The sequence below is a fragment of the Hyaena hyaena genome, unplaced genomic scaffold, assembly GCF_003009895.1.
Source record: "Hyaena hyaena isolate Hyena2069 unplaced genomic scaffold, ASM300989v1 scaffold_75, whole genome shotgun sequence".
In the NCBI taxonomy this organism is placed as follows: Eukaryota; Metazoa; Chordata; class Mammalia; order Carnivora; family Hyaenidae; genus Hyaena; species Hyaena hyaena.
Genome location: NW_024080707.1, coordinates 2,981,973 through 3,463,051, shown reverse-complemented (window position 1 = coordinate 3,463,051; position 481,079 = coordinate 2,981,973). Strand labels below are relative to the sequence as shown.

General features: G+C 38.6%; 5 protein-coding genes and 1 non-coding gene across 9 annotated transcripts in view; 2 read left to right on the top strand and 4 right to left on the bottom strand.

Moving 5' to 3' along the window:
• DNAI4 (dynein axonemal intermediate chain 4) overlaps positions 1-49,065 on the top strand; it is an 87,357-nt gene extending 38,292 nt beyond the window's left edge. The window contains exons 7-17 of the mRNA XM_039233412.1: positions 2,288-2,440; positions 11,599-11,793; positions 22,612-22,820; positions 25,471-25,557; positions 26,807-26,958; positions 28,956-29,113; positions 29,394-29,515; positions 34,800-34,898; positions 35,530-35,756; positions 38,201-38,357; positions 48,850-49,065. Coding sequence (XP_039089343.1) covers positions 2,288-2,440; positions 11,599-11,793; positions 22,612-22,820; positions 25,471-25,557; positions 26,807-26,958; positions 28,956-29,113; positions 29,394-29,515; positions 34,800-34,898; positions 35,530-35,756; positions 38,201-38,357; positions 48,850-48,900 — 1,610 coding nt within the window. The 3' untranslated portion in view covers positions 48,901-49,065. The remainder of the gene's footprint in view (positions 1-2,287; positions 2,441-11,598; positions 11,794-22,611; positions 22,821-25,470; positions 25,558-26,806; positions 26,959-28,955; positions 29,114-29,393; positions 29,516-34,799; positions 34,899-35,529; positions 35,757-38,200; positions 38,358-48,849) is intronic.
• Positions 2,468-2,570, bottom strand: LOC120232641. Its single transcript, XR_005528616.1, has one exon. It is a non-coding gene; the product is annotated as a U6 spliceosomal RNA (small nuclear RNA).
• A 3,381-nt stretch (positions 49,066-52,446) lies between the features above and the next one.
• Positions 52,447-53,989, top strand: INSL5 (insulin like 5). The gene is given in 5 exon segments (XM_039233469.1): positions 52,447-52,455; positions 53,439-53,539; positions 53,752-53,806; positions 53,808-53,895; positions 53,898-53,989. Coding segments are annotated over 5 exon segments (345 nt in total).
• An 11,056-nt stretch (positions 53,990-65,045) lies between these two features.
• DYNLT5 (dynein light chain Tctex-type family member 5) lies at positions 65,046-89,406 on the bottom strand. The gene is made up of 4 exons (XM_039233411.1): positions 89,288-89,406; positions 73,106-73,197; positions 66,096-66,220; positions 65,046-65,249 (listed from the first exon to the last, which is right to left on the bottom strand). Exons 1-4 carry the CDS (start codon positions 89,404-89,406, stop codon positions 65,046-65,048), a joined length of 540 nt encoding a protein of 179 aa, XP_039089342.1.
• A 9,500-nt stretch (positions 89,407-98,906) lies between these two features.
• On the bottom strand, positions 98,907-311,723 carry SGIP1 (SH3GL interacting endocytic adaptor 1). 4 transcript variants are annotated; one of them, XM_039233460.1, is made up of 26 exons: positions 311,577-311,647; positions 303,851-303,978; positions 220,142-220,205; positions 215,016-215,040; positions 212,018-212,089; positions 208,356-208,412; positions 203,335-203,389; positions 202,488-202,663; positions 184,865-184,876; positions 179,769-179,780; positions 176,533-176,557; positions 175,540-175,591; positions 174,143-174,228; positions 170,089-170,181; positions 166,609-166,683; positions 164,040-164,540; positions 156,809-156,936; positions 155,714-155,840; positions 149,414-149,473; positions 121,500-121,611; positions 113,422-113,577; positions 108,988-109,120; positions 103,901-104,103; positions 102,675-102,739; positions 101,936-102,100; positions 98,907-100,964 (listed from the first exon to the last, which is right to left on the bottom strand). In XM_039233460.1, the coding sequence occupies exons 1-26, from the start codon at positions 311,588-311,590 to the stop codon at positions 100,942-100,944; spliced, it is 2,619 nt and encodes an 872-aa protein (XP_039089391.1). In that variant the 5' UTR covers positions 311,591-311,647; the 3' UTR covers positions 98,907-100,941. The 4 variants fall into 4 exon arrangements, with proteins under 4 accessions (XP_039089391.1, XP_039089390.1, XP_039089388.1 ...); XM_039233459.1 differs by lacking the exons at positions 179,769-179,780; positions 184,865-184,876; positions 311,577-311,647 and adding an exon at positions 311,672-311,723; XM_039233457.1 differs by lacking the exons at positions 179,769-179,780; positions 184,865-184,876.
• Positions 311,724-433,797: 122,074 nt separating this feature from the next.
• PDE4B (phosphodiesterase 4B) overlaps positions 433,798-481,079 on the bottom strand; it is a 354,431-nt gene continuing 307,149 nt past the window's right edge. The window contains exons 6-15 of the mRNA XM_039233423.1: positions 469,163-469,275; positions 450,923-451,016; positions 444,910-445,088; positions 443,538-443,636; positions 443,231-443,395; positions 442,476-442,575; positions 440,204-440,358; positions 439,971-440,093; positions 439,084-439,266; positions 433,798-436,121 (exon numbers count right to left, since the gene is read on the bottom strand). Coding sequence (XP_039089354.1) covers positions 435,756-436,121; positions 439,084-439,266; positions 439,971-440,093; positions 440,204-440,358; positions 442,476-442,575; positions 443,231-443,395; positions 443,538-443,636; positions 444,910-445,088; positions 450,923-451,016; positions 469,163-469,275 — 1,577 coding nt within the window. The 3' untranslated portion in view covers positions 433,798-435,755. The remainder of the gene's footprint in view (positions 436,122-439,083; positions 439,267-439,970; positions 440,094-440,203; positions 440,359-442,475; positions 442,576-443,230; positions 443,396-443,537; positions 443,637-444,909; positions 445,089-450,922; positions 451,017-469,162; positions 469,276-481,079) is intronic.

Sequence of the window (481,079 nt, the reverse complement as noted above, 5' to 3'; positions counted from 1 at the left end):
GAAACAGGCTCCAGGCTCCGAGCTGGCAGTCAGCACAGAGCCCGACGCGGGGCTCGAACCCACGAACCGTGAGATCATGACCTAAGCGAAAGTCGGACGCTTAACCGACTAAGCCACCCAGGCGCCCCTAAAAAAATTTTTTTTAAAGTGTGATAAGAGATCGTTTCTATTATAAAACATACACATATCTATTTGTTCATATGTGAATCTGAAAGTACATACACCAAAATGTTAGCAGTTATTATCTCTGGGTGATGGACATACCAAGTCATATTTATCTTGTTTTTCTTTTTTCACAGTGAGCATATCTTTTTACTCAGCTAAAATATAAAATTATTTTTCTGTAAATGTTATATGGCTAATTGCTGTTCTTTTATAGTCTGAGTTAAACTAGTATATAGAAACAATATTTTAAAATGGGTAAAAACTACTTAGACATATTATGGACTCAGAAGTGCTCAAAACACAGATATAGTTGAGAATGCTTTTTTTAAATACTAGTTCAGACTTTCTTTAGCAGAATATAACAGTATAAAATTGGGAAGTCACAATCATTTTTTTTCTTTAAGAAACAAACAGACTCTTAGCTATAGAGAACAAATTGATTATTATCAGAAGGGAGGTGGGTAGGGGGATGGGTTAAATAGGTGATTAAGGATGGGGATTAAAGAACATACCTTTTGTGATGAGCACCAGGTGTTGCATGGAAGTGTTGAATTATTAAATTGTATACCTGAAGCTAATATTACATTCTATGTTAACTATCTGGAATTTAAATAAAAACTTAAAAAAACAAAGACAAAAACAAAACCCCAATCATTCATTATTTATTGTTTTATTTTGTACATGATATTATGGCATGTGGTTTGAGATTTTTTTTTATTTCTTAGGTTAATTTATTCAAATGTACAAACGTCATGATGGTACCCAAACTAAAATTACCCATGTTATTCGTTATCCTCAAACAAGAAAAAACTTTTTATCACTCTAACATTTTACATTGCTCATCTATAGCATGTACCTTTATTTATGTAGTACTTATTAGTGATCACATAACAATATATTCCTATTTAATCAAATTACTAAACTTTCAGTTAAAGGAAGAAAAAGAAGTTTAAGTAGTTCAACATTCAAAGACATAATTTCCTTCTATGGTCTTTTACTTTATGAACATGGAAGTTGTACCCTTTTCAGTTCAGCAAAATAAACTAGGTATTTTGGGTATCACTTTGTTAAATATAACTAAGTTTAATAAAATAGAAATATCACTATGACATGTGAGTTAACATTCTTGCTAATTGAAAACATTATGAATACCAGAGCTCCTTCATTTTATATCATGAAAATAAAAGTTCTAACAATGAGGTAGTTGCACTTATTATATCCAGATCTTGTTTTGATTTTTAGGGAAAATAACTCTATAATTTTTTTTAAATCTTTATATATTTTTGAGAGTGAGACAGAGAGACAGAATGTGAGCAGGGGAGAGGCAGACACAGAATCTGAAACAGGCTTCAGGCTCCAAGCTGTCAGCACAGAGCCTGATGTGGGGCTCGAACCCACAAACCGTGAGATCATGACCTGAGCCAAAGTCGGACCCTTAACGGACTGAGCCACCCAGGTACCCCTAGTGAAAATAATTCTTTATTAAATCACTGTACTTTAAAAATTTAGCAAGTTTAGCCTGTAGGAATATGGTCACTGATAAAATAATTGCTACATGAGACTTTCTTTGTTATATTAATAATGAAAGGAGTTGGAATACTTTTTTTTAATTTGGAGATAATTAACATTGCCAATTTTTGTTTGGAGACTGTTGTTATATTTGCTCAAATGAAGAAATATAATGTAAACAAACATTTTTAAAAGAGAAACTAATAACCTTATAAATATCTTGAGAACAGAATCTACAGTTTTCCCAGCAAGTAAAATCTTTTCACTTAAGTATATAGGAGATGTTATGTGCTAAAAATGGAATTGTATTATTATAAATCAAAAGTTCTATAGAATACAAACATATTAACCATAAGTAAAGGAACATTAAATCCTTATTGTAACACGGTTGTCCAGGCCCATATCAAGCAAGACCTATAGTGACAGACTGATGGGATTATGCTGTATCAGTTTGGGATGGAGGGGAGAAAGGAGAGGGGATCACAAAGAATGGTGAGGACAACTTGGAGTTATCATTAAAACATGGAGAGATTTTTCTATAACTAGTTATATATAAGCTAAACTATTAGAACTTGGTTTAAAATAATTTTTACCTTTCTGTCTCTCTGTTTAGGTGTAATGTCCACTACTTGGGATTTGTATGATTCTTATAACGCTATGGAGCCTTCTCCTTTACCCGCAAAGTCTATACTTGATTCAAGTTGTAAAGGAAATGCAGCTTCTAAAGATCGAGAGCAAAGAGTGCCGGGGAGTGCTACAGAAAAAAGTAAGATTTCATTTATTTCAGTTTTTTTTTTAAATGGAATGTTTCACTAATGTGCATGCTGTCTTTGCACAAGAGCCATGCTAATCTTCTCTGTATCATTCTAATATTACTCTACTTGCTGCCTCAGCAAGCACTATTTCAGTTTTTAAAAAGTGATATTTTCACATGCCATTGTAAGTAAATTCTTTCTTAGCAGTCACAATACTTCATTTCTGGTGGGAGATGAAAACTATAACTTTTACTCAGAAATAGCATTGTCAGTCTTTATATCATCTTGGACTCTAAACTAAAAACATTAATTTTTCTTGGGTATCTGTCAAGAGTTTCAAAGATTCTCTCTTCCTCTGTTGCTTACTTACTCTTAAGCTCTCTTTCATACATGTGAGGACATGTAAGTTCATAATTTTCTCTCTTCTTTTCTTTACGTAGGCTGTACAATTTCTTTTCTTTTCTTTTCTTTTTACAAATAGTTTATTGTCAAATTAGTTTCCACATAACACCCAGTGCTCATCCCCTCACGTGCCCTCTTCCATGCCCATCCCCCCTCCCCCCCCACATCCATCAGTCCTCAGTTTTTGTCAGCATTCCAGAGTCTCTCATGGTTTGCCTCTCTCCCTTTCCCCCACCATTTCTCCCCTTCTTCTCCCCCTTGTTCCTCCGTTAAGTTCCTCCTAATCCTCCTATACGTGCAAACATATGATATTTGTCCTTCTCTGCCTGACTTATTTCGCTCAGCATAACACCCTCAAGGTCCATCCATGTTGCTACACATGGTCAGATTTCATTCTTTCTCATTGTCATGTAGTATTCCATGGTATAGATAAACCACATCTTTTTGATCCATTCGTCCGATGATGGACACTTAGGCTCCTTCCATGTTTTAGCTATTGTGGAGAGTGCTGCTGTGAACATTGGGGTACATGTGCTCCTATGCCTCAGCATTTCTGTATCCCTTGGGTAAATTCCTAGCAGTGCTATTGCTGGGTCCTAGGGGAGTTCTATTGTTAGTTTCCTGAGGAACCTCCACACTGTTTTCCAGAGGGGCTGCACCAGTTTACATTCCCACCAACAGTGTAGGAGGGTGCCCGTTTCTCCACATCCTCGCCTAGGCTGTACAATTTATAAGAAAGAGAGTGTATGATAGCTGTTTGACAACTTAAAATGGAGCTATAGTAACAACTGTGGCTTTTAATTGGGGATGATTCTACCTCTCTAGAGGATATTTAGCAATATCTGGAGATCTTTTTGGTGTCATGACTATGGGGACATCTTTTGGTTTGATGTTAAGGATACTACCAAAAATCCTTCAGTACACAGAACAGCCCCTACAACAACAAATTACCTCACCAAAATGTCAGTACTACCAAGGGTGAGAAACTCCGCATGACAACTTTAGCTTTTAGTATTTTAAGGTTTAAGATTAAATGCTTTCATTAAAGTCAACACAAAATTTTAACTCTCTAAATGTACTTAGCAATATGAGAGAATTTTTACAAAGTCCACCTATAAGAAATTTCTTAAGCTCCATTTCTGATTGTTTTGTGGTTATATAGTTTTATTCTCCCTATTCTGAACTTTCGAGTCATTTTTCTTATAAAATGATATCACTCATGTAAGGGGTAGTTGTTTTTTTATTTTTTCAGAATAACTATACCCTGGCAAGTTTTGGCAAAATTTTGGCAAATTTTCATAAGTTAAATTGAAATATTTCTATCCCCAACTATTTTTTACCCTGAAGACAAATGTAACATTAAAAAAAAAATCACTAAAGTGTTTTTGAAAAATCAAGTTTAAAGAGAATTGATAATTTTCAGAAAATAATCATCTTATTTATAACTGACTACATTTCCTTCAGACACTTTAGATCTATAGGACCTACCATCTAATAATTTGGTCTATCATTGTACTTAAATTAAATTTTTAAAAAAATAAAAACTTTAAAAATGTCATCTCTATTATTTTGTCACTTAAAATTATATTTACAGTCATGTGACCTATAGCTATGTTTTACTGAAAGTTGTTTACAATGAAGGCCAGATTATTTTCCCAGAGAACAATGAAGGGGAAGAATGAATTATTAGTTATCACTAAAGAAACATTTTTTGTTGCTTAAATGTTAATGTCCACACAGTGGTTTTGCTTTTAGAAGCCAAAATTTTTCCTGCCAAAAATTTCTAAGAATAATATCCATCTTAGACTCAAAGATTACATTGGGACTTCAAAATTGGATACACGTACCCCATCTCTATTAAGGCCATTGACACACCAAAATAAGTGTAAGTAGAAGGTCCTAAAAGAAAAATGTCTCTATTTGTGGGTCTTTTATTTCTTGTATATATGGGTGTGTTTTAAAAAGCAAAAAGCAATAATAAAACCATATTCAAGAACTATAATACAAAATAAAAATATACTTTATTTTAGTATTGTGGCCAATTAAGGGATTAGAGGAGACCAGAACTAGGAAAAGGGAGAAAATAAAAAATAGAAAAAGATAGGCAACAGAAGTAAATGATCAGATTTATTGAGATTGTAAAGGAGAGTCACATAAAAATTAGAAGGACTAAGATCACTTCTGGGTCCCTTTTGCCTCTGAGATTTTATAATGCAGACACATAGAGAAAAAAAGTTAAATATGGTCCATATTTGGTTTAAGAAATGTTTCTATTCCATTTAAACTTTGAATGTACAGGTTATACTTTAACCATTATGTTTGAGGGGAAAAAGGACCATGATTTTCATTTTTGAATATCTGTAAGACACTTATTCAGATCACAAAGAGAAATTATTTTCTCTCATGGGCTTAAAAAAAAGTTTTTTTTAAATGTTTATATATTTCTACCAGAGAGAGAGAGAGAAAGAACATGATCAGGGGAGGGGCAGAGAGAGAGGGAGACGCAGAATCCAAAGCAGGATCCATTCTCTGAGCTGTTAGGACAGAGCACAATGTGGGGCTCAAACTCATGGACTGTGAGATCATGACCGAGCCAGGTGCCCCATTGTTTTGTTTGTTTGTTTGTTTTAAAGAGCTGTAGATTTTGAAAAAGTAATAGACATTTCAAGCACAGGTTTAGAGTTACAGAAAAATTGAGCAGAGAGTACTGAGAGATCCTTCCAATTTCTTCCTTTATCCCACTTGGTGCAATTTCCCCTATTTCTAACATCTGGCACTAGTGGGGTACATGTGTTACAATTGTTGAATCAATATCGATATTATTAACATAATTTACATCAAGGTTCACTCCTTGTGTTGTACAGTGCCATGAGTTTCGGCAAATGCATAAGGACATGTTTCGGTCATTACAGTTTCATACAGAATAGTTTCATTGACTTAAATATCCCCCATTCTCCATGTATTCATCATTCCTCCTCACTCCATATCTCTGACCATTGCTGATCTTTTTATTATGTCTATAATTTAGACTTTTCCAAAATGTTAGGTGGTTGGAATCATACAATATGTAGCCTTTTCAGACTGGCTTCTTTTACCAAACAATACACATTTAAGATTCCTGTGTGTCTTCTCATGACTTGACAGCTCGTTTGTTTTTCACTAGAAAATATTAAATTATATGGAGATACGACAATGTGTTTATTTATTTGTTGAACGATTTCTTTGTTGCTTCTAGTTTCTTGTGACAGTGAACAAAGCTGCTATGAACATTCATGTGTAGGTTTTTGTGGGGACATAACTTTTCACCTCACTTGGGTAAATACCCAGGAGTACAGTTGTTGGGTCATATAGTAAGAGTATGCTTAGACTCTTAAGAAACTATGAAACTGTCTTCCAAAGTGGTTGTACCACTTTGTATTACCAACAGCGATGACTGAATGTTTTTGTTGCTCCTCATTCTATCAGTATTTGGTACTGATTACTTAAAAAAAAAAATTTAGTGTTTATTTTTGAGTGAGAGAGTATGAGCAGGGAGAGGGGGACTCAGAGAGAGAGGGAGACACAGAATCTGAAGGAGGTTCCAGGCTCTAAAGTCTCAGCACAGAGCCTGATGCAGGGCTTGAACGCATGAAATGTAAGATCATGACTTGAGCCAAAGTTGGACACTTCACTGACTGAGCCACCCAGGCACCCCTGATACTGTTTACTTTAAAATTTTTTTTAGCTGTTGTAATAGATGTGTGCTCTCTCATTATTTTTTTTAAGTGTTCATTTATTTATTTTGAGAGAGAGAAAGAGAGAAAGAGCATGCCAGTGGAGGAGAGGCAGAGAGAGGGGGAGAGAGAGAATCCCAAGCAGGCTCTGTGCTGTCAGTGCAGAGCCCAACGTGGGGCTCAATCTCATAGATGGTAAAATCATAACCTGAGCAGAAATCCAGAGTCAGAGGCTTAACTGACTGAACCACCCAGGCACCCCATCTCATTATTGTTTTAATTTGCAATTCCCTTATGACATGTGATGTTGAACATATATTTACTGGCATATACGTATCTTCTTTGGTGAAATGTCTATTTGAATTTTCTGTTATTTTTTAAATTGGGCTATTTATTTTCTTTTTGTTGAATTTTATGAATTATGATAAATTAACTCCTTCATCAGATAAGCATTTTGCAAAATTTTCTCCCATTTGGGGGCTTGTCTCTTCATTTTCTTAACAATTCTTCACAGACCAGAAAGTTTTAACTTAATAAAGTCTAATTTAACATTCGTTTTTCTTCTTCAAATTGTGCTTTTGGTATTTTATCCAAAGATTTATCACCAAACCAGGGCCACCTAGATTTTCTCCTATGCTGTTTTAGAAAAATGTATAGTTTTGTATTTTACATTGAGGTTCGATTCAGTTAATTTTTGGGAAAGGCATATATTCTGTGTTTACATTTTTTTAAATATATGGATGTCCAATTGCTCATTTATTGAAAAGACACTCTTGAGGTCCTTTGTCAAATATCTGTTGACTGTATTTGTGTGGGCTGTTTTTGAGCTCTCTATCCTGTTACATTGATCAATTTATCTGTTCTTTCACCAATATCTCATTGTCTTGGTTAACTGTAGCTCTATAGTAATGCTTAAAATTGGGTAGTGTCAGTCTTTTGTTCTTCTTCAATATTGTGTCAGCTACTCTTGTTCTTTTGCCTCTCCATATAAACTTGAGAATCAATTTGTCAATATCAATAAAATAGCTTGTTGGGATTTTTATTGGGATTGCACTGAAGCTATAGATCAACTTGTAAAACATGGGCATTTTAACAATATGGAGACTTCCTACCCATGAAAATTCATTTGGATCTTCTTTGATTTCTTTCATCAGGGTTTTGTAATTTCCTCAAGTAGATCTTGTACGTATTTTGTTAGATTAGTAACTTAAGTGTTTAACTTTTTAGCTCCAGTATAAATAGTATTATGGTTTTTATTTCAATTTTATTTTTTTAAGTTTGTTTGTTTGTTTGTTTATTGAGGGAGATAGTATGCAAGAGGGGCAGAGAGAGAGAAAATCCCAGGCAGGCTCCACACTGTCAGCATAGAGATGAGGTAGGGCTTCAATTCATGAACTGTGAGATCATGACCTCAGCTGAAACTAAGAGTCAGACACCTAACTGACTGAGCCACCCAGGTGCCCCTATTTCAGTTTTCGTTGTTCATTACTGGTTTATAGGAAAGACATTGATTTTTGTATATTAATCATGTATACTGCAACTTTACTATACTTTTTATTATATTTGGAGAATTTTATATTTTTTTGACAATTCATGGGGATTTTTCACAAAACAATCATGTCATCTACAAAGGTTTTTTTTTTCCCTTTCCAATTTGTATAATTTTTATTTCTTTTCCTTGACTTATTGTACTAGGTAGGACTTCTAGTATGATGTTGAATAAAGGTAGTGAGAAGGGACATTCTAGCCTTGTTTCTTATCTTAGTGGGTAAATTTTTGGGTTTTCACCATTAAATATTATGTTAGTTGTAGGTTATTCATAGATTTTTTAAAAATTCATATCTATTCTTAGTGTCCTAAGTGTTTTTTTTTATCATAAATTAAATTTAAATGACATAAATTAGATTTTGTCAAAAGATTTTTCTGAATCGAATGGGATTTTTCTGCCTTAGCCTATGGATCTGGTGGATTGTATTAATTGGTTTTCAAGTGTTGGCACTGGCTGTGCATACCTGGAACAAACCACACTGTGTTTTATAAGTCTTCTTATACACTGTTAGATTTCATTGCTAATATTTTGTTGGAGGATCTTTGTGTTGCTTTCATAAACAGTATTTTTCTGTAATTCTCCTTTTTTGTAATGTTTTCATCTGGTATTTGTATTAGAATAATGTCGGCCTAACAAAATGAATTGGGAAGTGTTCCTTCTACTTATTTTCTGAAATAGATTGTATAAACATTCCTTAAATGTTTGATATAATTCATCAGTAAAACCATCTGGGCCTGGGGCTTTCTATTTTGGAAAGTTATTAATTATGGATTCGACTTCTTTATAGATAGAGGCCTATTCAGATTACCTATTCCTCTTTGTGTAAGTTTGGACAGTTTATGTCTTTCAAGAAATTTCTCTACTTCATCTAAGTTATCAAACCTATGGACATAAATTATTCAGTGTTCAATATTCTTTGGTCTTTGGGATCAGTAGTGATGACACCTCTGTTCTTGCTCATACTGGCAATTTATATGTTTTATTTTTTTTCTTGGTTAGTTTGGCTGATGATTATGAATTTTATTGATCTTTTCAAGGAAACAACTTTTAATTTCATTGATTGTTTCTGATGATTTTCTGTTTTCAATTTTATTGATGTATGTTTTAATTTTCATATATATTTGTTTCCTGCTTACTTTAGGCTTAGGTTGCTCTTCTTACTCTAGTGCCCTGAGATGGGAGCTTAGATTACCAATTTTTAGATTTTCTTCTTTTTAGTATATGCCTTCCATGCTATAAATTTCCCTCTAGGCATTCGTTTTGCTGCATTTCATAAATTTTGAGAAGTTTTAGTTTTATTTTCAAATATTTTAAAATTTCATTTGAAACTTCTTCTTTGACCTATTTTTTATTTATGGATGCTTTTTAAATTTCCAAATATTTTGGGATTATCCAGCTGTCTTTCTGTTATTAAATTCAATTTTAATTCCATTGTGGTCTGAGAGCATTTTTTAAAAAATTATTTCTATTCTTTAAATGTGTTTAGCTTGCTTTGTGGCCTAGAATGTGTTCTAGCTTGGTGAGCATTCCATGTGAACTAGAGAAAAACATGTATTCTGTTAAAAATAAAAAGGGTTAATGTTTCCAATTATAATAGCTTGTGTGTCTAATTCTCCTTGCAATTTTATTAGCTTTTTCCTTACAGATTTGTAGTCTTGGTTTTTTGCTGCATAAATGATTAGCCTTGCTATGTCTTCTTGGAGAATTGATTTCTTTATTATTATGCAATGCTCCACTTTATTGCTGATAATTTTCCTTGTTCTATAGTCTATTTTGTCTGAAATTAAATATAGCTACTCTGTCTTCTTTTGATTAGTGTTAACATAGTATATATTGTTCTATCTCTTTAATCTATCTGTGTCTTTACATTTAAATTGGGCTTCTTACAGACAGACAATATTTTTATTTTTTTTTTATTTTTTGAGATTTAAAATAATTTTTAAATGTTTTTATTTACTTCTGAGAGAGACAGCATGATCAGGGGAGGGTCAGAGAGAGAGGGAGATATAGAATCTCAAGCAGGCTCCAGGCTCTGAGTTAGCTGTCAGCACAGAGCCCGATGTGGGGCTTGAACCCATGAACCATGAGATCATGACCTGAGCCGAAGTTGGATGCTTAACCGACTGAGCTACCCAGCTGCCCCTAGACAATGTTTTTTAAAAAATGTTTAATGTTTATTTTTTAGAGAGAGAGAGCACGAGTAGGGGAGGAGCAGAAAGAGAATGATGGACAGAGGGAATCTATAATGATAATGCAGGGCCCAACATGGGGCTTGAACCCATGAGCCATGAGATCATAACCTGAGCCAAAATCAAGAGCTGGATGCTTAACCAACTGGGCCACCCAGGCACCCCAATAGACAATATTTTTTTAAATATGAATATTATTATTTAGGCATGGCAAGACCAGCAGTAGAGGACACTATTGCCATTGAAACGATAGCTGTTATACTCGCAAGTCTCAAGAGGAAGGGACATTCTATGCTGTGGGCTACACAGAGAAGTACCAGAGTTGGTCAGGAGGCAGAAAGAATGAAGGGAAAATGTGGCCAAGAGTCTTTGTTGTGCTTTCTGTTAGTAGAATGAGAGAACCCAATATAATCACATGGGTACTTAAAAGTAGAAACCTTTCTAAGCTGTGGTCATAGCTCGAACAGATGTAATGACAGAAGAACGTCAGAGAGATGCAGTGATGTTGTGTTTCAAGATGGAGGAAGGGTTTTGGGTGGCTTCTAGAAGCTGAAAAAGATGAGGCTGTCCAGAGATATAACCCTCTTAACTTTTTCGTTTTATCCCAGTGAGACCTGGGTTAGACCTCTAAATTGCTAACTTTTAAAATAATAAATTGGCATAGTTTTAACCCACTAAGTTTTTGGTAGTTTGTTTTAGCATCAACAAAAAATTAACACAATAGTATGGTATTTCTATGAAACAGTAATCCAGTCAGAATTTCATCTGAAGACTAATAATCTTATTTTAATTTGAAGAACAATGTATAGAGATATAAATTACCTATGAGGTTATCATTGCTTACCTTCTGATAAACAGTGCATATTTGAATGGTTAAGAATTCCAAAATGAGGGGCACCTGGGTGGCTCAGTCGGTTAAGCGTCCAACTTTGGCTCAGGTCATGATCTCATGGTTCGTGGGTTCGAGCCCCACATCGGTCTCTGTGCTGACAGGCAGCTCAGAGCCTAGAGCCTGTTTTGGATTCTGTGTCTCCCTCTCTCTGACCCTTCCCTATTCATGCTGTCTCTCTCTCTCTCTCTCTCTCTCTCTCTGTCTCAGAAATAAATAAAAACGTTAAAAAAATTTAAAAAAAGAATTCCAAGGTGAGATAATATCTTTCATGTGCTTAGTAAATGAAAGATATGCAATAAATGTCTATTTAAGTTGTTGACTATTGGAGGAAAACAAAAATAATGACAAAATATCATTTTAAAAATCCTTAGAATGCATGAATCACTAATTCTGTTTATCATTCCATCATGTTTGTATTTTACAGATAGCGAAGCTAGTTCTTTAATGGATATAGAAAATGTAATTTTGACTAAAATCCATGATGATGAAGAAGACCACTCGGAGACAATATTGAAATCTGACAAATTTCATCAGGATTTATTTTTTATGGAACGAGTTCTAATGGAAAATATATTTCAACCAAAACTTGCAGCTTATCGTCAGCTTCCTATTTTAAAAGGTATTTTTTAAATCACATTTAGACAAACTCAAATAATCAAAAGAATTGAATGACGTTATCATTTCTAAATGTAACCTCCAGACTGGATTATCACTTGTCAAAAGACACATTTATATACCTTTTAGCATTAAACATCCAAATAATAGTAGAATTCAAACTACAGAGCCCTCCAAAGAGATCATCCCTTAGATTAGAATCTTCAAAAGCTTCCGTGGCTCTTTCTTCTCCCTTGCCCTTGCATTGAATTATTTTCTCATATTTAAACACCCTCTCCACTGCCATTGACACTTTCCAGGTCCTGGTGCTTATTTCCTCTCCCTAATTTTATTGCAGGGGCATTCTTACTGTTCTTGTTGCTGCAAATTCCATCTTAAACATTCACAGAATATTCTGAAAGATTTTAGAGATTAATTCAACCCTTCAATTTTTGAATGAAGAAAACGAATAGCATAGAAACTTTCTAAGTTTAGAGTCTATGACAAAGCTAGGCATTCATCCAAGGCCTTCTGATCTCATTCTAATTCTCTTTCCACTTTACTCTCCTGGGGTGCTGATGTATCCCATACACAGGTTTGAACTGGACATTTAACTCTCAAGCTACCTTCAGTATCTTCCCATTGCCTATAATAAATTACAAACTCTCAGATTTCCCTTGTGCTATTTTCCAGTTAAACCTAACCTCCCATAAACAGGCATTAACCTTACTTTTCCCACCATGGATTAACTGTTTTGGTACATCAGATAAATGGACTCAGATAGTAAGTACAGTTGACCCTTGAACAAGGCATGGCTTAGGGGTGATGACCCTGGCACAGTCAAAACTCCAAGTATAAATTTTGATTCCCCCCAAAATTAGCTACAAATAGACTACTGTTGACCAGAAGCCTTACTTATAGCATACATAGTCAACACACATTTTTATGTTATATGTGTTATATACTATATTCTTACAATAAAATAAACTAGAGGAAAGAAAATGTTATTAAGAAAATAATAAGGAAAAGAAAATACATTTATAGTCTTGTATCTGTGTTGGTCTGGGCCAGGGACAGAGGCAGGGGCTGAAGTCCTGGGCCCAGAATGACAAAGTTCTGCAGCCTGGTGGGCCTCAGCTCAGCAGTAGCGGCTGCTGGTGGGCCCATGGGTGGTGAAAGTAGCCTAGGGACACAGTAGAGCTGCCCTATCTGCCCAGAGGTAGACCACCTGCAGGTGGCCACTTCAGCTGCAGCCAAACATGAGTATACTGGTCTCTAGGAGGCCATGAGGCAAGGGGCCACCACAGGGAGGAACGTGCACCAGGCCTGTGAGGAGACCAAGGCCGTGGCCACCTGGTGCCACTCAAGAGGCCGGTGGGTGGAGGACTCAGGGGCATGGGGCTCCCTGCAGAATGCCATCCCTGCTCTCTGGGTGTGTTCTACCACTTTAACTCAGCCTTCTGCTGGCTAGCCCTAGATGCACCCCACCTGACCACCCTATCCTCACACAGGGCAACCTACACACCTTCCTGGTCCTGAGACCGCCAGGTTGCTGACAGCCTCAGCGTGCCTCTTCAGGCACTCAGGCAGCAAGTGCTACTTCTATGCTAGTTGCCTTTCATTCTATCTTGGGAAACTGGAGTGGGCAGTTGTAGACAAATGCCTTGTGGCTTTTGCCGTCAACTCTTCTAAAAAAAAAACCTGCATGTAAGTGGACCCACACAGTTCAAACCTGTGTTGTTCAAGGGTCACTTGTATTCTTTTGTGCCTGGCTTCTTTCATTCAACATGATGTTTTTGAGATTCATTAAGATTGATTTGTGATAAGTGGTCCACTTTTTTTTCTGAGTACTGTTCCATTTTGTGAATATATGATAATTATTTGTATATTCGTTCACCTGTTAATGGACACTTGGCCCATTACCTGTTTGGGAATTTTATGAATAAAGCTGCTATAATCATTTTTGTGCTTTTTTGTGGGCATATGTCTTATTATTTTTAATGTTTATTTATTTATTTTGAGAGAAAAAGAGCATGAGTGGGGGAGGGGCAGAGAGAGAAAGGGAGAGAGAGAATAACCAGACAAGCTCCACACCATCAATGCAGAGCCCCACATGGGGCACAGTCCCATGAACTGTGAGATCATGATCTGAGCCAAAAACAAGAGTTGGACGCTTAACCAACTGTACCACCCCGGCACCCCTGGACATATGTTTTAAATTTTCTTGGGTAAATACCTAGAAATGGAATTTTGGGATCATCAGATAGATGCATATTTAACTTTTTTAGAGAATGCAAAATACCTATCCAAAGTATTTGTCCCATCTTACACTGCCATAAACAATGTACAAGATTACCTATTGTGGAGCACGTGGGTGGCTCAGTTGGTTAAGCATCCGACTTCGGGTCAGTTCATGATCTCATGGTTCGTGGGTTCAGGCCCCACACTGAGCTCTGTGCTGACAGCTAGCTCAGAGCCTGGAGCCTGCTTGAGATTCTGTATCTCCCTCTCTCTCTGACCCTCCCCTGCTCATGTTCTCTCTCTCTCTCTCTCTCTCTCAGAAATAAATAAAACATTAAAAAATTAAAATAAAAAAGATTACCCATTGCTCCTCATTCTTGATAACAGCTGATGTTGGCAATTCTTTTAATGTCCTAAAGACTAAACGTGTTGACTACATATTCATGTACTTTTTTTGGTCACTTGTATTATCTTCTTTTGTGTAATATTCACTCAAGTCCTTTGTCATTTTAAATTGAGTTCTTTTTTTAATTGAGTTGTAGGAGCTTAAATTTTTATATATTCTGGAACAAGCTCTTTGAAAGGTATGTGTATTACAACTATTCTAAGTCGGTGACTTAACAATATATTTGTCTTTTGATGAGCAGAAGTTTTTAATTTTGATGAAATCTTATTTATCAGTTTTTTCTTTTGTAGTTAATGTTTGCCATGTCCTCTTTAAGACATCTTTGCCTGCCCCTAGATTGCAAATATCTTTGCCTTGTTCCTAAACTTAGGGAGAAGCATTCAATATTTTATCATTAAATATGTTGTTGAGTATACTTTTTTGTACATGTCTTTTGTTGACTTGAGGAAATATCCTTTTCATTTTAGTTTTCTAAACATTTTCCAAGGCCAATGGGTGTTGAATTTTGTCCATGATACCCAGGATAGCCAACAGAATATTGAAGGAAAAGAAGAAATTTGGAGGACTGACACTATCTGACTTCAAGACTTATTATAAAGCTACAGTAGTTAAGTCAATGTGGTAGTTTCAAAAGAAAAGATATATAGATCGATAGAACAGAATGGAGAGCCCCAAAATAGATCCACATAATTATATTCAACTATTCTTCGACAAAAGAGGAAAGGCAATACAATGGAGAAAAGATAGTCTTTTCAATCAGTGGTACTGAAACAACTGGTCATTTACATGCAAAATAAATAATTAGATACATAAATTGTACCATTCACAAAAATTAATCCAAAATACATCATAGACCTCAATGTAAAATGCAAAACTCTAAAACTCCTAGAAGTCAACATAGGAGACAATCTAGATGATCTGAGAGTATGGCAATAACTTTTTAGATTTAACAACAAATTAATGATAAACTTCTGCTCTCTAACAGACATTTTAAGAGAATGAAAAATCAAGTCACAGACTGGAGAAAATATTTGCAAAGGATATATCTGTTAAAGGACCCATCCAAAATACACAACTATTTCTTAAAACTCAACAATAAAAAACAACATGGTTAAAAAATGGGCAAAAGTTGGGGCGCCTGGGTGGCTTAGTCAGTTGAGCGTCCGACTTTCGCTTAGGTCATGATCTTGCGGTTCGTGGGTTCGAGCCCCGCATCAGGCTCTGTGCTGACTGCCAGCTCAGAGCCTGGAGCCTGTTTCAGAGTCTGTGACTCCCTCTCTCTCTGACCCTCCCCTGCTCACGCTGTCTCTCTCTCTCTCTCTCTCCTAGAAATAAATAAAACATTAAAAAAAATTTAAAAAGAAAAAATGGGCAAAAGACTTTAACAGACACTTCACCAAAGAAATACATGGATGGCAAATAAGCATGTAAATAGGTGCTCAAGGTCATATGCCATTACGGAATTGTAAACTAAAATAACAATGAGACACCACTATCCACCTATTAGAATGACAAAATTCCAAAACACTGACAGCAGCAAATATTGGCAAAGATGTGGAACAACAAGAACTCCCATTCAGTGTGTGAGGGATTGCATAATGGTTCAGCCACCTTGGAAGACAGTTTGGCATTTTATTACAAAACTAAATATACTGTTACCATATGATCCATAATCACAGTATTTACCCAATGTAGGTGAATACTTATATACCCAAAAACCTGTACACAAATGGTTATAGCAGTTTTATTGATAATTGCCAAAACTTGCAAAGCAACCAAGATGTCCTTCAGTAGGTGAATGGATAGATAAATTGTGGCATATCCAGACAATGAAATATTATTCACTGAAAAGAAGTGAGTTTTCAAGCTATGAACAGACATGGAGAAAACTTAAAAGAATATTACTAAATGAAAGAAGTCAGTCTGAAATGGCTACATGTGGTATGCTTCCAAATGCATGACATTCTGGAAAAGGCAAAAGTATGGAGACCATTGTTTGCTGGATTTCAAGGATTGGGAGGAATGAATAGTCAGAGCACATAAGATTTTAAAAGCAGTGAAACTGTTTTCTATGATACTATTATGGTGGGTACATGTCATTGTACATTTGTCCAAACCCATAGAATGTACATACCAGGAGTGAACACTAATTTAAACTATGGCGTTTGCTGGTAATGCTTTGTCATTGTGAATTCATTGATTATAACAAATATATTACTGGTACAGAATGTTAATTCCAAGGTAAGCTGTGCATATATCTGGGTTTAAGTATAGAAGAACTCTGTCTATTTTAAGTTCAATTTTTCTGTGAACCTAACATATGCTTAAGGACTTAAAGGAAAATAAGAATATAATGAGGAAAGCAATGAAAGCTATAAAGAACCAAATAGAGCTTCTAGAGCTGAAAAAGATATCTTGTACATTTTCAGGGTCACTAGATTAAGTATATATTTCTGAATGTGATTACTTTAAGATGAATATAAATGAGTACATGAGCTTGATATATCTGAAAATAAATCAGATGTTATTTTCTGGTTCATTCTTCAATATCTGATATGGATTCAGAGACTACCATGTCCCAAGTACATCTCCTAAAATTAAAATGATACATTTTCATGTTAAAGGAGAAAAAATTATTTTATAACTATTATCATTTTCTACTTTTTGAAACATGAACTTATTGTAGAGGTATGTTAAAACTCAGCCTCCATGTTATATCATATGTATAAATTAACTCAGAATAGACCATAGATTTAAATGTAAAAATTAAAACTATAAATTATAGTTCTAGAAGATAAAAGAGAAAATGTTTGTGATTTTACCATAAGAAAAGGTTATTTAATACACAAAAATCCTGACATGAAGGAAAAAATTGATAAGACTTTTGCAGTAGTTAAAATGTCTGCTCTTTGAATAACACTGTTACAGAAAAAAAAATGCAAGCAACAGTCTAGAAGAATATATTTACAATGTACATCTGACCAAAGACTTAAACTAGGAATATGTAAAGGACACATACAACTGATAAAAAAAAATATGTATATAAACAGGGGCACCTGGGTGGTTAAGTTGGTTAAGCGTCTGACTCTTGATCTCAGCTCAGGTCTTGATCTTAGGGTTGTGAGTTCAAGCCCCATCCAGGGACCCATGCAGGTGTGAAAACTACTTAAAAAAGAAAAAGAAGAAAAAGAAATATATATAAAGAATAATAAAAATAGGTGAAATATTTGAACAGAAACTTCACTAAAATATATATATGAATAGTCAATAGACACCTTAAAAGGTACTAAATATAATTTGTCATCAAAGAAATGCAAGTTAAAAACCATAACAAAATGCCACTAGACACTAATTGGAATGGCTAAAATTAAAAAGACTGACAACACCAACTGAGATTATGGAGTAATTGGGTTTTTCATATATTGCTATGGGAATATAAAATTACACAACCATGTTGGAAGTCTGTTGGGAAGTTTCTTATTATGTTATACATAGATCCACCCAATGATCCATTAATCCTGTTCTTGGGTACTCATCCAAGAGAAAGAAAACATATGTTGGGGCACCTGGGTGGCTCATTTGGTTAAGCATCCAACTCTTGATCTTGGCTCAGGTCATGATCCCACGGTTTGTGGGATAGAGTCCCTGCATTGGGCTCTGTGCTAGCAGTGCAGAGCCTGCTTGGGATTTTCTCTCTCCTCTCTCTCTGCCCTTACCTGCACATACTTGCTCGCTCTCCCTCAAAATAAAAAATAATAATAATAATAAACTTAAAAAACAAAAAGAAAACATATGTCTACAAAAAAAGTTTATGTAAGATTGCTTATAGCAGCTTTATTCATAATAGCTCCAAACTGGAAACAGCCCAGATGTCCACCAACAAGTCAATGAATAAACAAATGATGGAGCACAAATCAGCAATAAAAATGAACTACTTATACACATAATAACCTTGATGGATCTCAAAAACATTGGCAACTGAGAGAAACCACACACAAAAGAACACATATCAACAAACCCATTTATATGATATGCTATCACAAACAAAACCAATCTGAGGTGATAGAAATCAAACCAGTGCCTGGCTGTGGTGGGTTGAACTTAGCCAGAGAGTACAATGAGGTAACTTTTTTGGTTGATGGATATGTTCTCTATCCTGATTGTTGTGTTGGTTACATTGGTGTGTATATTTCTCAAAACTGATTAAACTGTACAGCTAAAATCTATGAATGTCACTGAATTTTCTCACAATTAAAAAAATGCTGCAATATTTATATTATCAGGTTCATTTAAAGAGTGATATACCACTGTAATTTCTTAACAGATATTAAGGTATAAGTGATATACAACAAACTACACATATTTGAAGTATACAATTTAATAAACTTTAAAATATCACCATAAGTAATGAATATATACAATGATATATGATGGTAATGAATGTATTCATCACCCTCAAATGTTTTTTCATGTCCATCATAATTCTTCCTTTCTGTTCCTCTTTGCCCCTCTCTCCTCCTTAAGAAACTACTGATTTGCTTTATATCCCTTATATAGATTAGTTTACATTTCCTAGAATTTGATATAAGTGTAATCATGCATTATGTACTCTTATTTGTCTGGATTCTTTTCATTTAGCAGAATCATTTTCAGGTTCATTAATGTTGTATATATCTATAGTTCATTTCTTTTTATCACTGGTGAGTATTCTATTGTATGAATGTCCTATGCTGTGCTTATTCTTTCATCTGTTGATTGATATTTATTTCCAGTTTGGGACCATTACAGATAAAGTTCGCATGAACATTTATATACCAGTTGTATATACCAGCTAAAGTGCTGCTTTAGCTGAATCTCATAAGATTTGATACGTTGTATTTTCATTTCATTAAAAATATTTAAAAATTTTTGAGACTTCTTCATGGACCCATGTGTTATTTATAAGTGTGTTGCTTAATATACACATATTTTGGGATTTTCTAGCTATATTTCAGTTATTAATTCTAATTTAATTGCATTATGGTCCAGGAATATACTTTGCATGATTTCTATTCTTTTAGATTTGTTAGGGTTTTTGTTTTTGTGATCCATAATATGGTCTATCTTAGAGAATTTACAATGATACATGCAACAAATATGTATTCTGGTGTTTTGGGATGGAATGTTCTATAAATGTCAGTTAGGTTAAATTGATAATGATGTTCAGGTTGTCTGTATCCTTATTGATTTTCAGTCTACCTGTTCTATTACTTATTAAGAGAGAAGTGTTGAAATATGAACTATAATTGTGGATTCATTTCTCTTTTCAGATATATTGTTTTTTGTTTCACCTATTTTGTTAGGTACATACACATTTTGTGTTGTTATTACTCCTAGAGGATCAAGTGCTGATTTTTTCAATATATACAGGCAGAAATCTGGGAAGTATATGTGAGAATAGATATTAAAAGTGTTGGATAATAATGGAAAAAATATGAAGATACATTAGGACAAATTTATTGACATGGGTCCACTAACCACAGATTCTGGATTTAGTGTCATAGCTCTGGGTATCAAAATGGCTCTAACACTTGATTTTTTGTTATTGTTGTTGCTGGCTGATAATGCATCAAAACGTAGTTTTCACTAAATAAAGTTGAAATGTCAGAACTGCTTTGGTACGCTGTAGAAAAAGGTATCCAAAGGCTTCAGGACATTGGAATGTTAGGGTGGATTTATCACAATGACCTACTTACCCACTGTGGAAGGGTCAAGATAATACACCTTTTAGCACAATCGTGAAAAGTTAATTGGCTGGGTACCCCAACATCCTTGAAGAATTCTGTGGTCACTGTTCAGAAATTACAGTGGGAACTGCTGCCAATCAACTGAGATCCTGAGTGGCAGGGCATAAGTGGCAGCAATTAATCACCAATGAAAAGGTAGGCATGGTTACTGTTGGGGGAAAAGCAGTTATCAGGATAGTCAGATTCACAGAGATCCACGGCATTGGCTAGTTGATCACCATACCCTTAGAAGAGAAATAGGTAGGTGCTGTATTGATTTGGTAGGACTGCCAAAAAACAAAAGAAAACAAAACAAAACAAAACAAAACAGAACAAAAACCTTCCCCGTAGTTCTGGAGGCTGAAAGCCCAAGCCCAAGGTATCAGTACAGTCAGCTTTCCTCTGAGGCCTCTGTTTTTGGCTTGCAGATAGCTACCTTCTTGTGGTCTCTTTACATGTTTTGTTTTGTTTTTTAATCCGTGCTTGTACATCCCCTGTGTCTCTTGGTGTTTCTAAATGTCTTCTTCTTATAAGGACAGCAGTCATATTTGATTAGGACCCAGAGTAATGGCCTTGTTTTACTTAATCTCCTCTTTAAAGCCTTTGTTTCCAAACCCATTATATTCTAAGGTATTGGGGATTAGGCCTTCCAATATATGAATTTTGAGGAGACAATTCAACCCATAAAATGTGGTCCTCCTAAATTTTTACTTGATCTGTATAAACAGAAGTGTCTTTTCTTTACAAAAGAAAAGTCATAACCCTTTAAGTAATTTCAAGACTTGTATTAATTTTCAGACCCAGAACTCCTTGGGTAAAGTGGAGGCTGGGTCCCTTTGAGAAAATATTTCACTACACTACCCAAAATATATACTGTTAATATTTCTCTCAGTCTTCCCCAGAGGGATCTACAGCCTTTTATATGAGTGACTGTGTGTGGCAAAACAGAAAAATAAGAAATTTCAGGGATTACTGGATACTAGCTCTGAACAGATACCCAAAGCATCACTATTATCTTTTAGCCAGACAGGACTTATAGGGGTCAGGTGACCAATGAAATTTTAACTCAGGTCCATCTCACAGTGGGTCCAGAGTGTCACTGAACTCATCTTGTAGTTATTTTCCCTGTTCCAGAATGTATACTTTGGAATAGAAATATTTAGCAACTGGCAAAATCCCCACATTTGATCCTTGAAGTGTGGAAGGAACGCTATTCTGGTAAGAAATGGATAAGTAGAAGTCACTAGAGCCTCCTCTACCTATGAAAATAGCAAACCAAAGCAATACCATGTTTCTGGAGGGACTGTAGAAATTAATGCTACCGTCAAGGGCTTGAAAGATGCAGGAGTATTGACTCCCATCACGTCCCCCATTCAACTCATCTGTTTAGCTTGCATAGAAAACACAGGATCTTGGGGGAATAATGGTCGATTACTGTAAACTTAACCAGGTGGTGACTCCAATTGCAGTTGCTATTCCAGATGTTGTTTCCTTGCCAGAGCAAATTAACACAGCACCTGGTACCTGGTATATGACTACTGACACAGAAAATGCTTTTTTTTTTTTCTTTTTTCTTCAATACGTGTTGGTAAAAGCCACTGGAAGCCATTTGCTTTCAGCTGGCCAGGCCAGCAATACACCATCACTGTCCTACCTCAAAGGTATATCAGCTCTTCAGCTTGTCCTAATTTAGTCTGCAGGGACTTTTCCCTTCAACAAGACATCACCCTGGTCCATTACATTGATGACATTATGCTGATTAGAGCTGGTGAATAACTGGACTTATTAGTAAGACATTTGCATGCCAGAGGGTGAGAAATAAATCTGATCATTTTTAAAAACATTTTTTTAAGTTTATTTGTTTTTGAGAGAGAGAGAGAGAGACGGAGAGGGAATGAGAACGAGCAGGGGAGGAAATCTGAAGCAGGCTCCGGACTCTGAGCTGTCAGCACCGAGTTTGAGATGTGGGGCTCAAACTCACAAACCATGAGATCATGACCTGAGCTGAAGTCAGACACTCAGTCAGCAGACTGAGCCACCCAGGCACCTCTGATAAAATTTCAGGGGCTTTCCAACCTCAGTGAAATTTCCAAAGGTGAAGGTTAAGTTTTTTCTTTTGGCCCCTCTTACAGCCAAAAAAGACCTAGTAGACCTCTTGGTTCTTCGGTGACAACATGTTCTTCATTTGGATGTGCTACTTTGGCTTATTCACTAAGTGACCTGAAAAAATGCTAGCTCTGAGTGGGGCCCAAAGCAACAGAAGATTCTACAACAGGTCCAGGCAGTCATTCAGAATGCCTGTTACTTGGGCCATATTATCCAGCAGATCCACTGGTGCTTGAAGTGTCTCATAGAGAGGTGGTGTTTGGGCCCTTTGGCAGGCTCCTGCAGGAATGGAGAGCAATAGTCTCTTCTTTTGATTTAATTTTAGAACCAGAACCTGAAGAACCTGATGACTTTCAAGAAGGTGAAAAACATGAAGAGACAGAGGAAGAAGGTAAGAAGGAAGAGGAAGAAGAAATAGAAATAAGTACGGAACAATCAACAATACCAGCCAATTTAGAACGACTTTGGTCCTTTTCCTGTGACTTAACCAAAGGCCTTAATGTGAGCAGCCTTGCCTGGAATAAAACAAATCCTGTAAGTTATTGAACATTTTAACAATTCTTTCTATAGTATTTAAGGGAAACTGTCAAGTACTAATGAAGTTTTTTTCCCTCAGATATTAAGCAAGGGATTTTATTTGATTTAAAATGAAGTTTTAACATACCTCTACAATAAGTTCATGTTTCAAAAAGTAGAAAATGGTTATAGCTATAAAATAATTTTTTCCTTTAATATGAAAATGTCATCATTTTAATTTTAGGAGATGTATTTGGGACACAGTAGTCTCTGAATCCGTATCAGATATTGAAAAGTGAACCAGATGATAACATCTAACTGATTTATTTTCAGATATATCAAATTCATGTACCCAAATGTAAATTCTTCTTAAAGTAATCACATTCAGAAATATATACTTAATCCAGTGACCCTGAAAATGTACAAGATAATTTTAGAAATTTCTTAAAATATTATTACTACCAGTAATAGCAAATATTGTAAGCATTTTACTTGTATTAAACGGGGACAAGGAAACTGAAGTACAAAAAATAAACAAATAAATAACTTGCCCAAAGTCACACGTCTCTTAAATGACCAGAGTAACACAACTAGTAAGTGAAACAGCTAGAATTCAGACTCAAACATCTGGATCCATAGTTCTTGCTCTTAATTACTGCACTGCCAAAAATCATCTTGAGCCAAATTATATGAATCATCAAGTTGGGGTATGGTATGTTTGCTTTTACAAAAGAGATAATTATAGAGTAATGAGACTTATTTTCTCCTGGCGTTTATAAACTGCTTCTGAAGACATGATTCTCAATTAGGGATTCCAAAACTCTTTTGTGTGATGACAATACCTTTGGAATCAATATTTTCTGTATTTTTAAAGTGGTTACAACTAATTGGTTTGTTAAAGCTGTATTGTATTATGTATGTTTAAGAATTAGCCTTATTATTTTACTGCCACATCTTATAAGGTACTATTGCAAATATACTAGTTGTTAATGGATTTAAAAAAATACAAACCCTAGTATCATCCTTATAGAAACCTAAGTAACGTATTATTTAAATTATGTATATTATTTTTAATAAAATAAAAATACTTTTAGTTAGTATGGATTGGTCCTTATAAACTATATTTGGAAACATCTTATAAGATAAGTGATACTCAATAAATCAATAATAAATGTGTAATAAAGACAGGTGAATCATTTTTAGAAACTGAATATTCCAGCATTTTTAAAGTTAATATATTGTTATTGAGATTAAAGTTAAATAATTGTTAATGAAGCTAAAAAAATGACGAATGGCATCTATTATATTTATTAATTCATTCTACAAATACTTATTGAACATTCACTCTGTACCAGGAACTCTAATAAGGCACTAGAGGAAACAGTAGTAATTTAGTCATACAAAGACCCTGCCTGTATAATAGTTCTCTCTGTGTTTTAATAAGGGAAATAAATAGTATTGTGAGAATGCATAAGAGGGGCGCCTGGGTGGCTCAGTCGGTTGGGTGTCTGACTTCGGCTCAGGTCATGATCTCATGGTTTGTGGGTTCGAGCCCCGCATCAGGCTCTGTACTGACAGCTAGCTCAGAGCCTGGAGGCTGCTTCAGATTCTGTGTCTCCTGCTCTCTCTGACCCTCCCCTGCTCACGCTGCCCCTCTCTCTTTCAGAAATAAATAAAACATTTAAAAAAATTTTTAAAAGAATACATAAGAGAGACTCATGAATGCTTTTTAGAGGAAGTGGTGCCTATGCTGAGTCTTGAAGTGATGAATAAAAGTTTGTTCATGTCAGCGTAAAAGGAATAGTGGTGAAGAGTGGTTTAAGGCAGAGGAAATTATAAAGAGATGGTATTGGCTTGAAACTAGGGTTACAGCAAAAAAATATATATTTTTGATAAAGGTATTCTGATTATAAAGAAGAGGTTGGGTTTGGTTAATCATCAAACTTTTGTCTTTATGCACTTATATAAGGACATCTTGAAATGACCTGCTTTATTAATCAGCTTGGGGTACTATAACAAGATACCATAGACTGGCTGGGTAAAGAAACAGAAATTTATTTTCAGGAAGCCAGGAAGTTTAGGATCATGGTGCTAGCTGATTTCATTACTGGTGAAGGTTCTCTTCGTATCTTGCAGATGGCCACCTTCTTGCTGCTTTCTTGCATGGTGGAGAGAGAGAGCTCTTTTTATAAGGCCACCAATCCTATTGGATTAACATTATGACCTTCATGACCTCATTTAATCTTGATTACCTCCTAAAAGCCCTTTCTTCAAATACAATCATGTTGGGGATTAGGACTTCCAACACATGAATTTTAGGAGAGGAGACACAATTCAGTTCATGGCACCCTGTCTTTATATTTGAAATAATTAGGTCATTCTCAGAAACCCATAATGTAGTAATATAAATTTGGAAAAATGTCTCAATATATGAAAGAACTTTTCAGCAATTGGTTCTTTTTAGTTATTCATCAGTCTGAAATATAGTTATTATTATTTTGCTTAGTAAGATGGAGATATAAAGTAAAAATAGATGGTATGCTGTTTTTTTTCTCAATAGGAATGCCATTTCTATTTTTAATATAGATCATTAATATGCATCTTTATATATTTCCCAATCTTTTTATGCTATCTTCTCTTATTTAAAACATATTTTTCTGATTTTCAGGACCTTTTGGCTGTTGGCTATGGGCACTTTGGATTTAGAGAGCAAAAAAGAGGATTGGCTTGCTGCTGGTCAATAAAGAATCCTATGGTAACGGATGGCCAATAGGAATAAACCCATTTTTAGTTAATTAAATGTTGACATAATTCTCATAAAGTAGATGTGTGTGGTAATTAAACAAAGTCAAAAAATTATCAAGGAAGACTTTATTTTCTTTGGTTTAAAGTCATAAGAATTAAAATTTATTCTTGTTGATATAAGGTAAACTAAATTCATTTAATAAATATTTATTGGGCACTTACTATGTGCTGTTAGATCTGATGACCCAGAATTGAACAATTATTTTTTATCATAAAGAAGAGGAAACTTTCTAGTGAAAATCCTTTAAAAATTATATGTTTCAGTTAACACTGAATTGTTTCTTAATTATGAATAACTCATCACCTCATAAGATAGATTTGTGCTGTCCTGAATACATATAAAATGGATGAATATGAATGACTATGTTATTAGTAAGAATTTTTCAAGGAGAATAATAAGAATCAGTTATTTTTTTTGTTAAACAGTTTTAGTCAATCTGTTACTTTGCAGCTTTACATTTAGTTTTAATTCATAACTGAAATGTGAAGTGGAAACCTTAGAAAAGGGTCAGGAGAGCAAAGTAAAAAAATGATTAGAGCTTTTATAAATAGCCTCAGTTTATTAGGAAGCTGGGTTTATATAGAATAAAAAAAAGGAAAGAAGAAACAATTTTAAAAATGTGGAAGTATTGATATAGGATCCATCATTGGTAAGTTGTCTTCTTTCCATATGGACTGCTAAAAGCAAGAAAGGATTTGGATTAGACTTTAAACAAAACAATAAAACTCTTCACAGAGTTGTCTAAAAGACTACCTTAGAGAGTTTTTTTGGAGCTTCCTCTATCCACTGTTTAGAAATATCTAGATAATTCAAGCCTCTGAAACAGATACGGGAAGATAGGAACATTGCTAGATAATTTGATTGGAGCCAATTATTTGTTTCTTAAAGAAGGCACATCTATGATGATCATACAAATCCCACTGAACGATTACCAAAATCTGGTAATTATTGGAGAAGGCCATGCTGTATTTCTTAAAAATATTGAGCTCTGAGAATGCATTAAAGGAAAGAGAATGACTAATTGACATTTTGGTTTCATCTATACTGGAAGTTAAGAAGACAGGAGTAACTTAATGTAGACTACCCCTTCTTACATTTCCACTGCCAGCAGACTAGTCTTAAGTCACCATTATATCCTATCTTACTATGGCCTGCAAAACCCAGTGTAAAATGTAATACAATTATTGTTTTTATTCAGTGGCCAGAGCGTATTTATCAGAGTCTACATGGAGTTACTGCTGTGGATTTCTCCATTGGAGCACCTAATCTTTTAGCCGTTGGCTATTACAATGGTACCATTGCAGTTTATAATGTACAGAGCAACAGTAATGTTCCAGTTCTGGACAGTAGGTGAGAATCCAAGAATTACATAAACATATAATATGTGCTTTTTTTTAAGGAGAACTAAAAATTTACTCTAATGTTATCTAATTTTGAGTGAATGTTTATGTTGTTATTGAAAGTGATACCATTACTTTTCAAACACTTAATAATTCCTCATACTTAATAATTCCTCATTTCAAACACTTAATAATTCCTGTCTCGCTGGAATGCTGTGTCCTAAAATCTGCATGTTCTCTGCCCACCTCACCACCCTTCCTTGACAGTTTATGTTCACTCTTTTAAAAAAATTTAAAAATTTCCCCAGCTTTATTGAGGTATAATTGAAAAATAAGAATTGTATATATTTAGGTTCTCTAATGTCATTTTTAAAACAAGTATGGGACACCTGGGTGGCTCAGTCGGTTAAGTGTCCGACTTTGGCTCAGATCATGATCTCACAGTTTGTGGGTTCGAGTCCCACGTCGGGCTCTGTGCTGGCAGCTAGCTCCGAGCCTAGAGCCTGTTTCAGATTCTGTATCTCCTTCTCTTTCTGACCCTCCCCTGTTCACGCTGTCTCTCTCTCTCACTCTCTCTCTCTCAGAAATAAATAAAACATAAAAAAATAGAAATAAAAGAGGTACAATGTAATTACTGAATATATGTATACACCGTGAAATGATTACCACAATCAAACTGATTAATACAATCATCACCTCACAGTTACCTTTTTGTTTGTGTGTGTGGTGAGAACACTTTGGATCTACTCTCTTAGCAAATTTTGAGGATATAGTACAGTATTATTAACGATGATCATCATGCTGTATGTTAGATCTCCTTTTCTTATTTGTCTTCTAACTGTTAAGTTTGTACCCTTTATTGCTTTGGCGTCACTCCTCCAAGAAACCTTCCCATTCCTTTCTTTTGTGCACTTGTGTAGTTATCACAGCACTCATCATGCTGTATATGTATTGTTTACATATATATTTTCCTGAAGAGGCTATAAGCAACTTGAAGTCAAGGATTAAGTCTTACCCTTTTATCTTCAGCATGTTGTATTGGGAATGTAACAGGATTACAGTTAAGTGAATAAGAATAAATAATGGATGAATGCATGAATGAATGAGTCATACTGAGAAAATAAAAATGTTAAAAGTGAAAGGTAGTGACTATGTTAGGATTTTATAATAGAACAAATACCAATGGGGCAAAAATGAAGTAGTATATTTATGTTAGTGTTTGAATAAACTTAGAGCTGAAAATAGGCATGAAAGCAGGGTCTGTAAGCTTCAATTTGAAATTGTCTGCATAGTTTTGTAAGCATGGGCATTTGTGCTTGTTTTACCAAATAATGCAAAGCTATATATGATTTTAAAAAGATTCAGAACTATTGCTTTGGAAGGTTTGCATAAAAAAATCAAGGACTAGGAGCAGAGAAACCCATTATTCTGACAGAAAAACAGTCACTAATCTGCGAAGTGATTTTAATTCTTCAGAGAAATGTTAAATCAGCCATAGAGAGAATCAAGCCAATGGGCAGACCTGAGACATAGAAAGGTAAGGTGATTGTTTACTTAAATAAGACTTAAATAATTTATCCATTTGAGCTATGAAAAAATTCTTATAAAGCTGAAGATACTTATTTTTAACGTGTCCAAAGTAAATTAACGCAACTTATCTAGGAAAAAGTAAATGAATAGAGTAAGGGAAAGTATATTCTGAAAAGAAAGAAAATTTTTGCTTTTCTGTTTTTCTTCTATTATAACAGTTAATATAATTAAAGGTAGTAAAAGTTTCCTTTTGTAAGAAATGAAAAAAAAAAAACAAAAAGCATTAGGTGACAAAATGATTATTTTCCCTGTTTTTCAAAAATACTTTTCCTAAAGTAAAAGTCCAGTTTTGAACAATAAAGGCATCATTCTTTAAGTAGGTCACAGTGCTCCAGGGAGCCGTCCTTATGACTTACACTCCTGTGCTTTTAAAAATTATGACAATGATTCTATATTTAGTGCTTTTCTCTGTTTTAGTGAATCACCTCAAAAACATTTGGGACCTGTATGGCAACTACAGTGGATAGAACAAGATCGAGGGACAACAGGAGATGACAAAAGAGAAATACTAGTTTCTATATCAGCAGATGGAAGAATCTCCAAATGGGTTATACGGAAAGGACTGGACTGTCATGGTAAAAAGAACAAATACATACACACATATATATCAAATTACTTTCTTTTTATTATGTGCTGACTTCAAATTCCTAGTGAGCCACATAAGAGGCGATGAATGTTGCTTTGGCTACATAAGAAAAATGAGCTTGCTCATTGTTTTTCTCATTGGTATTTGCTAATTTGAACCTAATCACATGCAAAAGATGGCAGAACTCATCTTGTAGGAGGGACATACATTATATACACAATCCTTTTTCATGTGGTAAGTAAGATATGTATTTTCTTCTTTAAATAAAGATTTGATGCGTTTGAAGCGAACTACTTCTAGCAGCAGCAAGAAAGGAGCGGAAAAGGAAAAGAAAGGTGAAGCTCTGATATCTCGACAGGCCCCTGGACTTTGTTTCGCTTTTCATCCTAAGGTAAATTATTCCAATCCATTCTTTACTATTGCATACGACCACTTCCAATAACTGAAGTGTAGTAAGACATAAAGCGAGACAAAGGTTTAGCATGTTAGTCAATATTGTGCCTTGTAGGTAAAAATAAAACAAACATAGACATAGCTGCCAAACGAAGGTGGAGAGGCACATCCCAGTTAGTTGTTCTGTGTCTTTATCTGCTTTCAAGAGGAAAGGTCTACATTTCTGAGGAACTGTGGAAGGATTCTTTTTACAACTTCATGTTTAGCTTGAGTGCTTTATCATATTGATAGAAACCGAATCTACCATACAGTCCCCTATTTCAGTGTGAGTGGTGAGTCTCATGACAATGAGGATTAGGAAGACTAGTTAAGTTCATGGTTATCAAGACCAGAATCAAATCAAAGCACAATTAATGAAACTCTGCTTTTTCTAATTCTTTTTATCTGCAAGTACTTGGAACCAGAAAATTCAGCAACTATGACAGACTTCTAAGGAACTATATTCTATATATTTTCTGTTATATGTGGTGTAGTCATCTTTTTTGTGACAGCATCATCCACCTAATTATGCAAACCAGAATTTGAGCTCCTACTTTGTTCTCCTCTATCATCCAAAGACTGTTTAAGTCTTATTGTCCTTTCAGTCCAAGCCTACTACTGCTAATGTAGTTCAGGCCTTTATTGTGTTTCATATTTACCACCGCAGTTGTATTCTAACTGCCTTCATTCTCAAATTCTTGTAATCCACATTTCACCTTGATTCTAGAACAGTGCTTCTCAACGTGGGCAGGGAGGGGAATATTTTATCACTAAGGCGTATTTCAAAATGTCTTGAAATATTTTTAGTTGTTGCAGCTATAGGAGGTGGGGCATGGGAAGGAACACTATTGGCGTCTAGTAGGCAGAGGCCAGGGATGCTGCTAACCATCCTACAGTGCACATGACAACTACTGCCCTCCTCCAAAAGAAGATGGGAAAGAGGAAGAAAAGGGGCAAGGAGAAAGAGAAGGAGAGGGGGAAGGGGAAGGAGAAAGAGAAGAGGAGAAAAAAAAGAAGGAAAAGGGGAGGGAGAGGGGGAGGGACTGGCCCAAAATATCAATGGTGCTGGGTTGAGAAATCCTAGTCTGGTATCTGAGAAATGTCCTTGGCATGAAGAATTTGAGATAATTATATAGTGTGTAAATAAAGAGTTTTACTTCTTCTTTTCTAATCTGGTTATCTTTTCTTTCCTGATTGTACTGCCTTGAACATCCAGCACAATGATGAATAGAAGTGGTGAAAACAAACATCCCTCTCTTGTTTCTTATCTTAGGAAGAAAGCATTCAGTCCTTTTACTGTATTCATCCTTATTCATACTTTTACAAGTATGTAAGCTGAGATTTTTATTTTGTAGATGTAATTAATCGCATCAAGGAGATCCCATTACTTTACTGTTTGTTGAGAGTTTTATTGAGGATAGATGTTAGGTTTTTGTCAAATGCTTTCTTTACATCGAGATGATTATACAGTTTTTCTTTTTAAGTTTGTTATTATGGTGAATTACATTAAATTTTTAAATGTTTGTTTCTAAAATAAATCCCATTTGATCATGATTTATACTTTTAATCTACCATTGGATTTGATGTGCTAAAATTTTGTTTAGGAGTTTTCATCTTTGTTTATAAGGGATAGCCATCTATAGTTTTCTTTACTTGTTATGTCTTTGTCTGGTTTTGATATTAGGGTAATCCTGTAGAATGAGTTGAAAAGTATTCCCTCTTTACTTTTTTGAAAGAATATGTATACAATTAGTATTATTTCTTCATTACATGTTTGATGGGATTAATAAACCACCTGGGCCTGGAATTTTCTTTTAGGAAGATTTTTAACTTTTATCTAGAAATTCAAATTTTTAGTAGATATAGGACTATTATTATTGTTATCTATTTCTTCTTGAGTGCATCTTGATAATTTGTGTCTTTCAAGGAATTTATTTCATCTAAATTATTAAACGTAGTGGCATCATAATAATTCCTTAGTATTCTTTAATAGACATTCAAGTATATAATGATGTCACCTCTTTAATTCCTACTGTTGGTAATTTGTGTCTTCTCCTTTTTGTCTTTAGTCTAGCTAAAGTTTATCAATGCTATTGATCTCAAATAACCAGCTTTTGATTTCTCTGAATTTCATGATTGTTTTTTCTATTTTCTATAAAATTGATTTCCACTTTGATCTTTATTTTCTTTCTTCTGCTTTGGTTTTATTTACTCCTCTTTTTATGGCTTCTTAAGGTGGAAGCTGGGATTATTGATTCATTACTTTTCTTCTTTTTGATGGAGGCATTTGTGCTCTAACTTTTTCTCTAAGTACTGTTCTGGCAACATCCCACAAACTCTAATATGTTGTATTTTGATTTCATTCCATTCAGAATACTTTCTAATTTCTCCTTTATTTTTTGATTGATGGACTATTTAGTAGCATGTTATTTAGTGTTTTAATATTTAGGGCTTTTCCAAGTATCTTTCTGTTTATTGATTTCTAGTTCAATTCTATCATGATCAGAGAACAAATTTAATAAACTGAATCCTTTTGAATTTATTGAGATTTGGTTTAAGCCCAGAATTGTGACATTTGCATGTAAATGTTCCCTGTGTACTTCAAAAAAATGTATATTCTGCTGTTCTTGGGTGGAGTATGCTATGGATGACAATCAGCTTAGGTTGGTTGAAGGTGTTTTCCAAGTTGACTGTATCCTTTCTGATTTTCTGCCTACCTCTCCATCAATTATTGACAGAGAGGTATTGACGTGTCTGGCCCTAATTATGGATTTTTCTGTTGTTGTTGTTGTTTTTTTTTTTTTTTTTTTTTTTTTACTGTGATTCCATCAGGTTTTGCTTTATGTAGCTTGAAGCTTTGTCTTAGGTATATAAATGTTTAGGATTATTATATTCTCTTGATTACTCAACTCTCTTATTATTGTAAAGTAGCCTTATTTATAACTGGTAATATTAACTCTGAAATAATCTGAATCTGATATTAATGTAACCACCTCAGCTTTCTTTTAACCAGTGTTAGCATGGTTTATTTTTTCCTTTTATTAAGTTTTTATTTAAATTGCAGTTAGTTAACATACAGTGTTTCAGGTGTAGAATTTAGTGATTCAACACTTACAGACAACATATGGTGCTTATTACAACAAGTGTCCTCCTTAATACCCATCACCTATTTAACCCACCCTGCTACCCAGCTCCCCTCTGGAAAGCATCAGTTTGTTCTCTGTAGCTAAGACTCTGTTTCTTGATTTTTTTTTCTCTCTCTCCCCTGGCCTATGTTTATTTGTTTTGTTTATTAAATCATTTTCTATCCTTTCACATTTTTTTAACTTAAAATTTTTTTTAATGTTTATTTATTTTTGAGACAGAGAGAGACAGAACTTGAGGCAGGGAGGGGCAGAGAGAAAGGGAGACACAGAATCTGAAGCAGGCTCCGGGCCCCAAGCTGTCAGCACAGAGCCCGATGGGGCTCAAACCCATGAACTGTGAGATCATGACCTGAGCCAAAGTTGGACACTTAACCGACTGAGCCACTCATGCACCCCAGTCCTTTCACATTTAACCTACTGTGTCTCTATATTTAAAGTATATTTCTTATTGGTAGCCTATCGTTGGGTCTTGCTTTTTTATCCATCTTATATTTTCTGTCTTTTAATTGTGATATTTAGACCATTTACATTTAGTTTTATTTTGTTATGGTTTGGTTTGAGTCAATCATTTTGTTTCAAAATGAGCCCTGTGTTGCAACTGCATTATAGTCAATGTAAATCTCTGCCCATATTGATTCTTTCAAAGAAATTATTCCTGAGAGAACTCCCCAATAAATTTGTCGCATGGAAATCTCAGAGTTTACATACTGACAAAAACAACTCTAGACAGTGACCTTGAAGATCTCTATAGAAAGATAAGTGACTTATAAATGGTGTTGGAATAATAATTATTCACATAAAAATGGAATTAGATACCTACCCCTTCATAAACAAAAAAATTTTAGATGAAAATGTAGGAAAACATTTCTATTACCTCAAAAAAGGAAAAATTTCTTAAAGCAGAAAAAAATGCTAGGTATATAAAAAAAATTATAATACTAGCTACATCAAAATGAAAACTTCTGTTTATCAAGACAATAAAAAAGTAAAAGGAAAGACATACACTTGAAGAAGATATTTGCAATACATGTAATAGGATACATAAAGAACCTTTATATAAATGAATATAAAAATATTATGAGTAAAATTAGTCAAGAGACATAAACAGAAGAGGAAATACAAATAGCCAGTAAACATAAAATGTGCTCAATCGTGTTAATATTCATATAATATTCATATAAATAAATTCATATTCATTTAAATTCATATACCATTAGGTTAAATTTTATATCTAATATAATGGCAAAATTTCAGATTTCTAAGCAACCAACCATTGAAGAGAATGTGGATTAAAGGGAACTTCTGTATACTGCTGAATATAAATTGGTAATACTAGTTTGGGGAAAAATTGTACCTTATTGTGTTATTTAAAACTGCTTATATTCCATGATTTTGTAGTTGCATTCATTAGCAGTGGTACATGCTAGAACAGAGTGTCTCAAATTTTAATGTGCATACACGTTATTTGAGGGTCTTGTTAAAATGCAGATTCTGATTCAGTAGGTCTGGGGTAGCATCTGAGATTTGACAGGTGATACTGACTCCACATAGCCAGGACATAGAGCCTGACTTTCAGACCTTTTGACTATGACTTCACAGTAGGAAATACACTTAAAATCTCTATTTAGTACATACTTATGGAGTTACAAATGCTTGAGACTCCATTTAGTTCAATCTTTCATACCTAGCAAAAACAATTTCTTCAACATCATATACATAAATATCATAAAAGAATGATAGAAAGTAAAAGACAACAGACAACTATTTATCAAGATAATTTTTCTAGTTTTGGTTCTTGAATTGATTTTAATAGATTTTGAGGGATCTGATTTTTTTTTTTGAAGTTAATTTATTTTTGAGAGAGAGCATAGGGGAGGGGCAGAAAGAGAGGAAGACAGAAGATCTGAATTGGGCTCTGCACTGACAGCAGAAAACCCCATTCAGTACTTGAACTTATGAACCATGAGATCATGACCCGAACCAAAGTTGGACACTTAACCAACTGAGCCATTCAGGTGCCCCAAAGGATATGATTTTCTACGTAGCACATTTACTAATCTATCACAAGCCAATATATTTTAATATTTTGTGTTGCAGGATACAAATATCTATTTGGCTGGCACTGAAGAAGGTCATATTCACAAATGTTCTTGTTCGTATAATGAACAATACTTAGAAACCTACAGGGGACATAAGGTTAGTTTAATAACAGTAGGTATGAAAAATGTGTCTTTTAATATTTCTAAAAAAATAGTATTTTTATACACACTATTTTTCACATGCAATAAATTTACAACTTCAGAGTTAATATTACCAACTTGAATTAAGTATTTTTTTTGGTATGGAAATCATCATAATGTGTGGGGCATTTTATTTGGCTTCCAGGTAGTCTTGATTTTTTCTTGCCAGTTATGGAAGTCACAATTTTTATTTGTTTCTGAAAGACTTTGCTTATGATAACATGCTGATTCCAAAGTAAAACTGTCTCTGGCATATACTTATTTTCTCTATCTTTTGTGATTGTTCCTTCCATGTTATCTTCATTTTCTCCCTTATTTCTGTTTCTTAATCATTATATTTTTAAAAAGTAAATAAAGTATTATATGTATTAATATTTAGTTAGTATTGTAACAACTATATTTTTACATTTCTGTATGGCATAACTTAGGGAAGATTCAAATTATGACCTTACTCTGAGCTAAAATAATACACAGTGATACATGGTACATAAATCTAGAAATCTTAGCATTTTTAATTTGTTGGTCAAGTTTAATTTGATTTTAACTATTATTTACCTATGTATTTTAATTTGTTTTTCTAATTCTAGGGTCCAGTGTATAAAATAGCATGGAATCCATTTTGTCACGATGTGTTCTTGAGCTGTTCTGCAGATTGGGGTGTTATTATATGGCAACAGGAGAATTCGAAGCCATTTTTGAGTTTTTATCCAACTACTTATGTTGTTCATGATATTGCCTGGTCTCCAAAATCAGCTTATATATTTGCAGCTGCAAATGAGAGCAGAGTAGAGATTTGGGACCTTCATATCAGCATGTAAGTGTTAATGTTTTTCCTGGTGATATTTCTCATAGAAGCAGTTCAAACTAAATGATACCTGATAGTTTTGGTATTTGTTAGAGAGCATTGTGGTTACTTTAGAACAAGCAATAGTTTACACGGTGAGAGTCCTTTGTGAATAAAAGATATATGCTAGGATGCTATATTCATTTTAATTACTTATGCCATATGTGGTTTTAAAAATATTTAAAAAGGTTACCTTAATCATATCAGACTTTTACAGGAGGATATAAGATATCATAGCTACCTTGAATTCTTTTTCATTGCCTAGTTTATAGAAGAATGCAGAGAGGCAACTAGCTGTTTTTAACTAAAGATTGTTTGCAATCAGGTAAAGAAAGGAAACAAAATAATTATTTTTTAAAATACTTATTCTCTTACCTTTTTTAAAACATATACAAAAGGCCATGATTTAATAAAAAGTTTTAATTTAAGGTGTAGACCAAAGTTATTAGAGTGTCATCTAGGCCCATGTTTTCTTTTTAAAATGAACATTTATACAATGCAGGAATAAAATGTTTAATGATTCTATTTCCTCAGTTGGAAAATACTGTAGAGTTTTATGCTAGTTATTAGCAGAAACATGAGGGCATTACAGTCTTGCTTCAAATAAGTGATATAAAATTCAATGGGTTTATTCTTTTTTTAAAAAAAGTTATTTATTTATTTTGAGAGAGTGTGTGTGTGTGTAAGCAGAGGAGGAGCAGAGAGAGAGGGAGTCAGAGATCCCAAGCACACTCCATGCCTTTAGCACAGAGCCTAATATGGGGCTCTGAGATCATGAGCCTGAGCCAAATCCTGAGATCATGACCTGAGCCAAAACCAAGAGTCTGACACCCAACCAACTGAGCCACCCAGGCTCCCCTCAATGGGTTTGTTCTTGATGACAATTTTTTATCCTATAAGTTAATAATATAATAACTCTAAAATTTTGTCATGGCTAATACTATAAAACAGTTTGAACCCCAAACCAAGGATTATATCACAAAGCAATTTATTTTTTTGTATGAGATGACTAATGTATAAAATGACTACTTAACTCATCTCGCTCCTGATTTTAATTTTTTTGGTAAAACTCAATCTCAGGACATTTCTTCAGAAGTAGGCAAGCTTCTGCCTCGGTTTTGTTTTTTTTTTTTAAGTTTAGTTATTTTTGAGAGAGAGAGACAGACAGACAGACAGACAGAGACAGAGCACAAGTGGGGGAAGGGCAGAGAGAGAGGGAGACCGAATACAAAGCAGGCTCCAGGCTCTGAGTTGTCATGCATATCCCAATGCAGGCCTCGAATCCACAAACAGCGAGACCATGACCTGAGCCAAAGTTGGACACTTAAGCCACTGAGCCACCCAGGCGCCCCCGCTTCTGTTGTTTTTTAAGGATATTGGTGGATTGCTTTGGATGACAAGGAATAAAGAGAGTTCTTGTTCAAAATATTCTTTTATATTCCAGAGGTTCATTTGGGTCAAAATATCCTTCTATTAAAAAACATTTATTACTTAAGAAGTTGTATTATTCAGGGTTCTCCAGAGAAACAGTAGCAATAAAAAGAGAGAAAGAGATTTACTTTAAGGAATTGGGTCACATGACTGTGGCGCCTGGCAAGTGTCAAGTCTGCACCATAGTCTGGTGGGCTATAATTTCCATCAGGAGTCCATCTTGCAATCTTGAGTCTGAGTCTGGAGGCAGAATTTTATTCTACTTTGGGGAAATCAGTCTTTTCTCTTAAGGTCTTCAACACATTGAATAAGGTCTGCCTACATTATGGAGCATAGTGTGGTTTATTTAAATTCTACTGATCTAAATGTTAATCATAACTAAACAAAATACCTTCATGGCAAAGTGTAGACTGATGTTTGACCTTGTAAACAACTGAGTACCATAGCCTAGCCAAGTAAATACATAAAGTTAACCAGCATAGGAGTTTAAATTTGTGAGTTCACATCTTTTTTTTTAAAGTTTATTTATTTATTTTTGAGAGAGAGAGGGAGAGTGAGAAAGAGAGAGTGAGCATGAGCAGGAGAGAGAGGAGGAAAGGAGAGAGAGAGAATCTTAAGCAGGCTCCACGCTCAGCTGGAGCCTGACACAGGGCTTGATCCCAAGACCATGAGACCATGATCTGAGCCAAAACCAAGAGTCGGATGCTCAACTGACTGAGCCATCCAGGCGCCCCATGAGTTCACATCTTAATTGTGACTTGCTTGGATTTATTTAATAGAAATTTGTTCACTAAAGAAGTGAAAGTTTTCACTGAATAAGGAGTAGAGAAGCAGTTATTTTGACTTTGAAAATTTACTTAAGAAACTTTTGTTTTGTTTTTGTCACATGAAATCACATAAAACATCTCAGACTTTTCTTAATCTGTATATAAAAAGAATATAATAACAACAAATACATTTACAAATAAAATATTTTATTGCAGTTTGGATCCTCTGATTGTGAATGTTGCTAACCCTGGAATTAAGTTCACAACTGTCCTCTTTGCCAAAGAAACAGATTGCCTTCTAGTGGGTGACAGTGATGGACAGGTTGGTGTGTATGAACTAAGAAATATGCCCACTGCTTTGGATTCTGGCCGGGTAAGACTCAAAAGTCAAAATTTTGTATAATTTAATAATTTTAGTTGTGGGGTGCCTGGGTGGCTCAGTTAGTTGAGCGTCCGACTTGCTCAGGTCATGATCTCATGGTTCGTGTGTTCGAGCACTGTGTCGGGCTCTGTGCTGACAGCTGGCTCAGAGTCTGGAGCCTGCTTCGGACTCTGTATCTCCCTCTCTCTCTGACCCTCCCCTGCTCATGCTGTCTCCCTCTCAGAAATAAATAAAACATTAAAAAAAATTTTTAAAAATAATAATAATTTTAGTTGTAATTTTGTGTCATACAAGGAATTTACATTTCTTAAATATCTTAAGTGTGGTGCAATGGAAAGAACATAAAACCCAAGCGTTTCTACCAAGCATGGTATCTACTAGGCTTATTTCCTTTGAGCCTCATTTTTTTTCCTCTGTAATATGAACACAAAAATGCTGTAGCATAATAATTGTAAATGCTAAATGGAATAACTTAAAATTGTGCCTAATATACTGTTGGGACTTAATAATTGTTGAATATAGAAGAAGTTTACTGCAAATATTCAAAGACTTTTACAAGAAATTATAATATTTTAGATATTATCCAATGTTCCTGAAATAAGCATTTGTTTTTGTTTCTGTCGTGTTATCCTACTTCCTTACTTTGATCTTCAAAACTAAAAGGCAACTGAAAGGGAGAATATATTTGCAAATGACATATCGGTTAAAGGGTTAGTATCCAAAATCTATAAAGAACTTATAAAATTCAACACCCAAAAAACAAATAATCCAGTGAAGAAATGAGCAGAAAAAATGAATAGACACTTTTCGAAAGAAAACATCCAGATGGCTAAGAGACACATGAAAAATGCTCCACATCACCCATCATCAGGAAAACACAAATCAAAACCACAATGAGATGCCACCTCACACCTGTCAGAATGGCTAAAATTAAGAACTCGGGAAACAACAGATGTTGATGAGGATGTAGAGAAAGGGAACACTTTTGCACTGCTGGTGGGAATGCAAACCGGTGCAGTTTGGAAAACAGTATGTAGATTCCTCAAAAAATTAAAAAATAGAATTAACCCTATGACCCAGCAATAGAACTACTAGGTATTTATCCAAAGGACACCAAAATATGGGTTTGAGGGGACACAGGCACCCCAGTGTTTATAGCAGCACTATCATATCGACTGACGAGTGATTAAAGAAGATGTGGGATATATATTTTAAAAAGGAAAAAAAATTAAAGAAAACAGAAAAAACAAATAGAAAACTTTGTTGCAAAACTTTGACAAGCAATCCATATTACCAGATCCTATTATTTCTAAGGTAGCTGTTCAATTTTTAATTTTTTAATGTTTAAATATTATTTTATGGAGTAATCTGGTATATATTACCAAGAATATGATAAACATGTTAAAAATATTTAAAATATGCACGAATCAACAAGGAAAAAATACTAAGACTACAATAGAAGACTGGGTAATGGTCAGGAACAGTTCATTTACACACAAAAAAGACTAATAAATATACTTTAAAATTAAACCTCATTGGGGCGCCTGGGTGGCTTAGTTGGTTAAGCGTCCGGCTTTCGCTTAGGTCGTGATCTCGCGGTTTGTGGGTTCGAGCCCCGCGTCGGGCTCTGTGCTGACTGCCAGCTCAGAGCCTGGAGCCTGTTTCAGTCTGTGACTCCCTCTCTCTCTGACCCTCCCCTGCTCACGTTGTCTCTCTCTCTCTCTCTCCTAGAAATAAATAAAACATTAAAAAAAATAAATTAAAAAAAAATTAAACCTCATTGATAAATGAAGAAATAAAATGTATTACATTAAATTAAAATGTGATTGCATTCTCATATATGACATTAACAAAGTTTTTTTTTTTAACTTAATAGGTGTACTCAGTACTAGCAACATTTGATAAACAGGTTTTCTCTTAAATAGAGAAATGTTGGAATAGAATTTGGTATAACTTCTTTGGAAGCAATTTGGCAATCTGAACCAAGACTGTCATATTTTTGAAATTCTGGTCTATAAAAATATTCATAAAGACAATCAAATAAATTAATTATAACAGTTTAGGATAAGAAAAGAAAAAGAAAGAAAAAGAACATAATCTAAATATCCAACCAGAGGGAAATGTGGCCAGGGAAGTCAGCTGTGTTAGATTTGGGTCACATGTAGCAGGTGGAGTTTTACCCCATGAGGGGCTATATGATAGATAGATAGATAGATAGATAGATAGATAGATAGATAGACAGACAGATAGATAGATGCATGCTTTGGATGTTGTATTTGTCATTTCTGCTACCTAACATCCAGAGATTGATCTCCTACCCACTTCAAGTTTTTGCTCAAATATCAGTCACTTTCTTGGTGAAATCTTCCTGGCTACCTTATTTAAAATTGAATCTCTACTCTCACCTACACTTCTTATCTCATACTTTTCTATGTTTCTTTTTTGTAATAACATTTATCTTTGAATATACCATATTCCTTATTGATTTATTTTGTTAATTGCCTGTCTCCCACAGCTGGGATGTAAGCCACATAGAAACAGTGAATTTTGTCTCTTTTGTTTGTAAAAACATAAAGATTTTTTCCTAAAATGCATGTTTCCATACATCATAATTTTAGTCTGTTCTGAGAAATGCAGCACTAATGGCTTGTTTTTCATGATGTAAGCATTTTAATATTTTTAATTTCTCTCACATTCATTGAGTATAATACCTTTTAGGGTACTGGTGCATTTATGCCCATACTTGTTTATGATACACAGTTCAACAGCCAGAAGGAACTAGAGAATTCTATTCTTTATTCAAGTCTCTCAAAAACATTAAAATGGATCCAAATATACAGTTAATGGTAATCTTTTTCTTCTTCTTTACTTATCCCTCAAATCCTAAATGTAACCTCAAGGCCTAAATCCATTGCTTTCTATCCCTGTGATTCCATCAGCTCCATCCCACAAAAGCCCTAAGAACTCACCCACAAATTCCAAACTTGGGGCAGTGAGGAGAGGGAGTTGCATTATTTAAAAATCTTTGCAAAAAAATAAATAAATAAAATAAAAGTCTTTGCTAATGTGTGCTGGGCTGGTGGTAGCAGAGAAACCTAGGAGTATTAGCATGTTGATTCTTTTTATTCACATATGTCTACAGTACTTGTCAAGTGTGACAATAATTTATCAATATAAACTATAATATTTTGTACACATGTCTTTCATACTAGTTTGAGCTAATTGGAAACTTGTATATTTAAATATCTAGCACAGAGCTAGCACATAATAGGTACTCAGCAAATATTGAAAAGTGAACAAACACACTTAGAAACAAAAGACACATGGTTTATATGAAAGGAACAATGTATGCACAAAAATATAATCAAGTCATAAAAACCAAAATAACAAAATCCTATAGAAGCATAGAGTAGGAAAATTGGCTTTTGAAAAGAGAATGGGGAAAAAGGAAAAGAAAAAATAGGCGAATACTTTGGGGAAGACTTTCACACAGGAGATTAAACTTTAACTGTATTTTGAAGGATTAGAAATTTTCTTTGCAGGGGCACCTGGCTGGCTCAGTTGGTTGACTGAACAACTCTTGGTTTCGGTTCAGGTGATGATCTCGTGAGATCCAGCCCTGCATCGGGATATGCGATGACAGCATGGAACCTGCTTGAGATTCTCTCTTTGCCCCTCTCTCTGGCCCTCCCCTGCTCATGCTCTCTCTCTCAAAATAAATAAGTAAACTTTTTTTAAAAAAAGGAAATTTTCCTTGCAGACAGGCGTGAGGGAAACGCTTGAGCAAAGGTATAGAATTAGAAAGGTCCATGACATTTTGAGGAAATGGTGAGTAGACTTTTTTGACTGGTAAAGAGATTGCTTGAGAGAAAAGGGCCAGTTGGGTCATTTGCCATGATGTGGAATTTGATCCTTATTTTCTAGAAAATAGAAAACCATTTAAGATTTATAACTCTAAAAATGATATGGTGACAAAATAAAATTAGACGCCTATCTCACATGTTGTACAATGGTGAACTCCGATAGAATTGAAGACTGAAAAATAAAACAAACTATTAGAAGAAAGTGTAGGATAATGTCTTAATGATCTAAAGGCAGATTTTAAAAAGACCAAAAAATCTCCTGATTTTTCCCATTTTTTCCCTGTTTCCTTATTTGTAAGATGAGTATAATTTTGGTACCAGAATCAAAGGTTATTAGAAACATTAGAAGAGTAAATAGGTACAAAGTGGTTAGAACTGGTACTGGTGCATAGTAAGTGCTCAATAAACCTCAAGTATTCTTTCTATGATTACTATGTCAAAATTAACACTTTCTGTTCAGGATTCCATATGTCAAGTTAAAAGAAACAGATTAGAAGAAGAAAAATCTAAGATTATAAAAGACATAGTGTCCAGTATATATAGATAACTCCTATTAAACAATAAGAGCAATTCAATGTTTTGAATGGGCAAATGTATAAAATACTAAATCATAGGAGAGAGACTGGAATATTAATTCTCACAAGTAATGGAGAAATATACAATTGAAATTATACAAGGTATCAATTCAAACTGATTGGATTTACAAAAATGAAAATATTAGCCAATATTAAATATTAGCAAAGTTGTAGGGAAATAGGAGCTCTTATGCAAGGGTCTTGGGAATATGAATTAGCATAGATTCTTTTTTTTTTTTAATGTTTTATTTTATTTTTTTGAGAGAGAGAGACAAAGTGCAAGCAAGGGGAGAGACAGAGAGAGAGGAAGACACAGAATCTGAAGCAGACTCCAGGCTATGAGCTATCAGCACAGAGCCCGACGCAGGGTTCGAACTCAGGAACTGTGAGATCATGACCTGAGCTGAAGTTGGACACTTAACTGATTAAGACACCCAGACGCCCCTAGCATAGGCTCTTCAGAGAGTGATTCAGTAAAACTTAGAATTCAAATACCATACAAAGCAGTGAAACCATAGAGAATGTCATGCACATGTATATTTGGACACATGTATAAGGTATTAATGTGAGTTGTTTCTTCTTTTTTTTCTTTTGTCTTTATATTTTAAATTTTTTTAATTGATATTAATGGGATTTATTTCAGACTTTTTTGTTTTTTTACAAATAGTTTATTGTCAAGTTGGTTTCCATATAACACCTAGTGCTCATCCCCACAAGTGCCCTCCTCCATGCACATCTCCTCCCATCCCCCCCCCACACCCATCAGTCCTCAGTTTGTTCTCAGTATTCAAGAATCTTTCATGGTTTGCCTCTCTCCCTCTCCCCCACTATTTCCCCCCTTCTTCTCCCCCTTGGTCCTCCGTTAAGTTCCTCCTAATCCTCCTATACGTGCAATCATATGGTATTTGTCTTTCTCTGCCTGACTTATTTCACTCAGCATAACACCCTCAAGGTCCATCCATGTTGCTACACATGGCCAGATTTCATTTTTTCTCATTGCCATGTAGTATTTCATCGTATAGATAAACCACACCTTCTTAATCCATTCGTCTGCTGATGGACACTTAGGCTCTTTCCATGTTTTGGCTATTGTTGAGAGTGCTGCTATGAACATTAGGGTACATGTGCTCCTATGCATCAGCACTCCTGTATCCCTTGGGTAAATTCCTAGCAGTGCTATTGCTGGGTCATAGGGGAGTTCTATTGTTAACTTCTTGAGGAACCTCCACACTGTTTTCCAGAGGGGCTGCACCAGTTTACATTCCCACCAACAGTGTAGGAGGGTGCCCGTTTCTCTACATCCTCACCAGCATCTAGAGTTCTCTGATGTGCTCATTTTAGCCATTCTGACTGGTGTGAGGTGGTATCTCAGTGTGGTTTTGATTTGTATTTCCCTGCTGAGGAGGGATGCTGAGCATCGTTTCATGTGTCTGTTGGCCATCTGGATGTCCTCTTTGGAGAAGTGTCTGTTCATATCTTCTGCCCATTTCTTCACTGGGTTGTTTGTTTTTTCTTTTGTCTTTAATGTTTCTTTTGTACATGGAGATGATTACTCAGTCTACTTTTGCTTAAAATGTTCACATTCAAATATGCTATAAAATTTTTAAAAAATCTTTGTTCACCTTAAGTTCTTAAATTTAGATAATATATTTTATTATTCTGTTTCTAAGTCTAGCAAATTTTAATACACACTTTCAGTAAGCTTTGTAACCAACTTCTTTAAATCCTCTAAATTTAATTTATCAATTTAATATAGACTTTTAAGTACTTCAACCATCTATGGACAAACCAATCTGATACTTAAGGAATTCTTATTAATTTAATACATTTTAAATGTTGAATATAATGAATCTTAAATTTTCTTAAAAGTTCCAATGCTTTTAATAAATGAATAATATTTCAGTCTATGATTACAAGTCTAAATCAATTACCCAATTACACATTTAAATTAGAATCACAAATTTATTTGCTAGGCAATCTAATAATGGCAAATTCTCTTACATATAATGAATATTTAAAATATGAAATATGTACAAGCTCCTTAATACAAAAATATTAAAATGATCTGTTTGATTTGCTGCATTATTTCTATACACAATTATTATTCTTTCAGTGTAAAAATAGGTTTCCCCAGTAAAGAAACAAATAAAGCATTCCAAGTAGTTTTGGAGATGATTTACTCAACTGGCTCACATGATATTAACTGTGGACATTTAAGGAGATGTTCCTAACTACTTTGGTTCCAGGCTGAGCCCTGCTTTAAAGTTGATTTTTCATGCCCTCCATCTGGAATGGTCTCAAAGCCCATGTCTCCTGAAGTCTACTTACCTGTTACCCATGTTCTCTATCTTCTCATGGAAGCCTGCAACCCTGAATATGTTGCTACATCACTTGATTGATTTCAAGTTATTTATTTACTGTGTCATGAATTCTAAATTACTATACTTTTCCTATCTTGTAGGATTACAATCTTTATAGATGTTTAAATTGTTATCTGTTTGGATTCTGTATATCTTCCAAGGTTTTCTTTAATTTGTTAGTAGTGGTCTGAAAGACATGCTAATGAAAATGTTCATAACAGCCTTGTTTCTATATTGATAAGTTGGAGACAACCTAAATGATCATCAGTGAAACACTGGGTAAATAAAATATGTCACATTCACATGAGTGACTGTAATACAGAAGTTTAAATAATATATATTTCAGTGTCTCAATATGACAAATTTTGAATAAATCTTAAATATGTGTTGAGTGATAAAAATAAATTGGAGGAAGATAAGTACAATATGTTATGATTTATGTAAGAGTATTTAAACACAAATATAAAAGCTGTGTTCTTAGTGGACATATTTATAGTTAGCAAAAGTATAGAATATAGATTGGAATGTGCAAGAAAAAGATTTCATTTTTGTGTTTGATTTGAATTGATGAGAGATATCCTTTTTTAACTTTTCTTTTCAAGTTTTTAAATTTAAATTCCAGTTAGTTACCATACAGTGTAATATTGGTTTCAAGTGCAGAATTTAGTGATTCAGCACTTCCATGCAATACCTGGTGCTCATCATAACAAGTTCACTCTTTAATTCCTATCATTTAACCCATCCCCACTCATCTCCCCTCTGGTAACCATCAGTATGTTCTTCATAGTTAAGGGTCTATTTCTTGGTTTGCCTCTCTCTTTTATTCCTCTGTGCTTGTTTGTTTTGTTTCTTAAATTCCATATATGAGTGAAATCCTATGGTATTTGTTTTTCTCTGACTGACTTCTTTTGCTTCACATAATACTCTCTAGCTCCATCCATATAGCACCATGTTCTACAATAGCCCAATTATATAAACAGCCCAAATGTCCATTGACTGATGAATGGATAAAGAAGATGTGGTATATAGATACATTAGAGATATCTTTTATTTTGAGCAGTATGCTCTGCAAGCAGAAGGCTAAGTTGAGAGTGTGAACATTTTTGAAAAACGTGTGTGTGTGTGTGTGTGTGTGTGTGTGTGTGTGTGTGTGTGAATGATTTCAGTGCTGGTGAGCAAAATTTTCTTGCAAGAAATATATTGCATACATTGATAAACACAATTTTCTAATACAAATATGTTTTTCATGCTTTTGGTCATTATATTTTAAAACTTCAGTGTTATTCTTCTGGGAGATTCAACAAAAACCTATTAATCAGATTTTATGTTACTTACAGACAAACACAGGCTCACCTGATACACTTTTTCCTGAACTTTTCAGAGAAGAATTATAATCAAATAGTAATTTGAAGTCTCAAAGTAATTAATGTCAAACCATTATTTCCTATTAAGATATCTGATCAAGTAATATTATGTCCTATAATTTTTCCAGTAATTTAACCAAGAGTGAATCAAAATTTTGGAAGGCTTCTGTTTTCATTCTATAGGAAAGATGTACGCCAAATTTATAATGAAGTCTGCCTCTGGGAAGTGAAGAATGAGGGAAGAAGAGGATTAGGGATAGGTACAAAAGGAACTTCAACAGGAATACGTGTTTCACAATGGCAAACTACCAGAATACACTTGCACCAAGTGTGCTGGAGCAGGGCCCATTGGAGAAAAGCCATGGAGATATACCAAGGACCATGGTATAGGTATAGAACCACGACTCCCACTCATCTCCATATTGTTCAGCACCCACCGCATCCTTGCACAGCAAGAGAACTTTGGTCCTTGGGCTATAGATGTTTTAAGTGAAATAATTTCTGAAACTCTGGCAGCTCCTTGATGTATTCAAGGACCAGAATATTACTGTGATATTACATAGTAGAACATTGGCTCCTGCCCTGTCCTACCAATCAGGGTTTGTGGTTAAGAGTAATATCTTTGTGATGCCTGGTATGAACAGGGTATGGGGTCCAAACTTTGCAATGATAATTTTGTGATGTATCTAGCTGCCAACGGGATTCACCACGACTTAGCATTATTGTTTGTTGAAGCACCATCTCCTCCTCTAGTGTTATGTGGTTGGTTGCTGGGGGCCCAAGTCTTATGTTGAACAGAATTATAGTTTGAGTACTTGGCAGAAGCTAATTCCAGTGGGGCATTGTACAAAGCGACCTTTTTTTTTTTTTTTCCTGGAGCTAGTCTGTGGAGAATCACTCTTGAATACTATTTCTAAACTTATGTTTCAGTATATAAATGTTTGCCATTTTTTCTCTGTACTTTGGGTATTTACATATAGACTCTTCATTCAACAAATATCTACTGAGTATGGACTATGTGACAGGGTCTGTTTTGGGTGCTAAGAATATAACAGTGAATAAATTAAAGTAGTGATCTACTGTGTTAGCCCAAGTGAGAGACTGAAGTAGAAAGAGATGGATGTGAGAAGCAGCTTGGCAACTGATTTTGTGTCAGGACCTGAAGAATGGGGAATGTCATCATCAGTACAGGCTAAAAGACAGGACTAACTTATGTAATATCATCTAAGGGGTTTGTAACTCTTTAAAGTTTTGTAAAACTCTTTTACATACATTAGTTCATTCAGCTCTTATAACAATTTTTCAAAGTGATTGTTAATATTTCTATTATCCATTCAAGGAAACTAAGATTCTCAGATATCAATGATTTATTTTAAGGTCACCTTTACTGTGTAGTAGAGAAAATTCTGGTCTTCTGCTTCAATTCCCATCTTTTCACAGTATCTTTATTTTTTATTTATTTTATTTTATTATTTATTGTTTCAAGTTTTAAATATTATTCTCATTTAATCTGAAGGAATGACACTTTATTTTTTTAGGTTTATTTATTTGTTTTGAGAGAGTGAGAGTACAAGCAGGTGAGGGGCAGAGAGAGAGGGAGAGACAGAATCCCAAGCAGGCTCCATGCCATCAGCACAAAGCCCATTTTGGGGCTGGAACTCTGGAACTATGAGATCATGACCTGAGCCAAGATCAAGAGTCAGATGCTTAACCAAATGAGCCACCCAGGCACCCCTATTGTTTCAAGTTTTTATTTAAATTTCAGGTTGTCAACATACAGTCTAATATTAGTTTTATGTGTAGAATTTAGTTCATGGTATCTTTCTTAAAAACTCACCTACCATCTTTGGTTTCATCCTCTTATAGATTATTATTTTACTCCTTTAGTATAAGATTGTTATTATTAAATTAAATACAAAATCCACATTGGAATTCAGATCTTAAGCTCTCTCTAAATTAAGCACTATAGGTCAGGAAAGAGCTTAAGATATAATTAAGATCACAAGCTACTTTACAGATAAGAAAACTGAGGTTTACATAATTAAAGCTAAACAGAAGCTGCCAAAAATGTTCCCTTAACAGAATCCTTATAAAATTGTTTATCAAACTTCTTTAAGAGTCCTCCAATGGAAAAAGCAGGCTTTTACTAGGAAGTAACTGTTACTATTTAAACTTACCTAGGTTTATTTCCTTTTTGCAATCTCATTGGATGCCCTTTATATGTATCACTAATTTATAAATTTTAAATGGTATTTTAAAGACTCCTTTGCTTCTTAATTTATATTTTATTGCATTTTAATTGTTTGACTTTTTCTTTTCAGGGAGACATAATAGCTACTTTGATTGGATCCAAGTCAAAACAACCAGGATAATTCATCATTACTAATAACTTCTCTTGTTACTGTTTAAAGAAAAAGAAACAGTGTTTAATATCCAGTAGTCCAATCTGTATGCGGTAAGCTGGGATTTTGATGTTAGAAAATGATATTTGATGTATAACTTCTTTCTCAACCTAACATAAACTTAATAAACTTTTATTTCAGAGATATGTGATCTAGGCTAATTGTAAGAGTTTTGCTGAGATTTTCTTAATATTTTTAGTCATATTCCAAGTACACATAACCACATATGTGTTCTTACAAAATCTCCAAATAGGTTAGAAAATTATTATTCCATTAGAAGCAAAGCTTGGAAATTACTAGAATTACTGAAACCAAAATCTTTACAAGATGCAGTTTCATAGAATTTCACGTCTGCTTTCTAAGATCTGTTTTCCAAGTTTATGAATTATGCATGTGTTAGTGTTAGGAGAATACTGGATTCTTATACCCAACTTCATTTATGTTTTATTTTATTTTATATTTTCACACTCAACTTTAAATCAGAATTTTATGCTCTTATCTTTGAAAGCTGAAGGTTTTAGACTGACAAGCAGACAACATGACAGCAAATGTCAAAATTGCATCACTTCACCAGCAGGCATCACACTCCCAATTCAGTGAGAAGAGTTAGTCTGGGACACATCAGGGCACCCTCCTCTGCGTGCCCCAAATTGGCTCTGGGTTTTAAGCCCAGACTTAAGTGGGCCCAGAGAGAAAATAGAAAGTCCTCGATCTATAGTTGGCATCAGAATGTTATCTTATGAAGGGTTCTAGAGCTAGCTTGTGCAAATAGGAGAGTGGGCGGCAACAACTCCTCCAAACAGATTGCGAACAGCCTATTCCATGCTGTTTGTGAGAACAAGTCCGCCGTTTTGTTAACTGAGGCCATAGGACAGGATGGCCTGTTTTCTAAAGCATTCTAAGTGGAGAGGAGAGGCATCTGAAACTCACTAAAATCTCTGGGGGAAAAAAGAGTCTAAAACTAAGAAGGGAGTCTGTGCAACAATAGAAACTGCCTTTTTAAACTTTCAACTTCTTTGCAACTTGTTTCTTTGGAGTCATCTTTTAAATAAAAGCAAGGTAATTTTGGGGTGGATTGAGAGCTTAGGTGGGGTAATAATAATAAGTTTCCTGCTGATATAAATCACTGTGGTTCCTCTCTTTGTCTTTCTGAAAGGTTGGACTTTCCATAACACTGTGTAACAAAATAAAAATTTGATTCAATTAAAAAATATGTTTCTTTGTATTATGTATTTTTGACTTATCAAAAATTTTCTACCATCGTTGCTTATCAAGACTAAAAGAAAAATAAAACTAATTATTCTTAGACCCTGGGCAGCCGATCCAAAGCACTGAAGCCATTGCATTCCACCCTTCCCTTTCCTCATCTTATAGACTCTCCCATACTTTTAGAGTAGCAATCTAATTAAGAGTGACTGATATTACTTTATGTGTGTGTTGTTTCTGCCAGCTGGGTGGAATGATGACTTAGAGCTAGAAACTGAATTTCAGAATGTACATTTCTTGGACACCTGAGTTTCTGATTTGAGATTCAGACCTGCTGTGCTAAATATTGGTGTGGTTATTTGCTTAGTGTTTGCCTCCTCCCTTAGACTTTAAGCTCTTTGATGGTAGGGACTATGTGTTTTGTTCACCCCTATATCTCCAACACCTATAACACTACCTTCACGGAGGAATTATTGCAACAAATAGAATGAATGAATGATCAAGTTAATGGGAGAAATGTTGGCTTCATGCATACACCGTATGCATGATCTATTATTAAAACCGTATTAAAACATGATCTAATATTTTAAGTGTGATTTCCTTAATATACTACAAAATATTGCAGAGGGTAAAATATTTTAACTGTGGGAAACATAAAACATACAATCAAATGGAAGATAAAATCAGCCTTGCAAATCAGCTAAACAAACGTCATAGTCTTCTTTGTTCTCTAACTATATGAAATCAATTTTCCCCCTCAAGACAAAAACTAAAAACAAATTTATGATCACTTTCTTTAGGTGAATATTGCTGCTGCTTTTGAGATTGTGGTCCACTGACTGATGGAGTTTACCTCCAATGTAAAGTACTTAACACAATGCCTGGCACAAAGTAGAGAGTTCTCATTCTGATTATCCCAAACCACATCCCTGCTTCTTAGTCTGAAAACTTCTTTGCCCTTTGTCGCTGGCTAAGCCCTTGCCAAGGCCCCACTCCTTCAAGAGATACAGACCACGCTAATGACCTCATTTGTTCCTTTATACATTTGGGCTTTGTGTCTGGTTTGTTCGTGATTTACTACAATGTTCAAGTCTACCCTCAAATCCACAGAACATTGTGCTCGCTTCGGCAGCACATATACTAAAATCCACAGAACATTTACTAGGCTATCAGCCTTCATTTGCTTAGGTTGGCATACTCAGTGGGTGATAAAACTAAAAGGCTAATAATTTACATGTAACTAATTCCTGCTTTAAATAGAAAGCAGAACATGTCCATTAAGCTGAAACATATAAAACATAGTTATGAATCATCAGAATAAGCACTGCTTTTTCTAAAGTGATGAAACATTTGTGTAGCATCTAGAACAACTCATGAAAAATGTACTCTCACCATGTCTGTATTTCTTTGAATAGTTAACTATCAAAAGATACAGTGCTATTATACCAGAAAGAAAAAATATCCCAGGATATTTTAGGGATCTTACATCATAACTCACTAACAATAATTGTATCGAATTTTTCAAGTTATTATATATATTTAAATTATTTATTGAGTTTTTAAAAGTTTATTTATTTTGAAAGAGAGAGAGACAAAGAGAGAGAATGCATAAGCAGGAGAGGTGCAGAGAGAGAGAGAGTGAGAGAGAGAACTCCTAGCAAGCTCCATGCTGCCCGTATAGAGCCCAATGGGGGGCTGAAACTCATGGGCAGTGAAATGACCTATTAAAATAAATTGAATCTGACTTGGGAAAAAAAGTGAGCTTGCTACCTTTCAGAAAATAAAACCCTTGCTTTCTTTAGTCTCCAGCTTGAAGTCATTTGATTGGACAACTCTTTTGATGAGCTCAACATCTATGGCAGGTGCTATGGGGAACAGAGAGAAATGTGATGTTAAGGAATATGTTGAAATCATATGGATAATTTCACACATGGATAATTACTGAATATAAGTTGGAAATTAGGCAGGTGCTAAATAAGGATGGAAGGAATGAATCTGTTATTGAGCAGTTATTAAGTGCCAGGTAGTTTCATGTGCAACATTTCATTCAGTCTGATGATAAGCATTCTGTGAAGTAATATTATCACAATTTACCATTTTACTGGGGACAAAGTTGTTCACCCAGCTGGTAGGTTTTTTTGCTAGGGAGCAAACCAAGTCTATCTGGCTTCAAGAGCTGAGGTCTTTGTTTTATGCTGTGTCTCAGGTGGGAAAATGAAGATGGTGAACTGCTGTAATAAATGATAGTGTCATAGAAGCAGTGGTGTTTGATGGAGGCCCTAAAGGACGTATGGGATTTGGGGAGTTACGATGAGTGGGGTAAAATGAAATTCTAGTAGGAATTCCAGAAGTAATTGTCTGATCAGAATGTTGACGTGGGAATGAACCTAACATGTTTCAGAAATACTGAGGGGACCTATTTCACTGTATTTCTTCATTAAAAAATTTATTTACTTTGAGAGAGAGAGTCCATGCATGCATGTTTAACTGTCAAGATGTTTAACTGGAGTTCTTTCTGCTCATCTCATATGAAAGTATGAGGTAGAATTTATTTAAGGTTCTATTTTAATAATTAATTGTGTTTGTTATGTTTTATAATAAAAAGTTAAAACAGGAAAATGTGATCACATAATAAGTTTTGTAACCACATATATGAATGTAAAATTTTCAGTGTGCTTTAGAATGTCTTTGGTAAATGAAAATATTTTAGAAAATGACCCATGGTTTTCATATTTTATTGGGCTAATTTCTTGAAAAATTATGAACTCCCAAACTGAGGGGTTCATAGTTACTAGATGTTAGTAGATATAATAAGGGCTTTTAATCTCAAGGGTAAGCATAATTTACCAGATTTAGCATAATGTATCCATCTCTGGATTAGCAAACCAAAATGCACTAGAAAGAATACCTTTGGAATACCTATGAAACACACAGGACAGTTGAATGGATGTTTGTTCAAGGCTCTGTTTTAACACCACTGACATCATAATGCAGTTTACTTAATCTTTCACAGAGTCTTTTTCAGAGTATTTTCTCATATATTATTTATTCAATCCATTACTGGCTTATTAATCAGCATTCATTCTTGTAAGTTTTCCAGGAGCTTGCCAGTGTACTAAGGCACTAATAAGTAAGTTGGAACGAAGTTAATTGAAGGAGGACTTTGGGAACAACCCTCCAATAACAGTGGGAACCACTTTTCGTTTTCAGACATAGAGGTTTAAATCTCTCTACTTCCTTCCTTACTGATCGACTTTGCAGGTCATACACGGGGTTATTTTTTGTGTTTTTTTTATTTAAAGCATGTAACGAATACCTTGGAGGCTGCTGGTCACGGAGCAGAGGTAGCCAGTACAGCAGAAGGCGAGCTTGGACTTGGCTACTCACTGGTTGCGGGATACTGGTTGTTGTCACCCCTTCTTTCTGCTCTCATGTTTCCTCTGCTGCAAATCCATCATCTCAGTGGAGATGACTGAATTCTCCCCAGAATGTCTAATCTTTCTGAAGCCAGACCAACATTTAAAGAAAATGATGGGTAGGATTCGATTTCCTTTAAAAACACCCAGTGCATGTTCCCAAGTGCAGAACTTGGCGGCAGCTTTCCTTCTTTGTCAGGACTCTCTTCCATACAGCTGAGAGGGGAAACTATTTCCAACTCCCAAATGAGCATGAATGAGGTTTCGGAGGAGAGCCTGGTGCAAAACTTTCCGAAGGTGGATTCCTCAAGGGTGGAGGGACTTCAGGATGGAAAGCTGACTATGGGTTTTGGGTTTCAAAGAGGTGGTCGGTGATGTGAAGACAAGACTTACAGATTGATGGCTGTTCCGTGACTCATTTGCATGCTCTTTGCTAAGAGTGGATGCCCAATGAAGGTAGAGCTTTGAGCATGCACTTAATCACGGTGTTTTACTGCTCAGTACAACACTTATATTGTGTCATTAAAATCATGGCTTTGGGCTAGGCAATCTTTCTTTTCTTAAAGTTGTGGGTCAACAGTTTAAACCACAGTGAAGTGTATTTTCTCCCTTTGTTAAAGTGAATGCACTGTTCCTTTCAAATTTTAACTAATCATTTGAAATTTTAAATGCTGTGCAAAATTGCAGTAAAACTGCCATAAACCAAGCTCACTGATTTTCTTCTTGTGAAAAAATTTTAAAATAACTTTAAAACAGTAAACAGATTATGCTGACAGTAGGAAAATGTTTAAAAAAAGCATAAAAAGAAAATAAAAATCAACTCTTACCTCATCAACCAGAAATAACTATCCACTCTTAACCTTGGGGTTGCAGTATATTATTAACTGAGAATTTAAACAGTGGTTCATGGTCAAGTATACGAATCAAAACAAAGTACTTTTTCTCAAAACATCTTTAAGTGCTCAATAAATGCTTCCTAATATTCAGCCCTTCTACTTGAGGATAGCGAAGACATATCTGTATCAGTTAGATCCCCCTAAAACCCAGAGAATATTTGAGTAATAAGTGCCTTCCTATAGTCTGGGCCACTTTGGTTTTGTCTTCCTACTGCTGAGATAAAAGGACATTTTGTTGTGGTACCTGAGTGGCTCAGTCTTTTGAGCCTGCGAATTTGGCTCAAGTCATCAGGCCATGATCTGACAGTTGGTGAGTTGGAGTCTTATATCAGGCTCGCTGATGTCAGCTCAGAGCCTGGAGCCTGCTTAGGAGTCTATGTCTCCCCCTCTCTCTCTTTCCCTGCCCCCACCTTGTGTTCTCTCTCTCTCTCTCAAAATAAATAAAAATAAACATTTATTTTTTTAAAAAAAGGACATTGTATTCTCCTTCTAGAAATTAAACTGAGGCCTGGATAGTCAAGTCTCATAACACAATTGGATGTTTTACAAATAGAAAGACTAAGTAAGGAAATCACAAAACTATGTTTTCATTTCTAACTCTGACATTCCACTCCCCAGTGGCTTATAACAATAGATTCTCTGTTCTTCTGTGCTGCGGGTCTTATTAATACTACAGTCTGTAGATGAAATCCATCTACTACATATTGGGCACTTAAACTGTGTTAAAGCCTTTTGCGTGGCACTTAAACATTTTATTTCACACATGTGTTGCAGGAAATCTGAATGTGGACAGTACTTTATTACCGTTTTGCAGATAAACTAAGGCTCAGTGGAATTAGGTAAACATGTCCTAAGTCACACACATCTAAGGAAGTGCTGTTACTGTATTCAAACTTAGGCTGCTTAGCACAAATCAAGGCAGTCACATCAAGCTGTACTGGTTTTCAATATATTCTTCACCACCAGGAACTCCCTGGTTTTTTGTTTGTTTGGCTTGGGTATTTATTTTACTTTTTTGGTGTCACTGGAAGAATGCCTATCAATGAAGCAGTAAAAATTAATTGTATTAAGTCTCAGTCTTTGAGTACATGCCTTTTCAATATGGGTGGGGTTGAAATGGGAAGACTGCATGAAGCACTTCTGCAGCATACTGGAGTGTGATGCTTATCTTGTGGTAAAACATTTAAGTGCTTGAGTTCTGGGCTTAAAACTAGCTGCTTTTTCCAGGAAGCATCTTTTTTTTTAAAAGAAAGATTGAAAAACTGTAGTTATTCAGATATGGTATTTGAAATTAAATGAAAAAGATGTGAAAATGAACAAAATGAGCCTCATTTCAAGGAAAACAATTACATTATTTGTTGCTGATGATAAATTCAAGCTTACAAGCAATTAAAAAAAAAACCTTATCCTCTACCACAAGACCCAGTGGTGATATTAATGAATTTTACTTTTTGAAATCGTGTAGTGAAATGTGTTAACATTTGGGAGATCTACATAACTCAGTGAACCAATATTTTCCAAATGATCAATGCATGATATTACAAAATCATGAATGGGTAAAAGAACCATTCAATGTGCAAAATAAGGATTTTAATCTAACAGTACAAAAATTCATTGATGTGGTTTCAGATTCAACATTGCAACCAATCTTTAATAAATAGCCACTTGTCAAGTTTTGGTATAATATTAAAAAAGAATAGAAAAATTATCTGAAAAGATAATTTTATTAAATAAAATTGAAATCATCTTAAATTAATGGAAGAAAAATAATCTATTAAAATAATCTTCCCTTTTCCAACTAAATATCTGGATTTTCTGTAAGGTTGGAGTTTTCATATATTCAATCAACACAACACACAGTAACAGACTGAATACAGAATCTGATAATGAGAATTGAGCTGTATTTTATAAAGGCAGTCCTTAGAGATTTGCAAAAATATAAAACAGGGCCACTTTTCACCATATGTGTTTTGTTTTGTGAAAATAGACATTTTTCATAAAATATGTTATTGTGTTAATATGTGGTAGGTTTATAATATGTGAGTTAGTAAATATTTTTAAATTTCTGTTTTAAATTCCATTATGATAAATTTGGATAAATTCAACCCACATAAACACAAGCCTTTTGAAGTTTTAAGTAATTTTTAAGAGTGTAAAGAGTCCTGAGACCAAAAAGTTTGGGAGTTCCTATTCGACAACATGTATGTTTTGAGACTTCATCAATAGATATTCAACTTGTTTGCAGTATTTGCCATTATAAATAAAGATGAAGTAAATAGCCTTGTTTATGTATCCTTACATATTGACACTATTACTTCAGTGGGATAGCTTATCAAGTTGCTAGGGAAAAAGGTATGTTTTCTTTTTCAGTATATTTGTAGTTGTTACTGTTTATTTGATATATACTTTTTAGTTATTTAAAATGTATCTATATAATTTAAGTATATAGAGAAACAAAAAGGAAAAATGAGACCTAAATTTCACTTAAATCCTATAGTTAGGCTGCGTGAAAAATATATGTATCAAGTTAGGAAATGCAAACAAAAAGTCTCAGGTCATGATCTCATGGTTCGTGAGTTCGAGCCCCTGGTTGGCTCCATGCTAATAGCACAGAGCCTGCATGGGATTCTCTCTCTTTCTCTCTGCCCCTCCCCTGGACACACACAAATGCTCTCTCTCTCTCTCTCAAAGTAAATAAATAAGCTTTAAGAAAATTAAATTGAACACATATTACATTTATTTTTGTATAGCGTGAAGAGTTTAATTTTCATTTTCTTCCAAATTCTTTCCAAATTTTCTTCCAAATTTCATTTTTCCTGCTTTATTTATTAAATGAACCATCTTTTGTCCATGGGAATTTTATATCACTTTAGTCAAATGTTGTTTTCATTACATTTGGCACTATTATAGGGCCTTTATTCTGTTCACTTATCTATTTATTCTGAATTAGCCACATACTACTTTGATTTCAGTAATTTTATGGGAAATTTTAATATCTTTTAAGAAAAACTGTCCACCATTATAGATTAGATTTTGGGTGGGGGGATTTTTATGGCTTTATGAAACATAGATTCTTCCATATGGATTTTATAATTATGTTATTTTTTTCCCCCAAAACTTTATTGGAATTACAATTTGAATTGCATTACATTTATACTAATGAAGGAAACATCATGTTCTATGATATTAAGAATTCCTATCCAAAATATGTTACTATAATAACATACCATTCTAGTTCTTTTAATAACTTTTTGTAACGTTAATCATGTACATCTTGCACCTTTTTATATTACCTTTTTATTTACCACTTTTATTTGCCACTGTGAATGAGAAATTTCCCCCATGTTCATATCTAAGTGCTTACTGTGGTACCAAAAAAAAAAAATCCTAATTTTTGTACATTCATCTTTTCTCCAGAACCTTTTCCAGTTATTTTAGTAAATTTAACGCCTGCTTTACTAGTTTATCTTGGGCTTTCTAGGTATACAATATTATCATCTACTAATAAAAAGGTAATTTTATCTCTTCCAATATTTATTGCCTCATATTCTTCATGCAGCAATACTTTATTGAGATTAATGCCAGGCATTGTTGTGGATTCTGAGGATACAACTATGAATAAAACAGATGAATAAAATGTACATTCTAATGGAAGGCAGACATAAACAATAGAAATATTAAATAATGACTGATGCTGAGGAGAAAAGAAAGCATGGGAGGGGTATAGGAAGTGGATTTGAGACAGGGTGGCTAGGGAGGGCCTTTCTGGGAGGACAACCACTAGAATTCTTAACAATGATGATGACAGAAGGCATCTCTTTCATGTTTCTAATTTTAATGGAAATGGCTTTAACATTTCAGCACTCAGTATGATGTTCGCTGTTTAAAATATTTTTTTAAATAAACAGTAAAGTAATAAAGTAGTCTTTACATTACGTGTGTATATATATTATTGACCATCTTAAGAGTGTTCTATTATATATTGCTCAAGAACTTATTTTGTTATAACTAACTCCTCAATTTTATCAAATACCTTTTAACTTCATCATATGATATTTTTCTCTTTTGTTAAGATGAAGAATTCCTTTGATAGCCTTTCTTATGTTGAAATCTCTTTTCATTCACAGAATAAATCTGTTTGGTCATGGTATAATATTATTTACTTTGATATGTTGTACATCAGAAGAACTGACTGTGTTTTTTAAATATATTTAAAAATATATTTTTATTTATGTTTATGAACAGGGATGCAAGTAAGTAACTTAGCTGTATTTTTAATTTTTTAGCTTTCCCACCAAACCAAAGTTCTTGTTATAGAATAATTTTTCTTAAAAAACACAATGTATTTTTATAATTAACTAACAACATAACAGTTTTTCTTTAATTTCAAAGTGAAAAAATGGCTGTCTTTAATATTTCTCATGTGAATTTTAAAAATGATTTCCCAGCACCCCCTGCACAAATCAGACTGGATAGTCTGTCCTTTTGGTACTTAGATGATCCACCCTCATTGTTTGTGGGAAGCAACAATTTTCCTTTTATGATTACAAATGGAAAGTGAAGCTTAGTGCTTCCCATACGGGTTATGCTGGTTCCTTGCCTTGCTAAGTAGGGAAATAGCCTAGTGGGTGGGTGGAGAACCACAAGTTTCAAGTTATGTCCTGCACTAGGAGGAAGAAAACGTTGTGTTCCATAGTTAAACTAGTGATGAAAGCAACTGAGGAGAAATTACAGGAAGCTTTAATCAGATACTTAACATATTTAAGCCTCAATAAACCTTATAGTCGTGTTGTAGTATGTGTTCATGCATGTGAAGAGAACATATAAGATCAAATGAACACTAAGACGGGAAAAAATTAGTAGCAATGAGCGAAAACATTTAAAGAAACCAAGTAAGTACTGAAGTGGAGGCAAGATATCTGATTGGAAACAGTATAAAAACAGGCAGAGATTAGCAAAAACAGGTTAAATTTGGGGATGAATAGGATTTCATAATAAGTGTGGACTTGAGGAAAAGTTATTTGTCATTCAAAGATGGCAACAGTCGATGATTAAAACTTTGAACAGAAGGAAAAAAAACAAGTAATCTGGGTATTACATTATGGTGGTGAGCAGAAATTGCTAAAGCATATGCTCAGTTCTTTAGGAAAACAGGATCTGAAGGAAGAAACTGGATGTCCAGAGCAAAGTTCTATGATGGGCCAGACATTTTACGTATACTTTCCTTCTAAGTCTCCAAGGCAAGAACATGAGCAGTGGTCATTGGCCACTGATCAATAATAAGTAGTGGTCATTATTATAATCATTTTTTACCTTTGAAAAAACTGAGGCTCAGGGCACTGGTCACTTTGCCCCAAATCATACAAGCTAAAAAAGGTTGGAAGCTAAAATGAGTATTTGTCAAGTCCGTGCTTAAAAAGAAAAAAATACCGCCCCCCCCCCCCCCCCCCCCCCCCCCCCNACAAAAAACAACTACACCACATTTGCTGCTCCAAAGAAATGAATTCAGAACAAAGCTGAGGTGGAATGTGGCCAGAGAAATGTGTGGCCCATTTGGCCTGGTGCTCCAGTGCCGCTGTTTGTGAAAGCGTCATGGGGGGCGGGGACCAGGCTGCAGGAGGGAAAGTGCAGTAGCAGAGAAAATCAGAAGTGGTGGGTGTACGCCACTTCCTTAAAAATTCTGAGAGCTGTAAAGCACAGTAAATTATTCATAACTATTTAATACTGAGTTTTCTTAATGTGTTTTTTTTTAATGTTTTATTTATTTCTGAGAAAGAGACAGCATGAGAAGGGGAGGGTCAGAGAGAGAGGGAGACACAGAATCTGAAACAGGCTCCAGGCTCTGAGCTGTCAGCACAGAGCCTGACGTGGGGCTCAAACCCACAAACCGTGAGATCATGACCTGAGCTGAAGTCGGACGCTTAACCGACTGAGTCACTCAGGCGCCCCCGTTTTTTGATAATATCTAGAAAGACAGGTCAAGTAATGGTCTCCACAAAGCAAGTGTTCATTCTCTAAAATGCTAGATTTAAAAGTTCTAACTTCTCAACTGTTGTTTTTTAAAACACCTTCTATACTGGATAATTCCCAACAGTTTTTTAAAAAAATCAATGAGCTGGAGTAGCGCTTAATTTCCCAGCTCGTAATCTTTCGGACTCTGTTGTAAGCGCTTTCTATTACATTTTCTTTAAAGTGGTTCTATTAACAATGACAACAGCCACCAGCATTGACACTTCCATTCAATATGCTGATGTATTTTTGAGAGAACCTTTTATTTATGATGTCTGACAACAGAGATGGATCATTTAGAAAATTTTAAAAATAGAAAAAGAAAGAAAGACGTCATTTTATTTTGGTGTTGAAATTTTCCCTGCTCATTCTGGGGGAGGGTTTCCTGCTGACATTCCCAGAGTTAACTGAATTTTCAGTAATTTGCTATTAGTACTCACTATACTTGCTCCTGCTAATGAATATTTTATAAAGCAGGAAGAAGATGTTAGGTTTCAATCTGGATGCCTGCCAAGTCTAAACCTCTCACGTAGATGTAGCTCAGCGCCAATCCTACTTTTTCAGCTGCCTTAGGCTCTTTCCATCTGGACGCCCCATTATTAACGTAAATTCAACAAGTACAAAATCAAGGATAGTAGTTTAGTTCTCAAATTCTTCCTTGCTGACTTCTATATTTCTGCTAACAGGACCATTGATTTAGTTGCCCAGATTCAAACTTTCAACTACAATCATCGGAGCTACTATTGATTGAGGACTTCCCATCTGTTAAGCACTTAGCAAACATGTATCTTTGCTCATTTTTAGCAAGCTAAAACAAGCTTGTTTTAGGCTGCACCCTCAAGCTCCTCCTCCCTTACAGTCAGTGTTCAGCCTCCTGGGGCTGTCTCTGAGGCTGCCAGCCCTCCACTGTCTGCCTCAATCCAAATCTCTGTGAGGCAGATACTGGCATTATCATTGCTTTGCTTTAAGGTAGGGAAGTTATGGCTTAAGTGAGGTTAGTCATTTATTCAAGGTCACTTAACTAGTGACTAGGACAGCAGGACTCAGACCTGAGACTGCAAACATCTAGAGCCGCTTTATTGTGTTGCCTTATAGCCACCTCTGACTCCTCCTTCCCCTTTGCCTGGTAAGGAAGACTTTGTCCCTAAAAGGTTCCATACAACTGTCCTCTCCTTTTCAACTTCACCTGGTTCAGCCTCTCACTACCTCTCCCTTCTCCTAAGTGGTCTTCCCACTGTTTACTGACACATTCATCTTCTTAAGAGTCACTTCACGTACACCATGAGCCAAATGAAAAGTCTTCGATGACCACCAATGGCCTGAGTGTGGCTTTCTTGCCCAGACATTCATGTTACCATCCATGGACCCTTACAGTGTTAGTTCTAACCACTAATCATCAACACTGTGGGTTTTTTTTTTTTTTAATCCAGTCTAGACTTCTTCCTGTATTCTGAACTCTTCTGTCTATTGAAATTCTACTTAGCACCTTCATAATCTAGGTAAGTGCTACTTCCTTTATGAAGCCTCTCCTGATTCCCTTAAGCAGATAAAGATATTCTGGACTTTTCTTATGAAAACATATTCTAGTCTGTTCTGTGGTCACTTTCTAGTTCCTCTAGAGTCGATTTGTGTGTTACTATTACCTCTGCTATTGGTAGTTAGGCAGCATAGTGCAATCAGTGCATGTGATTCCTTCTTGAAAAGTTAAGATGTGTTCAATTTTATTGTTAGGTGTGGTCAGGATATGTGGTCCATATACTCCAGATGTTTTCAGTCTAGTGAGGAAAACAAAACTATTCACAAAGTAGCTAGAGAACAATCAGGAGCCCAACTATGAGAGATGAAAGAAGAGAGAGAACAGGAGGAAAGGAATGGATGGAGAAGGATTTAGAGAAAAGGCAAGACCCGAGACTGATGCTGAAAAGTAAAGCAAGTTGCTTTAAGTGGGAGAGGGGGTGTTCTGAGTAGGGAAAAGCAGCAGTGAAGGCTTTGTGGTAGGAGTAGTCACTGCAGATCTGGGAAGAAGGATGTCACTTTCAGAACACCTACTGGACAGGCAAAATACTAGGAAAGTTCAAGGTGATTCAAAGTGAAACAATTTCCTCAAATTTACAGTGTCCTTTCTTTAAAAAAAAGTTTTAGGGGTACCTGGGGGTCTCAGTCAGCTGAATCCGCCTCTTGGCTTCAGCTTAGATCATGATCCCCGGGTTCTGGGATGGAGTCCCATGTCAGGCTCCATTTTGAGCATAAAGCCTGCTTAAGATTCTCTCTCTCTCTCTCTCTCTTTCTCTCTTCCCCCCTGGCAGGCTTGTGTTCTCTCTCTCTCTCTCTCTCTCTCTCAAAAAAGTGTAAGGTATACAACGTATACAATATTGACCTGATACATTTATCTTTTACAATATGATTTAACATGGTATTAGCTAATACCTCCCTCAAAACTTTCTATCATAAAGCTTTCTGTGATAACCAGAATTCCTCCAAGTTAGCTGCAATTAGCAAGTTTTTTACTGTATATTCTTATGCTGCCATATAATTGCTAGAATTCATCATTGACTGTCTGAATTATAGTACATGGCAATATGCTGGTAAACTGCTTCCTTTTTTGCTTTTTAACTACCAGCATGTTTTAAGGTTTTGATTCCTAACACAGCCTAGGACAGATGGTAAGAAATTATCTCATGGATGAGACTTCAGAACTCTAAAAAAATAGAAAGCCATTTTTATAATGGACTTTCTATGTCCTAAAGAATTTTCTTCATTCTGATTTACTCATGCAAAATTGTAATATGATTGCCCCAGCTATTGTTCCAAGAGAAGAGATGTTCACAAATGTGTAATGAAAATATGCAGTTCATTTACCTACTGTATTTATGATCTAATCCAGATTCAAAACTGGCTTATGGAGATTGACAAATATTGGTTGTGATGAATTATTACACAGACATATTCTCACTAAGGCACTAACAGAAAGAAATAATGAAAATTCACGAATTCATATTGAAAAGCTACCTTAAAAGCCAGAACAAGCAGAAGGAAAGGGATTTCAAAAGTTACATTTTTTTCTTTTCTTACTACAAGTTGTTTTTGAGAAAAATAAGACATCAATACATTTTAAAAGCATAAAGCATTAACTGTTTTCTCATCTGTTGAATTCTTTTTGATATGAATTACACATCATTTTTTCCTTAGGAGTATCGTGTTGCTAATTATCTACACATGTGTACAATTTGTCTTTGACCTTTAACAAATGTCCTCTGGGCAGTTCACTTACCATCCAGGAACAACGCCTCAGCATCATTTCATATGCACACAAAGGGTTGAAAGCTCCGTAAAAATAAATGATCCATGATATAAGCCACATTAACCAGCAGAATAATAAGCTATTTCAGCCCTGTATATTTTAATACCATCTATCCAAAATGGCACTGGGTCACTTTAGCATTAAAGTCATAGGAACAAAATAGTAAATACACATGTTGTTTTTGTTAAGCTACCAGCTACATATTTGGTGTAAAATTTGTTAGCCATGGAAAATCTATTCAAAGGTACATCAGGCAGTGTATATTTAAAAGCAGTGTCTTTTTACCATACCGGATTTTAAGTGTTACAGATACATTTACTATTAAACATCATGTATATTTAATATGATGAGGTCTACTTCAGTGCCCTAAAAAGCCTTTGTTCACTTTATGGTTTCCATTATTGAAGAGCCAACATTCAGCTCTCCCACAATTTTGTAAAGTGCAGGCAAGCCACAAGATCTTCCAGTTTTAGCAAGCAGCCCCATGGGACAGCAGTAATTGTTATGAAATCATTAATTCTACTTCAGCAGTTTCAACTGTCAGGTACATGTAACAATAATTGCAGTTAATGAATGCTGCTCAATTTATTAAGTACAAAATGAAAACCAGTATTCTTTTACATGCAGCACTGAGACACATTAACATTTATCATTTGTGTATACCATGTTGAATATTCTTCTGTCGTTTATCAGTCAGGGTATATAGCCACATTTAAAAACTTTTTTTAATAGTTTTTGTTTATTTTTGAAACAGAGAGAGACAGAGCATGAGTTGGGGGGGGTGCAGAGAGAGAGGGAGACACAGAATCTGAAACAGGCTCCAGGCTCTGAGCTGCCTGCACAGAACCCAATGCAGGGCTCGAACCTGCAAACCGTGAGATCATGACCTGAGCCGAAGTCAGGTGCTTAACTGGCTGAGCCACCCAGGCGCCCCTATAGCCACATTTTTAAAACTTGTCTTCCTTAAAAAACAATGCCTGAAATTTTAACTCTCTATTCAAAGAGTAATTAAAAGAATTAGTACCAAAGTAACATTAAAAAAGAATCCATGTGTATGAAAAACAATCCAGCAGAACCAAGACTTAGCTCTTCCTTTGGATAAACAAGAGCATTATTGCTGCACACTTCCCTCTCTTAGTTCTTAGCAGAGCATGAACAAGTCCAAAAAGTCCAGCTGTTTGAAATATTAGTGTTGTTTCTCAAACTTTTGAGCATAAAGCTTTTGTGTACATAGATACAGCTTATTTCATGATTAAAAAAAGTAAGACCTAGATTTCTTATTTTCAATCACTCAAAGTAAACTGCATAGACACTTGCAAGAGCAAAGAGAGAAGAATTTCTGAAAACATAAGATGAAAAAGTATCAGTTTTAGGATCCCAGAGGCATCTGCTTCCAATAAAAATGTTCTGACTATTCAGTTGTCCAATGTGAACAATCACAATTAGCTTATACCGTGGAATCATCAGGTCCTTGACCTGGGCTTTAATTACCTAGAAATTAAAAGACAAAAGAAAACATCTTCCCTTAGCCACATTGAAACTTAGGCATCTTAATCTTTGTCATAAATCTGGTCGATTTAAGACATGATGTTTTGAAGATATTTTCAGTAATTGTTGTGGAAACTTAACTATGATTTTCTTCAAGCACTGTTCTCATGAGAGGGGACATTTAGAGACAAAATTATAGCACCAGCAATAAATCTACATTTCCTAAGGCTCATGGAAAAATTGTAATTCAGAGAACAAGATTTAAAGGATTTATTACATTCTTTGAAAATCTATGTTAAGATGGCTTCATTTCAAAGAATGCTAGCATTGGAGTTCTAGTACCTTGTTTATGTCTCATTAAGGTATCATACATCTGGAGTCTTCGTAATATGACTAATCATGGATGTTTATTAAAGATTTTGTTATAAAGAAGAAAGTAAAGAAAACCTAATGGAGGGCAAGCACTTTAGTTGATAAAAATAGAAATGTATTTAAAGGCTGAAGTATCTGCATTTGATGGCACTCAAAACAACTACCTTGAAGAAGAGAAAATTATCATTAAAATATTGTATCTTTGACAATAAATTTTTAATAAATGGAGCAGTTGTTTCATTTTTTAAACAAAATACATGCAAAATGATACACATAATGGTTGTTTTAAGGCAAAGGCTTTTTACACACACACACACACACACACACACGGAATGTAACCTAATAAATATTTTCATAAAATATAAATAAGCATTTTTACTGCTACTACAAATTAATTGCCTTTATCAAAAAGTAGAGGGTTGTCCTTTTAGCAATATTCTAGTCATAGTTAACACTTCGGGCAAATCACATATATACCTCGGAAATCGTTTTAGTCATCTGTCTACAGAGCTCTGGTTCATATTGTTTTTCTTGTAGATGGTTAGTTAACACATCTTTCAGAATGTGATTGACAATGACCACAGGAAAATGTTTGGTAGGACCTGAAAATACAGATGAAATTTCTTAAGTAATTTCAAATGACATTGCTCCCTCCCCCACTCCCCCATAGGCTAATCAAAAGAGTAGTGAATCATGGAGAGACATTTAATCTTCTGAGTGGTTTCTATTTAAAGAAAAAAGTGGTCCTAATTAGGTTTCCCGTCAGGTTCTCTGGCAAAGGACCAGAAAACAACATACTTGTCCATTTACCATACTACCTGAAGAGTGTATTCAATACTACCGAGGTTTGATATTGAAAGTATCCTCCTCTCCAGTTCTCACAATTAATGACTTATTTTAAAGTCTCAATATCTTTCTAACTGACCCCCAGCTCTTACATCTCCCCCCCCAATCTATGCATACCAAACTACAACTGGAGGGGTCGCTCTAAAACCCAGATCTGGCCATGATATTTCCCTTAGCAAAGTCTAAGATCTAGCACGTACAGCCCCTTCACCCTCCATCACAGCTCTCTCTGTTGATGCCTCTCCAGCCTCATGGACTTCATCTGTTTTGTACGGGAGGCTTGTGTGCATTTGCTCTTGCTCTTCTTCTTCTTCTTGTTCATCTGAGAAATATCCACTCATGCTTCAAGGCTAGCTCAACTGCCTTCTTCTCCAGGAAGGCTTCCTCCTCTCCTCAGATAAAAAAAACCATCCCTTTCTTCTCTGTACTCCCAACGCTCTAGGTCCCCACTGATCCTAATCTACCTCATAATAACTGAAGCCTTTCTGCCTTTCTCCCCAGTGAAACAGTAAGCTAGATCATATGTTATCCTCTTCGGAGTCTAATAAAATGCTAAGGCATACAAAATGTTTATTTAATGTAGGAGTTCTGAATTTAAATACAAGTAAACATTTTATAGGTAATAATCGTAGTACAGATAATAACTACTTTTATCGAACATTTTCTATATGTGATGTACTGTGGTAAGTATACATTTACTACCTTATATAATCTTCCAATAAATCATTGGGGTGACTCTTACTGTTATCTCCATTTAACAGATGGTCCGCAGAGAATTAAATACATTGAGTAACTTGCCCAGAATCACACAGTAGCAGAGCTGAGATGTACTTATTTTATCTGACTTGAGAGATTATTTTCTTTTGTTTAAGTTTATTTTATTCACTGAGAGAGAGAGAGAGAGAGAGAGAGAGAGGGAGAGAGAGAGAGAGAGAGACAGAGGAGGAGGGGCACAGAGAGAGGGAGAGAGAGAGAATCCCAAGCAAGCTCTGCACTGTCAGCCTGATGCAGGGCTCAAATTCAGGAACTGCAAGATCATGACCTGAGCTGAAATGAAGAGTCAGACACTAACTGACTGAGCCACCCAGACGCCCCTAGAGAGCTTATATTCTTAACGATATTTAGTCCATGTTCAAAGCAAAGGCCTCAGACCTTCTTCATTCTGCACCCCAGGAACCTTCCCTGTACCTCCTGGGAATATTAACCTTAGCATCCTGTCTTGCTGTCATTGTACAACATATGTACACGTGCCTGGCGTACAGTGGCTCAATCATCTGCTGTACTGATATGGATAAAAGAATGAGATCAATAATTAAATTCAATTCTATTTTAATAGTCATCAGTATCTTTAAAGTGTATTTATTTATTTATTTGGCTCCAACTCGGGGCCTGCACTCATGGCACTGAGATCAAGACCTGAGCTGAAATCAAGAGCTGGACACTTAACTAACTGAGCCACCCAGGTGCCCTGTAAGTGTTTGTTTTTAATGACTGTATCAGGGTCTAAAGAAATATATAGCACACTAAAACAAGGACAATTCCAGGAGGATTTAATAAAGAGACTCCTTAGGAAATTCTGAGCAGGATGTCTGAACAAAGGACAGTGCAGTATCCCTTGGCTAGTGAAACTGAAGATATTACCCCCAACCCATCCCAGTCTTAGGGACCTGAGAAGGGAACTCTTACTTGATCCCAGAAGAGACACGTGGAGAGGGCTCCCTTGAAAGCAGCTACTTCCATTGGTGGATGCAAACAGCCTGAGATGAACTCACAGCAGGGCATGGGGAACTAAACAGCCTAGCTGACACTCCTCCCTCCTTCCTACTTCCTGCTGAAGTTTCCCACTGGCCAAACTTAAGGGGAAGTTTACAGTTAAGTAACTCAACAGTCCATGCCTATTGTTGAGTTAGGTCAGCCTCCTGGGGCTCAATAAATAGTATTTTTATTTAGATGATTATATAGGAATTGTTCAATTAAATCAGCATGGGGAATGAATCTGGATAGGTAAAAGAGAGACACATCTGATACAATGAATATAATTAACCCCAATATGTAGTCAGCAGGAATCTATGTTCTAGGGGACAGAGACAAGCAGTTGTAAACACAGAGGCATATGGGTTTGGTTTCTAACTTCAGGTTTGTCCTGAGTGTTCCTATTTCATGGGGTCAGAGGTAGGGCACCAACCCCTGAGGGCAAGTTCCTAAATACCTGCAAGCCTCTGGATTGCCTTCCTGTGAATCTTTTATCTTTTGTAATTAAAATTTTTAAATGTTTATTTACCTTTGAGAGAGAGAGACAGAGTGTGAGCAGGGGAGGGGCAGAGAGAGAGGGAGGCACAGAATCTGAAGCAGGCTCCAGGCTCTGAGCTGTCAGCACAGAGCCCCAGGCAGGGCTCGAACTCCTGATTGGAGAGATGATGGCCTAAGCTGAAGTTGGAGGCTTAACGACGGAGCCACCCAGGCACCCCCTTCCTGTGGATCTTTTGATTTCTACATACATTCTATAGAGAAATGAGTCTAAATTTGAGGGTAGTTTCCTCTTCTATTCAAGAAATTTGAAAAATGATACTACTGGCTTGGACTAAATTAAATAGATTATGTACATTCTAACTATACCTTTCTGTTTTTCACTTCCTCCTACCAAGCACACATATTGCATATATCTTGACCTACATCATTCACACAGAACTTAATTTGGCTGCATATTACAGTAACTTATACACATCATTCTCTTCAGCAAATAGTAAATTCCCTCAATGAAGATATTTGTCTGTCTCCCTATTATTTGGGAACAGCATCTCCCCTCCTGGGAAGATGAGAGTTTTCCAACTCTAACCAGATGTTCCTTTAGTATCTACCATGACCTCTTTGGAGTTGAAGTCCAGGTTATGGCTGATTGGATCAGGAGTGGCACTTGTCCCAAGTCAGGCCAATTAGAATCCTTTTCTCAGAATTTTGATTTTAAACTTGAACTAGGGGAGGAAAAGTCAGCCTCTTTCTGGTGATAAATGTTATCACATGTGATCTTTAGGTACCGTGGAAGGCCACTATTCTCATCATGGAGAGGAAACCAGACCACAGTGAGAGGAGGAGGCCCACGTCAAGTTGGTGCTGAGAAGAGAGAATCCTGGTGGCACTTGAGTCCCTGTTTCCGGCTCCCACTGTCCAACTGTACTAATGTCCCTTCTGCACTTGGCTTTGTTTTCCTTTTTCAAAAATCTCATTAACCAGATACTATTTTGAAAATATTTGGAGATATCATCATGTACATGTGTTCTGCGACTTTTTCCTGTGCAGCCCAAATCATCTCTTGCTTTGCTCAGGCTGGGATGCCGAGATGCAGAGAGAGAAAGTGAATGTTCAACTTTCGACTTCCCAAATAAGCTCCTGAATCTACTTTCAGAGTCAACTAATGGGAATGGAAAAGGTTGTTTTTTTTTTTTAATTTTTCTTTTCTTTATTTTACTTTTCTTTCTTTCTTTCTTTTTTGAGTGATTTATTTCTTTAGGAGGAAAAAGGAAGTGTTTTAATGTTTTTAAAAATAAAGCAAAGACCTGAAGAAGGGTTGGGATGAAAAAAAGAATGGAAAGGAAAAGGAAAGAGAAAAGGAAGAAAGGAAAGGAAGGAAAGAAAGAAAGAAAAAGGGAGAGAAAGAAAGACTTGTCACAAATATAGAATTAAGATAGAATAGATACAAATTTGGTTATTTAATATGTGTGTCAGCTTCCCCAAATTGGGATAATAATAAGAATGACCAGATATTGGTTTTTGTTGTGATTTAAATGAACTAAAATATTAAAAATGCTTAGAATAGTGCCTTCCATAGGTTTTGTCTGACCTGATGCTTACAGTCAGTGTTTTTTAATTTTTTTAAATGTTTATTTATTTTTGACGGGGGGGAGGGGCAAAACACAAAATCTGAACCCACAAACTGTGTGATCATGACCTAAGCCGAAGTCAGACGCTCAACCGCTTGAGCCACCCACGTGCCCCTAGAGTCAGTGTTTTTAAAAAATCAGATACTTCTTTAACCAGTGCTCCAGAAAAAGTCCTGTGAAGAACTCATTCCATAATTAATATGAAATTAGATTGGATGTCACAGAAGGCCTTTCTTCTTAATGATTTAAGGTAAAGTTCTAGGGTCAGTTGCTTTGAGAAACAAGAACATAATGAATAAAGAAGTAATTTAAATACATTTCTCCACTTAATTCTCACACCATCCCCATAATGTATGGACTATTATCCCTTTTTACAGATAAAGAAACTGAGATTTGAGGATAGTGAATACCTTGCTCAAACATCATGTATTTAGGAATTGGCAAGATGAGTATTCAAATTCAGACATAGTGGATCCACATCTTATATTTTTTTCCTATACTCATGTTTTAGTAATTAATTACTTAATGAGAAAATGTAAATGTGTTTTATTATAAGAAATATATTTTTATTTTTACATTCCCTTTTTGCTTTCATTAATTATACTTATGTTTCATCTCATTCTGGCTATAATTACTCCCCAAAGGGAGGCAAACACACTCAACATTTAAGATATGTTTAAATGAGGAGTGCCTGGGTGGCTCAGTCAGTTAAGTGTCCAACTTCAGTACAGGTCATGACCTCACAGTTTGTGAGTTCAAGTCCCACACTGGGCTCTGTGCTGACAGCTCAGAGTCCAGAGCCTGCTTTGGATGTTGTCTCTGTTACTCTGCCTCTCCTCCACTTGTGTGCACTCTCTCTCTCTCAAATATAACTATTTTTAAAAATTATAAAAAATATGTTTAGATGATATAAATATTGTTGGATAGAATGAGAAAATTTAAACACAATAATGCTGATGATTGACAGTTTTTCCCCCTTTCTTTTGGGAAGTATTGAATTGTGTAGATATGAGAAAATCTTTACCAAAGTTCCACAGAATACCTTTCAGATGCAAAATAAACCCAGAACAAGTAGAAATGGAAATACATTTTTGTTTGAGCATGAACAAAATGGTTAGTTGAATGCTTAAGAAATAGATTGTCAAACATAAAAGACTTCAATCATAAAGGAATAATTCACATGACTTTTTGTAAAAAATATAGGGAATACTTTATACTAAAATATCTCTTTTCTTTTTGTAAAAAAATATACTAAGGTATTTCTAACATAATTTTTCTAACTTGGTTCAACACTCAGTGCTTCTAAAATACATAAGATGATTTAGTTTGTTTATTTGAGGACATAAGTTATGAAAACATATCCTTATGAAGAAACATAGACCTTCACATTTTAACTCCTTTATCTTGTTGAAATCTGATTCAAAACCCTTTCAACATGCAGAGCCCAAAGTCCTAGGCATCACCAAAGTCCTAGGCATCAAACAGTTAAGATCTCTCAGTTATAAGTGGAAGAAAACCTGACCAAAACCCAGTTTGTCTAATGAAAAGTCTAAGAGCAGATAGTTGGATTTAGGACTCGAGTAATGACATTAGGATTTGATTCTTACACTTTCAGGTTTCCTATGTTGGGGGCAAGATGGCAAAAGCTGCCATAGCCCTACCTCTTTCAGGTTTCAGAATCTAATCTGTTCTTCAACAGCCCAGCCAACACTTTCTGAGTTGAATCTCAAAGGCTTAGATTGGCTTGACCAATCAAAGGGTTTTATGCTTTCCTAGAATCAGTCACTATTGTATCTCTGAAGCTAGTGTCCACTTCAGCAGAATGTTATGGACCCAAAGTGTAATGATGGCAGTGGTAAGGCTTCCCAAAAGGAAATTGGGTAAGGTTACCAGAAGGCATAGAAAATTATACTGAGTTGCAGGAATATTAGTTGTCTACTCCAGGCACTGAAAATACCAGTAGACTGACTAATTATGGAGCCAGTAATTCATGTAGTCTTGGGGATTACCATAGAAAACTGGCTACAAGGCCTAATGGGATGCACTGATGGTCTGTAATTTTCTTGAAGTTAACTGGCTGCAGATAGAACCACTCTGGCCCTAAGGGTCCTTCCTTTGGTCATTGGTAAGTCTCTATGGAATTTCTATATAGCAGTAATTATATAAATGGGCAGATAATAGTGGGCAGATATGCATTCAGAGAAAACAAGTCGGTCTATGAGAAAATATGAATGGGAAAAGGTATTCACTGTGGACGGCATCTGGGAGTATGGGGGCAGGTGCAAAGATCTTTGTTTTCAAAGACCCAAAACCACAGTGGAAAGGGATAAACACCTCTGTCAACGAGGGACCGGGAATCATTTGCTTTTGCTTTGAAGGCTTTTTTCTTCACCTATCAACAACATTGGTTTCCTGGATGAAACTTTAATGCGTATCTCTTTCACTTAACTCAAATATATATTAAAAAAACTCCACAGGATAACCCAGAAATGCCCAGAAATGAACTTCTTAATTCAGTAATACACAAGACACATCAACGTTGCCCAGTGAATTGCTTAGTATTTAGGAAACACTGATAAAGAAAAGTAAGCAATGGGTGTTGGTCCCATTTTCCAGAGGAAGAAATTACAACACATCATATCACTTAATTAAGACTCCTTATATTGTGCTAGTAATGAATATGATGCCATGTTATCAGATATTATTTTAAGTAAGTAATGAGATTATAAGTTTAAAATAAGAATGAGTGATAAAATAACATACCCAGTTGATAGGTGTTTTCCATCTGAACTGTAAGGCGAGAAGCATCATCCCGCTGGCTAGGTTCATCCATATAAGACACAGTACTCATGGAGCTAAAAGAAAAGGAGAAAACAAATTTCAATAGTTAATAATAATAACAACAACAACAACCAAACACATTGTTGCTTTCAGCAAAAATGTTACCAAGGTAAAGCTTCTCTAAGAACATTTCAAGCAAGTCTCAGGTAAATATTCCCATGACATATTTAAAGTCTAAAACATTTCAGAGATGAAAACATTAAGCATTAGGACATTATTTGGAGTAGGTCTCAATATAGTGGTTGAAACCCAGTGCAGTCCAGTGAAGTCCAAGGTATCTGACTCCTCAGAAAGTGCTCATGGATTTGGTCGGTCTGTGTGGTAATGGAGTACATGTTCCAAAAGCCAATGCCAATGGCATCTCTACCATAAGACAGAGACTCTCTCCTCAGAGTGGACAAAATTAACGAAAGGGACTGAAGAATATGGGAGGAAGCTTAAAATGTTGGGAAACAACTGTATACATATACACATAGCATATTATACTTTAGAAAAGTTTAGTCTTATATGTACCACACAAAATCCCTTTGGTAGAAAAAAGAAAAACAAGAAACTCACCCACATGGTGAGAGAAACCACAATTCACCCAAACTATGGTAAATCATAAGCATTAACCACCCTTTTCAACATTAAGAGTTTTGGCTTGGTTACCAAGGCAATATAAGCTTGTCCAGGTGCTGAACTGGAGACCCAAGAAAAGAGGAGTCCCTAGTGTCCCTCCAGCACCACTTAATATACCTTAGTTCAGGGGAAATTCAGTTGTCACTAATGGCAGTCTCATATCTACCCCCAAATCTCTCCACCTGTGAAAATGGAAGTTAAGACAGATGTCTTTTCAAAGGAGATACTACAATAGTGTGTGTGTGTGTGTGTGTGTGTGTGTGTGGTTATGTGTGTTTTCAGAGTGACCAGTTTTCTAAGCAGACTATGTTTTTGCCTTAATTAAATGAGAGATATTTGTTTTTAATCTTTTTTGTTTTTTTTTTCCTCTGCAAGAAGATTAAAATACTTAGTTCTCGGCTGATTGGAATTAGTAAATTTTTGCAAGTGATATTTTAAGAAAATCACAGATAATCTATTTTAAAATCCTTTAATACAATTTATGCAATAAATTAAGGCTTACCCACCCATCCCAAGAAAACAATGCAAGTAATTATGGCTGCGTTTTCATGATAGATTTCTGGATTAGTGATTTAGTCCTCATTCTTGTAACACCTGCTTTCCTCAGTTTTCTGCTGCCCTTTGAAGTAGCAACCAACCTGTTTGGCCACATCGGCTGCAGGTGTTGTGGGCAGTACCCACAGAAGCTGATCACTTCTGCTCAGAAAACCCCATGTTGCAAAAGCCCCCCAATTCTAAGATAAACCAGCCTGGCCCATTATTATATGTGCTGCTTTTCACTTTGCAAATCATTTGCCATCAATTATCTCATTTTACTTTCACAACAGCCTTTCAGTTAGTAAAAGAGTTATTATTCTACCCATTTCAGAGATAAAGGGAACAAGGCAAAGGGCTTAATGTCATACATATAGGAAAGGCAGACTTAGATTTCAAATATCCTATTTGCCTCCCAGGGACAAAGTTTCACATATGATCATATCAGACAGAATGAAAATACGGGGAATGACTACCTCAAATAATTAATGACTGCATTTGAAACTTACTCACATAAATATACAGCATGTGGTAATAAAAACCTGGCTTCTTTTCTGCTGAACACCGTATTAAAAACTCATAGAAAGAGAAGTAGTGTTGCTTCAAAATATAAATTCACATAAGTTAGAAGTCTCAGACAAAAAAGGCAATAAGGGTTTTTACAAACAGTCTTCACTATGGCTTTGTTCCTAGTCACTGAAAAATTGATAATTAGTGCAATACTGTTTATCAGTATGAAGTAGGAAAGTATCAAAAGGGAAATTTAAAAAAACCCACTAGCTGAAGATAGGTGTGCAGACAGAAGGTTTTGTAGACTGGCTTCTTAAACCTTACAAAGATGATTTCATTCAGTGCCTCTTCATTTCCACAGGAATCACATAAACGGTCAAAAGTTCAAAACATAGGAAAGTATAAAGGCTAAAGTAAAATTACACAAAAAATGACTAACCTCAGGAGTTCTCTAACTACTGTTAACATTACAAAAATCTTTTCCGACATGACTCTGCATATGGGAGCATATGATAGATGCTTGGCTTTTAATTTTTTTACTCAAAAATGTATCATGGATAACTCTCAATGTTGATAAATAGTGATATAAATCAATATTTTAAATATCATGACAGTATTTAATATATGAACGTGCTGCAATTTATTTATTCCTTTGTCCTCCTGGCCATCTAGGCAGTTTCTAGTTCGTCGTTGTGAAGAAAGCTGTAGTAGACATCCTGGCAGGGACTGCCTTCTGTTTGCTCTCCATTGCTCTCTTCTTCTTCCTTAGTGACAAAACTCTAAATCTGTGGGGGTTTTTCTTTCCAAACTAAAGACTAATTCTTGGATTTCTTTGGTGCTATTGTGGCCATGTGGCTTGTGAGCCAATGAGATGTAAGTGGAAGTTTTGGTTGAAATACTGAGAGAGCTTCCTTAAAAGAATGAATTCAACCAGCAGAAGCCTGTTTGTACCCTTGATGGCTGGAATGTGGCTATGACGGCAACAGTTCAGCAGGTATGTTGGGTCTAAAGATACATTACACATAATACGTTACACATCAGGAAGAGAGAAGACGACTAGGTCCCTGAATTGCTTCCCTCCAGACAAATATACTTGTTTTCTTTAAACCACTATTTTTTTGAAAAAAATATTATTATAAAAAGCATTAGATAAACTGACATGAATTCTAACTGATACAGAGTTTGCTCCTTGAAAGCAGGATGTTGCAAGTATTGGAGGACCAAACTTGGAGTTAGTTTTGTGGAGGAAATAGGACTTTGGGGAGTGAGGTTTCAAATATTTTATTGTAAACCGTCATTCTTTCTCACGGAGAAGAAAAATATTTCGTTTGTCTGTTGCTTTTTGTACCTTGGAAGGTTGACCATGCATCCACTAAAATTGTAACTTCATGGAAAATTACAGAAAAATTTTACTTGTTACTTAAAAAAAACCCTCTATATATGGTAGTTTTTGAAACTGAAATCTGCTTGTTTCTACATTAAAATGAGATGGGTTGGAAAAAGGAATAGAGAAAAGAAAAGAATGAGCTAAACAGAAAAAAAATTCCTTGAAAAAAGACAGAAGGAAGAAATAAAATACACAAAGTGCTTTCAATTGGGGTACACTAACATTAAACCAGAATGTGGGTTTGGTAAATTTTTAGAAATAAAAGAGATTCTATATTTGAGAATGGCAAATGACCAGTATCAGTTGAGAATACTGACTTGGAAAGTATGTAGTACACATTTTCTATTGATAAACAGCTTTACTCAGCCCTTTGATATTTTTAAAGACAAAAATGTGAGGTGTTCAAAAACAATTTTGTAATTGTAATTACCATGCTGTATACACAGTACAAGACATTTATTGGGCATATATCACAACATTACAATCAGATGTGTTTCAGTTATCTATGACCAGACTTTCCCTACTTCATAATAATAATCCTTCTAGATAGATACATGATCTCATTGCAAAGAGAATGCTATCGTTGATTTTATTTTCTTGAATGTGAAAAATGCTCTTGTTGTCTATGTGTTTCATTAGTTTGTTGGCATTTATGGAGCAAAAAGATTCAAGTGGCAAAATGTATCCAAGAGAGTTGTCAAGTTATAGGAAGGAAGGTAGATTAAGAGTAAATGCAGGAAAACTGAAAGTCTGGCAGAAACTACTGGTGAAAACAGAATAAATCAAGTAGTGTTATTTGAGGAGAAGAGTAACAATCTGTAAACCCATGCAAGTTTCAGTAATACTTGGAGTCATATATACTACTGATGAGGACAGACGTGGCATTAACCTGGATCCAGAAATAGCTGCATGAAATTGGTCCATAGTCACAAAAGGAACCCTCCTATATTGTACCTGATTGGCATTGGAAATATCCATGCCAACCCAACAGCCTGTGTTCTGATATTGCAGAAAAGAAGCAAAAGGAAAATTAGCTAAGGAGTTGGAATACATTTACTCTTTCATGAAATTTCTTTGTTTTCCTGAAAACATCTTACAAAGGTACTTGCTAGTCACCCCTGAATTACACAGAATAAATACAAAGTATGTCGTATTGTTATGACTGTTAGAGACTGAAGTAATTGCAATTAAGTCTCATCAACATCAATACTATGTAATTATTATTGAGAATTTATTTCCAGACATTTTCACTGACGTTATTACTTAGATGTTTTGAAGCTGCAGGAAGAGATAATATTTGAATGCATAACTGGCCCTGGAGCCATTAACTTAGTAGGAGAAGAATGTCAGAATATCATCTCTATCTTCTATTTGTAACCATGAAATACCTGGAACTACCGTATTTTGAATGTTTCGTTTAGGCATGATTTTGTTTTGTTTTGTCCCCCCCCCACCCCCAAATCTGTTATTAAAGTTATGTGCTGCCTCCTAGTGGAGATATTTCAGAGCGCACAGAGAAAAAGAAGGCTTGAGGAACACATTTCAGGGTATACAGATTTGGACAGTTGTTCTTTTGTTTTTTCCCCTCATTCTTTCAACAAATACTTATTGCTCACAGTAGGCAGGCTGGTAACACAAAGGAAAATTAGATTCTCTGTGCTCAAGAAACAAGATATTGAAATCAAGATGCAATATACATAAAGGCTCACTTGGTTGGGGACTTTCTGCCTCAAAATGTCTAAAGGATGTTTTTATGAATGTTATGTTTAAGAGCAAAAGCATACTGACTCTTCCCCTATCAGAATAAGGTGGAAGTTGTCTGGTAAGGTAATTTAATTTTGTAGTCACTTAGTTTATAGCAAGTTTGCTGGATTTTTATGTACCTTTGAGATATTTTATTCACATTATTGGCCCCATCTTACTAGCTAAAGGAAGGTTATAATAGAAAGAAAGGCCAAGATACATTCTGAGGAGAGAAACAGTGTGTGTTCTTGTAGGATACATTTTTTCAAGAGTACACATAATCCTGAAGGACAAAGAATAAACCACACAACCTGTGAAAAGTCTAACTCTGATGTGATTGAAGATAATCCAGAAAAGGTAACTGACAAAATAGAATCATTTTGAGTGTGTGGACAGAAAATCAGAGTGTCTGAGGCTCACTAATGTTTACTCAAGAGAAGGTGAGGTTAAAGTCAAAGAGAGCTGATGAAAATTCTTTTGCAGCTCCTGGATGAATGGATAGATTCAAAGTCACATTCCCCTTGGTAAATCATCACTCAGGTGAGGCTGAAAGTGTGGGTGCCATGGTTACTGATACAGTACTATAGAGATCATGAAGGAGGAGTGTGGTTTATCACAACAGATTTTCAACACAAATGAAAGTATTCTTTCTTTCTTTGAAGGTTTGATTGATTATGTATGTATGTATGTTATGTATGTATGTATGTATTCATTTAGATAGCATGAGTGGGAGTGGCAGAGAGTGAGGGGAACAGAGGATCTGAAGCAGGCTCTGCACTGACAGCAGTGGGTACCATGTGGGGCTTTAACTCATGAACCCGTGAGATCATGACCTGAGCCAAAGTCAGCCACTCAGTTGACTAAGCCAACTAGGCACTCACTCCCTTCCTTCCTTCCTTCCTTTCTTTCTTTCTTTCTTTCTTTCTTTCTTTCTTTCTTTCTTTCTTTCTTTCTTTCTCTTTCTCTTTTCAACAGATGCACAACAGAATGCTTCAGTAAGAAGGTAAAAGGATGTCTTGTTTTAGAAATTTGAATATTTAAGAATTTTTATTTGCTGTAAATACATCTTATGTCTATAGGATGACAAAGTCCTTAGTCACCAGACTTAACACATATATGGATTTGTGAGCCCAACCTATCTGTAAGCAAAAGAACCTGCTTACTCAGGAATTAGTATACTTCAATAATTATTCATTCAAACATCAAACAATATTTATTGAGTTGGTGTTATGTTCCAGGACCTATTCTAGGTTCTTAGGATACAAAAATGAAACACATGAACAAAGATCTCTGATCTCATTGAACTTAGTGAGAAGGGACAGAGAGTAGACAATAAAATACTAAACTAGTATATTATGTATTGTGGTAGAAAGTGATAAATGCTACAGGCGAAAGCAAAAATTGCTTGGTTAAGGGGCCTTGAAAGTAGATGGAGGGTGCTGTCTGCAATTTTAAATAGAATGGTCAAGATAGGCTTCCATGAGCAAAGAATTGAAGGAGGTGAGGAAAGGAGCCATGTGGATATCTAAGGGAAGAGTGTGTCAGGGAGAGAGAAAAGCATATGCACAGTGTTTGAGACAGGATGTTGCCTGGTATTTCTGAAGAAGTCCATAATGGCCAGAGTAGCTGAGGTGAAGGGAGCAGGCAGGAGGGTGGAAGATGAGGTTACAAAAGTTTAGGCGGCTAAGATCATGCAGAGCTTTGTAAAACCATGGCTTTTACTCTGATCAAGTGGGAGCCTGTAGAGACTTTTGAGCAGAGGAATAGCAAGATCCACTTTATATTTTACAATGATCACTCCAACTGCTATTTTGAGAATAGGCTGTAGGCTGGCATGTGTAAAAACAGGGAGACCAGTCAGGAAGCTTGTATAGTAATCCAAGTGAGAGATGACAGTAACTTCTATGGACTAAATTGGGTCTCCCCAAAATTCATATGAAGACAACCCTCCACCATGTGAGATACTGCTTTTAAGGTGGTTATTAAGGTTAAGTGAGGTCATAAGGGCCCTGGGCCAAAAATATGATTTCTTACATTAAAGGAAGAGACACCAGGGTTCTCTCTTCACCATGTGAAGAAGCAGTGAAAAGGTATCCCTCTACAAGCCAGGATTAAGTGCAGAGTTAGAGAAGTGCAGAGTAAGAGAAGAGGCCAAAGGACTGCTCTCTGAGGTATCCAATGTTAAGAAACTGGGGAGAAGAGAAGGGAGCAGGAAGAAGACTGAGAAGGGGCTCCTGTCAGGTAGAAATAAAACAGGAAAGTGCGTGTTCTGAAGCCAAGTGAAGAAATTTTTCTGGGGTAAAGGAATGGTCAGGGTACAGTCCCAAATATTGCGAGGTCAGGTAAGATGAGGACTGACCACTGGATCAACAATATGAAAGTCATTATGATCTTGATAAGAGCACTACCACAAGTTCAGGGACAGTCTGGTTTGTTCACCGTGGTATCTTTAGCACTTAGCACAATGCCATGACTCAGGCAACAAGAATGTGTTTAATGAATAAACGAAATGACTCTGTGGTCATTATTATTCTCATTTTATAGATGATATATTAAGATTCGAAGAATATTAAATAGTAGCTGGTTAAGCAGATCTGGGCCTCAAACACAGGTCTCATTTGACTCCAAAGTTCTATGTGATAATAATGATTAATACTTGCTCTGTTTTTAGATGTGCCAAGAGTCATTCTAGGTGTTTCCATATATTATTTTAAATTCTCACCACACCCCAAAGCAACAATTACTATTTTTAACCCATTTTATAGAAGAAGAAGCTGAGGAAAAGAGGGCTTAATAACTTATGCAAGATCAGCAGCTTAAGTGTTCAAGCTGGAACTTGACCCCAGCGAGTCTGTGTTGAACAGATCTCTGAGCCACTCCATTCTACTCCCTGGCTATGCTGCTACTATTCCATTTACTCCTTTAGAAATACTGCACTAGTTAGCCAGGGCTGCCATGACAAAGCACCACAGACTTGGTGCTTGAATCACAGGAATTTATTATCTCAGTTCTGGAGGCTCGAGATCTGAGAACAAGGCATTAGCTGGATTGGTTCCTTCTAAAGGCCCTGGAAGGAAATGTCTATTCCAGGCTTCTGTCCTTGGCTTGTAGATAGCTGTCTTCTGTCTGTGTGTCTTCACATCCTTTCCCTCTATGTGTATCCATGTCCAAACTTCCTTTTCTTAGAAGGATACCAGTCATATTGGATTACAACATACCCTAATGAACACGTTTAAATTTAACTACCTCTTTTGGGGTGCCTGGGTGGTTCAGTCACTTAAGCGTCCAACTTCGGCTCAGGTTATGGTCTTGCGATTCGTGAGTTTGAGCCTTGCGTCGGGCTCTGTGCTGACAGCTCAGAGCCTAGAGCCTGCTTCAGATTCTATGTCTCCCTCTCTTGCTTGCATTCTGTCTCTCTCTTTCTCTCTCTCAAAAATATACACTAAAATATAAATTTAACTACCTCTTTAAAGACGCTTTTACTACATAAGGTCACATTTGAAGTACTACAGATGAGGACTTCAACATATGTATTTGGCAGAGGTCAGGCAGTCAGTGTGGAGGTGTGGGGAGCACACAATGCAGCCTGTATAACAAATACGAACACTTTCATGTTGTCTCTAAATTCTAGGGTCACAGAACTACAGATTCTTGGTCTTGTCATCTGGGAGTTGTGATAATCTGGCAAGTCACTTTACCATACCAAGTGTTAGTCTCCTCCAAGTATGGCAAGAAGAAGGCATGCACATACTTATTGTTTTTAACTGCTGTTAGTTTATTTGCTGAATGCACATTTGTTTTATTCTTATTTGTCCAGCAAATACCAACATTTTGTATCGGTCTCCCTTCTCATATTTTGACATTCAGATGGATGCAGAATGGTATCTTGTTTGAATTTGCATTTTTCTCATGCCAAGGGAGTTTGAGGATCTCTTTATATTCTGTTTTTTAAGTGTCTCTTCATATTCTGCTTGGCCATTTGGGCTTAGCTTCTGCAAACTGTTATTTATCTCCTCTATTTTTTTATTGTCAATGTGCATGATTTTAAAAAATACATATCTTCTGCTGTCTTATTAACTGTGTCTTTGTATTTTTTATTGAACAGATATGCTAAGTTTTATTGTAGTTATGTTTATCAAGTTGGTTTTTATATGGTCTTGTTTTTTCATTTTGGCATCTTATTTGAGAAATCTTACCCTACCCATAGAACACAAAGATATTCCCCTATAATTTCTTCTATTAGCTTTCTAGCCTTCCACATTTCAGTCTTCCATGGGGAATCTACTATGTAAATGGTAAAAGGGAAGAATCAGCTTTATTTTCTTTCATCTGTTGAGCCAGTTTTCTCCCAACACAATTTATCAAAGAATCCATAATTTCATCATCCCTCATATATGATGCTTCCATATATTCATGGGTCTACTTCTGAAGTTTCTATGTGTTCCATTAGTGTGTTTCTCTATTCATGCACTTATGTCTCTATTCCTGCATTTATTATCATTTTTGCATATGACAAATTTATCATGTATCTTAATACTGGATCACATTCTCAGGGCAGTTTTGACAAAGATGCCAGTGAAGGATTATGTACAAAGACGTTCCACATGGCATGTGAAAGCCATTTCCTAGAGGAATGGGTACAAACATATGTGACAGATGCCTATTAAGAACTACTACGCTGCAGTAAGAAGCAAAGAGCTGGAATCCATAGTTACATGAGTAAATATAAAAAATAAAAATATTTAATGAGATCTATGAACTGAGAAAATGAGATTTATAGCACACCACCATTTATGTAAGTCAAAATCTTTGGTAAGTGCTTTTTTATTTTTATTAATATAAGTGTTTTATATTCTCTCATAAGATGGTTAGTCAGGTGTGGCACAAAAAGAGACAGAGGAAAACACAGTTTACTATAGGTCCTAGAGATAAGAGATATGCTGTACTGTACAGGGTTACATAGAAAAGGATAGAAGCAAGGAAGAGACAGGGCTAGAGCCTTTATTGGGGTTTCAGAGGGAAAGGCAAAACTGCGCATGGAAAGCAGTTCAAGACCGGCTAGTCTGAATAATTTCAATGGGCTCTAAGCTATAGAGGGTCCCTAGTTGCCTGGTACTTGGCTCTGGGCTGATTAAGGCAGAGGAATACTGCATGCTGTAGTATTTATTGGGAGTCAGATAGAGGGGAGCTGGCTCTGGGTTAAATAGTTTGCATATATGTCTAAGGCATGCTCCCTACTGAGACCTTGGCTATCTTCAAGAATTGGCTAGATGTAAAAAGGGCAGTCTCTCGCCAGTCAGTAAGGTTTTTTAAAATGTCAAAACATCATAGGGTGCTTGGGTGGCTTAGTCCATTAAGTGTCCAACTCTTGACTTCTGCTCAGGTCATGATCTCATGGTTCGTGGGTTTGAGCCCCTCGATGGGCTCTAAACTGACAGTGCAAGCTTTTCTGGAGTTCTCTCTCTCTCCTCTCTCCTTGCCCTTCCCCTGCTCTCTCTCTCTCTCAAAATGAGTAAACGTTTAAATGTCAAAACATCATATACAGAGAAATTAAATACGTATATATAATACAGTACTTAAATACGTATATTCTAGTAGGATATGTAGTGCTGTGTGTACTAGAATGGGTGTTCTTTGAGAGTCGAGAATGAAGTGTGGATGGGGAAGAAGGGGGACAATCAGATAAATGCCAGGGGTCTCGCCCTCATTGGTGATGACAATGTGCTATGAAATGAGGAATATTTTCAACTCAACTCTGCTCCTGAGAGAAATAAGATAATAAATTAGATAACTGGAGATCATAAAAGTATCTTCTCTACTTAACCCACAGGATTTTTATGAGAATCATATGGGTATTGCACGTGAAGCAGTTTAATAATCTATCAAGTACAACGTAATATTAGTTTTTATTGCAGTTTAATTTAGGAATATGAACATTTCCATTTTCTCAAGCTTCTCTCTCTTTGAAGGGAGACAGCTGTATCTCATCCAGGTCTTTTGAGGGGCTTTAATTTTATTTAGATGGTAATAGCACTTACCAAACTCAGGAAACAGGTCAGGCAACATCATTTTTAACTGTACATAAGCAACTCACAGTAGTATAGGTGGAGATTGTAGAATAAATTCATTATATTTAAAATCACTTGGTCACCACCTATCCCACCGGATTATAAACTCCACGAGAGCCAGGATATTGCTGGGTGGTTCACCACCCAGCATAGTGCCTAGAATGTACTCATTTGTCAATAAATGTTCATTTCAAATGAAGTAACGAATGCAATATTTTCCATTTTTGTAGAAATACAAAATACCTGGTGGTCTTTCAGTTTACTTGAAAAATGACGTTCCCCAGAGTAGAACCCTACAGTTAGTTACTGTTATAGGCCTAACACATGGAACGATAATTGGCAGAGTAGAAGCCCAGTAAACCTTGAATAAATGAATAAGTGCAAGGACATAGTGTGGCCTAACCAGGGGATGACGATGCCACCAGGGGTTTAAACAGAGAGCTCTGAGAGCCATACTCGAAGTCCTTGTAACATGACATCTCTGTAATTTTGGTTTGAGACAAAGGAGAGACTTTTTAGTTCCCAGCCTTAGGCCTGACCTGCTAGTCAAACTACTGGCCTCAGAGAAAATAATCCTGGCTATCATGTCACATTATCCTGGGAAAGTAACTTAACCTCAGGCTTCTGTTTCCATTTTGAGAACATGAGAGTCACCCATCTGTTCAAATACTGTTTGAAGGCTGCCAAAGCCTGAACTTCTAACAAGAAAGATGTCATTGTCAATACCTGCTCTTAACCATGGATGGGAAACAGAAGGTTCAGGTGAATGCACAGAAGAGTTTCACTAATGTAAGTTACACATAGATAGCTAATTTTCAGAGAATGAGAATACCTGCCTATGCACAAAAGCACATTTTGCCACTTGCTAATTCTCTAGCTTTGAGACCTCAAACTTTCTTTTTTTAAAATATTTTTTAAAATATTTTTTTATTTTTGAGAGAGAGAGAGATAGAGTACAAGAAGGGGAGAGGCAGAGAGAAAGGGAGACACTGAATACAAGGCAGGTTCCAGGCTCTGAGCTGTCAGCACAGAGCCTGATGCAGGGCTCAAACCCATGAACCATGAGATCATGACCTGAGCTGAAGTCGGACGCCCAACTGACTGAGCCACCCAGGTGTCCCTGGAACCTCAATCTTTCTAAGCTCCTGTTGTTTCACTTGTAAAATGGGGATGATAATTGCATTTATTTTATAGAGCAGGGTTGGCTACCAGTTCTGTAAAATGCCACATAGCAAATATTTTGGCTCTGTGGGTCTGACGGTATCTATTGCAACTATTCCACTGTAGTGTGAAAGCAGCTAGAGACAATACATTCGTGGAGATGCGTGGCTGTGTTCCAATACAAGTTTATTTGTGGATACTGAAATTTGCATTTTTAATAATTTTCACATGGTAAAAAATATTATTAAAAATTTTTGTCAACCATGTGAAAACCATACTTTGCTGGGGAACCATACAAAAACAGGTGGTAGGGTGGACCTGGCGCTTGGGCATAGTTTGTCACCCACTGCTTCTGTGAGACTTAAATGTTAGCAGTTTATCAGCCTTATTACTATTATTCAAGTGAACAAACAAAATTCAAAATTACAGGTGAAGTATGATGTCACCTATATAAGTATAGAAAGAAGTTGTGCCAACATGCTAACATATATGGTGTTGGGAGAATAAGATTCAGCTTAAGATGTTTCTTCCTTTAAAAATAAAACAGGGGTGCCTGCGTGGCTCAGTTGGTTAAGGTCCTGACTACTGATTTTGGCTCAGGTCACAATCTCATGGTTCATGGGATCGAGCCCTGCATTGGGCTCTAGGCTGAGAGTACAAGGCCTGTGTGGGATTCTCTCCCTCTCTCTCTTGCTCCTCCGCTGCTCTCTTTCTCTCAAAAATAAATAAACATTAAAAAATAAAAATAAAACATAAAAATTACATTATAATGAAAATATAATTTAAATAAAAATACCCAGCCCTAAAAACAGTTAACAATAACTTTGGTATATAGAAATTCAATCTTCCTTTCACAATTCGGAAGGCAATTCAGATATCTATTATGCCTAAAGATCAATGTTAAGAGTTAGTTACTACTGTAAAATAATGTAGACAGAGAAACCAAGACTGTAAGGCTGATCTATGCTATCCTAGCCCACACCCAAGAAGTAGGTTTCCAAGTAGGTCTACTTCCTACTCTTCCTTGCCCTCCTTATCAGTGTGTTTACTGCTATAAGGGCAAATAAGTCTATAATCTAACAAGAGAGACAGATAAGAAAACAACCAAATACAGTAGCATGTAGAAGAGAAAAGCAACAAGAGCAGAAAGGAAGATCATCCAACCCAACCGAATCACCAGAAGTGCAAGTGGTTGTAGTTGAGTAGTTAGAAAGAACTTCCTAGAAAGACAGAGAAGGAGCTAAATCCTGAAGGAGGAGGAGAAGGAAGCCAGAGTGTAAGAAGATCATTCAAGACCAGGGCACCCCATGAGAAAGCAACATGGAGCGACGGCTGGAGGCAAGACAGAGCACTGAAGGATTATAAATGTGGAAGTTGAGTATGACTGGAGAGTAGGATGCAAGCAGAAAATGAAGAACACATTGCTAGACAAATAGGCAAGGGTCTGTGGACCCTATATATATACCTTACTCATAATTTAGGACTGTACCCTAGTCATTAAATCATTTCTTGAACTGTAAGCCTCAGTTATTTGATGGTAAAATGATGAGAATGAGGTCTACCTGGTGGGATTAATGCTGGGGAGATTAAATGAGATTATGTATTGGTCCTCGGCATATTCAGGACAGGCTTTGTACTATTGAAATTGGTCTAGTCAAAAATTTGTTTTCAAATAACTTTCAAATGAAAGGTATATGTTTTCCCATAAAATTGCAATTTCAAAACAATGTCTTCATTTGACAGCCACTGAGCTTTCAGAATTTTTCTACTATGAGAAGACTCATTTTGTGAAGGACAATCACTCTCAGTCTGGGCTCAGACAGTGAGTAAGTAGGTGTTAGAGTACAGGATGCAGCCTCCCAAATGGCCTCTGCGTTTTCAAGGGTACTTACTTGGAAGTTGGTCATCTGATTTTTAAGAAAAAGTATTCAAGTAGAGGATCCTTTATGGATGTTTTGAGAGTCCAAATTTCTAACTTTGAAATACATCACTAAAATTATCAATTAAATGATAGTGAAAAATCTACCCTATGTTGCAAATATGATTTCTGTATTTTTGTTACTTTTAATTTATATTTATATTTCATCAGTTAAAAAAGAATGCTCTCTAGGGGCACCTGGGTGGCTCGTTCAGTTAAGCATATGACTCTTGATTTTGACTCAGGTCAGGATCTCAGTATTTCTGGGTTCTAATCCTTTGTCAGGCTCTGTGCTGAGAGCATGGAGTCTGCTTGGAATTCTCTCACCCTCTCTCTCTGCCCCTCCCCCACTCATGTGCAGGTGTTTTCTCTCTCAATCTCTCTCTCTCAAAATAAATAAATAAACTTAAAAAAAAGAGTGCTTTCTAATTATTTAAATTTGGCCATGTTCTGATTCTATATGACTTTCTAATTTTCTTTGAAAGGAAAGATGTAAATGAAAAAGATGCAAACAGGAATGGCAGTCTAGTCTTTGGATAAGAGCAAGTATTTTTTAAAACACAGAAACATGATTTATATCAGACTATTATAAATATTTTCTTGAAAAAAGTTGAATTTAAGCTAAAAATTATTTTAAAATAATTTTATAAAGAACTCTTACACTAACCATAAGAGATTCTTAAAGACAGAGAACAAACTGAGGGCTGAAGGAGGGAGTGGGGGGAATGGATGGGCTAGATGGGTGATGGGCATTAAGGAGGGCACCTGTTATGATGAGCACTGGGTGTCGTATGTAAGTGATAAATTCTGCTTCTCAAACCAATATTGCACTCTATATTAACGAACTAGAATGTAAATAAAAATTTGAAAAGAACAAAAAAGAATTCTTACACTTAAATTGGAAATAGCAGCCAAAAGGGCTATATAGGGTCAGAAGCAAAAGGTGCTGAAGTTAATTTTCCCCTCAGCTTTACTTCTGACATTAGGTGAGATTGCTACTCCATTACATCTCCTATCTGTAAGAGAGACTGTACTTGTAATCCACAAACATCAGGGTTGGAGAATGAAATTTTAAATAAGTACATTAATACACACTTAAGGTAGAAAGATTTGGTTTCAGAATTATAATGTACACCTATTCCAGTTTTTTTGGTCTCTGCTGCATAGAACATACCAGATCTTGCTGCCCAACCATGGGAATTTATATACCAAATCCTTCAATCCCACAGAAACTGTTAAGAAAGAAAGCCTGTTGGGGGGAGGGGGGATGGGCATGGAGAAGGGCACTTGTGGGGATGAGCACTGGGTGTTATGTGGAAACTAATTTGACAATAAACTATTTGTAAAAAAAAATAAATAAATAAAATAAAATAAAATCACCAATTAAAAAAAAAAAGAAAGAAAGAAAGCCTATTCAATAAATTTATTGACCTCTGCATCAGATAATTTGCTTTGTTTTCTTCCCAATGGTAGTCAAAAAGAAATGCCATGCAAGTATTAAAAATTAATTAATCTTTTTAAAAAGAGCAAATGTAATATGCTTCAAGAGCCAAAATAATGTACTTATTACCCTTTGACCCACAAATTATACTTATAAAAAGAAAACAAGCAAAAACTCATATAGTGAAAAAGAAAAAAAGTGGAAACAAACTTAAAAAGCCCAAGAATTGGGGCATGGTTAACTAGTCCAGAATTATAAACAGAAATAGTATTATGCATCCATTTAAAAGGATATGGGGGAAAGTATTGAAAATACATTACAAAATTTGTATAAAAATGCTAAATGCATTATATATGTGTATATCTGTATATATACCCTATATAGAAAGAAAGAGATTATAAAACACAAAATCTATGCATTGATATGATACTGAGGAGTATCTACATTGCATATGGGATTTCTTTTGAGTAGATGATTTTTTGGAGTGTTCTTTGAGATAGTAAAAAAATGCTGCTGGAATCAACATATCACTTAGATTTTCTCAATCTTGTTTTTTTTTTTCCCTTTTCTAAAATATATCCCCAAAAGATATACTTGCCGGATGATGTACTTGCCCATTTTATCCCTTTTTATGTCCCAAAGAGATTTTTTTCTTCTGATAAGCATTATGAATCAGTTTATTCAATAATCAAATTTAGGTATTAGACACTCAGTTACTCACTTTTTGGTGCACCCATGAAGTTCTTTCTGCCAGAATTCATGACCACTTAGAGAAGACACACTTCCCCTTTTCCTTACTGAATGAGCCATTCTGTCTTTAGCAATGTCTGACATCATCATAGCCTATGGAACAAAACTTTTGTAAAATAGCAGACGAAAGATCTGGAAACTTTTTACTTAGTATAACAAAGAGACTCACTCTAGATTAAAAAACACAGAATAATCTTCTACCATTTTTGAATGGGGACGTGTGCTTTCCTTAAGAGTGATTAGTACATGTTTTTATTCTGACCAGTATAATTGGAAATACGGTAACTCTGCTAACTTTTATCTATGCAAAAGTATAAGTTAAATAAGCAGATATTAAGCTTCAGCTAAATGCTTAATAGCAGAAGAGGTTAAGTCACTGAGAAATGATAGCCTTGTGTAGAAGAAAGATATTATTCCACATCAGAAAGCAATATTATTTATTACTTTCCCCCCAAATTAATCTTCATAAAAGTTCACTAATTAATATGTGTTGTTGCTGCTATTACTTTAAAAATTAAAAACTGTCTCCTCCGAAAGGGTATTTTTTTTCAAGCCACAGTAATTTACTTTGTAAAGAGCACACAGAAATTAACCTTTAGCAAAGTATTTTATTAGAAAAGCTACTTCCTTTTCTCAAATGCTTGTCAAAAAGCTGCTCATAGGAATGGACTTCCCAGAGTTTCCAGAGTAGGTCTACTGCTCTATTGCCTACATAGATACTTAGTCATTTAAATTATTTTAAAATTTGTAAATCTGAGGGCCCTAATAAAGAGACACTGTCCTAGACACTAAAAACAACTAAAACAGAGTCCCTGCCTTAAAGGAGCTGGCAGTTGAGTGGGTAGGACAGATAAGTGCACAATCTAAAACTTCAACGTGATCAGCGGCAGAGTAGAAAGACGCAAAGGGTAGTGGAGGTCACACAGATTTGGCAGAGGTATTGTGTGCTGGAAGGGAGGTAGTGAGGTGTGTGTGTGTGTGTGTGTGTGTGTGTGTGTGTGTGTGTGTGTTTGACTGTGTGCCTGTGGGTGTGTTCCTGTGTGGGCATGAGTGTGTGAGGCTCTGTGTATAAGTATCTGCATACATGGATTGTGTGCCTGTGTGTACATGTGTGTGCACCTGTGTGTATGAGCTACTGATTATCTGTGCACCCAAGTGAGTGTGTGCCTGTGTCTGTGTGTGAGCCTTTGTGTGCAGTGTGTCTGGTGTTCTGAATGTGGGTGTGCATCTTGTGCATGTATGCCTTGAGTTTGTTAGGGTCAATGAATGTGTGTGTGTGTGTGTGTGTGTGTGTGTGTGCGTGCGCGCGCGCAAATGTGAGCATCTGTGTATGCTTGTGCGTATAACTGTCGGTGTCTGTCTATGTATATGAGTGTGTCTTCATGTGACCACACTGAACCTGATTAAGTGGGTCATTCAGGTTCTGATCCAAAGGGACACAGATAGGTCTTGGTCTGCTCACTTTTTTCCAAAACTGCCCCGCAGGCCAGTGTTGGAATCTAGAGGTCCCGGGGTGTGGCCTCCCGGTGTGGCCCGGCCTCAGGAACACTGCTCAGGATTCATGCTCTTGAGGTGCAGACCAAGCTGGCCAGCTGTGTACTAGGCATCACACCCTAAAGCTCACACATGCAGTAAGTGGGGGGGGGGGGGGGGGGGGGGGGNTGGGGGGATCGTGGGGACCAAAGGCCAAGACTCACTTCCAGTTATTTGGGGCCACTGTTTCCCATTTGTTGTGGGGAGGAGGAGCAGGCGTCGGGGAGACCATGGCCAAGGCAGAAGGGCCATTTCTTACCACAGGGCCCTCCGTCCTCAGCCTCCGCAACCCTCCCACTTGCTGAATCCTCTCGGTTCCGACCCCCAGACGCTGCGGAGAGTGAGCGCTTACCCGCAGCGGCGCTGGAGCTGCGGCTCCGCCAGCGGCCTCCCGGACCTCGGCTTCTCCAGGCGGAGCCTGCGCGCGGGGCCTGGCTCCCGCCGTCCGGATCTCCCTCCGCCTGCGGCCGCCCGCGCTCTCCCCGTGAGCTCCGCGCCTGGTCTCCAGGGTGACCTCCTCAAACAGAGTCCTCTGGCCGCCCAGGGCGGGCATAGTAGCTGAGTGGTCCTCTGAGCTCCCCTAAGGATGTAAGGAACTCACTGTCACTGCCAGAGGAGGCCGCCCTGAGCCCGGTTGTGCCCCGGGGTGGCTGTGAGCTGGGCGGGACCGGTTCCTCCTACAGCGAGGCGCTCTGGGACCCAAGCTGCCGCCCACTGAACCCCCATCCAGGTCCTCTTCCCTGAATGCCAGGGGCGGGAGCGCGGTTTCCTGGGACGGGCAGGGAAATCTGAGGCACGAAGAAAAAGTAGAGCTCCCCTTCCCTTTCCCAGACCCCCGACGCTACTTCCCACCACCCCGCTCCAAGATACAAACACTCCATCATAAGGATAGTTTATTGAGAGTTAATATTTACCAGATACTTGCAAAACATTTTCCGTTTTATCTAGTTGTTCCAACAACTCTGTCAGGGAAAGGTTGTTATCCCTTTACAGATAGAGAAAATAGAGATTCTGAGATATTAAATAATGCTCAGGGCCGTGCAGCGTATGGGCTTGTCTCCCATGCTTTATAAATAGGGCGCCTTCACTTTCATTAACAGTTCTCTTCTCAACCTCTTAAAGTTTAAGAAGCTTTGAAATGAAGGCTGTTTGGGCTGAAGGACCTACCTGACACATCTAATAGGCCCTTCGTCCTTAATTTCCTTAATAATTAACTTCAGACTCCTTCCTCAACCCGAAGCAAACAAACCAAACCCTTGAAAGAACCCTTATACAGTGCACAATCGCTGGAGATACAAATGAAACAATGCCTCTAAGTCACTAGCTTGGCACAGGTCCCTTGATTGAGGGCTCAGTGCAGTCAGCATTAGCTTACAATAGCAATACCCTGGGATAATGTAGGGCCAGTAAGGTTTAGTACACAGCTGGAGAAAGAGCAGTATAGTGTTCTGGCCCCATCCCAATCCCTATTCACAGACAAATAAGAATGGTAAGGGATTGTAGTAGGCAGGAACTATTAGGTTACTGATAAAGATTTCTTCATTTAATCTGTTCGTTGACCCCATGATAAGGGGATATTAATTCCATTTTTTTTAAAAGATAAGAAAGAAGGGGCGCCTGGGTGGCTTAGTCGGTTAAGCGTCCGACTTTCGCTCAGGTCATGATCTCACGGTTCGTGGGTTCGAGCCCCGCGTCGGGCTCTGTGCTGACTGCCAGCTCAGAGCCTGGAGCCTGTTTCAGTCTGTGACTCCCTCTCTCTCTGATCCTCCCCTGCTCACGCTCTCTCTCTCTCTCTCTAGAAATAAATAAAAAAAAAAACTTAAAAAAAATTTAAAAAAAAAGATAAGAATGAAGAATAATTGAGTAACATGCTCAAGCCTATAGTTAAATCACAGAGCTGGGATTTGTCCATCTCTAAAACCCTTGCACTGTGCCCAACCTATTGCCCGCTTTGCCCACCCTAAACATGCAATGGAACTTTCCAGTTATATGGGTAAAAGTTTAAGCAGATGATGATAAAAGAGGTTCACAACTCAATTTATTTTTAGAGTTTTCATTTATTTTTCAGAAAAAAATCACATTTAAATAACAACTTACTCAGATATTTCATCTTGATCTCATGTATAATTAAACTTTGTTCTGAAACGGGAACCCTTGTCGCAGTAATGTGTCATGATAAATAATTGCATATTCAGGATTTGTGAAATGAGTGGGAAAATTATGAAGGAAAGAACATTTGTAAAAATCATTATTTACAAAAAAATGATATCCACACCTTTTCTAACTCATAAGGCAAGTAACGTCAAAATGTTCTCACAATTATCTTCAATAAATCAATACTACACATTCATGTCACCATTGTTCAACAACGAACTTTGCTGCAGCAAGCCCTTGCTTCTTTTGCTGGTTTTTTTCTTGAGCACAGCACAGAAGCAGTAAAGCTTTCATCAGAGACAAAGCAGTAACGGCTATGGGAATAAAAGTTATCTGTTGAATTACAACATGTAGGAAAAAGAGCCAGGCATCAACATTTTAACGAGATTTAAAAAATATACTTGAGTATTTTAACCCACAATTTCTTTTATAAATATTTTATGCTCAAGGAATTTTGTGAAACTATATACTCCGTACAAGGTCATAAAGAAATTCAGCTTACTGTTGCTATAAAGATCATGGGGAATTCTAAATAAAGGCTACCACCAACTGAAATTCAAGTATATGCTAAGAGCATTTTCCTTAAGAAAGACAATTGACTGAATTTTATTACATTTAGAAACAGCAGAATTCCTCTGAGATTCTTTTCCTAGTCTCTCATATTGTTAAAGTAAAAAAATGGATGACAGTAGGTATGAAAATTAAACTTTGATCATTTCATTCACAGATTTTTTTCCCTACAGAAAGTGAAAAATTAAAAAAAATTTGTATATTGAAACCCAATAATATTCAAACAGTTAAAAAAGCCAGCTCTATAAATGACTGCTTGGCCTGTAGTGAAGCTCTACTCGTAGATAAGATTAACATATCATCACACCAACACTTGGCTTTTTCCAGAAAACTTATTCAACAGCAATTTTCCAACTGTCTTAAATATAGAGAGAAACAGACAGATCAGACAGGAGCCAATCTCTTTCATGCACATCCATTTAACAAAGCAAGAATTCAATACTGACCTGCAAAGCCAACACAGCTATAAGAATGATCGTCCTATCAGCCCTCACAAGAAAAAGACAAAACCTGGCTTTGGACCTTGGGACAGTGATCCCAGTGATAGTTATTTGGTGTATTATTTAAAATAGTTTAAAGTAATGATGCATGTATGAATAACACTAAGCATTTGTTCTGCCAAAAAAAAAGACAAAAGGGAGAGAAAATGTCAATGAAGTAATATAAGGCTGAACAAATGAGATGGAATTAACATTCGCATGATACACTCATTCGATGGAATATTTTAAAATGATAAACGGCTCGTCATCTATCAAGCTGATTCACAAATTCTGAATGAATTAAAAATTGAGCTATATTTAGAGAAGTGTAAAGTGATTTCAGCTTTATTCTGAATCAATTTGTCCAGGAATTTTTTTAAAGGAATTTTGCTGATTTTGTCTAAGTACAATTGATTTGCACAATAAAGCATAGCAAAAAGGAACTGTAAAATGCTTATTAATAGAGTGTACAGTTCTGCAAAATCTTTGCTAAATAATGTATCCTCATTTAAAAAATGTTTTTTTATATAGTTTCTAACAAGATTATGTAAAAATGCTGTCAGTGTTTATCTATCATGATTCAATTTCTTAAAGCTGTTTAACAAAATACTATCAAAGTTTGTTCACTAGCATTAATTCCACTCTGTATAGAATTTGGATTGTTTTCAACAGATGGCAGCCTGATGTGCCGGTCATAAGTACAGACCTTAAAAAATGATACTTAAAAGATTAAAATACTAAAACAACTTTGTTGTTTTATTTTGACTATTTTAGGGGATATAGTTAAATTCACTGATATACTAATGAAACTTAAAATAGATACTAATTGATGTGAAATGGCAGAGATTTTTCTTAAAATTAAACAAAGACCCAGAAGCATCCTTTCAAAACATTCTTGGTTGTATTATTTGCAGTCCTTGAAGGATCTGTAAGCTGGTGTTAAAAAGAAAACTTTTCTCAAGTTTCTTCAAGGTGTGTTTGGGAAAAAAGTATTTTTGTGATTTGATAACTTTCTTAAGCTTCATTAAAACACTAACCTTTAGTATCAATGTGTGAGGGGCGGGGACTATGGCATGGGTCACGTATTCTCAGGCCACAGTGAACATTTGTCAGACCCAGTAGACCGGGACATGATTTGGAAAATACTGTAATATAGGTGAATGCAGTAGACGTTTCCGTTACTTATTTCTTTTAGGCATTAAGGAACACGTAAAAATATATTTGCTTCTCATTGAAACATTTGTTCTTAAAAGGTTAAAAATGTATTTACAACAAGCAATCTACTATTCTAGGGATAGAAGGAGACAATTAAAAATACTATAAGTCAAAGGAAAAATAACTTTAGAAGTTATACCTATAGAATACATTATTATACTTATGGTGAATGTCAACAAGGAGGTGTCTTTCTCTCACAAGAATACTCATCGAAGATAGAAATCAGACATTACACATGAGGGACAATCAAGAGGTCTGACCATGATCAACTCAATACACCCTAAAATTTGACATTTCTTCAAGAAGAATATTTCAATTTGAATTAGATATTAAAATTGCAACTCTAGCCTACAGGAGATGACAGAACATCAACACAATGACACAGAGAAAAGCTAGTGGGTTTTCTTTAGTTGCTGTTTGCTTTTTAATATTTGGAGATTCAAATATTGGGCTCCTACCTCATTTTTCCTCCATACACTCCATGCACAAAATGTAATGTAATGGTGTCCATGATTAATTCATGAGTGAGGGAATGGCATTTAGATGCTGTTTGCTAAATGAAAAACAACAACCACAACCACAAAAGAAGTAGGAAAATCCAATAAAGCCTCAAGATAAAAGTGCACACAGTAAAAGGTAGTGGGGGTGCATCATTGAAACACTCTGTAATCAATGTAACATAGGTTGAGTTGTCCACTGGTACCAACAATTTAATTTGACTTATTTCAAGGAAACATCATTTGGAAAAATTTTTTAAAGTTTGTTTTATTTTTAAGAGAGAGAGAGTAAGTGGGGCAGGGGCAGAGAGAGAGGGGGACAGAGGATCTGAAGCAGGCTCTATGCTGTCAGCACAGAGCCCAGTGTGGGGCTCAAACTCACAACCTGCAAGATCATGACCTGAGCCGAAGGCAGACGCTTAACTGAAACAGACTGAGCCACCCAGGTGCCCAAGGAAACATCATTTTTACTTATATTAACTTTTAAAGCAATACTTTAAAATCACCCTTCTTCTGATATCATAACAAAAGTATGCTTGCATTAAAAAAATTGCTGGTCAAAAAACCATGTAGCAAAATGAGTATATTTATTTAAACTGAATGGGATTTTGCTGAATGCATAAACTTTAAGGGAAAAGAAGCAAAAGCAAAACTCCACAAACTCATCTTCTTAGTAGATATCTGCACATTTTACCGTGTCATTCAAATTTCATTGAAAGCCATGGTTATTTTGAAAAAAAAATAAAGGAAAAATAAAAAAGATTGGTGCAACTCCTTTAGAATGACACCAGTCCATCCTTATAAAGCATCCAGTTCAAAGGCCTATAAAATAAATAGGGTCAACTCACAAGTTACATATCTGTCTGAGTGTCTCTTGCAAGGAAAGAGACATTTATTAGGACTTTGTATTTGTAGTGAGTGAGAGCTTGCAGTCTCCCTACTGTGTTAGTCATTTAAGACATTGATGAAAAGGACAGAAATATGAAAATGAGAGAATGCATTTCAGGCCACTTTGAGACAGAGATAGCATAACAGGAAAACTCTAAGGAAAAGATAGGGATTTTCCTAGAAAAAGCCCTGAATCTTTTTTTTTTTTTAAGATTGGAGAAAGTTAAATGGACTGAGTGAAAAAATAAGCTCACTAGAAAAGTGATATTTGACTTACAGTTTAATGTCTAAAATCTGATAAAATATCATAACTAAGAAGGACCTCAGAGACCTATTAGGGCAGTGATTCTCAGATTTTGGGTGTTTGTCAAAATACATATTCCTAAATCCCATCCCTAGAGACTTATTCATTTAGCATAAACTTGTTGATGCCTACTATCTTCTGGCTCTGGGGATATGGTAGTGACTGAGCCAAAATCATTGCCCTTTTAAATGAATGTTAATACAGGTGGCCCACAAGTCATAATTTGAAAAAATGTATTCTTTTCCAACAATTTTGCTACTAGAATTACCCTTATTTTGATACTAATTTTTCATAGCACCTTTTAACCTTGGGATTCACATGGAATATGTAGAATTTATTTCCCAGAATGAACAAGAAAAACTGGCCAGTGGCTCCCTCTGCAGTCAAGTTAACTGGGTTACTTCCAGCTTCTGTGTCACTTTGGGCAAATTAATTAATCTAAGCCTCAATGTCATCATTTGTAAAATAGGAATTAAAAAGAGTACCTACAGCTTTGGGGTTGATATAAGGATTCAATGAGCTCGTATCTATATTGACTGGTATATGGTAAGCATTCAAGTAAATATAAATTTTTTATTATACATCAGTCAATTCCTGTGGTTGTACAAGTTTTCTTATGAATCCCCCCCCCCCCCCCCCCCCCCCCCCCCCCCGCCGAGTGGATCTGAGTCTAGTAGAATCATGGAACTTCAGAGGTGGGAGGAATCTTATAGGTTGTTGATATGTTATGATGGTGTGTAAATGGTGTTGGTTGGGGGGGAGGGTACGGATTTAAACTGCTGAAGGAACTCATTCATGGCTTTGAACTGTTTTGTCTAACAGAATTCCATGTGCAATTTTAGTAGAAAAAGTCCTGCTGTTAAGAAAAGCTTGAAAACCACTGGCAATCCCAATACCTCATTCTAAAGATGAGAAACTGAGAAGGACAGTGATTCGTCCAATGTCACACAGCAGGAGTTAGTGGTAGAGTTAATGTAGTTACCAGGCTTCTTTGAGAAGAAGATTTAGAAATGAAAATATGTATAATTATTGCCTCAAACACTTTGCAGATTGAGATTGAGTAAAAATACATAAAAACAAAAATAAAGCATCTCTATTCACTCAAAACCATTTGAAAGAAGACATTCTTTCTCTATAGATTAAGTATGTTCCCAAATACCGTACAGTGAATTCTCATTTTGACTGTAAGTGTAGAGAAGAACAGAGCTCTAAAAATAATTAAAAATTTAATTCTTAGGAATTATAAATCCCAACTATGGTAAAATTCAGACTAATTCTTAACAAGCATTTATTTTAAAAATATCAAGAAAATATGGAATTTATTTTAAAAAGAAAAACACACTTTCCATGTTGTCAAAATAAAGCAATATCATTCATACTTTCTATCTTGTTAGACCAGAAACTTTTAAAATCATAAATCTCAGGACATGCTGTTCTGGTTAATGAGGACTCTTTTTTTTTTATTTTAACCTCTGGTATTGAAAATATTACTATATACTTGCACATTTTGTTTAATTTTAGGAATTGATAATGAACCTGACTTAATTTTTTTAAATAGCAGAGACTCTTGCATTGTTTAGGATTATTTTTCCTAATATGAATTCTTATTGTACAGTACTATGGATACAGGTATAACAGGTATAAACTATAAGATTAAAAAAAAAAACCCACCAGAATCTAAATCCCTGATACGAGTTTATTGTGTTATTCTTTGACCTGTTTTCTGAAAGAAGAAGTGATATATTCTCTAGTGAAGTTCTGGTTATTGAAAGTTTAATAATTATGAAGCCAATGACTTTCATTCCATTTCACAAAGACCAGTTAAGGGATCATAAGAGATCTTCAAATTTAGTTCCTGGAAACATTTGAATAATGTTAAGGATTATTGTAATCTATGTTTTAATTTATATTTTTTACAATATCAACAAAATTACTCTGAAAAAACCCTTTGTGCTTAATTATTAATTCACTCTAGAACTATATAAAATAAAATATAAAGAGCAAGACATAAGAACCAGTAATTACACATTTTTAATATGCTTTGTATTAATATTCAATATGTTTTTCTCATGGATTGATTACTTAAAAATGAATTTTTATATTTGTATGCTGGATAATTCTCAATTATCTTACAACTATCTGCTTACTCTCCATTGGTTACAGTGTTTGAAGTTTCCCCATGTTTTATGTGAGCAAAAAGTTTGCATTTTCTATTTTGGCTTCAAAATCAAATTGGATATCTTTACTTAAAATGAGTATATTAATAATTTGTTCAAAAAATCAATATCAGACTATTTGGGGAGCCAACTGAGAGTGTTTGAATGGCAGAAATTCTTTTGAGGTAAAACAGACTCTTGAACATTCGCTCGGTAGCAAGCACTGATTGAGAAGTATAAATATTAATTTAAAAAGTTCCACTATAAACAATTGCCAGTCACAATCTCTTTTTAAAAGTAAGACTTACAAAATTTAATTTGATTCTAAAATTTAAATGGCTAATGATTCTTTGTCAAATTTAAGTGAATGTAAAATAAAGTTTAACAACTAACAGCTTAATAATTACAGTTATTTAACAGTGTAACTTAGAAAAAGAGTTGGTTCATGTTTAAAGTAAGTTCTGTGACTCAGAAGGAATTTTATATTTTCAATTGGTAGAGGAAATTGTGACCCACCCCTGAAGATTTCTCCATTCTGAATCCCCACAGTGTGAGGCCAGACCAAGTAATTACAGTAATTAATCGCACCTTGCAACAATGAAATCATGACATAAATTTTTGATAACTCTGTTTCTGATTCCCTAAGAGTGGCAAGGATTTATAGTTACATATGATGAATCTTAGCCAAAAGGAAATATATTGCACAATAATGTGGATAGAGTTTCATTTATAAGGTTTTTTTTTTCCTTCCCAAATGATATAAATGATGACGATTAAAATTTTCCTCATGGACTTAAATAGGGGACTAAATTTTTTTTTCTGAGATTTTAGTCTTAGTGTTTCGATTCCTGTAGGTAAAGAGAAAGATATGTGACCATTCTCCATGCTAGATGAAAGAGTCTCTGTTCAGGGTAATTGTGCAAAAGCTGTTAACCAGTTCACCTATGGAAAGTCTTGAAATTTTAAAATCACAATTTTGGCTTTAGTCTCATATTATTCAGCACTCTCCACATTTGCTAAACTGTAGAGAGAGGGGGACACAGTTAAGACTTCAACATCTTCTTTACTCTTGGTTAGAATTTCATATACTTAAACTTTAAATATGAATTGCTTTCCCTTTTTACACAAGTTATAAAAATAAGAGGCCCTGTTTACATAGTTTGCATTTTTATGAAATTTGCAGTTTGAAAAAAAAGCTTTTAAAAAGTGGTAATTAATGCTTTTCTTGAATATGCTGTAACTTTAGAATTTTTTTTCTGAAATAGTTTCTGAATTTAAGCCACTAAATATTTGAAGATAGAATTTTTATTTAGCACTAGAATAAAACATACTAAGGATTGAAGAAAAAGAAGGATTTTTTTTCTGGTTCCACTTAATTTTCTTTGTATGTGGCACCCCCTTTATGACAGCTATCAATATTATATTTAAATTTTATATATTGACAAAATGCAATCTACCTCTGTAAGCATTGTGCCATTCAACAGTACTACTATTAAATTTACATACCACAATTGAAATTACACCCATTTCAGGAATGGTAAAATGCTAAAACTCAAGTGTCTAACTGCCTTACTGGAATGAGTACAATTTACAAATACAATAATTACATTTTAAAACCATTAACAATATTACACCTAGAAGTAAATACTGTAAGACTGGTCACCATGGTATTCTGTGAGGGAAATCATTGCTGAAAGTCATTGACATTTCCAGCAGATATATCCCAAGTGCAGATTTTGGTTTGTTTTCATCAAACCAAAATTAAAACCTGTTTCTCATACAACAGTCCTCCATTATATGGATCCTCCAAATCCTTGCATACAATTTTATTAGTTATCTGCCAAGTATTTTCCTGCAAAACAAAACAACATATCAACAGGTTACCTTCCATAATGTGATTATTATATGGGGTCAACATTTTTATTCTTCCTGCCCTACCTGTAGAAGTCAATTACTGCATCTTGAGGAGAGCACTACTAGTAACAAATTTTTTAAGTTTTTGGTTTCCCAGAACAGCAAGTTGTCTTTTCACATTTCCATGTATGAACCCTTTGCAGAGACTTAGGTTTTAGGATAGGCTGGGAGAGATTTGTTCCTGGATATGGGAACCCAACTTGTTACAGGAGTAGCAACCATATAACCTGGGTTATTTTTGAGAATGAAAGGGCTATAACTGATAATTACATAAGTATAGCAAGCATAAAAAAACAGGAGTTATCCCAAAAAGTCATTGATAAGTGTAATCACCCTAGTACTGGGGACTCCTTTGCCAACCAATTATTATAGATGCCAACCAGTTGTCTCATGGCCATTTTCAGCTCATGGAACCATTTCTGATACCTGGCCTAGATTCTCTCAGGTTATTTATATTAAAGTGAAAGATAGATCTTCTCAGATCTAAGCTATGTCTAACAAGTCTAAAACCTATGAAGTCCTGTTGGAGAAAAAGTTTTCAGATAAGAGGTAAATTCAAAAGCAAATAGCATTTATTTTGTTTGTCAATATAAAAAAAATAGGATTTACTCCATTAACCTCAGTATATACATGTATATAATGGAAACGACTGGTCATCCCCACCTAAGAAACAGAGCCAGAGCTATGATAAATAGCCAGGGCCTTTCCAGTTTCTGACTTCCAGTTTATTATCCCATTTTTACCTAATTCTAGAGTTGGTTTGCTTTTTAATTGGGACGATAAATGGGGATTGGGAGTGGGAAAGAGGAAGAGAAAGCAAATGAACAAATCAGACACTATTCCTTCTTAAGAAAGGGTAGCTATGGCAACACTCTTTTTGCAAATGAAACTCACAGGATACCCACTTACCTGCAGCAAACCTTTTCTTGATGAGTGAAAACCGATACCCTGCTCCAACAAGTTCAATGTCACAACCAGAAAGAGTGCTTCCTTCGCTTGTGAATTGCACAACCAATGGGGAAGGTTTGCTGGGGCCTTCAGATAACTGAAATCTTGCCAATAAAGAACCCACCCCTATAAAAAGAGTATCATTACAAGATAACAGTCAACACAACTTGATGGATATAGTTTTGGAAATTGTATTCAAAAGTTAACACACGCAACCTAACTTACTAGACAATAGTATAGGTTTTGGTGACAAAACGGTGGTGAATGAAATTTATTATGAAATATTATGAGGAACTCTTTCTGCACACTGATGAAAGTGTAATTCAGCCAAATGGTACTTCAAAATGTGGGAGCATGCTACTTGGAAGGCAGTGTATTTTCCAAGCTATGATTAATATCAGAGGAAAGTGAGAAATACCTAACTTATCAGGGAGTTAAAATCTGATACAAAATGAAAATGTCTCATGAAAAGCTCTTCTCTGTTTGAAGAATAGTCTGATGTGGGGTTGGACAGAAAAGGAAGTAGAGGATTCAGTGAGGAATTATTTGCTTTTATTGGTTGAAATAAGTATATATCAAAGTGGAGCGAAATATTTTGCTTGTTTTTTAATGCTAAGTGTATTTTGGTTAATAGTTTCTAATACCTGAAAGTTATTTCAGCTTTAAATATTAATTAAAATAAAGCCAATGATGACATTACCTCCGTTTTCTGACTTCTGAGAAATATCAGGAATCTTCCACAATATTCTTTGCTGTTCAGCATTCCTAAAAATAAAATAAGTAAAAGGCTTTTGCAAATGCACAGGTTTTTGTTTAATGGATGCTATATTTTTTCTAGATAGTGCTAACTTAAAAAATGGATCTTGAAAATGTTAACTACAATTTAAACTTATCTGTCTACCTACGTACCTATCTATGCATCCATCCATCCATCCATGCATCCATCTATCCATCCATCTATAATTCTCTCTTTTTTCTGTTCTTTATTATAACTAGCCACAACACTGTCAGAAAGGAAACCATGTAGAGGACAGGCAGTTACATTTTTTGACACATGTACTGAAAACATAGATGAGAACTGTTAACCAATTAATTCAGGTAACTTAAGCCGGAGCTACCATATGGCTGACTTTTTAAAAAATGTACTCCTTTTTGCTTCTAAGAAAAGCAAAAAGAAAAACTAGAGTATTTTTTCTAAGAGAATAAGTTCTTTTTAGCAGCTGCTATTGATACTCAGTATCTATTCAGTATCTGTTCCCATACCTTCTCTAATGATGCCTTTTTATAGTTCAGAGGCTATAAAACAAAACCCTACATTTCTTAGATGCCCCTGCAGTTAGGGTCCTAGATGCATAGTAGGGTCTACCAGTTACATCCACTGCTTGAGATTTGGAGGATGGAAGGGAGGCAGAGGCCATTCTCCTGCCACTCTCTGCTGGCCAGCAACCTAACTGAGATGTGGGGGATCTTCTAACAAAGTGCTCCATGCAGTCCAGGCTCCAGTTCTGTGAGTGTTGAGAAGTAGTTAAGGCAGTGCGGTAGGAACTTTCTTATCCTTGGATCAACATGGCAGTGGTGTGGTCTTGCATTCAGTGGCTCCATTGGGCAGCTACAATATCTCTGCTTCTTGGTTGTGGCTGAACTAGCAGGCAAGTTCTGCAGTGTTCTGGGAAATATTCTTGGAGATCCAGCCTAAAGCTAGTTCCTCTGGCACTTCCACCATTGTGTGAGCATCTGAATCCCTGTGTTAAATCATTTTCTGCCTAAAATAACAGAACGGAATGGTTGCTGTTCCCTGCTCAGAACCCTGACATATAGGCCTACTGTGATCTCCTCCTGTAGGAAACACAAATGCTAAGAACTCTGTGATCCCTTTGCCCAGAAAGAACCCGTTGGTAAAGAAGAAGGAGACTGGGGTCTACTTACCAGACTGCTGGTGGGAGAACGGCCTGGAGCTTGGTTACCCCTCCATCTATGGGGACCAGGAACTGCACATTGTTGAGGGCCACAGCCGTTGTCATTGCATCTGTATTGTATTTGTAATCTATGCGCAGGTCAGTGCTTGCCGGCTCACATCGCCAGTTCACTGCCAGGTTCAGGGGTGTGGACTGAATGCCCTGTGCAGACACCTTGCCAAAAGACAGCAAAGAGAATATTTAAGCTTTGACCATTAGTCTGAAACAAAGCCAGAAGCTCTGATTATCTCTCATGGGAATACTCCTAGCTATAAAATGTCATAATATTGTTGGTGCTGCTCACAAATGAGCTCTCTGTAAATATCACTGTGAAGGATGCCCTGTGAAGAGAGCTGGGTGCTACAGGTAAATTGTTACCAGTTAAAAACAAAAAATCTGCCACTAAAATCTCCATAGCACTTTAGAGCTTACAATGCACTTTAGGTCAGTTAGGAAGGTGGTTAGGAGCTGGTTAGTTGCTGAGGCCAAGGAGTTAGACAGGCTTGGATTGTGTTCTGACTGTTACTTACAAGCTAATCTTGGACCAGTCACCAAAGCTCCCTGAGCCTTAGTTATTTCTTCTTCTGCCAAAGGGGAATTATAATAATAATATCTCCCCCTAGAATTGTCAGGAAGATTGAAAATATTTTATGTGAACAGTCAGCATAGTGACTAGCACTTAGTAAAAGCATTAATGTTTTCATACAGATTATCTGCTGATACTCTTATCATACTTTCTCTTCACAGCACACCAGTGAGTTTGACAAAGCAGATTATTACTACCCCTTTGGGATCTGCCAGAGTGAGCGCTTGAACAAAGATCCTCTAACTAGAATGGGTACATTCTACTGTTTCCTGTCAATTCTGATTAGAATCAATGGTGACTTTGACCCAGGAAAAGCCACATTTGCAGAATCAGCAATATTGTCTTATCTAAAGACAATAATACCAACTTGATTTCTGGGTCCACAGTGAGAAGTTCACAATGTTATTATGCCTCAATTGTTTACTGTGATGATGCTCTAGGAGATGCTTCTTTTACCAGCACATGTATGTACACTGCAGGGGCTGTGTGGGTAATGTCTATGCCCTTGCAGTTCTTTAAACTTTATTTATTTATTTTGAGAGAGAGAGAGAACGAGCATGCATGTGTGAACTGGTGTGGGACAGAGAGAGAAGGAGGCCGAGAATCCCAGGCAGGCTCCATGCTGTCAGTGCAGAGCCTGACATGGGGTTCAGTCTCACTAATAGTGAGATCATGACCTGAGCCTAAATCAAAAGTTGGATGCTAAACTAACTGAGCCACCCAGGCACTCCATGCCCTCGCAGTTTTATTTGTGGAGTATGAGTTTTGGCAATTTAAAAGACTATAAACAGCTCTGTATTGGCCTAGCAATGCCCGCACAGATGGACACCTGGGGAAGGGGCCTGAGGGTAGGTGGAGCTCACAGGGAAACAGTGGTTGCTACAGAAACAAGTCCAGATATGGGTTCTTTTATAATATGACAGACATGGCCTTCCATGACAATTTTAGTTGGATAACCATTATAAGATTTTATACTTGAAATATTTTTAACAGCACAAGCTTCTGCAAATGAACTGTGCTTTGGAAATATGTTACATAAGGTAAAGCAAAAGCAGAGCAGACTGACCCCTCCCCGCCTATTCCTGCCCTGTCTCAGTGGTAGTTCTCGACTTCACAGTGGCTTCTCTACCCAGTGACAGTGCTTTTTGAATTCGTACAGGTGTCTTTTTGATTGGATGTTCCTGGTGGCCAGAAATGAAACATGTGGAGATTTGAGGGCAATCCCCCAAAATGCTTGCTGTGATTCCTACCCAATTCCTTGCATGGTTGGAAAACAGCACAGCCACAACTAAACAACAAACGGGATTCCTCAGAGCTCACTTTAAAACAAAACAGCAGACCTAGGGCTACTTATATGTTACAAATACTTTGAAATATATTAGGCTATTAGATCCTCACAAGAACTTATTAAACATCTAGGTAGGACTGTTATTCAACATAGTGTTGGACGTCCTATCCTCAGCAATCTGACAACACAAAGAAATAAAAGGCATCCAAATCAGCAAGGAGGAAGTCAAACTCTCACTCTTTGCAGATGACACTGTACTTTATGTGGAAAACCCAAAGACTACACCAAAAATCTGCTAGAACTGATGCATGAATTCAGCAAAGTTGCAGGATATAAAATCAATGTACAGAAATTGGTTGCATTTCTATATGCCAGTAATGAAGCAGCAGAAAGAGAAATCAAGGAATTGATCTCACTTACAATTGCACCAAAACCCATAAAATACCTAGGAATAAACCTAACCAAAGAGATGAAAAATCTATACACTGAAAACTATAGAAAGCTTATGAAAGAAAGTGAAGATGCACACACACACACACACACACACACACACACACACACCCAAAAAAAGAAAGAAAAATATTCCATACTCCTGGGTAGGAAAAACAAATATTGTTAAAATGTCTATACTACTCAAAGCAATCTACATATTCAATGCAATCTTTATAAAAATAACACCAGCATTCTTCACAGAGCTAGAACCAACAACCCTAAATTTTGTATGGCATCAGAAAAGACCACAAATAGCCAAGGCAATCTGGAAAAAAAAACAAACCCAAAGCTAGAGGCATCACAGTTCTGGACTACAAGCTATATTACAAAGCTGTCATCATCAAGACAGTATGGGACTGGCACAAAAACAGACATACAGATCAAAGGAACAGAATAGAGAACCCAGAAATGGACCCATACATGTATGGTCAACTATCTTTGACAAAGCAGGAAAGAATATCCAATGGGAAAGAAAGATAGTCTCTTCAGCAAATGGTCTTGGGAAAACTGGTCAGCGACATGCAGAAGAATGAACCTGGACCACTTTCTTACACCATACAGAAAAATAAATTCAAAATGGATGAAAGACCTAAATGTAAGACAGGAAGCCATCAAGATCCAAGAGGAGAAAACAGGCAACAACTTTTTTGACCTCAGCCACAGCAACTTCTTACTTGATATGTCTCCAGAGGCAAGAGAAACAAAAGCGAAAATGAACTACTGGGACCTCATCAAGATAAAAAGTTTCTGCACAGTGAAGGAAACAATCAGCAAAACTAAAAGCCAACCAATAGATTGGGAGAAGATATTTGCAAATGACATATTGGATAAAGGGTTAATATCCATAATCTATAAAGAACTTATCAAACTCAACACCTAAAAAACAATCTAATGAAGAAATGGGCAAAAGACATGAATAGACACTTTTCCAAAGAAGACATCCAGATGACTAATAGACACATGAAAAAATGCTCAACATTACTCATCATCAGGGAAATACAAATCAAAACCACTTGTCAAAATGGCTAAAATTAACAACTTAGGCAACAACAGATGTTGGCGAGGATGCAGAGAAAGAGGAACCCTTTTGCACTACTGGTGGGAATGCGAACTGGTGCAGCCACTCTTGAAAACTCTATAGAGGTTCCTCAAAAAACGAAAATAGAATTACCTTACAACCCAGTAATTACACTACTAGGTATATACCCAAAGGATATAGGAGTGCTGTTTCAAAGGGGCACATGCACCCCAATGAGTGTAGCAGTGCTGTTGACAATAGCCAAAGCATGGAAAGACCCCAAATGTCCATTGATGAATGAATGGATAAAGAGGATGTGGTATATATATGAAACCCTACCATTTGCAACAATGGATGGAACTAGAAGGTATTATGCTAAGTGAAATTAGTCGGTCAGAGAAAGACAAATATCATATGACTTCACTCATATGTGGAATTTAAGATACAAAACAGAGGAACATAAGGGAAGAGAAGCAAAAACAATATAAAAACAAAGACGGGGGAAAACCATAAGAGACTCTTAAATACAGAGAACAAACGGAGGTTTGCTGGAGGGATTTTGGAAGGGGGGATGGGCTAAGTGGGCAAGGGGCATTAAGGAGGACTCTGTTGGAATCAGTACTGGGTGTTACGTGTAAGTGATGAATCACTAAATTCTACTCCTGAGATCATTTTTACACTATATTTTAGCTAACTTGGATGTAAATTAAAATTAAAAAACCCGTCTAGGTAGGAATCATTATTATCCTTATTTGCAGGTGAGGAAACAGAGATTCAGGCAGATTAAGTGCCTAAAATCAATGGCCAGTAGAAAGCTGACTTAATTCCAGAATTCAGTTTCTTGCCTACACTTTAATACTTTACACCCACCTCATGTTGCAGTACGTGAATTTTGTCTGCTTTCTAGGTTCACTTAAAGACAAACAGGATGGAGACTAAAAAAAAAAATCCCACAAGATTTAAAAGTTAAAAAATGTTTTTAATCTGAAGTGAAAATGTAGATGTGGTGTTTGTAATGAACGTCTGGGAAAGACAACAAGTACAATTTTATTTTTACCCTTGTGGGAATAAGAACCATGCATGTGCCTTGAAAGTTAACTTCTCATTCAGAGAAAAATTTCCCTGGAGTTTCCTTTTCTCGCTCCTTTTCATTTCTCTCAGAAGCTTAAAGCAGTCACTAATGTGTTTAAGTGTTTTGGAAATAAAAGGTATATAAAAGGCATTTTAAATTATATTTTGTACAAGTGATGAATTTCTGTGGTATCACATGTTTGTCCTGTTTTATTGATAATGTCCAAAGCTGAGATGATATTATTCTTACAGGACAAACATTACATTCATTTGCATTTTTGTAAAATGTACCATCATATAAATATTTGCCCTTTAGAGTTTTCCTTACAACAATATGAATAAGTGTTTTCCAACACATAGGGTGTATTATCACCACAGTGAACTAGTTTACCAATATTTATCACCTCAATTATTGAAATTTTCTGCAACTTCATTTTTATAGTCTCCAAGTTGCCTTTTAAGTTTCTGTTTTCTTATAAATGATAGCTTTTAAAAGTTAGATTAAAAGGAATGTTATTTTATTTACTTTTATTTAATGTTAGACATGTTAGAAGACACAATTATAATGTGGAAGAGACACTCTGATCATATGAATAGGCTTACCTGATATTTGAGCATGTCCACATTATAATATGTAGCCTGGGGTTTTTGTTCCGACACTTTCTTTAGGTGAGTCATCAAATTTGGCATGTTTACCCAGAATTCCTTGGTATTGGCATCATTTTGAGTATTATCGCTATTTAGTTGAGAAGAAAAAATTGCTGAGTAGCATCTTGTGACAAATATTATCCACTCAAAGAAACATCTTAGCAAAGTGTCATCTGATTTCTAAATTCATCTATGACAATCTATAAAGATCATATTACTAACAGTAGTATGGCTTCAGTACAATTGCAGTTCTGAATGATATTATGTTAATAGATTAATACACATAAGGAAGCATGATTGTATTGCTATGAATTTCAGCGAGTGCCCAGTAATATCAACCAAACTTGATGATAACTGGTTGCTTTAAAGAGTGAATTATTTATTAACCCAAACTCAATAGCCCTTTCTACATGACCACAGTTTCCTCTGAATTAGTCAGTTAATACAATCAAGGAGTTGAGTATATTGATTTTTTTAATTCACTCGAACAGTAGTTTCTCAGAAATTACTGAGTTAAATATTTGGCCAAATGTAAATGCAGTCTTTATCTCCAACTGAGGAGAAAAGGGTGATCCTAAAACTACCATAGTATTTCATCTGAGAGCACATAAATCAAGAAATAGTTGCTGCACCTACAAGATGGTCCTGGAATTTAAATAGTAATAATCATGGTAGTTACTCTAGAGAAGTGTAGTCTTGATGCATTCAGGAATTTGGTATTCTTTTTTTTTTTAAATTTTTTAATGTTTTATTTATTTCTAGGAGAGAGAGAGGGAGAGACAGCGTGAGCAGGGGAGGGTCAGAGAGAGAGGGAGTCACAGACTGAAACAGGCTCCAGGCTCTGAGCTGGCAGTCAGCACAGAGCCCAACGCGGGGCTCGAACCCACGAACCGCGAGATCATGACCTAAGCGAAAGTCGGACGCTTAACCGACTAAGCCACCCAGGCGCCCCCAGGAATTTGGTATTCTTAAGGATTTGTTAGGTTTGCTCAGATGGCTCTCCATACGTCATTCACCCAGTGTATCTTGAAAATGCTTGTCTCAATGATAAGCAGAATCAGTCAAGAATGTGAGTAGCCTCTGTCCACTTTCCACATAGGAAACTGAGGGCCCAAATAATTCAGTAACCTGACATAAAACTCACTTACTGAATGGAAATTAGAGGTTAAGAAGATAGGATGACAGTAATAAAATGATGAAGGCACGTCAAAGGGAAGTTGCTATGATTCAGCCTCCAAAAGTCAAACAAATTAAGAGAATGAGTCGAAAAACATCAGGGCTTTAAAAACGCTGCTGATCTGTTTGAAGGGAGTGGCTGTGGGGACCAAGTCTCAGCATGACCCATGTGTCTTCTGCTGGGCGCTGATATAGGTTGTAGAGGACAAAACAAAGCTCTACAACTCCGAGCATGTAGGATGTGGAAGGAAAAGATTCCTGGCCCCTGAGACACTGTCCCTGGTTAAACTGAACTAAGGATGCTGATGAGGTCTGTCTAAACTTCTATTACCTAATAGCATCCAAGTTATCCAGAGGCTGGAGATAAGAGTGATTGAGAGTCAGTGAAATTAAATAATTTGCTTATGGGTAGCAGCTAATAAGTAACAGAGTCAGGATTCCAACCCAGGTCAGTATACTACAGGTTATACTTTCCCAGTGTATCAAAACAGACATACAGAATGAGTATCCAGCAACATGTCACTAATTTGGTACTAAGTAGATCTGAATAGTTGGGAAATTTTCAATGACAATATTCTAAGTTTAATAACAAAGTAAGCTAACTCATATATCTATGATAATTCCTCAGAAAACTTGCTTTAATAAGTATTCAAGAAAGCTTTGCCAATCAAGTAGAGATGCCAGCTACATGGAGAAGTGATTCTTGAATGCTCAAGAAGTCTTGAGAATTCTTTAGTCTCATGATTGGCTTCACAACTGTTCCTGAATATTCTTTACAAGCAAACCCCTTCCATAATGGAAAAATAGAAGTAAACTTCAATTTGGTCCCTGTTGAGGGGTTGCAAACCCAAAGGTCTTCAGGTGTCAAGCTGCCAACCTAAATGAAGTAATTCAGAACACAAAATGCGAGAACTGGCTGGTCTAAGGCAATAGATGTTAAAAAGCTTGTACTGCGATCGAGAATAATACTTGCTTATGCTGCCTTTTAAAAACTAGGGTGGGTAGTAGTGATGTTAGAGCGGTCCTACATAACAAACCCACATAGGCTACACGGCCTTGGGTTACCAATCACAGCCCTGACACAATAATCAAATATTTAGAGTTTATAAGGTCTAAATTAATGAGTATTTTTCATTTTTGCTTTAGCAAATAATAATAGTAATGTAAGGGTCTATGTAATATTTTGTCAGGCAAAAACATACTCAGAGTGTTAATTCAATTCATAGGACTGCAATATTAATATAAGTATAAAACTCATGCATATATGTTTAAAAACTTGGCCACATAAGAGTCTAAAGATGCAACAAAAACTGTAACACTCACACTCGTCTTATTAACAAACCAGTGAGATGATGGCTCATAACTCCTAAATTCAGATGGAGGAACCTTGGAAAATAAAATTAACTGGCTCAATGTGACCATCAAAAACAAGGAGGGAAAGTGAAATAAGAAGCTGCTGATTTCCAGTCTTGATTGTTTTACATTTATTTTTTATTTAATGCATGACCGTGTATTCCCACACTTTTAAACCTGGAATCAAGTTTGCCAGTTAAACCATCACGAGGACCAAAGAGGGGGAGGTGATCTTGGTAGTCACCTGACAGACCTGTGACTGTTTTGTCACCACTGGAGTGAACAAGTCTGACTCAGTGAAAAAAGCAACTATGTTGGTCCTTGAATTCTTAATACTGACAACCTTTAGCTATTTCTACATAAACACCCAGGTTGACTAAATTCTTTAAGTGGTATTTGAGTTGTTCATTCATTGAACAAATGTTAGTTAAGTCCTCACTAGATGCCAGGTGTAGTGGAAGGTACTGAGGATGTAGTGCTGAACTAAGAGATATGTTCCATTCTCTCGTGGATTTTACAGTCTAATGGGGGGGGGTGGATGAAAGAAGAAACACAGATAGATAATTATTAATTATAGCAAGAGTAGCAATGGGAAAGAATAAGGTACCTTGAGAGGGATTAACAAGAGAGCATATTTAGTTTAAGAACGGGGGTTGGGGTTGGAAGAGGAGTGGAATGGTCAGGGGTAGACCAAGCAGAGCTGAAATCTGGAGAGTGGGGCAGGGTTAGGTGAAGAGAGACAGAAATAGTATAGGAGGTGGAGGTAACAAGCACACAAATCCCAGCCTGCTCTTAAGACTGGCAAGCCTGGCTGGAGCTACAAGGATTCTGAGGCAGGACAGTGGGAAATGATAACAGAGAGGCAGGCAAGGGCAGATGACTCAAGGTCTCAAAGGCAGCGGTAATTATTTGCATTCACGTACAGATGCAATGCAAAGCCGCTTGAGAATTATATGTGAGGATGACTTGATTCACCACATGAGAAGTCATTCAGCTGTTGTGTAAAAAACGCAGGAAGGGGGCAAGCTTGGATGCAGGAAAAGAAGGGAAAAAGCATTTTCAGTGGTCCAGGAAAATGACAGTGGTCACTTGGATAGGGCAGGTCACAGTAAAGAAAAAAAAATGGCCACTTTAGAGAGAGATTTTTAAGGAAAATATCAGGACTTAATGATAAGAGGCTGTCAAGAATGACATTTTTTAAATCTCATTCATTGCCAATAATTATCTCATATAGTTGATCATTTTTAATAGCTCCATACAAATGTATGTTTGTGTGAATCCACATGCCTGTAGGTATGATATGTCCATGCTCAGATTTAACAGTTAGAACATGTAACTATATTTATATAAACAAATTCACATAAGCTTCTATGAATGCATATAAAGTTCCATTAAAACAATTACCATTACTGCAAAATTATATATTCTACAAAAAAGACTTTTTAGCTCATGTGAAGACTAGCTCACAGTTCAAATATCATTTGACTTTTAAAGATGCTAATACAACAAGTGGATTTTATTCCTTTAATTGGGCTTATTTCCCACTATCCTCATCCATTGTTTATTGATGGTAAGTAAAGAGACAATGCATAACCAACTGTCACTAATACAGATTTTATTACTCTAAATGTCTCTTCAGCCCCTTGAGATAGTTGCCCATTAGAATACACATAAGCATAGACACATGATCACACACAAAAGATTTTGACAGGTAGCAAACTTCTGTGTTGAATCTACAAACGTATCTGAATAGCGGTAATTTCTCTACCATGCTAAATTCTTGCTACGATATATCCTTCATCTAAGTATCCAGTGCTAAGCTACACACGTCTCTAAAAAAATTATGCAAAATATATTTACCAGCAGAGAAGTTGGGGATTTGGCAGGACGTGTTCTAACCTGCTGAAATTTATCACCCGAAAAGTCAGAGCAGCTGGCGATGGATTGTTGGCAAAGTGTCTGGTGATGCCGGCAGGAAAAGACAACACCATCTCTCCAGTAATCTTCACGATACATCTGGCATATCAAAACACATGAGAGGAAAGAGAGAGGAAGTCCAGGTCAATAAGCTGTGAATCAAAACAGTTGCAAAAAAGAAGTGATTTATGCAACAATGTTACAATAGCAGGAGAAACAAAAGGTAAGCTCTTAAACAATTCCACCGTCAACTACTAAATCATTTCTAAGACCTGAGAATGCAAGGTTTGTGTTAACACTTAACCAAAAAAGTCGCTATTTGTTGAACGTGTTTTTGAACTGTAAGAAGAAAAAATGCAGCTTTTTTCCTTCTGTAGAAACTTCTGTCTGTTCACCTCACAAACAGATCACCTATTCTGGTGGTTCTTTTTGTCTTTGATTTCTGAATCTTTGGTAACGCATTTGAAGATAATAAATCAAGTGCACGACATTATCACACTATTGACTGGGACTTATTTTAGTTCTCAGTAACATGATTGATGTCTTGAACACATTCTTTTCTGTACTGAAGAGGTAAACTTCTGGCATCCATTGAACTATATCTTTATTCCATGTCTATTTGGTTGAAACTGTAAAAATCAGTCATACAAGTAAGGACAATTAGATAATAATTTGAAAGGAAGAATAATTGTTTTTTTTTTTTAAAGAACTTTGTTGAGGCATAATTGACATACAATAAATGGCACTCATTTGTAGTGTAAAATTCCATAATTTTTAATACATTTTACACCTGTGAAGTCCTCACACAATCAAGTTAATGAACATACCCAGTACCCCTCGAAATTGCCTCACGCATTTCTGTGATCTCTCTGCTACCTTTCCTCTTATCCCTAAGCAATTGCGAACATAGCTGACAATACATATTAGATTGCACATTCTAGAATTTCGTGTAAACAGAATCATAAAGTATGTGATGTTTTTTCATTTGGCTTCTTCCACTCTGTAATTATTTTGAGATTCATCTATGTAGGGTGTGCATCAATAGTTCGTGACTTTTTATCACTGTGTAGCATATGGCTATCCACAGTTTTTTTTTAATCCATTAATTTGTTGAAAAATATTTGGACTCTTTCCAGTTTTTAAGTCTTACAAATAAAGCTGTGATGAATGTAATTGTACAAGTCTTTGTATGGACAATATGCTCTCATTTCTCTTGCAAAATGAAGGAGGGGAATCACTGGATCATACAGAAATCAAGTAGCATTAATTCACCAACTTTGTTCTTTTTCAAAATTGATTTGGCTTCTGTCAGCTCTTTGCATTTCAATATGAAATTTAAAATCGTGGTGTCAATTTCTATATAAAATCAATGTAGTCCCAATTCACCCTTTATTGCCTGCACTGAGAAAATTATTGGGCCCTTTGTATAGACTTTTTCTTTGCCAGCAGGCACTGTGTTTAATTTTGTCAGTAGAGGGCGCTAAAAGAACATTGCAGGAAACAGATTTTTCCTCCCTGGTTCCGGGGTACTTGGTAGGCAGGCTCGGGCAGTACTTAGGGTATATCTAGTGCCAGCCTCTGCACAAAGGCTTGTGTGTGACCTCTGCAGAGCATATGGCATCCCCACTGTGTGGGTATGGCAGCCCATGTGGCTTTGATAGTGCCTGGTGGTACAGGCAGCTTCCCTAGTATCTGGCCCCTGTAGTGCATGTGTCTGGGCTACCCCAGTACCCAGATCTTGCAATGCAATGCAGGCAGGTTCTCTGGCTCCAGGCTCCTGTCATGTGCACACCTTCTCTACAGCCGGCTTCTGCAGTGCACGGTGGAAGCTTCCCCTGTCACCCCCTAAGGCAGTTTGTAGTGGTGTATGCCTCAGTGAGACAACTCCTCATAAACAGCTGGGAGTCTGCTGGACTTCCACCATGTCATGTCTGAAAACCCTTAAGGAAGAAGGCTTGGGCATTCATATGGCACACCTCACCCCTCGGGGTTATTGTCCTTTACCTGAGATCCAATGTCTGGCAAATCATTGTTTATATGATTGTCCACTTTCAAGGTATTTTCAAGTAGAGATCAATCGATCCCTGTTACTACACTTCAGCCAGAAGCAGAAACCTCAAAAGGATTATTCTTCTTTGGGAAACAGTAAATATTTAAAATGAGTGAACTTCTTTACGACTTCCTCTACATCTGGATAACTTACCCTTGTACTAGTTCTGTAACTTTAAGTTCAGGACTGTACTTTCTAGGGAAATTGAGGTTAACACATGGAAACTCTGCTCAACGTCTGAGCATAGGGAACTCCATTTGCCCCATAGTCATTTTGTAGGCTGTGTAACTGTGAAAAATGAGATACATGTGGCTCAGAGGAGATGGTTCGTGGTATGTATTTAAAATAGCTCATGGGAAGAACAGCTAAAGCCTCCTATGTATAAGCCTAGTTTGAGGTCAAGGGTGGAGGGCAGGTAAGCTTCCTAAGGTAGCCATGTTCCCCTCCCTCTCCCCTCATTCAGATATTGTCATCCATAACTCTGCACTGCTCTGGATGAAAATTTAGCTTTCTAGAAGTTTGAACTTTCATCTCTTCCGGAGAGTACTGCCGATCACCCAGTGTGGATGCCAATTCTGCTGTCTTCTGTATTTCAGATACATAAACCTTGCATTATTTACTGGGACTGAGCCCTGACTTTCCCTTAAGCCTAGTCTATTTTTGATGCTTTTCAACATGTGGATGTGCAGGATATTACTTCACAACTTTAGAAGAAAACAATAATTAGTCAGAGCACTTGTTAAATCAGACTTCAGCACCTACCATCCCTCAGTACATTGCTGTCAGCATAGCGGCTGAATTTAATTGGTAAGGAATCTGCTCAGTGACTTTTCCAGGTTGCTCAAAATGAGGTCTAAGTGATGTCTCGGTGAGGGATAAAGTTTCTCTTTTGAAAGCCGGTCAGCGAGGGGAGGCAGTGGCGTTATTTAGTCAATAAAACATTTATTGACTCCTAATCATGTAATGTTTATTTGTTTGTTTGTTTTGAGGGGGGAGGCCATTTGAAACTCAGCAAAACAGCCTCTGTCTTCCAAGGGCTCATAGTGTTGGATGGCTGATGAAAGAAGTCGTCAGTGTAAAGCAGTATAAGAAGCACCAAGCTTCTTCATGTATATTGAATTTCTGTACTGCATGTCTACTGTCACATCCAGATTTATAATTTATTTGCTGATTAAGTTGTCCAGTCAGAACTTAACTGACTTATTAATTCATCCAGTATCTACGATCTGAAATTTTGTATACAAAATGAGTGTTTTCAACCCATACTCACTAAAGGAAAATATTTGTTTAACCTTAGTGATTTTTCCTATCAGTATGCAATGCGGCGACATTTCATGTGAGCTTGAATTATGGAAATCTAAAATACTGCGATATGGAAATAGTAACAAACTCACGTTATGAATAAAATTTGAAATTATGTGAGTCCCCACAAATGAAACATTTGTCAAAAATGACAAAATTTCAAGGTTACCTGGCTAAGTAACTTTAAACTGGGTTCTTCCTATTGCCACGGGCAGTACCACGTTAGCCATTGAACAGAAATGCTGGGCAATTTTGGTTAGGAAATGTGTGAACTTGATATGTGAGGTCATCAGAAGCACATGGCTCACATAAACATGACTTTCATGCACTGCTTTGATAACCAAGCCCGTAGTCTCCTCTGCACATGTGCAGCTTCTTGCCCTTTACTTATAAACTCCTTTCATTGGCTTGGGTACTAGGCAAATTCCTTTTCATGTTTCAAGACTCAGTTCAAAGGCAGACCTTTCTGAAGCCTTCCTTAATTTTTTTTTTTTTTTAAATCGGCCTTCCTTAGTTTTTCCTTTATAGGTTCCTTAGGTAAATGTACAGATGTTTTTTAAACTGTTTTGTAGTTTCTTTGCATGTATCTTACCTACAATTATAAAGACAAGTGCTGTCTTGGGTTCTAGGGAGGCAAATTACACAGAATCTAGTGCAGAGTAGGAACTCAATAAAATGTTAAAATAAATTCATACATTTAATGTTATACATTATATATAGAGTGCCTATACAATGTACTAGCTATTATATAGTGCCCTAGAATGGGCAGTGAGAAACAGGACAAATGTCCTCACCCAAACTTCCAGTTTAAGTGGGAAGACAGATGCTTGAATAAATAATTGAAATATGATGATAAGAGAAGGAGAGAACATAGCACAGACACATATTTATTTCCAGGGGATTAAAGAATTAACCCGTTTGTGTCTAGGTTGTTCAAATAGTAGTGAATAATGGGAGATGTATTTCCGTAGCCAACAGCAGAAATCAAGGAATTCTCTTCCTAAAAGCAACTGAGAAGGACTCAGGTGTCAAAATGCCTATTACAAGTGTTCTGAATACTCAGAGAAAGATTATAACTATCCTAGAATGGATCATATATCATACTATATAATAATTAAGCTGGTAAATTTCTGTTTCCAATGTATGGTTTGAAAGCAAATGGGAAGGCTTTGGGTCCAGGATGAGAAGGAACCACAGGCAAAAGCAAGTCCACACGCCTTTTCTGTATCATTTCTTTATGTGCTGCTGTGTTTGACTTTATCCTCTTTCCCCTGCTCACCACATGATAGAATTTTTGAACTTGGGTTGTTTCCTTTAAAGTGAATAACAAAGGAACAGCAATTAAAATGATTCACTGACTGGAGGTGAAATTAAATTTAGAAGAATGTCACTTCATGATCTGTTCATAAATTTCAGATCTCATAATTTCAATGAAATTATTGACTCTCTCATCTACCAATATACAATATATATGGCAACTACTTATGGCAATATAATTGAAAACAGACTCAGTATATGCAGTCATCTACACGTCCAACGCATAGTTAATTTGGAAGGGCATAAGAAAAACACTAATATTAATTTGGCTCAAGCACCACATCGCTAGAATGCCAAGGTCATGGTTACCAGCGTCACAGGTGCACACCTGCCCTTATACCTGCTCTAGTGTGTGGGCAAACTGAAACAGGATGGAGAACCCAGCTGGAATAGTCACAGACCTACAAAGTGGCTGGTAGGTTGCTATACCACTCCTTGGGACTTAACGAAGATTATTATTAAAAGCTTCTTAGCTCCCTTTGCACCATAACTACCCTTCTTCTACCGTGGACTTTGTATTATATTTATGCACAAGTCTTACTTTCCATATCAACTGTCTTCATCACCAATATAACCCCTGTCTAGAACAATTGCAGGCACATAGCAGCCATTCTGTAATTATTAGGGGAGTAATTCAACTCAACTTATTCAGCAATGGTGCCAGGTCCTGCTTTAGGTGCTGAGGATATAAGAATGAAGAAAATGCTCAAAGTCCGAGTTATCATGGAGTTTACATTCTGTTGGGGGAAGAGCCAGACAGTGGACACTGAAAACATGCAGCATGTTAATTAGAGAGAAGGGCAATGGGGGGTGGGGGAGAAAGTGCTGACAGTGGGTAGGAAGGAATGTTGCTATTTGCATAAGGTGGACAGGGAAAGTCTCTGATAAATCTGCTGAAGAATCCTGAAAGAGGTGAGGGGCAATCGCCCAGGTAGCTGGAGAAGATTTCACCCAGGCTGGAGGGGCAACAAATGTTAAGACTCTTAGACACAGAAGAGGTTGGCCAAATGGCAGAGGAACAGCCATGAAGCCAATGTGGGTAAAGTGGAGTGAATAAGGACACCAGAGATGCAGACAAGATCAGAGAGGTGGCAGCTGAAACAGGGGAAGGGTCACAAAGGACAGATAATGTAGAGTCCCATAGACTGTCGTAAAGCATTAGGGTTTTACTTTAAACAAGATAGGAGGATTTTGAGAAGAGGAGTGATACTTTGAGAATACATTTTAGAGGGCAAAGTTCTCCTACTACCAATTAGGTCTCTGAATAAATTAATGAATGAAATCCAATGAGTAAGCAGACAAAAAAAGAACTCATTCTTGGGTGATTCCCAGTGTTTTTCATGCTGGTATAGACATCTCCCCACCCTCGACTACTTTTTATTCTTTCTTATTCTTTTAAAGGTGTGTTTTTCTTGCTTTTCTCAATTCTGATGAGCCTGAGCTTTCTAAGGTATAGGTAGGTCAGTCAATAAGTATAATCCTTAGAACTGGTATTACAGAAAGTTATACAAATTGTTCAAAGAAGAGTCTACAGAAATACAAGTATGCGTATATGAGGTATGTATACAACTTAAGCACATGGTGCTTAAGTGCTCTAACAGTTCAAATGCATACTCTGTAAGAGGTAGTTTTTAATTCCTATTGATATGTGGATGTGGTAAATTACCATCCTGCTTTGAAGATGAGAGAAAGGAGACAGGCGAGAAACCAGGGTGCTACAGGCTGAATGTTTGTGTCCTTCCAAAATGTATATGCTGAAATCTAATCTCCAATATGATGGTGCTTGTTGGGAGGTGATTAGGTCATGAGGGTAGGGCCCTCCTAAATGAGATCAGTGCCTTTATTAAAGCGACCCTGAAGAGCTCCCTAGCTCCCCCCTCCCCATTTGAGGTTACTATGAACCAGGACGCTGGCTCTGGTCAGATATTGAATCTGTTAGAGCCTTGATCTTAGACTTCCCAGCTCCGAGAACCATGAGAAGTAAGCTGCTGTGGTTCAAAAGCCGCCCAGTCTACGGTATTCTGTTATAGCATCCCAAATGGACTAAAACACCAGAGTCCTTTGTGTTTGTTTCTCTACAATAGTCTGGGCCTAGAATAAATTCTAAATGTTGTTAAAAAGGACATAACGTTTAGGGAAGTTGATAGATACTGCTGCCTAGATAGAACACCTAAGGTGGAGTTACTAATCATGTCGCCCAGCATCATATTGTTAGATTCAGGCTAAAAAACAAAAACTAGTGTTTCTGAAGTGTAAAGAAGATTCACAATTAGTCATATAAATTCCCACTTAAAATATATGTGGAGATCCAAGTTTTAATTATATTTAATTATCACTGCTTCAAAGATTTTCATAAATAGTCCAGGGTTCTGTGTGAACATTTATTATTTTTCTAATTCCTATTTCCATGGATACTAAGGATTCCTAAGCCCTGGTCCTTATACATAAAAAATAAAAAGCAATTCTTTCCTCACTTAGGTTTGGCCTTTGTTTATCCATCACATTCAGATCTGGAATTGAATTAGTGATACACTTGAAAGCCAGTTTGACTTTGGTGTTTTGTTTTCAGTAGACTAATAATCACTCTTAATTTTTTTTTATCATAAATCTCTTTGTGAAATTGATGGACGTTGTAGACCTCTCTATAGACAAATGCACTTATGCACACACATAAGATAAATGGTGTAATTGCAGAGAATCGATAAACTTCCTGAACTCTATCTATGGAACTCCTTATAGAAAGGTAAAATATTTAATCATATTATATATGCATTCAGGACAAGTGCACCTTCAGTATGTACTGAAATAAGTGAAATCGGGCTATGTAAATACAGAGTGGTGCATATTTCTCTAGAGTTTACTTTGCCATAATTATCATGTTTTGGCTAGTTTTTCCTTAGTTAGTAAGGGTAACATATAACCTGTCCTCTTACTAATCTCTGTGTTATGAACACAGCTATGTGTTTTGTCCCAGGTTCTCATTCCAATGCACCATGTTTCAGCTTATATGTGAATGATTCAGATCCATTAAAAACTATGACAATAGAGACATGGTCTAGACACTTACTTTTGTGAGATAGCAAATGTTTTCTACAGAGTTGTGTTAGAATTGTCTACAACTTGTATTCAAAACTGAACCAGAGATTTCTGGATAGTAAGATAATAAATTATTGGTCCTTTAGCACGTTTTTTAAAAAAGCAGTGAATTAATATTTCTAATTAAATGTCCTCCTCCATTCTAGGATTTTTTTTTCTTGGTTTTAGGATAAGGAATGAAATAGTTATATTTAGGGTGTCTCCCGCTGAGTGGGATAGAGTTTGGAGAATCCAGTGGACCAAGTCCCAGGCTTACTTGCTTGGATCTGCTCCTTTGAAGTAGGCATTGACTGTTTCTGTAAATGCTGCTGCAACAGGGAGGGTGTCCTGGGCTCCCATGGTCAGGGGGCTGGGTCCCCTGGAAGAACCTGCACGAAATGAAAAACTTTCGTTTAATATGGACATAGGGGACATATTAGTATGCGTGGAACTAAAAGCCCACTAAAGGATAAAAGGATGCAATCTACTACTGAAAAAATGTAAAGTGCTAAGAACTACGTGTGTATATTCAACAGAGAGCTCAAGTATTTAAAAGGAAATATTTGGCTGGTTTACAAACACACACACTTGAAATTAATTCAGTTACATATTTTTCTACAGAAAAAATCCAAGCAGAAGAATAAGTCATAGGGGGGTTTCAGTGTTTTAAATAAAGCGTAAGGCAGTATTTGAATGACAGTTTGTACAGCAGGTAGTTAGTAAGGAAAACTTACTAGCTTATATGAACATTTACCTTATACAAATGCCTACACACTCAAAACTTGTGTTTCTTTACTTTAAAGAGACAAACGGCCATGGGGTACCATGTCACACATTGTCCTTTTCTGGATTATTTCTGTTTTGAAAAGCCCAACTGACTGAAGATCAAGTAGGCTCAAGTTTACATGTCCAAAAACATACACACCATAAGGTACACCTTGACTTAGCACAGACACACCAATGCATCATTCGCACTATAAGCAGTCCCAGTGGCGCTCATGTTTATTGAGGACCTGCTATCTACCGTGCGCTGCACTAGATACCTTACATGAATTACCTCATTCCAACCCCATAGCAGCCCTTTAGGGTAACCCTTATTATTTCCATTCTGCAGAAGAGAAAACGAAAGCTCAAAGAGAGAAGGATACCTTCTCGCCCAAGGTAACAGTTAGGTGACAAAACTAAAATTCAAATCCAGATTGGCTGCCCTATAAAGCTCACATTTTCCCTCATTATACCATATAGTTTATCTAAATGAAGCATTTTCTTTTATGATTTTTATAGAACTTGAGGTTTCTGAAAAGAGCAACATTTAAGATTGTTGTCTTTGATGTTAATCTCTAGGCATGGTACTGAACAGTAAAGGTTTCGTAATGACAAAGTATTTAATTGTGTTGGCGGTCATTGCTTCTTCCTATCAAACAAAACACATTTACTCTTCCCACCCTGAAGCAGACTACATACTATGTCTTTTTTCTTTTACCTTCAGTAATTTCTGTAATCTTCTCTGGCTATTTAAAAACCCACCCTTTGGGGCTTCTGGTTGAAGGTTGGACTTCGGCTCAGGTCATGATCTCACAGTTCCTGAGTTCAAGACCCACATTGCACTGACTGCTGTCAGTGCACAGCCCATTTTGGATCCTCTGTACCCATCTCTCTCTGCCCCATCTCCTCTCATGCTCTCTCTTAAAAATAAATAAACATTAATGAAAACTACCCTTTGTGTATCTTCCTCCTCAATAAAGTTTTCTCTGGTAAATCTCATTCATGCAAGTCTCTTCTTTTGCTATCTTCCCTTGGTTTTCAACATCTTGGACTCGCTAATTGATCAACAAACGTGAGCTTACTATCTACTGTGAATAAAACACTATGGTAGGTTCTGGAGATTCAAAGTCAAATTACACATTATCCCTGTCCTCAAGGAGTTACCATTCAGTTTGCTAATATTATAATCAACAACATCCACTACCAGCATTACCTCCATCACCATTATTTGTTGCATATTTACTATATGTTTTACATATACTCTCTAGGTAAATGAAGGAAGCAAGTGGAAAGGACAGGGAAGATTTCATTGAAAAAGTGATGTTGGAACTGAAGTTTGACAGTGAATAAGACCTCATGAGGGGGAGAAGGAAGAAGGGCTAGCATACACATATGTGTGGAACTGAGCAAACATGGCATTTTGAGAAACCACAGGAAGTATGGCACTGTTTGCATGTGAATGGGTGTGAATGTGGTGGGACAAGCAAGAAAATGAGGTTTGGGCAGAGGTTAGAAATTAGGTCATGAAAAGTTCCGTTTATTTCAGAAAAATTGTTTATTATATAGGTGATTTATAAGCATTAAAATCATAATTACCTTTTGATAATTGAATACAAATCCATGGATGCTTTTCAAAGCAGAGTGCACCCATATACAGCATTCATATAATTTGAAATTGTCCTTGGGAGTCCTGAAACAGATGTTAAGAACACTATCTCTAGAAGATGGGAGGCCTCTGAAGTATTTGAAATAATGGGGGGTGGTTATGATGGGGCTTGAGTTTCCATTGCTCTAGTGATAGAGTGGCAGATAATTCAGGGACAGAGACAATATGTAGGTGAAGATACCTCTTAGAAAGAAAAAGATAAAATTGACAAGAAATGCAGATGTTAGCAGATAAAGGGAATGTCATAGACATAATGTTCTTCAATCTTGCAGGGTATTTAATAGTTTCCCATGCTATTTGTGTGAATAAAATTGTGAAGGTTGGGTAGATAATAGGCTTGCCAAGTGAACTGGGTAGTAGATGAATCACAATACCCGGTGAGCATGAATCAGTGGTTTTACACCTGTTGCAAAGGAAGTCTCTAGTGGAATATCCTAGAGTTCTCTCCTTAGTCTGGGCTCTTTAGTGCCGCTGATAAAGCTGGGAGAGATGCTCAGAAATGACACACTGTAGTGCCTAAGAGCACGAGATTTGGCATTAGACATACTTGTGATTGAGTATTATTTCTAACATCTGTTATGTATACGACCTTTGGCAGGGATAGTATAATGACACCCACTCTGTAAGCCCATCAGAGGATAAAATGAGGTAAAACATTTAACACAGTGCTTGGTACACAGTAAGCACTCAATAATGATTAGCAATTATTATGATTACTATTACAATTTAAGATAATGCAGAGGTTATCTTAAATAATGACAGAGTCATTGAAGGTGCTAAAAATGATCTTTTGGAATACCGGGCTGAAACTGAGATGAAAACCCTCAGCAAAAGCAAATGTGGAATTCTTATATGCCAAGGTTAAAATTAATTAAACAATTACAGCTTGTGGAAAGAACATGTGAAAAAAATATTTTTTCATTTTTTTTTTGGAATTGATCATCAATTGTCTATTGCTGGCTGGGCTCTGAACGTGTCGCCGATTGGACTACATCAGTGGGTGAGTAACATATGGATCCCTCGAAATGATGGCTTCAATGCTTTTTGTTTTGCATGCCTTGTTTTAAAACTCACCAGATGATAATCAGGTCACTTACTCACAAGCTGAAGACCAAGCTCTTCAGCCTAATGGTGTACAACACCACCTGCAGTGCTATGGTCTGGATGTTTGTGTCCTCCTAAAATCGTATGTTGAAAATCTAGTGCACAACATGATGGTATTAGGAAGTGGGCCTCTGGCAGGTACTACAGCCATGAGGGTGGAACACTAATGACTGGGATTCATGCTCTTACAAAAGAGGCCCCAGAGAGCTAGCTTCTCCCTTCCACCACATGAGGACACAGTAAGTCTGGCAATCTGCACCCTGAAAGAGGGCTTTCTTGAGGACCCAGCCACTGACACCATGATCTTGAATTTATAAATTTCCAGAACTTTGAGAAATAAATGTATGCCTTTTATAAGCCACCTGGCTGTGATAATTTGTTACAGCAGTCAAAATGTACTTAGACATGTGGTCTGACTCACACCTACCTTCATGGCCCACCACTCCCATTCCCTCCAGAAATCCTATATTCAAACTATGTTTTACCGATGGACACTATAGCCCTTATTTAGATTTAATGTATAATGCCAGGAGAGAAGAAAACATCAAAACTTTACAAAGAACCCTTTAACTCAAAGGATCCATGGTTTACAATTCTAGGTTCTTCGCATCTTGATGCATTGCAGTCAATATGCCATTTTTTAGCGTTACTTTTCCATTTATTGCATAATTTTCCTTATTGCTATCTGGTCTCCATACCACTTTTGACAAATCTGTATTATTCTACAGTCTCCAAATGTTGGGCCACTTCTAGGTAGCAGTTATTCTAAATCCATCTTTGTGTAAATTGGTTTTCTTTTCCTTTTTAATTATTTCTATAAGGTATATAAGTTTTATTACCATAAGCTGGATGACCAAACCATAAGGCAGATAAATGTTTTATTCCTAAGAATGTCAGATTATTGCACATAAAGTTTATACTCAATGAAAATGCTATTAATAAAGAACAAAAGCTTCTGTTCCCCTTTAGAACCTGTGAGAGTATCTGCTAATACGATTATTAGAAAACTAGACTAAAACCAGGAGAATCTAAGATGGTGGGAAACTTAAGCCTCATGGCTTGAGAGGACTGACAGAAGCCTAGAAACTATTTTCAAAGATCTTCTACAGTATAACCGGACAGTGACTCGAGGGACCAGAGTTCATGGCTGTGGCTCTACAACTTAACAGCTTTGTGACCTTGGGCTAGTCACTTTACTTTTGGACCAAAGAGTCTCTGTTTTAGGGTTCTGTGATTTTAAGTTGTTTATAGGCACTTAAGGTTTTTTAAACTGTAGGAACAATTTTCTAACACAAAGATAAGCTTCTTTGAAAACAGTCTCCCTTCATTGAAGGTTTGAGGATCTGTCAAACATTTACTGAGCCTCCACTGTGTGCAAGAGAGTGGTGGGAACACAAATATGAAAACTTTCAGGAAATAAGATAAACATTTGGAAAATCGAATCACAGTAACATATGCAAGCGAGACCTTAACAGTTCAGGTGACAGCACTATGAGATTATTTCACTGTGAAATTAATTGCTAAGTGAGCAATACAAGGAGGCTGTTCTGTGATTTAAAAAAAGGAAACTTCAGCTCTGGAGTCATGTCGACTTGGGTGTGAATCCTTGTTGCTCCACTTGCAGTCTGTATGAGTAGGGGCAAGCTATTTAATCTGTGACTCTGTTTCTCCTCCTTAAAATAGAACAGATAATAATAATATCTATGTTTAAAGTCTTGTGGTGAACATCAAATGTAATAATACTTGTCAAGCACTTAGCATAGTGTGTACTTGAAAAACATGCATTGCTATTCTTTTTGTTGCTGTTATTTTGTCTGGGTGCTCTTTCCAAGGTTGTTGAATTGGAGTTGGTTCTTTTAAGTTGAGTAGTTATTTAGGCAGAAAGAGAAAGATGATATCACAAATGGTATTCTTCTCTGAGCATAGAGACAGACTAGCATTTTTAGGATTCTTCCATCACTAAGATTCTATTATCATAAGAACAATGAATTCTATGCATGTATGCTTACTTTTTTTTTTTTTTTTTTTTGCAGATCACACAAGTGGCTATATATCTGTTAAAATTGCTTGATACAATGCTTGGACCCTTAGGACATAAAAGCTGGTTGAATGCATGTTTTCTTTTGATTCATTCAAATGTAAATCCCTGCAATAATTAAGCACTCTGCTAAGTGCTGAGTGTTATGCCCCTCCCTTCATGGAACTTACAGTATGGACCCAAGTGAAAGATAAAATGCACTATATGAAGTTAGAGAATAGCTTAATATTATAATTATTATGTTACTGTTAATGATTATTTTTAAAGAATTCAAGGTAGAAACGGTATTTACTATGTATATACTTCAACATAATAAATATCAAAAACTAAGATGGCTTTTTGTTCTTCATACACTGAAGAAATGGACAGGCTCAATATAATTATCTCTATTTTACTAGCCCAAGATCGCTCTGCTAGAAAGCAGTACAGCTAAAATTCGATTCTAGGTCCTGACTCTAACAAAATCAAAATCAGTAGCACAGATTTTGTTCTACAGTACTTATTGAAGCCCAAGAACTATTCAAAGAGCTTTACTTATATTAACCCTTTATTCTGATAATATCCCTATAAAGCAACCATCATTATTGTCCTTGTTTTAAAAACGAGAATTTTGAGATTCCAAGCCATGCAGTAGCCTTGTCCACAGTTACCCAGTTAGTAAGCAGTATGAACAACATTGAGACACAAATCTAGGATTGACTGACTCTGAGTCCCACGCTCCTACCTACTTTGTTCTAACGCACAGAAATCGGAACAAAATTATGTTGGGCATCTGATGGTACATCTGTGGTGTCCCCACTAGCTGTCCCACTAGCTGTGGACTTCTGACAGAATGGCAATTCTAGGGCCTAGAAAGCAATTGTCATACACACTTGGGGAGTTTTGAGAACTGGAAAAAGGCACATAGAGTCACCAATGTGAGGCGATATTTTCTCAAAGGCAGTTTTCTATCACTCTCATTACCAAGCAACATCACACACACACACACACACACACACACACACACACAACCTAAAGCTAAAAAAGAATTAAATCTTGGCAACAATATGATATCTTTCAAAGGTCATTAATTTGGGGAAGCATTTCCTGAACAGTCAATTGCAATATTAGTGTTAAGCGTGGAGTATAGATTATATATGTAAACATGAGAAAGAAGAAAAAGGGAGGGGAAGGGGGAGAAAGAGACAGATTTGTAAGAAAAAAAGATGGAAAAAATGAGGACAAGAGGAAGCAAAATACTCAGGCACAAAAACTGAGTAAGAGTACAAGAAGGTAAACTTTACAAATAATTGAATGTTAGCGTGCCAGATTGAGGAGCTGCCTGGTTCCACACTGCTGGCGCGGAGGTGAGGCATGTAATCAAGGTGTGCATGAAGCAAACCTGGGCTGTGGGCAGGGCTCACCTCCTCTTTCTGTACCCTCTTCTTCATTTTGTGTATCATGCTTTCCACTTTGTAACATTGCAAGTTACAACTTTCTTTACATCAAAAGCAGTCCGTGAAGAGCACTTTATTTTCAATTGTTTTAAATTTAATATGAATTTGTGTCAAAGTAGTGCTTCCCTCAGTGGTGTTTGTAGCATTTGTCTCTATATGCTCAATAAATGGTAATAACTACTGTTTACTGTGTCCTAACTTTGTGCCAACCTCCTGTGATGCTTCACTTGGACTATCTCCTTTCATTCACACAACTGTCTCAGCAGGTGATAGGGGCTATCTTTAACAACCTTTTCCTACAGAGGAAGAGTTGGGAGCTTAAGTAACTAGCTCAAGTTCAGAGAGCAAGTAACCTATACTTTTAGCCCTGATGCTTTGCTGTTACAGTAAAGAGTTGAGGACTGTCAGAGGGTGTGACATTCAGCCTTGACTGTGCTTAGTTCATATCTGACCTTGGGCAGCTCTGTTACTCCAGCTGCATCTCCATTAAACCAGGACACTGACATCGGTGCTCGCAACCTTGTCTGAGTGTAGCGAGGGTTTGCACTTATAAAAGCCCAGGTGGCAGAAGAGCCAGAAGTTTTACCTTCTGTTCATCTGGGGTCAGAAACAGTCACTCTGAAGGTACAGCTTGAAGCATGAACAGCAGGAGAGGGTGGTCTTGTTTGTTTGCAGACCTTTCCACCCTTGCAGTCTAGCAACCCAAATAATCACTTATTCTGCCAGGCCAGCTGTAGGCAGTGGGGGGAAATGAGCCTTACATCCACAAGTAGGAATGCTGGAGATGGAACCAACAGATGGAAGGAATAGAAAGTCTCAGAATGCATAAATGAAGAAAGAAGAAATTCCAAGAGTTGTATAAAGTAGTGGGCAGTAGGAGCTGGGTTAGCTCTTCTTCTTTTTTCCTTTTTTGTGGTTCACATTGGTTAGTATTAATAAAAAGATAATTATATTCAATTCTATGATAATTTACAGATGATATCCTATATGATACAGTCATAGAGACAAAGAATGTTGGAATTAGATTGAAATACATTTGAATCCTGACTTTACTCTGTGATCTTGAGCAAATTACTTAACCTCTCTGACATCCAGCTTCATCATTTTGTGAAATGGAGATGGTACCTCCTACAGATGTTATGACAAGTATGATGATATAGAATGTCTTTGCTATCTGATGATAGTCAGTATCAGAAAAAAATCACCTAAAAATGAATGTATTTATGTGGTTCCTAAAATTTCATAGTGTATAGTAATAAAAGGCTTGATTGGGACTCAAAATTGTCATGGACTAAATTTGTGAAAAAATCTTTTAACACACTACAATCAAATAATTAGTGAGTTCTTGAACAAAAATCTTTCATGTTGCTATTTTGAGCAAACAGTTAACTTTTCTGAAATATTGTATGAGAGCTTTACACACCAATCTAGGTTCAGATTTGGCTTTGATTCATGACCATAAAGTAAGCTATTATTGCAGAGGTAATTGAGAGTTTTATAAAGTATCTAAGGGCTTCTTTCTCAATGTCTTGATTTTTTTTTTTTGAAGTGTATATGTGGAAGCTTCCTTTTCTTCTTCAGTTATTAATAGTTTCATTTTTGCTAACCCCTCTATTGACAATAACTTTGAGTATAAACTAAAGATCTTTATGCCATTGGCTTCACTAACTTTATAGAATCCTGTATCTATCCTACAATCAGCAATTCCACTTTTCAACAAATGTGTACTTTATTTGCACTGTATGTCTATTGTTTGTAAGATCAGACATTTATGGAGAAACTGATTGGCTGCATTTATGTAATGAATAGGGATACATGCTATAGATGCTCGTGTTCGTTTATGAAAAATGCTATTAGAATGAAGACCAATGTTATAAGTACTTACATGTCATATTGGTCTTCACTTTCCCACAAAATCCAATAACTGCAAAAATGCCAATAATCACACTTGGGTGAAGAGTTTCGCTGAGTACCTACTTGCACATCATGAACGTTCAGTAAATGATAGCCATTACCATGAACAATAAGGAAAAATCTGCCTGGCAGTCACAATATATAACGTATTGTTTCAGGCTCCCTTCAACACTGTATGCACATAATACACCAGAGGTGATAAAGAAATTACAAGTTCTTAGTCAGTAGGAAGAATTGTATCCAGAGAGCTTAATTTAGGAAAGTAACTTGTGCTCTTGTGACCTTGGGAATCTTAGCTGAAGTGATGATTAACAAAGCAATGTTACTTTTTGAAAATCACAGCTGCCTCATTTTCAAAAAAATTAAGATAGGTTTATAAGAAAAGGAGTCAAAAGAAAGTTATTACATAGAAAGTGTTCTAATTTTTCTTCTCTACATCTTTCAGTGTTATAAAGTTACATAAAGTAGTTGGTTTAAATTATATGAAATAAATATGTGTATGTTGTATATATCCATATATATACACAACATAAAATATGCAAATATAACACATAAATATTTGTACATTGGTTTAAATTATATGAACTCTATATGTGTATGTTGTATATATGTGTTCGTGTGTATACAGCACTCTATACATTAATTCTTTTGTATATTTTTGGTATAGTTGTATGTTTTTGCCTATTTTATAATTTTTGGTAGCCTAATAAATGCCCTAGCCTAGTCTAATAAATAATAATGTTGGGATGAGAGCTAAATTGAGCATATACTTTTGTTCTAGTGACTTTGCTAAATGTTTTACATGTATTACCTTACATGAATCCTCACACTTTTAAGGGGAAAAAAACATTATTATCACTATTTTATAGATGATAAAACCAGAGGCTTCTAAAAGTTGTTCCCCCAATTGCTACTTGGGGTTCTCATATCCCAAGATAAAGAGCATCTAATATTTTTTACTCAGAAAATAAAAATATTATACTTTGTTTTCATCATCAAAGTTACAACAACCATATTCAACATAAGGACTGTTGTTAAAAATGGACACAAGGTGGGAGACAAAGCCATAATGAAAATGTTTTTGGTATGAGGACTTGTATGACCAAGTACTAGACAATTTCATATAGACAGTTCTAGGATTTTGTTTGATCCCGCATCTAAGGCTGCTATATACTCATACAGCAAAGAATATGAATAATGATCTCAAAAGCTAATTTATGTAGATCACTTATGCATGATGGCTACTGTGCTGAATACTTTATATGCATTTTGTCTTCTACTTTCAAAACAGCTTTTTGAGGTACATTCCAACATTATGTACATTTTACCATTGAAGGAATTGAATCTTGGTAAAATTACATAATTTTCTCAAGGAACTTGCTCTACAGTAAGTAGAGGTGCTAGGACCAAAAACCAGATGTAGCTTCAATGGCATTCTTTTTTCTTTTTTCTAATTTTATTTTAGAGAGAGAGAAAGAGAGAGAGCAGGGGAGGGGGCAGAAGGAAAGAGACAGAGAGAGAAGGAGAGGGCGGGAGAGAGAGAGAGAGAGAGAATCCTCAACAGGCTCCATATTAGGCATGGGCTCGATCCCACGACCATGAGATCATGACCTGATCTAAAATCAAGAGTCTGACACTGAACCGACTGAGGCTCCCAGAGGGCCCCCAATTGCATTCTTAAGCACTACCTTATATTACCAATGTTTGCCCATTCATGTTAGTGAGTTTTGCTCCAAGATCCAGCTGGGCTCAGTGGCATCCTCAGTGGGGTAGTATCACCCTAAAGGGTGTGAAAATAGGCTTTTTTGGGGGAGACAAAGAAATCTTAACTTTTTATGTATAAAGCACACAGATACACATACAGTACACAACCAGATGTATAGTGCATCTGTGATGATAAAATTCTACTGGGGAGTGATTAGGGGAAAACAAAGGTCTAAAAAGACTACCTGGGTAAGAGAAGGGGAAAATGTAAAGAAACTTGATTTCCACTGGTTTCCAGTTTTAAAAGAGCCATGGATGTGAATGTCCTTGTATACCTTGTCATCTTTCTTGGGAAAAACTTTAGCAAAGCACCAGTTTTGCTTAAGGATAATAGTTTCTTTCTTCAAACTTACACTGAGTAAATAATATCTACAGTGCCAGAATTATCATAAATTAGTCAAGATACTTGGAACAATATCTAGTAAGGACCATACATACAAAGGAACAGCATACAGGAGAGAAAGGCTGGAGGGCTTGGTCAAGCCGGGAGAGGTATTCTTCTGAGCAACAAAAGCAGTCCCTGAGCCGAGGCAGGGTGGAGGTGAATATAGTCAGGAGATTTGATACAGTCAGAGAAGCTGGAGAGAGCCTGGGTCAGTCTCCAGACCAAACAGGAGCAAGGCCAGAATGCAATGGTAGGGGAGAGTGACACAGGTCCAAGAGCACCAAGAGAATGAGCAAGGAGTCTATTAAGAAATGGGGAGAGTTAAAGGTTCCAAAAAAGACATTCAAACAATTTGGGTAGAGGGAGTATGTTTTTCTGTGCAAAGCATGGTGCCTGTTTAGAGAAGTGGTGGCTACTTGAATATGGCCTGGGAGTTGACAACACAAACATTTAGCCTGTTAGAGTCTTTCTCAAGTACAAGTGGGAGACAAGAAGATTTATAAAAAGGAACAAGATATCCACCAAAAACCCATAAATGGCTTAAAAAGTATGAAAAGTTCAGCCTCACTAGTTACCAAAGAAATGCATCAGGAGGAGAGAAACTTTTACCCTTTCAGTTTAGAAAAGATCTAAAAAACCAATACTTCATGAAATAAGCAGTGTAAAATAATGTTAGTTGAAGTAAAAATTTCTAGAAAGCTGCTTGACAATGTGTACCATGAGCTTTTAAAAGCTGCACAATTTTGGCCCATAATTCCAATTTTAAGAATCTATTCTAAGAAAATATCTTCAGGCCAAAGAATTATATGCAAAGATGTTCACTGCATATGAAAAAACTTGAAGCAATTTAAATGCCTAATAATTGAAGTGAAATAAATCGTGATTCACGACAATGAAATGTTACACAGTTGTTAACAAGTTTTCAGTAATTAAAAATGGAGTTGAAAACTGTCACATATCACAGTTTCCCAACTAGACTGGAAAAAGTGAAAAATATTGATACAACTGTGTTGATAAGGGCACGGAAAGATTGCTAATCATAATGCTGGTATGAATTTTTGGAGAGACTTTTGGCAATAATGTAGTAAATGTGTTTAAAATGTTTAAAATGTGCATACCCTTTAATATAGCAATTCCATTTTTAGCAATTTATCTTTAGAACAAATTAAAATGAGTACATGAGGATATAGGTTTAAGGCTGCTCACTGCACCATTTTACATAATAGCAATAAAAAGGTAAAAACCTAAATATCCCTTAACAGAAGATAGGTACATGAGGTACATGCATATAATACTATGGAACCATTAACATGGTTATACAGATGTATATGTACATATACATGTATATATACATACACATACATGTGTATACACACACATATTGCATATTAAAATGCAACTAAAATGGCTACTATTGGGGCACTTGGGTGGCTCAGTCGGTTAAGTATTCAGCTTTGGCTTGGGTCACAATCTTGTGGTTCATGAGTTTGAGCCCTGCATTGGGTTCCACACTTACAGTATGAAGCCTGCTTGAGATTCTCTCCCTCTCCCTCTGCTCCTCCCCTACTTGGGTGCACTCTCTCAAAATAAATAAATAAACTTAAAAAATAAAAAGAAATGGCTACTATTGACTAAAGCTTATAGAGCAAATTATATATATTCTACTTACATAAACTTCTATGTAATATATTTCTTTGATTTTAAGAAACATACTTTTGAAAACATTTTAACATTTCTGAAGTTGAGATGCATCTTGTAAACAATGTCAAAAGAAACCTGGCAGCTGCTAACAGAGAATGTTTTACCACTGTCTTTGCTTGGACTTGTGGGAATGTAACCCATGAGTAGAAGTTTTTGGTGCACGTAATGGTCTCCTCAGTTGAGCTGAATGACTTGAATTGATAGCCTCACATGATTAAAATTTAACTTACATTTGGGCCCTTATTTCCCCTTAAAATTGATATTTTTAAAAGATTTCATCTGATGCAGTAATAAAGGGAAACGTTATTTGTATACAAGGGATAGAATGTCATCTACCAGGCTATGTGAGGCATGCAGGTGCCACATCCTTTGCAAATGAAAGCATGGAATTCTGAAAGATGGGACACATGGGTTACAACTGAATTATGCATCACGAAAGAATATATAATTCAGGTGCTAAAACTGTATCTGTCAAAAACTTCTAGGTGACTTTTAAAAAAGCTGTTTACCTTTGGCAATTTATAAATAAACTCAGGAATACTGAAGCAGACAAAAGCCTAGAATTTTTGATGTGCCCCCAAATGAAAGTATCAATGTCAAAGAGAAGAAAGAGGTCAAGGTTATGAACATGTGATCTAAAAAGGATCAGGTCACTGAGATATTAAACATAACTGCTGATGGCCAGAATTTAGATCTATCTTTTACTCTGAATATGAAATAAGTTTAAACTCAATTTCCAATTAAAGATAGTGGCTTGAATTTGGTTTATAACTGTTGGTTAGAAAATGTTTGGTTTATTAATGTTGGTTGGAAAAAAATGCCTTTCTACATTTAATGAAATTTATTTTGCACCTGAAAAATTCTTATTAAACCAGTGGAGCGTATCCCAATGGATGGCCCCTTGGAATCAAGCAAATGCACCACACGGGTGTATACAGATATGTACAGAGAGATTTTCTTCCAACATTTTTCACCAAATGTTAAAAATGTCCTCTCTACTAATCTCTCAACAGTGTGGTTTCAGGGTTGTATTTACTCTTTTTTATATTGTATTAGGTTCATTTTCCCCTTCAGCTTTATTGAAGTATAATTGAGAAATAAAATTATAATAAATTTAAAGTGTACATCATGATGATTTGATACACACATACATTGTGAAAGGATTCCTTCTATCTGGTTAATTAACACATCCATTACCTTACATTGTTTGTGTAAGAACATTTAAGTTCTACTCTCTTGGCAAATTTTAATTGTACATACATTGCCATCATCTATAGTCACCATCTTATATGGTAGATCGTCAGACATTATTCATTGTATAGTTGAAAGTTTGTACCCTTTATCAAATTCTTCCTATTTCCTCTACCTGCCAGCCCCTGGCAACCACTTTATATTCTGTTTCTATGAGTTTGACTTGCTTTTGTTTTTGTTTCAAATTCTACAAATAAGTGATATCTTGCAGTATTTGTCTTTCTCTATCTGGCTAATTTCACTTAGCAAGTGCCTTCAAGACCCATCCATATTGCTGCAAACAGCAGGATTTCCTTCCTTCTCTGTGTTTACTCCTTTATATATCTTTCCATATTGTTTGAATTTTTTTAATTTATTTCTTGGAGAGAGGGACAGCATGAGCAGGGGAGGGTCAGAGAGAGAGGGAGACACAGAATCTGAAAGAGGCTCCAGGCTCTGAGCTAGTTGTCAGCACAGAGCACAATGTGGGGCTCGAACCCACGAACTGTGAGATCATGACCTGAGCTGAAGTCGGATGCTTAACCGACTGAGCCACCCAGGTGTCCCCATACTGTTTGAATTTTTAAAAATAATGTGCTTCAATCAACTTTGTGACCAGAATAAAACAAACTATGAGATATTTTTTAATATTTATTTTTGAGAGAGAGAGAGAGAGTACAATCAAGGGAGAGGCAGAGAGAGAGGGAGATACAGAATCCAAAACAGACTCCCAGCTGAGCTGTCAGCACAGAGCCAGATGCAGGGCTCAAACTCACAAACTGTGGGATCATGACCTGAGCAGCAGTCAGACACTTAATTGACTGAGCCACCCAGTTGCCCCACTATGAGCTATTTTAAAATACATATTAAAAGGAGCACCTGGGTGGCTCAGCCAGTTAAATGTCTGACTTTGGCTCAGGTCATGATTTCATGGTTTGCAAGCCAAACTCTGCATCAGACTCTTTGCTGTCAGCATAGAGTCTGCTTTGGATCCTCTGTCTCCACTCTCTTTGCCCCTCCCCGCTTGCTCTCTCTCAGAAATAAACATTAAAAAACACATTTTAATAGCATGGTGGACATTATCATATACAAAAATAAAAGGATGCATAGTTATAAAAATATACACTGTACATGCAGACACACACACACACATACACAGTCACATCACATGAAAAATTTTGGAAATGAAATACACCAATGGTAACAGTGGTTATTTATGGTTATTAGACTTATTTCATTCTCTTTATATTTTTCTGATTTTCTAAATTTTCTATAAAGAGCATGCATTACTTTGATATTGTGGCAAAAAATATAAATAGAAATTGAAAGTTAGATATTAAATATCACTGGGGTTTTTATATTTCTCCATTATTTATTTCTTGAGTGGTTCTTGTTCTTATAGTAAGAAAATGGATGCTGGTAATTTTGAACACTACTAAAAGTTATTCCCCCAGAGGGCTGATATTTATGAATGGAGAGGCATGAAAAATATTATTGTAATCTCACTGTCTGAAAGCCTGTAATTTGAACCGCCAGTATCATGGGGAATGGGCTGTGAGCAGAGTCCAAAAAAGGCAAAATCTAAGGAGAGGAGTAACCCACATTAAAAAACTCATGATTCATCTTTCCAGACTCATGCTTAACAATGACAATGGCAACTCTTGAAAGTCACCAACATATCCCTGAGAAATTAACGTCACACTGGCTCTTTTGTGACACTTCTCCAAAATAACCTTCTGTGTTCTCAGAGGCCTATTTCAAGCCTTTAAATCAGATTTTAGGAGAAGGCATGCTGTAATTATTTTGAATATGAAACCAAGAAACACAATTGTAAACAGCACATGCTGTCTGTGTGAATGTGTGCCAGCAGGAAAAGAAATCCCAGGCCCAAATTACTCATGTCCTGGTGACTTAATACAGCATGGCTACAAGAAGTGGAACTAGTCCATGAAAACTGCTGTCTGCTAAGAGTCCATGCTTGACCAGAAATTACTACCACATGCATGTTGCAAAATAGCTGAAGACACAAAGGGGTGGAAATCTTAAAGGCAAAGCTTCTCTTAAGGCTTTGTCTTAAATGCCATATCTTGATGCGTCTAAATCAATCTCTGAGTTAAAATATGAAGCAATGAGTGCAAAACTCTTAGCACATATTAAACATTCATTAATGTTGATTATTTCAGGAAATGATTACATGTGCATAGTACTTCGTAGTTTACAAAGGGCTTTCACAAATAACTGAAATCTCTTAGGGATATTTACAGCATTGATTAAATATATTCATTCCACATACATGAAATGGCTAAGAAATAGGAGATTCCCTTGGAGCACCTGGGTGGCTCGTTTAGTTGGGTGTCCGACTCTTGATTTTGGCTCAGGTCATGATCACAGGAATGTGACATTGAGCCCCGCATTAGGCTCCATGCTAAGCATGGGGCCTGCTTAAGATTCTCTCTCTCTCTCTCTCTCTCTCTCTCTCTTTCTCTCCCCTTTTGCCCCTCTCCCCACTTACACTTGCTCTCTCGCTATCTCTCGAAAGAAAGAAAGAAAGAAAGAAAGAAAGAAAGAAAGAAAGAAAGAGAGAAAGAGAAAGAGAGAAAGAAAGAAAGAGAGAAAGAGAAAGAAAGAAGGAAAGAAAGAGAAAGAAAGAAAAAGGAAGGAAGGAAGGAAGGAAGGAAGGAAGGAAGGAAGGAAAAGAAGAAAGGAAGGAAGGAAAAGAAGAAATAGGAGATTCTCTGGAATCTTGACATCACCTCTTTGAACTACTTCATTCAGTATGTCAGTTTTCCTCTCTGTAGGGGGTGGTCAGGGTTCTCCTCTGTCTGGGGTAGCTAGAGTCCAGAGTACAACAGGATGGGCAGTCTTAATTTATGGATAACTGTTCTTACAGGATACAAAATAATAATGAAAAGAAAGCTGTGCAACTATTGCAAAGGTAAAGCAGTTCCCCCTGGTGATTCTCAGCTTCTCCATTCTCTTCTCAGGGAGTCTGAAATTACTTGTCAAATATGCTGAAATGCCATGATTTACACATCCTTTAATAAAAGAGATGGTAACAGATTTTCTTCCAGCATCTCCCATCAGCATACACAGCACCCTGAGGAGTGTATCACCAGGCAGATCATTAGTCTCAACAAGTCAGCTTTAATGATAGGCTGTGGTGGGAGCAGGGGGTGTATGGCAGGGAGGATGACGCATTCTGCTTCCAAATCGTTCTCTTCCTCCATAAGCAGTGGGGGAAAGATTGCACTTTGTCCCTGCTGACAAGGAGGGAGGCCTTGTAGCAACTCACCAAAGATCAAGTTGCCACATGTTTTATGTGGAAGAAGACTAGAGTGCTACAACCCAGCCTTCTCCAAAGCAGACAAAAACTAAACAAAACACAGACATAAGCAAGGGAAGTATGAAGTTGGAGAATAGTGCTAACAGCTAATGGTTATTGAGCGCTTTGCATGCACTGACCTCGGTACTTCACGACTTAATCATCTTCACAACAACCTTATGCACTAGGTACTGTTGTTACTTCAATTTCCATAGGAGGAACAAGACTTAGAGAGGTTAGTTAAGTTACCTATAGCTGAGGCTAATGTCAGAGCCAATGCAGGGATGTGCACGTGCACACACACACATTTTCCTCTCTCTCCATCTATACATGTATATATATTCTCTCTCTGTCTGTGTATGTATATATATATTCTCTGTGTGTGTGTATATATATAGTACAATATATGTATATATATTCTGTGTATATATGTCATATATTTTTCTTTATCTGTGTGTGTATGTGTGTGCACGCATGTGTATATTGCATGTGTTGAGAGTAAATTGATATAAATTAATTGGGGACTCCTTTTTTATTCTTAATATCTAGGATAATACCCAATATACCTTTAGGTTAACATTTTTACATTACATAAGATTTTATATCAGAACCCTAACTCAGCAACATTTTATATTTCTTCAAAGTAGACTCTAGACTTTCATCTTTTCCTTCGGAAGCTCTCTCTAACTGCTAGGCCAGGTTAAGTTTCCTTGCTGGATGCCTCCATAATATCTATCTCCTGAATATAACATCTCTGCACATTATTGTAGCTACTTGTTTAATGTCTGACTTCTATGTTCCATGAAGGTTGAAACCTGCCTTTCTTGTTCACTACTGTAAACCTAATGCCTTTCATGGTACCATGCACATAATAGGGACTCAGTAAACACTTGCTGATTGAACAAACAGAGCCGTAACAGTATCTGTCCCTCTAGCAATATTATCAAGGCCTTATTCCACAAATTTGTTCACTGTTTTCCCTATCAGATACCTACCTACTGCAGAATTAGTAAATAGAGAAAACCATAGCATTTGCTATGCATCCATCATAATCAATTTCATATATACATGTATATGTATATATAAACATATATGTATATATAAACATATATGTATATATAAACATATATGTATGTATATGTATATATAAACATATGAAGACAGTCCTGTCTCGTGCTAAGGAGTATTAACTATAAGCACATCCATCATATAAGCAAATGCCATCATAGTATTTAAAAAGTGCTGGAAACATCTGAATAACAGACGGACTTCTAACCTGGAAGAATCTGAGATAACTTCTGGAGGTAGACAGACCTGAGCCAAAGTCGAACGCTCAACCGACTGAGCCACCCATGTGCCCCTAAAATTTACGTATTTTAAAGTTATTGAATTATCCATTTTCTTTTGAGTTAGGGACATATTCAGAAACAACTATATATTTAGGACTGTTATGGCCATAAAAGAAGAAAATACACCATCAGTGAGTCTGATGGAGATACAAGAGAAACCTCCTGGACTCGGTCACACCAGAGACCCACGGGTTACTTTGAAGATCAGGAAAATAGTAGACACAAGAAACAAATGCATCTTGCATACAGAACATTTTGGCTTCTGTCCTTAATTTTCCTCATTCAGTTTGAATGCAAATCAAAGTATAAATAATAAAAACTTTTCAAGGCTATCAAGCTGTAAAAAGATATGGAAGAACCTTAAATACATACTACTAAGTGAAAGAAGCCAATCTGAAAAGGCTACATATCGTAGAATTCCAACTATATAACATTTTGGAAAAGCAAAAACTATAGAGACAGCAAAAAGATCAGTGGTTGCCAAGGGTTGAGGGCCAGGGGAGAGATAAACAGGATTTTTAGGGCAGTGAAAATATTCTGTATGATAATGGTGGATATACATCATTGTACAGTTGTCCAAACCCATAGGATATAAAATACCAAGAATGAAGCCTAATGTAAACTATGGGCTTTGAGTGATTATGATGCATGAATGCAGGTTTATCAGATGTGGAAAATGTACCACTCTGGTCAGGGATGTTGATAATGGGAGAGGCTACGCATGTATGGGGGTGGGGTATATATAGAAAATTTCTATACTTTCCTCTCAATTTTACTGTGAATCTAAAACTGCTATAAAACAAAGTCTTAATAAAAACAAAATAAAGCAAAAAAAAACCTTTCACATTATATAGTACATTCAAACAAAAAAAATCTATCTTACTTGATTTTCCTAACTGTCATGCAAAGTGGTTATTATATTATAAAACAGAGGCTCAGAGACATTAAATTCTCAAAGTTACATGGTTATTGGTCAGTCAAGATTTGAATATATAGTAGCTGGGAACATTGGTTTTCTAACGCAACACTTAACTCCCCCTGAACCAATTCACTCACTTACTAGTGGTGTTATCAGATGAGTAAACCGAGAGATCAGATGAGTAAACAGAGAGCCTCTGTTTACTCATCTGTAAAGTGTGAGTAACAATAGTTCCCACATCATACAGTTGCTGTGTGGGTTTACATGAGAGTATGGATATGGAGTAATTAGCACAAGATGTGGTCCATGGTAAGGGTTTATCAGTGATAGAGCATCAGAAGTATTGGCATCAGCAGCAGCACCCCGGAAATGCAGAATCCAAATACAATGATCTTTTCACTAGCTAGGTACCCCTTGCTTGGTGACTCAAAATAGAAGCTACCACCTACTCTTATGCTCTTTCACAACTATTTACATGGATCGAATTCTGATATGAATTCTGTACATTCATGTCTTCCGTAACAGCCTGTTCACAAATATGGCTTAGACATAAGGGCAAAAACAGGGAACACTTTGCTGACCATGATATTAAGAAATACATATTTGGTCTTTTGTTCCAGTTCCTGGCAATAGAACTCATAAAACCCTTGTAATTTCTTGAGTAATAAGGATGAGAAGGGACTCTTCTGTTATTCAAAATAAGCCTCTTTCAGCCATACTTGAGTTTGTACTAATGAGGAGACTCTTGGAGGATGGGGGCTCTTTGCCAGAGGAGCCAATCATGTAATTAGATGGTTGGAACTTTCTGTCCCATTCCCCAACCTCTGGAAGAGAGGAGAGAGCCTGGAGATAGACTTAATCACCAATGGCCAATCATGCCTATGCAAAGAGCCTCTATCAAGCTCCTAAACAATGAGATTGGAGGTCTTCCAGTTGGATAAACACATCAAAGTACTAGAAGGGTGGCATACTCAGGGCATGGAAGCTCTATGCCCCCTCCCCCAAAACTGCCCTATATATGCCTTTCATCTGGCTGTTCCTGAGTGTATCCCTTATAATGTAAGATAATAGACTGTAAAGCTCAATTCCATGAGCCGTTGTAGCAAATTACTAAATCCAAGTTGGGCCTTTGTAAGAACCTTCAATTTATAGCTGGTCAATCAGAAGGACAGGTGACAACCTGGGACTTGCGATTGACATCTGAAGTGGGAAGGGGGCATTCTCGGGGGACTGAGCCCTTAACCTCTGGGGTCTGCACTAACTCCAAGTTACTAGTGTCAGAATTGTTTAGCATAAGGGAGAAAAAAACTACATACATCTAGTGTCAGAAGTGCTATGAGTAGTGCAAAGAAAGAGGTTTCTCTTTCACTTACTTTCTGGTCATTTTTCAGCAATCCAGTCATACAGTAAATATGAGTGAGACAGGACAACTGCTTCAAAGGGCAAGAACCCAAGTGAAATATCAGCATGTTGGTCAGAAGCAGGCAACTTGTTTTTCATGAAGAAGCAACGTGAATTCTGAAACCCTCAGCAGATCTATTGGGAAGAACATTTTGCGGGTTCAGCTTCAGTTGGATGCTAACAAGTTGGGCTATTTAAAAAAGCTCTCTGTGACCTTCAGTTATTAATAGAAAGGATTTCACATTTTTTATTTACCATATAGTTTACATTTAGACATTAAGAATAGCTAAGGAGTGTGATCATAGTATTTTTCATGAAGATGGTCTTGCATCACTGCTTCTTATGTTTGTATACATTTTTTCTTAACCTGGTTGTACTTAACAGTGGTTTGCAGAGTTGGGTGCCCAGTGACTTTATCGCATTGTTGATTGAAAAGGGCCTACAGAGCAGTGGGGACAATTGGTGGCCACTTCCCACTTGAAGAAGACTGTGAGTTTGGCAAAAGAGTTGCTTCCCAGAAAACTGGTCACACCTTCCAATTTTCGTTTCCCTAGTGACTCTCAGATGAATAAATTAATATCCTTCTGGCATGTGGCCTTGCAGGATGTTATTACTCTGCCAAGGTAAGGAAAGTCGAGTGGTCCATCTCTAGGATTGCGTCTTAGCAATGATCAAGTAGAGATATTTTAAAAACATGCTGAAGGAGGGGCGCCTGGGTGGCTTAGTCAGTTAAGCGTCCGACTTTCGCTTAGGTCATGATCTCGCGGTTCGTGGGTTTGAGCCCCACGTCGGGCTCTGTGCTGACTGCCAGCTCAGAGCCTGGAGCCTGTTTCAGTCTGTGACTCCCTCTCTCTCTGACCCTCCCCTGCTCACGTTGTCTCTCTCTCTCTCTCTCTCTCTCTCTCTCTCTCCTAGAAATAAATAAAACATTAAAAAAAAATTAAAAAAAAAACATGCTGAAGGAGGTCAGAAATTTAATATGTCTAAGAGTTTATTCTTTTCACATAGACAATGTAATTCCAAAGAGGGAGGTGTAGCTGCTGTTGTATAGATAATTGGAGTCATTCCAGAAACATATTTTTCCTCCACAGGGTCTAGAAAAGAACTTGCATGTAGGCTAGTGCTCGTGTACTGCGAATGGACTGGACACGAGACTAGGAGTCTCAGTGAAGTCGAAGACAAGGTATAGTCAGGAGACTGGAGAGTTGGAAGGTTAGGAGATTCGGGGAAACCCCACCAGAACCACCCACCTCAAGGGTGGTGGTTGTTTGTAAAGACTGAATGAAGTCATGTGTGCATAGCATCATCCTAGATCTCCAGCTAGGCCACCTGGGTTTAAATTCCTCCTGTGTCTCTTTCTGGCTGAGTGATCCTGCGAAAGCTAATTATATTCTTTGAATCCTAATTTCTTGATCAATGAGGGATACAGATGAAATCACATAATAGGACGTACTTTGCATGTGAGCACTGAGATATTATTTATTTATTATTTACTTTCCTTACTTCAGTTACTCCTATTTAAAATTACCATCTCTAATTTGCTCCATTGGGAATGTATTTCCCTATTTTCTTTTTCTCTGTCTGTAGAGCTTACTACCATCTCCATGTTATCTATTTTCCTTATTTATCATTTTATTTTGGATTCTCCACCTCAGAATGTAAGCTCCATGGTGACAGGGATATTTTTCTGTTTTGCTTCCTACTGGGGCGTGCTTACACAGTACTAGCACACAGCACTACTCAATACATATTTCTTCAGTGAAAAAAAAAGTCACTGCCTCATGTAGTCCTTAGTGTATGGAAAGGGCGACTAATTGTTGGTAATTATGAGATATACAGCATGACACTTGCCAGTGGGGACCATTTATAAGATGTAGCCAGAGGTGTGGATTACTGAGTAGTGTGGAGAGAAAGTCTGTTGGAGCTGCCGAAGTCAAAGAGGCCCTAAAACCAGGGTGTTAGATGCATCATCCACATCAATCTATGTCACAGGCTAAAGGTAGGGAGCAAGGTGAAGAAGAGGGAACAAAAGAGCTTCCAGCATCTCTAAGCCTGCAGTGAAGGAACACTGCCGGTCAGGAGTGGACAGCAGGAAGGAGGGGTAGGAGGTGGAGTTATCAGGTGGCTGCACAAGGCACAACAGCAGGTGGTCTGGAAGTGGCGAGAGGGTATTGGGAGAACTGAAACACCACCTAGTCCCATGACATATGGCCTACAGAAGACTGGAGTACTTTCTGTGAAGAGTGCTACAGAAGTGATGGTCCCTGGGGAGAGCTAGGATTCAGTTAAGGAAACAGGTGGGCGTAGTTGGCTGACAGCCTGCGAATGGAGAGGAGGGTGTTGCTAAGGATGTGACATTCCCGAAGGCGTGATAGGGGTAAGAGCAATAACGGGAGCACAAAGCACTCTAGAGATGAGTGTGCAAGAGCCTCTATGCACAGAGAGAGGGTGGAGATGATATTCAGACATGAGGACACTTAAGAATGGTTGCAGGGTTTTTTGCTGTTGTTGTTTCTTTGTTTTTCATTACCAGATACAAGATGATTTTGTAGTTAAATAAGCTAATCAAGGAAAGGGACAGCACATTTCTGGAAACATCTTGAAGTTAAAATGCCTTAGAGAATTATTCAAATACAGAGTAGTCACATTTTCTACTTGTCATGGAAACAGCTTTCCCTTCCTTCCATTTCAGAAGAATACTTGAAAGCTTCGATACGATATACTCTTGGATGAATTAATTTAAAAAGTTATCACCTTTTTAAATCCTTACTTTTTTTTTTAAGCCCAGCTTAAATAGGTTAAGATTTTAGTGAAATTGTTTGTAAAAGTGAAACACTAAGAAAAGCTTTGGAACTCTTGTAAGTTAGAACCGTTGTTTAACACTTTTCTATCTTTCCTTTTAAATCAAATTTGGAAGTATGAATCATACCATGTTTATCTCCAAATAAATTCATAAGCCAATGTTCATTAGTTGGTTGGTTGATTGGTTGTTCAGTGGCTCAAACACTTACTAAGTACAATGTCTAGAGCACTGTAAGAACAAAGTAACACATGAGACCAGCTAAGGCTTTGAACACTATAAAAACACTATTTAGATGCCAATAAATAATAATTTAAAAGCTATTTAGAACAGATGAATATTCTTCCCCTCTTCATGCTCTGTCTTTCAAAAATAAACATTAAAAAAAATTAAAAGAGGGGCGCCTGGGTGGCACAGTCGGTTAAGCGTCCGACTTCAGCATAGGTCATGATTTCATGGTTCGTGGGTTCGAGCCCTGCATCAAGATCTGTGCTGAGAGCTAGCTCAGAGCCTGGAGTTTATTTCAGATTTTGTATCTCCTTCTCTATCTGCCCGTACCCTGCTCACGCTGTCTCTCTCTCTCTCTCTCTCTCATAAATAAATAAAACATTTAAAAAAAATTAAAAGAAAAAGGGGGCACCTGGGTGGCTCAATCAGTTAAGTGTCCAAATTCAAACCAGGTCATGCTCTCATAGTCCATTAGTTTGAGCCCCATATCAGGCTCTGTGCTGACAGCTCAGAGCCTGGAGCCTGCTTTGGATTCTGTGTCTTCCTCTCTCTCTGCCCCTTCCCTGCTCATGCTCTGTCTCTTTCTGTCTCTCAAAAATAAATAAACATTGAAAAAAAAAGGAACAGATGAATATTTTGATCTGGGAATCTTTCTCTTTCTTCTGTACTCCCTGAATGAAGAATTGAAGAAAACAGTAATATGAATAAACAAATGTGGGTAAAACCAGGGTGCCCTGGAAGAATATGCTAGAAGTGCTACTCAATAAAACATATTGAATGACAGTCCTTTTGTGTAGGGGCACTATTCTCAAGGAAATTTAACATGTCATTATTTTCATGTTACTTATCATCACAGTGGAAAATTTAAAAAATCCTTCCACATTACACTAGCTAAAAATAACTGAGGCTATTGTACATAAATGGTGAAAACAAGCCTTCTCCATTCTTCAAACATAGTCATTCTTGATCAGGTGGCAAAGTGTCATGTTTAGTTTCTCCTAAGTCCTGAAGTTCATTTTAATGTATTTTTATCTGCATACACATTCCTTAATGAGATAAGTAGGGGTATATATTTGTGTCATGGCTGCTCCTATAGTCCCTTGGGAAGCCTCTTCTGTACTCCCTTGACTTGAGCAAAGTCCAGCATGAAGGTAACACGGCACTAGAGATTCTGATTTCTATTTAAACTCCTTCTTGTGGGGCACCTGGGTGGCTCAGTTGGTTATGTGTCCGACTTTGACTCAGGTCATGATCTCATGGTTCATGGGTTCAAACCCCACATCAGGCTCTGTGCTGACAGCTCAGAGGAGCCTGCTTTGGATTGTCTCCACTCTCTCTGCTCCCATTCTCCCCCACCCCCCACTCACGCTCTGTCCCTCTCTGTCTCTGAAAAATGAATAAACGTTAAAGAAAAAAAAACCCAACTCCTTCTTGCATGACTCTCTTGGCCCAAATTAAGATGCTTAAGAAATTCAGATCTTACTAATTAGAATGGCAACTTTAGATTGCCAACTTTAGATACCTAATATTATGTTTTATATTAATATGTAAAAAATTACGCATTATTATTATATTTTCCTAAAATGGAAAAAAGATGTAGTTCACATTATGTTATTTTACACAGTTACTAATACTTATATTTATTTGATAATGTGTATTTTAAAAACAAACCAACAACCTAACAATCTAACGCTTTCTTTCGATGGGTATCTTCAAAAAAGTCTTTCTCTTTCTATTTAAAGAAACCCAAACTCAAACACAAACAAATGAGCCAATAGACACTCTAAAGCCAAAATAAGGGGCGCCTGGGTGGCTTAGTCGGTTAAGCGTCCGACTTTCGCTTAGGTCATGATCTCGCAGTTCGTGGGTTCGAGCCCCGCGTTGGGCTCTGTGCTGACTGCCAGCTCAGAGCCTGGAGCCTGTTTCAGAGTCTGTGACTCCTTCTCTCTCTGACCCTCCCCTGCTCACGCTGTCTCTCTCTCTCTCTCCTAGAAATAAATAAAACATTTAAAAAAAATAAAAAAATAAAGCCAAAATAAATGGAAACAATAAAAACTATCCACGTCGTTTTTTATGGAGCCCCAATTACCTGAGTGCAGGCAGTAGCATACTGTTTCATTTCTTGGTTAAAACAGGGTAAGCTACAGCTTCTGCTGTCGCCAGACTGAACTAGAGATAGGCCCTTTACATAAGCAGGTATTTGCTGTACTTTGGGATTACCAACCTATTCTATGGTAGCTTCTTCTTTTGATATGTGCTGATCAGTAAAAAGACACCTGGGTACTTTTTAGTTCCATCGGATCCAAAGAGAAAGTTTAGAAGGTCCTAAATTTGTGGATTTTGCATCATGATTATTACAAAAGCACTAACCTGAGGAGATGAAGGCTTCTGACATCATGTGGGAAACATGCACCATCCCCCCAAGACTGCCTGTCCTCCACCTGAGCCAGGATGAGACATCACGTATTTGGAAAGCTTTAAATCAGATCATATTTTTTCCCCTGCTGCTATCCAAGCTACTCCAAGCTAAGGATTTCAATCTCTAAGACCATCTTGTAAGGAAAATTCAGCACTGGGAGAAAAAAGCCACATCTCACAAGCCACTTAAAAATCTGTATCAGTCATTCAGATTTTTAAAATTGTGATAAAACCCACACTCAAGTTAGGAAAATTCTTTTTGTTATCATGAAACACAAAGAGAAGCTCAATGTTTAGATTCGATTCTAGAGTAGAATACGTTTTGGCCAACTTTTGATCCTAGGAGAAATTTAGCTATTTAAAATAGTAAAAAAGAGATCACAGTCACGCAGGACATGAGTCTCCATCAGCTTACAAATGTCTTAGTAAATTACAAGAAAAAGGCAATCTTACCAATAGCCTAACTTCCAGAAACCCATAGACTCAATTTCCTGGAGCCCTAACACCACCCTCCCTTTCATGGTGATGTGGGGAACAAAGGCAAGATGAAAATATAAATAAAATTAAATTTCCTTACAACCTCGTCTATTGACACATTGAGAGAGGCAGACTAAAACATTCCTCCCATAAACTCTGTACCATCTTGTCTTAATGTTAATGCCTTACTAGAGGGAAAACCACTTTTGCTTGACAATAGCAAGGCCTCAGGTATCTTCTGAGTCCTCTTTAGCATATGAAAGTCCTTTTGGAAGTCTCCCTTTTGTCTTTACCTCCCTCAGCTCACTCATCACAGCCCCAGTACAGCTACTTCTGCCCACAGGTCCTGTCCCCGTGCTTTAATAAAATCAATCAATCAATCAATCAATCAATCAATCAAATGGTAGAAAGTGGGAGCTTATGTGACAAATATTTATGGGTAAGAGGGCCCACAAATTAAATTACTTAAACTTTCCCCACAATTAGCTTAAATAGGACTTTTTATCAAATGCCTGGCCTGTTAAAATGATTGCTAATTTAAATATAAAACAGAAGAATGCTCATCCTTGATTCAGAATATAAAAATATCCAACATGGAGGTTAAATATCTGACATTATATTTATATATATTCTCCTTAATCTTCTAAAATGGCGAGCCCAGTGACAGCTGTCCATTTTACTGCAGCCATGCCCGGTGCAATTTCAGGAGATGCAAACAGAACTTACTAAAATACTCCTTTTTGTTCTTTCCCTCATTTTTCTGATCTCCCATGCAGCATTCCTTGTCATAAGAACATGAATACATATTTATGTTTCATATGAATGGATATTGCATCAGAAGTATTAATTAACCAAAACAAGATTAAAAGCCAATTCCAACCAAAAATATCCTTACATTTGTTTATTGCATTTGAAAAAGAGTAAGGAAAGGGCCCTGGTTGACAGAGTTAAGTTCCTTGTCTGAAAAAGGTGTTGTTGTTTTCTTTTTCTTTTTTTTTTTTTCAATTTAACACAGTTAATTAAGTAACCAATGTTAACTGCAAATCAGCTTGGTTTTTTAAATGAGTTTTTTCTTAATATGAAAAATTGAAGATCCCATACAAACCAAATTCAAGTCGTATTTTCTTTAGTGTTTAATATTTTCTAAGTAGCCATAGCATTTGTATATAGAAAGTGAGACCAGGTCTTTTGAAGAGAACTGGGATTTGGAAATGCAGATGGGAAAAAAGGATGAGGGGTATAAATTAGAATCTGGTATGCTATGTACTACTTACCTTCAAAAGTCAAATAAAACTTTCCTCTGTCAAACCAAACGAGGGAAGGCTGTTCATTCTCTGTATGGCCAGGAGTTGAAGCGGGATGGGAAAGGTTAAGGAGAGGGAGAGAGAAGGACACAGTATGAGTTACAGGTCATTAATCTCACTATGGGGGAGGGCAGAGGCACTGCATGCCATTAACGTGCAGGAAAATGGGAAGGCTGGCAATCTATGTTTTGTTTGGTTTTTAGTTCAGGAAACAGAAAGCAAAAGCAAAGCTGTGGAGGCCTAAAGGGATGGGCATGTGTTGTTGGTAGCTGGATACTCGGTGCTTGAGCGCATGGAGCAGAAGTCTTCCTGGCCATGCAGGGGCGTCAGCATATTTTAACTGCACTAGTTTGGGCAAACTGTCATTCAGCAATTGCTGTATCCATTTCATCTTCAATGTCATCCCCTTCTATATTTGCAAAAAGATAAACTTGGAGTTACGGGTTATGTCAAACTTAGCTTAGGTTTTAAATGACAACAGCATTGCATATCAATTTAAAGTTCATGGAAGAAGTCACATATCTTCCGTCCCCTCCCCTGGAATCACCTTAGGCATCCAGACACAAAACACCCTTTACCTATGTACCAAAGAGAAAACAAGATTACTAACAGTGCTCTATTATATTTTAAATTAAAAAGCAGTCACTGGACATGTAATTCTGAGCAGTTAAATTATTCCTTCCTTCGTAAAGTCACAAAGCAATGGCATCTCACCTTTTTCAAACCTTTAGAGAAACTGTCATGCAACCTGCTCAATTTTTTAATATGTTCACTCAAAAAAAATTGGGGGGCAGGAATTCCACGATGAACAATAAATAGGGTGCATCTGAGAGGCACCAGGCACTCATGAGGTGAGTAGCATGTCCATGAAGTTTATAGCATTCAGATGGCATAATGGCTTGGATTTTTAAGGTCTAGATATCTAGAGTTCACTCGGCTAGCACCATACCTGCCAGCGTTTCACAGCGCCTTTCAAACGAGGGCAGTTTGTCATAAAAAACATCATCTTCTGACACTACGAACCAAAGAAATATAAAGGAATGGAAAACAAAAACACAAATACAAATCCCAAATAAAATCAGGCAGTACGCTTCACGGATTGAAACACAAGAATGATGTTAATGGAAAAAGGAAACAAAACCTGATATACTGGGATAATGATAGGGTATAAAAAGGTGATGTGCTTATTTCATGATGGTTCTATGAGAAAAAATTAAAATTTTGAAAATGGCAGGTTTTAGCATCTGTGAATTTGGCTGAAGTCAGCTCCATGGAAGGAACCATGCCCCCACCTTTTCAGGGAGTTGTTTAAAGGCACTATCATCAATAATTAACTTGCGTAAGTGTATTTCACTCAGGCACAATTCTCAAGTGGCCAGACACAGGTCCATCAACAGAACCACTTGGCAGAGTGCTGAGAGCTCAATGGGATCACTCAGGATCGCCTTCCCCCTGCCCCAGTGGGAAAGAGTAAGTTTTCAATGAGACCATAAAAAAGGCAACAGTATAAATCTGAGGGTGCTGAATGAAGGTGCAAACTGAATTTGGACACTGATCAGTTTGCCTTGCACCTGTCTTTAGTAGTTATGGCCTGTTAATTTTGGACAACATTACTGTAACTCCATCTTTGGCCATGGTACCCAGTCATGGCCAAATGCCTTTGTAAATTGACCACAACAGTTGCTCTGGACCCCAGTCATTCCAGATCTTTGCACGTGGTCTCCTTTCTCCCCAACTAACAAATGCAGGTAATTAGAGTTCTATTGTACATGATCAAAAAAAGCACTGAGTTCCACAGTTCTTGAGTGTTATTACAAATTCAATAAAAAATTGAGTAAGTCTGTATAGAGACCAATAAAGGAGAATTCCCCCCTATAATGTAGAGGAGATAAGGAAATGGATGAGGATCGTACAATTATTCTATAAACAGGGTTTCTTGGAAAAATATTCTACTGGCTTGTCTCCCAGACTTAGGAAGTAAAGCGGGGAAACTACTTCCTTGTCAACTTTTCAGGTTTCAGGATATCACCTGTCAATCAGTTTTTAATTACACAGGTGGCTTCTTTGGTGGGTGGAACAAGTGGATGCAATGTCGGTAATACCTGAAGGAGAGGAAGAGAGGAACAGGACAAATGGAACTGGCACTAAGAAGGACCCTCCATAATCTGTCCAGAAACTGGGAAGCAAAACAGTTACACTGGCAGTAACTGAATGTTATAATACTCTTTCATACCTGTTATTGCTTTCTTTTGAGGGACTAACTTCGTATTTACAATCTCTTTAAAATGAGGAACCTCCATCATGATGGGCACTGAGCAATGTATAGAATTGTTGAATCACTATATTGTACACGTGTAACTAATAAAACTGTATATTAACTGGATTGGAATTAAATTTAAAAACTTAAAAAAAGAATAGAAAGCAAACTTCACACAGCAAAAAAACAAAACAAAACAAAAAACAAAACAAAAAATACCACTGCAAAAAGCAAAATGAGAAGCCTCCAATACCGCCATTTGTTTTTTGAGATGAAGCTTCAAAATAGGGTTGAATAACATGCTCATACTTGTTTTATGGTGGTTGTGGATACTGAGGGCTTAGAAGAAAACATCATAACTAAATCAGGGAACTTAAAAGATGAGTTAGTGGATATCTCTGTGCTTCCCTTAAATAAAGGCAACAGTCAAATGAAGTATAGAAGGAAAAATTTCCTTAAGAACTAACCATGGAAATTGCCTCAAATTGATCTGAGATGGGGAAGCCAGACATAGAGACAGGTTTTCCAAAACAAATAGTATAGAGAAAAAAAAAGACTAAAATTAAATGTGGGAATTTTTAATTGAGATTAGGAATATCTATCTCCAAAGGGTTTTCTGTACAGAGTAAGTGGCATTAATACAAGCAGTTTTAGAAGAATGCTTCTCCAATTCAGAATTGCCACCCAACCTGGAGAGACAAAGGCTTAGAGGAAATATAAGATTTAGATGCAATGACTAATGTTTCAGTACTGAATAGAAATCACTTTTTCTCAAAGTTCTTCACCAAAGGAAACATAGAAATCCACCTGATACTTCCTTTGGTGCCTGTAAATGAAATGGTTCCTCTTCATTCAGATTTCTGGGGTGGGGGTGGAGGATGTTAAAGATGCAATTGAAAATGCATAATTAACAGCAAAGTAATATAATTCACAGTGAATTTAACCATGAAAAATGGTCTTTATGATAGTCTTATTGCATTGGGGTACCAACAAAAGATTTTTTAAACATCTAAAAAACAAACAAACCCCTATCACCCATAGACGTAAGAAAAATTTAATAAAAATGGATATTTAAATTAGAGATAGCTCTGTTTATCCTTATATGTCTAAGGGTTTGTTTCTGAGAATAATTTTAAACATTTTCTCTATTCCCATCGTATAAATAGGATTTTCCCCCCAAAATCAAATAGTGAAAGGGCTATGAGTTTTCCATATACAAAAGGAGTTTCTTATATATTCCATTGATTCTGATATATGCACTTTTCACATTTTAACATCTCTGAATTAGGGATGGGTCTTAAAATTAAGAAGAAATTAATTAAGAAGGCATTGCATCTTAGCTCACTTGGCAGTTTTCTTCTTCCTTTCTTAGCCATATATAAAATAACAGTGTATCTTCTGATAGAAGGTGTCTTAAATTCAGTGATGTACAGTTCCAGAGGGGATCTTCGTTATCTGAGTGTGACAGTGCACACAAAGTCCTAGTTTCAGGTGTGGCATCAGATTTACGACTTTATAATCAGCTTTCATGAAAGGTTTTATGTCTAAAATCTTTAGAGGGGATGTATTTTTACAGAAATTGTGTGGGAAGATGAGACTTCATTTTAAAAATTTAGTCCTTCAATTACGTTAAACTTTGCCGTAAGCAAGTACAAAGAAATATGTACAAAGTTTCCACCACACTTGCCCCAGTTTGGGCTCAAATGTCACAGGAAATGTCAAAAAAGTATTGTGTGGTAGGAGGGAAATGTTGAGCCACCAATCTCAAAAATTTCTGCTGAAATTCTCTATTCGCCCCAATGCTGTTTGTCTACATAAAGTTGACATTGCACGTCAGCCATGAATAGTCAGCCCCTTTGTGCTAAATGATCAAAGCACGTTCTCTCCAAAAAGAGATAAACAGCAATACACAGAAGCTGTTGGGCAGTCATTTGACAACGTATTTGCTTCAGAGAGAAGTTGCTGTCAGGTGACCCACAGCAACAGGAAGTAAAGAATAGGATAATAAGGAAGACGAAAACCATATAAAAATAACAGAACCAAACAAATTAAATCAGAATGCTCCTCAGCAATGAAGCAATGTGAGTATCCTCTCAGGTGGCTTAATTTTTTTTTAACCTCTGTGTCATTCGTCTTGAAAGAATGCACACTACACGTGCTAAGAATCAAAGTCCCACTGGCCAGGATTTGAGATTTCTGCAGCAGGGAGTATAAAAACACATTGTATAAAACATGGCACACTTCAAATTCTGTGTGTAATTTTCTCTATGAATCTCGATGAGTTTAAAGAGTATGTTAATCAGCCATCTGATGTCACTTGAGCTCTGCTTTCTGAGTGATAGCTTATTCTTAATTTCTTCTCTGACCAACCAGGAAAATCACGTAGAATAGGTAGAACAAATGATCTTGAGGAAAAAAATAAAACAAAAACAAAAATCAGAGAAGGAGTGGTGAAATGGCTGTAGCAATCAAGAATATTAGAGAGCATTCAAAAATAAGGTTGGAGTGTGCCTGGATGGTTCAGTTGGTTAAACATCAGACTTTTGATTTCATCTCAGGCCATGATCTCAGAGTTCGTGAGATTGAGCCCCATGTTGGGCTCCTCATTGACAGCACAGAGCCTGCTTGGGATTCTCTCTCTCTGCCCCTCCCTCTCTCATGCTCTTGTAATCTCTTTCTCCCTCAAAATAAGTAAATAAACATAAAAAAAAATAAGGTTGAGATGTTACAGAAAAAAAGAACAAAAACCCCAGAGAGAACTGACCTACTGGGCATCTTAACATAGGAAGCCCCAGATTATCTCAATTGATGATGCAGAGAAAGAATGGACTTGGCTACATAAATAATGTTAAATATCTGTCTGTTAGTGAGTCTTACAAAACCAGATAGCTGGCTGTATTTTCACCAAATTTGAAGGCTTCTTTTGGGTGGGTATGATTCTAAATATACAACAGACAATGTAGTTGAAATTCTCTTTGGGGACCCTACAAAGCACAGCCTGGGAAAACAGGTTCTCCAGAAGAGCTGCAGGCTTTGATCAAACTACTTCCCACATGGACAGCTCTGTAGTGTGTTCCTCTTTGGTAAATAATAGCAGGAATTCATTTAGCTTTGGGTTAATGATTCTCCCAAGCAATGCAGGATGGGCCAGCTGGTTATGATACGGAAGACTTGGAGGGGAGCTCAGACAATAAAGGAAGACAACAGGGAAAAGTGGAACGGGAGAGCCCCAGGTCAGAGACACCATGCAAACGTGAGAGAGGCAGCAGCTTATGGAATATGGGTAAAGAAGTGTCGAAACAGATCAGCCTTGGGAAGAGGGAAGAGGCTCCAGGCAAAACGAGGCATTTAAACCTGGGAAAACCATCCAGCTGAGCAGCCATTCTCAACTCTTGACTTTCATCACACCATAAGGAAAGAGGCACAAAGGCATTTAATGAAAATGCCAGCAATGACTTATTTCTCGGGGAAAATTGACCACACATCACTGAAAAGCACTAGAAAAAAAATGTCAAAAAGGCTGTTCAAGTCCCACAATGCCAACACTTATACCATCTGTCAACAAAAGGACAGCCAAAAATGATGAAGAAATGAAAGTTTCAAGAAAATAAAAGATCTAAATTTTTGTGGTTTCTGATGTGGTACACAATTGGCACTTAAATATTCCTCCTCAAAGGAGACTGTTTTTATTATAAGAAATAATATATACATTACAGGACCTTATTTGACGGTTTCCTCTTTACTTTTATGAGTAGCTCTGTATGGAATAGCATGAGAGAATTCCTGCAAAATATAGGTGTTAATGTTCTTTTTTGTTTGTTTGTTTATCTGCTTAGTTAAAGTGTTTTGCCTCCTTTACTGAGAAGGTGCTTTTAAAAGAAGAGTCAGCTGATAGTAGCGGAACACAGAGCAAAATAATTTCAACCAGAAATATAGGGCCTTGAGGTTTTCAGATCATAAAAAACAGCCAGTCAAAACAATAAATGGATTAAAAGAGAGGAGATAATTTTTACCAACTGTGGGAGTGGTGGCTGCACTCAGGGAATTGGTGGACGATATTGAAGAAGTACTTTCAGCTCGGGCAAGGGGTGCTATCGGAGGAGGACTGGAAGAATGTATGGGTGGGCTAAAAGGTCTGGGCTGCAGGAAAAAGAAAAGACATGGAAAATTAGATACACAGGTGGTAGTACTTTTGTTCCATGTTTTTGACATCCCCCAGCCCCAGATATGAGAACTCAGGTTCTTAAAAAAGTATGGGTGATGCCATTTTTATCTTGAAATTGATTATATCCATATAGAAGCTTATGGATGGACCTAGAGGAACCATGAACCATGGTGTGCTATACTCAGCAGGTGTATCAGGCTTAGGGAAGCTGAGAACTGTGACGCGGTCAGTGATGTTTCAGGACTGTGAACATACATGTCCTCAGGGACTAAGCAGGCAACCTCATGTGAGAGCTCATACCCACTGAAAGATATTTACATACAATATACTAAACTGTGCTAGCTAAACTAAATATTATGGACATCACCAATTTGTGATTCCTGTGTGCAGATATCAGAGAAATTGAGCTCTTCCAGAAGTCTCTTAATTGTTCACACAGACTGTTTTCCACCTCTTCAGCCTTAAAACATGATGCAAGAAACGTCTGGAACAAATTTATCAGGCTCCCGCCCTCCTACATATTCACACGATGTGCCTAACACTAATAAGTTCTCTTAGTCTAGGGATGGAAACCAGGACTTACCCTCTCCTGGAGTCTTCCAAAAACAGATAAGTAGGGTGAAAAGGAAACACCTCCCTTTTTAAAGGATTTAGCACAATTGAGTATTCCTATCTTAATCTGCATCAAACCCATTGTAGAAGAACTGACAGCTCCAGCATCCTATTCCTACCATTTTAGACCTTGACTTGAAAGATGGTAGTGATCTGGGGAGGGCTGAAATGTACTCCCATCCTACATTGACTGCCTTTAAGATGCCATCTGTCAGAGCCATTTGTACCAGTGATCTGCAGCCCTTGAGATAGCCTGTGGTAAGGCATTTTGGCTTCTATTTGTCATTCTCACAGTGAGTCTCTGACTAAGCCAGGGCAGAAGGGAACATACCACATCTCCAACTCCAGGTTTTCCTGGAGGTAGCTTTGGCCGAGATGGAGGCCGGGGAGGAGGCGGTGGAGGGGTGGTGCTACTGCAGGGAACCAAAGGAGTGGCTGGCCGAGCAGGGGATGATGCGCCTGAAAAACAAGCAGGTATTACAAACGGCTGGAAACACATGTGGCCAAGAGCTGTCATCATGTGACCCTCCTTCCCCATCCGTACCCACAGTGCCAGTCCCGGATACTTTTCTTCACCTTAGCAGTTAGGACCCCCCAACACTCTAGCATCTAGTGTTTTTTTTTTTTGTTTTGTTTTGTTTTTTTCTAATAAAGAAAAAAAGTCACTCAGTCGAACTATAGTCGATGGCAGAAGCTGAAGCTTATCGCCTTTTGTTGTCATGTGACACCCAGTGAAAGGTAAATCCTTTCATTACTCTCTGTGATGGAAAAAACGCTTTAAGACCCTTTTAGCCGGGTGGTGAGTACCTTTCATTTTGACCACATGCACACTGAACTTAGAGTAAATTCTCTTGTTTTTGCATATTCAGAATTTATGTCCAAGGTGAAAGTGGAGGTTAGACCTTGAAGGAAGGTGGTTGATTTTTCTACATTATATATATACATATATTTTTTAAAACATGTATAGGAAAATTATCCTTTTTACTGTGCTTCAAAATATGAGTGCTAGCTTTAATAAATGTAAGTAAACCCTTGATGGCCAGCAAAGGACAGCATAGAAGAAAGTAAATGAGATGTGGCACGAGTATGTTGCATCTTAGTAACAGAAACAGACTGAATTTAGAGGATTTTGTGTTTGGAAAGAGGCTGCTTTGGAATCTCTTGTAGGTAGAGTTTGCCCATGATGATTTTTGTGGTGATTTTTAAAAGAGCCTCTTGGATTTACTTTTCTGGCTGTCAATGACAAGCAGGGGAAACACAGAAGACACACAGAGGCATGCACACTAATCAGCACACCAGTAGGGTCTCTAGACTCAGGGCTCTGCCTATCTTTAGCCAGATGTCTGTGACACGTGCATAAACTATTTGGCTAAACACCTCGAGAAATTCAGATCAATGTTCCCAATAGTTCTTGTTCAGAAAAGTTCCAACCACTCTAGAGGTTTTGTCATTTTGGTTAGAAGCCCAGGTATCAGCTCGTTCCAAGAAAAATCTAAGAAACTCTGTCTCAGAAAATTAACCACACAGGGCCGCCTGGGTGGCTTAGTCAGGTAAGCATCGGACTTTGGCTCAGATCATTCTTTTGTGAGTTCGAGCCCCGCGTTGGGCTCCACACTCAGCGGCCGGAGCCTGCTTCAAGTTCTGTGTCTCTGCCTCTGTCAGCTCCTCCCTGCTCACACTCTGTCCCTCTCTCTCAAAAATAAATAAACATTTTTTAAAAAAGAAAATAATTGCTTACTCCTATCTTCCCATCCAATATGCCACAAATCCACACTCTCTGGGCAATCCTAGACCAGCATCTTGTTGATCTACAGATTTTCAGATTCTCAAAGAGCTTTGACATTGAACAGCAAACAGAGTGCTATGTTTCTATTTTATAAAATTCTTATTCTTAGTGTGAAATCCTACTAAAATTACTGCAACCTCCATACCTACCTCTACTGCCTCTCCACCCCTGCCACCTTTTTTTTTTTTTTTTTTTTTTTTACTGTATTCTTACTCCTTATTTTATGAGACCAAGATCTGGTAGGCACTTTACATGTATTGTCTTATCCCCATACTAAGTTTTGCAGGAAAGTATTGTAGTTATCCTAATCAGAGCTAAAGCTCAGAGATATTCAGTAACTTGCTCAAAATCACACAACTCAAATGGTCTACTTAACTCCAAAGCCCAAGATCTTAAATGCAATGTCTTGCAGCTTTATGTGGACTGTGAAGTTCCACATTTTGCATAAAGCCTGCTCTTACATTTGCATCAGCAGATTGCACACATCTCTCTCAACGTAAATATTTTGAGTCTTTGGCTAATCTTTTCTTGAATAAAAAAAGTAAGATGTGTTTTGACAGGTCCCAATACAAAGTTTTCTTTTAACTTAATAGATTTACACCCAGGATGTTTTCAGGAAATAGAAGTGACAGCAAAGAGATGGAAAATAAACCTTGAAACAATAAAGTGTTTGTCAGGAAGTTTCTTGGGGCTTTTTCTAGGTTCTGTTTCACTGGAAAACCATGATATAGGAATGGTTCAAAATATCTATCCATGGTCTATCTATTCTGTTTCTAAGAAATAGTCTTCTGAATCCAGTTCAGGAAAAGGTCAGCTGCTTATCCTTCTACATGTTCCAGGAAGAAAAGTTTTAAAAACCACTATCAGTATTGCTTGGGAAAGTAATGTGGGGTTGTCATCAAGGAAGTGTGAACAATGAAAAAGAAAAAACCCAAAAAACTGGATGAACTCAGTTCCTCTGAGTTCTGGCTCTGTCTGCTTCTTATCAGCTGTGGGATATTAACTTCTCTGAGCATCAGCTTCCTATTTTAAAAAATTATATCTTTCTACCTTAGAAGATAATTATAACAAACAAAACGGAAAATGCATATGAAGTGTTTAGGAAAGTATAAAATGCTATACAAATTAAAGGGACTAGATTATACAGACATAACAAAAAGCCAAGGAAAAAAGTGGTTAGTTAACTGTTTTCCTTTTCCTTTCACTTTTTCCTAACCGAATTGATTTAATTGATTTGTTATGCAATTGGAAACACACTGAGACAGTGGTTAAGAAGCAAAATCCTCTTAACAGAACCCTGAGGTTTAGCGGAGGGTATTTAGGGTTTGAGGGGTATTTCTTGAATGAACTAAGGCTTCCTATGCTTTTGTAAGATTGCACAACTGTTTCATATTCTGAGTGTAGAAGATTGTTTGTATATCTCTATCCTCATTCTTTGATCTGGAATTATACTTTCATTTCTTCTTTAAGCAGTATTTATTCCCAAGAGCAGCACTGGAAAAAACAGCACTGGGTATCACGATTTAAAGTTTAAAAATCACATGTATGTTATTTGAGTTTTGTGAGTTCAAAAAAGTTGGCAACCAATAATATGCTCTCAATCCATTGCTGCTTCAACTTAAAGTTCTAGCATAGTGTCTTTGGTGGCCCCCTGAAAACCATGTAACTATTGATTCAACATTCATCTCTCTTTGTTGGCTAGTGGCTTTCCTGTTTAGATTCTGCCACTCTAAAAAGACTTGTAGTTAGGAAATATGTTTGTTCAATTCAGCCTCAGGTAGCTCACATTCATTTGTTTATAAGTGTGTGTGTGTGCGTGTGTGTAAAACATCTTTTAATATTGTCTTAGTTTCTCAAGTTGGAAAATGTTGCACTGAACATTCTATCTTTACTAACATCTTTCTTTCCCTAGTCTTTTTTTTTTTTAAATTTTATTTATTTTTGAGAGAGAGATAGAGACAGCATGAGCAGGGGAGGATCAGAGAGAGAAGGAGGCACAGAATCTGAAACAGTCTCCAGGCTCTGAGCTAGCTGTCAGCACAGAGCCCGATGCGGGGCTCGAACCCATGAACCGCGAAATCATGCCCTGAGCCAAAGTCGGACGCTCAACCAACTGAGCTACCCAGGCGCCCTTCTCTTTCCCTAGTCTTTAACCTTGCTACAGACCAATAAAACTTTTTCTCCCTCCCATCCCCTGGCACACAACCCACAGGAAATGGCCTTTGCCCAGAGAAGCATCATCTGCATTCCAATAAAGCAAAGTTCTGGCCAAACTAGGTATTTATAACTTTGCCATAAGGAAATTGAACTTCTTAAAGCAAATTCTTAACTTCCAACTATTTTTCAACATCAGGTAATGCAACTGATGGACAAAACCATGAGTACTATCTAAATATGGTCAGTGACCAAGTGACTAAAATTTAAAAAGTAAGCATAACGGTACCCAGTTAAATATAGTTTGAGATGTACAGGAAAAGCTAGTCTCATCAGGCTAAGTATTATAAAAAGAGGTCTTGAGAAGCATTGCTAATATTTAAAACATGAGGCCATCTCTCATTGTTTTAATCATAAGTTTACATTTCTGCTAGTCTGTATATATTCCATCAATAAAACATTAAATGGCAAATAAACTGGGACTTAATTATGGAGATAATGGTGCAAAGTTTTTATTTATTCATGAGGTTCATTGACCCAGTTCAATCTTCCACTTAAAAATTCAATCTTTTAGGGTGCCTCGGCAGCTTGTTTGGTTAAGCTTCTGACTTCAGCTCAGGTCATGATCTTGTGGCTCGTGGGTTCAAGCCCCACCTCGAGCTCTGTGCTGACGGTTGGAGCCTGGAGGCTGCTTTGGATTCTGTGTCTTCCTCTCTCTCTGTCCCTACCCCTTTCATGCTCTGTCTCTCTCTGTCTCTCAATAATAAATAAACATTAAAAAAAATTTTTTTTTAAATTCAATCTTTTCATACCAGCAAAGTATAGTTTTTATCTAGCTCCATCATTAAGAATCAATAGTCTTTTGGGCACCTGGGTGGCTCAGTCAGTTAAGGGTCCAACTCTTGATTTTGGTTCAGGTCATGATCTCATGGTTTGTGAGTCCAAGCCCCATGTCAGGCAGTGCATTAACAGCAGAACCTGCTTGGGATTCTCTCCCTGTCTTCCCACCTATCCCTCCCCCCCCCCCCCCCCGCGCTGTCTATCTCTGTCTCCCTCTCTCTCTCAGAATGAATAAATAAATGCTTTAAAAAAAGAATCAATAGTCTTTACTGGTAACACTTGAAAATAATCTCAAATAAGGGTACGGAAGCTAAATGTAAAGATGACAATAAAATTCTCAAAAATTTCAGAAAGAAAACCAAGGCTCCCTTCTTCACTCATTAGATCAGTGGTCAATTCAATTAAACATCTTCTAGAGTCTTGTGGAAGGGGATGGAAGAAATAGATGAGCAACAAAACTGCTTTGGCCTCCCTTTCCCCACCTGATCATGTCCATTTTGAGGAAAACACAGTGGCCTACCACTGGAATGAGGGGGTTATTCCTCTAGAGGTCTTTTCAGAAGACTGAGAGCCTCTCCCAGAAAAGAGAGCATCATAGACAATGATCAGCCAGCTTCTGTGGGTTTGAGGTCTGAACTGAGAGTTTTACTTAGGGTCCCTTTATTACCTTTACAGATAAGTAAAGAGGCTTATATCCCAAAAGTGATCTAAAAAAGCATCAGAGGATGGAAGTGGTTACTCTAACCCTGTAGAAGCATAGATGGGAGCACAGAGAAGTGGGTTTTGGAAGAAAACACTTGGTGACCTTGTTGATGACACAGTGCAGTATAGGTGGGTATCAGTGGTCAAGTAATTTTGGGATATTTTGTAACTAAACCCTAAAAGAGTGCCTGGAGAGCACAGTGGTTAAGAACACAGGTTCAGAATCAGATAGACCTGAGTATAACTGAATATCCCAAGTCTATCACCTGTAGCTGTGTAAACCTGGGAAAACTACTTGACATTTCTGAGCCTCAGTTTTCCCATCTGTAAAATAGGAGAAATAAGAGCATTTATCACATGGGGTTGTTGTATGGACGAAATACTGTGCCTAAAGCATTAAGATGATACCCAGGAGAAGAAACTATAGCTGCTATTATTGGCAAAATAAAGGCTATCAGAAATCTTATAGTAAAAAAAAAGCCTGCTGATTTTGTTTTAACACAATGTTCCTGAAACTAATTTGAGTACCAAATAGTTTTCCTTTTTTAGTGGAGGAAGGTACATGGGGCACATGTAATGATGTAAAACATCGATATAAACCTGTACCACCTGTGTGTGGTACAGGCGAATCTCCAGCCCTCTCCTTGATCAGTTTGGATGCTTAAAGCATAGGAATTTTCACACACAGAGCAAGCACTGAACTACTTCATTAAAAGAGGCAGCAATAATAACTGACATTTAGAATAGAGACAAATGCCTTTCCTTCCTGTCTCTTACTAGATCTAAATAGCATAAACTTGGTCATCTCTTCCAAAGCAACTGAAAAGCAAAAAGCACATGGCACCTCCAAGAAGGTGCCCCAACCGAACCCACAAGCACAGAGGGAGCGCCGAAGCTCTCACTGTATAAATGTGAACACCGGTGGAATAAAAACTATGGAAAAAGATACATTAGAAAATCTTGATCTGTCTTTGGTTTGCATGGCAGGTGTTCTCATCCTATAAAACTTCAAATAAAGAAATCCAAAATATGAGATTAATATCAGCATTCGCATATAGAGACCCAAATGTACATTTCTGATAGACTTTTCCATCACCTGTCACCATACTTAAAGTTGACTTCATAGGCTGATGAGCTTATCAAAATAAAATCAGCAAATAATTTGTTTTCAGTGGCAGCTTGACTAACTTGTGGATGCCCTAAGGCATATTCTTCTTGCCATCCCCTAAAATCTCCTTTTCAAACCCTATTTCTTTTTTCTGAAGTAATTAAAAGGATTACTCTAATTGCTAATGGCTCTCCCCTTCCAAAAAAAAAGAAAGAAAGAAAGAAACAAAAAAGAAAAAAGTAGAAGAAAGGACACATTCACCTACCAAAATTAGGACCCTTGGGAAGAAAAGTATAAACTTTCAGTTATAAGATGAATAAAGTCTGAGGATCTAATGTATAATGTGGAGACTATAATGCTGTATTATAAAATTGATAACCCCATATAGTATAATTGTAATTTGCTAAGAGAGTAGAACTTAAATGTTACCTAAAAAGGTAAATATGTGATGTGTTAGTTAACTTGATGGGAAGAAGGCTTTCGCTATATATATATATAGTCACATTGTATACTTTAAATATCTTACAATTTTGTCAATTATACCCAATAAAGCTGAAAACAAAGCAAAACAAACTAAAAAATGAAGGCCCTTATACAGGGATCTGACAGGGAAATTATACACTTAACATGAAACTCACTGGCTATGAAATCTGCCTTTCTAGAACTTTCCTAAATCCCAAACCATGACACAGCAGCTTCCTTTAAAAAAACATACACTTCCTATCTGCAGGGTGGAAAGCAGGGCACTCCTAAGGGCTAGGAGCGCAGGGCAGAACACATCCACAGACTCGCACTATGACAGTTAGCATTTGATGCACTAGGACATGCCATGGGGCCACGGAACACCCAAACTAAAGGAGGGATGGCTGAAGCTCTAAAGCCAGCTGCCAGGCAGGAGGAGGGTGTTGCTCACACTGCAGCAGCCATGGCCATTCCCAGTCACATGAAGCACACTCAAACAGTAAGACGTACCACTGGTGGTCCCCGTACCACTGCCCGAGCCAGGTCCAGGGGATGAAACCACAGTCCTGTAGGTGGGTGGTGGTGGGGGAGGTGGGGTTGCTCTCTGTCCCAACCCAAAATCTTTGGGAGATGAGATTGTTTCTAAGTAATCATCTTTAATGAAGGTCTGCTCAGCGATTTTCTTCTGGACTTCTTCTAAATTGAGCGGCGACGGTACATTGCGAGGAGGACCAGGGGGTCCTGGGGGGCCCGGGGGGCCTGGAGGGCCTGGGGGGCCCGGAGCTGGGGAGTCAGATGGGTTGTCTGATGCAGCTGGTGGGGACACCACCTTTTCCCTTGGAGTCAACTCTGGAGTAACATGTTCCGGGGACGTATCAGAAAAATGGACCCACTTCTCTTCAGCATTAACAGCAACAGACTTGGGGGACAACACTGGGCCAAAAATGCTGTCCAAGTCATTGATTGATGGTAGTTTTTCAATTTTGACCTCTGTGGCTGACTGGTCACTTCCTGTGGTTAAAGTAGTTGATTTTTAACTTTAATTAAGTTTGTGAATATTATTTGTATGGGGTAGGGGTGGGAGGGGTGAGGTAAGGAAGAGTAAATAGATTGCCTTGTGAGCAGTCAAAATAACTAGATCAGAGTTGAAGGGGAGGAGAGAGTTCCCCACCTCCATAATGTGAGCATCGTCATTTTATGTTGTTATTTTACCCTTTTTGCTGGGTGACCCCAGTTAGCTATTTTTACCACCTCTGAAAGCGCTGAGCGTGCTGCCGCTCTCGAAGGCTGCTCACAAGAGTGCCAAGTGTGATCACTTTGAAAAGCCTGCACTTTGAGAAGGCTCACAGAGTATAGTCTCTGGAACCACATTCCAGAAGGGAGGTCCCTTCTGAAAGTCTGGCCTACTGAAATATAGACAATAGGGTAGAAAAATTTTGGATAGCTGAAAATCACCCTCATATTTGAGAAAGACTGTCTACTCGAGCATATTCAAATGTTTGGTGAAACTATTAATACCTGTTAGTTTAAAAAAGTATCATAATTAGCTATACATCCTCTACCCTAAATACATCAGAAACACAGTACAAAGATTATTTAAAGGACTATCCCCACATATATATTTACAAACACACACATATACACCCCACATACAACACATACAGGTCATTGAGAAGACATTTACTACTTATTAGAACTATTACGTATATATTTGCTTAACAGGGAGGAAAATTACAAAAACATCTTTATAATTTCTTTTCTCATCAAGTCCAACCTGTTAACTTTGTAGTCATTACTGTGAGATCCATCCATCCAGAGTCATGAAACAGAAAGTCTCTGGCCTAAACATTTCATTCTTACCAGTAATAAAGGGGAAAAAAATGAAAACTATCTTGTGCAGCTTGATAAGGAATGCTTGGTAAAAACGGCACTGTGAGGAAGTGCACTTTTGAAAATCCATTGAAATTAGAAACTGTTCCCAAATAATTGTGAGGCAAGAACAGAAGGAACTTTATCTTTAAAGAAGACATTGGCTCTAAGAACTGGCTTAGTACTTCCATGTTTCATGTTTGAAAATGTTAACCTGCAAGGTTCCATGACCACAGATAAATGGGGTAGCAGTTTGCATGTCCCACAATATTTATAATTTTGTCACTGGTAGAGTTATTTGTCTCTAACAGATTTACTGGTAATACAAGGAGCCAAAATGATTTGAACTTGGAAACACCTTTACCTATGACACTCTGGATGACTCTTCATTGGGTTTTAATCAATATAAATTTCAAAAAGGACTATACCTTGCACTTGGTCTTGTTGATAAATACCTACTCTGTAACTATCAAGCTCACCAGGCTGCATAAATAGCAAAGGATGAAGCTGTAACAGAATTCCAAAGGTGATAAAGAATCATATTCTAAGGGTCCAGACATGTAAAATAGCAATTACTGCGTTTGACTTGCTAGCTCAGTAATAGATTATAAATCCCATGAATATGTAGTAGTGATTTTAATAGAAGGTAAAATGTGCCTTACAAATAATCTGTCTAAAGTCATGTGGCAGGCAATTCCTTGGCCATATTTCATTATCCTTACACCTCTCTTTGCCATGGTGTTATCCAGGATTACTGGGGGAAAAAAATCTCCCACCTCCCAAGCTTACCCATATGCTGCACATCCTGGGAGCCATTCTATGTCTTAGTAGACTAGACATAGTTTTAATTTGTAGTTTTAATTCTAGAAAAAAAATATTGTTTCTTGGGACAATACGATTATGCCTTGAGATTTTGAATCTGTAAATCATTAAAATGAGATCCAATGAAGTGACATGCCAATTAAACAAGGACTTTTGATATTGAGATTTTTTTTCTTTCATTTCACAGGGAAACGTGGCTTTCATTCAACAAAATGAGACAGAGGGAAAATTAGTTGAGAAAGAGAACTGTTTTGTGAAACCTGAAGGTGATACTTTAAATGCAAACATTTTCATGCTTAGTGCCTACAGCTTCTGACACATCCATGTTGAGGTCCAGGGTCACTGCTGACGGCCGTATCATCCCAGAACAGGAAAAACAGAAGCTTACCTGGTGCAACTGTTAGCGGGGAGCCTGTTCGGGGTGGGGTGGCTGGTACATTTTTGGGAGGCAGTGGTGGAGGTGCTGCAAAGACACAGATGCCAAACATTATTGATCCTTTTCTCCCTTAAATTGCACAGTATTCTTCAGGCCAGCAGCATGTGCGCTTCCACTCATATTCCTGCTGTTGGATATACTATAACCATTAATGGTCTGCATATGTCTAAGTTCAAAGCTACAAAACTGAAGTAGGACCTATTCAGATTCTTCTGTTTTATGATAATAAGAATTTGTCAAAAAAATGTCAAATAGTAATAATGTCATCATTTTATTTTTTCATTCCTTTAAAAAATTTTTTAAATGTTTATTAATTTTTAAGAGACAGAGAACAAGTGGGGAAGGGGCAGAGAGAGAGGGAGATAGAATCTGAAGCAGGCTCCAGGCTCCGAGCTGTCAGCACAGAGACCAATGCGGGGCTCGAACCCACAAACCGTGAGATCGTGACCAGAGCTGAAGTCGGACACTTAACCAACTGAGCCACCCAGGCACCCCTATTCATTCCTTTATTTGACAAACTTCAGGCACCAATAAAGTTCTGTATCCTGTACTAGGAACTAGGGGCAGAAGGGTAAATAAAAGGGCCTCTGTCCTCAAGGAATTTATGATTGAATGAATGAATATCATGTTAACAGATGATTACAATCCAGGGTATGGTTGAGGAATAAGAATTATCTTGGTAGAGGCTCAAGTGAGGGGTGAAGATAGTCAAGATAGTCAAGATAGTATTGCCCAGGTTGAGTCTGGAAAGATTTCTCAAAATTATACATCTTACTGGTGCCTGGGTTGCTCAGTCAGTTGTGTCCAACTCTTAAGTTTGGCTCAGGTCATGATCTCACAGTTGTGAGATCGGGCTCCATGCTGGGCACAGAGCCTGTTTAACATTTTCTCTCTTCTCCCTTTTCCTCTCTCCCCCCTCAAAAGAAAGTTATACATCTTAAATTTTTAGATATTTTTAAAAGTCTGAAGCAATATGATTTGCAAGGAAGAATACAAAGATTCTCTTGGTAAAAATTATGGGTAAACAATACCCCTGAGATAGAAAAAGCGTTGTATTACCTCCCAAACCCAGCGATTATTTAGCCTTCTGAACTGTACTTGTCATTTTGTGGGCAAAGTTAGGGATTACTATTTCAACAGGTATATTTTTTTTCTTATTCTTTTATTTCTTTTTAAAAAATGTTTATTTATGTTTGGGAAAGAGACAAAGAGAGGGTGTGAGCAGCAGAGGGGCAAAGAGAGGGGGAACAGATCACTGACAGCTTCGGTGCTGAAAGAGTGAGCCTGATGTGGGGCTTGAACTCACAGTGAAGTCTGACGCTCAACTGACTGAGCCACCCAGGAGCTCTTTATTCTTTCTTTAAATGTATGTTTTCCTGTCACCCACTGCATTTAGTAGATTCAGAGCTCACACTAATCTCATAAACCAGCCCCAACTGGTTTGTGAATCTGAAGGTTGCCCAATCTTTCATAACCTAAAAGCAGAGTGGGTCAGCTGGGTCCTAGCTGGAGAGCTCTTACAGTACCCTCTCCCTGCCTGCATTAGAAAGAGCCCCTCTTCTGTCATTCCACCCTCACTTGATTTCATTTAATTTTAGAGAGCATCCATCTTTCTGTACAACAGCCATGGCTAACAGTTACCATCCTAAAAGCCCAGAAATACACGGTTTAGTTATGAGCTTCTGAAAACGACACCTCAAATGGATCATGTTTTTCTACAGAAGCTGAAAGTCCATCAAGGGCTCTGGTTTTGATTAAGATCCTCTGCAAAATTTGAGATCATAATCAATAAAAATACACAAAATACCATAAATGTCTAATAATTTAAAATAACAAATTTATGCTGCAACCGTGAAACAAGCAAAATTATACAATACATATCGATTATACAACAGCCTTTGCTGTGCTAAGTGTAACCGCAGAACACAAAACTCATAAAACTCTAAAAATGTCAATAATTGGTTTTAAAGTCAATACATCATCTACATAAACATTTCATTTATGGACGTTCTTGGCATCTAGGAAAGGTTTTCTAGAAATAAGCTGGATGGCTCAGTTTCTAAAGGAAGCTTTTCAAGGAAGTTAGAGCGTTTTCACTGGCTTTGTTTCCCAGTAGCATAGAGAAACGTTCAAAATCACACCACTGGGGTTCAAATTCTTTCAAAAACACATCTTTGAAAGTTTAGGTGTTTAAAATAGTTATTGGTGATGCTGTTTTTCCTATCCTGTTTTATGAGGGAAGTATTCTTGGAAAGATCGAATCACCTGGTTTTATAGCACTGTCCCCAGCAAACTCTGGGACTTTGATTAAGAATTTCCTTGGATGATTCCTGTGATTAGTTTTAGGACCTATAATGCAGAGCCCTGGAAAGGCTGAACTGGTAAAGTATTAATTGGTATATATATAGTATTAATTTCCCACAAAGGGAAAATACTCTCTGCCTCCCATCTCACCACCAAACATCTTTCTCTGAGACTCAATTTTCTTCCCACAGGCATTTTAAGGAGTGCTTTCCACAAGCACATATGCTATGAGAAGTTTACTGAAATGAGAACTCAAGAAATCCATCAAGTGGGTGGCTTGACCAAATGAGCGAGCCATCTAGGCCCAATAGCTCAGCCCACCACAGGTGAAGGGCTATCAGCATCTTCAGGAGGACGGGAAAGGTAGGGGGCATGCTGGGGCAGCATCATTGATGGCCCTGCTTTAAGACAAGTTTGCCCTGACCTCCTTCCTCAGCTTGCCACCAAATAGCACCATTTGTCTTGCTCTCCAATTATCCCTCTTTCTTCTCAATGTGTCCTTTCTGTTCTGTGCATCCTCCTTGTCCTATAAGACTAGCAGAGACTATCTGACTTGTTCACTTCTGTGTTGTGTGATAGCCCAGTATCTGGAGTAGGATAGATTCTCTAGCTTACTTCCTTCTCTCTCTTCTATATGCACATTGAATGAATGAATGAACAAGCCTGTACGATGTCAGAAGAGGCTGTGATTCAAAGTTAATAATTTTGCTATATTATTCCTGCCTTGACAAAGTGTCCTAGACTCCTTTAACTCTGAAGCCTACTGGAATAATCTCTTTTCTGGGGCTCCTAAGTGGCTCAGTTAAGCATCTGACTCTTGATATAGGCTCAGGTCATGATCTCGCAGTCGTGGGATCGAGTCCCATGTCAGTCTGCACTGAACATGGGGCCTACTTGGGATTCTTTCCCCACCCTGTCCCCCTCCTCCACTTATTCTCTCTCTTTCTCTCTCCTTCTCTCTCCCTTAAAATAAAATAAATAAACTTAAAAAAAGAATAACATCTTTTCTTAATATTATATAATCCAAATGTTGCTTATGTACTTTCTAAGAGTTGCCTAATTTTACTATGCCGACAGACAGTAAAATGAGTCACTTATTTTTCCAGACAGAGCAGACACATAACTTACTTCCAGTGGGAAAAGGCCTTGTTAACTTTGGCGACTCGATGCTTGGATTAATTGGTTGGCCTGAACCCCATATCTCAGGCTGATCTAAAAGAACTGGAAACATAAAAAAAAAATTTCCCAGGGTGAGTACAAAAAAGAAACATTCCTGGATTTTAGAGCTTAAAATTTCAATTTAAAGATGAGTTTCACAAAATTATCTCCCTCTTACCTTAGTCCTAGCAAAGTAATTTAGAAATGTGTTGTTTCTCACTGCTTTTAAAGCAAAGAATGGAAATGGCAGTGGGATGTGTGTGTGTGTGTGTGTGTGTGTGTGTGTGTGTGTATGTGTGTGGTGATGGTGAGGTGTCTGTGTGTGCACACATAGCTAAATAAAATCTTTCAAAATATAGCATCAGCATTTTCTTCCTGGTTGGTCACTTAAGGACATTCTGAATGTCAGTACACATACTGGCTCTGTTTTGGGCACCCATTTGAAGATCCAGGCATTAATCCCATCTATGCATGTTCATTTCAAGTTGGTTTATTTAAAGTTTGGTATGAGTATGCTTCAAAACTGTAAATGTCTGGGTTCTGGAGAGTGGTTCATATCTTTAAAGGATCACATAGGGTCTTTAAATAAACCTTTTACGGCATCCTAAAAAGAAGTGAAATTATTCTAAACGTGTTTGGTAAATATCTTAAGAGAACCAAAAAATAAACAAGGGCCTCAACACCTGAAGTTAGATATTGGGCCTAATGACACTGAACCTAACGTTGCTTCCATATCTTCTGTCTCCTTGTTTAGATTTTTTTTTATTGCTATGGTAACAATGTAAACAACTAGGCCTTCTCTGTACATATCATGTGCCAGGATCTATGGAAGACTGCCTGTAATTCATCATGTTGTAAAACACAGGCTGGGAAGTTAGAGGGATATGAATTTGAATCCAGCCTCTAAGATTGTAGGAACTTGGGCCATTCGTTTCACCTCAGAGCTTCCTTTCCTTCCGTGTAGAGATAATAAAAGCAATCTGAGAGTTACTAAAAGGATTACAGGAGATAATACATATAAATTAAACGTATACAAAATGCATATAGCACACTTATCACAAGGCCAGAATATTATTAAATATTCTTTTTTTTTTTAAACATTTTTTTTATGTTTTTTTTATTTATTTCTAGGAGAGAGAGAGAGAGAGACAGCATGAGCAGGGGAGGGTCAGAGAGAGAGGGAGTCACAGACCGAAACAGGCTCCAGGCTCTGAGCTGGCAGTCAGCACAGAGCCCGACGCGGGGCTCGAACCCACGAACCGCGAGATCATGACCCAAGCGAAAGTCGGACGCCCAACCGACTAAGCCACCCAGGCGCCCCAGAATATTATTAAATATTCTAATCCTCACAACACCGCTCTGTGGTTGATTAGCGCCTTTTTCAGTAGAGGAAGTAAAGATTAAAGGATTAAATAACGTGCCCAAGAGCTACCTGGTGAAACAGAGGATCTGAAATCCGATCCTGGGTGTGCACATCCGACTCCACAATACAAATTTTACCCCCAGGCCTTATAAGTTAGTGATGGAAGAATTAATGAAATGCAATGAGAGTGAGTAGATATAGAAGGTAAGTGTAGATATTGGAAGAGCAGAGTGTGCTTGGGCAAATGCTGGAATTTTGTAGAACTTTGGAGGGATGAAACCACTTCAAGAAAAAGCAAGTCAGAGGCACCTGGGTAGCTCAGTTGGTTAAGTGTTCAACTTCAGCTCAGGTCGTTATATTGCCATTCCTGAGTTCAAGTCCCACATCAGGCTCTGTGCTGATAGCTCAGAGCCTGGAGCCTGCTTTGGATTCTGTGTCTTCCTTTCTCTCTGCCCCACCCGCAATCGCATTCTATCTCTCTCTCTCTCTCAAACATAAATAAACATTTTAAAAGTTTTTAAAAAAGAAAATGCAAGCTAGGCTCATGGACAAGTTCAAGTATGTCTCTCCTCTCCACAATAAACACAAAGATGGTCTTAGTTATATTTTGTTTTAATATGAAAGCATACATTCTCCAAAGACATGAAGCCACATTTTTTTTTTCATGGATTTGATGTGGGACACCACCTCGATTTTTTAAGAACTGTTTTCTAGGGGCACCTGGGTAGCTCAGTAGGTTAAGCGACCGACTCTTGCTTTCAGCTCAGGTCATGATCTAATGGTTCATGAAATGGAGCTCTGTAATGGGCTCTGCACTGACAGCACACAGTCTGCTTGGGATTTTCTCTTTCCTTTTCTCTCTACCTCTTCCCTACACTCTCTCTCAAAATAAATAAACTTTTTTTTTAAAAGAACTGTGTTCTATTTTGTAAATCAGGTTTCCATACAGTTATGGGATTCCTTTAATAGGTAGATTCAGATGTAACAAACCAAATCCCACCTTTAGTCACTACACACTTATGTCATTAAAAGCAAAATTGATCATAGTTGAGTTAATAAGACAACTGATAACCATCACAAGGCCACCTTGATTAGGGATTCTAAGTTGTAGACATTTAAATACCTAAAAGGGAATTTAGGTATATTCCTTATGCATTTTCCTAAGTACATCATTGAAACATATTTCGATGCAGTTGACTGCTAGCGGTCTTCCAGTATCGATTCTCCATTTCTTCTATACATAAGAAATTCTAGGGATGCCTGGGTGGCTCAGTCAGTTGAGCATCCGACTTCAGCTCAGGTCATGATCACACGGTTCGTGGGTTCGAGCCCCGCATCGGGCTCTGTGCTGACCACTAGCTCAGAGTCTGGAGCCTGCTTCTGATTCTGTATCTCCCTCTCTCTCTGACCCTCCCCTGCTCACGCTGTCTCTCTCTCTCAGAAATAAATAAAACATTAAAGAAATTTAAAAAAAAAGAAATTCTAGCGGGCCATATGGCACTAAATTCTCTCTGATTGGCTCTGGTTAAAGCGATGCGCGTCTCTTCCAGATTTTGCTTTCAGGAGAATTGGCAGTGAGTCCCATTGGTCCTCCCTGTCCCCCGCCCCCTCTCTATTCTCACTGGGGGATGATGAGAGCTGGAGCAGCTCCCATGGACCTAGGGATGAAGGCCACATACTGAGAATAGCAGAACCACCCTACCAGTCCTGTATTGTTTACATTGTTTACATAAGACAGAAATAAAATTCTATATTGTTTAACTCCCTATATTTTGGAGTCTCTGTTACAATACCTTAGTTTACTCCTTATGCTTTCAAGTCCTATTGTCCTTAACAGTTAAGTTTGATTTCTTTGCCCAACGGTATAAAAAATAACATTTTATTATATGTATACCATAGTGCTTTTAAACCAAATGATTTTTTAAAATAAAACATCCCATATTACCAAACACAGCTACTGGAAATACATGCATTGGATATAAATACATTTCAGGAATAGATTAGACCCCTTTTATAAAACATTTCACTTATGTCTGCAAGTATACATTATTTATAGCCATCCAAAAAAGATGGTTAATTTCAAAACGTTAAATATTCAATTCTAGGAATAAATGTTTAATGGGTAAGCCCGATAATAATGGCTGAGTTGATATTTTTTTCCACAGCATTTTGTTTCTAAGTTGCTCCATGATTCAAGGTCATTCCTGGGTCTTGAGCCTACAAGCAAGTCTGCAGTGAGCAATCCAACTGACACCTCTGTTGACGAGGTGAAGAGAGCAAATGTGGTCAGAGAGGCTAGATCACAGTGACAGTGACTGTGACAGGAAGTTTAAGGTCTGGGTCCACAACGATGACTGTTTGGCCCCCAGAGCACTTATTCCCTAACTTATTCCCAGTGATTTGTTTAGATTTGCAGTAATCCTTACTGACCACTTTTGAGGAGTGAACTTGTCGGTTATTTGATATTTCCAGAAGCAAAGTTTCAAATCCTAAAATACTAGAGGTTTGCAAATGAAACTCTTGTCCTCACAGCACACCTGGATCAGAACTTTTCTTTCACGTGAGGCTCTGATGGTACATAGCTCAAAACACATGCCTTTCCTCTAGGTAAGTTATACTTTAATGAAAAGAAAAATCTATAAAGATCCACGTTTTTCCTACCTTCTGTCTTCTGTTCATCAAAAGCTGATTCTAATGGAGGACCGAAGAGGGGAGCAAGGGCCGTAGTGTCATCTGGAGGCTTTTTGCTAAATTACACCCATTAAAACAAAAGATAGAGAAAGGGGATATTAATGCTAAAATGTATGCAAGTTCTCAAATATTTTTCATGGTAAGCAGATTATGTGTGTTTGTATTTGTGTACATATGTGTGCATGTATACAAGCTCCTAGGGGGCCAGAAAGTATATGTAAGAATGTCAGATTTAGTATGGACACGAGAATTGGCGGGACATAAGACCCCTAGTTCTCACTGGAGTACCAATATAATGGTCCATTAGAAAGAAGTTGAGAAACTCTTTCAAGTCATCATGATTTTCTATACCTAGAAGAGATAATATGAGAGATAAGAATTTATTGCAAAGCATTTAGTCTCTTCAGATCTTGAATACCATTTTTATTTGTCTGCATCACATCTCTGTATTGAAGTTAATGCGGTTTGTGATTATGAAAGTCCTGCAAAGGGAGGTTAAATGACAAGTCACCCAGGAAGTTTGTGTTTGAATATGAAATTAGGTCCTACTAGTTTCTAATTTCCATCCTCTTTCCCCAACCAACACATTCACAAAGACTAGTTATAACCTCCTAATACCTTAAATATACAGCACATATCAGAAAAAGAAGAACATTGAGAATCAAGAAGAAGGGAGGAAATGAGTAAAATTCTTATCCTTTCTCCTAATTATTACTTAAAATGATTATTGACAGAAGGCTGCATAATCTTCATTTCTTCCTAGACCCGATTCCCCTCCCGGATCTGATAAGTTCTGTGTGTGCAGTGGGAGTAAGAGGGGAACTGGAAGGGGGCCAGGAGAAGGAGGGAAAAATTAAACGAATCCAGCTTTTAAATAAAAATAGTAGTCTTTTTGGAAAACAATGCCTGTTTGTACCATACTTAACACAAAGAATAGACAATGCAAAATACAGCATTTTGCCAAAAACCAAGAAGCAAAATAGATTCTTTTGGTGTATGACAGGTGGAATGTATCACGAAATTGAAGCCAACTAAATAGGCTATTCTTCATAGGGACATATAATCATATATCATATCAGCATTCCAATCATCAAAAGATCTGTTCATATAGACTTTAACTTTCCCATTAGTGAGGGGTCTTCACATTCTTATAGTCACTTTAGATGACTATACAGTTCTTCTGTAAGTGTCTCCCTCAGGCTGTACTTGTGAGAAATGATAATATCCTTGAATCATGCTATGGACTGACACATACAAACAGGCCCTTTATTAATAGAAGTTGAAAGCTTAGCCTAAAAGAGATCTGCTTAATTGTTGACAATGGGTGACACCTTATATAAAACACAGCTAATGTCTTCAATGCTCACCTCATAAGTTCTGGAGTTGGTGTGGAACGCCTAGGTCTTGCCACTTCTTCACCTGATGTACAGGACAAAGAAACTTTGTAGGCATATTTTTACTATTCCTTTCTTATACATCTTCTGAGCTATGTTTGGAAACACTTAGAGATTTACATCCCACCAATAAGCAACTCAATATGAAAATTTTACAAAACAAACCATCTACCCCGGCAATGCAACAGCCACATATCAGACATATGTAGTAGCATTTTATCTGGCATTTGCAAAACCTAATTAACCAAGGAATTACCATGATAAGCTGTCAAACAGAAGAGTTGTACACTGCAGAGTTTAGCAGAATAGCCTACCATTCTTCAAATGTCTGCCGCCTTGAGCAGTCCTGCCTCCCAATTACCATAAGAGAATACTAAGCCAGGCCATATGTACATAGTACAGGAATCCAGCATTATTTGCCTGTTCTTTTCTTGAAATGCCAAGAAAATGTTATATCTTTAACTAACAGCCCTGAATTTAGAATTCCCTAGAATATGTTATATGTAGCAGAGGAAAATCAAGCCCTGCATATATTATAACTTGTATCATATCACTTTGGGTGACTGAAATTTTTATATCAGATAACATTATGAATGGGTAAGTTGCATCTACCTTCAGTTCTTTCTGTTCCTCTCCTCTCCCCACCCCCATCAACAAACACGCTTAATTAAATTCATTTCTAAAGTCAAATGATACAGCAAAAGTTGACAAATATAAGAAGAAAGTAGCAATGCTTTTCCAAAACCATATTCATCTTCAGAACTTTAATATTAATTATTCAGGACCCACCAGGCCCCTTTGTCATTATAAGATTTCTTTGCTGTAAAAGTAAAACATTTGTAAGCCTTAAAAATCAAGCCCAAGAGTGTATAATTGAAATGTAAACATATATATATACTGCGAGATCCAAGGAACTATTTCTTCTTTTAAACGTTACTCTATTTCTGGTAGCTAGGATATACTTACTGGATAAGTTCCTTTTAATTGCACCCTAGAATTAGAAATAGACACTATAAGGTTTAAGACCACATATATGTTATGTACAATATGTATATTTCTGTCATTGCAATCAAACTGTACTCAGAAATGCAGATGGGAAAAATGAAATTTTTCTCAGAATTGCATTCAAGTTGGAAATTGTACACACACACACACACACACACACATCAGTTTTTAATTTTACTCAAGGTTTAGAGAGAGAAAGGAAGGGTAAATTATAAGTCTTCTGAACCAGAAAAATCCCTTACCTGCATAGATTTGGTAAATTAAGCAAATATTGAATAGCTCAATTAAAAAAACAACCTTGACGTCTATCAGAAAAACAAATCCAAGTTTAGCATATGCTTGATGTTTGAAAATTATAGAATGTATTAGGAGTATTGTCTGTTTTTATTAAGGTGAGGGAGGTCCATATGTTGTTAGTAAAAACAGTCAATAGCTTACTAATGTAATTTTTAAAGGTATAAGCAGCAAGTAATTTTTAAAGGTATAAGTAGCAAATGTTAAAGGGAAGGAAAACTTGGAGACATTGTCGCTGAATGGGCTGTTTTAATCAGGGCGCCAGGTAATTTTATTCTCCCCAACTGCCCTTCCCACCTCCATTTCTTTCACTTGTCTGCCATAGGGACCACCAATCCACCAGTTGAAAGTCATTCCTTTAGCTCAAGGCATTGTGATTCTATAAGAATGCAAACAGCCCTGGCACACCTTGGAGAAGGTATGGTCTAGTTTTTATAATACCCTAGCAGAAACTTATTCTGATAACAGAAAGACTGATTACATAAAAAGTTCTGATTCAAAACTGAGATGAAAGGTTCTTAGCCTGGGGTGCTACCAGAAAAATAGAGCTCTGAAAGTGTGGCATCATGGACTTGGAAGGGCCTACCTTAGGAGAATGAGGGGCGCAGAGCGGGGGAAGGGGAGAGTGCAAGTATAGGAAAGTATTCCAAAGGATGTGACCATGTGTTTGGTGGCTGGTCACAGATACGTTCTCTTCTCTCGAATAATAACATGAACAGTGCAGGACCAGATGTAGTGCCTTCTATTAACAGATCCAGAAGACACTTCTTACCTTCCTTCCTATGGATTTCACAGAATTTTCTGTCTTGATTTGAACTCATTTATGGTAGAGGAGCAGTTTCAATCTGAGCATGATTTCACTAGATGTGTTCTAACAAATGGTTCAATCTTTCACTCTGTATTTCCTGACTTCTCTTGCCTAATAATACAATCTGTGTGTATGTGCCATTATTATAGGGAATTATTCCATTGTTAGTAAAGGTTTTTAAAATAGAGACTTGTTCTATTTATTTTAATAAATGGGCATTTAAAATTAATATGTCTGATTAAGTTAACATGTTTTTTAAAATTAATAAACATTTAAATTAAATATGGCCATTTAAATCAGCTACAGTCATCATGGGAATTTGGATACAAATTGGCTTTTGGAAACTAAGACTCCATAGACATAAGTAACAAGAGAACAAATTGCCTAAATGGAATTAAAATGTTGTTCTAGGCTTTGGAACCTCAGAGAGTCAGACTTTTATGGGTCTGAAGTAAAGATATCAGGCTCTACTTCCAAGTAGGCAATCACAAGGTTGGCATTGAGGGAACAGGATTCTCCTGGAATTGTGAGACCTGAAACCCAAGAGACAGGGGAGCCCAGAGGTTGTATCGAAGACCTTTTGGTCTCTCTATCCTACCTCTTTTATTAAAAATGTAATACTCATGAAACAAAACAAGGTACTAAGCTTCTTTTGTATTCGTCGGTTCTGGGTGTATCAATTCATTACTTAGGTGTTCATTTTGAGAGGCAGTAAACAAGAAGCCTCTGTAACATGTTTATTAAATACTCCTCATAAATGAACAAACACCAGTTAAGTGCAAGCAAGATGTGGTAGAGATAGGCAAGAAAACTCTGCTGTTTAGAAATTAGGAAGAATAAAATAATATCAATTTAGAAAGGAACAGATATTCGAATGCTCAGCAGCAAATCAGCAGCAACAGAAAAGAAAGTCCCATTGTCAGCTGGATCCAGCATACAGCTCTGTGATGGCCTTGGAGTTGCAGCAAGGCAATCTAGAACAAGGTTAAGGTTATGTCGACCACACAGACCACATTCAGGAGAAAGCCCATTGAGTTAAAAACTCTTCTCCTTTCCAAGTGACCACATTTTCCTCTTTTCAATGATTGTCCTTACATGTAGATTGTGAATAAATTGCCTTTATTTTGAATTAGTTAGTCCCCTTGTTTTCCTTAAAAAAAAAAAAAAGAGTAACTTGTCATAATCTCAGATGTCACCTAACTGCTGGGTAGGAATCATCCACACCTGAATAGCAGCCCCTGGAGGTGTTATCTTTGATCATCAGCATGTGATTTAAACAAAGAACCACCAGCTCGTCACCCGGGGCCAGAGTATTGGCCCCAAATAATAACCAATTAATCAAATTGGCTTGTAGTCACAGTGGGCACTTCAGAGGCTGCTGGTTTCAGATCCATTTCCTCTCTCAAGGCAGATGGGGGTCATTTCAAACAAGGCAAAGACCCTTCTTTGTTACTTTAAATACATCACACTTTTCAACCTGAGAAAAGTAGCTGATTTTTCACTTTGAGCAATGCAAACTAATACTGATTTGTCTTCAGTGATGAAATACATAATTATGTAATAGCTTAGTATTGACTTGAAAACATGTCTCTTCCTCCCAAGATAGAAATTATGTTTATATATTATTATGTATCAGTGTATACTGACCAACATAGATTATGGTCCAGGAATTTACTTCAAATTCAGGCTTTAAAACTATGTAGCTTAAAAAACTTTCTTCATAGCTTTCTTATTCTTTATTATCACTTTTCTGTAAACTTCTATGGTGCTTTCTGGCCAATCTCCAGGCCTTGCATGCACACACATACACATGCACACCTGCATACACACACGCACACACATGCACACAAATATTTTTTAAATTTAGCACTAGGGTTGGGATACTTACATATAAATTTAGTTTGTTATTAAAAAGTGCTCTGATAGTCCTAAAATATCTTGACTATGGCTAATGGCTTCCAACCAGTAAATCTAATTCATCTGCTTCATTCATATTGGGTTATCATAAATTTAATGGAAAGCCAAACCTGGCCACCCTGCCTTGACAACAATTTTCTCGATACATGTTTAAGGTAAAAATGTTGAGAGTTCTTACCGGGCTGCGCCTCTGTGATCAGCAAAAAGGAAGAGAGAACAGATACCTAGTCAGAGAATGATGGATCAGTCAACAGGCTTGGGTAATAGAAGATTTCATAAACAGCCAACCAAACATGCACTCCAAGTAATCAGGCCAAAGAAAGACAGGCAGTCATCATGCCTATGGCTTATTTACACCATAAAGAATTTTGGAGAACCCTAAAGAGAAGTTATCTATGACATAAATAGCTTTGTTGACCGGCTGTACTCTTTCAGTGAAGTGTGCACAAGAAAAAGACGGAAACATACAAGAAAATTTCACTGACAGCTTTTAATGTTTTGTCATAAGGAGTTTCTCTCCAGATTATTTGGAGAGGAGGTTTTAGAGACTAGGTACTACAGAGAAAAGTATTTCTCCACACAACAGGGTGTTAGCAAACACCATAGACATAATGTGTTTCCCACATGATTTGGAGTAAATTGGAGCCTCTGCAAATCAGACAGCAAGATTAGAAAGACCTCTTGTTTGCCTGGCTCTTCTCTTTGGTGTCCTATGGAGTAAGGACTTTTGTTTAGAAGTGTCTGTTCTTGGCCTGGTGATTTGGGCAGTCTCTCCCAACGGGTAGGAATGTGACGGAGAAGACGAGTAGCCCCTGACAAGCACGGATGGCAGTAATGCAAACTGTCCAGCATCAGTAGAACAACGGTGGACCAGATGCTGTCTGTAATAACACAACAAGCAGACATACGACTTCTCTCTTTCACTTCTGAAACCCGGTCTATGGCTGCTATCAATTTACCCCAACAATCTCTGATTACCCTCCCTCTGTAAAGTTTTTCTGCAGTAAGAAGAGTGACTATGATGTGAATAGGGAAAGAGGTTTTGCTCAGAGTTTTGCTTTCAAAATATGGGCTACCCCATGAAGGTACTAGAGGTTATCGGGAACCTCTAGTATTGCCCAAATCCCCAAATCCAGGCCAGAAGCACAAATATGTAAGTATCCAGAAGGTTGCTCAGATAAAGAGGATGGTTCTACTCTCTAGAATGTAGACAGGAAACAAGTCTCTAGTGTTTTATAGCTGGGAGGCCTCCATGGATATCTGGCCCAACTGCCCTTTTGAAAAAGCAGGGAAAGTGAGGCTCTGAGACGCACAGCTAAGAATTGGGTAGAGCTAGAGACAGAACTTATACCTCTGGTCTCATTCTTGCTTACATTGTCAGAGGGCTCCTGAAACAGAGAACTATGAATGCTTACTTCCTGTCTTGAATGTTCTGTGACAAAACTCATCACTTTAGCCTTGGTTACTTTAGTCAATTTTACTTATAATATTTTAGACTTTCTCATCTGCCTTATTTTCCAGGTTCTGCTCCATATTTTTCTCACCTTTCTTGTAAATTTGTCTATATGCGTGAATATAATTTACATTAAATCAGAAAAAACCTTATGAATATGTATTTCTGGGCTCAAATTCTTTTATTGACTAATTCATACTGTGTTTTGAGAGGAATTCACTAATGAAAATTTAGACTTTATAATTCTTTTAATGATCAGACTGAAATTTTTCTCTAAGAAAAAAATGTGGGGATATAGGATTTTAGCTTCAATTTTATGGCAAACAATCCACTTTTAAAAGTAGCATAAGCTACAGCAAAGAGGAGATTAAAAGTGACACAAATTTCCCCAAGATAAAATTATGCAAAGTAATGCAAAAACAAAATGAAGATTGCTCCCAGACAGAGGCAGAGCCTTACATACAAAGAAACTTTATTCATTTAAGATTATAGAGAACACTTTTCAAAATAATTTGAATTACATTAATCTCCCCACATTAAGTCATATCTTAATTTCCAATGAGTATTTTAATCAATAGTTCCTTTTCGTATTTTTTTTCTAGTGAAAGACAACATTATGAGATTGCATGTCAAAAGGTCCACTTGCAAAATGCCTTCCTCTGGGAAAAACTGTTCAAGTTCATGCAGTCACAGCTTATTATCCAGAATTGAGAAGACCCAGCTAGAAGCTGAGGAGAGAAAAGCCTCACAGTCCATAATTAAGAGCTATTTGAAACTTTCAAAAGAAAAATATTCTACACGTCAGATTGAAGGACTTCATATATGTTAGTTATCACCATTAAGGTGCATAAAGCAGTCATAGGCTCTGCTGGACAACAATTTTGACAACAAAATATGAATGAGCCAGGAGAGAAGGGCCTTTGTCTGTTAAAAGTTTTATTTTACTCTTTCTCATTTCCCAAGAACTTTGAAGCCTTGAAGCGTTCTGCCTTTGCTCTACCAATGTAAAGAATTAGCTTCAAAGGTGTAAGGAAACTCATTCGTATCTGGTCTTGATATATTCTATAAATTGAACACAACGTGCTGAGTGGCAAACTCACATGGGTGCTGGGCAAGGAGCGGGGTGCTGTCTGTAAGGGCACGTGTCTTTCACAGAGCTTTGGTGAACTTGCCACTAACTGGGTGCACCATGCCTGCCTTGCAAAACTGTGGGCTTAATGTTGCCAGATTTTCAGTTATCGAGAGAAGCAGCACATCCTGATTTAAAATTTCAAACATTCTGGCTTTTAAATGTGAGCTACAGTTGTTTTTCACTGCACAAGCAAACAAAACACTTATTCAGTTGTTCAGAATCTGCAGGTGGCCAATTTGTCTCTGATTGCAGGCTTCTGTATCACAAATAATAAGCTCTCAGTAAATTTTATCTACTGTTCTTATTATTTCACCTGATAACTCAAACAGGGACTTTGTAACTGGTCTGTTCATTTTCTGAACCAATTCCTGTGTTCCTATTTAAATATTAATTTCTCAATTCCTAGATTTCTCTTGACCTTCTGATACGTTCTGGAGAACATTTTGGAAGCATTTTAGTATTCCCTCTACTTTTATTTCGGTGTTCTGAAAAGAGATAACTCTTACTTTGTACCTTGAGGCTATTTTCAAAGTGGGCATACACTAATAATTTCTGATTTGGTCACTAGAATGAAGATCTTTGGTTAGAACATGTTGCATTTCTAAAATGTATATATTTTGCAACATGAATATGCCTTCCTAAAATAATATTTCAGCCTATGTCCTCATAGTTTCCACAGTGTCCTCATTCCACACTAGCGTTGCTTTGTTATTTTTTGCACAAAAGGATTAATTTAAATTCAGCCTACTAGGACACCTTAGTCTTAGCCAATGCGGGTGTTTTAAGATATTTATAAAAAGAAGTAACCAAACACAATATGTCTTGCTCATCAAAATCACTAAATCAGCCTCAGGTTTTGAAGCTTTACAACGTCCTCATTTGCTAAATTCAGTGCTATGGGGGACCAGAGGAAAATGCGTGAAAAGCTACAAAGCACCAAACAAATATTTTTATACAGGCTAGTAACAGCAAATTCAGTGATTCATGTTAGAGCATTTTCTAGGAAAGAATTAGAATATGTGATCATTATGCTCATTATTTTCATTCCAGCCAATATTCTGACTTGCTTTTAAATGCTTATGGTGAAGGCTAGCTATCCGGCAAACACTTCTCCCCCTCGCCCACCCCCTATAGGTGTTTGTGTCTTTTTAGATTTGTTCCAGTGACTACCTATCATACCCAATAGGACTTGGTTGAGATGATCTTCTGAATCTCCATTTGGGAAGATAAACAAAGAGCCTGCTAGATGTCATTAAGACTCAATCAGATTGAGGACTCAACAAGATGGGCATTTCCACAGGAAAATGAGGCAAGGAAATGGGAGGGAGACTCACCCGTGGAAACAAACAGCTCTCAAGGAAAAGGGTTACTTGTAGTTAAAACTGCTATGAGGACAACAGGGTGGAAACCAATGAGGAACAGGGAATTGTTAAGACACCGTAGGTCAACTTCAGGCCACATGATTCAGTCAATATTTGAAGTGGCCAAATTTGGATAATTCCGAGAAAGATTCAGAGTCAAGAATAAGTGCAGTTGACAAAACGTAAAGAAAGGCTACTAAAGCATAAAATTGTATGCCACAAAGCATGTAATGTGTAGTTGACTCTCAATTACTCAGAGGTGGGCCATTCGTCTTAGTATGAGCCGTAGTGATAATAACAAGCACTTACTTTATTTTTAGAAACAAAAAAGCATTGGGTTCATATTTCTATAAATTATAATATTTTGATCTCCTTTTGTGTTCTTCTGTGTCTTCCACCTCTCCTCCCTTCCTATCACTGGGACTTCCTACAAGTGTCGTAGCCTGCAGGTGGTACCGGGACTGCCAGGCTGGGGACAATGGACAGGATGACACGTTGCAGCACTTATTGCAGCATCCACTTAGGTGAGGTAAGTACAACCAACCACCAAACCCTTCTCGGGGCTCATTAACTTGCAAACAGCATTTGCATATTTTCTAGTCAGCCGACTATTGGCATCCTGGGAACATGCTCCCAATACACCTGGCAACTGAGAAGAGAACATCGGATTTTTTTTTTTCAGTAGATCTGTTTCATTGTTGTCCTAATATAAACAATGATGTAGGTACATCATGGCACATTTGTGCTGCCACTAAAAATCACTCACTGATACTAAAGAGGACTGTGGAAGAGTTGCTTTGCACTTTTACAAAGATCTTCCTTTTCTGTCTCTGCAACTCCAGAAGGGGATATTTTTCTGATTAGATGAGAAACTAAATAAAAAAGACAACTTCCCTCTTGTAGGCCAGCTTCAGAGGCCTTCATTCATGGATGCTATCATTTTGTGCATTAAACAAGAAATTAACTTAACAAAGTGTTTGCTGAGCTTATGGTATGTATGTGTAGCTTGACTAATCCCAGGAGAAATTGCAATAAATAACACTTAATACCTAAAATATTTGATCACATGCCTGTTTTTGAGGCAGACATAAATCTTTACAAAATTACCCTCTGGCCCTTAATAATAGGCTTGTAAAATCACTTAGCAACCAACTTCCTTTTTTCTGCACGGGGTATAATTAGGCCTTGTCCTGGTTCACAAAGGTTTGTTTTTAAAATTCAAAATCCTGTTTAGGTGTTAAACACAGTCAATCATTGGATATGCAGATGATGGAACTGAAGAGAATAAATAATGTTTGGCCAAAATGTGGAAAGGACTTATTCCTTACCGGACTTTTCCTCTAAAAAGCGTAGCATGAGGAAGAAAAAGAAGAGAAAATGAGAGAAGTGAAAAGTATTTTCAAGAAGCAGCAGCTCAAGCCTCAGAATAACTTCACTTACAGCAGCTCTCAAGGAATTACTCTTTAATGGTTTCCTCTGGGTTTCTGACACAGTCTCCCGTACGTCACTGGCTCTGGCTTGAAGAACGGCAGAATGTAGCACCCCAAAATACGTTACTTTGGTATACTGATCATTTTGAACTGCAAGCATTTGAAATCAGTAAATGCAGGGAGATGCTTTCTCTGAACAATCCTCATCTGTCTAAAGATAAATCCTCCAAAAGAAATGTCATCAATCCCCTTCCCAGGGGTGTTATCAGTCAGGAAGGACTGACTCATAACATGGAGAGGAAACTAGAAGTGGATCCCACGCTGTGACAAACTTTGTCATAAACCATTCTTCCTGTCTATTCTCCTAAGGGCTCTTTCACCTTGCCTAAAGATCAGATTCTCTCCCTTCAGAGGCCTACATCCCCTCCCCTAATTCAGAATTCGAAAGCCACCTCTTCGAGTTACTTATTTTTCCTGGGTGTTTCTCATGTATACGGGAGGTGTGCTTGTTAATATACTTCTGTTTGTTTTTCTCTTATTGACTTGTCTTTTTGTTACAGTCTCAGCTGAAAGCCTATGTGGGTAGAGATAAAGTTTTGCCTCCCCTGTAAGTTCAAGCTGTAGAAGGCTTTGGTGTGGCCTTCATTAAGGCACATGGTAACCTCTCTTTTGAATGCTTTTATCAAATAGCTTTTATCACATAGATTTGTGCCTTGAAAATGGAAAATTATGTTTTGTGATTTGGAAGATGCTATTATTGCAATGGAGCTGAGCATGGTCATAAAATCAAAACATGAGATTATCCAGAAACTTCAGTTTTGTCAGGGAACCTGGTACCCATCATCTTCTCTCAAGATACCCTGCCTAGAATCACCAATTCTTTCATACCATATTTTATGTCTCCCCACTTCCCATGGACATTAGCAGATTATTTTCCTAATGAGTGGTCGCTGGCCCCTCAGAATGCTCTTTTATTTCCTGGGCAACTGTCTTGGTGAAGGCCTCATGTCTGGCTGACGGTAGAGTTCCACTGACCTTGTACATGCACTTCCTGGCTGATGGTCCTGTTTCCAGTTTCATCTCCTAAATTCATCCTCTGCTTACCTCCAAAATTATTTTTCAAAAACAGTGAAGTGAATATATTACTCTGCTGTTTCAAAACCTCCCAGTCATACAGAAATTAGAATACACGTTCCATTCTGTGTCAGTTAGGCCTTCACGATGGGCTCCAATTTACCCTCACACCTTCACCTTCCACTGCTGTCTGCATGAAGCCCATGCTTAACTGTGGAGGCTCCTGGCCATCTGAATGTTCGCTTCACTCACACACTTCCCTGCCTTCTGCTCGGGTTACCTCTGTGGCCTTTGATTCCTTCTCCTTCTCCCTCAACTACTATTTTACTTATTTTTTAAGGCCAGGACCTTTTCTTCCATGAGGCCTTCTCCAAGATTTCCCATCAGAACCAGTTGTTCCCTTCTCTTATTTGATCACAGCACATTCCTTTTGTTTAAAGGACCAAACTCATATTGAAGGTCTTTCTGTTGCCTGGCATTTATTTATTAGCCTCAGAAAAACAAAGGCACACATTGCTAGCATATTTTTTGCAGTTCTTATTTTGTCCTGTTTTATTTAGGTGTCTCCACTCGATTATTAGCTCACAGTAACGGTCATGAACGGACTCTCTCTGGTCCCAAACAGTGCTAGGCACACTGGAGGCATTCACAGATGTTTAGGAATTCCCTTTCTGGAGGCCATTAAAACACTATAAAATGTTTGAAGCATAATGTCTTTTAAAATACAGAAAGATGAACTGCTCTTTGAAATAAAGCTGAATTGTATATGCCTCAAGGGATGTGACCCCATTGTAATGGTTCCTTCACCAGCTCCTATAAATGTTTCACTTAGCTGCTACTTAACTGTTGGTCTCTCTGCTATTAGTGACTCCAGGGTCAGATATATGTTACAAAAGCTCCCAGGAAATAGCACAGCTTTGTACAAACATTAGTAAAGAGCTGTGTGATCAGATCTCGAGGGAAGCATGTTCTCTCATAGCCAAAAACTAATGTTGCAGAATAACTGAGGGTCAAAATAGGCACTGACATTCTTGGTGCTTTTGGTCCCAGACCCTAGGTAAATAGCACAGAGAAATTAGTTATTAAGGTCCATGTTCTCAACCTACAGACAAAAGAAATTCTTGGGTTAAAATCAAACAGCTTCAAAGGAATTGTCACGGAAGGTGAGCAGGAGCTTTTATATATTTAAATTAGCTTAACCCCTTATTTTCTGGATGTCTTTGAGCAAGCTGTACTGCCTCTCAATTCTATATGGTAGGGATGTAGATTTGTTGCGGAATTGTTGTAGGAAGTTGTTGTGGAATTGTAGGAATGTTGAGAAGATTAAAAGATGTGGATGACACTGAGGTAATGTTAACTGAGAACTTACTATTATCTTTACCTTGGTGTCCTTGTTATTTCTAATTTACCAGTGAGGAAAAGGAGGCTCAGATAAATTCCAAGCCTACACCGTTACACAGGAGCAGACCTGGGTCCGGTTCGCAGCTTACCTACCTCCCCACAGCGTGGTCAGCATGGGCCGATGGCACAGACCAAGTGCCCTAAACTGATTAACCCATTCTCAGGGCCTTATCAGCTAAAAGCTCACAGATGGAAGAGCCTGGAAAATAATCTTGGATCTTTCCAAAGAAAAGAGTTAAATACATCAGGCCTATCTATCAGAGCAGGTCTCAGGGAATGAGCTTTTCAGGACGTGAATTTGTGTTTCTAGGCATGGTTTCAGACCTTGGAATTAAACTCTGATTAGAAAGTAAATTTCTCAGGCTTTTCTTAGAATTAAATGTACTGTATTAAATTAGAATCAGAATTAACACAAAGACACAAATGATAAGCACTGTTCCCCCTCCCCACACCTTCCCATTCCAGACTTCATGATGATTAAACCATTTTTTATTCAATATGTTGTTTTGCTTTAATTGTTAGCAGTTCCAACACCTAGGCTATGACCTCTGACTTAAGGATTTCTTCAGAATGTCACCTGAATAGACAAAGAAAAAAAAACCCTATCAGATAATTCTCCTTTGAAGAAAACAAAGACATTTCTTGATTTAAAATGAGCTCATGGCATCAGAGTTGATTTTTTAATTGTAGAAAAGCTACTAAGAGAATTGGAAAAGAGATGTATACCTCTGGATACACTTGTACAGAGAAACAGAATGAGTGCATTTTTGGACTGGACAAAACATATACCTAAAATATAATCAATGAATTGTCTCTCATGCAGGGATTTTCCTGTGCTATGGCTTGAGAAAGAATAATTCTCTAATTTGCAAGCCTTGTTGAAAGGCAGCTCATCCTTCCTCTAAACCACTTTCTAGTGCAAGGAGTCATTCAAGTTAGGTCTTGTTAAAGCCTACATTTCTGCTCAAGGGGCTCAAAAGTAGCAACATTTACAGCTGAACTTAGTTTAAGACCCAGAGCTGAAGCTAACAGAGGTGAATGAAGAACACATACAGCAGAGTTTAGTGATCCTCACACAGAGGTTTTATGTTCTAAATACATCCTTGAACTCTTAACAAGGAACCAGCTGCCATGGGAATTTTTGGCATCAAGTTTCATAAGAGTGGAACCAAGACACAAAAAACCAAGTCTAACCTATAAGCTTCTTTGGAGTCTGCAGCTGTTTAACCTTAAAAATACGATGGCTCTATTTTGGATCTTTATATTTAACGAATGAGATTAGATTATAAGTATAACCACTTCTTATCAGTTATGTATGACAAAAGGAGCAAAACGGTAATTTATTCAGATATTTATTGGGTGTCTATTAAGACTAGACATTACCCTAGGCATATTGGTGAACAAAGCAATAAGAATAATAGCCAAAAAAATCCAATAAGCTTATTTTGGGGACCAGAGGAAGGAGATTGATAACAAATAATGAACATAATAAATAAGCAGTGTTTGGGACTTCAGGAGATGATAAATGCAATTTTTAAAAGTAGAGCAAATAAAGAGGTTTGGGAGTGCCAGGGTAGAGAGTTTTGTGATTTTTCAATATGGTAGTTAGGGAAGGCCATTCAGAACGTGGCTTGAACAAACTCTTGAGCTTTAGAGGGAGGTCACACTGTGGCCATCTGGGGGAAGGAGGCTCGGCCAAGGAGCCAGGTTAGAGTGGGATGACAAGGAAGAGTGGCAGGAGGTACCCTGCATGTTGCGGGCGTCCCCACCGTGATGGTCTTGAAGGCCACTGCAGAGACTTTGGCTTTGCTCTGTTCCAATGCAGCGTATGGCTGTTTCTTAGCAGGAATTCTCCATTGTAGGGGTTTAGTAACTGTTGGTTGCGGAGAAGTGGCATAGCTGAAACAGATGAATCAATCTCAGAAAATGAGAAGTGGCATAGCTGAAACAGATGAATCAATCTCAGAAAATGCCTGGATGTGACATATGCTGTCATTTTTCGTTACCCTTGGGAAGCTGATTTTGATTCCCTAAGTATCAAGTTAAAAAAATAAAAGAGAGGGGTTTCAAATAGGTTAGGAAGTGGAAAGGGAGTTTGTACAGGGCAAAACAGAGTAAGGACAGTCCACCCTGCCCTCCCTGTCTGTTGGCCGTTTCAGGACAAGAGGTCATAGCGGCTTACTGGCCCTGTACCACTGCTGTGCTGGTAGCGGATTCCAATGATGGCTCCTACCGTCTGTGGGCGGTGAAGGGCTGTCTGTTAGAGAGAAAGAAATCTCACCTATATTCTGTTCATTCTGAAATTTCCCCCAGTTGCCAAGGAAACATTTTCTGACATAATGAATTTGAGTGATTCACATTCTAAGAGTTTGGTTTTTTTTCTAAAACAATTAAAAAGTACATCCACTGCTGTAGATTGTTTTGGACAGCAAAAACAATTCTCCTTCCAGGGGCTCTTTTTTTATATTGCTATACTTATCTTTATACTATTATTTGGACACTTATAGAAACTCCTTAGTACAAAAATAAACATAATATTGTAAAAATGATAAGACAGTATGTACTAAGTGCCCAAAACCTGAGGCTTTAGATTGGAGAACAGGGACGCCTGGTGGCTCAGTTGGTTAAGGGTCCAACTTTGGCTTAGGTCCTGATTTCATAGTTCATCAGTTCGATCCCTGCATCAGGCTCTGTGCTGACAGCTCCAAGTCTAGAGCCTGCTTCAGAATCTGTGTCTCTCTCTTTCTCTGCTCCTCCCTCACTTACATTCTCTCTCTCAAAAATAAATAAACATTTAAAAAAATAGGTAGGAGAACAGACATCTCACTGGATATGTGAGATCAGGGGAAGACAATTATGACAAAACACTGGCCCTCAGAAAAGAAGAACACGTTAAGTTAAACTTTAAAAAAAGAACTTGCAAACCATAAGAGAAGAAAGTTATTGTTCATATTATTCATCCATCCAATAATGCAGAAACATGGGTGAATTGCAAGGGTTAAGATCAAAGAAATGGAGAGCTATAAATCTGCTCTCCTTATAAAATAATGTGAGGGATGTACATTGCATTTTGTCATAGCAAAATACCAAGTTCCATTTTATTTCCCACAGTGAAGACCATCCATTCATCCAACCAAGTATTTTCTAAGTACCTGCTACATGTCCCCCAATGTTGTAGGTCTTGAGGGAAGGCCCCATTCATGGGATAAGAATCTGCAGGTCTGGGTGCTGGATGACATAACCCAACACTTACTGAATCGATCACAAATTATACTGTTACAAACTTATTTTTCAGATCGATTGCTTCATTACAGAGCCCAATCTACTCTGATTATGGCCATTAGCTAATAAAAAGTTTTAGATTCAAACTGTATACCAGTAAGACTAGCACAACCAAGGCAGAGGAACATAATGATACAAAAATTAGCCTTTTTGGGGCACCTGGGTGGCTCAGTCGGTTAAGCGTCCTACTTCGCCTCAGGTCATGATCTCACAGTTCGTGGGTTAGAGCCCTGCTTAGGGCTCTGTGCTGACAGCTAGCTCAGAGCCTGGAACCTGCTTCAGATTCTGTATCTCCCTCTCTCTCTGGCCCTCCCTGCTCATGCTGTCTCTCTTTCAGAAATAAATTTTAAAAACATTAAAAAATATTTTTAAAAATTAGCCTTTTTGATTATAATTAGTGTTGTAATTAAAAGCATGTAATTCAAGAATTCTCTGCCTCTGGTTGAGGACATATTAATATTTTTATGTGTCAAAATTGTGGCTATATTGTCTCAATTAGATTTTAAGCTGGTAACAGATATTGAGGGTGTTAGGTCTCTAATCTTGGTAATCATGTTTCTGAAACCATCCTCCCCAATCAGATGTAGTTGTCTGAGCTAGAACAAGATGGAAGAATCTGGATTTATGCAAGGAAATTCTAATTCTTACCCCTCACAAAGTGGAGCAAAAGACCATATGATCAGAGGGTGGAACCAACATTAATTGGTGAAATAATGACAAAGGCAATCCAGATTGAATTCATATTCTGCCCATTTTCAAGAAGATCAAAGCATCCAACACACAGATTTCTTCTTACTAGCACAGGATGGGCACAAAAAGCATGGGAAAAATGCTATTTTTATTTTACAGGTCAGAAACTGGAAGCAATGAAAAATTCCCTAAGAAAAAATAATTAGTAATGAAGAACAAATACATCTCAGGTACGAAACGAATTCTTCTGCAGTCCATGGCTTATTAGCATGTAGGAAAGAGAACAATATATTTTGAAAAAGGAAGGTCCTACTCATTTCTTCGTCTGTCCTTCTCTGTAAGGCCAGGGGGTGGGGTGGGGGGGATCTGGTCACAGTGTCTGCTCAGAATTTGGAACGGGGTGTGGCAGCTTATATATCTGGTCTAGACCCAATCCTGACCTTGTTTGCCCTGGGAAGTTCTCCTTAAAGACTAGAACCCAAGCTCACCCTCTTCCCCCCTACCAGCTACACTGGAGGTCTGTGCTGAGCACTTAGCATCTGAATGCACCCCTTAGCCTCCCCTTGCACCCTGCAGCAATCTTGAGCGAATGGCAGTGAGTAGGAGACTTGAGCTCTCCTCCCCCACTGATGACTCTTTGTTTTTGCTGAACTCAATGGGGTGCTGAACCTTCTGCCAAAGTGAGGACAGGAAAGGGGGCGGTGTTACCAAGCAGCAGCAAACTCATGGATTTTACTCACTGGCAGGCTAATTTGGGGGTGGCAGGGTGGGTGGGCCACCTGGCATAGGCAAACAGCACCAGACTTTCTCCAGTTCAAAGCTTATCCCCCTCTCCCCGTATTTTTTTATTAAATAACTCTGTTATGGATTGCAAAGCACCAGGAATAAGCTTAAACTAATAAGTCCTCAGAAGGCCACGCCAAATTCTTTAATTCCTTGTAGCAATGAATTTTATAGGGGAAGGGGAGAAGGCACCAGGGTGAGGTCAACACCTGCTCCTACATCATTTCTATCAGCCCTCTTCTCCTTAACTTTGTTCAAGTCCTCCCTCTCTATTTTTATTTTCTTTCTCACTCTTACAAGTCTCTTAACTCAAAGAACAGTGGAGATGAAAGGAAACTGATACTTAAAGAGCCCCTCCTGGGAGACAGGCACCTCACTGGGCATTTTACAGCATGATCTCATGTTCCCTTCACATCAGTCCTGCAAGAGGATGGATCTTCTTGTTCCCATCTTATAGATTTGGTAACCGAAGCTCCATGTTAAGGAACTTGCCCATGGACACTGATAAGAAGATATAGATTCAAAAGCCTGTGTTCTTCCTACTCAACCAGTGTGCTTCCAGGAAATGTTCTCTTTCTTGGTCTCCTTGCTATCTCTCCAAACTCTCCCTAAAACAGAGAGCTTCCCACAGAGATTCTTGAGTCAGAATATGCAGCAGAGTATTCATGCTGAGAGGATTTAAAGATAATGGAATTATAGACCCTTACTCTGTAGATGAAAAAAGCCTACTGTGTTTTTAACTTGGCAGAAAGGAGGCAGATACTGAAAGTCAAGTCCCGGTCCTCAGACCTTCAGCAGCATCTCAGTCTTTCTGAGTTGATTTCTTCTGTATAATGGGGAGATCACCACCTCTCTGCCTGCTTAGTAGTGTGGCTGGTCATTCCATCTTTTTGATTATGACAGCATATATAAACTGTAAACCATTATTATAATAAATCTTCAATGTAAAAAAATTTTGCTGATTGACTAGGGGAACTGAAATATGTGAATCATATAAATTGAAGTATCATTCTTTAACATTTAAAACAAAAGTGCATGAAGTCTTCATATAAAATGAGAGACTTTTAATAAACTAGAAATCACACGTGACACAGCAGCAATTAAGGCTGCCTGAACTGTCAGCTCAGTCTTGCTGTATTGTCACAAAATGGCACAGGACGTACCATAGAAGGTATGTCTGTGGATTGAGGGGGAAGAAAGCCTGTGAAGTGGGCTTCTGAGCTGGGATCAAGAGTCCTATGGGGCCCATCAAAGCGACAGCCTTCAGAGTGATAGCTTGTTGGGTGCTCAGAAGTTGTTTGCAAAATGTTTTTGATGAGCTAATAAACTTTTTATTTTTCCCCTGGAAAGAGAGCCAATAGCTTTCATCAAAAGTAGCATAATGTAGTGGGTAAGAGTTCTCAATTAGAAATCAGAACTTCTGGGTTTAAATCACAGGAACTTTGCTTATTAGCTGTGACATCTTGGGTGACCTTAATACTTCCCTGCCTTAATTTTCTCAGCTGTAAGACGTGGGTAATAATAGTGCCTATCTCATAGAGTTGCTATGAGGATAAATGAATTAATATGTGTGAGGCCTCTGACACATAGCACTCAAATTTTTACAGCTGCCACCACCACCACCATCACCATCGTGAGTTTTCAAAGTGGTTTATGACCTTAAAGGATGTTGACAAGTAGTCACCATGAATACTCTATTGTTGTTCTGATTAATAATAGCTATATTTACTAAGCATCTCCTTTGGGCCTTATGTATATAAATTTACTTACAAAGCACTAAGTACTTTACATGTACCACCTCCTTAATTCTTACATGGACTCTATGAGGTGAGTAGTAGTGTTAGCTTCATTTTACACTTGGCTAAGCCTTGACTGAGGCTTAAAGGTTTAAGCAACTAGTCCAGGGTCACATGAATAATGAGAGCAGAGCCAGAACACGAACTTCCTTCTGACTTACTCCAGAGCAAAAATTTTTAGTACAGAACTAAACACTTGTCGTTCAAGACAACTTCTTGAGGTAAGCCAGCAGGGTTCGTGGCTTACCAAAAAAACAAATGTAAAGGCATCAAGGGTAGCACACGAGGAAAGGAAAAGATGCTACTATGGCAAGAATGAAACCATAGCATCTGTCTTTTCACTTCCAGGAGAACTGTGGGAACCACAAGTTTCAAAGTAGCTAGTGAACAAGACACACGGCTGCAGACGGATCAGAGACAGCACTCCTTGGGGGATCTGAGGGCAATGGAGGTGTCCGCATCCAAGACCTGAGGAGCAGTGAGGGAGCCAGGAGACTGCAGTGGAGGCCAGAGGGGAAATAGAAGACCATAACTCCAATCTGGAAACTGCAGTGAACATAGGCAGGGGTTTGGACCACGAGAGGAAGTTCAGTGTCTGCGTGCAGCTAGTGACATTGTTATCTGATAAATTTGTAGGCAGAGTGCTAGCAAGAAGGTTGGATAAAGTTTGCCCATTATTTGTGATATTAGCCCTCAGTGCCTGATAACATGGAAAGTGCTTACCAAATATTTGAGGAATTGATTTGAAGAGGAGTGGGAAAAGATGTCAGTTCCACATTAAATAATGTAACATGGAATGCACAATATAGGATCCCATTGTGAATATTAGCCTTCAACACAGTCTTTTGAAGAAGATCCATACTTGTTTAGGGGGGTTTTATGTTACTCAAAACAATTTAGGAATGTTTCAGAAATGTCCTCCTAAACCAGTTCATAGGCATCACACAAAAAAGGTTATTTTATTAATTTGCCCAGTTTTATGGACAAGGTTATTACTGATCTTGTCTCTAAATGACTTTGGGCTATTTGGGTTTCCCAATTTATTGCATATATTAATGATATTCTTTAAATTGTGCCCTAGGCTTTGCAGAACATCCTGACAACAAGGGAATAATCTCTAAATGTAGTACGCATAGTGATACTTTATATGTATTAACTCATTCAACTTTCACGATAGCTCTATGAAGTATGTATGGTAATTATCTTCATTTATAGATGAAGAAACCAAAGTATAGGTTTTTTTTTTTAACAAATAGTTTATTGTCAAATTAGTTTCCACATAACACTCAGTGCTCATCCCCATAAGTGTCCTCCTCCATGCCCATCCCCCCCTCCCCCCCACATCCATCAGTCCTCAGTTTTTGTCAGCATTCAAGAGTCTCTCACAGTTTGCCTCTCTCCCTTTCCCCCACCATTTCCGCCCTTCTTCTTCCCGTTGTTCCTCCATCAAGTTCCTCCTAATCCTCCTATACGTGCAAACATATGATATTTGTCCTTCTCTGCCTGACTTATTTCGCTCAGCATAACACCCTCAAGGTCCAAAGTATAGGTTTTATAACTTGCCCAAGGCAAGTTGTTTGAGTAATTGTGACGTTACTAAAGTGTCTATTTCCATTTATCTCAAATGATCTAAAATAGAATTGTGGGGTGCCTGAGTGGCTTAGTCAGTTAAGCATCTGACTTCAGCTCGGGTCATAATCTTATGGTTCATGAGTTCAAAGCCCCACATCAGGCTGTCTGCTGTCAGCGTGGGAGCCTGCTTTGGATCTTCTTTCTCCTTCACTCTCTGCACCACCCCTGTTCATGCTCTCAGTCTCTCTCAAAAATAAATAAACATTTAAAAAATAAAATAAATAAAATAAAATAAAATGGAATTGTATTCAATTGTATGTTGAATTTTCATTTTGTTGCTTTTTGTAAAGGCATATTTTCTTACAGTTCGATCTTGTACCCATTATTTTCTTTGGCAATTTTCAGAAATAATTTTACTTTATAAGAACAAAGCCTTTTTTGAAAGATGTAATGGAGCGGTGCTCTTACCCTGAATGTAGGGAATGTGGTATAAAGGCACACATACAGAAAAACCACTCATGTCATGTCCCTGTTTCCATGTCCTCCTTTAGAAGGAGTAATCTATATGCTGTACTCACAGAAAGGGATGGACATCCCCAAAACCATCTTGTAAGGTAGGTAGGAGTATGTATTCCTATTTTATTGTATTTATTTATTTGTTTATTTATTTATTTATTTAAAACTATTTTATTTATTTTGAGAGAGAGAGAGAGCAGGGGAGAGGCAGAGAGACAGGGAGAGACAGAATCCCAAGCAGGCTCCAGGTTCTGAGCTGTCAGCACAAAGCATGAGGTGGGGCTTGAACTCATGAACACAGATTCCGACACAGGGCTCAAACACACAAACTGTGAGATCATGACCTGAGCCAAAATCAAGAGTCAGACGCTTACCCAACTGAGCCACCCAGGCACCCCTGTTATTTCCATTTTAGATATGAAGAAATGGAGACTCGAATAGGTTTAAGAAACTTGCCTAAGCAGTACTGTTAGCAAGGAGTTCAGTTCAGGTCTTTCAGATTTCAATGTCTTTCCCACATACACCAGTTCCTTCAGGGCATAAGTACAAAGTTTCTATTTGTGTTTAATGAAATATCAGTCACATATGTCCAGTATGAAAAAAAAAATTATCTTAAAAGCAGTTCCTTTAAAAGGTAGATCCAGTTTGGTCCAGAATTAAATTCTAAGATATTCAAAAGATCCCAAACCCCTTTAACTGAATTCAAGTCTCAGGATGCAGGTATATTATAATCTGAAACATGAAAACACAGAATGCTTTTAGGGCAGGAGACGGGAACTGGGAAAGCAAAGCCATGACTCTCAATTAAGGAAGAAAAAGAAAAAAAATATATGTATATATAGACTAATGTGGTGGTTAATTTTATATGTAAACTTGCCTAGCCATGGAGTACCCAGAATAAATATTATATTTCTGGGTATGTCTGTAAGGTTGTTTCTGGATGAGATTAGCATTTGAATTGGTGGATTCAGTAAAGTAAACCCTTCCTCTATGTGGGTGGGCATTATGCAATCTATGAGGGCCTAAATAGAATAAATGGCAGAGTAAGGAAGAATTCACTCCCTTTTCTGCCTCACTGTTTGAGCTGAAACATCTCATCTCATCTTCTCTTGCCCTGGGATTGGGATTTATGTTATCCGCTCCCCTGTTCTCAAGCCTCTGGACTTGAGTAGAGTGAATTACACCACTAGCCTTCCTGGGTCTCCACTTGTCAGACGACATACATCTTAGCATCCATGATCATGCAAACTAGCAATGAAGAAGCAACAATTGCAAAGTACTAATTGTGCATCAGATACTGTGTCTAGGATCTTCTGCATGCTTCGTTCATGTGGTCATTTATTAAATAACTACATAAGTACCTAATGTATGCCATGCACTGTGCTAAGCACAGGTACAAAAAGTCAAAGAGGATGTGGTGTGCTGGACATCAACAGTAATCTGCACAAAAAGGCTATAAAGACCTCACCTTACAGAAAAGGAAACAGAATCTCCAAACAATGATGGGGCTTTTCTAAGGTTACACAGGTAGAACATAGCAGACCACAAAACTGTTTCCTATTAATCCAAAATTCTAGAGAAAATGATGTAAACAAATGACTAGAAAGCACTTGGAAAAGGTTATAATCTTAGGCGCCAGCACAAAGAAATAGTTATGGCATATTAAACCCATCATTATCTCTGTATAGTTTTTCTGGTCTGGCAGATTTAGGCAAGCAGGCATCTCATGTCTCTCAAATTCATCTTTGTGCTTAATGACATCTCCATGATTGGTTTGGCCAAAATGGGAATACGTGACCAGGATGAGAGGACAGTTAGGCAAGTCATTGTAAGGCGAACAAGGAGGCTGAAGTGTTATCAATGGATGAAAAATCAGAGGGTGGTGACATGCCACAGTGTTCTGTCTTTGGCCTGGTCCAGCTCACGTATTTGTTCACTCACTCATTTACTCACGCACACAAGCACATATTGAATGGCAATGATATATAAATAGCACTATTTCAGGTATAGAAAATTTGGGGTGGACACCAAAAGCTACCACACAGATTCCTCTTCGAAGGGGCTTCTTGTAGCAGCTGCTAGGAGTGTGCTATTGGTACAACACTTCAGGATCTGCTTCAGCTCCAGAAAGCCACCTCACCCAAGGTCATTCCCCTTCTTAGCTTGCCCATATCAGAGAACAGACTGATGTAGTAGTATAAAGGTTATGCATGTCAATCAAACTCAGGACAACTCTGAAGGGACAGTTTAGCTCTAGAGTTCCTTGTATGGTCAGCTCAGGCTGTTGCTGGGCGTGTAACACAGCTTACGTGCCCCACCCTACCCCACAAGAGTTGAGCCCAAGGTCACTCCTTAATAAATAAGTTGCACAGTAAACTTGGAGTTGGAAAAGGTTTTTTGTCCTTTGTTAATCTTCTAAACAGCACAGCTACAATCAAGGACAAAAGTTACACAGAGATAGCATTTGGGCTTACTAACTTCTTTCAATAATGAAACAGCCTGCCTCAAAAAAGCAGTGTACTTTGTAAGACAGAGGAAGCACTATTACTATTGAAAGGGTCAGTATCAACAAAACAAGCTGGTATTTTAATGAAATTTGTTTCTGTTTATCTGCTCCTTGCTAGCATGTAGCATAGCATCACTCATATTTAGAATTTAGTGATTAGAAATTTTTAAAAGGAAACTTCCTGGGTTCAATAGATTCTAGGAATAATAGAAGGTAAATGGGGAAAAATCCATTTCTTGATGAATTCCCAGAGGTAATCTGAGATTATTTAAGATACAGTGGCAGAAATTGTCAATACTCACCACTGTTCATTTACTCCTTTGTAGTCTTTGGCAGAACTCTGCCAAAAACTACATTTCCCAGACTCCCTTATAGCTAATGTGGACATGTGACTAAAATATGGCTAGTGGTAGTGATGTTTGCCGACTCTGAGTGAAACCTTTAAAGGAAATCACTTGCCTTTTATTTTCTCTTTCCTTCATCCCAAGGTTGGAACATGGAGATGACTGAAGGTGGGTAGTAAGACAGCATTAGCCTCAGAAAGGTGAACGATAGTTTCTGGGTTCTTGAATAACCCCTACGGCTCAATTACCCATCTGAGGTGCCTAGCAGTTTTGACTTTTACATGAGAGAAAAATACACCACTTATTTTGTTTAAGCCATTACTATTTTGCTCTGTGTTAAAGCAGCTGTACCAGTATTCTAACTTGTACAGATAACAAATCAACAACTAAAATCTCAGTGCTGTTCATTCTTTGCCCAATCAGCATAGTAACAGGAGACTACAACATGAAAAGAATGGAAATTAACATGCTTTCCTGTGAGTTAACCCTTACATCATTCCCTCTTCTTTTTTGGTGCTCAGCCTTATCCTGGCCCACATTATATTTTACTTCTGTATAAAACTCAAGGGCTAAGGAAAGATCTGGACTAAAATTATGTTTGTCTATACAGTAGGATTTTTACCAGCAATTAATACCCTGATTTTCTATGCTTCTGATGCTTTGTTTTGGGGACAAGTAATTTTCAGATAGGTTTATATTATATATACACATAGATATATATTATGCATTCATTCATTCAACCATCCATCCATCCATCCATTCATCCATCCATCCATCCATTTATTGAGTAATTTGACCATGTAGTGTGTACAGGGAGCTATTCAAATAAAATGATTAGAAATTCATGATAAGAGATATCAAATGGGTTAAAATTCATTGATACATATTCACAGATGGATGAACAAAAAAAGTGAAACACAACTTAATCTTAAAATTCTTTAAAAGAAACAGAAATGAGAAATCCAGCATAAGCCATTGTTAGGAATAGCTTACCATTTGGAATTTCCTCTATTTCTATTAGTGTAATGATTGAAGATATTGTAGCATAAGAACCATAACCGATGTGAAATATACTGATATATTATTAACTACTGTAGACTCTATTTCCCTTTTTGCACCTGAATTAAGTGTACACGTACAAATGTCTGATTATTTGGTTGGAAACATCTAAAGTTGCACAAAGGATCTGCCATTTTTATCATGGCACTAGCTGGATTTTGGAGGTTTTTTCTACTTATCTGGTTCCAGAGATAACACACCGCATATGTAATTTCTGAAATATAGGTACACATGGATTATCTAGAAGATGTTAAGGATTCTAAAACCCAGAATATGTTCCCAGTTACAATCTCTCTTTTTACTTATGTATATCCAGAAACACGCTTACCTTTCCCTAAAGTAGCAATAATAGCTCATTCCCCTATACTAAATATCAAAAATCACAAATATTGGGGAATCATAGTAATGGGGAGAGCCAAGTTCCCACATTAGAAGGAACAAGCCAGGGGTACAGGGGATGGTGGTGGTAGGGGGTCTGAGAGTCCCTTAATTTGTGGTGTTGCTGGCATGCAGAAACAGCCTAATGTCGGTAATCACTCTCTCTGGGTGTCCCTAACTAGAGTCTTAACCACATTCTGTCAAGATATTACCTTGAAAATAGGTGTTGAGAAGAGCTCAGAGTAAACAACCGCTCTTCTTGCTGCACCATCAGCAACATAGCTGGTTGGAGGAATATCTGCTAGAACCCGAGGAAACACTCTTTTCGATAGAGAGGATTTCTTCTTTCCTAGATGCAACTAGCTTTTGGCAAATACATACTGTATGCCTGCTACTGTTTTAGGAAGTTCTCTTTTCTTTCTTTTCCCCTTTTTTGGTAAGTTTTCTTTCACATAAATCTGCTCATTTAATCCCATGATCTTTTAACACTTACCCCTAGGTAACTTTCAAATGCCCACTATGTGTATTAGACCCTACAGAAAAGTAGATATAAACTGGTTTCAGGAGCTTAGATAAATTTTTACAATTAATTTTAAAAAACAGTTCAGTAAGTGAAAAATTATTTGAAAGATGTCAACTGAAAGTCAAAATGTATGGACTTAAAATGCCCCTCTTACTAGAAATCACTGGTATGGCAGCCCTAACTGTGGGTTTTAAATCTGTACTTGCCATTGTCAAAGGGAAAGAAAACTCATATATTTCATGGCTCCTTTTTTTCAGGGAAACATCTTAAAATAGCAAGTGGCATATATTAAAAATCACCTGAAATATCATTTCTTATGGTTGATTATCATTAGCAATCATTTTATTCATCACTAACAGTAGTGATAAAGGCCATTATAAGCACTAAGCACTGAAGAAGCCATCATTATAGATTTTATTCATCCCAGGAAGGCAAATATTTATTCTCAAAGGATAGATGATTACAACTTCTTTAGAAAGTTTAGTTGAGATTTTTTAAAAAGTGCCTCAAAAATGGTTCAGCAATTATTAACTACCTCTGTCAGAAGGGTGCTGTAGGAAGATCACATCTTTCTGAAGAAGATGCCAAGAACATGTTAGCTGCTAGTCTGAGAACCTTCATCTGCTCATCACAGCTAATTTTAGAAAACAGTTGTAGCATTTAGCAAACACCACTGAAAAAATACTGTACATGTTGGAACTCAGAATTCAGCAACTATAGAAATCTAGTATAGGAGAACTGGAGGAAAGAAGAACAAGTTGTAGAAAAATATCAATTGAATAATGTCAGTAAGGGCTGCCTATATTTTAGGTGCCTGAAAGGTGAGAGTATTTAAAACAATTTCATAATAAAATATAATGAAGATTATGGATCTTAGTATCTTTAGATTATGATCTGTGATATTAGATTAATATTTCTTTTGGGAGCAGAGCAATGAAAAGGTTGGTGTTTTGTTTTGTTTTATTAAGAAAAATAATTTCCTTAGTTTTCTTCCCATGAGTTTCTAGGTGTTATGTTATAAAAAAATAAAAAGACACTACGATATGTTTTTAAAAATCACTGTTAGTAGGGCCACCTGGGTGGCTCAGTCGGTTAAGCGTCTGACTCTAGATTTACGTTCAGGTCATGATCTCATGGTTCCCGAGTATGAGCCCTGCATCTGGCTCCATACTGCCAGTGTGGAGACTGCTTGGATTCTCTCTCTCCCTCTCTGCCCCTCCCCAGCTCTCTCTCTAAGTAAATAAATAAACTTAAATAAAATCACTGTTAGTAAATATGTAAACTTCATATTATTTTTAATTACTTCAGAAGTAACTCTGGATACTTTTTGTTGTTTTTCTTTCTTTTTCAAATGCTTACAGGAAACTAAGCCAAAAAGAAATGTGGTCCCATGCATTTTTTGTCATTTTGAAAAGCACAAAAACTGAAATATAAATTGAACATACCTTTCTAAAACAGAATGAGCTGTTTAAGATTCACATAAAATTCATAAAAGAGTGACTACATGCCAGCCTCCGGTTTAAGGGGTTTCTGATCTATTTGGCAGAACATAGCTCTATGTCCAAACTTGTCAAAACTTGGCATAAACACCACTCACCACTGGTGATGGGGAAAGTGCAATGTTGCCTATCGATGCCTTCAGCTCATCCACGGTCACAGCACTCTTAACAATGTCTTTAGATTGCAATGGCTTAATCTTGATATTGAATTTCTTGTGTGATTCTTCTTCCTCTTCTGATTCACTCGAAGAATAAAAGTGCTTTCCTTTGGTAGGTAGAACACAGTTAAGGATACAGGACTCTTTTTTCTATTAGGAAGCAATGATGAGTATAAGACAAGAGTGACTGCATATAGAGGCAGCAAAGGTATCCTTAGATGGCAGGAAATCAAAGGAAAATACACAGACAAATAAAAGAGCAGATCAAGAAAGGGTTCAAATTTATTAACCTTTCCTAAGAACATGCTGCAGGTGGCCATTTGTTACATCCCACTCAGCACAAATGAGGACAGGCCCAGGGGAGCTTCCCTGTCCATGAAGAGAGGAAGGCCACTCTTGGGATGATTTGTGATGAGTTTCCACTACTTCAGGGATGCTCTCTGCCCAGAGATGGTTTGTGGGGAGAGCACAGGTAAGAGTTATTTTCTAGTCACAATAAATGACATGGTCATATCAGGTTTTAGCAGACAACCTGGTACCCAGAATGTACACAGTCGATTCTCAGCACATTTTTCTTTCTCCTCTCTCTCTTTTCTATGAATAGATCAAGGCAAAATGCCTGCTTGTTAGTGATCAGGCTGTTCTCTGCTGTTTATTCATTTCTAATATTAGGGACAACAGGACTCAGGAAGCTCGGGTGATTTCAGCACCTTTTCAAAAATCTGACTTTATCATACAGTTTTCCTATAGAAAATAAAGATTAAAATAAAAATACAATAAAGGATATAGCCGGGTTCCTCGGGTCTGATGCTGTAGCCTTCTTCATCCAGCTCAGGGGAGTTCTATAAAATACAAGTGCACATTCAGCATTTATTATCCTGACAATGATCAAGGAATTATTAATTTTCCTTCTAGAGTTTTCTATTTAAAGATGTAGACAGGTCTCTTATTTTAACCTTTGGAAGTGGATGCTGAGCAATATATACATAGATATTTATTCAAAAATACCTGGAGAGTCTTCCTATCAGAGAAAAAAAAAAAAAAACTAGGAATCAACTGTCAAGGAAAGGAAACATTCAAAGAGAATTTATCATGTGTTTCGTGTAAGCCAAGGTCTGTGCTAAGCAACATAGGGGAATACAAAATGCAAATTATTTTTCCTCTGGAAAATTGAAATGTATTTTGGCAGGCAAAACATTTTAAAAAGTAAAATATAATACACAAAACATCATGGCGCCTGGGTGTCTCACTCGGTTGAGCATCTGACTTCAGCTTAGGTCATGATCTCACAGTTTATGGGTACAAACCCCATGTCAGGCTCTGTGCTGACAGCTAGGAGCCTGGAGCCTTCTTCAGATTCTGTGTCTCCCTCTCTGCCCCATCTGTCACTCATTCACTGTCTCTCTCTCTCTCTCTCAAAAAAAATTTTTTTAAAAATTAAAAAAATCACAAAACATCAGTGCCAGGAGTTTGAAGGACGAGGAAACTAGGGAAGCTTGAATGAATCCAAGGGGTCTGTATGTGCCTTTCAGGACAGATGGAGAGGGTGGATGGGAGTCGGTGGTAAGGAAGAGGCTGTAAGGAAGAGACACCAAGACAGGAATGGACAGTATGGTTCAGATGGGGAAAGACAGAGGCAACAACAAAGATGACTGACTGGAAAGGAAGCTGCACAGTGGGAAACATAGGAAATAAGACCATGGATGGCCAATGCACTGGAGGAAGAGTTCAAACTTGATACAGCTGCTGCAGCTTCTCAGGGTAGAAAGTAGCCTCTAAAGATGTTTTGGAAACATGCTTCAGGAATAGACTGTGGGCAGAAGAGACTGGAGAGAGAAAAGCTCATTCAAAAACTTGTATCAACTCAGGGGAGATGTGCTAAGAGTATGGACCAAGTTCTTGGTGGTGGGAAGTGATGAATCAAGGACTTTTTTAAGAATAAGCTTAGTTCGGGGTGCCTGGGTGGCTTAGTCGGTTAAGCGTCCGACTTTCGCTTAGGTCATGATCTCGCGGTTTGTGGGTTCGAGCCCCGCGTCGGGCTCTGTGCTGANTGCCTCTTTGGGAATCGCCATTGGATGGTATGAGTTGCCTTATCCTAGGCCTCAACTCCTGCCTAAAGGTAATTCACATCAAGTGACTTGTAGATACATTGTTATAAATGGCTGACCAACTTGTCCGAATTCAAGACCACTCTAAAGAGTAGTCACAGGCTGGGGCGCCTGGGTGGCTTAGTCAGTTAAGCGTCCGACTTTTGCTTAGGTCATGATCTTGTGGTTTGTGGGTTCGAGCCCCGCGTCGGGCTCTGTGCTGATTGCCAGCTCAGAGCCTGGAGCCTGCTTCAGAGTCTGTGTCTCCCTCTCTCTCTGACCCTCCTCATGCTGTCTCTCTCTCTCTCTCTCCTAGAAATAAAAAAAAAAAAAGAAAAAAGAATAAGCTTAGTTCTTTGTAACATCTGTCATAGGCTAAAAAGGAGATGGAAGGTTCAAGGAGACTCCAAGATTTCTAATGTCAAATCTTCGGAGACTGCTGCTATTCCTGACTGAACTAATTGTAACAGCAGGCAACTAACATTTTTAAAGAAAGGAAAGATAAAAGAGAATCTGCCCGTTTGGGATTAGTATTACTATCTTTGAGTTCCTATTATATGTAAGTACTGTGACCCCCACTTTGTTTCATTGAACCTTCATAACAATCCTATGTGGAAAGAATTATCCCAGTCACTGAGGAGGAAACTAAGAGAAATGAGATGCCATTTTGCAAGGAAACACACCCAGCCAATGGCAGACCTGTGCCCGAACTCCAGGTATGTGAGACTATACCCTTATGCCTTAGAGATGAGGGTGAAGCCATTCAAAGGTGGCTCTTTTAAAGTGGAGGTTAGAGGCTGGAAGAGAGAAAGGACGGAGCTAGAGAGAGAGATTTTGGAGGCACTGAAGCAATTAAAGCACCATGACCATAGAGAGAAAAAAGGCCTGGGGCGCCCGGGTGGCTTAGTCGGTTGAGCGTCCGACTTTCGCTCAGGTCATGATCTCACGGTTCGTGGGTTTGAGCCCCGCGTCGGGCTCTGTGCTGACTGCCAGCTCAGAGCCTGGACCCTGTTTCAGAGTCTGTGTCTCCCTCTCTCTCTGACCCTCCCCTGCTCATGCTGTCTCTCTCTCTCCTAGAAATAAATAAAACATAAAAAAAAAAAAAAACTTTAATAAAAAAAAAAAAAGAGAGAGAAAAAAGGCCTGAATGCTATGGAAAAAAGCCACGATTTATTGAGTGTTTATTGTTTCTCTCTTGCCCTTCTTCAGTACTTGAGGTTATCTTTTTAAAAATCCAAGTGTATTGAGGTCACTTCCCTGCTAAAAAACTTGACCTTGGCTTCTCACTGCACTTGGAATGAAAGCCCAAGGCCACTGTGCAGCCCACAGCCCTGTCTGACTGGGCTCTACATCTGAGACTCCCTTCCCAGATCCTCCTCAGCAGCAAGGCCTTCATTTCATTGTTCATTTTTATGGTTTCAGTGCGTAAGCCCTTTTCCATTTCAGGGTCCTCATAAATGCCATTCTCTCTGCTTGGAATTCTCTTCTCTCAAATGTTCTGCCAGTTAACCCCTACTATACTTAAGGGTTTTGCTTAAAGGCTAATCTTACCTGGGGCCTTCCCTACTCTCACCTCTCTCTGGCAAAGGCAAGATGACATAATCTCTTAAGAATAAAACTTTTCTTATTACTCAGAGAAAATGACGTCTAATGTATAATCACAACAATAATTCCTATGTGACCTGATTAGTTTCACGGACTAAACACATTTGAGGAAAATTATGCTCCATTTAAGTATTCACATGTTGACCAGGGACAGTGCTGGAGTGTAGGGTTTATATGGGGTAATATATACTTTGATGGGTAATTTGATATTTTTATTGTCATACTTCTTGTTTGCTTATAATATCCCATTTTTTGTATTAAAGAATCCTACAAAAACTAATAGAAGTCTTTCTTGGCAAAGAAGAATTAATCTGGGAAAAGAAATCACATTTTCTTAATATTTAGTAGTTTCCTTTATCACATTATTTGTGAACAATTCGGGTTTAGGGTAACAGAGGGGTCTGCAGAGATTTTAGAGGCTTCAACTGCTAAAAATATCTAAAAGATCCCGGTCCCGGGAAACAGATACGAGAGGATCAGGTGATGAGGTTGGCAGAGTGACACAGTTTAGAGTGGAGGAGAGGGTAGCATCAAGGATTTAACCTGCTGGGGAAACTGGGTGGCTCAGCTGGTTGGGCATCCAAATCTTGATTTCATCTCAGGTTATGATCTCAAAGTTCCTGAGTTTGAGCCCCATTTCGATTTGGATTCTGTGCTGACAGTACAGAGCCTGCTTGGGATTCTCTCTCTCTCTGTCTCTCTATGCCCCTCCCCTACTCAATTTCTCTCTCTTTCTCTCTCAAGGTAAAGTGATAAACTTTAAAAAAAAAAAGAATTTAACCTGCTGAGCTTTGGTTTTCTTTTCTATAAAATGCAAATAATGTAGCATTTGCTTTTTAAGGTGGTAAGGATTTCACAGCATTTAATATTATAACTGACAAATAGGGAACATTCAATAAGGGGTGGCATTATTTATTGTACAAATAAAGTTATTATCAACAAATGCAAAAGCTTTAACATTAAACTTAATTTTTATGCAAGGGGAGGTTTGGTCAAGACAGTCTCTAAAGGATATACATGCAAAAGCATTTTGTAGGGATTGTGAATTTAGGCACCTACTGTAAAATAGAGATGATCTTTGACGTGAATATGATTTACATGTTTTATATGATTAGATATCCAAGAATCACTGTGGCTGTCCTGTTGTGGTTGATGAAGTGGGTGATGATGATGTAAATCAGTTTCCAGGGGAATCAAATGGAGGGTTTAGGTCCTAGCTGAGAGTCACCCTCACTCATTGAAAAGCAACAAGTGATTGTCACTTGACCTGGGAAAAGTCTGTACCATGAGGTTCTATTAATTGTTTTGTGCTATGGTCTGAATGTTTGCACTCCCCTGAAATTCCTATGTTGAAATCTTAACCCCAAAATGATGGTGTTAGGAAGTGGGGCTTTTGGGAGGCAATTAAGTCCTAAGGGAGGAGCCATCATCATTGGGATTAGTGCCCTTACAAAGGAGATCCCATTGAGGTTACAGCCAGAAGGTACCAGGTACAAACCAGAAAATGGGCCCTCAACCAGACACAAAAGACACTACATTTGCCAGCACCATGACCATGGACTTCTCAGCCTATACAACTGTTAGAAATAAATTTATGTTGTTTAGAATCCACTAAGTTTACAGTATTTTTGTTATAGCAGCCTGAATGGACTAAGACACTATGAGACCAAACCCCAGAGGTTAACTGACTTGACTTAATTCTCAAAGCTGCTTAGAAATAGAACAGTACTGCAACATTTGGAGTTAATATTTTAAAAGGCATTTTTTTTAAACACATATCACAGGCTAGGCAGGAACTGAAATGATCTGCAAATAATTAGCTCATCGAATCCTTTCAACAATGTTATAAAGTAACTACTGACTTCATTTCTGTTGGTCAGGAAATAACTATCCCAAAGCCACACACAGCTGATTGATCTGCAGAGGGGTTATTTCTTGAACTCAGTCTAACAAACCCTAAGGCTCTGAACCTATATAACCACCCTAAGCCAGGCACTGCCTAATGAGATGGAGAATGTTTCACTTATTTCTATGTCCTATTATAAGCATAAGGTGTCTCAACTAATTTTCAAATTGTGAAATACTTAATAAAGAAAAACAATCTTCTGATACTCACGTATCTTTCCCAATCAATTTCTGCATAAAATCCATTTGGTGCCCCATTACTTTTCTTCTGCAATAAATTTGAAAATAAATTTAGAAGTGAAACATTAGAATAAAAGACAAGGAACAAAGAACACTTAACTCATATCTGTATTTAGCAAGAGCTATCAAAATCCAGCACTGGAAAGACAAATTAGAGCAGCCTATTAAGCAGCCACATTGGTGTAACTGAATGGTAAATTGAGCTGCCGTGACACTGCATAAAAGAGCTTACATACTTATTTCACAAAAGACTGTAGGATACCTAAGCATAGGGGTGGTAACAGTTAGCTGTTCAAATTTTATTGGTTACTGAAAAATTAGAAGCTCCTACAGTATAGTTTAATCCTCTATACCTTCAGGGGATATAATCACGTATATATATAAAATGGAAACATTTAAACTGCCATGTTGTTCTCATATACAATTATTAGTTCCAATATATCTAAAGAGTATTCCTCCAAGTCACTAACTAATCTTCCTTTAGCTTTTCTAACACTGACTCAACTTTTCCCTAACCACCCCCTTGATACAATGTAAGGGAAATCAACTCCAAGTTAAGTCAGTTCCTAGGTAGTAAAAATAGGGTTGATATTCTTTTCAAGTGGCTTTTCTTATCAAATTATTAAAATAGAATCCAAAGGTTGATTGTGGGTTTCTGTCATCTGTGTGTTCTATGGCTTCGTGGGCATACATTATTGCAAGATGTATCAACATTACTCTCTGGATTCTTTTCAAGTTCTATTTTAGCACTTAAACAATCATGATATATGGCCACAAGCATTTGAAAAAGGATGTGGCATCATACAAACAGAAATTTCTAGGATTCCCTACTTTTTGTGAGCAAAAGACAAAAACACAAATCAGGTTGGTTAAGGGAGGGTCCATTCAACAACATTCCTGTATTTAACACATAGAACAATGGTATGTCATGGAGCACTAGCAAATCTCAGAACAGCACATATCAAATGGTGAAGCATGAGTCTTGAGGACAAGACTTCTAATTTTACAGTCACAGATAAAATCCACTTGAACTACAACATGAACAGCTGACATCTAATTTGACAAATAGGTAGGAGAAGTAAGTTTTCATGTATGCGTATCACTAGAAAAGCAAATTAGAAGTAACCTAGTAACCATCGTCATTGATTAGTACTTACTGAGCATTGGGACTGGGCATTCTAAGAACTAGCCTAGTTTAGTTGGAGTGAACAGTGGGTAAGGCATCATAGATATTGTGTCCATGCCCTCTTTCTTCCTCTTCCTATAGGCACCACTGCACTAGAATGCACAAATACAAGAACTCTGCCAGGCCTCCAGCACCCGGGACTCTGTGACCCTCTTTTTTATTTTGCTCCTGACAAAGATTATATACTTTGTCAGATTACATCATTTTAACCTTATCACAGAATTGCCTTATTGAATTAGTGTTTCAGTGATACTCTACCTACTTTGAACAAAGGACATTTTTAAAACCTGCCACATTTGTACCTCTATAAGCTATGGAGTTAAGGACATGGTCCATTACATAATGTGCCATCTAATAATAAAAAACCTCTCCCATGGAGAATGGATATGGTTCCTAATTTCTTTTTGTCATATTTACTCTTTTTAAATTCATACTTTACCAATCTCTTTCCATAGGACTTCTTTGCAAAATTCTCCAAATTATTTTTAACAAGCATTTTAATACATTTAATATACAATTTAATTTATAATAATGGGAAATCAAATGACTAAGTTGATTCGAAAGAACTAAATGCATGAATTTTGTGATCACTGTAGTATTACTATTAATATAGAGTTTGATTTCAAACAATTCTCCAATACAAAAGATTGTTATCTAAAAATCAAGCAGGTTAGGTAAATTACTGAGTTCAAAATTCTAGTTTGCTTCCATAATAGTCTCATTCCCATAATCAAAGCCCTTTACAACCAAGATAGTTTATATGTTCAGCTAAATAAATAAGTGGTGTGTGTGTGTGTGTGTGTGTGTGTGTGTCTTTCCTGAGAACATATACTCAACATTATGAATAAAAAGTTCCTGATTTTTCTGGATCAGGGCTGAGTGAAAAAATTCCCGGTTTCCATGGAAACCAATACAGAAGACTGAAATGAAAGGAGAGAAAGCAAAACCTATAAAAAGAATTTTTCTTTTAAACTAGGAACATTTTTAACACAAATACCAAACACAAACAACAAATCATAAACAATACACTTAGGGGCAGCTCTTCAGCACATAAGCACACACAAACATGGCTTTATCAGAGGAATGGACAATTTGGCCTCATTCATGCTAGCAGATCATTACAAACATATTGGTTTCACAAGTGGAACTTATCAAGTTTAAGTTTGGCTCGAGCCTGGCTGAAATTCTTTTGATCAAACCCCAAGAAAAAAGCAATTCTCCTGGTTAAACCACCAAAGCAAGGTACAGCTCATAGTAGTAATACGGAAGGTAATGGCTGTTTTGATTTTTGATCAGAAAACATTGAAGAAACAAGAAAGAATATAATTAGGAAAATATTTAAAAACTAGGCCTCATAGTAAAAGCAGTATTGGATATTCACTAACACATGAACAGTGATTTTTCTCTTCGAGCTGGAGTTGCATATTCTTTTACTTGTTTCTTTTCTAAAATTCTACAATAAGCATAAGCAACTTTTCTCACTTGAATATATGACTGCTTTTTAAAGATAATTGAGGCTCATATTAATATTAGTCATGCTTTAATAGGTATTTTACTTTGGTCAGGTTTATTATCTGCTCTCCAGTAGTATGATGGGCTAAATCAATAACTGTGTTCAATTACACATTCACCAAATTTCTCGATTTCTACTGTGAATGCTCCTCTTTTCTGAGGTCAGCACATGGCCCTGTAGTGTTCCCTAGATACAAAGTATTAAAGATACATGGTATTCTACTTAAAAATTATCTTTTTGGCACCGAGTCAAGAGAGGATTCTCTTTGTAAATAATCCCATAGAACAGTACTGTTCAATAGAACTATCTGTGAAGATGAAAATATTCTATATGTGGGCTCTCCAATACAGTAGCCACCAGCCACAATTAGCTATGGAGTACTTGAAATGTGGCAGGTGCTACTGAGGAACTGAAATTTGAATAAGCTCATGTGGCTGCTGTATCAGACAACACGGTAATAGTTGCTGTATAGTCTGGGCCTGGATCAGCATCCCTGACTCACTGTCTTTTGGTTGAGTATATTAGTTCCCACAAGCCAAGGTCCTGCCAAATTCCTGATGTTACTAAGATTGTGTTTATCCTAATAAATGACTACTCAAGTTGTGTGGTGTTGTTTATATTATAGCCAAAGTTTTCTTATAGATAGCATATTACTTTAAAAATTTGAATCCCTATCCTTTGTCTAAGACAAAGAAAACACATGTCTTTTATATCCCATCAGTCTTTCAAAGTGTATTCAGACATCAATATAAAAGGTCCATATGGCTGATTTAAAATTGGTCTTGGATATTCAAGAATAATTTGGAAATAGCTAAGAAAGTTTTTCTTAGATTGGTTAGATAAATGCCACTGTTTTTTCCAAATTTCAAGTTGGGATTTTACTCACTGTTTCTACAACCCCTTGGAAATTTTAAACTAAAATCTGTTTCCTTACCGAAACTTTTTTTCCTCCTTCACGCGCACACTCTGCTTTGTTATTGTAGGGTGGTTCATGTGGGCTGGGCTGCTGGAATTGATTGTTTTCATGTAGAAAAAAGTTGTTAAAGGATCTGTTTGTTCTTTAAGACACATATAAAGAATCACATGGAGTCAGCAAACATACCATAGAAGAAACAGTTTCTAGGCCAAATCGTAGGGCCTACCAATCTTGGCAGGGTTCCTTAAGCAAGGAGTGGACTTTGGGGCCCATAATGAGGCTCTATTCAGCAGGCCAGTGTGGCTAGGCCAGGAGAAGGAGGGAGTAGGAAGATGCATCCCAGGCACTAGGGATTACATGGATCTGGTCCTCATTCAGCCAGGACTTAATTTACAGGTAGAAAACAGACACCAGGACACACCAAAGAGACTAAATAAAAATGGTTATATTTCCAACAGAAGTCCAAAAAGTCAAGCTCTACCATATACCCCTCTTTAGCCAAGCTTTCCTGAGGGCTGTCAATACGTACAGCATGAACTGCTGTCGGCTTCAAATCTGGGCCCTTTCCTGCACATGTGTTCAGGATGAGCAGAAACCCCCTCACAGCAATGGCTGTGATTCCCTTTTCCCTGCCCCAGCCTGTGTTGATGGAAATCTGATCTGCTTAAGAAAATGTCTGAGTGCACCCTGCACAAATTTGAGATGGTCTCTGGGTTAGAATGCATTGTCACTCGCAGCTGTCTGAAGTCTCAGACATCATGCCAGACAGCTCTGCTGGGGGTACATTCAGCAGTGGAGACCGAGGCAAGCCCACCTTCACACATGCAGCCCTGCCATGAAGCCTCTGTAGACTAGCCCTGAAAACATGGTCACCAGAGATGGGCTTCATTAAGTTTTGAGAAACTGAAATTAAATAAGCATCAGTACATTGAACTTTTTGCGTAGCTGTTTATCAGTATTGAGTGCACCACCACCTGTAGTTTGCAGAACCACATTAGTGAAACCATGCATTTCAACTGCAGATACTCAAAAGAGTATTTGGGAGTTGAATCAGCCAGGTAAAGGATAAAAGGAAGTGTGCCTGGGTTCACAGACACAAGGTATTAAGGAAATCAGTTTGGGTTTAAAGTAAATTGAGATCTCTAAGGACTGAATGTGAACAGAAACTTGACCTCCTTACAGTATTGATAATGATAAGGAATTCTCAAAACTTGGTGACCATAGTGAGTGAGGGAAATTTGGGGAGTATTTCCAAATGGTAAAACTAGCAGCTGGCTAATAATTTCCAATTACCTAGGAAGCTGTACACCCTGCTTCTGAGAACATTTATGTAGAATGCGGCCTTTTTCAAACAGGTCTGCTTTATTTCCTAAGAAGTCAAAATTAAATGATTCCTCTTTCCTAAAATCATGACCAGTGATATTTATGGCATTTCCAATTAGGAAACAAGGAGGGCGCAAGTGCAGATAAATATATTACTTGGATTGGTGGCGGAGTCAGAGATCTCAGGGAGCTCGGATATGAAGCTCTGAGTTAGGGTACATGAGTCCACAGAATCACAGCTGGGCTCTTGAATGCAGCACATACTCATAATTGCCAGCTGCATGCCAGGGCTGTACCTACATGCCAGGGCTGAGGTTCTCCCAGAGATTTAAACTGGCAGTCCCTAGAAGAGCAGAGAACACAGAGGTGGCAATGGGGTAGGGGGTGAGGAGGTGGGGGAGGGCAGGAGGAGCGGGGCATTAGAGAAAAAGGGACAAGATTGAGGTGGCAGAGGGAGAGAAGCAGGAAATAGCAGTCTAGCTTGGGAGCAGCAGGGACAGAAAGCAAGAGACTAGCTAACAGAGCCTTGCCAAGGTCAGAATGAAGAGGACTAGAGAACCCAGGGAGCGGACCAAGACAGAATCAGAGAGTACCTGAGACAGAGTTAACGAGAGGGCTCTGAGCCAGAAGCAAGAGGTGAGGAGAAGCTGAGTCTTCTGGGTCTTTTTTTTCCCCTGCTGAATAGAGCCTTGATTATAGTGTTACCCAATGTCTGATCAATTTCAGTCTATTTTCTTAACATTTCATGGCGAGAACTACATGAATGCAAAAGGGACCCCAAAGCTAAGAACCTTGAGTCAAGCATGGAAGAAAAAACTTCTCTGCTATAGCTGCAATTAACACCTCAATTTGAGTATAATATTATAAAGGACGATTTTTTTTAAAAAATATTTTTAACCACCAGATTTATTTTAGTTCCCACTCCAGCCCAATGAGCCTAATGTGAGTCCATTTTTTTTTTTTCAGTAACAGCTGTTCTTTTGAACCTTCTGAATAGGACTCTGATTTAGATTCAAAGGAAGTCATTTTAGAAGTTGGTACAGACTCCCATAAGCTCAACTCTGATAAATCCAAGCCCATGCGCCATAGACTTCTTTAAAAAGCAAGAAATCTGGTGGCCAGCAAGGAGTCGGAGTTACTGTTAAACCTAAACCCAGTGGACACATTTTCCTCCTCCAGGCTGTAAATTCAGGCATAAGTGGTTTGGAGACCATTCCCTACTTAGGAATTTAATATAGAAAATGTATCTGCAACTCAACTAAAGGGGAAAACCTTCTTTCAATTTTATTGGATCTAAGCTCCATTATGACTTTGTGGCCTCTGTTGGAGAAAAACATTTTCACATAATGAGCTATTATATCATTAAATTGGAAATGAAATAACAGTTAATGGTAGCAGCCCCTGCAGGAACTGTCTGGCTTTTGACCCACCATATTGATGAGGTTTGCTTGCCTACTCTGGGGCAGGGTTTTAGGTGAATGCAATAAATAAGTTTAACTTGACCAAGACTGCATTTATATGTCCCATGCAATTACTACAGAAAATTACAACAGCAAGAGGTCTGAAAAGCCATTTAAGCTATTTTTTTCCCTACAAAAAAGAAAAAAAAAATAGAAATGGGGCTTTAAGAAATTTAAACATAGTATATATATTGAAATGCAAACCTACTGAAAATGGTCATTTAAATACTTACAATTCCATCTCTATCTGGTGAACCTCTGTAACAAAAAGAAATTGGCAGCTATTAGGAAAATGAATCATTCTTGCTACATAGACTAATGTACAACAATAAGAATCACAAACGACCTCCTCTCCCCCTTTCCTGTGTTCCCACCCCAGTGAACCTGGTAATAATGAAAACTAATTCAAAACAAATTAGTTGAATGATATTTGAGCATGGGATGTGTGTCTGTGTGGGGCAGGGGGAGGCAGATTCTCATTAAAAACTGTAAAAGGCACAAGTTGCTGCCGCGGTATCTTAGTTCACTTTTTATTAAGAGCCTGTCCCACTCAGCCGGCTCCATTTAAACTACCACATGGAATGTAAACGGACCTGCCTTCTCTCATCTTCTCCCTTGTGACTGGTCTTGAATTTTTCCCTATAGAAAGGAACTCCTATGGTATTTTTCTATCTACTTTGAGGATCTGTATTTTCTTCTGTGTTTATACACTTACTGCTCCTCTCATTTCAGGAGAGCACAAAATGGAGGACAATGCTTGCTAAATGGCTCACTTGATGACCTAAGTCCAGGACAGTTCATCCATGGTGACACTGTGCTGCAGTGCCTAGCAGTAAAGGTTCTAGAGTAGGATGAACCTGGGTGTCCAGACTCCACCACTCATTAGTTCTGTGACCTTGAATACATTACTTAATCTCTCGGAGTCTGTTGAAATAAGATAAAGTATATAAAGAACTTCTAATTAGTTCCTGGCACATACTAACTATTCAAAAATATTCATTGGTTATGATTTTTCTCATTCTCTTTCATAATGTCTCATCATTGAGAACACAAAACTGACTACTTGCAGCCATGTTAGACTTCAAAGCAAGTGATATTATTGTTCTTTGGGAAACAACTGGAGGAGCCAGAGGAAAGGAGAAGTTAGAGGGTAGTCACTGTAGCTTTATAACTTCCCATTTTAGTTCACTCTGTAAGGAGCTAGGAAAATGTTATTCTATTAACATGGGGGCTGGAATTATGCATAGATGAGGACCTGCATTGTTTGGAAGAAAAACTTAATAAGCGCTTGAGGTGGACTCTGAAGTCTTATGGAGTTTGGTATGGTTGGGGATGTTCTTTAGGAGGTGGGACCAAGTAACAACATTCCTTATTGATTCATAGTGGGGGGAGGAGGAGACAGGAGAAGGAGAGAGGAAGAGAGAAAGAGAGAGAGAGAGAGGGAGAGAAATGCAGAGAGTAAGGAGCATATCTTCTGGGCTCCAAGATATGATTTCCCTTTCCTGCTAACACCCCTTTCAAATTAGCAAGATATTTAATTTGGATTATAAAACTCTTGATGGGAGTTTATCATTTTTCATAAGCAGTTCTGTGTCTGTGTGGCTGCAGAGGTAAATCAGAGATACATGGACTAGAAGCAGCGAGGCCCCAGATTTTGAAAGACCCATAGGAGCTGACAGAAATCTTGGGGTCTTTGAACCTGGCTATGGGAATTAGTTGGTTCAAAGAAATTTCATCTAAAACAAAGGTCAGGAAGATAAAAGTTGTAATCCATTGAACAAATATTGAGTGCTTACAATGGGCCAGGCACTAGACTAGAATCAGGGAATAGAAACAATGAAGAAGACATGCTCGTCGTAAAAAGAATGAGACAGGTGAGTAAATCTAGTGGGTTACCAAAGTTACCAATAAGCCAAGGGTGGACAGAAAGCATAGAGGAAAGGTACTGCCCCACACTTATCAAAGCCAACTTTCCCTTTTCAGATTTATACACCGCAAAAAAATAAGCATTTCTTACTAAGAGAGCAAACCTGTACTGAGGGAACTGAGAGAGAGATGATTTGCCAACGGTGGGGTAGGACATATCCAAAAGCACTGATCCTTGCGGGGATGTCTTTGGGAGCAGCATGTTACAGATAGGAAGACAAGGGTCCTGAGATAGGCCGGGCTGTGTGTTGCCCACTATTGGTTCAGGTACAAGGGCATATCAATAGGTGATCTAAATGAGAGGCCTCTTGATCTCCTGCATGTCGCAGCTATAGGGATGGCATTTCAAAACTTGTAATCAGAAACACTTGTAATTGGGCATAGCAGCGTAGTGTCCTATTCTGCCTTTGTCTTAACCATTGATGGAATGGGGCCTGTGTTTCCTAGTCTGGTGGCCATAAGCACGGCAGTGAAGACAACTGGCGGTAATTCCAGACTGCCTGGATTCAGTGAACTTAGATTCCTAACTGCATAACCTTGGGTAAGTTCTTTAACCCTTTTGTGTCTCACTTTCATCTACTAAATAGCTATGAAAATGACATATACCCCATAGGCCCATTAAAGGATTCACTGAGTTAACAGAAGTGAAGAGCCTGAAATAGTGCCTCGAGTAGAGTAAATACTCATGAAATGTTGTGACCTAGGATGGGGAGTAGAGAGATGTTAGCAGTCTCAGACGCTTGAGCATGTGTTTTCAATGCATTTCCTAGCACCCCCCCCTTTCCAAGTGTGATACATATATTTTTAATAATTTTGTTTTCTTTTTAGTAGTGAACCCATTATATTTACTGACTTCTATTTGAAAACTAATCATCTACCATGAGCCTTTGTCTCTATTTTAAGAAGTGTCAGTTCCCTCTTGCAGCTACGGCCTTTTCTCTTTTACTCTGCTACTGGTCTTGATTATAATTTTGCCCATCCAGTCTTTTTCTTCTGCGTGTTAGAGAATGGACATGATTCTGGACTAGAATTTTGACTCCAACCCTTATTTTCCAGATAGCCTTCAGAGAGTTACTTAATCCCTTTTGGCACTGATTTCTTATTCCTAAAATTGATATATTATTTCTAACCTGATTGAATCACTGTGAGGATTAAAAAGGGTATCAGTGAATACAAAAATACCCTGCGCAGGGCCTGCCACTTAGCACAGGCTCTCTCCTTTCCTCTATCAGCCACTGTAGTGATGATCAAATCAGGAAGCTCTGGTCCCAACCTCACTCACTAACTAAGGAGGTTCAATCAGCTATAGTTGGAGCTGGCCGGCAACTGGAGCGGGTTGCTTGGCAACACTCACAGAGTTGTGACAGTCCTGAAAACAGTTTGCATCAACAAGGTTTCAATGATTGCAGATGAACATAAGCATTACCTAATAGTAAATTGCCAGAACATCTTCCCAGCCTTTTGCAGGAATGATGCATGACCCAATTAGAGAGCAGGCATTCATGAAAAGCAAAGGTTTACACTAAACAGCATGTCCTTTGACCATCATTGCTGGTAGAACAAGTTTATGGCTGGGGTGCCTGGGCGGCTCAGTCAGTTAAGCCTCCGACTTTGGCTCAGGTCATGATCTCACGGTTTGTGGGTTCAAGTCCCATGTCGGGCTCTGTGCTGACAGCCCAGAGCTTGAAACATGCTTCAGATTCTGTGTCTCCGTTTCTCTCTCTAAACAAATATTAGAACAAGTGTCTGGCTAGTTTTCTATCAAGTAAGTAATCTGGGGTGCTCAGATGGTAAGTTAAGAGATGGTTAGGATTCTACAAGCAAATTTTTCATTAGGGTGCTTCAGAGAGATATGGGGGTGTCTCCCCAAAGCCATGAGGAATAATTGCTTTATTTTCACACCTTTAGAAATGGTGATGGAAGAGCAGTGTTTTGGCCACTTGCAAATTAGCTGTGGCCTGTCCTGGAGAGGTTGTCTGACCCTTTTTCCCTTTTGAGGGAGCTTTCTTTTTCCTTTTTAACTTTCTTCACACACCAGAGATTACATGCAGTCCATTACAGACACTGCCTTCAGAAAAACATGGTTTGGTTTTTGCTAGTGATGTTCTCCTGAGATGTGTCCAGTAGTGACCACAGAACACATGGCACTTTGTAGGTGACAACAGATGTTGCTGACAGTTGAAGTGGCATGATGTCTGGTCCTTTTGGGGAATTAGATTCTGTCTAATCAGTGGAAACTGAGGCCCAGGAAAGGAAAATGTATTCCGAAGGCCGGGGAGTTCTTGGCAATGCTGGAACTAGAACCCCAGTCTTCTTACTTTGGTGAAAGAACCATCACACCTGGCTGGTTAGTGTTTAGAAAATGGCAATTTCTTAAGAACTAGTGGAAATGATATAATCCTCAGAAATGCATTCCTAATTCAATCATTTAAAACAACTTGTAAGACTAGAGTGTCATTTCCATGAAATAATTATTTACCAAAAGAAAAAGCATAAGGAAAAGGTAAGAACAGGAGATTTTCACAAGTGATATCTAGACCAAAAAAAAAAAAAAAAATTCTTCCCATTACAAAACTTTTTTAACACTATCTGGTTTAAAAGGCTTCAAAGCTTCAAGGTTGCCCATTCCTAAGGAAGGAAGCCCAGACACATCACGTTGGTCCTTGAAGCTCTTCTTTTCTGGGCCTGGTCTCCCTTCCAGCCTCACCTCCCATTCCCACCTTTACCTGCAGCTGTCAGGTAGACAAACTGTCTTAGCCACCTGGTCCTGCATACCTACTTTACTCTGCTTTGACTGTCATCTCTCTGCTTTGACTGTCATTGTTCCCTTTGCACTGAGATGCATGTCCTCATCTTCTTGAAGTCCAAACTCAAGGTTCTTCCTTCTCTAAGGCTTCACTGATCACCTGTCCAAACATGAGTTTCCCCACCCTCAAATTTTCATGAAATTCCATTTTTAACTGCTCATAAGGAACTTACCACACACTAATTTGTATTAGTAATAGTAAGAGTAGCATTCACTCCTATTGAATGAGCAGTTACTAAACACTAGCTACCATAGGAGGCATTTCAAATATGTTATGTCATTTTGTTATATGGAAGATATTTCTTTGGTACAGCAGATATTTTATCCCATGATATTTTATCCCTTGGAGGACAAGGACACAGTGCAGTGCTCAAATATTGTGCTCAAGTTTATGCATGATAAAAATATATGGGATGAAAAGCTAAAGGATGAGCAGTAAATGTAGCCCTCTTTGGTTTCACCTGTGTCCAAACAACTGTTGATTTTCCCCTTTTGTCACTTTCAGAGATTCTAGCCAAATAGGGGGCTTAATGGGCTCTTTATTCTGCCGTGCAGCTGACCACACCACACGGCCACATGTGGTCCCTCAGCTGCAGCTGAGCTGCTGTGCTGCCCCAAAGTACATACGTCGAATCAGTGTCCTTTTCTTTCTTCCGTATTCCAAAGGCCTTCCTTGTACGTTTTTTCAATCCTGTGGGAAAAAAAACCCCAAAAGGTCAAGGAGATCACTTTTCTCTTTGAATGCTCCTAGCAACATTCAAGTGAACAATATCAGGGCTCGAACTCATGAACTGTGTGATCATGACCTGAGCCAAAGTCTGAAGCTTAGCCAACTGAGCCACCTGGGCGTCCCCAAGTGAATGAAATTTTTTAAGTTGCAACATACCAGTTAAATTTGAATATTTAAAAAGCAATGAAAGCTTCCACATTTGTATGTATGAATCTATGTGTGCATGTGCATATGATTCATTATTATTTTTGACAGATGTTTATCAAAGACTCAGCACTGTAAGTTCTTAGCTGTCTGATCAACCTAAGAATATAAAGAATGGAAAGGAGATCAGGGATAGATATAGAAAAGATTGCAAGCTTTTCTTAGATTACTATTATTCACCACCAAATTGGTCCTTTGCCAAGAAACCATATCACAGATTTAGATAAACTGCAATTTTTGGGTGAGACATATTCCTGAGGCTAGAACCAATCCAAGATACAGATTATATGAACAAGAGAGCTACACTGACTGGACACATCTTAGCCACCCATATTCCCATCTCATCTTTTCCTAATTCTTCAATGCTGCAGTGACACTGGTTATTATTAACCATTCTCTGAACATACCCCAACATCTGTATTCTAGTGTCTCCTTCTTCTATATATGGTTCCTACCTCTGAGTGAGGTGCTTTTCCTATTTAGATATTTAGAACTTCAATCATCCATCAAGGCCCAGCCAAATGCCACCTCCTCTGTGAGGGCTTCTCAGTCCTAGAGGTGTAAGAAGCTGACCGTTCTATGCTCCCCGTCCCCAATGTTGCTCCTAGATATATTTTTATATATCAAATTGTTCCACTTAGTACCTATGTCATTTTCCTTTACAGGCTGTGAGCCTTTCTAGGACATAGGCCAAGGATTCCTTCTGTATATTCCTTACACCTGGTACCAAATAACACTTGTTGATTTAAAATATCTTCCAGAAAGCATCATTCAGGAAGTATTGGATGAAGAAGCCTCCTTTCTTCCATCTCGGACAAACCAAACCCAGTCTTGGCTCTCCCATTACCTTGTCAAGGCTCTGTCTGGATTCTGATCTCCTACACGTTCCATAGTTACATATGTGGCTCATGTTTCTTAGCGAGTATTATTCAGATATACCAAATACTTATCTATATATTTCAAAGCCTTACTGGTGGTTTGGAAAGATTTATTGACAAGTTGGAGCTGGAAAAGTCACTGAATTTCAGGATTTGTTTGGCACTAACAGGTGGAACAAAGGGGAAAAACATTGACAGAATCAGAGATTTGATGACACCTTCTTCCAAAACATGTGAGTCAGCCCAAACCGCTCAGATTATGTGAGTCATTCATTATCTGGCTCTTAGGATTCTACTCATATGTGATCCCCAAAATGCCTCTGTTCAGTCTAATTTTGCATTTTAATAGTCATTCCATTTAAGATGGTTAGGTCTTTAAAATGTCAATGTTTGTTTAAAAAAAAAATCTCTTCCCACATTAAGCTCTTCATTACTCTTCACGAGTTTATAGGAAAACTCATTGGCATTTAAAACTACCCACCCATAATATTTAGGAACACCTTCCCCCATTCATTTTTTTTTTTAATTTGAGAGAGAGAGAGAGAGAGAGAGACAGAGACAGAGAGAGTGAGAGAGCGAGCATCAGTGGGGGTGAGAGGAAGAGGGAGAGAGAAAGAGAAACCATAAGAAGTGTTCGAAGTATGGAGCCTGACACAGGGCTCAATCCCATGGCCCTGAAATCATGACCTGAGCTGAAATCAAAAGTGGGATGCTCAACCAACTGAGCCACCCAAGCACCCTCAGTTTTAATTTTAATCATTAAACATTTCCTTCCTTCTTACATCTAATTGCCTTCTCCCCTTAAAGGGAAAAAATATCATAGTGACAATCATCAATTTCTTTTCATAATTTTCCTTGGGTTCAGGCCTCTTAATTGGCTTTTCCATGTTCTAATTCAGGTTTAGGGTCACAGTGAATGCCAATATTTCACTAATCACTCCTGGTTTTTACAGGACTTTAAAACAAATGCTATTATTATCTTATGTTTTTGAATCATTTTATTTTCTGTAACTTGACCATAAGAGAAAGCATGTTCCACCAGATAGATCAGAAAATACACATAAATTCCAGTAATTCTTGTATTAAATTACTAAGAGAACAGGCAATGGTAGTTTTCCATAGACTCTGTCCTGTTTTGACCACCAAATTTGGACAATAGCCAATATGAACAAAATCACAACACCATGAACTGACCGTTTCCCAGTGAAAAGTACACAGGATCAGGATTCAGGTGACAGCATTCATTTCCAGCATCACTTTAAATTGTGTAGCTTAGTATAAGTTATATCTCTTTGTGTTTCAATCTCTGTCTATAACAAATCGGCCAATAATAAGGGAATAAAGAATTTGCACACATTCACAAAATGCTATGCCAATCTGTAATTTTAATTTCACTGAATGTTGTATTCCCATACCTAGAATACATTTTTATACACGGAATATATGTGGGAATACACCAAATATGTGACATTCCAGAAAAACAGAACTAATCAAATTGTCAAATAAGAGAAAGCATTGGAAACATTTTTCCCCCTTGAGAAGTGGAAAGATTTGAGAAATTTAGGAAAGCATGAAGATAACTCTGGAAGACTAAAGCAAACAAAGTTATGAAATGTAGAAGTTATTTGTATCTTAACAGCTCTTTGAGAAGATCCAGGAAGAAATAATCGTACCAATTGTGTTAAAAGTGAATGTACACATGTGGTCATGACTTTTCAGAGTTCGTTAAAAAACATTCAAAGAAATTTTTTGAAAGGGAGTAATATTTTCCACTTCTGACTCCAGAACTTCATGAAAATTTTCAAGTCATTTTCTACAATTATTTTTAGGTTGGGTTATGAATATTTGTCAACTATTCTTTACCAGAAATGGGAGGGGGGGGGGAAATCACTTGTTTTTAAGAATTGAAATAACTGTTTCCTTGTCAATATCAAAGCAAAGAGATAATAAGGGAAAGAATCTTATTGTCTTGATGATCTCGGGCTAATTCCTTTCCAAGCTGAGGAAGCGAGAACATCCTCCAGTGTGCAGCCAGAACTGCAGCCACACAGGAAGTCTGGCTTGTGCCTCTAGCTACTCTCCACCTAGTTTAGATTCTTTTAGTTTCCTTTGGTATCATGAGAGGAGCTAGTCAAGTCTGGGAACAACAATGAAGTTAAAAATAGACTGATATTTTAGGAGGGTGGGAAAGCTCATTTCAAAGTAGGTGATACTGGATGTGATGTTACAAGATCATAACATAAAGCAAAGGGTACAGAAATTTACAACTGTGATAGCATAAGAAAAAGAAAGACTAAGAAGACATTTCATCAGTATAATGTTATTAGTTATCATTACCTACAAGCCAGGCACCAGTTGCTTTTCATCTGTTGTCTCATTTATGTGAAAAAGTAGGAGGTGTTTTCTTCTCAAATAACTGCCTAAGTTAGATTTTTATTTTCATCATCTCCAGGGAGGAAATTGGAGGCTCCTTTACCTCTATTTTTCCCCAAATGTTGAAGTTCTTCAGGACTTTGTCCTAGGGTCCTCTACACCCTCTCCCTGGGGCAAACCCACATGGTTTCACTTGCAATCTGTGTATAGATGAACCCTGATCTATAGGTCAGGCATAGTACTATTTCATGAGCTTCTAAATATACAGTACTTCTCATACTCAGGCTTTTATAAATTGATATCGGATTACTTCAAAAGCCTTTAGTTTCCACTAATTATATATATACAATTAAACCTATAAAGGTGTGCCTGATCATTTAGTTTACAATCATTTTCTGAATAAAATCCTCCTCAAAATGAAATAGTTCTCATGGTGACAGATGGTAACTATCTATACTTATTGAGGTAGGCATTGCATAGTATATAGAATTGTCGAATCATTATGTTTGTACCTGAAAGTAGCATAACACTGTATGTCAACTATACTTCAATAATAAAAAATTTTTGTAATGAAATAGTTCTCTATCAATAGATAAATGGATAAACGAACTGTAGTATACCCATATGTAAAATACATTTCTTATGACAGGTCCAAAAAGTTGGAAAGTCTTTTTGTTAACTTAAGAAAATATCTTTTAAATTTAAAACACAAATTGTGTTTACTAGTGTTGTTCTCTGAAACTTCCCTGAGATAATTTTTTAAAAAGTCAAATTACCTTAGAACTTCCTGGCTTTAAGAGTATACAGCTCTGCAGGTGAAGAAGAAATAGTACAGCAGAAAAACAATTACCTTGATCCATTTTCTTCTCTCCTGAGTACAACTGTTCTATAAGAACTCATTAAACAAATGCTAAATTCTGAATATGAGCCTTTAAATGTTACACTGAAAACAGAATTGTTCAGAGGGAACTTCCAAAAAGAAAAATTTGGACTCTATATTAATTTTAGATCAAACGTCAAAATCTGATACTCAAAAGAACCTACAGGGTTTTTGCTTGGTTGGTTTTATGTCTTCTGTTTTATTTTTAAAAATCCCATTTGAAAATTTTTTAAAAATATTTTTATTTCTAGGAGAGAGAGAGAGAGAGACAACGTGAGCAGGGGAGGGTGAGAGAGAGAGAGAGATACAGACTCTGAAATAGGCTCCAGGCTCTGAGCTGGCAGTCAGCACAGAGCCCGACGCAGGGCTCGAACCCACGAACTGTGAGATCATGACCTAAGCGAAAGTCGGATGCTTAACTGACTAAGCCACCCAGGTGCCCCAAAAATCCCATTTGAAATTTTGTTCTCCCTAGAAATGAAGACTGGTTCTGTAGATGGACAAGTTGAGGTAATAGTCCTGGAACTGAGTCCAGAAAAAGAGAAACTGAGGTGCGAACATCCTCTAGGCAGGAGCTGAGACCTGGCCACACAGAAGACACTGCTGGCCTTAACCAGAGATGCCATCTTGCCATGTGAGAGTCTAAGAGGAGAGTCCCGCCAATGACACTCTCCTTTTTGTCCTTGTCCAGAAAAGACATTCCGCTGCTAGCTGTAGGACAGTAAGGAGAATCTGAATGTAAAATGGTCACTGTCCTATTAGCTTGTTGGCAGCAATTGGTTTATCACATGAGCTATTACTGTATTGATTATATACCATGGAGCATGAGGAGTAAGTGGTACCCGGGCACACAGCTAGTAGCTGACAGACCCCATCAGAGTCCCTTCTGCCTCTCTCCAGAGTTCACTGTCTTCATGTGTCTGAATATAATTTTGGCAGTCATCAAAATTCGTTTTGCTCTCTTCATTAAAAAAACAAACAAAAAATAACTAGATGTTTTAAAAATTGAAATACATTTTTAGGAAAATTAGGATGCACATTTCTTACATATGAAGACTGTATTTTGTATGTTTAAGTCTTTGATCACTGTCCAGTGAACATAAGGACACCCAATAAATGTTTACTAAATCAATTATTTATATAATAATGTAAATTTTTAGCTCAAGCCTTCAGCTTGGAGGGTTACTCAGAGGTGAATCATATGTAATGGAATTATTTCTTTTCTGCAGGAATCCAGGCCAAGCACTTGGTCTCAGTAATATAAAACAGGCAAATTTAATTGCCCTGGACCTAATGCCGCATATTGACAATAACTCTACACTGTCAATATCTATTCGTTATGATGGTCACTGTCTTTCTGTCAGGAAAGATTAAGATTCTTTGCATGTCGGCTCTTCCTCTAAGTTTTAAATATAGGTACTATAGTCCAATTCAGACTCTTTGTCAGAGGATCTTACAGAACAATGTAAGATAGGTTGAGATGAAGTTCAGCCTTTCTCATGGTTTTTTATGTTTAGGGTTTTCAGTACTTAGACTACTGCCTAAGATACGGGAACTGCTTAATAAAGGTGAGTTCAGTGTCTGGCCGTACTTAGTACATGGTAGTCACTCAGCAAATGTTTGCTGGTTACTCTATATATTTGCAATTCTAATCAAAATTGTCCAAACTTGATGGGCATGTGCCCTTTGGTCGGAATGCTTTTCCTTCATTTTTATGTGACTCAAAGGAAATCCAGGTGTTCTTTGTGCTTAATTATCACAAATATGGTGCCCAATCATTCTGAGGTGAGCTTACTGAGAGAAATGTACATCCTGATAATGTACACAATTAGTATTGGATTTCAAAAGGGTGTGAGATGGACGACACCTGGAAATTCAGATTTGCTATATGAGAGTTCATGTTCATGCACTAAAATAGAGATTGCTAGAAGGCAACTCAGAACTTCAAGGAGCTAAAAACAGTGATGACTTTTTTTTTTTTTTAAAGAAATATTTGACATTTGGTGACATGGAAGAAAATGTTAAAGAGAAGTTGGTCATGGAACAGATTTTCCACAAAAGGAAATTAGTGTCTGGTATGCTATTATTAATGTAATGAAGCAGCTGAGTGGAATTAGGAGGAATTTTAAGCAGGTGAACAACTTTTATTAAGATCTGAGTAGAAATATCCATGGGAAGAAGTAGTTGTAATGAAAGTTAGAAGGGATGAGCTCTGAAAGACTTGGGTTCAAATGTCATCTTCTCTATATCCTGGGGCAAGTAACTTAACCTCTGAGTCTCAGTTTTCTCAGCTGTCCATCATAAAAGCTTTTGGTAAAGTTTAAGTGGGTATAAAAGTCCTGTGTAACACCAACATTATATTGTGCACCACTTTATGCAGATTTCTCTTGCTTTTCTTACAGTTTTGATAGTTACAAAGCATTTGGGAACCAACTACTTCAACTGATTACATAAAAGCAACTAAATGCCCGATTTCTAGATCTATTCCTTTAGAAATAAAAAATACAGTAAAAAATCGGCAATAATCAAAATTTCAAAATCTTGAGCTTTCCTGGGTTACAGTTTTAATAGCAAAACCAAACTTTGTCTCAATAAATGTAATTTAGTAACATCTATCACAACAGATAACTGGGGATTACAAGATTCAAAGTCTTTTAAGGAAATATAACTATCTCCTGTAGCAGAAAAATACAGCATTGATGAAGCCTTTACTATCTATGTGCAAGTCTATTACGAACTTAATCAGCTGGTCTTCCCAGTGTGATCTGAAAATAAACCAATGTTACTTCTACTTGGATTAGCAGTATATTGAATTTGGAGTTTCCTGCTTTCACCGTGACGAGGAGACACACATGCTTTGCTTGGGAAATAACACTTCAAACACAAAAGTAATTTGACTTGTTCCATGAGAACCTTGTTCTGTAAAATGGTTTCCCTCTTATTTCCTCTTCCTCTCTCTCATTCTCTTTCCCCACATTCACTGATTCTCTTCTTTCCCCTCCATCTCCAGTCCCTCCCCTGCCTGACATTGACATGTAGACTAAATTGAAGTTAATGATCCTGTTCAGATGGACTCTGGTTTTCAGGCATAAACAGAAAAATTCAATTGAATTGTAATTCACCAAATTTCATTTCCAAAACACTCCATTTTCAACAAGGAAACAAATCCCAAAGAAAGCAAACTGAACAATAACAAAAATCTTTTTATGAGCCTTTTTATATTTCACCCAAAGAGGAGAGAGCAAGTACTTTGGTAAAACCTCTAAACTGTTATTACATGTGCCATTTAGTGCTCTTAGTTAAATTCTTCAAAGGTGAATGGGAAAAGAAAGCTGGAACACATTCTACATAGGATTCTTGTGGTTTAATTCTAGCCTACTAGGCGGAGGCACAGAGATGGACAAGGGGAAAGGAGATTTACATGGCACAGCCAAGCCAACACATCACAGGCTGTTAGCCAATTTCATTTACTAAGAAACCATGAAGCCTACTTCCAAAATAGAATACAAATGGTTTAAAAACTTAAAAATATATAAAGGAAGTATTTTTAAGAAAGAAGATCAGTCATCAGATAAACACACACAAAAGATACAGATCTCAAAAGGGAACTAAATAGAGAATTCAGCTCTAAGTTCTTTTGAGAGGACTTAAAGGCCTCTGGAATGCATGTGGATTGATCCCATTTACAAGGTTCATAATGACAATGATTATCCATGTGCTTATTCCCCTACCCTCCATCCATCCATCCTTTGGCTATAAATCCTAACAGATAACAAAATTCATTGTCATGAAATTATTCCTGTGGGATAACATAAATCTATCTAATTGTGATGAAAACCTGATCCCCTTTGGTCTATTCTCATTGGGGGCAGAAAATATCAACTTAATGCTCTTGGGAAGTTAACCCTTGGTAGGCTTGCAGATTATCAAGCAATGCCCTCAGCATGGCTAAATGGACATGCTTATAAATCTTATATTCCAAACATTTAAGTTGATGTTTGTTATTCTACTAATGATTCTTTGGTTCTAGGTCTTCATACTTATCTAGCAAGGTTGGAATGGAATTTTTCCATATTGGTCAGTATTCTCTTCACCAATATCCCAGTAATGGCCAGGGATATAACCCTAGCGTTTTAATTGGTGCTCAGAGTTGTGCAATTTCCAGAGTATTTGTGATCACTATAGAAGACCTCCTCATCTTTTCATTCAGTGGTTGATAGAATAGAAACCTGTTGAATATCTGTCATGTGCCAGAGACTCTTCTGGGCTAGGAATACCATATCTAATATTGTCTTTGAATTGTGTGAGATCATAGATCAGTTGCTAAATAACCTTAAAACAGCCACCTTCAACTAAATAGTTGCCACCCACTTTAACTCTTTATCTCTTCATCACTGTGACATGTATGCATAATTTTGTGGTGTTTGAGGTGAAGAATGATATAAGCTGCAGAAGTGCAGGGCCATATTACTCAACTTCTTGAAGGTCAAGTTAGAGACTTTAGATTTTAAGAGCAATGAGCAGTCATTGAAAGTATTCAAGGGACACGTGGGTGTGTCAGTTGGTTAAGTGTCTTAAGTGTCCAACTTCAGCTCAGGTCATGACCTCACAGCTCGTGTGTTCGAGCCCTCATCTGCCTCTGTGCTGACACATCAGAGCCTGGAGCCTGCTTCAAATTCTGTGTCTCTCTCTCTCTGCCTCTCTCCTGCTCTCACCCTGTCTCACTCTCAAAAATAAACATTAAAATTTTTTTTAAAAAGTATTTGAAAAGGAAAGTAACATCATCTATTACCTAGTTCCAGAAAGCTCCAAAAGTAATTAATTTAATGTCACTATGATATGCTAAATAAATGAAATGAGTCTGTTCTAAATCATCAAGAGATAAAATTACATTGCGTATTCTTTTGCCAAAAGTACTGTGCTAGACTAGTTATTTGAAAACTAACATTTGAGTTAGATTCTGTATAGAAACTTTAACCAAAGTATTTAAATTTCCTGAATTCCTCAATATTTCTTACCACATAAGAGTTTACCATTTGTGACAGTATGTAAATATATTACTTTTGATAATCCTACTTGAGAATCAAACTAATTAAGAGACTTCTGTTGAAACCTCCATACTTCCTGAACTCAACTCCCCTCAAAGAGTTGTGTTACATTTGCAGCCAGGCCCGAAACCAGACAGTAGCTTTACCACTAACCATTCAATATGATGTTGAAAAAAAAATCAATTAATCTCTCCAGAATTCAGCTTCCTAAACTGTAAAATACCTGCTTCCTATGATTATTGTATTAAATGAGAAAATGGATTTGGATACATAAATTAAATGCTACCCAAGCAGAAAGCAATAGCTTTATTTATTTGTGTGATTATTATTATCATCTTAATTGAGGGTTGAAAAACATTAAAGTGTGGTAGTATATATCATCTAAAAATAATCCAATCCAGTGAAACTAGTAAGGTTCTTTTCTTTCCTTGTTAATATGAAAAGGGAAGGAAAATGCATTTCCCCTCACAAGCCTAGTTATATTTTCTGGTTTATTCTTCTGGATATGTTAACTTTAAGATTCTATAAAATCTTGCCCACTTTTCACCACTCTAACAAGCTAATGACAGATGTTCACATGAAGCATGGGTCATCGAAAGCTGAACTTCCTCACAAGCCAGTTTCTTTGTCAGGGGGTTTCTCTCCAAGTAAAATGGTACCGTTACCATCATCTTCTAAGATGCTTCATCTAGAAACCTAGGAAACACCTTGAACTCCTCCTTTCCCTTCTTCTCCACAGCCAATCCATCAGGGAGTGCTGTTAGTTCACATACATACATACATATATATAAAAAGCCTTTTTGATATATATCAAATATAAATTTCATATATATGATTTATGTATATAAATTTCATTATATATAAATATCAATTTCATATATATAAAGCCTTTTTGATATATATCAAATATTAATATAAATATATATTTTATATATATACATCCAGTCTGTTCACCTAGGCTCCTTCCATCTCATAAAGCTGTCACCTTTAAGACACACCTCTAAGATTGCTGTGGAAGAGAAAGAGAGTATGAGAAGGCATCTCAGATACGTTACCACCTCAGCTAGGAAAGAGACAGTCTTACTTATATACCACTGACCAGAAGAACATGGCTTGTATACCAAATGGTCTCACCTAGATGTAAGAGATGCTTAAAAACAGAGTCCCGGTCTTTGAAGCCACTCCCCAGCAAAAGCTTTGTGATCTAGCAAGGGAACTGGGCTCTTTGGAAGTCAGCTAGCTGTCTTTCATTCCCTGCATGGATGAAAGATGCTATCACTTCTCTGCAGCCATGAGCTCTAGTCCCATATAACTAACTGGTCCTGCCACTTGTTCCTTGCGTTAATTTGAACAAATTTACACCTTTCTCAGCCTCAGTATGCTTATCTACTAAATGGATCTTCTGTCATAGGATTGCTATGAAAACTAAATAAATCATGCTTAATAAATAATGTTCTTATCAAAATCAATGGCTTGTCACATCATTATTTTCTACAAATTGAGTCTGAATATAAAACTGATCCCAGGATAAATTCTTAAAAATTTTTGGATTAATAAATATCTATGGTATGGTTTGCTGAATTACTTATTCCCCCTAAAGGTAATGGTTGAAGAAGGCTTTGAGGTTTTTAACCAACCTCCAAATCATACTTTAAGCCAATTTTTTTTCTTGGAAGGGGTTTTAATCAGCTTCCATTAAAGTACAAAAAAGAGGAAATAACATGGCACAACTGACAGGTAATTAAGTCACAGAATAGCAGAGTGGAGATCAACATCTGGTTTGGTACTAGATCAGCAAAACTAAAGCCCTCAAAGTTTAAAGTAATAGGCCCCCAGCCACAGAATTATAGAGGGAACTGGACTCGAACTCTCATGCTTGACTTCAGCTCAAATATGAGTCGACATATGTGTGTGTGTGTGTGTGTGTGTGTGTATGATAAATATAGACGAATATAAAAATTTAAATATGTGTACGTGTATATGTAGAGAGAAAGAACACAAAACTACATATCCATCTTCTCTAGTACTCTAAATTACCATGTATGAATATGGTTTTTGTTTCTACTTCAATGCGAAACATATCTCATTACTTTAAATGTCTAGAACAGTTTCAGGAACCCCTATTTGGCAGAACAACATTGCCCTAGCCATCTGAATCACATTTCCAATGACACTAATACATTTTTAGCTAAAATGTGGCTTAGCATTTTGATTAAATTTTCTGTTAAGTACTCTAAAAAGACTTTTCAATTTATGAGACTATAACCTCAAAGACAGGAGGAAAGTAAAAAGCGACTTTAATAATAGAAAACAAAACAAAACAGAAAAAAAGTCATTAGAAATGGAATCTGTAGAAATGCCAAGATCCTAATGCTGAATCTGAATTAAGCAAATTATGTGGTACTGTCCACAAATGTATTTTGTTCTTCCTGGAACAGTCACATTTATAAGAGAACTTGTATGCTTAATTCAAAGTTTTGCAGCATGCTAGTCAGGCTGCCCCAGATATTTCTCCTTTGAAACTCCCTTGAAAACCAAGGCTAGCTCTAGTTTTTTTTTCTTTCTTTCTTTCTTTTTTTTTTTTTATGGCCACGTAAACACATGCACACACCTTCCTACCTCAGTCACTTGGTGTAAGTACAGCTCACCTCAGTGATTTCAGTGGAATTCAATCTGTTCTGAAGTCATCAGAAGACAGAACTCCTTACTTAGTGTGGCACTTAGGACCAGGTCTATCATAGTTCTCCAGTGTTATCTGTCATCATTACTCTTTGAACACTTTGCTCTGCAACCAAACAAACCTTCTCCTCATTCCTTAAACAAGTATATTCATGACCTTGGTGTTAGCCTCTGTTTGGAGAACTATCTCTGTGGACGACCTTCTCTTCAAACCATACCCATGGAAACCCACCCATCCTCAAGCTGGCTCAGAAATGCCCACCTATGTCTGTAGGAGGTTTTCCTACAGAATCGAATTTTTTCCCCCTTGGATTCTTCCAAACTTCACTTATGACTTCATTATAGAACATACCAAACTTTTGCCTCCTATTACAGTTTACATTACCTTTGTTCTTTTAGACTTTAAGCTACTTGAGAATGGAACCCACTACTTATTTATCTTGTGCCCCATCTATGAACCAAATTTAGTGCCATATATACAGCAGACAGTCAGTGAACATTCACCGAATTGAAAACACAGTTGCACACCAGGCAAAGACTCAAGTGCTAAAAATGACCTTCTCCATCATTATTTGGTATAAGCGATTGAACAAGGAGTTTTCAAGTTAAGACTTTTTCCATCACTGAGAAAATAACCTCCACTAAATATTCACTTGCAAGTCTTTACTTATCTAAGAGAATGAATCATAGATACAGCCCAAGTCCTAAAAATACAGCGAAGTAAATGAAGAAGCAGAAGGAAAGGTGAAAGAAGGTGTCACACTTGGGTATGTATGCACAAGTAAGGTATACTCACCCTTGTGTACATAACACAAAAGACACCCTCAGACTCTCCCTCAGTGCCTGTTCCCTCTTGCTTTAAGGACAGATGGAACAGCATTATTGATCTCCTTTTCCAGACCAGAAGGGCAATAGCCAAATAGAATGAGTCAAAGAGGCAAAGTTAAACATAGGTAGTTAGGGCAGCTGCCAAAGAGGAAAAGATGCATCACACTGTCCAGAGAAGGAAAGGACTTTTATCTGGGGGCTACCAGCTCAATGAACAGTGCCCGATGGCTTTTTGAATTACAGCACGGGGTGTTAATTGGAATTCTAAATAAAACAATGATACATATAAAAAGCACTTTTTAAGTTGTCTCAAATAGGTGCAAAAATGCTACCTTCACCATCAAAAAATAGATTCAGTATGTTTGGTCTTTGCATAAAAAACAGAAGGAATATTGACATTTAAGAATATATTTTACATATATTTTAAAGACATATATTAATATATATCTAGAATATATATTAACATAATACATTAAAACCTAACTTTTTATATTTCCAAATGTAACATATATTACATTTTATTTATGTTATATGTAAAAATGTATTTATTTTTAGAAAATTATATTCTGTGGAAGAAGGCTACCTAGAATTTGTCAAATGCCATCATGTAATATTCATGGATTATCTCATTAGAACTCACAGCCCCACACTGTGATGTGGGTATAACCATCCCCGCTTTGCAGATGAGGAACACCTCTCAGCAAAGCACCACAAATTTCCAACATGGTAGGGATAGTAAATGACATGTTATGGGTCACATTCAGGCTTGTTGGAACCCAAGGCCCATGCTTTTGACTCATGTACACATGTCTGCTGGGGGGCTGAGTAGAGAGCAGTTGGTGCACACAGTGCCCCGACCATGCACTTGTTAAACTAGCTCATGAGACCCAGTGATCTCATGATTCCCTAGTCTCCTCTCAGCACTCTTGGGAATATCTGTTCTAAATGGTCTGCTCCAGTCTCTTGCTATCAGTATTATAGAAAAATAAGTTTGTGGTCAGGAAAGCAAAAAACAATACAGAACTAAGTCAGTGGTTTGCATGTGGGATGAAATACTTCCTTTGCCAAACAAGTCCTAACCTTTTGAGTTGGCCTCACCTCTGAAGAAATTAAAGAGGTTCATCAAGCATATTTGTGACATACTGTCCCCTGGTTAGGAGGGGGTGGGATGCTGGGGCTTCACTCTAAGCCTTTCAGGACTCCCCTGTGATAGAACAGAGTCAGCCACACAGTCAGAAGGCAAGGGGGGAAAGGACATCGTTTCTATCTCTGAATTACTAGTTTTTATTTCAGCACTAGAGGCAGTGACTTTGGCTTCTTTGTTTCAAATACTCTCAACCATCAATCACTAGCAAACTCCCTCCCTCCCTCTACTACCACTATGGTGCATTGTCTGTCACTCACCTATGCACAACAGTAGACCATGCTTGAAACAGCTTTCTTCTTCACAGCTGCCTAACGGTGCTCTCCAGTAGACAGCAGGTTTGATTTATAAGTAATGCATTGAGGTTGCTGGGCTACCTGGCCTTTGGGTGCGATAAAACGCCAAGCCTTGGTTCCTTATCCTCAAGACACTCATTGTTTGAGATGCTCAGTTGATATTTTGGTTTTTTGAAATGAGAGAATGATAGAGAAAGTTCATGGTTAGGAGAAGAGTGCTATAAATTCAACCATCTTTTATCAGCAGTTCAAACCTTGGAATATGTTTGAATTCTGTTGAGAAACTAATGTAGTAAAAATCCCATTACAAGATAGTATAGTTCATAGAAACAATGCATGAATCCAATCTTTTTTTCATCAGGGAGAATGTTTTAGGATTCCAGGAAAAACATACTCATGAAAATGGCCTAACTATAACAAGAAAGGTCTGTTAGTATGTAGTGGTAGCTCTTAACTTCTTTTTGGTCACAGACTTCATTGAGAATCTAATAAAAGCTATGGATCCTCTCCCCATAAAATATTGGCATGCACATATATCTACCAACGTGTGTAGGGAATTTATAGACTGCCTAAATGTATCACAGACCCAAGTTAAGTCCCTTATTGTTTAGGAACTCAATTATTTTTTTGCATTAATGTGTAATGATAGTGTATAATAAATGATCTTGGCTGAGACAACCCAGCTATGCCAAGCATTGTGGTGAATCTTTGTCAGATATTAAATGAGTTATTTAACACTTTAGAAGGAATCAGTGCCTGAGTCAGGCTTAGAATTCATAGTGTTTGTCCTTGGACCCATGATGATGGATGTCCTAAATTACAGTCAATCAGCCGAGCCCTCTGTTATGTCTCCCTGGTGGAGCCTCCCTATTTTTCTTCTGGCTGGTTTAGTCATCCATCTGTTTCTGTTACAAACAGCTACAGTGCTTTTTAGACCACAGCTTTTAAAACTGGATAGAGGAGGAAAATAAAAACCTATTTAGTTCAGGAACAGAAATAGAAACTAAAGAGCTTGGTCATTAGCAGTAATAAGCAAAGAAAAAATAGAGTTCCTACTGTGTGCTAATTACAATGGTAAGCCCTCTCACATGTCTCACGTCACTGAGTCCACACATCCTGCTGGGCAGGTATCATTCATCCATTATTTCATGGGTAGCCAGAGGCTCAAAGATATTATATGACTAGTGTAAGACCCCCTGGTTACTAAATTGCACTAATATTTAAATATATTTGTGTCTGACTCCAAGTCTAGTATTTTGTTTTCCTACTAAATAATGTTTTTTTTTTAAATTTTTTTAAATGTTTTTTTTTTTAAATTTATTTCTAGGGGAAAGAGAGAGAGAGACAGCGTGAGCAGGGGAGGGTCAGAGAGAGAGGGAGTCACAGACTGAAACAAGCTCCAGGCTCTGAGCTGGCAGTCAGCACAGAGCCTGACGCGGGGCTCGAACCCACGAACCACAAGATCACGACCTAAGTGAAAGTCGGACGCTTAACCGACTAAGCCACCCAGGCGCCCCATACTATATAATGTTTTTAAAAGTACTTATTCAAAAGTGAGATCTAACTCTGTGCTTCCAGTATCTTAAAATTCCACATGTCTGAGAGACTTCAAATCTTCCTCAGCTGAAAAGATATGCATGGAGGAGAAAAGGTGACCTGCACCTCCTAGAATACTCAGGTGGATTCCAACACTAAGGTCACATGGTCTTGGCTGAGCCACAAAGCATTTGAAACCTTACCTGGAGAACTGGGCTTCCTTCCAGGAGCATTCAGACTCATGCTGCCTTTTCTTTCAAGATGTGGCTAATTGAGCCACAGAGACAATCAGTGGTATCAGGCAGTAATGAGGAAACTTCATATCCTGTTTCCATTCACCCTCAGACACCAAATTAGCTTTCACCTATATTTCCTTGTAGATGGAAAGTAAAAGCCTTTATGACTGTCATGGCAAGAATATCAGCTTGTGTTGGCTCATACAGGGGTCATGAGTCATTGTTTGGCTGTATTTGTTAAGAGCTCTGGGACACACCAGATAACAGTAGTTTTGTGGTATCTAGACTCATTGCCTCCCCACACATCCTAGTAAGACACAGTCTGTTATAATGACCATGGTGCCAGTCTCCTTAAATTAATTTCAAGTGTCCAGTTTGAAAACAAGACACATTACAATCTGTTAGGGAAATGTTTTAGAAGTGTCACATCTCTTCAGCCTTCTTTGAGTTCCCATTTCCCTTCTTTGACTCTTCAGTTCCCCATTTCTATGTCTTCTTTCATTTCTCTACCTCTTGGGCAAGGTAAATGGGAAGAGGTAAGCAGTCAGTTTGAGGACTTGTGTATCCAGAGAACCCTGCCCATGGGGCTCTCAACCTGCAGAGCCACTGCCATAGAGCAACTACCTAGTCAGGTAAGAAAGCCTTTAATATCTGCTCACATGATGTCTTCCAAAGTCATGCTCAGAACTGAGCCTGGCTTCTCCCTTAGTAACTGCCTCCAGCAACCTGAAAACTTTTGGCAAATGCTTATTGATCACCCGCTTCACACTGGAAATTATTCTATGTATTGGGCTACAGAATTAATAAGATAGAGCTTCTGCCTTTGAGAAGCACTGCTGAGTAGTATGAGAGATTCATAAATATATAATTTCAGTATAGCATGACATTAGGTTACACCTACATGCAGCAGTTAAGAGTCCATGAGAGGACAGAGGAAAGGCACCCACCATAGCCTGAAGAATTAGAGAGGAGTCCCATCTGATATGCATAATCTGAGTCCCAAAAGATAAGTAAGAGTCTGGTGGGAGCAAAAAAGTGAGATTAACATTCCAGACCAAGGAAGCCACACACAAACATGGTCACAAAAGGATGAAATGGATGATATGTATGGAGAAATAAAAGCTATTTGCTATTTGTTAGTCACACTAAGTAAGAAAGAGACAGTGATAGGGGCGCCTGGGTGGCTTAGTCGGTTAAGCGTCCGACTTTCGCTTAGGTCATGATCTCGCGGTTCATGGGTTCGAGCCCCGCGTCGGGCTCTGTGCTGACTGCCAGCTCAGAGCCTGGAGCCTGTTTCAGTCTGTGACTCCCTCTCTCTCTGAACCTCCCCTGCTCATGCTGTCTCTCTCTCTCTCTCTCTCCTAGAAATAAATAAAACATTAAAAAATAATTTAAAAAAAAAAAAAAGAAAGAGACAGTGATAGGAGATGGGGCTAAAAAAAGTAGATAAAGATCAGGTCATAGGGTGTCCACATGTCACACTAAGTGAGTTGGACTTTGTTCTGTAGGTTATTAGGAAGCACATTTAGGCTTTTAGCAAAATATTTACATGGTTAGATTTCTATGCAGTGGGGAAGATGGATTAAGTGGTGAAGATGAGAAGCAGGAGACCAGTTTAGAGACCATCACAACAATCTAGCCAAGACATAGAATGGGGGCCTAAAAGTGGTAATGGAAACAGAAAGAGCAGACTAAAAGTTATTTAGGAGACAGAGTAGGGAAAGCTTGGTGAATGACAGGTGTTGGATTGAGGAACGGGAAAACCTCCAGACAACTCATAGTCAGAAGTAAGGGGCTACAGTTTGGCCAGGGAAGACTGCACTGTCTCAGATTACACAAACCAGCCACCATTTTGCTAATCCAATGCAATAACTCACATTTGTAGTTACAGAGCAGTGACAGTGTTTTATGAACTAGATATTAATCAGAAAGCATATTTTGCCAAGTGTCCTATGAAGAAAATATTTTGTCACAGTTGAGGAGATGGGTTTAGGGAAAGTTAAATGGACTTGGTCAAAATCACATAACAAAGCCGACTCGGGTTTACACACACAACAAATCTAGAAAATGATCTTTCTCTTTAAGGTATACTGTACAAAATTATCCACATTTCACAATCTTGACTATTTTGGAAATTTCATATGGTTCTTCAGTGGAGAAATCTCATTTTCTGAGACCTCCATGATGGAAATGCAGGCTTCTACCTCGTACATCATGTCAGAGTCTTTCTGTTTTTGTATTCTAGTAGTTTTCCTACACAGACCATTCTGCCATACTATGAGCTAAAATTCAGATCCCAGTAATTAATTTAAGGAGTAAATTTTATAGTCTTGGTAACTTCGGTGTGTGGAAAAGTGGCTTCCTTTTTTTCAATAACTTTTTCTTCTCAGACATTTCATCATACTTAGCTAACCTTAGAGATATTTTTCCAGGGACAGATTCTAGCTATCTCACTAGGTTCCTATGAAAGTCAAATAACATAATACATGCAAAGGGGACTCGTAAACTATAGAGTGCTGTCTGACACATATTACTGCATTGTTATTTTCGGTCAGTAATATAATAAAAAGGAGGAGGATGAAAACCTTTAATTAATTTCTTTCAGACTCCTTTCTGATTCTTAGTATAATTTCCCACATCAGCACATTCCAACATTCATCTGTGGTTCAAGCAGCTCAGTTATATCTGGCTACAGAAAATTTTTAAAAAATATGCCAGAACCACTTTTCTTATCAGGTTTTGGGGGACAGCTGGGAAGCAATGGCTCAGATACAGGTCTATCAGAAATCATGTCAGCCATCCTGAGTACTGTTCTCTCTATTTCATTTTTCCTTCTTTCCTAAATCTTACCTTAAATATTGTGCCTCAAAAGATTAGGCTTTCCTATCCTGAGGATTTATATCAAGCTTTTAATAAAGGGTCTCTCAATGTGTTTTGCAGCCCAGTTGGTGTGGACTGTGTGATTGGTTCTTCTCATTCTTTTTCCAGCATAGCTTTACACTTCAGATGCTTTATCAGAAGTCAGACAAGCAAATATTCTAATTCCAGTCCTTCAGTTTCAGTTCTAAAGTTGTCCTAATTGTATCTCAAGCCATTGAGAAAGCATTGATTACCCATTTTAAAAATGGAAATCTAACTCTTCTGGGCCTCTAACCAAGACAGTCTCTGAATTCACTCACCCATAAATGTGTGGGGTTTGATATATAAATGCTACACAGAAAGTAATTTTATATATAAATCCCACTATATGTCCTACATTAAGAAATAAAGATCTATTCTTGAGAAACACCATGGAAGAAAGTGTTTTCTTTGTAATAAATAGGCTGCATAACCTTTAATACCCTCTTCTCAAAGACTGAACACTTCCTATCCCTTCTCGTTTCCCAAGACTAACCACTGTCAAATAGCATTAGCTTGACATTTTTCATGTATTTTAAGACTGATTCATTTAAGCTTTACTTACTTATAAAATATAAGATGAGGGGCACCTAGGTGGCTCAGTCTTTGAGCATCCGACTTCAGTTCAGGTCATGATCTCACTGCTGGTGAGTTCCAGCCCCGCATCGGGCTCTATGCTGACAGCTCAGAGCCTGGCACCTGCTTTGGATTCTATCTTTCCCGCTCTCTCTGCCCCTCCCCCACTCACACTGTCTCTCTCTCTCTTAAAAGTAAACATTAATAATTTTTTTTAAAATAATAAAGTATAAGATGAACTTTCTCATATCTTTCTTCTGATATACATTTGTAAAACGGGAGAAAACAAGTACACACACAAATTCCACTGTCTTCTACTTGTAACAACTAGCTGATCATGTCACTTTGTTTCAGAAAGACCAGTTTTAAGTGAGACCTTCATTCTGCAACATTTCTAAAAATTTAGGTGAAACATTTTTTTTTAAGTTCTAGAACATTTCTGGTGTTATAACAAATATTTAAACTTACTTTTTAATGTTTACTTATTTTTGAGAGGGAGAAAAACTGTGAGAGAGAGAGAGAGAGACAGAGTGTGAATGGGGGAGGGGCAGAGAGAGAGGGAGACACAGAATCTGAAGCAGGCTCCAGGCTCTGAGCTGTCAGCACAGACCCCAGTGTGGGACTTAAACGCATGAACCATGAGATCATGACCTAAGCAAAAGTTGGATGCTTAACCGATAGAGCCACCCACGTGCCCCTAAACTTATTTTAAAAATAAAAATCTCTATTTTTAATACTCAGTTATAATTAAGAATTTTCTAGGTGAGCATAGAAAGAGCATGCACATTAGGAAAAGAATCTTAAACTTCTTTCTGTTCTACATTTGGCAATTTGGGTATATTTATTATTCTCACCTAAACATTACAACTGAATCTGGAATTTCAAAATTCAGAAAAGCAATTGTTAACTTTCCCAGAGTGGTGGGAAAAGTTAGAAGACCTTCCTTCATATGGGTACCTTGTGCCTGTTTTGGGGGCTTTTAGACACACTATTTCATTTGTTCCCCATAATAACCATTGCAGAAAGACAGACTATGTGATTGTTCTCTGGAAGAAGAGAACAGGGTTCATAAAGCCCAGATCAGAGGTTTCCTGTCATGGTCACACCTGTGGATCATGCAGGGAGCACTTAAAACATTCACATTCCCAGGCCTCACTCATGAAAGTGCTCATAATTCTGGGGTTGAGGCCCAGGAATTTATACATAAAAACATTTCCTAGGTGGTTCTGATGCAGCCAGTATATTACTCAGGCACTGAGAGGCCTGGGTCACGTGAACAAAATCTAAGGGTGCTGAAATCCTATGGCAAGTTTCTTTCTACTACACTAATCTTAAACCCTTCCTATCTATTTGGACTTATACAGATACCCTCTAGTAGAAAATCCATACAGTATAGGATGCTGAGTCTGGCTTCTCCAGACATGGGTTCTCAGCTCAAGCATTTCCTCTTTGTTCCCCTGACACCAGGAGTGTCTGTGTGTGGAGGAATTACAGAGAGGTGTTTGGGACCCTGCATTGGGAAAGTGGGGTCTGCAGAGAAAGGGTCCATGCACTGATTAAATACAATGCTTTATTATCTGACTATAATAAAGAAAGGATTTCTACCTCAGAATGGAAGCTGAACCAGATCAGGATTTTTCAAACTGCACACAATCACTTATTAGTGGGTCACGAAATCAATTTATTGGGTTTTGAAAAGCATTTTAAAAATGAAATGGAATAGAAAATATCCTTCTTATAGGAAGGATAGTTTTGTTTTTGTATTTTGTAAAATACTTTACTTTTAATCTGTGTATGTATGAATGTATGCCTGGGTTCAATGTAACGTTTTTTTTGTTACTCTGGGGGTCAGTATAAAAACTTTTTCTTGAAAACACTGGGTTAGCTCATTTAGTTTCCTTTCAATTATAGATCTTAGAATTCTATTTTCATATGTACATACATGATCAAAAAATAACCTCCACCAAAAACTCTGGCAAAAACAGTGGAAAGAAAAATACATATGAGTTTTATTAAAGAAGCACAAAGTTGCTCTTAGTAGATTCTTTATACTTCTTTTGAGCAGGACCAACATTTGTATTCTTCAAAGTCAAGCATTCCCTTTATGTTCATACTGAGGAGACCTGCACTGTTAGGCAAAGGTTGGAGTCCTAAATCATCACAAGTTGTCAATGACTAAAGTCTAAGTGAATAAGCTTTTACCATACAGATAGTGTTTGCCTTATACTCTCCCTGGAGGCCAGGTACTATAGAGGAGGTTTAGAAAGTCATCCCACTGAAATAATTCCTGCTTAGAAGAAGAAGGAAGAGGAGGAGGAGGAGAGGAAGGAAAAGATGAAGGGGGAGGTGAGGAGGAGAAGAAGGAGAAGAAAAAGAAAGAGGAGAGGGAGAAGGAAGGGGGAGGAGGAGGAGAAGAAGAAGAAAAAGTAAGAAAAGTAAAGAAATGGAAAAGAAATGAAAAGAAAAAAATACCAAAAATATCAGTCGCATTAACAATTAATATGACAGTTCAGTTCAGTTGAGTTCAGTTCAGGAAGCATTTAATGAGGACCAGTCCTTATTTCCTGGGCTTGGGAAGGCAAATAGAGAGGTGCAAGGACATACTGACACTTCTCACACTAAACTGTATTTAGAGGTGTCCCTCCAGCATCTCCCCGCCCCCCCCCATACCCAGGTTTTCCAGGATAGTAGCAGTGGTAGTGGTAGATTCAGTACAAAGTACTGAAGAGAAAAACATCCAGAGAGAGGGTTACATACAGTCAGAGATGGACAGCATGAAGACATGGAGGTGAGAAATAGCACGGTGCACGTGGGAGCCTAAAAGCAATTCAGAGCAACTGGAATATACAATAAATCAGGAAAATGAGGCTGAAAGAAATGGCCAAGGTTATGGCAAATTTTAAGTCATTTATTAAATAGTTCAGACTTCATACAAAAGGCAATGGGAAAACACTGAAGGATTTTAAGCAGGTACTGACATTATCAGATGTGTTGTTTGGTAGAAAACTCTAGTGACCATGTAGGCAAGACTAAAGGCCTGAGAACTAAATGGAAAGGACTTTACAGTGATCCAAGTGAGAGATGATGATGCCCATGATAGTTGAAATGGAGAAAAAGGGATAAAATAAAAAGGAAAAATTAGGAGTTAAAATTAACAGGACCTTCTCATTGAACAAAGGCAGAGACTTATATTTCTATTTTAACTAACTAGGATATATAACAACATCATGTATTGTGCTGTGAATACAGACAAACAGGAGAATAAGTTTAAGGGGGAGTTGAGTTCATAAACATGTTAACTTTAAGATGCCTGACAGAGATGCAAATGGGAACATCCTGTTGGCATTTGGGTATACCACTCTGAAATTCAGGAATATGAATGTCAGGATATAAGTAGTGCTTCAGCCCTCAGGGTGGATGAGAGTTCATCCTAAAATGAGTACTTGTTAGTCTTCAAAACAACCCTATGAGATAAACAATATAGCCCTTATATAAGAAGTGAAAAAGCTGAGGCCCAGAGAAGGTAAATAACTTGTCCAAGTTCTCACAGTAAGTGGCAGAGCAGAGATCCAAGTCTGACTTCCACACCTCTACTTTTTCCTCTATGCTATGATGCTTCCTGAGAATACAGTCAATGTGAAGTCTGAACCCCGGGGAGAAATGGATATTTGAAAGGTGGACATACGAGGAAGAGCTATTCGTTCTGTCACGTGGAAAGACTGACCCTATTCTGGAGCCCTATGTGAAGAAAATGTTGGAAATATGGCAGTGGCCACCTGGATTTCTTAATATAACATGTGAAACATTTTCTGCAATAAGGTGCAAGAAGGGAGCTAACTCTTATTGACCAAATACTCTATGTCAGGTATTGTACTCTATATAAGATTAAATGATCTCAGATAATCCTGACCACTACCGAATAGTTAATTATTATTGGCCTTTTACAGATAAGAAAATTTAGAGGAATTAAAAAACTCAATGAAAAAAAAAAAGACATGGATAGGTGATGGTTGCACTTTCCACTTTCTGCCATACCATGTGGCCATCCAGCAGAGGCATCAGTGAAGGTACTAGAACCAGTCACATACAGTGGTCACTATGTCTAACAAGACAAAGCCTTGAGCAACTTCACATTGGTAAATTTGGTTCATACGCCTTTAAAAATACTTTTAATAACATTTAAATTTTCTCACAGATTTACTCTAAAATACAGTTTCCAGTAAAACCCTGGTGTAAATCCAGTCCAGTTATTTCTGTTCTGTTCAGTGACAGGAGGACTCCACAGTTATCTCCGTAAGGGGCAGCAGGATCTTGGAGTAAGTCTTCCTGTTTTGGGTTTCTTACCTATTCCCAGCTATTCTCCACACTACTGGCAGAGTGGTTCTTCATATCTGCAAGTCTGATCATGTCATACTCTTGCTTACACCCCGTCAGTTCTTTTCCTCATAAATCCATATTGCTGAATGGTGTATGAGACTTCATCACAACACTCTACTCACTAGCTCTACCTCCTGCTGGCCTCTCTGTGCCATTCCACAGCCCACTTACACTCAACTACTCACATCTCCTAGTGACGTGCATCTCAGCCTCAGGTTGCTGAGTGCACGCCTCTTTCTGCTTTGACTTCCCTTTCTCAACGTGCTCATCCAGCAAAAGGCCTCCTCCAGCTTCTGGATAAAACTCAGCCATCATGTCCTCTGTAAAGGTTGCCTTGCAAGCATCACCTAGAGAGAACGGGTTACTCTTTTCCTTGCCACAGCCATCAGAACTTGGAAATGCCTTGTCATTACAACTGTCTTATCACTAAAGCCTTATCATTGCAACTACTTCATGGCTATGACTTTTCATTTTCATGACTTCCATTTATAAGAGGGGGGAGCTCTGTGCTTGTATCCCCTTTGCATCTCCAGTTTCTAGCAGAATGACTGGTAAATAATATATATGCAAGAAATATCTGAACAAATGAAGGCTATTCAAACCAAAGAAAGATGAAGTCGTAGATGCAAATTTTTGTCTGAGCAAGTCATAATCACACATCTTTGTAATAAATCTTTTTAGACAATTACATTTCTAAAAGTTTATTGAAATAAAGCCAAAGGTAGAAAGAAGTGAATGTTTATCAGGCTGTTCATAAGCCTGCATGTTAAATGCCACTGAACAAAAACAATGCAAAAGCTCACCAAAGCTCTGGGAAGCTGCGTTTTAAAATACCCATTACATGGATGCCTGGGTGGTTCAGCTGGTTAAGCGTCTGAGTCTTGTTTTTGGCTCAGGTCACTATCTCATGGTTTGGGGGATCAGCCCCATATGGGTTGGGATTCTCTCTCTCCCCTTCTCTCTGCCTCTCCCCTGCTCATGCACATGTGCTCACTCTCTCTCTCTCTCTCAAAATAAATAAATAAACAAACAAAAAATGAAATACCCATAATAATAGAGGCCAACGTGTAAAGTCTTATAAACGTTGTATCAGCATTCATTGAAACTTGGGTTTTAATATTGGCTGCCCCTCTGGCCTAACAAGATGGTATCAGGGATTGTTTCTGAGGGCTGATGGGAAAATCCAGACTCTCTTCAGTGTTAAATTGGAGCTCATTAGGCTGAAAATAGATCCCAAGTGTCCAATTCCCTGAAACACAGGATCAGACATTTAGCTACAGGAAACCCGAGGAGAGAACAATGCCCTCTGAAAGGCCTCAAGGTCTTCTTAGTTACAGGAGCCAGAAGCTATATTAATATTATTTTAGCATTTATTCAAAGTGAACAAAAATCCTCACCCCATAATGTCTTGTACATTTTCCTCACACACTAAAAATCAAGAGGGCAGCAATTAAAATAGCACAAATACTCATGATTAAATAAGATATGTAGAAAGGAAGCCCACCTCTTCATATAGTAAAGTCAAATTTGGAAGAAAGAAGACAAACGAGGATTTGGAAAGTATGGCTGTCCCAGGAGGGGAATCAAGACACCAGGATTTTGTTTCAGTTCTGCCTGATTTGCTATGAATTTTTAGGCAGGTCCCTAAGACCCTGCAGCCTTAGTCACTTACCAGCCAGCGGTTTAGACTCGGACAGGTCACCAAGACTCTACATGTCTCAACTTCTTCTGGCTGATCATACCTACCTTATGGGATTTCATGAGGAATAAATGAGGTAGCATGGATGAAACATGTTCCTCAGTGCCCTGAAGCAGATGTTCCCAAACTCCCTTGGTATCTAAGTAAGACTTTCAAACAATGGAAGTATCTGACAGCTCCATTCATTAAGTTGTTAGGTACAAATAACTTAATGAGTATTTTCTTGTCCTTAAGACAAGTAATTTTATGAAGTAATTTTATGAAGCAAACACACATAAATTGAAACTAAAAAAATAAAAAATTTATTGTATTGGTGAATAACTACAATTACTTCCTAATGAGATGCACATGTCTGTTGGGATCTGCGCAGAACACTGCCTCTTTCATTTCAGATTCTACATTGATTTTCATGCTATACTTGCTTTTTATCAGTTATCATTTAAAACCCAGGTCTGAAAACGTAGTCATCTGAAGGAACATAGCATGGTCTAAGGTTGAAAGTGTGCGATACGTTAAGTTCGTTCAGTGGCTGACATGTATTACTGTCTTTCCCATGAAAATTTAAAGTATATTTAGTATTCTGGGACATCTTGGCACACAGTTTGGAAACTATGATGCTAGCACATAATAGGTGATCAGGAAGCATCTGGACTAGATAAATTATATCTTTCAGGTAAGTAGCTCGATAATTTGTTAGGTTTTTATTGTTTTTCTTATAGTAGTCTGGACATAGTTTATGTAAAGAAAATAAGTTTAAATTGTTTATTTCCCCCTTTCTTCTGGATTAAAATGCACCTTTATTATCAAAAGTCACTGGTGTCAGTATCTAGGTACTGATAATCATTGTCACTGAAGGTTGCCAGCATGTGTTAATTATTGCAAAAAGGAGCACATATATTTAAAAATATGTACATGCCCAAGAGAACTTACTTTGTCCTACCTGGCCAGTTGTGATCTTTTCCTGCTTGAACAGTAAAGGAATTAATATCTACTCACAATTTGCCAGCTGCATATGGCACTACTTTTTAAGGAATGTTGTATTTAAGTACAAAAACACTCAATTGGGGGAACTTTTATTTATGAAAGATAAAAGGCATATCAGCAAGTATGTGAATCACATTGAGAGGAGGTGAAGCTGGGGGAGGAAAATAATGTTAATGCATTGTTTTTTGCATAGACAGGGAATAGAATATGCTAGAAAAATCTTACATACCAGAAAAATCCCATATTCTGAGAAGGAGAATTAGGACATAAATGCTGTCTCTGGGGCTCCATCTTGTGTTAATGGCTCTCTGAAGTGTTCTGTTAAGAAGGATTCTGAGGAAAACTTCAGGCTCTTCAAAAAGTGAAGTGCTGAGGTGCTTGGGTGGCTCAGTCGGTTAAGTGTCCGACTTCAGCTCAGGTCATGATCTCACGGTTCGTGGGTTCAAGCCCCATGTCGGGCTCTGTGCTGACAGCTAGCTCAGAGCCTGGAGCCTGCTTCAGATTCTGTATCTCCTTCCCTCTCTGACCCTTCCCTGCTCACGCTGTCTCTCTCAGAAATAAATAAAACATTAAAAATACTTTTTTTTAAAAGTGAGGTGCCACGATCCGCTAGTGACGTGTGCCATTGACTTAGGAGCAGAGGCTGGCAGCGTACATACTACATGTTTGCCACTTGTGGCCAAAATATACAGAACTCCAGAACACTCTCCCTCTTCCATTTTTAAGGAAAAAGATCCAGATTACATTTTTGCTTATTTATTTACTATTTTGTTATAAAAATAGAAAATATATAACTATAAACAAATACCCTCCCAAGTTTTAAATAAAGTTCTCAGGCTGATAGAATGTTAGATCAACAACTGTCTGCCATAGTATCAGTGATTCAGGTCAAGTAAGGGAGCAAATACGTCTTTGAGAACAGTTACCAAGGTAGCAATATTAGGAAATAGTAAGAACACAGCCACGTTAGGTGCCTGAAACATCTGAGCATCATTCTCTCATACTATCCTAAAGAAACAATTCTTGGGGTGCCTGAGTGGCTCAAATGGTCGAGCGTCTGACTCTTAACTTCTGCTCAAGTCGTGATCCTGGGGTTGTGAGATCGAGTCCTGTATCTGGTTCTGAGCGGAGCATGGAGCCTGCTTAAAATTCTGCCCCTCTCCCCTGTTTGCTCTCTCTCTCTAAAATAAAAAAAGAAACAGTTCTCTTTATCTGATACCTAATTCCTATAACATGCAATTGCAATTCCCAAAATCTCACTTCAGCCCTTTAAAAAATCTATTGAGATAATTATAGATTCACATGCAGTTGTAAGAAATAATAAAGAAACATTTTCCATTCCAATGACAAATCTTGTATGAGTATAGTCCAATATCACAACCAGGAAATTGGCATGGATATAATTCACCCAACTATTCAGATTTTACCAGATTTACATGTATTTGTGTGTGTGTGTGTGTGTGTGTGTGTGTGTGTGTGTGGTGTGTATATATGTACTTTTAAGTACAGTTTTATAACGTATGTAGCTTCTTGTGACTGCCAAAACAGTTGAACTATAGAACAGTTCTATTACAAGGACTCTTTGTACTACTTTTATTTTTTGGCTTAAATAACAGCAATTTATTTTCTCACAGTTCTAGAAACTAGAAGTCCAAGATTAAGGCTTAAGCAGCGTTGATTTCTTCTGAAACCTCTCTCCTTGTACTGCTCTTTAGCAGACACAACTACCTCCTTCTCTTTCCTCTTCCTAACTTCTGTTAACCATTGATCTCTTTTCCATTCTGTAATTTTGTCATTTTAAAAATGTGATGTAAATGCAATCATATGGTATGTAACCTCTTGAGACTGGCTTTTTCAATATCATCTAATATAATATAATTCCCCAAGACCCATCCAGTTTGCTGTATGTATCACTAGTTCATTCTTTTTTTATGTTGATTTATTTATTTTGAGGGGGCGGGTGTGAGAGAGAGACAGAGAGAGAGAGAATCCCAAGCAGGCTCCACACTGCCAGCACAGAGCTCGACATGGAGCTTGAACTCACAAAACCATGAGATCATGACCTGAACTGCAATCAAAAGTTGGACACTTAATTGACTGAGCCAGCCATGTGCCCCTCTAATACATTCTTTTTGTTACTGAGTTGTAATGTGGATTCCATGGAGTGGTTTAACCATTCACCCTTATAATAAATGTCATGACTAGTTCAAGAAATCGAATGACTGGAAATGCCAAAGTACAAACTCTTACATACATGATACCTCACAGTAGAACTCAGGAGCTCATCAATATAACTTTTACCTTTATCCTCTCATATTTTGTGAGGTTATGGAAGGTATCTGGGAGGCACCATAAGATGCCTTAGCAAGGTGAACATCTGATTAATGGAAACAGCACACAGTGATGAGAAATAATGTGTTTTAAGCTAGAAGTGAGGTCAGGTGACTTCATTGTGGCCTATTTCCAGGATGGCAAATACATTTCACTTCCAGTAAAAATTATGAGCTATCAGAAGTGGCTGCCTGGAGGGCCGTGACAATGATTCAGAAGATGAGTCCAGGCTGAGCAGAAGCAGAACCCAACTGGTTCCTGATCTGCCCCAGGTATTGGTGGAGATATTGCCACATCTGTGCCAGTTGTTTGTCAGCAGTGGTGTTAGAGTTTAAAGAGAGATCAACAAGCCGCATGAAATATGTAAAAAAAAATGTTTAGAAAATTAAATCTGATGAGTATGTCTCTGGCATTGTTCAAGGAAGGAGCTGCCGGCAAGCCGGGCATCACTGGAAAATTTATCTCTGTAGTCGGAAAGGATGGCTTAAGCCAGGAATTCCTTCAATACAGTCTCCTGCCTCCTTTTTATTCCAAATCTACCCATATCAATAAGGTGGTTCATTCTGAGAGAGAAAACAGTGACCAAAGGAGCTAAAAGTTCTCTGTTCTTCTGTTATTTGAATGTTTAGTAAGTGACAAGCAGGGTACTAATATATTTTATATACACTATCTCATTAATTCTCACACAATCTTATGAAGTTGGTTCCTATTATTATCTCCATTCACAGATGAGACCTGAGGCTTAAAGGTTAGGAAAAGGAAGTCTTTGGTGTCTGCCTCCACTGCTTTTCCTTCCCCTCAGCCTTTTCTTTATCATTATAAGCTAATAAACAGAATTATATTTAATATACAAATCTCTGGTAAGTCTGGGCTGCATGATCATTCCCACATTCCTGGGGCTTGCTCATCTGTGAGCACTGGCAAAACCAAGTGCCTGGATCCCCAGAGGTTAAAGATTAGACCTGGGAAATGGAGACAGACTCGAGTGAGTTTTTTCAAGCCACTTTGCTTAGTCCTGAGCTAGCCTTCCTAAGCCACACCCTTCTTCAACATGCTAGCAAACCACAGCACAAATCTCATCATAAATTATAGAACTACTGAAAACAAAATGGCTGTGATTATATTTTAGCACTTGCAAGGTGAGAAATTATGTTAATAATAACAGGTCTGGGGCGTCTGGCTGACTCAGTTAATTAGGCGTCTGACTCACGGTTTTGGCTCAGGCCATGATATCATGGTTTGTGAGTTCAAGTCCCATATCGGGGCTCCACGCTGATAGTCGGGAGCCTGCTTGGGCTTCTTTCCCCCCGCCTCCCCCCGCCCAGCCTCTTCCTCACTCGCACTCTCTCTCAAAATAAGTAAATAAACTTAAAAAAATAATAATAACAGGTCTAATAGATTGCAACACATTTCCCCCATGAGACCTACAAGGAAGTAGAAGGAAATAAATTTGAGAACTAAACAAGTATTAGGAATTTAATGTTAACATTTAAACAAACATAAAGTGTTTCTATTTTTTCTTTCACATATATTATTTATTCCCATTAAAGCATCCCACGAATACTCTTCATTCTCACTTCTACAGTTGGTAGATATAGCAGTAATTTAAATTTCTAAATTTATACTCGCATTGCACTTTATAATATTAACTTGTGAAAAAGAAAAACACATTCTTGTTATTAGGTAATCATTAATGCAATTCTTTTATTTCACCTTCCATATTATTCATGAGGAAACTTGTAGAGCCTATCAGAATATTTGTTTTATTCTCTAATTTAAGAATATTATTAGTAGGGCACCTGGGTGGCTCAGTTGGTTGAGCATCCACCTTTGGCTCAGGTCATGATCTTGCAACTCGTGAGTTCAAGCCCACATCAGCCTTTGTTTTGATAGTTCAGAGCCTGGAGCCTGCTATGGATTGTGTGTCTCCCCCTCTCTGCCCTTCCCCTGCTCATGGTCTGTCTCTTGGTAATAAATAAACATTTTAAAAATGTTTTAAAGAATATTATTAAATAAATGTTCTTTAAATTATGTGGGTATCTCTTAGCTTTATTTAGGAGAAGAGGAAACAAGAGTGTATGAGATTTAAAAAATAATTGGCACATTATATGGCAAATTAGGAGCAGAACTGGGTCTCAGCTGGGTCTGTTTGTGACCTCAAGTGAAATTCAATGTGTCTTACAGCTCACAACAGTATTATGTTTTTCCTAAATGACTAGAAGACAGTTTTACAAGGGAACCATGGGCCTAATCAGTCACACATAGTAGTAAGTGCACCTGACTCCTCCAACCCATGTGAAAAATGAACAGAACTTTGGAACAAGAGAATATCATTTGGTGCTGGTGGGAATGCAAAATGATACAGCCATTAGAGCAGTTTCCTATAAACACACTCTTACCTAGCAATTGAGCTCCTTGGTATTTACCAAAGGAGGTGAAAACTTAATGTACACACAAAAAAAACTACACATGGATGTTTACAGTAGCTTTACTCATAATTGCCAAAACATGGAGGCAACCAAGATGTCTTCAGTAGGTGAATGGATAAATAAACCAGGGCACCTCCAGATAATGAAATATTATTCAGTGCTAAAAATAAATGAGCTATCCAGCTATGAAGATATGGAGGAAACTCAAATGTATATTACTAAGTGAAAGAAGCCAATCTGAAAAAAGGCTGCACATCGTATGCTTCCAAACACATGACATTTTGGAAAAGGCAAAACTATGAAGACAGTAAAAAAGATTAGTGGTTGCCAGGGTTAAATGGAAAGGATTGGGTGAATAGGTGGAACACAAAAGATTTTAAAGGCAATGGAACTATTCAGTAGGATACCACAATGGTGGATACATGTCATTAAATATTTGTCCAAACCCATAGAATGTACAATACAAAGCGTGAACCGCAGTGTAAACTATGGAATTTGGCTGATAATGGGGTGTCACTGTAGGTTCATCAATTGTAACAAATGTACCATTAGATAATGGGGGATGTTGATAGTGGGAGAGGCTATCTGTGTGTAGGGGCAGAGAGGATACAAGACTCTCTGTGTTTTCCACTCAATTTTGGGATGAATCTAAAATATTCTCTATTAAAAGAAAAAAAATGAACAGACTGGCAAAAGAAGAGGCTTTATCAAAATGGGGGTCAAGAAGAATGTGCCCATGACCTAGAGATGATCATTCTCACAGACGTATGCTGAGCCTAATAATCAAATTCTCAGCCTAAATGAGGTACAATTATCTGAGACAATTGTATTGTTTAGTAATTGGGTGAAGATTTCTGGTAAGGAGGAATCTGGTATTGTTTAGAAATGGTTTGATAAGATGCTTTAGGACTTTGATACAAAATCCAGAATGTAGAGAGAGGTTGTAGGATAGACAGAAATGTCAAAGACTCCTTTCCCCTGTCCCTGAAGTGGTATGGTCAATGCTCAACTTTGGAGAAAAACCAATGAACAAAGAAGATTTCAAGTTTATTGTGAGTGCATCATATTAAAATATCTCCATCTCCTCTAAAAAATATTTAGCAAATTTCACATCACTCACTAATGCAGAAACATTGATGAGAATGGACTTTCTGTTGGAGCAGATCAAAAAGGAGCACAAGGGGATGACTGACAGAAATAGAATGTCTTCCTTATTTTAAAAAAGTCCGATATACAGAAAACATACTTAAAACCCAATAATTCAGAAGAAAATTATTTTCTAATGTGTCTTCCCATTTTACAGAAATTTACTCCAGGACACTGTTAATCCAACAGATGTTGACAGGATCAAATTATTCCTGAGAACACACAGGGAGGGTAATATTTGTTTTTATCTTAAGACAGATCAGGATGACCCAAAAGGCCACCTATATATTTACTTAGGGCACCAAAATGAGAAAAAAACAATTTTAAAGAATGACATTTCCCAGAATGAGTATAGAAATTTTTGAAATTTGTTAGACTTTCCTATGCTTATTTGACTGAATAAGGTCATTTTTATTTTGAATTAGATGTGGTTGTAGATAGATGCCAAAATCTTTTGGTACCTAGGGTCTCTTGAAATCTTAATCTACTTTCTGTTCTCAAGGAATTAAAAAATTTGATGGAGAAGTAAAAACACAGAGATAATAAAAAGAGAATACACAGCATTCTATCATCATGTGGCAAACTGTGTGTTTCCATCTATAAATACAATACAAATTTTATGTAACATTAGATGATAATTTTATAGAAGAGACAAGACTTATGCAAGGCAAGTAGAACTGGGTAGGACCTTGATATTCAGAAGGAGGTGTATAATTTTATAGCCATGGAAAGCTTAAGCATACAGCTATTCCCATGAGTTCTGAAGATGATTCCTTTTAAAAGTCTTTACTAAAAGATAATGTTTTAGGAATGTGTTGTCAAACACCTCACCTGTTGAGTCTTCAGGGCTTAGGATCATTAGACATAAAGGAATGGAGCATCCGGAGAGTGTTTGTTGGGTTTTCACCACAGGTACCCTTTGGAAGCTCAATGTTGGGGAGGCATAAGGTCCCATCATAAGCTCAGAGGTCCTGGGAAAACCCATCTTCATGGAATTCATGGACTGGAAAGGCTGACAGTTTGAATTTGCTTTTAGGACTCTTGACCTTCTAGTCCAGTGTTCAGGGAATTTGTTTTGTTTTGTTTTGTTTTTAAGAAAGAAGAGAAATGCGGGTTGATGACAGAGGAAATTTTCGTGCCCAGATGATTTAAGGAAACAAAGTCTAAAATAGGCAGGTCTTAGCTTCTTCAGCAAACATTCAATTAATTCATTTCATTTCCTTCCAGTCATGAGAAATCCCTGAGCCTTTCACCTTTTCTTTACTCTCATTCTCATTAAAAAAAAAAAAAAAAAGTTACTGTGTACACATTAGGAAACTAAGTGAAGAAAATTAATGATGATATACTTACATGCTAAACAGAACATAAGCTGTGATTTCATATTGATTAAAGCAGGCCTGTGTTTTATTGTTGGGGGAAAAAGTTCATAAGGTAAGGGTTCTGCTGTTGTTTCTTGTGTTAGGTAGATTTTTGTTATCACATTTCTACCAAATCTTACTTTTTGAGGGCCAGAGTCAGGGAGGTAGTATATTCCTCTTATTTAAAAACTTAAAGGACACTTAATAATAATGGTGTTTTGGTTAGTTCTAAGAAAATGTTCAACTCAGAATCTATTGCTAATGGTCTACAAAGAATAAAACACAAATTAAATGTGAAATCAAAAGAGAGGTAAGAATGAAGAATGAGAATGGGACATTGTGAATGTTAACTGCACCGTTAGCTTCAGGCAGACCTTTCTAGATCACAGACTTAAAATGAAATGTGAAATACAGGAAGGAAGATCCACTAGAAATAGTGAAAAATTAATTCTCTTCAATTAATTCTTATTTCTTTTCTTTTATGGTAAAAATCAAATTACCATGTATTATTAGACTGAATATTTCTCTGCCTTGGATCGCTTGGCCTCAGATATTGAGAAATCCTGCATGTTAATAAATCTGTCCTTCACAGTACATCGAAACACCATTGCTTCACTTCCTCTCTAACAGTTCAGTGGAGGAAGAGACGTTCTAAAATGTTCACCTTTAACAGTTGAAGATACTCAGGGTGAGAGAGAGCAAGTACCTTCTAAGAGACTGAAAGTGAGTCAGGGGCAACTTGGAGTATAAACAACAGTCTTTGCCTATTATTTATTTATTTATTTTGAGAGACCGAAAAAGAGAGAGAGCACAGGGAAGGGGTAGAGAAAGGGGAAGAGAGAGAATCCCAAGCATACTCAACACTGACAGTGCACAGCCCAATGTGGGACTCGAACCACAAACCATATGATCATGGCCCGAGTCGAAACCAAGAGTCAGATGCTTAACCAACTGAGCCATCCAAGGGCTCCTCCTTGCCTATTATTTTAATATTGCTCTCTAATGTTTCAAGGGGGCAAATTTATACACAATGACTCCATTTTCTTGAGTGATAATAAAAAATGATCTCCTAGCAATAATTTTCCTTCTTTCATGGAGATCATAGTGGGACAGACAGGAGCTAGCCATTTGTTTAAATGCAGTATCATGTGACAAAGGAAGATGAAGAAGAAAGACACCACAAATTTCTGCTTGGTAGGAAATAAAAGACCCTAACCAAGATGTAAACAAAATGCAGCTGAGACAGTATAAGCGTCCACCTAATGAATGGGTATTTGGGCTCAGAGAATTATGCTTATGTGTATTTTTTTAATTTGTATTTACATTGAGAAAGATATAAAGAGCAAGCAGGGGAGGGATAGAGAGAGAGACTGAATACCAAGCAGGCTCCCTGCTGTCAGAGTAGAGCCTGATGTGGGGCTCGAACTCACGAACCGTGAGATCATGACCTGAGCCAAAATCAAGAGTCGGAGGTTTAATTGACTGAGCCAGCTCGGCACTCTGCTTATATGTATTTAATCACAAACTCAGGAACTTGGAGTTTTATTTATTAAAATAAAAGCACCATCAACTTTTGCAAAGGTGAAACTCAGCCTCTAGGCAAATAGTCGTAATGGCTGACAAACTTTAGGATGCATATGGACAAATGAAGTAACTTAATACAGTTACTGGGACCCATTCCATGACATGCAGCAGAACGGGTTTAATCAGAATTTATAATCCCCACTTCAGGGGATTCTAGTGCAAGTAATTTGGTGAGCACACTTTGAGAATATTCCCAATGTTCCTACTGCTGTCTGGAGCTGGTAGCTCATTTCCTGTTCAAATCCAGCTTCGTCAGAACTGCTCGCACTTTTCTGACATACCGTTATAGCAGGGTGTCTAATTTAGGAAGTCATATATAATTTGAGGTGCTTATAGCCATATCTGTGTCACCTTATTCTGGATATATAATTTTTAGGCAAAATGTAAAAAGCCATGTGTAATGCAGATATTTATGACTCAAGTGATGTGAAACACATAAGAGACTTAATGTATTAAAGAATTTTATAAATTTGCATAAGATAAAATCATTCCTTAATCTATATTTTTTTTCACAAACTGGAATTTAAATTTCCTTTGGCTGAAGGTAACATGTACCAATAGGTTAGTAGTCTTTCTACCATAGTACAACTGACTGTCACTTTGTTAAAGTAAAGAAAGTCCTGAGGATTTAAGAATTAAATGTGTGGGTTAATTTATCTTACCATAATCTTAGATTATTCAAGGAGGGTCATCTTTTTGGCTCATTTTATGCACAGAGAGCTCTATTGCTTCCTATGTCTTTGGCTAGAAAGAGTTAACTGCTTTTCCACTGACATAAATTAGCAAAGCCCTTTACACAAAAGAAAAAAATCATGTTCAGTCTGTGAAGTGTGTTTTCTCCTCATTTAATCAAAAGCAGAGGTAAATGCTTTTCCCCAGATCTTCCAGAGAACAATGACTCTCCATTCATATTTGTAGTCATGGGACCTGACCCGTTTTCATACAGAGTATCCCTGGAAGGGATGCTGAACAGTAAAGTCCTTCTATCTTCACTTGCCAGTTCTTTTGACCACTTCCCCTGAGAAAAAAATACCTCAGAGCAAAGCCATTCGTTTTCAAAGACAACACTACACAATAAGTGATGTTTTATATTATGCATCCTGTTACTATTCTAGTCCACTTATTCTCATTCAGAATTTATGAGCCTTTTTCAAGTCAAGATGACTTTCCTGGGATTTCTAAATGAGCCACAACCTCCTTTACCAGTCCATGAACAGGCAGAGTGGAAGGAGAGTTGAGCAGACTTGGGAAGACACAGATTCCAACCCTGTCATCACCACTAACATGACAGGCCCTCTCTCCCTTCTGGGAGGTGAGAGATTCAGAAGTCATCATTGTCCTTTCTGAGCTATGGTTCAATGCTTCTCCTTTTCTTTTTGTGTAATTCTGATGCTGTAGTAGCTGGTGACCTAGTCTTGTTTCTAATAAGACATGCATTAGTGGAAATTAGTGGAAACGCTGTAGCTCTTCAAGGTACACATTGGTCATCAGGTCCCACATCGACTGTTAAAAGTACGCCACACACAGAATGAGAGGTTATCCCTTGTGAGCTCATGTGGACCCTCAGGTGGGACATGAACAGCTGACACTTTGTAAGGTAAATCAGATTACAGTGCCCAAGCATTAGCCAGATTATAATCTACCGTTTTATTATAGATTTTGAACATAAAAGTATGTATACACTCTAATACATGAATTATTTTTATAGAAATCAATGTTAATCATAGTTTCTATATATTCTTTGAGTCAAGAACAGCAGGACCTACTGGAAAATACATTGTTGAAAATTATTATGTGCAACTAAAAAGTAATAAAAACTATGTATATACACACACACACACACACACACACACACGAGTGTGAGAGGGGGAGGGGCAGACAGAATCGGAAGCAGGCTCCAGGCCCCAAGCTGTCAGCACAGAACCTGACGTGGGGCTCAAACCCACAAACCCCAAGATCAGAACCTGAGCCCAAGTCCTACGCTCAACTGACCAAGCCACCCAGGCATCCTTTAAAACTATATTTTATAATAATAACCATAACAATAGCTAAGATTAAGCTTTTACTATTTACAAGACAGTATTTTAAGTGTTTTATGGATATATATAGTTAAATCCTCTCATTGAATGAGGAAGTAATATATTATCATCCTCATTTATGTACAAAAAACATAGATGTTAAAAACTTTTCCAAGGACACACAACTAGTAACAGTTGAAGCTAGAATTGAAAAATACAGAGCCTGATTATAGAGTCTTGACCACTATATTACCCTGCCTTAAATGAATGAATTGGTAATTTAAACAGAGTGGGCTTTATTAGTCTAAAATAGTGAGGTTTTATCATTTACTCTCATATCTCAGAGTATTTTGGTACAGGGGAAGGTCTCAAGTTTTGCTATCACTAAAACAAGTAACTATAGCAAGAAAAAACTTACAGAATAAAATTAATCCATTGTTCCCATATATGTATATAATTCATATATAATATATATAAGATAAACTATAATACATATACTTTATATTTTTCATATATATATTTTTCTTTTAAGACTTTGGTATCTATGCTAGGTTTTCTATAGGTCACAGCTGGAAGATCAGAAAATAATGTACCAAGTACTATACTGAATACTGAAGACATAGTAACAAATAAACTTCTTGCTGTATATGGAGAATTGGATGATGGACAAGTAAGTAATATATCTTGTATCTAGTGGAGAAAAGTAATCTTGATAGGAAAAAGCAGATTCAGGTGGTAGGTATTTGAAGTAGTGTTTGCTACTTCAAATGTGGTATGCTCAAATTATGTGGTATACTCAAGAGAGGCCTCTCTGGTTAGGAGATATCTGAGCAGAGACCTGAATGAAGTAAGGGAATGTACCATGTGGTTATCAGAGAAAGAGGGTTCCAGACAGAAGGGAAGCAAGTGCAAAGATCCAGGGGGCAGCTAAAGGCTTGAATGTATAGGAAACAGTAAGGATCTTAATGTTGAAGAGAAGCACAGAAGAGGAAGTCAGAGAGATAGTGGGACTCTAGGTTACATAGGGGCTCATGAATAGTTGTTCAAGTTCGGTCTTTTTGTTGAGTGAGATGGAGAGCCTTTCAGTTGTCCTAAAGAACTGTGGCGTGATCTGCTCTACATTGTAAAGAGATTGCCCTCACTGTCATGTAGATAATAGATAGAAATGGGGCTAAGATGAAAATGGAGAAAGTAATTAGGAGGCTACACCATCTGAGAGTAGACTGGGTCTTACATCAAGGTAAAAGCTTTGGAGATAGTGAGAAGTGATTATATCGGGGATATATTCTGACAGGAGAAATAGAAAAGTTGGCTGATTGGACGAGGTGGGTGAGAAACAAAGAAAAATCAGGATGACTCAAAATTTTTGGTCAAAGCAACTTCAAGAACAAGACTGGCATTTATTTACTAAGATGGGGAAGAGGGGAGAATGGTGGGTTGTATTTTGGTGGGGCTGTCACCAAAAAAGAAAAAGAAAGGCTTTGAAGGAAAACATAACACTTGAACAAGTTGTGAGTAGATATTATAAAATCAGGGAAGGTCCTCCAGGGATCATGAACAAGGATGATTCTTATTATTATTTTTTTTTAAATATTTTTATTTATTTCTAGGAGAGAGAGAGAGAGAGACAGCATGAACAGGGGAGGGTCAGAGAGAGAGGGAGTCACAGACTGAAACAGGCTCCAGGCTCTGAGCTGGCAGTCAGCACAGAGCCCGACGCGGGGCTCGAACCCACGAACCGCGAGATCATGACCTAAGCAAAAGTCGGACGCTTAACCGACTAAGCCACCCAGGCGCCCTAATCTTAGGATTTTTCTAATTCTTTGAAAAATACTGTTGGTATTTTTTATAAAGATTGCATTAAATGGGTAGATTTCCTTGGGTAGCATAGACATTTTAATAATATTTGTTGTGCCAATTCATGAATATGGAATTTCTTCCCATTTCTTTGTGTCATTTTCAATTTCTTCCATCAGTGTTTTGTAGTTTTCAGAGCACAGATCTTTCACCTCTTCAGTTAGGTTTATTTCTAGGTATCTTATTATTTTCAGTGCACTGTAAATGGAGTTGTTTGCTTAATTTCTCTTTCTGCTGCTTCATTATAGTATATAGAAATGCAGCAGATTTCTGCAGATTGATTTTGTATCCTACAACTTTACTGAATTCATTTATCAGTTCTAGTAGTTTTTTGATGGAGTGTTTAGAATTTTCTATATATGGTATCATGTCATCTGCAGATAGTGAAAGTTTTACCTCTTACTGATTTGGATGCCTTTTATTTCTTTTTTTTTTTTTTTAAACATTTTTTATTTATTTCTAGGAGAGAGACAGACAGACAGACAGACAGCGTGAGCAGGGGAGGGTCAGAGAGAGAGGGAGTCACAGACTGAAACAGGCTCCAGGCTCTGAGCTGGCAGTCAGCACAGAGCCCGACGCGGGGCTCGAACCCACGAACCGCGAGATCATGACCTAAGCGAAAGTCGGACGCTTAACCGACTAAGCCACCCAGGCGCCCCGGATGATTCTTATTTTTATCAAAATGAATAACATGAGCCAAGGCAAAAGTAGATAAGAAAGTAAGAATGTTGTAAGAACCACAAGTGATCTGTTTGGACCAGAACAGGGGGCATTAGACTGGGGAAGCCAGCAGTGCCCAAATAATAAACAGCCTTCCACAGGGGCTCTTTGTTTTATAGGTACTTTGCTGCATAGACAGAATCGAGAACCATGATCTAAGTGGTATCTTTACAATCCTTGTCCTATGAAGTCAGCCTTCTTCCATAATCCCATATAGATTTCATTTTCTAATCTTATAGAGCTGCCCTAATCCCATATATATCTACTTCTCTATTCTGTGAAATGGTTACATCTGTCCCTATCATTTTACAGAACCTTACAAAGACTTCTGATATTGGGCAACCCCATGTCTACCATCTTATGCCAATTATCTTCCTGGGTGTCTTCAGAGACATTAACATAAAGGGCTGAGCTAAGTGAAAAATGGGTAGAGCTGAGGACATCTAGCCTTGACAAAGAGCATGTTGGATACTGACATGGTGGGAAGACAGGACAGAAATGGTTTCTCCTCACTTTCGTTTCTTGAAAAAGAATAAAAACAAATGACAAAAATGAAACTTGGTTCATCCTGACAGTAAGGATGGAACACCAAGATGGACAAAAGTGAGACCACACTCTGACATACTTTAAGAGGAAGAGAAAAAAGTTCAGCTTTTTATTTCAGCGGATTTTCATCCAGGTAACCTGGAAAACAAATGGTTACAGATATGTCTTCGGATAATCAGTGTTATTTCACTTGTAGACAACCTTAAAGTTTTCTCCTCTTGCTCTTCTAGATATTTGTTTCACCATGATCAGATTCCTCAGACAACTAGGTAAGTTTGTTGAGTAAAGGGAAGGGGGTATTTGAATCTGGGCTTGGTCAGCACTTAGGGTTTCTAGGCAATTGAGTTAATGTCTTTGCCTCAATACCCATTAAAAAATAGAATAAAAATAATGGCTTTATCTAATTTATAGAAAGAATGGGGTATATGAGAGCACTTTATAAAATGTTTCACCAATAGCAAAGTACTTTAAACACATAAATTATATATTTCATAACATAATTAAAGTTTCTGAGTTATTTTTTCTTATGTCTAATCTTCCTGAGCAGCTTACAAACTCACAATGGCCAGACCCAATCTTTTCACCCCAGTGGTTCCCATGTCCATTGTTCATTAGTCCCATTTGGGGAACTTTTTATTCTCTTTTAGAGAGAGAGAAAGAGAGCATGTGCAAGTGGGGAGAGGGCGAGAGGGAGGGAGGGAGGGAGAGAATCCCAAGTAGGCTCCAAGCTCAGCACAGAGAACAACACAGGACTCGATCTCACAACTCTGTGATCATGACCTGAGCCAAAATCTAGAGTTGAACGTTCAACTGACTGAGTCACACAGGTGCCTTTTGGGGAGTTTTTAAAGATACCTATTTCCAGCACCTGACCCACCCCAGATATCCTGACTCAGAATCTCCAGGGTTGAGCTCAGGCATAAGAGCTCCCATAAGAGCTCCCAGATTGGGGAATTCTTACATGGCACTGGATATTCTCCATCCCCAGTAATGCCCTGTTTCAGGACATAGTAGGAGCTCATATTTGATAATGAAGAAAGATTACAATAAAATGTCTCTGCAGGAGGTAAGGTTTTGAAAATGTCACACTAATTTATAAATGACAATGTGGTATTTTGATTAGAACATGTGTTAATAGGAGAATGATTCCAAGAAACCAATCTTGAAGCTAAAATTGATCATCTGGATTTATCCTGACTTCACATAAGAAGGAAAAATACAAAAGTTATAAAGAAAATCAAAATGTAACCTAGGACCAAGCCTCCTGCCATGGTGTCCTTCCTATTTCTCTTCTCTCTGGGTACACAACACACCTGCACACATGCACGTGCACACACACACACACACACACACACACACACACAGATGGATTAGTATCACTTTTCTAGACTGCTAAGTAAATTAGCTCATCAGATTCAAATTATTCATCATTTGAGTACTTGCTATGTTCAAAGCCTCATTTTATATAGAAAAACAAGTCTTTGGACTCTTGCTTAGAGGACAGAAATAAGACAGGCACACCTGTCACTGTAATACAAATAAGTGAAGGTAACACCTCCAGTTAAGATAGCCCTATGACTCTCCCTGTGTACTTCACTTGTGACCATTGTCCCATGTAGTCAGAATCAGAAGCCAGGAAGGATAAAGTTAATTAATTGATTTAAGCACCCGAGTTACAATGGATTAAAAATAGAGAATGGTTATCAAACCAAAAAACAAGTATATTAAAAGAAATTGTTCAAGATTAGTCTATGAATGGCAAATGTTCTTCAAAGGGTCCCTTTACATGAACAAGCCCTTCAATACTTCACCAGATGATTCAAGGAGACTTAGAGATAGGAGCCTCTGCTATAAGCACATGCCATGAGCTGAGAGGAGGAGAAGTCCAGAAGAGAGACCAAGAAGGGCCTTGATGGAGGAATTCATATTTGGAATGGAATTTGAAACAATGGCAAACACATTTCATAAGCACAGATGGGAGAAAGGCAGTTCCAGTGACAGCGTGGGCTTTCCGTGGGAGAAAACCCCCCGCTAGAGTAGAGCACTTCGGTAGTTATTCAAGACACTCGAGTGTGACCCAACTAACTGGCAGTTGGCCTTCTCAAAAAAGAAAATGGAGCTCTCAGCTCTGCGGCTGCAGCTGCACTCCATGCACCAGGCACAACCCAGCTGATGCTGCAGCCTGAGCAGTCAGTAGCTCTGCCTGGGAAGGAGGTGGGAGGGAAAATAAGACAATCACTCTTTCTGTCTAGTTTGTAATCACTGAAGAATAATTCCCAGATCCTGAACTTCAGATGACACGAGGCTAATGTGAAGGCATATTCTTTCAAGAACAGTTTGGCATACAGCCAGTACCCATTCCTACCTACCCTGAGAACAGGGATGAGAAAAAAAGGAAAGGACAAGAATAGGAGAAGAAAAGAAAACCACAAAGACTTTCAAAAAACTTAAATAGATGGATTTTTGGAGCAAAACTGGTGAAGACAGAAGAGGCTAGTCCAGGAGATCTCAGGATGTATATTAAAGATTGGTGTAGAAAAAGAAATAGTTCTCAATTCCTTGAGTGCTTACCATTCCATTGGGTTCACTATCTCTTCAGATCCTTTCCACTACCTATACTCCCATCTCCATCTTGTAGATGAAGACACAGACTGCTGAAAGTAAATAACTCGCACAGATTCATAAAGCTGTTAAGTGGCCGAACTTAAAAAAAGCAGAAACCCAGGCTTCTGACCCCACACTGTAATGGGATTAAATACCTGGGTTCAGCAATGGGAAGCCACTTGGTTACAATTATTTCAGTTCGCCTAACTTACACAGGTTTTCTTCCTCATCTTTAGTGATTTGAAAATTGGTACATACTTCCATCAGCACCTTCTTTTCAAGAAAATGCCAATGCTGATACATTAACTCTTTCCTTGTTAACAATAACTTAATATATTTATCTTTATGACTCTAGAAGGACCCAATCCCATGTCCTATTCTCCATATTGTTACTATCAATTCTCTTATTATTTATTTCATTCCAGTATAATTAATGCACAGTGCTACATTAGTTTTAAGTGTACTGTCAATTCTCATTTTTTGACCACTTGCTGTAACATAAAAATAAATATTGGCCCACTTTGGATCTCTGCACCTTCATTTCTGGCTCCAGTGCCCACATGTTCCTAGGAAGAAAAGTCCTAGAAACAAAATAAATTGCACATTGCTCCTGGTGTGATGCTAAAACTGTCACTGGCAGGGGAAGTGTGGATCTGTCTGGAGCATGAGTAACTGATAACAAAGGCAAACTCCGTCTCTAGTTGTCTTTCCAAGATACCCAGCTGACGAGTGGTTTCTATTTAAGCTTTAAATATACAAAACATATTTATTTACTTTGAAGTTCATCCGAATCTAACCATGGATAGAAAATAAAGCCCCTGATGTGATTGTACCATGGAGTACATATGCACTGGGCATGAATAATTCCATTTATACAGTGTTAGAAATGAAGAGACGCTGGCCCACTCTTCCCTTTTTAATGGTTGAAAACTGAGGCCCAAAGGGTTGGCATGACTTACATAACAACCCACATTGACTCAATGTCAACACACATGGGTTTGAAAAAATAGGCATTTACTAAATCTGTGCTATTGCTACTCTAGTTTTGAGGATTTTGACTGTTATTTTTAAGTGGTTCTACTCTAAAACCACAGCAGGTAGAGAAAATTTTGATGTGTATCTACAAGTAAATGTACGGCCAACTTGAATATAGGAATGAGAAAGTTGGCCAAATGAAATAGAATTTTTTTTAATTTTTAAAAAATAACTTTATGTTTTTAAATTTTACTTATTCATTTTAAATAAGCTCCATATTCAATGTGGGGCTTGAACTCATGAACCTGAGATCAAGAGTCACATGCTCTACTGACTGAGCCTGCCAGGTGCCCAAAAAAAATATGCCACCCCAAAATATTTCACTTTGGTATATTGATTATTCTGAGCTGAAGGTACTTGAGGAATAGCATGTGCAAGAAGGGCTCTCTGAACCCTCCCTTTCTACCTAAAAGTAAGTCATAAAATTTCCCATGAGAAAGGTATCTTCTCTGCACTAGGAAGGAAAGAATGTTCTTATCACCAGAGAATGAGAGTCAATGCCAAAATGGACCTGTGCAAACTAACCTACTCAGATAACCCTGATCCTCCATTAGTTTCCTCCATATATTTCCTAGTCAGTCCTACAATTTACTGCCCCAGCACAAGCTGCTTTGTCTTGTCACATGCCCACAATCTATTCACCTTTTTGTGTAAAAAGACACATAAGCTTTTGGGCCTAACAGCTTCTTTGTGTCTTCGTTTTCCTTCTAGACTCCTGTGTACATGTAAAAATCTTAAATAAATTTGCTTACTGTTTTCTGATTAATCTCTCTGATGTCAGTTTAATTCTTAGGCCAACCACAGAACTTAGGGGACAGAAGGAAGTTTTTCATCCTCTACAGACTATAGTTAGGACTGTAGGCTATTGTATCACTATCAGTCTTATAGGAAATTCACACATGGCCTAGAATAAGCCCTCCCATCCTCTTCCCGGATTCCTTAAATTTCTGGAAGATCCTTCACTTTTATCACCATGAACCCCATATAGACACAAGCTTTCTAAGCAGAAGGTCAAAAATCACACATCATGTGGTCAATGTGTCTGGTCCACATTTTGACAAAGTATAAGGTTAAATGTATTCTAGAATGGAAAGGGCATTTAAAAATAATCAACTAGCACCATGAGTTCCTGAACGAAAACAGTGTTTCTTTGTTTTTTTTTTTTACAAATAGTTTATTGTCAAATTAGTTTCCATATAACACTCAGTGCTCATCCCCACAAGTGTCCTCCTCCATGCCCATCCCCCCCTCCCCCCCCACATCCATCAGTCCTCAGTTTTTGTCAGCATTCAAGAGTCTCTCATGGTTTGCCTCTTTCCCTTTCGAAAATAGTGTTTTAATACCCCCAAAGATCAGAAGGATATAATCTACAGCTAAACTTCTTGAACAAGGGCAGTTGGCAACTGTAAATAAAACATACACACAACACCGCTTAATTTTGATCACTTCATTATGGATCAGGAGCAGTCTACAGACTGGCATGTGAAAACCATAGCTATGTGCAGTGGGAAGCCACTGAATGTTCTAAAAAAGGGAGTAACAAGAATAGATTTGATAAAGACTATGGATTAAGGAGCACCGGGACAGATTGAAAACTCTCCATGTGCTGCATATAAAGCAAACCATACTCTTCTTCCCTTTAAGGGATTAAAAACAATCTTGTTATTCTCAGAGACATATACTATACGTGCCTAATTAAGGATTGATACTGTATATGATAGCAAATTATATTAGGTGATGAGTAAAGCATGACAAACAAGCAGAGGCAAGCACAAGTAAGCTGAAGGCGAAGGAGAAGGAAGAGGATGGATAGGACTGTGAAGGGTGGGGAGACCACAGCAGAGACGGGATAGCCATTTGCCAAACTAGTTTCCTCTCTTTCTGGATACATGACTATGATACATTTTCAAGAATACATTTGCAATTAGGTGTGTCATTCAATACAATGGAATTTAAGTGCAAGTGATACTAGCACTCACAAGCAAAGAAATGGATGTGCCTCTTTCCTTTACCTTTCCCTAGTGAATGCAGAGGACTCTGCAGCATAGCAATGGGCAGAGATAGGTCTCTGAGTGAATGCATGGGAGGCTCCTCACCTATGAGGAATACTTGCATTGGACTGTTATGTAAATGAGAAGGCAAACAAATTTGCTGGTGTGAAACCACAATAATGTTTCAGTTTGTTTGTTACATCAGTCAGCATTACCCTAAATACATGGCATCCAATTCTCATGCCTAAGCTTTAAAGAAAAATAATGGTTTTATTGAGATTCATGTTATATACCCTACCTTTACAATTCAATGGTTTTTAGTATGTTCACTGAGTTGCAGCCATCACCGGCATTAAATTCTGGAACATTTTGATCACTCCACAAAGAAACCCATTTGCAGTCTCTCCCCATTTCTCCCAACCTCCTATCCACCCACCCACCAGCCATAGACAACCACTAATCCTTTTTTATGTCTTTATAGATTCACCTATTCTGGATATTTCCTATAAATTGAATAATACAATATATGATCTTTTATGACTAGCTCCTTTCATTTGACACAACATTTTTAAGGTTCATTTATGTAGCATGTACCAGTACTTCATTCCTTTTTGTTGCTGAATAGCATCCTATTGTATGGATATACCATATTATCTTGTCAATGACTCATGCCCAAACTTTTAATGTCTCTGCTGTAGGGTCTTTAAACCCTATCACCATAATAGAGTGGAGATTCAAGGGCACCTGGGTGGCTCAGTTGGTTGAGCATCCTCCAAGTCTTGATTTTGGCTCAAGTCATGATCCCTGGGTGGTAGGATGGAGTCCCATGTAAGGCTTCACAGTGAGCATGGAGCCTGCTTGGAATTCTCTCTCTCTCTCTCTCTCTCTCTCTCTCTCTCCCCCCCCCCCCACCCCGTGCGTCACTCTCTTGCTCATGCTCTCTCTCTAAAATAAAAAAAATTAATTAAAAAAGAAGAGATTCATTTATCTAGAGAATGCACACACACATTCAATGTCTTGTATGTAGATTACAACTGTCAACATTTTAACAAAAAATGATTATTTGATTTAAAATCACTCAGAAAATTTGAAACTCCTTTCAAAGTAATAATATACAAAGTCCCCAAGTGTAAACAAAAAAAGAAAGAAAAGAAAAAGAAAAGGAAAGCACATGGTTTCATACCTCTTAACTCAAGAGTTTTAAGGAAAAAATAATACTTTGTAACCAAACAGTCTGGCAGCAGCCTCCATCAGGCTATATCTTGAGGAGGAACCCAAGGAACTAAACCTAATGTCAACACAAAGCAATTAAGTAGAAATGAGGTATTGCTGGGTCAGGGGAAAAGGTTCATTAAAGGAATCAAGTCTCAGTGTTTTTCTAAAGATAAATCCCAGCTAGTCTAAAAATCATTAAATCTTAATGACAGAGTCAATTTGTTGGTGGTGCTTACGAATGAAATATTAACATATTTCTGTAGCCTGTGATTGCCTTTCCATATTAGAGAAGTTAAATTTCTGAAGATTTCAAGGCTGCAAGAAGGAAAAGTGTTCTTTCTATATTTCTCTCATTAGGTCATTGGGAGGACATTCACAAAGAAGGGAGTGACTCTGCATGCATTGCATTTGTTTGATAGACATGTGTCAAGCACCCCTTGTTTCTTGGACACAGTGGTGGAACCAAGAATATAGAGACATTGGTTTGGTAATTACAACAGAATACAGTAAGACCTGTAAGAGGGCCATGGGTAAAGGGGAAGCTTGGAGACGATGGCCAATTCTAACTGAGTTCCTTGTCTCAGTGGAAAATATATTGTGTTGAGTCTTCAAGGATGAGCACATTTGTTCTGTGAGAAGGAAAGCAAGGAAATTCTAGACAGTGGTAACAGGAGGCACAAAGATTTCAGAGTCATGAAAGGGCATGGCAGATTTAGGGAAAAGGGAGTTATGCAAGGTAGAATTATGGAGAATGGAAAAGTAGCTTAGAAACTACTTTGGTGTCAGTCTATAAAGGGCCATGTATGGCAAGCTCATGTATTTAGATTTTGCTCTTTAGCCAGCAAGGAATTGGCTTTTTTTTTTTTTTTTTTAAAGAAAACAGTACATGGTTGGGCTAGTTTTACCGTAAAAACAAATATACACAAAAGAATAAAATAAAAATTACCATAGATAGATAGATAGATCAGCCACTCAACAATTGTCAAGATTTTCCACTTTTTCCTCATTTTATTTAAATGAGGGGTTTTAAAGCAAACCTTTTACCTGATTTCATTCTATCCCTGAAACTCTAAATATGGATATATTCTTATCTAACCACATTAGATTTTCCCATCTAACTAAATTAATAATATTGTATTGGCATCATTTAACCAGTTGTGGACTGAAATGTCCTCAATTATCTCGTAAATATCTTTTTAACTGTAGGTTTGCTCAAATGAGGATCCCAATTAATTTCCCATGTTGCACTAAGTTGTAAGGATTCTTAAAAATCTTAACTCAGAGCTCTTCCTATTCATACCACCCTCTTATTACTCCCATACTATTGACTTACTAAATGAACTTGGTATAATGTCCTTGAGTCTGTCCCACATATTGCATGTATTATTGGCTTCTTTCTTGGTACAAGTTAACTTTTCTTTTCAAAAATTTTTAATGATTGTTTTATTTTGGAGAGAGACAGAGTATGAGCAAGGGAAGGGCAGAGAGAGAGAGGGAGACACAGAAGCAGGCTCCCACTTACAAACCGTGAGATCATGACCTGAGCTGAATTTGGATGCTCAACCGACTAAGCCATCCAGGTGCCCCTAACTTAACTTTTCTTATATTTTTCCTACTTCCTACAACTGGTAATTTAAAAGGCCTAAATATTCAGCTTCAATTTTTTAAGGCAATACTATTTCACAGGTTATATTGTATACTTTACATTGCATCCCATTGAAAGGCACTTAATATCTGGTTGCTGCACTCATAGGGATGCTAGGAAAATCAGGCATTACTGCACTACAGAAGCAGTGAAGGGGGTGTGGCCTAATTCATGAACAATAGATAAACAGACACAATATCATATTCAAGAAATAATTCTGGAGTAGAATTATTGGAAGGTTGGAAATTTGCTCCAAGTTTAAATGGGGGATAAGAGTTGGAGCAGGTGGGGACAAAAGAATATAAGCTCCATGACAGCAAACAATTACACATATGTTGCCCGATACTGAACCCTTAATTCTTAGCACTGTGCTTGAATAGTATTTCCATAAATATTTGTTGAATACAAGTATGAATGGATGGATGGATAGATGGGTAGAGAGATAGTGTGGAAGCTTCTAAAATAGAAGACTAATTAGATGTTCACACAATTACTGATAGCTGGGTAGAAAATTAGAAACATCCTTCAAATTTGACTTGCCTTCAAGATATTTCTATACGGATTATTAGTACCTCAGGAAACTGATTAACATTTTAAAGTATATTTCAAATTCTATAGCCCAGGGATGTAAAGAAATACCTAAATGAATCTAAATGTATTCCTCAGAATATATATCGGGATTATAGAAATGTAGGGATGAATTTTTATTTTTTTTTAGCCTCAAATTATACAGAAGTTTCAGAAAGTTTCTAGGATGGTGATAATGTGAGAATTCAGACATATCCACTGGGTAGCATTTCACATGGTAAAGTCAAGAGCATTAGAAGTAATAACAAATTATCAAAGCCAAAATCTGTGTTTTTAAAGATGAATAAAATCAATAAGCCTCTAGCCAGGCTAACTGAAAAAAATAAAAGACAAAGAGAGAGATGATACAAAATTACATATATCAAAAATGAAAGAGGAGACATTATTACAGATCCCAAGGACATTAAAAGGATAATAAAGGAATATTAGGCCAACAAATTTGATAATATATATGAAATGTACCAATTTTTGAAAGGTATAATCTACCAAACTTCATACAAAAATAAATCAAAAATCTGAAAAGATCTATATCTATTAAAGAACTTGAATAAATAATTAGTAGGCTCTCAAAACAGCATCAGGCTCAGATCTGTATACTGGCAAATCCCACTAAACCTTCAAGGAAGAAATCATACCAATTCTGTAAAATTCTTCCAGAAGGAAGATGTAGAGGGAATACTTCCTAACTCAGTCTAGGAGGCCAGCATTACTCTACTGCCAAAACCAGACAAAGATATTACATGAAAAGAAAACTAAAGATCAGTATCTCTCATGAACACAGATGCAACAATCCTTAACAAAATACTAACAAATTGAATCCCACAATATATACAAAGAATTAAACACCACAACCAAGTAGGATTTATCCCAGGCATCTGAGGTTGGTTCTACATTCAAAAACAAATTAATATAATCACACCAATGGGTAAAGAAGAAAAATCCCATGATCATATAAGTGGATGAAGAAAAAAATTTGACAAAAGCCAAGAGCCATTGATGATAAAACTCAGCAAAGACTAGAAGGGATATTCCTCAACTTCATAAGGCACATCACAAAACCCTAGAGCTAACATTACATTTACTAATGAGAAACTCAAAGCTTTCTCACTAAGATCAGGGACAAGACAAGTGCCTTCTGCCACTACTGCTTTTGCATCCTGATTGAACCAGTATGTATAATTTGTCCATCTCTGATGCAATCAATGTAGTTATTTTACTTTCTGATTGGCTAGGTCTGTGCCATATGCAGTTGTCCATATAGAGGAGTGGCCAGATCCAAAGGAAATTTTGGATACCACTACCATAAAAAGAGTAAATGCATTCTAGGAAGGTGAAAACAATAATAAAATATTCTCTGGTTTGTACAGATTTCATAGTCATCCTGATTACATTACCATCCCCCCTTCATAGATAAAAAGCTAAAACCCACTGAGTTGTGCTTGGATGGCTCAGTCGGTTGAGCATCCAACTTTGGCTCAGGTCGTGATCTTACAGTTTGTGGGTTCAAGTCTCTCATTGGTCTCTGTACTGACAGCTCAGAGCCTGGATCTGTTTCAGATTCTGCATCTTCCTGTCTCTGCCCCTCCCTAGCTGGCTCGCGCTCTCCTCTCTCTCTCTCTCTCAAAAATTAAAAAAAAAACAAAACACTTAAATACATGTTTTAAAAACCCAGTGAGTAGAGGTCAGGACTAAAACTCAGTTCTCCCCTTTCTCAGCCTGATATTCCACTGAACTAGATTGTTCTGCATACTAGGAAATCCATTATTCCAAAAATGAATAAAAGAACACTTTCCCCAGAAAAAGTATTTTTTTTCTTTGCTGGTTAAAATAAAAAATTTTGGAGTAAAATATAAAAGTTACTCTTTCCAAATTGTCAGTTGTTCTTCCAAATGTCTCTGAAGTCAAAGTGATGAAGAGATTAAGAATCAGCTCTGAGGAAGGTTGACGGCCCTACAGGACAACACTTGCTCATTATTCACATTGATCTTAAGATTCCATGATTCCAATAGCAAAGTCACTGGCAGAGTGTGCTGAGTGCATTGCTTACCATAAGGGAAACCACCCTAGTGCCCTTCTAATAATAAGATTTACATAGTTACTGGTTTAAATTTCAGTATATTCTAGCTGAATGGTTAATTTCCCCCAGTAAAAGGAAGACACTGAAATGAATATGTCTTTCACTCGGCGTAATGAGTGGTCTGGGTTGAACCTAATGGAAACCATAACAACCCAGAAAACTTTACTTGAATAAAACTTGCTTTTTAAGAAAATGGGCTGGCAAATGGGAATGAGATGAATATTTAAAACTCAGACTGGAATCTTCTAATTTGGTACCTCTTGCTCTTTGCTTTCTCCTAGAAGCACAACACAGTAGAACAAATAACGTTTTTCTTTAAGGACTGGATTTTATAATCCACAGGGGCAAAGCCCATCCCTGTTGTGCTCACTGCCTGGAATGCACACAAAGACTAGCAGACGGGAGGTAAAGTGTGTTGAATAAATGAGTAAGCAAATGATTTATGTAACTTTCTTAGAGGAATGAGTCTTCCAGTTTTCGGATTCCACCGTGACATACTTTGTTTTGTGGAACACTCTAAGCCCAAATGTCAGAGTCCTTTCTACTGGGCTCCCGTTTTAGAAACTCTCCCTTTCTTCAGAGCTGTCTTGTATTTTCTGCTCCTACCCCCTCACTTGGAATTTATTTACTGCCTTGTCATTTTCATGTATATATTTTATTTTCCTCAAACGGTAAGTTTCTTGATGTCAGAGGCCTAGATTTATCCTCTTTATACCTCCCACAACCTTATACAGCCCTTAAATTCCTAAGTTTGAATTTCCACTTGTTTCTGATAACCTAAACAGTTTTTGGAAAGATATACCCAAGGGAAATATAGTCCAATGTTTAAACAGAAAATAAATAAAAACCAGGCCACTGAAAATAAGTCCATGTAAATAGAAGGAAAGGATAAATTCTTTTGGAGTTAATGAGATAATTACACTTGGGCAAGAAATTTGGTTCCAAGTGTTCTAGCACAAAAGAAAAAGGGAAACACTCTAATTACATGGCAATGGCTATGCAATGGCAGAAAGCTTTCTCCCCTGAAATTAAGTGAGTATAGAAATTTATCAGGGGCCATTGCAGAAGAAAGCAAATGGGCACTGGAGTCGGGTTGTCCTCATTTTCTGCCCTTTCCTAATTGTGTGACTTGGGGCAAGGTGTTTAACCTCTCCAGAGCTCCATTTCTCCATTTTGGAAAATGAGACCTTTGGTAACTACAAACCCCACAGAATTATTGTAAGGAGTATTGCTATTAAGCCAGTTTCTTCTTCTTTTTCCTCTTTCTCTTCTCCCTCACCCTCTCCCCTCCACCTCTCTCCTTCTTCCTCTTCCCTTTCCTCTTCTCCTTGCTCTTCTCTCTCTCTCTTTTTTTTTTTTTACAAATAGTTTATTGTCAAATTAGTTTCCACATAACACCCAGTGCTCATCCCCACAAGTGCCCTCCTCCATGCCCATCCCCCCCTCCCCCCCACATCCATCAGTCCTCAGTTTTTGTCAGCATTCAAGAGTCTCTCATGGTTTGCCTCTCTCCCTTTCCCCCACCATTTCCCCCCTTCTTCTCCCCCTTGTTCCTCCGTCAAGTTCCTCCTAATCCTCCTATACGTGTAAACATATGATATTTGTCCTTCTCTGCCTGACTTATTTCTCTCAGCATAACACCCTCAAGGTCCATCCATGTTGCTACACATGGTCAGATTTCATTGTTTCTCATTGCCATGTAGTATTCCATGGTATAGATAAACCACATCTTCTTGATCCATTCATCTGTTGATGGACACTTAGGCTCTTTCCATGTTTTAGCTATTGTGGAGAGTGCTGCTATGAACTCCTTGCTCTTCTCTTTGTTAGTGTTCCCTTCTTCTTCTTCTTTTTCTTTTTCTTCTTCTTCTTCTTCTTCTTCTTCTTCTTCTTCTTCTTCTTCTTCTTCTTCTTCTTCGTCTTCTTCGTCTTCTTCTTCTCCTCCTCCCCTCTTCCTCTTCCTCCTCCTCTTCATCATAGCAGTAGTAGTAATAGTTAATACCATTGTATGCTTACTATATCATCATCATCATCATCATCATCATCATCATCATCATAGGAGTAGCAGTAATAGTCAATACCATTGCATCCTTACTATAGCAGACCCTATGCCAAGGGCTCCATGTGTCACATCTCATTTCCCTCTCATTCTCTCCTTGGGAGGGAAGTGACCAAAGTATCAGGATGAAGTAACTGGCCAAAGTTCCCACAGCTAACAGACTGTGTGACTCTCCTGTGGGCATTCAATCAAAGCTAATCCCCTTTTCCTTGTATGGTGTAGTGAATATCTCCCACCACCCATACTTTTACAAAAAGAATAGTTTTTGTAGTGTAAACTGCAGGGCATCTTTGCACCATGTTTGGACCAATGTAAAGAGGAAATGGCAGATGATACAGAAATCTCAAGTCTCTCAAGAATTCCACAAAATAATCTTTTGTGTGTTTGTATGCATTAGTTCAAATCAGTCAAGTCAAACCACAGCTTCCTCTGACTCTGACTCACTGAATTTTTCCTGGTTACTGCACACAGTGACATATTGCCAATCTAGCCTCATCCCTTCACTCTCCAACAGAAGTCGAGAGCATTTACCATGCAAGTGAGATACAGGGAGTCAGTGAACTGGGATTGAAGAGGCCTGAGTTCAGTTTCAGACATGCATTCATTAGCCACAGGACCTTGGTAGGGTTACACTGACACTCAACTTGTCACTGGACAAGTTTAGTAGTTATCTAATTTCTTCTCTTGGGACCTGCCTCAGGGACTGTGACTCCAGGGTAAGGAGGGGATTAAGATGTTCTCAGCCTCCCATCAAAATCCTTGAGGTGAAAGCAGACAAAAACCTGTTTGACCTTGGCTGCAGCAACTTCTTACTTAACACATCTCTGGAGGCAAGGGAAATAAAAGCAAAAATGAATTATTGGGACCTTATCAAAATAAAGGCTTCTGCACAGTGAAGGAAACAATCATCAAAACTAAAAGGCAACTGACAGAATGGAAGAAAATATTTGCAAACATCATATCAGATAAAGGGTTAGTATCCAAAATCTATAAAGAACTTATCAAACTCAACACCCAAAAACAAATAATCTAGTGAAGAAACAACCAAAAGACATAGACACTTCTCCAAAGATGACACCCAGATGGCCAACCTACACATGAAAAACTGCTCCACATCACTCATAATCAGGGAAATACAAATTGAAACCACAATGAGATACCACCTCACACCTGTCAGAATGGCTAACATTAACAACTCAGGCAACAACAGAGGTTGGCGAGGATGCAGAGAAAGAGGATCTCATTTGCACTGTTGGTGGGAATGCAAACTGGTGCAGCCCACTCTGGAAAACAGTATGGAGGTTCCTCAAAAAATTAAAAATAGAACTACCCTATGATCCAGCAATGGCACTACTAGGTATTTGTCTAAGGAATACAGGTATGCTGTTTTGAAGGGACACATGCACCCCAATGTTTATAGCAGCTCTATCTACAATAGCCAGAGTATGGAAAGAGTCCAAATATCCATCGATGGATGAATGGATAAAGAAGATGTAGTATGTATGTATGTATACACACACACACACACACACACACACACACACAATGGACTATTACTCGGTGTATTTCAAAAAGAATGAAATCTTGCCATTTGCAGCTATGTGGATGGAACTAGAGGGTATCATGCTAAGCGAAATTAGTCAGAGAAAGACAAATATCATATGACTTCACTCATAGGACTTTAAGATACAAAACAGATGAAAATAAGGGAAGAGAAGCAGAAATAATATAAAAACAGGGAGGGGGACAAAACATAAGAGACTTAAATACGGAGAACAAACAGAGGGTTGCTGGAGGGAAGATGGCTAAATGGGTAAGAAGCATTAAGGAATCTATTCCTGAAATCACTGTTGCACTGTATACTAACTTGGATGTAAATTTAAACAAACAAACAAACAAACAAAAAGATGTTGTCAACCCCTAACTTAATTTTGGGTGGTAATCTAGTTTTGTTGATTTTTATTTAATGGGTGTTGAGTTTAATTTGGTTTAAAAAAGCGCTTCTGACCAAATGAAGCAGATGATTGTTAACGGTCCTGGCTTCACAATCTGTGAAGCATGGCCATCCCAGGATGTACTGACTGCCTTAGGAGCTTTGTGTTACAATTTATTACTAGTCAGAGGTATAGCAGGTTTACTAAGAGCACTTAATGGAGAGACTTTCCTCCTTCTCTTGACTAACTTCTGAGAAGTAAAATATTTCAAATGATATTCATTCTCTGAAACTAGCAAATAGATGGCCACGGGAAGGCATTGGTTGCAAGTGAGACCAGATGAACTGGGAAATTATTTACTGTTTTTAGCAAATTAGCTGGAGGGAAAAAAAGAACCCTTCTTCCCCTTTAGCACTGTGGGGAGGAAGTAAACAAAACATTCCATCCGATGTGATTCAGAATTTCCCAGATGCTAAGCCAGTCAGCCCATTGGAGAGCTCTAAATCACTAGGACTTTCCCAAAGCATCCTCAAAGCACAGAATCATCTTGTGTGAAAGAGACAGGGACAGAGAGAACTGCCCTCCAGGCTCACAGTCAGAGGATCTGGTTGTGGTCTTTTCTATGCCCCTCTTTGTTTGGAACTGAGCAAGTCACTTTCCTCACTGGTCTTGGGGTTCTACATCTGTTAAAGGAAGATTCTGGACTACATATGTGTTACTAAAGTCCATTCTTGCTACATCATACTGTGTTCCTTCAAATAACCTAGGAGTCAGCCAAATGAACAACCGTGGCTCCTCTGGCCTATGTAACACCTCTCAGGACTGAACAGAAATGCCTCAAGCCCTAACTCTGTAGACCATGATATACTCACTTACCCCCCTCAGTACCTCCAAGGTTTACTGGGTGGGTCATGTTCCTCTTAGGTGTATCTTGTTCAGATGATCTTTTTACACTGAATTCTTGATACTGTGTTTTTCTTCATGGCTGATTTTTTATTTCTCTGTACTGATGTAAAATAAAGTTCAGGACAATGTCTCCCCCCACTTTTTTTCCCCCAATTTCCTCTAAATATTACGTATTAGAGAGGAGTGGGTAATAGACTTTAACAACAACAACGACGAATAGGGAATGACAAAGAAAGGGTTACAGGAAAGCAGGTCACATAAAACTGAATTTTAAATAGCTCTATTCTTAAAAGTCACATGTTGTGACTGTCACAGAGGACCTTACACCTGCCAAATCTCTTTATCTATCTCAGCCCCTCACTCCTTGCTCCTTTCCATGTCCCCTCCAGGGAAATTCCTAGATACTTCAGATTTGTCCAACTTCATTTTGTAGAGCAATTCAGCTCTCTATTTTGCAGAGCAATGCAGCCCTCTCTCTTTTCTCATGATGCTCCTCTGCCACGCCCTGGAACTAGTTCTCCACATCTACAAAGAAGAAACATAGTTTTTTCTAACTGATCTCTGTACTTCAAGTTTCCTCAACTGGATGACAAGAAAAACCATATTTCTATGGGTTACTATGAGGATTCAATGAGATGATGTCTAGTTGGTACCCAAAATAGTACCTGATACATGGTAGGTCCTCAATTAATGTTAACTATTGCTAGTTATTGACATTTGCAATACTACCTTGTAAGTCTGTTTTGAAGATTAGAGACAAAGTGTGTAATGTGGGGACTATCTCATGGAAAGCATGTAAAAACATGCAAATGTGTTAATACTTACAGAGCACTTAGCATATGCCAAGCATTCTTCTATTTATGCACATTTAATATTCATGACAACCAAAAGAGAGAGAGTGGTTTTTCTTATCCTCACTTCACAGATGAGGAGCCTAAAGCATAAAGAGGTTAAGTAACTTGTGTCAGGTCACACAGCGACTTAGTGACATAACAAAGGCTTAAACTCAAGCAATTGTGTTTCAGAGTCTGTCTTTTTACCCACAACATTGCCTGCCTTTTTTTTATTTTTTTATTAGCAGCATTCATTAATAAGTGAGGACCAAAGGTTCACTCAACGCATTTTCAAACCATAGCAATTCATATCAAGAAACAAATTCTCCTAACATATTTTTAAAAGTAGTTTTTGACGGTGCTTGGACTCAGTTGGTTAAATATCTGACTCTTGGTTTTGGCTCGGGTCATGATCTCATTGATTTGTGAGATTGAGCCCCACATCAGGCTCTGTGCTGACAGTTTAGAGTCTGCTTGGGATTCTTTCTCTCCTCTCACTCTGCCCCTCCCCAGCTCCTGCTCTCTCTCACACAATAAATAAATAAACTTTTTTAAAAAGTAGTTTTTGGTAGTTCACTATGTCTTCCAGAAATGTTTTCAAGAAGTGTGGTTGTTTTTTAATTGCTTACTGTAAAATTCATAGCATCTAGGCAGAGTAACTATGCTGCACAATGCTGGTGAAACCATAAGCGTATTTGAAATGTAGAATCTCAAGCCCCAACCCTGACCTACTGCAGCAGAACATGCATTTTTGATAAGATTGATAGGTGTTTCTATCCACATTAAAGTTGGAGAAGCATTCTCCCAGGATACTTGAGTTCTGAAAGAGAAGCAGGAGAAAAGGGCCCATAAATATGATTCCCCAGGTATTTCTTGAGGAGCTTTCCAGGGTCAGCTTCCCTCCCCTTTCCCTTGTTTCTAGCTGGAGGGAAGAGTCTGAGTCACTTCTCTGTGCCAGCCCCTCTCCTGGTTGCCTCCTCTAAAGATTTTTCTCTTTGACTCTTTGAAACCAAATCACAATGCCAACATCGAGGATTCTAGAACTATTCCTCTGAAGCCCAGGTGACAAGGAACGCTTCTCCCTGATACGCCTGCAATAGAGGGCTTTTTATTAAACAACTGGAGCCACACTTCACAAACAACCATTACTGGTGAATTCCACTTGAGGCAGGGAAAGCTGAATTGGAAGGAAAGACCAACCCACAGCTGCCAGGGTAGCACAGCAGGCACTCAGGCAGAACCTGGGACACAATGTGTGGGGCCTGGTGCAGAATGAGAATGCAGGGTCCCTAATTCAAGAATTGTTAAGAATTTTTTGTAAATGTTTATTCATTTTTGAGAGGACAGAGGGGCAGAGAGCGAGGGAGACAGAGGATCCAAAGCTGGCTCTGTGCTGATAGCAGTGAGCCAGATGCAGGGCTCAAACTCGCGAACTTTGAGATTATGACCCGAGCTGAAGTCAGACGCTTAACCAATTAAGCCACTCAGGCACCCCAAGAATTAGAAAAAAAAATTTAGTGTTTATTTACTTTTGAAAGAGAGACATATCATGAACGGGGTGGGGGTGGGGGGGCAGAGAGAGAAGAGGAGACACAGAATCCAAAGCAGGCTCCAGGCTTTGAGCTGACAGCACAGAGCTCAATGCGGGGCTCAAACTCACGTGCCATGAGATCATGACCTGAACTGAAGCCAGACACTTAAACGACTGAGCCACCCAGGCACCCCAATCGTGTCCCAAGAATTATCAAGAATGTTAAGAAAGTAATAGTAGAGCACTACGCCAAGGGCAGGGCCCTTCTAAGCCTTATGCCACTGTACACGTGAAGCCAGCCCTGCTCTCAGGATAAAAATGAACAGAAGAGAAATGGATGCAGTTGTCTCTACTTTCAGAAAACTTTTTCCAATGAAGAGAAATTGTCATTGGAACAGGTCCAAGATTGGTTCATGGTGAATAAGACTTGAGAAAACCATTCAGACTAAATACCATTTATTCATTTCTTAATTCAAATCAAGATATGTTGCTAATTTTCTTGGATACAAAGTTAAAAAAGAAAAGACATCCTCCTTCCTCATGGGCCTCATACGTTAGTGGGCAAACTAATATGAACATAGCCCTATAATCTGATTGTTATAATAATCCAAAAATATTAAGTATTTGAAACTGAATCACAAATCCATAAGATCTGTGATTTTTTAGATTTTGGGTTTTTTTTTTAGATTAGTAAAATTCTGCTCCTAGCAAAAGTTATTTTTTGTGTGTGGCAAACTTTTAAATAAAGCCAAAAAGCAGGTTGTTCTAAGGTACCACAGGTAGAGGCACCTTCTGGTTGAGGGATGAGGCACATCATCGTGCCTACATGGAAGTGTCATCAATATTTTTCTCATGCATGAGATGTGGCCCCAATTCTTATTTTTCTTCTTTATATCTTCCCAAAACATCTTTCTCAGTCTCATTGCCAGCGGTGGGCAGACCAAATGAAGAGACCCATCTTCCTGATGTGTTTGGAGAATGGCTGGCAATGTCTAAGAGACTCAGACTTGTGCATAGTCAAGCTCAAATTAAAAAGAGAAAAAACAGAGGCAACTTATTTTAGACCTTTCAAATCCCAGTAAGTGAGCAATGTTTGCATCTTTGAATACCAAATACAATGAACTTTTTGTAGATGATTCTCAAGCAGGCCGTACTTGGCCGGGTAGTTGATTGATTAGCAATATTGGCCATAGGTTTTGAATGGGAAAATTCCAAAATCCTTATGTTACAACCATTTTTACAAAAATCTAAAGCTATTTCACTGATTCCGATGTAGAGTTTACCCTTGACATTTGGATGAGAATTCCCAAATTATAATTTTTACCTGAGAGAATAACAAAGCACATTTGAGATGCAGATGTTGGACCCAAATTAAGTCTACTCTTGAATTGATCCCCACCTAAACCCCTGCATCTCTAAGTGGGTGATTCATAGTCACACCTTAGGAAACCTACAAATTACTCCTTATTGTGAATCTAAAATGCTTTATATGAATAATGGAAACCTGAGAGTTAAACTAGTAAACATCAGGATACTACTCTAATTTTTGTCAAGCATGGACTCAGAAAACATAATTTAACCAGGTTGACATTCTCTTAAATAACTGGAATTCACATGATGAAGATTAGGCTTTTCTTAGAAAAAGCTTTCAAGTATAGCACAAATATGAAGCTTGAAAAACCAATGGGGAACAGTTTGAGACATCTTGTGTTACAGATCATTTTATCCATGATGGATGCATTCACCCTTTAAAAACACTTTCTGATCTGAACGCTCATTTGAACAGGGTCTAGTTGGCATCAGAAGTAGGGCATCTTGCACAAGTCATCCCATGACTTCTGGGTGGGTGAGGGGGAGTTCTGGAGCCTTGGTTTTAAAGGGTACCAGTGACACATATCCAATGCCATGCTTTGCAAGGAAGCCGGGCACACAGCCTGCCTTCCTCCATCTCCATTGCAAGCCTGGAAGCGAGCCTGTCTATGCTTTTGTGAATTTGAACCTACATCAGGTTGAGCCAACTCAATCAGTGGGGAAATACAAATGCCCACTTCATTCTTATTCAGCTGATTAGAGGCTTGCAGCGCAGAGCCTCCAGGACAGCATGCCAGAGAAGCTCCAGGAAGCAGAGCTTCCTTAAAGAAGGCACATTCAGTCATTAGCCATGTGGCATTTCAGAGGGCTGGAGAAGACCCTTCAGAGGAAAAAGAGGAGCTCCAGCCAGGGCAAGGTTGTTATCACTTACTGCCAAAATACTAGAGTGTATCTATGTATAAACAGCTAGGAGACCATCTTATTGGGGATTATGAATAAATGAGAGCTAAATCTAAAGGGCTACCCATTCCAAGTAAGGTGATACTGTGTTCCATTGACTATAAAGTCTGACTTAAGAGGGTTTTTTTTTTTCATTCTTGGGGTTAGTCTACTAATATGTTCCATATTTTCTTATGATTTGCAGTGGTGTGAGAGGTAATTATACACCTTGTAGCCATAATGCTTGAATCTGAAACCTGATTTAACCATGTTCTAGCTTTATCTTGGGTAAATTACTTAACCTCTCTGGGCCTCAGTTTTCACATCAGTAAAATGGGGATAATGTAGAACCTGCCTCACAATGTTGCTGTAGTGGTTCAGTAAGTAAAGCATTGATAGAGCACTCAGGGCAGGGCCCAACACTGATGACGCTGACACAGGAGGAACTTCCTGCTCCTTGGGTCTCTAAGAGACCCTGGCTAAGGCCAGGATTTGGTCACTTCAAAAATCTTTTTTGATTTCATGCATTTTGTTCTTCCTTTAGTATGAAACAAAGCACCTCTCCGAAACTATAACACTACAGAGATGCTAAATTAGTATCATTGGGTTTTTAAAAATCCTGACATAAATGATGGAAAAAGCGATCAAGGGTACCTTTATGAGAGGGAGTTGTACATTAATTCAACAAATATTTACTAATTGCTCATTATGTGCCTGGCATCAGGCTTATGCTCAGAATATGTTCTTGATGAACAAGAGGGACAGGGCTGTTTTTGTACTTGGGCTGGACCTTGAAGGATTTGGAAGAATTCAATGAAGAGATGCAGAAAACAGCCTTGGCAAAGGTTCACAGATAAGATAAAGATGGTGGACATGGAAGAACAGAAAGTTTATTTTGTGCAGTTTCTGCTTATGGAAGCCTAGAGAACTTGATGCTACAAACAACAGAAAAAGAACAATTGAGGTGTTGGACAAGAGTAAAAAGGGAACAAGCATATATACATAAGGAGGAAATATATGAAGAACTGGGAGGAATATTGGGTAGAGCTTGGGAATATGGACAACTTGAAATCTATTTCAGGATTTCAGGAGTGAAATAAGTTCTAGATTCACCATAGTGGATGGTGGAAATAGGAAAGAAGAACACAGAGAGAGTCATTTTAAGATCAGAACTGACATTGGGGTGCCTGGGTGGCTCAGTTGGTTAAGCGTCCTACTTCAGCTTAGGTCACAATCTCATAGTTAATGGGTTCGAGCCGCACATCAGGCTCTGGGCTGACAGTGCAGAGCTTGTTTGGGATCCTCTGTCTCTCAATTTCTCTGCCCCTCCCCTGCTCACTAACTCTCTCTCTCTCCAAAAATAAATAAACATTAAAAAAAGTAAAATCAGAACTGATAGTACTTGGTGACTGAAACTAGGAGATAAAGCACAAAAAAGAATAAAAAATGATCCCATGTCCTCCCAAACAGTTGAGATAATTAAACCGTTAACACAGCTCAAGACACAGAGTCCCTAAGATTACTCAGTTTAAAGATAGTCAATTTTATAGACTGATTTGATCAATGGAGAGTATCTTAATCAAGATAGCACATTAAAAATTAGTAGCAAAACTGGAATGAAATATTTAATCTAGTGCCTCTTTCTACCATTCACTAAGGTAAAGGTTACAGCCTCATCTACAAACACAGGCAGACTCAAATTTGAATTCCCTGCACAGGCTATCGGGCCTTCTGTATGAGCACTGAAGCAAGTATCTAATCTCACAAGATTGTAAAAAGCAAAGCAAAAGATATTTAAACCAGTGGAGCTCAATGGCTGTTGAGTTCCCTCTTTTCTCCACTCAACTCCAACCTGTTTAGATTCTGCAGAGCATCTTTTCTTCTGAAATTGCATAAACTTATGGATCAAGGGAACACATATTCAACAACCACCAGAAGAGAATTCTTGAAGCTCTTGGATTCTGTATAGGATTTGCCCAGGAGTCATAGAACAAAGTGTGTTTGGTCAGTACAGGAGACACGGAAATGGGAGCTGGAATGTGATTAAGACACAGAGTTGCAGACAGTTGCAGCCTAAACCAAGCAGCAGGGAGCGAATGAGGCCAGTTCATACCCTCTGGATGGACACTCAGAGGGTGTCTAAGCTCAGAGGTTGATCCAGAATGTCAGAATGTCAGAGCGGGAAGTGAATTCCAAATCATCGTGCAGAATCCTCTCGTTTTACAGATAAGGACACTGAGGTCAGAAGAAGGTAGTATAGGTAAGAAAGTCTACAACAAAGCAAAGAGAGCAGGATGGCGGGTGGTGAAGAGCATAGACATTGGAACCAGGTAGATATCAGTCAAATTACTTCACTTCTCTCAGCCTCATTGTTGATGACCTTATTTTTAAAATGGAAAAAATAATACCATCTGTAAGAGGAGCCAGTGATTATCAAATGTAATGCTTTATGAAAAGCACTGGGCACAGCTGGCTCTGAGGGTCATTTGGAAGAATTCACCTTTACACGCACTCCTCGCCACCTGCACAAAAAGTTGTAATACATGCTCTGGTGCACGTCTGTTGTGGGGCAAGTGATCATAAAGCCATTATTCCTGCAGCTTTCTGCCCAGCCCCTAAAACCACAAGGCCCAGGTCATCTGCGACTCAAGCCCCAAACGTGAAGCTACTGTCAACACCTCCCTGCGTTGTAAATGCAGACGGCAGGGAGCTGGAGAGACAGGAATTGCAAGAGTTAAGAGTAAAACAAAACTTGGCTGATGTTTTGGTCTCTGAGGCCCCAGTGGCAGTCGGCCAACTTGTGTTGTGGCCAAAGGGAACTTGAAAATGAAGGAATGGGAAGCATCTTAAAGGGAGAACTCGTTTTGTTTTCTTCCTGGGGGAAGGGTTTTCCTTGTGTGGTTGAAGGCACTTCTCCCTCAAACAAATGATGGATTTCTTGACATAAAATACCTGCCAGTATGTAAATGTAAAAATGTAACAAACAAAAAAGGTTAGATGAGCAATTACTATGTGCCAGGCACTAAACTAAGCACTTCATATGTATCAGCTCATTCAATCCTCATAATAAATCTCTGAGATATGTATTATTATTGTAATATTGATTTTAAAACTGAAAACAGAGGCACAGAGAAGTAAATGAGTCAAGACTGCACAACTAGTTAGTGACGGGGGTCAGGATTTGACCCAAGTGGTCTAGCTCAAGAGGCTGCTTGCTGCCTCATTAAGGCTACTCTGCCACTACCGAATCTGATTGAATGAGGGGAGCATAAAGAGCAGAGACCACAGAGCAGGAACACAGAAAGCAAACCACCTATGAGAACACAAGGAGAAACAAGGAAAGAAGAGAGAAGAGGAGGCAGTGTCACAGTGCAAAATCGCACACTGTGCAGATAAGGACACAGCAGAGGCTCACAGAGTAGGACAGCCCTGGAGGCTGTGTTGCTAAATGAGTTCACTGAAGTTAGTACAGGTTCTGAACAATGCATAGCCCATCAAAAAGGCAGGCTCGAGAGCTCAGACGGGGTGATAAGTGGTGATAAAGAGGTCCCATGTGAAGTCTTTGGCAGCTCTTGACAATGGACAAGAGCCTCACCAGCCCAGCTGCCCCAGACAGGCTCACAATGGTGGCTGGCAGTCACTAAACACAGTGGTTCAGAGATTATAGGATTGGAACTTGGTGGTTCCACGCTGCTCTGCCACCTCCTCCTTGGGCACGTAACCTTGGGCCTCATTTTCTTTATTTATCAAATGGGACTAAGAATAACCTTCATAGGGTTATGGTGAGAGATAAGTGGTATGCCATTTTATACAGCCCCTCACTCGAAGCCTGGTACACTCTTCTATTATACTTAGTAATAATAATGACTGTGACTACTAACCCCCTCAGGTGACCATGGGCTACTTTTCTATGAGCCATTTTTGCCCTTAGAGAATCTACAGAGTTGTGGACTTTGCACACTTTGGATACATGTGCCCTATATAGAGAGTTCATCTATACTGATGTTTTCCCTGCTTTGATGAAAGAACTTGGAATGAAAACAAGAAACCCAAAGTGCAGGTCAAAAGGCAATACCTGAGGGCTATACTTGTATTTACTGCAAAATAAATAGTATAAATGCTCTATTTTGAGTTTATAAATAAACTTGGAGAGGATCTGCATATTTTTACACGTTTCTAAAATACACATTTTGTTATAGTTATTGAGGATTGAGCAGCTGTTAGTAATATTGCGATCAAAAGCAGTGTTAAGCCTTAACTACAATGAAGCCATTAAAATGGAACCACACAGTCAAAATCACTTTATTTCTCATATTAAACAAAGGTCAGCTGATGACTGAATTGCCTCTCAAATGCTAGAAAATAGAAATTCTATGATAACTGAAACGAAATGTGCTCAGTAGATTGTTAAGCAAGAAGAGGAAATAGATTTCTCAGTCTAGCATGGGAAAAGTGCATTAAGTGCTGAAGAGAGAATTGCAAGTTTCTGCGAAATATCCACCACAGTTTATTAAAGTTTGCTTTAACATACAACACCATAGAAACCTACAAAGAGTGAGAAGCTGTAAGCCAATTGGATTAAAAACAATCCAAACAAAGGGATTGGATTATTCTGGATAATCATTTTGTTACTTCCATAATTATCTACTCATGTTCTTTATTAGCCAGAAATTTATATATGAGGTATTACAGATGCTTCATAGTATCACAGGAACTGGACAGGCATCTCCTCAAATTTAGTATTTGTATGGTGAGAAGAAATAGGCAAGCATGCTGGCACAGAATTACTTATGGCAGTTTCAATTGCTGTGGTGCAGATGATGCCACTGTTTTGCCCTTACTTGAGAATATCTTCATCTAATTTTTCAAAGGTAAAATTTGAAGGGCAATATTATTTAGTGGTTCACAACATAAGTTTGGAAGTCAGAGAGATCAGTGTCCAAGTCCTAAATATTTGGGCAAGTCATAAACTCTGATTTTCCATTCTCTCATTGACATAATGGAGATAATGACCATACTAGTAACCTCACATAATTATTGCAAATGAGACAAATGCCCATGGAAAATTGAAGAACAATTTCCAGCACATAGTAGGAGCTCAAGGAATAGTAGCTGTTTTTACATTAATAAATCTGAGCCCTTCTTGAATGTTTCTTCCTCCTGGGGAGCAAAGTAGTTACACCTACTTGTTAAGAGAACTTATGGCGTGGGGCACCTGACTGGCTCAGTCGATTAAGTGTCTGACTTCACCTCAGGTGATGATCTCATGGTTCGTGAGTTCAAACCCCACATTGGGCTCACTGCTGTCAGCGCCGAGCCCACTTTAGATTCTCTATCCCCCCTGTCTCTCTGTCCCTCCCCCACTCATGCTCTCTCTCTCTCAAAAGTAAGTAAACCTTTAAAAAGAGAGAAATTATGGTGCATTTCAGGGCGAATGTTATTCTTAGTATTTCTTATTACACAACATCCAGAGATCTAGGATTGGTCTGGGGCAGCCGTCTTTTGGTAAGTTGCTGGGCAGCTGCCTAGTAGTCAAGTCTACCTGGAGAATGGGAAGAACCAAACTCAGTTATGAGCAATTCCAGTTGAAGAGGCGATTTAGAGGTAAGGACCCTGAAGAGCTATTGCTCTCACCAATCAGCTGGGAAAATCAAGAGTTTACCATGAACAGATGTTTGTATCACATATGCACCTGCAACATCAAAATTTAAAAAGCTTTCACAGGCTTTGGTATGGAAAAATGGAAAAGTCTGAATATTATTATGGGCTTGCCTCTGGGTCAATGATGAATAAAAAAGACTGGGAAACTGGGGCATCCGGGTGGCTAAGTTGGTTATGCATCCAGCTTAACCCAGGTCCTGAACTCATGGTTCATGGGTTTGAGCCCTGCATCAGGCTCTGTGCTGACAGTGCAGAGCCTGGAGCCTGCTTCTGTTCTGTGTGTGCGTGTCTCTCTCTCTGCCCCTCCCCCCCTCACATGCACTCACTCTCTCTCTCTCAAAAATAAATAAACATTAAAAATATTTTTAAAAAAGACTGTAAAAGTAACAGGAAGAAATATCCTTCAGGGCCATAATTGAGCCAGAACAGGTGCTTATAGTACAGAGTGGGTGTAGCAATGGACTCTTTAAAGGGCTTCTGGGGCGGGGGAAGCCTGGGTGGCTCAGTCGGTTAAGCGTCTGACTTCAACTCAGGCCATGATCTCACGGTTTGTGGGTTCGAGCCCCACATCGGGCTCTGTGCTGACAGCTAGCCTGGAGCCTGCTTCAGATTCTGTGTCTCCCTTTCTCTCTGACCCTCCCCTGCTCATGTGTCTCTATCTCTCTCTCAAAAGTAAATAAAATATTAAAAAAAAATAAAGGGCTTCAAGAAAGAGGGAAGCACTCTCTGCTTTCAAAAGTTTTCTAAAAGATTTCTCCTTCAGAAGCATAGCATAATGACACAGCAGTTGTCACATTGGGATTTGGTTGACATTCGTGTAGGAGATAGAGCAGTAAGATCAGGAGCTTTCTAAGGAATCTGGGAGAGTGAAGGATGGATGGTATCCAAAATGTGAGTGGCTAGCCCTAGCAACTACTTAGATACCAGGTCACAAATGAAGTAAGCTGGCAGGAGTCAGGGAGCACAGATGTAGAACAGTTCTAGGCAAGTAACCAAGAACACAGTCAATAGACATTTTTGAAGCACCAGGTAACAAGCTCTGGGAAAACTCAGTGCGTCCAGTATGTACAAGCATGGAGTGTGTGTAATATTAACAGTGACAACCGTAATGATAACAATAACAATAACAATAGCTGTGATCAACTGAATCCAAAGGTCATATAGTAGTCCCCTCTCATCTATGGGAGATACCTCCCAAAACCCCAAAGTGGATGCCTGAAACTACAGATAGTACCAAAGAAACCTATAATTATTGGTTTTCATATGCACACATACCTATGATAAACTTTATAAACTAGGCACAGTAAGAGATTGGCAACAATAAAAAGAACAACCGTAAGAATCTACTATAGTAAAAGCTATGTGAATGTGGTCTCCCTCTCAAAATATCTTATTGTACAATACTCATTCTTCTTGTGATGATGTGAGATGACAGAATGTCTATGTGATGAGATGAAGGGAGGTGAATGATGTAGGCATTGCGACGTAGTGTTAGGCTGCTACTGATCTTCTGAAGGTCAGAAGGCAGATTTGACCATGTGTAACTAAAACTACCGAAAGCAGACCCACAGAAAAGGGGGAACTACCATATATTAAAAGCAAAGTGTCATGTGATGCTTGCACAACAATTCTGACTTACCCTCATCTTATCAGGTTAGGTCCATATTTAAAAAGCTCTTTGAGAGTCTCATCCAGTGCTCCCTTTATAGCACTTTGCTCATTTATAATCATTTATTTATCTGTATTAATTTCATGTCTATGTCACTATTCTGTAAGGGTCCACAAGACCTGTGTTCATGTTTACTTACCATATGTACCTAGCACCTTAATAAATACTTGCTGACAGTCTTGTAAATTTGTGATAGATTAAAAAGCTAAGAAAGAAACAAACAAACAAACACAAGCTGAAGGTGAGGCTTGCCCAAATGCAAACGGCCAGTAAGTTGCACAGGCAGGACTTGAACCCAGGTCTGTTTTGACTTCTAAGCCAGAGCATGTGTCTGTTATATCATATTAGTAATTAGAAAAGAAAAACAGAGTCCTTAGTATAACGAAGATTGGAACAGGAACAAGTCCCACCTACAGGAAGCTCCACATATTTTTCTTTGGGTTATAAATACATTTTAGAGAATAGAGAGTTTGGGGGTAAGAGGAGGGGAGCTACAGAGCTGAAGGAGTACAGCCTGGTTATGAGAGACCGTAGGAATCTCTTTCAATGGAATTTAGCGAGGACACAGGTTTTCATAGGAAAATTTGTGGAGAGAAATGGAACATGGAGAGGTCAACCTCTGTCAACAGAAAGATCTCTTAAGCACTTTGATCTTTTAGATCTTGCTTGGAGGGAAAGAGCTTCAGTGATGAAAGCCAGCCTAATAAACTAGCTGCTACAGTATGAAAATGACTATCAAATAATTGAAGCATGTCAAAGACATTTAAAAACAAGTACATGAGAAAAAAAGCACATGGTATATTCTAAGATCTTCATCTTTTTTACCTGTCAACGTGCCTCTGAAAAAAATCTAACATCAGAACTATTTGGGTTAGAAAGAGTTTATTCAATAGCTGAATTAAACCATCACCTGAGCCTTCAGACCTCAGCAGTGACAGTGCTGAGTGGCTGGGGGAAGGACACCACAATCCCTTTCAATCTCTCTTAGCTTTCCAGAAAATTAACATAACTATTAAATAAAGTCAGAGTAGTTATTACTCAAACACAGATTCAAGACAATCTCCTCTCAAAACAATAACATTAAAAAAAAACCAGAGGGCCATCTGTAGCTATTCAAGTCCATCCAACATCCAAAGTAATTGTTTAAAGATGCAAATGGAAATATGACCTTCTCCTTAAACCCCTCCAGTGGCTTTCCATTGCCTCCCAATCAATTCCAGATCCATCTCCATTGCTCACACAGCCTTATTTCATCTGATCTTGCCTTCTTTCTCTCCTGTTTCCTTTCCCTCCCTTCACTGGTCTCCAGCCACATTAGCTTTTCTTTTGTTCCTTGAGTTTTACCAAGTTCCAGGCAGGTTTTTACCCCAGCAGTTCTCACTCCTGAAATACACTGCTCGCAGATCTTTACGTGTCACATCATGAGGAAGGGTCAGTTTACATGCCTTCCCTGACCACCTAAAGGAGATTTCACCAGGACTCCCCACTCTTTAACACACGATTCTTTTTTTCTTTCATTGATTTTACCACCATCTAAAATTATCTTGTTTATTAATTTCGTTTGTGAGTCTTGTTTCCTCGTAGTTGGATGCAATCTCCAGGAGAGCAAGGACTCTCTGTGTTTTGCTCACTTGAATCTCACAACTAGAACCACGGCTAGCTCACAGCACTTCATTGCCACTAAGAAACTTCCTCGGTATCTTAGCCAAAGTTCATCAAGGCAGCAACAAACTCTATTCTTCAATCTGTCTATGTGAAGTGTGGGTTGCCACAAAGACAGAAGATAGAGGAAAACTCAAGAGAATAAATCCAGATTACATAATTTGATCTGGCATGGATTAGACCTTGCTGAGATTATACACAGAACTATATTTGGTTTTGTAACTAGGCCAAGACAGATCTCATTTGAACACACTTTAAAATGCATTTTAAATGGTCCCACTGCATATTCATTATTAGAAACAATATTTTTACCCAGTTTCACAAAATCCTATGTAGCTTTTCCCGTTCACATAAATGATTCATCAAATGAGGAAAGGTGTACATTCCTAGTATCCAGGAATGAAGAAAATCATTTGTATGCAGGAAGGGTGGAAGTTACTGGGAGTACAGGTAACTATAGTAGGGATGCATCCAGAAAGCCTTGTAGTAGGAGGTGGGCATGTTAAAACTGGTTAGCACCTTCAAACTTATTTAACCTAATGTTAAATTTGAAAAGTGTCCAAGATACTCAACAGAACAACAGCCCTAATAGTACTTTATATTTATATGTAAATTTATTGCTTTTCAAAGTACTTTCACATTTATTTTGTGCTTTGATATTTACAACCAAATGAGAAAGGGCTGGGAAGCTCATTTGCCATTCCACAGATGGGAAAATAGAGAAGATGGTGACTTGCCCAAAATACTTTCAAAGAGGACATAAAAAATCAATTCCTACCCACCTGGCAAATTTTTGGCCTTGTCCTCATAGCTAATAAAGAATGGTGCCAGGAGATGTTAGAATTTTTTGAATTAAAATCAATTTCTCTTTCTACTACTTTGCTTTTTCTCCCCAATGTTAAATTGCTTGTCCAACGTCACTCAGTTGGCTGGAGCAGTGTCAGGACTAGAACCCAATGCAGAACTCCTACCACCTCACAGGGCTATCTTATTAAATGAAAATGAAGACTTCATGACCCACCATGTGACTCATTAATATGAGCCATTCTAGTTCAATATACAAATCAAGCTCCAACTAACAGTCTAAATGTCTGACAATATAAATTGTGATGCAACGGAATAGTCTACAACCCATAAAAATGATGCTTCTGGAGACTATTTCATGAGGATGATAATGAGTTAACATTTCCTGACTGAGCATTTACTCTCTACCAAATACTGTCTTTATGTATATTATATATCACATATATATTACATATTATAAAAATAATAATAACTATGTATAATATATTAAATTCATCTAATCTTTATTAGCCTTTTCAGATAGGAATTATCTCATACAGAAGAAGAAACTGAAGCACAAAGGGGCTAAATGATTTGCCTAAACTTACACAGCTGGCAAGTGTACAGAGGTCAAGATTTGCAGCTGGGAAGTTTGCTTCCAGATCCTATACTCTTAACAAATGTACACACTGCCTAGGAGAGTGGTTATAATCTAATGTCAAGTGTAAAAGCGGTGTATGTCTGTGTGTGTGTATATATACACATGTATGCATACACATGTACAGATCAAATTGGGTTCTGTGACATAAATATTTGTTTTGCCTGTAAAGCTATTAAGAGCTAACATTCACTGAGTGCTTACTTAATAAGCCAGGTAAATGCCAATTGAAGTCCATACATTATGTTACTTCATTCCCCCACAGTCTTATGTGGAAGGTGTTATTTCACCCTCTTGACTGCTAATATCACTGAGGCTTGTAGAGCCTCAGATTGTCCCCAAAGTCCATGTTCTACACTCACCAAATTGTTAGCAGTGGTTACTAATTCCATAATAATGAGATAATTGGTGATTTCAATGTCTTCTTTGTTATCTTCCTATTTTCTGAGTTTTTTACACTGAAACCTGGTCTCTTTTAAAATGAGAGAAAACAATTAAAGCAGTCAGGCAGACTGTGTGAGATACATAACTAGAGCAACTGCATGCTCCTGAACTAGAGTGTGGCTTTCAGCCAGAGTGACCCAAGGCAGAAGATGTGTGCTCTGGGGAGAGGAGAGGGTGCACAGTCCTGGGGGCTGCCTGGCATCCAGGAACCATACTGGAGCCTTCAATGCTCCCAACACAGTAACATTTCATACACCTTTACTACAGACCAAATTCTTTTCCTAATGTTTTGCATATATTAACTCCTATAATTCTCATGATAACCGTATATTGGGTGGCTTGCATATTTCCCCCCAAAATGCGATCCCTCAATAGCATTCATTCATTTACTCAATTTTTACTGAGCACTTACACATGCCACATTGAGAATACAAAATTGAATGAGACGCAGTCCTTGCTCTGGCAGAGTCCTTGGTTCTTGGGGGAGGAGCAAACAAGGTAGGTATAAGAACAGAAAATAGCAGCTACGATTTATTGAGAGTTACCTCAAGAATACAGCATCAAACCCTACCTGCCAGCCGGATCTATGGATGTGAGACTTGCAGTACCAGTCCCCACAATCAAGTGAACCAGTTCCTTAAAAATATCTCTTTCTCCCTCTGTCTCTGTCTTTCTCTGTCCCTCTCCCTCATCCTTTCCCTTTCTCCTTCTGTCTCTCTTTCGCTCTTTCCTTCCCTCTTAACCTATTGGTTCCGTATCTTTGGGGAACGTGCGGCTATAAGTGCCCTTTCTGGTTTAACCTTTAGGACCTCATGAGATTAAATTACCCGTGAGAAAGTTAACTGTTATTATCACTTCCATTTTCCAGATGAACAAGCAGGGTCATCAGCTTCCCAAGGTCACCTACATGAGGTTTAACTTAGGTCATTCTGACTCCAGAGCCAGTGCTCTTAAACTTTCTGATATGAGGCTTTGGAGGGCAAGAACTGAGAGCTAAGTGAGCTCAGGGAGAACCTCACTTTTAATGTGGGGTAATGTGGGGTGGCTTCATGGAAGAGGGGCACTTCCGTTTAACCTTGAGTGATCAGAACAGACTGTGACCATGCAGAAGGGAAAGAAGAGCATATGCAAGGGAAAGAGATGGTCACAGAGCCCCCGTGTCTGGCTGGCACAGTGGGGTATGAGCAGATAAGGCAGCCTGCATATGAAAGTGTTAGGCCGCACACTAGGGCATTTGCACTTTATCTTAGAAGCATGGGAATAATCAAAGGCAAGTGGGGAAAGTGATGTCTTTGATGGCTGTTAGGAGCACGGATTGGAAGCACCAAAGTCTGATCGGGGTGGTAGCAGAGGATAAAAGGGAGAGAACCAAGATCTTTTAGGAGGAAGGAGAAATCAGGAGTGACTCCAAACACTGACTGTGGTTTGGCTACTTGGTAGACACAGTTATTTGAATTGGAGGAACAAGGAGGCTAAGAAAAACTTGGTGATTAGAGTCTATAGTACAGGAGTGAGGTCCTACCTGTTATAGGGCTTACAGACCATTTTCTATCACTGCTACTATATGTGGTGTTGTGAGCAATTTTTTCACACGTCATTTTTCAGTGACCCACTAAGGGCATTTGTAAAGGTTGGCTGCACAGCGAGACCACCTGCATTCCAGGTTTAGTCATTATTTTTCAACTTTGGGAAACTGCTCATGGTAGGGAAAGCAATGTGATATCATCCCCTGTGTCAATTCCAAACAACTGGCCAGAGGCAGCCTGGAATATGACGTTGAGATAAATGTTGATGCCAGAGAAAAAGATGGATGAGATTGATTGTGATGCCTTCCATGGTCAAGAAAGGGGTAGTGTAGCCCATGGACACCGAGAATGGAGGATGAAAGAATACACTAGTGATTAACAGTATGGTGAAGAGAGGAGAGAAATCTGTAAACCTATCTGCAAAAGAGGGTGCAGCAATAATCTACTTGAAAGGTAAAACAGCAAGCGGGAATACCTAGTCACTGAATGCTAAGAACCACATGTAATAATCAAGCTGAGAGAGAATGACCTGAGAAAATAACTGGTGTATGAACCACACTTCTTCAAATGTTTTCCCATTTATTATCTCATTTGATCTTCACAATGAGTCTATGAGGTAGGAAACCGGCATTATTCCTACCTTATAAATGGGGATGCAGAGGCCAAAGCACTTCCAGAACTCACTCAAGGTCATAGAACTAGTCAGGAGATCCAGCCCCTTCAAGTCCTGGTTCTTCCCTCTACACAGCGCTGACTCATTGACATCAGATGCACGAGACACGGAAGCGCAGGAGAGAGCTATAAATGGCCACATTGTGTGTGTACTCAGTAGAGCGGTGGACCCTGGGGACACATTCATTTGTGTGTCTTTGGGCAGTCACCCAACCAGTCTCAGCAACTTTGAACGTGAAAGACACCATGGGTTCCCAGTCTTTGTCTATTCATATTTTTGGAATCATTACTTAAAAAAAAAAAAACAACTTTGAATTCTTACAGAGAAAATAAAAATCTTTGGGTAAGTTATTTGGTTTTGGTCTCCTCAATTGCAAAATCAGGTTGGACCAGATTCTAGATTGGTTAATCTTCAATGGCAGCACACACCATCATGTTTTCCTGATATGGCCAAGGCTTTCACAGAATATCAGTGAACACCAAACTGTCCTTCTCTGGGAGAAAGGGCTTTTGTTCATAGTGGGAGCCAGGCTTTTTGATAAAGCATTGTGTAGAAGGTAAGCTGTGAAAGTTTAGCGTCCACTGGCTGGTTGATATCACATTTCCCTCCTCATCATAAAATTCTGGGAAACCAGGGAATGTCACTGAAAGGGGATAAAACACTTCTGTGTTAGGTGACCTTCTTCAAGCTGATGGCTGATCTGAACGATGGTAACCTGCTCATAAAATTACTTTGCTTAATACTAAGCAAAAGATGGCTTTTGAAATACTGTTTCCAATCTAGTCAATCTTTTGTTTGCTTGTCAGCCAGAGACCCAGGCCAAACAATTTCAGGTATGAGCAGTTAAGAGTCAAGCAGAGTAAATAAATGCTGGTTCTGCCACTCGAGCAAGTCACTTAAAGTCACTGGGCCCTACTTTCCTCCTATTTGAAATAAAGGTAGTAATACCTATATCTTCCCACCATACAGGGATGATGTGAGAATAAAAAGCATATGTACATCAGTGTGTAAGAACATTGCACTGGACTCTAAGCTTCTGAGGACAGAGCCCACAGCTGCCTTTATCCCCATCTGTCATATTCATAGTGCCTAGAATACCTGAAACTAAGAAAAATGCTCCGGATTTATTGGCTGAATAACTGAAGCATTTTGGGAAGTTTGAAGTGTATGCAAATGTCACATAATCTTATGACAATGTCCTAAGTGAGTACAATATTTTACTCATTATACTGTTTGTTAAAGATATGTACCATGAGTCACTCTGCATGGTTCTTTTTAAAAATCCTAAAATACTAGTCTTGATTAAGAGAAGCAGTTGATATGAACAAAAAATAAAAATGAAGGTCTTTTGTATATAGTCACACATCTCTGAATTGATATGTGATTCTGATTCCAGAGTCACCCTTATCATGGGGCCATTTCTCTTGTGTGAAAATGTTCAAGCCTAAAGTTGGAGCTGAACACTCAGCTCTAACTTTGGGCTTGGAACCATGAGCTACGTACAGTAAGAGCAAGATATTCATCTGTTTACTTTAAATATGTGGAAAGAATGAGTCCAAGAAGCAGCCCAAAACCAGTATCAGAATGCCAGGCTTCTGAACTCCCACCTGTCACTAGACACGTGGATAACACAGGCTCATGGTGACTAATGCAAAAGGAAGCAGGCTTTCCTACCATTGAAGATTCACAAGTGTCTACTTGTGTATTACCTTTAAGTCCCTCTCTTGAACATCCCCTTCTCTATTCTAGCTGTTCTGCCCATATTCTGAGGCCTTTGCACGTGTTTTTCTTCCTGCAGCTTTGGATTGTTCCTCCAAATAATTACATGGCCGCTCATTCCCTCTGCTCCTTCAAGTCTGTGCTTATATGGCTTCTCAGTGAGGCCATCCATCACCTTATTTACCATGGCAACCCTATCAAACCCATCCTTCCATTACTTCCTCCATGCCCTCCCTCCACTCCATTCTTCTCCAAAGTTCTTATCCTCATCAAATGTACTCTGTGTTTCATTTTAGTTACCATCCCTCCTGCACTAAACAGGAAGCTCCACATAGCCAGGGCTTTGTTTCTGTTGTTCACCATTGAACCTCTAGCATGTAGAACAGGACTGGACACCTAGCATGCATTCATATAGTTTCATGCAATTTCTGATGAATGCACAGACAGTAGTTCTATGTTAAGGGCTATCAATAAGGGTTGCAGAACTGCACTTTTGTCTTCCAATACTGTAAAGGTGCAAAACCAACTTATGGGATACATGCAAGGAGCAGCCGAGGAGAAGTATCCAACAAAAGGCAGATAGTAATACACTGGAATTATTTTTGTGTTGGGGGCATGTATATTTTGAGATGGGAGGAAAAGGGGTCAATCATTCAATTTAAACCTTGGAGAGAGTAAGAACGGAGAATCCAAACTATTCAATGAATGCCAGAAATTCTTAGAGCTAGAAGTTCCAGAGGTAGGCAGATCAATTCTCTTATTTTGTTTGCAAGTAAACAGAACCGCGGGAAGTTGCAGCAACCTTTTCAAGGCACACAGCCAAACAGTCACAACACTTAAGATTCAAACCCTTGTCTGACTTCTGGGTCCATGCTCTTTCTACCAAAAAAAAAATCCAAACTGCACAAATTCAACAAACACATTGAGTTTCCAAGACTAATGAATTCTCCAATCAGGAATAATTTGGCATTTGAAAATCTCATGTACCATCACACACTTACACTGCTTGCACAAATATATCATACAACATTACACTCATTTATATTCATTTATTTATGCTTTGCCAAATTCCAAGTCAAACTCTAGCTCTAGGAGCCAGTATTTTCAGATTTGGTCATAAACCAGAGAAAAGCAGACTCCCCAGGAAGAGAAAGATGGGTGGAAGAATGAGAGAAGAGGAGAAAGGAAAAGCAGAAATAAATGAGAGCAGAAGGGAGAGAGAGGAGGAAAAATATGTACAGCATATTGACAACACTGTTCCTGGGAATTTCTGGGAATTTCTTCGGATGGCGGTGCTATAACTTGTCTCTTTGCATTGTAAAATCATTTCTTTGGAGCTAATCACCAAAATAATTCGAGCTCCTGCATATATTTTCAAATGGACTATTTCTTTTCTTTTGCTTCTCAAAATGTATTATCTGTGCCTCACAATATCCCACTCCAAATACATTGTTTTTCTTATTTCATGTTTATTCTCCATCCAGAAAACAAATTTGCGCATTTATTTTTCCTACATGCACTATAATGTCCCAAATAATACCTTACAGTGTACCATATGAAGTCACTGGAGTCATTTACATCTAGTTTTACTCACTTATTCAATAAATATACACACTAAGTGTCCACTGTGTGTCAAGAACTAAGGATAAGGAGATGAATATGATAGACCAGATTCCTGCCTTTGTGGAGCTTACCTCTCACTGAGAAATTCAGCCCATACACCATTAAATAACCACGAATCATAAATACGTCTCTGAGGAGAGAGGGCAGACTGGGATGTCCTCAGTGGCCCAAGTTGCGTGTTTGAGAGCTTGGGATGGCAGGATGGTTGGGAAGACTTCCTGAGAAGGTGGCAATTTTTCTAGGACCCCAAGAAAATCGGTCACTCCATGAATTGGCAAAATAGTGTTCTGGGCAGAGCAAAAGTCCTGAGGCAGGAAAGCATTTGTTCTAAACACTCTGAGAATGGCAGTAAGGCATTCAATGAGCTTGGAGAGGCACAGCAGGCCAGAGCGTGCAGCTACCTGTAAGCAATGAATTTTAACAGAAATGAGAAGAGAGAGAAGTTTTTTTAAACAAAGAAGTCCAAGATAAAAGATATTTAAATAAAGATTCTAAATATCTTCATGACATTCTGTGTATACAGTTAAATGGTATATATCCTTCAAGAAAGGGGAATGACCCATCTCCAAGTCTAAAGCTCCATCCCCAGCAGCCCTCTCCCTCTAAGCAAACCATCTCTGTGCCCACAGAAATATTTGTTAGTCAGTATAGATACCGGTTAGACCCAACACCTCTGCCACACACCCTACCTTCTCCTTAAGGGGATCCTGCCCTTTCCATACCCCCCAGTTCCTGTCTATCTCTGATCTCCTCCTTATAACTCCTCAGGGACTTTTTCAGACACATGAGCCCAAATCCCTTAGAATCCCTTAAATGTTTTCTCCCTTTCAACTCCTATACCATCATCTCAGTAAATTCTCTCTCCCTTTATTAACTCCATTTGTGAGTTTACATAATGAAAGTAATCACAGTTTAACAGCAGTATATATAATAAAATTGAATTGAGAAAAGGTAAGCCACAAGTATGGAGGTAAAGTTGAACATAATTGAAAATCCAGTGTCATGTCTCTAAAACTTCTGAAAATATACCTAAAAACTACCTTCAGATTTTCTCTCCATCTCACTGTCCTCTAATTGGACTTTTTTTTTTTTTTTTTTTACAAATAGCAACATTTAAAATTGAAAACACATTTAATTCAATTGTTCTCTTCTGACTACTTGCTATAGTAATGGTACTGTTCTTCACACATTAAACTGCAAATATTTAGTATTTCAACTAGATAATGGGTTAATAGCCTTTGAAGGACTAGTGTAGGAATTTAATCATCATATATATACCATTATTCCTATGGGAAAATTGTTTCAAGCGAGCAATTCATAAACAAACTTTCAGGAACAAAAATATTGTGATCTGGTGACTTCCTGCAATTTGTTTATCTGAAACATGGATAATGCATGTGTCAAATCCAACAGAAAGATTTATCCAGAGTCTTCTAGAATGGTTTACCTAAGATAACTTTTTTAAAACTGCATATTCTTTGTAGCGACTTAAAGTCGATCTCTGGAATTGAATGGGAACTTACTCATATAAGAAGGCCCTTTCTAACACAGAGCCTTGAGGAAGGAGAGAAATTACGTAAACGATGGCCCATGTATTAGAAGCTCATATGCATGCTTAAGATTTTCCAAAATAACTTCACTATTTCTGGGAAGTTAGGAGAATTCCCTTTAAAACTTCTCAGTTAACTAGAAAATGAATAGTTCCAGCTTAAAAATGCTTTGTTCCTTTTTTAATCACATCAAAGAATTTTCCAAATAAATAAAACTCTATTTCTAGACGGAGGAGAAAAAAAAAAAAAAAAAACCTCAAAGGTTCATTGCAACAAACAGAAGTTCAATTAATCTAGCATTTTTCAAAATTGTCTAGACAATAATTTGGGGGATAAAAGGCAATAATGAGGAATTAAAAGGCATGGTCCTGTGAGTATTCATATTTAAAAGAGAGAGAGAGACAGAATATGTCACAAAAGAAATCGAGTCCTAGTTTTCAATTAGGTTAAGATGCCCATCTTGATACAAATTTAAAAACAGTCCCTATTAAGATGTTATGAAGGGTCAAAAATATGAGCTTTGTTGTTAAATAAATTTGGGTCAGGTCCAGAAAATTCTCAACTCCATCTATGATAATTCACGAAAAACGTGTAATTATGTCTTCTTAGGTAAATATGCTGGTGGCAAAACAGTCAGGTGACAATGTAGGCTCACTCTTTTTCCTCTAAAATTCAAGAAGGTAATATATATATGACATAATAAAGAACTCTAATTCATTTTATACCATTTATTAGAACTTGAATTGACTTAAAAAAACATGAACTTGCATTCAAATTCCATTCTGCCATTTTCCTGCCTCAAAATATTATTTTTTTATTTTTGCAATTTAGAAAAAGGACACCAAAACTACTGCATGCAGAATGCACTTATTCACAGGTTATTGTGAATAGTAAATATAATGAAACTTATTAAATCAATTATATCCAGTCAGGCCTTAGCAATAGGCTTGTTAATCTTAAAAATTGTTATACTGGATGAAAGCATTGGTGCCTCAAAACGTATCCTTCCAGTACAGTACTTAAGAGCCCGACCAGGGAACTAAAAACAAGTATTTTTGGTGCAGTTCTTCAAGACAAGGGACAACTTCCCAGGCTGCCCTACAAGTAAACAGACATCCTAAGAAACCTTGACTTAGCTTCACTTATCTTGGAAGGGGTAGCTAAAATGGCATTTTCAAGCTTTAATAATAATATGTGAAAACAACAGAATCTTTGAAGAGCTGCACAAATCACATAGATGGCATTGTCAGCTTAACCCATGCATGTGCCTTTAAGCATATAACTCCCTGTCCTCACCCTCCTTCCCTTCACATTCATACCACATAAGGCTCCATATCATGTGGCATACTTTAGGAAAGACACAACTCAATACCAACTAATGCCAAAAAATAAAGACTGCAGGAATAAACGAATCAAATATAAAATTAGAATGCATGTTTCTAAATAAGAATATTTGAAAGGAATCGTGGGGCCAGAAACTAGTGGTAACATGTTGGAGGTCCCTGCAGAATTATTTCACTACCTTGTATGATGTTAGTATCACTGGGGAGGTAGTAACGTTCCTCATCTATGACCAGAATTTTGCATAGGCATTGAATGAATGGAGCTCATATCTTGTTCCATCAAAACAAGAACACAAAACTAAACTATGAGCCATTCTGAAGACTATTTGTTTACGCCTGTTTTACACAAAGTAGAGAAGTGGCTTTGAAAAGTTGCCATGGCCATGGTTTTCCTGAGCAGCAGACTAACAGACTTTGGTGAATATAGAAATATATATATATACACACAATGTAAATGTAGGCTCTTTCCCTTTCTTAATAATGTACATGTGTTGATGACTACATGTGTGTGTAAAACAGTGTGTGTGTGTGTGTGTGTGTGTGTGTATGTGTGTGTATGTGTTTGTGTGAGACATGTACTAATTGAGGAGAGACATCATTTTAACTATCTTACTGTTGGGTGACACATTCTCAGAGCCCACTGAGGTTTCAGCAGAAGGCTTCCATGATGGAATTTTAGGGTGACTTTTAGGGGGTTCCTTATCTTTCCAAGGTTATTGTGATAGATAGAACAGGCTAACTTCCTCTAGGGGTGAATTAAGTGTATATAATAACTGCGATGCCACATCTTCAGAATAAGAGCTATTTGGAGGGATGAAATTCTGGGATGAAATATCAGAAACATGCACATATTGCCAAAAAGACTGGCAACTAAGTGGAAATGCTATTGCTAGGCAAACTGATTGCTGGTTAAAACTCCTACCTGCCTTTCTAAGGTCAGGAACCATTAAGATAATAAGACTTGAAAAGCATTTAAGTAGGAACTGTGGGTAGATATAAATTACTAGTTTCATGTAAATTTTGAAGCCAATGGTAACACTTGTCCATTTTCGTTTGCAGGGATCTGATGGAAGGCAACTGCATCCATAATGTCACCTCTAATTCAAAACAGTGCTAAAAAAACATCCTTCATTAGATAAATCTGGCAAAACCAGAGCAATAGTGCTAATTCAGCTTCTACACACGTCTTTGTTACAGTTCTCATTTCAGTTTAGGCTGCTCAGATAAGCTTATCATAGGGCTCTGAACTGACAATCTGGGATGGCACAATAGACAATATTTCCAGGAGAGTCATTAATGAGCATCAATAAATGCGACTTCCTTCAAAAAGGATGCTTGAACTCCATAGTTTGTAAAGTAAGAAGTAAAAATGAATGATCTTCCACTTCCGTGTGTAAGATGCAAACCTAATCAGAATGTATGCAGATTTCTTTTTAAGAGATGCTACCACTGAAATTTAGCTGGAGAAATACAGTGCCTCTGTAGACAAGATTTTTTTTTTCTGAAGAGGGTAATCCACCTGAGTTTACATTGAAAAGTGTATCACTAATATACTTTGTCCTACCTTGTTATTCAAAGATTAAATTCATTTGGAATTAATGAAAATGATTTAATCTTAGAGAATTCATAATTTCAGTTTATTTAGACCTGTATTTTAAAGAACTAGCTTGAGAGCCCTTTGCAAAAAGACGAGGCTTCATAATAAAACGATACCCAATCTCTCTTCTAAGGCTATTTTCTAAAATCTGTGGGCCATGACTGTAGAATTCTTCACTCCCCTGAATTACATTAACAATTTTTGACATGATGACAGAAAGAGTGAAAAGAATTCATTTCTGCCAAATAAGTGCAGGCTACACCACTGCTTTTTGAAACCATCCTCCTCTGATTCCATTTTGGTAAATTTCTAAGGAATGTTTAAAATCTGTAGGACAGACCTTGGCTTTAAGAGGTGGCCTCTCTGCCATTTTCATGGCTGATTTGAGACCTATTATGCACTCGATTCTGCATTGTGAAATCCAGGCTGGGGACAAATTTCTGCCTGTCATCTTAGGAAAGGCCAGGAGTTTTGCACCATCCTGTAGTGTGAAAACAAAATCAAAGCCCGGGTAGAGCTGCCTGCTTCTTTCTTAATCAGCTTGCTGCTTTTTTGAGGCAACCTTTGCTGTCACTATCTCAGGCTTGGAAGGGTAATTTAGCAGAATAAAATCTAGTTTAAACAACATGTCCCCGGGGAAAGTTCCTTCTTATACTCAATACTGAACACAAAAAGGTAATCAGTAAGTAATCATTTGGAGCCTGGCTAAGAATCATTGCACGAGAATGCATTTAGGAAGCACAACATTCTTTTTTTAAACTGATAAGACCCCGAACCCAGGGCTAAGAGGCCCAGATATTTTCCTCATTTTGCTCATTCTGTTGCAATGACATCCCCATATAACTATAGTTTATGGACCAAATTTGCTGCACCTCTCACCCCAACAATAAGATGTAAATTCCAGAGATAAAAATATCTTACAAAAATTAAGAAACATTTTTTAACAGTTCACTGTAAATGACAGCATGGATAGCCCAGTCAATGACCTCTCCTATCTAATGTCAATTTCAGAAAACAAGTTTCCATTGTAAATGTTTAATCAATGTAGTCCAAGGAACCCTGAGCAGAAAACCTTATCTTCCCTCCCAACTTATTTGCTCTGCAAGCTTTCTTAGCTCTATCTCAGCTCCCTGGAAGCACTTTAGGATTTTTTGTTTTTTGTTTTTTTCCCCCTCTCTCTCAAATGAGCTGCGAGCTCTGTAGGTTCTGAGCTAAACAGAAGCCTTGTGGTCTGATTCCATTAGTCTGAGCTCTGGTCCGCTGCAAGCAAACTGCAGCATTTCTGCTTGCAAATCCTGGCAACCAGGTTCTAGAGCAGCCACAGACACAGGCTGCACACATTCTTCAACGCTGTTCTGCCCAAACCGTGCGTGAAGCCAGTCAACCACAGCAGAAAGCATCCTACCTTCCATCATGGTGGCAGAATTGCATTCCTTAATTTCCAAGGAGTCTGAAAAAATACAGGAGGATACGATTCCAGGTCCCAGCTGAGTCCTCACGACGCTGCTGCCGAGAGGTGTGCTCCGTCCACTGCTGAAGCCAAATGAGACAAGTGTTAACCCCAAAGATAGGCCATGGATGCTGCTGGTGCTGCTTCACCTACAGGCTCCCAGGAAGATGCTGCGAGAGAAAGGGAGAGGAACGGCAAGCCTGCCGAGCTGCACCGCCTGCGCTGCCTCGGCCAATCCCTTCAGCTCTGGACCGCGTCACATGGTAGCCAGCCTGCATCTCCTGACACAATACCCCGGGAGAGCACACAGAACCTATTTTCCGTCCCTATTCCCCTCCACCCCCACCCCTCCCGCTTGTCACCCAACGCACAGCCCCTTCCCCACCTGGTGACGCACTTCCCCGCCCCTCCTCTTCGTCTTCTTAAGCCTATTGCAGCGGCTGGGTACCCGAGATTAATTATCAGACGTTGCCACCTTAACGGGGGACTCGGGCATGAAAGGAGCACCTAAGTGGCTCTCTGAGGAGAGGATTTTTTTTAAAGAAAAACTTCTTAATGATTCCCTGCAATCTGAGGTCTTAGCCGCACACTTTTAAGCTTCTATTCCCGTCTCCTTTTGCCCTGAAGGAATCCCACCTTCCCAAATATTAATGTCTGTGGCCTCCACACACGTCCGTGAGTCTGTCTGTCTGTCTGTCTCTCTCTCCAACTCCTCCCGCCTCTCCCTCTCTCTCTCTTTGAAGAGAGAAAAATCAGTCCGGCTGACGTCACATTATAAGCAATTATCCCCAAAAGGATGATGCAGAAGAAATTTCATCCCAGCTGCCTTCAACAGAGCCAGGGAATTAATCGCGCATGACATGCCCAAGGGCTGGGAACTGTCATTAAAACAAAGAAACAAAAGAACCCACCCGAGCGGGGCTCTGGAATCAAACTGGCAACGCTTGAGATCATTTCTGGGGCGGGAGGCGGGAGAGAGGGCAGCAGGCAGGGCGGCCGAGCCCGCGCCCGACGGAAGACAGCTGTGCACGCCGCTTGCTCCGGAGGCAACCTGGGCGCGCCGCCGGCCGCGAGCCGACCCCGCGGCGCCGCTGCGCTCGGCTTCCCAGTCCCCGCTCCCGGCCCGCCGCGCGCCTCCGCGAGGCCCCGCGCGCGGGAGCCGCCTCCTTCCCCAGGTGGAGCGCGGCCGTGCCGCCCACCGCAGGCCCTGTAAGAAACCAACTTTCTTCTAAAGGACACCGCTTTTCGCCCCGCGCCTCCGGCATCTGTAACCGCCTTGAGCCCTTTCGTTCGCCCGGGTGGAAATCCGGAGGCAAGCTGTGGTGCCGGCTTCTGGCCGCAGGGGTGGGTGGAGCCCAGGGTTTTGCTGCTTCCAGGGATGGGATCTGGGTGCCCGCCGGGCTGCTGCCTAAGTGGGAAGGGTTACGGCACCCGGCCTGCTTGGGCTGAGAATCTGTCACCTGACAGGTCCCCAAGGGCCCCGGGAGCCTTTCCGAAGGCCTCGGGCCCTGGGGTCCAGCGAGCTTCGGTTCCCTTCAAGCAGGCTCTGACAGCTAAGGAAGAAGCAGGCGGCGACACGTGGGACGGAGGAGGAGGAGAGGAGTTCAGAAGAAAGGGAAACTCGACTGTAGAACTCTAGGGGACAACAGCAGAAGTGGTCATTTCTCCAATCTAGCACCAGGATTGGGAGAAAAGCCGTAACATCACAGAGCAATGATGAGCATCAGATGAAAGACCTTTAAGAAGTAAGATGCACGACATGATCAGTGTTGAATCTCTATTATTATTATTAATCATGTATGTTATAAACATACCCACAAACCCTTAATATTGCTTAGCCCTTGAAATAGTCTAGCTCTTTCTACCAGAGCAAATACGAGGGATTGCTGGCTAAAAACTATGGAAGAAAATATAACTCAAAAAGCCGACCGGAGGGCATATGGACAGTTAAAACAAACAAATGAAAAACCAAAAACTGCAATTCCACAGCAACTTAGAAGTTTTAAAGACTCCTCGTTCTCCCTAAGGACACATATTTCAATGGTCTTGAAATTTCAAAACAACACTCTCCAGGGAGGCACAAATACTTGTGACTTTTTCATTATATCTATAAGGACATCAAATTTTAAAAGAGAAGAGTTACGAAGTAAAACCTGTATTGAGTACAACTTACACTGTTTTGAAAACTGCATGAAAAAGATTCATTGGTGTATGTGCATTTAGCCAATTTTTTTTGTAGTGGTTAAGAACATGGATAAATGTTGGCATCAAACAGACTGGGATCAAGTTCTGTCTCTGGCACTTAATGAGTTCTGTGATCCTGTACAAGTTATGTAACTCCCTGTGCCTCACAGTTTCCTTATCTGTGAAGTGGAGATAAAAATAACATCAAGTTCATAGGGCTATAAATAGCAGTAATAACAAATCTTTATTAATTACTTACTATGTGCCAAACAGTATTCTAAATACCTTGCCGGTAAATTACTTAGTATTGTGTCTGGAGTATAACAAACCCCCCATGTTAGCTTTTTTATATTAGTGCTATTACTACCAAAGGGCTGCCAGAGGCATCAGAGAAGTTTGCAGCTGAGAGTTATACCACATGCACAGAGAACAACGTAGTGGTAGACAAGGTGATGCATCCAGGGGTATAACATGTGGAGCGTTCTGAGGCTCCAAGGGACAGGTGAGTGGAAGAAGGATTTAAAACAAAGGAGGTTAGGGAAGGTCCACTTTCAAAGGTGGAAGTTTAGAGTTCAGAAAAAAATGGACTGGACTTGGAGTGACAGTTCTAAATAAAAGACGGAGTTCTAAGTAAGAAAAATGGCTCAGATAAAATCTGGAAGTAAATGCAAGCACTGAGGTGTGGGGATTATTGTCAGAGAAATAAGGGACCAAGAGAACCAGAGAAACTCAGGCTGCCTGCTTCCTCTCACCCAGTGTACATGTTGCGGTGCACTAGAGCAAACTCCTCAGATACAGTTAGTATGGACGCATATCGGTTTTGTTTTAGGCATACAGCAAGGCAGCTAGGTAGAGACAGAAAGACAGTTCAAAGACTTTTTTGTCAGTGGGGTGTTTACAGGAAAAAGAAGTGTCCAGATAGAATTGTCAGAGAAGGACCAAGAAAGGGATGTGTAGTTAAAGGTGGTAAGACTAGTCCCAACCTTGGTTAAACTTTGTGCAACTTTATTACCAACTGTAAGTGCCAATTGCTAATTACCAACAATAAGAACACCTGAAGAACAAAATTCTGCTTCAAATAAAAAATTGCTCAAGTATGTTATCAGAACAGATTAAGCATCTTAATTCTGCCTTCTCAGGTTTTTGGGAAAAAAAGCTTTTTTCTCAAGAACAAAAATACCACATTATACAGTGGCTCAAATTTTATGATTTCCGTACAGTTTTTGCTTACCAACAAGCACAAAGAGCCATTTTTAGCTGCTGTAATAATGGAATATTTTTTGCAAATTTTAAATGGATGCCAGAGGGCCTGTGGAAAAGGTTGGTTAAATTACTAACTTGCATCAGAGTGCAGGGACTGCCTAGGAATTTATTCCAGCATGATGAGCATGTGCCCAGATCATACCAGGTGCTCAATGCCTGCACCAGTCCGAGCCCCAAAACCTCACTGCTGAAGTCACTAGACACTTAATTTTTTTTCCTGAAATAACATTTGTGTGGTGGTGATGTCCCATTACATATGGTTTTTTGGAATCAAATCCTATTGTATTATTACTATAAAAATCTAATTTCTTCCCAGTTTCCCAATTTTAGTGTTTGGGGGGAAATCTGTTTGTAGTTCACAAAGAGAAAGAAAATCAGGAGAACTGAGTAACAAAGGGAGGAAGAAAAAAATTAACATAGATGCAATGTTTAATAAATAGATATATATGTATGTATAGACATATCAATATGGATATACAAATATAGATATATCTCCAAGATAGTTATCTTAGGGTGGCATTTGATTCTGTCCCTCTTCTGTTCCCACTGAGGCAATTCAATGAATATAGAAGAGAAAATATTGTCCAAGTCCCAGAAATCAACACTGCAAGAGTTAGATTTCCATGGAGTGAAAGGGCTAAGTATATATATGTATATACTTAGAGAGAGAGAGAGAATGACAGAGAGAGAAAGCCCATACTCATCATACTCTTGGTTAGAATGAAAAATGCCAGGTGGAACTGACATGGTCAAAGGGGGCTTTATTTGGGCAGCTCATAGAATTACATAAAGGATTACACAGCTGAGAGAAAGCAAGAACTAGAATGTTCCAGGAAACTCTTACCAGAACCAAGTAGTCACAACTCTGTTTCTCTCAGCATGTCAGCTTGTGTTCTCTTATTAGATTTTCCCCCTGTAATCTGAGAGCTGGCCATTTAAATCCATTAAACTCGCATCTTCACAGCCTGATGATTCAAGACCTACTTCCAAAAAACTTCCAGAGCAGGGCTCTAATTGGCCTGGCTTGGCTCATTGTTCACCCTTTGGACCAATCAATGGGACCAGGTTGGTGAGTTATCATGCTGGACACATTTACACCAAAATGGGTTTACATTGAACTTCATCACATGCCCACCACACTGTGACTAAACATGGGGAGGAGGTACGCAAATTTCTATGACAAACAACCCTTAATAGTAGGAACTCCCTATATAATTGGAGGGGTAGAAAAGACATTGTCAGAGAAAGAAGGAGCTTTCAAAATAACTATGGGGAGAGCAACTGAAAGAAAAGCTGTCCACAAGAGACATTACTCAGTTCAGCTAAGATAAAACTTACAAAAGGATTCATGATCCAGAGGGACTCAGAATGCCACATTAATCTCATTCAGCATACTTGAGAGGTTCATCATATATTCTCACTTGCTGCATCCTGAGAAAAGCTGCAGACCCCATAGTCACCCTCCTCTCTGCGGGAGAGGTGGGGAAGGGGGAAGTGGACCCTGCTTCTTGGACTGCTTGTCCCAAATACGAGACATGCCCTGGTATGCTTGCCATTCACTGGTCTATCCCTGCCCAGACCTCCTGGAATACTGAAGGAATGCATATCAGGAGTACTGCTTAACTTGACCTACATGGATAAAGATAAGCAATAAAGGCTGAGTACATGAGAAGAGTCAGTAGCTTCAAAAGAGGAAGAAAGTAAACAATTACAGCTCAGTAAAGTAGTGGAAGCACCCAGAGGAAATGTAGAAAACTGGAAAGGCATTTAAAAACCCTATTTTTTTTTTTTTGCTTTTGCTATAATTTTCGGGGTATAGCAACAATAAATAAGATCAGAGTGCTATGTTAAAAGAGCTTACTGAGGGCTATAAAGAGTGCATGAAAGTAGTAAAAACATTCTCATTAAAAATGTTTGAATGCTATAGCTGTAATCAATGATATAATGGGTATTGATTGCCCAGTGACAATATGCTTGAAGCACAGACCCACAGCAAAAATAACTGGCCCAAGCCCAGAGGAATTCTTTTCCTCTTTGAAGAATCAGTTAATCCAGATGCAACTTGAGCAGCTCAAGAAACTAGAGAAAGATAAAGTTCCAAAAATCATTTTAAGAATTATAAAATCTGATGAAATTAATAAAAAGAGAAACTATAGTTCAATCTTATTCCTGAATATCATGCAAAATTTTTAGATAAAATAGCAGCAAACAAAATCCAGCTTGTCAAAAATACTATATATATACATATATATATATACATGTATGTGTGTGTATATATATATATATACATACATACATACATATATACATGTATATCACAATAAGTTAGACTGTTCTAGAGGTAAGAAAAAAATAGCTCAATATTTTAAAAATCTATAAATATAATTCACAATATTAAGTTACAGTTGCTGAAAAAATAGTCGATAAATTTTAACTTATATTACTCATTAAATAAATAAAAACCCTGGAGCGCCTGGGTGACTCAGTTGGTTAAGCTTCTGACTCTTGATTTCAGCTCAGGTCATGAACTCACAGTTTGTGGGTTGGAGCCCCTGTCAGGCTCTGCACTGTCAGTGCAGAAACTGCTTAGATTCTCTGTCACCCTCTCTCTCTGCCCCTACCCTGCTCATTCTCTCTCTCCTTTCTCAAAACAAATAAACCTTTGAAAAATAAATAAAATAAAATAAAAACCTTATTGACAATAAAAGAAATACAAACTTCCTTAGAATGATAGAATACACAAGTCTCTTCCCCAAATCTATCATCTTATTCAATGGAGACACATTGAAAGAACTTTATTAAAACCAGGAATAAGACTTAAGTGTTTTTTATCATCATTGTTATGTAATATTTAGTCCTGTTCTCTGGATGCTGGCTAGAAAAGTTAGGAATAAAAATTTATAAAATTGTGTCAGAAGCAGTGATACATGTCTATCACCCCATTTTCTCTATCTGGATACACAGGAAACTATATCTGTTGGCCTTTCTCGCATCTGGGTGAAATTATATGGCTAAATTAAGGCAATGGAATTTTCCAGCCCTAGCCTTTGCAAACATCCTACACATACTTCTTACCTCTTTATCCCTCCCAAATGGTAAATACCTACTTGATCTATATTGGTTTTTGAATGTGCAAGAAATAAACCTTCATTGTGTCAATCTCTATAAAATTTACATATAGTGCGTATATAAATATTTACATATGTTTACATGTTGTGTCTATAGCCTTTTATGAATGATATAATAAAAATACATATGTTTTAGAAGAGCTAGAGGAAGAGTAACCTAAACAGAGGAAAGTGTAGAGGCCATCAAAAGGGAAAGAACGATGTATGTTCTAGAATCTAGAATTATACTATCTAGTCACTAGCTACATGTGGCTATTTAGCCCTTAAAACATGCCTAACCTGAACTGAGATGTGATCTAAGTGTCAAAATGCACACCAGACTCCAAAGAGAGTACAAAAAGAGAATCTAAAATACCTCATTAATAATTTTTATACTGAGTTTATGTTGAAATAATATTTTATATATTTGATTAAATAAAATGTGCACTTGGAAAGTTTAACTTATAGCTGTGGTTCACATTTATAGCTCACATTATACTTCCATTGGACAATGACAGTAAACCAACCCAATAAACATTGTGGGCAAGGGGTGTGGAGTGTTATGTGCCAGTGGTATATATCACTTCCACATTCACATTCATTCATTTCTTCATCCAACAAAGATATGTTAAGAATTGTCTCTGCCCAGGAACTTTAAGGCTTTGGGATACAAAGATGAAAAAGTCTCAATCCTTTCAAGAAGCTTATTGCACAGGAGAGGAAGCAGATGAGAAAACCAAGAATTAAACATAGATTTATAAATGTTCTGAGGTAAGATGACACAAAAGAGGAACAGCTGGGGTAGAGAGGAAGCAAAGTTTGTGAGAAGAGATGTTGCTTGAGTTGCTTTTTCAAAGACAAGTAAGATGCTCTTACAGACCTGTCCTAATCCAGCCCTACTGCCATCCTTATCTTTCCTCAGCCTCAATTTCCCCTTCGGTAGCCCTTTCAATGTCCTGAACTTCCTCTTCTATGGTCAATAAAAATGCCTATAGTCAAACTTTACCATCTACTTGCCTAACCTCAGTCCTGGTTTTCCTTTAATGGCATATTTTGTCTTTCTTCTATATCTACTTTTTGGGAGGCCATCTCCCTCTCCCATATCCTACCCTTCATCCCCAACTCACTAAGTGAAGAGCATTTTCTTAGTTCCCCATTTCAACCTCTGTGTCAATCACTTGCTGCCATGACCACAATATCTTTTAGAATCCATCTCACTTACTTTTTTCCATTTTGGTTGTTTCTCTTTTGACCAACCCTAAACCAACTCCAGGTTAAACTTTTATCTATGACTTCAGCAACTGTATCATAATCCTCTTTACCTCACCACCTGGCCTCATTATTCATGACTTCAGCATCCCTTCCATGATCCAACATACCTGCTTCACACTTGCTTGACTTTCTCAATGTCGATGATCTTCATTTCCATTAAGTCTTAGGCATTAAAAATATAACCACATTTTGGACTTCATCTTTATTAATCTTTAATATTTCACACTGTATATTTCCTTGGCTTCTGAACTATTTATCTGCCCTTCACCACCCTTCCCATATCACACATATGCCTTAACACATCCTAAATCTACATTTGCTTTTTATTGTGATTCCTAGGGCTGAGATCTTCCTTATTCATTTCTCATAGCTGTGGGAGTAAAATCTGTGCTTATGTGTGATAAAGTGTGGGGGGGAGGTCTTTGAAAGCAATCCCTCTTTCAAACCACAATACTTGCCCCATTTTGCTCTAGCCATTCTCTCCTTGAACTCACCTAACCTGAAATGCCTACTTTTATTTCTGTAATGCCATGCTTTTTTCAATGCCAAACTCAAATCCTCTCCAGGAAATCAAGCACATGGATCTTCCATTCTCTTAACTCCCACTACATGTTGCACATCAGCTTCCAATTATATGCTTGTCATCACCTAATTATTTTGTGTCTATTAGTTATTACCTAAAAAAGTCTATGAGAAAGAAAGCATACCTTCTATTTCTTTGACATTCCCTCCAACAGATAACACAAAGCTGGATGAATATTTGGTGTTAAAAATTATTTGATAAACAAATACATCATTTTTTATGAGAGAGCTCTGGGAATATCCCAGTAGGAACATAAGCCCAGAAAATTACCTCTCAGATGGGTTCCAAAAGCCAAATCTGGTTAGTGGGGTTATTAGAGCAACCAGAAACAAAAACCACAGGGCACTGAGATAATAGCCAAGTTTATTAGGCATTTCATAGTATTCTATATTTTATTGAGCATTTTATAGGAAGTCCATTAGGTAATATGTGGCCATTATTTCAAGTAAATCCCCCAAACCTGCTTTCGGTATTCTAGTCCTAATTTACAGATGAGAAAATAGAGGCTCAGAAGTAGTAAATAACATGTCGAAGAAAACAGGAGGTAGTCAGAACTGGGATTTGAGCTCATAATTGTGTGACTCTAAAGCCCAGGACTTAACCTTGCAATTACGAGATTGTAAATTTGCTTGAGAATATTAATTATTATTTTTGGGATTCAAAATTCCTCCTTTGCTCTGGTAACACCACTCCCCTTCTGAGGAGAGAAATTCCCTTCCTCTCCCTTCTACACTCTGTCATGAAGAAGTGGTTTCTGCCATCTCCCGACATGGCTATAGCTCCTCAGACACAATGTTTGGTCAAGGGAGACATACCTGGCCAAAGCTGAGCCAATAATGCCTTAGAATTAGGTATTATTACCCAATTAGAATTCTTCCCTGAGGGTCATACTTGTGAGTAAGGAGCCTTTTCCTGTTAGGTACACAAGCAGTAAGAATGTAAACCTGGAGCCATGGCAGTCATGTCCTTCACCTAGACAAAGCCAGTGTGTAGGAGGGAATGCAACTGACAAGGATAAAGAGGGAGAGAGAGCCAGCCCTCTGGGCCTGTGAGCACCTCCGCCTTTTTCCCCTCCTCTTGCTTCTGACCTTCCTACAGTTAGAATAATGGATAACTTCCCCATTTTGCTCAAGGAAAGTCAGGTTGGCTATTTGTCACTTGCAAAGAAGTCCTAAATGAAGCTCCTTTCTTTTTAAAGATCATTAGCCAAAATAAGAATCAACTTTGTCAACTTTGTTCAAAGACATGGATAGAATAAAACCAATAAAACTTTTAAGAATCAAGCCCAAATGAAGTCATCTCCATCTTAAAATGGTGTTTTTCACTGGTATTCAGCACCTCCTACAACCTAAATAAGTCATGTGCTAGACCAAAGGAAGGAATCAAAAGGAAATAAAGACATCTGAATACGTCATATGTCATATTAGCCAAGGACCTAAAGCCATATAGAATCTATTCACATAAGAAGAGCCTTGACTCTTGGTAGACTTAGAATCTATTCACGTAAAAAGAGCCTTGACTCTTGGTAGACTTAATTTCATGAGGATGATGTGTTGAGGTTTAGATTAGGCTAGAATTGGTCTTTAACAGTAAATCAGAGAAGCACACCCACCACTAATTATTTGATTATAAAAAAAGAAGCTTTCTCACTCTGCATTTTCCTTTTGAAAATACAATTGCATGAGCTTAGTTTCCTAACTGGGTTTAACTTGGGATCAGTGTCAAGCAGCAAGCTCTAAAATGTAAATAATTCATTGGTTCACCTTGTGATTTCCATAGCTACCGAGGACTTTAGCACCCTGACCTCTGGGAGACAGAGGTGAAGCCTTCGACTGAAGCTTTATTTAGCAAATCCTTTTCCCTTAAAACCCATAAGCTACTTGTCCCTGTCAGCAAATGTCCAGAAGGTGTCTTGTCAACAGAACCCATTTGAAGGGAGCACGACTAGGAGCCAGCAGAAGTGGGAGGAGCCTGGGGAGCTCCTGTTGCAATTAGGCCTGTCACATCAAGTGACCTGAAAACTACTCTGATTTTCCAGCTGGAAGTAAATAACATATGTATGACTCACTTTTCATTTTATGATGTGTATGTATGAGTATGTGGTATGCGTCATATATACAGATGTGCATGCATACATGCAAGTGTGTTTATCAGTTGAAATTGGGCAGTGTTTTCACACAGTCCTTAATCCAATAAAAAGTGTTGCATCTCCAACTGCTTCCTGTGGGTTCTGTGATTATTGTCCAATCCAGCTCATGGCAGAATCTACCGTCAGTACAGTCAGGTAGTATGCCCAAATATTTTTGAAGGCTGCTAATTTAAATGGATCAATGTGTGCCCACGCTGTAATATTAACCGTTTATTTTTCTCTGAAGCCTTTAAAGTTTGAGAGTGGCTTAGGATTTACACATACACACAAATCAGAGTTGCTTATGCAACTTTTTTTAAATAGCTGTTCCCCTATTCAGTCACTCCACTGGAAATAGACCATGGTATAATGTTTCTACCATTAAAAAGGACAAATTACTAAGTTCTATAAATCTTAATCACTTTTACAGTTGACAGTTTAATCAAATTATTATACCCATAAAATGGAATAAGAAAAGGGTCTTGTGAAATAAATCATTTCAGTTTCAGGGTTGCTTGATAAATAGTAATAGGAATATAAATTGTATTAAATGAGAAACTCTGCACTATAAATTAGATACACAGGGTAGACCTGAAAAATGGATTTGAGTTGGGAAATATATTTTCTCTGTGAAAAATAAGTAATATAGTGGTTATTAATTTCATTAAGGTTGGTTATAATCTAGCATATTAATTGAATATTGTGGATTATAAGTTTTGCCCTAGTTTTAGTCCTGATCTATAACAACCCTAGGTGCATTTGTATCCCTATTTTGGCCATGTCTTTTTCAATTCCTTTGAAACAGCATCATTGATACCTTTCGTCTGTAACTGCAACTGCATTTCTTGTGAATCTTCTCTGACAAAAGCTCTAGAGACTGTTAGTAATTGCACTCATTCCTACCAGGAGGTGAAGCCTACAATTATTTATGCTTTCAGCGAGGTATCAGTGTGCTTTGGGTGAGCTCTGGATGCCTGAATGCTCTCTAATGTTTTATCGTGATTCATATACCTGATTTCCTTTAATTTTCCTACTTATTCTTCCCAAGACCTGCTTATGATTCTGGTCCTTTTTCTAGTTTTACTGCATAGAATTGGTATCCAATTTCCACTTGCCATATTACATCACTGAACATCACTGTTGCAGAGGCCACAGCTAAATATAAAACAGCAATAGATGATCACTCCCTGCATGTCTGAGTTTGTTCAAGACAGTTGTGATATCAGAAGTATAAATGAGTATAATTGGGTTTAATAATAAAGGTTTACACAAATATAGAAAGAGTTGGGGAAGTATCAGTCTTGACCAAGGCTGGGGAATTAAGAAACAGTCGCAAATGTCAGACTGAAGCAAAGAAGCAGCGAAGGGAAGTTTTCAAACCTCAGTGATTGCTGACTGAGGAAGACATCTGGAAGCCCACCACATGGGATTTCAAGGACTTTCCCAAAGTTCCTTTGCTTTGCATCTACCTTCTAAATCTCAAGAAAGTTGTTCTCATTGGAAAATTATAATCCAGAACCATATAGGGAAGGAGATTTTAGGGAACATATTTTCTAGGCTCAAAAGGGGGGGAAGTCAAGATACTACTAAATTGACAAGACTCTATCAGCATCACTCCTTTGGAAATTTGACATCTACGCTGATTTCTTTTTATCACATTTAGCCTCAAATTGTAGAATAAAATAACATCATGCTTTTAATTAGAACAATGCAACCTTCTTTTAACAACTAAAGACCAACAAGCAATCTTCTCAAAGAGGAGACTTAAGTCTCATAAGTCATTTTGACTATCCCTAGATTATGTCTAATCATCTTAAACTGAGTTACATTTATCTCTTTGAAATCCTATAATTTAATATTGAAATAGACAGGTAACTATGATTAAAATAACTAGTATTAGATAACATGACAATGAAGAAAGGAAAAAGAAACAAATAATTCATTAGCTTATGTAAATATAAATAAATCAAGCCAATAAAGAAAGAGAGTATAATCACTACAATTATTATTGCTACAAGGAATAATTTGGCCATAATTGCTATTTCTATGTTTCTTATCCTACTAAACTTCCCTTAGTCTGTTTGTCTTCAGTAAGCGGCTCAGTTCGTTGTGGTTCTTTGCCCAGTGGAGCAAATCCTCTTGAAGGATCCCCTTGGAGGATCTCTGTCATTAGTGCTCCTATCTGTATTGGGTTTCTATAGACCTTCATTATCTTTTGCTGCAGAATATAGGAGTAATAAGAGACACCCTGCAGGATATTCTGAGTTCTAGTCATATTAACTTTACTCCCCTTTTGTAGTGGCAACCCAATTTCCCCTCTATAATTGGAATGAATTACCCCAACAACTATAGTAACACCCTACTTTGTGTCTGGTTCAGTGGCATAAGGTACTCATAATGGCCAGATGGCAGTTACAGCTTCTAATTAATAATAATTGTTGTGTGTCCCCTGATTCTAGGAATTAAGATCTTAAAATCAGCAAGCCCAAGTGATACTAATGGAAATGGAAAAACTGCTAGTGGATCATTAGAGGTAGTAATGAGAGGAGCCAGTTTGTCCTTGTGGTTCCTAAATCCATGCATCCTGGCATTGAGCAAAATAACATTATTGTTGATTCAGAATATATACAGTATCCTGAGGACATTTTCCCAGTCTTGCAAAGTTTGTCAAGCAGCTACAGGCCTATATCTTAAATGGCAATGCTACTGTTATTAGGTCAGCTGCTTCAGGGTAATGGGAGACATGACGAGACAAGTGGATTCTGAATTCTGAGGACATGAGCCTATAGCCATATTACATTCACTGCAAAATTGCTTCCTTGGGTAAGAGCAATGCCTGTGTGGAATAACCTGATGATGAATAAGGCATTATATAAGTCCACAGGTTGTGGGGTTAGTACAAGCATTACAGACAAGGAAGGCAAATTTACATCCAAAATAAATGTTTGTTTCTGTAAGAGCAAATCACTGCCACTAAGCAGCTGGCCAGCCCTCCCAGAAAATATTTCCATAGAGAGGAACTCAGTACGGATCCTTGCTTTGGTCCAGATTGGTCACTCAGTAGAAACTATCGCCAACAGCCTTGATGAGTGTATACAGTCTTAAACCCTGCTGCTATGGTCATTTTGATCATAAGCACATTGGGCAAGAAAAGATGTGGCTGGAGAGAGACTGACTGACATCCGCACGTGGGGTTATATTGTTATCTGATTATTGAAAGTCCCCTCTACTGTGGTAGCTTCCAGTCAGCATTTATATGAGGGCACAAATATCCTTATATTCAACGTCAGTTTGGGAAATTCAAACCATGTGTCTCTTCTCCAGACCTCTTTGTAAACAATTTTGCAAATCTATGTTTTTCAATTGTATGACCATCTAACGAAACTGTTAGCTACTGCCCACAAAACAGTAAAGATCTATATCTCTGCCTATAGTTCTGTCTAAGAAAAAATGGATAATAAAGTATGGTGCTCAGCATTCTTTGTACTGGGAAGATTTCCCTTCACCATCATTCATTAGGGTCACTCCTGAGCGATGAGCAATGTTGCAGCTACCCACTTATATCACCAGGCTATAATGTAGATCATCTGTGAACGAGCTTTGTTTTTGTCAATGAACTGGCCATAGGGGACTCACCATGAAGCTAAAAGTGCTGACTGAGGTAAAGAAGTCTGGCAATAGGAGAAAGAACTGTAGTAGCCTGAGTAATTACTGTGCAAATTGCTTCTGCTTTCGAGACCTGCTTGAGCCCTATCTTGTATATGCCACTTCTGCTTGATGATGAAACACTGTCAGACTTACCCAGATCTATAATTTGGTGAGCCAGACAACACACATTTTATGAGAAAATCTTCTCACTTTATGAGAAGGTGTATTTTGTTTGGTGGCTGATGTCAAACATTCACTCTGAAACATTTCTGTCAATATATCTGTGTCTTTCACCTACGTCTCTTCCCCTTCTCCCCTAACTGGATGAAATATACAAATATCTGAATACAGCTATGGGATGTATCTTATTAGGAAAGAACTTGCAATTATCCAATACATAGATGCTGTTGATCATTTCTTTTTGTGAGTTTCCCACCTGGCCTGCCCCTGCTTGCTGGGCACAAATCCTTCTGAGGAGGCAGCTTTGGGTGCTAGACATACCTCCCTCACTCAGGAATAGCCCAAGGGCCTGGTCTTATCATCAGACTTCTCAGACAGCTGCTTCTGAAAGGTGGGGATCAATGGGGCTGGGACTCTGTGGATTCAGTGAATCCAGAGCCATTGGGTCCAGTCTAGTTTCTTAGGGGGTAAAAAAAGTCTCTTCCAGGATCGAGGAGAAAACCAAAAGCTATTTCTCAAAAGAAAAATGATGATCTTCAGAAGACAACATAACTTTACTCCAAAATTCAAAAGGTGTAAACTGTTACTTATCTCTAGGGACCTGCCAATGACTCCATATAGAATTCATATCTGTTGCAGATACTTTGCCACTATTGAATATGCAGGGTTATTTTCAAGCAGAAAGGCAGCTTGAACAGGAAGCAGCCTGGACTTGTCACATAGTTTTCACTTGCTCTTGTTTCCTACTCAAAACTGTCATTATTAAGAGATTACTCAGTAAATGGATCAAAGCAGAATTTCTAAATGAAGTATAGATTGCCTCAAAATCCAAAGAGGTATACTAAGTGTTGTATCTTTTCTATGTAATTGGAGCCACATATTTTTCACTTTGCAGGTACTAACTCAATATATCCCAGACAACAGAATTCCTAGAAATTTCACTGAGTTTGCAAGCTCTGAATTTTGTGGACCCACCTTCTGACATGTATAGATGTATAGATTTTATTAAGGTATTCAAGGATATTAGGCACTTCCTGCTTAGCAGTTCCAGTGAGCCTGATATCATCAGAGCAGTAGACCAGAATACTGTTCTGTGGAATACCTAGATAATCAAGGTCCTTGAGGACTGAAGTATTACAGAGGTGTGAGATAAGGTGACCTAGTGAGGGTATATTGCTATGCCCTCTATAGGAAAGAAAACCACTGGTTGTGTTTACCAACAAATGTAGGGGGAAGAAAGGCATCCATTAGATCAATAGCTGTATACCAGATATCAGGAGCTGTGCTGATTTGTCCCAGTAAAACTCCATATGTGGTCAATAGCTTCAACTAAAGTCACCATCCGATTAGGTATTTTTTCTCTGCACCAGCCAAGTAGTTGGTCAAATGGGTAAAGTGGTAGAAACTAATATGCTTTATTTTTCAAGTCTTTGATCCAGCATTACTTTAGGTGTATTATTATAGTAGAGAGAGGGCTTTCCTACCATAATGGCTATCACTCCACAGATCAAGAAACTAATATGAGAAGTCTGAATGTGCCTAGTTGAGCTATGCATTCAGAACTAGGTAAACAGTGAGAGGCTTGGCGACATGATGACCTTATAAAAACACATGAGCTGAAACTCTATTAGCCAACCACCCAACCTCTGTAAGTCCCTACTTAGACTATTGGAGCACGATGGCATATAGGTCTAAGGGAATGAACCTCAGTTCAGTTAATTTTGTTCATCCCGGGAAAGTGTGGCTACTTCCATTTATTCAGTATGTAGTCACCCTGGTAAATGGACACAAGTCCCTTTGGGAAAGGTTGGGAGGCAGATTTATTGACAATATTTATAAGTACAACAGATCCTTTACTTAAAGTAACCTAATGTATTACTAGTTTCCTGTGTCTGCTGTAGTAGACAAATGTAGTGGTTTAAAACAATAGAAATACAAATTTATACCTTAACAATTTTGGATGTTAGAGGTCCAAATGTGGGTCTCACTGGCCTAAAATTAAAGTTTTTTTTTTTAAATGTTTTATTTATTTCTAGGAGAGAGAGACAGCGTGAGCAGGGGAGGGTCAGAGAGAGAGGGAGTGACAGACTGAAACAGGCTCCAGGCTCTGAGCTGGCAGTCAGCACAGAGCCCGACACGGGGCTCGAACCCACGAACCGCGAGATCATGACCTAAGCGAAAGTCGGACGCTTAACCGACTAAGCCACCCAGGCGCCCCAAGGTTTTATTCCTCTCAAGAGACTCTAGGGGACAATCTATTTTCTTGTCCATTCCAGATTCAACTTGCCTTTTCCAGAGGCTACCTGCACTGCTCATTATCCCCTCAAATCTTCAAAACCAGCAGTGATCAGTAGACACTTTCTCACAAGGCCATCTCTTCAGTTCTGACTCTTCTGCTTCTATCTGCCATCTTGTAAGGACCTTGTAATTATACTTGGATAATCTAAGATAATGTCTTTATTTTGAGGTCAGCTGATTAGAAACTGTAATTCTGTCTATAGCCACGGTTTCTCTTTCGCTCTATAACATGACATAGCCTCAAGTTCTAGAGATTAGGATGTGGACATCTTTGGGAAGATATTACTCTCCTTATCATACCTAATGTCTCCCTTTTAAAGGGGCTCTATATCTGTCACTTGGCTCAAGTCTGGGAATTTTCTGGAGACGCATGACCATCTATTGTATTGATTCATGTCAGATCTCTTTTGATGATCAAGTTTGGTGGTTTTTTTTTGTTTGTTTGTTTTGTTTTGTTTTGCTTTGCTTATATGAATGAAGAAGGTGGTTCATTGTGGTCCAAGGAATCCCATGATAAATTAGCCACCACCAAAGATTTCTACAGGCCAAATCATTTCGATTACTTCTTGGATCCCATAACTCAGGGATTTCAACACCCACCAAATTCAGAGCCTATTTCCATGGCAGTGTTTCTTACTTTATTGCCAGATAATTGCCAATACAGAACCTTTTAAGGATGCTGCCAGTGACTTAATCAATTTATTTCTCAAAGCCTTGTTGAAGAGTGTGTACTCTAAACCCTCCAGATGATATAACTAGCAGGTTGGTAAGCAGACCATTCGTAATAAATCTACTCCAGCATTCATATCTCCATAAGCCTTTGGATACCTTCCTCTAAAGCAATGGCTCTCAGCTGAAGCCAATTTTTCTCCCACAGGGTACATTTGACAATATTTAGAGACGTTTTTAATTGGCATAAATTGGGAGACGTACTAAGAAGCATCTAGTAGGTAATAGTTAGAGATACTACTGAGCATTAGATAAACTGCAGTCTCCCTCCACCCTCGACAAAGAATTATCTGACTCCAAATGTCAATAGTGCCAAAATTGAAAAACGCGGCTGTATTGTATACCAAGGGAGTTCTGATATCTTAGCTTCATTATAATTAGAGACCACTAACGGGCCTACATTTCAGTCAACCCATCTAGAAACTGTTAGTCATTTTCAGCTGATTGAGCTAGTACATTGAGTTCACAATCTCTAGTTGATGCAACCATCTTAATAAATTCAGTCTGATTCAATATTATATTCTTTCCCACCTTTGTTGAATGACCTTAAAATCTCTTCTTTAAAAATAATTATTTATATCCTTTTACCAACCTCTCCCTATCCTCCCACACCCTAGTCCATGAAACCACTTTTCATCTCTGTGTTTCTATGAGTTTGACTTAGAAAATATATAGATTCTACATATAAATGATACAATTTGGTATTTGTCTTTGTCTGGCTTATTTTACTTAGCATAATGCTCTCAAGACCCATCCATATTGTAGCAAATGGCAAGATATTTTATTTTCTCATGGCTTAATAATATTCCATTGTACATATACATGACATCTTCTTTATCCTTTCATCTGTTGATGGGCACTTAGGTTGTACTCATGTCTTGGCTATTGTGAATAATGTTGTAATGATATGAGCATCCAGATACCTTTTTGATATCCTATTTTCATTTCCTTTGGATATATACCCAGAAGTGGGAATCTTGGATCATATGGTAGTTCTATTTTTAATTTTTGAGGAAACTCCATATTGTTTTCCATAGTTGCTGCACAATTTACATTCTCACCAACAGTGCGTAAGCATTCTCTTCTTCCACATCCTCAATAACACTTGTTATTTCTAGTCTTTTTAAAATAGCTATTCTAATAGGTGTGAGGTGATGGCTTATTGTGACTTCTCATTTTCCTGATGATTAGTGACATTGAACATTTTTTCACGTGCCGGTTGGCCATCATTTATATGGTTTTTTAGGAAAAGCGCATTTTAAAATTGGATTTGTTTTTGCACGGATTGAAGAGGCAGAAAGGAGAATAAGTGATCTAGAAGACACCATTATAGAAAAGCAAGAAGCTGACAAAAAAAGAGACAAACTGATCCAGGAACAGGAAAGAAGAATTCGAGAGCTCAGCNAGGGGGGGATGGGCATGGAGGAGGGCACTTGTGGGGATGAGCACTGGGTGTTATGTGGAAACTAATTTGACAATAAACTATTTGTAAAAATAAAAAAATTAAAAAAATTAAAAAAAAATAAAATTGGATTTGTTTTTGTTTGCTTTTGTCCTTGAACTATATGAGTTCTTTATATTTTTTGAATATTAACCCTTTATCAGAAATATGATTTGAGAATATTTTCTCCCATCCCATAGGTTATATTTTCTTCTTGTTGGGGCTTTCTTTTGATGCGTAGAAACTTTTAGTTTGATGTGGTTCCCACTCATTTATTTTTACTTTGGTTGCCTGTCTTAAGATCTCTTCTCATCTGTATTTTCCAAGTTTCTGCTGATATAATTGGTAAGATTTTATACTCAATGCCTGTCCATCTGAACTATACTGAGTATAGAGTCATACAACAGGTCTAGTATCAATAGAGGTGATGGGGTTGTTTTTAAGGATCAGCATTTACCTATAAGGAAGCTGTCTTTGGAGTGGTCATTACAGGTTTTGTGGGCAAGAAGAGCCTAACCCTCTCACACAGGGAAGGAAAGCCTGCTTCTACTGGCAAGAGAGGCTCAGGGGAATTTGGAAGTTCCAGGTCCTTAGCTTAATTAAAATCTACCAGATATTCTCAGCCCAGTTTTTAGGGTCCTGCTCTTTCCCAATCAATCCCCTAAATTTAACATGAGAGAAAAAAAAATACCTTGGATTTGGTTGTCAGAAACTGCAACTCTGAGACTATTGGGGATAGAGTTTCCTTCAAGGTAGTCATATGAGTTTTCTTATTATTTATCTAATCCTAGGCGGTAACTTTAGAGGCCTAAATATCTCTCTCCCATCTGAAATTCTCCATTACATGTAGAAGCAACCAGCCTATATAATACACTTATTATAATACACTTATTTCCATTATAATGTTCTACTGCAGAAGCTCACAGCCTTGACTTCTAAAGGTATTTGACTCCAGGTAACGACAGTGATAATTTAAGTAATGTGTTTTGCTACTGCCTGCCATGAACTACCAGTGACTCACTACCACTAAAAATGAAGGTTATTAATCTAATCAAATCAGAGAATCAATGCAACATTCCTATTCACAAGTTTCTATGCCCTTGAGAGTATTTTTAATAACAAAAGTTGCATTCATTTTGGCTTGGTCAGGAAAACAAAGCTTTAACATGTAAAAAGAAAATAATTACTTGAGTATAGAAATTCAAGCTTACAAATAAGGATCTGGGGGATCTCGGATATCTGCTAGCCTAACGCTGGATGATGGGAGAAAGTTTCACTGTGACATCAACCAAAGCCCTAGACTAGAGAAGAGAAACTGCCACTTCTGGAGAAGTCTGCAACCACTGCAACTTAAAAGTAAGAGTTTTGGAAGATGGTTTGGAAAGCTGCCACTCGTGACTGCCATGATATTGCAATTATAATAGCTTATCCTTCACTTCTGTTTTTCAAATCTCATGCAAGTTCTTCCACTAGCAAATCTTAACCCAGAAACTTACAGATAAGGGTATTCTGGGTAATGTAATTCTTAGCCTTAAAAGGGACTAGAGGTGATACTAACAAGTGGACAACAAACACAACATACTCCCCAGTTTTACAACTACTCACGAATCTCCTTTGTCCAACTTTGACACGAATAATAACCCCAGTGTTTCAATTCTTATTTGTTTGACCTCAAGCTGCTTTTGAATACCCTTCCTAGAATTGATGAATCAGCTTCCAGAAGTAACTGCTCAGCATTCAATTCAAAGATCCATTTTAACTTCACTTTTCAGAACATTATACTGGGCTGGGGGAACCATGCTTCTGGACTGAACCAGGTAGTTTATGTGTGAACTTGATTTTGGCTTTGTTAATCTTTTGAGCTTTTGAAAACCAAGTCTCTATGGCAGCTGTAGGCAGAAGCCATACTGAGCTGTGATTCCATCACCTTCATTTTGGTTCAAACGTCACATCCTTAGAAAAATTTAGCCTGACTTCCCATCCATCTAAACTACCCTGTCAGATCAGATTGACTCTATTCGCATAGCAGCACTTTGTACTTCTTTATCATATTTATCATAGAATGTATTTACATATTTGTGCAATTATTTAATAATTCTAACTCCCCCTAAACTGTAAGTCTCAAGAGGACAGAGACTATGACTGTTTTGTTTATCACTACATCCTTTTGCTTACCATTATATCACAGTGCCTGTTACATAATAGGTATTCAGTAAATACTTGATGAATGTATCATTTGATAGCACCATGCCATCCCTTGCAAAGACGACAACAAGAAGTAAAGAAAAGAGTGCTAATAGACCATCAAGAGAGTTCTATTCAAGCTCTTCCCACTTGCTGCCTTGTCAGATGACCTTGGGCAGGTGACTTAAACTTCCTGAATTTCAATTTATTCATCTGAGGAGTAAAGCAGTTGATCTGGAGGGAAGGTCCACTTCAGTTCTGAGTCTGTAACTTAACTGTATGAACAAACCTTGTACACAGAATTTTCTTAAAATAGGATGTAGTATCATATACCTACATTGAACATGGGGGATGTGGAAGATGGGGGATACTGAGATGACCACCAAATTTTTAACTTGGGTGATTGGTATTATTTATATAAATGATAACAATCAAACTCTATAGCATGAAGCAGGGATCTTTCTTTGGATTCAGGATTAACAATATCTTCCTTATTTTTTATGCATTTTCATTAACTCTGGTCATTCTTATTGAACTGCACTAAAACTACCATTTTTATCGCAAGGTAGCTGCATGGTTTAGTGGCAAATGCATGGCCTTGGGCATCATATAGATCTAGTTTTTAATTCTCATTTGCTTGCTTGTCATTTGATCTTGATGAAATAACTTCACCTCTGTGAGCCACAGATTTCTCTTCTAGAAAATGAACATAAGAAGAACCACCCTGTAAAATTCTTATGAGGATGAAATCAGATAATCTTTGTGAACATCCAAGCCCAGTTACCAGAATATAGGAGGCACTCAAAAAATTGAATTGAGATAAGAAATGAAGAAACTAAGGCACCAGGGAAATTTTGTGTGCGTGTATGTTGCCTAAGCTCCTCCAACTGAATCACCTATTTCCCAAATCTGTCTGGACTTTGGATGTGTCATCAGGCTGCGAAATAGTAAGAAAATAAATGATGAAGAAGGTTAATTCAGAAATGAATTCATGTGAATAAAAAGAGGAGGCAGAGGCTTGAAATAAACAGTTCTCAGTGTCTGAAAGGACGCTGAGCTCTCTGATTTTTATTCCTTTAATCTTTAATTTTAATTTTGGAACTGCACTGAGCACAGTAATCAGCTGGTTTCCACTATCAGACTTCCAAATGTTAATTCAAAATACAATACAATTTTTAATTAACCAAAATGCCCAGAGAAGAGAAGAATTTTAGTTAACTGAGAAAGAACTTCAAAACACAATGTTTCCACCCTTGTACTTTAACTTACTTTTCAAGGAAAAAGATTTAAAATTTTCTAGCCATAGTCTATAACATATGTACATTCTTGGGAATTTTTTGTTGCCTTAGAATTTAATGCTGCTTGTGTTATCATTGATTATCAATGATTCATTTAACCTACCTACAATTTTCTAAGTGCTCACTTGAACAGAAATTGCTAGGTACTAGGAATACAAAGATAAAAGATATAATTTCTTTCCTCAAGATTCTTAGTCTAGTGTTATAAAAAGACATAACTAAACAGAACTCAAAAGTCAATGTTTTTGTCATTATTATAGTTATATAATTATAAAATCTTTCCTTTTAAAAATATAAAGCAGGTTGGGTTTCATAAGTGATTTCTGAATCCATTTGTTCATAACTTTAAAGTGTTGGAAGGGGTTTTCACCTGTGTTTCCTTGATGCGGTTCTAACCAAATCGAAGTGTGATTTGTTCCTTCAGAGATTTAAGCCAAGTTCAGATTTTTCCAGGTTTGAATCGGTAGATGTTGTCTCAGAGAACTTTTTCCAAAAAAGATCAGTTTCATTAACATTGAAAATTAGCACAGGCTGTTGAGCACCACCTCACTCTAAAGCCCCACACCCCTACCCCACCCTTGCCCGCGCGAATGGGTCCACATGCACACATGCACACACTGATGCTCTCCAGAGCAGCCATAGAACATCCCAACGCTTGCTTGTTTCCTCATCACTGCTTTGATGGTTATAGAGTCCAATAAGCATTGAACCATTGCCATGCTCAAGAGCTACACTAAGACTTGCAACAGCATTTTCACCTTGCTTAGTCTTTAGTCCTTTAACAAATTTTGAACCTCTTCCTGAATAAATATTAGATTAGTGGGCTTCCGGCATGGATGCTAATTCCCTAGCCATGCACTTAGGTCATACATTTTTCTCATAACCTTTCATTGTATCTTACCACATACTGCCTATGATGACTAGGGAACTATGGGACAATGATCTGTCAGCATTAAGGACATATTTGAGGTTCTTGGTCAGCATTTTAAGATGACCTCTGTCAGCATGGTTGAGTGTGTTCTCCTAGGCACCTCCAGCTGAGATGCAGATGTGAAATAGTGGAGAAATACTGGATTGCCAGGACTATGGTTTTGCCTGCATGTAAGATGAAGTGAGCGATGCACAAGAGATTTCATATGTGCAAGCAAGTGATTATAAATATTGACCTTGGAATTTTAAGTAATAAAGAAGTATAAGAAAGAGTGGAAAGGTAGAATGATCAATTGAAGAGGAGTGAAGCAGTTGATCAGGGTTGGGGTGGGGGGGGAAGTCCACTTTAGTCCTGAGTCTATAACTTATTTGTATGAACAAACCTTGTACCTTAGAAGTGCCTTGAAGAGTCAAAAGATCATTGGAACCAGTAGTCAGGTAGAGAGAATAAGCTGGAAAGAAGAGAGATGATGATCAGAGTGGTTGCAGATCAGAATCTTGACAGTTTGACTTCGGGAGTATGGAGGCAGAGGTAGAGTGGATGTACGATCATTGAGAGAGAGACATTAAACATATGATCAGCCATGCTGTGAAAACATAATACATGCATAAAATGGAAATTACTAAGTTAAATTTAAGGGTATGGAGAGAATGAGAGTGAGTCAGGAACTGCAGTCACCAAAAAATGTAAAGGTGGGTGATAACCTGGGAGCCAATATATAACAGCCACAATTCCATGTGCTTAAGAGTAGTATTACTAAAAACCTCAAAACTGAGCATAAAGACCAATGAACACACTTCAGTTCAGAATTCTTAGGCCAGTAAAGCACTAGAACCATGAATTAAGTCAAGCCCTTTGATATTTTTTAATTGATAAACAATTTACTTTTAAAAAAAATAGAGCTGGATTAACTGCCAAGAAATAAAAACCAGAATTCATCTTATGAAAGTCCAGGTTTCTCCTGATGAATGGAAAGTATTATCAATATTGGGCTCCCTGACACACAGTGATAATAAACTGGAGTTGTCTGGTGATTGCCTAGTTAGCCAGGGCACATCTTCTCCAAGTTGCCATGGTCCTCACCACTCCGTTGTGCCACACCTGACATCTTTTATCCATTTATTTATTTGTTTGTTTGTTTATAGTGTGTATGAATGGAGGAGGGGCAGTGTGAAGGGGAGACAGAGAATCCCAAGCAGGCTGAGTGCTGTCAGTGCAGAGCATGCTCAGTCCTACAAACCGCAAGATCATGGTCTGGGCTGAAATCAAGAGCCCGGCACTTAACCTACTGAGCCACTTGGGCGCCCCTCCTGTTATTTATATGTCTCACCTATAGGCATTTGAGTTTTTAGTTCTGTGTTAAATTATTAGATGATATTTTGACCAAATGACTGCACAAGATTGCTAAAACTATTTTGAAAAGTGAAGATCAGAGAAGGAAAAATATCTATGTATTTGAAAGATCTTTTTAGTTTGACATTTTGATTTTTTATTATGTTACCCTATCAGTTTACAATCAATTATATGCATTGCCTAAAATATAATTCATTTCCTAAAGTATAACTCATTTCAAATTATATTCTAAATCTATTCTTTGTTTTACAGAGGTAAAAATTAATAGTTCAAAAATTACACTGAGGATTATACATTTAACCTTCTTAATTCATAAGAAGAGAAGGGAAGCACAAGGTGTTAAAGTAACACATTTAAGGTTAAGCAACCATACTGAGTGACATAACTGGAATTTTAATTATTGTCTTTACTCCCCAAAATTAAATTTAAAGATTTTAATTTCTTTGGCTTGGGTTCTTTAGAAATACTTTTATTGTAAAATATGGCAAACACAGAAGCTTGAAGAGTTTAATATGTTAGTGTATATGTACTTATTACCCAGCTTTATCGAAATGTAAGTGTCTTTATATTTAGCAATGAAATACAGATTGAAGCTCTTTTTTCATGTTCTCCAAAATTCTCATCATTTCCCTCCTTCCTCAGAGATAACCATTATAACAAATTTCATTTTTCACTTAAGATCATCTTCAAAATTAATTACATTTATGGAGAGTTTTATTCTTATTAAGATGTGTGAGCCTACAATGTTAAAAGGAGAATGCAAATAGAGTTGATTTACACACCAAAATCACTCTATGAAAGGAAACAGAGCTGTCTCACATATGCCTTCCAGGGAATTCCCAAATTGAAACTCAAGGTTATACATAAGAAACTCAATGGTTTCAATATTTAAGAATTAAATCCTGTTTTTCCAAAAGTAAAAATAGAGAGAGCTGCTTCTAGGCAGAGCCAGCTTCATGAACAGGCAATGTTTGCAATCACACAGAGCCTCCATAGCTCAAAGGGTCCCATGCTTGGTTTAAACATTCTACTATTGCTGTCTTGAAATTCTGGTTAATTTTAAACAAGGGACCCCACATTTTCATTCTGCACCAGGCTCTGCCAATTATGTAGCTGGTGTTGGTCCCAAGACCACGTGGCAGCTGAACGAACCTTCCATCTCAGCTCTCTCCCTGACAATGCAGTGATCTTGGAGGGACTGGAGCAGACGACTGCCAAACTCTCCTTGACCTCAGGGAGGCGCTGTTCTACCTTGAATATTTAGTCCTAGTCTTGGATGTAGACTTCTTACCTTCATCCTCCAATGTGCAGCAAAATATAAAACCAGGAATGTTTAAGTAGGATTTTAAAGGATGAATTACTTCAAAAGGGAAATGGACGTAGAAATACAAAGATAAAAATTACAGCCATTTGTTGAGCTTACCTTGAGCCAAATGCTATGCTAAGCACAGGAAATGCAGTATTTCTTTTATCTGTATGCTGTGATATAGAGGCTATTATCTCCACTTTACAAGTAACAAAATTGAAGACCAGGGAGTTATATTTTTTCAGTATGAGCCAGGCCTTATTATATAATGAAGGAATTATAGGTGCCACTTTGAAATGATATTTTCTCATCAAGTTTAGAGAGATAAAGTATATCAGATGAAGGAAATCTCCTTTGTTTCCTAATTTACAAGGAATTATTATTATGAATAGGTGCTGAATTTTATTGAATGTACTTCCTATGGCTATTGAGATTTTTCATACCATTTTTACTTCTTTTATAAAGAACATAATGTGTCCAGTTATAGTAACTGGTTTTCTTTTTTTCAAAGGAGTTTTTTTATGTTTATTTGTTTTTGAGAGAGAGAGAGCAAGTGGGGGGAGGGGGAGAAAAAGGGGAGGGACACAATCCGAAGCAGGCTCCAGGCTCTGAGCTATCAGTACACAGCCCAACCTGGGACTCAAACTCACAAACTGTGAGATCATGACCTGAGTAGAGATTGGACACTTAACTGACTGAGCAACCCAGATGTCCCTATTAATTGGTTTTCTAACATTTAAAAAATTTTTTTTAAATTTATTTCTGAGAGAGAGAGAGAGAGAGAAACAGTGTGAGCAGGGGAGGGTCATTGAGAGAGGGAAATACAGAATCTGAAGCAGGCTCCAGGCTCTGAGCTAGCTGTTCCAGCACAGGGGGCTGGAACCCACGAACCGTGAGATCATGACCTGAGCCAAAGTCGGATGCTTAACCCACTGAGCCACTCAGGAGTCCCCTTAACATTTTAAACTCTGAGTAGCTGGGATAAATATAATACAGATGTTACATATTCATTTTGTTGTATATTACTGGATGTGGTTTGTTGAATCTATTGTATCCCAGTGTTTATTCAATCTGTTGCTCTCTTGTTTTAGAATCTCTTTCATTCTACTTTCACAGAGCTTATTCTCTTCTATTAATTCTAATTTCTTAGATACAATGCTTGGCTGGCATATGTTGAGACTTCCCTCTTTTTCTTTTCTTTTTTATTTTAATTTTCTTTTAATGTTTACTTTTTTTTGAGAGAGAGAGTTTACTTATTTTTGAGAGAGAAAGAGACAGATCACGAGTGGAGTAGGAGCAGAGAGAGAGAGGGAGACACAGAATCCAAAGCAGGCTCCAGGCTCTGAGCTGTCAGCACAGATCCCAATGCAGGGCTCAAACACACAAACCACAGGATCATGACCTAAATTGTAGTTTGATGCTTAACCGACTGTGCCCCCTGTCTTTTTATTTTCTAATATGACCATTTATGGTATAAAATTCCTTCAAATATTGCTTTAGCTGGACGTCTCAAGTTTCATTATGTTTATTTTTTACATTCAGTTTTAAATATTTTCTCTTTTCCAAGATAAATTCTCCTTTGATCTACAAGTTATTTACAAACAAATGTTCAAAATCAAGAACAAAAGATGACTAAAAAGGAAATAATCTTCTATGATGCAATCTGTGAAATTTCTTTTTTCTAAACCTTCTAAATTTTTTCTAAATCTCTATCTTTAGCTCTGTCTAATGTATTGAGTTCTCATTTCAATTATTACATTTTTCACTTCTTAAAGTTTTGTTTTCTTTTCCACATCTTTCTGGCCATACTTTGATACTCCTATTGGTTCTTTAAGCATATCAAACCTGCTTTTAAAATATATATTTGTTAATTTTTGTATATAAATCTCACTGTGTCTGGGGCACCTGAGTGGCTCAGTCTGTTGTGTCCTGGTCTTGGTCTCAGCTCAAGTCTTGGTCTCAAGGTCATGAGTTCAAGCCCTGCATTGGGTTCCGCACTGGCCATTTCTTTTAAAGAATTTTTTACTTTTCTATCTTTTTTTTAAATCTTGGGGCTCCTGAGTGGCTCAGTCGGTTAAGATTCCTACTTTGGCTCAGGTCATGATCTCATGGTCTGTGAGTTCGAGCCCCGTGTCAGGTTGTGTACTGACAGCTTGGAGCCTGGAGCCTGCTTCTGATTCTGTGTCTCCCTCTCTCTGCCCCTCCCCTGCTCACACCCTGTCTCAAAAATAAATAAACATTAAAAAAAATCTTTTCAAATCTTACTGGTTCTAGTTCTACTGGTTGCTTCTGTTGCATTTTGCTTCACACGTTTTGACTATAAGCTCATGTGACTGAAAATTTAATCTGTATGTGTATATACAGGTTATAATATATGTATATAGATATATACTTTTTGTCTTTATATATATATATATATATATATTTTAAGACTGAATTTAATGTGAACTCCCCTAAAAAAAGATATACTTATGCTCTGTCAGGTACCCGTCAGACACTACCAACTTAGGATTGCTTTCAACTAAGTTTTAAATCGAGTTTAAATTTTATTTCAAGTTGTCAGGCCACAAAGAAGTGTAAATTCTTGCCCAAAGTTATGTGACTCTGGGCTTGCGTTGAGAATTCTCTGGGGAGATTTGTTTTCTTTTTACCTTCTCACTCACAGTCAATGCTGAGAAGGCAAGTATTTTCACTCTCTCCCTCTACAGGGTATTTCACCTTCTCTACCTAATCATCCCTGAAGGATGTCAGTTTCTCTGCTCCTGCTTGAAAACATGGTTCTGGACTGCCTTCCCATTTACTCAGCTCCCAGGAATGGTCTTTGTGGCCCCACTGAAGCATTAATGCCCAAACTCTTGGCCACCAGAATCAGATACTTTCAAGACACTACTACTCTTGGGGTGCCTGGGTGGCTCAGTCAGTTAAGTGACTGACTTTACCTCAGGTCATGATCTCACAGTTCGTGGGTTCGAGCCCTATGTCAGGGTCTGTGCTGACAGCTCAGAGCCTAGAGCCTGCTTTGGATTCTGTGTTTCTCTCTGCCCCTCCTCTGCTCACACACACTCTGTCAACAATAAATAAAGAGTAAAAAAATAAAAAGACACTACTACTCCTGAGTTACCTGACCTTGCTGATTTCCCCCTTGTTTATCGTTTCTGGGCTGCAGTGTTTAGACCTTATTTTGCTCTAGCTCAACGACACCTTTAAAATACTTCTATCAAGCGCTTTTTTAATGTTATATACCAGAAACTTCTCTCCAGACTGCTTAACAATTTGTCAGAAATGGAAATCTAGGAATCAGCTTTAATAAGGAGGAAACTATGACAGGGACACAAACTACTTCGTTTATGCAGGTACCTCTGTGATGTTAATAAAGAAACCTCAGTATAATAATTGGTGAATGAAACAAAAATCATTGGTCAGTGAAGTGAACAACTGAGGATAGATTGTCCAGGACAGTCCCTCTTTATACTTCATGTTCTGGGTTTATTATTTCTCCATTTACTTTAATTTAATACTTCTCCATTTCACTGTCAAAAGAGATCCTGTTTGGATGCTGAACTGTGGTCATCCTTACTAAGGAAAAGTCTTTGGTCTCTCAGGTGAGAGATTTATCTGTTGCATTATCTTGTCATTCAGTGTAAAGAGATACGAACAGTCTTTTAGCCACACTTTTCTACAACATTGTCAACCTTTACCCTTTTGAAACATAAGCATCTTGAGGTGCCTGGGTGGCTCAGTCAGTTAAGTGTCTGACTTTGGCTCAGGTCATGATCCCCTGGTTTGTGGGTTCAAGCCCCGTGTCGGGTCCTGTGCAGACAGGTCAGAGCTTGGAGCCTGCATTGGATTTTGTGTCTCCCTCTCTCTCTCTGCCCCTCCCCCACTTGTAATCTGTCTCTCAGAAATAAACATTTTTAAAAATTTATAAAAAGAAAAAAGAAACAAAAGCATCTTTATTTTTATGGAAGTCATCCCTCTGAGAAAAAAATAAAAGTAATTATGGGAAATGATAAATTATAGCTAGAGAAGGAGATAATTATTGCTAGTAAAGTAACTTGTTTTTAATAATTTGGATGTAACAGAAACTATAGTGAAATTGCTGTTTTATTTAAGGTATTATAAAGTATTTAAGATATATAGAAAGTATAAATTTAAGATACATAAAAGATATAAATCTAGTACAAAAAGCTTAATTTTATTTATTTATTATTATCCAAAGTGATGGGATATCTGTTATCTATCCCTCAAGCCATCTCACTACCCACTCAGAAATACTGTTCCAAATTTCATCTTGATAATTCTGATTTCTTTTTAAAAAATGTTTTTTTACCTCACATGCGTTTTTACATTAGCAATAGTTTTCATTTTAATTTGATATCAGTGGCATCTCATTACACATTTTTTTTTTTGCAACTTAACTTCTTAATCTAATTATTATGGTTGTAAGAAGAATCATGTTTACTTCTGGTGCTTTAATTCATTTATTTTCACTGGTAAATAGAATCCACTGTGGTTAAATCATGCAATCATTTTCCTGGAGGTGGATAGTTAGGCTTTTTTCAATTATCTATTATTACAAAAAAGTGCTTCTCTGAACATTCTTCTACATGTTGCTGTGTGCCTATTAAAATGCATTCAAGGTATATACAACAGAGTTGAAATATTGGATTATGGGGTATGCTTTTTTTCTTTTCTTTTTTTTTTTTAATTTTTATGTTTATTTATTTATTTAGAGAGAGGGAGAATCCCTAGCACAGAGCCTGACTCAGGGCTCAATCTCATGAATTGTGAGATCGTGACCGGAGCCAAATCAGAAGTCGAATGCCTAAAGCCACCCAGGTGCCTCGAGGTATGCTTATGTTCAACTTTACACTAATAATCTCAATTTTAACTTAATTACCTCTTTAAAAGCCCTATCTTTACATACAGTCACAATTTGAGGTACTGGGGTTAAGACTTCAGCACATGAATTCTGAGTAGACATGAGCCCGTAACATCAAATTACATGGAAACATTTTAGGATTTTATGTTTCATTTCTTCATCAAATAATTTGGGGAAGAATCTTAAAAGAATCTTAAGACATCTTAAAAGTTTTCCAATTCATTATTTCTGTCTTTAGAGTCTTTCAATAAGATTCTATAATTTTTTCTATAAAAGTCTTACTCATATTTATTTGTTAGGTTCATGTAGCATTCTCATTTTTAGTGGTTATTATGAAAAACACCTTTTAAAAATGTATATTTCCTGTTTCTTTCTGGTCTTCAAATTGTGTGTGTGTGTGTGTGTGTGTGTGTGTGTGTGTGTGCATTTAAATTCTTTCCCAGCCTAGATCTAAGCTCCTTCTTCTGTGAAATTATAAAAATCTCACAGTGATTTCTGGTATTTGGGATAGCAGCCTCAGCCTTGAGTTTGTTCACAAATGATCTAAGTCATGAATAATCTGCAAATGCTATGGCACTATTTTGATAGTAAATGTAGACCCTTAAAGAGTGTTTAATGTATTCCAGATATTGTTTTAAGTATTTGCACACATTATTTCTAATACCTGCAAACAATCCTATGAAAGAGATACAATTACTATTATCCCCATTTTGCAGATGAAGAAACTGAGGCCTACAAAGATTTTTTTTTTTTTTTTTTGTATATAAGATACATAGATATATATACATCTTGGGAAAAAGAGTGAAAGTTGCATGATTAAGTTAATTTGTCCTGAAGTGCCTAATATTTCCTCTACTCTCACTTTACCGCGTTATATAATGGGTGTGATTTTATAAGAAGGAACTGAAATTTGATGGTTGTGTTATTCTGTGCTCTGAAAAAGATGTTCGGTAACATCTGATTCAAAGAATATTTTTCTTGAATAGGCTTGGGCTGCGGTGTCTCTTGTTTCTTTGGTGATCAACCAGATTAGTCTTTTGCATATTTTAAATCATTCTAGGATCTTAAAAGGTTATAAACTCTACAGAGCAAAGTACTTATGAATGCTGTTAATGAAGTACCACACAAAGAGCAATGTGTGCTTGCTATAAAAGTAGCTATCCCTGTAGCTCTTAGGCACAGACCTGAATTCAGGTTCTCTTTTCAGGTTTCCTCCTGGGTCAGCTCCAGGCCTGCTTCCTTTTGGTAGGAGGCACTTTCCTCTGCAAACTTCACTGCTACTGGGAACACCCTAATTACCCTCAACATTTACGTGTCTCAGAGTACACACAGTTACCCGCCAGAGACAGGATCTCCATCAATAAGAGAAAGATGTTTTTCAAACAATTCAAAAGGCCACCATTTGAACCCTTCTTGAATTGACATCTTTCTAAGATGGCTAACCATCTTAGAAACAAACTCCATTTGTATGAACCTCTACTCTTCTACAGAAATGTGGTTCTGTTCAGAATTTTATCTTAATAACTTTTATTCATGAAAACATTTCATTGATTATTTCATATTTCCCTAAGAGAAAAATATTTTAACACTTCAAAATTTTCTGTAACCATAAATCTTTATCACATTTTCTTGATTGAGTTATCATTATGACTATTTGCATAAGAACAATGTCTTAATTCCTTACCCAGAATCCTGAAATTCAAAAAATAGTTTTAAACTTTGAAAAGTGAAAACATTTTTCTAAATTAGCAACAAACATACTTGGCTAGTAAAACTGTCTAAAATTGATATAGTACATGTATAGCCTGACAAACATCCAAAAATATACATTTTGATAATTAGTAAACAGACGTTAAAATTCCTTAGTAAATTTCTTAGTAAAAAGGATAGTGACTATTTTAAAAGTTGGTTTTAAAAATCCATGAGTAAACATTAATTTTTGCTAGAATGAGTCAAGGGTAAACATCAACTCTATTTAATTTGCTTTTGTTTTTAAAAACTTAGATTCTGATAAGTGTTTCATATAAATAAGAAGATAGAAGTGGAAGATATTTTGTTACAGAAATATTGCCAAGTTTATGGAATTTTTTATGTGCCTATGTTTAGTAGCAAGCTTACAGTTTAAGTTCTCTCAATTTCTTCTAGCAGTGCAGACAAGGAATGCAGAACCCACCAAACTTGCAGTAGAGTTTTTCTACTCACTCATTAGAGATATTCACATTCTCCATATCGATACTAATACTTCAAACTGTTCTCTCTGTGGTACCTTGAGGTTGTTTACAACCTAAGGAATTTCCCAAAGCAATTTAGAATGAGTGTGATGTTTGGCTATTTTTTGGAAAGTAGAGAAAAGGATATTCTAGCTAATGGTGCCTTTTCAGGGACATCAACTTTAGGAAAGCATGAATGGAAGTTAGGTATCTGGAAATCAATTCTCTAAAAACTGTACTTGGCATGTTTTGATTATCCACAGGAGTACACAAACCCTGTAGACATTGCTACAAGTAATGAGGAACCGCTGATTACACTGATCAAAGTAGTGTTAGGTTCAGATTTGAGGTTTAGAAAGATCATTCTGGCTTTGGAGAAGAGAGATCAATAGGCCAGTGGTGAAATGCAGATGACTGGCACCAGTGGCTAAGGAGTAAAGATGAGGCCCCTCGGACCATGTAGGCCACAGAAGGAAATGGGAGTTAGGGAAGGTGCTCTAAAACTCTACAAGTAGTGGCTCAGAACTACAGACTGGTGTTATTGACTCACGATTTCCTTGATGTGTTATATTTACCCACACCCTGGGAACTATGTAAGAACTCCAGGGAACAACGGAACAAATTTCATATATATTTGAAATTACCTTGAGAGTTTGGTTTTTTTAGAGTAGAGATTTCAGTAATCTCAATTTAAAAACAAAATACCAAGAAATGATGAATCATTTCCTAGAGTTGTGTATGTTTTGGAAACTAGTAAACCAAATCAACTACTACTTGTGAAAAGAAATTATTTTGGGCAAATTGGCCTGGGCAATATGTTGTGAACTTATTCTACCTAAATACTTTGCATTCTTTAAAGATGATCTCATATCTGATCTGATTTCTGAAAACTTCTCAAATGGAACCAACAATTTCCATGTTGTACTAAATTGTTTACAATTAATTTCTATCACCCTAGATTTGTCCATTTTTTCCCATATTGTCTTGAGACTTCTTTTCAGAGGTTATAATACATTATTGTTAATTATAGACACTTAGTATTCAGTTCTACCAAGTTTATACCTTGTACAACCCATGAGATTTTAAATTAGAGGTAGTGTGAGCTTCGGGAGATGGGACCTGAGTCTAAAGCGTCTCTGAGAGAGACGGCAAAAACAGGAGCACAGAAAACATCCAGCTCCATCTTTGGTTAGTTGAGATCTCAGTCCTGCTTCACAGAAAAAAACTAAAGTAGCATCCCAGTCTCTGGGGCCAGGGGCAAAGGCTTCCCATGTAGGTAGACTCCAATAATGAACTGCAAAATAAGTGTCGATCTGTATCTAGAGAAAAGTTGTGTAAAGCTGATGCAACCTAGCTTTAGGAACTGATGATCTCTGTGTGTCACCTTGAGTCATGGCTTCTTGAAATCTAGCTGAACATAGTTCTAGACCAAGATCTATACTGATGAAGAAGCATGGGGAAGGAGGAAGAATACTACCACATATTTTTAGAAAGGTTTACTTTGAATCTTGATTTAGTGACATTCACTTTGAGTTAGACACTTAAGCTCTCTGAACCTAAACATCTTTTCCTGAAAAAAAAAAAAAAAAAGGAGTAATGCTATCCACCCTGACTACACCACAGAACCATTATGTGGATCAAATTTATTCCATGAGTTTTAAGCAAATATTTACCACATACTTTCTATGTGTCAGGCACTCTGCTACATGCTGGGATAAACTGGTGTGCACATATGTGTTTCTGGCCTTACGTAGCTTCAGTCTAACAACACAAGGTTCTTCAACCTCAATACCGTTGATCTTTTGTATTGAATAATGCTCTGTTGTGGGAGACTATCTTGCACATATCCCAAAGAAGCATCTATACCCTCTAGATGCTAGTAATGTCTCTACTCCCTGTCATGACAACCAAAAATGTCTCCAGACATTGCCAAATTTCCCTGGGGAGGAATAATTATCCTCAGTTGAGAACCACTGATCTGGTGGAAAACAGGTGGCTTCTGAGAAAGGGAAAACGGTTTTATTTTCCTTCTCCAACTAGATGTTAGTTGGGAAGCATATCCTGGTGGCAGCTGTCTTATGATCAAAAGGAGAATAGATTGGAAGAATGGAAACAGCTTGGCACCCTGGTGATAGGCTTAAGCCTTGGAGTTGCCCTTGCTCTGGCCCTCTAGACTTGCTGTTAAATGAGAAAGTGCATTTCCAAATTATGTAAACAATGGTTTCTGTTGCTTATAGCTAAAAGAGTCCTAGCTCATATGACCTTAGTTCATCTCTTCTTGTTTATCATATACAAATGAGTATCACAATACATTCTTTATTTTGTAATAAGGATAAATAGTCCATATAATATGTTGCTCATTTTGGGACATATTGAGTGCATTTAATCAAGTCACCAGTATTATCACAATGCCTATCCCTGGCCTTCTGAGACACTCAGCATCATTTAGATATGTTTCTGTTTCATGCTGATCCTTAATAAGTGCTTCAAATACTAATTTTTATCAGACATTTCCTTGGAGAACGTTCCTTTAAATATATTTTGCAACTTTCCAGTCACTATTGTTTGTTAACCCAATAACCATATATCTATATATTTAAACTAATAGCATTTTGGGTAACCTCACTGTTCTCACCTCTCTCCATGCCTCACTTCTCTCCAGATTGCATGCCTCCCCAGTAGCGGAGGGGTGTATTATTGTGCTCCTCTCCCTCTGGTGCAGTTACCTCCTAAGAGAGACACGAGATTAAAACTGAATTTCCAGTTAGGAAGGAACAGGAACATTATGACCCTCCCCTCCCAGTGATGCAATGTTAAATGTCCTTATCTACACTGCAGTAGCCAGTCAGGAGGTTTGGATCCCTGCACAAACTAACTGATGCCCACCTCATCCAGCTTTCCTTTCCCTCCTGACCACAAAGGAACACGCTCTGGGCCCTTCCAGTCAGGTAGAACCGAACCATGTGACTAATTCTGGAGAGTCGTCTGAGCAAACATGACATGTATTATTCCCACACAGCAACATTTGAGAGTGGGCATGAGCTCTGCAAGTGTTCTCTTGTGTAACTTTGGAAGCTATTTTTTTCAGATGGTATAGCCACGAAATAGAAGGAGTCTGGACCCCTTTTTGGAAGGCAACAGCCACAGAGAGCTGTCTGACCTAAAGGAGACTTTGTGAGTGACAATAAACTAGTATGTGTAAGACCGCTAGGGTCTGGGCTTATTTGTTACCAAAACATAGCCAATCCTATTCAGACAGGAGGTATTCCTAATTGTTTGTTCCCTGTCACATGTCCTATGGTTATACTAAATCACTTTTTATTTCAGATAAAAATTCCTTTTATCTGGAATCATCTGAGAAGGAGATGTTCCACCTTAGTAAAGTTTCCAAATACCCAGGTGGAAACAGTATGTTGAACAAACTACTTGTGATCATCTTCCCCTCATGCCTGAATGAAAATTGGGAAGGTCTCATAATTTTTTTTTTTTTTTTGGTTCAATCTTAGAAAACACACAGTGTTACAGTTATTTTAAGTTGTAAGCACATTTTCAATTCAGTATTTGGAATGCTTTGTGTAAGTTTTTAATAAAAACTCTGAACCCACATTTTGTTCCCTCCCCCAGTTGGGTCTGCTTTGAACTGGAGCTCACAGCAGGAATGGGACATTTGGATTTTCTTTCTCCTGTCCCTTCCCATCTGGTCTTCACATGCTACCTTTGCATATGGCAAAGAGTGGGGAGGTGAGATAAAGTGATGGGAAAGTTTTTACTTGACTGTATAGCTTTATGTGCTAATGACCCTGGAATATTATTAAATTGGTAGCTCTGGATGGACCTATAATATGATTAAGGCTGACTTTCTCTTGAAGTGTTTTGTGGACTCTGTGTAAGTGCTGTGCTAAATCTAATCTCTTCCATTTCTTTTGACCTGGGCAGATGCATTGCTATTCTCAATGGTGAGACTTGCAATTACTTTCTCAGTTCCTGGGTATCTTCTTGCTCATCTGGCTTACTCTTAAATAAGGCTCGTGAAGACTCTACACTGTATGGCCTGTGTGACTCACACACATTCCATAGGAAACATGCCTATATTGTTTGCCCTGTCAGACTCTGGAATAAAGGCTGATCTCACTGTGACAGCGACCCTGGCTCTGGGTCCCTACACTAATCAATCAACTTCTTCCTCACTTTCTACCTAGCCCACAGTCTACTTCCGCTTTCTTAACACTAGTCTTCTCCTTGGTACCTCCCAACTGCAGAGGACACACAGAATCACTCCAAGTGGTCGTCTTGAAGCTCACTTCACTAGGACAGGAGTTGAGAAGATTTTAACTTCACTTCTTCAAAGTGAGCCAAGTAGAGACTTGCAGCAAGGCAAATGTACTCCTCAGAGACATCTCCTATCCCACTTTTTTAAAAATCCAGCCCCACTTTTATTTTTTATCTGACTGAGAAGTTTAAGAGACACTGGCAATTTTCTCAGGATTATTTTCTTTGTAAATTTGATTTGTGAGAATATGAACAAGGGAGGAATTATGTCTCTGACTCATTTTGAAATCCCGACATGTACAGTATGAGTGCCTCAACTGATACTAAGATAGGGCAAACAAGTACCATCATAACACCTTGTCACATGAACTTAACTTTTTTTAAAAAAATGGATTCCTTTTTATTCTAATGATTTTTCAGTGAGATATATTTTAAATGTGTTACATACTTTGCCTGTAAGCTTAATTATTTATAGATAACTGAAGGTTATATTATGTATAATAGTTATTATATTCATGCCTAAAAATTCATGTTTTGGGGGTATACTGCTGTATATAAATGTGCTTATTTCTATATCAAATGGCCCCAATTGACTATGCTTTAATAGTAATGTCACATGAATAAGTTAAAGAAACTGGGGGTATTTAGATTAAAGAAAATAAGACACATGAGAGATATGAATTCTTTAAACATGTGAAGGGCTATCTTGTGAATGAGGGATTTGAATTATTTTATATTATCTTGGGGGCAGAATTAGAACCAATCTATGTGGAATTTTGGCTCAACATGAGAATGAATTCTCTGATGAATAAAACCGTGGTATCCAAGGACTAGTCATTTACAAAAACCAGTGTCTCCCTGTCATGGGCACAAAATTAGACACATTTCCCAGGCTTCTTTGGAGTTAGGTATGTCCATGTGATTAAATCCTGACCAATAGAATGTGACATTTGCTGCTTTCAGGCCTGCTCCATGGACGACTTCCTTGTACAATCCTCCATGCTCTTTCTCTTTCCACTGGCTTCATGTGGATGATACTAGAAGTCTTGGAAGCTACATGCCAGAGATGAAAGGAGATCATGCCCTGAATCAGTGCCTGGAGGGGAGCCTGCTACCAGTTAGGTAACCTATTTTGGACTTGACTTGACTAGATTTATTGGCCTAGATTACCTGTTACAGATACTAGCCCTGCCCTAACTAGTATAAGAACCACTCTGGAAATGGAAAGGACTCCATTGGGAAGTACTACATTCTTTGTAGCTAAGGTATTCCTTCTGCAAAGATGCCTTAGAAAGAATTAACATTTGCACAATGGTTAAATGATATATTCTTCGAGTTCCTCTCTAATCCTGAGCTTTTTATTATTTTCTTCACTCAAAGATTTTTCTATCTTACTACACTCTCAAGCATTCATTTGAGAGTTGAGAGCATATTTTCCTTTAACAGTCCCTGAACCTCTCTTACAATTTGCTGTTTCAAAAATGCTCTGAATATTTTAGACAACCAAACTTGTCAGCTCTGGGCTTAACATAATGATCACTATGAAAAAGGCAGGGTATGAATTATATAGAGAGAATGATTTTCATTTTTCAATATATTCATATTCATATACAATGAAAAAAAGATTAGAATGAAATACACAAAATACCAAAAGTGGTTATTTTGTGTGCTGGCATTGCTGTTGGTGTTTAATTATTTTCTTCAAACTTTTCTGTATTCTACTTTATTTAACCCAAAGAGAGAGAGAAAATAAAAAAAAGAAAGAAAAAAAAGAGAACAGTTTTATCTTGAGTAACCCAAATAATTATTAAGGTTACTTTAAAATTTAAAAGTAAGTGCATCTTAGGGGCACTTGGGTCTGTGAAGCATCCAATTTCAGGTTGGGTCATGATCTCACAGTTTGTGAGTTTGAGCCCCGCGTTGGGCTCTGTGCTGACAGCTCAGAGCCTGGAGCCTGCTTTGGATTCTGTCTCCTTCTCACTTTGCCCCCTCCCCACTTGTGCTCTGTCTCTCTCTGTCTCTCAAAAATAAATAAATATAAAAAATAAAAATTAAAAAAAAAGTGCATCTTAAACCAGAACCTGTGTGAGGTCAATGTATGCCATAGGAATGTGACTTTGATTTGCACATTTTGTCATTCCCATGACCTCCAGACAATCAGACTCTACCATCAGCAGTTCAGGTGACTGACCACATGCCCTCCAGTTAAGTAATGCTGTTTTACTGTGCACACATTCAATTTTATTGATACCCATCACCCATTTCTCATTGCTCCATAAAAAGGAAAAGCAAGAGAGAAGCTGCATATATAGTTAATATTAGAGTTGCTTGTCTCATTCTCTATGGCTCATTTCATTAACTGATTGTTTATATGGTTTATATACCACTATTGTGACTCCATGGAAATCTTTGATTGGAAAAAGTATTCACAATTGCAGGCCTTAAATTAATGCTTTTTGTGATAGAGAATTTGATAGGGTATTATTTCATATTCCCCAGAGAATTATAATTGGGTAACTTTCATTATAGCTGTCCTTTGTTTTATTACTCTCCGAGTTCCAGTTTACCTTTCAATTACTTTTCAATTTATTTTCCCCCTAAAATCTTCAACTGTCATTTCACATAGTTATAAGAGAAGGATGTGTCTCTGATGTATTTTATTTCTCTCCTCAAAATGACTCACAAACTACATTGTTTTCTTGTAATTGGAGCCGACCACTGTGAGATAATAGAAAAAATGTATATATTGGTTTCTGCCCCCTGGTTCCTGCACAAGGCTCCTAAAACCCTTATAAATTCCTGAGGCATCTGAGTGGCTCAGTCGGTTAAGCGGGTAAGTGTTTGACTTCGGCTCAGGTCATGATCTCACAGTTAGTGGGTTTGAGCCCCTTTGGGCTCTGTGCTGACAGCTCAGAGACTGGAGCCTGCTTCAGATTCTGTGTCTCCCTCTCTCTCTAACCCTCCCCTGCTCTCTCTCTCTCTCAGAAAGAAATAAAACATTAAAAAATTTTTTTAAAAACCCTTATAAATTCCTAAGTGATAAGAGCACTAGGAGCAACTTTTGTTCTAATGAGGCACTTCTGAGTGGGCTCCTGGATGGCCCTTGGGGTGGGGACTAGTCAACAGAAAGACCAAGGCAGGATTAGAAGTTTAGAACTTTCAGCCCTGCATCTCATCCTCCAGAGAGGGGAGAGGGGCTGGGAATGGAGTTAATAATTGATCCTGCCTTCGTAATTGAGCCTCTATAAAATCTCCATAGTATGGGGTTTGGAGGGCTTCCACCCGGGAGGGTGACAGCCCCCAGTGCCACAGGACAGAAGCCCCTGTGCTCATGACCCTCCCAGACCTCATGCTATGTGTCTCTTCATCTGGCTGTTCGTCTGTGTCCTTTATCATGCCCTTGAATCAACCGTTTCAAAGTAAGTAGGTGTTGTCCTGAGTTCTGTGAGCCACTCTGGCGAATTAATCAAAACTGAGGACGGGGTTGAAGGAACCTGATTCATAGCCAGTGGGTGATAATGTGGGCTTGGGACTGGCTTCTGAAGTGTATGTGGGGAGAGGAGCAATCTTGGTCTTGTGAGACAGAACCCTTAACCTGTGTGGCTTGACATTTTCTCCAGAAGATAGTGTCAGAATTAAGTTGTAAGACACCCAACTGGTGTCACAAAGAATTGCTTGGTGTGGGGAAAAGCCTCTATGCATTTTGTGTCAGAAGGGAAGTGTCCTGGGTAAGAAGTTAAGGAGACACTGGGATACAGACCCACAGTAGGAAGGAACTGGGTTTTTCCCTCTATAGAAGATAGAAAAGTGAGGTTTTTCCTTTTCAACCTCTGATCTAGGTGGAGATTATAAGTGACTTGATTGTATGACTCAGATTTTCCAAGCTGCTTTGAAAAACACTTTTTAAAAATGGTTTTTATGTGAGAGGAGAGGCAGAACTATACAGCCTGAATTGAGAGGCTAGAAGGGGAATGGAGTAAAACCTAGAAACTGGTTTTGAAGGGTGGATGTAATAAAGCAATAGAGAAACACAGCAGAAGGAAAAGAGCTAAACAATGTATTCTGCTCTTGAAATAAAAATTTGCATTTTTTGTACTTTAATAGAAATTATTGTATTAACATTTGGGTTTTAATGTCAATATTAAAACAGTACTGTGACTTTTACATTCTACCACAAGAAGCCATTGATTAATCTCCGGAAAAATTCTCAACTTTTCATTTCAGATATTAATATTAGCCACTTCTATTTACCTCTTATCAGAAGCCATTTATGAAATGCTCTAATTATCTTCGCCTCCTTTCTTTTGTTTATTGTTTCCTGCCAGGCTGAATTTTACTTTCTACTCTAACCCTCTGAGTACATACCTTAAAAAACCCACATAGTTGTTTCCACTTTAAAATATTTAATTTGTATGTGGCATTTCTCTTACTTATATTTTTAAAAATTGTAAATATTTTCTTATTTGGTCCTCATATTTCCTACAGAATGTAATTATTATTACCATTCTCATTACAAAAACAAAAGAACTGAGGCTCAAAGAAGTTAAGTAACTTGACCATGGCCACATAGTTAGTAGGTGGCATACTAGGACTATGACAAGGTCTGTGGGACCCTAGCTCTCATTGAAAGGGTGAACCCAGAAAAGATTGTGTTCAGGGGTAGATATTCATGCAAAACAGATATTTTCCCCCATTCTTTGTAAAGATTTTATAATGCCAAACTGGAGTAGAGAGAGACAGGGAGGTGGAATGTAATCATGAATCAGCCCTACCTTCTGCCTTGAAGGGACTCCCCATAGTCTAGTTGAAAGACAATGTACTTTAATAGTTGGGTTTTAGGTTGGATGCATTATAAGGAGGGAGGAAGTACAAATGCCCATCTTCTCAGAGGAAGTGATATCTTATCTCTGTTATGAAAAGAGAGTAGAAGTGGCAATGGGACAGTTGGGGAGAGGGAGCCACCAGCCCCAAAGGCACAGAGTCATGAGAAGGCTGGATCCAATAGAGGAAAAGTTGTCCAGGGAGAGAAACTGGGATTGTGAAGGCAATACATTGGAGCCAGTTTAGGAAGGGACCCAGAGATAAGGGACAGGGAGTTTGGGTTTTACTCTGGGGATAATTAGAAGTTCTCAGAAGTTTTAAAGCTGCTGCCTTTGAGTGACTAACTATCTAGGAAAAACACAACTTGATTATAATTGCACACTTTGTTAAGAAACAGTTATGATTGTGTCTTCGCTCACACATTTTTTTTTTTTTTATTATCATCTTCTGTTTAGTCAACATTCTCATATAGTTAGCAATCCTGGAAGTTGCTTTCAAGTTGGTTCATCCATCTGATAGCTGAAGTTATTCCCAGAGTAGCTCTAACTTTTCTGAGTTCTGGGTCCTTCTCAGATTTTGGCCCACCTAGAAATTTGGGCATCCTTATCTCTGATCTTGAACGTCTCTAAGCCTGCTGGCCACTAAACATGGCAGGGGAATTGGAGAGAAAAGCCAAGCAGCAAGGTCCACAAATGTCACCTGAACCAAAATAGGCTAGTGAGTGAATTCTGGCCTCAGTTCCATTCATGTGGCCATTAGATTGTCCATGTTTAGAAATCAGAAAGGACTTGAGAAGTGATTTTTTTTTTAATTGCAAATATTACCTCATTTTGTCTTTATATTATCTGTAAAATACAATTGTTCTTATTCTCACAATAAAAATGAAGAAACCGAGAAGACCCTGGTCACCAGCTCAGCTCATATATGGCAAAGTTGGCTCTGTTAGCTTATTTCCTTATTGTGCCTGCTCCAGATTCCTGAGAATCCTGAAGAACAAACAAATGTCTGACATTTCACTGCTCTGATCTTTCTCTTCCTCTTCTCACTGTGGTGCAGTAGTTAATGGGATTCGGGCCAAAAGGAAGTGAAGGAAAAGAAGGAGTCACAATGGGATCCATGCCTCAGTGTTAACTATGGTATTCCGAGAGCAAAACAGAGGCTACATTGAAAACTTTAGAGTACAAGCCTGATTCTTGTGGGAATTTTGGTGTCTCCAAAAATATTAGTGATTCATCACTGAAATATTACAAAAGAGAACAGAAATACCCCTTGTGAGTACAAGTTTGAGATGCCCTCATCTCTGCTTCCCCCAAGTCAACTATTTCATATGCATGATCTAAGTCAACCAGCACAATTTTATTCATTCCACCTTGAAGAGGAAAAAATAGCAAAAACACAAAAAGATCTGCAAATTGAGGTCAAGTTCATATTAGAGCAAGACTAAGGTGGAGGCAGACATAATTTAGTTAAGTTTCAATTCACCTGGGCAAACCTCTAAGGGCACAGATTCTTATACTGCGATAGTATCCCCTGTGTTCTATTTCCCTCTGTCATCCATCCTTCCTAACTCCTGCAGCATGAAACTCTGTAAATCTCTATGTCTAAAGAATTTTTAAAAATGCATTTTAGCCAGGTATTCCATGTTTTGCCCCTAATTTAGCTTTTTAGTTCTTACTAAATACTCACTTTTATTCCCTCTGCACCAAATTGATTACTTTTTGGGCCCTGGACATCATGGGTGTTTTTAGGTCTCCACATCTTTCCAAACAATGTTTCTTCTCCCCTTGAAGCCCTTTCTAGGCTCCTCCACTTTCCACAGGCTGTTCGATTCAACAACTCACCTCAGTGACCAGCCATTTGAGAAATTTTCCTCCATCCCTGCTTCTCCTACTCCAAAGCATTTTTTTTTTCTGTCTTCGGTCCCTTGCTACCATTGTGGAGGCTAGCTTTTGTTTTGTCTTTCCAAGATCCCTATCCTGAGACCTGGCTGCATCCACTTCTTGGTTTCTTCTCTAATACCTACTCTGGTATTTTGTTTTGTTTTTTTTTCCTGTGGCAATTCCTATGTTCTCGGTCATATTTGGCTTGTTATAGATGAAGCTTATATTTCTGGCTGGAAGTTTAGTTAGCATCATTCTTAAGATTTTTAAAACTAGAATAAAAAAAAAAACAACTAAGCTCTCTCCGTAAGTGGCCAAAATTGTAAGGGGTCAGTGTTGGTTGGCTATGGCTTACATCCATGGAGAACAGACCACCTAAGTTGATGAGCAGTGAGGAACAAAAATTCGAGAAGAGATAATGGGTCCAGACATCCATGTCCTGGTTTCTGCGGTTTCTGAGTTGAACCTTCCTTGTAATCCATGACCAATTTGCCAATTATTTACCTGTTGTCTCTCTGCTCCATCCTGCCTTTCTATATTCTGCAAACTGCATTTCCCACAACTCTCTTCCAGCTGTTTTTTTTTTTTTTTTTTTTGCTTTTTCTCACTTACAGGAAACAGTAGAAGGAGAGAAGGAGACCCAAAGAGAAAGGCAGGGGCTTCCTTTCTGTTATCTGGCTATTATTACCAGTGTCTTCCCAGCGGTGGCAGTTGTCACTCAGTTGCTGATTCTTCACCACCGTTCAGAGGAACCAATAGTAGCGGGGGTGGAAATAGCCATTTCCTCAAAAGTCTAAGCATTAGGGCCACAGAGCCACTTCTCTGAGATCCGTGGTTCTGGAAGCTTACTTCTTTTGTTTTGTGCCCCAGCCAAGGGAGGTGTCCTTCCTGCAAGTTACCATCTGTGTGTTAGCTCAGGGTTCCTTTTTTGTCCTTTCAGTCTTCCTACATCCATGAAACTATTTCTTATATATGATTCTCTCTGATAACTAATTGTGCTTTCTGGTTTTTTTCTGACTGATACATTAAAAAACTCCTTTTTTCGGTCTAAGGTAGTTTAACTGTTTAGTTATTTTTGAGATAGAGAGAGAGAAGGCAGGGGATGGGCAAATGAGAGGAGCACAGAGGATCTGAAGCGAGAGATCATGACCTGAGCCAAAGTCACACACTTAACTGACTGAGCAACCCAGGTGCCCCTGTTGAAGGTAGTTTAAACTTGGGTTCTGTTTCTTGCTATCATATTACTCCTGACCAATGCAAGCATGCTTCATGGTTATTAATTAGAAGAGCAGCCATCGTGTACTGAATGCTTACTAGATGCACAGTGCTGTTACTACTTTATATGCATACTTCTATTTAATACATTCATCATTATCAAATAAGCATATTGACAAGAGGCATGTTTCAGTGTTCATCTCTTCCCCTAACTACTCCCTGTACAGACACACATATGACTCTATGCTGTCTCCCCAACGCCCCCAGAGGCTTATAAGCCTTTTTTTTTTCCTCTTCCTCTATCAGCACCAGGTAGGCAGACTTCATGCCGGTTGTCAAGGAGCTAGTTTATTCCTGATACCAAAGGGAAAAGGGCCTCTACATGCCTGCCAGAATGAAGTGCATCTGATACATGAGTCATGTTGCCAATGAGTACAGCCATGCGAGTGCTCTCTGTGGTCCCTCCACTAGCCTGGGAACTGTGGAAGGTAAATTTGGTACAAGGGGCATTGGGCTTTGAATATATTGAGTTCATTGTTTTCTAGAAACTTCTTTTTAAAACCAAGCCTTGTGAAGGAACTTAAGTCAGGGACAGCAGCTTTGATCTTATCTATCATGTTAATGGTACAACTCTTTCATCTGGAGAACTTCTTAGAGACAGGAGGTAACTAGAGTCCAGGAATGACAACAGAATAGGTTCAGTATGGGATCATCCTCTGGGCACGAGAACATTCTGCCTTCATTCCTGATTCTAATAAAGTGAACTCACTGTGTTATTTCCTTATTGTTCAATTAAGTGAAACTTAGCTGGAGGAAGGGTGTGATTAATCCATAAGTTTGGAGATAATCTCCCGGCAGAGACCAATAATGATATGATGAAGGACCAAGTCAATAGGTTTCATTGCACACCTGAGGAAATTGAAGCCCAGTAAGATTCATTAACTTAAGACCACACAATTAAGAACTGAGCTTTGAAATTATTTGACTCAAATCTCATACTTTCAACCATTATATCTCAGTGTCTTGTCTCCTTCAGAATATGACCAATGCATGATATCTTTTTATCTCTTTTCCACCTTCACTCTTGACCTCAATTAATTGGGAAGTGTCTCGCACTGACAAGAAACTCACAGAATGAATATTTAATATCTTTAAAAAAACACAAACATCCCCCCTCCCATCTGAAGAACTTCATCTTCTTTCTATTTGTTCCAAGGAGACTTCGCTCCAAAGGCTTTGAGGATATAGAAGATGTTTTAAGCTACCTAAGTTAGTTCTTGCATGTTTTTCTTTCTTTTTACCTAGACTCATAAGATACAGACACTTGAGTATCTAAGTACTTGAAAAGTTGAGCTGCTACATCCATAATGACAGACCATTAATATTAAACTAGCGATGGCAGTAGAAAGTGGTGAAAATTGGTGGTGATAGAGGTGGTAGAGTACATGGCAGATAGGAGTTGTGTCCTTGCTGCACATCTTTGGAGAAAAAAGGAGTCATTTCTCCAAGTCTCAGAGTGGCATTGCTGTCAAGGCAGAAGCCTCTGTGGTTGGCAGGACAAAGGTTGATGGAATGTCTCAGAGGACTCTGCCATGCCTGGCTTCTGCTAAATTCACCTCCTCATATTATTCTGGTCTCTGTTCACCTGTACCCTCCATAGAGAGCCCACCCCTGACATGCTGTCTGTAAAAGCATCTTCTCCCATTCATCTACCAGTACTAATTCTGCTATATTTTTCCCTAATTACTTTTATCTCCACCTGAATTACATTATATATGTGTGTTCATTTATGTATTTATTATCTGTCTCCCTGCACTAGAATGTAAGGTCCATGGGGACAGGCGCTTTATTTTTTGTACTTACTTCTGTCTCCCCAGTGCCATAGACACTCAATTCAATTTTCCTGTTGTTGAATAGATGGATAAATTCCATATCTTGGATTTCTCTTGGGCAGAGTTAAAGCTCCACAACTCTATGTATTTCATGTGGAGCAGATCTCTGGTCTATGTTTTTTCTTCTTTCTTTACTAAATTAAGCTTAAAATGACTTTTCTGATTAGGATTATTATATTACACTGTGTCTCCATGCTCACAACTGATGGGGAGATAGGAGTCTTCAGTAACTGTGAAGTTGATTTGACTTACATTTGTAAATCTCTTTAGGAAATCCCCTAATATTCTCAGGCACAGTAAAATCTCATTTATCCAGATCCCATAGATTTGTGATGGTATGGGCAGAAATTGGACTAAAATATATTTTCTCCATTATCTAAAGTGAAATTTTGCCATGTCAATTAATAGTCTGAACAAGATTGCAGGGGAACTACTTAATTACTTAACAAAATGAATTCTTATCCAAGTGTTTTTTAGAGTATTCTGCAGTACAAGTATACTCTTATGTTCCAATGGTTTAAATGCCTCATCTCTGTGGAGTAAAGCATATCCAGCAGAGTCTTAATTTGAAATGCTAGCTTTGGACCTTATTTGATTCTTAAAACAATAAAACTTTGCAGACACTGGGACATGAAATTTCTGTACTCCATCTTTTTAAAGTTTATTTATTAATTTTAAGAGAGAGAGAGCACAAATAGGTGGAGAGCAGAGAGAGAGGGAGAGAAAGAGAATCCCAAGCAGGCTCCACATTGTCAGCAGAGAGGCTGATGCGAGGTTCATACCCACAAACCATGAGGTCATGACATGAGTCAGCCGAAACCAAGAGTTGGGCACTTAACCGATTGAGGCATCCGGGTGTCCCTCTGTACTCCACTTTTGGGAAGAAACTTTAGAAGAAATTAACTAAATAGATGCATTCAAAGATGGTCCCCTTGGGGCACCTGGGTAGCACAGTAAGCTGAGCCTCTCACTCTTGATTTTGGCTCAGGCCATGATCCCAAAGTTATGGAATCAAGCTCTGTGTTGGGTTCCATGCTAAATATGGAGTCTGCTTAAGATTCTCTCTCTCTATCTGCCCCCTACACTTGCTCTCATGCTTTCTCTCTCCAGAAAAATAAAATAAAATAAAATTAATTAATTAATTAAGGAAACAAAGATGGACCCTTTGACAGTTGAGACCCAGCTTGTACCTCTAAATTCTTCAGTTTCCTTGGCTTGCTCAACTAGATCTCATGCCACTGCTGTTAGGCAAGCTCATCTAGTTCCTGCCAGTTCTGGTTAGAGCCACAGGCACATTAACAATTTTTGCTCTTATCTGTAAAAAAATAATTAAAATACTGTATTGACCATTTACTGACTATGTGCCACATACTGAACTATGAACTAAAATAGTATTTCCTTTAATCTTCTTGCTAAGGTCCATGAGTTAGGCATTATCTCGTTACACAAGTAGGGAAACCGAGGTCCAAATAGATTAATTAATTTATGTCCCCAAAGCCCCATAGCTGGGAAGCTGCAAAGCCAGGATTTAGAAACAATGCTTTTAATCTCTGAATCACTTTTCTTATCCAGTGCACCAAAGGTAGATGGACTTTGGTGCCACAGACTCAGCCTTGGTGCACTGAATAAATACTGAGTGCCTGATATATATCCCAAGTATTTCCCTTCAACACTCCTGTAGCTGCCCCAATCCATAGAATTCCAAGGTGCTTTGTCTTGGTTCTCTCCCATCCTCTAGTTATGTCCAGTGACAACTTATTAGCTAGGTCCAATACATAACTCAGATTTGGCGTGTTCTCTTATGGCAACTCCCAGGGACATATTTATTCCTTCTGATGAGAATTCTGATTCTTGTGCTTGTCAAAATCACATCCAAACTTGCTCAGTCCATTAACATTGCACCCTATAGTCTTTTTCCAGGCTCTGTAGATAACCTAGTTTTCCCTCATTCTGTCCTAATGACCATGCCTGCCCTCTTTTCTACAAAGGTTTATCATTTAGTGTGGTCTAATTCCCTTGGAAAATGAAAACATCTTTCCAGAGTTTAGCCCAAAGGCTGCTTTGGCAGAAGTTGTTGCCTACATCATGACTTTCATTTCTTTCTTCTAGTGTTATGATTGAGCTTCCTTAATAGCAATTGTTCATCTAAGAACTTAGCAAAGTAGCCATTTCTGAGTGCAGTGCACTTGGAGATATAGCTTTGTGAGATGGTGCAATATCCAATTCCAGGTAGACAATCTAATAGAGGTCAGTTGGCTACCTGAAAGAATTGGAAAGCTTCTAGGCAGATGTTCTAGGTAAATAAACTACCTCACTTCCCTTGTCTCCATTTCTTCTTCCCATTCTCATGCTCCTTCCAGGCAATTTGCTCAACATTCCCTTTGTATCATCATCTTAATCCAGCCTTGAAGACCTCTTCCATCACACCCTTGGCCCAGAACAATTCAATTCATTCCTTTCTTATGTGATCATCTCCTGAATGTGAGTGTCTACTGAATTATCCACAAAACTCCACCTGACAAATTGAAAGAGAAGTTGTAATTATCTCTGAAGTCTATCATTTTCTAAACAAGCAACTACCTTTTCTCTTTCCTGTCTTACTACCTTACAAACACATTCATCAGCGAACAGTAGCTATCAAGGTTTCTTTAATCCATTGGGTTACATCTTCAGTTACAAAATAATAAGAAGTTAAAAAGATAAAGTGTTTTTTAATAAAAATATCACAAGCAGAATTAATCTGATTTATAATCTATTTTAGATTTCAGTGATTAGGGCCCACAGGAACTTTAAATATTGGGCAGTTGGTAATTAACATTAAGTTGGGGGACCAAAGAGCTGGATTGGATGTCGAAAGGACTGAATTTCAGTTCTATCTCTTATAGCCGTCTATAATGGTTGGTAATTCTTTTCATATTTTGGATTCCCTGAAAATACAGAAATTTAGACCACATGGTCTGAAATACTTCATGGTTATAGCATTTACAAACCTATTTTAGTATTTTATTAAGAAACAAATATTAACTTATTTAGGTTTCTTTTATATTATTGTAATCTATCAGATAATTTATTGTTACACCACTCAAGATTTTTAAAAAGCCCTCTTTAAACTGGACTGTTGAAGCTCCTGGCACTCTGTGTTTGCTTTCCTTTTATTACCCATAAGTCTGCAATAAAATTTTATTTGGATGTTCTAGTTCTCCATCTTTAAAAAAATTTTTTTTAAATATTTTATTTATTTCTAGGAGAGAGAGAGAGAGAGACAGCGTGAGCAGGGGAGGGTCAGAGAGAGAGGGAGTCACAGACTGAAACAGGCTCCAGGCTCTGAGCTGGCTTTCAGCACAGAGCCCGACGCGGGGCTCGAACCCACGAACTGCTAGATCATGACCTAAGCGAAAGTCGGACGCTTAACCGACTAAGCCACCCAGGCGCCCCCATCTTTTATCATCTAGAATAAAAGATATTAAGAGAGAAGTCCAGTGTCCCTACCTGGACAAGAATATGAAGAGGATGTAGGCCACCATGGAGATGTCAGGGACAATGAGTGATAAATCCCAAAAGGAAAGATGAATCACTGGGACAGACTTGGGCTGATTTACCAGCCACCCCTCACTACTGAAAGATTCTCCTTCTGGTTCCAACCTGGAAGACTATGGGTTTTATTTTTACTAAGAAAGGGAATTTTTTGTTTATGTATTTACCCTTCATTCATTTAAATAGAGTACTACATGCTAGGCATCAGAGTAGGAACCAGAGGTACAAGAGGGACGAGTACACAGGAGTGTATAGAAACAAGCATTAGCCAAATAGTCAAATAATAAATACAATGACACAATGCAGTAAGTGCTATTGTAGCTCTGCTGTAACAGGTTCCCTCACCCACCTACTTTATCCACTGTGATGCTCCTTACTCTACTATGTGGTAGAGGGCAAACGTGTGTGTGTGTGTGTGTGTGTGTGTGTGTGTGTGTGTGTGCGCGTGGTCTATACTTGAGAACAAGGCCCCAGTCTTTATCTTAACTAATACCTTTGCTGGACATGAAAGGATTTTCTTAGCCCAAGTTTTGATATCTTACATAAAATGGCAAGGTACAAGTTCTCATTCTATGAGTGAGAAAGATTGTATTTTCTGCTTTCAAATTACTCTCTATATCAATACATCACAAATTACCTAAGAGCAAACACTCTTCATCAAAGTAAATATTTTCTTCTAAGATAACTTATATCCTTATGAGTTATGAAAACAACACATTTGCCCTATTAACATAAATTTTTACCTTACTCCTTACAGAATAATAATTCTGTCAGAATACTGTCAAAAACATCTGACCTTTTCCTTAACCCATGTATGTGATAAGGCCTATTTTATTAGCCTGGAAGGTCTGTGTCTGGACCAGATGGACCTGATCAAAAATATTCTTTTTGATCAGATCATCTCTCCCAAAATAGAAGAATAAAACCATATGTGTGGCGAAGTTCAGGACACTCATTCATCCAACCAAATTATGAAAGAATATGAAACTGAGGAATCTGACTTTGTCCAGAGGCACTGATTATGGGCATTACTAATAAGAAACGACATCAAAAAATCTAAAGGCCATCTCACTGAAAGAGGATCTAAAGGCTCCACCAAGAAACACTCAAACCTAATGATCGAAGCCAATGTCAACCATTAGTAGGTTTGATTCTACTGGTTCATTCATTTATTCATGCAAATGTATACAGCTTTATCTACCATGTGTGCAATATGGTGCCAAAGGCAGAAATGCTCTTTATCTAATTTATAATCTAGTTAAGTCTTTTATCTATCACAAGCATACAAACAGTATTTATTAGCTGTGACATTCAAAAGGTATTATTTTCTTCTAACATATTGCTTCTGCACAGACAGTGTAAAAGATCTGTGTTATTTAGTGTTGGTTGAACATTTCTTTGACCACTCTTTTTCTTGGTTATTGAGGACATAGAGAAAAATGATTTTCTAGGCTGTTGCTGACTGTCTCTTGTGTGGGAGAGAAGGGTTCAACAGGTGGTCTGTGAACCCATTAAAGTAAAAAGCATTCTTTAAAAGTGCAATCAGAGGAATGAATTAAATATATTAGCATATGATGACCCAATTTGGAATTTGTGGTTCTGTTATTCTTATGACCTGGTTTCAATAACTGGGGTATTCATGGAAATGGCATCAGATGAAGGCCAATGCACATCTCAGCACAGATGCTTGCAAAAGTTCTACCAAGGATAACTCAGCTCTATAGCTAATTGAACAAAAGTAACACAGGGACTGAGTAGCTTGTAATTTCCTGTAAAAGTCTTTAATGTTGGGACTTGAGATCTAATTCGGCGGCATTTGACTGTGTGTTAACAGTGTTTCCTTTTAATGAGATAACTCTTAAGTGTTGTTGGCTTAGATTTTGAGAGTTTCTTGAGTGTTCTCAAGCCTTGCAGAGTGGTGCTCAGAAAATCTGTCCTTAGTGCACTGGGATCCTGATGAAAAGCTAATAAACTTCAACTGCATTCATTGAAACTTAATGCCCTCTTTATCAAGTGGAAAACAGACTACAAGTGGAGTATTGTGTCCTGTTCTGAGTGCTGCACTTCAGCAGTGACACTGGCAATTATAAAATATAAGGTGCAAGAAGTGCCACCTGGGAAGTTGCCCAGGAGGAAAGTTTTACAAGGAATAGTTAAAATTAATACTGTTTTCTCTGAAGAAATGAAGACTCAGGGTGAGGGAAGGTGGGGAAAAATGGACTTAAAGAATTAGTTTGTTTAGGTTTGTTCCAAAAGACTCACTGGAAGTTTCTGGCAGGCAACTCTGCAGGTCAAAACTTAGGAAGAAAACTCAGAGCCATTCAAATATAGAAAGAGCTATGTCTCAAAAGAGAATCTACCCCAGACTATGGTTTTCAGATGAAGATAGGGACCCAGCTCCCTGTAATATGTAAAGGAGAATCCTGTGGTTGAAGGAGGTACAAAAGGCTACACGGCCTTGGAGCTGGGCACACCTGTGTTTGTAGATCAGCTCCATAATTTCTTGGCTATAGATTTGAGTAAATTATCTTATCTGAACCCAAGTCCTGCCATCCTAAAAACAGAAGTTAATAATTTCCTCAACATTATTTGTTTTGTATTGAATAAATATAATAGCCTATTGAAATGCTTGACACATAGAAGGCGGTTGTAGGGGTCCCTTTCAGTTTTAAGAATCCCAAATTCTAAGACTAGTTCTGGGGGTATAAAACATTTTTTGCTAGTTATCTTGCTCTGTGCTAACTCTATCTTTTCTGACACATGTTGTGATCCTACCTAAATATGTTATTTATTGGCTTGTAGTACCCTGTGGTCACACCTGTGACCAGAGGTTCTGAAATTAATGTGAGATTACTCAGCTGATGTTTAGTATTTTAATCATAAAATCATGAGTACGTTGAATTTAAGATGGTATATTTGGCATTGCCTTTAGCACTCGGGGGAAAAATTCACCACACTTGACCGTCTATTGGAATATCAGGGTTTCTGTTTTGGCTTTAGTATATAGTAGCTCTATAAACTTGGAGAAGTAATTTCACCTCTTTGACCTCAGATTCCTAATCATTGAAACAGATATATTGATTAGATAATCTTTAAAGGACGTTCCTATCTATAAAGACCACAGGCTTTTACTATCTAGGCAGCTCTGTCAGTATTTTTCTAGAATGGAAAGTGAGGATAACTCCTTGGAGAATGCAATTTGAATTCCAAATAATTTTATTATGGCAAAGAAGTTGAAAGAAAGCAGTGGGAAAATATCCACTGCAAACTAATATGGAGGAAAGTAAGTGGTACTAATTCAAGGTAAGAAAAATACAAATTTAGATTATACAAGAGGTCTCAAGCATGCATGAGTCAGGAAGTAAATAAAGATTAATGAAAAGAGATACACAAGTTATCATGGAAGACCCAAATCTTGTAAGAGACAGTCAAGAAAGTTTTTCAAGATCCCTTCTTAATAGAGGAGAAGGAGTTTGTCAGACAGACTAGGAGAGAAGGACCTAGGGCTCGGGCACAAGTGAGTGTGAGGGGACACTTGATACTTGAGGAGCAGCAAGTGGGTCCAGTATACTAAGAGTTCCAAGTGTGTATAAAGGAGTAGCAAGATATGAAGACATGAAGTCAAAGAAAGTGAGCATTTCTGAGCTACAGTGTTTTGAAGAAGAGTAATGAGAGCTTGGACATATCACTTTTATCATCCTCAGTTTTCTTCAAAAAATGTTTATGGGTATGTAATTCTGCAGGGGGCAGACTACTGTACAAGAACTAACCAACTCATCTATTTCTTTCCTACCATACTTCCATGAACATTTACTGTGCATCCGCATTAGGGCAGCCCTTGCATGACATGCGGCAGATGTTCAGGTCCTCACTCTAGATAGCAGATAATCTCTAGTCTATGCACCTACGTGATTTGAGAAACCCAAGCTTTATTCCATTTCTTCTCTCTGTGCTGCCCTTCCCCCAATTCTCAGCTTTGGGTTGGGCTTGCATCCCATGTGCTCCCAACATGTAACTGCAGGAAAAAAAAAAACCCTTGTTCTTGTCTAGCCAGTGAAATAGATTCTTTCCTCCAAACATAAAATAGAAATTCTTTGTAATCTGACTGAACCAAATTGATCATATGCTCAATCCTGTACCAATACAGTCACAAAGAAATGCCTGAGCACCGATTTGCTTAAACCTGGGTCCCTGAATAAATCACTAGCTATAGGATAGAATTACTATACCTGGTTTAATTATTAGGATCCATTTCTGGAGTGCAGGTAAGTCAAGCTATTTCTCTCTCTTTTTCTCTGTATTTTTTTTAGAGAGAGAAAGAGAGCAAGCATGGGAAAGAAGCAGAAGGAGGGAGGGAAAGAGTGTGGGGGGGGAGAGAGAGAGAAAGAAAGAGAGAGACAGAGAGAGAGAGAGAGAGAGAGAGAACCTTGGGATCCCACAACCTTGGGATCATGACCTGAACCAAAATCAAGAACTGAATGCTCAAGCCACTGAGCCACCCAGGTACCCCAAGTTAAGCTATTCTAAAGTCACAAATATGGCTGTCAGGGAGTGGTGAGTGGTGGTTACCTAAACAACATTAGGAAGAGGAAGGAAGGAATGGATATTGCATAAGCAGCAAACAGTATAAACTGCAGGAACCTATGGACCCCCTATCTTCCAGTCCTGCTTTGATTGACTGATATTGAGGAAGAAAATGAAGGACTCTAGAACAACCTAACAGTTATAAGTGTACCACATTCAAAATGGACATTGTGTGATCCTTCCTATGAATAATGAAGCTGAGATAGTCCATACAGAAAAAATAGCTAAGGAGAGAGGAACCATTTTATTCTGTTGCCAAGACAAGGCCATCTGCTGTGACATCACAGGTAGACACAGCAGCACATTTCATCTTGTGAAGTTGCCAAGGCAACATAGTCTGACCGTGACAGTAGGTTAAGGTGGCAGCACAGAACCTGACATTTTTTAAGATTTATTTTTTATTGTGAAAAACAACTTAGACTAAAATACAACTTATTGTTGAAGAAAATTTTAGATTCTCAGAGGTGGGTTAGCCAGAGAAAGGGTAATTAACTGCTATAGATCAATAGATTTTAGATATTCTTTGATGACTTAAAATGATCAATACATCCTACTGGTTGGTCTCATCATTGCTTTGTTTTAGTTCTTCTTTGTCTAATTCTTTTTGAGTTTTTAAATATTTTTGTCAATAAGGTACATGTTTGTGTAGATATGGCTTCTTTTCCCCTCTTAATTTGTTTTTCTATCAACTTTTGTTCTATTGCAGCTATTTGATGAGACTCTTTTCAATACTGTTTTGCACCTGCATTCCACAGTGCCTGTCATAAAGCTAGACAAATAGATGGCATTTAATTATACGTATTGGTGAATTGCTCTTCCCTCATGCTTACTTTACTTTAAATTTTTTATTCCACCACCAATTTTCTAAGTCCATTTCCTTTATTTGCTTCTTTTTGGTTGAGATTTGTCCAAAATTAATAATGGATTGAAAATGAAGTTTACAGGGTCATCTGGGTGGCTCAGTCAGTTAAGCATCCGACTTTGGCTCAGGACACGTCTCACGGTTTATGGCTTCCAGCCCCACATTGGGCTCTGTGCTGACAGCTCAGAGGCTGGAACCTGCTCTGGATTCTGTGTTCCCATCTCTCTCTGCCCGTCCCCAGGTTATACTCTGTCTCTCTCTCTCTCTCAAAAATAAAGAAAACATTAAAAAAATAAAATAAAGTGGAAGTTTACAAAATAACATGAATGTCATTAAAGAAACACAACTACATTATCTGTTTACCAGCCCGAGATATAATTTGTATACCTCTTTTATTGTTCCAATTAATGACTGAGACTCTCATATACTCTTATACATAGCAGAAAGCCCAGTGTCTCCTTGAGGCTTCAAAATTCATGGTGCAAAAAACATGGGACTTTCTCATTCATTCATTAATTCATAGAAAAAATGTTATGGGGAGGTAAGTGACCATTATATGCCAGGAACAGCTGCTAGAGATACAATAGTGAAGGAGTTCTATTTTCAGATACTCTTAGATAGACCGAACTAGGAAATTTATGTCTAAAAGCACTGAGGCTTTGATCATTTCTGTGTGTTTACTGCTGAACATTCATTCCATTCCATTGGACTGAGACTTGTTCACCATGAAGTGATACTTTTTCATGTCCAGATTCTTACTCAGTGTTGAATTAGCACCTCACCCGGAGGTCCAGAGTTATTATACCTTAGTTCAAATTAATAACCATTTTCTCCAAAGCTTATAACTGAGCCAGTAAAAAATAAATCTTGAATGAATTGTTTTTGTGTGAAATGATTTCTAGTTAACTGTATTTTTTTTAAAGTGGTCAAACTTTTTATATGTTGCTCTTACTGTACAACAGAAGATTTCAGGAAATCCAACAGAATCCTAACTTTTCTTTTCTTTTTTAAGTTTATTCATTTATTTTGAAAGAGAGCACAGGTGGGGTAGGGGTGGAGACAGAGAATACCAAGTAGGCTCCGTGCTGTCACCACAGAGCCTGATGTGGGGCTAGAACCCATGAACCATGAGTTCATAATCTAAGCTGAGATCAAGAGTTGGACGCTTAACCAACTGAGCTACCCAATGCTCCAATCCTAACTTTTCTTGATGGCCTAAACAGGGGAGAAGGCACTACTATGGAAAAAAAGTGCAAAACCCTTCCCTGACCCTTCTCCTCTAAGGAACAAGTATTTAAGTTGTCAGTGGAAAGGCAGCAAACCCTCCTGCCCCCCAGGGCATACGTTAATATTCATTTCAGCTGGGAAAAAGGGAAAAAGAAAAACTCATATGACTAGAGGAGGGTTAGAAACTGTACAAGGCCCAAACAATTTGAGATTTCCTACTTTGGTGGAAGGGCAAGATCACCAAGGAAGCTCTGAGACCCTTGATGTAGGGTCTGCCCAAGAATGAAGCAAAAGAAGGGTAAAAAAGAGTATCCCTACTACCCCACTACCACTACCATGGCAGCAACCACTAAGTAAAGCAATATCAGTCTACCACTGAGTGAAAGGCACGAGTATCAAAAGAGACAATTTCTCTGATATGTAGGTACACAGAGAAGGGCTACAGCTGAGGGTAGAGCAGCAACATTGATAAAACTATCTAGTAAGCCAGCTCTTACCTTAAGCACAAGGTAATATCAGTAGAATTAAACTGGTGAGACCCTGAAGCAAGAAAAAATTGAACCAGCTGGATTTCTGACCCTATTTACTCAAACACCAGCAGAAGATTCAGTATTCCTATTTGCAGGCATAAAAAGTATCAACCTCACTCTACTATTCTACATACCACAACAAGTATCCAAAAACAAAACAAAACAAAACAAAACAAAACAAAACAAAACAAAACAAAACGAAACAAAAAAAAAATACAACTACTTTCAGGAAAGAAAGCAATTAATAGAACGAGACGCAGATATAGCCCAATTATTGAAATTATTAGACATTAGTTTAAGTGGACAACAATTAATCTATGGAAACCTCTAGGAGAAAAGATGGACAACACATGTGAACAGAGGAAGAATATCATCAACCCAGAGAACTGAAACTGAAAAAGGATACCAAATAGAAATGCTTGGGAAAAAATGGGTACCAGAGATGAAAAACATCTCTAGTGGGCCCAACTTTAGGGGACCCGTCAAGAGAATCGGTACAGCTGAGGAAAGGATCAGTAAACAAAAGCCAAGAGAATTCTTTTTAGCAGACTTATACTCTAAGACATGCTAAAGACAACTCTCCAGGCAAAAGGAAGATGCTCTGAGAGAAACTTGGATGTACACAAGAGTGAAGATCTTTGGGAATGGTGAAAATAAAAATATGAAAGTTTCCTTTTTATTTCTAATCACTCTAAAAAATAATTGGCCATCCAAAATAAAATGAGTAGTGATACATCATGTTGCATGTAAAATTAAAATGCATGACAGCAACAGTATCAGATATGGGAGGGAAGGATTGGGAGCATGTTTCAGGAGGTTCTTAAATAATACTTGAAGTTGTATAATATTCTTTTAGGGAAACATGCTTTATTTTTTAAAATATTAGTTTATTCTTGAAAGAGAGAGAAAGAGACAGAGCATAAGCAGGGGAGGGGCGTGGGGGGTGGGTACACAGCACCAAAGCAGGCTCCAGACTGAGCTGTTAGCACAGAGCCAGACATGGGGCTCGAACTCACAAACGTGAGATCATGACCCGAGCTGAAGTTGGATGCTTAACCAACTGAGCCACCCAGGTGCTCGAAACATGCTTTCTTAATCACAAATATTGTGAATCTTGGAACAACCACTAAAAATAAAATTGTTCAAAAAGAATTGTTTAAAAAGATTTGGGCCAGAAGTGGAGATAATATTGAAAATGAAAATATACTCAATCCAAAAACAAGTGGGAAAAACAGGAGGAAAGAATGCGTGGGACAAGTAGAAATCAATAAACAAAATGGTAGGTTTTAATCAAACACATATCAATAGTCTAAATGTATCAACTAAAAGATGGAGATTATCAGATTGGATAAGAGAGTAACTCGACTATATGCTATCTATAAAAAACTAATTTTAAATACAGGTTAATAGTAAAAAAATGAAAAATTGATTTACTATAAAAACACTAATCCAAAGAAAGCTGGAGAAGATAAATATCAGATAAAGTAAACTTTAGAACAAGAAATATTACCAGGGATGATGACAGACATTATTAAATAATGATAAAGAGGTCAATTTATCAAGAAGACATAGTAATCCTAAATGTATATGAACCTAACGATGGGACTTTCAAAATGCCTGCAGCAAAAAATCATAACAAAAGAAGAAATTGATTAATCCACAATTACTGTTGGTGACTTCAATATTTCCGTCTAAGTAATTGATAAAACAAATAGATTTTAAATACCGGTGAGGATAGAGAAGATACAAACAACACTATCAAATAAGTCTGACCTAAATGACATTAATAGAACATTCCTTCCAATAAGAGTAGGATACACATTATCTTCAAGTGCAGATGGAGATATACCATAATAGAGCACCTTCTATAAAATTGTGTATCCATAAAACAAACTTGAATTTTAACGAATTTAAAATAATTGAAATCATACAAAACATGTTATCATTCAGAATTTGAACTAGTAATGAACAGAACAATACCTAGAAGATCCTGAAAATTTTGGAAATTAAACGACACAGTTCTAAGTAACCCATGGCTCAAAGAGCAAGACTTGGTGGAAATTAGAAAATATTTTTAGGGGTGCTTGGGTGGCTCAGTTGGTTAAGCGTCTGACTCTTGATTTTGACTCAGGTCATGATCTCAAGGTTCATGAGTTCAAGCCCTGCATCAGGCGCTGCGCTGAATGAGGAGCCTGCTTGGGATTCTCCCTCTCTTTGATCCTCCCCTGCTCTTTCTCTCTCTCTTAAAATAAATAAATATACTTTTAAATACTTTTTTAAAAAAAGAAAATATTTTTAAACAAATGAAAATAAAACAAAATGTATTGAATGTGTTCAAAGCAGATAAAGCAGTACTTGAAAGGAAATTGCTAGGGCTGCCTGGGTGGCTCAGCTGGTTAAGTATCCAACTTCAGCTGGGGTCATGATCTTGCAGTTTGTGAGTTCAAGCCCCATGTCGGGCTCTGTGCTGACAGCTCAGAGTCTGGAGCCTGCTTTGGATTCTGTGTCTCCTTCTCTCTCTGCCCCTCCCATTCTCACATTCTGTCTCTCTCTCTCAAAAATAAATAAATGTAAAAAAATTACAAAAAAGAAAGGAAATTGCTAGAAATAAATGTTTAGTACACAAGAAGACTCTCTAATCACTAAGCTCAGCTTCTATCTTAAGGAACTAGGAAAAGGAGCATATTAAACCAGAAAGGAAAGAAGGAAATAATCAAGAGCTGTATAAAAATCAATGAAATATAAAATAGAGTCACAGGAGAGAAAAATCAATAAAATCAAAAGCTGTTTAAAGTCAGTAAAATTGATGTGTCTCCAGTAAATGTGATCAGAAAGAAAAGTCATAAGTTATCAGTATTGGAAATGAGAACAGTAGTGTCACTACACATTCTACTGATATTGAAAGTTGTTAAATGAATATGTGAATAACTTTGTCAATAAAGTAGTTGCCATAGGCTGAGTGTTTTAGGGGGAGTTTGGGTGTTTTAAGGTCCTGACTATGAAGTGGCAGAATAAAGAAAGTTTTATGATTGATGAAGCCCTTCTATACCTCGTTTGCTGTGGCTGAGCAACTGGATGGGTTTGTCGAAACTCACAGGGCTATACATTACAAGAGCTCACTTTTATTCAATGTAAAGTCATTAGTTTCTTCAGTTTAAGATACTTCATTATGGGGGCGCCTGGGTGGCTTAGTCTGTTAAGCATTCGACTTTCGCTTAGGTCATGATCTCGCGGTTTGTGGGTTCGAGCCCCGCGTGGGGCTCTGTGCTGACTGCCAGCTCAGAGCCTAGAGCCAATTTCAGAGTCTGTATCTCCCTCTCTCTCTGACCCTCCCCTGCTCACGCTGTCTCTCTCTCCTAGAAATAAATAAATTTAAAAAAAATACTAAAAAAAAAAAAGATACTTCATTATGATGCACCTGGGTGGCTCAATTGGGTAAGTATCCAACTCTTGATCTCAGTTCAGGTCTTGATCTCAGGGTTGTGAGTTCAAGCCCCACACTGGGCTCTGTATTGGGCTCTGTGCTGGGCGTGAAGTCTACTTAAAAAAAAAAAAAAAAAGAAGATATTTCATCATTTTTTCTCAATCGTTCTCGACACATGTAATAGACATATCTAACTTTTAGGCTTTTTTAATCTTTTTGTTTTAAATTTATATAGATTAGAAAACTTATTAGATATCAAAACTTTTAGTTATTAAAAAATTTTTGTCATGAAGATTGGAGAAGACCATATAGAAATGACAAGTATGCACAGTGCATAACTTTGAATTGGATCTGGAACAGAAAAGGGCATTATTGGGAAAACTGGTAAAAACTACAAAATGGAAAAATAGTCTCAAACATAAGATTTTTAATTTAAATATGTTTCTTAAACTAGTAAATATATGTAATCCAAATGAGATCAAGATTAAAAATTTAAAAAGATAAGATTTCTTTGTGTTGGTGCAGCTGAAGAAAATCCCAACAACACCCACCACTGGCCATCTCCCAAATGGACTTGTTTACTGAAGCAAAGGACATTAAGACAAGAGCAATGTGCTGCTCATGAATGTTTGCAGATGCCCTTGTCTCTCCCAGCTCTTGATTCCAGCGTACGTGAAATTTACTATTCAATAAGAGGGGAAGCTCAGATCTACTCCATGCAATCCAACAGGGGGCTCAATCCCTGAGATATGACCTGAGCTGAAATCAAGAGTTGGACACCTAACTACAGAGCCACCTAGGTGCTCCCAACTTTGTCACAGACATTATTTATTTATTTATATAAAAAATTTAATATTTATTTTTTGAGGTAGAGACAGAGCATAAGTAAGAGAAGGGCAGAGAGGGAAACACAGAATCCCAAGCAGGCTCCAGGCTCTGAGCTCATGAACCATGAGATCACGACCTGAGATGAAGCCAGAGAGGCTTAACTAACTGAGCCACCTAGGTGCTCCCAACTTTGTCACAGACATTATTTATTTATTTATATAAAAAATTTAATATTTATTTTTTGAGGTAGAGACAGAGTATAAGTAATAGAATGAGAGAGAGGGAAACACAGAATCCCAAGCAGGCTCCAGGCTCTGAGCTGTCAGCACAGAGCCTGATGCTGGGCTCGAACTCATGAACCATGAGATCATGTCCTGAGATGAAGCCAGATGCTTAACTGGCTGAGTCACTCAGATGCCCCTGACACAGACATCTTAATGAAGCCATGTGTGTGCCAATGGCAAAGAATCCAAAATTAAGAAATTCATAATTTATAACATTTTACTTTTAAGTTTTGCTTATGAGAACTCTTTGTTGTGAATGAAATGTTTTCTCCTGACATAACTGTTGGTGACCTCCTGGGCAGGTCCAGACTTGCTCATGAATTCCCAGGATTAACTCCCACATTCCATTTGCAATCCTCTTGTGTTGATCACACAATCTGGCATTCACCTTTTTTTGTTTGTTTGTTTGTTTGTTTACATACAACATTTGAGACTTTTCTTATTGGAGATTATCCCACAAAATTTTCTCGAATCTGTTTATGTCTGTTCTTAGGGTCCCTCAATCTTCTGATGGAATTTCTATATAGGTAGGAGGAGTTCATATTTGTTGTTGTTGTTGTTGTTGTTGTTGTTGTTTTTAAGGAAAACAAGCTTTCCTGAGTATTTCTTTAGAATGTCAATTAATCCATGGTGGAAAAAAGTGGCTGGCATCTTCCCTCTCCTAGTGAATACAATAAAAAGTATGTGTATCACTGAATTGCAAAAGTTTAATCTAGTTCTTCCTTTGGAAACAAAGTGAACATTCAAAAGAACCTACTATTGTTCTTTTATGATTTTGATAAACTCTTTGTCTATATTCCTCTAAGAAAGTGACTACAAAATAAGGGAAACTCCTTGGTAGTTGAAGAAATTTTTCTTCATATTATGGGTTTAGAGTACATTATGCCTCACTCATAATTTGTGCAAATTAATGGCTTTTCTAAGGATATATGCATATAGGAGGTAAGAATTTTCAAGTCATAGCCTTAGAACTATCCCTTTTCCCCACAGAACTAAACATGATTTCTTCCTTAAGAACCCTACTCCTGTCAGTAATGAAATACAATGTGGCAAATTCAGAGTAAAACGTGACATCTTCTATTTTCTTAGGGGAAACTCTACCTCTTTAAACTTTTTCCTCAATCTTTTTTCCTCTAACATGGTATCTAGTTTTCTAGGAGCCCTCAGAGCCTACTGACCATATGAAATGAGGGAATTGTCCTGGTCCCCCCTTATTCCCATTTTCTCTATCTTCCAATGTCACACCCACAATCCTCTTGGCTATATCAGAAACATTTTGCTGATCTCAGTGCTCCATTGGTAAGTGAAGGAGCTGAGTTCACCTCTGGCCCATCAGCCTGGATGCCTCAAACACCATGACCATGATGGTGTGAGAACTCCACAGGTGCTCCCCACCTCCCAGGGCAGATGGCAAATAAAGCATACACCTCCACTAGTCAAAAACTTTCCAATTCCTCTGAGTGCATTATTGCATTATCTTCCCCTACATCCATCATCCTGAAGTTAAAGCTTTGGAAGATAGGTATCAGTGCCACTTTTCAAATTTCCTCACATGTTTCTCTCTTGAGTTCCTTAGAACACTCTCTTCTCAAGTTGGAGATGTTTTCATCTCCTCTGGGTCTGTGCTTACTTATTTTGTGGGTGTGACTGAAGATGGATAACACAATAAGGCAGAGAAAAATGACTAGAAAAATATTCATAGAAATCTGTAGTTTATTCTAGGACCTCAACTTTTCTTTTCTTTTTTTTTAATGTTTTATTTATGTATTTATTCTGTGTTGTTTTATTTATTTTTGAGAGAGAGAGTATGAGACAGGGAGGGGTAGAGAGAGAGAGGAAGACAGTATCCATGAAGCAGGTTCCAAGGTCTAAGCTGTCAGCACAGAGCCCAATGCAGGGCTTGAGCCTGTGAATGACAAGATCATGACCTGAGCTGAAGCTGGACGCTTAACAGACTGAGCCACCCAGAAGCCCCTCAGCTTTTCTTTAAAAAATAATAAATCTGAATTTTTAGAACAGTTTTAGGTTCACAGCAAAATTAAGCAAAAGGTACACAGGTTACCCAAATACAGCATGGGTATGCCTCCCCATTATCCACATCACCCAACAGAGGGCACATTTTTTATGATTGATGAACCTCCATTGACTATAAGTATTCAAATAAATTGAACCAAAGTCCATGCTTCACATTAGGGCTCATTCTTGGTGTACTTTCTCTGGGTTGACCTAATATACATGTATCCAACATTATAGTACCATAGAGTGGTTTCACTGTCCTAAAGGTCATTTGTGCCCCACCTTTTTATCTCTTATTTCCCAACCCCTGGCAGCACTTGACCTTTTTACCATCTCTACAGTCTCACCTTGGCATTGGAATCATACAATATATAACCTTTTATGACTTTTTCTTACTTAGTATTGGGCACTATTCTAAAAGATTCACCTATGTTACACTGATGCTAAGATGCATTGTCTATAAAATATGTTATTATTTTATGAGCCATTATGAAAATATGCTAATTAAATAGGAACATGGCTTTCTTGTACTTTGAATTTGAATTTTCATTTTATACTTAGCAAAGATGGCGCTTATGTTAATGCATTTTTTAAAAATCAGAGATCACAAATGTTCACACATAGAAAGAAAACTATAAGAGAAAGAAGTTATTTAATGTATTTCTAAAACTTATTTACATCTGGAGACTGTCTATTCTCAATAAGTTTTGAGAGTGCTTCACTTTAGGATTCCAGTTCCAAGCTTTTCTTTCAAGGCACTGACACCCATTCTCTGAATCTTACTATAAGGTGTCACCTTGAACCTTTCCCAATAGTCAGGATTCAGGTTCCATCCTAAGATGGTCCTTAATGACTTGTGGCCTGAAACATGGAACAATTCCAAGTATCCTGTTTTGTCACCAGGAACAGTGACAGCCTTGGCCGATGAGCAATCAACGACTTTATCAGGACTGCTGCATGGACACCGGCAGGGGTGAGCCCCATTCCTTGTAAGAACATTGTGATTCTGAGGTGTGAAAAAGTAAAAACAAGGTTTTAGAATCAATGAGATACTGGAAAACCACTTAATCCTCACAACACCCTGAGGCAACTACCTCTGTCTCATAGATCAAGGAACCTGTCTCAGTCAGCTCAGGATGCTGCAAAAGATTGCCAAAGACTGGGTAGCCAGTAAAGAAGCTGATTTCTCATAGTTCTGGAGGCTGGAAATCTGAGTTTGGGGGTCAGCATGGTCGGGTTCTTGTGAGAACCCTCCTTCAAATTGCAGGCTGCCAACCTCTCCTTGTGTCATCACATGGCAGTAAGAGGGCTAGAAAGCTGCCTGTGCCCCCCCCCCCCTTTTTAATGTTTATTTATTTTTGAGAGAGAAAGAGAACGAGACAAAGCGGGAGTGGGAGAGGGGCAGAGAGAGGGAGACAGAATCCAGAGCAGACTCCAGGCTCTGAGTTGTCAGCACAGAGCCCAACGCAGCCTGAACTCACAAACCCTGAGATCATGACCTGATCTGAAGTTGAAACTCAATTGACTGAGCCACCCAGGCGCCTCCCTGTGGTCTCCTTTAGAAGAACACTAATCCCATGTATGAGGTCTTCACCCTTATGACCTAATTACCTCTCAAAGGTTTTATCTCCTAATACCACCACATTGATTCCAACATGGGAATTTTGGATGGACACAAATATTCTGTCCATAAGAAAATCCGAGAGACAGAAAATTCCAGAAACTTTTCCAAGGTCACACAGTACCAAGCAGTCTGGCTCTGTTGCTCCTCACTACATGGTTCTCTTCCTTACTTCTTCACGTCTGTGTTCCAGGGCCTCCTCCCCAAAGAGATCTTACCTGAACACCCGAACTAAAGTAGCCTTCCTCATCATCTTGTGTGCTCTCACTCTACTTTCTCCACAGCACATACCATGACCAGACATTATAGTGGATGGTCGTCGGCTTGTTTATTGTCACTCTTCCTGTCTAGACTGTAAGTTCCATCCGAGCAGGAAACTTGACTGTCATAGCCCAAGTATCCATAACAGTGCCTGGTACATAGTAGACATTTAGTAACTATGTGATGAATAAATTGAAAAAGTAGATTCAGAGATGTCAACCATGCATCTTTCTTTTCTACAAGATACAGTGGGACCTTTTAACGTTGGAATATGTGTCATTGTAAACAGGAGTTTGTTTCATGTTCAGTGGTGTCCCCTCTGATCACTGGTCATTTAGAGGTAGCGCAGTGAAGTGGAAAAGACCAGCACTGTAACAGCCTACCTGGACTTGAATCCTGGCTCTACGACTTACTCGCTACGTGATCCAGAGCAAGTTACTGAATGCTTTTATACTTCAATTTCATAGCCTTTAAATTGTCAATAATAATAGTAAGGATTAAGTTAGTTAACAGATTTAAAGTGCTTTTAACAAAAAACTAAAAATAAAAAATAAAAAACAAATAAACTGCTTTTAAGTGTCTAGCACGTATTAAATGTGATGAAGATATTACCATTACCACTATCACCACTTGACCACACAGTGTTCTTGTAAGAGAAAACTAGACTAGGTTTTTAAAATTCTTTTAAAATATTTCAATGTTGGTAATTATTTATTCGTATGTTTATTTTATGAGTGATTTGTCCCCTAAGAGCCAGAGTATTTCTACTATCTTGGAGGAAAGACAGGACAGGTGACAGTGCCCAGGGCATATATAGACTCAGATGACATCACACAGGAATTTACGTTATTTGTTGTAATCATTATGCTAATGCTTCAGTTTGTAAAACAAAAAGAAAAGCAATAGCAGAGCTCTTCTAGGGAATCAGGCTCTTCAAAATGCATTTAATTTTACAAAGGATTAGAGAAAGAATTTTTGGATATGACCCCAAAAGCATAAACTATAAAAGAAAAAAAAATAGATAAATTGTCCTTTGTTAAAATTAAAAACTGTTGTATGTCAAAAGATACTATTAACAGTGAAGGCAACATGCAGAATTGTGAGAAAACACTTATAAGTCATTTATTTAATAGAGGGTTAACATTCAGAATAAATAAGGATTTCCTATAGCTCAATGACAACAAAAACAAACAGTCCAGTTAAGAAATAGGCAAAAGATGGGATGCCTGGGTGTTTCAGTCAGTCGTCTGACTTCAGCTCAGGTCATGACCTCGTGGTTTTGTGGTTTCAGGCCCTGCATCAGGCTCTGTGCTGACCTCTTGCTTGGAGCCTGGAGCCTGTTTCAGATTCTGTGTCTCCTTCTCTCTCTGCCCTTCCCCTGCTCATGCTCTGTCTTACTCTTGTCTCTCAAAAATAAATAAGTGTAAAAAAAATAAAAATAAAAAAAAAGAAATACGCAAAAGACTTGAATAGACATCTCTCCAAAGAAGATATGCAAATAGTCAATAGACACATAAAGAGATGCTTAACATCATTAATCCCTAGGGAAATGCACATTATAACTGCAATGAAACTCCAGTTCATACCCTTTATGATGACTATTCTGAGAACAAAACAATAAACAAATAATAGACAAAAACAGAAAATAATCAAGGTTGAAAAGAATGTGGAGAAATGGAATTGAAACCCTCCTGCACTGCTGGTGGGAATGTAAAATGGTACAGCTGCTGCAGAATGGTAAGGTAGTTCCTCAAAAAATCAAACCTAGAATCATGATATGATGCAGCAAGTCCACTTCTAGTATATGCTCAAAAGGACTGAAAGCAGGGGCTCAAGCAGGTATTTGTACAGTAATGTTCAGAGCAGCATGGTTCACAGTAGCAAAATGTAGAAATAACCTTTAGAGGAAAACTATTCTTCTCTACTTTCAAAGCCTGACACCTGGGAGGATGGACAGATTTTCCCACATCAAAGATTTCTCCAGCACTTAGAAGACACTGACCGGGGGACGCCTGGGTGGCTCAGTCGGTTAAGCATCCGACTTTGGCTCAGGTCATGATCTCATGGTTTTTGGGTTCTAGCCCTGCTTTGGGCTCTGTGCTGACAGCTAGCTCAGAGCCTGGAGCCTGCTTCAGATTCTGTGTCTCCCTCTCTCTCTGACCCTCCCCTGCTCACGCTGTCTCTCTCTGTCAGAAATTTGAAAAAAAAAAAAAAAAGAAGAAGAAGACACTGACTGGGTGTCCTACATAAGCGCTGAGGAAGCATAAGGCAAAGCTTAGGGCAAAGCACCAGCTAACAACACCCCCACCTGCAGGTGGGATGTGTGTGACATTCCTCAGGCACTCCTCGCTGCCCAAGAACAAAGGAAAGGGGAAAACAAATGGTTAACTGATAGGGATCACAGTCATGCATGAGTCTCCATCAATTGAGAAAAGTCTAAGTAAATGACAAGAAAATTGCAATCTTATCAACAGCCTAATCTCTGGAAACCTATAGACTCCATTTCCTGGGCCCCAACATCACTCTCCCCTTCATAGTAAGGTGGGAAACAAAGACAAGAGGGAAATGGTAGGTATAGTTAAAGTTTTTTATAATCTGCGCCCATTTATGATAGGAAAAGATAGGATTCAGTAGTCAGAGAGGGAAAAATTAGGCCCTGAGGTCCCTGGGTGGGGAGAAGCACGTATTTTGGAACAAAGCTGGGAGTGTCTGACTTTAGCAAAACCCCTCAGGCGGAAGATTCCTCTTTAGTCTGTAACAGACACCACCTACTCTCCCTCAGGTTTCCCTCAGGAATTTAACAAAGACCTGACTAAAAATAAGTAGTAAACCATAAAACGTACGCCCCACAGGGATGATCTGGCCGTAGACACGCCTCATACAATGGAATCAAGCCAATCAGGAATGGACAACCCAGCTCCTGGAGTTAACCAGCCAGTAAGGGTAAAACCTGAGAAGGAAGGAGGGGAAAGGGAGGGAGGGCTGACCAGAACCTTATAAAGTGAGGACACTTGCCCTATAGACACAGACGTTCACTTTCAAATGCTCCCTCTTGGTATAGAGAGCTTTCACAGTCTTCTTCCTTTCAAATCTTATACTCTAATAAACTTGTCTGCTGCTCATTTTGTGTCCATTCCTTCATTCTTCCAAGGGGTGAGACAATGAATCCCGGATATTGTAAAAAAAAAAAAAAAAAAATCCTGGAACACATTGACAAATACTTGAGACAAATACAGAGGCAAATACAGAGTATAACATTTCTCCAGGAACTCCGTCTCTAGAGGGAAAATAACCTTTGCTGGACAACAGCAAGGCCTCTGGTGTCTGATGAGTCCTCTTTAGCATATTAAAGTCCTTTAGGAGGCCTCCCTTTTGCTTTTACCTCTCCCAACTCCGTAACATATAATCAGTCACTCTTCACAACCCCAGTGCCTTTCTTTCTGTCCACAGGTCCTATCCCCATGCTTTAATAAAATCACCTTTTTTGGGGCGCCTGGGTGGCTTAGTCGGTTGAGCGTCTGTCTTTCGCTTAGGTCATGATCTCGCGGTTCGTGGGTTCGAGCCCCGCGACGGGCTCTGTGCTGTCTGCCAGCTCGGAGCCTGGAGCCTGTTTCAGTCTGTGACTCCCTCTCTCTCTGACCCTCCCCTGCTCACGCTGTCTCTCTCTCTCTCTCTCCTAGAAATAAATAAAAATATTAAAAAAATAAAAATAAAAAAAATCGCGTTTTTGCACCAAAGACATCTCAAGAATTCTTTCTTGCCTGTCTGTTCCAGCCCCCCACCACTCCAAAACCTCAACGAATGCAACTTAAGATCTTGACACTATCTACCCGAAGACAGCATCAGATCCCACAGTTTAAGGGCTCAGTCCCATAAAATAACTCTTACTTCAGACATCAATCACAAGCGTAGGCTCTCCCTGCATTTCTGACTTACCAGCTCTAAATTGGGGTTCCCACCATCCCCTCCTTGGGTTCCATAATTTGGAAAAATGGCTCACGGATCTTAGGGGGACGTTTACTTACGTTAACTGACTTATTAAAAAGGCGTACAATGCGGAACAGCCAGATGGAGGAGTTGCATAGAGAAGGGGTGCAGGGCTAGTATACTCTCTCTGGGCTCACCCCCCAACCCAGCACCTTGATGTATTCACTAACCTAGCAGCTCTTCAAATCTCAATGTTCAAGAGTTCTTACACAGTTTTAATCTTTACCTGGGATGGGTGGGTGGGTGGGGTTGAAAGTTTCAATCTTCTAATCACCTGTTTTTCTGGTCACCAGGCCTATCCTGGTGCTATTTAGGCCCCCCCCCCCCAATCATATTTGCGTAAACTCTATGGGGCTTTGGAGTGGTGGAGGCTGGAGCTGACATCCAGGAAAGAATTCTTGGAGACATCTGTGGTGGGAAAAGGTGATTTTATTAAAGCACAGGTGGGGGGGTGGGGCGGACAGGACCTGTGTGCAGAAAGAGCTGCATTGAGGTTGTGGAGAGTGACTGATTATATACTATGAAGTGGGGGGAGGTAAAGGGAAAAAGGGAGGCCTCCAAAGGGACTTTCACATGGTGAAGAAGGCTCATAAGATGCCTGTGGCATTGCTATTGTCAAGGTAAAGTTGTTTTTCTCTAGTAAGACATCAACAGTAGGGAGTTCCTGAAGAAATGTTCTGCTCTGTATTTGCTTCAAGTGTTTGTCAATAGTCTGCAGGTTATAAAGAAATTTAACTTTACTTGTCATTTCCTTCTTGCCTTTGTTCCCCACATCAGTATGGAGCGGAGGTGATGTTGGGGCTCCAGGAAACTGAATCTGTAGGTTTCGGGAGATTAGGCTGTTGATAAGATGGCCTTTTTTCGTGTAATTTACTAAGACATTTGTAAACTGATGGAGACTCCTGTCCTGCCTGCCTGTGATCTCTATCAGTTAACCATTTGTTTTCTTTCCTTTGTTCTTGTGCAGCCTCCAGTGCCTGAGGAATATCACACACATCCCACCTGGAGGGTTGGGGGTTGTTAGCTGGTGCTTTGCCCTAAGTTTGCCTTGTGCTCCCTCATCAGCAATTTCAGATCTGTTCCCCTTAGCCACTGGGATGTGTGTGTGTACTTCGAATTTGCAAGTTTTATTTAGTTCTTTCTAAAACTTGCCTTATCATTTTTTATATCCTTGTTTTCTTTTCCTATTTTTACTTCTGTTATATCCTTTAACCTTTTACATGTGATTATCACACATTTCAATCAGCTCGTGTCAATATATGAAGTCTTTGGGGAAGTCTATCGTTTCTGCTGTCTTTCACTTATTCCTTGTGCATTTTGTGGACTTTTTAAAATCGTGGACTATATTTCATTGAATGAAATCTGGGAGAATCCCAGGTGCCTATGATGGGCGTGTTGAATGTAACAATGTGAACATTGACTTCCAGGCAACCTCATCATATAGCTCCTTCCTCTACTCACTTACTTCCTACTCCCTGCTCTGGAATTAGCTGTTACTATTACTGTTTAATTCTTAGACCCTCGGAAAACTCCTTTCACTCTAGTAAGTGCAATAATGCATTAAAATTATGTACTGTGTTTGTCTGATTCACCATCTAACTATATTTTATATGGAGGGCCCTTTAGAGTAACTAGTAGGCCCTATTGGAAGAAATTAAAATCCAAGTTTCTCTTCAGTAAGTTAAATTTTCAGGTTTTTAAGAGTTTGGGGTGTCTAAAGGTCTAAAATGTTTTTCATACATTCTCCAGGAGGATAACACACCTGATTATCCACATCCAATCATTCCAGACTTTATTTTTCTACTGAAACAAATGAAGGTCAGAGGAAGCAAATGCCTTGTCCAAGTTACTTCTGCATCTGAAAAACAGGTAAACAAAAAGGTTTAATACTGATCTCTGGGAAGCAAAAAACTTTTCAGCTTTATCCAACGGTCTGTGCATTAGACTCAGAAAAAAATGAAAATGTCAAAGTCAGAGCTCAGCTAGCAACAGAGTGTTTGGCTTATACACAGGTAACCCAGGCTGTCCAGCAAAAACACCTCCACTCATTGGAAGTACAAACCATAGTTCTTTCTGACTTGGGTCTGATCAGCTCTCACAAGGTCGAGTCATGAGAAACTGTAAGGAAGAAAAATTTGCCAATTGATCACATACTTTCTGAGTCCTGGCTACATTATAGTCTTTGGGGAGAAAGCCATGGAGATTTTTCAAGATTCAATGGGAAAAACTTAAATCTATATGCCTTACTCAAGACTCTAGAAAGTATATACAGTTGCATTCTGAGACTAACAACAACTGGGTAGTAGTATTCTAAGGGAGCCTTTGCAAAAATCTTGTTTTCCCAGAAATGCTCACATCAGGAGCTTGGGGGTCAAAATGTCTGTATATTATAGGCTCTGAACAGACTGGCATCGCTTTGGACCATAGGCTATGAAGTAAGGAAGATCTATCTTAGATACCTATCTTAAAGGCCTGGGTCACCTTTTTGGTGGTGAAGACAGCAAATTAGAGATACCTATAAGAGCAACATGTACAGATCTTTCTGAAATGAGTGTATAGACTTTTGTAAACAACATTTGCTATTTTCCTAGTGTCTAGTATAAAGCTTGACATATCACAGGCTCTCAAATTAAAACTTGTTGATTTTTTTTAAATGACTGGACCCTGTTTTTGAGCTTTAGTGGCAATATTGCTTTGTGCCACTGGATGGTACTATTAAACCACTCTCACATGCACACTCTCAAACCGATTTTGATGTTCTCCAGCCTTCAGGCAGAAGGTACCTCTCTCCTTTCTCAGCTTTCAAACCATCTCAATTTGGACACCATGAGGTCTTTTTTTCCCCCTTGAAAGATCTGGAAGCATTTCCGACTCATTCCTTGTTAAAATATTTTATTTTTTAGAGCAGCTTTAGCTTCACAGCAGAATTAAGAGGAAAACACAGATTTCCTACAGACTGCCTGCTCTCATACCTGCACACCCTCCCACCCCATTATCAACACCACCCACTAGAATGGTGCGTTTGTTATAATAGATGAATCTGCACATCCTTATCATCTGAAGAGGATTCATTCTTGGTGTTGTGCATTCTATGGGTTTGGTCAAATGTACAGTGATATGTATCCATACTTAGAGTATCATACAGAGTATTTTCACTGCCCTAAAAATCCTCTGCATTCTGCCTATTCATCTTTCCCTCTGATTCATTCTTGAAAACAGTGATTGTTCCAGTAACACTTCTACTAAAATTGGATCCCACAGCTCAGACATCCAGGAGACAGACACATCTGTGGAACATTTTGTTGTTTTGTCGGGAGTGGCATTGTTGATTAGTTAATAGAAAGAAAGGAAACCAGGAATTTGAGCACCCATTGTACTCATTTCTCAATGACCTAAAGATTCTTCAAAGATGCCTCCAGCTGCAAAGGGTGTGTGTGTTTGTGTGTGTGTGTGTGTGTGTGTGTGTGTGTTGTGTGTGCGTGCGTGCATACTGTTTGGAGGATGTGCAAAAGACGAAGAGAGCAGGACTGTCTCTTCCCACATTATGAACCAGAATAGCTCCATGTTGAGGATGGAGGTAGGAAATACATGCTTTTGTTTTATTTTGTTTGTTTGTGTTTAAGAATATTATCCTCCTTTAAAAGAAAATTTGAACAGATTACAAGGCTCAATTATCTCAATGGCCCTTCTAGTTCTGGCATGCGATGTTCTAAGTTCTTCAGTCTTGGTTAAATAATTCCCCTTGGTCTACCTACAAGAAGACCAAGAGTATGTGGGGCTCTGGATTAACCTGAAACAGTGCCGTGCAGGCCTGAACTTATCCTCAGAGACCTCCTCTCACCGCTATCTCCTTTCTGTCACCTGGGCTCTGGCTGCCTGGCTCAAACAAGCCGCCATTCCAGAGGAAGTGTTTGGAAAATGTCTGGAGAGACATAGAGCTTTTCCGAACTTCTTATAGTGAGCTCAAGGAAGTATACATGTAGAAACTGAAGGCCATGCCTCTCGAACAAGAAGGCATCAACCCAAGGCAGACTGAGCAAGAGGTGGGAACAAAGTGTGCTGAAAGAAGAGGGTCACAGAGATGAGCAGGTGAAACAACATCGTGAACCAGTTCCACAAGTGAGTGTTGAGTGTCTATTGTGTGCTGGACTCTCAGGATACAGATATGAATAAAAGGAGACGTCAGGAGATTGGAGGCAGATACATAAATGTGGAGCTATCAGGCCACATTTAAGTGGTATGAGAGTGGATGGAACAGGGTACTAGGGCAATTCAGAGAAAGGCGGCAAATCGAAAGGAGTTCATGCCCAAATGGACTCTCCAATGCCCCAGACATATCGCTACAATTATTCTTGATTAAAAGATTTTTATTGGAAGTTTCTTTTTAAAATCAGACTTCTTTATATCTTTGATGGTTGCCTTCATACAAGTATATTGTATTAATAGCTACTCTTCATTAAGTTCTAAGCATAGTGCTAAGCACTTTACATATAATTCCACATTTAATCCTCACAGCAATTCTGTGAGACAGGCAGGTATTAAAGCCCTTATGGTGAAAAGTTTTTGTTGAAAACTTCAAGCCCATTGAAAAGTTTTCTGACATCAGGAGTACACTGAAGCAAATTTTAGATATCATGTCATTTCTGAACATAGCTCAGTATGTTTATCTAAAAGATAAGGATACCTCAAAAAACATAATCACAAGTCTGCTTCTAGCTAAGATGGAGCAACATAAACTAGATTTACCCTCCTGCCTGACATAATGTAAAGAAATGAAGGAAGGACAGAAGGAAGGAAGGAAGGCAGGCAAGGAAGGAAGGGATGGAAGGAGGGAGGGAGGAAGAGAGAAAAAGGCAAAATGTATGAAATGATATTTTTCTAGACATGGACATCAGGTGGTAAAGGATAATCAGATGAAATGCCCCCTCCCCTCCCCTCCCCTCAGCATATTGCCTTGAGAGAGTTCAGGTGCAGAATGGAGAAGGAGGAACACAAAGAAACACCGAGCAGGCGTTTTGCAGAAGTCATTTGATTGTAAAGTTCAAGTGGCAATGCAAATGATTTAGAACAGTCAAAACAACTTTGAAAAAGAAGAGATAGTTTGAAGGGGTAGCACCATGTGATTTCAACACTTGTGACAAAGTTACAATAGTTAAAACAGTATCATATTTGCATCAAGATATGCAAATAGATCATTGGTCCAGAAATAGACCACATATACATGACAACTATTTTTTAGTGAAGGTACAAATGAAATCAATAGAGAGAGTACAATCTTTTCAACAAGTAGAACTGGAACAATTAAATATCTATATGCAAGAAGATGGAGTTGTACAACATACAAAACATAACTAAAAATGGATCATAGATCTAAATTTAAAATCTAAAACTACACTACCCCTAAACCTCTAAAATATAGAAAACTTTTAAGACCTTGAATAAGCCAAAATTTTTGTAAACATGACATCAAAAATACAATCCACAAAATTAAAAATTGACAATTTGGACTTCATTAAATTAAAAAAAAATTTTAATGTTTTTATTTATTTCTGAGAGAGAGAGAAACAGCGTGAGAAAGGGAGGGTCAGAGAGAGAGGCAGATACAGAATCTGAAACAGGCTCCAGGCTCTGAGCAAGCTGTCAGCACAGAGCCTGATGCAGGGTTTAAACCCACGAACCGTGAGATCATGACCTAAGCTGAGTCAGGCGCTTAGTGGAATGAGCCACCCAGGCGTCCCTGGACTTCATAAAATTTTAAAACATATACTCTTTTAAAAATTCTGTTAAGGAAGTGAAAAGACAAATTGTAGCCTAACAGAAAGTGCTTGCAGATTCTATATCTGATAGATGTGAGTTTATTTATATGTAATGATTGTATACATACATACACTTATACATATTTGAGACACTTGATTGTATGTATGTGTATGTATATGTGGAAGATAAGAACCATTAGGGAAATGCAAATTAAAGCCACAGTGTGTTTGGGTGGCTGGATGGCTTACTTGGCTGAGCTCTTGATCTTGGCTCAGGTTATGATCTCCTGGTTTGTGAGTTTGAATCTTGCATTGGGCTTTCCATCGATGGTGCGGAGCCTGCTTAGGATTCTCTCTCCACCCCCTCTCTGCCCCTCCTGCATGCACTATCTCTCTCTCTCTCTCTCTCAAAATAAATACATAAGTAAACTTAAAAAACAAATAAAACCACAGTGTGATACCGCTTCCAACATTTATTTTTATTTATTTATTTATTTATTTATTTATTTATTTATTTATTTAGAGAGCGAGAGAGAGAATCTTAAGTAGGCTCCACACCCAGTGCAGAGCCCAACATGGGGCTCCATCACATGACCTGACTATGAGTTCATGACCTGAGCCAAAATCAAGAGTTGGAGGCTTATGCTTAGCCAGCTGAGCCACTCAGGTGCCTCTACCACTTCCAATCTATTACATTGGCTAAAAATAGAAAAACTAGTCAACACTAAATGTTGGTGAGGATGTAGAGCTTCAATTGGTGTGAAACCGAGAGACTGTTCTCTAAACATGTTTCCAATTGCCTTGCTTTGCCAATACTATGCAAGCATTTTGGCTAAAGACCCACATACCTAATTAAGAAAACAAAGTCTGAGATAAAGGCAATAAAATGAGGCCTAAGAATGTTGTCATTTGCCTTTGAGTTGGGGGACATTGAACACTTAGGGACCTTAAAAGATTAGAAAGCCTCGAGAGTCAAAATGCACACTAAGGTCCAGTGGTCCCCAAAATATGGACCAGGAATTAGGGGTTTACTAATTAAATCACCCTAAGGTGCCTCATGAAAGAAAGTAGAAAGAGAGGTCTCTACACTGGAATATGCATGAGTTGGACACAATTTCTTTGCTGGACTGACAGTCTTCCATCCTGAGTTGAAATCTGATGTTGCAACTCAACTATCTACCAAGAATAGGGGGGAGGTTAAAGTAGGGGTGATTGTTGTTGCATTATGGTGAAATGTTGTCCATCTGGTGAGCTTGACCTAGCAGGGTGAGGAAAAAATGCAAGCAGTTTTTCTAAACAATCAAGACAATAAGTGAAGTATTACGGAAAATAACAACAACAAAAAATAATAGTAACTTATGCTCCTGTTTCTGATCAATAGCATAACACTACAGATTAGGGTGCTAAATAGTGAGTATTTTAAATTGCAATTTTAAGTCAGATAAACATTCAGGATTCAAATTATGGAACTGAGAATAGGGAGTTTTAAATCATTTTGGACGTGGTCCCTGTGCCCTTCTGCCCTTCCGCTTCCTCCTCAGTTAAAACTGTGGGGTTGTCTTCACCAGTGTCTTTAGCCATCTGGTGCCTTAATTTGCTCATATACAAAATAAAAACAAATATTACTGTATTCAAAGAGCATAACAGGGGCCTAATATATGTCCCTTATGTAAATGAAAGGATTGGTTTCTCCATCTCGTAAGTACTATCATGGGTAACATCAGTGACCTTAATCTTCCAGGGACTCTAAACCCGAGAGAAGGATGTAAACTATTTCCTTTCTCCAACTGTAAAAACCAACTTCCTCATTTCAGTAGAAACGACACCCTTAGCAAGAGCCAATACCATAAAGCGTGCATGTCTTAATACCAATATTGTTTTGAAAATTTCAGTGCTTTTTCTTTTGTTTTAAGTTGGAAAGAATCTAAGCAGCGTTCAGGCTGCTACAGGTCTTTTACACACAAGCTCAGTGAAGCCCCAGAGAACTTAATGACTTGCTTATATTTACCTAGCAGAGATAGTGGGCCTATTGAGATTTCTTCCAGCCAAGAGCAAGAATTAATACAATTGCCCACCTTCAATTAAATCCCAGAACAAATGAAATAATCCAATGCTCCACTAAATCTGCTCTTGGTGCCAGGTGGCAGATGTGAATGTGCTGTAAAAATTGAACGGGTGGTAGGGGTCGTATTGATCAAGAAGTATGGCTGTCCCGACTGATTTAATCCTTTATCTCTTGAATCACTCTAAAGTGCTAAAAACTCAACAGGGAGGGTCCGTCAAAGAGGGAAGATGTGGAAGGTCATGGAGGGAGGGCATTAATGACAAAACGCAGGATGGCTTCAACTTCCAAAGAAATTGCTGGTGGGAACAATGGGGATTGGAGTGGCTTAGAAAACTGCTCAGTGCAAATCTCTGCCTAACAGGAGATATCCCAACAAAGCCAATCCCAGGGAAGCCTAAAGTAAGGAGGGGAGAGTTGCTGACAAATAAGACAGGTCATAGTCCAGTGGAACAAAAAAGTTGATTCCAGAATATGGAACTTGAAAACAAGTAAATAGGGAAGAAAGGAAGATGCTCACCTAGGGGTGCTGATGTTGTGTCATAGAAGTTGCACACCTACTGCTTGGAAATGTATACCATCCCAAACAAATATCCAGAGCTTGATTTCCAATAAGCACTCAGGAAGCTCGACCCCATGTTTTACCTGCCTAGTGGGTCTACTATTATAAATGTGCTTAGGAGGTTAGAACTGGCCATTCCTAGTCATACCCATTATTGCCAATCATACCATCCTCCAGAACAATCATAATTAAGAATCGTAGAACTTTAGAGTGAGAAGGACCCTAGAACAGGATTTCTATCGTTGCCAATATTGACATGTTGGGCCCAATAACTCTATGGGGGACTATCCTGTGCACTAAAGGATGTTTAGTGGCATCACTGGCCACTATTCACTAGATGCTGGTAAGCAGCTCCCAAGTGGTGAGAATCAAATACGTTCTCCAGACACTGTCAGATATCCTCTGGGTGGCAGAATCAGCCTCAGCTGAGAACTACTACCCATCTCACACCTGTAGAAAGGAATATATTTGAGTAAGACAAGGAGTAAATGAGACAGGATCTGGAAATAGCTAAATAAACCTTGGGGAAAAATGTATTATGCTTTATAAATCTATAGGAAAAATAAAACATAAAATATTTAGGGAATGTTAAGTATTATGTTTATACACAATTCTAAATAAAATTCAAACATTTAAATGAGAAATTCGAACATACTTTTACTGACATAGCTTTTTATTCAACAAATTATGCAAATATGGTAACTCTGATCAAGACATTTTAATGATGACCACTTCAAATCCTTGGCCATCTCTATCAATAAGAAACTTCATTTGTACAAGTAGATGATAAAAATGTTAAAACCATTGTTGAACTTGAAGATTTGTAACTTTTGGAATTAAAAAGGCCTACTAGCTTTTTTTCTTTTCTTATACTGGAGAATCAGGGTTTAAATCTCTTTATGGTAAAGCAAAGATATTTCAAATTCACACTTCTACATATTTTGTGTTGCAAAATAGTAATGAAAGGCTAATTAAATGCATTTCCTATGTATTGTAGGAGTGGTTGTCCTGCAGCTAGCATGGAAACCCCTACATGGGCTTCTTGTCCATTAGCAACAGAAGGACAAGAGAAACTGATGGATGCAACGACAGAGATTCTGGGCTATCATTTATTGCTGGGTAGACCAGAAAGCTCTACCATATACTCCCCACTGATCCATCCCCAAATGGCTGCCTCTTGGGCTGGGCTCCAGTCCCTGGGTGGTTGGCAATAGGGGTCCTCAGACTTTATCTAGGGTGGTTAGTGGTGTGCTCTGAAGCTGGCTGCTGAGATGCCTGGGCCATCAAACACTTTTTTGGCTTCACACAGGCATCATAGAACAATCCATGGTAAATTTGACTCATTATGTCTTCCCTGGAAAACATGAGGGTAGCCTTTGGAATCCTGCTCAGATGACTCTCCCAAGCAACCTGTCATAGACTTCTCCTGGTTAGAAGCACCTGGTCCCAAAACTCCAGGAACCCCAAATTCCAGAGTGCTTTCTGAGTATTGAGAGACCCCATAATTCAGAGCATATTCAGAATCCATTGGTGCCACACTGTTGTAATATGGCACACGGGTTGGAAAGCTATGCCTTAGAGAATTCTGCCTTGTCCTAGTTTGAGGGTACAGTGACCCAGAGAGCAGTGTGACTTGTTTCATGTCCCATACTAAGTTAACAACAGAGCTGGGACCGGAACTTAACTCTGCTGGCTCCGGGCTCCACAACCATGCAGATCTTTCATTTCTTTTCCTTATTTTTTCTCCCCCTCTCTTCCTTCCTCCCACTGACTCACTCACCACAAATTCCTCATGTGCTGAGCCTACCAGTCATAAACTTTGGCTTGTACCATAGGAAAGGCAGCCTTTCTTTAGCTTTGGTGTGTGTAAGAATAAAACTGTAACAATAAATGTATTTTACTGCCATACCTTTGTGAAGAAAGTTGAAGCCAGGAGAGGAAAGGGTAAAGATTTGCAATAGGAAGCATGAGGCAGTATTTCCATTATACTTCATCTAATTTCTCTGGTGGAGTCTAATGCTGAACACTAGAGCTCGGTGACTTCTAAGGAGACATAGTGAGCCGAAGGCTAAAAATATTTATGAGTTAAAAATAACGGAATAGTTTATATGATGAAAGTCCAAATACCTGCTGAAGTTTCGCTTGTTTTGGGCAACCTGATTAGACATACTTGTGTTAGACCCCCTACCCTCTGCCTCCAGAAGAGATGGGGTGGATAGTGGAAGAACAGGATAGCAAGAATGCGGTAATCACTGCCTTTCTGAATGTAGGGTATGGAGGGCTTGAAGCATCTCTTACTAGTTATGGCCATAGAAACCCAATGAAAGAGTCCATAATGTCACCCCAAAAATGGGCTCATTAACATATTTTCACCCTGAATTAATCTTTTTCTTCTCAAATTCCTGTTACATAATTATTACGCATGTATGTGTGTGTCATATTATACTGTTATACACCCGTTGTATGTGTGGTGGGTGGGAATGGTAGTTACCATTTTACTATGTGAAAAGAGAAGATTAAGAGTCCCTGGCCCCCACATAAAACACTGTGATATAAATATAAATATATATATATATATTTGAGCTCCATAAAAGCTTTATGAGAAAGGTAAAGTCAGTATTGTTTTTAATATTTATTTGTTTATTTTATTTGAGTATAGCTGATACACAGTGTTACATCACTTTAGTTTTAGGTGTGAAACTCAGTGATGTAACAAGTTTATACAGTATGCTATCTTTGTCACAAATGTAGTTACCATCTATCTTGATACATCATTATTGCAATATCATTGACTATATTTCCAATGCTCTGCCTTTTATTGCTGTGACTTACTCAGTCCATAACTGGAAGCCTGTATCTCCCACTCCTCTTGATCCATTTTGCCCATCCCTCCACTCATCCCCCTCCTCTTTGGAAACCATTAATTTTTTCTCTGTCTTTATAGGTCTAATCCTGCTTTTCACTTGTTCTTTTTTTTTTTTTTAATATTCCACTTATGAGTGGAATAAGATGATGTTTGTCTTCCTCAGTCTTACTTATTTCACTTAGTATAATATTCTCTAAACCAGTCCTTGTTTCAAATGGCAGGAGCTCATCCGTTTTTATGGCTGCATAATATTCCTGTGTGTGTGTGTGTGTGTGTGTGTGTGCGCGCGCACACACATACCACATCTTCCTTAGCCATTCATCTGTTGATGGACATTTTGAGGAAATGGAGATTTAGAGAGTGAATACGTTGTATAACTTTGAACAGATGATTTTTCTTTTCTGAGTTTCTGGGTTTAACAATTTTGTTTAATGCTTATTTATTTACTTTTGAGATAGAAAGAGTGAGGACAAGTGGGGTAGAGACAAAGAGAGAGAGGGAGATACAGTATCCAAAGCAGGATCCAGGCTCCGAGCTGTCAGCACAAGAGTCCGATGTGGAGCGTGAACTCAAAAACCGTAAGATTGTGACCTGAGCTGAAGACAGACACTTAGTCAACTGAGCCACCCAGGTACACCTCTGAGGTTTTTTTTTTTTTTTTAACCTATAAAATAGGGGGATTGGCATAGTCTATCTCATGGTAACAATATACCCTCATTGGCCCAAATTCTACAGCTAGAAAAGGACGTTAGCCCAGATCTTCTTTCTCCAAATTCAGTGTAAGTCTTCCTAATCTCATGTGTTATCAAAGAAGCTGACACTCAGAACAGTTAAGTCCTACCAACCTTGCTTTATCTAGGATAATACGTCAAGAAACACTCACTACACTACTGTTCCTCTGAGAGCCAGGATCAGCTGTGTGGACCACCCCCTCCCCCATCTGTGTGTTAGGGCTGCGATGATGAGGTCATCTGGCCGTGGCTCTTCCCATGAACCTGCGCACTCAGAGTCTGAGAGTCAAGCCCCGGTGAGAGCACAGACAGCAGATAGCAGCCTCCCTGCAAGACGGCCCTCCGGGCCACAGCAGGCAGACATCAGCTTGCTGGAAGTGTCAGCCAATCACATCTGCATCCATTAGGTTTTGGTTCCAGTTTTTCTGCCTCACTGCTTTGAAAGTGAGGAAGCAGTGCCTTCCTTGCAACACCCAGCTGTCAGATACTAATCTTGCATGGGATGGAGGAACAAGTCAAAGCTGTGAGTTAGGAGCCTTCATCTTAGTTCCACGTAGCTATGTGGCCTTAGGAAAGTTATTTGACCTTTTTGAACCCCATTTCCCCATCTTGAAAACAAATACAGTTGGTCAAATAATCTTTAAGGCAGGTATTCTCAAACTTGTAATAGGCATTATGAATCACTTGAGAAGCTTATTGAAATGCATAATGGTAGGGCTTCTGATCCCAGGGATTCTGATTTAGTAGGTTGAAAAAGCACCCAGGAACTCCATTATTTTTTAGAGACAGAGAGAGAGATTGAGTTGGGGAGAGATAGTTGGGGGGGGGGGGAGAGAGAAAGAGAGAGAGAGAGGGAAACAGAGAGAGAGAGAGAGAGAGAATCTCAAGCAGGCTCCACGCTCAGTGCAGAGCCCAATGTAGGGCTCCATCCCACAACCTTGGCATCATGACCGAAACTGAAATCAAGGGTAGGACACTCAACCAACTGAGTCACCCAAGTGCCCCAGGAATCTGAATTTTTAACAAGCAGTTTAAGTGATCTGCAATAGGTAGTCTGTCAACAATACTTTCAGATATTCTGCAGGGCTAAGGGAACCATGCTGTGTGGATTATCTGTCTCCCACCACAGTTGGCTAATCACTAAGTGCTGGTAATTACTCAGGCAAAACGTCTGCTTCATTCACCTCTTCCTTTCAATCCCACAACAATGCCAATTTTATGTCAAGATGATGGCAATGACTTCTAATTTGAATTCTTGACTCCATTATTCTACCATTTATGCTCTTCCATTACAGTCTGCTTGTATGCCTAAATCTTCTTCTTTTTTTTTTTTAATTTTTTTTTTTTTTTTAATTTCTAGGAGAGAGAGAGAGACAGCGTGAGCAGGGGAGGGTCAGAGAGAGAGGGAGTCACAGACTGAAATAGGCTCCAGGCTCTGAGCTGGCAGTCAAAACAGAGCCCGGCGCGGGGCTCAAACCCACGAACCGTGAGATCATGACCCAAGCGAAGGTCGGACACTTAACCGACCAAGCCATCCAGGCGCCCCAGCCTAAATCTTCTTCTTAAAACCATGCAGTAGCTGCTAGTTGTCTATTGAATGCAGTAGAAACTCTTTGATCTAGCAATTGTCTCCAAATTCATATCTTCTATGCATCCTTCATAAGAACTTTCTGCATGCAGAGTTTGGCTGTTTGAGGTCTCCTGAAGGAGCATGTGTCTTTACCACCATGCCTTTTGTTCGTATCTCATTTGCTTTATGACACTCTCTCTGTGACGGGTATGTGCCCAGTGCTTGAATTCTAGTCATTTTTTGAAGCTGAGCTTTAAAGATTACCTTCTTTATGATGTCCTTTCTGACCAGCCCTCTTTGACTGTGAGCCCTTCTTAATTCTTGTAACTCCAGCCCAATACCACAAAATGACCACTCTAACTTTTCTGCCTACACTGTGTGTTTATCTCAGTATCTTCACCTCCAGCACAACAGTGTCTGTTAGGGGTTATGCATTTCTGTATTCTCCGAAAGCCTTTGCACAGAGATGTATCAGATTTACTGCAACGTTTTTCTCACAGAAAGCCTTAACTAGTTAAGCAACAAAACTAGTATGTACGTGAATGAGGTAATCAGCCTCTTACATTTTTCTGTTTGCAAAATAGAAGAACCAAAACAGGATACTCCTCATCCCAGGATGTTACAAGAAACCATTTTTAAAAATGAAAAATTGTTGACTAAGAAACAGAATGAATTGGTGCACCTGCCTGCTTAGATTAAAAACACTTCCTCTAAGTAATAAGCCTTTTTCCCTCCGTGAAGGATTTCCTGACATCCTCAGACAGCCTTGTTGTGGTTGATAATAATGGCATGTATTGAAGGTTACAAAGGATCAGACACTCTTAAGTATTTCATATGTGATGTTATGTAAATTTCACAACCACTCTATTAGTAATTATTTATTTTCTAGGTGAGGAAATTCTTAAGAGATGAAATAATTTAGCAAAGTTCACCAGCTAATGTCAGCACCAGAACTTGCACCTAGGTCAGTGCATCCCCAAGCTTAGGTATGTAGTCTTTACATTATCCTGCTAACTAACCTAATATCCTGCTGACCTAACATCACAGAGCCTGTCAGTCATTGCTTACAGGCTAGTCATCGGGGGAGACTGTAAATTTCTTGGAAGTGAGCTGTGTCTTTAGTGCCTGATACATAATAGGTGCTCAATAAAAGCTGAATGAATTCAGACTTGAAGAGAATTTAAAAATGAGACTTAGCCTATGTTGTCTCCCAGGCCAGGTGATCATGGCAAGTGTTAATAAGCAGCATAGACAATGTGAGAGGCAGAGGAGGGAAGGAGACCCTCCAGCCACTGTCAGGAAAGGCCGTGTGGAGAGGATTGCCTTTGAGATAATAATGATCCCTTATCTGAGGGTTCTTTCCTTGATACCTTTGACTTGTACAAGCCCTTGGTCAGTAATCAATATGGTATACATAACATAGGGTCCTAAACCACTTAATAATTCAGATGATCTGTGTGTCACTTGGATTCTTAGTTGCAAACACAGAGCTTACCCTAACTAGTTTAAGCAGAAAAGGAGTTTACCCAGGATCTTAGGGAACTCACAGAATCTCCAGCAGAGCCAGAGAATCAGGGTGAGGGGTTATTCAACTAGAAACAACACCCCAAATCTTTTGTGGACAGGTGTTCACGCCACTGCCACTACTGGAAGCAGATACCTTGGCTTTCAGTGATGACACCCGACCGAGAATGTCTGAATCTCGGCCAATGCTGTAGCCCAAAGCTGGAGACTCCAGCCACTCTTTTTTGTTAAGAAGATAGTGTTGATTGGACACCTGCATCATCACAATGCTCTCTTCCCAAAGAGAATGAAGTCTCTGGGGGAAGCGCAGTTCTAAGTATTGACATCTGGGCTTCACGAGAGGCCCGGAAAGAGACTTCGGGCTTCTAACTTGGCACAGCAGAATTCAAAATGTAAACCATTCTCCCAAATGTAGTAAGGCAGTTCAAAAGATGCTGAGGTGTTCCATGAAGTAGAACAGATGTTAATATATTATAACAGCAATGGTAGCTGAAACTTACTGAGCAATTACTATGTGCCTGGCCATTTTACATACATCCTGTTTCTTCCCCGCAAAAGTAGCACAACTGATAACACTAAAACTGAGGATACCTTTGCACACAGGTGGGTAGGCCCAGGAGAGGTTATCTTTTAAGGCCATACATCAAAGGTGTTGAATTCTATACCACATTAGATTAGAGGTACCTGCTACTCCCCTGAACTTCCTCTATCATAAAACTCTCCTTATTTTATTGTTTTTAAATATTTAATGGCTGCCTTTCTGGCTAAGTGCCATGAGCATGCAGACCTGCCCATCTTGTTCACTGTTGTACCTCCAGCACCTGTTATATTTATTCATTCAGTTAGCAGACACTCAAGGTCCACTGTGTGTCTGGCACATTCAGATGTTCACTCAACAACAATGTCTTAAAAAAAATTTTAATGTTGATTTATTTTTGAGAGAGAGAGAGAGCAGGGGGAGGGGCAGAGAGAGAGGGAGACACAGAATCTGAAGCAGGCTCCAGGCTCTGGGTTGTCAGCACAAAGCCTGAGACGGGGCTTGAACCCATGAACCATGATCATGACCTGAGCCAAAGTCGGACGCTTAACCAACTGAGCTGCCCAGGTGCCCCTCAACAACAATGTTTTGAATTTGTCTAACGTGTCAAGCACCGTCACTAGGTGCTGAGGGTATTGGGAGAACAAGGCAGGCAAGACCCTGTCTCAGGGAATTTATATTCTGCCCGAAGGAGATAGACAATCAAACAATAAACAAGTACATAAAACAACTCAACATAATAAGTGCTATGAGGAAAAATAAAGCAAAGGAGGGGATAAAGAGTAATAGGATGAGGTGATGAAGAAGGCCTCTTTGAAAAAATGATATTTGATACACCTGAATGAAGGGGAGAATGACCCCCGTGAAGATCTGGGGAACCATGCTCAGGGAATAGCAAATGCAAAGGCCCTAGTTGGTAATGAACTTGGCCTGCTCTGGGAACAAGGCTACATACAATAAGGCTCTATATAGCACAATGAATTAAGGGGAAAGTCAATGATGAGTTCAGACAGATAGTCAGGACCAGGTTGCATACAGCCTTGAAGGCACTCCCTGATAGGAAATCAAGGTTTTATTCAATACAAGAAAATTGTTTTGAGCAAGAAAGTATCATGATCTGATTTAATCTTTACTACATTACTGCAGAGAATTTGTGGGGATCAGCCTGAGAGTGGGACTAGAGTCAAAACAGGGAGATTGTGTAGTTTATTTTAGCAGTCGAACAGGAGAGAGAGAACTTGGACTGCAAATGGAAAGATGTGGCTGGGTATGGGGGCCTAGTTCAAAGCTAGAGTGTAAAGGTTTCCTGATGTCTTCAACTGAGGCAAAGAAAGAAAATGGACTTGAGTAGCTGGGTAAATGGAGATGCCACTTCCTTAGATGGAGCAGATTTGGGCAAAAGAAGCTTTGGGAGAAAAACCCAGACCTCATGGATATGGACACTGAGAGGCTTATCAGACATATGAGTGGGAAGGGATATTCAAAGACATTGGATATACAAGTTGGGATTCCAGAGGACAGGTCAGAACCAGATGTACAAACTTGGAAGAGGTGAGTCTACAGGTGATGTTTCTTTCTTTCTTCTTCTTTTTTTTTTAAATGTTTATTTATTTTTGAGAGAGACAGAGTGTGAGTGGGAGAGGAACAGAGAGAAAGAGAGACACAGAATCAGAAGCAGGCTCCAGACTCTGAGCTAGCTGTAAGCACAGAGCCTGATGCAGGACTCGAACCCATGCACAGTGAGATCATGATCTGAGCCTAATTTGGAAGCTTAACTGACTGAGTCACCCAGGCATCCCACAGAGGATGTTTCAAGCCTTGAGACTAGATAGGATTACCTAAATTAGAGCTCAAGCAACACTTGCTAAGTATTGAATGGATATTTAGGGATAGAGATCAGGCTGCAACAGGTCTGACTCAAAACCCTTGGGCTGTGTATTTTCTGAGCTTCAGAATAGAGGAGGGGAAACAACTTTACTGAAGGAGAGAGAGAGAGAGAAAGAGACTGATAGAGGGATAGAGATACTGAGGAAAAAGGAGTAGAAAGAGGAGTGCCCGATGGAGCCAGACACATAGAAGGGAGAGGTCAGCAGGGGAGCAGAAAAGAGGGCAAGAGCCTATAGTTCTGCCTGGGACTCCTTTAATCTTCCATTTCTGCACTTACAATCATCCTCTGCCCATTGAATGCTTTCTTTAGTCTTGTTGACTACATTTTCTAAGATTATTCATGGAACTCACTTTATAAATACTCCTGGGAGCAATTTATTTTTATTTGGTATCAAAAATAGCTATCTTTTCTTGAGAAGTTTGAAACAAATGCTGAGAAATCTAGGAACCCCATAACTAGCTGGGCTTCTTTTCACATGTTGATACTGGGAAGCGCAGAGCCTTGTGAGTGGTATTTTTGTACGACCCTCATTCCAGCTCTATTTTGTGCTCCAATCATGTCTGTCTTTTTCATTTATATGTTCCTTTTGTCTACATTTCTTTGCTGTCTTTAAATATCCCTGACAGCTATATGAACTGCTATAGGGAGCAAGGCAAGAAATAATGAACACATTTGGCACCTTAAAGAACCTTCATTTCCAGTCATCTGTTCCACTGCCCTTATAAACTCACTTGTCAGACATGTGTCTCAACTGCTGGTAGAGAAATTATGTCACTCAGCTCCATCAAGAGACTATGCCCCAAGTTTCTGCTTTTTCTTCCTTTTTCCAGAGGAGGGAGAAAATGAACTCAGTTCTCCCTCCAAGCACCCTATGAGTGAGGAATAGTAACTACTTATACCTGAAATAAAAGAAACCCAGATGTTGCCAGCACTCTCATCACCTCCTCAGTCAGATCTAGGCTAATTCAACTTTATCTGGAAAAAAAAGCCAATGCAGGTGCTTGCTTTAGCTTTGTAGCAGGGTCCTAGCTTGATAGTTTCAGCTATAGTTGTCCTAGGATACAGTTCCAAACACACATGGCAGGCAGGTGGTTTGGGCCTCTGATGGTCTGTTCACATGAAGGAATACTGCCTGAGCCAAAGTCAGCTCCAAGCTGGAATGGAGAGCTCCCCATGCCCCAGCAGCAAAGGGATATCATGGAGTCTTTGGCACTGGTCATGACAGAAGACATCACTGCTACGAGGCTTAGTAGGAAAAGAGGGCAACAGGGGTGCCTGGGTGGCACAGTCGGTTAAGCATCTGACTCTTCATTTCAGCTCAGGCCGTGATCTCACGGTTTGTGAGACTGAGCCCTGCGTTGGGCTCCGTGCTGAGTGTGGAATTTGCTAGGGATTCATTCTCTGTCTCCCTTCTCTCTGCTGCTCCCCGGCTCATGCTCTTTCTTTCTCTCTCAGAATAAATATAAAAAAAAAATTTTTTTTAAAGAGGACAAGGGTAGCCAAGAGTGCTACATAAGGTGGCCGCTTCCTGGGGTCTCCCAGAATGAGCATGGCGGAGTATGAGGTAACCAGAATTACTGTCGGGTAGGAGAAGATCCTAAGACATAGTTTTGCTACGGAATTACTGAGACCCCAGCTGATTCGGCCTGGAGAAATTCTAGTTAAAGGCTATTTTTAGAAAGCTATTTTTGAACCCATTAATGGCTTAGAGAATGTTTATCTGAATCTACTTGTGTTAGCTTCCGTAAACGCTAAAATAAATTTCCTTATAATGCATAAGAAGACTTTATGAAGTCATTATTGGGAATGATTAAATGGGAGAAGGGAGATGTACTTCCAGTCATTGATCAATCATCTGTGAACGTTTATTATGAACTGATTGCCAGCTTCCTCTGTGCTTGGGGCAGATTTACTTACAGAGAAAAAGGCTGTTGTCACAGAAACTGCAGGTGGCTACACTCCCCTTTGAACATGGATGAAGAGTTAAAGCCCTCTGACCAAATTATCATCCCTACCCAAGAAGCCTAGAGGCTCCAGGACCGTTCTAATACTAGGCTTTTGGTTTTGTGCATGACTCTCCCACTCTAGTTCTGAAATGTGCTGTGAATTCAGGGCCCTTCTGATAAACAGGAAGATAATGGCTCAAGCAGGTGACACACCCTTTAAGGTCTGTGCTGGTTTTTGTTGAACATGCAAACAAACCCGCTCTTGTCTTTACATTTGCCTTGGCCTGGTGTCCATAATAAAGAGAACAAGGGTATAAGGGGAGAGGGTATCAGATACATCAGAGAGACTAGGGCGAGTTGATCGCAGAATACTTCTCTGTTTGGTTTGTGCTAATAATATAAACAGGTCCAGAATCTCAAAGTTGGATGGCACAGACAGGACAATAGGCTCCCCTTTCCCTTCAAGTACCTGCCTTCTCAAATTCCAGAGCCACTATTTAATGATTCTTTGACATTAGACAAATCCCTCAAGCCCCTTTGGAGTCTCAGATGCCTCCTGTGTTAAATGGGGACATCAGTTATTAGATCACAGAGTTATTTGAAGAACAAATGAGAAACTTCATGTGAAAAGTTTTCGTTTTCTTTTTTTTATCTTTCAAATATTAAGAATTCATTGTACCTTTATGTAGTTTCAGGGAAAGAGGTAGTGTCCAATTCGGGGCTGTGCTGCGTTTATTGAGCTCTGTGGGCTCAGATTCTGGCATAGCGCCTGGTTTACTGCAGGATTTAGTAAATGTTTGTTGTGGAAGAAATGAGATAAGGTTGCAATTGCTTTGCCTGGAATCTCTTTGATATTTGATTCCAAGAATTGGAAAGGAAGGCTTGAGGTTACCTGGTCCATGCCTCTGCCTCTGGTTATGTAAGAGAGGCAGTCTGGTATAGAATGAAAGCTGTTCCAAGGACATGAGTGTCCGTGTACCTTACAGATGTGTAACAGGTTTGTAAAGCTCCAATAGGACACAAAACAGAGACACCCTGGCCCACCTGTAGATAAAGCATAGTTTTAAAAATTATTTTAAATGTTTGTTTGTTTGTTTACTTTTGAGAGAGAGAGACTCCAAAGCAGGCTCCAGGCTCTGAGCTGTCAGCACAGAGCCCGACCTGGGGCTCAAACCCACAAACTGTGTGATCATGACCTGAGTGAAGCTGGACACTTAACCAACTGAGCCACCCAGGCGCCCCTGAGGCAGGCTTTTTAAAATTGCACAGACACCATAATGTCCATCTGGATGGAATTTGAAGTGAGGTTTGTGACCAAACAGCTAATAAAGAATTCTTATCTTTGGTGAAAAGAGGTGATTTTATTAAAGCATGGGGACAGGACCCAGGGGCAGAGAGCTGCCCTGGGATTGTGAGGAACAACCGATTATATATTTCTAAGTTTGTGGAGGGAGAGGAGGTATAGATAATGTAGGTCTGAAAAGAATTTCTGGATGCTAAAAGCAGGGTCTCACTGGACCCTGAAGATTTAGCTATTGTTAAGATAAGGTTGCTGTTAGGTTTTAAGGAAGTGTAAACATGAAGGCGTTACATCAGTCATAAATGTCTTGGGGAGTGTTACGTGATGCAGGTCCCTGACATCTGTCATTGGGCTACAGGCTGTAAGGGAATCTAATTTCAACTACGCTTTTCTTGCTTTTGTTTCCCTCACCACATCTCCTCTAAGATAATTCCACAATCTTTATCTTACTGTCGGTTTAGAGGACAATGTCTCTAGAAGTTTTCTACCGAAAATGCAAATGTGCTTTCAAAGAATGGTAGCTTACAAGATCATAAATAAATTCTTAAACCAGAAGACAGCAGAGACTACTGAACAGTAGTCTGTTTCAGAAAACAGAGGCTTTCGGGGTGGGAGGGAGAAGGGAGTGAGGGTGGAGTAGATTTGGGGTTATTTCTCTAGAAGCATGAATAAGCTGGCGTGCTTTGGTACACTTGGGACAGCACAAAAGCACTGGGAAGAGGAGGGCTCAGAAAGTAAAGGGTGGGGGAAGGGCAAAACAGATAAAGGGGATTAAGAGATGCAAGTTTTCAGTTATAAATGAATAAAGTCATGGAGATGAAAAGTACAGAATAAGGAATAGTCAGTATTATTGCAATAACATCATATGGTGACAGATGGTGACTACACTGAATAATGAGCACTGAATAATGTATAGAATTGTCAGATCAATACACTGTAAACCCAAAACTAATATAATGTATCTTAACTGTACTTCAATTAAAAAAAGAAAAGATCAAAAGAAGGTGTGGGATGGGCATCTAAGGCACATGTGGCAAATACCGCCATTTTGACTGATTTTTAAAGTAATTAAACATTTCAAAGCATGGTTACCTTAAATTTCTCACGTAGCTCTCATGACAACTGAGGTGGTCAAAAACGATCAGCATCATCGCCTCACAGTTTCAAGTGAGGACAATGAGGTGCAGGGAAGTCAGCTGGTCTCTTTAACATCACTCAGAACCTATGTACCAAGAGCGGTGTTGACGTTTATTTCCTCTGACTCCTAACTGAGTATTCTTTTTATTAAATTCTGCTGCCTCTCAAATAAAGATATTAGCAGTCCTCTTGCATGATGTTGTTACCTTGTAGTAACAGCATTGTCACTAAATAACATTGTGGCATCGTGCTAAATAACAGAAATATTTTCTCCTCTATTATTGCAGGTACCTTACAGATGTGGGAAAGGGGAGGTGGTGGTGGAGGGGGTAAGTAATGTACTCATGCTCCTGCAGCCTAGTGAGAGATGGAACATGGACTCTATCAGTCTGGGTGTGCTCAGAACTCTTGCACTAAGGACTCTCTGGGTTGGAAGGATCTTAAAGGTAACTTGACATAACCACCCATTTCACCTTTCTCCAGTGTCCCCCCAAATGGTTCTCCATGTGTTTGGCTTACAGAAAAATCAATTGCCGTATTTCTACGGACAGTCTTCTCCATATTAGGGCAGTTCTCATGATTAGATTACCAAAGAGAGAGATTTTTATTCTTTCAGCAGCAGATACAAGAACATTTCACAGGAAAACACTTTGATGGCCTCACTTGAGGCCAATCTAAGCCTCTCAAGTTCTGGGAATTGGCTGGTGCCGCTTTAGTGAAAAGGACCAGGAGATTGCATAAGAGAGGATGAGTTGTTATTCTCCGCTTGGAGAATGAGAGTATTAAAAAGGGGGAAAGGAGGGAGGGAAAGTGAGTAAAATGGTGGCCAGTTGTGTGCTCTTTGCATATCTCCTCTTTATCTCCACTCACCCCCCACAAATGCTGCAAAGTTGATATATGTTTGGATTTTTATGGAAATCTTTAAAAAGGTTGCCCTGGGGATACTGCTGGCCACATGAATACAATGCCCAGCGAACTGGCAAATGGCTCTGGGAGTAAGGCTCTCCTAGATGATCAAATGGGAGCTTGTGCAAGCTCTAGTTAGATCTCAAAATCCAGAAAGGCCTCAGCTGATGCTGTGTCACAGTAAGAAGAAGACCTTGTCCAAATCGTCGCACCCATTTTTCTTTCAGGATTTCTTTCTTTCTCAGATTGTTGCAAGTAAGGAAGAGGCAAATTAGTTCAGTAGACTCCTGACATGACATGCAAAAGAGATACTTTCTGAGATTTTCTCAAGTCCTAACCTTCATGAATATTATCATAGCTCATGATCTCCTATACAGTGATCTGTAAAATGAGCATAATAACATCTCCTCAGTAGGGCTCTTTATGAGGATTATGTGAAATCATGTCTTAAATGGAGATAAAATTCCATAGAGAATATGATGTCTTGCTTTTCATAGTGTTATCCAAATCTGTGCTGTAGTGAAATTTATTTTTTTTTATTTACTTTTTCTTAAATAGTTTATTGTCAAGTTGGTTTCCATATAACACCCAATGCTCATCCCCACAAGTGCCCTCCTCCATGCCCATCACCCTCCTTGCTCTCTCCCCCACCCCCATCAGCCCTCAGTTTGTTCTCAGCATTCAAGAGTCTCTTATGGTTTCCCTCCCTTCTCCCCAACTATTTTTCCCTTTCTTCCCCTCCATGGTCCTCAGTTAAGTTCCTCCTAATCCACCTATATGTGCAAACATATGGTATCTGCCCTCTGTCTGACTTATTTCGCTCAACACCCTCAAGGTCCATCCATGTTGCTACACATGGCCAGATTTCATTCTTTCTCATTGCCATGTAGTATATAAACCACATCTTCTTGATCCATTCATCCGTTGATGGACACTTAGGCTCTTTCCATGTTTTGGCTATTGTTGAGAGTGCTGCTATGGAACATTGGGGTACATGTGCCCCTATGCATCAGCACTCCTGTATCCCTTAGGTAAATTCCTAGCAGTGCTACTGCTGGGTCATAGGGGAGTTCTATTGTTAATTTTTTGAGGAACCTCCACACTGTTTTCCAAAGGGGCTGCACCAGTTTACATTCCCACCAACAGTGTAGGAGGCTTCCCGTTTCTCCACATCCTCGCCAGCGTCTAGAGTCTCCTGATTTGTTCATTTTAGCCACTCTGACTGGCGTGAGGTGGTTTTGATTTGTATTTCCCTGATGACGGGAGATGCTGAGCATTGTTTCACGTGTCTGTTGGCCATCTGGATGTCCTCTTTGGAGAATTGTCTGTTCATGTCTTCTGTCCATTTTTTTCACTAGACCATTTGTTTTTGGGTGTGGAGTTTGGTGAATTCCATATAGATTTTGGATACTAGCCCTTTATCTGATATGTCATTTGCAACTATCTTTTCCCCATTCTGTCAGTTGAGTGCTGCAGTGAAATTTAAATATGGTGGCATAACATGGCCTTTGGAGGGTAGCTTGAAAATAACCCTCAGCCATTTGTTTCACACTTAAAAAGTTGACTGATCCAGGGGTGTCTGGGTGGCTCAGTCGGTTAAGCATCCAACTTCAGCTCAGGTTATGATCTCCCAGTTCGTGAGTTTGAGCCCCATGAAGGGGCTCTGTGCTGACAGCTGGAGCCTGGAGCCTGCTTCAGATTCTGTATCTCCCTCTTTCTCTGCCCATTCCCTGCTCACATTCTGTCTGTCTGTCTGTCTCTCTCTAATAAATATTTAAAAAAATTAAAAACAAAAAGATGAATGATCCAGAATAATGGTGCCACTTTATTTTTTTCCTGCCAGCTTTTTCTTCCAGCTAATAATGACCTCATCTCTGAAGCCTAATTTCCCCTTCCTACTAATTACTATTCAGGAGCAGGTGGTAACCACGATTACATCCCCACACCTTGCATCTGATATCATCTGCAGAGCTAAAATGGAATTGCAAACTGTCGCTGCAGTCATGTTGAGGACCGAGGGAAGGACAGGGATAAGAGATCAAAGCTTGGCTGGATGCCAGGTGTGTGAGCAAAGATCATCTTGTTTTTGTCTCCTGGGGGATTTGTGGGACGAATCAATGTCTTGTTTGATTAGAGAACATGAATTTTAACAGTAGAGAGAATGAGTGAGATTGGGATCACAAATAATTTGGGGAATGACAGGATGGTCACAATCACATTGTAAGCGTCCATGGGTGAGCTGGAACTTTGAGTCTGCACGTTTATACCATCTACGTGAGCCCCTGACCTCCCAGCATGGGATGATTGATTGACTCTCCTCGGAAAGTGACCAGCTCAGGACCCCCAGCCCTGTGAAGATAAGACAGGGGAAGTGATGACAAGAGGGGAGAGGCTGAGAAATTGCATTCCCAGGATGATCAGAGAGGATTAACAGAATGGCTTGGGAATGTTATTTCTTGCAGGAAAGATGTGGCATTATCTCAGAACCATCTGGTGGCAGCGAGAACAAGAAGAGGGAAGGAGGCTATGAGCGGTCGTCACGTAGCCATGTCTTACTGTTTGCAGACGCCCACGATCAAGCTATTTCCTGACAGAAGTGGGTCAACTAATAGCATTGGCTCAGGAAAGAATGGAGCTTCAAGGAATAAGAGAGCGGCTCTGCAGAGGCTGTGGGATTCTTCTAGCAAGAAAACTTCTAGACACTACCCAAAGCTTCCTATAGTGTGGGCAGTCTCCAGGCTCAGGGAGGGTGTAGGGTGCCCTTGATTTTTCAGGGTGAGACTGATCTGAACTCAGATGGGATGATTCTCTAGGAACCTACTGAGGTTCCTAGATGGCATTCGTGGTAACCCAGGTTTCAATCTGGTCTGCATATGCCTATTGTTTGCCCCACATTCATGATTACAAAATGGTTGGATCAGTTCCCAACTCTAAAATAACAAAGCATTTTATATAAAATGCAGATTTCTGGCTGCTCTTGGAGACTGAGAAATCTGGCAGCCCTGGACCCACGTTTTCACATAGCAACATTTGGCTGGAGTTGAGTAGCCGCTGGCCACAGAAGCCAGGGAGCAACTCTCCACTCCCGCACATTCCCCACCCATTCACTTCATTCCAGACCCCTGTAGGCATTTGTATTTGTGACTCCTGCTCTAAAATGCAACATCAGTGAAAGCAGCGAATGGGAACATTAGTCCCTTGTGGAGCTTTGTCCCAGCCCACGTCTGTACAGGGCTGGGCAATGCACAGGCATTTGATGTATATTTATTTAATAACAGATAGTGAATGAAGACATCCCTGTTTAAACAAAGCAGATCTGCATTTAAATCCAGGCTATGTGGTCTTGGGTGAGAAACTGAACTGTCTAAGCTTTTGTTTTCCTCATTTATAAATTAGGGACATAAACACTGACTTCCTTGGGCAATCCGAGAGAAAATGTGAAATGCTTAGTGTGATGCTATCACATGGTAAGCACCCAATAAATATTTGCTAAATGGCTGAAACAATGTTTGGTCACATGATTTGACCCACAGGCCTCCTTCGTCGGATAAATAAAGTAGAAATTTGTTTCATTAAGAATGCATGGGAATTGCAATGGGCAAGAATCTGAAATGATGACCAAAATAGCAGTTCCCGTGGGGGTGAGGGGTTGCTGGGCAGGAAAGATAACTTGTTCCTCAAGTTCATTGTTGATGATTAGAGCAACAGCATGAAGGTTATAGGGAATAGGGAAGAAGCTGCTGGGTGAATTATAGGGATGGGGTGGGGCTTGCCAGTACAGGCTTTGAAGACCCACGGGTGTGTCATACGTACCAGGCACTTTGCTAGGCTACTGTATATGTGCAAGACCTCGGTTTCCTCAATTAGAAAATGAAGGTAATAATACCCATTTTATATACATGATTAGTTCCTGTAAGAATCCGTGTAACATGCTAACCACATCGGCTGGCATATGGGAGACACTCAGCAAATTATTTATTTATTGGTATGAAAGAGAGAACACTGACATTTACAGTCCAGATTGCTCTATTCCATCACCATACTGTGTGACCGAGGGCCATCTACCTTCCTTCCCTCAGACTGTTTCCTGTAGTGTGAGGGAGTTAGCTTGTGTGGTGGATGCTGTGGAGGGCCACCCAAACCCTCCCTCCAGAACAAAGGTGCTCAGTAACCCCCAGTGGCTGGGAGTATTGGCCACGGAGAGCTTGTGACTGACTTCCTTTTGGAGAATTACTCGCAGCCAAAGGTAACCGCCTTATCCAAGGTTACATACTCCCTCCGGGGGGCAGGGCTGCACAGAGGTACAAAGTACAGAGAGGCTAATTTAGGACATCTCTGAAAGGCCTACCAGCTTCACAGCTCCCACATGGGATCAGCTGAGTCCTCTGTTTCACTGTGATTGCACCTCTCCCTCTGTCCAGTCCTGTTTCTCTCATTCCCTAAAAGAGGTTTTTCCAAGAGCACTCTCCAAGAAACATCTGGGTACAAATCTGCCTCACAGAGTCTGTTTCCAGGTAACCTGACCAATGGCCATTTGAGTGATTGCATTTCGTTTCTCTGAGCTCAACATTTTTTTGGCTTGCTGTATTTGAATTGGATTACAAGAGACTGGGATATATTGCAGAAGAAGATCAAGGTTACATCTGCCTATGAAACCCTCAATATAGACTAGAGAATTCTCTATGAGGTTCTTAAAAATAATGTGGGAGTAAGGCAAGTATTTCCTAGACAAACACAAGGTTTCAAGTTAAGTGACTGACCTCATCTTGTGCAGCCAAGGTGGGATTTTGGAGCTTGAGGCACACATAGTACATCTCTATCAGATAGGTCAGAGAGACCTCTCAAAGGTCTACAGAGAAACATGGAAGGAAATTCCTGCCTGGAGCCTAGAGGATTGATCATGGTTTCTTCCACAAAATGCCATGTGTACGTTCTGCTAGGACTGTCCCGTCTTGCTGGCAGGAGGTACAGATTTTGGTAGATGCTGCCTCCCTTCCAGGGAGAGGAGATTATGAAAATCAGCCAGAAGGGAAGGGCCAGGACAGTCTGTGAGCACTACCATTTGCTATCAGTGTTTTCCCTAACATCAGGCATTTCTATGCCAGGAATGGTGAGGGGAGCCTGTCGTTTTCTCTGCAGAAGAGCAGGCATCTTGACCAACGCAAGATGACCCCAGATGTCGTTTCAGTACCCAAACCAGGAGAGTGTGCTCAGCCCCTCCGAGAACAGTGCATGCAAAAGGAGCCCCAGCTGCATCTGGTGTTTGCACATAGTCTCCTTAGAGACCCAAGGCTCAGAGTCACATGAGTCCTTTGTGCGCTTCAGAAGCAAAGGTGCAGAGCCAGGATGCTAAATTCGTCCTTCGCAAAGACTCCCACGAGAGAGAGAACTCCCTGATTCAAGTCCTGGGAGGTCAGAGGATGGGGATGGTTTTAGGGTCAGAGCAAATGAGTGGAGGAGAAAGAGGCCATTCCTGCAGGGCTGCATACAGAGTATCTGCCTGAGATTCCTGAGGTGTCGAAAGGAGTTGAGTTCACATCATGGAATCAGAAAACGGATTTTTCCTTGGGCACGCTCTGTAACTCCTTGGAATGTTTATTTCCCCTTCTGTAAAATAGGGATGACAGTAAGAGTTTTGGCTTCACAGGCTGCTGTGCAGTCTAGCCAAGGTCATGTATCTAGAGGACTTAGCTCAGGCCCTGATCCTCAGGGTGCACCCCTACCATCTGTGATCTTTATCCCCTATTCTCCATGGTGGCTGGGGCTCAGAGGGGCAGGTAGAGGAGTCTGGGCTCTGGATGCCTATAGGTCAAGTGTCCACCAGGAGTCAGCTAAGGAGACCCTGTAACATGCAGCCACTCAGATCTGGGATTGCTACGGTGTCCTGACTGGGTCATCCTCCTGCACTTAAAATCTGAATGACTATCATCGATAGAAATGGATTATCTTTCCCTTTCAATATTGCAAACTAGCTTCTACTGGTTCTTCTCGATTCCTGTGGGTATCTAGTTTAAGTTGGCAGAAGGAACCAGAAGAGTTGGTTTTCTCCATTGTTGATGCTGCTATTACAACTAACTTGATTTGTTGAGTGCCTCCTATGTATCATCTCATTTTTTGTGTTTTTCTAAAAAAACTTTTTCAACATTTATTTTTGAGAAACAGAGGCAGCATGAGTGGGGGAGGGGCAGAGAGAGGGAGGGAAACACAGAATCTGAAGCAGGCCTCAGGCTCTGAGCTGTCAGCACAGAGCCCAATATGGGGCTCAAACCCATGAACTGTGAGATCATGACCTAAGCTGAAGTCAGATGCTTAGCTGACTAAGCCAACCAGGTGACTCCATGTGTGTGTGTGTGTGTGTGTGTGTGTGTGTGTGTATGTTTAAGTAAGTTCTATGCCCAGTGTGGGGCTTGACTCAGGACCCAAGATCAAGAGTCATGCCCTACTGACCAAGCCATCCAGATGCCTCTCATTTCATTTTTTAAATACAATCTTGAAATATTCCTAAAATGCTGTAACAGATACTTGTTTATCATATTACACTCATTTTATGGGTAAGAAGTAAAGGGGAAAAAAAGAAACAACGCTACAAGCTCTGAAGCCATTGCTGTGTGAGGAGTTATATCATCTCATTTAATCCCCAGGCTCGCATTTTTTAAAATATTATTTTATTTTATTTAATGTTTTATTTATTTCTGAGAGAGAGAAAGAGAGGGGGAGAGAGAGAGAGAGAGAGAGAGAGAGAGAGAGAGAGAGAAACAGTGTAGGCAGGGGAGGGTCAGAGAGAGAAGGAGACACAGAATGTGAAGCAGGCTCCAGGCTCTGAGCTAGCTGTCAGCACAGAGCCCGACGTGGGGCTCAAACCCACGAACCATGAGATCATGACCTGAGCCGAAGTCAGATGCTTAACCAACTGGACCACCTAGGCTCCCCTCCCCAAACTCACTTGTGAGTGAGGCAATTTCCTCACATGGAATGAAAGTCCCATGGAAAGGGGATGGTGAAACAGAAGAAGGAAAATGGGGTGGAAACAATGTGGTAGCAAATAAAACTTGTTCATCAGTACATGTGGGACCCTACCTGGGGATTCCCAATCACTGGAGCATACTCTCCAGGGCCTAGAGGTTCTTTATTGACAAGTGGAGGCAGAAGCTAGCTATGACATACATTAGAGAGTACTTCTGAACTGTCTCCTTGGCAGAGGTTTTGTGTTTTGTTACAAAACACCTTCGATGCCCTTCTCCGTATCTCTGGGCCAGGATTTCTCTATGCCAATCCAAACAAACTTCCACTCCTACCACTTAACTTTCTCCTTGACATGGGAGCTCACGTCTTTAATGAAATCTCTCAGTCTGGGTACAGGGCTGTGAAAGGAAATCTTCTCCTTAGGGTGGTCTCAGGATGACAGCAAGAAATCCAGCATTGCCTGTGATAATCCAGAAGGACCTCTTGGTGATCATTTCTCATATGCATCCTTGGGGCTTTCCAGAGCCAGAGCTCCCTACTAATGTGTTCCATTTCTGTGGGATAAGCCAGAAACTTCTCAGATTTTTCTTGCTCTGGAGAGGGCCCTAAATACAGAAGTTACCTGCCTGCCTGTCATTTCCTTTTTCCTCTCTCCCTCTTCATCCTCCCCCTCCTCTCTCTCCCCTCCTCCTCCTCTTCTCCTTCTCCTCCTTCTTCCCTTCTGCTCGCCCGCTTTCTTTCTTTCTTTCTTTCTTTCTTTCTTTCTTTCTTTCTTTCTTTCTTTCTTTCTTTCTTTCTTTCTTTCTTTCTTTCTTTCTTTCTTTCTTTCTCCCTTCCTTCCTTCCTTCCTTCCTTCGTTGTTTCTTCTTCTTCTTCTTCTTCTTCTTCTTCTTCTTCTTCTTCTTCTTCTTCTTCTTCTTCTTCTTCTCCTCCTCCTCCTCCTCCTCCTCCTCCTCCTCTCCCTCCTTTCCCCCTTCCTCTTTTCTTCCCCCTCCCTCCTTCTCCTTCTTCTTCTAGGAAGCTTATCTACAAGTCCTGCCTTTACCACTTTCTAAGTGCCCTTGGGCAAATTAACCTCTCTGAACCTCAGTTTCTAAAATGTGTGGAGTGATTTCTAGCACTGCTTTAAGTTGTAAAATTAAGTTGGAAAATTATTAACACTAATACCTAGGGTAGTAATAAGAACTTGAGCACTGGAGCTAGTAGGATTGGGTTTGAATCTCATTTGCCACTTACTTCATGACCTTGAGCTAGAAAGGTGCACTTTTTTGGGCCTCAGTTCGTCCAACATGGAGATAGTATTGAACACATAGGGTAAGAGGATTGCATGTGATAACTGCACTGAACACACATACCGTGTGCCTGATTCTGCTCTAAGCTCTTCATGTGTGTGAAGTCATTGAACTCATATAGTAACTCTGTAATAAGACTCTTTTTAGTATCTGTGCTCATTTTTCTAACCTATGGAAAGTTTTGATTTGCTTATTTTAAACTTAATTCTGTCACCTCCTATTTTTGATTTATCAACTGTAACGCAGGCAGCTTCTCTGTCTTCATTCAATATATTCCTTTAAAAATACATTGTAAAGGCTATGGCCAAAAACAGAACAGTAAGAAAATAGTGCTACACCTTTGTACACTAGAACATAAGGGAGCCTCTGAAATATACATATGGCTGATGTCCACACAAGACAAATGAAATCTGAACCTCTGAGGGTAGGGCCAGATACTCATGTGTTTTAAAAGTTCCCATGTTTATTCTAACAGTTGGCTAGGACTTAGAACCATAGCCCTACATCACGAGTCTAGGGAAACTTGTATACACTGATAAGCCCTGAATGACTCTGGGTTAAGTGGTTATCAGCCATGGTTCTGAGTTATCATTGTACCCACCCTTCTGCAATTAACGTAGATGTCAAATTTCCCTCTGAATTTGGAAAACATTTTTAGCATCTTCCTGATCAGGCTACTCCAATAACCCTATCAGACAAGTGCTGGTTACCAGTGAGAACTATTTTCATCCCTAAATGTTTAGAAAAAATGCTCTGGGGCTTTCCCCAAATTAATAGCATAGGTTTATCATTTCTGAAATTCAGCTTTTAGAAAATGAGGAAGTTTTGCCTGTTTTCAGTTTCCTAGAACTTTACTCCCCACTTGTCAGACATTATAAAAAAAAAAAAAGCAGCTCCCTCATCATACCTGTGAGCTTTCTCAACCCTATGGGTTATAATTAATATGTATTTGGAGGCTCAAGCTTCATTAAAAATCTTTATGCTCCTTTTCTAGTCCTCATCTGCCTCAGGTTATATTCATGTGTTAGAAATTATCCATCCCATAGATGCTTGTTGAATATCAATTCTGTGGCTGGCACTGTGCCAGAAGCACTATAACATATATGAACCCCGAGCGGAACTGGCGCGGGAAGCTCGCTCAGCTCTCTCTGAAGAAATCCTGTTCACAGACCGTTTCTTCTTGTTCACTATCCCAATCCTCTGACCCTCTCAGTGTGTTTCAGTCACACCTTTTTGCAGGTATCGTGGGTGGGCAGTCTCAAAATTCACCCTAGTGTCTAATGTCTGGTCTACCTTGGTGCCTCAGTTTATATCCTCTGACACTACTGAGCTGAACTGGCTCCTAGTCCATTTATCAAGCTGGTAAATGAATGCCGAACACAAAGCAGCCCCACTTGGCCATTTCCATAAACGTCTACTGCACAGTTTTCATTCTGGAAGCCGACTTGTCTTCTCCAGAATCTCGCTCTGTGCCCTGGAAGCATGAGTCAACATAGACTGTGTGTGGGCCGTCACGTAGGGCCCATTTAGTGGCCTCCCTGTGCTGAGTTTTAACACCACACAGAAAACAGGTCACAAATCTGTTGTGAACAGGTGAAGGAAATTGGCCTATTTTTTTCTTTTCTATTTACTCGAAGGTAATTTCAATTTTTATTATTCCATGATTATACTTTCACATTCCCCTTCACACACGAAGGCAGTTTATTACTATGGAGTCCATACTGTGCTGGATTGTTTAACATTTTAATTCCTAGAATTAATGCTCACAAACCTGTGGAAGGCAGATAATGTTATGCCTGTTGTACAACCTAGGAAGCTGAGGTTCTGAGTTACTAAGTAAACTGCCTAAGTTCTGATGGAAAGCAAGTTGTGATCCAAACCCGGGTGAGTTTGGTGCTTGAGCCAGTGTGTTTTATGCGGCCTCAGTGGGAACAGCCAGCTCCAGCCCATCCCAGGCCTACATCACTAATGGATAATGATACTTACTCCCACTGGGTCCGGATACACTCACAGAGTCCACAGCACATTATTCCCATGGCCACTAATTACCCTTCAGAATTGGCAGGCGAGTTACAGACTATTTGTCATCCCTTCATGATATGATGAATACCGTTGTATTAACCATATCCTAAGCAATTTTTACAGCATCCATCACAATCTTAATGTTTTCAACTAAATCCCTTTCCATTCTCTTAGAACAAAGACAGAATTTATATTCTCACCAGTTTTCTATATACTCTGCTTCCTTCCTATCTTAAAACTTCAATTTGAAGCTCATTCTCCCTATTTTTCTGTTCTGTAGACACAGTGGGAACCTTCTGGTTCCTCAGATAGTTGAGGCTCTCTTCTCCCTTGGGGCCTTTGCACATGATATTTCTTCTCGCTGTAATACTTATCGTCTACTTCCGCAGCTGATTAACTTCTCTTCTTCCTTTATACATTTGCATGCTGTCTATTGAGCCCCAGTTAGATCAGATCAGACATCATCTATCCCGTTTTGACATTATAGAACTTTCTTTCATGGAACTTATCATGCTTTGTGAATGTGCATTCTTGTGTCAATATTGAATCAATTCTACCAGTTCTCCCTTTACTTTCATAGCCCTAGCAACTGGCATAAAGTGGGCAGACAAAAGCCAACCAAATACAGACCAATGTCTTGAAATTTCAAATCAGTACAGAAGTTCTCTGAATTGCCAGTTTCCTTTGTGCTTTGTGTATTTAAAATACCAACCGTAATAAATGTGCAGAGGACCTATCAGAAAATAATGCATTTGTAAAATGAGGCAGCACCAGTCTGGTGGCAGCTCCCCCTTCCCTGATTGGCCCCAGGTTTCCTGCATTCACACGCATGCTCCTTGCTGGGCTGCTCTGTCCCCACCCTGAGGCAGTGGGCAGAGTGATCCAGGAGAAAGTAGCAATGTTGGAGTCAGGCCGGGATTTGAGTCCCAGCTCCAATACTCTGCAGCTGTGCAACTTTGTCATGCTGCTTAACTTCTTTGTTCCTCAATGTTCTCATCTGTAAAATCCCTCCCTCACAGGATTGTTGTGGAGTTATAAAAGGATAAATGAATCTGAAGCACCTACCCAGCAAGGAGACTGGCTGTTGCAGAGGAATTCTTCTTTCCCCCAGGGTACAGTACGTACCTGGTAAAAATACCAGTGCATTTCTTCGATCAAATTTTGTGATTACAGTAGCTGACATTACATCATGGCACATGATTCTAAATATCCTCTCCCCTAAATTAACCCACTTAAACTCACAAGAACCCTTAAAAGCAAGTACTGGTGTTATTAGCTCCATTTTACATATGAGGAAACAGAGGTTCAGAGAGATCAAGTAACTTTCCCAAGGTCACACAGCTTACCATTATTGGACCAGGATTTAAACCCAAACAGTTGGTACAGGATACCAACTCTTGGCTGGGGAATTAGTGAGAAATCATAGGCAGTGGAGAGATCTTTGGCTTTGGAAAGAAAAAAATCTCCCAGTTTTACTCTCCACTGGCCAACTCAGTTCTTTCTTTTCTGAAACAGGGGTAACACCTACCTCCTGCCTCCAGGGTGAGAGCCAAAACAGAAAACGAATGTAAAACCCCTGTACGCTCTGAGCGTAAGACAAACGTTGGCTCTTTCATCTCATGACAGTCAGGCTGGGCAATTTCTCTTTCTTTTATAAAAGTGAAACTTTTGAGTTACCGTGCCAATAACCTGGGCACAGAAAAGAGAACTTTGGCACTGGACTTCTAGAGTTTCTCAGATAAAACTTGTTGACAATGAACCCACACAAAGCTGGAAACTCCCAGAGGGATAACCACACAGGTTCTAACCAGGCACAGATTTCCCCTGAATTCTACAGACTTTCAACACAGCTGAGGCTCTTAGAGTGCAAAGCTCAAGGTTCCGGAAAAGCAGAACTCAGCATGGGGAGGGGAACTCTTCCTTTGAATGGGGAGGAGTCTTGGTGATGGAGGTTAGCTAATTGGGCTCCAGCCACGCTACCCCTGCCCTTCCAAAGAACCACCATGAATGTCTTTCTAGGAACCTCCTCCATACAGCATCAGCCAGAGTGGTGATTTTCAAAAGAAAAAATAAAATTTTGACATTGGCCCTTTGATTGTCAGAGTCACCTTGCTCTGTAAAGGTGAAGGATTTGCCCAAGGCGTCCTCAGGACAGATTCTGGACAATCCGAGCCGTCCTGAAGGGGTTCAAGCCTGCAGAGGGCCTCAGTCTCAGCCAAGAAAATAATGGCTTCCATCTCCCTTGGTTGTTCTGAAGATGCAGTGGAACGATAAATGTTCAGAGCTTAGGACGGGGCCTCGTCCTATGAAAAACACTTAGTAAATGTGCATTGTAGTTGTGTTATTACAGCAGTTAAACCATTTGCTCTAGATCACTCTGCAAAATAAGTAAATACACTGAAATTGGAACTAAAATCTCAGAGAATCAGTAGCAAGCCCAGCCCTTTCTATCACGTCTGGCTTGTCTGAGCCTCAGTTTCCTACTTTGTATAGTAAAAAGGGTGAGCCATGTTAGAGTGTTGTAGGATGATAGCCTTAAAGAGCCTCACCCAATGCCACCCCACCACCCACTCACCTCATGTGATCTGACCTCATTAAAATCGTCCCCAGTCCCTCATCCCCTTGGGCTCTTTGTACCCTGAGAAGCTTCTTCCAGCCCCAGAAAATCCCTACAGTACACACACACACACACACACACACACACACAGACAGACTTTTTTTTAAAAATCAGTGTTTTCCCCTGAGTTCCCATGTTTGCTGGGCAGCGGGCAGCGGACCCTGGGTTTGGTTTCTGTCAAAAGGCTGCCAATGACCCACAGCAGCCCTGATTCTAGGGACTGCACACCTGGCTGTGTGTGTCCTGGCCTGGGTTAGCACGGCCAATCAAACGAGGGCCAGGTTCCAGGTCTGCATGACTGGGGGGAGAGGAGCCCCGTTTCCATCCCGCCGATGCGTAGGGGCAGGCGGCAGCACTAAGCTTGCGCAGATTTGGGTTGGGGAAGGCAGCACAGGTTGGCGGGACAGACAGGAGTTTTGGAGATAAACAGAATTCTTTTTTCTGCCTCAAGTTAGCTTATCATCTTACAGGCAAGGTGACTTCTCTGAGTTACAGCTTATCTGCAAGTGGGAGATCTTAATGCCCTCCTTGGGGCCCTGGGGAAGATGAAGAGGGTAATTAGAGTAAAGCATGAAGCAGAGACTCAATAAGTAGCTGTTTACTAACCCTTTTCCTCATTCTTTCAATATAATCCAAATAATAGATCTGGGTTCCAGGTAGATGAAAAGAGGAGGGAAAGTTAACAACAATACTATATACTCTGTGCAAAATATCACTTTTTCTTCTCATAACCCTGTGAGGTAGGGACTGCTATTATCCCCATTTTACAGGTGAGAAAACAGAGTCTCGGGCAAGCTAAGGACCTTGGCCATTACCACTAGGAAGCGGTGGAGTGGGCCGTGGATGAGTGGGCTCGTCTCCTAAGCTCAGCTACCACCACCCATGAACTGAACTGGTGGTTCTCAGCCCAGAGGCTGGGAACCAGACCTCCTTCCAGCATTTCTGGGAGCTTTTTGCCACAGGTGAAGCCTTGTCTGAGCAAAGTTCTGCCACTTCTTCTCTAGGGTTAGCTTCAGCTCAGCCTCAGCCTTACCTTTTCTTTTGAAACCATAGATCTCCTGTAAGCTGTCCACTGTCAGTCACATGAGAGGAAATGTACAGCCAGGACAGGAAGTATGGTCCCAGCAATCCAGACGCTCCTACTGAGGTCTGGGCCTGGGGCCGGGGGCATCTGAGGAATCTGGCTGTGATCCCCTTGAGGGATTGCTTTCAATTCTCAGTGGGGCCACTTGGTCCCGTCTTGGTCAGTCATTGCTCCTTCTCTGTCAGGGTCTGGGCCTTGCTTTGCTCATTTCCTACTTCTTCCTTTCCATGGCCCACCTTGCTCTTGACTTCCCACAGCCCTCCTCTGCACAGCCTTCAAGGCCTTTTGCAGCCCAGCCCCATTGGAGGCCATCGCATCTGGCGCCCAGGCATCCCATGCTGCTGAACGTCTCATCATGCAAGTGGAAGCTTTGGGCCTTCCTACATGCACTTCTCTCTTTGTTAAGCCTCCCCATTTCTATCATCTCTAAATGGCAAACTCCACATCCATCAAGACCACAGACACCACACATTGCCAGGCACATTGTAGTTTATGGAAGTGACACCACCACCTCCACTCACAATACATACTTTTATTTTTAATTTTTTTTAATGTTTTATTTATTTCTAGGAGAGCGAGAGAGAGAGAGAGAGACAGCGTGAGCAGGGAAGGGTCAGAGAGAGAGGGAGTCACAGACTGAAACAGGCTCCAGGCTCTGAGCTGGCAGTCAGCACAGAGCCCGACGCCGGGCTCGAACCCACGAACCGCGAGATCATGACCTAAGCGAAAGTCGGACGCTTAACCGACTAAGCCACCCACGCGCCCCTCACAATACATACTTTTGTATGAAAGCATCTGGGTATTAGGGCAGGAGTGGAGGGCCGTGATGGATGTGAGGTGGGTAGAATTCCCAGGTTCCCTCAGTCCCTTCAATTCTTTTTTTAAAAAATTTTTTAACGTCTATTTTTTATTTTTGAGAGACAGAGAGAGACAGAGCATGAGCAGGGAAGGGGCATAGAGAGAGGCAGACACAGGACTGGAAGCAGACTCTCGGCTCTGAGCTGTCAGCACAGACAGCACAGTTTGGTGTAGGGCTCGAAGCCACAGACCGTGAGATCATGACCTGAGCCGAAGTTGGACGCTCAACCGACTGAGCCACTCAGGCGCCCCTCAGTTCTCAAGTACGTATGGAGCCTTCCAGGTCTGGGCAGAGGAATTCAGAATCTGCTCAAGGACCTGGGCAGCTGAGGGTTGCTGACTTGGGCAGCATATTCTCCACTCTCTGGTCTTAAGCAGAAACAGCCAGAGCTTAAGACGAGTGGGTGAGTCGCCACTGGCTCTCCTTGTCCCCAGGAGCCCCGCAGGCTGGTAGCTCCTCGTTTTGCGTGACTGCAGAGGGATCCTGTGACTTAGTCTTGGGTTTGGAGACACATCTATTGTGTGTCTGATTGACTGCTTACAAATTAACACTTGGCCTTTCCAATCAGCTAGCTTTCTGGGTCCTTGGTTTCTTTTTCTGTAAAACAAAGGAACCGGGTCAGGTTCTTGCTGATGCTCTTTCAAGTGTTGACATCCTTGAGCCGTGGATCAAGCCTCTTAAGCATATTTTTTATTCTTTTTTTTTCTTTTTACTGATTACAAGATCATCTATTCTAATGGTGGAATATGTGGGAAAGTGTAATACAGAAGCCAGTCAAAAGCTCTTCTGCCTCAGAAAAACCTCATATTAATGTATCGATGTTAATTATTCTTTTTCTTGTCATGTGCATTTGTGTGTTTATGTGTTTGCTTGTTTTTAGATATTTATTACATAGTTTTCAGTAAATAAAATACATAAAATGTACTAGCATACATAATTAAATATTATTCAAAAATGTTATTTTAATGACATCATAAAATCCCACCATTTGTCTTTATGTTATTGGACATTGAGACTGTTTTAAACATTTTGCCAATTTAAATAATACTGTAATGAATATCCTATCTATAAACCTATGTGAATACTTAAATCATTTCCTTCCTCATTTTTCTTAAAAATGGGACTACTAAATTAAAGAATTATGGGTGCCTGGGTGGCTCAGTTGGTTGAGCGTCTGAGTCTTGATTTCCACTCAGGTCATGATCTCACAGTAGTGGGATGGAGCCTCGTGTCAGGCTCTGCACTGAGCGTGGAGCCTGCCTGGGATTCTCTCTCTCCTTCTGTCTCTCTCCCTCTCTCTGCCCCTCCCCTGATCATGCTCTCTCTTTCTCTCAAAATAAAAAAAGGAAAAGGAAGAGAATTAAAATTATGTCTAGGCTTTTGCCACATAGTACCAAATCCCGTTCAGAAGAGCTGTACTGGCTGGTGCTTCTCCCAGAAGGGAGTATATGGGACAATGTGAACGTGAATTTCACTGAAGACTCAGTATTAGCTTTGATCTGCTATTTAGTTATTTATTTAAAGTTTGGTTATTTATTTTGAGAGAGAGAGAGACTGTGAGCAGGGGAGGGCAGCGAGAGAGGGAGAGAGAGAAACCCAAGGAGACTCCATGCTACTAGTGCAGAGCCTACGTGGGGCTCAATCCCATGAACTGTGAGACCCTGACCTGAGCCAAAATCAAGAATCAGACACTGAACCAACTGAGCCACCCAAGTGCCCCTAGGTTTGATCTTCTAAAATAATTTTGTAAACTTAAGAAATTGTATCTCTCTGTTAATTTTACCAGCATTTCTTTCATTACTTGTAAGGCTAATATTTTTCATATAATAATTGGCCATTTTGATTTCTTTTCAGAATGAACTCTCTATTTATGAGCTTCACTCTTTTTTTTTTTTTTTTTTGGAGTAGCCATCTCTTCTTTTTCAGTGATTTTTGAGAACGCTTTATTTATTTTGAGACTCGAAATCAACCTTTATTGATCTCTGGGAAGCCTATCATAGAAGCTTTAATATTCTTTGCTTTACGTATACGTGGCATATACTTTCTACATTTATTGTTTCCTTTACCTTGATTTATGTGAGTTTTAACACATTTTAATATTTACAGAGAAAAACTGATCAAATTTTCTTTGAAGTTTCTTTCTTTGTTTTTATGCTTAGAAAACTTACCTCCACCTAGAGATAAGATAGTCTCCCATAATTTCTCATAGTTCATTTCTACCTTTAACTCTATAACCAATTTAAATTTCATTTATATATAATAAAAGTGGGAGTCTATTTTTCTCTAATAACAAATACCTCTAGGTTTGAACAATATTAATTAAGACTTCTTTTAAAAATGATTTGATTGATATATATGATATCATATATTAAAGACTTTTATTTAGGGAGTTCAGTTTCTAGGCTTTCTCTTATATCTGTTCGTCCTCCTAACTGTAACACTATCCTGTGTCTTATAGGACTTATTATAGTTTTACAATAATTTTAATTACCTGGAAGTTCACATTATCCATTATTTGTTCTTTCAAAAGTGCTTTAGCTGTTTTCACTGTTTTAGATGAATTTTAAAATCCGTTTATTGAATCACCCCACAAAACTGCTATCAATTCATTTTTGAAATCACATGAAGTTGATTTGTGAATTCGAGGTTAATTTATATTATTATGATACTGAGTCTTTCCACCCAGGAGAATAGTGTGTATTGCCGCTTCCGAACGTCTACCTAGATGCCGAGACTCTCCATTTTTTCTTATAGTTCCTGCCTATTTTCTATTGTTCGTTTCTATGTAATTAAAATATTTCTGCTACGTATTTTAAATTATGTTGCAATGTGATCGTCTTTCTCATTACGCTTTCTCACCCGTTATTATTTCATACTGACTATTTAGCATTAAATAATCAGTGAATACTATTGATTTAGTGTTTGGTGATAGCACCCAAATCAAACGTATGTGGCGTTTCGTTCTTTAGTGGTGCCAGGAAGAAGGAAGTACACTTTCATTCTTGCGATGTTCCGTCCACCTCCCACGCTGCACGGATTCATTCCTACACTTAGCGAGTACCCCCCGTTTGCTCCGCGCTGTGCTTGGCAGGGGCTCAGCAACTTCCACCTCACACTCACCTTTCAGAGTTTGTCCTTCAGAGTCCTCTGCCCCGCTCCAGCCACAGTGAGAGGTCGGTGCGGGTATTAATAACACTTTCTGGCAGCCTCATGATGCTGACTTGGAGGCTTCCCAGAATCGGCAACATAGGCTTCCATTTTAATTAGCTTCTCAGGAGGTGTTTGCACAACTCATAAGACAAATAAACCTGCTTTGGAAGCGGGAAGCCCAGTGCACAGAGGGCCTGGTCTCCTGAGTAAAGCTCCCTGGAGCAATGTTTCTGGGAAGGGTGACGGAAACTATGGCGGGGGAAATGGTAGATTTGGCTCAGCTCATCCTTACTACGGATCAGAGGCTTGGGCCATTGCTGGAAACGAGTGGCACGCTAAGCCATATTGGACACCTAAGAGGAAAAAGAAAAATCAAGAATACTGATCTCGTTTTTATTTAAAATTTCAATATTTTCAAAGTGTTCACTTTCTACATTAATTTTGATTTTTTGAAATATTTCACTAAAATATCACTTATTTTTATTATTTATTTAGTATCATTAATTCATTATTTATTTACATGACTGAGTTTTTTGCTTGTTTTGTTTTGTTTTTGTTTTTGTTTTTGTTTTTTTGGCATCCCCTTAAACTTTGCACCTGAGGTGAGCACCTGTGTCTTCTCACCCCGGTCCTGACCCATCTGGAAAACGCCTCTGTCGTGAGTTGAACTGTGACCCCCAAAAGATAGGCCTAGCTTCTAGCACTCAGAACCTGTGAGTGTGACCTTACATAGATAAAGGGCTCTTGCAGATATAATTAAGGATCTTGAGATGAGAGTTTATCAGGGTGGGCCCTAAGTCAACTGCCAGACGTCCTTAGGCAGAAGAGGGGACAGCACAGACCCACAGAAGAGATGGCAGTGTGAAAATGGCGGCAGAGACCGAAGTTACACGACCACCAGCCAAGTAATGACCAGAAGCTGGAGGACGCAAGGAGGACTCTTCCTTAGAGCCTTTGGGAGGAGCACAGCCCTGCTGAACACTTGACTTTAGAATTCTGACATCTGGATTGTGAAAAAAATCAGTTTCTGCTGTTAAGAGCCGCAGAGTTTGTGACCCTTGATCTGGCAGCCCTTGGAAACTGTTAGAGCCTCAAAGGCACGTGTGTTGGTAAAAGGTTTGTAAGCCGGACTGAAGACAGACCTCAACCCTCCGAGACCAGCTGCAGAAGCTGCAGGTGTTCCAAAGGGTGCAGAGAGAAACGCAGACACAAAAGAAAAAGTTAGTTTCTGATGGGTTAAATGTGTACGTGTGTATGTGTAAATTTTTGTTGATTTATCAAATATTTGAGTACTTTTCTATTTGCCAACCCGTCGTTAATGTTAGGCAGCGTGTGGGTCGCAAACACACGGGCCCATGCTTGCCAAGCACAGAGGTGATGATTTAAATAAAATCTTAAAAGACAGAACTGCGTTGTGAAGCAACTGTAGAATTCGAATCAGCTTTTCCCAGAATACTTGCCATGTGTGTCTCATGTCTCAAGGAAACCTAGTAAAAGCCCTCTGTGATTTCATAATACCCTCTGTTTTCGGCTAGCATGGTACTTTCCCCACTGTGTAACAATGGCACGTTCTTACCTGCCTCCTCCCCCCATTAACTGTGGGCTCCATAAAGTCAAAGATTGTTTTCTTAAATCTCTATTTCTCTAGCCCGCCCTCCCTCCCTCTCTCTGTCTCTCTTTCTCTCTCTTTCCATATACCTGCTTTTTAGAATAAATCATGAATGATATTTTGAGGAAAACAATCAAAACACCCATTATTGGGTATGTCTAGTGAGACCACAAAAATTTTAACTTAGAAGAATTTTTTAAAGTTGATACGGTATCAAGTTATTAAATTTTTTAAAAAAAGTTTAGCGAGCAGGGGCAGAGAGAGAGAGAGAGAGAGAGAGAGAGAATCACAAGCAGGTTCCATACTCAGCACGGAGTCTGACATGGGGCTAGATGCCATGACCCTGGGATCATGACCTGAGCCGAAATCAAGAGTCAGATGTTCAACCTACTGAGCCATCCAGGCGCCCCACTTAGAAGATTGTAATAAGCAGAAGTATCTAGAAAACAACAACAGCAAAGCCAAATAAACAAAAAAATGGAGGATGGTGTGTGTAGTGCCTAAGCTTGCAGACACTAGGTCTGAACTCCTGAGTTTGTTTCCCGTCTCTATTCTGTATTAGCTTGTCCACTAGTTCTTACTTCTAGAATATCAGGCTCATAAAAGTATCTGCCTCAATGGGCTATGGTATGGCTTAGGTGAGTTATTATATGTAAAGCTTCAATACATTTTAGTTATTATTATTATTATTAACTGAATATAAAACTTTAAGCAGTGTAGTATCCTTATGCATTCTCCAAAATACATTGGTAACAGAATGTACTTCGGGAAAAAGAAAGGAATTGTTGATATAAAAGGAAGGAGTTGTTACTTCTAAGCTAAGTAAGTGTTAAAGGTTTGCTGCCCAAAATGATGACATTGGTTTTATATTGATTGATATCAAGATGTTCTTTTTTAGACACACATATGACAAAAGTCCTTCTAATAACATGCTTCCATTTCTTCACTTTCAATATTTGGACTAGAGTTGTCATTCATTTTTCTTTTGCATATCCTATAAGCTCCATACTACATCATTATTTTCATTTTTTCTTAAAGAGTCAGCCATCTTTTAAAGGGATTTTTTTTAATAAGAAAAGAATATATTTAATGGTATAGTTACCATTTCTTGTGTTCTTCATTTCTTGGAATAGATCTAAGTTTCCTTTTGGTTTCCTTTCTCTTTTGCTGTAGGGTTTCTTTTTACATTTCTTGTTGTGGGAGTCCATTGGCTATGCATTCTGTCACCATTTTTTTTTTTAAACATTTATTTATTATTGATTTCCATGCCTGGTAAATTAGATGCCATACTTTTTTTTTTCTTGAATAGTTTATTGTCAAGTTGGTTTCCATATAACACCCAGTGCTCATCCCAACAAGTCTCCTCCTCCATGCCCATCACCCGCCTTCCACTCCCCCCACCCCCATCAGCCCTCAGTTTGTTCTCAGCATTCAAAAGTCTCTTATGGTTTGCCTCCCTCGCTCTCCCCAATTATTTCCCCCATTCTCCTCCCCCACGGTCCTCTGTTAAGTTCCTCCTAATCCACCTATACATGCAAACATGGTATCTGTCCTTCTCTGCCTGACTTATTTAGCTCAGCATAACACCCTTGAGTTCCATCCATGTTGCTACACATGGCCAGATTCCATTCTTTCTCATTGCCATTTAGCATTCCATTGTATAGATAAACCATATCTTCTTGATCCATTTGTCAGTTGATGGACACTTAGGCTCTTTCCATGTTTTGGCTATTGTTGAGAGTGCTGCTATGAACATTGGGGTACATGTGCCCCTATGAGATGCCATACATTTTGAATCTTGCCATGTTTGGTGCTAAATAAAACCTATTCCTAGAAATATTCCCAAGTTTTATTCTGTGACATAGTTAAGTTACTTGGAAACAGTTTGATCCTTTTGGTTTTGCTTTTAAGATTTATTAGGTGAGGCTATAGCAGTGCTTAGTCTGGGCTAATGATTCCTTACCTAAGGCAGTGTTTCCTAGTTCTCTAATACCCCATGAATCATAAGGATGGTAGATACAGGCATTCATTCTAGGTCTATAAGCACAAGGCACTGTTATCTCATCTGTTCTAGTAATGATTATCCTTGCCTTAGGTTGTTTGCTCAGAGGTATGGGCTGATCGGTACTCTGCCACATCCTTGAGGGAGGCTTTCTGTGGCCCTCTGGAGTTCTCTCTCTGTGCTGCTCCCTCCTTTCTGGAGCTCCCTCCTGAGAACCCTAGCCACCTTGTTCTTCCCTGACACTCAGCAACTTCTCTTCAACTCAGGGAGTTAGTCGCTGTGCCTGGGTTACTCTTCTCTATGCCGTAGCTTGGAAATTCTCTCAGGGAAGATTGTTGGGCTCACCTCATTTGTTTCCTGGTTTCCCAGAGATCACTTTCCTTCGTTGACTAATGTCGAGTGTCTTGAAAACCATCATATCCTATTTTGTCCGGTTTTAGTTTTTCTTTTCGTTATTTCAGGCAGATGGTAAACTCAGTTCCTATTATTTCTTATCAATTAGAAGTCTGAGACTGCCTTTTAAATTTTCATGTGTCCCAGCCCCTGCTAAAATCTGATTCAGAATCTGTATTTTAGAAAAGCAAGGTATTCTGATGGATATTCATTGTTATAAATTAGAGGACTACATCTTTGCTATTCAAAGTGTAGTCTGTATACTAACAGCATCAACACCATCTGCTTGCTAAAACTGCAGAATCTCAGGCTTCACTTAAAACCTACTAATTCATAAGCCACATTTTAATAAAATTGCCAGTTGATTTGCAGGTACATTAAAGTTTGAGAAGTGCCAGATTGGCTAATTTTATTTATGTAGGTATGTATTTATGTATTTATTTATATGTTTATTTATTTTTTGAGAGAGAGAGAAATAAAGAGAGAGGGGGAGATAAAGGATCCAAAGTGGGCCCTGTGCTGACAGCAGTAAGCCCAACGTGGGGCTTGAACTCACGAACCATGAGATCCTGACCTGAGCCGAAGTTGAATGCTTAACCCTCCAGCTGAGCCACCCAGGCACCCTCAGACTGGCTAATTTTAAATTTCCCTTCTAACTATAAAGCTCTATGTGCTTGTGAAATGGGTTAGACGGTATCTTTTTTTTTTTTTTTTTTTTTAATGTTTGTTTGTTTCTGAAAGAGAGACAGAGAGACAGAGAGTGAGCAGGGGAGAGGCAGAGAGAGAAAGGAAGACAGAGAATCCAAAGCAAGCTCCAGGCTCTGAGCTGCCAGCACAGAGCCTGACAAAGGGCTCAAACTTGTGAACTGTGAGATCGTGATCTGAGCCAAAGTCAGATGCTTAACCAATGGAGTCACCTAGGCTCCCCCAGACTAGCTAATTTGAAACTTCCCTTCTAACTATAAAGTTCTATGTGCCTGTGAAATGGGTTAGATGGTTTCTAAGAGAGCAAGGTAGACTGTGGAACACTCATAGTATATAGTTAGGTAGTTAAAGGCATAAATTTCTAGGGTAGTTTTGTCACATTAACTGCAAGAAATCTAACAAGGGAAAAAATAAAAAGCTAATGAAGGGCAAAAAGAACAAATATTTACTGAGCTTGCATTTATTTTGGCAATTGTTTGATTATGATCTCTCTATATGGTCTATATGTATATATATTTTTTACCACTCTATACTAAGAGCCTAGACAGTGCTTGACACTCAGTTGATAGTTTCTGATTGACTGACCAACAGACTGAAAAGTTCGATGCACAAAGTGGGTATTTGTATGTTTCCGAGAAGGATAATTTAGACACAGAGAGTTCAAAAGGGGAAGAATAATTTGACTCAGATGAGATGGCCCAGACTACTTAAGAAATACTAGTTTTCACAAGAATTTGATAAAGGAGGGTGGTCTCAGAATGTTAAGTGAGCATTATTTATAATTGGGGAAGACACCAAGGGAACTGCAATTCCATCTAAGTACAACCAAAGAGGAAACACATGTTGAGGAAACAACAGGTGATTTTGGAGAAAGTGATTATCCCAACTCCAAATTTATAGTTGCTGAGGAAACAAGTCTTGGGGCAGCAGCTTTACATATAAAAAGAATCTAATAGGGTTGTGCAGATCTCAGTTTGAGTCTCTGCTTCTTAGCTGTGCGGTAGCAGGACTCAAGGCAATTTTCTAGTCTTCTCTGGACCTCTATCTTTAAATTTTTTAATGTTTATGTCTTTATTTTGAGAGAGAGAAAGAATGGGAGAGAGAGAGAGAGAGATTTAGAGAAAATCCCAAGCAGGCTGTACACTCAGCAGCTCTCATGACCTGAGCTGAAATCAAGAGCTGGATGTTTAACCAACTGAGCCCCCCAGACACCCCTGGAACTCTATCTATAACACAGAATTGGTGGAGGTGATTATGATGGTGATTATTGGCAGTGGTCTTGCTGTTGGAGCTGGTGACACATAGTTTGCATCTCGAGGAGTCTTTGTGATAATCAAATGCAGTGATGCCTTGGAATGGATACATAACATCTATAAAGTCCTACACAAATGGCCATTACTCCTGGATCTTAAGAAGGAAATGAGAAAAACTTGTGTGACTGCATAAGGATATGCTCTGAGAAGCTCAGGTTGTAAAATAATAGGTGTAAAAGTGGTAGGAAGAGGAATGACTTTTCCAGAAAGAATAAAAAAGTTTGGGACCATAATTATGAAAAGAGGCAGGAAGGCAAGTATATGCTTAGTAAGAAAACAATAAAAACAAGCTAGGTGAAAAATTGCTGAGGACAATAGAGGGAGTATTCAAAGCTCTGATGAAAATCAAGCCAAATAACCCACACACACAGAGAAAAAATCAAGGAAGCACAGGAAAGTCTTCTAGCTGATAGTGTAGAGCCAATTGTGTAGAAGCAACAATTCACAGGGAAAGTCTGGCCTTATAATTGTCACTTCCTACAATCTCTTTCTTTCCTATCTTCCCATTTTTCTATCTTCTCAGGGGAAATAAATTTCAGGCCAAAGAGAAGAGAGGGAGGACAAATGACTTCCACGTTATAAAAGGGAGAAAAACACTCAGATAGAAACTCCCAGCTTCCAGCCTCCCATCTCAGGCTTGAATTTCCCCCTTTGCATCAAGCCCCAACAGGGTAAAAATTTGAAGCAACCAACTCTAGTATCTGAGGATTCACTGGACCTTTAATCAGATTATTTAATCTTTGCACAAGAGCAGTTAGAAAATCTAGTTTGTCTAAATGCTGAATCCACACAAATCTTCCCATACGTTTCATTGCCTGGAGCTCCACTCTTAGTGTAGTTAAGAACGAACGAATTTTCTTTTTACGTAAAAATTATTTGCATGTTCAAAGCTTGCAACCATTTCTCTTCTCCACATAGAGTTATCACCTCTTCAGGCTTAGCACTCTTAACTTCCTATAACAGTTGAATGGTTGAATTTCTTTAGTATCATCTGAAAGTGTTTTAACGTGGTTTTAACCAAATGTTCTTTTTGGTTAAAGAAATGGCAAGTGAGAAAGGGTCAATGTTGTTTTGTTACAAGAAAATCAGAGATATCAGGAGAAGTTCTTTGAACTTCCCTCTGCTGCACTCACGGATCCACTTACGCCTGTTCCTCCCCTTTACTGGTATATTGGAGAAAGTGACCTTCCTTCCAAGATTAATTCCTCTGCTGGTGCTGTGGACCACACCACTTCTGCCTTCCCAGGCAGACGTTGTCAGTGATCCCTCAATCTTGCTTCCCTCAGTTTCTCTCAACTTTCCTTTTCATAACTGAACTTCTTTTCTGCTCTTACTGCCTCCATTTTTCACTTCCCCTTTACTCTATTCCCTGAAAATGGGCTAGTGGCCATCACTTCACTGGAAATGATCTAAGTTCACTAGCAACATCCATATTTCTAATTAAAATAAATATTTTTCCTTTTTAATTTTACTTCACTCAGCAGGATTCAATGTCATGGAACACTTCTTTCTTAAAACATTTTCTTCCATTACCTCTCTTAGACACCAGATTCTCCTGGTACACTTCTAGTTCCTTCAGTTTATCTTTATCAGTCTCCTTTATAGGTCTATCCTTTCTATATTCTCTCATTAAATAACAAAGACCCTCACGGGTTAATCTCACTCCCAACCCTCTTTTCTCACTACATTGTGTCTCCTTAGGACACCCCATGGCTTTAAGTACCATGCATGTGATCTATGGATACCTCCCGGTCCGAGTTTCTTTGCATTCAAGGCTGTCATACGCAGCTGTCTCCTTCACATCTGCTTGGATGTCACAAAGACATCTAAAAATCAACATACCCCAAATTGGAATAGTGTTCCCTCCCCGTGACCAGATAATACTTCCCTGGTGTCTCTGTGCTCCTTTTTGTTGTTTGTTTTTTCCAAAAATCGACTTTGCTACCTTCCACTTGTATAAGCCAAAAACTTGGGATTTATTCTTTAGCCTTTTTTCCTTCTCTAAATCATCTCTCACCAGGGTCTATAAATGTAACACCTACATAACTCCACATTCCATGCATTTCTCTTCATCTTCACAATCCCATCTTAGTTCTTATCTTTTTTGGATGGACTATTGCAATCACCTGCTAACCTGCCTTCCACATTTTTATCATCCTCTCAGGATTTGCCCGCCACACCATAATTAGAATCATCTTTCCAAAACCCAAGTCTGGACACACCACTTTCCTGCTTAAAATGTTTTGTGGGTTCTCATTGTGTAAGAGCAAAATCGTTCAAATTCCCTGTGAGATATGGTCTGTGTCTTCCTGAACAGCCTTGGTTCTTACACCATATCCAGCTGAACTGGCCTCCTTTCAGACCCCCCTCACCCCTCTGCCCCGCACCCCACCCCAGGCTCTCTACCTTGTCCTGCTGCAGGACTTGGGCATAATTTGCTTGTGTAGTCTTAAAATGCTTCCTTCTGTCTTTCCTAATAAATTGTCTGAGGCAATCTCTTCTAATTATTCTCATGTCACTATATTTACATCATTTGGAAAACTTCTATCAGTTCCTAAGAACACATTCCCTTTTTTTTTAGTCTTTTTTTTTTTTTTAAATATAACAAGTTGTATTAAAAAGACTACGGTGAGGTGGAATAGGAGGAGGAAAAGAGAAATCCTAGTGTTTTTTTTTGTTTTTGTTTTTTTTACAAGTAGTTTATTGTCAAATTAGTTTCCACATAACACTCAGTGCTCATCCCCATAAGTGTCCTCCTCTATGCCCATCCCCCCTCCCCCCCACATCCATCAGTCCTCAGTTTTTGTCAGCATTCAAGAGACTCTCATGGTTTGCCTCTCTCCCTTTCCCCCACCATTTCCGCCCTTCTTCTCCCCCTTGTTCCTCCGTCAAGTTCCTCCTAATCCTCCTATACGTGCAAAGAAGGACAAATATCATATTTTTTAGTCTTTTATTTATTTCTGAGATAGAGAGACAGAGAGACAGTGTGAGCAGGAGAGGGTCAGAGAGAGAGGGAGACACAGAATCTGAAGCAGGCTCCAGGCTCTGAGCTAGCTGTCAGCACAGAGCCCGACACGGGACTCGAATCCACGAACCGTGAGATCACGACCTGAGCCGAAGTCGGACGCTTAACCGACTGAGCCACCCAGGCGCCCCAGAACACATTCACTTTTTAAAAGTTTAATTAATATCTGTCTCTAACTGCAATTTAATTAATTAATTAATTTACTTTTTGCAATTTTATTTAAAAAGTAGGGCTTTTCTCTGTTGGCCTATCTCTGTATCCCCAATGTCTAGTAGAGTAGCTGGCCCACCGTATGTACTCAGTAGAACACATGAATAAATGGATGGGCCTCAACAATGCCCTTTCATAGCTCTATGTGTTCTTTCCATGTGTTCTTCCTTCCTCCTGGAATATAGCCATCCCTACCTTTCCTCCCTGATCCTTTTGGTCTCTTGACTGATCTTATATCCTTGAAGACTCAATCTTGAATACTCAACCTTGTCTTTCTAAGAGAAATAGCCCTTGCTATTCTCCTCCAAAGAAGAGTTGGGTGCTCCTATTTTTGTGTTCTTTATGCATATCTCTACTTTAGCATTTGAATATTTCATTTGCACATCTGTTTTTCTATATCCTCCAGTACATAAGGAGCAAGAACAATGTCTTAAAATGGTTTCTGAGAAATATTAGGGAATCAATGGATATTTGCTGAATTAATCAGTGGTAGGTGCTGAAGAACCATTATTTGAAATAGTAAATAATCTCCCTTGTCCTCCTTCACTGCTCTATTGACTTTCTTTCTGAAACTGTAAATTTGGTGGAGGAGGACAGTTCAGCTAGAGGGAGATAAGCCCTTACCCAAGAATACACAAGTACCAATTTCTTCTGCTAGACTTGCCAATAAAGCAAAGAGGTATTAAGAAAGCATCTCTGTTTTTTAAGGGGTTTCATGTTTCTAGGTGCATTGTTTCCTGGTGTGTTGAAAGGACATACCAGTATGTTTTTGACTCATAATTGGTGACCTTTGAAAAATCAGAGAGAACACAAATATGTCATAAATCTCGGGCTGTGTGATAGACAAATAGCATCTCAATCATTAGAAAAAATGATAGAATCCAGTAGTATAGATGGTCAAGCATGACATCAATTGCATGAGAAATTCTAGAACAGATTATTAAGATATGGTTTGTAGGTCATTTGAAAGAGTAGTTCCCCAAGATCGAGTCATTATATAATAGTTTTTCTCAGTTAGGGTTAGTAGACCCTGCCAAGGAGGCAAGTGCTATATACATGAAATGTCTCAATTTCAGAAAAGCTTTAGATCACGCTTTTCTTAATATGTTTGTACATGTAGGTGAATTTATATTTGGTGCACACAGGTGAATTTATAGTTAGCTCACTGCCATTGCTCATAGAAAACTGACAATAGAATTAATGCTGATCTGGAAGGCTGCTGGTGACTGAATATATTTCCATTCTTTGTCCAGTCCTATTTAATATTTTACTGACAATGTAAGTGAAAATATAGAATGCATGATAATCAAAGAGTTTGATCACAAATCCTGAGGGTGTCAAAGCTAATGAATTATTGGAATCATAATTTAAAATTACTTTTGGGCTAAAAGCAGTGTTAGCTTTAGATTTGAAATGAACAACATAAAGATTTTTTCCCCATACGTATATTTTCTCATTTAATCATTATATATAGTGGGGTATTAATATTGCTCTTCCATTGCATGCCTGAATGTTCCAGACTCTTTGTAGAAGTTATATCACTTAGTCTTTCTAAAAAATCATTTCATATGAGTATCATTCCTCCATTTTATAGAAGAGAAAACTAAAAATCCAACAAGTACCTTTCCTAAGGCCCTAAAGGAAGTGTTGCGGCTGAGGTTTACACACAGGTCAGTCTGACACCCAAACTAATGATGCTTTCCCCTATACTCTACTGGTTTTTAAGATGAAATGTATTAGTGAAGTGTAAACGCTGCACTTAGTTGAAGAAACTCAATTATATAAGCACAGAATGGGGGAGACGTGGTTTCACAGTGGTTCCTGTGAAAAGGTGTGAAGGGTTTGTTTGCCTGTAAGCACCTTATGAATCATCAGGGTGAGTCACTGACTTCTCTGCAAATGGATACAATCTCAGGCTATGGAACAGTGCTCAGAACAAATAAAGGCAAGAGTCATATTGTGCTCTACCATGACTGAAATATGGTTCTTGCTTCTGGGACACTCATCCTAAGGAAACACTGTCAACGTGAGCAAGCTCAGAACAATTTGACAAGAATGATAAACTTAGTTCATACGAAATATTGTTGAAGGAATTACAATGTAGAAAGCATGCTACCTCTAGCTATATATATTTAACATCTGTTCATATGTACTGCAGGCCAGACACTAATCTAAAAGTTTTCAGCCGTAATTCATTTAATCCTCACAAGAAGTTTTGACATAGGTATTGTTATGATTATTTCTTTTTTACAGATAAGGAAACTGAAGCACAGAGTCTATATTATATTTTCCAGGGTCACATCATCACAAACTCTGAAAGTTTGGCTCTTATTGTCAATTGGAACAAGAAATTAGAAGAGGAATTATGTAGGTGAGAAAACCAGAGAGACTGTTCTAGAAGAACACAATTGGATTCTATCTCAAAAACTTAACAATTTACAACCTCTCAAAACAATATGCAGAGTTCTCTATCAGTAGAAGCTTTCATTCATGCATATTTTTGAGGGATCTCAAAATATTTACAGAGTACCTACTATATGTAATGCTATGTCTGATTCCAACTTTAGCAGTCTGTTGCTCATTCCATTTAATTATGACAAAATCTAGGCTCAGAAAATTTAAGTGGCTTGCCCAAATTCCCACAATTAGGCAGGGGCAGAACAAGGCCTATAACATAAATTTATCAAATCTTGCTTTCTCCAGCAAACTCTATTCCTTTCCAAAGAAAATAGTGTAGAGAGATACAGTTCACAAGTAATTTCAATAACAGTTTTCTTTCTTGTTTCTTTGGTCATTCCCTCAATAAACATCACCGGACACTCCTTTCATGTAGGGCCAGCACAGTACTGTTGGTCGTGAGGAGCATAAAGATTAAAAAAGAAACAAAATGAAAAACATTGTCTTAGCTTGGAAGGGCTCAGTGTTGAATAGGGAGACAGATCTGGAAACAGATCATTGCAATCCAATGAGAGAAACTAAGAGTCAGCTTGCCTGGAATGTACATTCTTCTCATCTTCATATTAACTGGGGTCTTCCTGTAATCTATATTTATTCAACAGATCTTTGAGCATCAATTGTGTGCCAGGCATGGTGCTAGGCACTGTGGAAACAGAGAACAAAGCACCAGACATAGACCCTACCCTCCCAGCAGTTACAGTTGCTTAGTCTTTTGGGCACTCTGGCCTAGTTCTTGAGATCCATGTAAGAAGCTAGAGAAATGTAAAGTCACGACTTACTTGGAAGTTAGGTTAAAAGTCAATGAAAAAGACAAAAATTGAATATAAACAAAATCACTATTGAAAATAGCTATACTGGATATGACATGCTGTATCTCAAAACATCCAGAAAGGACACTTTTGTTCCTCCCCTGTGTTGTAACAGACCACTTTTTATTTGTTTTTATTTGTGGTTTCCACTCATACTCATTTCATAGCCTACACTCAGGACACTGAACTACAGAGAGGCGTGGGAACTGCTTAGGGTACAGCAGGATATGCAAAGAGCATTCTCAGGTGACAAAAGGGCCTGGTACAATTTTTCTAACAAAAACATGGAGAGGAGTTCATAAGGGATGGGGTAAAATTTGAGGGGAGGGAAAGAAAACAGGAGGTAAGATCACTACCAAGAGTCCAAGTCCTAACCACTCAATAGAGCCAGAGGGCAATGCTCAAGCATTAGTGAAAATCGGGCAAAGGATATGGACAAGGTTGGGGGCCATAAGGAAACACTTGAGCTTTGCCTTCTCCTCACTTACTCTCAGAAAGTTTGAGTGAGACCTGCCATTTTTACTGGGGGAAGAGATAGTAAGACGGAGAATGGTACTTATATCTGAATTTCTCTCAGGAGAGTAATGCATATAATTGCACAAAGAACATTCTGAGAAGTTCTTTGGTTTTAAAGGGAGATTCCCCCAAACCATGCCCCATCAACAAAAGGTGAATGCTAACAGTGGTGCAAAAACCAGGAAAAATAGCTGGTTTTGCTCCTGAGAGGGAATGTCAATGGGTTCGAGGACAGAGTGGGATGAGAAGAGGGAATGAGGCAGCTGGGCAGTCCAGAAAGCAGCATGTTGTTGAGAGTGCCCTTCCCAGACCCAACCCTTGTTTCTATAAAATTCTATAAAATCACAAAATTCTTGGTGTGAGCATATTTCTTGAGGAAAGTTGTGAAGTGGCCACATTTTGGGTCAGGGATGATTTGGGGTGAAACAGAATTAGTCCACATGCATAAGTAGAGAGGGAGTCTACTCACTGATAACTTTAGGACTTTCATGACCTCTTCCCTGAACTTTAGACTCATGAACCTAATTGGCTCCACAGCATCTCCACGTGGATGATCAAAAAGCACCTCCAACTCACCAGAATCTGTCCCCCCATTGCAGGAAATGTTCCCACCATTCAGTGGATTGCCCAGGCTACACCTTTGGGATCTTTCTCACTCCTTTTCCTGGGCTTCCATTTTCAAATCCATCAGCAAGTCTTGTTGTCTCTGCCTTGAAAATATATCCCAAGTCTTCCAACTCTCAACCATTTCTACCACGGCTAATCTTATCAAGTCCTGTCACTTCAGAAGATGACAGCAACAGCCCTCTAATGGGCCTCAGTAATTTTTTAGAAATGAGATCTGATCCTATCAATCCCATGCTCAAGGACTTTGAGGGGTCCTTTTATAAAAGGACTTTTTTGAGGCTTTTATAAAAGCCTAACAATTCTCTGTGTCCTGGCTGCCAATTTTATTTCCTACTTTGCTCCTTTTCCTGGCCTTCTGGCTATTCTTTGAATTTGACAGGCACACCTTGTATTTGCTGTACCCTGGGCTGTGCCATTAACAATGGGTGAGGCTGGGATTCCGACCTGGGCCATGGAACTCTAGAGCCATTGCTGTCAAACCACTGTCCCTTACCCACTCCAGAACAACACACCACACTACCTGATACTGTAGTATTTATCTTCTTGTTTCTTTGGGCTTTTCTCCCCCACTAAGAAACACGAATTTTATAAGGACAGGGACTTTGTGTATTTTGCTCATGACACAGTGTCTGGCACATAATTTGCACCTTATCAATATTTATGGAAAGAATGAAGCCTTGGCTGACATTGGAGTGCAATGGCTGGCACTGAGGAACTTTTTATGCATTGTTCACTAGTCTTTACAGAATCCTCACAAAAGGGTTATTTTTTTTAACGTTGTATTTATTTATGAGAGAGAGAGACATTGTGAGCAGCGGAGGGTCAGAGAGAAAGGGAGACACACAATCTGAAGCGGGCTCCAGGCTCTGAGCTAGCCGTCAGCACAGAGCCTGATACGGGGCTCAAACCTACAAACCGTGAGATCATGACCTGAGCCGAAGTTGGACGCTTAACCGACTGAGCCACCCAGGCTCCCCACAAAAGGGTTATTATTATTTTCCTTATTTTACTGAGGAGGGAACTATGGCTTGAAGAGGTTAAGTGTTTGTCCCAGGTTACACAGCTAGGAAATGGAAGAGTAGGGATTTGAACTGGGATCCGTTCACGTTCAGAGCCTAAGCTTTTAACTCCTGGGGTATGTTTTCCCTACTGCCCTAAGGTCCTGCTTTCTCATCTCCATGTGGCACCTAGTTACACCAAAGAAATAATTCATAATTAAATAATTAAGAAACTTTGAAGGACTTAGAAAGCTTTTAAGAAATAAAAATGTCTTGGTATAAAGCATTAAACAATTTTTTTATATAACTGGGTAGTACCTATTCAGACAAGTAGTCTCTTCCTCTGATTTTAGAGAGAAATTTGAGGTGCAGAGAAATTGAGTAGGTGTCTAAGGCTCCCAAACCCCCTGATGTTGCCAAAAGACACCTGAGTAAGAAATTAGGAAACCTTCTGGTGAGTGACTGTGTGTTATGGGTTGGATTATATCCCCCATCAGATTTATATGTTGAAGTCCTCAACCCTCAGTACCTCAGAATGTGATATTATTTGGAAATAGGTTCGTTTCAGATATAATGAGTTAAAATGAAGTCATACCAGAGTAGCGTGGGCCCTTAACCCAATATGACTGGTGTTCTTATAAAAAGGGGGAATTTGGGTGCAAGCACACAAACACAAAGAACACCGTGTAAACATGAAGGCAGAGATCAGGGTGCAGCATCTTCAAGCCAAGAATGTCAAAGAGTCCCCCAGTTACTAGAAGTTAGGGGAGAGACATACACAGATTCTCATAGCTCTCAGAATCAACTGACCCTGACACCATCATAACCTTGAACATCTAGCCTCCAGAACTGTGAGACAACAAATTTCCATTGTTTAAGACCCCGTTTTGCAGTACGTATTTACTGAAGCTCTACAACATTGGTACACTGTGTGATCTCAGGCGGGTCACTGGCCATCTCTGAGCCTCAGTTTATTTATAAAAGTAAAGGAGTAGACCAGATGATCTCTGAGAAAATTATATGGCTTTATCACTCCAGGACTCAGAGACCAACTCCTTTTTTTTTTTTTTTTTTTGGTTTCTAAAGCATGAGGTTGTATTTTAACCCTTGTATAAAACCATTTGATTCAGTACAGTTTGACAAATGTATATTTGTTTCAGATATTGGACTGCACACTGGAAGTTTAACAGGGAATAAGCTCCAGTTTTTGACTTCAGTGAGTCACAGTCTTTTGGAAAAGAGAAGAACTTGAGTTTAACTAGTAGCATTAGGTATTAATAATTGTAATATTTCTCAGAACTTTATGTATATCGACTCAGGGAATTCTTGCACAACCCACTATAACCTAGGTATTATTATTCTTATCTTTATTTTATAGATGATAAAGCTAAGGCATGGGAGGGTTAAGTGACTTGCTCAAGGTTACAGCTAATTACACAGGTAAAGCACAGGATTTTCTAGGAGTTTCTGTATCCCAAGAAGAGTCCTTATTCCAGCCTTGGGTGTCAAAGAAGCTTCCTCTAGGAGGGCACCTGATTTGAATCTTGAAGAATGTGGGAGACAACCAGCATATTGAATCCTTTTGTAAGGGGTACAAGATGCATAAATGTTGGGTTTATAAAGGGAATTTGCCAGCCTTCCTGCCTCATCTTGCTTTCACAGGTTTTAAGGGTCATTGATTTGATCAATAACTGAGATGGGGCTCTGAGAAGCAGCAATGGAGTGGTAGAAAAGTCCTGGGATTATTAATCCTACCTGAAAAAATAATAATACCCATTTTACTGAAGCCCAGAGAGTAGGTGACTTGTCCAAGATTGTGTCGTTAGTAAATGCAGGAGTTAGGATTTAAACCCAAGCCACTTGGCCCCAGAACTCATGCAATAAACCACCCTTCTTCACTTGAACTCCATTAGGCTTCCTGCAGTGGACTGAGATTTTCCATGGCTCCCAACACATGTCAAAATATGCCTGTGGGAAAATATCAAGGGAAGGCCACCCTGTGGAACTCTGACAGTTCCTGGCTCTATAAATCAGTCTTAGGCTCCTACACATTTTGCTGAGTACTAAGCTATCACCCTTAGCCTTGGCAGAAATGTCATAGTAATTTAGGCTTCACAGTTGCTCCCTGCAATCAGGAACACCGATGTGCCATCATAGACAAGAGAATGGTTATATTTATGATCCCTATTCTAGAACCAAGTGATTAACTTTCTTTTAGATTTATCTTCATTGTGGTTTTCCTGAAAACATAATTATGATTTTGTGTTTCACAGGGCAGATGGTGAGCAACACAGCCAACTGCAAGCTCCTGGACTGTACAGCTCTGGATTACTCATCTCCGATGCCTGGTCTCATCTATGTACCTGAACCAGCATCTGGCCGTGGTGGATGCACAATAGCTGAAAACAGTCACGGTGAAAGAAAGTTGCTATGGCTTGGATGTTTGTGTCCTCCCCTTCCCCCAAATTCATCTGTTGGAATCCTAACTCCCAAAGATGATGGTATTAGGAGGTGAGGACTTTGAGAGGTGCTTAAGTCATGAGGGTGAGGGCCTCATGGACGGGATTAGTGTCCTTATATTAAAAGGGTCCAGAGAGATCTCTAGTCTTCTCTACCAAGTGAGGACAGAGCAAGAAGGTAACTGGCTATGATCTGGGAAGTGGGCGTGCACCAGGATATAACTATGCTGATACCTTAATCTTGGACCAGTCTCCAGAACTGTGAGAAATAAACTTCTGTTGTTAATTCACCCAGTCTGTGGTATTTTATAAAAGCAGCTTAAACAGACTGACAAAAGCTTTAGCCACAAGCATGGCCCTCTCTTCAGGAGCACTGGCTCTCTACTGAACTTGCATATTATGATTACCTGGGAGAATCAGAAAAATCTGGTGCCTGGGTTCTACTCAAGACCAATTCAAACAGAATCTGGGAGTGTGGGTGAAACCCAAACATGAATATTTAAAAAAATATATTTATTCCCCAAGTGATGCTCATTTACAGCAAGGTAAAAACTATTTCTCTGTAGAAAACATACCTGCACTTATTTATAAATATTTATAGCTATAGACATTATAAAAGTCACACCTGTGCCTATGCTAACCGATTCACTTTGTCACTTGACCTGTAAGAACTCAGGGATGATGGTGATGGAATCAGAAATCAAGGATGGGAGCTAAGTGCTCTAAACATTAGCTCTGCACCCGGGCAGACTGCTTCTGCAATATCGGCACATCCTGTCTTTGTGAAGAAATTCAGTAATTTCAGTTTATTGAGTGGAATACGTCTAAAGCAGTCCACTTACTTATTCACAAGCAAGTTCCCTGTGGTTAAAATATTATGTGTTTATTTATTTTGATTCTTATTTGTGGCCTTCCTTATCACTCCCCACGCACACACACACACTTCTTAGGATAAATTTTTTTTAATGTTCATTTATTTTTGAGAGAGAGAGAGCGAGAGCGAGTGAGCACGAGTGGGGGAGGGGCACAGAGCGAAGGAGACATAGAATCCAAAGCAGATTCCAGGCTCTGAGCTATCAGCACAGAGCCCGATGCAGGGTTTGAACCCACAAGCCATGAGATCATGACTTGAGCTGAAGTCGGACACTTAACAGACCGAACCACTCAGACACCCCAGGATAAATTTTTTTAAAAGCTGATTGTAAAATTTCAACCTAGTATTTAAGTATTTTGCCTATGATATTTATATAGCTCTTTCCAGAAAGAAAAATATAACCATAGTATCAATAGGAGACTCCATGAATGATGGGAAAGACCATGGAGAGTCAACCAGTGCTCTGTCAATGGTGCTTGAAGACGACTCTTTGGACTCCAGATTCTTTATGAGTCCAAGGGATCCGTGGGACCATCTGACAACATGAAGCTAATGTTCTGGGATTCCAGGATTCATTTTTTTGGAGGACCCAGCCAAGTTGGAGATTCCCTTTATTCACCTAGTAGATTAAACTCTTCAGATTCTTAAAGTGGTTTTGTTTGTTTTTCTTTACCACCTTCCTTCCCGCATCATTGAGCTGCATGGATATTTGCTAAGAAAATGTGAAGCGTTCCAAGCTAGGGGACTTTTTGGACATAGATTCTGAAACTTCAGTTGAGGGGTTGGCCAGGCAAAGTCGTTGGTTTTCTTTGTGGGGTATGGTAGGAGAGAAGAGAGAAAAAAAAAAAAAGATCTGCTTTTGATAGGTCAGAACTAACCACAAAATAATTGGGCCTACAGTCTAATCTAATCATGCTTTTGTTTATTCACATCATATAAAAGTCTCTTACGAATGCATTTGAGCACAATATATAATAATAATAATAATAATAATAATACTATTATAACATACATTGTGAGAAACTTTTGAAAACAAGAAAATGTCCACCTGAAAGAATGCAGTGTTTATAGACATACAAACCCATTGGTCATGCACATTTGTGCCATTTCTTTAATTAGTGAGTTACAATGCTGAACTGAAAGCATGAAATATATTTTACACACAGAGACTGAAGCCAGGAAGAGGCCTAACAAGTGTTATCAGAAGCTTCACATTTGCATAATTTACTACATCAGTTCACATTTTATTATAAAATTCACATTGTTTTATTGTGTTTTTTGTAATTAATTGGAACATGACATTCCTGCTGAATGGCAGGCAGGAGGCTTTCAGAATCAGTAGTTTGGGAACAGTCGGAAGAACCATCTGCGAGCAAATGTAGTGTTACTGTTTCCACCAAAGCCACAACAAGAGTAGAACCCAGTTAGAGCCCAATTCATGCGTACACAGATTTGGATAGAACATGGGTGAAAACTACATCCCTTTGCCCCCTACCCCTATCAAACTATACAAAAGTAAAAGCTCAGTATAAACCATTTAGTATCTAATGTGAGACTCCTGTTTCTAAAACTGGTTCACAAAGGGGTTGTGCAGTATTAGCAACTCAGACAGGGAAGAGGGCAGACCTTCTGAATAAAAGCCCACGAATGTCCTCACTGGGGAAGGGGTCGTATGTCTCTCTTAAGCGATGTCCAGGTATATAATATACAATACAAAAACGTGACGAGAAAAGTCGCAACTCTTAGGCAGAGTTTTCTACACAAATGTAACACCACCATTGGCAGGCAATGTTAGATATATAAATTAATAACTTACAAAACATTACATTATGTACATTAAGTAATAAATATACTGTTATAAACAGAAATGGAGGTGTTAGCGCAGAAGGCAGTGCAAGAGAAAGACGGCAGCATCAGATTGAAGACGGGGTACCTGGGTGGAGAGTGATGGGGGGAGGGGACAGGATGGGGACCGTGCAGCGCCTGGTGGCCCAGGGGTTCAGGCCACAACGTGGAGCGCTGCCAAAACGAGCTGAATTTTACACAGACTGTTACTGTGAACAACACAACTACCCCTTCCTACCTCTTAGCTTGTTCACTTTATTCTGTTTGCAGCACAAAAAGTGAAGCTCTAAGAGGAAAAATACTGCTCTAAGCAGGCAAACAGAGATAAGTTATACAGGCAACTGTCAAGCTGGATGGGACGACAGGGGAAGGAAGTAGATGTGGTTAGAAGCGTGTCCTTTCTATTTGCACAAGTAACTGTAGTAAAGTGAAAGATATTGCCCAAGAAAGAAGGAAGACCATTTTCTTTCCTTTTTTTCTTTTTTTTCCCAGAAAGAGTCAAAAAAGTTTATGTCAACTTTGAATGCTTATCTGTGTAGAAGTTGATACTAAACTCTAGGTATTCAACAGGCATTTTAAAGACGTGAAAATGTTTTACAAAAAAGGCACACAGGTTGGCAGACAAGGGGACAGGTGAGCAGATTTATAAATGAAGTTATTAATCAGTCAGTTCAGTCACTAGAGGGGACAGATTCCCAAAACTTAGTGCAGAAAAATCTCTCAGTTTTGTGTCTTCTATTTTCAAGCCATTTACTCAGGATCTGATCTTGGCCTCCAGTACCAGATAAAGCTTCAGCTCTCCACTAAGCCTGCAGGCGAGGCAAGCCAACCGTGGAATTCTCTGAACTGCTATTTGCTTCGTGGTCTCGCATTCTGGCTCCAAACTCAAGTAACTGGAAAGGCCGCATGGCCCTTGTCCCGTGCAGGCCTAAGCCCCCGTGACAGGCTGGCCTTACCACACTGCTGGCATGCTTGTCAAAGGTGGAATGTTCGTCTCCACATGGAGAAGGCGATTATGTGTCGATCGGGGACTTGTCTTCTGTCACAGTGTCTACATCAGTCCCTCCTGGTGAATCCCTGTGTTCGGGATCAATCACACAAAGTGTCTTTGTGCTGCTGAAATAGCTGTGACCCTCTCCCTCTTTGTCAGGGCCTTCGGAATCCTCCTCTTCAAGGGTCAGTTCAAACTGAAACTTCTCCATCAGACCCTGACAGTCTCTGTTCTGCTCGTCCAGTGGTGGAGAGGGGCTCTGCGGTATCATGCTCTGATACCAGTTCCTATTATCTTCTAATGTATCCAGAATGTCCTGGGCATCAGGCTGCACCAGATCTGCCCAGGTCTCCCAGAGTGGATGGACGATGTAGTCAATGAAGCCGACCTGGAAAAAAATAAGGTTACACATCAGTTATTATGATAGGCTCTTGAAAACTTAACAAACTGTCCTAGTTTCTAGGCAAAGAAAGAACCACAACAACCCAAGAGGGATCAATAATAATAGATTCTCTGTTTCCATATATACTACACGCTACACCCTCCCCTGGATCTAATATGTACGTTATCGCTCTTAATTCCACAAAGTAAGTATTGTTACCCACACTTTACAAAGGAGGAAACTAAGACTCGTTGAGATGAAATATCTTGTCAGAGATCACAGAGCCTGGAGAAGCTGGAACTTAGTCCCAGTTCTGTCTGACTCCAAAGCCTGTGTTTGTCTTCCTATAACTGACTACTTTTCCTTTCACGTGTGCCAGATAAGAAGTCTGGATGGAACCCTGGCTGGGAATGACTTTGTCACTACTTAGATTCTGTGAGTCATTCCACAAAGAAGGAAGCTCCAGGTCTAATGAGTTCTGACTCAACATTCTTTCCCTGACAAATTCAAAATATGCCGCTATTCCAAAATGAAGGGGAGACAGCCCCCGACTCCTCAGAAATGTCTCAAGTTCCGTGGAATGCTTTTGTTTGTAGACGAGTATGGTAAAACATCTGAAGATACTTCAAGACCCTAAACAAACAAATATCCCCTTTGTGGACATGTCTGCAATTGTCTTAGATCCACAGGGTACAGTCACTTCCATGAGGAGAAAAGAGGGAAAATAAAAACAATTAAGCAGTTCCTTTGCTAGTGTTCTTGTGAATACGTATGAGGCTTATGGCTCTGTTATGGTTTACACAGAGGCTATGCATCCTGCATGAGCTGGCTCAGTGGCCTTCTGCTGACCTCTCCATTGTCGGACAAACAGGAAACACTGGGGGTGGGGGCAGGTTGTGAGAAAGAATAGGCACAAGTTGAATGAGGGAATGGAATTCCCCTGTCCTGGTCTGGGGAACTGGTGAATGCTGGGTCCAGATTCTGAGGTAGATGAGCAAGAGCAACTTATACGCCTCCATGGGACATGCATGGTATGGCTCTTTTTCCACACTACTGGAAACCGTTCCTTTCACAACATTCTGGTTCTTTGTAAATCATGTAATAGATCAAAGTTCATACGTGACTCTTATGCACCTATATCTATATGTACCTATTATTTATATTTATAATCTATAATCTATCTATCTGTCTATCACTATCTATCATCTATCTACCTACCTACCTACCTATCTTCCCTTCCTCCCTAGTGCTTCCCTAGTCTTTTTTTTTCCTTAGTCTTAACATAATTCACACCAAAGTTGGGACATCTCTGATCTGCATTAGTTACATGACCTTGACTGCAGATGATTCAGTTATTTCTCTTGCTTCCACCCACTCCCTTTTCCTCCCTTTTACTTCCTTGTGTGTATTTAATGGATTTTAGAGACAATTTTCAAGGTGTTTTTCAGGGACCTGAAAAAACAAGCTCAAGGCAATGGAGAAAATGGAATCAGCTAAATGCAGTGCGGTCATTTCCTTTCTGCATTTGTTTTGCTTCTGCTAAATGATTGGCACTTTTTTGAAAGGTGGTCTCTATCCGCTTATTTCCTAGGCCCTGGGCTGGAGAGAGCTCTACAAATCCTAAGAGCACCTAGTCAAGGGCTTTACTGCCAGACTACTCAGACAACGCTTGCCAGAGCCTGTCTGTGGGAAACACCAGAGTGGGCCATGATGTCATGGCAACAGGGAGACCTGTCTAAGGGATGCAGAGTGAAGAGCTCTGGGTGGAGGGCAGCTGGGTCACTAAGACTGGTGAAATGAGCCAAGGGGATGGCTTCTCCACCTGATACACTGGGAAAATAGCTGCTCTGTCTCATAAAGCTGTTTGGAGGTTCAAATAGGACAAGGTAGGGGAAAATGGGTAGAAAAGCACATAGAACACCATAAAAATATAAAATACCACTGTTGACAATAAATGGGCATTATTCTAATTAATTAATTATTCTAATGAAGGGTTTAGGGGATTTGAATTGGCCCTGATAACTTAATGTTACCGTGCATTTTTAGAGTATATTAGCTTTTTAGAGCACATTCACAGATTTTAAACTCATTTGACTGGGTTTCTTTAAGAAACAGCCAAACAATATCTGCAAGGGAAGTCTGCATCGATTTACAAGTATATGTAAGTGAGGGGGGGGCAGGTAGTGGGGAAAGAGGATAAACACTAACAAAAAGCACTCCTAATGCTTTTGTGATAAAGACCTTGAACAGCCTGTGCACCCATTCTCAATCATGACTACTTGGCTCAGACCATTTGTTGCCCCGAAAAACATAACATTTCAGCAGGCCCTGAGCCTTTGTGGGGGTATCAATACTTCTAGTGCCATACACTCTGCAGCTAGAGGTATATGAGGCATTTGGGCATCCTCCAGCCTCCAGCATATTATCCCCAGTCCTCGCACACAGGGAATCTGTAGCTCCGGACATGATCGGAAGATGTCAGCATGTTCTCAGAGGTAGAGAACCAACCATGGAAGGGGACACAGGACAGGGCGTTGACTGTGAGGTGGAAGAGGCGTGTGGAATGAGATCCACACCTGGCAGTGTACTTGATTATGGAGGGACAACGGACCCAGGGTGGGGGAAGCAACGATGAAGAGTAGAGCTCCTGGATTAGGACAGGGGTAAGAGAAATCTGGAGAGACGGCGTGGGGAGGTAGTAGCTCTGAGTTCAGTCAGCTGGATTTGTTAAGGTCATAGACAACTCCCTAAACAGTTTGAGGATACACAGACCAAACGTCGATGGGTTTCTGAGGACTGCTTTGTTTCCACCCTGTGAAACTGAGTGTGATGGAGAAGGCAAATGAGTCACATGTAGAATGGAACTAAATGGGTAGTTGCTTCCTTATAACTTCAGGAATTTGACAGAACCCTCTAGTTCTACAATCGGCAGAGCTCACAGAAACTTTGAAATTTTCATATTAGTTACCTGGGATTTTTCCACAGAAGCTGTGTGCTTATCACACATTGGGCTAATCTCCATTCCCCTCTCACGCTCTTTGTCTCCCTGCTGGAAGAACTCTTCCATGATGCGGTCTGTCCATTGCCGATACAACTCCAAGGACTTTGTGGGGTTGCTTAGGTCTGCACAGTGTACCATGTTGCGAAGGACCTGAAATCATCAAGTTTTGGAAATCTCAGAAAATTAGGTGTAAATACTACCAGAACATCTCATCCCTCTTGTACTAGTACACTTGGTACCCAACCTAAGAACATTTTAGTTGCATTATAATTGTGGTGCATACACCAAAAATGCTGTATTACAATGGTGCTGGCCAGACTTGGTTATTTACCATCATAGGAGTCCCAAAAGGGAAAATGTGTGTCTTCTCAGACTGATAGTCATTGAATGTAAAAACTGGAAGGGACATTAGAGGTCAAATGCTGCCATCGTTTCCCTTCCCCAGCTTGGAAAAAATGCAAAGAATTACTCAAAAGTAGATATCTTCATATTTTCCACTTGTGGAAAGAGACCAGCTGATGGCAGTTTGTGTAATCAAAACAGACCTAACAGTCTTCAAGTCAATGGGATTTATATCCAAACACAAGCTTTTGGGACCAGCAGTCACGTATCCCCTATTACAAACGAATTTTGCCATTTATTTTTAGAACTGAGAAATTCAATAATAGGGTTATGTTTTTCTTCATAAATTAGAGGATAAACTCAAATGTCCATTTTCCTTGTTCTTAAAATAAGCCCAAATTGTAATAATAACCATATATGAAACTAACTGGACTAATGTTTGCTTTCATTTTTTAATCATTTAATGTAGTTTGGTTTGGCTTTGTGTTAAATCAAAGGCTCTCATCAAATACCTGTATACGATCTGTGTAGTTGTCCAGAAGAAGAACACCTGAACTTGTAACTTTCTTTGTTTCCACCATTGTCTTCAGGTCCGCCAGCAGGCTCATATGTTTGGACATATCAGTTGCTAACACCTAGGGTAAAAAGAAACGAAACTATCATCAAACTCACTTGACTGAAAAGAATGGCGTTTCTTGTCCTGGGCAGGGAAAAGGAAGTGAGGGATATAGGAAGGAAGTCTTACCATGTCGATAACCATTTTCCTGAGTGTCTGGCGTTGCTTCTTGGTGAGATTCTGGAAAATATCACAGTGTTCTTCTTGTAGCAGTTTGAAACCCACAGCAAGGTGATGGTTTTCCAACACAGATTCATCATTATACATCAGAGCAAGTTCTGAATCTAATAAACAAGGAAAAAGGGCGAATTAAGAACAAAGGGATGTAATTCCAATGTTGGCACTACTTCAGTGTGAAATCAGATCCAGTTCTTTCTAAATGATGTTAGGAACCAAGATTCACGTGTCATTTCTCATCAGAGACACAGTTTCCCCCTCCAAGGGGAAATAGTCCGTTTCCAAGCAAATTATGCTTGTCATAGATATCGGTGCATAAGCTTTCTCTTTGACTACAATTCATGGTATTTTTAAGTCTTTTTTCTCCTTCTTCATTTCAGATGAAGAATTCACCATTCCCAAGCAATGAAACCCTATTTTTATCTCAGTTTGTAATTTCCTTTATGTCTTTTTGCTTTGGAAAGGAATAAAATGAAAATGCCACTAAACTTTATCAAATGTATTAGGATTTTCAAACTATTTCACTTTCTTATAGGTTCCCCAGTTCTGTCAATTGTGAGTTTTCAATTTTCAAAGATGTTAATAGTGTGAGTGTCAAATTTTGTGCTATCCAAATATGGTAACAAAACATTAATAATTTCTTGGAACAATCTTGATGTCAGATTTTCTGTCCTCTGAAGTATCTCAGAAATGGCAAGATCTGGATATCTAAACTATAGCTTCCAGCCTGCCTTTCACACAGAAGAGCCACAGACATCTTTTGTTAGGCAGAGTTGTGGTCTTCACTGGAGAATATGGTCAATAAATCTGGAAGGAACATTTTCTCTTAATAAAGAATAACAGCCAAGTGATGGCAATAGGTTCCTAATTGCAGATGTTGTCACTCATATACCATTGTTTTAACTGTATGCTTTGTGTTACATTCTCAGAATGGGTAGTAGGATATATGAAGTCATTTTAGCACTCCTGCCCTGTTCACCTTGTGATCAATCCCAGATCTGCAAACTGTCTTTATATGTTCTAGTGTTGTAGGTGGCTGTAGCAGAAAGACCACTTTTCTGTGTGAAGCTCACTGGCCCATATATGGTTTGGTTTGTGACACCACACTGTGCCAGCCAATACAATCCAACAGCCGGGTAGTTGCCGAACGTTTATATTCTTTCAGTAGAAGAACAAGGTTAAAAAAAGAATCTACCCTTCACCCAGATTATTCAGATATTCTAATTATAAAGTAGGACAGAGAATCTTACATAGTAAGTAGCTCAAGCATTCCTATAAAACCATCAGTACTTGATATTAGTACTGGATAACCAATATTCTCAGAAGAAAAAGAATTTGGGTTTTTGGCATTTAGAAATTATGCGCTAGCTGAGAAAATTCATGGGTTTTATTTATTTTTTTAATATTTGTTTATTTATTTTGAGAGAGGGTTCATGCATGAGCAGGGGAGGGGCAGAGAGAGAGGGAGAGAGAGAATCCAAGCAGGCACTGCATTGTCAGCACAGAGCCCTACGTGCGGCTCAATCCCATGAATAGTGAGATCATGATCTGAGCTGAAATCAAGAGTTGGACACTTAACTGACTGAGCCACACAGGTTCCCCAAATTCGTTCCCCAAATTTTCGCTGGCATGGATACTAAGTATTTTCAGCATAACAAAAGCATTGTGTCTAGCTTAAAGTCCTAAGACTGGACCAGCCTTAAATGTCACTGGCGTCATCTTCACTACTACAGACCGAGCATTCCAGTCTTTGTAGTTTTACTTCTGTTTGGAGGTTCCCATGCTCAGATCCAATATCTGAGCCTGCTTCCTCAGTGGAGAGGGATGCTAGTGGGTCACCATATTCTATGTGAGAGACCCGCATAACATTGACAATCATTATCACATTATCCCCAAGCCTTTCCTTATCACATTATCCCCAAGCCTTTCCTTGTCCTTACTGAATAATTTCACATCTTTTACTCTTTCCTCACATATTGTATTTTTCAAATGTTGAGTACTTTTTATGGTTCCCCTCTGACCCTTTTCAAGTTCTCCATGCAGCTCAAAAAATTATGTTTTTGGACTGGACGCAGTATCCAGGAAAGGTCTGACCAGCTTGAGTGGAATGAAGGATTACCTCATTATTACCCTTATTATCATCCATAATGAAAACATTAGGGGGAAAAAATGAACCAATGAATCATACAATTATCTCAAATGACTGTTCTAGTAGTGAACTCACTTGTGTTGATGAGAAACTGGTTGGAGACTCCAGGGTGATCAACATCATGGATAGCAGCTGCAAAAATGGCGGCCAGAATTTCCAAATCTGTGAAGACGGCCTGCAGAGTGAAATGAGCACATTTAACTCTGTATCCCACTGGCCTGTATCCTGCTTATTCGGTTTCATATTAAAGTATCCATTTCACTCTTGTTGGGAGAAGGATTGTTTGCTGATTTATAGACTGTCTCGATACACTAATTAAATATAGATTCTATCCATCATCATAAGGTTTCATGTGAAAGGGATGACAGTGACGCCCATGTCCACATCAAGCCTATAGGAAGGCTTTAGCGCCATGCCCCAGGTGAGGTCTGATGTTTGTTTCTTGGATAAGTGGTAGGAAAGGATGGGGCTACGTAACACAAGCATATACAAGTCAAAGAAGCAAGTCTGGCTGGGGATATACTACATAATAGATGCTGTTCTGGTCACTTAGAACACATAGATACTGGAGATACAATGAAAAATAAAGCACCCTGTTACTGCTTAACAATTAAATAATTTTTCAATTGTGAGAGATGTAAAGAGAGTCACTCTGATATTAGAGAGCAGAGTAAGTAGAAATACCTTTCATCTTTATTAGTAACCCAATTAATAGATGTTATACATAATAAAGAACCAGTTCAAGCAGGTGCAATTGTTTCTGTAAATATATTACATGTTGGATAGCATATATTTTAACGAGGATGGGAAGGTAATACAAAACTACTCACATCTAATGCTGGCGTAGAAAGAAGAACATGGGTTGACTGGGCTACATCAGCAGCGTGTAGGCTGTTATGATATGCCACATCAGAATGGTAATGGTCTTCTAAAGTCATCATGTAGGTTACAAATGTATCAGATGAGATTTTGAATGTCTTTAGGAGGTCTCTTTCCTATGTAGTAAAATGGTTTACAAAATAAATAAGTGGATGTCCAAAAATGAAGAAAAGTCAAATCAGGAAAGTAGACTGGGATGGAAAAACATCATAAAGAGCCATCTAACTGAATAAGCAATATTCTCTCCCTTTTACTTACCTGGAATATGGCATACATGATGCAGGTGAGGGGCCTATTGTGTGAATATCCAGCCACATTGAAGATGTTAAGGCCCCATTTGTTCAGGTCTTCAAGCTCCTATAATCAAAATTAGAGGAATTTTGAAATAAGTACAGTTTTGTTAGCATACCTCATTATTCTTAGTTTTTGGACAATGGCTGCTAAGTCTTTTGAGTGTCTATTTAAAGTATTCTAGTTGCATGAAGATTTGAAAATGGAATGGCCTAGGAGGTTGAGTGCCTTTTTCATTTTAGTTGCATGGTTCTGTATATTTTTTCAGAAAAGGGAGAGTGTGTGTCTAACTTACTGTTTTAGTTGTTGACCTGCATTTACACACCTCAGTCCTCAATCAAGCTGTATTCAGAGGTAGCTACAAGTGGCTAGAGGTCCCTTTGGCTCCATTTCCCCATCTCTCCTCTTCACTGATCACTGCCCCATTAGTAAGAGCTAAGAAACAATCTCCGGGGAACTCCTTTGCTCTTCGGTTATTATTCCAAAGGGCCAGGTAGGGGAGACTCCGCAGCTAGAATGTGCAGAAGTCAGTCCTAGTTTAATGTAAAAGGTCATGAAAAATGCCAACTGCAGAATATTCCATCTCAGAGCTCTCAGAGCTCTTGGGCTACAGACAGACCTGGGGGGAAACATTATTCAGTCCTGTGTTGTGGGATGATTCCAAGATTATCTGATTAAAGGAGTCATTTATTCCATTCTGAACTCTTGCCCGGAATAAGAGATCTAGGCTCTCCCCAGGCGCTTGCCCCAAAGTGAGATCAACCTTGCTGTAATGGCATCTCTCAGAAAGCCTCATTGAATGTCTGTTTGCTCACAGCATGCTCATTTCCTAGTGTCACAAGGCCAACATGACCTTGGCAGTCACCTTAGGTGCCCCCTGGTAGACATGTGCATTCTCTCTGTGCCTTCCTCCACAGTTGGGGTTTGGGCTCTGAGTCAGTGCTCTCAATCTCTCTCCTGTCTTCTTCTCTGGCTCTGCCATTCAGTGCAGATTCTTCAACTAGTCCTTGGTATATAGCGCTGGTCTGTCCTCTGGGACAATTCAATCCTGTCTCCTGGCCTTCCTATGGATTCTCCCTGTGTGCCTTTGGTAGGATTCTCATTCATGAGGAACTTCCATTTATAAATCCAGCTCAGAATTAAACAAGAGTCCTTTGTTGTAGAAAAAGGGTCTTGAATTAGGTGCCCAGCAATGGACAAAGAAGCCACACTAGCCTTCTTATTGTCCAATTTAATAACAAAGCAAACACGATCACTGCTATTTTCTAGTAGATAGTTTTGGGCAGCTACCTGCTGTGGAGCAGAGAACTACATACGCTCACCCCCAGCTCATGCATACCTTGGCCAGATGATCTTCATTTTCCGTGTTAACTCCAAAGCGTGAGATGCTTGTATTGTTTAAGCTTGAGCTGTGCATCAGTTTTTTCACTCCGCTTATCTGCGTCATGAGCTGTTGCTTTTTCTTTTTCTCTCTGTCCTTCTGGGTGGGAGATGGAATCTCCACATCATTCTGCTTGTCTGCAACAAAGGGAAACCATTTTCAGCCCAAGTGTGCCAATGAGAACCCACTGCAATATGCAAAACAACTTCTAGTGTCCTGTAATGGGTTTTACATCTCATAAGGGACTGTCACACATTATCTCACTTGTCCAGGGCAATCCTGTGAGGTGGATGGGGAAAATAGGAGAATTTCTTGCTCCATTTCTTTGCTAAGCAAACTGAGGCCTAGAGGAGCTAAATAAGTTGTCCAAGCAGTGGCAGAGGTAGGATCAATCCCATATCTTCTATGTGTAGTGTAATTTACAATTACACTTCTATAATTTTAAGGGAGGTCATCAATATTTATACGTAGATTTTTTTAAGTAAGTAATTTAAATGTTTGTAGAATAGAAAACGTTCCTGCAGCCAAGCTCAGGTTCATAAAAACTTTATGTTCTGCTCATTTGATTATACTTATATTAATTTTTTTAATTTAAAAAATCCATACAACTTTAACTGGATATGACATCACTTCAGTGTAGATGAGCAGTATATCAGTGAGGAAATAAATGGTTTGTAATCTTCAAATAAATACATTAATCCTTGGCTTATTACACCACCATTTGAGTTTAGAGGAGAACTACATCAGTTTTCCTTCATGCTTTATTTGTATTCATTTTACTAATTAATAATAAAACAATGCCTCTCATTTGTAACAGGCATTAGATTTATTGAAATATTTATGCTTATTAAAGATTTATGCTGATCTCATTTAATCATTTAAAACATTCTGCTACAACAAGGTAATAGCACAGGTAGGATTAGCGACGAAAACATCTACCTTCTCCTAGAGGTTCTTTCCTCTATTTCATGCTATTAAAAGTATCAGCAACCAAATATTCCATTTCACTTCACAGGGGCCTTTATCCTGAGTACTTACAAAAAATGTACAAATTCTCTCAGGCCACAGGGATGCTTGTGAGTGCACTGAGGCAATATTCAATTGCTTCAATAGCTACTTCATTGAACTAAATGACACCCTGTGGCTGAAAGAGTTAATTCAGCTTTCTGAAAGTCCTGGATGTATCTCTGCTTGTTACAGTCAAAATGAGGACAAAGATAACTTCTCTATTTGAAAATGACATGGTTCCAGATGGCATGCTGGGACCTAGACTATTTGCTTTCAACTCTTGCAAGATGATGGCATAGTCACATGTTTTCCCCAGAGACCTCTTCCTGCTCCCAGGGCCCCGTGGACAACTCATCAAAGCAGAGCAAGCACTGGGAGACAGAAGCAGCACCATGGACGCATCCGCACTGGGAGCGGGGCTATTCTCTGTCCCTATTGTCCCCGTATTATCTTCAGGTGTCAGAAGCTCCTAGACTCATCGGTCTATGATTTTGCCTATGCAGGAATTTTAGTGGTCATCTGAATTAGTTTAGGGGTTTCCAACCTGGTTCAGCATCAGAAGCACCCAGGGAACTTTAGAAAAATAACAGATTATGAGTCCCACCCAGTCCTACTGAATCAGTATTTTTGAAAAGGCTTCCCAAGTGACACTGACGATCAGAGCCAGGTTTGGGAACCAATAATAATCCCACACTCTTACTTTTCAGATGAAGTCAGCAATCTGCCCAAACTCAAAGGGCAATTTATTCAACAGATATTTATTTTGCAATTACTCAGTTCCAGACACAGTGACTTAATAGCATACATAGAACCCAGGCCTTGAGGTTCCTGTTACAAATTTCTTTCTGGTCTCACAACCTCTGGCAAAACCCCCCACTATATATCACATTATTCTTGACATTACTTTTCTGTCTGTCACTTCACTCCTAATAATTAGTACTTATTGCTAAAACAAAAGGCCAGAATAGCCTGTGCCTTTCCCGATGACCTTGCTTCACCATTCCTCACGTCTGATTAAAGAGGCTGTTAGATTCCCCTACGCTGCTGCAGATATAAAAGGCTCTAGTGGGACCAGAAGCTTTCCCCTGTGTTAACTAAAGACTCCTTGTAACAGTCAGTAATTGAGCTGAACCACTACTGTGTCTGGAACATTACAATAAAGAAGAAGGCCATTATTCACAGACAGCACCAATCTGACATTAATGGGTGTTTCCCTCCAGGCACTGGGACAACTGATAGGTTTCCCTATTCTGAACTTCCTCTGTTAAAAGCTTAGCCGGTGCAATGTGGAAATAACCTGAAACACAGACTCAAAGAATCTCCATTAACACAGTGAATTTACACTTACAGTACAGATAGAATACAGTGGAGAACTAGCGGGTAAGCATAAAACAAATGAAAAAAAACAGATGCAAAAAATGGTCATGTCAGAACTCTGCTAATGGCATAACTAGAGGTGCTTTTCTTAGAACACAGCATTTAATCATGCAAAATTTCTAAATTCTTGTCCTTGTGTCGTTGAAATTCCACGTTCTACACTTTAAGACAAGGTAGCGGATTTAAAAAGAATGAGTTTTCTCTGTTTATAAAAATATTTACTAAATTATAATATCATATCTAAATATCTTGCTTTACCTATGCTCCCTTTCTGCAGGGCCCGCTTCACTTCCTCTCACTTCTCCAAGCTCATGATCATATAAGCATCAGTAAGTGCCTGGATGGTAAATGGACTCTTTTAACTATTCTATCTAGACACCATCCTTTAGATCAGCACAAGTGTTTAGAAACAGCACAAGTTTCACAGATCATTGGAGTAAGGGATCCCCTCCTTCCCAGATGATGCATTTTAACATTCAATGACTCTTACTGTACTAATGCTCTTTAATTTTAACTTAGAGTACTAAGGTCTTCTCAGTTTTTGCTCACTGAGATGGTTGCTATGCTCTGACAAGACCCTTTTATACTAATAGGAACCTTTAATAAACATATCTTATTTTTAGGTCTAATGATCTTGATTCCTAAAGACTTTTCTCCAAAAGAGTATATATATTATTTAAATACCCATAAATGTGATTTTCTTCTATATGGTCTGAGTTCCCAACAGCCTTCTTTCCTAGTTAAAGAAGTGACAGGGTATTTAGGTCTGGGAGTCAAGAGAGCAAAGCCTCAGCTCTGAATCAGGAACATAATAGCCAAATAATCTTGATTAGGTTATTTTGCCCTTCTGGGCCTGTTTTCTCTCTAGTAAAATGAGGGAATTGGACTACGAGGCCATTAAGGTCCCTTGCGGATCTAACAGTTTATAAAGAAGGCTTCATTCATGCTTCTCCAGGAATATTCATCCCACAAGACAGGATTCAGAGTTCCATGTCCTGCATTTGCAGTTTGGAAGCAAGTCTTACTTGTTTGTTTGCTTTTCAGAACTGTCAAATTGCAAGCTTACAGTCTCTTACAGAGAATCCAGGCTGCTGGGAATGTCTTAACAAAACTGAAAGACTCAGTCCATGGCAGAGTCCTAGAATGTTAGAGTTGGAAGGGATCTGAGACGTAATTTATTCCAGAGCTCTCATTGTAAGATGAGGCAAATAATCTATCTTTGGTTTATATGACAGATTTTTTTTTCTCCCTATATTTTCCCAAGAATATAAATAAATACATAAAAATTTAATAATTAAATAAAAATGTAATATGTCTGGTCTGTTTGATCAGGTCTACTTTGCATACATGCACATGCATGTGTGCTCACACACACACATACACCCCCGCCCCCACACACACACCTTCCTAACGCTGAGTCTGTAAGAATTGAGATTCTAACACCTTCCCCGACAACTTGTTCTTGATAATTTAATTTTTTGGACTAATGACAAGCCAAAAGATTGGTTTTCCTCAAGAGATGTGCCAAATAGCAAATGAAATATTCAAGAGAGAGTTGACATTTGCCTGTTCTTGAGGGACACAATGTTGACCCTGAGAGCTATCTTTATTATCAGCCTATGATGATAAAAAAGATTAGTATGCTAAGCAATTGAAAAATTAGTATGCTAAGCAATGCTTGCCTTCCTTGGCAAGCTGATGGTAAAGGCGACTACCAGTGTAAGAAAGCTGCCTCTGCACAGTCTTGGGTGACAAAGGGCTCAAGAAGCTTTATTCCAGTCCTGAGAGTCTCTCTTGAGAAGACAGATAAGCCCTGGCATTCTATTTTTTTAATTATTTTTTAATTTTTAATTTTTGAGAGAGAGGGAGACAGAGACAGAGCGTGAGTCGGGGAGGGACAGAGAGAGAGGGAGACACAGACACAGAATCCGAAGCAGGCTCCAGGCTCTGAGCTGTCAGCACAGAGACAGACTGACACAGGGCTCGAACTCACAAACCATGAGATCATGACTTGAGCCGAAGCCGACGCTTAACCAACTGAGCCACCCAGGCACTTCAGCTTTGGCATTTTAAAATGCAATGTTTATGAGAACAAAAATGAGTTTGTGCACTGATCAAGATTTTCTTCTTCTCTCCCACAGCCATTAGCCTGGAGAATGTACGACTGTAACTGGGTGTTGCACGGAGCAGAGTACATTTGAAACGGAGAGTGGAAGATGTCTGTCTTCAAAGGAATGCAGGGGGTTAATGGAGAAGAAAAGGATCAGTACATAGCACTTTCTGTTCAGTTAGATGTTAGCTACTTCTTTGAGCTAGGATATATGAAAGTTCTTCTCCTTTGTTCCCTGACCAAGGTGTTGTAACTGCAGCTGGAGAGAACCAGGTGCCGAAGGCACCCACATACTGGAAACAGTTGGAAAGGCACTTATTAATCATGCCTCTGCCCATCCGCTGCAGAAAACTGCCCTGAGCTCTGCACTGGGCTGATCAGAGATTGATTGGCTGACAGTGGAAACTGCTCTGGCATTAGAGAAATAGGATTGATTTTTTAAAATAAAACCAGAAGAGGTGTGTTTCCATAAGGCCCCAAGGCAAATGTTCATGGATTCAATGATGTGTAGCTATGCCAAAAAGAGGGGAGGTGTGATGTTCAGCTGTAAGAATGGGTCCTTTCCCTGCATAGTGGAGTTCAGTAAACGAGCATAATTCAGCAGTATTTGAAAGTCAACAGAACCAGACTCTAAATGCTACTCATTTACTTTAAAGGAGAGATTCGCATGTTCCGCATGCCTTATTAAAGGAAAAAAATAATCTAAATACGGTCACTATACGATAGAATGGCTTTAAACATGAGCTCAGAAATCCCTAGTAGAATCACACAGGATGCCTGACAGTACGTGAAGATCTTTGATGCAAACCTTTTCTGTCAGTGTCATGAGTTAAGTACCAGCAATGTGACAACAGAACACAATAGATAAAAGCATCTGATTGGGAAGACAAGGATGCAGCTTGCAGAAAGCCAGATCTTTCAGAGATGTGCACATTCGTTTCTTCCCATTTACTTTTATGAATAACTCAGTAAAACAATAGTCAAATTATTTCCAAAGCTTATTCCCCTGGGACAAATCACCACACAGTTACTCTCCAACCACATCTCTTATAAACCACCTAAGAGGAAATCTTTTGCTGAAAGCCCAGTTATTGGAAGAATTTAAAGAATACAACGTCAAAAGAGCCAATAAAGTGGTCCCTCAGGTTTGGATGACTGAGCACCCCCAGCTTCAGAGGTCTTGGCCAAGATGGAAGTGGGTGGGTAGATAAGGGATGACCTGAGGTTCACAGAAATACAATTAGCCTATAATAACCTTCTGCCTTTGATGGGCATTTTCATTCTTTTCTCCTTTTTGTAACACCTTTCTGCTTTTTTTTTTTTTTACCTTAAATGTTGTCCTTAGTTCTTACTGAAAATGGCTTTTTCTGTAACTTAACCCCATTCCAAATTCACGTAGGGCTATCACTGATGGGTTGCAGAGACTAATCCTGAAAAATCTCAGTTACAAAACAGGTTTCCCAGTTAATATCTTACCTAAGAAAGTATTTGAAATGTATTCAGAAACCTGGTTCCCTGATCGGCTCATCTCTGAGAGGTGTGTCAGCTCCCGGTTCAGCATTCTCTTGAACTGTTTGTGAAGAAGAAAAATGTGTTAACCACCCAAAAAATAGCAAATGATCACCTCAGATGTTTTCAACTTTGCTAAGAACCAAGAGGTTGGAGGAGCAGATACCATTAAATAAATGATACTGTTTCTGCAAAATACAATGCCTCCTTAATGCGAAATCATTCCAACGTCATCTTAGGGAAAAGAGGTTTTCTTAAGATTTCTTAGAATTAACATCTGATTTTTTTTGAAGATGCAAACATAGGAAAAGGAATTTTAATAGCGGTCATGATAATTTCACTTGAAAATGTATCAAGTTTGAAAATATATTTACTGGAAATTAACTTGAAAATATAATTTGAGAGGAGATTATATGTAAAAAGTTTAGGAGAAAACTGAGGGAAAAAAATGCATCCTTTACAAATAGAGCTGCATAAAAAGAATAGCATTAAAACACAGCACCGTCTATTTCAATACAATGTAATACAACATGCCCTTATTTTACACTAAGCAGCTTCAGTGGGCTAAGTGACAACACAAATGAAATCATTACAGATGTTTTCTACTTCACAGAAGCATACAGATGTAAATGTTTCACATTCTATCAAAGACACATAACAGAATCAGATTAACCCACCTTGATGTAACCCCAAGATACAGATAACAAATAGTTTGCCTCAGGCATTTTGGAAAGCTCTCCTCGCCACAATCCACAAATCCCTTGGAAAGAATTCAGTGTTCTGAGAGAGCAGTCCCGAGAAAGGATGGGGAAAGCCTTGCAGGTTCAGTGGCAAAATAATCAAAGCTTATAAAAGACAAAGTCTCCAAAATTTAGGGCATTTCCTAATCCAAACAAAGCCCATCTTCACACTCCATTCTTACAAGAAGCCTATGCTCCCTGCTTCTTTCCTGGCAGAGAGAGTAATGAAATCAGGAATTGCACGAAGGAGCAAGAGCCTGCCTAAATGAATTCAGCTGGCTGGTTTGCAGCCCTTATGAATTATGAATAGTCCTGGTGGCCGAAGGGGTTTCTACTCTAGATTAGTCCTGCTCAGCTGAACTCTGCAAGGAAGGAGCAATTCTTCTTTCCTGAGGGGTTGCCAGGCTGGGAAACACAGCCATCTTTTAAAAAGCAGAAGATTAAAATGGAGGAAGCCCCATGAATATTTAAGTAAATCTGAAGTCGGTACCCTCCCCCATTTCAGCTAGGTGTTCTTAACCCTCTCTCCACTGCAGAGACCGCCCTCTGCACAGACTCAGCTGCACTAACAGTTTCAAAGTGATGGTGCATTTGATTCATTTACTTCCTAAATCTTTTTTTCTTTAAAAAAAAAAAAAAAAAACTGAAAACAGGTTAGAACTGTGGCTGTCATCAGACGAGGCTTTCAGAATACAAGTACTTTTTTTTTTTAAAGCTTGCTTTTTGGAGGATTTTTTGTACACCGACAGTGTGTGCTGATGCGTTCAGTCTTCTTTCACAGTGAAGCAAATGGAAATAGAATTAACGCATTTCATTTAAAAAGTACTTCATTTGCAGAATGCCATTTTCTCCACTGCATCAGCTCACTAATATGCATATTAGGTTGCATTCGACAAATGAATTAAACGTGTTTGACCTTTTCAATCTAGGATCTAGAATGTGTTTGGAAATGTAAGCTATCATTTGCTGCAGGAATGGTGAATTTTTTGGGTTATGAATGACTATGCTGTTTTGGTATTTTAGTGTTAAACATTTTTCTAATTCATGTGAGAAATATCTAGGAGTTAAATTAATTTTCATTTCATTTTAGCAATCTAAGGCATGTTGAGAAAGTCATTCCCTTCATGTAGACTCTCAATCTCTCTCTCCCTCCCTCCATCCTTTCCTCCCCCGCCCCCTTTCCCGTGTCAGCATTAGACAGCACAGGCTAGAGTAAAGTCTAAGACCAGAGCCCTACTGCAGTGAGCTTCCCAGGCCCATCCCACCCCCTTTCTTCTCCCTCCTCTCTGTTACCCCACCCTTGGACTCCCAGAAGTTCAAGTACAGCATGTTAAAGCAATAGCAAAGCACCATGGCAACAGCCCCCACACGCAATTGGCTCTCTTTCCTGTGAGGCTTTCTCCTTTCAAATGAGCATCCTGCACCAACAATGGCTTCACTTCAAGCATCCAAGCCCCTGTCATGCCACTGCCTGTGCCCAGGAGACCCAGCCTTTTTAGCTGAGGGCAACGCAACTTAGTATTGTTGCCTGCTGGCTCACTGCACTATGCATTGTCTCAAAGAGGTTCTGGGGAACCCTGCTTGCGTATGTGTGTTTTCCCATGATACAATATGTTAGTAACAATAACCAGGATCTCAGGGTCAATCGGCTCAGCCAGTGGGTTTTAACTACTGAACCTCTATGCAATTTTGAACTCCAGGTGAATCACTTAAGTTCTAAGCTATTTATCTTTTAAGACATAGCTGTTTGGTCATAATGGCCTCTCATTTTTTACTTCTCAAAAGTCAGGCACTTACACTAAAGACTCAGAAGCTGGAAAAGTCAGGTTTCTATGCTCTGATTAAGGAGCTAAATTTTGGCAAAGGAGGAAACTTTACTTGAAGCACTGTATAAATATCTTGAAAAAAAAAAAAAGCCCAGAGACAGATGATTCCTTTAACGACATCTCTGCGTAAGACTTAGCCAAATGTAACATTCAAATGCCCCATCCTCATTTCGGTTCCTTTGGTCTGTGAAATACTTAGGAAGATTTTAGAGTCAATCATAGTTCAAATAAACCATTTTATTATGTATTAGATAGATATTTATTGAACATCTAAAACATACCAGGCAAAGCATTAAATATAGAGCAGTAAAAAAAAAAAGGAGGACTCCTTTTAATGCTCTTAATCAACTTTTATCCTAGCAGAAATCATCAGATAAAGTAGGCATGTGAGTTAACCACAACAGTTAACAGTCTGGAGAGAGTGGGGTTGGTTCTTTATTAGTCATATTGGCTCCTTAGCTCAGAGTATAAAAGCAGGTAGAAATTCAAAAATGAACGTTTCAGAAAGGAAAAACTTCTCCTTCCTCTCTTTCTTTGACCTCTCATTGCCACAAAATCCTGTTGGGATACACTTTCAGTCCCACTGTGGGGACAGGGAAGTATCTCTCGGCTGTGGGGCTGAGAAGAAGCCAGACTCTTCACCTTCCCTGCATTTCTTACAGAAGGAGTAAGCTACAGAAGAAGTACAAGGCATATCACCTCCCTCCTTCTCATGCCTATGGGCACGGCAGTGCCACCAAAAACCAAAGTCATCCTAAGGGAACCATAAAACACATAACACGATGAAGTACGCAAATGGAGGTCACTCTGGGTCAGAAACTGACCCAATCCTAAAATGTCGCTTAGCAACAACCTGTGGTTTTCCTCCTCCAAAAGGAGGGCCCAACCACACTGACTAAGGCAATCACCACTCTCATCCAAAAGCATTTTGACGAGCCCACTCATGCTGGGCTCTGGATAAACTAAGAAAGGCCGACTTGGCCTTCAAGGAGCAGACAGGGCTATCTTCTACATTCTGGTAAGGTAGGGGACAATTAGAATGATTTGTGTGGCCTATGTGATGAAACACACCAAGGAGTGGAGCGGATATGAACTATGCTTTAGATATGAAGGCTGAGGAAACAGTTGGAGAGTTTGGCTTAGTTGGGTTTTCGGTGTCAGACTCCCATACGAAGGTTGTTTCTGTTGGGCCAGAGACAGCCACGATGTAGTAGACAAAGCCTGTCATTCTTAGCTCTCCTAACAGTCCCGTGAAGTCACTTCACCTCTCAGGTATAAAATGAAAATGATGCATGGTTTTTGGCCCTCGGCCTTTCAATCTGAACCTGTCATGATTCTACGATAAGTTTTGTGGCAGCCTCCCACAGAATGGACAAATACTTACCAGCAACTGATATTTCTCAGAAAATAAAACTCTCTCAACACTACTGAGAAAAACACCTGAGATTGGAAATGCTTCAGTCCGTAAGAATAAGTCACCAGCAACAGAAAAGACACATTTCTCATGTCTCCAGAGTTTGATATTCTAAGACTCTTGGAATCTCCCTGTCTACTTAGCACGTTGTGTGTTCAGGCCAGACAGGAAGGTAAAATAGCTACTGAGTGAAACTGTGTCCCAAGCAGTTACAAGATTGAAAGGGAATGGACATTATTTCCTTTGTCAAATGCAGGAGAGAGATCCGCAAACAGGAGCACACTATGTCAAAGATAGATGTGTCTTTACTACCTAATGTACACAGATCCTATTTTTCTGTTAAGAATCTGCCTTCACAAGAAAGCCCTGTTAGAGCCTACCTAGAAATAATGTCCCCAGAGGAAATGGCTAGAGCCCCTTTTGAGCACAGACAAGCAGTCTGTGAATGGGCCCTTAGTAATACAAATTCCTCCAAAGCTTCCTAAGCTTACACCCAACACTAGATTTGCAAACACTGCTAGAAATTGCAATTATTTTTTGAAAATGGAAAAAGATATCATTCTCTTTAAGTGATTTAATCTTGCTTGCCTACGATATATCTTCTTTATAAAATCATACGTGGATGTTTTTGAATAGGCTACCTTTCCGAGTGGGAAGTTATTTAAAACACATAATAGCAAAAGCTGAAATTCAATTACATTTGATAGGAACATTCTGTTTTACGACTTTAATTATTGATTTCGCTTCAATGCTATATACAGAGATTACATTCTTCTGAGCCGGTTTTTTGTGGAATGGTGGAACACTTGATCCCTTTTCTATATTTCTCATGAGTGTTCTGGTTTGAGCTTTGTGCAAAGATCCACAGGCAACCTAGAGCTCTCTTGGTAAAGAGTTTTTAGTTACACTAATCGCACAGGAGGCGTAACATAGAAGGATCCCAGAGACTCACCCCCGGTCTAAAACTTGGTGGGTTTATGTTTCTAAGACGATTTCCGTTTCTAAGACTAAAGCAATTCAGAAGAGTAAGAATATGAGGGGCTAGGATCAAGCACATGGAAGGGCTTGTGAGGGGGGTGACCCGAGTTTCACTGAGGAGTGAGTCTTCAGTGATCAAAAACTAGGTAAACAGGCACCTTCCTCTCATTGATAACCTCACGCTGAAGTCTGTAGGTGAGAACTGTGTGGATGAAAAAGAAAAAAAAAAAAAGGAGCCAAAGAGAGGAAGACCGCTCTAGCAGTTCCCCTGTGGGTGGCCGTCGACGCAGGAGCCCATCTGTGAGACAGGCGCCTTATTGTGTGGGACCTTCCTGTTTTTGCAGTATGAAACAACTACCAAAGTCATTAAAGTCACAATGACTTTATTAGGGACTAAATTTTGACTCACATTTTACACTCTGTTAGTCACATCTTAATCAGAATTCCCGGGCATCAGGGAAGCAAAGGGGCTGAAAATTCCTCCTCAGAATGCTCGCGGTGGTAGAGGAAGTTGCAAGCGCGGTACACATTTCAGTAAAATGTGCCAGCAAGGAGGGCTCTTGTCTCTGTCTTCGTTCTGGCACTAACTCCATGTGTGATCTTGGGCAAGATAAACTGAGTTTTGGGGGGCTCAGGCTGTTTTTGGCGATGGGCACAGTTTCTTTAATTATGAAATGGCTACCTTCCAGGGTTCCTTCTTATTTCAAAACGTTGCTTTTTTCATACTCCTAATTTTACATGCAAAGAACACCCAAAGAAGTGAAGCATTCTAATTTCTAAGCATCTACACTTTCCTTTGCCAAATCTGATGTAAACAAAAAGCAGGGATATAGTGTACTTTCTGTAGAACCTTTTGTCATACTCACGATTTTCATAACTCTTAACATTTCAGATTCTCTGACAGTAAGCATGTCATCTCCTGTCTCCTTTTCTGTCTTTCCCTCTCTATCATCCATTTGAAACTTGATGTCACAGTTTCCTTAATGACCAGTTTGTCTTATTTGAGAGGCAAATGGAATTGAACTGAATGAGTGGGTAATAGGGCTCAGGATGGAAGAACATGCCATTCATTGTCCACTAACATTTACTGAACTAGAAACTACAATTCCATGGTGGGCCATCCCAGAAGACAAGCGCTGCTGTGCTAACTTTCTGGAGCAAACCCTCGGTATCCCAGGGAATAATGTTAGGTCATTCTAACTGTCCATGTGCCACATCAGAAAGAAATTCAACTAAACATACTAGAATTGAGTGATTCTCTTCTTCACTGCCCAGTGGTATAGTAATCCATAATAAATATGTAATGAAAAACAAGCATGAACATCTCTAGCTTATTCTCCAATAAAACATTGGCATTTATGATGAAGCTAAAATTGAATAAATCCTACTTGCTGGTTAAAGGACAAGTATCTGCTCCAGTGACATTTAAAAAGAGGGACAAACGATTAGTGCTTTCGTATATTAAATTGAAAAAAAAAAAAAAACCCAAAAAGAATTTAAACACAACACTTTAAAACTTGACAGTAGGTCTTGAACAGCCCTCAAAATGATTAAGTGTTTCTTCCTATTTATCCTCTTTGCTGCTGTCTGTTTTTCTTGGAATTTCTGAAAACTTTTCAAGAGGAGATATGGGATACATTATTAGGACACTAAAAAATGGACCTCTCTTATACCCCAAGTAATTCCCATAAAAATGTTTAGAGAAATTTCTCATGACTTAACATTCTCTTAATTCTTAAAGCTGCTACAGTGACACAATTAAATAGACAAAAGACACTATTAAAGACATATTTCAAAATCATATACTGTGTCAGGTATAGAGGTATTGTATATTTTTCAGATAATTTAAAATGTTCAAACTTGTTCTTTTTGACAGAGGTCTTTCCTTCTGGTAAGAAGCACAGCAATACTGCGTCTGTTACTAGAGCTTCACAACTGCATTTTATGTTATTGAGCCTTACCTTTTAATCTGGCTATTAATAGAAATAGACCCAAAAAACCCAAAACGAGGTACTTTGGCAAATTTGGGTGCTGGCCTGACAAATAAAAGAGAGCAAAGGCCTTTCTTTAACAGATGACAAAAATCATTGCGGCAACTGAAAAAAAGATCAAGGAATCAAAATACACTATTTAGTTACCCTTTTGTTTTTGCATTTAAGCTGTCTACAATTTTTTTTTTCCTCTCCATAATGGCTAATATTTAACTTCAAGCTTCTAAAGAAAGTTCTAAGGCCATGGGGGCATTAATGTGATTCTAAAGCAGATGACTAAGGTTTCTATTGAACCATTTCACAGCAAGAAGTTCAACAAGTTTCTATACTTTTAAAGTTAGAAAACTTGCCATAGGTCAGAGCCATAGACCATGCAGTCTAGTGTCTTCTACTGACTAGCAGAAAACAGGACCTTCGTATCTGACTTGGATGCCAGTGACACAGAACAGGAAAAATTTCCCCCAAACATGTGCTTTCTTTTTATATCTCCATAAGTATTTGTCATGATTCTCTTTAAGAACTGATCCCATTTTTATTGGAACATCTCCTAGGTTGTTTAAAATTCTGCCCTATGTATTACCTTATTAGAATTCCCAATATTTTTGCAGCCACAAGAATCTACCATAGCTGGTTTTTGAGATTACTCCTCTAATTCCTTAAACACATCACTGGCATATATTGCATTTTCAATTAATTATATTGATTTCAGCTAATTATGGTCACATACCCTTTGAGATAAAAGACAGTGTGAAGCATTCAAAGACAATGTGAAATCATTACTTCTAGATTAACAGCTTCCCAGACCTGGGTTAGCCCTCCAGTCTGGAAATTTCCAAGATCCCTTCCAGGGACCATTGAATAAAGAAAACCCGTGGGCTACATAGAAATATCATTTTATTCCCTGAAAGCATATACATTATCTGTTTTGGCATTTTTATAATCCCTACAATAGACTATGCACTTACAAACTGACAAGAACCTGCCACAGGTGGGAGGCTTGAACATATTTTTGAAACGTAAAGGATGAAAATGGTGGTCTTAAGTAATTTTATTCTATTAAAAATTGCATTATGCATTCCATTTTCTTATTATTAGCCACCACAATTCAAAAGAGATAGACGAGTGCTTTGCACAACAGTGCACCCCCAATTGTATGGTTTGCCAGTTAATGGAAGGCTTATAAAAGTAGTTTCAGAGTCGGATGTATAGGTCATATACATGAAGTAGAGGGGCTTCTGATTATAGCTGGCCTTACCAGGGAGCTTCCCCAGCAGAAATAGGACTCTAACAGCAAAGTCAACGTCACACTAGTATGTCATACGATCATCATCTGAACATCCAGCTGAGTCTGGAAACAAAATCCCAGCCTGGGAAACGTGGCAAGTCATTGAGTAAGAGACTACATTTTTCCAACTTAAAAATGGAAGGTTAGAAATTAAACATGTAAAGCAATTGGCAAAGTGTCGGTAGCACTTGTACTTTATTCCACAGGGTTTATACTTGAAGCTGATGTTTTGTTTCTCAGTTTTGTTTCTGAATTTTAAGAGAATCTCAGCTTATGGGATGTTCTTCATGTGAGTTTGCATTTGGGTGGAGCTTTCAGCTGGCTCTGCTCAACTCTCAACTCTTGTTGTTGACAGAGGCTGGTATAATTAACTACACAATTCTCACAACACGCTACTGCAGGTGTGACGCAGTGCTATGTCATATTGATTACATGACACACGAGTTACTCATAGAAGTTCTGGCTCACTGGGTGACACTTAGATTATTCACCAGTCTAAGGAGTGTAAACCAGAATTGCCAGAAAGATAGATGTAGCCCATCAAATGAAACTATAACTCAAATTGGCCTTGTGTTAAACCTGTACCGTTAAAAAAATACATACACATTCTGAGATGTCCCGCTCTTGCCAACTCAATCCATTCATGACTCCGTGACTTAGTCAATTTCCTCACGTTAAGAGACTTTGGAACTGTTCACATATTAACAAAAACCATGAATGGCCACCAGTTACCTCACATATTGATAACAGCACCAAATATTCATTTTTCTCAGACTGCCACAGTGGCAGTATGGTCGAATAACACATCTGAATTAATTGAATATGTAGCTGGTATAGCAGTGAGAGGAGTATCAGCAATATGTCAGAAATGAAAAACATAACCAGACTATGACAGAATGACTAAGCTGCTATACTCCAGTCACAACAGATATGCAGAGAGGCTGAGTTTCAGACACAACATGTGTTCATAGATATGTTCCCAGCTACGCATGCATTGCCTTTCTCCGAAGGGCTTAGATTCTTGGCCACAGGATGTAGACTTTTCAAGAGAAAGGTAAACCAAATACCCCAGCACCAAACCAAATAACAGCCAAGGTGTGCGTCATTCTGTTCACAAAGTAAGAGCATTTGACCCTGGTGACGTTGTTCTCTGTTATCTGACTTTGAGTTTGGGAGACGGCTCAGGAGCAAGATTTTGCTGCATCTGAGGGTACTTTCAAGAGTCACTGTAAACCAGATGGGGAGGTTCTCATTCAGCCGAACAACTAGAAAAAATGTTTTTTTTGAATTGGGCATGGCAAGCAACACGGTGTTTGTGTAACAGGAAACAGGATGGCTGGGTTGTAATGGATTTGCTGCTAACAACATACTTGCTTCTGGACAAATTAGATTACGTTTCTGAGCCTCATGCAAACGATATTTGTTTGAATGCCTACCATGTGCCTAGAGCCATTTTAAATCCTGGCACTACAATAGTGGACAAGGTAGACACAATTCATGTCACCAAAACCTTGAAAGGAACTTGGCCATTTAAAGTTTTAAAGGAATATTTTCAAGGTTTCCATACATTGAGCCACTGAATAATATAAAACGGTAAAATTGAGTCATGACGATGAAATTTATTTTCAATAGACTCACTAAACTTCAGTCTCTGAAGGCCTTAGGTTTCAAAAGCAGTACATTTTTAAGTTGCAAGTAATTAGCAGAAGGAAGCGCAGGATTGATGAGCAGAAATGCATGATTAATAGCCTTTAAACTCTGCTCCATAAAGAGAAAAAGACTATCGGTTACTTCTTGAAGAGAAAAAGATTATCAGGCACTTCCCAAAACAGAAACAAAAGAAACAGAAGTTTTACTGTCTTCTTCATTTCTAAATAACTTAACAGTCCTTTCTTTGTGGAAACACTTGGCTACTTTAAAGTAAATCAAACAAAGGAAGTTACAGTAAAATATCCAGGAGACTAAACAGTTTGGCACCAGTTGAGGGAAACATCACGTACAAATGGGCAAGACACAGAGGGGCTGACAGGTCCCTGAAAAATGCTAAGTGGAGAGATGTGCTGGGATGCACATCCACTATTGGCATAGTGCCTTCAAGAGTGTGAATTCTATTGACTGTGGCACAAGTCTGCCCCAGTATCTCTGGTTTGGCAAGTCTTGGCTTCCAGAGAGCTTTGGATCTCCCTTTGCTGAGCACGCTGTTACTTATATGTAAATGTTTTGGAAAAATAGTGCAAGAGTAAGCTCCACCCCTGGCTGTTCTTTCATAGATAATAATGGCACTGATTTTGGAAGCTTTTTGGATTGGAACACATTCTAAAAGGAAAAAAAAAAAGACACGAAAGAAGTATAAAAAGTGTGAAATAGGGGCACCTGGGTGGCTCAGTTGGTTGAGTGCCTGACTTTAGCTCAGGTCATGATCTCACTGTTCGTGAGTTCAAGTCCCACATCAGGCTCACTGCTGTCAACCTGTCAGTGTAGAGCCTGCTTCAGATCCTCTGTACCCCTCTCCCTGCTCCTCCCCTACTTGCATTCTCCTTCACACAAAAAAACTTTAAAAAATTTTTAAAAATGTGAAATAGACATTTATTCCATTAATATATTGTCATTCTATTGTTCAAAACTAGTATTCTGGATTTACGTGACACTCAAAACCTAGTTATCTGATTTGTTTTTCATATGGAGCAAAAGGCTCCCCTAAAATGACGTATTTATCAGATTTTTATAATATAATGCCGTCTTATCGGCTAGCCAGACGTGCAACAGTGGAAGGTAAGGTGCTGTCACTTCATTCCTGCTTTATTTTTAGGATTTGATCATGTGGGACTTTCAAGCGAACTAGCAGAAATACTGGGGAAATGGATTAGAACTCAGTGAAGGAAATGGTCCCATAACTATCAGTGCAGAAATGCTTAAATTAAGCAAAATAGATTAAAAATTGAAATTATTACAAAGCACGAAACTTTCAGAATCTTTGGTTTGTTAAATTTTCAAAGAATAAAACTTAGAATATCCAATACACTCTCAATAATGATGTCGTCTGGAATGTTGGTGTTTGGAGCGACAGCCAAGAAAGAATTCTTGAGATGTCTTCAGTGCAGAAAGGTGGTTTTATCAGAGCGTGGGGACAGGGCCCATGGCAGAAAGAGCTACACTGGGGTTGTGAAGAGTGACGAATTATATACTTTCAGGTTGGGAGGGGATTAGGGATAGTGTAGGTTTCTAAGGTATTTTGGAAGCAAGGCTTAAGGACCTTGAGGGACTAGCTGCTGTTAGAAAAAGGTCATTTATTACTGTTTAGTAAAAACTCAGTCATGAGACCCTTCAGATATATATCAGTGAACCATAAGCTTGGAGTGTGATTGCCAGCGTACATCTTGGGGGCAGGTAGAGATAAAGGAAGTTCCAAAGGAATTTTTATATGTTTAAGTAGACTGACAGGGTTGTGGGGCACAGATTGCCTTTTGCCCTTAGCGAAGTGTCATCATTGACGCAGTTGAGCTCCTAGAGGAAGGCCTCTCTGCCTGTCTCACGGACTTGTCAATGGGCTGTTAAGTCATACAGAAATTTAATTCTTTTCCTTCTTAGTTTCCCACATCAGCTAATACAGCTTGGAAATTTCCCTACATTAATTATTGCTACTGATGCAATGCTCCTCTGTTCCACGGTCTTAGGGCATATATTAGAAAAGATGTAACATACGATGAAATTGCCCCAATTAAATTTGAATGATATTTTTTAAAAAAAGACTAGCCTCTCTCCATTTTCTCTTTAGGTTGTGGGGTGAATAAAAAGGGAATTTGGGGGTAGGTTGTCTTTTAAACAAAATTTCACTGTCTTCTCTTAGGCCATGATAGAGAATTTTGGAAACATAGATCCTGAATTTAGCGAACTGGTCCCCAGTAGGCATCAGATTAGTTTAATGCTGTTATTCACATTTTTGAAGAGCGCTTTACAACTATTTTCTAGAAGTATGGTTATTCTCCTCCCTCTTCTATGTTCAGAGACACTGCTTCCCAGCCGGGAAGATTGAGTTTAAGATTATTAAGGGATGGTCTGGAGGCCCAGAGGATGGCAACTGCAGACTAGGATTTTGAACCAGACCTAAACAAGCAGTGACGTCCAGAGTTAGAAGAATAAGACCTCCCAGAAATGATAAAATTCCCTTATACGGGAATTAAATACCTCTATATTTCTAAATTTATCTGTTCTAGTGGGATCATTGATGATGAGTCAGATGGCCCTGAGTGTGAATCCTGCTCTCTTCTTTCCCTAGGCAATATAATTCAACTCTTTAAATCAATTTACTACAAAATCAAGATAATAATAGTATCTATTCCAAAGGGCTGCTGAAAGCATTAATGACGGAATGTAGGTAAGGAGCCTAGCACAATGTCTGCACCCATAGCATACACTTGCAAAAGGAGTTTGCTTGTCTACTATAACCGTCCCAACAACAAACGCAAGAGCTGCAGGAGACCATGGAAATGGTCTTCTCCAACTATTTTGTTTTGTAGATAAAGAAAGGCAAAATTTCAAAATGATTTGACTGTTTAAGATAACATTGCTAAATGGAGGCAGAGATAGAACTCAAACTCATGGCTTGTGCCCGTAGGCTCTTTGCCCTTTGCTGCCTCCAGTTCTGTATACACCTGAGAGGCAAGTCAGAAAACTTGGATGGAAAATATGTGAGTACCCCACCTGGCTGTCAGAATTGATTTTCATTCTAATCTGTCTTCTAATCCAAGTCACCTCTAATGTTCATGGGGCCACATACATGTGTTTAAATAGACAGAGATACAATTTGAGCTACCTCCAATACTCCTTCCTTGACAGCCATCCCTTCCTAGCAGCTTGGAAGGCCACCATGAAATGTGAATTCCTGGTTATGGCAGTGCAGGGGGACCTAGTTCCTGGACATGCTCTGTCCCATTTCTTCCCTAAGGAACCCACGTGTAAGCTTCCGTACTCCCTCTGCCATGGCCTGCATTTTCAAGCTCCTCCCACACACCTCTTCCAAGCCACACTGCTGCCTCTTGGCTACTCCTTGGGCCTAAGGGTGTGAATTCCTGCAGCACATCCAGGAAAGAGGCCTGTACAGGCCCCGGAAGCAGTTCAGAGCCATTGGGTAGAAAATGCACGGGGTCCAGTGGATGCAGTGTGGTCTGGAGCAGGAAGCACAGCTGCCCCTTAGCCCAGCTGCCTCCTCACCTCCTGGAGCAGAGCACAGCTAGAGGAAGACCAGGCGAGGGCCCTCTTAAAGCAAAGGGTCCTGGAAAAGGACCCCACTTGCCCTAAGGGTGGCAATGCTCTAGTCCTATCACCTAACTGTGGGCAAAAGTGGAATTAATCCCTTTCAGAAATTGGTCACCTGCCTATCACCTTCCTGACAGTGCTCTAAGGTGAATCTGTTGACCAATACAACCTATTTCCTTTATGGTTCTGCTGGATCCAACATTTCTCATGTTTATTGATTATTGAGCTAAATAGAAAAAAGGACTCACCCAATTGCAGGGCAATCAGCCTGTCATGATCACATTCCAGTATCATGCAGCTTGGATCCCAAGTGGCTCCAAGCTGGTGAAATCACATGAGTTTATTCTTTCTCACCCAAGAGCACAGGCAATTATTTGCCTTTACAAAGGTTCAGTAGTCCAGTACAGACACACCTGAAGAACCGGAAAGATAAACCTGCATAGCCAGAAGGACTCACTTCCCCTGCGATGCTATCTGCAGCTGACTCCATGATGCCTTCAGAGAAAAAAGACCTTCCATCTCCCATTCCCATCTTGCATATTTCCTTAGCAAACACTGATTGAAGTAAGTGCTGGGTCCTGGTCCTTCATTCTAAAGAGACCACTGGTATTATGGAGGACCGCTCTTTTCAACAAGGAAACATCTATTTTCACCGATAGAGCCCAAACCTTTGTCCTACACATTAAACAGCCCCAGGGCAAAGCTAGTCAAGAAAGAAAAGGATAATGGAGATGTTTGTGGGGAAGTTAGGAGAGTGATAAGTTGCTTGAACATAGCTCCTCGTTGAATACCACAGCATGTTCATCTTTTGAAAAACATTCAGCATGCTGAGTATAAATGACCCCTCTGAAAACTTTCACCTGAAAAGTTGAGGCAAGAGACTCTACTTCTCAGTCAAAGCTCCCTTTCCTTGTCATTCACAGCTACGCCCGACTGGGATCGTTTCATGCCCGTCCTTCCTCAGCTACTGTTGTTGCAACTCTGTACTTTTCTGACTGAGTCTGTCAGGAAGGAGACAGGAAATTCTAGTCACCCGCACAGCAGCTGTGCCATTCCTCCTATCCTCCTCCAATGACGTCGGCTGGCTTTGGTGACACGAGGTCAGGAACTGAGCCACAGTGAAGGTCAGGAAGATAGGTCAGTGTTTATGCCGTTGTGGGGCTGGGGATCCTGCTGAGGCTATTTGCTTTCTTCCTTGCTATACTGTTTCTCTTTCCGTTCCTCTTTTTACACAGCACAGCCAAAGCATCCTGTTTTCAAAACATCTGACTGTTTTGCCACTGAGGAACTCATGCTCTGATGCATTTCACTGAAGTGTATGACAATTCTTCTAATGCAAGAGGCGATAAGAGTTGAAGCAAAAATTAATGAACGAGTCTAAGAAGCCAATCTGTCGTTACAGAAAACAACTCTAACATGTCTAATTGAACTTGGGCTACTGGCAGAAGGTTCCCTTGACATTCTTTTCATCTTGAAAAACAATGTCATTGCCTCATAAAACCGCTTCATTTATTTCATCTTGTAATTCTTGGGGAAAGACAGCCTATAGTATTATCCCACCTGGCTGCATCTTTCTCTGTAATTCTGGAATTCCATTTGGCCTGTGGCCACCATCAAGGGATGAGGGAAATTGGGGCCAAGGAGAAGACTTTCTATGAGTCCCAGAAACAGTTCCTTCTGTTGCTCTCAGGCTCTGAAGCACACTTGGGAAAGCCAGTTATAATCTTTGATGTCACAGTTTCCCTCAAAATATAAAAGGGTTAAGAAAAAACAATAAACACACAACCCTACCCAGCTGGGTAAATATGAAAGACTGCTTGCTTTTCCGCTACTAGCCACAGTCAACGCTCACTTATTTGCATCTTCCCAAACACCCTCAACACAAAACACTGGTTTTCCCACCACCACTGTGGAGTAGGTAAAAACTCAGTCATCACTTAGCTGATCAGAACTAAGGACCTATAGTTTTTGCAAAGATGTAGTGGATGCTATTAATAAGTTATCATTCATTAATTTTTACTACACATCAGGTGCCTTGCTGAAGATTTCGGATGCATTATCTCACTAAATCTTCACGGTAACCCAGTAGGGTAGAGTACCACTTTTTCCCCTGTTTCACAGCTAGTAAATGGTAGAGATGGGATCTGAACTACAATCTTTTGACTCCAAAGCCTATGCTTCTCACATACTTCCCTGTATAGAACTTCACACTCACGTCCAAGTCTATAACTCAGAGATTTCCCAGAGCTCCTTTGTTCAGTGAGGGTAAGCAAAAATGACCAGATACAACTGCATAGTAGTGATAATGATAATGATGATGATGATTGTATTTGTAAACAGTGACTTGGATGGGATGTTCAAATAATTTCAACCACATTTAAACATAAATGTGGAATTTTACTTTTTTCCACAAATAATTTAGTACCCAGAAAATGGAATACAGACAAACTTCTTCTTGGTGGCCACAAAATATTCTTATTATATTATATTACTTATATCATATCATATCATATCATATCATATCATATCATAACGTGCCATGGATTAAGCTTTACCTGAGACAATTATCTGGATAATCAAGATTCTGGGGAGAGGGGGAGGGAGAAGTTCACTGAGTAAAAAGAGAGATCTTTTTACAAATGGAATTGACTTTAGCTGTCAGCTGAGAATTATTCATCTACTGGATAATTGCTTTGCCTGACAACCTTTCCACTGTACATATCAAAAAATAGGTGAAGCTGCATGCCTTCTACTTAAGCTAACTGTGTCAGCATTAAGGTTTAGCCCTTTCTTTAGGGTTAGGTCTATTCAACTTTCATTGCTTCCTGCACAAGACACCATAAAGTAGGAGCGGAAGCCTTAAACGATTGGAATTCTCACCAATTCCACACAGTCTTTGGTCTTAGAGCCTTATTGACCATTACACTGAGTATGAACAATTTTTAAATAAATTTGCAAAATAATGTGTAACTTCAACACTCCAGACACAAACCTGTTTAGAATTTATAAGACATCAACACTCCAAATGAAAAATAATGACAAGTTGTAGTTTCTCAATGAATACTCTTTTGTCCCCTGCAACTAGTTGTCTACTTTATCTTAGTAACTCAAGAAGAAAGTTCAGCATGTTTTCTTATGGTGAAATCTGCTAAAAAGCTACCCCTAAATATTGGACCTACATCTCATACGGGCATCAATGCTCACAACATGCAGTAAACAGAGGATCTGTTAATGCTTCAAAACAGACTAAAGCATGTGTGAAACTCTTTCTGCTTGGAGTTCAGTGTGGTTTAGAGAAGTTATGCAGTTGAGCCCTCCTCATGGGGAAGCAGTTGGTTGAGTTTACAACAGCCTGGAAAATCCCGAATTTAGCTTTTAGTTGAGAACTTCAGAAAAATGTCAGTAAAGAGTTAAATCTCAAAACTTTTCTTTTTTTTCCAACTTGAATCTGAACTAAAATTTGAGAACGAGACTTATTTTATTTTTTGCCATTTCATTAACCAAGAAACAAGAGTAAGAAGAGTCTATCCCTCCCCCTCCAGACCCCTTCAAGACCTCCTAAGGACACAGCGCTCCCTCAACTCATATCCCTTGAGCAGGAGTCAGTAAGCCTCATAGGAAGAGGTGATACTTTTAATGTCAGGAAAGAGGGAGGAGGGACACACATTCACTAGTGAACCTCAGGGCTGGAAAGGGCATGTTGGCAGGTGTGGAACAAAACCTCTTCCGGGCCCCCAGAACCGTAAGATAGTAAGACAATTCTTCAGGCTAGGATGATTGAGGATTCTTATAATGAATACTCTTAAAGGTACAGTGGTGAAGCTTTCCATAAAACCCAACAACAATAAATATATACATGCAAACACATACATCGTATATATTTATAAAGTCAACATTCTCCAAGGGCAGGGGACAAACAAACGAAAAGTGACAACTCTCACTACATAAATTAGCACTCTAAATCCAGGTGTTAATTAAACAAATGATATAATGACAGATAATTAAAACTCTTCAACACTAAATTTTGTCTGGGGATTGTAAGTAAAACTATTTCTTCACAGTATGGGTGGAATTTAATCTCAAGTCCACATTGCAAAGCAGCAAACTTTAAAAAAAAACTTTTTTGGAAACAGAGTATACTCTTTCTTTCTTTCTTTCTCTTCTCTTTCTTTCTTTTTTTTTTTTTTATCTTAGTTAATGCCAGCATCATAAAAGAAATGTTAGAGAATCCCAGAATGTCCTTCTGAGAAGAATTTCAGAACTTACAGAACTTCAGGGTGAACCGTTCTCCATTGATACATGGAGATCACATTATTTTCTTATTCAAAAAATATGTCTAACACCTGGTAGCAATGCAGCATGTTACCATTTTACCCTATGAATTCATTCAGATTTTACCTTCTGACAGTTATTTTTTGAAAAAAGGACTTTCGTTTGTACAGTTAATAAACACCTCTCCCCTTAAACAAATTCCAAACTACATCACTAACAAAGAAGTTTGGTTTCTGGGAATGAAAGCGGACTGAGGATTTTTAACTTTTGCTGTAGTGGCATCAAGATCCAAGCAAAGTGTGGCTCTTGGGGACAGAACCTTCCGAGGCAGCTCAGCAAACCCGGTCTCACCGCCGCGTCCTCGGATGCACCCCCTGCAGGAGGCAGAGGCCGGAGAGCCCAGGGGAAGCCGGGGAGCCCGAATGAATAAACGGTCGCCCCTTACCTTGTTAGAAGCCATCTCACTGACAGAGCGGTAGGTCTGGATGGTCTCTAGCTGGTCTAAGCACCAGTCCAATTCCTCCAGCGTTTCCATTGCTAATTTTTGATAAGATTCTTCTGCAAACAAACACACAGGCATGTAGTTAGGCTGGAGCGGCTGCAGGCTGTCCATAGCCGAGTCCCCGCCGCCGCTGATTCCGGAGCTACTGAAGGTGGCCCCGTGCTCCTTCATTATTTGCGCGCCGACTCCTTCCTTCCAGCTCTCTCCACCAGGAGAACAAATCACCGCGGTGCTCTGCCTGGGGTGGCGGGTGCCAAGTTTTCACCACCACCCCCCTTTTACCCCCCCCGCCTGGGTGAGGTGTCCCTGATCTACCAAGAAACTTCCTCCGAGGAAGAAGGCGGGGAAACATCTCTTAGAGGCTCATCTGCATACATGTGTCCTAAAACTAAACGCAGAAGCAGTGAGTTTTCTCAGGCTCTCTCTGCCTTAGTCATCCCGGGGCTCTTTAGGGTGCGTGATGTCATTTCTGAGGGTTTGCAGTCTGGAAGAGAAATGAGGAAAGCATTTTCTCATTTGCTTTTCTTCTAAATGAAACATAGAGTCGAAAATTTGGGCGTGGGGCTGGGGGTGGGGAGTGGGTGCTGCTGACAATTACGCTGGAAGTCTAGGCAGTCATTCATTCAGGGAAATGTGTGCATGTTGGAGACTTGTAATTCAGCAAACACTGACCCGCACAAGCAAGAGGCGTAGGCTATTCTCCCCTCTTCTGAATCTCTCCTTTAAGATGAGGTTTCCCTGATAAGACTTAGGTTATACGTGAACACTTTTATTGGCCTGAAGTCTCAGCTCTTGTTATACTAAACAAAGCTAAAACTTCTCTTCTGCAGCTGCCAGGGTCACAGGGAAATTCTGAACCGGACTTTCAGGTGGAGCCAGATGTGAACACTGCAGATTTTCACTTTGATTAACGCCGGGCTCTGCTTCGTGGTGGTGGGCAGACTTTCTGGAAATATTTCTCGGTGGTCCATTCAAAAAATTTTGTCCTTAAGATCATATTTTTGCTGGATAATAAAGCTCTTTCTGAATGTTCACAACATGTCATTCCATACCCAAAAGTCTGTGAGTCTCATATTCAACATTATTGACTTAAGCACTCTCCATGTTAATAAACACTGAATTAATGTTATAAATGCTAGATGCATTAATGATGCAACAGTTATAAAAATCAGCCAGACTCTCCTGCATACATGACTGATTTTGAGGGGAACAGCATTCATTAATTCTATCAAGCCTTTCGGAATGCAGGCACACAATAGGCGCTAATAAAATTTAAAAATCTTGTATGGAATTCTATTATAGAGAAGACTACACACATTCCTGTCAAATTTAGAATATATTTTTCATATGTTCATATAGAAATCCAGGGGAGACCACATAGCCTTTTATTGTCACTTGAATAATTCTGTGTGTGTGACACTCACACTAAGTAGGAAGCAGATAAGAGAATGAGCAGAAGGGTGATTCCAAAGGACTAGAATCACTTGATCACAGATGCACATTTCAAAGAATAGATGGTTTTTTTATCCGTCAAACACGCAGACACTTCAGGATAATGAGGGGTTAAAATTCAATATCCTGTATGTCATACTTAAAAAGCCACAAAACCACTGGAGGTGACTTCCTCCATTTTTTTTCACACTCCATAAAACTGTGCAGACAAGAATTGAGGTGTTTTTAGTAAAACCCACTTCAAGCCAGACTTACACGTTCCTTCTCTCCTTTCCTCCTCAATTTTGGTCTGCTGCTTCAACATGCAGAATCTCCTCACTTACTCTCTAGGGTGTCCAACACACCCCCTTGTCTCCTCTATTTCCTTCCAGAGGAGCACTTCTTCCAAAGAGGCTTTCCCTGAGGAGCCAGAACCCTCCCATCCTCATTCCCAGCGTCGCATCAAAGACCAAGTCCGACCACTTCCCAGCTACTTGGCCTTGCTACCTTTGTGTCTTCCATACCGCAACTTGTGGTTCGCAGTAACTAAGATGCTCAGAGCCTTTTGAATTGGTCGATATGCAAAATGACCATGAGATGATTGATCTATCTCATTTCTCCTTCATGAAGAGGGAAAAAAGGGGTCAGTCCAATTCCCTCTCTGGCTTGACAAAGGAAATACAACAATCCTGACAGCAGAAGGACTAGGGAGAAGGAGGACTCTCTTCAAAGATCCACCACTAAAGGGTTACCTCTCTAGCGCATTCACTATTACCCAGAACAAGCACACTTGAGCTCCTAGATTTGGCACAGTAGTGAGATGCCAGTGACTGGCCAATGGATCTGATAGGCCCTTACACAACGGCCCCTTCTTATTCTGGTCAGCTACAAAATTTTTAAGTGAAAAGTTTTGTAAAGTTAGTGTTGAGGTTAATGAGGATTTGTTCTTTTTGGGACTCTTAATCTATAGTCAAGACTTGGTTTGTGTCCCATGATGGACACTTCTTATCACAGTAACTAAGGCAAGTGGCACAGATGTCAGAGTGGGCTAAGTGTATGGGCATCAAAGCCCAGCTACTTCTGGGGAAAGCCAAAGGAAAGGACCGGTGATGCTCAGCACTGGCCTCCACACTATAACTTCCGACTCCAGCACCGGATCCAGTGCTTGGTCCCTACTGGATCCTCAATAAATACTCAGAGGAATGCCCAAGCAGCCTCAACTATCTAGAGACTTGGATATCTAGAGACTGAATGGTGTATCTGTAATCCCAAGGGAAGAGCACCAGCTTTGGAGTGAGACTCACACATTTAGAGTTTCTCTTCTGCCGCTTACTATGTGATCCTGGACCTCAGTTTCCTACATCTTAAAATAAACGATAAGAATATTTATCTCTTAGTTCTTAGCAGATTATCAATATATAGGAACACAACTATTAATGGTAATCAAAGTAACCCAAAGGCCTGGCATTTGGGAGTAGGGAAGAATAGGAACTGTGTACTCCGCAAGGGGATTTACAGTCAGGATCAGTGACATAATGTGCAGGGTCCAGTGCAAAATGAAATTGCAGGGCCCCTTATTCAAACAGCAGGAAAAGTGCTGTTAAAGGTAATGAAAGCATGAAGCTTTTTTTTTTTTTAATTTCTTCTGGAGCTTCTCTCCTTCTGAAGCTGTCATGGTACTGCTTTGTTTTTTGCTTCCTGTTTAAATAAACATTTTATTTTACAATAACCTTAGATTTACAGAAAAGTTGCAAAGCTAATATAGAGTTTCCACATACCCCACATTCGGGTTTCTGTATTGTTAACATCTTACGTTATTATGGCACATTTATTATAATTAATGAATGGCACGGTGTGTTTTATTTACTCTCTAATATTGTGTTTCCTCAGGCATGAGGATACTATGAGGAGAGTGGATACTCTCACAGGACCCCAGGCCCTGCATCCTGTGACTTAGGGCAGGATGGCACTCACAAGTTGCTGCCAGCTGCCAAATGGATGTGCTGTGCCCGAGCCCAGGGCAGGCTCTGGGAAAGTCAGGCATCTCCTTTCCCCACAGGACCCATGTCCCATTCCACAGCAGATCAGTGGCCTCTATGGGCGGTACAAGGTCTACGCTGGGGCACACTGGATACCCAGAGCATGGGTGTGCAAGAGGCTCACCCCAACAAGACATAGCCTCTGTCTACCATGGTACAGCAATGCCAGCCCAGGCCAGGGATGGCTGCTACCATGCCCCACCTGAGACTTCGCAAGGCACACATGCCCAACTCAGACTCTCTCTGCACCTGCACCCAGGCCCCTCTGGGAATGGTGGCAAGGAGGGGGTGCTGGATGAGTCTCGGGGTGCCAGGGGTCAAGGAAACAGGGAGCTGAGTATATGTCCAGGGAAGATAGGCAAGTGGCAGAAAGAAGGTGGGACAACGTATGAGCCAAGGCTCTAAGCCACTGGAGTACACTCCATCTTCCCATCAGACTTCATTTACAAAACACAAGATCAAAGATAAAATTATTATGAGTCTCCAGGCAGCAACTATGGAACCCTGCTGGATGTGGGGCTCTATGCCTCTTGCCCACGTTGCATGCCCACGAAGTCGGTCATTTCCTGTCTTGCAAAAATGGCTCTGGGAAGGAACAAAGCTTAATATCACAGAAGCAAGTCTCAAGGGGAGAAGAGCAGGTGATGGGACCTTGTACGGTCATGCGGTTGACCCTATTTATCAAAAATTTCCAGAGGGAAGAAAGATCAGGGAGAACCAACCTCCTGTTCTTCCCTTCTTTCCCCCTTTCTCTAATAAGAGTGGCAGAGGGAGATTCACTCTCTCTTACAGGTCTGACAGGTATTACATTTGACCCTGAGAAACAGGAAGAGAGAATGGGTAAATAATTATAGCTAATATTAGTCTGGTAATAATATGTGGCATTCATAAAGCCTCTTCTCAAAAGAGTTCTAAGCACGCTACTCATCTATCCTTGCAACATGTCTGTGATAGCCACTGGAGAGGTATGATTATCTCTAATTTACCTTAAGGCACAAGCCAAGAAGTCAGAGGTTAAATTACTAGGGCAAGATTCCTGGAAAGACCCTATCTTGGTCTATGAAATAGATTCAGCTCCACACTGAAAATGCATGGATTCCTGAAAATGCTGATTTAAAATGGAATCCTACCCTTGGGTATTTTCTATTTAAGATTGTGTAATTGCTTTCTTAAATTTTGTCACTTCTTCAGTCGCCTCTTCCCTTTTCTGATGTACCTAACGCGCTCATGAGCACATGGAGGCTGTGCAATATTTACTCAGAAGACCTGGTATGGTACTTCATCTTGCTTCAGCGGCTGACCTAAGGCAAGTTACCTAAGATTGTTAAGACTAAATTTCTCTTTCTGGAGAATGAGGGTAAAGAGTACTTACCCTATTCTCACAGGAGAGGTAGAATAGGAGAATATACACAAATCCAGACTTTAAGTATTATGCATATTTCATAAATATCACATTGTTACAGATGGGATATAGGTGCATTAGAGAAAATGAGAAAATTACAGAGAAACAGAAGTTTGAAATGATAAAAATGTAACATTTTTACTTAGCTCACTATTATTAATCGCTTTGTGCATATATGTTCATGCATGTGTGGCGATCACACTATACAAACTGTTGAGTAACATTCTTTTTGTTCAGTAACAATCTCCCCTTTGCTTTTTAAATAATTTCCCATTTCAGCTAATAGCTAGCCCACATTCTAATTTCCCCAGTTTTTTTCCCCCATACAAATCTAGTAGAAATGTGTGTGTGTGTGTGTGTGTGTGTGTGTGTGTGTGTGTAGAGAGAGAGAGAGAGAGAGGGTGGGGGCTGGAAAGGAGAGACCCAGAAGTCTGAGAAATCTCAGACTGGCCACAAAGAGCTGGCTCCTCACAGCTGGAAAATATGGAAATAGATTTTAACAGTAATGAAGCCAGTGGCCCAGCTGGTAACAAACCTCAGGTGCCCTAAAAGTTGGCTCCATACCCAGTACAGAAAGTGTTATTACCTCACTGAGCTCTCAGAAAGTGGAGACAGAGGCCATTTACACACCTATATTGTTTAAACTTTGAAACTCTAAGTACCATAACCCTTAACAGAGATGAGAAGTTGGCAAGTGAAAACATTGCATTACAGCCCAAATACAAATTTTCTACAAACACTATCTCAATGCAATTTTTTGTTGAGGTATGATTGACATACAAAAGAACTGTGCATATGTACTGTGTACATCTTGATGAGTTTGAAGATAAGCATACACCTGTGAAACTGTCACCATAAACAACATCATTAATTTAATCATCACCTCTCAAAGTTTCCTCCCTGTGTGTGTGTCTGTATGCCTGCTTGTGTGTGGGATGAGAATATTTAACAGAAGACCTACTACCTTCTTAACAAATTTTTAAGTAAATGATATATTATTAACTAGATGCACCATGCTATACGGTAGTCTTTAGGACTTACTAACTTTGCATATCTTAAACTATGTACCTTTCTACCAACATCTTCCCAATCCCCTTTTCCCCAACCCATGGTAACTACCATTCTACTCTCAGCTTTTATATTTTTTACTATTTTATATTCCTGATATAAGGGATCATTCTAAATGCGATTTTAAGATACCTCCGCATGTATCAGATATATCCATCAAGGGACACCTGGGTGGCACAGTGGGTTAGGCATCCAGCTTTGGCTCAGGTCGTGATCTCATGGTTTGTGAGTTTGAGCCCTGCATCGGGCTCTCTGCTGTCAGCACAGAACCCACTTTGGATCCTCTAGTTCCTTCTCTCTCTGCCCCTCCCCCACTCATTCTCTCTCTCTCTCTCTCCCCCCCCACTCCCTCCCTCAAAATAAATAAATAAATAAACTTAAAAAAAGAAACACATCCATCAAGTAATTCCACTTTCTACCCAAAGAAAGCACATGGAAAAGAAATGTAAATAATCTTTTATATAGCGGTCTCACATAATCGAACTCTGCCCAGTTGAGAAAGTGGTAGTATCACAAGGTTATGTAGTGGTTAGATCAATTAGAACAACTGCCATATGTAATAACAAGGATGAATCTAATAAACATAAATGTCAAGCAAAAGAAACCAGGTATCGAAAAGTACATAAAAATGGAATTCAATTTAAATAAAGTTCAAAAGTGGCAAAAACGAATCTATGATATTGGAAGTCCAGATATTAGTTACTGTGGAGTGCTAGTGACTGGAAGGGACTTAAGGACAGGCTTCTATGGGGCTGCTAATGGTCCCTGTCTTGCTCTGACTACTGATTACCTGCCTCTGTTCATTTTATGACAATTCACTGACTCCTATACTTGTTATTTGTACACTGTTCTCCATCTTTCTGATTTTCCATGCATGCTTTCTACAGATAATCCCCATCTAGGGAAGTCTATTTACAAAAACAAAGAACAGGATTTCTAAAAAAAACAAAATCAAAAAACAAACAAAAAATCCCCAAACCCCCCACCACATTTCCTTTCCTTTTGTTCAACAGAATTTGAATAAATTTGAAAAACAGCTCCCCAAATTGGTTAGTTTTATATTGCATAGACCAGGATGCTCCTACTAACTCAAAACCCAGTGGAACAGATTGGAGTCTGACTCAAATGTTTATAAATCCTGACTCTGCCACTCATTTACTAGCCGTGTAACCTTAGACAAGGTGAGCAGCCTGACTATGACTCTGTTTACAGGACTATGCTTCCTGCAAAACAGGAAGACAGCATAAACTAGCTGTCAGAATTAAACGGAAGCAATATATGCCAAGTGTTAGGTACAGCGCTTGGCACATGTCAGGAACTTTCTGTTGCCTCCCTACCCCCTCCCAGAGTGTCCCTTCCACTGTATGACCTCAGATAGGAGCTGCCTCTTGGCTAGGTTAGAGTTTGGTGGCATTCACTTCTAAAATATAGACCTGCCCTGATGTATCATTCCGCTTTCACCAAATCCTGACACACCAGGTCAGTGGACTCTCAGAAGTAGAGAATTGTACAAGAAGACTGTTTGTTCATTTATTCATTCCACAAAAATCCACTGAGAGTCTAGTACATGTCCAACATAGGTGGGCATGCTGGGTGCTGGGTGTCACAGCAACCAGAAGACATGGCCCACTGCATCGAACGATTATATAAGAAATGTCTTTCCCGTTCTCTAAAATGATCAGTCTGTGCAACTGGGTGTCTTAGCAGCTTCCTCCCCTCCCCTGCCCTCTGCCCCAGATTTATACAGTGCCTTCGTGAAAATTAGAAAAATGTGACCCCTCTTGGCAGACGTAGCCCGTGGGCAGAAAGCTTGGGAAGTGACGCATGGGCTGAATTTCAACTCCCCTCATCACCTGGCTGAGTACCTTTGATCAGTACCCAAACTACACAATGACCTTATGCAATGGCCAGGTGGCCCATGGATATGGGGGCAAGCTAGCATGTAGCTTTCCCTGTCTGACTGGGTGACTGGGCGTGCTCTGTAAAAGCAGAGCACAGAACTGAGTCACAGCAAAATCCACACTTTTAACCTCAAAACAAAGCAAACCCTTGACATTGAAAGGAAAGTCTCCTCAGACCTTCCCTAGCTCTTAATTTGTGAATACCGTAATAACTGAAATAGCATTAAATAGGCCTCTATAAAATAACTTAAAAATTTAATTTGATAGACTAATTATTACCTTTAAATACAGTTTTTGTTTTTGTAGCAAAACATCTAAAGCAAGGGCTCCATAGGGAAAAAATATGAAAGAAGTCCTTCATCAGGAAAACTAAGAAACCACTCTTCTGATCCTTGGAAGTGAGAAGTGTGTATTAATTAGATTGTCTGTATTCAGCTTATGACTCTAGCTTTATCCACAAGCTTCTAGCCCTGTAGATGTCCTCTCTAGGTTCTTTGTGCCTTGATGTTAGCAGGCTTTTTTCATTCCTCTATTCCTCCTCACAGTGTAATAAGTATTTGTTAAAATGCAAAATAGTTTCATACATATGGAAATCAGCCTCTCTTTATTTCAGCGTGGTAGGCGGGGCTATTGGCCTGTTTACTTAGTGGCCTTGGTTATGATTTTTTCCCCTTATATTAGCAATACTTTTCATTGTAAGTGCTTATGTCCAAAGATATTTCTTTTCTTTCGATGAATATTTGGTAAATGAAATGTACCCGTGTCAGAGTGCAAGATTTCAAGAAGGCATGTTGCTTTAACCTGGGGTAAAGCATTCTCAGAACAAATCACAAAAACTGGGGGACATTTCTACATTCTGTAACACACTGCTTCCAAAGGCAGTTTGTAAGCCCTATGTGGCCTTTCTCTAGGCAGGACTTTGTTAACGTGTCTTTATAAATATGGAACTTCGCAATTGCACATGACAGGGATTTCACTGTGGGTGGATTCACTGCCCTCAAGAGAAATAACAGTGAAAAGTAGGTCATTTTGATGCTGATTTCTTTAGCAAACTCCTCTAAGACTGCAAGTTAAAAAAAACTCCAATCACAACTAGCTTTTGTACACATAACTTGACAGTTTACCGAGTACTTACATCCCTTACAAATCTCAGTGTTTCCTTGAAAAATACATCCCATGAGATAGAAATTATTATTTTGTATTATAATTATTAAACTTTTTCCATTTTGCATATGAGGATATAGAGGCTTGGAGGTGTCTAATGATTTGCTCAAAGCCACCCAATGACAGAGAGAAAGAGAGAGAGAGAGAGAGAGAGAGAGATTGAGAGAAAAGAAGGAGAGAGAGGGAAGGGGGACAGCCAGCAGGGAAGGAGAAAACCTAAGTTCTCTGATTCTAAATTCCATGCTAATTTTTGCTAAGCTATGGAGCCTGTTATAAACAAATGATCCTATGTTTGCTTTCACCCACGTGGGCTTAGACAAAACTGTTTTTGAGATGCCAGCCTCAAGCTCCATTCCCCTTCTGCCCTACCTCTCCCTCTTCCAACATCCTTCCCCTTACAGAAACCTGCTCTTCAGAAGGACTCTGATTTTGGCATTCACTTACTAATGAGAATATGTACTCATCGAGGCAATAACATCCATCATCAATGTGAGAGTGCACAAGGAACTCCATTACCCCCCTGTGTTAGTGTTAAGAACAATGACACAAGGCAGTGATTAGAGATGGAGGTAAGTTGCTAACCAAATATTTTTCCAATACATTAAATATATGCAAGAAATATTTATGAAGAATATACAGTAGTGGTTAAAAGCTTGGTCTCTGGAACCAGACTGCCTGGGTTCATATAGTAAAGTTAAGGTCACTTAACTTATCTCTCCATGCCCCAGTTTCCTCACCATGTAATGAGAATAGTAACAGTATCTATATAATGGATTATAGTATTTAATTAGTAAAATGAATGTAAAATGCTTAGGATAGTATGTAGTGTATTATAAGTATCAGATAAGAATTTAATTAGTAGATTTTTAAAAAATGTTTTATTTCAGTATAGTTCACAAACAGGATTATGTTAGTTTCAGGTGTACAACTTAATGATTTCACTTCTCCATAGATTATATTACATTCATCACAAGGGTAGCTACTGGCTATCACCATACAAGGCTGTTATAGTATCATTGACAATATTCCCTATGCTGTGTCTTTTATTCTTGTGACTTATACATTGTATAACTGGAAGCCTGTATCTTCTACTCCCCTTCACCCATTAATTTTGGCCATTCTCCCTCTGCCCCTGTCCCTCCCCTCCCCGACTCCCTCCCCGCTCCTGGAACCATCAGTTTGTTCTCTGGTATTTACAGGTCTGATTTTGCTTTTTGTTTGTGTGTTTATTCATTTGGTCTTTTAGGTCCCACATATGAGTGAAATCATATGGTATTTATCTTTCTCAGTCTGACTTATTTCACTTAGCACAATACCTTCTAGGTCTATCCATGTTGTTGCAAATGGCATCATCTCATCCTTTTAATGGCCATGTTATATATGTACACACACACAGACACATATATACATACACATACATATACACACCAATATATATACACCATATTAATATATACATACACACACTATATGTATACATTATCATATATGTACAGCTATATACATATATATATATATACACACACACAAACACACACACCAATATATAAACACACCATATTAATGAATAGATTTTCTGAGTGCCTATTCTGTCATAGACTCAGCTTGAAACTCTAAGGATATAGTGGTAAATTTTATGACATTGCTTTTGCTTATTTGAAGTCTATATTCTAGTAGAAATAGACAATTATACGAGAACTTATTTAATTATAATTGGGAGAGAAGCTAGTAAGAAGTGTAGAGTGTCCTAAGAATTTGCCACAGGGATAACAGGAGACCCGAAAGTCTGAGAAGTGGAGATATGACAGAGAGAGTTCAGGGAAGGTGTACCTCGTAAGGTTATGATTCAAAAGAATAAGAATTAGTTACAAAGGAAAGAGAACATTCTAGGCATGAGAAATATCAGGTTGTGCTCAATGAACTGAGAGCAGTACATGTAGCAGGAACACAGAGACAGAAAAAGACTAGTACAAAGTTTGGATCTGGTCATGCAGAGCCAAGGAAGGCCATGGAGAGGACTTTGGACTTTGTTCTGGAAGCAGTGGGAAATCGTTCTGCAGCCTTATCAGAGGAGTGGCCTCACCAAATCTGAATTTTAAAAAGATCACTGTACCTACAATTTGAAGAATAAACCTAAAGGCAGGAAGGAGGCCAGTTAAATTGTATTTAAAAGCCCAGGATCTGAAGGAAGACAAATATGAGTCCAATTTCTGGCTCTGCCATTTATTTCTTTAGCAATGTGAACCTGGATGAGCTACTTCATTTCTGTTAGACTTAATTTCCTCATCTTTCCCACAGGGTTGTATATCTTTCCCACCAGATTGTATGAGGATTAAATGAAGTATCCACAACAAAGCACTTACCACAGTACCCAGCACCTAGTAAAGTATTCATGCCAGTTGCTAGTAGCATTTTTATCGATTTTATTGCAGTAACCTATGCAAGAGTTGGTGGTCATTAGAATGACATGGCACTGACAGACACATGAAACGATGCTCAGCATCCCTCCTCATCAGGGAAATACAAATCAAAACCACACTGCGATATCACCTCACACCAGTCAGAGCGGCTAAAATGAGCACATCAGAGAACGCTAGATGCTGGCGAGGATGTGGAGAAACGGGCACCCTCCTACACTGTCGGTGGGAATGTAAACTGGTACAGCCCCTCTGGAAAACAGTGTGGAGGTTCCTCAGGAAACTAACAATAGAACTCCCCTATGACCCAGCAATAGCACTGCTAGGAATTTACCGAAGGGATACAGAAATGCTGAGGCATAGGAGCACACGTACCCCAATGTTCATAGCAGCACTCTCCACAATAGCTAAAACATGGAAAGAGCCTAAGTGTCCATC

What these genes read in the sequence shown, in the direction of transcription:
- SGIP1 (XM_039233460.1), bottom strand. An exon ending in CCAACTCCAGAACTTATGAG is followed by an intron (nt 174,229 to 175,539) that starts GTGAGCATTGAA and finishes GGTGTAATTTAG; the next exon opens with CAAAAAGCCTCCAGATGACA. An exon ending in TGGTACGGGGACCACCAGTG is followed by an intron (nt 156,937 to 164,039) that starts GTACGTCTTACT and finishes CTTGTTTTTCAG; the next exon opens with GCGCATCATCCCCTGCTCGG.
- DYNLT5 (XM_039233411.1), bottom strand. Translation starts at nt 89,406, where the DNA reads ATGATGATGTCAGACATTGCTAAAGACAGAATGGCTCATTCAGTAAGG. An exon ending in CTTCATGGGTGCACCAAAAA is followed by an intron (nt 73,198 to 89,287) that starts GTGAGTAACTGA and finishes CTTTTCTTTTAG; the next exon opens with CTCCATGAGTACTGTGTCTT. An exon ending in GGAAAACACCTATCAACTGG is followed by an intron (nt 66,221 to 73,105) that starts GTATGTTATTTT and finishes CTGTATTTTCAG; the next exon opens with GTCCTACCAAACATTTTCCT.